Below are 576,716 nucleotides of genomic sequence, written 5' to 3'. Positions count from 1 at the left end.
AGTAATAGAATTACTATTACTATTCATATTAATTTCTTATGAATAAAGTTCTAAAAGAAAAATGTATGTATATTGCTATTTAAAGCGAGGACTATTACTTTTATGACAGATCTAAATTTGCACTGAGCTCTGCAGCTGGCTGCATTCTTTTACAGAAATTAGCTTTCCGCGAGGCTCTTTCAGCAACTCAATGGAAGAGTTACTCTTAGCAGCACTTCTTAATAGATCATTTTTCTGGAAGCCCATGACAATGAGCTGGCTGAGGATGAAGAGTTCAACGGTCCACCCAGAACCCAAACCCAAGACTTCTCCTTCAAAACCTCATTCCCTTTCACACAGTATTTTTAAATTAATTTATAAGAATTTCTCTTGTGCAAGATAATATGAAACTAAATTATATGTCATTGTAACTACTGTTTTGTAACTTCCCGGCTCATGAAAAGTCTATTAGAACTAACTAGAAAGCATGACAGCTAGTCCACTTACATCCTCACGTTAAAAGGACAATCATTTAGGGACTTCCTGTTGTGTCTCAGCGGGTTGCAAACCCGACTAGGATCCATGAGGACGTGAGTTTGATCCCTGGCCTCGCTCAGTGGGTTAAGGATCTGGCATTGTCCTGAGCTGTGGTGTAGGTCACAGACGCGGCATGGATGTGGGGTTGCCGTGGCCGGGGTGTAGACCAGAAGCGGCAGCTCCTTTTCGACCCCTAGCTGGGGAACTTTCCATATGTCTCAGCTGCAGCCTTAAAAAGACCAAAAAAAAAGAAGGTACAATCATGTAATGATTTTGCATTTGATTATATCTGCAGTTTACTTTACAAGTTACCCATTTCCCTGTCCTTGCTATCTACTGGATCTGAAATCTAGGCTATCGCCATATTTGCCTCACTAAAGATACACACGGGAGGCAGGTGGTGGTCAGGATGGCACTGTGTCACCTGAGTATAAAACACGTGGCCGACGGGGCTCGGCCATGTGGGGACAGCGGAATCTACCACACGTCCCACATGCCCCAGGGGGACCGGAGGGCAGATCCTGCTTCCCCAGGATGTGAGGGAGAAAAAGCCGACTGAAAGTCCTACTTGGAAGTTCTGTCCAACAGAATAGCCAACGCCTAAAGGCTTCTTTTAAATTCCGTTCGAGCATGCTGCTGGATGTCAGAGATTGGGAATGGTCATTAAGTGTCACAGAACTCAAATCCAGTGACCTCGATGTCCCTGCACACCAGTGCTGGAAACGACTGCAGCCCCTCCCCAAAGCATGCCGGGGACAAGCCACCCAGCACTCTGAGAGCTGCTTCTGCAGCCTCCCGTGGAATGTATCTTTAATGCTACATGTAAGCACACGGGTCTGTCCCTCTCAACGTTTTCTGACTTGCTCCTGCAACAGCTTTCCACTAGCTATCCTTCTTGCATCGGAGTGTACTGGCAATGCCAGCTTGTGCTGCGGAGCTGGAAGAGCCACATCAGACTTTTAGACACTGCACTAAGAGTCCTGAACCCAGGGAGTTGCCATCGTGGCTCAGCGGAAACGAATCCAACCAGGAACCATGAGGCTGTGGGTTTGACCCCTGGCCTCCCTCCATGGGTTAAGGATCTGGCGTTGCTGTAAGCGGTGGGGTAGGTCACAGATGCGGCTCAGATCCCACTTGCTGTGGCTGTGGTCTAGGCTGGCTGCCACAGCTCCACTTCGATCCCTAGTCTGGGAACTTCCATATGCTGTGGGTGCGGCCCTAAAAAGAAAAAAAAAAAAAAAAAAGAATCGTGAACCTCAGAAAGATGGCAAAGGCCCACAAAAAGTCATGAAAATAGAGGCTGCATTCACTCCAGATCAAACATCAGATCATTATTTTGACATATGCCCTGATTTTCTTTGGGCATAAAAATTATGAGGAAGCGAAGCAGTGGAACCTGTGAGAACAACAGGACGTCAGGCTGCAGGTTACCCTGCGTGGGGCCAGATGCAGCTAGTTCCTCAGCCTGGCCCAGCGTGTTCCCATCCCTCCACCTCTGCCCTGACGTGCGCACACTGAGACCCGAGACTGCTCCTCAGCCAAATCCTCGTGCAGAGTGTCACCGACTGACACACAGACCTTCACATCTCCCAGCAGCCGCCTTCTCGAGCCACCAACCCACGTCGCACACCACCTCATATCCATTCCACATCCCAAGATGCTCACATCTCTCTGTTTCCAGCTGCCTCATCCCACCTGGGGCACTCAGGCGTGCCCGGCCCAGAGGTGTGTGCTACCACGCCAGCCACCTGGGCATCCTTGACAGGCCAACACCATCGACCTGGTCAAGCCCAGCCCTCCCGTGGTACCCGTCTCCCCCGGGGCTACCGAGCACCATCCACACGTTCTACCCTCATGTCTGTTAGTCCCGGCCTCTCCCTTCACCCACATCCACAGACCCCAGGGCTCTCCCTGTCTCCCCAGCTTGGTGGCAGGACGCATCCACCGTCGGCTCAGAGAGAAATGCTACCTCACCCCCAAATAACAGAAAATTCAACTTCAAAGTGAACCCGACCAATTACTTGTGTGTTACTTTTCTTTTTTGTCACCTTCATTGTGAAAAGTGCTTTTTGTCAGTGAATACGTTTTGATACACATACACACACACCACACACACACACACAGAGAATAAGAAGTTCAGAAACTGCTCAGCAATGGGAGTTCCTGCTGTGTCAGCGGGGTAAGGACCCAACTAGTAGTATTATCCATGAGAATGCAGGTTGCTGCAAGCTGTGGTGTAGGTGGCAGATGCAGCTCAGATCTGACGTTGCTGTGGCTGTGGTGGAGGCTGGCAGCTGCAGCTCCAATGTGACCCCTAGCCTGGGAACGTCTAGGTACAGCCCTAAAAAGACAAAAAACAACCAACCAAACAAAAAACCCACAAAAACCTGCTCAGCATGAGTCTAACTACAGCTAGGCAATCCTGTTGACACAACTGTGCTTTAATTTCGGCTTTCCAAGTCACTCCCCTATTGGGACTGTGCCAAGGTCCAGGCTGGCTGCTGTGGACAAGGGCCTGTGGGGACGCTTCCCGCCAGCCTCTGTCAGTCTCCCGGGTAGACTCAACTTCTACTTGCACTTGCCTGAACTGTGACGGATTTCCCTAACCTTCAAGGGCAACTTCTACCACGGAAGCTACCCAAAAGCCCTTGCTACCCACGGTCCCACCGCTTAGGTTTATACCCTCTCCTGTCCTAGGATTAACTAGAAAGGGGTGTGATGATGGGGACTCCTCTGGCCTTCTTCCCTTCAGCAATTCCTCCCCCCTACACAGATCCTACTGTCGGCTGTGTTAGATACGCTGCAGGCTACTGCGTCACCACCGAAAGTGCATATGCACACACGCGCATACACATACACACGTGTGAGGGATATGCGTGCATGCAGGGGTTGATATGCACATACATATACGGTATGTATAATACATTTGTGTGTGTGTATTACATGCATGTATGTGTATATACATGTGTGTGTGTGTATATCTGTATGTTACCTCCTTGCTGGGGAGCAAATAATTTTGTAAAGTTGTCTACTTATTGAGAGCCCTTAGAGATGCAGGTCTTGTGTGAAATCAGAGGGAAAAAAAAATAAAGCTGTCATCAGTGAACTGGTCAACTCTAGAACCGCTGCTCTTTGCAGCGAGCCATCAATATTTCAAATCCTCAGATATCTGCTATATCTCTGTTAAATCTAGGGCTTTATTTTCCAACCAAACACCCGTAAAAGTCTGTTGGCTATATTTTCAAAAGAAAGAGAATGAAAGACCTAAACACAAGAAACTGACTCACGAGGGCGCGTGTCCTTTCAAACAGACAAGAAAACCTTTCAAAGAGAAAAATAAGAATAGACGATGTGGGAGTTTCCATCATGGCTCAGTGGTGACAAACCCAACTGGTATTCATGAGGATGCGGGTTCGATCCCTGGCCACGCTCAGTGGGCTAAGGATCCGGTGTTGCTGTCAACTGTGGTGTAGGTTGCAGATGTGGCTCAGATCCCATGTGGCTGAGGCTGTGGCTGTGGTGTAGGCCTGCAGCTGCAGCTCTGATTCAACCCCCAGCCTGGGAGCTTCCATATGCCATGGGTGCAGCCCTAAAAAGACCAAAAAAAAAAAAAAGATAATATTAAACACACATGTTTTATGAGTTTTGGGAACAATTAGAAAAAATATGGAAACCAACGTTACGGTGTCCACCAGCCTCACTCGTGTCAGACAGTCCACAGAATTCCCACGTGGCTGCACACACACGTGGTGCAAAGAGCAAATCTAGAAGGTTCATCTAATGACGATCACAGTTCACGAAGTGAATCAAATAACCATGAGATGCATATGAAAATGTACAGAGCACACTCACTGCCGAGAAATGAAGCTAAGAGGGGAAAAGCCATCTGCAGGAAAAACACCCATGGAGACCCTGTGGCAAAGCGCTGTCCTCACTGAAGAAGAGGCTGGGAATAAATTGTCAAGCAGTGCCAGAGAGAACAGAAATAAGGCCCCACAGAAAACAGCATTTCCTTGGAAAGAATTCATTACCTTGAAGGAAATTAAAGAGAAGTATTGTACTTTCAGACAGAGAAATATTTCACACGCAAATGTCAGTTCCAAAACAAACAGATGTGAAAAAGGAAAGAACGTGAATTAGTATGCTGGCTGTCAGCATACTTTTCTCTCTTGGAGAATCTCTTGTTATTTAGACTAAGTACTAAGCCTGTCAACAGTAACAAGATGAGGAGCCAGCATAAATTACTGGGACCCAAGAGCACAGAAGAGAGCCAAGGGCACAGCTAGGTCACGTGTTGGTTCCCACGAAAAGATCTGGGGCCAATGTCCAACCATCCGTCCATGCAGACTGAAATGTGGTTTCTGTTTTCCCGACCAGGGACCCCAGACGCCTCTGGGTGCAGCCAAGTGGGGAAATGTAATGTAGGTAGGTGGGAGGGCTCCTGCTCGGGCTGCGGGTGTGATGGGCAGAGAGCGGCCCACAGGCTGCACTCCTTTCAGCCAAGGAAAGCCGGCTGTGCCCACCTGCTGGGGCTGGGCTGAGGGTCAAGAGAATCATGGAGCAGGAAGCAGCAGGAACACCTTCTGAGATGGGCAGGCGACCTCTAAGTGTCAGCTGTCTTTCAAGGTACCTTTTAGTTTTCTTTTCCAGACAAAAAAGTATTTGACTAAAATCCCTAAAGTCCCCTACTACAGGGAGCACCTTCACGCAGTACAGAGAAAAACCCTTGGGCCCAGGAGAGCAGAGGTCACAAGAAGGCAACACTTGCAAAAGACAAGAAGAAAGAGGAGGATGAGGAGGCCAGGGAAGAAAGGGAAAGGATAAGAAGAAGAGAAAGAAGAAAGAAGAATCTGAGAATAATAACTAGCAGCTGAGGTATATATACTGGAAGACGCAGTGAGATAAATCTGACTCACTAGATGTTATTAAATCCTGACGTTTTTATTCTGCTTGAGGCTTATAAAGCATCTTGTAAGATTAGGATGTGAGATGCTCTATTTTACCAACGAGGGAATGTGCCTTTGGAGAGACATGCCCAGGCCATACACCAGATGGAAGGAAAAACTGAGGTGTCCACTGCCGGTTCGGCGAAGCTCACCTTGGGTTTGCACCGAATCACAGCCCTGGGAACTGTGGAAACCGGAACGCTGCACAGCTCTGTCAAAGACTTGCTTTGAGAAGGAGCCAGACGACCCCATTCTCATGAGACTCTACCAGCGCACACCTAGAGGAAATGACCAGCGCTCTCACCATGGTTTGGGTGAAAGTCACTAACTCACTGACACACGCTTGCAAACTCATAAAAATGGAAAGCTTTTGCTAAAAATAGGAATTCTTGAAGCAACGATGATTGATGTGGACGTCTGTGCTTACTGTTCAGGAGAGCAAGCCACTTCTCTTCCATCACCAAGTAGCCCAAGGCCAAATAAACAGCCCAGTCTTTGATACACGTCTCCAGGTGGAAAGACCTTCCAGAAACTGCCTCCTGGCCGGGACGGAGTAGGTACATAGTGCTACGTGGATAAGATTCAAAATCTGTAAATCAACAGTCATATATTAAAAACATTTACGGAAAGAAGCAGTGGTGAGCCAGTCGATAAATGTGAGCACAGAGGCTCCAGCAGGCAGAAGGGACAGAGCATCTCCGTCTCCGCCTCAGCCAGGAAGGGCACAGACTGAGATGCCAACTCAAAGGGAGAGTTAGCTGGTCCAAAGCCCCGAAGGGGAGACTCCAGCGAGAGAGACAGAGGAGGGAGGAGGACATGCTCAGCCAGGAGAAGAGTTTGTGCAAAGGCAGCGACACCACAAAACTCGTGACCCTGGAGAACTGAACACACAGTTGCTGAGGCGCTTGACACGTGGGAGGGCGGCAGGTGAAGAAAGATGGCGACAGAGAGTCTCAGAGGGCCACGAAAAGAGGGCACACCAACTGCTATGCTATTACTGGTGTTATGTATTACTACCTTGTAATTACTTTTATTTACATTTAAAAAAATTTTTGGCCACAGCCACAGCATATGGAAGTTCCCCGGGCCAGGAATCAAACCTGAGCTGCAGCTGTGACCTACACCGCAGCTGCAGCAATGCCAGATCCCTAACCCACTGTGCTGGGCTGTGGATAGAACCCACGCTGCCACAGTGACAACGCAGGATCCTTAACCAGCTGCACCAGAGCAAGAGGTCCAAATTGATTATTTATTTTAAAATGTTTATTTCCGCCTTTTTTGAAGATCAGAGATAAATTCTTAAAAAGAGAAGAGGAAGACGAATGGATGGAAAGGGGAATAAAAGGAGGAGAAAGACAGAGAATGAGCATAACAGGTCTTCTAATAACCCTCCAGATGATGAATACGCACTTACGGGGCCTTACGGAAGGACCAATGTGGGGCACAGCACCATCACCGATAAAAACTACGCCAAGGGGCGGAAGACAAACAGGTGTTTCTGATCTCAAGGCTCTCTCTCTCTGGGAATGCAGAAGACCAGACACAATCAGGTCTCATGGCCGTGCCCGGAAGATCATGTGACAGGGGAAAAACATCACGGAGAAACATTTCTGGGGAAGCACAGCAAAGAGGGTGCTGAGGCAGACGATGACGGAAAAGCAGGACACGTGGAATTGGATGGGGGGTGAGGAGGAAGGGCCAGGGTTTGCAGACAAGGAGGGTCCCATGAACAAAAGCTCTGAAGACAAACTGTCCATAAGATGCAGAGCATCCACAGCACACACGATGGGATGCTGGGTCCATCCGTTTGAAGAGAGTGGAGAAGATGTACTGAAGGGACATCCTTAGATGCCATGACCTTACAGAGATGGGACAGTAAGAACTACAGTCAAACAGGGCTGGGGATCAAAGTGGCAGGACCCTGGAATACCTGGGAATACTCTGGGCAAGTATTTATTACCGCATTACTCATCAAGGTCTCCCTGTTGGGGTGATCCTGGAGCTACAACGATGAATGAAACCCTCTCCTGTCTTCAAGGAACCCAGAGTGTAGCAGAGTCACACCTGAAAGCAACCCCAAGTCGATGCAGAGAGTGACAGAAGAGGACTCAGAATGATGAGGCTTGGCAGGTGTCAGAGGAAGCCTTGCACGGCACAGGGGATGTTTGCACAGGCCGCCTGGGGTGAGGTGAACAAAGCGGGCAGTGGAGGGAGAACTGGAGTCAGGGCAAGGGAACCACGTGTGCAAATGAGGCCTGCAGGAGAGCACACAGGCAAGGAAGACGAGGGAGCAGCTCGGCACACAGACACAGGGCTGCTGCTGCAAACGGGGCCAAGGGCCAAGACCCCATCAGACTGGGGAGAGAGCCAATGACAAAAGCAGAGTTCTCAGCCCAGAGGCATCATATTGACCAAAAGCAGGGGCTTTGGAGTTATATAACTCTCGGATTCAGGCTGGTTCCCCTCTCAGCGGCAGAACCTTGGGGGAGCTACTGAACGTCAGGAAACTTCAGGCTCCTGATCTCAAAAGGGATGAAATAACGACCCACCTCTTGCCCAGGTTGTAGGGTAGAAAAAATGATGCAGCAATGGCTACGTGTTTAGTGGAATATCTGGCTCCTTGGGGGCACTGTGTAAACTGTTCCTAACATTATTTAAATGTCACACGTTTGGGCCACAAGCAGGGAATAGGGGTTCCTGGGGATTCAGGAGCAGAAATTCACGGAAGAGGCGCCTGGCAAGGTCTAGCATCTGGGAGATGATGACTCAGGCCAGGACACAGCAAGGGGCTGATCGTGTGGCTGAAAACCAACCCAAGGGAAAGGCCAGAGGTGTGGCCTGGAAGGGACAGGCGGGAAGCAGGTTTCTGGATCTAGGACACCCAGGCAGATTCACAAAATAACCCCCACAAGAGCTTAGGGCCAGAATGTCTCCAAGGAGACGGTGCAGGAAACCAACACGAAGAATGCAGGTGTTTTTACTTTTATAACCACCAGAGCAACAAACTGCCTTTAATGCTGAGAAATTAAGGTTCCAACCTCTTGAAATCACTGGATGGTCTGCATCACAATATGACCACTCTATACCGGTTTTGTTTGTTTTTGTTCAGACAATTTTTTTTTTTTTTTTGGTCTTTTTGCCTTTTCTAAGGCTGCTCCCGCAGCATATGGAGGTTCCCAGGCTAGGGGTCGAATGGGAGCTGTAGCCACTAGCCTACACCAGAGCCATAGCAACGTGGGATCCAAGCCGCGTCTGCAACCTATACCACAGCTCACGAATACGCCAGATCCTTAACCCACTGAGCAAGGCCAGGGATCGAACCCACAACCTCATGGTTCCTAGTCGGATTCATTAGCCACTGCGCCACGACGGGAACTCCTGTTCAGACGACTTCTGAGAGCAGTTCGAGGTTCACGGTAAAATGGAGAGCCAGGTACAGAGATGTCACATGAACACCCAGCTCCTGCACGTGCAGAGGCTCCTCCACTATCAACCGGAGGGGAGACGTTTTTCAACCGACGAGCCCACACAGACAGGATGTCATCAGGCTACGTCCATACATGCTGGGGTTCGTCCTTGCTGCTGGACACGCTGTGGCTCTAGACTTTTTATCCAACATTACAGTATCACTCAGAGCCTTTCCACCGCCCTGCTTTCCCTCCGTTCTCTGCTTCTTCATCCCTCGCCCTTTGCCTCCCCAGCCTCAACCCTCGGCAACCCCCGATCTTTTTACTGTCTCCACAGAGTGGGGCCCACACAGCCTTGGAGCCTTTTCAGATGGGCGTCTTTCACTCAGAAATATGCATTCCCGGTTCCTCTGTGTTTTCTCGTGGTCCGATAACGCATGTCTTTTCACACTGGACACTGGTCTGTGGTCTGGATACACCACGGCATGTCTCTGTTCACCTACTGAAGGGCATCTTGGTAGCACCCAAGCTGTGGGAATTGTGCATACAGGTGCTATAAAGATCCATGTGCAGGTGTTGTGTGTGGATGTGAGTTTTCAGCTCCTTCGGACAGACACTGAGGAGCGCTCTTGCTGGATTGTATGATGAGAGCACTAGTTTCCTGAGACGCTTTCAAACTGTCTTCCCAAGGGACCAGACCATTCTGCATTCCTACCAGCAGTGAATGACAGCTCCTGTCACTCTTCACCAACATCTGGTGTTGTCAGTGTTAGGGATCTCGCCCTGCTGACAGTTGTGTAGTCGTACCTCGTTGTTGCGGGTTTTGTTTGTTTGTTTTGGCTTTTGAATGGCCATTCCTGCGGCATACGAAGCTCCTGGTCCAGGGACTGAATCCGAGCCACAGGTGCAACCTACGCTGAGGCTATAGCAATGCCAGATCCTTTTACCTCTGCACAGGCTAGGGATCAAACCCGTGCCCCAACAGCAACCCAAGCCGCTGCAGTCAGATTCTGTACCCACTGCACCACAGTGGGAGCTCATTAGTGTTTATTTGCAAGTCCCTGATGACACATGCATGTTTGCCATCTGTTTTCTATGCGATTTCACTGTCAGACATTGCTTGCAACATAACAGAAATACCTGGAGAGATATGAGAGAGAAGCTGTGTTTACAGGCACAAGATTTTGGTCCCCTTACCACTTGGAGCAGGTGGACCTTCTGCCCAGAGCAGGGCAGGAATAAAGTCAGACCCCAGGCCCGAGAGGGGCTGCCACAACCCTCATGGAGCGTGAGCAGCGCCCTGATCTTAAGAGGCTATGATGGTTTCTTGACAGTTGGGACAAGGACAAATAGCCCTAGGGAGTCAGCAAATACTGCAACAATTTGTATTAAGCTCTATCTGTAATCTTGAACTTCGCAGAACACACAGGTCTGTGAAACCCAAAAGAATATTCAAAATTACTGTGAGAAACCAGGTTTCTAGAGATAGGAAGCCACATCTCTCCTCGAATCTTATTAAAGGGCTGAAGATGCACATTCCCAGGTCTTGCAATTCAAACTGGACACGGCCCTGAGGGGCTCCTGGACACACCAGCCTTTCTGTGTCCCCCATTTCTTATTCTTAGGACATGGGCCTCGATCAGCCTCCTTGACTTTCTCTGAGTTCCCAGGGGCAGGTTCAGACAGGTGCTGATCAGGGAAGGGAAGGGAGGCAGAGACCAGGGAGGAGCCGTCTAGGACAGCTTAGAGTCCTTCCTTGTCCTTCTCTGTGGCTTTACTGCGCCCTAAACGCATCACCTGTGAGCTAAGGATGAGGCTCCCTGAGCCTAATGGCCTGTGGGTTGAAGATGAAGAGCACATGATGTTTTTCGGGAGCTTCCCTGGTTTGTTCTCATCTCTGATCACTAGACCCTTTTCTCCAGGACTGTTGTTCTCGGCAATAACCCAGCTGACCCCCACCAGAATCAGAGTGAGATCTCCTGACGCCCGCTTCAACGACTAAGATTCCCCTCAAAGAAAGAAGGAGGTGTATTTGCCCCAATCCTAATCCTTATCTGAAACCCCGTATTTCTCCTTCTTACCATAAAATTCCTCACAATTCTTTCTAATGGGGGGCTTAGTCCTTAGGGCATTAGCCCGCTGTGACCCTCCTTTGCCGAGCAAATCAATACAGCTATTTTTTTCTTCTTTACCCAAAACTCTGCCTCTGTGATTCAATTCAGCACCGGCAGACAGAGGCCGAATTTCAGCAACAAAATCACTGTAGTCTCCTATCAAGCCATTTAAAAAACTGACTCTAATGAGTTCTCCACTGTAGAAAGGTATTTACTATCAATACTGCAGGCAGCTCTAAAAGTAATGCTTCTTGAAATGATTTTAATATACGGATTTCCTAGTAAGACAACATTGTCAATCAAGGATACGTCAATAAAATACATTGTAAATAAGTAAATAAAATTAACACGACATGGCAAATGAACTATACTTCAATAAAATAAATTAAAAATTATACTGATTTCCTCATCATTTTGAAATCTGGAATTGATCATATCATGGCTATTAGGGTGTACATTTTGTTGAAAAAAAAAAAAGTTTTATTCCTGAGAAGTGTAACTCAATTGCTTGTGCAAAAGCCAAAAGCTAAATTTCTTCTTTTTCCTTTTAGGGCCTCACCTTAAAAATCATCTCAGGAGTTCCCGTCGTGGCGCAGTGGTTAACGAATCCGACTAGGAACCATGAGGTTGCGGGTTCGGTCCTGCCTTGCTCAGTGGTTAACGATCCGGCGTTGCCGTGAGCTGTGGTGTAGGTTGCAGACGCGGCTCGGATCCGCGTTGCTGTGGCTCTGGCGTAGGCGGTGGCTACAGCTCCGATTCAACCCTAGCTGGGAACCTCCATATGCCGGGAGCGCCAAGAAATAGCAACAACAACAACAACAACAAAAGACAAAAAAAAAAAAAATCATCTCAGAAATGTCTATTTGGATAATTAGAACTAGACAATGTCAGAGTTACCTATTCCTAAAATATATCTTTTTTTGGGGGGGATTAAGAAATACAAAGAAGAACAAAAATATAAAAATAATTGGACAAACAATATTCAGATGAAATGTATTAGACAATTAATTATTCTTCCACTGTAGCTTATGCATAATATATTATGCTGTCCAAAGTTATTACATTTTCAAGACTCTCCCATTTTTCAATATTCAGAAAAATATAGCCGCCATAATGCAAGTCATATGAAAAAAAAAGTCACTGCTACTGGTATAAACTGTAAAGTAGACTATTTGCAAGATTCCCCCCCCCCCCATCTTTTTAGGGCTGTACCAGCAGCATATGGAGGTTCCCCGGCTAGGAGTCGAATGGGAGCTGCAGCTGTCGGCCCACACCACAGCCACAGCAATGCCAGATTTGAGCCGCATCTGCAAGCTACACCACAGCTCATGGCAACACCGGATCCTTAACCCACTGAGTGAGGCCAGGGATCAAGCCCGTGTCCTCATGGATACGCGTCGACTTCGTTACTGCAAGATTTCCTTTAAAGGGAACGGTGGAGAACAGCAGAGACCATCTCCCCTCCTTCAAGCAGAAGGCACAGAGATCTCTGAAGCAAGGCCAGGTTCAGCGGTCAACACCAACACCGCCAAGGGCCAATGGCAGGGAAATTTTTCTCTAAGATCTGGTTTGGTGACAGCAACATAGTTCCAAATTCCTATTCATTTACTGAAAACACTGGTGGCTGTGTGATGGGATTTCCAGGAGTCTCAAGTTGCAAGTTGGTTCTTGCATCATATGCTGGTTTGAGATCCGAAAAGAAGAGTTGCATTCATCTTGTAAACAGGTAGAAGCACAGAGCAAAATACCTCGGCGATGCATCGATGATAACAAGATTAAAGGGACTGATTTATTCTTGGAGAAAAATCCCCAAAGTGGTCTGTAAACATTACGAATTGTAAAGGCGTGGGAGCTGGCATGGTGATAAACCTTCCCTAGTCCCACGATAACTGCGTGCATTTGTCAATCTGTGTATTAAGCCAGTACGTGGATGACAGTGCTTTTGATTAGTAAGCATAGCGGGTGTCTTGGGGCCATCTGGAGTTTTATGGATAGACACAACTCAACTCAGCCAGGTGGTTTATGCTCCTCTGAATGCACACAGAGAAATCAGTAGCTGCTTCATATTACAAAAGTCAGCTTCCTGTTCAAGAGTCCAACTCCAGATGCTGCTCTTTTTCTTCACCATGTAGGTGATGCATTGGCTCAGAAACGGAGAGTTTCATGTCAGAAATACGTGGGGAGCGGTTCCCTGGTGGGTCAGAAGGTTATGGATCCAGTGTTGTCACTGCAGTGGCTTCAGTTGCAGGTGTAGCACAGGTTCAATCCCTGGCCAAGGAACCTCTGCAAGCGGGAGGTGCAGCCGTAAAAAAAGAGCCAAAGAAAGAGCAAAAGAGGGAAGGAAGGAAAGAGGGAAGGAGGGAAGGAAGGAAGGAGGGAAGGAAGAAAGGAAGGAAGGGAGGGAGGGAAGGAAGGAAGGAAGGAAGAAAGGGAGGTGTAGAAAGTATAATGGACTTAAGAAGGCTCAGAGCACTCTCATTTTGAGGGTGACAAGTGGCCTGCCTCTTTGGAAAGCAGGTGACAGGGGACTTAGCAATTACTTTCATTTTTATGTACATGGTGATTTTCTCCCAGGTAACAAGCCAGAATTTTCCAGGACTTCTTAAAATCTTTGCATCAGGTCATCCTTGGGTGATCCCATAAACACACTATTCCCGAAAGTGTATCCATGAAGCCTGGGGCATTCCCATTTTGAAAGGCATTCCGCAGTGACCACATTAACTCCAAGTGGGCCCTGATCAGTGCCTCTGGTTGAGCATCTGCAGTAGAGGCATCAAAACATACTGATTCAGGGGTTCCCTGGTGGCCTAGAGGTTAAGGATCCAGCATTGTCACTGCTGTGGCGCAGGTTAGATGCCTGGTCCGGAAACTTCCACAGGCTGCAGGCACAGCACACACACACACACACACACCAACAAACAGAAAACCGCATATAGATTCATGTGAGCCCAACCAGCTGTTTGATAAGCTCTCCCTACCTCCCTCCTTCTACCAGGCTGCTAGAATCAGGAGTCGATTCGCTCCAAATACTGAAAAGAGTTTACACTCCTTATCCAGAGGAAATGCCTGGTTTCCATGCTGCTTCACTTCGTGTCTGCATCTCAGCCTAAGCATCAGAGCTCGCTGACGGTGTCCTCGCCAAGCACACGATTCCTGACTGGGTACTCAAGCTTCTTTCCAATTCTGTGGCCAGTCAGTAATCCGCTCAAGGGGCTTTTACAGCCAGTATATTTCCCTTTCTTTGCTAAGTGCTGGGGGTGCAAACAGAAGTATGACGTGGTTTCCGCTCTCCGGTCCGGAACCAGAGAAAGACTTGCAGACAATGAATTCCAGTGCAGTAGGCCCGGGGTCCTGATAAAGGGGTGTGCAGAGAGCACTAAGAACACAGAGATGGGACACCCCGCTTGTCTCGGAAGAATCAGGAAAGAAACCTGAATGACGCTTTTGTTTGTCAACTTTGCTCAAACAATGTCTGGGGAAATCCAGACCTTTCTTTTTCAAATCAGGTAATGACAAGAGTAAAATTTTCCTGGACTCTCAATCCTAATCATAGGAATTACACTTTCCTTTTCTTTCTTTTTTTTTTTTTCTTTTCACTGCACCGAGGCACGTAGAAGGTCCCAGGCCAGAGATGGAACCCAAACCACAGCAGTGACAATGCCACGTCACCAACCACGAGGCCACCAGGAAACTCCCTACACTTTTTTTTTTTTGAGTAACAGGAGCCCACGGTGTGCTGAGGAGCCATGTGGACCAGCCCAATACATTTCTACCATCAGCAGTGAGACTAATGCAATTCTGCAATCAAAGAAAAGCATCAGCATATTTTGCAAAGGGTTTTCCTGAACCTTGCAAAAGAAGGTCAAATCCGTCTCTTTCACCCACGATGTGTGGCAAATAAAACCGTGAGGACTGCAGTCTCCTGGACAACACTGCAACTTTGGGGTGTCATACATCCCCTGGATCCCCCGAGGCGGTGAAGCCATTAATGCGGGGGGACAGGAACGTCCACTGTCCTTTATTCCCCTCTGATGTCCTTCAATGGAAGTGTTTCATCTTCCGAGATGGGCACTTCTGATTGAGTCAGCGGAACGGTACACCCAATGATGAGGAGAAATGCAAATGACTGTCACAGAAAACACGTGTCACAGCCACAGCATCCCATGGGTACTGAATACAGACTTCCTGTGTACCCCCAAAAGGCAGACGACTACCTGAGAAGTGTCCTAATTCTTCAGGGGCATGTTTATGCTGAGTTACGCCGACCTCAATGCCAAAATCAGATTTGACACTGGCCGAGAAAGTCTCCACCGACGTTGGCAGCAGCGGCTGTCCAAGCAGTGACAGGTCAGATCTCTCGGTCGACGTCAAATGTTCTGTTGGGCAGAGGTCTCACAGACGTTGTCATCAGCGATGTCCTGTCCAGCAAGGGCCACACTGCCCTGCATGGTGTTCGGAGAATAAGTTCTGAAGGTTGATAAGCGGGTCATCTGTTTTCCGAATGTCATTTCCTCAATTGCAATGGCTGGCATTCCAGAGAAGGTGCCTGCAGCAACTGAAACAGTGCTGAAAGGTGGTTGGCATCCATGATTCAGGTGAGATGGGAGATCTCGGGATCGCAAAACTCAGGTGGGTTACGTGGCAACACAGTGGAGTTCTCTACTGAAGAGCTCTTGGAGTTCCCGTCGTGGCTCAGCCGTAATGAACCTGACTAGTATTCCTGAGGATGTGGGTTTGATCCCTGGCCTCGCTCAGTGGATTAAGGATCCGTGTTGCCATGTGATGAGGTGTAGGTCACAGATGTGGCTCGGATCCTGTGTTGCTATGGCTGCGGTGTAGGCCAGTAGCAACAGCTGCGAATCGACCCCTAACCTGGGAATTTCCATATGCTGCGGATGCGGCCCTAAAAAGACAAAAAACCCAAAGAAAAAGAAAAAGAAAAAAGGTGTTATGATCCTAGCAAAATGAAGAAATTCTCTCTTGAAGGAGGAGGCACATGTTCCACATGACTCCCAAGGGAACCCCTGAAAGCCCAAGGTGGACGCTCTATGCAGTTTCTTTCGGAAGGAAAAGAGCCTCCCAATGCCTCAGTTCCTCATCAGCAGAGGAAGGGATAATTTATCATCCAGACCACGACACACAAGAGGGGAAGGGGGTGGGCTTATCAGCTGGGACCCTGGGCAGCAGAGGTTGGCTGTCACCGTCCTGGGCAAAGCAATGAGCATCCCAGTTATCAGAAAGAAGCCGGTTGGTTTATTTGGTCATGTGTGCCTCCTGACTACACATCAGAATCACCTTGGAGCATACACACATGCATGCGTGCGCACACACACACACAAGCACATACACACACGCGCATGTGTATGTACACTTTACATGGACAAATGCACATGTGTTTTCATGTACATACACTGAGATGTCTACGCCCTCCTCCAGACCAGTGAAACAGGATCTCTGGAAATGGACTGACTCCTGGGCATCCACAATGTTGAAAAGCTCCCCCCAAAAGAAATAAACAGGTAGCTGCGTTGAGAACCACCGAACGGGATCATCTCCAGAGCCTTTCCAGCTCTCAAATTTCTGCGATCATAGTAATTCCTGAGAATGAATCTCCCAGCCCTGCTACGGTCAGACTTGCATAAAGGCATGGCACTCTCCTTTCCAGAACGCAGACTATTTCATACCAGTACGATAATAACCAACATTACCGATGAAGAGTTTACATTTCATAGAGCCCTTTCTCAACATCATCCTTTTTTTTTCTCACATTAACGCCATGACAAAGTCAGGTTGGTTCTTGTTATTCTTGACTTTCTACAGGTGAGCAAATGGAGGCCTAACAATAATTAAATACATAGGTACGAGGCACATTATGCAATAAGCACGTGGAATAATCAAACCCACATCTAGATTTGAAATGGTAGCGAACAGCAACAGGTGCTTGGGGAATCCTAGCACATGGGTCTGAAATTCCACTTCTTTCATGTATCAGTCTATTTAACCTCTGCATATATTATCTCTGAAATGAAAATAATACCAATACTTGCTCTGTAGTGTTCTTGTAAGTAGTGCATAAGATTTTACACGGCAGACCTTATCACCGTGTCCATGAAGCATTAGCTATGATTATTATTCCTATTAATACTATTGCTACGTCTCTTCCTCTCCCCCTCCTGCTGTAATTACCACCACCCCTACTACTAGAACTGAAAACAAGAACCCCTGCTTTAGGCAGAGTTAAATGGCCCTTCAAACAGACAAGCTTTATCACAGCAAAACCCCCTGAGCTCCTTGCCGACCTCCTTCTGCACACTCCCCCGAAAAATCAGAAGGAAAGGAGAATAATCTCCCCGTAAGAGATGCTACGAACTCAGATGGTCCAGCCGTGTACCAGTGCTGAACTCTGGCCATCTGTGGTATCCATGGCAAACAGCCTCTAGATGGATGCTCAGCTGGATTTAGGAACCAAGTTGGAGATGGGCTGCAGAGTTGGAGATGGGCTACTCGCAGCCACCTCTGAGGAAGAGCCTATGTATCAGGTATGAGGAGGACACCTAGCGGGCAGCCCCCTGGGATGGGCTCCCAGGTTGAAAGGGAGCCCCCCTCCCCTTGTCGGGAAGCTCCAGCCAGCAGTGGAGTATGGTCATCATAGGAGTGTCTGGCCATTTCTGCCCACCACATGGATCCGCCATGGCCATCTCTGCACTGGAGCTGGCCATGGACCAGCAAGGCGATCCGTGGCTCTCTCTACCCACCCCTCTTCTGTTCCCCCTTCACGGAATCAGATGACACTGTGGAATGAAGACTTCCTGGTGACAAACAACACAATGCACTCCCCACACGTGTCAAACAACCCTGACAAGCACAGTGGGGTTGCACCCTACTCAAATGAGAAACAGTGAAAACGATACAAAACGTTCTGTTCCAAAATTCTATTATTCCACAATTTTCCAAGAGTTTATCTGCAAAGTTCTACGGAGTTATAAAATACGTCTGATTTCTCTCTCTTTCTGATGAAGTGCCTACAACATGAGGCTTAGAAAAAAGTGATTATGGATCATGTTCTATTCCTGTCATCTTTGTTTTGCAAATTAAATTTGTTATGCCTCATTAGCTCAACGATATGAATATTTTAATAATGCTAGATCTATAAATTGCAAGAAAAATGAATTAGAATTTTAAAATGTATTTGGTTCCAAGGAATTGAATTTCTTCAGGATATATTTTTCATCTAGAGAGAAGAGCTAGCCAAATTACTGCATTTCCACTTTAACCATTTAATTTCATCCTCATTTTAGTAATTCACATCTTCAACATATTGAAAACACTAAAAACAATCAAAAGCTAAATAGCAAACTATTTTAAAATACTAAAATACTTAAAAAGTTGGATCTACTAATCTAAATGTTCTTAATATTAATTTTTTTCTTTTTTCTTTTCATAGTTACACCTGCAGCACATGGAAGTTCCTGAGCCAGGGGTCAAATGAGCGCTGCAACTATGGCCTACACCACAGCTATGGCAAAACCAGATCCAAGCCACATCTGCAACCTATACCACAGCTGTGGCAACACCAGATCCTTAACCCACTGAGTATGGCCAGGGATCAAATTCTCATCCTCACAGAGACAACGTCTAGTCCTTAACCCACTGAGCCACAACATTAACTCCTAATATTAATATTATCATGGTTGGAGTTCCCCTCGTGGCTCAGTGGTTTAACAAAACTGACTAGGATCCATAAGGATGCGGGTTCGATCCCTGGCCTCACTCAGTGGGTTAAGGATCTGGCATTGCCATGAGCTGTGGATCTGGCGTTGCTGTGGCTGTGGTATAGGCCAGCAGCTATAGCTCTGATTCCACACCCTAGCCTGGAAACCTCCGTATGCTGCTCAAAAGCAAAAAAAAAAAAAAAATATATATATATATATATATAAAATCATGGTTAAGGATGATAACAATAAAATAGTTATTATGTGATAAAAGGCATTCTATACTCAGCATGGATTAACTCATTTGGCTTCAGAAACATTTTAAATTTTAAGCATAATCACTATTCTTTTGTTCACACTGACAAGTATTTTATAGATTATTTGATCTGGTAAATTACATGTTTTAATGTTAATACTGTGACAGTTTAGGATAATAACAATGCAATAGTTAAAGAGTTCTTGTAATGTGACAAACAGAATTTTAGGCTCCTTACATGTATTAACTCAGCCTCATGCACATTATATCATTTAGGTGTAATCATTGTCCACAATGTATAAATTAAGGAACAAAGAAGTAATGAAACCTTCCCAAGGACACACAGCTATAAGTGATCGACCCTGGATTTGAACCAGCCAGTCTGCATAAACCGGAAAAAACAAATGCTGACTTACCTGAAGCCATGTCACTTTGAGTTCCAGTCCATGAGTGTGTGCATGCATGTACATATATCAATACATATGCACACAGGGCAACGTTACATCAAACTGATTTGACCGAAAGAAAGGCATCTAAATTTTAAAATGCAAATACACACAGTGCTTGGCAAAGTACTCACCCAGAATATGCGAGGGAGCTGTGCTTAGCGCATCTAGGCAGCCGGCTTCTTGGTCAGAGGAACCTCACCTTGCTGAAGACCTCCTGGAAGAGACAGAATGAATCAGCAAGCTCCACGGGAAAAGCAGGCTCAGCACGCACACCTGTCTGCTTCTAGGCCAGAACTCAAATTTTCCAGTTGTGCATCAATCCCCGTCAGACCTCTTGCCATCCATCGGCAGTGAACATTCATTGAGCACCTAGTGCACGCCATCCTTCTGTACCATCCCGCAGCCCTTCGAAGGTAGGTATGATTCGGACACACCGAGACTCACCTAGCAGCTACGCACAGAAAAAGAACCTAATTTACAAATAGTTACCAGGTGCTCCTCTATGGGACAGTCAATCAAATACCCTAAACTCTGGAAGAGGATCCCCCAAAAAGGAGCTCCCGGCTTTTTGGGGACGGTGATACAATCCTGCTTAACGTACTTTTCTTCCCAGTGTTATTAAGATACAACTGACACATAGTGCGACGTTTAAGATGAAGAACATAATGATGCGATGTATATATATCGTGAAATGATGCCCACAGTATGGTTAGCGACCATCCATCGTCTCATCTAGATGTATACAACGTTAAAGAAATAGAAAAAAGAATACATTTCCTTGTGATGAGAATGCTTCAGATGTGCTTCCTTAACAACTCCCACGTGTAACACACAGCAGCGTTCGGTAGCTTTGTCATGTGGCACACTGCGTCTCTAGCACCTATTTATCGTGTAACTGGACGGGTGAACCTTTGCACGGCCTTCATCCATGCCTCCCCCAGCCCCACCCCCACTCCCACATCACAAATCTCATCTCCTTTTCTGTGAGTTTGTTCTTGAAGTAAAACGGACCTTCAGAACGAGTTACTTCCTGGTACCCAAGCCAAGGATTCACTACTTCTCTACATTTCAAATGCTCACCATGGAGTTCCCATCGTGGCTCAGTGGTTCACGAATTTGACTAGAAACCATAAGGTTGCAGGTTTGATCCCTGGCCTTGCTTAGTGGGTTAAGGATCCCATGTTGCGGTGAGATGTGTAGGTTGCAGACGCTGAGGCTCGGATCCCGCGTTGCTGTGGCTCTGGGATAGGCTGGCGTCTACAGCTCCGATTAGACCCCTAGCCTGGAAACCTCCATATGCCTTGGGAGTGGCCCAAGAAATGGCAAAAAAAAAATCAAATGCTCACCATGATAAACCGAGATACCACTGACATCGTACAGAGCTATCGCATCCTTATAATTACTATGTGATTCGTGCAATTTTAAATGCTTTACCCATCCTCGGATAGCCCACTGTGCAGGATTCAGCTCAGCAGTCATGCTGCTCTTACCCGGGGACTGATTGGGTGGGGCAGGCTCTTGTATCACCGGTACCACCTTCATAGAAGGCTTACACAGCTATGTTTCTCTCTCATTAAACAGTGGCCTACCTTCTCATTCATTAGCATATCCAAGGGCCTGTGAAAACGCAACAGGCCGCGTAGCGTATCCCCACTTGATACTGCTGAGTAAAGACACTTACAGATTACGGAGACCGTTAATAAGCTCTTAACATGCCGGTATTGAACTGGGGGTTCCCGTGGTGGCGCAGCGGAAACAAATCCAACTAGCAGCCATGAGGACGTGGGTCCAATCCCTGACCTCACTCAATGGGTTGAGATCCGGCGTTGTCAGTGCTGTGAGCTGTGGTGTAGGTCACAGACACATCTCGAGTCTCTGTGGCTGGGGTCTAGGCCGGCGACTACAGCTCGGATTTGACCCCTGGACTGGGAACGTCCAGCTGCCACAGGGGCGGCCCTGAAGAGCAAAAAAATAAAACCATGACCGTGTTGAATAAAACAGTTCCGTTAAAGTATGAGTTCTGATGAGTATGTTAAGAAAATCTGCCGTATTCCTTTACAGACGGCCTTGCTCTTCGTGGATTTAATACGTGCAGCACGGACACCCACGGCATGTTGTAATTTATCAATTTATTAAGACACAAATTCAGACGGCATGGTTGTTAAAGCTGGCGGGAAGCTGTCATCTAGGTGGTGAAAAAGCCTAGGAAATAATTACATATCAATATCTAATATAACTTCTGTTCTAATGACCTCATTCGCAAACAGGAATTATGTGTTAAAATGATGTTCAGAAGTCTACGCTGTTGATAAGACGTATGAAAACAAGATATGCAAAAAGGAGTCTTGTTTACATTTAATGTTATGTCACTGACTGTATAATCAAGTCATCGGCAGTTAGGCCGTTATTTGGTTAGGTTATATGACATTGATGGCTTTTTTTTTTTTTTTTTTTTTTGTCTTTTGTTGTTGTTGTTGCTATTTCTTGGGCCGCTCCCGCGGCATATGGAGGTTCTCAGGCTAGGGGTTGAATCGGAGCTGTAGCCACCGGCCTACGCCAGAGCCACAGCAACGCGGGATCCGAGCCGCATCTGCAACCTACACCACAGCTCACGGCAACGCCGGATCATTAACCCACTGAGCAAGGGCAGGGACCGAACCCGCAACCTCATGGTTCCTAGTTGGATTCGTTAACCACTGCGCCACGACAGGAACTCCTGATGGCTTTTTAGATAACGCTTTATACTACGTTTGAGACGGAAATCTGTACAAAGTCAATTATACATTAAATAGGAGGGGGCTGATATCATACACATTAATTTTACATGGGTAGTCCCTATTTTGCTTCTCTAAAATGTATTCTCTAACTTTTTCTATGAAGAATGTGTTTCCTCTGAATTAAGAAAACATTTTATGTCTTAAAAAATTACTGTAGGAGTTCCCATCATGGCTCAGTGGTTAATGAATCCGACTAGGAACCATGAGGTGGCGGGTTCGATCCATGGCCTCGCTCAGTGGGTTAAGGATCTGGCATTGCCGTGAGCTGTGGTGTAGGTCACAGACGCAGCTTGAATCCCTCATTGCTGTGGCTCTGGCATAGGCCGGCGGCTACAGCTCCGATTCGACCCCTAGCCTGGGAACCTCCATATGCCACGGGAGCGGGCCAAGAAAATGGCAAAAAAAAAAAAAAAAAATTACTGTAGGACTAGAAAAACCTCATACTTCTTTTGTGAAATAATTATTCCCCCTAGACTGTGTGTGTGTGTAATACACACAGTTTAAAAGCTGCTTTTCAGACCTGGAAGGTGCATCAGCAATAGTTGTAAGTATAAGAGCTAATTAACAGACAACTATACTAGTTAATAAAGAAATTATCTTATGCTAATTTTAGTCTTTTTAGGGCTGTACCTATGGCACATGGAGGTTCCCAGGCTAGGGGCTGAATCGGAGCTACAGCTTCGGCCACAGCCACAGCCACAGCCACAGCCACACGGGATCCGAGCCATGTCTGTATCTTACACCACAGCTCAAGGCAACGTTGGATCTTTAACCCACTGAGCAAGGCCAGGAATCAAATCTACATCCTCATGGATACTAATCAGGTTCATTAACCACTGAGCCACAATGGGAACTCCTGACGCTTATTTTTCAAATGTAGTTTTCTTCTCTTAAAAAAAAAAAAAAAAAAGCTCATAAAGCAGACTCCATAAAGCAATGGCTATGTGGAACGCCAATGAACATTTTAGATAAGAATATACAGAGAAACAGTCTGAACAAGTACCGACACTCCAGCCACCTGAATTTCACTCAGGACAGGACCTGATTCATCCACCTGTGAAATCCCTAAGTCCTCTAGAGTCAAGGCGAAGAAGGCAAGGGATGAAAGGGACAAAAACGATCATATTAATCTCTGTTGTCCTCTTCGCGATCTTTAAACATTTGACTGGATGTGGAGATCCAGTCACGACTCAGGGAGGCCACAGAGACCGGCCCTTCGGAGGCAGCGTGTGTAGACTCAAGCGGGTGACAGTGGTCTGGCCTGGACAGTCCGCCTTCGGTCTGGAGGTGATGTGGAGAGTGGTAAGATGCAGGCAGTGGGCGGTCTGCTGGCTTCTAAGAGGACTAAACACACAATCAACCGAGACCTCCCCAGCTCTCCCAACTCTGGGAAATGGGGCTTCATTTACATCCTTGTGGGTCTTGCAGTGTCCTGCTCTGATCAGCTAGCAAGACAACCTCTGGGTATCCAGAAGAGTATTTCTGAGCAGGGCACACATGATGGGCCCCCGGCTCAGAAGGACCCCACACGTGGTTTCACGTTCTACTGTCACCGCCCTCAAATCTGTAACAGTTTTATCCTTGCACTTGAGTTTTACAAGTGAAGTCCAAAGGCACAGTAAGGTGCACACACAAAGGAACAAATCGGTTGCATGCAAGGTGCATTTCTGCTTTCCCTTGCTGCCACTGTCATGCATAGGGTCTGCGAGGCCCTTGAGCAGGAAGAGAATTACAGCAGATGTGCACAAGGTAAGCACACCACATCCAGGACTGAGTCAGCAGGAACACCACCAGCGTCAAGAGGACACGTGATCCCATCCCTAGAATGTCCTACCAACACAGAAAGAAGGCAAGAGGATACTGAGGACACAGTGACCGAGACACAACCCTATGATGCCCTTTCTTCCTCGCATCACCTGCCCGTATTAGCCAACCACGTGACCTGGAGCGACGCCACAGGAGAAGAGCAAAAGATGGAATAACCGCTCGTTCTCTTCCTTTCCAGGGGCCAAATTGAGACCTCCTCCAAGAATAGTGGTCCTCGGCCCTGGCGACAGCATAAGATTCACCTGGGAGCTGTCTGTTTCTTCCTGATGGTAAGTCTGATGTCCAGGCTCCAGAACTGCTGTACCTAGGGTATTGCAGCTGGATCTGGGGAAACGGGCGTGGCCTGTATTGTCTATAAGCCCCCTGCCACATATAGACACGAGCAATGGCAGAATGGAGCGTGCTGACTTTCTACTTCAGTGGCCCTCCTTCCTGCTCCATCTGCCGGTGGGAGGATGGGTTCCCCCACTTCACTGAGGCAGAGACTTGCCCTCAACTATATCCTGAGTCCCTCCATCCATATGAGCAGTCGTCCTGCCATCTTGCCACGTGACACGGAGGCCACAGGCCTAGAGGCTGCACCACAGCAGAATGACGTTCTGCCTCGTGTGAACAGGGAAGGAAGGAGACCCCAAGTCTGAGTCTCGAGAACTCCCACGTTGAATGGTTCGCTGCAGGACATGCCTCTAAAGATCCTGCGATGGTGCAGCTGGACAGCATCATGACTGGCTTAACTTACCAAGGTCTCTGCGACAATGTCCTCTGAAAACACCCCTCGCGCGGACACCTGCTTCTGAACGTCTGACCCTGGGGGAGGCAGCTCAGAAAAGCCATCAGGAAAGGAACCCTGGCTCTGCCGATGAGTAAGTGTGTGATCTGCAGAAGTTACCGCACTTCCTTCTACCTCGCTCACCATCCTGGCCTGGTGAGGGTCCCTGAGGGTACCACCTCACAGGGTCCTTAGCAACGTGACATGCATGGACAGGTGCAAGGTCACACAAGACGCAAAGAGTAAGGAGCACGTGTGTGTGTTCCATACACAAAAATGAATACGAATGTGGCATCACGTCCCCTCCAAGCACTGAGAGAAAGCAAATAAAAAGTCCACCTGGGACATTGTGCTCTGTGAGGTATCAGGTGGCACGTCATCCTAGCATAGAAAGCACAAAAAAAAAAAAAAAAAAGAGGCATGAGTCAAATGTCAAGAAAAATGTATACATAATGAAAGTAGCTGTGATTTCAACAACGATGCGTCAACATCGGAGGGAAATCTACCTCCCGTGGGTGTTAAGGGTAAGACAAGTGGGGTCACGGAGATGAAGAGCTCAGCCACAAGGAGCCCAGTTGCTCAACATGAAGCAAAAATGTGTGGTTTCTTTTCTAACAGAGGGAAGATAACTCTTACATGTGTCTGTGTTCGTGGAAGGGTGAAGTTAAGCTCACTTACTTATATTTGAAATGTTACTTACGAATGTTTCTGTACCCTAGAGAATCCAAATGTTTTCTAGGATGCGACTGGAAAAATGTGCTCATCTTTGGGGAGGAGCTAATTTTCTAAACTTCGGAGTAGATGAAAGAGTAAATAAAAATAAAATTTGGAGTATACATATGTGAAGAACTGGGCAAATTCAACATCAGCATTACAAAGACCTTTTAGAGACGCCTAACCTTAGGGTTCTTGCTTTACGGGGCTTTTAAGGGCGATGGGAACACACAGCTACTCCGTTGGCTCCGTCATGAGGTTTGCTTTCTGAGAACATGGCCCTTCAGAAGCACACGAAGCGTGCAGGCATGCTCCCTCAAGGCGAGGAGAGAAAGGATAAAATATCGGAAAGAAAGCTTGGCTCCTAAAATGACAACATAAAGAGGGCTCTCTGGCTTCCACGCAGGAATTTAGAAACACAAAACTAATATTAGGCAGGAACACCTGGAGACAGGCTTCCCCGAGCAGTGGATGCTGTTGGAATGACTTGGAACTTACGCTGCTTCCTCGAGCAGTGGATGCTGTTGGAATGACTTGGAACTTACGCTGCTTCCCCGAGCAGTGGATGCTGTTGGAATGACTTGGAACTTACGCTGCTTCCCCGAGCAGTGGATGCTGTTGGAATGACTTGGAACTTACGCTGCTTCCCCGAGCAGTGGATGCTGTTGGAATGACTTGGAACTTACGCTGCTTCCCCGAGCAGTGGATGCTGTTGGAATGACTTGGAACTTACGCTGCTTCCCCGAGCAGTGGATGCTGTTGGAATGACTTGGAACTTACGCTGCTTCCCCGAGCAGTGGATGCTGTTGGAATGACTTGGAACTTACGCTGCTTCCCCGAGCAGTGGATGCTGTTGGAATGACTTGGAACTTACGCTGCTTCCCCGAGCAGTGGATGCTGTTGGAATGACTTGGAACTTACGCTGCTTCCCCGAGCAGTGGATGCTGTTGGAATGACTTGGAACTTACGCTGCTTCCCCGAGCAGTGGATGCTGTTGGAATGACTTGGAACTTACGCTGCTTCCTCGAGCAGTGGATGCTGTTGGAATGACTTGGAACTTACGCTGCTTTTATTTACAGGATGAATTCTCTGTGTTCATCATTTTAAACACACCTGCTAATTGGGATCTAGGATAGTGCATGAGAATCCACACGATTCAACAAGGATGGCTCCATAACGCTATCCCATTCTAATAGTCACAACTCTGCCGCTGGTTTTCTGAGGAGTCAAGCCCTAAGAGGAGATTCTGAAATTACAGCTGTCTTTTACACGTCAGCCGGAATCCTTGCAAAATTTCACTTTGACCTCCATTTCGGACTTCTGACCCATTCTGTCGTTTTCCAAAAAGGGAATGCATCTGTACAGTTTAGGATCAAATCTTTTTTTTTTTTTTTTTTTTTCATTTTTTAGGGCCGCACCTATGGCACATGGATGTTCCCAGGCTCGGGGTCGAATCAGAGCCACAGCTGTCAGCCTACACCACAGCCATAGCAATACCAGATCTGAGCCACAGCTGCGACTTACAACACAGCTTGTGGCAACACCGGGTCCTTAACCCACTGAGCAAGGCCAGGGAACAAACTAGCCTCATGGTTCCTAGTCAGGTTCTTAACCTGCTGAGCCACAAGGGAACTCCAGGATCCTATCACCTTTGTCTGAGAAATTCTATGAAGATGTTGCAAAGCATTTTTTTTTTTAAGTTTATGTGAGGGGTGTATTTTTCTATGACTTTAAAATAAAGTATAAAATACATTAGTGGACAGTTACTAAACGGTGACTATACTCTTTTCCCAAATGCTATGGGAGTTCCCATCGTGGCGCAGTGATTAACGAATCTGACTAGGAGCCATGAGGTTGCGGGTTCCATCCCTGGCCTTGCTCAGCGGGTTAAGGATCTGGCATTGCCATGAGCTGTGGTGTAGGTTGCAGACTCGGCTCGGATCCCACGTTGCCGTGGCTCTGGTGTAGGCCGGCGTCTACAGCTCCAATTAGACCCCTATCCTGGAACCTCTGTATGCCGTGGGAAGCAGCCCTAGAAATGGCAAAAAGACAAAAGAAAAAAAAAAAGAAAATGCTATGAAGTAAGGGAAGCTGGGAAGACATTTCAGACCACTTCCTAGGCTACCAAACATTTTAGGTAGAAGGGGCTCTATCATTATCGTCACCGCTGTCAGAAACAAACATTCATTCAGCATCTACTTCTCGGACCCTAGGTAAGATCCTTGCTAGGACTCTGAGAGCCACAGCTTTCTACACGGAAATTCATCACAGGCAAATATTTACAAGGACTTGGTAAGCAAAAGTATTGTATCATCTTTAACATCCCAAACAGCCCATAGCATTCATAAAAAGCAAACAAAATATTGTTAATTCAGTGGTGAACATGGATGCCAAATAGCACGTACTGTTCATCTAAACATATCTAAAACCGCAACCAACTTGTCAATGCACCAAACATCGCAACTGTGTTGTTGTGTGTCTGGGGGACATACTTGCCAGATGAATATGTATCAGGTAGTTTTATATATTGAAAGGACTAGATTTCTCTGTTTTAGAAGAGATTACAGCTGCACTCTTGCTTGCCTAGTTGAACCAATATTTATCAGGTACTGCAGTGGACATGCTGATTTAGGCCAGGCCTTGGCCTACGGAGGCCTGCCTAACAGCTCCATCTGGACCTGGCAACAGCTGCCTTCACGTCTGTCCATCATCTGCACAGCACTCGCCCACCCCACTGTAGCCCACACTGTTGTTTCACAATTTGCTGTTCATGCCGATTCTTCCAGGGACATGCATGTGACAAAAACAGAACCAGTCGGAACCCTTTTCCAAGTTTAAAAAGTGGGCAGTGAAAGATGGTTTCCACTGATACACTAAGAGGCTCTGAGGCTGCCGGCAGCCTTCTGAGGAGGTCCCCACTGCAGAATGAAATGAAGACAAGACAAACAGGAAACGGCCTAACAGTGGCCTTCCAGCACTCACTGGATGCCCTGATCCAGCCTTACCTAGAGCTAGTCCTACCTCTAAACCTCCCAGTGTTTAAACTAGCAATTTTCTTTTTGCTGAAGCCAGTTAGATATCTGAAACATACCAAGTAAAGATTCTCAACTCTTATAAGCATGTGTTACATGTTAGCTCTGTTCCAGAGGTCAGCCAAAACCAAGAAGTACAAGACAGCCCTTCCTCCACACCCACTTTGAACATGGAAAGTGGAGACACCCTCGTTTCCCACTAAACTAAAAGAGAATAAATGCTATCACAATTCCTCATGCCTGGTAACAAAGAGGAGGGTGTGATTAATAGTGACAGAAGGCCGCTTAATTGAAACCAAAAAGATATACTGAGGCAGAACAGTTTGTTTAGGCTGTGAAAACTAAATAGGACTTAATAGAATAGAAAGATGTAAAAGTACATTTCAGCAAGAAAAAACAGTGAAATAAAAATGGACAATGTATCTCAGGATTTTTTTAAAAAAATTGTCCAATGCCTACTCAGTCCTTGTCATATGTTAGACAGTAAATAAAGTTTATTTAAAGATGGAGCAAAGGCATGTGCTCTTTACAAAAAGCTACTTTATAACACAGCTTCCAGGAAGAGGAGTAATCAGAAAGAGGTGTTGTCATAATTGATAAGTGCAGAAAGGGCAGCTTTAGTTAACTGCTACACTTGCTTTTGTTTTCTTTTCCAGATGCAAACAAGTTTCCTAAATGTTATAAATAAATACATACATCACATACATTAAGCACTTTTACCACTTTTTAGTAATCTTTTTTTCTTTTTTCAGCCACACCTGCGGGATCGAATATCAAAGCTGCACCTGCAGTCCTACGCCACAGCCACAGCAACAATGGATCCAAGCTGAATCTCCTACCTATGACGTTCCAGCTCACAGCAACACCAGAAACGTAACTCACTGAGCAAGGCCAGGGATTGAACTAGTATCCTACAGAGTTCACCTAGGGTCCTTAGTCCCCTGAGCCACAACGGGAACTCCTAAAACTTTTACTGTCTAACTATGAAGACCAAAGACAAATTCTGACCAAAAAAAAAGCTGAAGGAATAAGAAGGTTATCACATGCACCATGCTGGGCATATAATAAGAGCTTACTCTCTCACTAATTCATTTTTGAACCAGTGGAGGCAAGGAAGGTCTGTGCACAGGCTTTGGAATTAGGGAGACCTGAACTGATAATCTCTGCGGGGATGTGGAAAATCACTTCAGCTCTAAATCTTCATTGATTATATATTCCCACTTGTCATCACGTTGGAAGTCATAGGAGACAATGGGTACAAAGGACTGGCATGAAATGAGCAGTCAACAGGCATAATAACTATTAATTATAAGAGTCCAATAAATACGAGTAGACATTAAAATAAAATAGACCAGAATTCTCATTTTCTGCCTTTGAAATGAGGTGATTGGATAATTGGATGTTTTAGCAATTAGGGTGTTTCTTTTGATAACGGCATCAGTCATGATTAGATCCTGTACTCCAAATTAAAACAGAGTGGTATTTTGGTGAATTTGATGAAGCAGAAGGTACCAAAGCTGACACCACTTTTTTGACACTGATATTATTTCCCCAATATATCTCCTCCACTGGAAGACAATTATCTGAAGGATAACAAGAAGGGCCATTTCCAGTCATCTGCACAAACTGTGGCTCACAAGCGGCCAGGTCAAGGGCATAGCTGTTTTTAGCAACAAGGAAAACAGGGTAGAGGACACAGATTTTCCTTGACTGGGCTTTTAAAAATATTTAGGACTCTGTAATGCATCTTGTACTGCACTTTTGCCATCACCCCACGACACCACCACCTGGCTACCAAATATCTAAACCCTCTTTGTATCAAAGCTATCAGTTAAGTATGAAAATTTTGAAAGCTGAACTGCCCTATCTCACGCTTACACAGAATCTAAATTCCAAGCTCTGCAGTTAAGTAATTCTAATACAAGAACAGAAACACTCAGAAAATCTTTTCATCTTCATTTCTCAGTTCAGTGTCTATTAGACTTGGAATCTTTCACATTAAATTAAAACTAAAGTTATTTTTAAAAAGTTATAAATAAAGGTTACTTTTTAAAATGTTACTCCTTACTAGAAACAGCTTGATAGTTTCATGCCACCTTAAAAGCTACAGATTATTGCATATTCTGAGATGTATCCAATCACAAGGAAACTACCCTCCCTAAGGATGCCTATTTTGAATTGTTTGCAGATGTTATCAGAGTGCTTACATCTATACATTTACATATATATTAGCACAGATGTCCATATAAAATAGAAATACATATTACACATATGATTGATATATTTTTTGAAAAAGGGAGTTCCCACTGTGGCTCAGCAGTAATGAACCTGACTAGTATTGGTGAGGACGTGGGTTCAATCCCTGGTCTTGCTCCATGGGTTAAGGATCCTGCATTGCCATGAGCTGTGGTGTACGTCGTTGCAGATGCAGCTCAGACCTAGCATTGCTGTGGCTGTAGTGTAGGCCAGCAGCTACAGCTCCAATTCAATCCCTAGCCTGGGAACTTCCACATGCCATGGGTGAGGCCCTAAAAAGACCAAAAAAAAAAAAAAATACCCTTCCATTTAAAAAAGAATCCCCCAGTTTTCCTTCAAGGAGTCAGTTTTTCTAGGGAATTTCTAACAGACAGAAAACAGGTGCAATGAAAAACACGCTTCTATTAGTGAAAACTGCTTCGCTTGCAAGATTGAGAAACTCCGTTCTAAGCCACTTAAGAAAACGAAGAGAAAGATGGGTGTGGTGTTGGAATGAGCCAGGGGTGGTCACAGCTGCATCCCCAGGCTCAAGGAATGCTATCACACCTAGGAGGCCAGCTTCTGTCTCTTTCTCAGCTGATTCCCTCTACACTGCCAGCATCCTCAGGCTGGCTCTGTCCATGGGGTGGCATTCACTCATGATCACCTGCCCTTCCTCCACAGAGACAATGATGCATGGGAAGGGATGCAGCTTTTTTCTCTGCGGGTTCAGAAGGATGTCCTACTCCATGACAGCAGGAGCGCCTCTCTCAAGATTCCACACAGGCCGCAAAACAAGGGAATATTTCAACTTGGCACAGAGGTCCCGGCAACCTGAGGTATCCTCTTGATGCCCTCGTGGAAAGGGTGCTGCTGTGTGCTCCAACAGTGTGGCCAAGACCCCCTGAAATTAAAGCCTATGCATCTAATCTTTAAAGTTCATCCGTTCACCATGCAAGATTCTGGGAGGAGAGAGTTTCCACTGTGGTTCAGCAGGTTAGGGGATCAACTAGTATCCAAGAGGATGCAGGTTCAATCCCTGGCCTCACCCAGTGGGTTAACGGATCCGGTGCTGCTGCGAGCTTCGGTGTAGGTCGTTGATATGGCTCAGATCCTGTGTTGCTGTGCCTGTGGTATAGACGGGCAGCTGCAGTTCCAATTTGACCCCTAGCCTGGGAATTTCTATATGCCGCAGGTGTGGCCCTAAATTTTACTTATTTATTTATTCAACTTTGTTTTGTTTTTAGGGCTACACCCGTGGCATATGGAAGTTCCCAGGCTAGGGGTCTAATCAGGGCTACAGCTGCCGGCCTACACCACAGCCACAGCCATGCCAGGTCTGAGCCGCATCTGCGACCTACATCACAGCTCACGGCAATGCTGGATCCTTAACCCACTGAGCAACACCAGGGATCAAATCTGCAACCTCATGGTTCCTAGTCAGATTTGTTTCTACTGCACCATGACGGGAATGCCGCAGCCCTAAATTCAAAACAAAACAAAACAACCAAAAAGATTCTGGGAGGAGGTGACAGGGATGAGGACCTGGCAAAGGGAGGGAGGATAAGGGTGTTGTCACAGAGAACCATGGCTTGTCCCACAGGCATTCACACGTGTTAAGATGCCAAGGTTGGAAAATAAACAACTCCGTGTGGTCAGTAGGCTGGAACAGGAAATTATACTCAAGAGATCTGTGAGGTGAGGCCCTGTCCTCGGGGTACAGGGGTGGCAAGCATCCTTTACCCGGTACCTTTCTCTCTCTTCAGGAGAACACGCAGATTCCTCCTTTTGTGGGAAGAAGCTGGAGACAGGGAAAAGCCCGGGCACTTTTTTTCTGTGACAGGTGCTCTTGCAGGTGCCCCTCCCCCGCCCCACTCGGAGCTAAGGGCTTCCAGCTCCCCAGTTCAGTGTGCACACCTGGCGCCCACGGTGTGGTTTTGTACTAGCACATGATCACGCTTCGGCAATTACACATCAACTGCCTCCCCACCCTCGAGGACCTACGTGAAGAACTGAACTCTTGTCCACTTCTTGTGCCCTGACCCAGCCCACTGTTTGCTATACAATGGATGCTTCCTGAAGATGTGATCAAGGGCTAAAAATAAACCAGTTCAAAGCTAAATCGTGAAGGAAACTAGAGCTGTGAAAACAAGCAATTACTGGAAAATGTTCTTAAAGGGCAATTAAACCACTTTATACCCACATCAGCAGAGTGGTTTACTTAAATACAATGGTCCAAACATTCGTTAATCATACACTATGCGCCAAGGGCTATGGATGGTGCTAAGACTAGGAAAACAAACATGATTGAATTTGATAAATGAACCTGATATTCTTCCTCACCTTAGGAAACTGAAGTTTTTAATTACTTGCATGTAGACATGCTATAGAGCAGAAGGCAGAAAGGAGAAGAGTTTTTTTAGAGTTTTAAAGTGATAGGGGGAGTTCCCCTCGTGGCGCAGTGGAAAAAAATCCAACTAGGAGCCATGAGGTTGGGGGGTTTGATCCCTGGTCTTGCTCAGTGGGTTAAGGATCTGGCATTGCCGTGAGCTGTGGTGTAGGTCGCAGACATGGCTCGGAGCTGGTGTTGCTGTGGCTCCGACGCGACCCCTAGCCTGGGAACCTCCATACGCCGCAGGTGCGGCCCGAAAAAGACCAATCAATCAATCAAGTGATAAAAATTAAATTACAGAGCTTTGTGAACACTTTCCAGGAGACTTAAATTTGGTAGGATCTCACTTACCGGGATGTATGGTATGAACAGCCAAGCTCATCCTTCTTTTAAGCAAACGATTCCAAAGTCGTGATGCTCCTCCTGCTACCCCAGGAACAAATTTTTCACCCATCTTCTGAATCAACCTGCTGGCAGTGCCCAAATGCAGGAAATAGGTGCTCTGCCTCCACTGCCCCAAATTCTGGCTCTGCTGACTCTGTCCTTCCGTCATCTTTGATGCCATCTCATCACTTTAAACCAGACCACCCCAGGAGTTAAACCACGGCCTCGTCAACTTTAGCATGCCTAGCAATGGCTGAGGAGTCGGCTACAAGGCAGACTCTGCTTCAGATGTGAAATGAGGCCTGGGGTTCTTCCTTTCTAATAAGTTTCCTGGAAGATGCTCTCCTGGGAAGACCACACTCGACCACAGAGTTAGAAGGCAGCGGAAGGATGAAAGAAGGAAGAGCGTGTCCTTCCACATTTCCTAGATGCACACTTCCTCTCCCCTTCCCTAAGTTCCAATGGTAGGAAGAATTCATAGAATCATGAATGCAGTTGTGCTATGCTTAGGCTTTAAGATGGCTTCAGAATCAGCTGTCTCCGAATGAAAACCAAATTCTATTCCTTAGTCATCACGTCAAGAGCTCTTGCTTTCAGTGTGTTGGTGGGGCAGAAGCAAGATCCTTGGCAGCCCAAATGCCAGGAGAAAGAAAAGGTCCAAGGTAAAGGCCATTTAGGAAAGCGCCCCCTCCTCCCTCTTTCGGTTAAGGTAGTAACATTTGCATTTTTCAGATTCTCCTCTGTAGCTTCACTGAGACTTAACTCTATCCTTAAACGAGGAGACCTGTTGAACCTTTAACCAGAAAGTCTACAATTCCTCCAGGCTTGGTTATTAGGATTAGATAGAAAAGACACCGCTTAGGGATTGAAAGAATGGTCAGTCCTTTGATTCTGGGTGGAAACGCGAGCAGAGGTGGCTCCCATACAAAGCTGCTTCTCACGTCTCTCAGGAGCCCGTGGGGCCTGCCAGCAGACCAAACAGAGGCTGATCTGTTGAGGGACCGGTTCGCAGCATGAACTTTAGGATTTAGCACCAACTCGGGCGTTACCAGCCCACTTTGCAGAGAAGTCACCTGGGAAGCTCAGAGAGCTTATACAACCGGCCCAAGGTCACAAAGCCAAAGGCGGCCGAGGATGTGAACGGTGCCCAGAGCCGCAGTCCGGCCTTTGTAACAATGCTTAGGGGAAAATCATAGCTGGACTTCCAAAAGCTAATGCATATTCAGTCCCAAAGAAGCCCTAGACTCCGCCCTTAGGGAAGGCCGGCCCTCCTGAGGAGGTGGAGGGAAACCACTTCCGGGAAACAGAGGCCAAGAAGACCAAGCCCTTCCGGTGCACAGCAAGTGAGGGTCTTTCACGGTCAGCCGACTCGCAGGTGAGGGCCGACCCGCGGGTGGCGCATAGGGATTAAAACGCATCCCTACGTTTCCGAAAACAGCATGACTCGAGATGAGAAAGTTTCATCCCTTACCCGCTTTAGGGGACACCGGGGTCAAGCGGCCGAGCGCGCGCCGCCATATTGAGTCCCGCGACTTAAATAGAGCAGGCGGGCCTAGCGCTCGCTCGCGTGGACGTGATGACGTCACAGACCTGCGCGGGTACCCGGGCTCCACTTCTTCTCCGCAACCTTTCTGGGCGGGCGCAAGGCGCTCGGGGTCCGGCCCTGATAGGCGGGGCCACATTGAGTGACGGCCCGGCCCCGCCTTCCGGTTTAGGGGACGCGGGGGGTGCTGCCAACGCGGAAGTGCTTCAAGCCTGCATTGGTAGGGGAGGGGAGGGAAGGGGAGGGAGGGTGGAGGCGGGCGAGGGGCGGGTTCTGGCCTCAGTGGTGGCTCCCGGCTGAGTCCGAGAGGGCCGCTTTGGGGCTGATGGAGCGGCGACCCTTGCCGCCCTGCCCCAGGCCCTGGGGAGGGGAACACTGGGCCTGCATGCCCTGGCCGGCCCCTGGAGCCTGAGCACCCACGGTATTCTACCTCCTCCAATCTGGAGAAATTAAACCAGAGTCGGGGTTAGGCTGCGGTGACTGAGCCTCCTTTTTGCGCAGGGCCTGGCTCCGTGCATCAGATCAACTGCCTGAGATTCCTAAGTTTCAGGTCGGGCCAAGTGCCTAATGTGAAGGTCCCAGAATCAGGGTCCTGCCCCTCCCCCGCCCCCTCGCCTTCCCAGGAAGGGCTTCCAAGTGAGCAGTGTTGGAGGGAGGCACTGTTTCATACAGGTGCTGAAATCATGCCCACTGAGGTTTCGAGAAATAGAGCTTTACAGTTAAATCTATTGCAAGTATCAGGTGATAACAGCATTTCTTTGAGCCTTCGATTGCCCTTGCCCGCCAAGGAGCTCCTTTTGTCGTGATAAAATTAGCTGTGAAATATATTTCATTGTTGAATAACTGCATATTGCCTTATTGAATAATTGTGAGCATCTATTTTTTAAAAGCAAAAACGGACGTCTATTTTAAATTTACTGGTGCACTTGCAAAGTATAAATGTGTTGTTCATTTGGAATTTGCTAGAGGTCTCTAGAGATGTTATCTTTCTGCAATAGCCCACCCCCCAAAACAGTTTCAAAGGATCAAGAAAAAAGACCAAATGCCTTGTCATTTCTCCATTTGGTTTTTACCAAGTAATTAAAAAGTAGATTGCACTGTCTATGTACTGAGCAAATATGGACTGTTGTAATTATTTTAATTAATAGGATTACATTGGGTCAAGGTGAGACATGGGCAGGAAAAATACTTCCTTGAAAGACTGGGATGTCTAATGAGACTTTAATTGTGCTTAGAGCAGAGAATTATGTATTAAAAGAAAGCCTTGGATCGATGAGTAACAGAAGACTACACCAGGAGGGGAGCAAAGTATTCTAGTTTCAAGCATCTTTCTTTTTTCTGTCTTGCCATTTTCACAGCTATTATGAAGCACATCAACTTGTCCTTCGCAGCGTGTGGGTTTCTGGGGATTTACCACTTGGGGGCAGCATCTGCACTTTGCAAACACGGCAAAAAGCTCCTGAAGGATGTCCAGGCCTTTGCCGGGGCTTCTGCTGGTTCCTTGGTTGCTTCCGTCCTGCTAACTGCACCAGAAAAAATAGAGGTAATTAAGTAGTAACGAGGCTGTGTTTCTCATCAAGAAATTACACCTTAACAACGAAGATGAGTGTTAGCTGTGCTAACTGCCGAGAAAAAATCCTTTGCCTGGGAAACGGAAAAGGTTAAGACTTCTTTTAAAATATAGTCATTAGGGATATGTGCTCTGCATTTAGAAAAGATTATTGACGGTGACAACAGGATAAGGAAATAAAATGCCTTACGTTACTCTGACTGTTTAGTCTTACGAGTCCAGCTTTGTTTCCTTCAAGCAAAGGATATTTCTCCCTGAACTGACCATGCGAAGAGCACAGGCTTTTCTCAGGGCCTTGAAGGAGTGGCTGGTCACTCTTTGCTTGCTCCTATTTACAGACAGGTGTGTAGACTAGAAGGCAGCCTAGTCATTTCTTTTAAGTGGAATGCTATTGGAATTTAATTTGTTTTTCATTCTCACAGTAAGAAGAAGCCCTGAACTCCCAGCAGTTTATCTAGAAGTAATAAAAATAAGCCTCATAAAATATTTCTGTTAATGCAATCTGTGTTTTTAATCAGTTTTCTGCTTCTAGACAGCCATCCTGCATTCTGGCTTCTGCAGGTGAAGAATAGGAGTTAATTACATTTTCTAGTGGCTTGGAGCAGTAATCAAATAGTGATTAACTCTTCCATGCCCAAGAATGACGTGGTCGCATTTAAATTTTCAAAACCACAACATTTTGAATGTCAAAAGTCTTGTTTTCAAATTTATGGTGAGCAGCTTATAGAAGACAACCTGGACTGGAGCCCAGTTATTCAGAAATCCACTTTTATTCCAGTCTTTATGTACTAGAAAAGGGATGGAAAGCTTTAGAGAATGTACAGACGAGAACCCATGATCTGGGAAAGGATAAAGTGTGAAAACTCCGCCCAAACCAGCACAATCATGGGGTTTGAATTGCAATCCCATTTTCTTTCTGAAGCAGGGGGCTCCGAGGGGTGGTTTACCCCCTGTTCAGTGCGGTCTTTCCTTCAGGTGGGAGCAAACCTTGAGCTCTGGCGTTGCATCCTTCGGGTTTGGACTCCGCAGCAGGTTTAGAAACACATCAGGCATGATTGAGAATTGGCAGGATTTGTGAACGTACAGCCCCTTCTCTGTGATGTTGAAACACTGAATCCTTTCCTTGAATTTGAGACTTGACGTCAGTCCGATTACCTGCTCGTATTTATATCTTCGCTAATGTGGTGAGCCCGTCGCGAGGTCTCACTGCATTGGTAAGACCTGAGGGGTGGTATTGGGTGCTCACGTGAGCAGGTGGGGAATGAGTCTCTGAATGTACCTAAGGCATCATCTGCCTTGCTCCTTTCTCTGAGGAAGTTTTCAGCCATTTGACTTGAGGTTTTGTTCCTTTTCTTTTTAGTGCTCAAAATCTACCCTTTGCAGGAGTGCTGTGATTTTTTTTTTTTTTTTTTAAAGCAAACCACTTTTCTACCTACTCGGGTCCCCGTTAGCTCAGTTCTCCCTGATGCTCTAAGTTCCTCGAGCTTGGTGGTGGTGTGACAAAGATGCGAGTCATTAATCTGGTTCCGAGCTTGTGCACGTATAATGAAGAGGAACACCTGATGCTGCCGGGCGTATTTTCGGTGGTAGGCAGATTTAGACGTTGAGCTGTTAGAAGCTCAGCCCTGCCAGCCATTCCTCAGCCCTCATGATTGGCAAGGCAGGGCCTTAGACGCAGCGGGGAACTGATGCAAAGACGAGGACATCCTGCCTTAATACGTTTCCAGTCTGGTCAGGAGTGTGTGTGTGTGTGTGTGTGTGATTAAAATTAACACAAGAAAATAAGCTGGGTGGGCAGGCTGCCTTAGTAGCAAGAGCACACATGCGGGGCCACTCGTCTCTCACCTGGAAGTCGGCACAAGCCTTGACAGGCAGGCCTGCGCCCTCCTGTTGCTGCCTGTCTCAGCTCCCAGAGGGATTTCCCTAAATACATTGGCGGGCCACCTCCCCTCCCACACCCCAGGCTCCCTGTTGACTCAGGATGGGGTGCAGCTTTCTGAGTACGCCTCCCAGTTCCAGGGGGACCCTCGCCCTCTCCTGGCTGCCTGAGGACGCCGTTCACGTTTCAGTCCACACTTTTTTCACTGTGGTCTCTGCCTGTTGGCCTCTTCCGCCTCCATCTCCTGTCCACCCCCTGTTTTTTGTTTTGCTTATTTGTTATTTTATTTTCATTTTAGGGCTGCACCTGCGGCATATGGACATTCCCAAGTGAGGGGAACGTGATTTGAACGTGATTTGATAATCAGAGCTGCAGCTGAGGTCTGTGCCACAGCCACGCCAGATCCGAGCTGCATCTGTGACCTACACCACAGCTCACGGCAATGCCGGATCCTTAACCCAGTGACCGAGGCCAGGGGTGGAACCCGCATCCTCACGGATACTAGTTGGATTCTTAACCTGCAGAGCCACAACAGGAACGCGTGTCTGTATCTTAGGTCTCAGCCTAAGCATCATGTTGGAGCCCAGTGAAGTTGCTGATGTATTAGTCCCTGCCGAAACAGCTGACCCTACACTTAGCGGCTTAAAACAACACATGCGTATCTTCTAACAGTTCTGGGGGTCCTCCATCCGAAAATGTCTCACTGTCTAAAATCAAAGTGTCAGCAGGGTCCAGCTTCTCCGGAGCCTCTGGAGGACTGTGTGTCTGCGGCGTCTCCAGTTTCCAGGGGCTGCCTGCATTCCCTGGCTCATGGCCCCTCCCTCCATCCGCAAAGTCCTAAGCATAGCCTCTTCACATCTCTCCAGTCTGACACCCCTGCCCCCCCCCCCCGTGATTACATTGGACTCCCCCACGTGATCCAGGAGCATCTCCTCATCTCAGAACCTCTGCCTTAATCACAGCATTGGACAGTCCCCTTTGCTACCTGAGAGGGCATACTCACAGGTGCCGGGGACTCACCTGGACATCTCTGGGGGGGGGGAGGGGGTCTGGATCTCCCTCCCACGGGTGCCCCAGCACTCCGCCCCCTACTCACCCGGGGCCCTCCCTCACAGGAGGGCACAGGCTCTGGGTACCTCCTTCTCTGCCTTTCCCAGGCCTGCCCAGTGCCTGGGGCCCAGAAGCGTATAGACTGGACAAACTCATAACTGAAAGACAGACCTGCCTTCAAATCCTGGTTCTGACATGAGTTTTGCTGACAGGGTGGGAAAGCTAGTTAAACCCTTTCCGTTTTCTTCCCTGCCAAGTGCGGGCTTCTGCCCACCTTCCACTGCTACGTGCAGATGAGCCCACAGAGGCCACAGGAGTGGGTCCCTGCGCTGGCTGCCTCTTAGCCTCTCCACCCCCGCCCCACGCACTGCAGAACTTTTACTGCATATTCATGCCCGAGGCTGAGCTCCACAGACCCAGATTTGCTATTTGCAGTCCGCAGTCCTCAGGACTGCCTCCTCTGTTGTGGGTGTTGTCCTTTATGGGCACTGCTGCCCAGAATCTGGGTGGGAGAGGAGATTCATTGTGTTGGAGAAATCTGCAGAAGAATGTGCTCAATTAGAATTAGAATCCAGCCATCAAGGATTTTCCACAGGTGGGCCAAGCTCTTTGAGGTGGTTAAAAAAAAAAAAAAAAAAAAAAAAAAAAGATTGGCATTAAGAGAATACAAAGCTAGCCAGGGGACCAGGAGAAAATAATGAAGGAAGAGCAGTGGTGGGTGAGGGACCAGGAGTGGTGGGTGAGGGACCAGGAGTGATGGGTGAGGGACCAGGAGTGGTGGGGGAGGGCCCAGGAGTGGTGGGGGAGGACCAGGAGTGGTGAGGGAGGACCCAGGAGTGGTGGGGGAGGGCCAGGAGTGGTGAGGGAGGGCCCAGGAGTGGTGGGGGAGGACCAGGAGTGGTGGGGAGGACCCAGGAGTGGTGAGGGAGGACCCAGGAGTGGTGGGGGAGGGCCAGGAGTGGTGGGGGAGGACCCAGGAGTGGTGGGGGAGGGCCAGGAGTGGTGAGGGAGGGCCCAGGAGTGGTGGGGGAGGACCCAGGAGTGGTGAGGGAGGACCCAGGAGTGGTGGGGGAGGGCCAGGAGTGGTGAGGGAGGGCCCAGGAGTGGTGGGGAGGACCAGGAGTGGTGGGGAGGGCCCAGGAGTGGTGGGGGAGGACCCAGGAGTGGTGGGGGAGGGCCAGGAGTGGTGGGGGAGGAGCCAGGAGTGGTGGGGGAGGACCCAGGAGTGGTGGGGAGGGCCAGGAGTGGTGAGGGAGGACCCAGGAGTGGTGGGGGAGGGCCAGGAGTGGTGAGGGAGGGCCCAGGAGTGGTGGGGGAGGACCCAGGAGTGGTGAGGGAGGACCCAGGAGTGGTGGGGAGGACCCAGGAGTGGTGGGGGAGGGCCAGGAGTGGTGGGGGAGGACCCAGGAGTGGTGAGGGAGGACCCAGGAGTGGTGGGGGAGGGCCAGGAGTGGTGAGGGAGGGCCCAGGAGTGGTGGGGAGGACCCAGGAGTGGTGGGGAGGACCAGGAGTGGTGGGTGAGGAACCAGGAGTGGTGGGTGAGGACCAGGAGTGGTGGGTGAGGGCCCAGGAGTGGTGGGGGAGGAGCCAGGAGTGGTGGGGGAGGACCAGGAGTGGTGGGGAGGAGCCAGGAGTGGTGGGGGAGGACCAGGAGTGGTGGGGGAGGAGCCAGGAGTGGTGGGGAGGGCCAGGAGTGGTGGGGAGGAGCCAGGAGTGGTGGGGGAGGGCCCAGGAGTGGTGAGGGAGGCCCAGGAGTGGTGGGTGAGGACCCAGGAGTGGTGGGGGAGGACCAGGAGTGGTGGGGGAGGCCCAGGAGTGGTGGGGGAGGAGCCAGGAGTGGTGGGGGAGGACCAGGAGTGGTGGGGGAGGAGCCAGGAGTGGTGGGGGAGGAGCCAGGAGTGGTGGGGAGGACCAGGAGTGGTGGGGAGGGCCCAGGAGTGGTGGGGAGGAGCCAGGAGTGGTGGGGAGGACCAGGAGTGGTGGGGGAGGAGCCAGGAGTGGTGGGGGAGGACCAGGAGTGGTGGGGAGGACCAGGAGTGGTGGGGGAGGAGCCAGGAGTGGTGGGGAGGAGCCAGGAGTGGTGGGGGAGGGCCCAGGAGTGGTGGGGGAGGGCCCAGGAGTGGTAGGGACTGGAGAACCTGTGAAAGAGTGCACCCTACAGCATCCACGGTTAGGTTTATAGCGTCCAGCTGCCTTGTGTAATGGGCCCAGAGTTCTGGAACCCGAATGACATTTTCTCTTGACAAAAAGTAGGGTCAGCTATTAATTTTTTTTTTCAGGAGTGTAACGCGTTCACCTACAACTTTGCCGAGGAAATCCGAAGGCAGTGGTTTGGAGCAGTAACCCCCGGCTATGATTTCATGGGCCGATTGAGGTATATACATAGTCCACCCCGCCACACCCCCCATAAAAGCATGTGAAAACAGAGCATGTCCTGGATAGTCTGTCGCAAGCTCAGTCAGCGTTCCCTCTGCTGAAATGTTTACAGGGCGGTCAGTAATTAAAGGTGAATCGTGCCATGTGTGGTCCAGCCACTCAAGAAGGCTGTTCTCCCCACTCACCCCAGCACGCTGGCAACCCCACCCCACCCCAGATGGTGATGGTTCTAATCCTCAGGCCAGAACGACCCCACCTGCTAGTTTATTAAAGGGAAACATCTGCCCGGGTGGTGGTTGTTAACCTGAGGGGCTGTGGGTGGCTGGTTTCCCTGGTAACAGATGAGCCAACCTCTCATCAGTTGCCAATTTCCCTTATAAACGGTAGTCTCCTTCTCCCCCAGCCCAGGTTGTTGCTACGTTCAGCCTGCTTTCTCCCGCACCCTGGGGTGTTGCTCCATTTTTCTTGGACCCTTTTGCTCTAGATGTGTAAGGTTCCCCCATGCAGTAAACCATCGGTGTCCCTGTCGCTGTCTCTGGGCTCTTCCTTGGGTCTCCAGCCTGTGGGGTGCAGCCCACCTGGGGTCCCGTCTCCTCCTCCAGGAGTGGAATGGAGTCGATTCTCCCTCCCAACGCGCACGAGCTGGCCCACCACCGCCTCCACGTGTCCATCACCAGCACCAGGACCAGAGAGAACTACCTGGTCTCCAGCTTTCCCTCCAGAGAGGACCTCATTCAGGTAAGGGGCGCATTTCTCCTTGGCGGAAGTCCGCAAGCGCTGCTGGGCACCCTTCTCCCCTGCGCGGAGCAGCCCAGTGTCGTAAGATCCTGCCTTGTACATCATGCCTGGGAGGTGCTCCCTAAGTCAGCTGGCTGAGAAGCGGACCCACCTCCAGGCAGGCAGCTCCCAGAAACCTCCAAAGCAGCTCAGTGTTTTTCTTTGTGACTAGCAGCACGCATACTTAGCTCTGTAGCAGTAACAGGTCCTTACTCTGGTGCGGGTAATACTTTGCTGTTTATGGAAGACCTCGTACATGTGCTGTTTTCTTTTCTTTTTTTTTTTTTTTGGCTTTTTACAGCTGCACCTGCAGTGCATGGAAGTTCCCAGGCTAGGGGTTGAATCAGAGCTGCAGCTGCCGGCCTGCACCTCAGCCACAGCAATGCAAGATCCAAGCGGCATCTGCAACCTCCACCACAGCTCACAATAATGCCGGATCCTTAACCCACTGAGTGAGGCCAGGGATTGAACCTGCCTCCTCGTGGATACTAGTCAGATTCGTTACCGCTCAGCCATGAGGTGGAACTGCAGTGCATGTGCTATTGTATGTAGTCCCTCCATAAATCAGGCAGGACCTGTGTGATTACTGTCATTTCGTTGCTTTGGGAGCAGAAGAAATGGGCGGAAGGATTTCACAGGACACACCCCAAGCTGTACTGATGACCGGAGGGAATCCAGGTCTCAGCTCTTCCTTCTCATGTTCCTTTCATTTCTTCCGTTTTGTTTTCAAGCCCTTTTTATCCAAACACAGGTGCAAGTTGGTTGGTTGAGAATTGATCATCTCTGGGAGATGCTTCAGTTGATCTGCAGAGAAAGCCCAGTTGCTCAGTAGTACAGTAAATATTTTAAAATTGGAAGAGGTGCTTTTTTCGTAGAAAAGCCAGGGGATGTTTCTCTTTGTCCTTTTGTGGGAATCCTAGCCAGCCTTAGGTGATGCAGAGAACATGTGTTTCGATACAGCGGAAGGTGATAGATGAATCGTGAGCGCTGCACGTTCCACCCGAAGTACATGATAAATGCGTTGATTTTTTTACTATCGACTCTCACTCTGCAGGTTTTGCATTCAAACGATATGATGTGAAATGCTTAATGAGATGTTGAACTGACAAGTCAAATTACTTTGTGACTTAAGGGATTAGAATATTTTCACTTGGTGTGCCAATTACGCCAGCCTCTTGCTTAAACATTAAGTCGTTCCAGCTTAGAAAAAGAATTGTTCTATAATGTCATTTACAGTCTTAGGTAGTCTTAAAAAATGTAAAGAGTGTGTGAGTTATCATGAGCATCAACACCCATACTGATAGGTCAGGCTCTCGGTGGATTAGAATGCCTGTCTGGCTTGTAAGGGGACAAGATGCTGTCATCATATCAAAAACACGAGTTGGGGGAGTTGCCCCTGTGGCGGGATAGGTTAAGAATCCAACTACCACTGGGGAGGGGAAGGTGAGTCAAGGATACAATGTTGCCACAGCTGTGGCTCAGATTCCATCCCTGGGACCTTCCATGTGCTGAGGGTGCAAGCGGAAAGGAAAAAAAGAAGGGAGTTCTACCCACAGCCACTGCCTTTTCATTGAGTCTGTCCCTGGCTCCTCTGTATCTGTGTGTCAGCGGCAGAGCCTCTGAGGTTTTTTATCCTCCTCCCCCACCCCCACTTAGCCCTGGGCTGCATACTGTGTATCTTACAGCTCTGTTTACTTAGTTTCTGTCTGTCTTCCTTCACTAGAAAGGAAGCTCCAGGGGGGCAGGGACGGCTCTGCTCTGTCCACTGCTGTCGTCTCCGCCCCTGGCACAGTGCCAGCTCCATCAGCGTGTTCCGTGAATGAGTGCGAAGGAATAAACCAGGGAACTGAGGTGGTATCACTTGAAAGAACAGAGAAACTGGATCCTCGACGTTCAGTGATCTGAGCAGAAGGGTTGAGCTAGTTCTGGCCCAGCTGGGATCACAGTCCAGGTCACTTGAGAGCCCTGCCCTACCCCATACACATCGCCCTCCCCCGCTCGACTGCTCTCACGGGGAGCAGTCGATTGAGGAAGATGCCCCAGAGGTGTGTGTACACAGACCCTGGGACCCGTGAATGTGGCTTCTCACGGCAAAAGGGATTGTGTGGATGTGATGATAACTGAGGGTCCTGAGGTGGGGAGGGTTACCGGGCAGACCCAAACTCAGCACGCGTGTCCTTAAAAGTGGAGACCCCGCTGGTTGTGAGACCGGAGGGCACTAAGGCAGCCCCCGAGGCAGAAGGACCTCAGTCCTACAGCCGATGGAACTGTCATCCACCAATGCTTGAATGAGCAGATAGCGGACTCCCCCCAGAGCCCCGAGAAGGCATGCAGCCTGACGCACAGCTGGACGTTTGCCTGGCTGAGACACGGGCTGGATCCGGACCCCAGGACCAGACCCCAGGATCATCCATCTGTGTTGTTCTAGCCTCTGCCTTTGTGGTAACTTGTCACGGCAGCAATAGCCAACAACTGCAATAAGCAAACATGACTGTTTTTTTTTTTTTTTTTTTTTGGCTTTGTTTTGGATAATAACTATTCGGAGAATTGGTATAATTACTTGAGTTCATTGAACAGGAGAGAAATGGCTGACACAAATGTGTAATACCTTGTAAGGAGAATAATTGAATAATTAACACGTATCCTGGGGTACACGAGAAGCATTTTAAATGTTCAGCAGACTGCTCTAACCTTCTGAAGAAACTCCAAGGAAGGATGGCTAACGCCTTGACCACAGATGGTGGCTGTAAAAATGCATGCAGTAGATGCTTGGAGTGTTTGCGAAGCCTCTAGTCCAGAGAGGAGTCTGGTGAAGCCTAGAGGAAGGAGGCGGGAAGTGCATGAAGAGCAAATCAAATAGACCCGAGCTCTGGGGAATGACCATCTGTGAGCCAATGAAAGGGGCTGCAGGGGTGGTGATTCTGACTGCCCCGGTCAGGGTGGGAGAGAGAGGAAAGCCTCGTGCCCCGCCCCCCCACCTCCTTAGCTAGAGACCCAGGGGCTCTGAGATCAGGGGTCAGGACCAGAGGCAGCCCACCGTGTGTACCTGCTGCTTGCTGGGAGCTGGGCATGCCAGCTCTCATCCCACAGCCTTGGGTTGGTTGTCTGTCATCAGGGAAGTCTGTAGGCACTTGGAAAAGAGATGAAAATTTAACATCCGAGGTTCCACACGGCTCAAACCAGGCAGTAGCCAATATAGGAATGTGGGAGAGGACTGATGCCAGTGAATTTTATTGACAGCTTGTTTATTCTCTTAATGACTAGTTAGGTTTCTTTTTTTTCCTTTTTCTTTTTTGCCTTTTTAGGGCTGCACCTGTGGCATACAGAGGTTCCCAGGCTAGAGGTAGAATTGGAGCTGCAGCTGCCAGCCTATACCACAGCCACAGAAATGCCATATCCAAGCCGAGTCTGCACCCTAAACCACGCCAGAGCCGTAAGCCAGTGAGGGAGGCCAGGGATTGAACCTGCATCCTCATGGATACTGGTTGGATTTGTTATCAATGAGCCACAACCAGAACTCCACTAGCTAGGTTTCTTTTAAGGCCAGGCTCTTCATGATCCACCAGCTGACGGCTGCTGCCTCTGATTACAGACAGGGTGTCTGTGTACCGGAAAATCCCGGTAGAACCCTGCATCTTCCAACGCGCGCCTGGGTGTCTGTCTTGTGCCACGACGTCTTGCGTTATCAAGGGTTCTCTGTGCATCTCCCAGTGTTCATGTTTCAGCCTGCCGTTCCCTGGCTGCGTCTTCTGAGGGTAGTGGTGTCGGAGCCTCCGTTTTCTCAGTGTGAAGTGGAGAGAAGCAGTTCCTCTGTTACTAGAGTGAGTCAATTGAAAAAAATCCTGTAAAAGGGCGCTTGAAACAGTCAAGCTCTATAAGCACGTTGATGACAGAAAAGCTTGAGTACGTTAAAAACAACTAAGATAATAAGCCACACACACGACTGGTCGGCATCCCGATGTGGCTGTTAGGAGAGTTTAAGGTCCCGGCTTTCTTTGCGCAACCTGGGTGGGGTTCCCCCTGTTAACTATTGTATTTCTGTTTCCCTTCCCTTCTTGGTGCTGAAGCAGTGTGCTCCCCTGCATCTGTAAAACCTCAGGAAATGGATGACTGCCGAGTTTGGCTGCCTTGAGGCATCCAACGTTACAGCTCTTCACCATGAGCCCTTTTATTTTATTTTGTTCCCTTTTCGAGGGCCACTCCCATGGCATATGGAGGTTCCCAAGCTAGGGGTCTAATCAGCGCTGTAGCCACTGGCCTATGCCACAGCCACAGCAACATGGGATCCGAGCTGCGTATGCAACCTACACCACAGCTCACGGCAACGCCGGATCCTCAACCCACTGAGCAAGGCCAGGGATCCAACCGGCAACCTCATGGTTCCTAGTTGGATTTGTTAACCACTGAGCCATGACAAAAACTCCACCGTGAGCCCTTTTAAAAAATGGTACTTGGATGTGATGATACATACTTAATTTCATTTTGGGTGGCATTAAAAAAAAATCATTCTTTCATCTCATAGCTGCAAGAATAGCTCATTATTTCCTGAAAACCTCTGCTGACCAATGATGTGGTCCAAAGACTCATCGGATTTGGGATTGGATTTCTATAGTATCCGTAGTATATCTTACGTCCATGGTGACTTAATCGAGTGCTATGGTCTGAATGTTTGTGTCCCCTCCCCTCAGTTCCTGTGTTGAAATCTTAACCCCGCATAGGATGATATTTGGTGGAGGTGGGGGGGGGCTTTGGAAGCTGATGAGCTCACAGGGGTGGAGCCCTTGTGAATGGGATTAGTGCCCTTATAGAAGAAGACCCAGAGCGCCCCCTTCTGTCCAGTGAGGATGCAGAAGTGGGTTCTTGGCAGACACTCAATCTGCCTTGATCTTGGACTTGTGGGATTTCACAAGTGTGACAAAGTTGCTGTTGCTTCTAAACCACCCCATCTGTGGTATTTTGTTGGAGCAGCCTGAACAGTGTAAGGCAAGAAATTAGTCTTGAGAACTAAGGATGCTGCTGTAACAAATACCTCCACAGTGTAGAAGTGGCTTTGGAGTAACAGCCAGAGGCTCAAAGAGTCGTGAGGAGCTTGGTGGAAAAAGCATTGCTGTAGGTAATTGAGGTGAGGACTCAGAAGGAAAACAGTAAGCCCTAGAGACAGCCTCCATCATCTCAGAAAAATCCGGACAGCAAAAGCCGTGTTGATGAGGTCTCAGATGGAAACACATTTTATCAGACAATTGGAGAAAGGCCGTGTTTGTTCGAAGCTGACAAAGAATAGCAGCATGATGTTGTGCTGTGCTCATGTTTGGTGGGTGGTAGAACTTGTGAGCCATGACACTGGGTATTTGATGCAATTTCTAAGCAAAATACGGAAGAAGCGGCCTGATGTCTCTTGATCGCTTATCGTAAAGTGCGAGAAGAGAGACCTGCCTGAAAAGATGGAATTGTTCCTTAAAAGCAAAGCAGAACTTAAAGATTGGGAACCTTCTCAGCCTCTCTATATTTATCGGGAAGGATGAGGAAGGTCTGGCCAGGTGGCGAGATCATCACGGGATAAGGAGATGAGCTTGGCTATCTAGACAGAAGCCAGGACCTATGGTCCACTATGTGGAAGAAGGCCGTTCAGAGATCATCAGGGCAGCTCCTGGCATCAGAGGCCCCCAAGTGCCAGGATCCCAGCCAGCACCAGGCACTGCAGAGACCTCCCCCTAGGACAGGGGGAAGACCCCACCCCGACCTCATTCATAACCCCGGACTGTGGAACAGTGATCCCAGCCCTGGGGAGCCGCTGCCGGGAGACCCAGGCACAGAGGCAAATACTAGTCATGGATACTTAGCAAGTCCTTTGTTTGTGGGCCTTTTGCATATTGTTTCCATTGTCCATGTGTGTCTGTCTTTGTTTTGTTTCCTTTTTATGACCACACCTGCGGCATATGGAGGTCCCCTGGCTAAGGGTCAAATCAGGGCTGCAGCTGCCGGCCTACACCACAGCCACACCAACACGGGATCTGAGCTGCCTCTGAGACCTACGCTGCAGCTTGTGGCAACAGCAGATCCTGAACCCCCTGAGCGAGGCCTGCATGCTCACAGATACATCCTCACAGATACCGGTCGAGGTCTTAACCCTCTGGGCCACAGTGGGAACTCCTGCTTGTGTACATCTTGCAGATCAACGCCTTGTTTTAAGGTCCAGATTTTATTCGGGGCTGTTTTTCCTCAGAAGGAAACAGGCCATCAGGAAATCCAAACCCCTTTTAATACTAGCTTTCCACAAAGCATACTTGGGGAGCAGGACATCACCCCGACAGCTCAGCAGAAAAGATTTTGAAATGAACCAAGGCCCAGAAGGGTAGTGTCCTGTCCTTGTCTGAATTGGTACACATGACTGAATGTGTGTTTACAAGCAGCTGCAGCATCTGCTCTGAGACGGCCTCTGACATTCCTGAATGCTCCTTGATATGTACGCCCTGAAAACATTGATGACGAATGGTGACCCTCTTGGGAAGAAGAACCGAGGCTCCCTTGCTCCCCTGTCTTCCATCTCCCTGCTCACGGCCAGCATGGTCACGGCAAGGTCTTCTCCCATTCAGCCTTGGAACGGTGAAATAAGGACTGCATTTAAGACGGGTCATGATCTCGGGAAGACTGAGGAAGATAAATTCAAATCTGTCTTTGAATTTCAACGACACCAGCAGGTTCCGAGGAAACCGCCAGATCCTCATTAAATTCCACAGTCAGCTCGAGGCATCACCTGTAACTTGGGGAGACTCTATTCGCTAAGGAAGCCAGACCACATAATTTTCTAAATACCCCTTTTCTCTGAACTATAAAATGAAAAGAGTTTGTCCAAACATGTATTGAATACATGCTTGGCAGTGTTGTCTACAGTTGCTACAGGAAGCCACTAACTGTTATTTTTATCCTTGTGTGTTTGGTGAGAAGGAAACAGGATCCAAATCCATGGTTTAACCACGTGGGAGTTCCCATGGTGCCTCAGCAGGTTAAGAACCCAACTAATATCCATGAGAATGTGGGTTCCATCCCTGGCCTTGCTCGGTCTAAGGATCCAGTGTTTTCGCAAGCTGCGGGATAGGTTGCAGATGTGGCGTTGGTGTGGCTGTGGTGTAGACCAGTAGCTGCAGCTCCGATTCCACCCCTAGCCTGGGAACTTGCATATGCTGTGGGTGTGGCCCTAAAAAGTAAACGAAGCAAAGGAAAAAAAAAAAGAAAATACATGTAATACTTAACGTGCTGGGTCAAGTGATGGGGCAGGAACAGTGGGCTTCTGCCTTCTCTGCCCATGTTCTCAACCCAGATGGTCTCCAGATTCCGCCTACTGTCCAGGGTGCTTAGACACGCCTGCTCGAGAACCACTGCTCTGGGTGTGTAGGGATGTATGTATTGGTTAGAAAAATTTCATTGGCGCAAGGAGGCAAGAGAAAGAGGATATTGAGGCATAATATTTCATCAACTACCCTTACACTGTCAGTCTTTTGCCTCCCTTTGTAGAAAATCCCATTTGTTTGCAATAAGATGGCCGTAAGCCCAGCAAAGCCGCTTACCTCCTAACTATGGAAAGCTCATTTCCCCACTAACGTGAGTTTGCTATACAAATCAGCAGCCCATATCAACTGTGACAGAACAAATACCTTGATTTGGGGGGAAGTGAAGGGTATTTTCCAGTTCGCTGCCCTCTTCATATCAGCTCCAAGGATTCTTACTGTTATTATCTGGAGCAAAATAATTGGATAGCATTTTTCATCTAAACACCTCAAAGCATTAACTTGTAAACTTCACTTTATACCTTGACACATAATTCTGGTTGTAAGGGTACTGACTTTTGTTTTGTTTTTGTATTTCCAGGCCACATGTCTGTGTAGCAGAATAAACTAAGTCATTGTGTTTATGGAGTGGCTTTGGTTGCTTAAAAACCTCTGAGGGCCGTCATTGCCCAACATGTGTACTAGCCACAGAATGTGCGTTATTACGGGGCTGCAGGGCTGCATTTTGCAGAATAACTTCTTAAAATAGTTCCGTGGCGCATGCAGAACCTACATGGGGTCTGTAATTATTTTTATTTTTATTTTTTTTACGGAGGAGCCAGTGGTGATCGTGCCAGCTTAGGGTGAAGGCAGTGACCATAACTGTGAACAGTCTTGCTCTGAAAACCACTCCGCTGCCCACATCAGGGCCATCGGGTGTGGACCGCGTTGGGCCTGCATATGCCTGGATGCCATCCTGTCTGCCCTCCACATTGACGCGGTTTCCACAAACCCCCAGAAGGGGCCGTGCACTCCTGCCTCCCTCCTTGTGGGACGGCTGTGGGTGATGTGGAAGCAGCCTGTCCCGTCACGTCCCCCACAGAAAGCACCAATCTTAAGATCAACACTTTGGTTGGGGCACGTCTGTGTTGACCCTTTTCAGACGGCCGGGAGGAAATCTCGTGCAAGGTCATCCCTGTGTCTTGGCCTAGTGCTCTGCTTCCCTCCGAGTCCTTAATACCCACATGCCCCGTCACACAGGGCCCAGACAGCGTGCACCTGTTTCGCGCACCCCGCGCCAGCCTGGCACAGCAGAGTTGTGCACCCCCCCTTGGCATTGTCCCTTTGTCTTTGCTGCCACAGTGCCTGGGCTGGGCTTTCGCACCACTGACGTTGCTTCGACTGCAGCCTCACGCCCTCCGTGCTCCTGGGGCCAGGCCCGTGGCCGTGGGGGCTGTGGCATCCAAGACCCCTCCCCTGTCCTCTGTCCTGTAGCAGTCGTGTCCTGCTGGTGACTGGGTCTGTCATTTCGTTGCCCTTCGGAATAAATCAGCTTTTGAGAGCTGACCTCAGAAATCGTACTTAACAACCTTGTTTCTACCGGGGAAAGGCCGACTTATCTCTCGAGAATTCTAAATAAATGATTTCCAAATCAGCTTTGGGGCCATAATCCATTTCTGAATAATAGATGCTGGGGGGAAAAAAAATCTCATGAAATCTTTGACAGCAGACGTAGAGTCTTCATTTAACAGTTGAAGGGCTGCAGTTTAAATATTCAGTATCTCCTGCTGTATCTTTCCAAAGAGAACACTAGTGACTTGGAAGTAACGTTGCAAAGCAAAGCATGTACCTGTCAGAAAAGCTCCAGGACCCACCTTCTCCAGGGGGAAGAAAAGGTAGTATTTTAAACGGCAATCTTTTTTGACTGTTTAAATGGCACATAGAGTGTCATCAGTGCCCACACTCACCACTGTCTCATTATGGATCCAGGCCATGTCCCTGGCACATGAAATGCATTCCTCCCTCAGTGAGATCCTGGCAACGTAATTTAGAACATCCCCGAGCGGCAGGCTAACCTCCCCTGTAATAACCAGAGGCGTTTGTTCCTCTGGAAGACAGAGTGAAACTTTAAAATGATGCTTACTAGAGTTCCCATCGTGGCGCAGCAGAAACGAATCCAACTAGGAACCACGAGGTTGCAGGTTCGATCCCTGGCCTCGCTCAGTGGGTGAAGGATCCAGCGTTGCCATGAGCTGTGGTGTAGGTCGCAGATGCGGCTCGGATCTGGCATTGCTGTGGCTGTGGTGTAGGCTGGCGGCTGCAGCTCCAATTGGACCCCTAACCTGGGAACTTCCATGTGCTGCAGGTGCGGCCCTAAAAAGACAAAAGACCAAAAAAAAAAAAAAAAAGATGCTTGATGCTTACAGTGTGGAGGAGAGCATTGTAAATACCTTACTTAAAATTGCATTGTAAAGAACTCATCTGCAATAAACTGCAAACCCTCAGGAATTTAGACTTACCTGGACATTGATTTTATATCAACTCCGCTGTCTACAATTAAATGCCAGTTTTACTCAGGAGCAGTTGACGGAGTCAAATATGATAAATCATGCCTCTCTCTCTCTCTCTCTCAGGTCTTTTCTGATATTAAACATTGTTATCTTCTATTTAAGTGTGTCCTGTAGTACACTTGAAATAGGTGGAACTTGATGGCATTTTCACAGTACACTTTTGTGTGTTTAAACAACTATAATTTGATGGTAGGTGCCATGAAATAGATCATGGCTTGCCACTGGCCCCTCTCACAAGTGGTGTCTTCCCTTTGTCCATCTAGGTCCTGTTGGCTAGTAGCTTCGTGCCCATTTACGCGGGACTGAGACCAGTGGCGTACCGCGGGCAGGTAATGTGCTGAAACTGACCAATTATCCGTAGTTCCCTTCTGCATACATTGCCTGTGAAAGATCCAATTTTGTGATATTCTGGTAGCTCGAACTCTCTAGGACCTTTTAAAATATTTTTGCTTTTTAGGGCTACACCTGTGGCTTATGGACGTTTCCAGGCTACGGGTTGAATTGGAGCTGCCACTGCAGGCCTACCCCACAGCTCACAGCAACACTGGATCCTTAACCCACTGAGCGAGGCCAGGGATCAAACCCGCGTCCTCATGGATACTAGTTGGGTTTTGTAACCCACTGAGCCAGAATGGGAACTGTGTCCCCCCGCCCATAGTTTTTTGTTTCTATCAAACAACAACAAAGTTGAGCTCAGGGGGCTGTGGTACCGGATCCTCAGGTCTGAGAATGATTGACTGGGACACTGCTTTTGTTCCTCTGTTAAGAAATGGTTACCTTTTTTCTAAAAAGTACATAAAGAAGAAAAAGATCTTATAAATGTGGAGTCCTGTTGATGTCCCCTTCTAGAAACAGCTAGAAGCAGAGCTGCTCCGTCAGGGCAGGGAAGGACATCAGGGCCCCCAAAGGAGTATGTTGACTCCCCCTTACCCCACCATGTCCCCCTGCTGGGAGCCAGCAGCCCCTCTTCTTCTAGGTCTTCTACTTAGACATGTGTCTGTCAAGGAGGGGCTGAAATATCCTTCCCTGGAGGAGAGCTGTCTTCCCGGCAGCAGGTGCTCCTGGAGGCAGGAGGCCAGCTCTCTTAGAGAACCTGAGAGGAAAGCCTCCACCTGCAGCCTGCTCTCAGCACGGCCCAGGGCTGTTCCAGCCAGGCCCCTCTGTATCCTCCACAGCCATTCACGAAAGCTCCCCATCCTACCCTAGCCACCCCTCCACAGCCGGCACACACCGTATAACCAGAGATGAATGTTTTGTAATTACATACACTATTAAACACCTCCTCGAGATCAGGCACACGTTCCTGGATGAATAAATGCCATTTGCTTTATGTATACGTTCCAGGTGTGTGTGGCTAGACGTGTACACAAGACGTATTCATAGCTGTCGCTTACTCATTCCCTTTTTCTCTCACTTTGAAGGCCCAGCGCAGAGCTTGCGCTCAAGGAATGGGTGGTCTCACAACCAAGGAATTGAATGTGCGAGTCTCTGTCGAGGCTGTGATTGGGGATCTGTCTGTGCTCTGACCTTGGCTGTCATCATGATTTTCTTTCTCTGAGTTTTCCTGATCATTCTGGCCCCTTTCTGTGCTTTTCGCAGGATTCTTGGCCCAGACCAGGCAGGCTACAAATGGTTGCCTAAAAGGGGCAGACATCTGGATATAATCCTAGGCGTGGGGTTGCTGGGTCTTAGGGTCGTTCTGTATTTAGTTTTCTGAGGAACCTCCATACTCTTCTCCCTAGTGGTTGTACCAATTTCCATTCCCACCAACCATGTAGGAAGGTTCCCTTTTCTCCACACCCTCTCCAGCATTTGGTTATGTGTAGACTTGCCAACGATGGCCATGCTGACTGGTGTGAGGTGGTACCTCACTGTCATTTTCTTTTGTGTTTCTCTATTAGTCAGTGATGTTGAGCACATTTTTTCATGGGTCTCTTGGCCATCCAGATGTCTTTTCTGGAGAAAGGTCTATTTAGGTCTTCAGCCCATTTTTCAATCGGGTTGTCTTTTTTGCTGTTGAGTTGTTGAGTTGTATGAGTAGTTTTTATATTTTGGAGATTACGCCCTAGTTACTTGTATCATTTGCAACTATTTTCTCCCATTCCATAGGTTGTCTTTTTTTTTTTTTTTTTTAAGGGTCTCTTTTGCTCTGCATAAGCTTGTAAGTGTGATTAGGTCCCATTGGTTTATTTTGGTTTTTATTTCAGTTGCTTTGGGAGACTGACCCAAGAAAACATTTGTGCAGTTGTTGTCAGAGAGAGTTTTGCCTATATTCTCTTGTAGGACTTTTATCGTGTCTGGTCTTATGTTTAAGACTTTAAGCCATTTTGAGTTTATTTTTGTGCATGGTGGGAAGGTGTCTTCTAGTTTCGTTGATGTGCATGCGGCTGAACAGTTTTCCCAGCATCATTTGCTGAAGAGACTGCCTTTTTCCCCATTCTATGTTCTTACCTTCTTTGTCAAAGATAAACTGATGATAGGTGTCTGGGTTTATTTCTGGGTTCTCCATTCTGTTCCATTGCTCTATCTGTCTTGTTTTTGTACCAATACCACTATTTGCAGTAGCCAAGACATGGAAACAACCTAAGTGTCCAACGACAGATGAATGGATTAAGAAGATGTGGTGTATATACATAACGGAATACTACTCAGCCATAAAAAAGTGCCTTTTGCAGCAACACAGATGCAACTAGAGATTCTCATACTAAGTGAAGTAAGTCAGAAAAAGACAAATAGCATGTGATAGCACTCATAGGTGGGAATCCAAAATATGGCACAAATGCACCTATCTACATAAAAGAAACAAACTCATGCACATAGAGAACAGACTTGTGGTTGCCAAGAGAGGGGAAGGGAGTAGGAAGGATTGAGAGTTTGGGGTCAGTAGATGCAAACGATTGCGCTTGAAATGGGTAAGCAATGAGAGTCTGGGGAGTTCCCATGTGGCACAGTGGTAACAATCTGACTAGTATCCATGAGGCTGTAGGTTTGATTCCTGGCCTCTCTCAGTGGGTTAAGGATCCGGCGTTGCCATGGGCTGTGGTGTAGGTTGCAGACGCGGCTGAGATCCTGCATTGCTGTGGCTGTGGTGTAGGCTGTAGGTCCAGTTCAACCTCTAGCCTGAGAACTTTCCATATGCTACTGGTGTGGCCATTTAAAAAAAAAAAAAAAAAGGCGATGAGATTCTGCTGTATAGCTCATGGAACTATATCTGGTCATTGGTGATGGACCATAATGGATGATAATATGGAAAAAAAAGTGTATATATACGCGTGGGTGTATATATGTGTATATATATAACTGGGTTACTTTGCTGTACGGCAGAAATGGACAGAACATTGTAAATCAATGATAATAGAAAAAAATTTTTAATGGTAAAATTGCAGATGAGGAGGGGGAGTACAGAAAGGTGGACTTACTGGATGCGGTTGTGGAAATACAAAGGTGGAGAGCCTGAGACTGGACCGTTGGTCCACCTTGGACTGTCTTTGCTGGCCATATGCATGTTCTTATTTGTTTGTTGCTTCCAGTGATGGGCTTACATGCTGTAGGCTAAAACCCTCTTTGTGACCAGTTAGCATTGATTTGATTTGATTTATTTTTTATTTTTTAGCAACGTAAAATAATTTAAACATAAGCTTACGGAAAGCCAGGTGTCCTGTTTTGGGTACTGCCTCTCAGAGCTAGCAGATACTCAGTTACCAAGGAGCGTGATCCATGTTGTCCCTGCCAAATTTGAGAGGTATCCCATTTTACGTGATTATTTTAAAGTAAGTTAAGTAGCATTTTCCCTTATAGCAGTACAAATCAACACTTATTTTTACACATAAATTTTGAATAAAGATGCTATGAAAATCATCCTTCCATTATGGTGATGAAGTTTAATTTTATGATATGAAATGTAATGATTTTACTTCACGTTATTGCTTTATAATATATAATCATGACAGAAATGGCTAAATGGTTAAAAAAAAAGATATGCAAAGTGCTCAGGTGTTTCATGAGATTATGTATGATCATAGAAAGGGGATTCGGAATCCAAGAGTCATCAGAATTGCTGATGTGATGGATAAATGAAGTGGTGGTGCCTAAGAAGGCAGGATGGAGATAGCTTGTGAGTGAGGGAAAAGGAGGGGAGAGCCAGATTAGAACAGAGCTGCATTCCAGAAGCCTAGTACGTTGTGAGATGAAGCCAAACGTCTCCCATGTTTAAATAGTAATAAATGTATTATGAAGAAGATGCAGGGGATCATGGCCCCTACGCACCACACTTTCCTCTTCCCTAGTCACAGAACCTCAAGTTACTGTTTTTTTTAGCTGGACCTGTTGCTGTGTAGCCCAAAGACCACATTCCCCAGCTTCCCCTGTAGTTAGATGGGGCCATCCTGGTAAGTGCTGCTCAGTGAGAGGCCCAATTACTGTGGGACCTAAAAGAACAAAAGTTGTATATCTTTCTTTCCTCCCTGCTGCTTGGAACTCAGATGTGATGACTGCAGCTCTAGCAGCCATAGTGGATCATGAGGTCAGAGATCACACCTTGGATAAAAACTGATAATGAGCTGGAAAGACCTGGGCTCTGAATGACTTGAGGAGGGAGACCTTACCAGTCCACCTTCTATTGTCCTTTGACCAGCAAAAGAAGTCAAACTTCTGTTGTTAGTGCTTTCTATCAGATGCATTAGACTCCACTCCCAAGTTCTGTAGGGATTATTACCCCTGTCTTTTATAGAAAAGGAAGTTGAGAGGCAGACATGTTCATTTGCTGAGGTCCCTACTTTAGGGGGCAACCTTCCCAGGATGATCTCTAGTGTGTGCATCCGTACCATGTCTCTTGCTTTACTTTGCCTTATTCATTCCTTTAAAAAAAAAAAATCTCCCCTTGTTTGACTTGCATCTCACCCCATACCCACTGCTCAGGTAAATGACAAGGAATGACCAGGAATGGCTAAAAGGGGGAAATGTTCTCCGTTGAGTTTCCCACTTTGTGACTGAGGACTTGGACATAAACATGGAAGGAGGGCTACAATTAAACAGGGAGCGCAGTGCCCAGAGGTACGAGAAAGAGGGAGACCGTCCCCCTGAGCCCTCTGCCCTTGGGAGGTGGACGTGGCCTTGCTGGTTCCTGACGTTTGTGCATGGCAGGCATGGCAGCATTACTTGCTGACTCGGACCTAATGTCTCTGGAAAGCATTGGGTTTTCCTTGGTTGTTCGGTGAAGCCCAGGAAGAGAGGACCCCAAGCACACAACACACTTAGAGCACTCATGACCTGGCTCCATGCGCAGGGCCACAGAGAGGATTTCCCAGCACCCTTCCATGCTGACAGCTGACTCTCATCCCCTCCCCCTGTTGAGTACAGTTTCTAGGTCATGCCAGTCTCTAAAATCTCTCCAATTTCAGGGAAAAGCAAACTTTGCTTGCAGTGCAGTTTTTCCTATGGGTGTGAGATTTTCATGCTGTTAAAATTACATAAAACTCTGTGTTAGGCTTTCTCCTGTTGGAGGCTGTGATGTTTTTATGGATCCCAGGCCTTGATTTGTATGTTGGCTTTGGTTGTTGTTCTGAAGTGATGGTGAGTAAAGGAAGCTCAACATTCCTGGGTTGGAGGCAAAGCCACAGGAGGCCCGGGCGTGACGGTGTGTCTGAGGCCGAGTGGGGGCCAGGTCCATGCTCTGCTCCTGCATCTCCTGTCTAACACATCCGAGCACTTCATCCCCACATCTGGTATGACTCAGCTATTGAACATACTGCATTTTACTAATACTAGTTTGTGGACCTAATATTTTTATTTAAAAAAAAAATCTTTCATTCATCACTTACAGGTTCCATATGTCCATAAGACTTAAGATTAACTGAAACTGGGGAGTTCTCATTGTGGCTCAGGGTTTTCAAAACCCAACTAGTACCCATGAGGACGTGGGTTCCATCCCTGGCTCTGCTCAGTGGGTTAAGGATCTGGCATTGCTGTGAGTTGCAGTGTAGGTCAGAGACGTGACTTGGATCAGGTGCTGCTGTGGCTGTTGGCGTAGGCTGGCACCTGCCGCTCAGATTTGACCCCTAGCCTGGGAACGTCCATATGCTGCAGGTATGGCCCTAAGAAGAAGAAATAAATGGCAAGGGAAGATTCCAGATTAGAAATCTGATACTGATAATCTGCTCTCGACAGGTTGTTAAAAGTAGTATGATTTCTCGGAAAACTTGCGTTTAAAAAGTTTTTGTCATTTTTCTGGCTTTATCTACCCTCCTTATAGTAGATATTCATTAACAATTGAATCAATGCATAAATGGAAATAAATTGAAGTTCAGTCTTGGGTTTTTTACCTGTGAATTTTCTTTCCATACATATGGCCTCTTTCCAGTGATGAAGGAAGCGGGAGGAATGTGCCTACTTTCAGACCCTGCTTTCACACATTCTGGTTATCAATTGGAAACAAGAATAAAGATTTTCAAGAGAGTCATTCTGAACTGATCAGTGCTTTTGTTTGTTGGTTTGTTTTTTCATTTTAAGGGAGAACAATGTTGGCAAGTGACTATTACTCTGTTTTTGTTGCTGTTTTTCCTTTTAGGGCCACACCTGCAGCATAGGGAAGTTCCCAGGCTAGGGGTCGAGTTGGAGCTATAGCTGCTGGCCTATGCCACAGCCACAGCAACATGAGATCCGAGCCACATCTGCAACCTACACCACAGCTCACGGCCATGCCGGATCCTTAACCCGCTGAGTGAGGCCGAGGATCAAGCCTGCATCCTCATGGGGACTCGTCTGGCTCCTTACCACTGAGGCACAATGGGAACCTCCTGTTATTTTGATATTTTAGCCTTGGAAGTGACACGTGCATATCAGAAGAAAAGCTGTAGGGTTTGGGGCAGGGGTTCTTTGGCCTGAGTTAGAATTCAGGCAAGGTTTGGACAATCCATTGTGTGTAGACTACCTATCACTGTAGTTTTTTAGTCCATTGAGCTTTTGCATGGATTAGGGATTGTTAATCCTTTCTCTTTTAAAAAAAAAAATTATTGAAATTTAGTTGATTCAGTGTTGTGATTAACCCTTTTTTACTGACATACCTGTGGGAAAGAGAGTAATAGGATACCGTAAGTATGTATTTATACACAATTACTTCTCTAGCCCTCAGGACCTATTTCTTCATAATTTAAGACATTTCCCATAGATTGTAGCTCAATCACTGTCACAGCAAACAGTGATGGCTGCCCGGGCGACCAGTTAGACTTGGCTTAATGGAACTCTGGTGATCAGTTTACAGCTATGCTGATGGAGAAGCTTCTTTTTCATCAGCTTTTTAAACTGTTTTGCATGTCCATTTGACTTTTGAAAAAATAGGCTCGTCTTCCAGCGAATATTTTCTCTATAGCATTTATAGAATGTCAGCTGCTAATAACTCTTACAGTGTTTCCTGAAGATTGGGTATCTGGAGTCAACATTTTGGAGCAGCCTCCAGAAATCCAAAACTTAAGTCAGTGAGTGGGTGTTGTACCAAGAATCATCATTGCGTAGAAGTCAGTACTGCAGGGAATCTCAGTTTTTAATTTTGTTTATTTTAACCTGTCTTCCTTTGATTAAAAAGTCTCCTGTTGCTTCTCCTCGCCCATGGTTCTTCATCCCACATGGGATGACCTATGTCCTGGGGGCAGGTATCTCCTTCACACAAACACCCTCTCTTTTCCCCTCCTCCTTCCTTTACCCCTCACTCCCCTCTTCTGTCCCCACCCCACCAGGCTCCATCTTTTGAGGCTCACAAACCAAGAACCTTCCCTGGGCATAAATCTTGGTTCTCTGTATAATGACAGCAAACAAAGTATGTTTGCAACTACCAAATTCATTTCCAAATCACATTTACCTCCCCTGCTCCACTTCCTCCCATCCCTGCAGAAACAATTTTTTTTTTTTTGGCTTTTTGCCACTTCTTGGGCTGCTCCCACGGCACATGGAGGTACCCAGGCTAGGGGTCCAATTAGAGCTGTAGCCACCAGCCTACGCCAGAGCCATAGCAACGCGGGATCCGAGCCACATCTGCAACCTACACCACAGCTCACAGCAACGCTGGATCTTTAACCCACTGAGCAAGGGCAGGGATCGAACCCACAACCTCATGGTTCCCAGTTGGATTCATTAACCACTGCGCCACAATGGGAACTCCTGATTTTTTTTTTTAATATATAAAGCTGGATAAGATGTTTATATATTTTGGAGATTAATCACTTGCAAAGATTTTCTCCCATGTGTGGGTTGTCCTTTTGTTTGTTTAATGATTTCCTTTGCTGTGTAAAAGCTTTTAAGTTTAATGAGGTCCCATTTGTTTATTTTGTTTTTGTTTTCATTACTCTAAGAAGTGGATCCAAAAAGATGTTGCTGCTATTTATGTCAAAGAGTGTTCTGCCTATACTTGCCTCTAGGAGTTTTATTATAGTATTTGATTTTATATTTAGGTCTTTAATCCATTTTGAGTTTATTTGCGTGTATGGTGTTACAGAGCACTTTAATTTCATTCTTTTATACATAGCTGTCCAATTCACCCAGCACCACTTACTGAAGAGGCTGTCCTTGCTGCATTGTACATTCTTGCCTCCTTTGTCATAGATTAGTTGACTATAGGTGTGTAGGTTTATCTCTAGGCTTTCATTTCTCTTCCCTTTCTCTAAATTTCTGTTTTTGTGTCAGTACCATGTTTTGATGACTATAGCTTTGCAGTCTGAAGACAGGGAGCCTGATTCCTCCAGTTCCATTTTTCATTTTCAAGATTGCTTTGGCTATGTGGGTCTTTTGTGTTTCCATACAAATTTTAAAATATTTAGTTTGAGTTCTATGAAAAATGCCATTAGTAATTTGAAAGGGATTGTATTGAATCTGTAGATTGCCTTGGGTAGTGTGGTCATTTTGACAATATTGATTGTTAAGTCCAAGAGCTTTATATCTTTCCATCTGTTTGTGTTCTCCTTGATTTCTTTCGTCAGTGTCTTTTCAGAGTACAGGTCTTTGGTCTCTTTAGGTAGGTTTATTCCTAGGTGTTTTACTGTTTTTGTGATGTCAAATGGGATTGTTTCCATAATTTCTCTTTCTGAACTTTTGTTGTTAGTATGTAGAAATGCAAGAGATTGCTGTCTTTCATCCTGCAGCTTTACTGAAGTCATTGATTAGACTAGTTTTATGGTAGAATCTTTAGGATTTTATATGTATAGTATCATGTCATCTGTAAACAGTGGCAGTTTTACTTCTTCTTTTCCATTTGGATTCCTTTCTTTTTCTCTGATTGCCGTGGCTAGGACTTGCAAAATATGTTGACTGGCAGTGCCCATAGCATATAGGAGTTCCTGGGCCAGGGATTGAACCTGTGGCACACCTGTAACCAGAGCCATAGCAGTGATAATGCCAGGTCCTTAACCCACTTAGCCACGAGGGAATTCCTTGTCTTGTTCCTGATCTTAAAGGAAATTCTCTCAGCTTTTCTCTGTTGAGAATGATGTTAGCTATGGGTTTGTCATATATGGCCTTTATTATTGTTGAGGTAGATTCCCTCTATGCTCACTTCCTGGAGAGTTTTTATCAAAATTGGGTGTTGAATTTTGTCAAAAGCTTTCTGCATTTATTGAGATAATCATACGGTTTTTATTCAGTTTGTTAATGTGATATATCACATTGATTGATTTGCATATAGTGAAGAATACTTGCATCCCTGGGATAAGTCCCATTTAATTATGGTATATGATCTTTTTAATATATTGTTGGATTCAGTTTGGTAATACTTTGTTGAGGATGTTTGCATCTATGTTCATCAGTAAAATGACCTGTAATTTTCCTTCTTTTTTTTTTCCTTATCTTTGTCTGGTTTTGAAATCAGGGTGATGGTGGCCTCATAGGACAAGCTTGAGAGTGTTCTCTTTCTCTGCAATTTTTTTGAAGGGTTTCAGAAGAAAAGGTGTTAAATCTCTGTGAATTTTGATGGAATTCTCCTATAAATCCATCTGGTTGTAGACTGTATTTTGTAAGGTGGGTAGTTTGTTTGGCTTTGCCCACAGCATATAGAAGTTCCTGGGCCAGGGATTGAACCTGTGGCACACCTGTAACCAGAGCCATAGCAGTGATAATGCCAGGTCTTTAACCCACTAAGCCATGAGGGAACTCCTTTTTGAAGTTATTTTAATCAGTTTCAATTTCAGTACTTTTAACGGTCTATTCATATTTTGTATTTCTTCCTGCTTCAGTCTTGACAGGTTGTATTTTTCTAAGGATTTGTCCGTTTCTTTTAGATTGTACATTTTATTGGCATAGAGCTGCTTGTTATAATCTCTTAGGATCCTTTGTATTTCTGTGGTGTCAGTTGTAACTTCTTTTTCATTTCTAATTTTATTGATTTGAATCGTTCCCCTTTTTGTCTCGATGAGTCTGGCTAAAGGTTTATCATATTTTTTGTCCTTTTTTGTTTGTGTAGGGCTGCACCCACAGCATATGGATGTTCCCAGGCTAGGGTGTGGCCAGTCTACACCACAGCCACAGCAATGCAGAATCCTTGGCTGAGACCTACACTGCAGCTCATGGCAATGCTGGATCCTTAGCCCACTGAATGAGGTCAGGGATTGAACCCAAGTCCTCAGGGATACCAGCTGGGTTTTTACTGCTGAGCCACAGTGGGATCTCCAGGGTTTATCATTTTCATTGATCTTTTCAAAGAACCAGTCTTTAGTTTCATTGAAGTTTTCCATTTGTTTTCTTTCTTTCCATTACATTTATTTCTGCTCTGATTTTTAGGCTTTCTTTCCTTCTACTAACTTTGGGTTTTGCTTGTTATTCTTTCCCTAGTTGCTGTAAATGTAAGGTTAGATTGTTTATTGTAGATTTTTCTTGTCTCCTGAGGTAAAATTGTATTGCTACAAACTTCCCTCTTAGAACTGCTTTTGCTGCATCTCATAGGTTTTGGATCATCACGTTTTCATTCTCATTTGTCTCTAGGAATTTTAAGATTGCCTCTTAAATTTCCTCAATGATCTGTTGATGATTAGTAGCATATTGTTTAGCTTTCAAGCATTGGTGTTTTTTGCTGTTTTTTTCTTAGGTGATTTATAGTGTCATAGAACTGTGGTCAGAAAAGCTGTTTGATATAATTTTAATTTTCTTAAATTTACAATAGCTTGATTTGTGGCCTAGAATGTGATCAGTCCTAGAGGCTGTTCCATGTGCATTTGAGAAGAATGTGTATTGTGTTGCTTTTAGATGGAATCTTGTAAGACTTATCAGTTAAGTCTATCTGGTCTAATGTATCATTTAAGGCCTGTGGTTCCTTGTTGATTTTTTATTCTGGATGATCTATCCATTGGGATAAATGGGATGTTTAAAGTCCCCCACTATTATTGTGTTCCTGTAGAATTCTCCTTTTATGGCTGTTGGCCTTATTTACTCTGGTGCTCTTATGTTGGATGTGTATATATTTACAACTGTTATATCTTCTTCTTTGATTGATCCTTTGACCATTGGGTAGTATCCTTCATTGTCTCTTGGACCATCTTTATTTTAAAGTCTGTTTTGTCTGAGTATTGCCGCTCCAGCTTTCTTTGCATTTCTATGTGCATGGAATACCTTGTTCCATCCCCTCACTTTCAGTCTCTATGTGTCCTTTTATCTGAAGTGTGTCTCCTGTAGACAGTATATATGTGGATTTTGGTTTTGTATCCATTCAGCCTGGATTTTGGTTTTGTATTCATTCATCCAATCTATATCTTTTGGTTGGAGCATTTAATTCATCTACATTCAATGTAATTATTGCATTACAATAATTACAATAAATAGCAATATTGCTATTTTCTTAATTGTTTTGGACTTACTATTTTAGGTCTTTTTTTCTTCCCTTCCTCATTTGTTTGCTTCTCTTGTAATTTGATGACTATCTTTAGTGTTTTATTTGGTTTTCTTTTTTCTTTTTGTCTTTTTAGGGACGCACCCATAGCATGTGGAGGTTTCCAGGCAAGGGGTCAAACTGGAGCTGTAGCTGCCAGCCTGCACCAAAGCCACAGAAACTTGGGATCCAAGCCATGTCGGTGACCTATATCACAGCTTCATGGCAATCCCAGATCCTTAACCCACTGAGCAAGGTCAGGGGTCAAAGCCATGTCCTCATGGATGCTAGTTGGATTTGTTAACTGCTGAGCCACGACAGGAACTCCTGGTTTACTTTTGTTTATTTTTTTATGGCTGCACATGTGGCATATGGAAATTCCCAATTTATGGGTTAAATCACAGCTGTAGCTGCCAGCCTGCACCACAGCTACAGCAACAACAGCTCCAAGCTCCATCTGCAACCTATGCCACAGCTTGTGGCAACATTGGATTATTAAACCACTAAGCAAGGCCAGAGATTGAACCCACATCATCATGGATACTAGTTGGGTTCATTGCTGCTGAGCCACAACAGGAATCTTACCTTAACTGATAGTCATGAAGGCTATGTTGAATTCTTAACCTACTGAACCACACTGGAAACTCGTTTCTCTTTTTTATGTGTGTCTCTATTACAATTTTTTGGGTTGCAGTTCTCATTAAACGTTGATACAGCAGTCTATATATGTACTGAATTGTTTTAGGTTGCTGGTCTCTCTTTTTTTTTTAATGATTTTTATTTTTTTCTTCCATTATAGCTGGTTTATAGTGTTCTGTCAGTTTTCTACTGTACACCAAAGTGACCCAGTCACACATACATATTCATTCTCTTTCTCACATCATCCCCCATCATTTTCCATCACAAGTGACTAGATACAGTTTCCTGTGCTATACAGCAGGATCTCATTGCTTGTCCATTCCAAAGGCAATAGTTTGCATCTATTATCCTCAGATTCCCAGTCCATCCCACGCCCTCCCCTTCCTTCTTGGTAACCACAAGTACATTCTCCAAGTCTATGAGTTTCTTTTCTGTGGAAGGGTTTATTTGTGCTGTATGTTAGATTCCAGATATAAGTGATATCATATGTATTTGTCTTTCTCTTTCTGACGTATTTCACTTAGTATGAGGGTATCTAGTCCCATCCATGTTGTTGCAAGTGGCATGATTTTGTTCTTTTGATGGCTGAGTAGTATTCCATTGTGTATATATACTACACCTTCTTAATCCATTCATCCGTTGATGGACATTTAGGTTGTTTCTGTGTCTTGGCTATTGTGAATAATGCTGCTATGAACATATGAGTGCATGTGTCTTTTTCAAGGAAAGTTTTATATGGATATATGCCCATGAGTGGGATTGCTGGGTCATATGGTAGTTCCATATTTAGTTTTGTGAGGTACCTCCATACTGTTTTCCATAGTGGTTTTACCAGTTTAGATTGGCACCAACAGTGCAGAAGGGTTCCCTTTTCTCCACATCCTCTCCAGCATTTGTTATTTGTGGACTTATTAATGATGGCCATTCTGATTGATGTGGGGTGGTACCTCATAGTAGTTTGTATTTGCATTTCTCTAGTAATCAGAGATGTTGAGCATTTTTTTCATGTGCTTGTTGGCTATCTGATATCTTCCTTGGAGAAATGTCTATTCAGGTCTTTTGTCCATTTTTCCATTGGGTTGTTGGCTTTTTTGTGGTTGAGTTGTATGAGTTGTTTGGAGGTTGCTGGTCTCTTGATGCTGATCTTTCCCGCCGCTATCAAATATTCCCTGTGACTTGAAGAAAGAAGACCAGCTCCAGCCCTTTTCTCAGCATGTTTTCCAGCAAGGGTGGCAGATATTTTCTGAAAGTATCAGACAGCAAATACTTTATACATCCTGAGACATACAGTCTGTCACCACTACCCCTCACCTTTGCTGTTTTGTGGGAATGCCATGTGAGGTTGAGAAGAGCATGGCCACGGGCCAGGAGAACTTTATTCACAGAAGCAAGTGCTGGCCCACCCTCTGTCCTAGAGCAAGTAAAGCTGCCAGCTTCCTTTGCCTTGCCATTAAAATGAGGAAACCCAACGTACTACTAGCATGACCTTCCTACATACAGTGGGGTTCTTGTAAAGATGAAATTAAAGGATACATGAGATGCTGTTTCACAAACCATGTAAATACTGTGCCTTGATATTTATAATAATTATAGATAGCAACATCTCATTCATTCCTCCAAAAAAGTATTTTTTTTATTGACCTGTTTTTTTGGGCAACATGTACGTTAAGAAAATTCAGCCCTGCATCGAAGGTCTGTCACGATCACATCACAGCGTGGAATGCATATCCAGATGCGCCGTGGGGGTTCTGGAAGGTCTTGCTGCATGAACAAATAGGTCCTCTCAGCAGAGGGGACCACCTCGGGTTTTCAGGTCTTGCCCTTTCATCACATAACAAGAGTTGCTAGAATTCATAAACTCAAAGGAGCCATCGCGCCTCATGTGTAAGGGAACAGTTGGCAAGGACTGACAGATGAAAACCCCGCCTGGCTTGGGAGTGACAGGTGCTCTACCCCTTTAGAATAATGGCATTAACTCTGGCTTTCAATGCTGTAGCCCTGAGAGAACAGCCACAGCATGCCCCCACCCCACCACGGGGCATGAGCTTCGCTTTTCTATGGAGCAGCTGCTTATTCACCACTCGGGGAACACAGACAGTTGACCTTAGCATGGGGCATGTTTAGAATATGGTCAGACATGGGAATAAAGGGTATTAGGACAAGTGACAGCCACTGTGTGGCCAGCGGCACGTTTGACATTTGAAAAACATTTTGCCTGGGATTTTCTATCTTTTTTTTTTTTTTTTTTTTTTTTTTTTAAACACATTTGACCTCCTCTTTCCTTTGAGGATGAGGATGGGTGGTGTTTTGACGTGAAAACTAACAAACACAGGGCAAAACCATCATGAGAAGAACCATGAGGAGGATTTGGGAATCTTAGGACTTGGGGAAGTGGCTTCCAGCTTGTGGAAACGTGCCCATGAGGTGGGAATGTGGGTGTGACATGCAGGAATGTATAGCAAGCAGCCAGAGAAGTCATGGCCACAAGGACATAAAATGCAGAATTTGAAATGACTCGTAGCACATGAGATATAAGATATTTGCACCCAGGAACACTGGCTGTGGTTACCCTTGTTTCCAGAAGATCTGTTAGAATCAGGGTACATGAATGTATGTGTGGTTGTTGGGAATGAAACAGCTCATAAGAGTATAAACTAGGGGATAAGGAGTTCCGCCATGGCTCAGGGGTTAACGAATCCGACTAGGAACCGTGAGGTTGTGGGTTCGATCCCTGGCCCTGCTCAGTGGGTTAAGGATCTGGCGTTGCCGTGAGCTGTGGTGTAGGTCGCAGATGCGGCTTGGATCTGGTGTTGATGTGGCTGTGGTGTAGGCTGGTGGCTACAGCTCCGATTTGACCCCCAGCCTGGGAACCTCCATATGCCGCAGCTGTGGCAGCCCTAGAAATGGCAAAAGGACAAAATAAATAAATAAATAAATTAGGGGATAAGATGTATTCACTGCACTTGGAGCATCTGAGCTGGTGGTGGTCTGGTTATAGAGAAGCAAGTAACACTGAAAAATTTTTTTTTTTTTTCTTTTTAGGGCCACACTCATGGCATATGGAATTTTCCAGGCTAGGGGTCGAATTGGAGCTGCAGCTGCCGGCCTATGCTACAGGCACAGCAACTTGGGATCTAGATCACATCTGTGACCTACACCACAGCTCATGGCAACGAGGCTGGGAATCAAACCCTGCATTCTCATGGATACTAGTTGGATTCACTTCTGCTACGCCATGACGAGACCTCCCATCAGTGAAAATTTAATCAGGGCATTGGGTAAGCTGTCTGTTTTCCTTAGGCATTTATCCAATCACAGTAAGTAAATCAGAGCAAACAAAATTTGGAAAAAGAGGGAGGGATAAATTCGGAGTTTGGACTTATCAAATACATACTATTCCATATAAAATAGATAAAGTAACAAGGAGCTACTGTATAGTACAAGGAACTTGACTCAGTAGTCTGTAATAACCTATAGGGGAAAAGAATCTGAACAAGAAAGGATATATGTGTATGTATAACTGATTCACTTTGCTATATACCTGAAACTAACAGGACATTGTAAATCAGCTATACTCCAATAGAAAAAATCTTTTTTTTGGTCTTTTAAAGGCCGCACCCATGGCATATGGAGGTTCCCCAGCTAGGGGTTGAATCGGTGCTCTAGTGGCCAGCCTACACCAGAGCCACAGCAACGCAGGATCCAAGCTACATCTGTGACCTACCCCACAGCTCACTGCAACACCAGATCCTTAACCCACTGAGTGAGGCCAGGGATTGAACCTGCACACTCATGGATGCTAGTCAGGCTTATTAACCGCTAAGCCACGACAGGAGCTCCAATAAAAAATGCTTATACTCCAATTAAAAAAAAATTTTTTTTGGCCACATGCACAGCATATAGAAGTTCCCAGGCCAGGGATCGAATCCATGCTGCAGCTGCAGCCTATACCACAGCTGTGGCAACGCCAGATCCTTAACCTGCTGCGCCATAGCAGGAACGCCGATACACCAGTAAAATTTTTAAAAATAATAGTAAATGCAAAAAGAAAATTGGCAGAAGGATTCCCAGCCCCGTGGAACTGCCGTCCTCAGCCTCCAAATTAGAACACTTGGCAACGTCACGAGCCACATCGACTTTCTCTTCCTTCAGCTGAAGAACTCAGATGAGCTCTTCCTTGAGTTATATGACAATGGATACGTATTTTTAATTTCCCTTAATGCAACCTCTATGAATTTTCACATCCTTGGTGAGATATTTTACGGAGACTATGAAAGGTAGTTCGTAAGGTGTCTTTTTTTCTCTCTCTCTCTCAAAGTATTGGCCTATTCCAGAAATCGGTATCTACACCCAAAGCAGACAGGAAAAAAAAAAAAAAACAACTCCAGGACAGTAAGGCACAGAATCAGATATCTGGAGACCTTCTCACTGTATGCTTTTTTAGACTGTGAATAATCATGTGTGTATATGTATGTGAGTAAATTCCCACATACATATTATACGTAAACATGTGACTTTGTCCATTTAATATCCATAATTCTGCAATATGTGTTCTCTTTTCTCTATCCAGGTCAGGTTAATTTTAATCAAATCTTTGTAGGCTCTTTCTCCTCCTCCAAAAAGCAGCACCCTCAAAAGAGACACATGGTCACCTTTTCTTTGCTTATTTTTGTTCCCTCTGGCTGGAGTTGGTGGCTGGCTGAGGCCTTTGTAAACACTGCAGTACCAGCCTTAGAAATCAAGATAAAACATGCGACAACAAAGATACAGCTCTTTGGGGTTCTTCCCTGTGTTTAATAAAGAAACGACAAAGATGAATGCATGGTTTTTAACAGCATTAGAGATACTGTATGCTAAGCTGTGTCCCACTCCTTAGCGCACCTCCTTGCTTCCTCCGCAAAAGACACTTTTGTGAGGGGTTCTCCACAATTCCCAGTCTTCTTTTGCCCTTGTGCATCTCAGCTGCAGGATATTTCCAAGGCAGGTATAACTGGAGGGGTTGAGCTTTAGTTTTGTGTATTGCCCTGTTTGTTAGAGCGGATGACGCGACAACATAGGTTCTAGGACAGATTGAAACTCTTCTGCCTGGAAACGGCACAAGGTTTATTGTCTTGATGTTTCCTCAGCCCCCAAGAGCCAGGAGCAGAAGCCTTTAGAAGCTTTTCTGGCCTGCTCTGTCCCTCCCTCTGCTTTGGCCTTGGGTCTCAAAGCACGGAATCTCATCTCGATGTAGCACCTCTCGTGTTTCGTGGCTTGAAGGGAGCTGCTTTGGAAATAGAACGGTTTCTGGTTGTTTTAAGTTGGGTGCAGAAAGTGCTGAATTCCAGGTCTTGGGATAAAAACGGCAGCGCCTGTGGTAGGGCATGGTTGGTCCCGTGGCAAGAGTAAACTTGGCTTTCCACTCTGATGAGGTGATGCATCCCGAGCTAATGACACTTGGCTTCTTCTGCACGCACTGTAATCAGTAGAAATGCAGGTCCCTCTTAAGTAAAACAGTCTCCATAAAGCTCTTCACCAACTGGAAGCATTTCCTGATTCTGTCCAGTGTTCTTATGGGTCAGTGATAGGCATAGAAAGATGTGCTTTGCTTCCCAAACAAATCCCAAACTGACCCCCTAAATAGTGACTTAGGAAATCAGTCTCCATGGCATGAGTTGTTGGAAGCAGAGTCCTATCGAGAAATCCAGGCTCATTTTCTTCATGTGGGTGGTGTGTCAACAAGGGGCGTGTCTTTCCACAGAAATGGATAGACGGTGGCTTCACCGACAGCCTGCCCATCCTGCCTGGCGGCCGGACAGTGACCATCTCACCATTCAGCGGGCGACTGGACATCTCCCCACAGGACAAAGGGCAGCTGGGTCTCTATGTCGGCATCGCCAACCAGCACATACTGGTGAGTGATGACGTTCACTGACATTCGAAGGCTCCTCCTCGGCCAGAACATTCCACATGCTTCCAAAATGGGCAACTCATTGATAGTGGTATGTGCAAATGGCACAAAACATTCTTAGTACTTGTCAGCATGTCTCGTGCAGATAGCCCCTGGGACCTGGGGGCTGTAATCGTGCCATCCTTTGACTATTTATTAACTGTCTGTTTGTGAAATAGTTTGCATTCCTTCACGGATTTTTCAGGTCAATAAACTTGGCAGGATTTCAGTACAGCTTTAAATTAGATCATGTAGTTGCGTGAAGAGAAGGCGGTCATTAAGATGTAAAAATATCCGAGAAAAAGTGAGGGACCGAACAGAATAATTTACATGAAGCTGTTGCTTTCCCTAATCTAGTCTAATAGCTGTCAACAGGAGGTGATATTACACGCAGGAGACACTGGGTGATGTCTGGAGACTTTTGGGAGGTCACATCTGGGATGCCCTCCAGATAGCACCACAAAGAAGCATCTGGCCCAAAATGTCAGTAGCACCAAGGCTGAGAGACCCTCATGCAGTCTCTGTGTTGGAGTGGAACTTTTCATTTTTTTGGCTGCTGATGTTTGAAAAAAATCTCTCATATCTGTGATGAGAAGAAAGCTCAAATGACAGAAACAGCACACGTTTACCTGTACTGTGATACCTTTCAGCTCCAGTTTGTCTTTCTGTCCTAGTTGTCCATGGCAAACTTAGTGAGGCTTCACCAAGCCCTTTTCCCACCAAACAAGAGGATAATGGAATCCCTGTATCAGCGTGGTTTTGATGACGCCGTCAAGTTTTTACTTAAAGAAAGCTGGTTTGAGCAGAATGCGTAAATGTTTATTACGTGGAATACACTTGACACAATCCTTGATGGAGGTTTCTAATTAAATTCCTTTTAAAAGCCTATCTTAATTCTCTGTTTTAGTTTTTCTAAGGTTTTTAATTTTTACTATTTAAATCATGACTTGGTATGAGGAAATAAGAGGCATCTTGTGAGAATTTGTCATTAAAAAGGGCACATTTGGGTGACAAGGAATGTTTTAAAAAGGACTGTCGTGGAGTTCCCATCATGGCTCAGAGGAAATGAATCTGACTAGCATCCATGAGGATGCAGGTTCCATCTCTGGTCTCGCTCGGTGGGTTAAGGTCCTGGCCATGGGCAGTGGCGTAGGTTGCAGATGGGGTGCGGATTCGCTGTGGCTGTGGTGTAGGCCGGCGGCTACAGCTCTGATTTGACCCCTAGCCTGGGAACCTTCATATGCCATGGTGTGGCCCTAAAACAAAAAATAGAACTGTCATGTCCTTTTGAAAGCCCTTTGGGAATGTAAGAGGGTAGGCTCTTGGGGGAAAACCATGGAACGCTGAAAATAGACGGCTTTGATGGACACATTGTCTGCATAGGGAACGTGGCGTTATCCTTCAGGCTGTGAAGGCTGGGTGTTTCTAGGAGGTAGCAGTGTCCCGTAGCTCCAGAACAGAAGGAACTGTGCTCTCAGGCTGAACCCGGCGGGTCCTCAGTCCCTCTGGGATATGAGAGACAGGGTTTGGGGAAGAGCTGGCATCAGGAAAGGCTTTAACCAGGGGTGGGAGACCAAAGCCTTGCTTTCCTAGGGGTGTGCAGAGGCCCCTGGAGAGGTGGTAGGAGCGCAGAGCAGAGGTTCCCAGAAGCTCCGGTGTGGTTTCCTTACCGTTTCCTCCCTCACAGCCCCGCCCACTCGCTCAGGTAATGGTCAGGCTCTTTGGATGCGTGCCTGCTCTGAAACTGGATGGCTGTCATCCATACGAACGTGATATCTGAATCTGGCTGCCATTCATATCCAGTCCCGTCTCCCGAGCTCTGTCTCTCCACCTGGTCTCTCTCCCTCCCTCCTCCTTCAAGGCCGTCCTTCACAAAAGGCTCATCTGTTCGTCTGTGTACTAGACAGAGCCACTCTAGGAATGTAGATGGATGAAATACTACAAGCACAACCAAGTCCGCCCAGTGGCCTGGCAAATAAGCATTCAGTCCAGAATCAGCGTTCCTTCCTTACTGGAAAATCCTGCGATGCTGACCTCAGCTCTTCGATTCTCTGAGTGGTCCTGTCACTTGAGGGCTGGTGTGTGGGTTGGTACTAACTCATGTACCGTCTTCCATCTTCAGTCTGTTTTTATGGGGCTTTGCCAAGCATGGCCTCTGAATTAGCAAGGAGCAGCGAGACACATACTCGCTTAATTGCGCGTCGTTAATTGTTGTGCATTTCTCTTTCTACCCTTTGAAGCCCTTCTTTCAATCCATTTTATGGTACTTAAAACCCCCAAATTCACAACTTTCAGCACGCAAACACCGATGGCTGCCTCATTTCTTACAAGTTATGCTAGACTCACAGAGAGTACGGATGTTGCTTGAAGATACAGATCTTTTCCTACTCCAGCAAATATGTACTTAAATCCTAATACGCTGTTTTAATACGTGACTTGTAGTGGATGGATTCTTTTTAGGGCCACACATGTGGCATATGGAGGTTCCCAGGCTCGGGGTCGAATCAGAGCTATAGCCGCTGGCCTACCCCACAGCCACAGCCATGCCAGATCAGAGCCCTGTCTGTGACCTACGCCATAGCAACGCCAGATCCTTAACCCACTGAGCAAGGCCAGGGATCAAACCTGCCTCCTCATGGATGCTAATCAGATTCATTTCGACTGAGCCACGACAGGAACTCCTGGATGGATGGATTCTCAATTCATTCTTATATCTGTTTGTTCCCTAGATTTTTCCCCTTCCTGTTGGTCATTTTTGTGGATAATCTGAATATTTCAATAAGTCATTTCTTGACACCTTGACCTAGCTAGCAAAACCACATCTCAATATGGTAGATGTTTTACAAGTAGTTTGCACCTACTGTATATGTCTTTGACTATGTTAGTGGCTGGTACTTGACTTGAAAGATCCTGTAGGGTTTTTTAAACATCGGTCTGCGGCGCAGCAGCTTTCTAATGAGGGCGATGTGGCAATAGAATATGTCCTCCAGGTGTGCTGTGCCACCGGAGGCAGGTCACCGTGCGTGCTCTGTGGCGGTTCAGTGCGCGGCTCTCCTCACGGAAATGGGCGCTGCCGACAGGCTGGCCTTGTCACTGGGATCAGCATTTCGACGCACCATAGAACTGGTATCTGGAAACTCTGGAGACTTTCTGACCCAGATCCTGATATGTGTGCACGGTAATTACTGTGATTGACAGCTTGATAAGCTCCCAGTTCCCTGTTGGCGCAATTTCCTAATATCTTTGAATCTGTCATTGAAAATTTCATTAGTCTTTTCTTCTTTTCAATAACAGGCTTTACTTTGTAACTATGGTAACAACCCCCCCCCACGGCTTCCACTGACAATTAAGGAAAATAGATTTGGTTTTGAAGTTAAATAATGCATTAAAGGATCAAACAGTATAGTAAAAACTCTTCCATTCTGGTTTCAGAATATGGGGCATATTGTGTGTATACCAGAAGTTTGCAGAGAAAGAGCTGTGAGGCTCTGGGCAATGAATTATGATTCCAAAAAGACATGGGCAGTTAAAATGGACAGATCTCATTTATGCTGCTTTAAATTTTTTTCTGATGATTAAAACAGATACATGTAATTAATTACATATATTAATCATAGACTTTTTTTGTTTGTTTGTTTTTGTCTTTTGTCTTTGTTGTTGTTGTTGCTATTTCTTGGGCCACTCCCACGGCATGTGGAGGTTCCCAGGCTAGGGGTTGAATGGGAGCTGTAGCCACCGGCCTACGCCAGAGCCACAGCAACGCTGGATCCGAGCCGCGTCTGCAACCTACACCACAGCTCATGGCAATGCCGGATCGTTAACCCACCGAGCAAGGGCAGGGACCGAACCCGCAACCTCATGGTTCCTAATCGGATTCGTTAACCACTGCGCCACGACGGGAACTCCATAGGCATGTTTTTTGATCTAGGCCATTACTTTTACAGGGGAAGAATGGATAACTAGGGAAGCTCAGGGTTTTGAGGATTTTCTTGCCTAAGTTATGTCTACTCTGTGGCCAAATAAAAGTGAAATTTGAAGTAATTATCCACATAAAGCAGGAGACAAAAATGACTACTGCAGATCAGGAAAAGTGAATACATTTTCATAATAATAATAATTGCTATTACATCATACTACATTTCATTATAATTTTATACGCTAGTCCTCTTATAATAGTTACTATTTGCAGATTGACAGTTGAGTTGGGCTGCATTCACCATGTAATTGCTCCACTCTGCACTTAATTTTGCCTCTGCTGACACACCTCGAAGCGTTGCTGACTGAATGCTCATACACCTATTTACGTGTTCCTCATATCTGCCCCTCAGGGTATCCCCCCCACCCCACCCCCGCTCTCGACTGAGTTAATGAGGGGCCGCAATATGAGTCAGGGTTTCCTGGCTATAGAAAGCATTTCTTTTTTTTTTTTTTTAGAAAGCATTTCTGAAGATGCATTCCTGTACAGGTCATAATGGCAGCACGGCCAGCTAGCCCCAAAATTAGGTAGAGAGGGTCTGTTGAAAGCACGGACAAGGCAAGGGCTCCATCTCCCTGCCACTCCCGTGGCTCCTTGCACGGGCTGCGCAGTCATGGTAGTGGGTGGACGATAGCGTCATGCCTGTCAGGCCATCTCGGTCCATCCCTGCTGCTCTCTCACAATACCGCAGACTGGCTGGCTGATAAACCTGCCCTAGGGACTGGCCTCCCTGCCCTCGCAAGTCCAAGGTCAAGGCAATGGCAGAGCCAGCTCTGCTGAGGGCTTGCTTCCCTCCGCGTCTGCATGCGGAGGAAGGGGTGGGAAGACGTTCCGGAGTCCTCACAAGGACGCTGATCTCATTCACGAGGGCCCCACGCTCATGATCTCGCCACCCCCCAGAGGCCCCACTTCCTGTTAGCATCACGTTAGGCATGAGGATCTCCACATGCGGACCTGGCGGGGGGCGGTGAGGGGACCCACCTTCAGCCTGCAGCTCAAAGGGAGATGGATTTGTGGGTGTACAGGGAGGCAGGGAGGCAGACGAAAGCCAGATCCGTCCCCTGGTTGTCCTCTCTGCGGCCATCGCTAGTGGACACTGGATGGAAAGTGATGGTGAGCTTCTGGGGCAGAAGCAAGGGCTTCTCAGTCCGAAGCAGGAGCTGACTCAGGACGCAAGGTGTGGGTCGTTCCGGTGGAGAAGGGCGATGATCAGTTGAGGTGCAGCTGAGAGCAGAGAGGGTGTGGAATGGAGAAGGGGTGAGGGGACCTGGTCTTAGGAACTGTGACAGCCACGGGTGGGTGTCATGCAGCACAGGACACGACCAGGAGACTGGGGTGCCCAAGCTTATGCAAGATGGTCAACCCTTGGCCTCACTCAGAAACGCGTGCTCTGTTGCCAATGATTGTGGGAGCCACCAGACCGTGTCCTGACTACCTTCTCTGTGATCTTAGACACAGCCGGTCAGTGTCTGCTTTTTGTGGCCCAGGGAGCTGTCATCCATAGAGCTGAAATACATCAGTTCCTGTCCAGCAACTAGGGAAAACGCAGGTGAGGTCTTAAACATACTTCTCTTAATTTCTTTTTGTGTGTGTGTGTGCTTTTGAGGGTCTCACCTGCAGCATGTGGGAGTTCCCAGGGCAGAGGTTGAATCAGAGCTGCTGGCCTACACCACAGCCACAGGCATCTAGGATCCACGCCGTGCCTGCCACCTACACCACAGCTCACGGCAACGCTGGTTCCTTAACCCACTGAGGGAGGCCAGGGATCAAACCTGCATCCTCATGGATACTACTTCGGGTTGATAACCTATGGAGCCGCAACAGGAAGTCCTTCTCTTAATTTCTTTTTATTATTATTATTTTTTACTTTCTTTTTTTACTTTTATTTTCTTATTTTTTATTTACTTATTTTTTATCACATCTGTAGTTGTATAATGATCATCACAATCCATTTTCACAGGATAGATCCCTGGGAAGGGAGGCACCCCTGCACTTGGTTCAATTAGGTTCTCTCCCTTTCTAAAACCTTTTGTATAAACACAAAAGGATTTCCGAGAGGTTGTCCATTACAGACACAGAGACCCAAATTGTCCCCAAATGAGGGGTCTGGTGCTTCATTGGAAGTGATGTGCCGTTTGAGAAGCATCGTTTGAACATGCTATTTCCAACACTCTGAAGCAGAAGGAGATTGTACAGCCTGCCCTGTCATCATTCCTCGTGTTGCACGATCAGCTTTGTTGTGAGCCTCTTAGCAGTGTTGCACACCTCCGCCTCGCATACAGATCTGCATACACGAATGAGATGGCACGAGTTTTCTGGTTTTACTACCTGAAAACTTGTTTTCCAACCAAGTAAGCTTTTTGGGTGGCCCATTATAACCAGCTATATCTCGTGATGCCTGTTAAACCATTTTCGTCACAGATATCCAAATTTTCTTGAATATGACCTACATAAAGTATATATGGTGATCCAGTTCCTATATGCATGTATTTCACATATACAAATGTAGGTGTGAATTTAAAACTTCAAATTAATTTTCATAAGATATGCATATGTAATGCCTTTGATGTTTCAATTGCCTTTTATTAAAAAATAGTATCATGATACATTTAAAGGATTTCACAGTCACTAATGAGTGAAGATCTACAGTTTGAAAACACTCTTCTAAGCCAATTTTAGAACATCAGTCACTAAGGTTCTCAATTTGTGTTTAAAATGCCTTTATTTAAAAAAAAAAATCACCCTTCACATATGGCATGGTAGAATAATCAGTACTAAATTTGAAATAATTTCCTTTTTATTTCTCCTCTCAGCTTAAGTTCTTAAATATATTTTATCTAATTTTATGGCTATAGAACATTGTACAGAAATAACTTCCACTCCAAAAACCAAGTTTTCTATTAATATATTACTCTGTGCTGAAGACAGCTGTAAATAAAAATTCCTTAGTTTGTGTATATTTCATTGATAAAAATTTACTGATGGAGTTCCCGTCGTGGTGCAGTGGTGAACGAATCCGACTAGGAACCATGAGGTTGCGGGTTCGATCCCTGGCCTTGCTCAGTGGGTTAACCATCCAGCGTTGCCTTAAGCTGTGGTGTGGGTCGCAGACGCGGCTCGGATCGCGTGTTGCTGTGGCTCTGGCGTAAGCTGGCAGCTGCAGCTCCGATTAGACCCCTAGCCTGGGAACCTCCATATGCCACGGGAGCGGGCCAAGAAATGGCAAAAAGACAAAAAGACAAAAAAAAAATTTACTGAAGCAGTGAATATAATGTCTTTTATAGGTTAATTATATACCTCAAAGTAATTTTTATTTTATTTTTGCTTTTTAGGGCTGCCCCTGCAGCATGTGGAAGTTCTCAGGCCAGGGTTCGAATCAGAGCTAGAGCTGCCAGCCTACACCACAGCCACAGCAACAGCAGATCCGAGCCATGTCTGCAGCCTACACCACAGCTCATGGCAACACTAGATCCTTAACCCACTGATTGGGGGTTAAGGATCAAACGTGTGTCCTCATGGATGATAGTCAGCTTTGTTTCCGTTGAGCCAGCACAGGAACGCCTATATTCTCTCTTGAACAATTCCGTATTCCAAGTTAATACAATTTTTGTATGAAAATAATCCCTTATGGCACAGCAGGTTAAGGATCTGGCACTGCTGGAACTCTGGTATAGGTTGCATCAGCAATGTGGGTTCGATCCCTGGCCTGGACAATTCCACGTGCCAGGAGTGTGGCCAAAAAAAAAAAAAAAAAATTACAGATGAGTCCGTTCTCATTTGTTACTGTATATACAAACACTATATACTGTATTAGTTTTTACATTTGGCAATGCCTCCATATATTGCCTCCTTGTCAGTAAATTATAATCAACTTGCCATTAAAAATCAATGCATATGGAGTTAGAAACAATGCCACATGCAGTGTGGTGAAATGCTTTGTTTAAAAATCTTTCTGTAATTGAAGTCTTATACTGATCTATCCCATTTGCTCAGAGGCAATAAATCATTGGTTGACATCCTTATTATTTTAACAGTGTCATTTAAGTATTGGCTATTACCGGGAAGATTGAAATGGCACCAGTGTAGTTTTAATATACACTTCAAGATACCAGTGATTTGCAAGCTATTTACATGCATTAGAAGGACCAGGGAGAAGATGTTTTATCTCTGGCTTTCAGGTCTATTCCGTCCATACGGATGGAGAATTTAGTATGGGCCGCCATCTGTGCTAGAGGGTTAAAATGTGAGCGTGAACAAACAGAGGAGGTCCTTGTTTTACTGGGAAAGATTGCAGATGGTAGCAAGTAGATGACCAAATACCCGAGGTTTAGAAAATGCAGATAGTCTTAAATTACAAAAAACCAAACAGAATATCATGCTGTAGACAAACAGTCTCAAAGGGTCTCGAGATCAACATCACAGGTTCTCCCCCCCGCCCAGGGACCTTCCTAGGCCATGTCTTCCAGGTGTTTTATTGCCGCTTGCAGGAGAATACTGTATTTTGTCATTGTGTGGCCCAGCTTCAGTGGCTTTGATGGGCAGAACACCTGCCTACCATATGCAGTGGGCTTTCTGTAGATCTTCTCAGAGACAGTGCTATGCGGTCCTCTTGCTGTGTCTGTTGGCTGTGGTGGTGCTCCTGTGAGAGATATGCTTTGGATCCTCTTCCTCTTGGGTGAGCTTGATTAGCTTTTGGCACACAGAATGCAAAAGCATGAAGAATATTAGTAATACACACGCCTCCTTGTTATTTTGTGTGGGTGATCAGAAATGTTCTAAGTGCTTAGGTCAGAGACAGGGGCATCCTTATTTGTACATCTCTCCTGTCATGGCTTGCCCGCACCCTTTTTGTTCATCTTGTTTTATCAAAGCAGATTTCTTTTTGAAATTGGTCTTTTATGTAATTGTACAATATTTTTAAATACTGGCAAAAAGAAATACCGAAATGCTGGATCCTTAACCCACGGAGCAAGGCCAGGGATTAAACCCGCATTCTCACGGAGACTGTGTCAGGCACTTAACCTGCTGAACCACAGTGGAAACTCCTCATTATAGTTTTGTTTGCATTTATCTAATAATGAGTGGTGATAAGCATTTTTCATGCGCCTGTTGGCCTTCTGCATGTCTTCTTTGCAGACATGTCTATTTAGGTCTTCTGCCTATTTTTCCATTGGTTTGTTTGCTTTTATTGTTATTAAGTTGTATGAGCTGTTTATTTTGGAAATTGAGCCTTTGTCAGTTGCATCATTTGCTGCTATCTTCCCCCAGTCCATTGGTTGTCTTTTTGTTGTTAATGGTCCCATTTGCTTAAATACTCAAGGGTTTTTGCTTTTATTTCTATTGCCTTGGGGACCTGACCTAAGAATGCACTCTACAGTTTACGTCAGAGAATATTTTGCCTGTGTTCTCTTCTAGGAGTTTTACCATGTCATCTCTCTTAAGTCTTTAAGCCATTTTGGGTTGACTTTTGTTTATGATGTGAGGGTGTGTTGTGACTTTATTGATTTGAATGTGACCATCCAACTTTGCCAGCGCCACTTGCTGAAGAGACTGTCGTTTCCCCATTGTATATTCTTGCCTCCTTTGTCGAAGATGCATTGACCATAAGTGCATAGGTTTACTTATGGGCTCTTTATTCTGTTCCATTGATACACATATCTGTGCTGATATCAAGCTGTTTTGATGATTGTACCTTGGTAGTATTGTCTGCATCTGAAAGGTTATGCCTCCGGCTTAGTTCTTTTTCCTCAGGATTGCTTTGGCAATTCTGATCCTTTTATGGTTCCAAATTTTAGAGTTACTCTAGTTCTGTGAAAAATGTCATGGATAATTTGATATGGATCATATTAAATTTGTAGATTGCTTTGGGTAGGATGGCCATTTTAACAATATTCTTCTGATCAAGTGGTAGCTTTCCATTTCTTTAAATCAGCTTTTAATTTCCTTTACTTATTATTTTTGCGTGTGTGCTTTTTAGGGCCACACCCATGGCATATGGAAGTCTCCAGGCTAGGGGTCGAATCGGAGCTGCAGCTCTGACGATGTGTGGAAAAAAGAGCAAAACCATTATCATTTATAAGTTTGTGTGCAGCATTAGGCATATGACAAAACATGCTACAGATGCTCAAACCTTGAGGAATCAGTGGATTATTCTACGCCTAAAAATGATTCTCTGCCTAGATCATCAATTTAAAAAGTATTGTTAAGTTAAAGAATTCATTTAAAAATGCTATGATACTATATGAAAATTAATAGTACTTTTATACCATCCAAATTTTAAAAGTGGAACCGTACATTCAATAGCAAAACAGATGCATACCCTCTGGAAAAACCTGCAAGACCCATGTGAAAACTACGCATTTGCCTCTTAGGCGATGACATTTAATATTTCTGGAGTGGGAAGATTACCTCCTGTGTGGTGTCCAGCCTTTTGCCTAAAGCCACGCATTTTACCAACGTCAATCACACCCTCAGTGTTTGTGTTTTCAAACTGTGGTGAACGTATGGTGATGTTCCTCTGGCAGACTCAGTACTCCACAACAGCTGAGAAAGCTAAGTAATTCCTTACTGTCTCTTGTCCGTTTTCCTAAGGAAAAACTGGAGATGTCTCTCATTTAAGAGAAGGCAGGTAAAGAGATCCTTTTGGGAACAGTTGTCACAAGTATTTATTTTTAACTGGTACAATGATTTTTTTTTACCATCATAGCTGGTTTACAGTGTTCTGTCAATTTTCTGCTGTACAGCAAGGTGACCCAGTTACACATACATGTATGCATTCTATTTTCGCACATTATCAGGCTCCATCATAAGGGACTAGACATAGTTCCCAGTGCGACACAGCAGGATCGCATTGCTCATCCATTCCGAAGGCAATTGTCTGCATCTGTGAACCCCAAGCTCCCAATCCATCCCACTCCCTCCCCCTGGGCAACCACAAGTCTATTCAATTTTATTTATCATTATACAATCTGTCACAAGTTTTCATTGCACATGGAAGAACCCCAACTCAAATGACCTCCGGCCAAAGAGAGAGGAAGGCATTGCTGGGACCTTGGCATACAAACCAGGGTCCGTCTGAAACCCACAGCTGCCCAAACGAAGTCACCAGATAGCCAGTTTAGTATGCTTCTCCCTGGATGCAGAGTAAGGTGGCTGCTCTCTCAGCAAAACTTGTATTTTATCATAGGGAGGCTATTTCTTTAATAGACTTAATAGAAGAGTCAGAGGAAACTCTGATGGAGTGTGACTGGGTCATCCTTGGGCTTTGGCGGTGGATATTCTGACACTTCAGGCTTAGAGGCCACATTCATCTGTTTGGCCTGAGGCTCAACCATTGTGGAGAGAGAGATGTACTGAACTGGCTTGTTCTAAAGAATAAAATCGGTGTTCGCACAGTCATGCTATTAAAAGAATCTTTTCCTCCTGGGAAGGCAGAATTGTCCGTTTATTATATAAGAAGTCAACTGTGTTGAATGCAGCAGAGAAAGCCAGTTAAATCACAGATGAGCAAGTCACTGGTGACATGACACCAGAGGGACAGACTACTTGTGAGAGCTGGTTTGTAGAGGAATGAGCTTAGGGAACATAGCTCTGAGGTGAAGAGTGAAAATAGCTGTAAATAGGATGACAAGGTTCTAGTTCTTGTTTTGAAGGGACGGTTTTCCAAAAAACCTGATATGTTTTTGAGTGATGATGCCTTAGGTCCTTGCATTTCAAATTGTGGTCCCTGAACCATCACCAGGGCATCACTTTGGGAGCTTGTTAGAAACAGGGAATCTTAGACTTCCTCTCCACCTCATGAATAGAGCTTGCATTTTAACTTCATTCCCAAGGGAGTGAGCCTTGAGAAGCAATTCTCCTGGGAGGGTAAGTAAGGAGTAGACGGTACAGGCAACGTTGCCGTGTTTTAGAGATAGGTTCTTTCCAAGATGTTTGCTTTTACAGAGGTGGAGAGAGGCCAGCTGACTTGAAAGATGTGACCATAGATATAATTTCCCACTGGGGACAGGAGGGAGATGGGGGAAAAAGTGCTTAGCGTCTTGGCTAGCAAATAAGGGAGAGCCGGTGGATGGAGGAAAGGAAGAGAAAACCTCAAGTGTGCAATTACTGAGCAAGCGTCCAGTCAAAAGCACTGGTCAAGACTGAAAAGGAGAGCTCCTGTGGTGGTCAGGGGGGTAAGAACCCAACCAGTATCCAGGAGGATGTGCGATCGCTCAATCCCCTACCTTGCTCAGTGGGTTAAGGATCCAGCCTTGCCGCAAACTGCTACATGTAGGTCACAGAGGCAGCTAGATATGGTGTTGCCGTGGTGTAAGAATGCAGCTCTGATTTGACCCTTGGCCCAGGAGGTTCCGTATGCCGCAGGTGCGGCCCTAAAAAGAAAAAAACAAAACAAAAAAATGGCTGAAAGGGGCTGTTTTCGAGAAGTGAGATGTGGGTTAGCACAAATGGGTTTTTCTGGTAAAAAAGAGAACGTGAGCTGGGTGTTGGCGTTCATTGCAGAGTAAAACACAAAGCGTCTAAGTGTAGAACCATTACGTAAAAAAAAAATGTGTGCCTGCCAGGCTAGCCCCCATCCTTTATTGTGACTATTCGTGAAACCAATTGATCAAACCATTGCAGGAAACCAATACAAGAAACCAATACATTAAAGAGCCAATATCTGCAAACAGAGAGTAAGGACTCTGACGACGGGAAACTGGAAAGTGGAAGGCTGTAGAGTTAAGGGATTCTAGGATGCAAAGGGACTACTGTGGTGGGAACACGGGTACCCCAGGCTGTTTGCTTCCTGATTGGAAATTCCAGAAAAAATTTTGTGCATGGAACTGTAGCGATGGTGAGCCCGTTTCTAAACTCATGAGAGAAAATGGCTTTACTTTTGATGTTAATAGAAAATGAATATCCACATGCCATGACCATTTGAGGAAAACATCTATTAATACGCAGTAGGATGTTTCTGCAGTTAACTTATTTTAATGATTAATAATGACAATAGTTGCCTTTCTGTTGCCAGCGGTAGAAATCACATGAGCAGTTTGTTTTATAATTTCAAGTTTAGGACGTTATGAAACAATAATAACAATTAAAAAAAAAAAAAAAAAAAACCTCTTCCTTAGGAGAGTGGCTTAGCAGGTTAAGAACCCGGCTAGTATCCATGGAGGTTGTGGGTTCAATCCCTGGCCCTGCTCAGTGGGTTAAGGATCTGGTGTTGTTGTGAGCTGTGGTGTAGGATGCAGAGGCAGCTCGGATCCTGAGTGGCTGTGGCTGTGGTGTAGACCAGCTGCTGCAGCTGATTCAACCCCTAGCCTGGAAACTGTGCCACGGGTGTGGCCCCAGAACAAAAAGAAAAAGCTAACAAACACCCAAGACTTTATGAAATAGTTTATATGTTATTTTTTATTATAATCACATTTTGCAGAAACCGTAGTTTTAAATGCTGGTAGATTAGTTTTCATGTGTAAACATGTTTGCTGGTGAATTCGCTCTTCTAGCTGCTCCACTGTAGGAATAGTTTTGTTCCTTTCCCCATCTGCTTAAATCCTAGGCTTCCCCAGCCTCTCCCCGAACCCACCTATACCTCCCCTTCCACACCAGGGAGTAAAAACAATGCATCTGATGGGCATTCTGTGCCCTCGGATCGTCCGTCTTTTAGTCTTTCTGTTCTCACTCCATCTTCCTTTCCTGCACTCCTGTAAATGGACAGACTGCTTCCCCCGTCTCACAGCCCCAAGTGTGTGTGTTGTTTCAAGGCCCCAAGTGCGCACCTTTTCCCCCGTGGCCCATCCCGTCTTTCCATCGTTTACCCACTCGCTCCATCACCAGCCTCTCCCTTTCTCTTTCATACCCTCCATCACCAACAGGCTCCAGTATCTCCCATATCCAAATGAAAAGTTCCCCGGGGCCCCAGCCGCCTGGAGACACCACCACATCTCTTACTCATGTCCAGAGACAAACCTGAACCACCTCCATGACTGACTTTCGGTAAACTCTCTTCCATCCTAGTCTGGCCTGTGGTCCAGTCCCTCCATCAGGACTTCTCCTGCTAAGCAGAAAGGTGTAAAGAGACACACACAGGGCATTTTCATTGCTTCCCTACTTGGTTGTTTTTCTGGGGGCGGGGGGAGGTTAATGGCCAAGGCATGCGGAAGTTCCTGGGCAAGGGATCAACCCTGCACCACGGATAAAACCTACATACACCACAGCAGTGACAACACCGGCTCCTTAACCTGCTGAGCCACCAGAGAACTCTCATTGCTTCTCTAGCTTGGTGTCCAGGCAGTATTCCACATGCTGTCCCCAAACACGTGTGCTCCCCAGAAGTTGTCCTCCTCTGTCCCTGGCTATTCTTCTTAGTGTCCTGTCCTGTCCTGTCGGCTGCTGCTTTGAGCACAGCCTCCTCACAGTGGGGCATCTCAGGTCACCTCAGGAGCCCTCCGCCTCTCCCATATTCATTCTTCCCAGGTTAATGGATCAAGGGGCTGATGAGGCTCCAGGCATAGCTCTGGTCCATTTGTCCCATCCTCTGACCCCCAGCCCCATTCATCTATCTGCCAACGGGATACTGCAACTTGGTGGTTTTGGGGGTGCTTTTTATCGCTGTATCCCTACCCTCACTCCGAAATCCTCGTTTGTGGTGGTCTTTCTCCAGGGGCTCCCATCTTCCATCCAGATGGACGATTAAGGTGTTAACTTACCATCGCCTGGCTTTTAATGCTTGTCTTTTCCTTCAGTTGCTGAATTATGCCACCTACTTTCCTTGCAATGGAGAAAATCTCTGTTAAGAGTTCTTTAGGAGTTTCCACCGTGGCTCAAGTGGTTAACCAACCAGCCTGTATTCATGAGGACACCAGTTCAACCCTTGGCCTCGCTCAGTGGGTTAGAGATCCGGCATTGCCATGAGCTGTGGGGTGGGTTGCAGATGCAGCTCAGATCCAGCATTGCTGTGGCTGTGGCGTAGGCCGGCAGCTGCAGTTCTGATTCGGCCACTAGCCTGGGCATCTATCTCCACATCTCACAGGTGTGGCCCTAAAATGACCGAAGACAGTTAAAAAAAAAAAGACTTCTTTATTAGCCAACAAGTCCTTCCATGGAGTGATCCTATTTGCTTCCTGTTATGTAAATATTTTTAGATCACATAATTCTCAATTAGGGATGAAATCCTGCTCAACAAGATCTTATTGACCCTATTCCATAGGACCTTGTATCCTTAAGTTTCATTTCTCCATGACCAACAGGTACGTCTAGAGCTTAATTTTAATCTTACACATTTCGACGAGCGATACTCAGTGTGGAATACTGATGCGTCTGCCCTTTTTAATGTTGACAGATTCCTTAATACCAGAACATTTATGTGCGTGAAGAATAACACTGTTTTTACTCTGACACCTTATTTACTTACATAGTATGCTTCTAAATATCCGTATTTATATAACCAATAACGCAAAAGCTTATAAATGAAACCAATTAGAGTTCCACAGGCATTTAAGCATTGATGGCACACCTAATGGATCTTTCCTAATTATTTAGTTCACATCACAGTCTGATATATCTGATTTTCTTCAATGCTTTAAGCACTCTGTGAAGCAGACACAATACAGAATATGAAACGTGCTGAAAATTGGACTGAGGGAGTTCCCTGGTGGCTCAGTGGGTTAGGAATCCAGCACTGTCACTGCTGTGGCGAGGGTTCAGTCCCTGGCCTGGGAACTTCTGCATGCTGTAGGCGCTGCCAAAAAAACAAAAAACCGAAAACCAAAACTGGATGAGTTCACGTCGGCTCCTCAGACCTAAAGTGGTGATCAATTTAATGGGGTTTCTTTCCTGTCTGTGGTCTTACTCCCTCTTAGCCATTTTTAGGGTTGTCTTCCTCGATTTCCTCAATCTTGCCGACTGTACCCCTGTCCAGTGTCTGGCTCATCCCACACAGCCGAAAGATGCAGAGCCTCCTAACGGCCCTGGCTTGAAGGATTGGGTCTCGGAACCAGTGTCTTCCTGGTCTTAGGTCATGAAGGTGGTTTGCACCTTCCAACCAAAGTTGATTAGGAGGTCCTGCCTTTATAGTGGACGACTGTCCTTTCGTGAGGGTCCACATCTCTTGCTTGGCATGGTTGGTCACTTTTATATCCTGGAACCCTAGCTTTGTCCCAAACGGCCACTCAATCTGGACATCTCATCGTCTCAGTACCATTCATGAGAAGCTGAGTCGAGGACCCATTCGCCTTCATTGTACGGAGTGGCTTTCTGTGCCCATTGCTTGTTCTGACTTGGTCTAGCCCTGGTGCCATCTGCAAGTTGAGGTCAGTGCAGCTCTTGGAAATTGCTGCTGCTGTAGCTCCTTCCCCCTTCAGTCCTGTGTGTTGACCTCTGTTATCATTGGCAACAATTTTGCAACAATGATCCTTCTCGGTGTTTCTCCCTTCAATGGGTATGCGCTTACCGTTACCCCTGATTCATACGTAGGAAGCCGTCCTGCACCATTGAGGATGAAGGACTGCGAGTTCTGTTCCCATGAGCCGGTCCACATTCGTGGATGGTGGTAAAAATAAGACGACGAAATCACTCTTGATTGCCATCTGCCTTGCGCGAGAAATAGCATCCGAACACCCTCAGACAATCCCCCGCTGCGACTTTAGAACCAGATTGGTCCCTTGGAGATAAACGCACGTGTTTCACATGCCATAAATATAGTTAGACAGATGGAAGGTTTAGGATAAATAGAAGCACTCCTTCCTTCCTTAATTCAGTTCCCATTATCTTGTTCTTCTGGATAATCGACAACCATCAGTGGAAAGTTGTTGATGGCAGAACAGGCATGAACAAGGGAAAGAAACAAACTTCTGTTGACGGCTTATGAAAATGTAGAAAACGGATGCCTAGAGAAGGCTACAAAGCCGGAGTAATGCAAGGTACTGAATTACTATACAGAGTTATTAACGTGTGTGTTACCTTTCGCTTTGGACTTGCTAATGTCTTCGGCTTGCGATGGTGTTTTATAAAGGACATAACCTTCGGACTCTGATGAATCCTCTTATTTAAAGGTCTGTTCACCTGCTGCACATGTTCCATATCCTTTCACCTTTCTCGACACCAGATCATCTGCGACAATATTCACAAACGTATTTCCCCGACATGTTGCAGAGCACAACCGTCACGTGTTTCTACATTCTCCTACATGCAAAGCATTGCCAAGCTGTTATTACTTGGGCTGAAATATTTTTCCCTCGGGGTTATTTGGAAGAAAGAGGCGTTTCCGAGCCTGACAACATTCAACATGTTAGATTCAGGGAGGTTTACTTCCTCCACACAAGCCAGAGGACTTGTTTAAAAAAAAAAAAAAAAAAAAAAAAAAACAACAAAAACCAGGAAACACCCCAAGGCTGTCAAGCGAGACATTTTCAACAGGCAGCTGCCAGCTACTACATGGACTCTGCATGGTTTTAGAACTTTCACATCTGGCAGCAAAACTTACTTGCCCATTGGCACAACCGGTGAAAATGTGCTGTTTTATTTCAAAGAGGTATAGGCATACTGGGACAAAAAAGTGTCTGCATATTAAAAAACAAAAAAGCCGTTAAGTCATATCCTACATCCATGTATTAGGAATATTCATTATTATCTGGCATAGAATTATGTTGTCAGTGTAAAAATAGACATACAAAAGTATATCATTTTTTTGGTACAAAAATAGGTTCTTATTTCCTATAGAATATATTTTCTTCTGCAGCTTTATGTTCTCCCCATTCAATGGCATAGCAAAGAAATCATTATCTGATTAGTACTTTTCTTAGGCTGCATACACGGCATGTGGAAATTCCCAGGCCAGGGATCGAACCTGTGTCTCTGCAGTGACCATACTGGATCCTTAGCTCACGGTGCCACAAGAGAACTCTGCATTATTACTGTTCAGTTGCCCGTGTGTGAGGACATGGACAGTCAGGCGATGACCCCTAGATGGTGTTGGATCTCTGCACACTGCAGACATTCCCTAGCCGCTGCAGGTGGAATTCCTGGCTCAAAGGCAACACACAATGGAGCCTGAGAGGCTTGAGGCAAATGGCCCTTTAAAGACAGCTCTAAGAAAACACATTCTCAACAGTTACTGAGAAAACCTTTTTCTCCCCACCTTCACTCTTCAAATTTTGATGATCAGGAAGGGAAAAATAAGTGAGACGTGTACCTTGTTTTACGTACAGAGAAGATACCCATCTTCAGGTGGGTTGATTTTAGCCAGGTAAAGACCCATCGGGTCCATATCCATAAGCTCCCCCTTTAAGCTTTAGTTCTATTGGAACTTTAGTTTAAGCTTTAGTTCTATTGGAATCCCTTATCGTGCGTTTCTTTGCTTCTTGGTGAGGATGGAGGTGGGGAGGTGGTGTCTTCATTCTTTCCGGAGTTCCATCGTGAAGAAAACCTCTCCTCCATGCTTTAAAATGGATGGCTCTTGGGAGAAGACCCCCACTGCCTCTTTCTTCTTCCTTTTTCCACATCCATCCACCAGAGATGTTTCTCAGAAGTGATCCCCAGGTGGCGGGCATCTGGCCTGGCCGTGGCTTCGGGCTGTCACCCCTCCTCTCTCTCAGAAGCTGACTGCCTCCAGCCAGAAGCTTTCCACCCTTCCTTCCCATCCTCTTCTTTGCTTCTTCACGTGTCCAGCTTTGGAAGCTACGTTTGGAACTTGCACTGGGCGTTAGTTTTTCCAAAGATGGACTCTAAACTTTAAATGGGCAGGAGTCCTTCGGAGATGATGAGATTCTTCGAGGCCCATTCATCCTGAAATATACCAGACACCCTCCCATTCAGAGATACAGATTTTATGCATATCTTCCCACAAGTTTTGTCTGAGCCTTAGTAATTAAGAGAGGAGGAGAGAGATGCTAACACCCTAGTCCTCAGTATTTGAGCCAAGTAGTTGCCGGGCTTGTACGCGATGAATCTGATTTGTGAAATTCTACCGTATTGAATTGCTTTGTACCCACGCGGAGTCCAACTGGAAGGGAAGTGTCTGCAGTGATCACAGAGTGCGTGTGGATAACCGAAAGCCATACGCACCACGGGATATTTGAATTAATGTTTCTAATCTGAGATGCATTTCTAAAAGGGAGAGCATAAAAATACTTTTTATATCACACAGAATTTGCTTGTTTCCCAAAACTGGCATAAAGTCACAAGACAATCGTGCTAAGGTGGTGACATTTCCATGTAAACAGATGTTTCTCATGGAACTGGTTCATCTCACAGTCCGTCTGCTATGCACCTAACACTAAAACACGTCTGACATCCAGAAAGAAGGCACTCTGTGGGTGTCATATTTTCACATACAAATATACCCTGTCAACGTGCGTGAACTGCTCATCAACATCATCTAAATAATCAGCCTAATGATTTGATACGCGTTTAAGGTTCTTCTAAAATTAACAACGCACTGGGAGTTCCCGTCATGGCTCAGTGGTTAACGAATCCGACTAGGAACCATGAGGTTGCGGGTTCAATCCCTGGCCTTGCTCAGTGGGTTAAGGATCGGCGTTGCGGTGAGCTGTGGTGTAGGTTGCAGACGTGGCTCGGATCCCGCATTGCCGTGGCTCTGGTGTAGGCCAGCCGCTACAGCTCTGATCAGACCCCTAGCCTGGAAACCTCCATATGCCACGGGTGCAGCCCTAGAAATCACAAAAAGACAAAAAATAAAATTAATGACGCACAGAGGAAATCATGAACAGATACAGAATTGGAAAGCAACGCCATGTCCAAGAAGATAATCCAGTTTCTCTGCTCAGTTTAAATCTTATCGGAGGTGTGGGTCAGATGTGAAGAGGAAGAAACGCAAGTAAAGATTCATAGAACTTTCCATTTTCACACCTTCGCTATCCCTGGATGACATGCCGAGGTAGCCACACATCCCCGAGTTTGACATATAAACACAAGGAATACTTTCTGGATGCGAAATTAAGGCCGTTGGAGGCCTTAAAACAGTTGGAGGAACCAAAGTAACAAGGAAATCACCGAACGCATCTGGCATCATGAGGACACAGGTTCGATCCCTGGCCTTGCTCAGTGGGTTAAGGATTCGGCACTGCAGAGAGATGTGGTGTAGGCCAGTAGCTGCAGCTCCGATTTGACCCCATGCCTGGGAACCTCCACATGCTGCGAGTGTGGCCCCGAAAAGCAAAAAACAAGTGCGTCCTTTATGGTAAATGAGAGACATGATACTCTTTCTGTCTTTAAGGAGGTGAGATGTTCCTGGTCTTCCTGAGTTTAAAACTTGCAGTTGTTAAGCTTTGCTGCTTCCCACTACGGTCCCAGGAGAGTTCTATGGAGCCTTAAAAAGGACAACCAACCAAGTACAAATTCCTTGTGTTTGCAGGAAGGAGACTGCAGTTCCAATGTGTCTGCAGTCTCCGCTCTGCCCGTGCTCCTTGTGTGCTCACACCCACGCTCCCAGCTCCCTGCACTGGGGTCTGAGCAGTCTCCTTCCTGCAGACACAGGGAGACAGGTGGAAGACCGGTTTGCTTTCTCTCAGGATCTGACCCTCTCCCCCACAGTCTAGTCTAAAAGCCACTTTTACTTAGGCTTCCCTTTCATCCCTGAGGCCCCTCCTAAGGATTTTTTAGGCCTCTGGTTGGTTTGTCTTTTATTTAGGTTAATGATAAATGAACCCCGGTAAGGGTGACACCCGAATGCATTAACAGTCTCCTCACTGCTAAAAAGGCATGCATAGATTCATTCATGTGCTAGAAATTTTTTTTTTTAAAAAAAAGAGCTTCAAATTAAGGATGGTTCACTCTGTCTGGAACACACTGTGTAACAGGGCGAGCAGAGAGGTATGTCCGTGGTGGGGCACAGCTTCAGCGCTCAAAGAGATGATTACAGAGAACTCTGGACTCCCAGCTGGCATGTAGAAGACAACAGAAGTTTGGGGGAAAGAGAGCAGGGAGAACTTTCCTGGGGTGAGGGGTAGGGGACACAGGGAAGAAGGGAGGGAGGGGGAGGGAGGGAGGGAGGTGGGGGAGGGAGAGTGGGAAGGAGAGAATGCTTTGAGCCTGGCTGATGAAGAGGTACAGAGGAAGTAGAAGACCTCTCTGGGCAGAAGAAAGAGGACCGAAAAGATACATGGAAGCAGGGGCCGGGCTAACGGGTAACTTAGCTGATTTATCGGAAGCGGCTCTTAAATGCAGGGTGAGGCATCTCGGGGGATAAGATGAGGGTAGGCCCTGGACGTAAACTGGTGCTGGCCTGAGGCACGCAAGATGATCCCTCCCGGGCCAGTGGAAGGCCGGGGACGATTCCTCAGGGTGCGAGGAGGCAGGCTTCGCAGTGATATTTCAGGAAGATCAATCTGAAGTCATGGAGCAGGAACAGGAAAAGACAAGGAAACAGCTGGGAGATGATGATGATTCCAGAACTGGCTCAGAAGGTCTGAATTAAAGTCATGGTGGAGCACAGAGGAATCAGCGAATGTCCTTTCTAGTAATGCTCGTTACTAGTCATGCAAATCAATCCCACCCGACAGAATTAAAAAAAAAAAAAAAATCTAGACAAATTCATCTTTAAAAAAAAAAATCTAGACAAGTTCATCTTTTAAAGACTTCCTGAGAGCATCGAAGAGCGGCAGGGACCCTGTGGAAGGGCCAGACCAGTCACTTTGGGGAAAAGCCAAACCCCAGCGAAGTCAGGTGACTGCTGAAGTGTTCAAGTTGCTTTCACTCAGAAACAATACTCCTAATACTGAGACAATATTACCAATACTCATCCTACTCCTTTGGGTTTAGACCCAAGGGGCAGGGCAGGCCAAGGTCCGGAGCCTCCTAAGAGATGCTGTGATGTCTAAGGTGGAACCTAAGGTAAATGCAAAGCAGAACTAAACCTTCCGGATGCCGCCCCAACCTCGGCACTGTGGAGAAAGTGGCTTTGGGCCAGAGCAGAGGACAAGAGGAAGGATGCTGTCCCCAACAACAACACTCTTAGAGCCGGATGAAACCGCTCAGACCGCTGACCCCCTTATCTTGTTCAGCCGAGAAGCAACCTTGCCAGAACAAGGACTGCCCTGACTGCATTCTGCCGTTATTTCCTTCACCCCACTCCCTATCTTGGACCATTCTCCCCTTTCCTCCTCCCCTCCCAAGTCGCCTGATGCTGATCCTGTTGCTGGTTACTTCAGCCACAAGCCCCCAATAAAACCTACTACCCCCCAACACCGGGGAGCCTGAGCCTTCCCTCAGTGCTCCTGGCCACCTGCTGGCCAGCAACTCCAGACTCTGCCTCTGTTTCTGCTGCAAAGCCCCACGGCCCCTTTCCTGCTCTAACAAACATATCCTTAGAAACTGGTCAAGATGGGAGGGATCTGGTTGTGTGCAAATGCAGGGTGGGAGCTGCTGGGATCCTGCTGAAAACAACCCAGTTGGGAGCTTCTGGAGAAAGGGTAGATTTCAGGACTCTTTTGGGGATGTGTCGCCATGGAGGTGACAGAATTATGGGAAGGGTCAGGATTTTCAAAGGCGGGGAGGCGCCGGGCTCAGGGCAAAAGGACCAGACCCATAGATGCAGAGACGGAGGATAAGGAGGTGGGGTGTATCTCATCCTCCCAGAGCCAGATTTACGGCCACGGGATCTATCAAAGGCGTGTCCCTGGGAGGAACCTCTAAGGGACAGTCAGAACCCGAGGTGGAAAGGAGCCAGGTAACTACCAGGGGGTGGGGGAGCTGTCAGAAGCCTGCAGCGGCTGGGACATGGGCACAGAACCAGGTTCAAGCATCCAGGGAGATCTAGTGAGAGAGGGAGCAGGAAAGTCACTGAGGGTCGTGTGGTCCCACAGCCGAGGAAATGGAGATTTGTAAGTGACGCCCTCGCCAGGGAAGCCAGGGGAGAGGAAGCAGCTTATAACAAGTGAAAAGGTAGGAACTGATGAGACACAGCGAGAGGAAACTCCCTGTTGGGTTGTTTAGCCATGAAATATGGTAGCAGAAGGTTCTGTCTTGAGGGGATATTTGGGGAAGAATTGTTCTCCACGAAGTGCAGCTAAAGGCATCTGTATTCACAGAAGACAGAATACCTTACATTTGTCGAGAGCCGACATCACTTTGCGACTGGAAAGGACTCTTACTAAGTGGCGTTCTGTAGGAGCTCATCAGTGGTGTTTTGTCTGCTCCGGGAACTGCAGTATTGGCAACAGGCAGCGGAAGCATGCTTCCATTCTGGGTGACTGTCTGAAAAATACCGGGGCGGGCTCTGTACCCTGAGGACATAGTGGAATCCATGAAACTGTTACAGGAAATGACTTTGCCCACACTTTGGATTTGCACCTGGGCAATCTGTACTTTTAACCTTAGTGGCATAAAATCCATGAATGAGCTCAGATGTTTATACAAAGTATACTCTTGCCTTGTGTTACATTCTCACCTCGCTCCCTCTTTCTTTTCTTCCTCCTTGCTTGCCTTTCCCCCTCCTTCCAGAACAACAGGACAGAGTTACCCTTTGGCCCCCCTGACAGCAGCAGCAGTGCATGTGTGTCTGACCTCACAATGAGCTTTGAGGGAGAGGGCCCCGCCCGCAGGGGCTGGAGTAATAAGCACACTGCAGCTGGACATTCCTCACTTTCGGGCTCTATTACAACTTGCTGAAGTCTTAAGAGAACATAAGCATGCCCCCTACTCCCTCAAATGAGGTTCTTTAGACCACTCCACCATCAGCCCCTCACAGCCCTGATTCATGCAGGCCCCAAGGCTACCCATCTGCATGCAGGTTTAAGCCGAGGCACCAGGAAGGGTGACTTCCTGCCCCCTCCCCCTCCCCAGCCACGGCAGGTTTCTCTGCTATTGGGACCCCCAGGGACAGCTGCCGCCTGTCTGTGACTTCCATCTCTGACTTCGGCTTGCTGTTTCCTAATTCCCAACACTCATGCCAGTCTCATAAACAAACATGCTCAATTTCAGATAGCAGTTGGGACTATTGCTTCTGGCCTCGAGTTCTGCCAAGTCTATCTTCGGACTGAGTTTAGCGCTCACACCCCTACACCCCTGTGTACTGGGCTTAATAATAATAACGCCCTTATTTTTCTCCAGCGCTCCACCCCTCGGCTTCCTTGAGTGTAGCCTGTCCCGCAGCTGGCCTCATTACTGCCTTTCCTTCTAAAGTCTGAGCTTGTTCACCATTGATTGCTTCCCGCAAGTGAGAACCCATCATCACTTCAATCCCCAGACCAACCCGTGGAAGAGTAAGCAGAGCCAGACAACCAGTCTAAAGAGTGCATTGCTTTTTCCTTCTCAATTGACAAAATGCCTCGATTCTGGAGAGTTTTCTCCAGTTAATACATTACAAAGCAGTTACAATATCTGATAGGTTTCTTACTTATTTCTCCTCTCTACCAATTAGGAGAGAGGAACCCTGGCCAACGTGAAGGATTTTTATTGTTTGCAAATTTCACTAATCCATGAAATTCCATTTAATGTAACGCTTAATGACTTGGAGAGGTTTAAATATATTATAAATGAGATCACAGCATGTTTTACCTACTCAAAGCATAAGCAGATTTGTTTTGATTTCTATCCTGTATTCAAGGAGTTAGGTCTTAAAGCTGATACGACCTGCGTATGCTAAGCAAAGTGGACACGATCCCTTCTCTCAGGCAACGTATATTTTCTGGGAAGTGAGGGCAGGAAGATTCCAGACGATAAATAACATGAGAAAAGGAAAACAAATGTCTCCAACAGCAGAAATTATAAGAAACGATGTTATCCCTCCCACATAGTAGTTCTCAACTGGGGCGCTGCTGTCCCCCTACGAGGCTAGTGACAAAGGCTGCGTCATTTTTGGTGTGTCACCTAGAGAGGGTACCACTGCATCTAGCAGGCAGAAGTCAGGGCTACTGCTCAGCATCCTTGAGGCACAGGACGTTCCCCAGCCGAAGAGCGATCCAGACACAGATGTCGCTAGTGCCAAGGTTGAGAAACCTTCTCTAACACTAGAATTAGAATATACCCATTATGCTCTCCTGTTATCCTTGTGTGCTCTCACAGAGAGACACACATAAAAGACGTTGTCCCCGCTTGCCTTGCAATTCCAATCGTTTTTAAGATGAAAAATTGCAATTTTTTTTCCCCAGAAGGAGGATACCTTTAAGATTGTGTTGTTTTGTTTTTTTTTTCTTACCGTATACAAGAATCCTGTTTCCTTTCCTGAAATGCCTTGTTGCAGAAGGGGTGACTTTCAAAACCTCACGGTAACGACCAACACCAGAAGACCAACCAATGCCAAGACACTCTTTGGTCAAACAAAGTCTTCAGAGGTTCCATGCATTAGATGCCCTGATCCAGCCACCCTGGACTCCTCTGTCCCTTGCAGGCTCATCTGTGTAGCCACGTGAGCAAATAATCAGAGCAGGTGTATCAGGAGAAACACTGCTTTCTCGAGGGTGTTGCCAAACATCCATTCCAGATTCATCACTCTCTGCAAAATCAAATCAAAGATATTAATCTCCAAGAGAGAGGCTGCAGTTGAATTCTATTGTGCTAGGATGTTGCCCATAAAATGGTGAGATTTACCCAGCACTCCAGACCGTGTTTCTGTCTTCGGAGGACCTTCTTGAAGGCCCCCTCGACTACATTTCCTTCTCTCCCCTCCAGTCCCCACCCTTGATGGCTTTCACATTTACAGCATCGTTGTCTTCCTAAGCTGCCTTTCTCTCTTGACTTGCTTTATTCATTTTTTTTTTAATAGACAAGAGTCTGCAAGTCATGCAATGTCTGGAAAAAGCAACCAATTCCAGTGCTGTATATTTGTAACAGTTTTGTGTTTCCATCTCTCCTTTTTATATCTTTAATTACCTTTAAGCGTTTCAGGAACCCGTGATGGATCGTAAACATCATCTTGCCTTGTGCGTCGGCGCCCGCTTTGAAATCTCGGGTTCTCAAATGCCTGTGCTGTTTGGATCCGTTTTAACTCCATCCTCTCAGGTTTTCCTGGACAAAGAGAGAGGTTTCAGTGGTTTGTCTCTGAATCCTTGCACACCGTTCGGTGACAGGAGTTCCCCAGTTAACTGTATTTATTCTCAGACAGAAGAGACGAGAGAAGACAGATACAAGAACCCAAACTTTGTAAAGAGACAAACCCAAATTCGAATCCCCTCTCAGCTTTTCTCTCACTTAATCTCCTGGAGCAAAATGAATTCCTCTATCAAGGGAAGAGAGGACTGACTTTGAAGTTATCAGGATCACACACATGAGGTAGGATGGTGGCCCAACAAACTTCTTACCTTTCCTGTAAAAATAGCAGATGCCAGTTCATCTTTAAAACAGGAACACCAGCCAGGGCAGACACGGCTTCCTTTTCCTTTCATCTTAGAATACAGACCAGTGCCCTTCTAGATTTTTCAATTGCAAAATGTCATCTGGACATTTGGGGACCAAAATGGCAATGGACTTTTTCTCTATTGCTCAATTAATGACCTGTACAGACCTTCCAGTTGAAGTCACCTTGACACACGGGAGGATAGGAGAAGAATAGAAGTGAAAAACAGGTGTCAAACGCCGTTCGGTAGAAGAGGATTTGTAGTGGAAGAAGTTTCTGTGAGCCTGCAAAACTCTGAATCCTTTGTTTGGAAAAGACATACGTGAAGACAAATGGCAGGAAGGACTGTCACAGAGAGAAACACCCTTCTCTACACAGATGCCACGGCAGGAGTGAAAAGGAACTGCCCTTCAACTAGGTAAACTCACTCAGTATAATCAAACATAAAGAGGGTTTCAGAGTGCTCGTCATGACTCAGCAATAACAATAACAAACCCAACTAGTATCCATGAGGACACAGGTTCTATCCCTGGCCCTGCTCAGTGGGTGAAGGATCCGGCGTTGTTGTGAGCTGCGGTATAGGTTGCAGGTGTGGCTCGGATGCTGCGTGGCTGTGGCTGTGGCATAGGCCGCAGCTGCAGCTCAGATTTGATCCATAGCCTTGGAGCTTCCATATGCTGCAAGTACAGCCCTAAAAAGCCAAAAAAGAAAACAATATTTCAAGGAAAAAAGGATGGCCACCATTTCTTAGGCGGAAAGGTTCTTATAAAAGAGAAACCAAAAGCACATTTTCCCCCTAAAAAAATTCTTAAGTTTCACAAGTGGCTATTTCCACATTGGGAACTTCCTTCTGGGACACTTAGGTGTGAGCAGAGCAGTACGTACTGAAAAAAAAAAACATCCTTATAGAACCTCTTTGACTTTGCGTTCCTTCTGTAGCCCTGTGGTGCGCTACCAAAAGGCATTGTATCTGACACCAGGTGCTGAAACAGAGGCAAAGTCAGGACGTGTATTTGCTCGCGAGAACAGTGTTTCAAAACTCAGCATCGTTGCTACCAATAATGTCTTTGCCTATAATGTGACGGAAGGAATCAATGGAGTGTTGGGGGCATTTGTCAAAATTGCACATCTAAATGCTACTGCATAATATCGTCAAGACAGCCTGCTAACAGGAAATAGGCATGGAGCTTGATCATATTTTTAAATTACATAAATAGTTTTGACAGGAAGTAATGTTTTAAAACAAGAAGCCTGGAGATACACAAACACACAGAGAAGGGGGAGCTTGATCAAGCCCCACAGAGAATAATGAAATTATTGATTAAATGAGAAAAGTCAATGATGCCGAAAGGAAGTCATTATCACGGAGCCTCTCTGCTAACTTCAGATGTGTGCCTCATTTCATGACGACTACGGACGCAAAGACAATAATAAAACGGAAAGCACAACAATGAAGCTGTTATCATCGTATTTCAATCTAGCCATGGCACGGACCTGAGCCAGCAAGGACCACGACGAGCAGAACTCAGAATGTTGCCAACTGAGCTCTAGACCCGGGGATTCCGCTACCTTTCTAAAAATGGACCCTCTGCGCTCAGCATGGTGACTTTGAAAGAAGTCCCTGAAGAGCTGCTTTGGACAAAGGGTGACCCCTCCCCAGGAACCATTTCTTGATTTGACCATCACTCTGTTGCTGTGAGGACAGAAGTGTACCCACTCTGGACATCCAGAAGGTCTCCTGGCTCTTAGGCAGATATTAATTCATTAACTATTTTTTTAAATTTTTATCATACTTCATTTACAATGTTCTATCAATTTCTGCTGTACAGCAGTGACCCACTTATACATAGATGTATACATTCTTTTTCTCTCATTACTCTCCAGCATGCTCCATCACAAGTGACTAGATATAGTTCCCTGTGATATACAGCAGGATCTCATTGCTTATCCACTGTAAATGCAATAGTTTGCATCTACTAACCCCAAACTCTCTGTCCATCCCATTCCCTCCCCCTCGGCAATGGTTCTCCATGCCCCCGAGTTTGTTTGCTTAGGCAGATGTTTAAATTGTAGGCAAGTGAAACTACAAAGTAAACACTGATGAACAGGAGAAATGATAGATGCTTACAGAGGAACTCACCGTCCCAGAGTTCAGAAGTCTGTTTTGGGTTCCCTGGGTCAGAATGTCGAGATATCAGCAAAGCTGAGGTCATTTCCCAAGGCCACATGGGAGGATCTGATTCCTGCCTTTTCCAGCTTATACAGGTGGATCGCCTGTTTTGGGCTGTGGCTCCTGCCATCTTCACTGCCAGCCAGGACCTGGTGAGTCCCTGGTGTGGCCTCACTCTAACTCTGCCATCCACTTCTACATGTAGGGACCTTTATGAGTCCACTGGTCCACCTACATGACCCGAGGCTCCACTCCCCCGTTTAAGGTCTGCTCATCACCAGCCTTAAGGCATCTGCAAATTTAACTCCCCTCTACTGTCCAAGGGGACGTGTTCGCATGTTCTAGAAATCAGGACGTGGACGTCTTTGCAGGAAAGGGCGTTATGTTTGCCTAGAGTGGCAATCATCTAATTCTTTTTATTTCAGATTTGAAACTCAAGTATATAGGGTATTTGTGATTGATGTTTATGGAATCAAACTCCTAAGTTCTTCCTAAAACTACATGACCGTTTTAAAAGTATGCTCTTGGAGGTCCTTTGTGGCATCGCAGATTACATATCCGGTATTGCCCCTGTTGTGGCTCACGTTGCTGCTGTGGTGCGTGTTCGAGCCCTGGGCGGGGAACCTAACTGTGGCCAGAGAAGCTGTGCTCTTGTCATCTGCACACGTATATATAATTTTGATCTATTTCCAATATGATCATGGTGATGAAATGAAATCTGTGTGCCTTTCACACAGACATTGAAAAACCTAAACGCTCATGTGTTTTTTAAACCTCTAAGAATGTAAATACATTTACCAATTTGCCAAGTGAAATATATAAATGTGATAAAACAAGGCATGCATGGGACAACAGACTCTGAGGTTGATTTGTATCCGAGAGTAAAATGGAAGCTGTGGAGTTCCTGCTGTGGCACAACAGATCAGCAGTGTCTCTGGAGCCCTGGGATGCAGGTTCAATACCCAGCCCAGCACAGTGGGTTCAAGCTCCGGCGTTGCACAGGTGCTGCGTAAGTCACAACAGTGGCTTGGATCTGATTCCCTGGCTCAGAATCTCCATATGCTGTGGAACAGTCAAAATAAAAGGGAAACCGTGAGTTCATCAGACACGTGAAAGCACTTTGAATAAAAATTAAGTATCAATATATTAACCAAAAAAAATGGGTATATTAATGATATTAATGTTGGGTCATTTTGCTGTATAGCAAAATTTGACAGAACGTTATAAATCAACTATAATTTTAAAAATGCAAAAAAAATTATATTAACCTTTTTACTTATCTTTTTTTAAAAAATTTGAGCTGGACTTATGCCATCCACCTCCTTTGAAAATTAGTATATATTGAATGGTGATTGCATTTAGTGTTTTGGTTGGTGTTTCATTTGTTTTAATCACTCTAGGAAAGGTTATCCGTGAGTATCTTTCTCCCTTTTTCATTTTTCCTTATTTTTAATAACCTGGGATTGATTTTAAATAAATTCTGCCTAGTGTTCTCTTTTTTGAAATACATAAAAAATGAAGGTTCCAAGTCTTGACCCAATTCACCTGCACAAAAAGCAGCTCTAAAAAACAAGACGTCTCAGATGGAAGAAAGTTTGATGTGCGCAAACATATGAGACTGAACTATGTCAAGAACAAAATCTGAAAGCACGTCTCAATTAAGATAAAATGTCAATGGACGTTTTAGAGTCATGAATATTTATGTGGTGAATGACAAAGCATCCAAATGTATTTGAAATGTTCTCACAAAATGTCTTTGGAAATGCAGAGATACTGTTAGCATTTCCCAGTCTTTGACAGAGTGAGTCAACAGAAATAAATGAAAATGCAGACCCTGTGTACACTGTGATCAATGATGTTGGTTAATAGATACAAATTAAACTGTGACTCCTAGAAGCAGAGAATACTGTTTCTGTTTTTGCAAGTACATGCAATGTTGATTTTGCCAAAAGGATCATATGTTAGGGGATTAAAAAAAATCATACTAATTTTTTCAAAAGCAATATTCTGAATATATTCTTTCACCTAAACTCACATACATTCATACACACAGTTTGATAACAACAGCAGCAGCAAACCTCTTTCACCCCCCAAAAGAGGAACATGACGACTTGGAGAAGACACCCATAACCTATCAAAATGTGCCCCAACTACCTACAAAGCTATCATTTTAGCTGCAGACATTTTCTCCAAAACACTTACCTGAATTGTCTTGTTTCAAGCAGACATAAAAAAGAATGCAATAATGCCATGTGCAGCAACACGGATGGACCTACAGATGATCATACTAAGTGACAGAAGTCAAAGACAAGCATCATATCACTTATGTGTGGAATCTGAAAAAAAATGATAAAAATAAATTTAACTGCAAAAAGAAATAGACTCCTCGACATACCTAAAAGCACATAAACTGTACGGTGACCGAAGGGTAAAGGGAGGTAGAGATAAACCAGGAGTTCTGGATTAACAGATACACATTACTTCATATACAACACATAAATAACAAAGTCCTACTTGACAGCACAGGGAACCGTATTCAGTAGCTTGAGATAACCTACAATCGAAAAGAATCTGGAAAGAATACACACAGGCGGAATTACCTAGTACACCAGAAAATAACACAGTGTAAAGCAACTTGAATAAAAAAACAGACTCTGTAGTTTTTCTTTTAATGTCTCCATAGTTTTGCCTTTTCTAAAATGTCATTCAGGAGTTCCCTTCGTGGCTCAGTGGTTAACAAATCCGACTAGGAACCACGACATTGCAGGTTTGATCCCTGGCCTTGCTCAGTGGGTTAAGGATCCGGTGTTACCGTGAGCTGTGGTGTAGGTTGCAGACGCAGTTCAGATCCCACGTTGCTGTGGCTCTGGCGTAGGCCAGAGGCTACAGCTCCTATTAGAACCCTAGCCTGGGAACCTCCATATGCTGCAGGTGCGGCCCTAGAAAAGACAACGAGACCAAAAATAAATAAATAAAATACAATGTCATCTCATTGGAATGATGCAGTATGTAGCCTCTTCACTTACTAACATGCTTTTCAGCTTTTTGCACGTCTTTTCATGGCTTGATAGTTCACTTCCCTTTATTGCTGAATAATCCACCGTCAGGATGGACCACAGCGTGTGTCCCCTCACACCAACTGAAGAACATCTTCGTTATGTCCGAGTTTTGGCAATTGTAAATAAAGATGCTGCAAACATCCATGTGCCGTTTTTGTAGGGACGTCAGTTTTCAACTCCTCTGGGTAAATGCCCAGGAGCAAAATCGCCAATTCATATGGTAAGGGTATGGTGAGTTGTGTAAGAAACCACCAAAGCGTCTCCCAAACCGGCAGTACTGCTTTTTGTGTCCCCCCAGAAATGAATGTGAGTTCTTGTTGCTCCATACCTGTGGAAGCATTTGGTGTTATCTTTTTTTTTTTTTTTTTTGCATTTTTCAATATTCTGAGAGTTGTGCAGTGATATCTCTTTAATTTGCAATTCCCTAAAGACGTCTGATATGGGACATTCGTTTCATATGATGATCACCTTCTTGTACATATTCTTCGCTGAGGTGTCCAGATATTTTGCAAATTTGAAAATCAGGTTGTTTTGTTTGTCTTCCTGTTGAGTTTTAAAAGTTCTTGGTCTATTTTGGATAACAGTCCTTTATGAAATGCCTTTTGCAAATATTTCCTTCCAGCTTGTGGCTTGTCTTCTCCTTTGCCTGATAGTCGTTTGAAGAACAGAAGTCTTTGATTATAATGAAGTCCAGCTCCTCGGTTTTTTCTTTCATGGATTGGTGTTATCTTTAAAACATTTATCACCAAATTCCAAGTCATTTGGCTTTTCTCCTGTGTTGTCATCCAGGAAGTTTCGAGTTTTGCATTTAGGTTTACACTGTATTTGAGGTTATTTTTTTAAGGGTGTAAGGTCTCTGTCTAGATTATTTTGTTACACATGTGCATCCAGTTAGTTGTCCCAGCACCATTTGTTGAAAAGGTTATCTTTTCCCCACTGTATTTCCTTTACTCCTGTGTCAAAGATCAGTTTACTCTATGTGTGACGGTCCATTTCTCAGCTTTCGGTTCTGTTTCCTCCATTTGTCGATGCCTCTGCCAACACCACACTGCCCTGATCATGAAGTAGCTTTTATGATTCAGATGCTTATTTATGTATTGGCCATTTCCTCAGTCACCTCTGTTTGGTTCCAGAATGCATCAATAAACAAACATTTTTAAATTAATAAGCTGGATGTCGAATTAAAGAGGAAAAAAAACTATCAGCTGCATTCATTTGCTCATCTCCTTTAGAAGAATGATGTGATGACTAGGACACAATAGAAAAGCAAAACAGTGGGAACGGGGATGCTGTTGATCGAAAACGGCTAAATATATATTTTTTTGGTCTTTTTGTCTTTTTTAGGCCACACCCATGGCATATGGAGGTTCCTAGGCAAGGGATCTAGTTGGAGCTACAACAACCAGCCTACACCCAGCCACTCGGGATCTGAGCCTCATCTGCAACCTACACCACAGCTCATGGCAACGCTGGATCCTTAACCCACTGAGCAAGGCCAGGGATGGAACCTGTGTCCTCATGGATCCTAGTGGGGTTTGTTAACTACTGAGCCATGACGGGAACTCCAGAAATGGCTAAATATTGATCCATGTGGGATTTCATCAAAGATGTGACTTGGGGCAAGGTTAGACTTGTAAAAACTGTCCACATTAGGCAAACAGACAAAATCAAAGGTATGTTCATTATTATTTAAACTTAATTAGTTACAAAAAGGAAACGTGAACAAAATGGAAAAAGCTCTGTGACCTAAGCATAGATAAAAATGGGAACTAATGAGTTGGGAAAATACAAATCTACAAAAGAAAAAACAGTTGCAAAATAACAGAAACATGACTATTGAAGATATAGCCTGTTTTTCTGCTCTTGACAGATTAAGAGACAGAAATAAGGAAAATGTGAATAATTCAAGAATAGGATTTAATTATATTGCCTTTCAATATACTCGATTTACCAAATTTTAAGGAAAATTCATCTTAAATGTAGTGAGCAAATTTGAATCAATTTTTCCTGTTAATTTTTTCCCAACCATGGTGGTTTATCTGAATCATAAAATATTTAAAAAATAATTTTAGTGACCATTTTCTTAGAACCAGTGGTTATGGAGATACACAGAAGAAAAATCATTACCTCAGGACCTAAATCCTTCCAGGAATCTGTGTTGAAAAGGGGCTACATTTTCTCTTTTCATTCATATATTCTTATTCAGCATTACTGAAGCACAGATGTTTCACCTCACAGCATTCAAATAAACTCCTATTAAAAGGATTTCTTATATCTATCAAAGTATGGTATTATAAGGTCAGGGATTGTTTATCATATCAATTACTGAAGTTTCAGAAAGGTTATTTATTTCAAAGCCTTTGAAGCCATTTATTCACCAACTGGACTTCCAGAACGTGCAAAGATTGTCAGATAAATACTCAAAATGCCTACTGAGGAATTTAGAAACCATTTGTTTATAATAATAAAGATTGAAGCAAGCTAATGTATGAAAAGTGATGCTTGTAAAAACAACCATTGACACTAATTCCTGTTTACTGAGGAGAAACCACTTATCATCACAATGGCCCCATCATCCCTGAGGGAGAATTGTGACTATCTCTGCCTCCACAGAGCATACCAGAGAGTGTGTGTGTGTGTGTGTGTGTGTGTGTGTGTGTGTGTGTGTGTGTGCGCGCGCGCATGTGCATGTGCGCAGTGCTGATGCAGGAAAGCCTAGGAGCCTGTGGGTGGGTGCAGGCAGGTTAACTGGACTTTCCTCACTGCTTGAAAATCCAGATAGCTCCCTGCTGCAATGGGGAGCCAACAAAAGGTTTTATTACAGATTGAAGATGCCTCACAAGTGAACAATTGGTTCCCCCAAGGAAAATATGTGCTTTTCAATGGTAATAATATGCTATCAGCAGCAGTAATAATAGCAGGTGTCTGCTGTGTGCTTGGAAGCCGGTTTCTGGGAGGATTGCAGGTGTTAATTGACTTAATTCTCACAGCACGCCGTGGCTTAGCGACTGTTTCATTATTAAGACTTTGTAGACGGGGCAGTTGAAGAACAGAAAAGTAAATTTGCAGTGTTGTACATTTACTTCTCATGTATGTGGGTAAGGGTGCCCAGCAGGACGGATTTCACAGGAGACATTGTGAGGTAGATCCACTCTGTTTCCATAATTATAGAAAAGGAGAAAGGGCTCTGGAAACAGAGTCAAAACATATAAACAATGACTGCTATGAAGATGCAAAGACAAGTCTGCCCTTTATCAGACTCTCTTATCTTCTTTGTCTCTCAACCTTCTCATGGGGGGTGGGGAGGTCTAAATGAGCGTGGTATGTTGAAAGATCCTGTCAGTTGTAAGTACTGTATTAACATGAGATATTTAAAGTGTTTCATCAATAGACAAGGATGTCCACTTTCACCACTCTTATTCAACATAGTTTTGGGAGTCCTAGCCATGGCAATCAGAGAAGAAAAAGAAAAGGAATCCAAATTGGAAACGAAGTGAAACTATTATGGTTAGCAGAGGACATGATACCATACCTAGAAAATCCTAAACATACTACGAGAAAGCTGTTAGAGTTTATCGGTGAAGTTGGTAAAATTACAGGAAACAAAATTAATACATAGAAATTGACTGCATTTTGATATACAACAATGAAGGACAGAAAGAGAAATTAGGGAAAGTATCCCATTGACCATCACATCACAAACAATAAAAAACCTAGGAATCAACCTCCCTAAAGAACCAAAAGACCTCGGAGTTCCCATCGTGTCGCAGTGGTTAATGAATCTGACTAGGAACCATGAGGTTGTGGGTTCAATCCCTGACCTTGCTCAGTGGGTTAACTATCTGGCATTTCCATGCGCTGTGGTGTAGGTCACAGACGCAGCTCGGATCTGGTGTTGCTGTGGCTCTCGTGTAGGCCGGTGGCTACAGCTCTGATTAGACCCCTAGCCTGGCAACCTCCAAATGCTGCAGGAGTGGCGCTAGAAAAGGCAAAAAGACAAAAAAAAAAAAAAAAAAAAAACCAAAAAGACTCTGAAAACTATAAGATGTTGATGAAAGAAATCAAAGATGACACCAATGGATGGAGAGAATACCATGCTCTTCAATTGAAATAATCGATGTCGACAAAATGACTATACTACCCAAGACAATCTACAGATTCAATGCAATCCTTATGAAATTACCAATGACATTCTTCACACAACTAGAACAAAATACTTTAAAATTTGTAGGGAAACATAAAACACCCCCAAATAGCCAAAGCAATATTGAAAAAGAGAAATGGAACTGGAGAAATCAGGCTTCATCTTCAGACTATATCACAAAGCTACAGTCATCAAAACAGAATGGTACTGACACAAAAAGAGAAAAAAAAAATCAGTGGAACAGGATAGAAAACCCAGAAATAAACCCAAGCAACCGTGGCCAGCTAATCTATGACAAAGGAGGTAAGAACATACAGTGGAACAAAGAAAGTCTCTTCAATAAGTAGTTCTGGGAAAATTGGACAGCTATATGTAAAAGAATGAAATTAGAACATTCTTTAACACAAAAAAATGGATTAAAGACCTAAAAATATAAGTCCAGATGCTATAAAACTCCTAGAGGAAATCATAGGCAGAATGCTCTTTGATGTAAATCACAGCAACATTTCATTTTATCCACCTCCTAGAATAATGATAGTAAAAACAAAAATAAACCAATGTAACTCAAAACCCTTTGGACAGGAAAGGAAACGCAAAAACAAACAAACAAACAAAAAAACCCAAAAACACTTTTGCACAGCAAAGGAAATCATAAATGAAACAAAAAGACGACTTAAAGAATGGGAGAAAATAGTTGCAAATGATGCCCCAGACAGGGGCCTTATCACCAAAATATGCAAGAAATTCATAAAACTCAGAAAAAGGGAGGGGCAGAAGACCTAAATAGACTTTTTTTCCCAAAGAAGATATACAGATGGCCAGTATACACATGAAAAGATGCTAAATATCACTAATTATTAGAGAAATGCAAGTCAAAACTACAATGAGGTGACACCTCACGCTGGTTGGAATGGCCATCATTAAGTCAACAAGTAACAAATGCTGGAGAGGGTATGGAGAAAAGGGAACCCTCCTACACTGTTGGTGAGAATGTAAACTGGTACAACCACTATGGAAAACAGTATGGAGATTCCTCAGAAAACTGAAAAGAGAGTTGTCAAATGAGCCAGCAATCCCACTTCTGGGGGCATATATCCAGAGGAAGCTATCATTCAGAAAGACACACTCACCCCTATGTTCACTGCAGCACTATTCACAATAGCCAAGAAATGGAAACAACCTAAATGTCCATTGAGAGATGAATGGATTAAGAAGATGTGGTATATATACACAATGGAATACTACTCAGCCATAAAAAAGAACAAAATAATGCCATTTGCAGCAACATGGATGGAACTAGAGACCCTCATACTAATGAAGTCAGAAAGAGAAAGACAAATACCATTTACTATCCATTTGCAGCAACATGGATGCAACTAGAGATTCTCATACTGATAGGAATGGACTAGGCACAGGTCATTGTAGAAGTCCCAATAGGGGACCATAGATGGAGAGGGAAACCTAGGGGACCCTGGGAGATCACTGTAACTTAATAATTGCTCAAGAAAGCCATCAGCACAAGGCAGGCTCGATGGGCTAGTGGACGTGCGAGAATTGCCTCCGGTCACTGGGTGGGGGATGGGATGAGGCTTGCCTGCAGATTCAGACCAAGGGCAGGAGTTTGAGGACTGCCCTTCTGCTCATGTGAATACACACCTTACCAAATACTAAGGAGGAGCTACTCATCCCAGCAAGGAAGAGGCAGCTTTTCCCACCCCCACTCCCCTTGGAGGATAAAACTGGAGCCCACCAGATCCTCGGGGCAGAGCCTCCATGCCTGCTTGCATCTCTCACAAGCGTCCTATCTTAATACGTCTATTTCTTGCCTATCACTTTGTCTCTCAATGAATCCCTTCTTTGCAGAGGCATGAAGAACCTGAACCTCAGTAAATCCAGACACAGGGTGAGTGAGTCTAATTTAAAACCATGGGTTTAAGTCCCAGTCAGCTTTAGGCTGGGTTCGAGTCCTGGCACGTGGGTTCAAGTCCCATTCTGGGTTCTGGCTGGGTTAGTCCTGTCAGTTGCAATTCTAAGTGAAGTGAAGTCAGAGAAAGACAAATACCCTATGATATCACGTCTACGTGGAACCTAAAATAAGGCACAGGAGTTCCCATCGTGGCACAGTGGTTAACGAATCCGACTAGGAACCATGAGGTTGCGGGTTCGGTCCCTGCCCTTGCTCAGTGGGTTAACGATCCGGCGTTGCCGTGAGCTGTGGTGTAGGTTGCAGACGCGGCTCGGATCCGAGTTGCTGTGGCTCTGGCGTAGGCCGGTGGCTACAGCTCCGATTCAACCCCTAGCCTGGGAACCTCCATATGCCGCGGGAGCGGCCCAAAGAAATAGCAAAAAGACAAAAAAAATTAAAAAATAAAAATAAAATAAAATAAGGCACAGATGAACCTACCTACAGAACAGAAACAGACTCCTCGAGAACAGACTTATGGTTGCCAAGGAGAAGGGAGTGGGATGGAGTGGGATGGACTGGGAATTTGGGGTTAGTAGAAGCAAATTAGTATATATACGATGGAAAAGTTCCTCCTATATTCCTAAGGAACTATATTCAGTATCCTGTGATAAACCATAAGAGAAAAGAACACGTAAAAGACTGTATATACATATGTATATACTGAATGGCTTTGCTGTACAGAAGGAAATTAGCACAACAGTATAAATCAACTATACGTCAATAACGATTTTTAAAGCAAGACTATACTATGAGGCCAATTTAAATACCCAAAGGTAGATGGCATCTACACATTGAAAGCATAAGAAAACTTTTTTTTTTTTTCCTTTTTAGGGCTGCACCCACAGCACATGGAAGTGCCCAGGCTAGGGGTTGAATCTGAGCTGCAGGTGCCGGCCTAAGCAACAGCCACAGCAATGTGGGATCCAAGCCACGTCTGTGACCTACACCACAACTCCTGGCAACGCTGGATTCTTAATCCATTGAGCAAGGCCAGGGATTGAACCCGTATCCTCATGGATGCTAGTGGGGTTCCTAACCCACCAGGCCATAAGGGAACTCGCATAAGAAGCATTTTTGCAGAGACCTATCAGATGTCACACAGCTTGTCTCTAATACTTGTTTCTCCCTCACTGTTCCCATATGTACAGACTCAGTTGTCTCATGCAAACATGTCTAACTAGAAACATGTTACATGTATATTTTTACTTTCATAAAAAAAATAAAAAGAAAACCAAATAATTATAAATAAGCCCAGGAAATTTGTCTTTGAATCAAACAATGAAATAGATAAGACTCTATGATATTCAATGAAAAGGCAGGGAAAAGGCAGTAAAGGAAATCAACAAAATGAGACATCAGAAACTGAATACAGGAGTTCCCGTCATGGCGCAGCGGTCAACAAATCTGACTAGCATCCATGAGGACGTAGGTTCCATCCCTGGCCTTGCTCAGAGGGTTAAGGATCCGGCGTTGCCATAAGCTGTGGTGTAGGTTGCAGAAGCAGCTCAGATCCTGCACTGCTGTGACTGTGGTGTATACTGCCAGCTATAGCTCCCATTCAACCCCTAGCCTGGGAATTTCCATATGCTGCGAGTGCGGCCCTAAAAAGCAAAAGAAAGAAAGAAAGATAGACTAAATACAGGAGTTCTCACTATGGTGCTTTGGGTCCAGGATCCAGTGTTGGTACAGGATGAAGCTGCAGCTTGTATTTGATCCCTGGACTAGCAATTTCCATATGCTATGGGTACATCATCATAGCCATTAAAAGAAAGAGAGAGAAAAAAAGGAGAGGGAAGGAGGGGAGGAAAGAAAGAAGGAAGGAAAGAGAGAGAGAGGAAGGAAGGAAGAAAGGAAGGAAGGAAGATGCAGACAGAGATTGAAGATTATATAAACTGGAAATTTCTAGAAAATTTCCTAAAAACATATAAAGTAGAAATTTTTAGAAAAGAGGAGAATATACCTGAAAATAGGAATTGCCAAAATAGAGTTAAAAATATTAGAGAAAGTTGGAAGTCTGTATAAATCAATAAAAGAAAAACAAGGGAAATAAAGACCAAAAAAAAGGGGACCTGCTGGTCAAGCCTCTGGGATCACACACATATCCTGATGTTCTTTTTTTTTTTAGTTTATTCAAGCTCGAACAATAAAATAAAATGAATCCCGTGCATACATGGGCACACACAGGATGGGGGATCCATTGTATTATCACATGTTTGCAGAACTGAGATGGGAAAAATCTGATGCATATAGAGGAAAAACCATAGTTCAAAGAGTACATGCAACTCTCTAAAACTCGTGTTTGAATGTTTTTCAGAACGCTAAGAGGCAGAACAGCGCAAATGTAGCTGTTCCAGTTGGAAAGGGAGAGAGCAGGCAGGGTAGTAAGCCGAAACTCACCTCCTGTCCTGTGTTCCTTGTCAAAACCCCAATCTTTTTCAGCCACCTCACTGTCTATCCTACACCTGCACTCAGGCAGCAGTATCCTGCTGGACAAAACAGTCCTATAGGATGGTCTGTTTAAACACTGGGTCATTAACTTCCAGGGGGGGTTCCTGAGTTAATTTGCTTGCCTGCATACTCTGAGTCATCAAAATTGAGGGAGTTCCCCTTGTGGCTCAGCAGTCAAGAACCTGACTAGTATCCATAAGGATACAGGTTCGATCCCTGGCCCTGCTCAGTGGGTTAAAGATACAGTGTTGTGGTGGGCTGCAGTGTAGTTCTCAGATGTGGCTCCGATCCTGCGTTGCTGTGGCTATAATGTCGGCAGGCAGCTGCAGCTCCGATTTGACCCCTGGCCTGGGAACTTCCATGCACCATGGGTGTGACCCTAAAAAGCCAAAAAAAAAAAAAAAAAAAAAAGAGAGAGAGAGAAGGTTTCCATGCTAGAGTCACCTAGGAAGTTGTGAAGAATATTGATGCTGAGGTCACACCACCAAAACATCCCCATGGAAGTAGTCTTGAATGTGGCCTGGGCATCCAGATTTGAAACATCTTCCTTGTTGAATTCAGCACACACATCTAAGAACAAGGGACTTAGCCATCATCTAGACATAAAGTGCAGATTCTGCTTTGGTCACTGCAGGAGCGCTTGGTGATAACAGAATAATGCCCGGGGGATGCCGATGCTGGTGGCCTGCATGCCACACTCTGAAGGACAGGGATCGCAAGGCTCCTGCTTTCTCCTCCCACCGCTCGTGGCCAGGGCTTCCTCCTCCCCATCCTTGCTCTCTGTCCATCCGCCGTCCCTCTGGGGGCTCAGACGATTCATGCTCCCATCTCATGAAAACGGGCCCACTTCCTCAAGAGAACGGACTTCTCTATCACCCGCCAAATTCTCCCTTCCACGCTCCTGATCAGACAGCCATGGGGAAATGGATCCCTCCATTCCGAAGTAGATTAGACTGTCCCAGCCTTACTTGCTCAAAAAAGGGGAAAACATAAATCTCTTTCTATTCCCATTTTCTTTTTCCCTGGCCATGAAAACACCTTGGGGAAAAGATGATGTGATTTGTCACCTTCCAATGTCTCTTTTCCATTTTGCTCTTAAGCCAGGATGTTTTCACACCCGTACTGCTGCCGGAGGCAATGCCAAGGTCAGCCCTCCGTGGACCAGACCTACCAGCATCATTTGACACAACAGGCCCTTTCCCCAGTGCATACCTTGGTACCTCACCCTCTGCCTCTGTCTTCCCTGCATCACCCGGTGTTTCTTCCCAGGCTCCTTTGCTTTCCTGCCTTCACAGCCTTGAAAGGTTGTGATGGATGGTCCAGGCCTCGTCTTTGGATGTTTCAATTGTGTTGTCTACATGTACTCCTTCCAGGATCTCATGGAGCCTGATGGCTTGAAACTCCACCTCTCTGCTGACAGTATTTCCGTGGTCAGGTTGTGTCTCTACCCTGAATGCTAGATTGATGCCTTCCACTCTCCCTTCATTCTGCCTGGATGCCTGACATGCATCTCAACCTTTTTTCTAGCCTTACGGAGACATGACGGACACACAACATAATGTCGAAGTGATGATTGGATGACATATAATGTGATGATTTGAGACACATCTGAAGAGAGGAATGGGCACCAAGGTACAGTTTGTTAATACCCTGTCACCTCACATAACGGCCACTTCCTTTTTATGTATATGTATATTTTCAAGTATATGCTACAGAATATAACTATAGGTACTGTTCTGAACATGAGACCCCAGAACTTCCACATCTTATACCTGGAAATCTGTACCCTTTGACACTCAGCTCTCCGTTTCCCCAATCCCCAAAGACCTAGCAACCACTGCTCTCGTCTCTATCTCTGTGCGCTCTGCTTTGTAAGATTCCACATACGGCATATCGCTCTGATTTCATTCACTTAGCCTAACGCCCTCACGCGTCACCCATGTTGTCATAAATGGCTTATGTGGCTCTGAGGAAGAAGGAACTACTCATGCTAACCTCATCAGCCAAAATCTGATGTCCTCATCCCTTCATCATTCCATAATCTCTCTCTCTCTCTCTCTCTCTCTCTCTCTCACACACACACACACACAGGAAAAGGGACAAGAAAAGAATCTCGTTTCCCTTCCCATCTTCTCCATCTTAGGGTCAACTCTACTCAACTCAGACCAAGACTCCAACTCCACTCGGACAAAGACTCAGGAAAGGTGTGGGGGCACTTTCTTGCCTTCGTAGCCTTTCATCCATGGTTTCATGAAGGTCTCCATACAGCCTTCATTTTCCAAGGACACACGACCCCTGCGTCCTCCACAACCCTCTTGAGAACACCACCACTGCAGTCCTGGGGGGTGGTCGGCACATTCCAATGGGACTGCCCATTCCATATTCTCCCCTGTAGACTCCAACCCGGCCAGCAGGCAGAGAGACACACGGAATAGAGAACGCCAGCTCTGCCCATCCTTCTCGTATCATCACCTTCCCCTGACATCTCATCCTCGCCGTCTCACGCTCGAATCGTCTGTCCCATGAGGCCCATGTTGGCCCTGAGCTGACCCTTCAACACTGCAGTCAGCCTTCCAAGAAACTATGACAAAGCTAAGTGAACATTATGGTATGAAATATTTAAAGATGACATATTTGTGTGTATAAACTCAGTAAAAAGATAAGATGCATTGGATTATCAAAGGAGATTCACTCTGAAACCTTCCCTCGTATCACACTTTACTTAGAATTCTCTACAGGCAAAGCAGGTCTGGAATCATCAACACTTCTAGAATCCTTTCTTGTTTCATGTGACACCCTCTGACCCTGATTGAATATCTAAAGTCTCTAAGTGATAGCTGGACAGAAGGGACTTCCTTGTTTACTTGCATGAAACATCTCCTTTCATTCTCAGATATTTGCATCACTTATGTAACATCTTATGGGGGGCCACATCTCTAAACTCATCAACAATACTAAGTAGGCCAGTTACATTCAGCTAAAAGTGGACGGATATGGACTCTCCCATGAAGACCTAGCATTTCAGTGTTTGCTAAGAGGTCTAACATTGACAGGCTCACAGGGAGAGTTGCCCTGATCAACCTGCTTTCTTTTTCTCAGTGTCCCTGGTGAAAAAAAGAAAATGGATTTTTCAGACTGCCACGAACCTTTCCTTTTCCACGTGTGTAAAGAGGGTGGCATTTATTTTCGGCACTACTTTATTTATTTTTAAATTTGCAAACATCAAAAAATGGAGAACGAGCCAAGACTTGAGTATTCAGATAATTGTAAGAAGTGGGTTGAGCTCATGTCAGTATTTGAAGGCAAGCCCAAGAAGGCAATAGGAGAAGTTTCCTGTGGACGTTGGAGTAAGGAATGGGCACTTGTTCCGTTCAAACAGTGGGAAATGCTGATCAAAACTACCATGAGCTACCACCTCGCACCAGTCAGAATGGCCCTCATTCATAAGTCCACAGATAACAAGTGCTGGAGGAGCTGTGGAGAAAAGGGAACCCTCCTGCACTGCTGGTGGGAATGTCAACTGGTACAGCCACTATGGAGAACAGTTTGGAGATACCTTAGAAAGCTATACATAGAACTTCCATATGACCCCGCAATCCCACTCTTGGGCATCTATCCGGACAAAACTCTACTTAAAAGAGACACATGCACCCGCACGTGTTCATTGCAGCACTATTCACAATAGCCAGGACATGGAAACAACCCAACTGTCCATCCACAGATGACTGGATTCGGAAGATGTGGTATATATACACAATGGAATACTACTCAGCCATAAAAAAGAATGACATCATGCCATTTGCAGCAACGTGGATGGAACTAGAGAATCTCACCCTGAGTGAAATGAGCCAGAAAGACAAAGACAAATACCATATGATATCACTTATAACTGGAATCTAATATCCAGCACAAATGAACATCTCCTCAGAAAAGAAAATCATGGACTTGGAGAAGAGACTTGTGGCTGCCTGATGGGAGGGGGAGGGAGTGGGAGGGATCGGGAGCTTGGGCTTATCAGACACAACTTAGAATAGATTTACAAGGAGATCCTGCTGAATAGCACTGAGAACTTTGTCTAGATACTCATGCTGCAACAGAACAAAGGGTGGGGGGAAAAATGTAATTATAATGTATACCTGTAAGGATAACCTGACCCCCTTGCTGTACAGTGGGGAAAAAAAAAAAAAAGTGGGACATAGATCTGGACATATCCTATTTCTTTGTCCATCTCTCTTGTCAAAAGGTCTAGAAATATCCATGTCTTCATCTAAGCCTTGGTGATGAAATAAGTTCTGATTCTGGATAAGTTTTCTCCCCTACATAGTTGTTGGGATTTACGTTCAGCTGTTACCTTATACTTAGAGAATTTATTTGCCAAACAGTTACATGGATTTCAATTTATTGTGCCTACAGGGCATGCGTGTTTGGCTAAACCAGAGAAACCTACTCCAACAGGCTCAGGCATTGGGAAACAGTCATGTTGCAAACTCTTGCTGTAGTCAAACTGAACGTGGAGCCAATGAATCATCAGACTTCTGACCTCGGGAAAATTGTATAGATCAGTGGTCCTCTCTAAATAATATATGAAGCTGGATACTCACTAAGTTTCACACTGAGGTCTGGGAGGAGGGGGGCTGTGGGTCACACTGAGTAGAGATTAATGAGGCTGTGTATATTTCCTGCTCTGTGGGCAAATAATTCAATATATGCCAAGGAAGTCACTGATGGAAAACAGGAGACCCTGCATTGACGTGTTAGGTATTTTGAGACCATACTCAACGGAAATTAATTAAGTGCTACAGTATCTGTGATTAAATAATCTTTAGGGAAAACCAGAAAATTCACGAAAAAGGAAATGGAAGAGAAAGGAAGTAAATTCTAGGCAGCAGGAGCAGAAACAATGATAAAGTAAGTTGTAAACAGTAGCCAAAACAACAATAAACTAAGGTGTAGACACAGCTCATTTGAGGCGTGTCCAGAACAGCCCCGTGTCCTTTATATTTTTCACATTCTTGTGTCATTTGGTTGGTATGTGTTGGGGCGTGTTGCTGTGAGGAATGGTATTTGAGTGTTCAGGGAGGAGGGTGACTTTGTCAAAGCAAAGTCCAAGGTCTTGGACAGGGGACGGGAGTGGGATTAACCAGAGACAGTGATGGAGAAGCGGCAAAAGGCTGGGGAGTGGGGTGAAGCCATTCCTGTTGGGGATGCCAAATCTGTGGGAGGAAGAGACATTTTTTTAAGAGCCATTGCAGGGTCGTGTGATGTGAGTCTGAATTTAAGTCCATGAAAATTTACTCAGAGGCCCAGAAGTCAAGTACAGGTGCTGGTGAAGGTTTCTGGAGAACATCACATCTGAGGTGAACCAGGAATTCAAAAAGGACTAGTGAAGAGCCTCAGAGAAAGATAAAAGGGGTTCCATCCTGGGGAAAGGGATGTTTCCTGAAGATATGATGTGGGCACTGGTATAAGACATGTGACAATGCAGCGAGAAGAGGGAGGTTGAGTGAAGATGCAAGAGATGTCCAGACAAAGGGAAGGACATGTTCGATGATCGCACCCTTTAGGGGATAGCCCACCTTTAAGTGAATACGACCTTAGGGCTCTCCATGACCTCAACCTTACTGGATTCTCAGCATCATCTTTTATCACACACCCTGCTGCCCAGTCTAAGCTTCTGTCTTAAAGCCGCTCCAGACTCCACTCCAGATCAACGAGCAGGATCTCTGAAGCTGATTGGTCATGGGCTACGAGGAAGAGGCGTCAGTGCAGTTCCCATGTGACCCGGGGAGGGTGTCAATCCCTACAGCTATTCTGAAGGGCAACTTGCCTTCCTCTCTGCTAGGTGCTTTACAGATATTTTTGGAAGTGTTATCTCTGTCCCAGAGAGGATGGAATAGCTTTGTGGCAAGGACAAGGGATCAACTTAAAGTCCCAGGTGACAGCTTGCTTCTGAGCCCACATGTGCCTGGCTCCCAAGGCCCTCATCTTTTCATGGCATCACCTGCCCACCAAAGGTGAGGTACAAACACAAACTAAACAATCTTATGGTGCTTGAACGTTGCTTATATAAAAATGGGGCTTTCTTATAATGCCAGTACTAGGAACCAGAATGCATACCTCTTTAAGAATTTGCAACCCTAGGGAGTTCTGTTAGATGCAGTGGGTTAAGGATGGGGGATTGTCACTGCAGCAGCTTGGGTTGCTGTTGTGGTGCAGGTTCGAACCCTGGCCCAGGAACTTTGATATGCTGCAGGTGCAGCCAAAAAAAACCCATAGCTACATGATATTGAAATTTTATAGGATATCACTGCTTGTATTCCTCTAAGAAGTCAATATTACCAAGGCATTCTTATTTCTTCATCATAATGCTTTATGATATTAATATGTGTGTGGCACAGACTGAATGTTTCTGTCCCCCACACCCCAACTTCACATGTTGAAACCCTAACCCCCTGTGTTGGAATTAGGAGGTGGGGCCTCTGGGAGGTGATGAGGTTGTGGGGTGGAGCTCCCATGCATGGGATTAGTGTCCTAATAAAAGAGCCCAGAGAAAAGACACAGTGAGATGACTGTGAACCAGGCAGCAGGTTCTCAGCTGACACTGAATCTGCTAACAGTGTCATCTAGGACATCCTCGTCTCCAGAAACGTGAGAAATGAATGTCTGTTGTTTATAAGCCATGCAGTCTATGGTAATCTATTATAATAGCCCAAACAAACTACAACAACGGGTTTGGGTTTTTCGGGGTTTTTTTGCTTTTGTCGTTTCAGGGCTACACCTGCAGCATATGGAAGTTCCCAGGCTAGGGGGCGAATTGGAGCTGTAGCCACCAGCCTACACACAACCACAGCAATGCTGGATCCTTAACCCACTTAGTGAGGCCAGGGATCAAACCCGCATCCTCGTGGATCCTAGTTGGGTTCATTACCACGGAGCCATGACGGGAACTCTGGGCTTGGGTTTTTAATAGAGTGGGATACAAACCACTTGTAAAGAAGTTTGACCAACACTGAGCTTATGTTTCAAATGGATTTGGTTCTTATCCAATGCTAAATCCACATTGGGAAAGAAGAATAGAAATTTCAGAAAATGAAGCTGAACTGGATAGTTCTCCCAATATTAAGTCTGTGAAAATGTATTTTTACCTTAATCTATAATAAGACTTATTTCTTAATCTATAGAAATTAACATGCCCCAGTTTAAAGATGTAGGAAAAAGTGATATAAACAAAAAGGGGAAACCCATGAAAAAGCAGTCGGAACACACAGGAAGACAATGAATTTAGCTGAAAATGGGGAGTTGATGTCATTAGAATCTGGTTCCATAGTGAAAATGAAAAGCCAAACTAAAAATAATCCACAAACCTGCACATTAACTGCGGCAGTGAATTACCACTCCACACATTACACACAACTCAGACTATGTATGTCCTGCTGGTAGCAGTGGGAGGAAGTATCGAAATATAGCAAAGTCATAAAATGAATCATACTAGCTCCAAATCACAGAAGGTCACCTTGAAAGATTGTTCTTTCGGTAAATAGAGGACAAAATCAGGTAGAAAGGTACTTTACAAGATGGAATGATTATTTTACACCATCAGCTTTGAAAGTCTGTTTTCAGCCCAGGATAGTATTATGCAAAATCGTTCATAAAATATTCACTTCTCTGATTGAATACATGTATCTGTCTACTTTAAGAAACTGGAACATAATTCATTGACAGAGGGAATCACTAAGGAAGCTAACGGAGGGCGATGGTAGGTTCACGTACAATAAAAACCCAATAAAACAATCACAGAACAGCATCTTCCTGTTTCGTTATCTTTAAACCTTTCAGATGGCACAGTCGACCCGAGTATTGCAGCAATACCCTAACTGCATGCGCTAAAGCATGAAGTGTACATTAGCTATCATCTGGGTGTCCCAACCTTCTGGTACATCACCCTAAAGATGTTCACCCTCAACCTAATGATATATTTATGTGGATTCAAAATTGCTGTGAGCATTAATGGAAACTTGGATCCTTTAATGAGTGCAAAAGCAGAATGTTAGGGTGAGCTGTGAGATGATATATTTGATTTATTCCTAAAATATGTAACACGGCTTTGCGGTGACGGTTCCAACTGGAGTAATTGGTGGCAATTAAAATAATGAGATATTCTAAATAATGATACATGCAATACGAACGCAGGGTGATATGTAATTTGTAATTCCGCTATCATTTTTAAGCTGATACATGTCTTCCTAATTACAAGGCTCTTTTGCGCTAATAGGAATTTGTTTTGTCATATGGATTCTACTTTGGAGGAATTACTTCTCCACATAGCCAATGTGAAAACCCTCTGTCCGAAACCTAAGATCTACTGTAAACACGTCATTTGGAAAATGAACTTTGGAAAACAGTTGGGAGCTATCTACAACTTGAATACATGCTTATTCCGTGATCCAGCATTTCCCCTCCTAGGTAAATATCTAACATATTGTGATGTGTGTTCACCAAAAGATAGGTGCAGGAATGGTGACAGTATCACTCTGTGGTATTTTTCAGCGATAGATGTTTGAGAATAAAATGAAGGGCTTGGCTATGTGCTTGGGTTTGGAGGCAGCAGTGGTGATTTAGAAATTGGATTCGGGTACCTCGTGGCAGAATTATTGCCTCATTACCACTTATGATTTAAAACTGGTTCTGATTACTAGGTATAAAACAAATAATACACAAGGATAGAGTGTACAACATAGGGAAAATAGCCAATATTTCATAATAACTTTAAATGCAGTATGATCTATCAAAATGGTAAATCACTGTGTTACACACCTGAAATTAACACGGCAAATGAACTAAACTCCAACAAAAAAGCTAGTTCCTATCCTTGGTAATATGATACTTAATATGAGTGCATAGTAGTTATGGAATGTTGGGTGTAAAAAAAGGGGGGGGGCATTGATTGCCTGTGTCAAAAATATTCCAGTTCACTGACGTGTGTGAATGCCTTTAATTTGGAAAACAGCTTTATGAAATATCCTTTTGCCCTTTTCCGACACCAAGAAAATAAGATGCAAAATGATCCCTTGTTCGGAGTCAAATAAAAAGTGATGATGCTATATAGGAAATAAATCAAGAAGTAGTTCTGGAGACAGACTGGTAGATTTCTTTCCTGCTGGAAAGTGAGGGCTGGCTGTTTTGGCATGGACATATAAACTGCAAAGAAAAGGTTCACGGGGACTCAGCCATGTGGGCATGCTCAGAATTCCAGGGTGTTTGTTTGAGGGAGGCAGCACTAGCCCGTGGAGCTGAAACACCGTGGTGCAGCAGTAAAACTGAGGGAGGAAGTAAAGGCAGGCCACTGAAGGCCTTTTAGGCTGGGCTGCAAGTTTCCCTTCCATTGCAGTGTGATTGAAGGACAGTTTTGAACAAGAGTGAGAATTTATCACCCGAATCGTGGAATTTTTGGTCAACTGATAGTGGACTGTGTAAGAGACCTCCCTAGGAAGCTCTCCTGACAACAAAGGTGAAATTATGGCGACCTGGAGGAAGTGGCCAGTTGTAGAAATGCAGAAAACTGAACGAACCTGGAATGCAGCAGAAAAGTAGGGTTGACAAGGCTCGTTAATAGAGGCTATGAATGGACATGGGAAGAGACCTAGCAAGAAATCCAGCAGGTGAGGACAGATGCCCATGCTGTGGTCTGAGACGGAGAGATGGGAGGAAAGAGAGCTTGTTGGGGGGTTATGGCATCAGTAGCTTGATCTGGGATGTGTGCCTGTTGAGTTGCCCAGTAGGTGTCCACCTGTTACTGTCGTTGAAGTTGGATTCAAGAATTCACAGAAGACGTCAGAGACAAGAAGTCAGGGGTTGTTAGGATATAAATAAATGCTTATAACACTAGGCACAGAGACGAAAAAGCTAGAAGGTAATGGGGGTCAGAGGTGGAGCTGTGAGAGAATTTAGCCCTGGAACCCAGACCAGGAGATGGGCAAAGAACAGGGGAAACTGTGCAAGTGTGTGCTACCACTGAGATAAGAACATGACTCTACCGCAGAAATGGTGTGATGAAAAATGGATGAAAACCGAAGAATAACAGCTAAAGAACTTAAAATGCGTTGCAAAGGGGACCCTCCTACACTATTGATGGGGATGGAAATTGGTGTGGCCATGATGGGAAACAGTGAGGAAGTTCCCCAAAAAATTAAACATACACCTACCATACGAGCCAGCAATCCCACTCCTGGGTATGTATCACCAAAAGACAAAAACTCCAATTTAAAAAGATATATGCACTCCAGTGTTCATGGCAGCACTATTTACAATAGCCAAGACATGGAAGCAACCTAAATGTCCATCAACAGATGAATGGATAATGTGAGAGACACACACACACACACAATGGAATACTATTCAGCCATAAAAAAGAACGACATAGTGCCATTTACAGCAACATGGATGGAAATGAAGATGATCATACTAAGTGAAGTCAGAGAAAGCCAAATACCATATGATATCACTTTGTCACTTACCTATGGGATCTAAACTAAGTCACAAAGGAACTTACAGAACAGAAACAGACTCAGAGACACAGAAATAAATTTATGGTTAGCAAAGGGGAAAGGGGTTGGGAAGGATAAAGCAGAAGTTTTGATTGAGCAGATACAAACTGCTACATACAAAATAACAAGAGCCTAATGTATAGCGCAGCGAACTATGTGCAGTATTTTGTAATAAATTACAGTGGAAAAGGATATGAAAAAGAACACACACAATATACAAACACACACACACACACACATAACAGAATCACTTTGTTGTACACCGGGAACAAATGCAATGTTGTAAATCAAATCTACTTCAATTAAAAGTTTAAAAAAGCTTTTAAAAAATGCCCCAGATTTAACTTAAGAGCAGTCAAAATTATAATAGGAAGGAGTTCCTGATATCAGTTATTCATGGGATCTAAAATATGGAACAGATGATCCTATGTAAAAATAAATAACAACAAACAAACAGAAACAGATCATGGCCAAGAAGAGCAGACTTGGGGTTCCAGCACAGGGGGGAGGGAAGGGGGTGGGATGGATGGGCATTTGGGGGGGTTTTTTGGATGCAAACTGTTATATTTGGAATGGCCGGGCAGCGGGATCCTACCGTACAGCACAGGGGAACGTGTGTGATTGGGTTACTTTGTTGTACAGCGGAACTTGAAGAAACACTGTAAATCAACTACACTTTAATAATGAAAATAAAAAAGGAGCTCCTGCTGCGGCACAGTAGGTTAAGGATTTGACACTGCTACAGCTGTGGCGTAAGTCACAGCTGCAGCTCACTTTCAATCCCTAAGCCATGAACTTCCATACACCTCAGGCGGAGCCGAAACAGAAAAAAAAATTATACCATTAAGATATATACTATTCTCTATTTTTGTTTACCAGTGTGTATATTAAAGAAAAGATTCCATTCTTTGAAAAACGTCTGAAAAAAACTTTTATCATAGAGCACGAAGAGTTTCACTTTCCTGAGAGATGGTCTTAAGAAAAATCTCAAAAAAGAAATATGTGTCTTCATGTCCTTGAGCCGACAGAAACAGATGGAGTCAAGGGCAAGGGCTTTCTTCCATGGTCCTGACTGCCGTCCCTACACCTTTCAGGTTCATCCGTCTTTGCTTCACATCCAAAGGGGCTACGTGACAAATGATGCTCCCCCAACCTGATGCACCAACACGTTGTTAATTTAGGCTTCCCAGGTGACCTGACCACCTCACATGAATGCCAGATGGCCACCCAGCCTGTGGCAGGACACCGCAGAGGCCAGGGCGGCACCTGCCTGGTGGTTATGCGTCCGCTGAAGTAGGGTCAACATCAGTGTAGTTTCCAACTAAAGCATTACCTTGGAATCAGCTGTTTACTAGAACAGAGTCTTGTGGGCGTGTGATTTAGCCACAGGTTTAATGACTGGTGTTTCCTGTCCAGAGCACTCACGGCTCTTCTCCATGACCAGCAGGGCAAGAGGTACTTCTGGGGGGGGACATCAAAGACACCATGTCACCCGTGTGGACGATGACATTTCCAACAATACGTACTGGCTTCTGAAAATACCCTTTGTCCTGACCTATGCGGAGGTGGGCTGGTACCACACCATGGCCGTGACATTTCTGTGCCTCCGGCTAAAGGACAGGGCTTAACGGGGAGGAAGCAGACAGGGTGAGTCGGAAGATGGGTTAAAGGAAGCCTTAGTCCCTAATCTTGACTCTTAGATGTGCCTCTTGGACGCCAGCCTTCTCCTGCCCTTGGTGACCCAAAGCCAGGGCAGAACTTCGCACCTGATCCCGAATAACAAGCAGCATCACGTCCGTCAGAAAACCCTGGCTCTTCTGTCCTTGGGGCCAACGTCTTTTTCCTCATCAGGTTTTGAATCCTGTATATAATGCTTTTCACAAACTTTAGAGCTTCAGTCATGGATGTTTGATTTTACAAAACAATGCATCAGATAATATTTAACACTGTGAGAAATACTGAAAGGCAAAGAAATACAAGGGACCAAGGATCTCTTTGCTGGAGATATTTATTTGTAAACATCGGTCAAGATGAACATGTTTCCTCTCTTCCGACTCCCCCTCTTCCTCGTCTCCGCTGTTGCTTTGTTCTTCTCGGTCCCACGGTTCCGTGTGGGTGTGGACGTACCAGACAGATGTTAACAGGACTCTGGAAGACCTAAGTCGTCTCGATGTGGATGTATTTTATCTTCTGGAATTCAGTCAGTTCTATAGAGACAGTGTCGTAGCCTATATGTGTCCACGAGTCCTCTGGTTTTGCAGCCTCACCCATGAACTTACCTGCCCTGAAAATACGACAGTAGCGGCTGCATGGGTATGTCCCATGCTTTGCATTTCCCGAGATTACGACCATGTGGTGGTGACGATCCCGCGGTGGAGGGACGGTGACCCCGTCTGCTGCGTGCCAGAGCCCCTGATGTGTGGTTGGAGAAAGAAGGGCCCTGGCCTTGTGATGTAGAAGAAGATACCCAGAAAGCCGTCAAACACTATCATCGTGACTGAGATTAAGTCAAGACAGACTGGCGCCCACATCAGGTAGGTTATGTAGTTCAAGTCCAAAAATGCATTCTCAAGAGGCAGGCATGAGCATTGTTTACACTGAGAAAAACAAAAACAAAACCACCTTCACAACAAGGCCCTACTGTATCGCACAGGGAACTGTATTCAGCATCTTGGGATAAACCCCAGGGGACAAGAACTTGAGAAAGCGTGTATATATACGTACGACGGAATCACTCTGCTCTACAGCAGGAACGAACACAACACTGGAAATCAACTCTACTTCCACAGGATACATTGAAAAAAGTTAACATAACCTTGACAAAGTCTCATCACTCCAACCCAACAGAGGTGGGGGCCACCAAGATAAGAGTTATTGACAATGAAGATGAAGATGCAGCAGAGCTCCCGTTGTGGCTCAGTGGTAATGCATCCGACGCATCTCCACGAGGATGTGGGTTCGATCCCTGGCCTCGCTCAGTGGGTTAGGTGTCTGGCATTGCCGTGGGCTGTGGTGTATGTGCAGACCCGGCTCGGATCGTACGTTGCTGTGGTTGTGGTGTGGGCCGGCAGGTGTAGCTCCAATTCAACCCCTTGCCTGGGAACCTCCAGACGCCACACATAACGGTCCTTAAAGAAAAAAAAAAAAAAGGAATTCCTGGTTCCTAAGAAAATGGCAGGGCTTGTTCATAAGTCAGCGGGGGGCGGGGGGGGGATGAAAAATGCTGATTCTGTGACCTGGCACAGCTGTTTCCTGCCATCGATTTCTGGGTCATCCCAGAAGAGTGCAGACTGCCTGCCCCTTGCATACTGAGTGCTTCTTAATCAAGCGCCACCCCAAGTGGTTCTGAATATAGCTTTTGCTCATATTTGTTTTTACGTTGTCCTTCTCCTTCATAGACGAAGTATGTCATTGATCCACGGGGCTGGTGTGTTACCTCCATGTCCTCCCTTTTGCTGAATCACCTTAGGACAGAAATAGCATCCACTGTGGGAGGCCCAGGATAGGTCTGTTGAGGTCCCAGAGCTGTGTCCTCAACATAACCAAGAAGAGGACTCTGGACACCCCAAGAAACTTGAGTCTGAAAGAGAGATGAGGCAGATGCAGCTTTAATCAAACATAATCCCGTTCATGCATTGGATGCCCGAATCTGTGGACAACAGAATGAATCAGCGCTCAGATGAAGGGAAAGCACAAGATGAAACCCTAAAACATAAATCAGGATGCAGCCCATCAGGCATCCCTGAGGAATTGGGTGCTCCTAAGAAGTCAGATTCAGTCACCCAAGAAGTTGTGAATTGAGGCCAATGTTTGTTGAAAGACACACCCAAGAGAGATGCATCAGACTCACAGTTCCCTTTGCTCCTAAAAGAAAACACACACACGGATTTGCAGAAACCTATCTCTTCCTTCCCCTGCACCCTCTCCAACCCCTAGACTGAAATTCAAGGAATGTTTTATTAGGTGGGGTTTTATGAGTGACAGATGATATGTATGAGGAGTCACTGGCAAAATTACAAAAACACTACTGAAATGGGAATGTGTCTAATGCCCTTTCCAGAAGAGACAGGCAGAGAATATCTAGCCGTGTCTCAGGTAACACATTCTCAAAAGTCCATGACATGTGCATTGGTGATATCCTGATACACTTTTCGTTTGTTTTGCTTTTTACGGCTGCACCGAAAGCATTTGGAAGTTCCCAGGCTAGGAGTCCAGTCAGAGCTGCAGCTGCTGGCCTACACCATAGCCATAGCAACCTACATCGCAGCTCACGGCAACACTGGATCCTTAACCCACTGAGCAAGGCCAGGGATCAAACCTGCGTCCTCATGGATACTAATCAGGTTCATAACCTGCCTGACCGCATGGGAGACTCCCTAAACTTTGTTTTTTATTTTTCTTTTTTGGCTGCTCCCACAGCACACCGAGGTTCACAGGCTAGGGATCGAACCTGTGCCGTAGCAGCGACCTGAGCCAACGCAGCGACTATACCAGATCCTCAACCCACGGAGCAACAAAAGAACTCCCCGATAACTCTTTTGACTCCAGAAAGACAGCACACATTTCTCTTAAGCATCAACAGCCTCAAGGGAAGTTCTCTTCTCTGTTTCGGGGTTTTGTTTGTGTTTGCTTGCTCGTTTTTTCAGCCTCCAAACATTTCTATCTATCCAGGAGCAACAGTTCTCTGCAATAAGAGATTTGGATCATGCTGCTGTTTTCAGAACATTCTCTAGCTGGCGTTTGGGGAAGCAGTGTTCCAGGGAGGAATCAGAATGACAGAATGATTTCTGTGTCATTTTTCTCTGTGTGTTATTCTTACGGAGGGGCTCCCGTGCAGTGAGCGGGGTGACTCATTCTTGACAACCGCATACAAGTGCGGAAGGGTTTGCTTGCCCTCCTTGGAGGCGGCCCCTCCTTATTCAACTTGATTTTCTCCTTCGGAGCCAGACGATGAATGAATGACATTCGCCCCCACACTTCCCCTCGCTCTGAATACAGACCAAGAAGAGGACATCCTTATCTTCTGGAAAAGTTTCTGGTTTCATCAGCAACACAGCAATACTTCCTTGTCCTTTTTTGGATGCATTGAAAAAAATCCACGTGGAAATGCTTCATCCCTCCTGCTCCACGTCGGGGGCATAGCCACGAGAGCCCGCACAGCATTGACTTCTGGAATGATGACAGCCATGTCTTTAGGCAAGGCACAGCTTACTCTCCATAAGAGACCAGACTCCCTCAGCGTCAGACAACTGCCTTCTGGGAAGTATCGATTAAAAAAAAAAAAAAGACAATTGCCACAAATCTCTGCCCCCAAACTAGGCAGTAGGAAATCATCTGCCAGGAGCTGAAAGCGCAGAAGAGAACATTCTAAAATGGGGAACTGGGAATCGCAAATGGGAAATAAAATCGAGACGTGAGCCACTCCAGGAAGTGAGATGAAAGATTGCGATATAATTAATGACTCTGAGAGTCTGAGCTCATCTTTCTAAGATGGAAAGAAAGGGGAGTGGCAGGCCAGCCTCCCAGAGTGGTCCCTTCAGAGATGACAAAGCAGAGTAAAGGGACTGAGCTCAAAGAATAAAAAGAGGGGGGACAACCTACCCTATGTTGACATGTCAATAAAACAACTGGATATGAATATTCAATTTCACTGAGTTTTAAAAAATTTAAACAGGGAAGCAGTTTTAGCCAAGCATGATAGGAAATAGTCCCAAAATAAGCTTTCCCTTTGAAGAGCCCTCTTCAAGGCTGATGTTTTATTTATTTTTATGTATTTATTTTTTAGGGCCATTACCCATGGTATATAGAAGTTCCCAGGCGACGGGTCAAATCAGAGCTGTACCCACCGACCTACGCCAGAGCCACAGCAACGTGGGATCCGAGCTGTGTCTGCAACCTACACCAGAGCTCACGGCAATGCCGGATCCTTAACCCACTGAGCAAGGCCAGGGATGAAACCTGCGACCCCATGGTTCCTAGTCGGATTCGTTAACCACTGAGCCATAACGGGAACTCCTGCAAATGCAAGTTTTAAAAGTACCTGAAACACTGGTACTGCAGTTGCCAGCCTACGCCACAGCCACAGCAATGCAGGATCCAAGCTGTCTGCAACCTGCACCAGAGCTCATGGTGACACCAGATCCTTAACCCACTGAGCAAGGCCAGGGATCGAACCTGTGTCCTCACGGATACTAGTTGGGTTCATTCCCACAGAGCCACGACAGGAACTCCAAGACTGATGTTTTATTTATTACTATTAATATTACTGTAAGACAACACCTGCAGCATATAGAAAAGAAGTTCCCAAGCGAGGGACTGAATCTGAGCCTCCACTCTGACCCACACTGCACCTGTAGCAACACCAGATTCTTTTTTCTTTTTTTTTTTTTATTATTATTTTCCCACTGTACAGCAAGGGGGTCAGGTCATCCTTAGATGTATACATTGCAGTTACAGTTTTTTCCCCCACCCTTTCTTCTGTTGCGACATGAGTATCTAGACATAGTTCTCAATGCTATTCAGCAGGATCTCCTTATAAATCTATTCTAGGTTGTGTCTGATAATCCCAAGCTCCCGATCCCTCCCACTCCCTCCCCCTCCCATCAGGCAACCACAAGTCTCTTCTCCAAGTCCATGATTTTCTTTTCTGAGGAGATGTTCATTTGTGCTAGATATTAGATTCCAGTTATAAGTGATATCATATGGTATTTGTGTCTTTCTGGCTCATTTCACTCAGGTTGAGATTCTCTAGTTCCATCCATGTTGCTGCAAATGGCATTATGTCATCCTTTTTTATGGCTGAGTAGTATTCCATTGTGTATATATACCACATCTTCCGAATCCAATCATCTGTCGATGCACATTTGGATTGTTTCCATGTCCTGGCTATTGTGAATAGGGCTGCAATGAACATGCGGGTGCATGTGTCTCTTTTAAGTAGAGCTTTGTCCGGATAGATGCCCAAGAGTGGGACTGCGGGGTCATATGGAAGTTCTATGTATAGATTTCTAAGGTATCTCCAAACTGTTCTCCATAGTGGCTGTACCAGTTTACATTCCCACCAGCAGTGCAGGAGGGTTCCCTTTTCTCCACAGCCCCTCCAGCACTTGTTATTTGTGGATTTATTAATGATGGCCATTCTGACTGAACACCAGATTCTTTAACCCCTGTGCCAGGTCCAGGATCAAACGTGAGCATTTATGGCGACCTGAGCCGTAACAGTTGGGTTCTTAACACAGTGCGCCAGGGCGGGACCTCCAAGGCTGATGTTTTAGATTTATGGCCTTTCATCACTGACCTTTCATGGTTGGGAACGGGGGCTGATGAAGATGCCAAAAGGACTTGTTATCCCGGATGCTGGTGCTATTTTAGGATCGGGTTTTATAACGTTGGGTTATTTTCCTTTTATGTTACACTTCTCTGGAAGAGCTTTTCCCTAAATAATTACTGACATCCTGTACACCATCCAAGACCAAGTTTTTGGACCCGTCACCTCAATGAGCTGAGTCGATGGGTTTCTGCCACATCCTCTTAAAACGCTTTTGTCTGTGACTGGCCCCTACACGCCCACACTAGTCCACTTGTCACCCAGCAGCCAGGCTGCCCTGTCAGATTATTGATCGGGTCACCTTAGGGGACAGTCCCTGGCCCTCCCACAGGGAAGCCTCCATTCTGCTTTGAATAAAACCCCACTCCTCCACCCCAGGTGCTCAGCTCTGCACAGGCGCCTCTACCTGCCCAACTGGCTCCTCTCCACCTTCCCTCTCCTTTATGCTCTGAACACTCTGGGCCTGTCTAGAACCTCCCAATCTGGGTCATAGCACCTTGCTAGTCGCTGGTCCTCCTGCAGAAAGACACACCACTTTGTCATGGTTGGTTCCTTCTAACCATTCAGTTCTTCGTGACCCGTGTCACAACCACGCCCACACCCGCCCCCAGGGCCTGCTGGTGACTTCTCTTCCATTTTTCTACATCGGAGCAGATACAAATGTCACCCTCTTCTCCATCACTCTGCCTTTTCCTCCTTGTCCCGCCCTTCAAGCCTTCTGATCGCATCTGCTTTTGGGTCTGCGTGGAACCTGTCCCCCATCCACTCAGATGTCAGACCCGGTGACAAGGGGCCTTGCGGGGCTTCCTCCCTGTTCCCTTTCCAGTGCTTCCAGCTGCCAAGCAGCCCACAGGCATGCCTGACTATTTCAGAGCCACTGTATGACTCTGTGCCTTGGGGTCTTCCAGGCACAGCCAGTGCTGCCTTACCCTTTCTGACTTGTCTTCTCTGTGACATCATAAGTACTGTGACATGCTTGCTCAGATCAGGTCCCTCCTTCAAGCCCCTGCTGATGGGCTGGCCATCCCAACTGGCCCTCCCAAGCTCACAGCAGCCTTGACGCACTCCCGCTCTGACCTGGGAGTGCTCATTTGTTTGAAGATCCTTTACCATTTCCCTGTTACAGGCTCCCCACCCCCATGTTGATGGGCTGCCATGAGGAAGAGCAGTTCTCACAGCTTCATGCCCTCCAAGTGGATAAGCCAGAGCCTGCAGTGCTGGAGGGTGGCTCAGAAGGAGGAGTGTGGGCACAGCTGAGGGGACCTCCCTCTCGCTTTGCAGTGTGGTCAGTGGTTGCGGTCCTTGGCTGGTAGCAGGAATCCCTCCTGGTCCATGGCAGGGAGTGTGCGAGTGAACGTGTGAGTGTGGGTATAAGTGTGTGAGAGAGAGAATGTGTGTGTGCAGGCCTGGGATCCTATGGGTGGGTGCAGGCAGGTAACTGGACTTTCCTCGCTGCTTGCCAACTCAGATAGCTGCCTGCTTCAATGGGGAGCCAACAAAAGGCTTTATTACAGACTGATGATGCCTCACAAGTGAACAGTGGGTTCCCCTAAGGAAAAGGTGTCCTTTTCATTTCAATGATAAAAATACCCTATCAACAGCAGTAACAATAGCAGGTGTCTGCTGTGTGCTTGGAAGCCGGCTTCTGGGAAGATTACAGGTGTTAACTGACTTAATTCTCATAGCACCCATGGCTTAGAGGTTGTTTCATTATTAGTACTTTGTAGATGGGGCAGTTGAAGAACAGAAAAGTAAATTTCCAGTGCTGCACATTTCCTTCCCATATATGTGTGTAAGCGTGCCCAGCAGGATGGATCTTATAGGAGATGTTGTGAGGTAGATCCACTGTTTCTATAATACAAGACAAGGAGAAAGGGCTCTGGAAACAGAGTCAAAACACATACACAATGACTGATATGAAGACACAAAGACAAGTCTGCCCTTTATCAGACTCTCTTAGCCTCTGTGTCTCTCAACTTTCCCATGGTGGGGGGGGGTGTCTAAATGAATGTAGTACGTTGGAAGATACTGTCAGTTGTAAGTAACGTATTAATATGGGATATTTAAAGTGTTTCATCCAATGGACAAGGGTGTCCATTTTCACCACTTCTTTTTGGGTAGGTGTAGTGATTTTGACAGTAATCATTCTTCCAATCCAAGAGCATGGTATATCTTTTCATCTGCTGGTGTCATCTTTGATTCATTTCATCAGCGTCATATAGTTTTCAGGGTCTTTTGGCCCTACAGGAAGTTTTATTCCTAGGTATCTTATTATTTTTGATGTGATGGTCAATGGGATAGTTTCCCTAATTTCTCTTTCTGTTTTTCATTGTTGGTATATCAAAATACAATCAATTTCTATGTATTAATTTCGTTTATGTCAAAGAAAGCTCTTTGACATAAATCACAGCACTATCTTTTTTGATCCACATCTTAGAGTAATGACAAGAAACACAAAAATAAACCACTGGGATCTAATTAAACTTAAAAGCTTTTGCACAGTAAAGGAAACCATTAAAAAAAATGAAAAGACAACCCACCGAACGGGAGAAAGTAATTGCAAATGATGCAACAGACAAGGGCTTAATTTACAAAATATACAAGCAACTGATATAACTCAACGACAAAAAAACCAAAGAACCCAATCAAAAAGTGGGCAGAAGACCTACATAGTCATTTTTCCAAATAAGACATAGGGATGGCCAGTAGACACATGAAAAGATGCTCGACATCCCTAATTATTAGAGAAATGCAAGTGAAAACTACAATGAGGTAACACCTCACACCAGTCAGAATGGCCATCCTTAGTAAGTTGACATATAACCAATACTAGAGACGGTATGGAGAAAAGGGAACCCTCCTGGACTGTGGATGGGAATGTAAATTGGTAGAACCGCCATGGAAAACAGTACGGAGGTTTCTCAGAAAACTAAATATAGAACTACCCGGAGTTCCCGTCGTGGCTCAGCAGAAATGAATCTGACTAGGACCCATGAGGACACAGGTTTAATCCTTGGCCTTACTCAGTGGGTTAAGGATCTGGCGTGGCTGTGACTGTGGCATAGGCCAGTGGCTACAGCTCTGATTCGACACCTAGCCTGGGAACATCCATATGCCGCTGGTGCAGCTCTATAAATGCAAAAAAAAAAAAAAAAAAAAAAGAAAGAAAAAAAAAAAAGAAAGAAAAAAAGAATTACTATATGCTCCAGCAATCTCACTCTTGAGCATGTACCCAGACACAACTACAACTCAGAAAGATCCATGCACCCCTATGTTCACAGCAGCACTATTCACAATAGCCAAGACACAGAAACAATATGAATAGATTAAGAAAATGTTATACATATATACAATGTAATACTACTCAGCCATAAAAAGAACAAAAATATGCTATTTACAGCAACATGGATGCAACTAGAGAGTCTTGTAGCAAGGAAAGTAAATCAGAAAGAGAAAGACAAATACTATATGATATCAATTACAGGTGGAATCTAACATAGGGCGCAAATGATTCTATCTACAAAACAGACTCACAGATATAGAGGAGAGCCTTGTGGTTGCCCGAGGGAGGGGGAAAGGAGTAGGACCGACAGGCAGTTTGAGGTGAGAGATGCAAACTATGACATTTAGAATGGATAAGCAATGAGGTCCTACTGCACAGCACAGGGAACTATATCTAATCTCTTGAGATAGACATGATGGAAGATAATATGAGAAAAAGAATACACACACACACACACACACACATACACACACGAGACTGGACCAGTTTGGTATAGAGGAGAAATTGGCACAACATTGTGCCAACTGTGCCAAAATTAAAATAATTTAATAAAAAAATAGGCAATTGGGCCTCTTAAGGCTTTTCCATAACGTCCATGGGCAGGCGTTTGTGGATCAGTTTGACACCTGGCGAGCGTCTCAAGTTCAGGATGAAATAACCTTGAGCAATTTCAAGGTGATACAAACGACAGGACATTTTAAGACGGGCTGTCCTGGGATTCTTGATCGTCCTCTCTACAGATACCTTCGCACTTTATTTTCGTTGCCGTCTCTGTAGACGATGGTCATCACCTCTGTAGACTTCCTTTCTACATATCATCTCATCCTTAGAAAACACTCATGTTGATGCCTGAGGAGAACTCACTGTCCTGGAATCATTTCAAGCTCCTCCCCTCCACCCCAGCCTCCTCGACCTCTTGGCTTCTTCTTAGTCCGTCCACCCGTGATTAATTGTCACTGCAGGCAGATGCTGCCCAGAATCATCTTTGCTCCTAAAGGCTCCTCCACTTTCATTGGATGGTCCTTCCTTTTCCCTCTACAACTGGGACCCCCAAGAAGCTGGCCTGGGAAGCTCTCTTTTCCACCCAGGTATGTGCCTTCTAAGATTTCATTAATTTTTGTGACTTTGACCATGATCAGAGATGTTCTTAGGTAAAATGACAGAGGTGAAATTTTACAGCCTCCCCATCAGCCCTTTTGACCTCTCTTCTTGGCAATGCCAATCATCTGTTTCTATGAAGTGCTCGGAACATTCCAGTGCCCCAGGGATTCCCCCCCCACCCCTCCCCGTTCATCCTGCAAAACACTTAGGATTTTCTGGTGGTTTGGGGTCAAGTCCAGTGTTTTGCTAGATGCATGGCTAGGTAGCAAAACTAAAAGCAGAGAAATGTTTGCATTTTAACCAAGCCCACTCTTGCCTACATTTCAAACAGGAAGGGAGAGATTTCAAAGTTTAAGAATTTACTTTAATGTGAGATAATATTTTAAGACGTCTCGGAGGGTTGGTTAACCCTCAAGTCACATCATGGTGACACAAGTTAAATCCGCTAGAGCTGGTCTTGATGTGCTGAGCCTGGAATGGAAAGTTCTTGATAAGCTGGTTCTTCCAGGGATTGTGGCACATGAGATCCGACACCAGAGGCTTTGTGGAATCCAGTGTATCTTTCAGGGCAGTACCCTGTTTCATATGTATGTTTTAATACCTCAAAAGATGATAAGCAGCTTTTTCTCATTTGATGCCCTCCTTAAACACCACGAACCACCCATCCATCTGTGTACACAGACATGCTCCTTCCCGTGGTTCAGAAGAGAAACCCACTCGCATTCATTTATCCAACAGATATTAATCCCGTATCTCTTTGTGCTGGGTCCTGCCCCAGGTTTCCAAAGGAGACCCAGTAGCACCCTCCCAGCACGCCCCAACGAGCAGGGAGATGGCTGCGTTCAAAAGGTGCAGTCAGCCAGGACACCAGAACCCTCAGAAGTCTTCACAGCCTCGGTTCGCCTCGTCCTGTGGCCCCCTCCACACACAAAACAAAGCTCAAGGTACCAATCAATTGCACATCTCTCTAGCATTACTCAGCCTCGCTGGAAACATCCCAGGTAAAGCTGCCTTCCAGGCAGGGGAAGGAAAGGGGAATAACCCCTACTTGACCAGCACAAGGTGAGTCTGTCAGAGCAGTGGCCTCACCCAGGAGGCTTCAAGGGCAAGGTCAGCTTTAGTCTACACAAGAAACCACGGCAGACCTCCCCAACCCCGCCCCGGTTCTGGAAGGATCTCGACTCCCACCCGAGGCCACTGCAGTCAACGAGAGTCTCCCACAGGCATCCGTCACACCGAACACAATGTGCTACCTAGTGAAGGTTTTTCTGCTTCACTCCCTTGGCCCAGGCGCCCACCCCCAAGTGCACTCTCTGGAGTCTCACAATCCTCGGGAACCAGCCTCGACTTGGTCTCCATAACCGACGTTAGAATTCCCAGCCTCCTTTCAATTGAAATTCTCGAACATCCAGCGTTGCTGCTTCATTTTAAATGCAATGAATCAGTAATAAAAGCCGATTTCATTAATTCATGCAATGTATTTCTCCGGAGGAAAAGGCAGGTAATAAAAATCGCGTTAGGCCGGGTGTATTCTATATCTTTCCTGCTCCAGGGTATCAAGTTTTTGTTTGCTTTATGATCAGCCGTGGACTGTACAAATAAATAGTTAATCCAAATGAATTCTGTGGGTAAAACGTGATTTTATTAAGTTTTATTGGATTTTAAAAAACTGTACAGTTAACCACAGGAGGAGAGACATGCTCCAGTGGACATCTGGTGTGTAAGAGGGAATTAAACTTTAAAATCACGGAACACTTTTAAGTTCCGTAACTATAATGGACTGGCTGTTTATGAACTTACAAGGCCAGTTTTTAAGGGAATTATGGAGACAGAAGAAATGAATTTCACCCTTTAGGTTCCATACAAGTATTGGCTATAGATGCCTGATGAATCACCATGTTAAAACATGTTTATCATATCATACATATATATGTAATTTAAAAAGTCACATATATCCTCTGTGTAAGCATACCGATACACCCATGCTTACATATGTATATGTGCATACACACACCTACACATGGAGGCATTAGGATTAGTCAGTCATATACTGTATGCAGAATACCACATCAAATGTACTGAAATATAGTTTTATCACAAACTGGTAGATATTCCACATAGATTATTAAATATGTAGATGCTTAAAATTGGAGGACAATGAATTAGTAAAAACAGAGCCAGATTCCTTTCTGCAGGGCACAGGACAAATGTTTTAATCATAAGCAAACGAGACCCAAGTCAACAGAGGGAGACAGAACGATGCTTTGACAGGCCTGTCAGAGAGAAGATCATTCAGCAGCATGATTTATCTTTGGCTTGGGATGTCTGACGTGACTCCCTAACAGAGAAACCCTGGATCGCCACGTCCACACAGAGTATAACCACGTATTTGTGTGCGTGGCTTTTATTTTTCCACACATTACAAAGCACGTTTTCACTGAACACTACCCTTGAACTATGATGAGGCAAAAAGTTACCGGTCCGTTTGACGGTCATCAAAAGTAAAATATATAAACTCTTGAGACGAGTATCTGTAACGTGTTGAAAGCTGCTCATGTGGACAAGGCACCGTTTTAAGTTACAAAATGCATTTTTAGAATTCACCCATGATAGAAAGACGTGTTATTAAACAGTACGAGGAAAGATGGGAGACTGTTCAAGGAAAGCCGTTAAAGTCTTTCCTGGTGGGTGCCTATGAGAGGCTCGTGAAATGCTCTTAAGTTTTAAAAAAAAGCGATTTAAAAGAGTCAAAGAATGCCTTTAGAGTGAATGTGCAATGGTGACAAAAGCAAGAGCTGGGTTTGCATTTCTCTTCTGTTCAGCAAGTCTGTATAGACTGTAGAAAGCAATACTATTCTAAAACGGTTTTGGTGGGCATTTCATCAATTAATTTAATTTGAGAGGACATTTGAAGAAGTCTTGGCACACAGCAGGAATGAAATCACTTCCGGTGCTTTTTTCTTTTTTTCCCCTTTCTACAGCTGCATCTCCTTGCAAGGACAAGTTCTGAGCTAGGGCTCAAATCCAAGCTGCAGCTGCCAGCCTCCACCACAGCCACAGCAAAGCCAGATCCAAGCTACATCTGTGATTCTGCTCAGGGCAACGCAGGATCCTTAACCCAATGAGCGAGGCCAGATGATCTAACCTGCATCCTTACAGACTCTATGTCAGGTTCTTAAACCACTGAGCCCCAATGGGAACTTTTTTTTTTTGTCCCCCAGTCCTTTTTTTCACAGGGAAGTTACATCAACATTTGATGTATGCATAGGAAGCTCAAAGTCTCATTTCATGGTCTCAGTGGAGTTGGGAGAGTGGTTGTAATACTTGTCTTTTTAGGGCCACAAGTGCGGCATATGGAAGTCCCCAGGCTAGGGGTCGAATTGGAGCTATAGCTGCCAGCCTCCACCACAGTCACAGCAACACGGAATCTGAGCCACGTCTGCGACCTACACCACAGCTCATGGCAACCCCAGATCCTCAACCCAGGGATCGAACCTGCGTCCTCATGGATCCTCGTCAGATGCATTTCCACTGAGCCGCGACGGGAACGGCTGGTCATACTGTTCTGTGTTTACCATGCCTTTGATCCTCGCCTCCAAGGTGCAGACAGATTCTAGGAAGGGAACAGCCTTTTGCTGCCTCAGCAGAGCTTAAACCTGACTCAGTATATTTGTGATACTGTGGGTGAGTGAGGCTCCCAATATCCCTCAAAAACAGAGGAAGAATTTTTGCGAACTCTATAGTGAAAAGGTATACGCACTCCAGTGTGCAAAGCAGCACTATTTACAGTAGCCAAGACATGGAAACAACTGAAATGTCCATCAACAGAGGAGTGAATCAAGACGATGTGGTCCATATGTACAATGGACTCTTAGCCTTAAAACAGAACCAGATCCTGCCATTTGCATCAACACAGATGCAACTAGAGATTATTATACTCAGTGAAGTCAGTCAGAGAAAGACAAATATGCTGTCACTTCCATGCTGAAACTAAAAAGCAACACAAATGGGAGTTCCCATTGTAGCTCAGTGGTAACGAACCTCACTAGTATCCACGAGGTTGCGGGTTCAATCCCTGGCCCTGCTCAGTGGGTTAAAGATGCGGCATTGCCAAGAGCTGTGGTGTGGGTTGCAGATGCGGCTCAGATCCCCCGTGGCTGTGGCTGTGGGTGTAGGCTGGCAGCTGCAGCTCTGATTTGACCCCTCACCCGGGAACTTCCATATGATATGCTGCAGGTGCAGCCCTTAAAATAAAAAAAAATTTATGAAAGCAATAAAATGAATATATATATATACACACACAAAAATGAAACATACGTAGAAAATAAACTTATTATGAAAAGGCAAAGGGAACATGAGACTAACAGATACAAATTACTAAACATAAAATAGATACACACCGAGGACCTACTGTATAGCACAGGAACTATCTGCAATATCTTCTAATAACTGTAATGGAAAATGAGAAAAAAAATATGCACACACACACACATACATGTATATGTAATTGAATCACTTGGCTATACTCCTGAAACTAACACAATATTGTAAATCAACTATATTTCGATTATAAAGAATACTGTAAGAAATGAGTGTAATTTGCCCCTGGGTTTTCTGAGCTGCATTGTCCTGTGCTCCATGAATACACAATTCCCACATAAATATTCATCTCTGTGAGAAGTAAATTCACACACTTCTGACCAGGCTCTCAAGGTGCAGCTCACCGTCTGCCCTCTTCACAAAGACTGCCTTCTTCAGGAACCCTCCTGTGACTCTCCTCCTCCACGGAGAGACTCTTTTTTTTCCTAGCTCTACAGACAGCATCCAAACCCAGGGATGGTGCTGGACATCTTCGGCCTGACATCCAGGGCAATGTCAAACCTTGTCGCTGGATGAAGCTCAACCCCGGTGCAGCCCACAACATCTGCCTCCCACCTGGATCTCCTGACATACAGTCAGTTCTCCTCACTCTTATAATTATGTTCCATAAAGTCATCGCAAATGCTGAATCGGTGAATACTGAACCACTGCTCCTAGGGAGATACATGGTTAGGTGTCTGGAAGCCTCTGATCACATTTTCATCAACGTATCGATACATAAGTGTGTACACTGTTGATAGGCACCTTATTCAAGAGATAGTGTTAAGTCATCCACCTTGAACTTGCAGCCATCACCCACCAGGATTTGTACCTGCAAGAAGCTCATCGAACTCACCATGACAGCCTTCTTGGGCTTCCCAAGAGCAGTCAGCACTAAAGCAGTGTTCTTGCAGGTCATTTCCAACAGCAACCGCAGTAAACACACAGACGTGTGGGAAAAGTGGCACTAAATAGTCCATAAAAAGGGCACTTGTCCTGACAATTGAGCCTCAAGGCTGAAACCAGAAGGCAGAGTGTCACCAGTTGAGCGTGTCCACAAACGACCTTGAAAGTGTGTTGACTGTTGATTGAACTGTTACAGATAGATTTAAGCAGCGTGGATGAATTTGCAAATACAGAACCTCGAATAAGGAGGGAATACCTTAAGACGCGCTGGCCACACACCACCCACAGCAGTTTCCCGCTGCAAGCACAATAACACAACTCAAGCACCTTTCCAAAGGGGGCCTGCAAGGACCCCAAAGATTTTGCTACTCCACAAGCCTTTCCTTTCCTGCTTCCCCCCTGCTCTTCACATGTACTCTTTGTCCCGGTTTCTGTCTCCACCTGCTCCCTTGACCCATCCTTCCTGGGCTGGCAGAGCCCTTGCATCACAGGTCCCAGCCTCCAGGCCACTTTATCAAAGAATACCTGGTGTTCAAGGTCAGGGTCCCCTCAGCCCCTCCGCACTGCTGTGACCTGCACTGTTCTGTACTGGAGTCACTCTTATTCCTTTGCTTGCGTGTAGGTCCTTGGATTCCTGCTGTACCGATGGTGAAGAGGGCCATGCTTCTAGGGCACAGAGACTCCCAACACGCAAACGTTGAGGGAATAATTGGCCAGGTCCTCCTGGGTGCCACTTTATGGGCCAGATGAAGGGTTTGCCCCCATTTTTCCTGGAATAACATGGGCTCCCAGCCAGCGCAAACAACTGAGGTTCTGGTTTCACGCAAAAATGTTTTTACTAAACTTGCTTCCCCTCCTGCATGGTGGGCAGTCAGCAGGATATGGGTTGCAACAAAGCCACGTGTTTCTAGAGCCGTTGCACATGAGAAGCTAAAACTACACTAAGTGGCCCTGGTTTGGGTGCTGTGTTTCCACTGTGTTCCTTCCTAACACGAACAACGCCAGCATGTACTGGCTGAAACTGAGAGCCACTGTTTAGTTTTTATGGTGCACAAACCTGCGACCTGGGCCTCTCTCAGTGGGCACAGCTTGTCCTGTCCGGCAGTAACTGCTGGAAGGATGTCAGGGGGCTTGAGCATCTGAATGTGACCCCTCCTATGTCTGTGGATGACGCTGGCTCTCCTGGGACCTCACCCAGGGTGCCGGGCAGGCACGAGCCTGTTCCCATCTCTGGGTGGCTGCCTGGCTTTGCTGAAGCAGGGTGGCTGGGGTCCGTGTCACAGAGGCCACAGGCACTAGGAAAAAGCACCAAGTATTCCCTTGGGTACCAAGCCTGTGGGGTCAGCATCACTTCTGCCTTAGTGCCGTCACTCACACACCCAGATCCCAAACAGAGGAGCCTTAACCCCAACGGTTGCCTTGAAAAGATCATCAGAAAGAGTCAGCCCAAGATATCACAAGGTAGTTCATTGCCTTCCAGACACAATGGTGTTACATCGATGCTTTTACCCCTCCTTTGGCTTCTGGTTTGTGTATCTGTGTCCGGTTCCTGGAGGCAGCCAGGAAGTTGAGGACAAGAGCAACAGAAGCTGACCTCCCTTGGACCAAGGGGTGTTTGTGAGTGAAATGAAGCTAAGATGATGGAATGGTGGAATTTCATCTCCAAATGGCATGGACTAGCAACACCTGTGCCTCGAGTCAGCTTTCTAGAAAAGGACACCGGAACACAGGTGAATGTAAGCAGTTCCCACAGACTCTCTGACATTCAACTCTGCCATCACAAGCCGGATTTGTACCGATTCCAGGAACTCCTGGGGCTCTTCTGCTACTGACCCCCCAAGAGGAAGAGGATACCTCATGCTCCCCTTTTAGAAAGACCTCGATTTACTTTTAGCAGCATTTGTCTGTGCACCTCCCACTGCTGCCCCCCGGATGTTTCTCTCTTCCCGATTTGTACAGCAAAGAGCGCCAGGCATCCTTTCAACGAACAGGACCAAGGACCTCCTCCAGGATTTGAGGAGGCTGGGATTTCTGTCCCCATCTCTACCCTCAGGTGGTTCCAGGGATGCAGGGGAGAGCGACAACAAACTCCTGTTCTTAAGCTCTGTCTCAAAAGGAAGGTACCATATGGTAAAAGTCAAGGGGCGTTTAAGTACTTCAGGGATGTGAGTTCCTGTGGAACTCACAGCATGTGCTGTGAACCCCCAAAGGCCACTTCAGAGTTACAATGGCTCAGTCAACACAGAGCTTTCCAGCTGACACCCATCCTTCCGGAAGTGGTGGAATCATTGCAATTCATACGTGGATATACAGAAATGGATACTTAGAACATGCATATAAATGCGAATAAAGATTAATCGAAATTCAGCAAATAGACATCAATATACGTCCCTATATCTAAAATGAGTAATCTAAACAATGGGTGAAACTGGGCCACATCTAGTTCCAAAACATTTTCCTCTTTAGCAACAATGTATTACATCTGTAGGCAAACATTTCCACGAAAATTCAGGTGGACGGGTATTTGGCTACATGTGTGGCAGCTTTATCTGCTGTTACGCTTTGATAAACCATCACCAAACTTCTAAATGAGCAGCCATCTTACTCACTAATTGAATATTTTAACTTTTTTCCTCGGTAGAGCTGGTGTGTCATTATATTTTCCATTTTGTGCCTTGCTTTTCATGCATTTAAAGTGTTGGAGCAGCTGTTTATTTGGAAAGGTTCCATTATGGCCATAATAATCTCCAACTAATTGCACATCAAATATTTATTTCTTGCACATTAAATTAATGAAGCAGTTTCAACAAGAGAAAAATTGGATCAGGTTGGCAAACAGTGCCTATAAATTCATGAAAGATTCCCAGTTCTTTTTGGCAGGACTCCTTTGATACAGATTAACAATTTTTAAATGGAAAGAAAATTCCCATTATCTAGCTGTGACTTTTTAAATAGGCAAGCTTTCTTTATTAAAGTGCTTTTCCCAGTATTTCCTTGATATATCATACTCTGGCTTTCAGAAATGAGAAAATAAGGCATACCACTGATATTCAAATAAATTATTGGTATCTTCTTTGCCCTGAATTTAACATGATTTTTTTTATTCTACTTTTTAAAAAATTAAAGTCTAGCTTCTGTGACTTTGACTATTTTAGATACTTCACATTAGTGGAATGCAGTGTTCTACTTTTGTAACTTTGGCTTATGTCACGCAAACAGACATTGCTCCAAAGATGAGATACATATAGCCGATAGGTATATGAAAAGATGCTCATATAATAGGTATATGAAAAGATTATCAAAATATAATCAATAATTATCACAGAAATACAAATTAAAACCACAGTGAGATATGACCTCACAACTGTCAGGATGGTTACTAATTCAAAACAAAAAAACAAAACAAAACAACAATAACCAAAAAACCCCCAAAAACCATGCTGGTGAAGATGTTGAGAAGCTGGCAGTCTTGTACACTGTTGGGAATGGTGGACACTATGGAATACTTGTTAACCTCAAAAATCTACCCCAGGATCTAGTATCCCACTTCAGGATGTATCTAAAAGAACTGAAATCAGGATATCAAAAACATATTTGCACTCCTATATTCATGGCATAATCACTCACAATAGCCAAAATATCTTCCCTATCCAGTCCAAGCATCCATCAAAAAACGAATGGCTAAAGAAGTAGTATAACAAGAACCTACTATATAGCACGGGGGGGCCAACTCAATGTTCTATAATAACCTATATGCGGAAAAAAGAATGGACATATGTACAGGTATAACTGATTCATGTTGCTGTACACCTGAAACTAATATGACATTTCAAATCAACTATACTCCAATAAAACTGAAAAAAAAAAGACATCCTAACTAAAACAGAAAATGGAATATTACTCACCTATAAAAAATGAAATTATGCCATTTGCAGCAACATGGATGGACACAGAGCTGATCATACTAAGTGATGCAAATGAAAGACAAATATCCTATGATATCACTTATGTGTGGAATCTTTAAAATATGATACAGGAGTTCCCATTGTGGTGTAGCGGAAAGAAATCCAACTAGTATTCATGAGGATGCGGGTTTGGTCCCTGGCCTCGCTCAGTGGGTCAGGGATACAGCATTGCTGTGAGCTGTGGTGTAGCTCACAGGTACAGCTCAGATCCCTTGTGGCTGTGGCTGTGGTGTAGGCCTGCAGCTGTAGCTCCAATCTGACTCCTAGCGTAGGAACGTCCATATGCCGCAGGTGTGACCCTTAAAAAAAAAAAGAAAAAGCGATACAAATGAACTTGTATACAACATAGAAATAGACATGCAGACATAGAAAATAAAGTGATGGCTCCCAAAGGGACAGAAGGGGGTAAATTACGAGTCTGCAATTAACATAGGCACACGACCATAAATACAATAGATAATCAACAGGGACCTACTGTATAGCAAAGGGAACTATGCTCAGGATTTTGTAATAACCTAAATGGGAAACGAATCATCTGTAAATAAATGGATAGATGTATATGTATAAATGAATCCCTTGGCTATACACCTGAAACTAACACAACATTGTAAATCAACTGTACTTCAATTTTTTAAATGATACATGAATCAATAAAAGGAAAAAAATATATACATACAATAGAATATCATTCAGTCTTTGAAAGATGGCACAGCATCCTTAAAAGGAAGGAAATATGGATGAGCCTGGAAGACATTCTGCTCTATCAATGTGTGGGTTTAAAACTTTGCTGATTAAAAGTAGCAGCTGGCTAACAACTTATTCTGAAACCCAGCGCTTCCAACGTATATTTATTTTCCTTTTGATAGGTTCTCTGCAAGATGTCTGATACTGTTTTCTTTGAGGCCCATTGCTAGTATATAGAAAATGACTAATGGTTTTGGGAAGGCGTTTTGGAAGGAATTTCTCTGTGAACAGTTGGTCTATCAACACTAAAGATAATGCCTACAGGTATCTTTCATTGGGATAAATTATCTTGCAATTTTACAATTCGATGAGAATGCGCCATTGCCACCAAACATTACTGAGTGTTTACAACAGTCATACAGCTCCAAAAAAAGTGTCTGCCAAATGAGTTCTTATCTAGTTACTGGCTTGCTGTTAAGTTTTACAAGTCAAGAGGCATCCCTTGCTGCCTTTTACCTTTCAGCAGACTTTTGGGTGTCCTTTATCTGTGATGAAACATGGTCTCCATTTGTTTGCAGAAAGGTCCTTTTAAAGCAAATTGTGGAGTTTTTCCTCAGTTTCCTTAAGACAGCAGGAAGCCCATATATTAACATGGATTATGCTGGGCATACCTTGGAAATATGGTGAATTCACTTCTAGACCATCACTATAAAGCAGCTATCTCAATAAAAGTCATAACAATTTTTAATGTCTTAGTGCATATAAAAGTTATGTTTACACTATACCAGAGTCTGTTAAGTGTGCGATATCATTATGCCTAAAAAACAAAAACAAAAACAAACCCAATGGACATACCTTATTTTGAAAATACTTTATTGCCAAAAAAGGCTAACCATCCCCTCAGCCTTCAATGAGTCGGCTTCTTTTTGCAACAGTAACATCAATGATCACTGATCACCATATCGGATACAATCATCATGAAGATGTTTGAAATATGTGAGAACTAACAAACATGTGACACAGAGACAGGAAGTACGCAAATGCTGTTGCAAAGATGGTGCTGATAGATCTGGTCCATGTGGGGTCGTCGCAAACCTTCAATTTTTTTTTTTTTTTTAAAGCAGTATAAGCCAAGTGAAATCAATCAAAGTGCAAAAAATGAGATGTGCCTGTGTAAGGAATGGACTGCGTGATTATGGAAGCTGAGAAGTCCCAGGGTGTGCCATCTGTGACCTGCAGAACCAGACAGCTGACGGGGTGTGTGCCAGCCCAAGGGCAGAAAACCAAATGGCAGCTTATGCTCTCAGGCAGTACCTTCTCCCCTCCACTAGCTTGCTGTGCTGTTCACGCCTTCCACAGACTGGATGAGGCACACTTACATTGGAGATGCAGATTACGCCACCTGCTTGACTCAGTCTGCAAATTCAAATATTAATCTCCTCTGGAAACACCCCAAAACAACCTCTAACCGAATGTCTGGGCTCCCCATTGACCCCGACAGGTTAACACACAGAATTAAGCATCCTATGTACTTTTCACACATGTCACATGTTCCCTTAGCAGGGACTCACACCTCGCCCCTGACTGTTAATGGCATGTCTGCCTTCTACTCACTAAATGCCAAAAGTCTCTCCAGCCCCGTCCTCCCCACCCTTAAGGACCAAAAATACCTCCAGACACTGCCAGGTGTCTGCTGAGGGAACAGTTACCTATGTGACTGGCCAAGCTCAACCCTCTTCCTGGAAACAACTCCCGTTAGGCTCTCTCCTATTTCTTGCCAGTGAGTGCCTTGGGGTGAATTAAATTCTTATCAACCAACCTTTCATTTTATCAAAATGAAAAACACACCAATAATGTGGATTATTCCCTAAGCATAACGACAAGTTTCAGCATCTTTCCGTTCCTCTCACACCATTTCCAGGTCTTTGTAGAGGAAGCAGTATCCTATTGGCTAGATGGAGTGGTTCCCAAATGTGCATGCATGTTGCAGTCACGTGGTGATTTCTATACCACGTCCAAGACCACGGGGCACCCAGAAATAAAATCAGGATCTTTCCGGGTGGCACAGAGGTATCACTACGTTTTGATGTTCTCCAGATAACTCCATGGTGAAGATTATTTGGAAGCTGGTGGTCTAGGTTTTTGCTCAACTGGAGGACCCGTGGAATTCATTAGCTATCACATTTATTGTTACAGTCCGGAATCTAGTTTTTGCAAAATTTCTGTATCAACCTGGGGATGGGATGTCATGTAACTCTTATTTTTTGAATCTATGTATCTGGGCTATAAGAGGTCATGCCTGTGATCATAAGGAGATTGAAAAGAAATGATTTGTGTGAATTCCAAAAAAGAAATGATTTGTATGAATTCCAAAATAGAGCAAAAGCCATGTAGAAGGTGTATCATTAACAGTGGCTGCTCCAAAAACAATACGTTTTCCCCCACTCAAAAATGACATTGAGGAGTTCCCATCATGGCGCAATGGTAACAAATCTGACTAAGAACCATGAGGACGTGGGTTCAATCCCTGGCCTCGCTCAGTGAGTTAAGGAGCCGGCATTGCTGTGAGCTGTGGTGTAGGTCGCAGACGTGGCTCAGATCTGGTGTGGCTGTGGCTGTGCTGTGGGCTGGCAGCTACACCTCCGATTCAGCCCCTAGTGTGAGAATGTCCACATGCAGCAAGTGCGGCCCTAAAAAAAATTTTTAAAAATTAAAAAAAAAAGACCAGAAAACCAAAACAAACAAAACCCCCCGAATTCATTCTTTCAATCACAGTCACATTTCCCATAACTGTCTAGAATGTGGGACAAATAATTCAGTCAGAAGCTCCCACCAGAACAATTTCCTATTCATTATTTTCATCGATATCTAGATAGACTGGACTAGATGGTCCCATAATTTTTTTTTTTCAGAAAAGCCCCCTGTATGGTCTAGCATGGGGACCATCGTATACCTGGGCCTGTCTTTCAGGTGTCTTCAAACTTGAACCAAGTCTTGGGTGGAATTCTTGGGTCATCAACAGTCACCCCTCAACATTCTGTCGACAGCAGTCAGTGTTCGAGTGTGGGGAGCTTCGGAGAAGCTTTGAGACCCGCCCAGTCTTGCTACCTTCGACGGTCACTGGCTCTGTGTGCCAGGGGAGAGATGACTGGGGCGGCATCACTTCGATTTAAGCTCTGATGGCCCAGTGAACCGATTCAAACTGGAATCATGTTGTCTTCTCACTTTAGGAAAGTTTTGTTACAAACCTTGCCTTATGTCTGGTCTATTTGCTTTCAAATCATCAACAACACTCATTAAAAGTTGCCTTTTCTTTCTCAATTTTAATCTCTGGCCATTTAAAATCTCTTTTTCCTATGTTTTAGCATTCTGGGAAAGCATCCCATGTTTTCCCATGCCAGAAAATTGATTATCTTCTTTCATGTCAGCTCTGTTCTTTCATAATTTCTCTGCACATTTAAATTTGGTCATTGAGTTTTGTGTTTCTCTTCTTTTGTTTTAAAGCCACGTCTGTGTTCATCTCATCTTGTTCTCATACTCCAGGAATGCCTTTGTATTTGCAGTATGGGAAGCATAAAATAAATCTAAATATTCTAATTACGGAGTAATCCAAACTGCTTAGAAAGCCAAAGACCTAAGACATTTTTCAAATGACCCTTTAGGAAGAAATTCTCTTTTAAATACCTCTCCTTTTCAAAATGAAAGTACAGAGAGGTGAATCTAGAGATTTCTGCATCTTACACTACTTCTCTGAAACAGGTTTTGCTGTGAGCCACTTACACTTCTCTAGATAACCCAAAGTTATACTGAAGGACTATACTTGTCTCTGCCTTGAAATAGGTTTGCGTTTCACACCAGGTTAACCCTCTGTGAGGGAGAGAGAAGGCAAAGAGGGTTGAGTGAGAGGCAGAATCCTGCTGAGGGAAAGCCTTATGAAGACACCATATAGCTTAGAACCTGTGCCTTCCTTCTTCCTGGTAAGTAGGCAATCAGCAATTGCCACTGGATCCAAACATCCAGTGTAACCCATCAGGAATTGACCTTCTCCTTCAAAGCAGCGTATAAGACATAAGGTGGAGAGTGACTAAGAAGAGGACTTACCAAGGAAGGATGGTGCATGACGGAGGTTCTGCTAAAGGACCCTGCAAGTCTGTGTAGGAACCAGTACAACGATTACCCAAATGGAGCTTATCTTATCTCTTCTTATCTTTACGGTATCTTATCTTTACAGTGGCACCTGCAGCTATGGAAGGTGCTGGGTTAGGGGTCGAATTGGAGCTGTAGCTGGCAGCTTATATCACAACCATAGCAACGTGGGACCTGAGCCACATCTGTGACCTATACCGCAGCTCACGGCAATGCCTGGTCTTTGACCCGCTGAGCTGCAAAGGAAACTCCTAGCCAAATGGAGTTTCAGGTGCACACAAGTCCTACAGAGAAAAGGAGAAGTCCTGGGGGACAGAGACCAAAGTCAAGAATGTTTGATCTCAGCAATGAGGGTTCCCCCTGTAGCGCAGCAAGTTAAGGATCTGGCGTTGTCTCTGCAGCGGCTCAGGTTCAATCCCTGGCCCAGTGTAGTGCGTTGGGGATCTGACATTGCAGCAGCTGTGGTGTAAGCTGCAGCTGTGGCTTGGATTTGATCCCTGGCCTGGGAACTTCCATATGACACAGGTGCAGCCAAAAGGGGGGGAAAAAAAGAGAATGCTAGCTCTCAGCAATAATACTATTTCAGCAAAGGACCACTAAGACACTTTTATGTGGGGATGGGGAGGGAACAAGAGTTTGAATCCCAGATTTGGAAAGACCCTCAAACAGTATTCCTGCCTCGCTGCTTAGCCTACTGTACCTCCACACAACCTGCACCTGCATGTCCTTGTCTGCAGATGGGGGTACCCTGATAACATGGGGTTATCATCCAGGTGGAAAGAATCCATGGAGGTTAAGCATTTAACATGGTGCCCGGCAGTCAGACAGGACGATGAGTGCTTGTCAAATAAAACCACGCCTATTGCATCGGAAAGTCCAGCGTGGTGTTGTGATGGTTAAGAGGCAGGTGCACGTTTGTAAATCACGCTGGCACAGGAGAACCACACTGTGTTCCGGACCTTGACTTACAGGATGGGAACGGACTGAGAAAAGGGTGTGTTTGGCAAGAAGAGAAACATCCAATTTAGAGAAGAGCCCTTTGAAGCCTGGCTGGCATGCCTTCCTGTTTCCTCTCAGCTGTCTCTTTCCCCCTTGGCTGCAAAACTCCCAGAAAAGCTTGACTTTTGCTTTAATCACTGGGGACAAACGAAGAGAATGGATTCCTTGTTCATTAAATAGGGTCCACATGCCACAGCCCTTGCCAGACCTCACGGGGTGCTTTAAATTCGGAAACCATGAGGTTCTGTGAGAACCGTGAGCTGGACCACCTGGTCCCCAGGTGCAACAGGAAACACAGTTGCATCTTGCTTGCTTTAAGAAAACGAGCGCATTAACGCTTGTCACACTTAGGGGTATGCAGATGTGGGTATGCAGATGCTGATGGAGCCATCACGATGTCACCTGCTCACTAGATGAGTGAGAATAAAATCACCTTATGATGACAGGCTAGAAGCCAAATGGAGAAAACTGGCACTTTCTTTTTCAAGTCCCTCTGCCCCAGGGAGTTGGAAGTGCTCAAATCCACATCCTATTCCTGTTACAGTTTTCATAGGATTTTGAACCGACATAAGCGGTTTACACAAATGTAAAACACTATGAAGACACTTGGCCACGAGAACACGGCTCAGTTAAGCACGGCTGCACTGTTACTTGTAGTATTGCTACAGATTCAGGATTCATGGGTGGTTTGTTTTTGGTTTTTTTCCTCCAAAGACACAATTTGCCCACTGAAACACTTTCCTTTGAATGAAAGTTTATGGGATGGAGGGGTGGAAAACTGGCAATAGTGTATACCTGTGGACAAATCATGAACGTGAGGAGGTGATGCTCCAGGGAAGGCTCTGGAGTGAAGTCAAAATAAATCTCCTCTTGGTTTAAAACGGTGACGTTTCCAAGTTGCTCTAGGCAATCAGATATTGAGCCAAGTGCCACTGCGGTATGCTCGGCCAACACATTTCTGATAAGAGACCCCCTTGGGTCTGGGCATTTGATTCATGTTGTACTGTCAGGGAAGGCTTGATCCAGGTGGCCATGCCCTAGCACTCCTGTGTTTCGGCTGAATCTGTTGTTATTTCTCATCTTTCATTTCTGTTTTAGTTTATTTGGGTCCTCTCTTGGTGATCCTGCCAAAGTTTTGTCAATTTTAGTCACCCTTTCAAAGAACCAACTCTGGGTTTTGATTTTCTTCTATTGTTTTCTTAATCTCTATTTTACTTATTTCCTTTCTGATCTTACTATTTCCTTCCATCTGCTGACTTTAGGGGTTTTTTCCTCCCACTTTTTCTAAATTTTTACGTGGTAGGCTAGGTCGTTTATTTTTTGAGATTTTTCTGTTTTTTTTTGGGGGGGGTGCTGGGGAAGGCTTCTATTGCTACCAACTTCCCTCTAAGAACTGCTTTGGCTGCATCCCATAGATTTTGTACCATTGTGTTTTCTTTTCTTTTTGGCTTTGCCAAAAACATGCAGAAATTCTCAGGCCAGGAACTAAACATGCACCGCAGCAGTGACAATGCTGAATCTTTAACCCACTAGGCCACTGGGGAACTCCATGATTCTGTTTTCATTGTCATGTGTTTCAAGGTAATTTTTTGTTTCCTGTTTGATTTCATTAATAACCTTTTTTTTTTTTCTAGAGCATCATGTTTAGTCTCCATGTAAATTTTTTCCTCTCATTTCTTCTTTTGTGGTTGATGGATTTCAATTTTTATGTCTCTGTGATCAGAAAAGACGCTTGAAATAATTTCTGTCCTCTTCAACTTGAGGCGTTCTTTGTGCACTAGTACAGAAAAAACACTTCTGATGACCTCAGACCTTTAAAATGCCAGAAGACCACCAGGTCTGTCTAGAGTGGGAGTGTACCCTATATATCAAAACATTTCTGGCCTCAGGAGGTATGAAAGAATAGGGGCGAGAGCTGGAATGTGGGGTCTCGCTCTGGTTTCCTTTGCCGCATTGGGAACATGATGTGCTGTCCTGGTGGGTGTGACCCATGCTTCTGGACCAAAAGGGGTAGGAACACACTTCCTGCCTCATGTCAGGACCACGAGCTGGGTACCCTCTGCTTCTCCTAGAAACGGGCATCGCCAGGGATTTCTGATCAAGATGGAGACATTTTAGGCTATGTCATTTTCCTTTCTCCTGGCTGTGCACATGGCCAGCTGAAGTTCTAAGGCCATGTCATGGCAGTTCCGAACCCATGTCACAGCAGTGACAACACCAGATCTTTAACACACTAAGCCGCCAGGGAACTCTGTGGCTGTGTCATTCTTTATGCAATGATGAATAAGCAATAATATGGTGAATTTTTTGTTCTTTTATAGTGAATCCCTTTGACTGTATCGTACTTCAAAGGAAGTGACAGAGCAAGAAATAACATTTATCGGAAAGACTAAAGAATTAGGATTTGTACTTGTCATTCTACAAAGTGTACATTAAGCCAAGGTCCACTAGCCTTTCTTCAATTTCAAGTTCAGTTGAATCTGGTCTGATAGGCACCAGTAGGGGATATTTAGTGAATGGACATCCCTCTGCTGGACTGAGGGTTTTTACTGGGAACTCTCATCCTTTGCCTGTGGTTACACATGCATCCTTCCCCATGGCAACATCTCACAGCGTCTCTAGCACCAAAACATCCAAGTGTCCTCCCCTTTAAGTCATTGTGACTGAGGGATATTTTGTGCAGAGCTGATATATTTTTTGCTCGTTCCAGGCATGTGCAACACTGACAGGCAAGGCTCATGCACAATAATATTTTCGACATTCTCCCTCCTGATTAAGTATTATGAGTTAAGACATTGGTGTCTTAGTCAGCTGGGCTGACAGCTATAGGGGCTCTCGACACACAGGGCAGGCACGGATGTCCCGAACAAATGCCAGTGTATGTATATGTGTCTCTGTGTGTTTTAAGAATGTTATCTGTGTCCTTTTCCTGCGATGGCACTTATTCAGTTAAGGATGTGCTGGCACAATAATGAAAGAGCAATCTCTGGTTTTGAGCCTCAAACCTCAAACCTACTTCATCCTTTTCTTAGTCTTTCTCAAAGCCATTCTAAGGTCTAGTTATTTTCTTTATTATCTGAATGTGTGACTATTTTCTCTGAAAAGATAAGATAGTACCTTTCTAAATATTTTATCCCAATACTAGAGCACCTAGTTAAATGTTTAACTTAAGGCTATTATACTCAGGTCAAGACAGATTCTACAAGGTGAAGTAAAAGAATAAGCAAGAGTTCCCTGGTGGCTCAGCAGGGTAAGGATCTGGCTTGTCTGACCCTGTGAAAAGGGTCCCTGCTGTGGCACTGTTGAATCCCTGGCCCAGGAATATCCACATGCTGAGAGCACAGTGGAAAAAGTCATTAAAAAAGAAGAGAAAAAAGAAGCAGTAGCACCTGGATGAGAGCCTCTGCACAGAATGAGCCTTGACCTGAACTGCCACCTCGAATCACCACACAACCTTCATGCACAGACAAGCCATGGGCTGCAGCTGGGAAACAGAACTGTCCCTGTCACTGGGCATGGAGGTCACATAAAGACAGTGGTCCCAGACTTCCCAGAATGGATGACAAGGCTAAATATCAACCTCAGCAAAGACCTTTCCAATCCACTCTCAACCTGGGAGCTTTCAAGCTTGGTTCTCCACCGTCAGTGCTCATGCCTGCCTTCCCAGGGAAAGCAGCCAGCTAGACACTGCTGGAAAACGGACCCGAGAGACTTCCTTCCCAGGAAAGGAGGATTCTGTTATCGCAGGAAACCACACTTGAAATCTGCTCGGGTGGACAGTTATTTCTAAAGGGGGAGACGGTTTTGAAGACTGGATGTCATGCACCGTTTTCCTACAACCTTTTTTATTTAGTTATTGACAGCGGTCCTGGATAAAGGTAAAATACACTGGTACATTACATTATTGGCTATTAATAGAGAGGGTGAAGTCCCACAGTGTTGAAGGTAGAAATACGAAATGTGAACATTCTTGTTTCAGAACAGGATGAGCTCAGTTTCCAAGACTCACAACTGCACCCCCCCCCACAACACACACACCCCATTTCATGAGGCATCTCCTGCTTCGGGACGGAGGGCCCAGCATCCCTGGCCCTGGCTGGTTGGAGGTCCCGTTTGGTTTCCTGTTCAAAAGAAACAATTCCCTCATTTGGGAATTCAACAATCAGTCCTCAAGGTCTATTCCCCCCGCCTTTTTTAAAAATTCTCAGTCCATGTTAGAAGCAAAGAGGTCTTAAAAGTGTGAATTTAAAATTTCACCTAGAATGGGAGTTTGGGGTTAGTAACTGTAAACTCTGACATTTCGAATAGATAATCAACGAGGTCCTGCTGTACAGCACAGGGAACTCCATCCAGTGTCTTGGGATAGAATATGATAAAGATAATATGAGAAAAAGAACATATATGTATGACTGCGTCACTTTGCCGTACAGCAGAAATTGGCACAATATTGAAGTCAACTATACCGTAATAAAAAAACTAAAAATTAAAGTAAAAAGTTGGAGTTCCCGTCGTGGCGCAGTGGTTAACAAATCCGACTAGGAACCATGAGGTTGCAGGCTCAATCCCTGGCCTTGCTCAGTGGGTTGAGGATCCCATCTTGCTGTGGGCTTTGGTGTGGGTTGCAGACGCGGCTCGGATCCAGTGTTGCTGTGGCTCTGGCATAGGCTGGTGGCTACAGCTCCAATTCGACCCCTAGCCTGGGAACCTCCATATGCTGCAGGAGTGGCCCAAGAAATGGCAAAAAGACAAAAAAAAAAAAAAAAAAAAAAAAAAAAAAAAGTGCTGCATGATCTTTAAAAGAAATAAAGAAAAAGCAAGTGAAAACAATTTCCATCTAGAATGGGCCGTGCAATGGATGAAATTGTGTGCTTACCCTCCTCAGATTCACAGCCTGAGGCCCCACTGCCCCCGAGTGATGGTATTTGGAGGTGGGTCCAATGGAACCCAGTTAGGATTACATGAGTTCATGAGTTCAAGAAGGTGGGGCCCTCAGGATGAGATCAGTGTCCTCAAAAGTAGAGGAAAAGAGGTTCCCCTGTCCACCGTGGTGAGGACACAAGAACAAAGCAGTCGTCTCCAAGTCAGGAAGAGAAGCCGTCACCGAAACTCAACTGCCGTAGACGGAAGGTTTTGCTCCCCCAAAGTTCATACGCTGAGCCCTAATTTGCACAGTGCTTCTGTTTGGAGCTATGGCCTTGGGAGACTAGGTCATGAGGCTGGAGCCCTTATTACTGGGATTAAGACCCTTAGGAGAGACTCCAGCAAGCTCCCTCACCCCTCCCAGCACGTGAGAACGTGGCAAGAAGACAGCCATCTGCAAGCCAGGAAGCGGCATCTCACAAGACACGCAATCTGCTGGTACCTTGATCTTGGGGCTTCCCAGAGTCTAGAACCATGACGAACATGTTTCTGTGGCTTACAAGTCATGTGGTCTATGGCATTGTGTTGTAGCAGCTCTAATGGACTAAGACCCTGACCATGGGGGCACCCTGACCTTAAACTGCCACCCTCCAGAACCGTGAGAAAACAAGTGCTTGTTCTTTAAGGCTGCATATTTTGTTAAGACAAGAAGCAACAAAGGAGCATGATGCCTCTACCAAGAAGGGCACAGACCTGTATCTGAGTGAGCCGATTTCAGCTGGAGCTGAAGACCCAGGATCCATATGAATATTTGCACGTTTGGGCACAAAATAACGGGTTAAGTCAAATGCTTTGGGTCCAGGATATTTTGTTGAGCACATCACCAGAATAAGATTTCTAATCTGGAATCCTCTCTTTTATATTTATCTATTTTTACTTTTTACAGCTGCCCCTGCAGCATATGGAGGTTCCCCGGTTAGGGGTAGGATCGGAACTGCAGCTGCCAGTCTACGCCACAGCGACAGCAATGCCTGATCCTAGCATCATCTGTGACCTACACCATGGCTTTCGGCAATGCCAGAACCTTAACCCATCGAGCAAGGCCAAGGATCAAACCCACATCCCAATGGTTACTAATCGGGTTCTTAACCCGCTGAGCCACAATGGAAACTCCCTCCCTTGACCACTTAACCTTCACATGCTAGAGATCTAATATCTTCAAACTGAGGACCATACATGATAAGGATAACCTTACCATGTGTTGGCCTTAACCTAACACGTTGGAAGCTTCTGGAACAAGAGAGGCTGTCAAAAAATCAATGACTTCGATAGAAATATAGCCGAAAATATATCTAGCATTGGTTCACTATGAACCCGTGATTCCGTCTGAGGAGAGAAAGAAAAAGCTGCTGAACAACAAAGCTAAACCTTTCCATTAATTACACCCCCAATACAAGAATGATATGAAAACAAAAAGTCACTGGAAATCTAGAAGTACCAACAAACCCAGCTACTTTCATGTCACCGAGATGCATATTTTGTACTTGAGACAGTATCACCAATTTAAATCCAAAGCTATTTTTGCAGTTGCCTCATCTGTGCAGGTACTATATTTAAGGCAACGGTGTGACGGAGGAAATCACGCCTACACCAGCCGTACCTCCCTCTAAATTAAGAAATATTTACTCTCACTCAGCAGATGTCGAATGAGGAAAAAAGTGATAGGGCTCTTGGTTTCTAGAGAAATGTCTCTTTAGAGTATAAATTATGCCTTGCAAATTAAACTTCCACAAGGAAAACGTTCTCTTCATTTGGGGAAAAGAGACACTGTTAATATAATGCTTTTCTTCCTCAATTTTAGGGCTTCTGCATATGCTTACAGGAAGATAAAAATAGCCACATGTGACTCAGTTAACAACAAAAAAATAGAAAATAGGGTAAATGAGTCAACTGACTAATAAAATTCTATGAACGTTGCATAAAAGAATAAACATTGAATAAAAGAATAAAAAGGCTTGTTTGTTAAAAAACAAAAAAAAAAACAAAAAAAAAAAACAGGAGCATGCTAATCCTTTTGTAGTCTATTTATATCACGGAGTGGCCCCAGATAAAATTTTTAGAAAAGGCTAAGTTTAAAGGAGACATTTTTCTTTTGCCTTGAGTATTTTATTGCACCAGATGGATGAAAACGGTTTCACAAACCTCGCAGTTTCATGAAACTGCAAATGTATAATTAAAGAACTGTGCATTTCAAAAAGTCAAATCACACACACACAAAACAGCATCAATATATCTGTAATTCAAGTCGATATATCTGGGGATGCACCCGTTAACAGAATCCAATCGTTCACCACATCAGGGGAGCATGACTGGAAGGAAGGTGGGGCGGGATGAACATTACGGGTTTTACAATAGAATTCTCAGCTCAGACTAGGGAGCTGTTGTCTCTAGGAGAACTGCTGGAAAATCAGATGATGTACAGTTTTACCCCTGCCCTGAAATAGCTTAAATAAATCAAAACATGCAAACAACTCTCTATTAGCAAAAGAAAAAGCACAAGAAGATAAACCAAAAACTGTGAGAGGGCTAAATAAGACGATTCATTCATCGAGGGTGGGCATGAAAACGGGGTGCGGGGTGGTGGCTGAAAGGGGAGTGCAGCCTTGAAACCGAGCCTCAAAAGAAGAAGAGATATTCAAACGGCAAGACAACAATCTCAAATGATGCTAACCACTAAGTCAATTTGGGTGTTGTGTGCTTAGTCTGATGTGTGAAATGGGCTAGCCTCAGTGCCACTGATAATTTCAGTCATCTTAATTTGCTGACGTTTATCCTAGTGGAAGGAAGCAGCATGAGGAGAAAAGGAGAGAAAAGAGTGAGAAGTGATCCTGGGCTGGTGGGGTGGGCGGGGCATGGAATGGACCCTGGAGGCAGGAAGCTCAGGTGTGGTCTCTCAGATCCTGGACAGGTACAGCCAGGATCCCAGACCCAGAGGAGGCAGCCACAAACAGGGCTAAGTTACAGCACATGACCCAAGACACGGTAAAGGCAGCCAGCTCCTTATTCAGCTTGGAGCTGGTCCATTCCCTCCTTCCGTGTGAGCTGTCTGTCCTCGAATCTGGCCCCTGCTTTCCTTCTCCATCACTGAGTGGGGCCAGCAGGACACGGATGTTAAGGGGATACCAAGAACCCTCTGAAGTTATCAGGCGTGGCGCTAACAGTGAGACAGGCTCAGAGCATCAGACCAGGAGCTGCTGTGGATGGCAGATGGAAGCTGAGCATCAAGGACCTGGAGACCTGTGCCTTTGCAAACGTGACTGAGTAACAGCAGAACGCAGGCTCTAACATCCTTTTGAAAATCTTTTACAAAACCCTGAGTGCCAAGTGCCTTTCCCACGTAGGAGACACTGAATAATAATACACAGCAAGCAGCACCAAGAGCACGGTCCACGAGTTGATCTTTCCAACAGCCGTTCTTTAACCGGGTATTTTCAGCTCAATGACACCCAAAGAATGAAAAAAAAAAAAAAAAAAAAAAAAAAGAAGGAAAACTTTTTGTCTTGATGGCTTAAACTTCCCCGACATGCTTGAGCAAAGGATAGATGGAAAAGAATATGCTTCCAGGATGAAAATTAAAAATGAATGATGGTGAAATGTGAAGCACAAAAGCTGGAAAAAAAAAAGATTGTGTATTTTCTCCCTCTAATATATTTATAGTCCAAAGCTTTCCATCGGCAAGTACATACGGTTTTAAAATAAATCTTACCCGCTACATTTTGGACGGGACGTGTGAATTTCATCCTGTGAGGAAAGGTGATAGAAGTGAAATAATAGCAAACGAAATGGATATTCACCGTTGGGGTCACGCGGGTTAATTATCGCAGACGGGAGAAGAAAGCTCCATTTCCCGTAGAGACACGGCATTGTGGGCTAGCTACGAAGGCAAGTGAATAAAGAGGGTACAGGGAAGCTTATTGACTGCTTGCTTCAGTTTACAAATTTCAGAGCCATTGCATGCATTTTAATGAATGAGCTAGTGCACATGCAGAGAAGAAAGCATGTAAGTGGGGGCTGGCACGCCCCACTTGAGATATGCAATTAATTTCATAGGCATACACCCTCTCATTTGGAAAGGGTTCAACTATAACCCCGACGTGCATACCGCAGATTCTTGATGTCTGTGTTTTGTAGCACGTGCTCATTCAATTTAAAAATCAGGGCTCCGTGTGTCTGGGGATGAATGTTCTTGATACCAACCTGTGATAGGCACAGTATCCTTTGCCCAGAAATGGAATCCCAAACTCTCCTCACCAAGTCTTCCCCCTTGGAAGGAAATATATGCTTCCCAGCGTGTGCCAGGCGGCCGGGACTGGAGAAAGCCAAAGTGTAAAATGCAAGAGGCAAAGTCAATTCCTTTGTCTTTTGAAGAGTTTCTTTCTTGGGAGTTACCGTCATGGCTCAGTGGTTAACGAATCCAACTAGGAACTGTGAGGTTGTGGGTGCAATCCCTGGCCTCAATCAGTGAGTTAAGGATCTAGCGTTGCTGTGAGCTGTGGTGTAGGTTGCAGACGCGGCTTGGATCCCACATGGCTATGGCTGTGGCGTAGACTTGCAGCTACAGCTCCGATTGGACTCCTAGCCTGGGAACATTCATATGCCACAGGTGCAGTCCTAGAAAAGACAAAAAAAAAAGAAAAGTTTATTTCTTAACATTACTGCCCAGATCAATCTTAAAAATCTCAGGTCTTTCCATTTCTCCAAATAAGACATACAGATGGCCAACAGGCATGTGAAAAGATGCTCATCGTGGTAAATGATTAAAGAAATGCAAGTAAAAACTACAATGGGGTACCACTTCACACCAGTTAGGATGGCCATCATTAGTAAGTCTATAAATAACAAATGCTAGAGAGGGTGTGGAGAAAAGGGAACCCTCCTACACTGTCGGTGAGAATGTAAACTGGTGCAACCACGATGGAAAACACTATGGAGGCACCTCAGAAAACTAAGTATAAAATGACCACATGACCCAGCCATCCCATTCCTGGGCACATATTCAGACAAAACTATAATTCAAAAAGGTACATGCACCCCTATGTTCATTGTAGCACTATTCACAATAGCCAAGCCATGGAAACAACCTAAATGTTCATCAACAGAGGAATGGATAAAGAAGATGTGGTCCATATATACATTGGAATACTACTCAGCCATAAAAAAGGAACAGTGACATTTGCAGCAACATGAGGGAATCAGAGATTGTCATACCAAGTGAAGTCAGACAGAGAAATACACATATCATATGATATCATTTTAAAAGGTGGCACAAATGAACTTACCTATGAGACAAATGCACAGACATAGAGAACAGACTTACGGTTGCCAAGGGGGAGGGGACAGGGGAGGGATGGATTGGGAGTTTGGGGTCCGCAGACAGAAACTATTCTCTACAGGATGAAAAAAATGACAAAGTCCTATTTAACAAATCATAATGGAAAAGTTTATACAAAATAATGTGTGTGTGTGTGTGTGTGTGTGTGTATCTAAATTACTTTGCTGTAGAGCAGAAATTGACTTAACATTGTAAATCAACTATACTTCAATTTAAAAAAAGAAAAAAACGCTTCGGGTCTTCCGAAAACCCAAGCAGAGTTGTCAGGCTTCCCTCATGGCTACTTGCAGACTGTGAGCATACCCTCTTTCCGTTTCTCTACCACTGTGTACCTTTCCCCACTGTGTTCTTACTGTGCAGTCCACAGCTCTCGCCTGAGAGATGGCCAGTGGCTCCTTCCATTAGCCATCCCGTGGTGTTTACCATCAGGGCATTAAACAAATAATGCATTGATTCCCAGGTCCTTAGAGGGACAGGCTCACGAGCTTTTCTAATAGGTGTTGAGTGAGTCAAGAAAATCAGGGTTCTGCCCTCCAACAAACTTGTGAATTGATGCATATCACGTAGCCCCCTGGAGATGGAAACAAGTATGATAAGTATTCTAGGAATTCACACGTTTAAGAACATAACAAATAAAACAAATACAGAACCCTAAAACTCTTTCAAATGGGTTGACTCCAGGATGTCCCAATTTTTTGATCACTGAACAATTTAAAAAATTTTTATTTTTATTGGAGTATAGTTGCCAGGGTTGAGTCTATTTCTGCTGTATAGCATAGGGGCCCAGTCATACATATATATGACATATATATGTATATATATATGTGTGTGTATATGTATGTATGACTGGGCATATATATACACACGTGTATATATATATTCCTTTTCTTATATTATCTTCCATCATGGTCTATCCCAAGAGACTGGATATAGTCCACTCTGGTGTAAAGCAGGACAGAGCCACACCTGCGGCATAAGGAGGTTCTCAAGCTAGGGGTTGAATTGGAAGTGTCGCCGCTGGCCTGTGCCACAGCCACAGCAATGCAAGATCTGAGACCTACACCACGGCTCACAGCAGCCCTGGATCCTTAACCCACTGTGTGAGGCCAGGGATCAAAACTGCGTCCTCATGGATGCTAAGGAAGGGAACTCCGCATGTTGCCTTTTCAAACAGGCGTCTTGCTCTTCCTGAAAGGCACTGAAGGTTCCTCCACAAATATGGATTCTCCAAAATAATGGATGATCCAGAGGAGGATGTGATGAAGCTAATGTAGGCTGGTATGCATTGGTGGAGGATCTGAAAATTAAATGTCATTTATTACAGAGATTGGTTGGCAATTTTTGAGGAGAAAATGAGGTGCTCACAGCAAGAAGAGTGTTTACTGACATTAACGGTCTTGCTTTCAATCTTTCCTTGGAAAAGATGCCCCACACCCTAAGCCTTCTAAAGTGTCCATCAGCTCCTCATAATTGCCACGTATCCTACTGGAGAGCTTCCTGAGTGTCGGAAAGTGTGGTGGAGGGACAGGAAGAGCGAGGGTTAACCCGGGTTCCACACCTGAGAAAAAGGCACTTCTGCAAATACCAGATTAGGCTGCAGTCATTCATTAAGATGCTGCCCTCGTATCATCCTGTCTCATTACTGCTGACCTGATGCATTAAGACATCGTGAAGACGGCACCTAGCAAAACATTACCTTTGCAAAGCAAAGCTCTCCTTCATAGACTGTGCCCGTTCTTAAGGGCATAAATATGGAGGTACCTTATGGTGGTGAGATCTCTTAGATGACTCCACTCATGGAGGACGCAGGTGGATGGATTTTCGATGTCAACGTACCGTTGGCACATCGGACGTCTTCAAGAGAGCCTCGACAGCTTCTTCGGCCCTTCTTATCCACTCTTACTTTAACCATGAAGCCATCATTTGTGCCTGCAATGGGAATAGGCAAACATTTTCTGTATACCTAATTCTTCAGGGTAGAGATTTTTTTTTTTTCTTAAAATGGAAAAGGTCTAATTTTAAGGGCTCATGAATCTATATAAAATCAGAACCATTACCTGTGGTGTCCGTTGCTATGGCTACCTACTCATGTGATCTGTATATCTGACATAATTCAGATAGCTCTGCAAAGCAGTATCATTGCAAAGACATCAGAGAAAATTTAAGGAGCACAGGGAACCAAGGAAAATAATTTACAAAAATGACTTTAACAGAGAAGGGGCACTCTCAGAAACAATAAAATTTCTTCCTTTATTTTACAATATATGTTTTCCTTTTAATGTTACCTACTGATATATCTTTTTATATGTGTCTTTTCTCTCTTCCTGTTCTGTTTCCTCCACTTATTACTTAAAATGCACACACTAACTGGAACAGGGAAAAAGGTAAAGACTTTCTTAGTTAAGGAATATTGCAGGCATATAAGATGTTTGTAGAAATTTAAAAGTTGATTGCTTTTGCTTTCAAGTCATAAACTGCAAGAGCTGTGTTTGTGTTAAGAGATTTTCCGGCACCAGACCGCTATTAAATTGTATCGAGTGACCTTTGATGAAATAACAGCACCATATTGCTTTTGTAAACATTAATTTTCTGGGTTAACAGTCAAGTTTACCATCTGAAGGTACAAATGAAATTTATTTATTTATTGTCTTTTTAGGGCTGCACCCAAGGCACACAGAAGTTCTCAGGCTAGGGGTCCAGTCAGAGCTACAGCTGCCGGCCTACACCACAGCTCGCGCAACCCCAGATCCTTAACCCACTGAGCGAGGCCAGGGATTGAACCCGCAACCTCATGGTTCCTAGTCAGATTCTTTTCCGCTGAGCCACGACAGGAACTCCTTTTTAAATTATTATTATAGGAGTTCCCGTCGTGGCGCAGTGGTTAACGAATCCGACTAGGAACCATGAGGTTGCGGGTTCGGTCCCTGCCCTTGCTCAGTGGGTTAACGATCCGGCATTGCCGTGAGCTGTGGTGTAGGTTGCAGACGTGGCTCGGATACTGCGTTGCTGTGGCTCTGGCGTAGGCCAGTGGCTACAGCTCCGATTAGACCCCTAGCCTGGGAACCTCCATATGCCGCGGGAGCGGCCCAAAGAAATAGCAAAAAGACAAAAAAAAAAAAAAAATTATTATTATTATTGTATTTTACAAATTAGAATATTTAGAATAAAACAAATTAGAAATTTAGAATAAAACAATGATTAGGTATCACTGTTGCAAATAAGACATGTTCGTCAGTATTCACGCCTGGCTACAGGGTTGAAAGATAGATACTATGTACAAAACATATTTGGATATTAACTGCATGAGTAATTAATTTCACTGGACAGGAGTTTCCCCTGAATCCATTAACACCAAAGCATGTTTTCATCTCCTGGGATCCCAGCAGATCAGGCTCCTTAGCTGACATATTAAAGTGACTGATAAATAGTGAGTCTTTGTAGGGATATTATATTGGACAATTCTGTTGAAATAATAAATGAACACAGGCTTGCCAATGAAGTGTTAGAGAAGAAAGCAAACAGAGCAGGCGAGGAAGGAAATACGTAATCATGAAGATGAAGAAGGATGAGCAAAGAAAAGACCGATTGGAAACAAAAGATGAAATACTGTGAACGTATCTGGACAGAAGCCCTGGAGGGAAGGAATCAAATCTTAGGAAACTTGAAGGAAAGCAAATTGGTGTTGTCAATAGATGTTTTACCTGAAAGCTCTTGGTGATTTGCTGTTGTACCAGTCTCTCCACACTGAGTATATCTGTCAGGATTTTCCAAAGAAGCAAAACCATTGAGAGAGAGAGATGAACGGATGGACAGACAGACAATAGATGGAGGGATGGATGGGTGGATAGATATAGAAGATAGGTGAATGGATGGATGGATGGACAGATAGATAGATAGATACTGGTAGACAGTGAGATAACTGTATATGTTTGGAGGTCCATCTATCTTTAGAGCTATATATTGAGATTTATCATTGAGAAGGTGGCTTACATTATTGTGTTTCTGCCAAGTCTGAAATTCGTAGGGTCAGCTGGAAACTGGAGATTTTTCTATGCTACCATCTTGAGGGTGAATTTCATTGACTCAAAGCAATCTCAGCTTTTGCTCTATGGTTTTCCGGGGAGTGGATGGGATCTGCATATATGATAGAGGGTAGTTTCCGTCAAGTCAACTGATGTTCAGCAATTCATCACAGGCGCCGAACTCCTTCATCCCAACCTCCACTCTTGGGGTTGACCCCATGCCTGGGCACCACAGCCTGGGTAAAGCGACACACACAATTTCACCATCTCCCTGTCCCAACTTGTCCCTCCGCCACCTACAGACATGCCTCGTACATCAAAGAGAACACTGCTCTCCGAGTTGAGCCTTTTCAGTCTCCTGAGACTGGAGAAGGCTGTGTTATCTTCAGAGCTAGTCCTCAGATGGATCCATCCCTGGACTCTTGGGAGCTGCCTCTGATGATGAGAAGCCTAATTATTTTGACAATGGAGTTTGCTAATGAGAGGAAACTGCAGGGACAAAGGTCAACATTCAGACCCCCCTCCTCTGCACTCCTGGACTCTGTGGTCACAGAAGATGGGTGTGCAGGGCCAAATACCTCTGCACGCTTTCACCTAGTTCCCAGCGTTCTCATGTGTGCGCCTCAGCTGGGGTGGCCTGAGGGTTATCGCCTGGTGGAACCATGCAGCTCGAGGTCTGATATGAGCCTTGCGGCTTATGACTTAGGAGACCTGCAGAAAATCAGCGATTCTCTCTAGAACTCAGTGTGCTCCTCTTGTGGTACTTGCCTGATGGCTCCTAAGAACCCCCTGGATTGCCATGGTGATGAGATGGCATTGGGTAAATTAGGACAGATCAGCCAGTCAGCCGTTAGTCACCACTGACCCATATCATGGGGGGCTGAGGCATCTCTGTGGTTGCAGGAGGTGGGGAGTCTACTGAAATGGGCTGGGGTGTCTGTGACTCTGTACACTCTTTGACTCTATACCAAGGGTAAGCTGGCTCATAGCAAGAGGGAAGGCTGATAGTCCCTATGGAAAAACCATGCCCTCCTGTGATGATGTGACCAGCTCCAGCTAGTTCTCTCTGCTCACAGCCACATTCACTACCAGACTTGTGTATGATTCTCTCTCTATCTCGCCTATGACCTATCAACCTGCTGTCACCTAGCATCTAAGCCACGTATGCTCCTGAAATGAATCACAAATAGTATACACTTCTCAAGAATTTGTCCTGCCTCTCCACAAGTTCGAATCTGTTTCCAGGATCTTCTTGTGTCACAGCAGTCCTTCTGCAGCATCCCAGACAAGTGTCACTGTAGCACTGTAGCACTACTGGTAACACTGTGCCTTAGTGAGGCGCTGGCTAAATAAACACGTGGACCTTACTAATAGTTTGTATGTTCTTTAAAACGTTGCTTTTGCAAATGCTTTGGGAGACAAGAGAGATAATTTATCATCCTCCAGACAGTCACCCTGCAGGCATTTTGCCGCTCAGGACCATGGGTTGCAGTGCGGCTCCCGGGATTTTTATCTGTCTCCATCTCCAGGCTTCTTCTTTCTCCCCACGCCATCTATGCTTTTTAATCTTTGAAGCAGAGGAAAATTGTAGAGTCAGTTGGTGACTTCAAATACCACCCCCAATCCTGTCTCTATGGGTTTCTCTTCATTTAGTCCTGAGTATTTGATTTGAATAGGATAAACATGGGGAAAAGGGAATTTTGCACAAATACAGAAACAGGGTAGATTCTAGCAGGTGGCAGAGGCAAACAGCCCAGCAAAGAGGCTTCCTTTACACAGTTTGTCCTATTATACCTTTGAATTTTGCACTGTATGCATGTGTTCCTTACTGAGATACCTTAATGAAGTCAATGACCAAACAAATTTAACTGCGGAGTACCAAAACCTGTAAAGTTTTTATTAAAAAAAAAAAAAATATATATATATATATATATATATATATAGTGAAGATGTAATGCTTCCTATAGATCTTCCTTTATATAGTTCTTCTGGCAGATCTGGTTTCCCAGGAGATAGAAACGGTGTGATGAAAGGTGCCATGTGGGGGTCTACGAATCTCAGACACCAGGACGCTGCTGACCCTGACTTCCAGAGTCAGTCGGGACACAGACACTGTAAATTTCCATCACCTCACGGCTCCCAGCGCTCACCTGGGTCAGGTCACCATGCCTTCCCTAAAGACAGGCGTCTGTTTCCAAGCAGCGCAACAGGAGGAAAAAGTGTTGTGTGCTTTGACCAAAAGAATGCACCGGACAGGGATGCTTGGCAAGGTCTGGATCCTATGCCTGAAGCAACCTCGAAGTTCCCACTCTCCTATGCTGGGAAAGGAGCGTTGAGGAGGCCAGGGGCAGCCTTCTTCTTTTTTCTTTGTCTCTTTAAGGCCACACCACGGCATATGGACATTCCCAGGCTGGGGGTCAAATAGGAGCTGCAGCCACAGGCCCATGCCACAGCCACAGCAACGCTGGATCCAAGGCACACCTGGGACCTACACCACAGCTCATGACAATGCTGGGTCCTTAACGCACTGAGTGAGGCCAGGGATCCAGCCTGCGTCCTCAGGGATACGAGCCGGGTTCATCACCCCTGAGCCAGGACTGGAACTTCCAGATGCAGGCTCTTAGGGAGTGAGATGCCATGCAGAAGAAACACCAAGGCCCTCGGCCAAGAGATGTGACCAACGCCACACAGACGACTGAAGGCTGTACCTTCCCCCAGCCCAGCTCCTCCGCTGCCCACCCTCTGCCCTTTCCCAGCATAAAAGAGGATTTTTCTTCTTGACAGCTTGCCCCGGCATTACTGTTTTTGGATGACGTGAAGGACACCCACATTTTCTAAACTATATGAGGCACACCTCTGAAATGAATGAGATATATTAGCTACCGAGTATATATCACACCGCTTCTTCCCATCTTCGGAATCTGCTTCATCCCGGTGACTCCGAATTTTTTTAACTTTATCTTATTTTATTTTGCCTTTTAGGGCCACACTTGCAGCATATATACATTATATATATGTACGTTATATGCATAAGCATATATAAGTTCCCAGGTCAAATAGAGCTGCAGCTGCCAGCTGACCCCAGAGCCACAGCAAGGCGGGATCCAAGCCGCATCTGCAACCTACACCGCAACTCATGGCAACACCAGATCCCCAACCCACTGAGCAGGGCCAGGGATCGAACCCAAGTCCTCATGGTGACCCGTCGGGTTCATTACGGTTGAGCCACAAGAGGAATTCCAGAATGTTCTTTAGATTTCTATTATGTCAGCCGTCTTCCTTAATGAGTAAGGACTATAGGAGTAAGTCACGGGGGAAGACCAAGACCTACAGCTTCTCATCCCTCTCAGCACTGGCTCAGGTTTCTCCTGTTTTCTGTCCTGCATGAAGACCTACATTGTAGGCTTTTGTTAAGCCTGGGCTTGACCCAGAGGCTCTGTGTGGGGCTGATGCCAGGGGCTCCCTGGGAGATGACACAGCCCTCCAGTCCTTGGGGCAGAATGTGCTCTGCAGCAGCCAAGGGGAAAGTTGCTCAAATCCAGAAAAGAGCAGGTGCTTCCAAGTGCTCTCCCCTGGGCTTCCTTGCAAGGGGCACCTGCAGCCAGGTGTCCTTGCCCGCCCCCATTGTTGCCTGCATTGGGTGGAACATGGAACCAGGGCAGGACTCAGCAGCGTCGCTGACTCAGAGGACAACCGAGGACACCGCCATCTGTCTCTGTGACGTTGGGTTGAAAGCCTTTTCCTTTCCTGTTCTTTGCATCAGGTGTGAAGGAGACTGCATGTGGAGTGGGCAGGACATCTGCCTGTGTGTGTGAGAGAGAGATGGTGGGGTGGGAGAGAGAGAGCGTCAGTGTGTCTGGGTGTCTGGCTGTGTGTTCCCAGACTCTGTGGAAAGGACTGTTGATAATAAGAACACTTAAGATGCCTTAGGCTGTGAAACAGGCATTTAAAAGAACTATTTTTTCCCTTTTATTTTCTCCTCTCATTTTTGCCCGCCCTGAGGCAGGGATCAGATCTGAGTCGCCGTTATAACCTATCCCAAAGCTGCAGCAATGCGGACTCCTTAACCCAGTGTGCCAGGCCCCGGGATCGAACCTGTGAACTGACGCTGCAGAGACACGGCCGATCCCTTCGCGCCACAGCAGGAACTCCTCAAAGAACTTTAAAGTCAGGTCAACAACACAGGAATAAGTATGCGGCCTTACAAGTCGACTGCTTCGAGAGGAAATCGGCATTTTGGTAGAGGCATTTTGGTATCATTTTCCAAACAAATGAAAACGTCATCACCATAAATCAAACATACACAAAACCCACACGCCAAAGCCAAAGCTGCAGACAGGTATCTCACTCTATTCGCACCTTGCAATACTTACCCACCTCAGGTGCCTCTAGCATGGTTCTAATGTCGCAATCTAACATTTCCGTCTCCGGGCTTCATTTAACCCTTCTGGCCGAGAGGTGCGACACTGCACCACTCACGGCCACTCCAGAAGGCATCCCATTTTCCCCGTAGCCTAAATTATTAATAAATATATCGGGGGGGGGGGGAACGAGCATCGACCCTTTCAGCAGCCTGACTGCTTTCCCCAAGTCAATACGAATGTGTGCGATTGATCTTCCAGCCGGAAGTCTTCCCTCGGGCGGACTGTTGGGCAAGGAGCTCATTTGCTCCTGTCTGGGGGGAAGCACAGGGTGCAGGGACCACAAGCCTCTGGGAAAGAAAGGGTCTATGGTACAAACAGCATCACCAAAGCCACCATCTGATGTTTGCTATCTCGGTGTCCTTGGCCGTGGCAGCAAAGGAAAGGCTGGGGCTGGGACGCTGAGGTCCCTTCCATTTCAGGATGCTCCTGGGAGCCTGTGACAGGCAGGGGGCTGTGGCATCGGACATCTAGACAGGTTGTTTTTTACCCAGGTTTACATGGCTTCAAAGCAATCTCCTCGTCACTTTAAAACATTTATTTTAATCCTTTTTTTTGGGGGGGGGCAGTGCACATAGCATGTGGAAGTTCCCAGGCTAGGGATTGAACCCATGCTGCAGTACTGGCAACACCAGATCCTTAACCCACTGAGCCACCAGGGAACTCCCTTCCTGTCATTATTTTGATGGCCACTCTGGATGAGCTGCTAGGAGAAGAGCCGATGTTACCCTCAAGTTCCTGGTAGACCCTCTTTGGGTCCCTTTTGAAAAGGAGCTAAAGAGAAGAAGCTGAGTATTGAGAAAGTCCGTACTCAACTCAGGTGTAAGAGAACCAGTCAAGAGAACAGACAGAATTTGCTGGGCATCTCCCTTGAGGTCTGTGATGTTAACATCCCACTTACAGCGAGAACCCGTATTCCCCTGGGTACTGATGAGACAGCAGCACCAAAGCGTTCAAAAGGAACGCACCTAGCAAGGGGCCCTTGATCCCTCTTAAGTGTGACTCCTAACCGTGTCCCTCCACAGGCTTCACCAAGGAGTGGCTTGGGAAGGTTTTAGAGACCCCAAACCTCCATCAACTCCCCCAATGTCACCCCAACAAATCCGTAATCTTAGTCATGAAAAACCGGATGCCTGCTACACAAACACAGCTTCTAAACAGCTTCCACATTCTCACTGCCATGCTTTGGACTTGCTGGAGCTTCTTCATATAGAAATCCTTGAGTCTCCAGGACCCAAACCCGACAGCACAAGGTTCTCCCCATTAAAAAAAAGATGCAGGAAAAAACCCTAGTCCTGAAGTCTCACATCTGAACCACAGTGGAGGGGGGAACCCAGAATCAATAGTTTTTTCCCCCATGGCCTATGGCAGTTCTGGGCTAGGGGTCAAATCAGAGCTTAAGCTAAGGCCCACACCACAGCCACGGCAACACCGGATCATAGCCACAGTTACTACGCTGCAGCTTATGGCAACATTGGATCCTTAACCCACTGAGCAAGGACACTATGCCAGGTCCTTAACCCACTGAGCCACGACAGGAACCCCAAAATTGACATTTTTGACTAGAAAACCTGGTAATGCTTTGAAGAGTCATATTTGAGAAGTGCTGTTCCATACTAGTGTAAGTTCCACAAGACTGAGGCGATGTGTCTGGAAAGGAAGAGGGAGTCTGAGTGCGGAAATGCAAAGAGCCTGCAGTAAATATGTGCTCTGATATTTCTCCATGATATGATCCTACCACAACTGGAAAGATGGAGTGTGCTGCCGCGTCTCTTTACTTAACACGTGGTCTGAGGACCAGCAGCACCCCATCATCCAGAAGCTGGTTCAAAATTCAGAGGATCAGGCCCATCTCCGAAACCACCTAATCAGCATGTTATCAACATCTCCAGTTACTGTGTGTGCCTGCTGAGATTTGAAAACAGCTGGAGAAAGGGAGAAAAAGGGCCTAATTGAAATGACTCGCCAGGAGTCCCACCTATCCAAACTCAGGCTGAGGAGGAAACGAATATTCACAGAGCATCAGCTTGATCCCACGGGTGTGCTCGGTGCATTTTACAAACCGTGCTCCTTACTTCATTCAAGGTTCACCAAGGTATCTTAGGCTGAGCTACGGGCTCAAATTACGGTGACTCATTTGCTAAAATTAATAGAAAGTATAAGGGACAGAGAAGGATTTTAACTCCAAATGATGCTTGCTCCAATCACCCTGACGCTTACACAGTGAGACAGGCAAAAGGAGGCTGTGTTTATACGTGACACCCTGCACAGGAAAGTTAAAGAACTGGCCCGAATTGCACTTTCCCAAGAAATGCCCATTTTGGTAACTGATCTTTGGCTCTTGTAAATTAAGCTCTGGGAATGTTGAACTCAGAAGAGTGCTTTTCACACCTGGGACTTTGAATCACACATCCAAGATAGTCTGGATCGCGTAGGTCATGTGATTGACACAGGCGTTTTTGCCTTCCCTCTAGGGTCCTGAACGTTTAGAAACTATGTCTAGTCACAAGCCGTCCATGAGCCCATGTGACTGACTGTCGATAAAAACACAGGGTTTTGCAGACTCCAGTGAGCATTCCTAGTAGATGACACTGCCCGTGTAATTCTCCATCTCATGGCTGGAGGAAATAATTGTGTCCTGTGTGGCTCCAATGGGAGAACTCTCATAAAAATTGTGCCTGGTCTCCCCTTGACTCCACCCCATGTACCTTAAAAAACAAACAAACAAACAAACAAAAAACAAACCAAAAAAAACCTACTTCTGCTGATTTTGCTTTGTGTCTGTTCACAGTGATAAACTGTAACCATGAGCATACCAGCTTCTGAGTCATTGGAGTTCTTCTAGTGAATCTGAAAAGCCTGAGTAGTCTTGGAGACCAGAGACACACCCCTCCCTCCCTCTAAGAGGCTGCTCTGTAACCTTGAAGCCTAGTGGAGAAGGTCTTTGCCAGCTGATCACACTGGACAGTTTTCTTTCATTGGGTGGATTTTCAGATGTGGAATCATATCCCCCATAGGCTGTTTCTTTTCCAAGGTCAAGATTCTCTAATTCCTCATTATCACCATAGTTAGCTTATTCCCTCACACAATGGAGCCATTGTCTCTTGAATGTGTTCAAGTGCATCTAGGTCCTTGTCCCAGGGACCAACTCCAGCCCCCCAGGTATTTTTCAGCCTGCACAGAGTCCAGCCAGGTCGTCACCTGTCTCATTCTGGACACTGCACTCTAGGATGAAGTTTGAGACTCTATCTTTATAGTAATCTTCCATCTTCAACTTATTAAATAATAGGATAATTGCTCTCATTTTTTTTTCTTATCTTGTGCTAGAAATCCACAGTCTTTTTCCTTTTTTCTTTTTCCTTTTTATGGCTGCACCTGCAGCATATGGAAGTCCCCAGGCTAGGGGTTGAATTGGAGTTGCAGCTGCAACCTACACCACAGCCACAGCCACCCTGGATCCAAGCCTCAGCTGCAAACTACACTGCAGCTAGTGGCAATGCGGGATCCTTACCCCACTGAGTGAGGCCAGGGATCAAATCTAGATCCTCATAGCTGCTAGTCAAGCTGAGCCACAAGAGGAACTCCCTATTTACTTCTGAGGTTCTCCTTGGGCCACAGGAGGGAAGGCTGTGACATGCACACTACCAACAATTTTTTGGAAGAGTAGATTCAATGTTCCCGCCTGTCAATATCTTTGGTTTCCCAATGAATCAGTGGGAGATGAGCCTGGAAAAGTTCCAAAAGACCTTTTATCAGACAATGAAGGGTAAACATGAAATTCTCCACAGAGAGCAAGAAATAAAAAATGTTTGCAAAGTGTAACATAGTTCAAGTTTCTGACGCTAACACCAACTGACATGGAGCTGAAATGTACTTTGGTTGGCAAAAATGCAAGCACCTGGCTCCCAGGAGTCTTGGTGTTTCCTCTAAAGAATGTCGTAACCCTTCTTTTCTGAGATGGACCTGACTTGGCACTGTTTCTGTTCAAGATTAATCCCTTACAGATGTGCTTTCTCTCTGTGCTACAGGACAGCACCTCTGCCCTGCATTGCTGCTTAGCCTCAGATGTTCTGCCATAGAGGGCAGTCCCTGTGGTCAAAAGCACATCTCATTGGACTGCAACGTCTCCTCATAGGTTTCAGACATCTTGATTTTTTGAATATGTCGTTCATGCTTCAAGCATCGACCTTAGGACCTGCTAGTGAATCCAGCTGGTAGGAAGCTATTAAAATCGGATTCATGAAGACATTTGTGATGTCTTCAAGTCTCAGATCATGGGAAAGCTCTTGATCTTGCCCCATGCCCTTGGATTTGAGAAACTGCTAATAATACTAGGACGAAAGACCCTGAAATCCAAGACTTGCCCTCCTGCTGTGTTGGTCTGCTCATGGACACCCATTAGGCTGATTGTTTGGAGAGTGATTTGTTGGCTTAATTTAACTCTTCTCATCTTTGCTCTGAAAGTTTGCTGGGGAGACAGATTTTATGCTCTATCCTAAAGTACAGGGATCTAACAGGAGAAAAATAAGCCAAAAAAGACCCAGATAGAAAAGTGTACATCTTTTCTGCCTCGGTAGATACGTGAGCTGAGAGAGGAGGGAAGAGTGTGGCTCGGATGGGGGAAAGGAGGGATGGTATGAGGAGAAGGCTGGTGAATGAGAGGGTCCTGAATATGAGATGACACAGAGTGAGAGAAATAAAAATGTTGCTAAAACAATCAGTTGGATTATTATTTTTTTGTTTGTTTGTTTGTTTTGTTTTTTCTATTTCTTTGGGCCGCTCCCTCGGCATATGGAGGTTCCCAGGCTAGGGGTCGAATCGGAGCTGTAGCCACCGGCCTATGCCAGAGCCACAGCAACACAGGATCCGAGCCGTGTCTGCAACCTACACCACAGCTCACGGCAACGCCGGATCCTTAACCCACTGAGCAAGGGCAGGGACCAAACCCGCAACCTCATGGTTCCTAGTCGGATTCGTTAACCACTGCACCACGACGGGAACTCCAGTTGGATTATTTTTAATATTCTTGGAGATACAAAGAATGGAATTCCTCTTAGGGTATGTCTACGTTTGGATTGTACTTTTTTTTGCTAGGGGTTGAATCAGAGCTGCAGCTGCTGGCCTGCACCTCAACAATGTGGGAACTTAGCCACATCTACAAACTACACCAAAGCTCACAGCAATGCCAGATTCCAGACCCATGGAACGAGGCCAGGGATAGAACCATCATCCTCAAGGATACTAGTCGGGTTCTTAACCTGCTGAGCCACAATGGGAACTCCAGGATCCATCTTTTTTTTTTTTTTTTTTTTTGATGAATGTCATTTTGTCAAATTATTCACACTAAAGATTCATACTGTTTTGGAAACTTCCCTGGGGGAATACACAGAAAAACCGCTAATTATTGTAAATGTGAATTCAGAATGAGCTGCAGAATCCTGAAGCTCTGTTGAGACCTAGGTAAGACCCTGCCCCCTCCGGTTTGCAGAGACCACCAAGTCTCCAGGTTAGCAAATTATGGTCAACTAGTTTTCAATGAAAAATGAGCTGCGAAAGGGTATTGGGCACCCAGTGGGAAAAATGTTCACTTGTCTATCGGGAACTATTCCATTCTTTCTCCATAGCATGAGGGTATCCTTTAAAGCCATTTCCTAAGAAAATTACTTTATCCCATCTTCCTTCTTGTTTCTGATCCATCTCTAGCCTCCCAACGGTGCGATTACATGTAGTGAGAAGCATGACATAAGGGCCAGTGAGAATCAGTATGGATTTCACATTTCAGAAATGTTGTAATGAAAGCACAACATGTGAAAATCATGCTGGGAAGTGATGTCAACCTCCTGCATCCCAATTATTTGGACCATGCCACACACAAATTTTATTTGAGGCACTGCTTCACCCTAGTTATGATTGTGCTTCTGAGTCATCGCAATCCCATGTGTGAATATCCTCCATTTCTGAAAAAGATATCCATGCACAGTCTTATTGATAGTCCATTATATTCAGTGAACCACACATTTCTTAGCTTAGCTGCCCCAGGCTGGTGGAGCCCGTTTTCAAATACACAGTTGCTCTGTGGCATTATTTTCTGTGATATTCTTATACTGAAAGAGCATAACGTGTCTAAGAAGATCCGCAGAAGTAGCTGGACGAGATTCTGAGGCCCAGGTAGTGAGGAATGAGCACAGGAGGGGTGAGGCAGGCCTGCAACTTCCTATGTTCAAAGATGCCCTGGTGATAAACACAGTTTCTAAAGCACCTGGGTCTCTCATCCACTGGGATGGTCTCCAATCCAGTGAAGTATTTCCACATGAACATGGCAGCCATTCAAAGGAGATAACTTTTAAAAATTTCGTTTTTTAGTGACCCTGTTGGCAAATGTAAGTTCCCAGGCCAGGGATCGAATCTGAGCCACAGCTGTGACCTATGTCATGGCTACAGCCATGCTGGATCCTTAACCCATGGAGCCACAGCGGGAACTCCCATAGGAGAGACCTTCATCTTAATTCCTGCCCACACTGTCTCGTTACAGGTGGGATTTGTAGCTGGACTTCCTTGCCCTGTGAAATCCATGGTAAGAAGACAATTCACAAGAACGAAGGACACCTTCCCTTTGCATCCTATGAAAAAAGTTAGTTCAAGGTCAGCGAAAGTGGGTCCTGGGCAGAACTTTGGGGGAAAGGAGAGGAGCCAAAGAAATATTAAACATGATAATTGTGTTTGTTCCATTCTGCCCATTCCCATTCAAGGGATAATCCATTACCATATAAGGGATATGGTAATATCCATTCAAGGGATAATCCATTACCATATAAACTCAAGGCACTCTTAGGATTGACTCAATCACCAGGAATCATAATAAGGGTATGTTAGTTCATTTGTACGTCAAACCTATTCCATTTCCTCATCTGTGAGGACCTCGGAGACACAGTAAATTTTACTTAGGCTACCTTTTTTATTGGAATCCACATTTTACTATATTTTTATTGAGAAATACTGCATGACATGTAAGGGGAAGTAGCAACGCCACAGCTGTCAGCCCATTCTCAATCACGTGCTTCTCTGGCAGTGAGCCAGCAGCAACAATCTATGGTCTTTTTGTTCTTTGTCTGTTGTCTTTTGAGGACAGCACTCTTGGCATATGGAGGTTTCCAGGCTAGGGTCAAATAGGAGCTGTAGCCACCGGCCACACAACAGATCCAGGCTGCGTATGCGACCTACACTGCAACTCATGGCAACGCCGGATCCTTAACCCACTGAGCGAGGCCAGGGATCAAAGCTGCACCCTCATAGGTGCCAGTCATATTCGTTTCCCCTGAGCCACAAGGGGAACTCCCCATCTATCCTCTTGAAGAATGCTTTACACACTCCTGTTCTTACAGCAACCCCAAATACCAAAATGTTGTCTGATTTATCATATTGGTTGGGGATTCAGATCTTTCCTGCTGTGCTGCTACAACAAGCTGACCATCCTGGGTCGATTATTGATCAACCACCCCACCACCCACCTACTAAGGAAACACAAAGCTCATTTTTCCAGATGTAGAGAAATACATAAATTTGAACTGGAAAGAAACCTGGCTCAGAAAGCAAGAATGAAGGTCAGACACACAGCAGGGCTGAGTCAAGGGATCACATCTGAGTTCAGAATCCCCAAATGCAGAGCAGGCAGAAATGGAGGAACTCAACACATCTCATGCACACAGAGAAGGCCAATAAGCTGGAGAGGTGGATTCTGACAAGGGAAGGGAGTCCTGGGGGTTTGCAACTTGCAATTCCCATGCCAGGGATTCCCCCCCTCCGCTCTGTTCTGAAGCAGGAGGTCTACAGCAGGGCTATGGATTTTAAATTTCTAAGGACATGAGAATTTCCTCATAAAAAGAGCCCCAGGTGACTCTCACACAGGTGCTCAGATCAGACTTCAGGGAGCAGAAAGGGAGAGGTGTCCACAGAAGGATATAATTTGCTTGTATGTACCCACCGTGAAAAGGTCACCGTCAAACTAACATGAGTCACCTCGCAAAGGAACTTTTTTTGCAGCGAGAGCAATTCAGATCTATTCTCCTGGCAAATTTCAAGTGTATAACACACTGCTGGTAACTACGGCCCCTCGGGCTCTCCATCCGATCTCCAGGATGTATTCAGCCTGCAGGCATCAGCAGTTTTTGAAAGGTGGCTGAACAACTCTCGTGGGCAGTTCCGTACCTGCCCAGGCTAAGTCAGCCCACTCAGTCTGATCGGGAGATCTCGTGTACCTCCAGGCTGTGATTCAAAAGGTCTGTCTCGGCATCTCCCCCCAGGCTCGAGTAAGGGAGGCAGGTACTGCTGGACCACACTCAGAGCCACCTGTATAGGAACCTGAAACATCTGCCTGCACTGGATTCTTAGGACCCTAGTTAGCACAGCCCTCCCGCTCCTAACATGCACACAGATGAGGTTTCTGTATCATTGTGAAGATAAGGAAATAGGGTTAGACATCGGGGTGAAAATAAGCAAGAGTAGGGAAACACGGAGGAGAAGGAGAAGTGGGGAGTTTGGGATGGACACACACACTGTCCTATATATGGGATGGATGTGTAACAGGACCTCCTGTACAGCACAGGGAACTAAACTCCATCCTCTGTGGTGGCCTATATGAGAAAAGAATCTGAAAAAGAACAGAAAGATGTCTAGGCATAACAGATTCACTTTGCTGTACACCTGAAGCAAACACAATATTCTAAGTCCCTATACTCCAATAAAATAAAAAAAAGAATGAATCAATGAATACATACAGCTTTTGCAAATGAAAAAGAGAGAGACCTGAGTAGATAAATGAGTCCTTTATACTTGCCATGGTTCAGAAATTCAAATTTAATTGAAACTAAAGCCTCTCCCCTCACTGCCCGGCACTGCCATGGAATCTCCCCTCTCATTGCTCGGGGAGACCCAAACACAACACGAAACCCCTCTCTGCTTAGGGTTCTGCTTTTTGCGAAGAGGGAGGGAATTTAATTTTCTTCTAGCTGCAGGAGAGCATTGTTTTCTCTGGCAGGCTTTAATGAATGTGTGTGCTCTCAGAAGACCCCACAACCTACCAGGAAATAGGTAAAGCCCCAGGAAAATCCAATTTCAGGAACACGTGTCCACCTCTTAGACAAAAGAGTTGGAAAGAGAAGGTCAAGCCTGTGGTCTGCTAAACATTCCCGAGGCAGCTCTGGCCTCTCATAGCTCTTGAAAACCAGGATGCTGCCGGGTCCAACCATGTCGCCAGAACCCACAGAGCTGCATCCTTCTTCTCAGTGTTCCCTGTTCTCCTGGGTAAAGGAACTGTGCTGGCATACTCCCATCTGAGAGCTCTCCCAAGAGAGACCATGTCTTCCCTTTATGCACCCAAGGCAGCTCCTTAGTGAGGACGGCTGATGGCTATTTTCAAGCCAATGTTAATAGGTTCTTCTTTTATTGCACAACAAACAACAAGAGGAGTGACTGCACACATGTGGGGGGGGGGCAGGCAGAGAGTCCACAGCAATCTGTCTCTTGTGGCACCCATGCATGGTGCACCTCATCCCATACCCACTGAACACACAGAATGAGGCTTTTGGAGAGAAAAAGATGATGCACACAGAATTCTGGAGGAAGGCGGGATGCATGAGGACAGATGGGGGGGGGGCGACATTCTTTCGCTTTAAATGGACCAAAGCTGGGAGAGAGATGGAAGAGGATATTGACGTCACGTAATAAAACATTCAACGGTCTACAGATATTTTCAGATCTAAGCAGGGGCAGGTGGAGGTGGAGCCTAATGCTTAGAAAATGGGGAGGACTTAGGAAGGAAAAGTGTAATATTACAGAGCCCTGGAGGGGAACCATATGGACTCCGGACGCTGCCCCCCATGGGCTCCACCAAAGAGTAAAAAAGAAAAGGGGAGGGCAGTAAACAAGGAGGTGAGCTTGGGGCATGAGAGCCTGGCTGTTAGGATGGTAGGTTCTAGAGCCAGCAGACATGAGTTTCCAGCGTAGCATAGACTTCTGAGCTTGGTCATCCTGGGCAATGGATTCCATTTTCCAAGCACAGTCTCCCTCTATGGCTCTTGTGAGGGGGTATTTGAAACAACATGAAGGGAGTCCACATCATAACTGCTCAACAAATTACATGTTGAAAAACTGGACTTAAGACATGCTATTTGTTAGACCATGATGCCACCTCTTTACACTGAAAATCAGTATGAGGCGAAGGCTACCATATTCTGTTCTGGCATCACTTGGGTGTGGAATCTAATTAAAAAATGGTACGAAAGAGCTTATTGACAAGACAGAAACAGACTCACAGATTTTGGAAACAATCTTACGGTTACCAAAAGGAAAAACACGGGGGACAAGGGATAAATTAGGAGATTGGGACTAACACAAACACACTACTATTTATAAAAGTGATGACCAACACGGACCTGAAGTAGAGCACATGAAACACTACTCAATAGTCTGTAATAACCTATACGGGAAAAGAATCTGAAAAAGAACGGATATATGTCTGTGTGTCACCAAATCATTTTGCTGTACACTTGAAATGAAGACAGCATCGTAAATCAACTCTACTCCAATACAGTTTTTGCTTTTTGTTTTTTTTTGTTTTGTTTTGTTTTTTTTTTTTTAAAAAGAGCCTCTGTCCTGCTTCTCCAGAGATGCTGTCGTTCAGGACACTGGGTCCCCCAAGACAGAGAAGCAAAGCTCTTCTTTGCAAACACGTGCAAGCTAATGAACGCACGAGGAAAGATAGGGTTAAAACAAGTAGCTATAAAGTCGTAATAAAAAATAGGTATCAAGCGAGGATCAGGAGGTGGTGAAACCAGGAGGTAAAGTTTCATGGGCACACTGAATAAAGTCATACTGCGTTATTAATCCAAATTATGAAATAAATACCCAGCAGTCCATGGAGATAAAAAGGAAAGCGTTGACAAATGAAGAGCTGAGACTAGACCACCCCTTCATGCCGAAGAAGCCCACATAATTTATGTTTTCTCCCCCCTCGAGGTGCAGGAGAACAACTCCGTGGGAATGTCTTCCAAAGAAGACAGTACAGATAGGAGGTTTTTTAAAGTGACTTAACAGTGTAGTCACCTGGCACGCACGCACACATGCAGGTGACCAAGATCACCATTGACAGGGACCGGTCATGTATGTCCACACCCGGACACGACGGGATGGAAACGGCCCTGCTCCCTATGGTCTGCCTCCCCCACCCCCAACCCCCACCGCCAAACCCCCAACTCCCATCTCGTCATCAGAAAAAGATCAGATCCGCCAAACCCCTAACTCCCATCTCGTCATCAGAAAAAGATCAGATCCGCCAAACCCCTAACTCCCATCTCGTCATCAGACAAAGATCAGATCACGTCACATGGACACACACGCTGCAAAATGCAGAACAGGCATTCCTCCGAGCGCCCAAAGTCATCGAAACGAAGCAAAGCCTGAAAACCTGTCGCAGCCCAAAGACAGGGAAGGACGGGAGGTGACGAGAGGCCATGTGGTATTCGGATGGGCTCCTGGAACAGAAGAACGACGTCAGGAGGAAAACTAAGGACATCTGAATATGTATGGACCTGCATTACGGAAATGTACCGACAGAGGTTCATTAGTGATGACAAACGTGCACCACGGATGCAAGACGTTCCGCACGAGGGAAATGGGATGTGGTGTAGATGGGAACGGGCTGTTCCGTCTTTGCCGTTTTCCTCTAACGTTAAAAGGATGTGAAAAGTAAAAAGCTCATTTAAAAAAAGATCACAGGGAGCTCTAGGCACTTGTGATGGAACGTGATGGAGGATAATGTGAGAAAAAGAAACAAAAGGTATACATATGTATCTTTGATATGTATCATACACATATATACGTATCTTTGATAAATATCATATATACATATATATCTTTTATATATATCATAGATACGTATCTATGACTGGGTGACTGATGCACAGCAAAATCCGACAGAGCATTGTAAATCAATCACAATAACAAATTAAAAAAAAAGACCAGTGGAAACTGGATTTTCATAGGTTATCAAAATGATACCCCACAGAACTGCTGGTTCTGGGGTGGGGAGTGCTGCTAAGGGGGAGGTAACCGTTCAGACTTAGTGATCAGTCTTCTGGACGAGCAAACCCCTTGGGTCACGTGATGTAATTCTTTTCTTTTTGTCTTTTTAGGATCACACCCATGGCGTATGGAGGTTCCCAGGCTAGGGGTCAAATGGAAGCTGCAGCTGCCAGCCTATGCCACAGCCACAGCAACGTGGGGCCCGAGCAGCCTATGCAACCGACCCCAACAGCTCACAGCAATGCTGGATACGTAAGCCACTGAGTGGGGCCAGGGATCGAACCTGTGTGCTCATGGATACTAGTTGCATTCATTACCACTGAGCCACCAGGGAACTCCTGATCTAATTCTTTACACAACACTTAGGAAGGTTTCATGACTCAACTGTTTACACGAATGCCAGAAAGCCTTTAGAACGACCTGGCAGGAGATGGGAAATACCGGAGACGGGGACTGGGGGGGGTCAAATAAAGAGAGCCTGAGGAAACAATCAGACAAATTCAAAACGCAACTAATTTTTTTTCCACCACCAAGTCAGTATCTTTTTTTTTTTTTAAGGGCCACACCCACAGCATATGGAGGTTCCCAGGCTAGGGGTCAAAGTGGAGCTGTAACTGCTGGCCTACACCACAGCCACAGCAATCCAGGATCCAAGCCACATCTGCAGCCTACAGCATAGCTCACGGCAACGCTAGATCCTGAACCCACCGAGCAAGGCCAGGGATTGAACCTGCGTCCTTTTGGATGCTAGTCAGATTTGTTTCCACTAAGCCACGATGGGAACTCCCAATATTATTTTTTTAAAAAACGGTGAGGTTGGGGAGATAGAACGAAACAATTTTCAGTAGATCCTACTTTGAACAGACCATCTATAAACGCTCGATTTGGAGGCACTGGGAAAATTTACATAGAGCCTGTGTCCTATAGAATTCAGGGTATATTCCCATTAGGCGTGAAAATAGTACTGTGATTTTGGTCACGGTACCCTGAACTTTTTAAGAGAAATTTTTGGAATGAAAGGTAATGATGTCTTGTATTTACTTCAAAAAAATTAATTAAAAAAATACAAACATATTATGTCCAAAAAGCTAATATTGCCTAAATCAAAATGGTCCCCCTGTGGGTATAGGAGTCAGCTTATGCTCTGTAACAAAGATCCCTGCCACTGAGTGATGGAAGAGAATACTGTTTATCCTCTCCTATGTCTGTGGGCCCTCTGGTTGTCAGCTTGTAGAGGCTTCACTTTCCTTGGCAGGGCTCCATGTACTTCACGTAATCTTTGGAGGGGCGAGATCAGTGGAATTCTTTCTTCCGGGACCATGGCAGACAATGAACCAGGCTCGTGTCCTCACACAAACACATGACAAGCCTCTCCTGTATCCCACTGGCCAAGATGAGTTGCGTAACCAAGCCCAAGGCCCATGGAACACGGAAGGGGGGTGGTTGTGAGTGATAACGCATCAGGATTTGTTCTTCAAGAGCGGGCTTTATTAGATCACGCTCTAATTTTGTTCTGTGCATTTGGAAATTTTCATGACACCAACCCATTCTATCTCCTGAGAAGATGGCCATAACGTTGTGTGCACTGACGGTTCTGACCGTTCTCTAATTCTGCGCTACTGGCTAAATCATGCTGTCAGGCCTCAGTCCCACGGGCAGATCCTGGAAATCTTCAGATGACCTCGTTTCATAGTCTCCCTGCGTGTCCTTGCAGGAGCCCTGGGCAAATCTTTGGCAGAGACCTCCCCAGGCCATGGTACCTTTGCTTCTTTCCTTGTCAGTTTCCCAACTAGACAGAGCTCCTCGAAGCCCAGAATTGGGTCTGTCCGGTCTGTGTGCTCGCAGCGGCTCAAACAGGGCACAGGTTTGAGATGAGCCTGTAGAAGGAAAGCCTCTATCCAATGATATGACGCAGAAGTGCATTTTTCTTTGCGAGGCCGTGACACCACTATCCAGACTGGATTTGCTGTGTGTCTTTCTCAGCATTCCTATCGTAATGGAGATTATCCCTGCTATTTCCTTTCTGGTCTATGCCTCTAGGAGTCTCATCAATTTAAAAAAAACTTCTTCTGAGAGCAGACAGAAAGGAGTGTTTCCTGAAATAGAAAACGGTCTTGTCTCTCTAAAGAATGAGCGCTTACTTACTCCGTGTGTGTCAAGCCATGATCAGAGGACTAAGAAGACCCAAGAGAAGAATGTATGATAGTCAACAAACACATGAGGAATTAAGAAATGACAAGCCATCAATAAACCTCGGTGCTGGGGAGAAAAAAGAGACATTGCAGTGTGAATAGTAATAGCTTGAAGCATTCATTCAACAGAAGATTTTGCCAAATGTACTGGACATGGACAGTGCTACGCAAACGCCCAAGTGGATAAACAAAAGGGAATTAAGGTATCACTTCTGAGAGGAAGAAACTTATAATTTGGGCATCCCTTGTGTTTCTAGAATCTTTTGCAGCTGGACAGTACCTACAAGGATAGAGGGAAGTGGCTATCTCGGCGTCAATGATTCAAGGTCAGCATATTCCAGGGCAGGTCATGTGCAGGACAGAAGATTAAGAGCAAATCATTGCAAAGCAGGGTCTAAATGCCACTTCAATATGGTAGCATGGAAAGCCACGCAGCTTTGTCAATTTTCAGGAACGGACTAGAACCCGAGTATCAGCCCCATTGCCGGGACAATGGTCTGACTGTTAGCAACTTACATCTCTCAGCCCAAATCCTTCACCTAGAACATAGATGACATGTTCTAACACATGGATTTTTATTCATACTTAATGAAACCATGATGATGTATTGCTATGTTCACCTTTGAGGCGTTTAGACACAATCCAGCATAGCACATGTTTGCATAAACATCACGAAGCTATTAGGCTGGATAACCTGTTTAAACAAAATGTGAGCATGCTGACAAGTACCACAGCCACACCCGTTGTTCATGTCGTGTTTATAGACCTTTCAAGATGCAAGAGTATGCATGAGTAGTTGCATTCACAGTTTCTGTGGGGCCCACAGAGCCATCCTAAGACACTGAAAACATATAAGGCAAATAGAAATACGAGACATCGTGCAAATTACACGTTGCACTTTCCCAGGAATATGAAACAGTACTTTTGACATCCCTGCTTCCTTTGCCACTGCTAACCAGTCTGAAAAGGTATCTTCTCAATGCACAGCTTTGTTTCTGCTCCTGGCTTCTAGAACTGTCTAGATGGCATTATATAGGGATCCTGTCCTCTTAACATTTAAGACTATCTCAGGTAGAGTATGTGGCTAACATGCTATTCATATTTTTGGATGCCGTAAAGCAAAGAAAGTTACCAACAGTGATGGATCACACAAGAGCGACAATGAGAAAAATACAAAGCAAAAAAATAAACTCCAAGTTCTCTTGTGGCGCAGCCAGTTAAGGATGCAGCATTGTAAGTGCAGCATTTCGACGTCCTGCTGGGGTGCAGTGTTGATTCCTGGCCTGGAAACTTCCACATGCTGTGGGTGCTGCCAAAACACCCCAAAGAACAAAAAATGAAATATGTGACCTCTCCTGATGTCGGCAAGCTGCTTGCTGGAGGTTGTTCTCAGGAGGGCCACGTTCCTTTGCATGGGGTCACTCAATAGTGTCACAGCTTTGCAAAGCTGAGAGCTGGGTTGTTGCCATGAAAATCAAAGTGCAGCAGGGAGCGAGGTTGGGTGAATGCAACCTCATTTCAAGGATGACGAAAGGCATCCACAACCCACTTGTACGTAGTCATGGTCCCTTAAGAATGAAATAAAAAATAGACTTTCCTTCATTATGTTCATATGTATTTTCTTCATGTTGACTGAAATGTTGGCATACAGACTCTTCTTAAAGTGTTAGGACCCAAAGAGTTAGATCTTTCTGGTGGCCTGGAGGCGTCATGAAGAAATAGCCGGGTTCATAAAGGGCCCATGACGTGAGGAAGACTGCAAACCCCTGGCCCAGCCTGGACCACCACAAGACAGGCAAGTTCAGCTTGACTGCCCTGTCCTGTCCGTTTCATTGAGCATAAACCTTGCTTGGTTTCCGTTGCCCAAGAAATCTCTCCTTCACAATCCCATGGACATAAGTTTTTTTCAAAAGTTGCCTTTTGGGAAAAACAACTTTGATATTGAGAAGCTACTCCAGTAAAAGCAATAACTGTCTCTGTGCCTGAGTCAGGATGACCAAAGGGAGATCAAATCTCCATCCCTAAGAGTGCCCGTCATGATTTGCTGGGTTAAGAACCTGACTAGTATCTATGAGGATGCGGGTTTGATCACTGGCCTCGCTCAGTGATTTAAAGATTCAGCGTGACCACACGCTGAGACACAGGTCACAGATGTGTCTCGGCTCAAATCCTGGGTTGCCATGGATGCGGCATAGGCCAGCAGTTGCAGCTCCCATTCGACCCCTTGCCTGGGAACATCCCTAGGCCTCAGGTGCTGCCCTAAAACAACAACAACAAACAGATCAAAACAGACCTAACTCTATTTCTCCCGAAAAATCTGAGTCTCCGCCTTGTGTTCCGATGCTTTGCACCAGCTCCCAGACCTGCTGAGAGAAGCTGGAGACAGGGACCATCCTTCCCCTCTGAAGCTACAGCTGCTATTCGGGAGCTCAGAGCCGTGGGTCACAAAATCATCTGCATGGTTGGAAAGTACGGCTGGTCTACTCACGAGACATTTTTGGGCACCAACCTGTACTGATCTTCTTTGTTCCAAACTCACGGCGTGGGCACTGTTATCCTGTCTTGATTATCATCTTCACCTCTTCATTTCTCATTTTCTGCACTGTTATTACGAGGCTGGTCTAAAGACCCTTTGCGGACACTCTGTGACAAATACCCATAGATTAATTGTTGTTATTTGCCTCTGGCAAGACAATAAAGGCTATTTTCATGCAGAAAGCATTTTCTGGTTCAGTGCTTCTGGCCTGTTTGCTGTTCCCAAATTCTCTACTTGAGAGATGAGAATGATACTAATAATTTAGCTGACAAAAAAACAAAAAAAATTTGCACTGCTATGGATTTCTCTATTTTTATATTCTTCAGCAAACGGAGGCTTTATCTTGTGTCTAAATGGTACTAAAAATAAAAGCTTGCTCAAGGCCATATATGTTTTGAAAAATAAATCACACCATGGTACTACAGGGGGATCAGAATGTGGGCACTGAGGTATACGGGATGATTGGCCAGAGGGGACCTGGCTGGATGGCACAGAGCACTCTACCCAATATTCTGTGATCATCCACACGGAAACACATCTGAAGAAGAATGAATGTGTGTATATATACAATTGAATCACTTTGTTGTGCAGCAGAAATGATCATAACCTTGTAAATCAAGTATATTTCAATAAAACTTTAACAAAAGTGGTGGTACATCTATACAATGGAATAGTACTCAGCCAGAAAAAAAGGAATGAAATCATGCCATTTGCAGCAACATGGATGCAACTAGAGAGTCTCATTCTAAGTGAAGTAGGTCAGAAAGAAAAAAAAACAAACACTATACAATATCACTAAAATGTGGAATCTAAAATATGGCACAGGTGAACCCATCTACAGAATAGGAACAGACCCGCAGACATAGAGAACAGACTCATGGTTGCCAAGGGGGAGGGAGTGGGATGGATGGGGGAGTTTGGGGTTCGGAGGTGCAAACGATGACATTTCAAACGGATAAGTGATGAGGTCCTGCTGTACAGCACAGGGAACTGTATCAAATCAACTGGGACTGACCATGATGGATAATCATATTAAAAAAGTATGTATATACATTGTGACACAGTCACTCTTCCATAAACAGAAATCAGCACAGCACTGTCAATCAACTATTCTTTATTTTTAAAAAACAAAAAGAAATTAAAAAATAAGTTACAGATAGCAAGGAGATGGGAAATCAATGCTTCCATCTTCTGAAGGTAACACAGGGGATGGGCATATGTACACTGAGGACTGGATTTAAAATCATGGATTGAATATAAAACCATGAACAGGCTGACACTTGCTGCCCACTGCCTTTTAAGAATCCGGGCTGTGACCCCATGATGGCTCACAAGACAACGTTCTGGATGTTTGCCAAGTTCCGTCTCAGGGGTAAACAGAGTTTCCCTGAATTCCAGATGCTGTCCCATCTATGACCTTGGGATTCACGTCTTACAACTGAGCTTCTTATTCCTGAGCTGAGCAGACCCCCCTGGAGCCCTCGTTCTCCTAGGTGATTCTTTTCTGTTTCTCTGGATTTGTGAAAACTTTCCTACATCCTGTCTCTTTTGTCCTTGGAGGATCTGGGAGGAATGTCTTGGAGGATCCCAGGGACATTCCCGAGGCAAAGGTAGCGTTTCTAAATTATGACCCTATTGCTGAGATCCCTGAGCAGTTGAGAGGCTTTTCAGGCGGCCCTATGAATGATTATCACCTGCCCACAGTGCCCTGAGCACAGGCCTCCTTCCCTGGTGAGTCACCGGACATCTCGGAAGCTCTCTGCTCAGCTTCATTCATTTCATGTTGCCCTAACCCCAGGATCTCATGGAGAAACGGTGAACAGACTCTATTGCCTGGAAGAAGCTCTTTGCCCTTCTGCAGTTAAACCACCAGTCCATCTTGGATGTGGCAGGGGTCCCAGCCTCCCAGCCAGTGTCTGGACCCCATGCAGGCAGCTGGCCATTTTTCACCTCTGAAGACGGTACCATAAAATGCAGTGACATCTACGTCCCCACCTTGCCTTTTACTCCAATGGCATCTGAGGTATGGGGAGTGGCTTCCAGATCAGAGCAACGGAACACTCGGCAAAAATGACGATTTCCGATTTCCGTGTTGAAAAAAGAAATGTCCCCGTCGGCTAAGCCCACTGGAGGGAGAATATTCTGGACTGGTTCATACTGTGCACTAATCAATAATGCCTATAATTCTGTGAAGTTTAATGGAGGAACTCCCAAAGCTGACCCTTGGTCACCTACAGGAGCCCTTAATTAGCATCTTCCTTCAAAGCAATGGGGAAAGCTGGGGTCGTTATCACCCCACCCCCCAAGGAGAAGTCTAATTAAAATATTGAGCCTGTTTAAGCATTCCTGTGCATTTTGCATTAAGACAGACACAGCTTGAGGCTGCTTTCCAATAGCAGAAGTAATAGGTGTTAGTGAAAAAGATAAGCTTTCTCCATTCTCTCGTTATTTTGGATTTGTGTTCTAACAAAATGGGATTGTACACATTTGATTAAGTTAAACTGATAAGTGGGTTGTGGTAATTGCCTCAAAATGAATGGAGATAAGGAAAAAAGGGAAGAATATCCCCAACTAAATGGCATGTTAAACACAGGCTCTTCGGTCTTGAAAAAATCAGGTATTTATCTGCTGCCAACCACAAAGTTAAAAAAAAAAGCACACTGACTGCTTCTCCCCATTCCAAGGATGGAGACAAGGTTATCATACATTATATGTTTATATAAGAGGGCTTAAATTTTTATATAAGAGTTAGGGGTATAACTTAATAAAAAACATTGTCAAGAACATACGGCCATCCAGTAACTATTTGTCAAGTTAAGTGATCCTCAAAGGGGAATGGTCTTCCTGCCAGGAGACACTGACCACATCTGGAGGCTTTTTTTTTTTTTTTTTTTTGGTCACAATGGAGTGGAAAGATGCCACTGGCATCTTAGGTGAAAAGAACAGGAACACGGCTAAACATTCTTCAACACACAGAGCTGGACCCCCTTAGCCCCTACAAGAAACAAGCCCCTTTGCCGCCAATATCCCTAGTGTGATGTGTGAGCAATCCTTCTCTAAATCAACTTACGCATTTTCTAGTGTTAGGTATTCCGTATGAACCAGGCATGACACTTAGACTCTTGATTAATTTTTAAATGGCCTCGTGTAATGCTCACAGCTTTTCTCTGAGGTGGTGCCCCATTTTTATCGGAGGAGAAAACGGAGAATGAATTCAGAGACTTATTTACATTAGTTAGAAACAGAGGGAGCCGCGCTTCCTGTTCAAATTCAGAGTGCCAAGGACTCAACACACATACATAATGAGATTCTCTTAGAAGAAAAGGACTTGGAAGAAAACTTGGTCCAGAGAATGGATAGATGACAAAAACCTCACTTAAACGAAACGCATAAAGGACAGGATGTGAGACGTGAGGAGAGAGAGAATCAGATGACATGTGAGGAACACGTAAATAACTCAACTTGCAGTCTCGGTTAGGCTACAATGGGCAACTATAATTACAAGCCATGATACTCTAGAAGGGCCAGTGGATGGGTTCCACCCTTTGTCAAATGTATGAAGGGAGAAGTACTGATCTTGCGGAAGGAAACTCGAGGAAATTTATAGTTTTATTTCCGTGCCTGCTGAAGGACCGCGTGCAGTGTTTTCCCAAGCCTGTCAGTGCTGACCTTTTGTCAAGGGGGTAATCCTTGTTGAGGGGATATTTGGCCGAATCCCTGACCTCTATCCACTGGATGCTGGTAGGACCCCTCTCAATTCTGGCAGCCCCAAATGTCCCCTGAAATGGCCAAAAGTCCCCAGGAGGGAAGGTAGCCCTAAACTGAAAACACTGCTCTAATGTCTATCTTGGGAATCAAAGATAAATGCTTGACAGTCCTTCAAAAAGATTTTCATAGATTGTCCCTTTGAAGCTCTCATCACGACTCAGCCCAGGTCTAATCAGAAACTGTGTTTTTTCTTTTAATTTTATTGGAGTTTAGTTGACTGAACAATGTTGTATTCATTTCAGGGGTGCAGCAAAGTGAATCAGATATCCATAAACATATACCTGTTTTTTTTTTCATACACGTTATTTCAGATTAGTAAATAGAATTCCATGTGCTATACAGTAGGTCCTTGTTAGTAATTTGTTTTATATATATAGTACTGTGTATACGTGAGTCCCAAATTCTTAATTTATGTCTCCCTTGGTTCATTTCCCCTTTGGTAACCATAAGTTTGTTTTTGAAATCTGCGAGTATGTTTCTGTTTGATAAGTAGGTTATTTTGTATCCCTTTCACTAGATTCCACACCTAAGTGATATCATACGGAATTTGTCTCTCTGATGTACCTCACTCTGTATGCTCATCTCTCGGTCTATGCATGTTGAGGAATTTTATCTTTATGCACCACTGGTGGCCCATCCAACACCGAAATTAATTTTGCCAAAACACACGAAGTTCTGTTGGCTGGACATCCATTGGCGTCGCTCAGTCCCAGCTATGGAGCTATGAAATCATTTCATGGAAATTATTTTCTCAGGGTACCAGGCTGATATATAACTAGATGAGACTTGTCAAGTGTGGAAACTTACTGTTCAGGGCCAGTTCTGATATTAAGACACAAAGTTCTGCTATCAAGACACGCCGAAAGGGTGTAAGATTCGGGGTGATGATATTTTTGTTACTGAAGAGTGAGACCAAGCAACGCAGGAAGCCGCTGGGTCCCAAGGGAATTCCAGGAGTGGCTGGCCATGGGTCCCCAGGGGAGCATGTATGTTTTAAGTATCAAATCCTTCCTCAAGATCTCGAAATCAGGGAATTCCCATTGTGGCTCAGAGGTACTCAGCCCAACGAGCATCCATGAGGTTGTGGTTTGATTCCTGCCCTCGCTCAGTTGGTTAATGATCCTGCGTTGCTGTGAGCTGTGGTGTAGGCTGGCAGCTGTAGCTCTGATTCAGCCCCTAGCCTGGGAACCTCCACTTGCTGCAAATGCAGACCAAAAAAGTAAAAAAAAAAAAAAAAAAAAAAGATCTCCAAATCAATGGTATGTGAGACTTTGTTTCCCTTCTCTGCTGTCCATGCTTATTCCCAAGTCATCTAGTCTAGGATTTTCCTGCAATTTATCCCCAAAGAGCATGGTGTTGGCCCAAGCAAGCCAAAGCTCAGTGTGATCCAGACGTGGAGTGAGCAGGGAGGTATCCCTTAGCATCGGTCGGCTTTGCCAAAAAGAAATTTAGTTGGCACCCCCTTGTGTACAAATTGTACAACCCAGAGTCTGAGGTGCATCGTTCTCTCTGCTGTGCTGTAACCATTTCAGAAAGACTCCCATGCATTTCAGAAGAGGCATCTACCTAAGGTAGCGGCATGCGTGGGCAAAAGAGAAAACAGTTATATTTCTCATGTGTTCTTAGCACAGTGTTTTCTTCCCCCTTTTTTTTTCTTTTCTCTTCTGCATTTTAGAGCGGCTCCTGAGGCATATGGAGCGTCCCAGGCTAAGAGTCAAATCAGAGCTACAGCTGCTGGCGTACACCACAGCCACAGCAATGCAGGATCTGAGACACATCTGAGATCGGAGACACCACAGCTCATGGCACTACTGGAACCCCGACCCACTGAGCGAGGACAAGGATCAAACCCGCATCCTCATGGATACGAGTCGGATTCATTTCCGCTGCGCCACCACGAGGCCTCCAGCACAATATTTCAAAAGGCAATTCTAGATATGAGACTTGGGTTTGTAACTTATTTCCCAGCTTCTTCCTCAATCCAAAATTTATAGGATGATCTCAAGTTTTAGCACTTGAAAAATAGCTGCCGTAATCGGTTCATTTTCCGTCAGCTTTCTTCTTTTTGAACTGCATCACAAATAAGTATGTTTTATGGCCCTGAACGTCAAGCAGGTTTTAAAAGTCATTTAGGGATATACTCCAGTTACGTTTGGGATCAAATGTTGATGAACAGCCCACTCTGTCTCTCTGCCCAGGAGAACCCACTACGTTTGGAGGCTGGACGGTGGCGACAGAATGGGAACAAGAACAAAGTCAATAATCAGGAGCCAAAGTAACCATGCTCGATCATGGCTCAAAGATGCTCTGCTAGGAAATGTAGCACATTCATGAGTCTCACGACAAAGGCAAGGTCAACGACAAGGTCAAAATTACTATATTCCCATGAATAAGAAGGGCAGTAGATGGAAATGCATAAAAATGCCCTGCTCATCAAGGATGAAAAGATGGTACATAATGGAGCCAGCCAACAATGTCAGACACACACATTTTAAGTCAGCTTGACAGATGGTATGCCCTCCATGTCTGGGTCTTATTTTCTCCATGCCACTGAGAATCGACTAACTAGGTTATGGAAGAGGAAGAATGTATAAAAAGTGAACTTGGTGACCTCATGAGATCACACTCTCAAGGCTGCTGGCAAGCCCTGCTGTAAAGACAGACCGGCTCAAAGTGAAGTTTGCGATGTAAGCCTCTCTAAACATCATCTGGCCTTCGGGAGAAACTGAGGCCGAGAAGCTCAACTCCTGTGATGACATCGCAAAAAAAAGGCAACTGCAATGCTCCACCAAGACATATATGCAACCCACCTTTGGGGATTTGGACAGCTGTGTCACGGCACACTACAAATAGCACGTCAGAGAGAATGTGTCCTTAGATGATGAACACCACACAATAAAATGAATGCATGATTCTGAAAACCCACTGATGCACACCCAACCCATGGAGGTGCACCAGGCACCTGACTAAGGTGGGGGCACTACCCCAGGAGTCTTTTCCACCTGGCTCAAGATCAAGAATATCAGAGTTCCCATCATGGCTCAGTGGAAACGAATCTGATTACCAGCCATGAGGACGCAGGTTTGATCCCTGGCTTCATGCAGTGGGTTAAGGATCCGGCGTTGCCACGAGCTGTGGTATAGGTCACAGATGCAGCTTGGATCTGGCGTGGCTGTGGCCAGCAGCTACAGCTCCAATTTAACCCCTAGGCTAGGAATTTACATATGCTGTGGATGCAGCCCTAAAATGACAAAAAAAAAAAAAAAAAAAGATCGGAGTTCCCATTGTGGCTCAGTGGTTAACGAATCCGACTAGGAACCATGAGGTTGTGGGTTTGATCCCTGGCCTTGCTCAGTGGGTTAAGGATCCAGCGTTGCTGTGAGCTGTGGCATAGGTCACAGACACGGCTCGGATCTGGCGTTGCTGTGGCTGTGGCATAGGCTGGCGGCTACAGCTCTGATAAGACCCTTAGCCTGGGAACCTCCACGTGCCACATGAGTGGCCCTAGAAAAGGCAAAACGAAAAAAAAAAAAAAAGAAGAAGAATATTGTACATATTGGAATTCCCATTGTGGCTCAGCAGGTTAAAAACATGACATAGTGTCCATGAGGTTACGGGTTTGATCCCTGGCCTCAATCAGTGGGTTAAGGACCTGGCATTGCAGCAAGTAGTGGTGTAGGTTGTAGATGTGGCTTGGATCCAGCATTACAATGGCTGTGATGTAGCCCTGCAGCTGCACTTCTGATTCGATTCCTACCCTAAGAACTTCTATATGCTGCAGATGTGGCCATAAAATGAAAACAAACAAAAAGAGAATCTCATAAATATTATTTTTATGCCAATTGAGAGAATTGGCTCAGAAGATGAGAATTCCTCACAAGCAGCCAGCCAGGGCTTTGCAAATCAAAGCTATGTCTTCTAGTTAGGTTCTGGGAGAGGCTAAATGTCTCAGGAAATTTGACGGAGTGTGTTCACAAGTATTTGTCACTTGGCCCAAGAGAAATCCTCTATAAGACAAAGAGGTCTGGGGTTTCTCAGAGCAGCAAAGCAAAACCTGTATATCACATTACAAAAGGATGCCTGGGAGTTCCCATCGTGGTGCAGTGGAAAAGAATCCTACTAGGAACCACAAGGTTGTGGGTTCAATCCCTGGCCTCGCTCAGTGCATTAAGGATCTGGTGTTGCTGTAGCTCTGGCACAGGCCAGCAGCTGTAGCTCCGATCAGACCCCTAGCCTGGGAACCTCCATATGCTGTGGGTGCAGCCCTAAAAAACAACAAACAAACAAACAACAAACACAAAGGGATGCCTGTTTGTGGATTAAATTACACGTGACCATTTTGCCACGATTCTGTAAGTCTGCTAGTGCCTCCATCTCTGTCCTGTTTTTGAGGTACGCGTTCAGGTAAGAAGCTTGGCCGCTGTCCAAAAGATGCCCAGCATACAATATTTTAGGAATACCAACAGAGAGAGAGAGGAAATATTACAAACCGAAGAAAGCGCTCTTACAGAAGTCTGGGTCTCTGATAAGAGTATCAGTGTTAAGTATAACGGATGGACAGTTTTATATGGAGAGGGGGTGCTTTGCCATGCCACCGAGGAGGAATCTCAGGAAAAAAAAAAAAAAAGATTTACATGGTGCCCACAATTGCTACAAAGTCTTTCTCCTCATTGAAATTTAGTGGCCTGGAAACAAAACTAACTCCAAATATGATTTATAAGCAGATGCAAAGGATTCCACTTAGAATAGACAAGAATGAGGTCCTACTGTCCAGCACAGAGAACTGTATCCAATCTCTTGGGATAGATCATGATGAAAGATAATATAAGAAAGGGAACATATACATATGTATATATATATGACTGGGTCCCTATGCTGTACAGCAGAAATTGGCACAACATTGTAAATCAACTGTTCTTTAATAAATTAAAGAAAGGAAGGCAGGAGCTAAGATGGTTAAATGATTCCACAGCGAACATATTTTCACCTGTTCACCTGGATCCACAGATTAGGTTTTTCTTTTCCACATCAGGAGAATCTTAAGTATGATTTGAGCACTCAAATGTCATGCCAAACATTCACTCAACTTCTTTTTTTTTTCTTTTTGCATCTGCACCTGTGGCATTTCCCAGACTAGAGGTTGAATTTGGAACTGCAGCTGCAGGTCTGCACCATAGCCACAGCCACGTGGGAGCTGAGAGGCATCTGCAATCTACACAGCAACGTTCGGCAACACTGGGTTCTTAACTCACAGAGCAAGGCCAGAGACTGAACCCACGTCCTCCTGGATACTAGTCAGGTTCTTAACCCACTGAGCCACAACGGGAACTCCTTCTTCAACTTCTCAAAGTTGTATTTAATCCCTTCAACTGTAAACTCAGTTGCTGATGCAAACCTTCTGAAGCAAAACACTGCAATCTCAGGAGAGTAACAACAGTGAAAATGGAGCCACTTCCTTCAAAACTAGGCCTTCGGACTTCGAGCAACTTCATGCTTCTGAGAGATCTTGGAGGGAAGGCCAGTGCCTTGGAGAAATCACTGTCCATCGCTCCACGGTTGGATAAATAAGTCTGTCCTCAGAGATCTTGCACTCTCTGTGGAAGACGAACTGTCCAAACCCATGGGAGGCCAAGTCCTTGGAGAGCTTCAAGTGGATGAAAGACATGATGGAGAGGGCAGTCTTTGGCTGCGAAGACCTGCTCTCTATTTCCCCACTTCAAACGTTTTCTATCACAACGCTCTATCCAATTTTATGAGGAATAATAGGGGATTTTAAAAGTAGAAGAGGAAAAAAAGGCCCCAGCTAAAATTCTTTTTTTTCTTTTTCTTTTATTCTTTTTTTTTAGAGGCTTACCGTGAATCATGTGCTGTAACAGATAAGATTAACCATGACAGGAATAGACCATTGCCCAAGGTTCTGTAAGTTAGTACAGGTCTTTCAAAAACTGATTTGGAAATATGAATTCCAATGGATAAAATCCTAGAGCCTTTGATTCAGTGTTCATATTTGTAGGAACCCATCCTAAGCGTATCCAGAACATAAGAAAAGCTATTGGGAAAGGATATTCCTACGGCCAAAACTGCCAGCACACACGAATCATGGAAGATACATTTGGTGGGACATTTTTTAGACAAGGTAGCCACGTAAAACGTTGTGCCTGGAAGCTTGACGGCTGCCCCTCCCATCCCTGCCTGGGTGGTAATATCACGCCTGCAGAGCATGTCGGAAAACATGGGGAGTATGTCCTAGATTACACATCACCCTGAGGCCTCCAAGGGGAGGCTACAGTGGGTCCTAAGGCTCGTCTGTGCTTCCAGCCAAAAGCCAGTCACTAGTGAATGAGAAGAAATAAAACCCATCCCTGGAAACCAAGGCAAAGGCGTCAGACATTCTTCTCTTAGAGGATTCTTCTGCACGGTCTCCACTCTCTCCTGGAGCTCGGAGGAACCACTCTGGCCATTGTGAGCATGAACAGACCCTGGACATGATGCCCAAAGGAGCACAGAAGACAGCTCCCAGCGCCTAGGCAGGGAAGGTTTACCAGTGTGCACCTCCCTCTGAGCCAGACCTTAAGAAAGTAAAAGCCTGGACTGTACGACACAGGGAACACAGCCAACACTTTACAATAACCATAAATGGACTATAATCTATAAAAGTCTTGACTCATTATGCTCTACACCTGAAACTAATATAATATTGTAAGCCACCTACACCTCAATTAGAAAGAAGGAAGGAAAGATGGAAGGAAGCAAGACGAAAGAAAGAAAGAAAGAAAGAAAGAAAGAAAGAAAGAAAGAAAGAAAGAAAGAAAGAAAAAAAGAAAGAAAGAAAGGAAGAAAGAAAGAACGAACGAACAAAAGAAAGAGAAAAGAAAGAAAAGGAAATGGAAGTCTTCCCGTCCATCCACTGCCATGCATGTTAACAACAGGTCACCAAGAACAGGGGACAAGAGATGACCTCTTGAAAACAGATCAGAAGAAAGTGCATTTCATTTTGGGGGGGACCGAGTCAAACATAGGAATAAAGTTCAGCCTCATACCCAGAGCCAAAAGTTCCACTCAAGAGGAAAGGAGGGGAGAACATTTTCACAGGAGTTTTTTTTTTTTTTTTTTTTTTAACGTTTTCATCTTAACATTTTAACATTTTCATTAGAAAATGACACAGGCTGCCTGATCTAAAATAATGAGTTCCTAAAGAAACAAACAAGAAAACGAATGGCTGAGAGTGGAATAAGCTTGCTAAAGACATTCTTGTAACAGGAGAAAAGGAGATAAAAGCTAAAAATGGAAAGGTAGGAGATGAGGAAGACAGCACCTGCAGTTGAGTTTACCGGGCATCCTTCTAGACATGTAATTGCACAAACACATGTAGGAGGTATTACGGTACTGTGGAAATCAGTTCAACTGGGCTATGCACGTCATTCTTCATCTTGCTCTTTTACAACTGTGCTTGAAAGGTCACTAACACACCAGAGTGAAAAGCGGTAGAAAACCAATTTATGCGTGATGAAGAACTTGACCTTGAGTCTTGACTCCCTGGGTTGAAATTCTAACCCCTCCATTGAGAGACCTGGGGTAAATTCCTTCAGTGTGATATCCGTCGGTCTGCTCTTTGTAAAATGAGTACAAACTATCACTGGCCTTCAAGTGTCAGTAGAGGATTGTGTGTTTTAACATAGGTGAGAAAGTGGAACAGTGTTACCTGACAAATGTGATGCCATTGGCAACAGTTGCCAATTTATTCTCTTTCACAACAGCATGAATTGTATAGAAGTCACTCAGCAATTACCCAATAGATGAATATTTCATAATCTTTTGTGCCCTCATTGCACCATGCTTCCTTGGGCATTTTTTATAAAATCTTTCTTCATTTGTTCCAAATGCCCAACAACATTTAATGTGCACACCTGGTGTCAAGTGCATTAACTCTGAGGAAATGTGAAATATTTAAAGGAGACCTTAGACTGGTAACGAGGTTGGCTATCTGATTACATGTAAACTAATGATGACGATAAGGACACTGACAAATAATGACACGTGTCAAGCTCTCCAGAGGTATACCTAATTCATCTGAAATCCATGTACAGGTGGCACCACCATGAACAGGAAACTCTTTAGAAAGCACTTAGGATGCATTCATTTTTTGTTTAAAATTAAAAGGAAATACCTGCCTATCATATTAATTTAAAACATATTTGTATCTTGTAGAGCCCTCAATTGTACATATGTGTGCCTATTAACTCATTTTCTGGATTAAGGTTTCTATGATGATATATATTCTATTTCCTCTCTCATGTTCCTGTAGCACCCGAAGACAGTGACCTGCATCCATAAAAAGGCAAAATAATTGTAATTATACTCATCAGCATAGTGGGTTAAATAGAAAACAAGAATCATATGTGAAAATACCTTTCTCTTTCTTTCCTTCCTTCCTTCCTTTTTTTCTTTCCTTCCTTCCCTTTTCTTTTTTCCTTCCTTTCCTTTCCTTTCCTTCCTTCCTTCCTTTCCTCCCTCACTCCCTCCATCTCTTCCTTCCTTCGTTCTTTCTTTCCTGTCGTTTTCTAGGGCCAAACCCGGGGCATATGGCAGTTCCCAGGCTAGGGGTGGAATCAGAGCTTCAGCTGCCTGCCTACACCTACCCCACAGCTCATGGCAACGCTGGATCCCCGACTCACTGAGCAAGGCTAGGGATCAAACCTGAATCCTCATGGATACTAGTCGGATTAATTTCCACTGTGCCATAATGGGAACTCCCCCTGGGCCTGCTTTTTTTTTTTTTTTTTAAGAGTCACACCCAAGGCATATGTAAGTTCCCAGGCTAGGGGCTGAACTGGAGCTGCAGCTGACAGCCCACACCACACACCTGCCACAGCCATGCCAGATGTGAGCCACATCTGCGCCCTACACCATAGCTCAGGTTTCACTTCCACTGTGCCACAATGGGAGCTCCTGAATATACTTTTTAATACAAAAGTCCTCAGCCGGTGGTCCAAAGTTTCTGCCCCTCATTGGGTTCCTATCCCTGAACAGTGCTTTTAAAAACAGAATTAGGTGCCAGCATCCACAAACTGAAATAGTCAGAAGGGGGATGGCTTCTCTGAGCACATCATCTGAGAGTCTGCAAATGACATTCTGCAGACGTCCCCTGCGTGAGGGTCCATAGTGGCAGCTGACAGCCCCTGCCCTCTCAGAGGAGGCTTCCCTTTCTGGTTCAACCAAACAACCCTGAGGTTCTCCATCTCGGGTCTTATCTGCAGACATCTGAGATTCTGTCTTCTGGGCTGGGAGGTGTCTGCCATGCGACTGAGGGCTTCACATCCATTCTTTTATTTCCTCCACAAGATCCTCTGAATAGATGCCTTTGAAATAAGCATTGTTCGAATGAGATTCGAACGTAGGTCTCTTTGATGTCAGAGCTGAGACCCTCAACCTCTCTGCTGCTTTGCCTCCCCTCTGCCCAAATACTCATGAATGCTGAGTGGGTACCACCACAGTCGTGCCTCTGCGTCTCTGAAAATCCTCCCCTGCCCCCGCCACCAGATGGTCTCTGCCTATGACTGTCCTCGCTCTACAGCCATATGTCTTTCTCTTAGTCGAGGTGAGAGTAGCTAGGTCTGTCTGTCTGTCATCCTTGTATCTTCAGCTCTCCATTCTGCATCTCTCCGTCCTGTTTTCGTCTCCCCATCCTTCTTCCCCTGCTCTTTCCAACACTTCCCCCCTGCGCCCCCCACGTTCTTTGCTCTTCACTCTGTCTTCCTCGTCCATCTGTTTTGGTCCAAAATGCAGAAATAAAATTTCCTAGTAGTTTCCCGTTTTTATGGAGAGATAATTGGCATCCATCACGGTGCGTGATTTCAGGCGTCCAGGATGATGGTACAATTTAGATGTACTGGGAAATGCAAACAACAGATGCAGCAAACATCCATCATCTCTTTATGTTTTTAAACGATGTTTTGTGCATACGCCCCTTTCTGTCTACTTTACAGCACACACATCTTGCCTGAAGAAGTGGTTACACTGAAGAGTTTTCTCTCTTAAATACTGGTGGCCCTTGATGGCAAACCCTCAAGTCACCTCATCCTCTGCAAACTCTAGCTTCTGTCTCAGCTACATCTACGTGAGCAAGAACATGTGAAATGTGACCCTGGCAGGATAGTCAAGTCCCAAACATTAGTCCTTTTGAGGACAAAGATGCCACAATAAACCCTCTTTGCGGGAAAAGTTCCCAAAAGGAATCAATTAATAGGAAAAAAAAAAAAAATCTTCCGGAGATTGGCACGGTGGGTTAAGGATCTGGTATTGCTGTAGCTGCAGTGTAGGTCACAGCTGTGGCTCGGATTCAATCCCTGGCCTGGGAACTTTCATGGGCCACGAGTGCTGCTGAAAAAGGGGAAAAAAATTATTTTCTCCAATATATGAAGTAGTGATGCCCATTAATCTAACAGCACCACTTCCTCGCATGCCTCGGCTGATGGCACCATCCCACTCATGACTGTGCAACCCACCACTGCAGGATTCGCTCCAAGCCTCCTGAAGCTTCCACAGCTTCCCCTACCTGGGGACCCCTTCTTCAGCTCCAGGAGATGTATTTCTAGCTTTATTTCCTGCTCGCATTCAGAGCAACACTACCTGTTATTATTTCTGGTTGATCTGATTACGACTTCATTACGACCTACGCATACAGGTGCCATCTCACAGAGACCTTCTTTCATTGAGGTTACAATTTCCTATGCCAAAGAAAAGATTCTCTCGAAACTGACCCAAAGAAGATGCACTGTTCAGGAATATCAGATACACCAGCGTGGAAGTGACCATGTTCGGGAGCCAGGGCGATGGATCTAGGTTTCCAGGTCTCTGCAGTGCCCCTGAAGGTGAACCTGTGTTGGCTGTTCCAAAAGGAATGAGTGGATAAGGCTAAGGTACCAAAGGAGTTAGCTGTCCTACTTTTCTTCCTCGGGGAGAAAAACCTAGTTTTGCTGCTGCTAGGGAAAGATGGCGAGAAAGGACAGAGATGAGAAAGCCTGTGGCCAGTTCAGCAGCTGGGTCCAATTTACCATTTAATTAATTTATACATATATTTATATTAAATATATATAATTTATTATTTATTTATTCATAAATTGATGGATGATTGTCTTCTTAGGGGCACACCTGTGACATATGGACATTCCCGGGCTAGGGCTCAAACAGGAGCTGCAGCTGCCAGCGCACACCACAGCCACAGTAACGGCAGATCCAAGACGCGTCTGCAACCTACACCACAGCTCACAGCAATGCCGGATCCTTAACCCGCTGTGCGAGGCCAGGGAATGAACCTGCATCTTCATGGATGCTAGCTGGGTTCGTCACCCCTGAGCCACGAAGGGAACTCCCCAAGGGAGCATTCTTACTCCCTCTGCTGGCCTCTCACCCAACAGAAAACATTCAGCCAGTACTAGGCGTCTCACCAGGTATTGCTCACTGCTCTGGCTCCATGATTCAACGAACAGAGTGGCTCCCAGGCCCCCTGAGTCTTTTAAGATGTGGAGACACAAAAAAAGAAACCAGATGAAGGACATCCTAGTTCACATTAGACTGGGATGAGCACTGAAAGATGATGAAGCAGGACAAGAGACACGTATTAAAAGACAGGCCCCTGGCTTCTCTCATGTGATTCTTCTTAACCAAACCTTTTCCTGGCCTCCTTCCACACAAACGCCCCTCCACAGATTATATGTTTCTGTCCTATTTGCACTTTTCTTTGCATTACTACAGGGGTCATGCATGAGATGCATACAGCATAGTGTCTTTCTTACTACGGGTGCCAGACCCCTGTTAGTCTCACAACCCTTTCCATGCTGCATGCATCAGACTGTTTCTTTAGCTTCTTTTTCCTCCTCTCCTCCTCCTCCTTTTCTTCTTCTTCTTCTCTTTTTTTTTTTGAGTGTACCTTTGGCATGTGGAAGTTCCTGGGCCACAGATCAAACCCTAATTTTCTAGGTCTTTGCAACATCCGTGAAGGTGAAGTTGGCTTTTCCAAAGGAATGAATGGATAAGGCTCAGGTACTGAAGGAGTTTTGTGTCCTATGTCTCTTCCTTGGGGAGAAAAAGCTGGCTTTGCTGCTGCTGCTGCTGCTGAAAAGGGCAAGAAATGACAGAGCTGAAAAAGCCTGTGGCCAGTTCAGCATCTGGGTCCATGACAGGATCTCATTCTTTCATTATAAAATTCTGTGAGTAGAGCCGTCTCCTAGGGGAGCCTTCTATTTTATTTATTTGTTTGTTTGTTTGTTTATTGTCTTTTTAGGGCTGTACCTATGGCATGTGGAAGTTCCCAGGCTAGGAGTCGAATCAGAACGACAGCTGCCAGTCTACACCACAGCCACAGCAACGCCAGATCCAAGCCATGTCCGTGACCTACGCCACAGCTCACGGCAACATGGAAGATCTTAGACCCTGGATTGAACCCGAGCCACAGCAGTGACAACAGCAGATCCTTAACCCAGTGAGCCCAGAGGGAACTCCACTAGGTTGTTCCTTGTTTTGGTTTCAGAGTACTGGACTTTTCTTTTTTTTTTTTTTTTTAAGTCAACACAGGCTTTATTTTTAACATCCAGAGCTAATTATTATTCTTCTTAGTAAAGGACAAGATCCCTGTGCCGCTCCAGGAAGGGGCTCATTTATTTTTACGTGTAAAAGTTTCATTCGAAAAACACATGCAGGAATCTGGAGCCCTGGCCCATTGGAGACTGCTGCAAATTAGACTTGTACGATCCCCCATCTTCTTCTTCAAAGATGCAAGGAAAGAGGAGAGCAGAGTGCAAACATGGAATTTAAAGCGGCATCATCGCTGCCATCTCTGATGTTCATACACACAAAAAAAATGACGTGTGGGGTTCCAGCTCTGAGTCCACAATAACAAAGACACATGCAGTATTGGTATTTTGTGTGTCAATTAATCCCTCAACGAGAACGCTGGATGGAATTTTTTTTTTGAGAGGTGGCTCATTGAAACAGGTATCATTTCATGTTGTCTTCAAGAAGCAGACATCAATTTCAACTACCTGAAGTCCTGTATAGGAATTTATTAGGTTTCTCAATAAACTGGAGAGGCTTGCTTGCTCGCTTGCTTGCTTGCTTTCTCTCTTTCTTTTGCTCTTTGCTTTTTAGGGCTGCAATCATGGCATGTGGAAGTTCGGAGGCTAGATGTCAAATTGGAGATACAGCCACCGGCCTACACACAGCCACAGCAACAGGGGATCCAAACCATGTCTGTGATCTACACCACAGCTTATGGCAACACGGATCCTTTAACCCACTGAGCCGAGGCCAGGGATCGAACGCTCATCCTTAAGTATACGAGTCAGATACTTAACCCACTGAGCCACCATGAGAGCTCCTAGAGAAGCTCTCTTTAAAAATCTCAATAGACGCAGAAAAAGCATTTGACAAAGTTCAACATCCATTCATGATCAAGACCCTCGCCAAAGTGGGTATAGAAGGAACATTCCTGAATATAATCAAAGCCATTTATGATAAACCCACAGCAAATATAATACTCAATGGGGAAAAACTGAAAGCCTTCTCACTCAAATCTGGAACAAGACAGGGATGCCCACTCTCACCACTGCTCTTCAACATAGTTTTGGAAGTCCTAGCCACAGCAATTAGACAAACAAAAGAAATAAAAGGCATCCATATAGGAAGAAAAGAGATCAAACTGTCACTATATGCAGATGACATGATACCATACCTAGAAAACCCTAAGGACTCAACCCCAAAACTCCTTGAACTGATTAATAAATTCAGCAAAGTGGCAGGATATAAGATTAACATTCAGAAGTCAGTTGCATTTCTGTATACCAGCAATGAAACATTAGAAAAGGAATACAAAAATACGATACCTTTTAAAATTGTACCACACAAAATCAAATACCTCGGAATACACCTGACCAAAGAGGTAAAGGACCTATATGCCGAGAACTATAAAACCTTAATCAAAGAAATCAAAGAAGATGTAAAGAAATGGAAAGATATTCCATGTTCCTGGATTGGAAAAATCAATATTGTGAAAATGGCCATCCTACCCAAAGCAATCTACACATTCAATGCAATCCCTATCAAATTACCCATGACATTGTTCACAGAACTAGAACAAACAACCCAAACATTTATATGGAACCACAAAAGACCCAGAATCGCCAAAGCAATCCTGAGAAACAAAAACCAAGCAGGAGGCATCACTCTCCCAGACTTCAAGAAATACTACAAAGCCACAGTCATCAAAACAGTGTGGTACTGGTATCAAAACAGACAGACAGACCAATGGAACAGAATAGAGAACCCGGAAATAAACCCTGACACCTATGGTCAATTAATCTTTGACAAGGGAGGCAAGAACATCAAATGGGAAAAGGAAAGTCTATTCAGCAAGCATTGCTGGGAAACCTGGACAGCTGCATGCAAAGCAATGAAACTAGAACACACCCTCACACCATGCACAAAAATAAACTCCAAATGGCTGAAAGACTTAAATATACGACAGGACACCATCAAACTCCTAGAAGAAAACATAGGCAAAACACTCTCTGACATCAACATCATGAATATTTTCTCAGGGCAGTCTCCCAAAGCAATCGAAATTAGAGCAAAAATAAACCCATGGGACCTCATCAAACTGAAAAGCTTTTGCACAGCAAAGGAAACCCAAAAGAAAACAAAAAGACAACTTACAGAATGGGAGAAAATAGTTTTAAATGATGCAACTGACAAGGGCTTAATCTCTAGAATATACAAGCAACTTATACAACTCAACAGCAAAAAAACCAATCAATCAATGGAAAAATGGGCAAAAGACCTGAATAGACATTTCTCCAAAGAAGATATACAGATGGCCAGCAAACACATGAAAAAATGCTCAACATCGCTGATTATAAGAGAAATGCAAATCAAAACTACCATGAGATACCACCTCACACCAGTCAGAATGGCCATCATTCATAAATCCACAAATAACAAGTGCTGGAGGGGCTGTGGAGAAAAGGAAACCCTCCTGCACTGCTGGTGGGAATGTAAACTGGTACAGCCACTATGGAGAACAGTTTGGAGATACCTTAGAAATCTATACATAGAAATTCCATATGACCCCGCAATCCCACTCTTGGGCATCTATCCGGACAAAGCTCTACTTAAAAGAGACACGTGAACCCGCATGTTCATTGCAGCACTATTCACAATAGCCAGGACGTGGAAACAACCCAAATGTCCATCGACAGATGACTGGATTCGGAAGATGTGGTATATATACACAATGGAATACTACTCAGCCACAAAAAAGAATGACATAATGCCATTTGCAGCAACATGGATGGAACTAGAGAATCTCATACTGAGTGAAATGAGCCAGAAAGACAAAGACAAATACCATATGATATCACTTATAACTGGAATCTAATATCCAGCACAAATGAACATCTCCTCAGAAAAGAAAATCATGGACTTGGAGAAGAGACTTGTGGTTGCCTGATGGGAGGGGGAGGGAGTGGGAGGGATCGGGAGCTTGGGCTTATCAGACACAACTTAGAATAGATTTACAAGGAGATCCTGCTGAGTAGCATTGAGAACTATGTCTAGATACTCATGTTGCAACAGAAGAAAGGGTGGGGGAAAAAACTGTAACTGCAATGTATACATCTAAGGATAACCTGACCCCCTTGCTGTACAGTGGGGGAAAAAAAAAAAAAAAAAGTAAATATGTAAAAAACAAAATAAAACCAAAAAACCCACAAAACCCAGAGGCCCAGGAACGGAGACCAGGACATCAGAGAACTCAGCTGAAGATGCTCGAGTACCTCGTAGCGCGTAACCACGCACACAGCCACACAGCGCAACCTCCCAACCTCCCAACCTCCCAGCCTCTGCATCTCGGTCCCAAATTCCCGTCTGCTGAACCTGACGACAGGCCAAGCAGAATGTGCTGTGTCCTTGGGTTAGTCAACTGCAGCCAGTGGAGGCAGCGCTCCCGCAGGTGGGACATAACCCGAGAGGCCATGTCCAGAAGAGGGGCAGGTGGAAGGCCCGATAATGATGGGTTTACAGCCAATGCACCGTGAAGAGTGACACGGTAATTAATTTTCAAGGCAGTGAAGGGCTATTAGGAACTGAATTCTGGCCAGCTCTTCTCAGCCTTCACAGAGCAAGAATCAGCGGATTTAAACGCCCACAAGGGAAGGTTAGGTTAGAGACAAAAAAGTATGTTTTGACAGTAAAAGATACTAAGCATTAACCTAGGAGGCTTGGGCATAAAAGGTAGGACAAGAGATACAATATTTCACCTCAAAAAATCACTTGAGACACCACCTCTGTTCTATAAAATTGATGGCTGTAAGAAGGCACTGAGATACAGAAACAATTACCAGAAGGAGCAACAAATGTTTACATATTTACATAGTTGAGAGCCTGCGAATGAGGCAATCTCAGGGTCCAACAAATGATGAATAATTGATAAGATCAGTCTTAAGTCAGCTACGTTTAAAAAACAGACTTGAAAGATAATGGGGTTCACTAAAGTTGATCACTTTTTTTTTGGAAGCCTGTCATGGGACACAGAATATCACTTTAATGAGTTCTTAAAATCACTTGAAGGATTTTCAAGTCAGACCGGCTGTATTTGAATATCTGCACTTATCAGAAGACAAAAAAAATATTTAGCTGGCTTCAAACAACAAAGGCAAGAGACAGTGTGCTCGGAGTTATCACAAGTTTACCCGAAAGGCATTTTCTTTTCTTTTTAGGGTTGCACCTGCAGCATATAGAGGTCTCCAGGCTAGGAGTCTAATCAGAGCAGCAGCTGCCCACCTATGCTACAACCATGGGAACACTGAAACTGAGTGGCATCTGTGACTGACACTGGATCCTTAACCCACTGAGCGAGGCCGGGGATTGAACCTGCATCCTCAGAGAGACAACATCAGGTTCTTAACCCACTGAGCCATGACGGGATCTCTGAGAATAGGAAATTCTTGATGAACAACTGGAGGCAAGTACATACAAAATATTGTCATTACCAGTCATGTGATAGCAATGACAGAATAAGTAAATGCTTAAGCATCCAAAGCATTCAGTGTACTGTCATCAAATTTCTTTCCATGACAGCGCTGGGTACCACATTTTTATCATTATCCCTCCTAAGCCTTTATGGTCCTCAATTGTCAATTTCCCTTTATTTCAGAAGAGTTGAGTTTCATGACTTAAAGGAGAAATATACCATGACGAGTCCTTACTACATTTTTTTTTCCCCCAGAAAAAGCTGGAGTCAGCGTTGGGGATGAGAGAATAAGGGCACTGTCAAAATAAATCCATCCCTTTCTAAAATGGTATTCCTTATATAGAGATCTCTATTCTATGTGAAAAGACCTCATAACAAAGAAAGCACAAAGGCACGTGTTTACCATTTTTTAGTGATTGGTCACTGGTGCTACGGTTGGGTTGTTGTTAGGAAAATGGGGAAGTTCTTTTTGTTATACTACTAGGACCAAGTGAAAAATAATGTATGTACAACAAAGGAATCCGGGATTAGCAGAAAGTTATCAGGTTCAAACACACCCACACACATCCACGGATTCTTTCATTCGAGAACTGTCTCTCCATTGACTGACTCCAGGGTACTATGGACTCTGTAATTTACAACTAACAGGCAAAGAGGCAATTACAAGGTAATGCAAATCCTTTTTTTTTTTTTTTTTTTTTTAAGGAAAGTTCAAGATGATGTGAAAACTCAGATTTGTGGCACAGTGACCCAGGTGGTGTGTGTTATCTGTTTCCTGATGGCCCCAGCCGTGGCATGGGGTGTGTTCCTTCATTCCCTCTGGCCAGAAAATCCACTTCTGGGGTCACATTCTACTCAGAAGAGCCTCCTGTTACACTATGCAAGAAATGGAGCCTGAGAGGAAGATTTCTCCCTTTTTTTCAACATCCAAGGCACTTGCCAGTATCGTTGCTACTGACTCATTTTTTATTTTCCAATTTCACTTGGCCGAGAACTTTAGCTGAAGACCCAAGGTAAATCTCAAACACTGGCTATCTGGCCCTCACACTTCAGAGTCCAAAGAGGAGCTCATCTTTCCCCAACTCAGACACCAGGAGCTGTTGCGAATATTCCCCTCAAGCCTGGCAAGACCCAGAGATTAAGAATCACAGAGGAATTTGAGGGCTTCTGGATGAAGTCAATACTCACGGTCAGCTTTGAGGGGCTGTGGTCCCAAGCCCTGTCTCTGAAACCCAGATAGAAAAGTCTTGATCTGCCTTGCGTGGTCCACATAGTCAGAACCCAATACAATTAACAGCATAGCCAGAAGCATGCACAGTGTTCTTTCAACAAAAGATCCCTGGACTCTGAAGTTAGAAAACAGAGCTGCTGCCCCATGGAGGCAAGCTCAGCATGTGTGTGTGTGTAGTGAAAATGCAGAGGCTGGCATCACAACTTGTAAAATTCAGGGCCAGGAGTTCCCCAGTGGCTCAATGGGTTAAAGATCTGGCATCGTCATTGCAGCAGTTTTGGTTGCTGCTGTGGCACAGGTTCGACCCCTGGCTTGGGAGCATCCACATGCTGCAGGTGCAGGAAAAAAAAAAAAAAAATGGGTGCCAGAGTGGAATCACCTGCTTCTTGTGCAGAATCCATCATTTAATGGTCAACAACCCCAGGACTTGGTGAGACACATCTGGCAGCTGGGTGTCAACTGGAAAGTGGCCAGGTGGCATCATTTGCACTTGGTGGATGTGTTTCCTGGTTTGGAGAATCTAGAGGGTCCTGTTCCCCCATCTCCAACACTGTCTTATTTTGGAGTCTCCTAAAAGCAAGAAGCAAGGCTTAGTTGAGACGCATTTACCAGGGAGGAGACAGTGGAGAAGTGAGACAGGAAAGAGGGGAAATCCAAGAAAGAGAGTATTAACACGTGGGTACCCTGTGGAGAAGAGGACTCAGTCCACCCAGAGACCAGAATAGGCCTCAAAGTCACCCAAGGGAGCAGCCAAGGAATTGGGACATTTTATAGCAACTCTAACCATCACAGGCTGAGAGTCACTGGCAAAGCAACTGCTCATGACTTCTGGTCTGGTCCTTCCGAGGGTCAGGGAATCCCCTTTGGAGTGACCTTTGCAGATGCTGTGTACACGGATGGGGCCACACCAGCACCGTATATGCTCTACACCAAGGTCCCACAGTACAGCTGGAGCTCTCCACCCAGATCTGAGGAGGCCAGCCTTGCCTGCGAGCCATCACGGGACTCCACCAGGACTTCGTCCTAAGTGGCTAGGGGAGCTCATTTGCATGATCAGACACCATCCCCCCGACACCCAGAGCTCCTGATTGTGGCTACACGTTGTCAAGTGAGGTTCCTTCTCCCAGGGTTAAGCATTTCTTCTGTTCCATCTTCCAACGGACCAAATTCTTCCCTGCTCCTTTGGGTTGGCTCTTCCGCCTGTAATCCTGGGGCAGACAGCTAGGTGGGAACGGACCTCCACGCTGGCCACCAGTGGACCCTACATCCACTGGGCTGGGTTCACCCAGCTTAGATGGTAGTCGTTGGTTTATGCTCCAATCTGAACACTTTTAAGGCTCAAGGGGAAGAGGTGTGAGTCTGAAATTCTTTCTTTTCTTAAAGCTATGTATATTCTATATATATATATATATATATATATATAACTAGATGAAATGAATGGTCTGCCTATGAGCAGGATTAAAAATTCCTGAGCCCTTCTGTCAAATTATTTTTAAAAAGCATCATGACACTTCCTCTCTCCTTGAGTATTTCTTCTTAGAAAAATGGCAACACCAGGCTGTTTATCTGCAAAATGAAATCGCTACCCAAGTGACATCTTCCCATCTTGAGAGCCAACAAATGCCTTTCGGCAACGCCTGAGTGATAGATCACACCTTTGAAATAAACCTATAAATGAAACACAGGTCGCACGAAACGCTCAATTCCCTGTGCTCACACCAAGCCAACAAAACCCTCCATGGCCGCAAACATTGTGTGCTGAACCCGTCCAGTGAGAAGAAAGCTGCCTCTTGCACACAGCTTGGCCACCCATGAAAAGGGCATCCTGTTTGTTTAGATTTAGGTGCTGCACTGATCTTGGTCCAGGCTCTTCATCCTCCTGGAATTTGTGGCTAAGTTGTCGGCCACGACAGATTTAAAGGGGGAGAAGTTATGACAGACGTGACAAAGAAGTTGCTGCTGTAAAATAGGACCAGGAGTTCATGCTGATTGCTTGAGTGTGTCCTCAAAGGAAATAACAGACTTAGGCTGCGTCTGCAGGCTGTTAAAAGACAGATTTTCAGGCAGACTTGAGAGACAGACTAAGCTACGTGCATGGGAGAGAATCCTACTTACGAATCAGCTTTTTCTTAGCACCGAGATTATTGCATGTGACCTGTCTGGGGCACTTTCATCATAGAACGTTCCCAAGGTCCAGAGAAGAATTTGCAGTTTAGAAACGCACATGGAAAAGAACAGAAAAGAAATGCAAGGATAACGTAGTAAAATGCACCGTAGTGATTCAAAATTTGCAAGTTCATCAATATTTATGGGGTAGATTGCAGTCACTGACAGATGATGCAATCATCGTTGGAAGCTATCTTCTGTGAATTAATTTTAAAGTTTAAATGCATGAGGTTGTCACGATGTTGTAGCATTTAATTGTCTGTTACCTGGGTTGAAATGCCAGTGCTACACTAGCAAAAAAAAAAAAAAAAAAAATCCTGAAATAATCAGCTTTCATTTATTTCATCTCATATTCACACTTTAAGTGATAAGCTAATTGAAAGTGTGTGTAGTTAACATATTTAACAATTTGAGAATGTAAGTTAAAATACAACTTTGAAATGCGTTCTGCTAAAGCAGTATGGAACACATAATTTGGAGAGTTTCAAAAACCCTGACATTTAAATCCAAATGTTCACCATGGCATCTCAGCATAGCAGATCTGAGAGTTCCCTTGTGGTACAGCAGGTGAAGGACCCAGTGTTGTCACTGCAGAGGCTTGGCTCGCTGCTATGGCAAGGGTTCGACCCACATGTCACAATCATGGGCAAAGAAATAAAAATAGACGTGACAGATCTGCATTGCGAAAGATTTCACTCATGTTAGCACAGGGCAAAAACTGGACTTCCTAGCGGACCAAAATCTTTTATAAAAATGAAATCCAAATAAATAAGACGGTTTTCCAGGTTCATTATTTACGTGCGAGAGAATAAGAGAAATACTGTTTTTTCCGTAGGGCCAGGCACACGATCTAGCACACCATAGGTGAATCGATACATGCCTGATCAGTAGACAAGGAGGCTCTCGAGCAGTCTTTAAACAGAGCGTTGGACGAGCAGAGGCAATGACTTGAGGCAGGTACACCAGCCTTGCCAGTGAGCACCTGGAGTAACAATACCCACAGCTTCAACTCTTCTTGACCATCAAGGGCCCCCTCGGATGATTCCATCGCATACACTGGACATGAGAAGAGACGGGTGACTTTTGTCATCGGGAAGTCTTAGGTGACATTTGGGGACCATTTCATAGCAGTGCCAGAGAAGGAGGCAGATTTCCAGTCAGTGGAGTAAATGTGAGGTGGGAGTGCAATCATTTTGGGTTTGGTAGAATTTAAGCACTTATCCCAAAGTGACTGAAAAATTTCTGGAAAAACAGGCAGCAACAGCAAGGTGTTCATGAAACATCTTTGATGTTGTTGGTTTTTTTTTTTTTTAAGGCAGAATGAACTGTTCAGGAAACAAATGTAATCAGTGTCCTAGGTACTTCTATGACAAAACTCATCACCTTCATACATCACCCACCTGTCCGCTTTGGGGTCCCTGATGACCAGGTTAGCTGTTCACATTCAGTAAGTGTCTCTCTGTGGTATTTCCTTAGTGATCTATCTTCCCAAAGCTCTTCTTGAATGTCCGTATACATAACCTCCACGCTCTACCACATGGGGACAAGCGATATCCTTTCAAGGTCGGCACACGGGACACCGTGGCTGGGTCCCTCTCATCTACGAGGAGGATGGCAGGGTCGAGGTTCTGGGCGCCAGGTAAGGGGAGCGCACCTGTGCAAGTTAGGTACATACTGGGTGTGATGTGGACCCAATCATGGCTCACTGTCCACCCCTGGTTCTTCTACAGCCCACCAGCTGAGAGTGCAGTTTGCATTTCTAAATCCTTGGGGGAAGGGGGGTTAAAAAAAGGAAAAGATCTAAGCGTCTGAAAGTTATAGGCAATGCACATTTCAGGACCTGTACCTCAAAGTTTCACTGAACCAAGGCATGCCTTTGCTCATTGACACATGGCCTGTGCTCTACAGAAGCCAAGCTGAGCACTTACAACAGGGACCCTAAGACCCGCGCCCCACCAAAGGCAAAATATTCACTATTTTGTACTCCGTTACAGAAAAAGTTTTCTGATGTCTGACATTCAACTTCAAAGCTTCAAATCTAAACTACTTTAAGTTTAAAAAAAATTGTAAAGTGATCTCATTTTCCTCATTAATATTTTATAATACAAACATTTGAAGATTTGCATTTTTATAATACAACTATTTGAAGATATATTTGAAAAATACATAATACTTTATAAGACAAATATTTGATTTGGGTAAAGGAAATCCCAAAGCACTCAGAACTGACTCAGAAGGCAAAAGCCACATAGTTTAAGTAAGAGAGAACACTTACATTTAAAAAATTAAGCTAAGGCATCAACACTTACACCAAAAACTAAGGAAAGCCCTGAGCTCCTGGCACATCCATCAGAAAAAGAGGAAAAGAGGAAACTTTGTCTGTCTCTGTCTCTCAATCTCCGCCTCTAATTCTCAGTCTCAATCGTAGATCTGAGAGTAATTTCTATCTATATCTATATGTGCCTTTCCATCAACATTTGCTAACCTAGAGACTTAGAAAGAAAAAAACTGTACCTACCAGTAAACCTGATGAAACAGGTCTTTATTAGGAAACGGGTATGGATACAACCTAAATGTCCACTGACAGAGAAGTGGATAAAGAAGATGGGTACCTACATACACCACGGAATATGACTCAGCCATTAAAAGGAAAGAAATCACGGCATTTAGAGCAACATGGATGGACCTCGAAATTATCATGCTAAGTGAAGTCCATCAGACAATGAGACACCAATATCAAATGCTATCACTGACATGTGGAATCTAAAAAAAGGACACAATGAACTTCTTTGCAGAACAGATACTGACTCACAGACTTTGAAAAACTTACGGTTTCCAAGGGAGACAGGTTGGGGGGTAGGGGTTGAGCTGCGGGTTTGGGATGCAAATGCTGTAAAATTGGGCTGTGATGACCACTGTATAACCATAAATATAATAAAATTCATTGACCAAAAAAAAAAAAAAAGATGAAATAAATAAATAATGCACGGAGAGTTTCCGTCGATGATGGGCAGGAAGAGACACTGCACAACTGAGGGCCGCACTCAACATTCTCCTATCACGGTGGGGCAGACTTGGCTGCTTTTAAGGATAAAAAGCACAGAGAATCAAACAGATGCAGTAAACATTTCACTGGAATGGGTAGGCACCTGAATGAGAACCGCGCTGAGCATGTAACAACAGAGGACTGCAGAACGTCATTATTCAAAATCTGTCTGGAGATGACACCATGCGTCTTAAATGAAATCCGCAGAGGGCTGCCTGGGAAGGGGTGCTGCCCCTCTGATCAGATCTCCTGTGTGTTCTTCTCTCAAAGTCACCTCAGAGGCTTCTTGCACAGATTACATGTGACATATGTGTCTCCACAGTCCCCAAAGCATCCAGCAGGATTGTGGCAGGACTGCATGTGCTGGAGAATAAACAGGGGGAGCAGGGGCCCCAAGGGAAACGAGAGAGCATCCAGCGGCCTCCACCAGACGCTCCGTTGGGTGCCCCGCCTGGAGGGTCCAGCGTACGGATCTCACGGCCCCACAAGGAGAGAGCCACCTGCTTCAGGGCCAGGACAGCACGGCGGTCTGTGCAGCAGCCAGGATATCCCTCGCGAACATCTTGGAGCACTCGCTCCCTTTCTGAGACGGGTGCCTCTGCAAAGCCAGGTCATGTGCACAAACCCTGCACTGCCACTGTATTTTAGCTAGTTTATCTTTTGCAACCCTGCTTCTGAACCTGGGTGACCCTCACATTTATCAAAGTCATTCACGATATTAGATAAAGGCATCGTGAGGCACGGTGTGATCTCAATCCTATCACAATCAGCCCACACATTTCAGTATTACCAACGGTAATTCGGAGCGTCTTGTCTCTTAATACAGTAGCAAATTATCAATAATAGGTTCTGATAAAGGAGGAGGCGCACCATACGTGATAAAAGATTCATTGTCAATTTGCTTCGCTATCTGTTTGACAGGATCTTCTTATTAAAAGGCTATTTTTCACACTTCATGAGGGCGGGTGTGAACTCACAACAGCACACATCTGTCTTATGACGGGTAAGATGCTACAAACGTGCTATTTTCAAGGAAAGAAAGTCAAAGTTTCCGTAAAGCAAATTTACGAGATATTTAATTCAACACTTTTTAATGATAAAGGTGCTTAGTGAAATAAGAGGATAAGTAAACGTTTTACCTAATAAACTACTATAAACCTACAGTCAATAGCCAGTGCAAGACAAGAACCATTTCTCTTCTGCTTTTTCCTGAAGACCATATCCTATGTAATAAAAATGGAATGCTTACATAAATTAAAAGGATAAATATGGGATAGAAAAAGATAGCGAGCTTTATTGTTGAAGCAACTGCTCCACGGAAAGCCCAAAATATTCCCGAGAGTAATCAGAGAAGAAATAAACAAATTGAGAAATTGGTCTATCACAAGACCAATATAAAAGTTAGAATGTATTTAAAAACTTATTAGAAACAACTCAGAAAAAAAAAAAATTTTTGTCTTTTGTCTTTTTGAGGGCCGCACCTGCAACATATGGAGGTTCCCAGGCTAGGAACCTAATTGGAGCTGTAGCTGCCCGCCTACACCACAGCCACAGCAACGTCAGATCCGAGCCAAGTGTTCGACCTACACCACAGCTCACAGCAATGCTGGATCCTTAACCCGCTGAGCGAGGCCAGCGATTGCACCTCATGGTTCCTAGTCGGATTGTTTCTGCTGCACCACAACAGGAACTCCCAGAAAAATTATTATTATTACTAAATATTAGTACTATTATTTTGGCCCTGCCCATGGCATGCAGGAGATCCCAAGCTAGGGATCAAACCCTAGCCACAGCAGTAACCAGAACCACAGCAGTTGAAAACACTGGATCACTAACCCACTGAGCCACCAGGGAACTACAGAAAAAAAAAATTTTTTTTAATCACAACTTTTTAAATTTTTATTTATTTATTTATTTATGTGCATTCTAGGGCTGCATTTGCAGCATATGGAGGTTCCCAGGTCAGGGGTTGAATCAGAGCTCAAGCTGCTGCCCTACACCACAGCCACAGCCATGCGGGATCTGAGCTGCATCTGCGACCTATACCACAGTTCAGAGCAATGCCTGATCCTTAACCCACTGAGCGAGGCCTGGGATTGAACTCACAACCTCATTGTTCCTAGTTGGATTAGTTTCTGCTGCACCATGCTGGGCATTCCTTAAATTATAGGTTCTTACAAAATATCTAGTATCTAGTAAAAAAGTAAAAATAAACATGTAAGATGCATGCAGAGAAGCACATAAGGAAATATGAAATACATATTATTGGTATAAATAACAAGTATGGAAACTTGGAGTTCCCACTGTGGCACAGCAGAAACGAATTTGACTAGTATCCATGAGGATGTGGGTTCGATCCCTGCCCTTACTCAGTGGGTCAGGGATCCAGGGTAGCCGTGAGTTATGGTGTAGGCTGGCAGCTATAGCTCCGATTCAGCCCCTAGCCTGGGAACTTCCATATGCCATGGGTACAGTCCTAAAAAGCCAAAAAAGAAAAAGCTGGAAACCTGATCTAGCACAGAGGTCGCCGTCTGCATCCTCCACTCATTGATTAATACGGTGGAATAACTGGTGGTCAACAGAAAAAAGCAAGGAGCTTGGACCTTTACTGTAAGTAAAAATTCATCACTGATAGATTAAAAACATAAAACGAGACGGCTGGAGTCGCGTTGTAGCTTAGCAGTAACGAACCAAATATCCATGAGGATGCGGGTTTGATCCCCGGCCTCGCTCACTGGGTTAAGGATCCAGTGTTGCTGTGAGCTGTGGTGTAGGCTGGGAGCTACAGTTCCAAGTGAACACCCAGCCTGGGAACTTCCCTGTGCCATGGCTGCGGCACTAAAAAGAAAAAAAAAAAGTAAATCAAGCCGTCTGAAGAGTTCCTTAAATCAAAAAAAAAAGAAAAGAAAAGAAAAGAAAAAAAGCAGATATACAGTGTAGCATAAAAACAGGCAAAGCATTTAAGAGTTGGCACAGGTGAGGAAACAAGATAACCTCATTAACATATGAACAAGTGTCCACAAAAATCAAGACAAGACAGATTAGGCCTGCAAACAATTTTATTCTCCCGGCGTGGATAAAATTAGGAAGACTGCAAAGTCCTTACGGTAGAGAAGATGTGTAACGGCAACTCACGTGTGCCACTGGGTCACTTTGGGTACAAACTGGTCCAGCTACGTAGACCTGAAATTTGTCTCTAATGTGTAAACTGCAGTCATACACTGGTGTCTCAGCAATTCCACTCCTAGGAACAGGTGACTCAGCAATTCCACTCCTAGGAACAGGTGACTCAGCAATTCTACTCCTATCAATGTTTGCCCTTGAGTGCTGTTTCTAAAAGCACAAGGATGGAAAACCCCCATGGCCATTTTCAATGGAAATAATCCAGTCGATAATAGGAAGAGCAATGAGGATGTTTGGAGCCACACAGAGGACTAGAGCCAGGATACAGCCTCTCAGATTGCTCTGAGGAACAGTCCCAGAGAGGTATGCCATCTGCAAAAGTTTCTTATCTTGTCAGAACAAAAAGTAGGTCCAACGTGACAGGGGTACATTCCTTCAAGGTTTCAGAAAGGCAGCTGAGCCCGTAGACAGCAGGTCAGTATGGCCTTGGCATCTGGGAAGCAAGCCTTACTGTCAAAGCACTGGTGCCCCAGAAAGGGAGGCTTTATCGCTGCCTTCAAAAGGGTTAGCGCACATGTGGAGTGGGGATGGACGGGGAACTGGGGATTAGCAGATGCAAACTCTCGCATTTGGAGTAGATAAGCAATGAGACCCTCCTGTATAGCACTGGGAACTGTTCTAGTCACTTGTGATGGAACACAATGGAGGAGAATGTGAAAAAAAGAATGGACATATACAGATAACTGGGTCACGGTGCTGTGCAGCAGAAAGGGACAGAACATTGTAAATCAACTATAACAAAAAATTAAAAAAAAAAAGAAAGGAAAGGACGTGTAGCATCATGTTGGAGAGGTCACCATACAGGCTGTTCTAGTTCGCACAGAGTTCAAGCTCAATCCTGGATCAGGCAGAAAGACGTCTCCGTATGTGAACACGGCTTCCATCACCACCCACAGGAATCATTTGAAAGAAATGATTATATGTGCTGACAAGGGACTCTGGTCCTGCACTGAAAACACATGAGACTTCACTCCACAGACAAAACAGGTGCATTTAAGATGACCGAGGGCAAACAGAAAATCACAGGAGAGTACATCCAAGAGAGGATATTTTCACCAAGTTCAAGAGCAAGGAAGCCAAGGCTTTTACCTACACATCGCCATGAAAATATTAGGAAAATAAAGTAAATGATGAGCACCGTGCTGAGTGGGCTGGCGATTCAAGAGTGGGGTAGCAGAGGTGGAGGGAGGGTGCTGAAGGCCTGCAGGACATGGAAATGCACGAACTGAAGTACATATGCACGTATGTACATGTAAATGCATGCACATATGTGTACATGTAAATGCACGCACTGAGGTACATATACATGTGTGTACATGTAAATGCACGCACATGTGTGTACATGTAAATGCACGCACTGAGGTACATATACACGTATGTACATGTAAAGGTGTGTGCTATAAATGCCTGTGCTGAAGGCCCACTCGTGTAAAGGCAGCAACACAGGAGATGAGGGGTCACGTTCTCCTTGTCAGATTGGGCAGGGTTCATTTTATCGTTGTGTTGAACACACAAAGACAGTCACACACAAACACACCTAAGGCGTTGAATGGTATACAAATATAAAAACAAAACCCACCCAAATGCCGAAAAGATGCCAAGAAAATATCAGGGAGAAAGACAGTTGCTTCGACCCCTCTCTAGGCTCTTCTGGCTGGTCTGAAAATGAAACAGACACGAGGAGTTCTTTCCTGGTGCACTGAGCTAAGGATTTGGCATTGGCACGACAGCGGCTTCTTTGGTGGCTGCTGTGGGGCGGGTTCAATCCATGGTCCAGCAACTTCTGAATGCCACAGGAATGGCCACAAAAAGAAATTTTTTTTTCCAATGGAGATAAAGCAGATGAATGGAAGAAAATCACACAAAAGTTGAATAACATGTGCACACGGGTGAGACCCAGAAAAACTGGGTCACTCCCCCAAATGACCCATCCTCTCGCGCTAAACACCATCTTCAACTAAAGACAAAAGAGATGCTGGAGTCATCCGGGACTTCGAAAGGGGGAAGACAATTGACATAGAGATGGTAAGCCAAGCGTTGGTAAACAGATAGAAAAGCAAGCATTACCAAACAGATTCTCTGTCCCGGGCAGAGAATGGGACCCAGAGAGGAGTTTTAACAGACTCTGCCCGGTGCCTCCCGGTCCACACACCTGATTCATATTCTCGTTGCTATGGTGACGGCTCCCCTCCTGGAACAGGTCCTCTGTCTACATTCTCCAGGCAGCTGGAGTCAGGTCAGAGGTTCTGCCTCAATCTCTTGGGCCTTGATTATTTTCAGCTCATTTATATCCCCCATCTATATGCTAATTTAAATCAATAATTTGTTGTGTCAATACAGACTGACCACATAGAATTTTAATACTCAGATCTAAAATGAGCCCTTCTCTACTCCCTTCCCATCAAAAAGTACCTACCACATGCCTTTTCGACCTAGTTCTTCCCCAAATATTACACAGACAGATTGTTTAGCCTGTTGTATTTCTCGGGTTTCTGAGCTACCTTTAGCTTTCATAAGCTCATGAGTGCCTACGACTGAAACAATCTCTTTCCTCACGTAAAAAAGCATGTTCCCTTAAGAGCGCATGCCTGACTCATTCTTTGAAAAGTTCCAAGTTTCGGATTTCTAAGTTTCTAACTTAGGGAAAATGCTCTCCAGGGGCCACGGAGCAGTTTTGTAAATTGAGTTTGTGCACTTGACCCCTGAGTTCCTCCAAAGACTGAGGTCTTGATGAATGAACAATAATATGAAGGCGTTGGCCTCAGTCCTGTGCTCATCTAAAATTATTAAAACTTTAAATTGCCCACGGCCTTTCGGACGCCCCCTCTAAATGAGATGTGGTTCAAATGGGATATTGCCCCAGAGAGGATTTGAGAAATCACAGGGCTTTTGTTTGAACTAGGAAGTAGAGGAAGGCACAGCTTCCCTTAGCAATTAAACCATTAGGGAGATGGAAAAAAACTTTCAAAGCAGCATATGTTTAAGCCAGATACTTGACGAGGTCTTGAAAAATATTATTTTTGAATCCAAGGTATGTCTTTTTAAAGGTCCCTCCAGGAAAGAAATATGTGTGCCTGATATATATACATACATAAATGACTCTGTTTTCCAAGTTCTGTCACCATGATGTTTTAAACAAGTCAGGTCTCTCCTAAGACCAAGAGGAGGCAAGACATTTCATTTTGGTAAAACTCTCTAGCAAAAATATGGTTTTAATAAGGCCACCCTCAGCATTCACTCTGATCCTGGGCACTGCACTGTTTCTATCATAAAGAATCCATCGGAATCCTGCTACCTGAAGTGAGCTGTCAGACAGAGCTAACGGGCACTTGACACCTCACTTCTCAGACCAGAAAGATCATTCCTGCTGGCATCTGAAGGGTCGCCCATCTTCATCAGATCCATCGCATAGGACCAAACTTTGAATTTTCTTCCACCTCTGGCAGAAACATGACCTACATGCCAATGTTCCCTGGTGGGCTTTACTGAAAATGCAATTTGTTGGTTTCTATTGTGCAAATTGGCATTGTCTCGGAGGCTGAAATGGGGACACTGCATCCTATTTTGCTCTTCTCCTCCACTTGCAAAGGTGCCTACGCCACACTCCGATGGGCAAAGAAAATATGGCTTGTCTATTTGCTGAAAAGGAAAGAGCATCTTTCTCCCCTCGTGAAGAGTGGGAGATGATTATGAACGTTCAACCCATCAATTCAGAGCACACCAGTTTCGTCTGTTTAGTCTCTTGACTGTCTTGGTCTCCTGGGGAAATGCCCTGTCTTGCCTGTTTCCACAGCCCCGTGTTTCTCTTCAAGATGTCACCCACGTGTGACAAAGCACCAGGACCTCACGAGGAGCTGGGAAGAGGGAGCGCTAGTTCCATGTGGATGCTCTGACTCCTCACTTCTCTCCTGGGGAAGGACCTGTATGTTCTGGGTCCTGGACCCGTCTTAGCCTATGGAGAAGACGTGCCCATGGTCCCAGCCCTGGGGTCCTTGGTCTCCCGGTCTGTACGTGGCCTCCTTCCCTTCCTCTCTCCAGCCCCTTTGGACCCTTTGGCCTTCTCAGCACCTCTCTATCTCCTCCTAAAGGATATGTAAACCTTTGGGAGTGGGGAGTAAGAGGGATGGACTGAGAATTTGGGTAAAGTTGATGCTAATTATAATTAGAATGGATAAACAACAAGGTTTTATTACATTTAGAAAGGGGAAAATCAAGGTATAGCATAGAGAACTATATACCACAGCTCATGGCAACGCCAGATACTCAACCCACGGAGTGACACCAGGGATCAAACATGCACCTTCAAGGATGCTAGTTGGGTTTGTTCCCACTGAGCCATGAAGAGAACTTCACTTTTTCTTCTTTTCTTAAACTACACTTCCTTTTGTGCATTAGTTAAAAGCCTATGGCCATATAATTTATAACCATTTATAACCCATTCCTGTTCTAATCAACCATGGGAGAATTAAGATAATGCATTTTTGTAACAACTTTGGGGCTGATTTCCACCTCTGTCACTTACTACCTGAGTGACATCTTATACTTTTTTTTTTTTTTTTTTTTTGGTCTTTTTAGGGCTGCACCCATGGCATATGGAGGTTCCCAGGCTGGCAATCGAATCAAAGCTATAGCTGCCAGCCTACACCACTGCCACCGCAACATGGGATACGAGCCATGTCTGCGACCTACACCACAGCTCACGGCAATACTGGATCCTTAACCCACTGAGCTGGGCCAGGGATCAAACCTAAGTCCTCATGGATTCTGATCAGATTCATTTCCACTGAGCCACAAAGGGAACTCCATCCTTCTAAGTTATTTAAGGTCTCAGAGTCTCTGTTGACTCAACTCTATAAAGGGGGTATTTCTGAGGATTTTGTGAAAATTCCCAGGTTGTTTTCTAAAAACACCTGGAATGTATATGCATATAGCTATGTATTCAGAGAGAGATATATATGTGCCTATGTCTATGGACAGAAATATGTGTATATACACATAAACACACACATATGTATGTATGAGTATTACTCATATATGGATATATATATATAAATACTCAAATATTAATCCATATCCAATTCTCATTTGAAATTTTCAGCAAGCAGACTTTCTTACGGAGTCCCAGGCAGCAGGCATCCATGGTTTATTGTGATTCTCTGTCTGGAAATGTTTTCTGTATTTCCTCTCTGGGCCCTGGTGGATGCTCCCATCACGCCACATGGTCCAGCTGTCCAGCTACCTCCACCCTCTCAGTCGCCCTGTCCTTCCACCTGGGGTCACAGGCACGTGACCCTGAGTGTGCTGCAGCCTGATCTCGCCGCCCTGCAGCATGTCTGTCTACCTTGAGAACACCACGCCCTCTGCCACTGCTGTACCCCAAGCACCCATGGCACCAATGGGGCCTGCAAGCCTGTGTGTCCACAAACTCGGTACGGCTGACTCCCACACCGAAGGCTCTAGTTGGGCTGCCAGCCCTGTGACAGTGGGTTTCTTCCTCTATTCTCTGTGCCCCATGACCCTTCTGGCTCCCAGAAAAGAGGCTCTTTCGCCCTTCATTGCACGGTGCACACACCCGCCAGCAGGTGAAAAACGGGGAGGCTGTAGGTGCCCTGTGCCTGATTCCTCAGGCTCTAACAACAGCATCCCAGTTTTTACCTCCAGCCACGTGTGAACTTGAATCTGTGAGTATGCGTGTGTGAGGGGGCCTGTGGACATGAGTCCATACCCATGGATTGCCGAGCGCTACATAAAACTTGGATACAAATGTTCCTTTTGATTGAAAAAAAAAAAAAAAAAAAAGCCAAAGTACCTGCCGTATTAAAGCCAACCCAACTGTATCTAAAGGCATAGAGTTTGTGTAGTCTACCAAATTTATACTAATAGCAACAAGGTTCTGAAGGCTGCCACAGTTGTTCACATCTGCATGTTTGCTAATTAAAAACATTTAAAAACGAAAGCTTATGGACCTCAAACACTTCCAAGTCCATAGTTCTTGCACTGACATATATTTGAAATCAGCTGCTTGCACTTTAAATTTTTTTTAATTTTTTCCATTATAGTTAATTTACAATACACTGTTCTTCACAGTGATTAAACATAATTAGGTGGAAGATAGCCAAAATTTGGGCCCAATAATCCTTCTGTAACATTACAGTGCCTCAACGCTGTCCCACCTTCTTCCACCTCCACAGACAAGACAGAAACACACGCAGTTTTCATCTGTTGTCGAACCGTAAAAACAAAATCTAAAAATGTGCACCATCTCATTTAAATCAACTGTGTTCTTTCTGTTTCATTCGCATCTTCTCTACATGCATCCAAATATTTTACAGCTGCAGTCCTTTTTTTTTTTTTTTTTCCAGACATGTTTTAAAAAAAACATGAGGAAGTGCCCAGGCCAGGGACTGAACCTGTGTCACAGCAGCCAACGGAACGACAGAGCAGCGACAGTATCCGATCCTTCACCCACTGCACCACCAGGGAACTCCCTGAAGTAAAATTTTGGAATGGTCTTTGTCATGGAAATGGCCCAAATGTTTTTTTTTGTTTTTTGTCTTTTTGTCTTTTGGGGGCCATACCACGGCATATGGAGGTTCCCAGGCTAGGGGTCCCATCGGAGCTACAGCAGCCCAGCCTAGGCCAGAGCCACAGCAACACCAGACCCACGCCGCAACTGTGACCTACACCACAGCTGAGGGCGACGCCAGATCCTTAACCCACTGAGTGACGCCAGGAATCAAATCCGCAACCTCATGGTTCCCAGTCGGATTTGTTTCCACTGTGCCCTGACGGGAACTCCCAGATATTTTCAATGTTATACAGATTTATAGATTATCGTTTGAATGGCTCATTGATACTTCTACCATTGTTTTTTTTTTTTTACTGATTTCCTTCCTAACATGGCCTGGAGTTGGCCTGATTTTCCTCTTCCTTCTCTTGGATTATTTCTCAATGTCTATCTTTAAAACAATATTCTAAAGTAGATACTCATTTTGGCACCTCTGTATCAAATCATCTATAGTTAAACATCTATATCAAATCATGTTTGGGTTTTGTTTTGTTTGCTTTGTAGGGCTGCATCTGCGGCATAGGGACATTCCCAGGCTAGGGGCTAAATTAGAGCAGCAGCCGCTGGCCTACACCACAGCCAGAGCCACTCCAGATCTGAGCTGCATCTTGCGACCTACATCACAACTCATGGCAACGCCAGATCCTTAACCCACTGAGAGAGGCCACGGATAGAAAGCAAGTCCTCATAGCTACTGGCTGGGTTTGTTCCTGCTGAGCCACGATGGGAACTCCCTCAAAGGATGTTTTGGAAGTTTATCAGACTTTATCTTAGAAGACTGATGCATAGGCAGTGTGTTATCACACAATTTTCATCATGCATGGAACAGGTGCTCTGATCGATAACTGCATTAGGAGTAGTCAGGACATGGCATCCTGAATGGAGCTTTAGTCCCACTGCACTTATGGCAAAACGGGGGCTCCTCGGCATTTAGAGCATCCTACAAACAGGGGAGCTCTCTTTTTTTTTGTTTTTTGTCTTTTTGTCTTTTGGGGGCCGTACCACGGCATATGGAGGTTCCCAGGCTAGGGGTCCCATCGGAGCTACAGCAGCCCAGCCTAGGCCAGAGCCACAGCAACACCAGAGCTGAAAGAGAGTCTCTTTTCAGCTCTCAACATGTGTACTAACCCTGTCACCAAGCAGGGCCCTATGGGGCTCCTGGTCACAAAAGTCTTTGTGTCCCCCCATTTCTCTAGGAAATAGGCCTCTTTCAGCCTCCATGGTCTTCCCTGAGTTCCAAAGGGCAGGTTCAAGCAGTTGCTCATCTGGGAAGGGAAGGGATGCCGAGACCAGGGAGGAGCCGTCAAAAATCCATGGTGCACACATGGGGCAGGATCCTGGTTCCCCCTCAAGGGATACACATAAAAATATCTTCCAGCTTCTGCAGAACTAAAAGCCCCATCAAACAGAACATGTTAACCACAGGAGAAAGCCCTATTCATTCCAGACAGAAAGTCACAGGCTGATACCCACAGGAGCACATCAGGAAATCACTAGTTCTCCTAAGATCTCTGGAAGGAAGGAACACAGGACCTGCAGGTGCCTTGATCCTTATCAGCAATTCTGCGCCCTCCCCATCCCCACCCCCTGCAACGATAAAACTCCTGAAACCCCTCCAGGTTGGGGATACACACAGTCTTGAGGGCATGAGCCTGGCAACCAATAAAGCTATTCTGTCCTACAGCACCCAAAACTCTCGTCTCTGAGATTCAATTCAGTACCCGTGTCCAGAAGCCGAATTTCCACTACATGCACTTAATGGCCCAGTGTGTTACCAATATTTTACAACCTCCTTACCCAACTTCATGAAAGGAAAACACATTCTCTCTCTTTCTTTTTTTTTTTTTTTTTTTTTTTTTTTTTTTTTTTTTTTTTTTTGCTACATATCATAGGTTGCCAGAGAGAAACCCTCTCAGGCTAACTTAGAGTTGCTGACGGGAGTTCCCATCATGGCGCAGTGGAAACGAATCTGACTAGGAACCGTGAGGTTGTGGGTTCGGTCCTTGGCCTCGCTCACTGAATTAAGGATCCAGCGTTGCCACGAGCTGTGGTATATAGGTCACAGATGTGGCTCGGACCCCGCACTGCTGTGGCTATGGTGTAGGCTGGCGGCAACAGCCTCGATTCCACCCCTAGCCTGGGAACCTCCATATGCCGTGGGTGTGGTCCTAAAAAGACAAAAAAAAAAAAAAGAAATTCACACAGCACTGCCCAGGCAGTCACTCCTTCTTATCTTCTGACAAGAACCAATCCGCTCTCTCTGAGTCCTTCACAGGAACAGAAACACTCTATATAAAATCCAATGCGCTCTTGAACTAGTCATAGATTCTGTTCACATTGCCACCCCCAACCCCCACCCCCAGACCAGACATTGTCCCCAACCCCACCTGCTGTGAGGGTAGCTGAGCGTGAAGCTTGCCAAAGGCTCTGACTGCCTCTTCTGCAGGACTTGGGCATTTCAGAGAATTCTCAGAAGACAGAAGGCAGCTCCTCCAACAAGCTCCCAAGTGACACCAGTGCTCCTGGTTTATGGATGAGCAAATGAAGCCAAGCAGAGCCTGGCCGGGCTCCTGTGCACACACAAGCCGTTCCCTGTCCCCTATTTCTTCTTCTTAGGACATGGGGCTCCCTCAGCCTCCAAGACCTTCCCCGAGTTCCCAGGGGCAGGTTCCGACAGGTGCTGATCAGGGAAGGGAGGGGAGACAGAGACCAGGGAGGAGCTGTCAAGGCACAACAATGCAGCCTTGGGGCAGGTCCTGGTTCCCTCTCAAGGGAGACACATAATGACGCAGGCATCTTATGCACCTAAGAAAGAAGTGCTCTTCCTTATGCTTCTTGTAAAAATGAGGACTTTGAAACTGAACAGCTTGGAGCCCTTCCTTGTCCTTCTCCCTGGCTTAACAGTACCCTCAACACATCACCTGTGAGCTAAAGATCAGCTCGGTGGCCTGTGGGTTGAAGATGAAGAGCACATGATGCTTTTCGGGAGCTTCCCTGGTTTGTTCTCATCTCTGATCCATATGCCCTTTCCTCAAGGGCTGTTATTCTCGGCAATAACCCAGCAGACCCCCACCAGAATCAGAGTGAGATCTCCTGATACCGGCTTTGATGAGTAAGACTCCCCCCAAGGAAAGAAGGAGGTGATGTGCCCCAATCCTAATCCTTATCTGAAACCCTGTCTTCCTCCTTTCAGACTATAAAACTCCCTGCCATTCTTCCCCAAAGGAGGGTATAGTCTTTAAGGTATGAGCCTGCTGTGGTCTTCTCTGCCTGGCAAAGTCATAAAAGCTATCTTTTTTTTCTCCTTCACCCTTTTATTTGGCATCAGGAGACAGAGGCCCAGTTTCACCAGCACAAACTTGGTTGCAGCTGGAGTTACCTGGAAAGCTTTAAGGTTCAAGTTTAAAAATCAGCGAATTGAGAATTACAGTGAATCCCTACAAGAGAAATTCTGTTCCCCAGGGGACAACGGGAATTGTGTGCAAACATTTTTGGTTCTCAATAGGTAAGTGGGTGGGGGTATTACTGACATCTAGAAAGGCACAGCGTAGCCCCATGGAACTGCGTTATCCAGCCCTCGAGAGCCATGGCATCCAGGCTGAGAAACCCTTGGGGAGGCTGCTCATTCTGAATCATGTCTGAGATATCTGCTAACTAGTGTCGACGAAAAAAATACAACCTGGAAGTTGAGAGGTAAGTGTTATTTGGGGTGAAATGAGGACTTAAGCCCGGGAGACCGCATCTCAGCTAGTCCCAAGAAACAGCTCGGAGGAGGCGGGTTTTTGCAACCAAGGGGGGGTAGTAGGAATAAAAGATTTACAGAAAACCTGTAAATTCCTCTGGGACAATATAGAGGTCTGGGTATCCTGAGGGCCCTCAGGGCTCACTGGTCCGCCCTTGGGAGAAGCTGTTCTCACAGATGCCTAGGACATCTTTTGTTGTGCCCACTAAGTACAGCCCAGGAGGCAGTATTTAAGATAGCTCAGACATACCACCCCAAAGAGGAAAGGGGGCTATCAGGATAGCAGTCATACAGGTGAAGAGGGTGCAACCAGACACATCTTTTACGGGCGTTTGCTGCTGGCCTGAGAAGGTTGCCACGAGTCACAGGCATCAGTGCTCACGGAAAGATTTTAGTGTTTTTCTAGATATGCGGAGATGCAAGAATTGGGCTCATAAAATCTCCTCCTAAAAATACCTGACTCTCTGAAGGTCTGTTTCTTCTGTTTTCCCAGAGCTCAGAGTGCCTCACTCCTGGTCTCCAGCCGGAGCTCCAGGCAGGGGGGCGCTGTGGGTTGGTCGCTGCAGGGGCTCATGTTTTCCTCCGTCTCCAGGCGGATGGCAAGGACCAAACTTCTGTGCACACGAGTATAGTGTAAAACGAACCGTGCAATACGTCACGGCCGAGTCATTGGTGCATGCATGTTGAAATCGAAGCACTGTGCACATAGGGTTGATAAATGGCTCTGTTTGATGGAGACATGGGATAGCCAATAGCCTGTCCTTTATTCAGTTCTATTATCAGATACAATGTGACAAGACAGCAGGAATACACCCGACCTGGCAACTTCTAGAGCACCACTCCATGACTTCTGCAAGGCCCGATTCTGGAGAAGGGCTCTTTGCACTGTGTTGCTTTAAATACCAAACTCCTTAAGAAAGTCCTTCCGTGTGGTAACATGTTACTCGTTGCATAGCACAGCGAAGCTAAGCGCTTTATAAATTGTGTTTCGGGACGTACTTGAAAAGTAAACCATCCTCCATCTGCAGGAAGACTCTGAGGGTGGCTAGGATCTTTAAATCATCAGAAAAGCTTAGCTCTCTGCAGAAAGTTGCAGCTGATGCCACTTGGAAAAACACCAGGGAAGGGCTTTTTATGAATTCGATTCCAAGCAGTAGCTTATCTTATATTTTGTCTATTTCCTTCGTAGCCCGGCAAAAATTCTTCACAGAAGGGGAAACAAAATAAACTCTGTTGGCATTTTTACTGAGGCACAGAAATCCGACATATGTATCAAACAAATGAAGGGAAAAGCGTATTTGTCAGCCAGAACTAGGGAAGCTAAGAATCCAAAGATGGCAGAACTGTAATTATCAGGAAGCTGCATTAATGTCATTTTAACGAATTTTACAAGCGTGTATTTGATGCTGATTCAAACTGTTTACTCATAGCTCTACATGAGTAAAAAATCTATGAATAAACCAATGACCATCAACTTTTGATGTATGTGTGAGAGTAAATATATACACAGATACCTTACACAATGGTGCTATGAATGCAGAGTCAGGGGTAGGAGTTCTGACAACAATAAGCTTAAAGAGTAGGTCAAGAGTAGAGGGTACCATGAGCCATATGTCTCCTATTGATGATTCTTCCCAGTTCTTTAATTGACACCTAGTAACCAGCACTGATGATGAAATATTCAAAAGTATCAGGATGTTACAGAGATGTGGACTCCAACTCAGCATATTTAAGTACTTTTTAGAAATAATCTGTGTATAAAAGAGATCCAAACTTTGAAGTCTCTTCCTTTTTTTCTGCATAGGAAATAAATTATATGCCATATTTCATTTTTTCTTGTCAAAAACAAACAAAAAATGGAGCAAAGGACACCTGCTAACTCCAGCCCTGCCCCAGGACTCTTATAAGGTATTGAGCAGGTACTGAGAAAAAATTTTACATTTACTACGCATTTTTTTTTTTTTTTTTTTTTTTGCTTTTTAGGTTAGGGATGCACCTCTGGCATATGGAAGTTCCTAGGTTAGGGGTCGAATCAGAGCTACACTGCCAGCCTATACCACAGCCACAGCAATGCGGGATCTAAACCAAATATGCAACCTACACGAAAGCTCAATGCCAGATCCTTAACCCACTGAGCGAGGCCAGGGATCGAACCTGCAACCTCATGGATCCTAATCTGATTTGTTTCCAATGTGTCACAATGGGAACTCTGCTTTTTTTTTGGCTGAGCCTGTGGCATGTGGAGGTTCCGGGGGCAGGGATGGAACCCATACCCCAGCAGTAACCTGAGCCGCTGCAGTGACAATGCCAGACCCTTAACCTGCTACACCACTAGGGAAGCTCCATTCACTCTGCCTTTCATCTTCCCACAAACATACTGAGGGAAGAAGTGCTTTGTAGATGAAAAGTGACAAGTCAATTTCTGTGCAGGACACTCAGTCAGGACTGCAATACTACTCTGACTCCAGAGCCAAGGGTCTTGCCTTCTCTGTCACTGGGGATCTTCCTCCATCTTTCAGGGGAGAAGCCTTCCCAACCCCACTCTTGAGCTACAAAGGAGCTGGACACCTGGCATGGGCTTCCCATCACTTCAGCCAATGAACTGATCACAGAAATGGGTAACTCAGAGGTTACAGCCCACACGGCGGCAGGAGGTCACTGATCCAGAGGACCAGAGCACAAGTAACACCACGGTCACCTCCCCATGACCCTGGTCCTGCCGCACACCCACCCCTTGGCTCTGTGATTCCGCTCAGGGACCTGACTGCATTAGCCCGTTGGTGTGGAGTTCTGCAATCAGAATTTTTCCAAAGGTCCCCGGCGAACGGGACATCCCGCCCGGCGTGGGAATGACTCACTGCTTTTACAGTGCCTTCATGATGCGTCCATGCTGAGCTGTGTCCCCAACACGGAACAGGCCTAAAAATCTGTGTCCAGCGCTGGAGTGACTCACAACAGGACCACACACAGATGCACAGCCTCGTGAGGCTTGCGGATGGGGGCGAATGTGCTGGGGAAAACACAGCCCTCAGCCGGGGTCCTGGCCCTCACAAGGACTGGCCTCTGGAGCCTTGGCCAAACCCCGGGCAAGCCCAGCAGAGACTCCGCCCTCCAGACCGTGCTAACACGTGACGTCTCAGCAGAAACACGAGCCAGAAAGCATTCGGTAAAGGGCTGAAAAATCTCAATTGAAATGCCCACAAAGACACCATCATCTTAGAGTATGCTTTTCTGATGTTCGCAGCGTAATAAAGCGAATCACTGACACACACGTTGGATCCCTGTGCCTTTAGAGGTAATTTTCTGCTCTTAGGCACTAAATAGGTATTTAATGTAAGAACGCACATTAACGTCGCATTAATAAAAAATGGAGTCTGTTCATTTGGGGTACTCTGTATTTGGGTTATTTTTAGCCTAAAAGGATTCTTTTAAATAACATTGTTTTCATCCTATCTGTGTTCCAAAGGACTACGGAGCTCTCTATTTATCAACGATTACCTGGGTAGGAGTCAACAGCTGACCTTTATGGAAAAATCGTAAAGAGCAGACATTTAAACTCTGAATTCTCACGCTCTGTACTGCAGGGAGGATGAAGGTATATCTTAAGGATCATCAGCCTAAGGATAAGCATGAGGCAGGTGGGTAACAGGTGCATGACGAGATATCAGCACGTGGCCTCAATTCCAGGCAGACAGCCAGGGGAACACTCGTGAATGCACAGAGGCAAATAGTGGTTTTCAAACGGAGCAGCATTTCAGGAGCAAGCTCCATGGGAGCGGCAATTCTGAGAACCTAGTGACAGCTGTGCGTGCTGGGGATGGTCTCAGACAGGCCAGAGACGAAATCAGAGGATGCTCGAGTTGCTGATGGAGGCGGGAAGTTACAAGGAGGAAGGAGAAAAGGGAACAGTGACGACAGTTGGTAAACACCCCGGAGCCCAAGGTGTTTCACCCGTCTGTGTAAGTGATGGCTGGTGTCCGCCTCCCCAGCCATGCGACAGCCCCTGGAGGAGGAAGGAGGGTCAGGAAGGGAAGCTTGTGTGCAGGATCCCAGCCGTGATGCCCATCCATAACCTGAGGGTAGAGGCACGCTCTGCATGAGGACAAAATAGTCCTCAAGTGTCATTTCTGTGAAGCTGCGAGGCTGAGCCCTACATACAGCAGATTCCAGCACAAATGCGACACTCAACATACATGAGTAGAGACGTCATACGCCACTTGAGTGACGCAAACATCAACATGCCGTTGAATGTGGCAGCCTGACGTCACTGCCGGGTCTGGATGGGCTCACAGGAGATGCTCCCTAGGCTGTGCTCGTTCAGAATCAGCATCGGATAGCTTTGTATCCATCGCTTCCATCCCATGTTCCCAAGAGTGTGTACGCCCGAGGGGTGTTTGCCTCCACGTCACCCAGAGGTGTCATCTCGTCCCCCCATTTATTCCCATCAGTGCAGGAAGAAATACCCAAATGCGCTCTGAATTCAGGAGCATTTCCGCACACAGTTTTTACACGCCCCCCGCTCCCTTCCACAGGACACCACTGAATGTATTAATCACCCCGGCCACCAGGCAGGGCCTGCCAGGAGCGGGTGGAGTAAGTGCCAGAAATTAAGGAGGTGTTTGTTCAAAACATGAAATCATGAGATTTAAGTTAAATTGAAGACACAGCGAGAATGTACGTTCCCTTACTGGGACAGAAATGAACGCCTCATGCCATCATCATGCAATAAAATTCTACAGCAAAATGCTATTACCCCTAAACAGCCCTTACGAGCAAACTATTTTCTCCGACAAATGGAGAAAATAGCATTAAGACATTGTTCCTTCATATCCCACAGGTGTATCATAAAAATATCAAAAGCCGTTGAGTACCACTGCTAAAAACAATAATAAGAGTGACCACGGAAAAGAAAAGAATCTACATCCTAAAAATTCTTCTCAACGTTTATTAGCACATGGGGAAGGAAATGTTTAAAAGGAAGAATATCGATTTCTGAAATGCACTTTGTGTGTGTGTGTGTGTGCGTGCATTTTTAGGGCCACATCCGCAGCATATGGACATTCCCAGGCTAGGGGTCAAATTGGAGTTTCAGCTGCTGGCCTGCAGCACAGCTACCAGCAACACAGGATCCAAGCTGCAGCTGCACCCTACACCACAGCTCTTGGCAACACTGGATCCTTAACTCACTGAGTGGGGCCAGGGATTGAACCCACATCCTCACGGATACTGGTTCGACTGTGCCACAGTGGGAACTCCCTGAAAAGCACTTTTTAATCTGAGTTGACTATGTCTTGTTTCACCCAGGACCTCTGTACTATGAAGTACAGACTGGCAGCTATATTATCTACACCACAGAAAATATTACCTAACTGTAGCTGTGTATGAGTGAGAGGATTTTTCCATTTTATCCCTTGGATAAACCATGCTCCTTCACAAGAAGCTTTTGTTCTCAGAAGAGAGTCTAGGGTGCAAGGATCACTTCTAAGATGAAAGACATGAACATCTCCAGGGCCTGTCTTAAGCATCCTTGAAACTTCACAGAACAATGTCTTCCCAGGCTGTGGCCACAGCGCTGTAGCAACCAAGCCAATTGTGTGGTCCCGGGTCATCATGGACAAATACCCACAGTCTGACCCCGGAACACACTTCCAAGAGCAAGGGCTTCTTTGAAACACCTGATGTCTTCGCTTCGCACACCAGGATGCGGTCTGCCATCACCATCAACCTCGAATTTCAGAATTCTTCGCGGCATTTAGAGAAGTTCGCGGTGCAAGGTACCATGTGTCGGTCTCAAGGAAGCAAAGCAAAACAAAACAAACCCTAAGTTGACTTTTAGCGCTTCCCATACAGACAGGATTTCAGGAGTTTTATGGAACTCCGAACCCTACTCTTAGAAAAGGTACCAAAGATACCAAAAATAAACTCCTGGAGACTGAATCCACCAAAAAAAAAGGGGGGGAGAGAGAGACAGAATTGAACTGGATGCCTTTCAGTAAGATAATGGTTACTTCAAATTCTGTCAAAGACACAGCTGCTATGAAAGGAAAACTTTTGTACCATTCCTAAAGATGAACTGTCTGTTAAAGATAAAAACCAAAAAATCAACAGATACTCTCTTTCTAGGTAATAATAACTTTTTTTTTCCTTTATGGCTGCACCTATGTCATATGGAAGTTCCCCAGAAAGTGGTCTAATTGGAGCTGCAGCTGCTGGCCTATGCCACAGCCATGGCCCACGGGATCCCAGCCACATGTGCAACCGACACCACAGCTCGTGGGAATGCTGGATCCTTAATCCACTGAGCGAGGCCAGGAATTGAACCCACATCCTCATGGACACTATGTCGGGTTCTTAACCCACTGAGCCATAACAGAAACTCTCTATGTATATATTTTTCATGTAATCTGCCATGAATGCAGAGGGCTGGCAACTTAGGAGGGTGTGCGGTGAGCTCTGCACACCATCAAGTGACGACAGACATATCAGGCAAACAGGTACCTAATGAGAAGGATGCTTCAGACTTTCAACCATGGCTCCAAAGGGTAAGATGAATCTGGAAATGCATCTCCATCACAATGAAACAATGGCTTGGTTGAATTTAATTCTAACGTATCTCCATCACAATGAAACAATGGCTTGGTTGAATTTAATTCTTGCCATCCAATGACAAAATCCATCAATGTCCCTCAATATTTTAAGTGAAAAGTAAGTTCTACAATTGCTCTTTGAACCTTTTATTGAAATGATTGGATTCAAATATCACGGTATTTTAGGACCTGGAGCTTGTGAAAACTTTTCTTCCTTTTCTTCCTTTCTTTTCTTTCTTCCTTCCTTCCTTTCCTTTCCTGCTTGGCCTGCCTTCCTTCCTTCTTTCCTTCCCTCCTTCCTTTTTTTGCCGTTCCCGCAGCATGCACAAAGCTCCTGGGCCAGGGATGAAATCTGCGCCACAGCAGCAACCCAAGTTACAGCATTAACAATGCCGGCTCCTAAACTGTGAGCCCACCAGGATCTCTGAGCCTATCAAACCATCAATTGTTGGAGAGAGAGAGAGAGAGAGAGGGCTCAGGAGATAGGAAGAGAAAAATAAGCCCACTGAACTGAAATAGGCGCGACAGAGATTATATCAAAGGGAATTTAAAAGCTTAGGGTAGTTAGAATTTACTATGTATATACTGGTATCTATACATACATACACACACACATGTGCATATACAGTCATATCATATAAAGATATAAATATAATATATATGAATATAATACTATACATACACAGTATGTATGTGTAACCTATACAGACAGGATTATATACATAGATAATCATATACTGGTGACATTACCTATATTTATATAATATAAATCTATTATACATGTTAGTGATTCCAGAGTATGGAATATTATTTCCCTGTAATTCAGCACTTTTAAGGGAACATACACTAAGAAGAGTAGTCTCACTTTACCAATTTCATGAGTCTCTTTTTAAGTAGATCCCAAGTTTATGAAAACGAGGTTGGCAGCATTACATAACACATCACTGCAGCAGTCCTGTTTCCACCTGAGTATGGGTTTTTAGATTGTAATTTTTTTCCTACGTTTGCTAAAAGAAAGAGCACATCCATATGAATAAAAAAAGCCAATAGTGCCACACATATATTGAGATAGGCGAGTACACCAAATGGGGGAAATTGTCACATTCTGTCTCATCATTCCAAGAAAAAATTCCACTTACCTACACTATTAAATATTTGGGGAGCTCCGGCTGTGACACAATGAGACTGGTGGCGCTGGGACATGGGTTTGATCCCTGGCCAGCACAATGGGTTAAGGATCTGCTGTTGTTGTACCTGCAGCTTAGGTTGCAACTCAGGCTGAAATCTGATCCGTGGACTGGGAGCTCCATATACCATGGAGTGGACAAAAATGGAAAAGAAAATAGAAAAAACAAAAAACAAAAAACAAAACAAAACTGGGATCTATCAAATATGGTTCTATAATAAAAGTGTTCAAAGAAACAGAGAATCTTTCAATACAGAATAATAATTATTCTGTGATAGACAATTGAATTTCGTGAACTTCCCATGTGGCTCACAACATAATTTCTTAAGCGTGCAAGAATGTCTAAAGTTTCACATCACAAACTCTGGAATTAAGAATGAGAAATTTGGAATCCCTGTCATGGCTCAGTGGTAACGAAAACGACTAGTATCCATGAGGACAGGGGTTCAATCCCTGGCATCGCTCAGTGGGTTAAGGATCCAGCATTGCCATGAGCTCTGGTGTAGGTCACAGATGTGGCTCAGAGCCTGGTTTGCTGTAGCTGTGGTGTAAGCCAGCAGCTGCAGCTCCCAATGGACCCCTAGCCTAGGAACTTCCATATGCTGTGAGTGTGTCCCAAAAAAGACAGACACACACACACACACACACACACACGAGAGAGAAATTTCAGGGAAAATGAAATCCAGGAGAAATCATGTTCCCAGATTTAACCTATGTACACCTTAACTGTAGTTATATATTTTCGAGAGGCCAATTATGGCATACACATCTCAATCTCTTTTTATAGACACAATCCTATTTCAATGTAAAGATGTAGATGCTGATGAAAGAAAACTGAAGACAACACAAACAAATGGAAAAATATACCATGCTCATGGATTGGAAAAATTTCTATTGTTAACATGACCATAGTACCCAAGGCAATCTACAGACTCAATGCAATTCCTATCAAAATACCAATCACATTTTTCAGAAAAGTAGAACAAATAATTGTAAAATTTATATGGAAACACAAAAGACCCCAAATAGCCAAAACAATCTTGAGAAAGGAGAACAAAGCTGGAGGCAACACACACTCTGATTTCAAACTATACTGCAAAGCAACAGTAATCAAAACAGTATGGTATTGGCACAAAAACACATACATAGTTTAATAGAACAGGATAGAAAACCCTGAAATGAACCTAAACTTATATGGCCAATTATTCTATGGAAAAAAAGGCGAGAAAATACTATGGGGAAAAGACAGTCTCTTCACTAAGTGGTGTTAGAAAAACTAGACAGCTACATGAAAAAGAGTAAAATTGGACTGCTTTCTCATACCACATACAAAAATAAACTCAAAATGGATTCAAGTCATAAACATAAGACCTGAAACCACCAAACTTCTAGAAGAAAAGGCAGGCAATAAGATTTTTAAAGTTAGTCTTAGATGCATTTTTTTTTTTTTTTTTTGCAAAGTGTCCTTTTAGGCTAGTGAAACAAAAGCAAAAATAAACAAATGGGACCATATCAAACTAAAAAGTGTTTGCGCAAGTAAGGAAACTATCAACAAAACAAAAAGGGCACCTTTTAATTGGGAGAATGTATTTGCAAACAATATATTCAATAAGGGGTTAATTTCAGAATATACGGGAAAAAAAAAAACCCATGCAACTCAACAACACATACAAAAAAAAAAAAAATCTCATGTAAAAGTGGGCAAAGAAAAAAGTTTTTTAAAAATGGGAAGAAGATTTCAACAGACTTTTTTCCACAGAAGGTATAGAGAGTGTCAACATGCACATGACAAGACATTCAACATCACTCATCAGGGAAATGCAAATCAAAACCCCAATGATATATTACCTCACACCTGTCAGGATGGCTATTATCAAAAAGACAACAAATCAGGGGTTCCTGCGGTGGCTTAGCAGGTTAAAAAGATGACGAGTACCCATTTCAGTTTGATCACTGGCCTCTCTCAGTGGGCTAAAGATGTGGTGTTGCCATGAACTGTGGTGTAGGTCGAAACAAATCACAAGAGCTGGAAGGATGTGCAGAAAGGGAAATTTGTACACTGGTGGAATGTAAATTGGTACAGCCGCTATGGCAAACACGATGGAAATTCCTAAGAAGACTAGAAACAGAACTACCATACAATCCAGCAATTACACTTCCAGGTATATTTCTAACGAAAACAATACACTAATTTTTAAAGATATATGCACCCCTATGTTCAGCATTATTTACAATAGCTAAGATATGGAAACAACTTAAGTGAGCATCAGTAGATAAATGGATAAAGATGTGAGATATATATATGTGTGTGGGTATATGTGTGTGTGTGTGTATCTGTGGAGGTATATATACACACACACACACTTAAAGTGTATTCATATATATATAATTATATATATATATATACACACACACACTTAAAGTGTATTAATATATATATAATTTTATATATATATACACACACACACAAAGTGTATTAATAACCTGAATTATACATTTATATATAAGGGAACATTAACCAGACATAAAAAGATTAAATTTTACCATTTGTAACAACTTGGACGGACCTATAATGTGTCATACTAAATGAGGTAAGTCAGAGAGAGAAAGCCAAGTATCATATGATTTCACTTATATGTGGAAATCTAAAAATCAAAACAAGAGAACAAACATAAAACAAAAACAGACACATAGATACAGACAACAAACAAGTGATTGCCAAGATGGTGGTAAGGGGGAAGTGAAAAAGGTGAGGGAAATTAAGAGGTACAAACATCCAGTTATAAAACATAAGTCACAGAGATGGAATGTACAGCATGGGAAATATGGTCAAATATTATTATTATTATTACTATTATTATTTTGCCTTTTTAGGGCAGCACCTGCAGCATATGGAGGTTCCCAGGCTAGGGTTCGAATCAGAGCTGCAGCTCCCAGCCTACACCACCACAACCCCAGATCCCTATCTGCAACCTACACCGCAGCTCAAAGCAATGCCAGATCCTTAACCCACTGAGCCAGGCCAGGGATCGAACCTGCATCTTCATGGATACTAGTCAGATTCGTTTCCTCTAACCATGACAGAAACTCTGGAAATATAGTCAATTATAGCATATCTTTGTACTATGATAGATGGTACCAAGAATTATTGTGCTGCATTTTTTGTAAAGTATAGAAATACTGAATCACTATATATATATATATATATATATATATATATATATATATATATTTTTTTTTTTTTTTTTTTGTCTTTTTGCCTTTTCTAGGGCTGCTCCCGTGGCATAAGGAGGTTCCCAGGGTAGGGGTTGAATTGGAGCTGTAGCTGCCGGCCTACGCCAGAGCCACAGCAACGTGGGATCCAAGCCGCATCTATGATGTACACCACAGCTCACCACAATGCCAGATCCTTAACCCACTGAGCAAGAGCAGGGATCAAACCCGCAACCTCATGGTTCTTAGTCATATTTATTAACCACTGCGCCATGATGGGAACTCCTGAATCACTCTGTTGTGCACTTGGTACTAAGAGTGTTGGATCAATTATACTTCAATTATAAAAAAAATATGTAGGCATTCCCACTGTGGTGCAGCAAAAATGAATGTGATTAGTATCCATGAGAATGCGGGTTCAATCCCTGGCCTTGCTCAGTGGGTCAGGGATAGAGCATTGCCCTGAGCTGTGGCATAGGTCCCAGATGCGGCTTGGATCCTGTGTTGCTGTGGCTGTGGTGTAGGCCAGCAGCTGCAGCTCCAACTTGACCCCCTAGCCTAGGAACTTGCATATGCTCTGGGTGTGGCCTAAAAAGCAAAAAATAAAATAAAAAATAGAAAATGTATGTTGATACTAGGAGGAAATGCATCAAAATGCTCATAGTGGTTGTCTCTGGGGGAGGGAGGGAGGCCTCATGAGTAATTGTTGTCTTACGCCTTATGCTTTTACGTATTTCTCGTTGTCTGCAATGAACATGTATTGCTGGTAAAATCAGGAAGAAAACACAAACGTCATTAAAAATGAAAAAAGAGAACAATAAAATAAAGCCGGATGTATTAGAAATGTTTACCTTACTATTATTATTTTTGATAGAATAATCAAGAGAGTCTTAAGTCAAATCCTTTGTGAGGGCCTCTCTTTACTACAAAACCAAAGATCTGGTACATGATTCTTGGCAGGAGAAGATACGGGAGGATGAAAATGATCATGAGATTTATTTACCTTACGGTGATGATTATGAGAAATCTGCACAAAATAAATGCCTTTTGTGTCTTTTGATTTAAGAAAGCACGTATATTCTAAATAGCTATACATTTTGTTCATGTTCAAAAGGAAAAGAAAGAAAAAGGAAGCACATTCATCTCAGGACTACGTGCATAATGTTGGGTCAACCCTCCAATGGATTTCCGGGTTGCTGCGACAACCTCTATTCTTGCCTGGAAACAAGTTGGAGAAAAGGAGACTGGAAATCAAAGTGAACTGTGTCTTTAACTTCTGTAGACATACTGGGAAAAATACAATTGAGTTTTCTGCAACTATCACCTAAGCCTGTCCACCTGACTTGAAACAACGTTCACTCCAGCCTGGATCTAGTCACCATAACAATGGAGAAACTTCTAGAATATTCCACACGACATCCCTAACCACCCTGATCTCTTCTATGCCTAAACCTTAATGGCTTTACTTAACCATCCTTCCACATCCAAGTCCTGACCGTGTCCCCGTGTTACATGCATGAGCCATGTTCACCTTCATGAGGCTCAAATATTAATTTGATCTGTCAGGGCTCAAGGATGCCAAGAAGTGAGTCTGGACCTTCTTCTTCCTTGGGATATCTTAATCCCATAAAAGACTTTTAATTCCAACATACTCTAGGAATATGAAACCACTTCCATCTTTCCGCAGGAGATCCACAGAAGACTAATTCCTGTTTAGTAGGGAACTGTGTACACAGAACTACGTAAAACAAAGCTCTCTTTCACCGCCATTCCCAACCCGCTACCGTCTGAATTATTCCTGCCTCTTGTTACAGACGAGGCAAGCCTAATAATTCCTTACACAATTAGCTCATCTGAGAACACACAAACCAGGGTGTCTAAAATGCCATTGATGACACACATCTAAAACAGAGGTGTAAATAACCTGTTATTTCCACCAGCCTTTGCTGAGGAACCGACTTAATTACTGAGAAGCATTGCTGGAGAAAGGAAATAAATGGTCAGCCTTTCATGACTTTTCTTGAGACCCACAGGATCTAAATATGGTTTTTTCACACTTATGGGATCTAATATCCTTTCATCAGTCTGTCAGAGAAAATAATTAACTACCAAAAAGCCTCCCCATCTCAAAAAAAAGAAAAATTACATGAGCTAAGAAGCAACACTGACATGTTATAATGAAAGATAAATTCCAACCTATTATAATTTTCCATTATTGAAAAATAAAAAAACTTTTAAATGCATGACTTTAAAAGTCTGTATTCATTACTTGTCTAGTTCTAAGTATCAGTATTATAAATATATTAGGAGTTCCCTGGTAGCCTATTGGTTAGGGATCTGACATTGTCACTACTGTGGCTCAGGTCACTGCTGTGGTACAAGCTAGATCCTTGGCCTGGGAACTTCTGCCTGCTGTGAGCGTGGCCAAAAGAATATATTATGAATGCATTAATCAAAACATTCTACATTATAGGAAACATAAATTGGTGAAATACCTATGTTAAAGAGCTAGTCAATCCTCAAAATGTACTTTTGTTCTTTATTAAAACCTTTGCATGAATGGAGCCTTATTGAAAACCACGCAATTGGATTTGCCAAATTCCTTTAGGTCTTCTAAACCCTCAATGCCACCAGTATCTCGTGTTCTAAGCATTGTTCTCTACACAGTCATTCATTACTAAAAAAAATTACCCCAAGACCCCATCTGCCAAAGGATTTCTTACAATGACTAAATATTATTATTGTGATTGCTGTAATTACTTGCAACTAGAAGGGAAGTTGGAAGTTCCGTGGCTCTGATTACTTAAACACGAGCCAGCACCAGTCGTAAGATCATTTTGTTTTTTTGTGAGGAGTATGACAAAGATTGGTGAACAGATTCAAGGTCATTCACAGGGACCAACATTGCCGGTCATCCTGACACTTGCTCATGTTCATTTGCACATTTTCTCCCTGCACAGATGAACACACTTCCATGAAAGAAGTCCGTGCACTAGCTTACCCGTACACAGTGGAGAATACAGATTAGTTAACTCACACGCAGTGAGGTCCACAGACTAGCTTATCCATACCCAATAGAGAGACTCGCTTACACAAATCTAGTGGAGTCTATAGGCTAGTCTATGGACTGGTGAGGTCCACAGACCCTAGCTTAGCCATACCCATTGGAGAATACAGATTAGTTTACTCACACGCAGTGAGGTCCACAGACTAGCTTATCCATACCCAATGGAAAATAGAGACTAGTTTACATATACCCATTGAGATCCACAGACTAGCTTATCCATACCCAATAGAGAGACTCGCTTACACAAATCTAGTGGAGTCTATAGGCTAGTCTATGGACTGGTGAGGTCCACAGACCCTAGCTTAGCCATACCCATTGGAGAATACAGATTAGTTTACTCACACGCAGTGAGGTCCACAGACTAGCTTATCCATACCCAATGGAAAATAGAGACTAGTTTACATATACCCATTGAGATCCACAGACTAGCTTATCCATACCCAATAGAGAGACTCGCTTACACAAATCTAGTGGAGTCTATAGGCTAGTCTATGGACTGGTGAGGTCCACAGACCCTAGCTTAGCCATACCCATTGGAGAATACAGATTAGTTTACTCACACGCAGTGAGGTCCACAGACTAGCTTATCCATACCCAGTGGAAAATAGAGACTAGTTTACATATACCCATTGAGATCCACAGACTAGCTTATCCATACCCAATAGAGAGACTCGCTTACACAAATCTAGTGGAGTCTATAGGCTAGTCTATGGACTGGTGAGGTCCACAGACCCTAGCTTAGCCATACCCATTGGAGAATACAGATTAGTTTACTCACACGCAGTGAGGTCCACAGACTAGCTTATCCATACCCAGTGGAAAATAGAGACTAGTTTACATATACCCATTGAGATCCACAGACTAGCTTATCCATACCCAATAGAGAGACTCGCTTACACAAATCTAGTGGAGTCTATAGGCTAGTCTATGGACTGGTGAGGTCCACAGACCCTAGCTTAGCCATACCCATTGGAGAATACAGATTAGTTAACTCACACGCAGTGAGGTCCACAGACTAGCTTATCCATACCCAATGGAAAATAGAGACTAGTTTACATATACCCATTGAGATCCACAGACTAGCTTATCCATACCCAATAGAGAGACTCGCTTACACAAATCTAGTGGAGTCTATAGGCTAGTCTATGGACTGGTGAGGTCCACAGACCCTAGCTTAGCCATACCCATTGGAGAATACAGATTAGTTTACTCACACGCAGTGAGGTCCACAGACTAGCTTATCCATACCCAATGGAAAATAGAGACTAGTTTACATATACCCATTGAGATCCACAGACTAGCTTATCCATACCCAATAGAGAGACTCGCTTACACAAATCTAGTGGAGTCTATAGGCTAGTCTATGGACTGGTGAGGTCCACAGACCCTAGCTTAGCCATACCCATTGGAGAATACAGATTAGTTTACTCACACGCAGTGAGGTCCACAGACTAGCTTATCCATACCCAGTGGAAAATAGAGACTAGTTTACATATACCCATTGAGATCCACAGACTAGCTTATCCATACCCAATAGAGAGACTCGCTTACACAAATCTAGTGGAGTCTATAGGCTAGTCTATGGACTGGTGAGGTCCACAGACCCTAGCTTAGCCATACCCATTGGAGAATACAGATTAGTTTACTCACACGCAGTGAGGTCCACAGACTAGCTTATCCATACCCAATAGAGAGACTCGCTTACACAAATCTAGTGGAGTCTATAGGCTAGTCTATGGACTGGTGAGGTCCACAGACCCTAGCTTAGCCATACCCATTGGAGAATACAGATTAGTTTACTCACACGCAGTGAGGTCCACAGACTAGCTTATCCATACCCAGTGGAAAATAGAGACTAGTTTACATATACCCATTGAGATCCACAGACTAGCTTATCCATACCCAATAGAGAGACTCGCTTACACAAATCTAGTGGAGTCTATAGGCTAGTCTATGGACTGGTGAGGTCCACAGACCCTAGCTTAGCCATACCCATTGGAGAATACAGATTAGTTTACTCACACGCAGTGAGGTCCACAGACTAGCTTATCCATACCCAATAGAGAGACTCGCTTACACAAATCTAGTGGAGTCTATAGGCTAGTCTATGGACTGGTGAGGTCCACAGACCCTAGCTTAGCCATACCCATTGGAGAATACAGATTAGTTTACTCACACGCAGTGAGGTCCACAGACTAGCTTATCCATACCCAATGGAAAATAGAGACTAGTTTACATATACCCATTGAGATCCACAGACTAGCTTATCCATACCCAATAGAGAGACTCGCTTACACAAATCTAGTGGAGTCTATAGGCTAGTCTATGGACTGGTGAGGTCCACAGACCCTAGCTTAGCCATACCCATTGGAGAATACAGATTAGTTTACTCACACGCAGTGAGGTCCACAGACTAGCTTATCCATACCCAGTGGAAAATAGAGACTAGTTTACATATACCCATTGAGATCCACAGACTAGCTTATCCATACCCAATAGAGAGACTCGCTTACACAAATCTAGTGGAGTCTATAGGCTAGTCTATGGACTGGTGAGGTCCACAGACCCTAGCTTAGCCATACCCATTGGAGAATACAGATTAGTTTACTCACACGCAGTGAGGTCCACAGACTAGCTTATCCATACCCAGTGGAAAATAGAGACTAGTTTACATATACCCATTGAGATCCACAGACTAGCTTATCCATACCCAATAGAGAGACTCGCTTACACAAATCTAGTGGAGTCTATAGGCTAGTCTATGGACTGGTGAGGTCCACAGACCCTAGCTTAGCCATACCCATTGGAGAATACAGATTAGTTTACTCACACGCAGTGAGGTCCACAGACTAGCTTATCCATACCCAATGGAAAATAGAGACTAGTTTACATATACCCATTGAGATCCACAGACTAGCTTATCCATACCCAATAGAGAGACTCGCTTACACAAATCTAGTGGAGTCTATAGGCTAGTCTATGGACTGGTGAGGTCCACAGACCCTAGCTTAGCCATACCCATTGGAGAATACAGATTAGTTTACTCACACGCAGTGAGGTCCACAGACTAGCTTATCCATACCCAGTGGAAAATAGAGACTAGTTTACATATACCCATTGAGATCCACAGACTAGCTTATCCATACCCAGTGGAGGGTATGAACTAGCTTACCCATACTCAGTGGAGAATACAGACTAGCTTACGCATATTCGGTGAAGTGCAGAGACTAACTTACTCATACCTAGTGGAGTCTATGTCCTAGCTTACCCATACTCAGCAAAGTCCACAGACTAGTTTATGTACTCACACCCAGTGAAGTCCATAGATGAGCTTACCCAGGGGAGTCGATAGGCTAGCTTAGTCATGCCCAGTGAATTCCATACATGCATATCTCCATACATATATAACATATATATTCCACATATATATTCCACATTATCATATATAATAAATATTCCGTATATATCCATGTATATCATATATAATATATATTCCATATATATCCATATATACATATCCATATCTCTCTCTCTCTCTAGTGAATTGCATAGTTAATAAGCTAGCTTACCCACACCCATTGAAGACCGCAGACCAGCTTACCCACACCCAGAAGAGTCTATGAACTAGCTTACTCCTCCCCAACGGGGTGTATGAACTAGCTTACAAATACTCAGGGGAGAATATAACGAGCAAGCTCATGCTCAGTGAAGTGTATGGACTAGTTTAGCCCTAGCTAGTGGAGTCTATGTACTAGCTTATGGATACTGAGGGAAGTCCACAGACGAGCTTACCCATACCCAGAGCAACCTACAAAGTAGCTTTCTCATACCCGGTGAAGTCCATAGGTTAGCCTACCCATACCCAGTGGAGAATATAGATTAGCTTCCTCAAACCCCGTACAGACCAGTTTACTCATGCCCAGATGTTTATCAAACAGCCATTGCTCTCAGGCATTCCTAGGTACCAGAGGAAACTCCTATGGGAGAAGTAATTAGATTAACAGCAGAAAGGACTTCCTTAATTCTGTTAGATGTACTCTGAAACCCATCATTTGCCCTAGGGCTCTCTTCTGCAAAGTCATTTGGTTCGTGGAGTCCACTAGGAATCTAAAGAGAAGCACGTGAACCTGTCTTGAGGGACCTTGCTGACATCCTTGCCAAGGTCTCTATCTACCAGGACATGGGGTAAATTGGTAACACGCCTTCTCTGATTCACAGACAGGTTCATTTGGGCTAAACTCACTGCTCAATATTAGTGATGATTTCACAGTGGTTCCCTGCTCTCTCTACATGGTTTCCAAGGCCTTTTCATCTTTTTGTACCCATCAGGAGATAATGGATACATTGTTTTCATTATTTCCTTTTTATTTATTACCTAACAAATATTAATGCATTTCTTCTGTATGAGGAATATGCTTAGGACTGGTGATGATGAAGGAACAACTGATCTATGATCTGTGTCTGCCAAGACTTTATTAATCGCTGAGGAAAATGAATTATTAATCCCATAAGAGTAATAACCTCAAGAATAATGAGAACTGCACTTATGGAACATTTCTTAAGTGGCAGACACTGTGAAATGCATGAGACATACAATTATGAAAATTACGTCAATATTTCTGAAAAACGGAACAGCAATTGTAACCACCTTATCAATACCCTTTCTAAACCAGTATGATATTTACAATTTCTACATTTAGTATATCATCGCAATTCTTGGTGCCATTCGCCCATGAAATCTCTATCAGCCCTCTGGAATCCAAAAGGGCAGTTCATGCTCTCTACCCGAGGATTGTCAATATTTCAACAGCAACATAACATCTTTTTCTAAAAGCAGCAGACTCACAGAGAGGAAGAAAACTAGGGGGGAGAGGGGAAGGGGGAAGGGCAATACAGGGGCGGAAGAGTAAGAGATACAAACTATTAGGTATAAAACAAGCTACAAGGATATAATGCATAGCACAGGGAAGACAGCCCATATATGACAGTAACTATAAATGGGGTGCAACCTTTAAAACTGGTGAACACAATACTGTTTACCTGAAACTCGTATAACATTCTACATTAACTATACTTCAACATGTTATTCATTCTTTTTCTTTCTTCTCTCTCTCTCTCTTTTTTTTTTTTTGGTTTTCAGGGCTGCCCGTGCAGCATATGAAGTTCCCAGGTTAGAGGTCAAATCAGAACCATAGCCATGCCAGATCCAAACCGTATCTTCGACCTACGCCACAGCTCGCGGCAACGCCAGATCCTTAACACATGAGAGAGGCCAGGGGTCAAACCTGCATCCTCAGGGATACTAGCTGGGTTCATTTCCACTGAGACACAACAGGACCTCCTATACTTCAATATTTTAAAAAGAAAAAAAAAAGATAATGTCTTTTCTAGATTAACCAACGCCACCTATTCAAATGCTTCCCACATATTCACTATTTGATGATAATTGTGTGGCCAATAAATAATAAATAAATAAATAAATGGGAAATGAAAACTCCCAAAAGCAGTCTAACAGAAATAAATAACTTTAAGATTTCATATGCAAATACGGCAGATGTTTAACTACGCATGCCCTTTGACAGTCATGCTGCCGTGAACGTCCTTATAACTCTTATTATCTTCTTCCACAGATTTTATACAGCCCAGATCCAGATTCCCTGCACACTCAAGGTTTTCCTTTAGGGTCAACCCAACAGATAAAGAGAGGAGCCAGCTCCTGAGCCAATTTGTGGGCATGGAAGTGGCCAAATACCTTTTTCACTGAAGTTAGCCTCACGCGGCAACTAGCATCCTCCGAAACTAAAACACGAAGCTCGTTCGTGAAATACCGAAATGGGGGAGAAATGCTATGAACCCATTGCTACGCATTCAGCACGGTGATGATTCGTTATGTATGATCTGGATATGTATGCAACACATCACACACCTAGCTGAAGTCAGACAAAGTCCGTTCCAGTGTACTGAGGAGATGCTGATTAGGAAATGCCGAAACGATGCTCCTTTGCGGCACAGAAGGACTCGAGCAAATCCTTCACTAAGATGCAGTAAAAACAAGGTATTGGCAAGGAAAAACTGGGATGACGTTGAGTTCTCTGTATGTTCACTTTGTAAGCTGGTGATGTGGGACCTCCACTCTGCAATTTTTTTCTTCTTGCTTTTAGGGGCTGCGCCTGCAGCATATGGAGGTTCCCAGGCTACGGATCAAATCCGAGCTGCACCTGCCGGCCTACACCTCAGCCACAGCAATGCCAGGTCTGCAAGCTACACCACAGCGCATAGCAACACTGGATCCTTAACCCACTGAGCGAGGGCAGGGACCAAACTTGCATCCTCATGGATACTAACTGGGTTTGTTACCGCTGAGCCAAATGGGAACTCCTGTACTTTATCTATTTGTAAATCTGAGTTAAAGCAATAATTTGGGGCGGGGGGGGGGGGGGAGGGGCTGTACCCACAGAATGCAGAAGTTCAAGGGCCAGGGACTGAATATGCACCACAGCAGTGACCCAAGTCTAGACCAGATCCCTAATTGCTAGGCCAGCAGGGAACTCCCTGTCTGGCAGAGGACTACTCAAGCCTCCTCTGTGTTAAGAGTTGCAAATCTGCCGGTCACTGATTCATGACTGTTATAGTGGACTGCCTTTGGAATTAGCGCCACAGAGACTCAAAAGGGACTTGGCACATGCATCTAAAGCTTCCCTTCAGTGGTTCTACTGCCTCTGCAGAAGGCAAGGACAGGGATGATGAACAGCCGTCTCTTCTCAATATGGCTTAGATCGTCCACACAGAAGTGGGGTCCTCGCAGTTCCTCAATGGACTTGAAGGGTTCCTTGGCCCTCCGTGTTCTGGGCTACGCATTGCCAGGTCTACAAGCAGGGAAGAACACTGACATAAGCAGAGCTGGTGACCTGAGAAGCTGGGCGGTTGGTTGTCCATCAGGCTGGACACTTAGAAGGGTGTGGCATGATCCTGGTTGTATCACTCCAGGGCGCGATGCAGTTTTCCTGAGGTTGCAGAGATTCAGTCCAACTCAGGACATCCACTTCTAGCCGGGATCTGACCAGTCAACCTGAAATCCCAAAAGGGCAATTGCCCAGGTAACTTTCCAAAGCTTCCTCAGCCAGGGTGGGTCTGCACACCATCCTGCCTGCTTTGGGACTCACAGCTCAGGAGAGCTCTGGACGTTACCTCAAAGGTATCCAGTACGGACTCACGGGCTTCATGAGAGTGGCTATCAGGAAATCGACTAAATTTATCCCACGAGGGGCGTTGCCCTGTGGTTCGTGGGTTACAGATATGGTGTTGTCACTGCTGTGGCTCTGGTCACTGCTGTGGTTCAGGTTCAATACCTGGGCTGGACACTTCCACATGCCATGGGTGTGGCCAAAATGAAAAAGTTTCTACCACGATGAGTCATGGATTATGCTGATGGGGAGCATTTTGGCATCGTTTTCAAGAATCCTAAGGAAGGAAAGCGATGAGTTGAAAGGAATGCCATAAACTCAAACCCAAAGCAGATTTTAGAGTCGTGCTTTGTTTTTTGATTTCAACAGAGAGCTCAGAGTCAGTACTTTTCAGTATTATGTAGGAGACTATGTTCGTTCTATTTTATCAGCATATTTCCAACCCACTAATACAGAGCCGTTTCATATCATCTGTTTATGTCACACACCTGTGCCCATTTTCCTCTCACTTTACAGCAGCACAAAAGATTCCAATATTACAGCAATTTTAAGGGTACAAACAGTCACTCTGAGAGGCTACTGAAATGTTTTGTTTGGAATCAGAGACACACTGTTCAGCTGCCTCTGTCTGCAACAACGAAATAACACCTGTTTTCATTTCAGATTAAAAAAAAAAAATTGCATTCCTGTGAAACAATTTCCAATTCAGTGTGTGGTTCTCCTTTAAATGTCACGAAGAAGAAACATGCAGAGACAAACACCGCAACATGTATGCTCTGAAAAGAAGAGGTTTCTGGGTTCTTTGCTTCTTTTCACGTGTCTCTGTTTTCTGCATTTCCTCGAAGGGATAATTTGTTTCATCGTTGCGATGACTGAACACGTACCAAAGTGAGGGGTTCTGGAGTTCCTGAAGGCTTCGTGGGACTCCAGAAACCATTAAGGGTTTGGGATCATCAGCAAGTCGGTTTGCAGGGGCCGTACTAATTTGTATGATGAATCACCCACCTGAGCCCTGCCCTGGATGGCCTTTCCCCACAGGTGTTGACACCTGGCTCCAAAGGAAGCACCTCAGTCCTGGCCATGCTTCAACTCATCCCAGGTACCCGGGTCCCGCAGGACGACAGTTAAAACCTTTTTCCATCCTTTTTTCAAAAAGAAGCAATCCTCTACAGCACAAACATGTCGATTCATTACTTTTCCGCATAGCTCGTCAGAATTCAACACTAATTTTGTTTCTGATAAAACTGCTGTTCAGGCTTATAGGAGCAGCAAGCCGTCTTAATAATCAGAAGCATAATTTATTGAACAGTTAAATATCTGCCAGGTGCCTTACGAAGCATTCTGAATATACGATTTGATTTAATTCTTAAAGCAACCCTCTAATGAAAGTAATATGAATAGCCCCATTTTTTTTTTTTTAATGAAAAAGCTGATGCTTAGAGAATTCAAGAATCTGGGAGTTCCCACTGTGGCTCAGGGGAAAGGAATTTGAATAGTAGCTTTGAGGATGCAGGCTGGATCCCCGGCCTTGCTCAGTGGGTTGAGGACCCAGCACTGCCATGAGCTGTGGTGTGGGTCACAGATGCAACCTGGACCCTGCCTGGCTGTGACTGCGGTGTAGGCCAGCAGTTGCAGCTCTGATTTGACCCCTAGCCTGGGAACCTCCAAATGCCACAGGTGTGGCCCTAAAAAGACCAAAAATAAAGAAGAATGTTATCCACTGTCCCCAAACCAATAAACTATCACACTAGGATGTGAACACAGGGCTCCTTTGCTGCAAGCCTGGGCAGGTCATGGGATTTACAGCCACTGTCCATTTATTGCTTTATATTTGGGACAAGAAAATATATCCATAAATGCAGGTTCCCTTTCAGTTTTGATTGTGCCACCAATTTCTGGTGGTTTTTTTGTTTGTTTGTTTGTTTTTGTCTTTTTGTCAGTTCTTGGGCCACTCCTGCGGCATATGGAAGTTCCCAGGCTAGGGGTCTAATCGGAGCTGTAGCTGCCAGCCTACGCCAGAGCAACGCAGGATCCGAGCCGCGTCTGCGACCTGCACCACAGCTCACAGCAACGCCGGATCGTTAACCCACTGAGCAAGGGCAGGGACCGAACCCGCAACCTCATGGTTCCTAGTCGGATTCGTTAACCACTGCGCCACGACGGGAACTCCAATTTCTGGTGTTCTTAAGGCTATTTGACAAAACCTGAAAGATTTTCCCACGTTCCTAGTGGTTATCAGGGCACCAGGATGAAGCAGTACAAACATGCCTCAGAAGTGATAACCAGAGTTTCCTTCACGCCTCGGCGGAAATGAATCTGACGAGCATCCATGAGGTCGCAGGTTTGATCCCTGTCCTCCATCAGTGGGTTAAGGATCCAGCATTGCTTTGAGCTGTGTGCAGGTCACAGACGTGGCTCGGATTTGGAGTGGCTGTGGCTATGCTATAGGCTGGCAGCTACAGCTCCGATTCGACCCCTAGCCTGGGAACCTCCATATGCCACAGGTGCGGCCCTAAGGAGCCAAAAAAAAAAAAAAAAAACCAAAGCAAAAAACGAGGGAGAACAGATCAAATATTAGCATAATGGCAGTTTCTCCACTACCTGAGGTTTGAATTAGTGTTACTCTCTCTGATCAGCCTTTGCCTACGTATATTTTGTAAGGAACTCAGGGACCATGTTTGGTGGGAGACATCATCTCCGTTACCTGGAGATGCAGTCACACATTTGAAATGTCATGGCTCAGGAGTTCCCATCGTGGCACAGCAGAAAGAAATCTGCCTAGGAACCATGAGGTTGCAGGTTCGATCCTTGGCCATGCTCAGCATGCCAAGGATCCAGCCTTGCCGTGAGCTGTGGTGTAGGTCGCAGATGTGGCTCGCATCTGGCGTTACCATGGCAGTGGCGTAGGCCAGCAGCTGTAGCTCCAATTAGACCCCAGCCTGGGAACCTCCATATGCCACAGGTGTGGTCCTAAAAAGACAAAAAGACCAAAAAAAAAAAACAAAAAAAAAAAAAACAAAAATGTAATGGCTCAAAACAGCAATTGTTCATTTTCTTGTGATACTCTGGGGTAATCATCTGAGGCCAGGAGGGCTGGCTCAGCTCCGTGGCTCATGGGCTGTCTGGCTCATATTTCTGGGGCCTCACAGACACAGCTGGGCCTCGTCTTGACAGTCTCGCTTCCTCCAGGAGGCTAGCTTGGGCTTGCTCACATGACAACAGGGTCAAAGAGAGCAGCAGGGGAAGCCAGGTGGCTTCTCGAAGCCCAGGCTTCGGTTTTACCAGCATGACTTCTTGTGTCTATGGTTGAAAGCCAACCGCAAGGCCCATCCCAATGGAAGGGGTCGGGAAAGAGTCGTCGTCTCTTGACAACGCCCTAAAATGCAGGACCATCTTTAATCTACTGTAGCCAGAGACGAAGGAAAGACTAAATGAGTCATCCTCACAGGCCATCGGAAGCACAAACCCTCAGACTTTTGCTGTAACCGAGCGCTCAATTTCCACTGACGGAAATGAAAATCCCGACCCAATCGGCGGCAGCTCCAACATAAATAAAAGTAATTCATGTATATTTCAAGGGAATATGAGATTCATCAATTAAGAAAACATCAGAGATTTCATAGTATAAATGAATTATAGAGTCACTGAAAGAGAATCTAATTGCAATATATTGACACAACTTATGACATCCTCTGAAAATACTTAAAAGAGCGAATTGAAGGACAGCTTTCCTAGGATTTAAAACAAGTTTTGATCTTGTGTTCCCTCATATTTTATCTTTTCTGTTAATGCTAGACAGAGTTTAAAAGAAACATGGTGATGTGTGTGATTCCCCCCCCAAGACATCTATAAGATGCAACATGGACCAGTACAGGAAAACATGAAAAATCAAACCAATAACTACTTCAAAGTCATCTCCACCCCCCCCACCCCCACCAGGCAGCTAAGTGCCTGGGGAAAAATAGTCAGGTCTAGAAACAGACAAACATGTAAAACTAACAAATTTAGTCCCATGAATTTACAGAGAGGAAGAATACAACTTTTATGGGCTTATTTCTTATTAAGCATGTATGTCCTGTGTCTATGGAGTTCTGAGTAAAGGATAAAAGTTAATGTCTTCTTCCACCATCTCAGTTTTTCACAACCATCTCAAAGATAAGTGAGACGGTTATCACAAAGGCAGCATATGGAAGCAGAAATTTTTCTCTCTCTTTCTCCTCACCCCATTCTCTACATGGATGACCATAATTGGACCTGTTCCTCTGAAGTGATGCCTGTTCCTAGACTAAGAACTGCAAAGACATCAGAGCTTTCTTTTTTTTTTTTTTTTTTTTTGTCTTTTTGCTATTTCTTGGGCCGCTCCCGCGGCATATGGAGGTTCCCAGGCTAGGGGTTGAATCGGAGCCATAGCCACCGGCCTATGCCAGAGCCACAGCAACTCGGGATCCAAGCCACGTCTGCAACCTACACCACAGCTCACGGCAACGCCGGATCGTTAACCCACTGAGCAAGGGCAGGGACCGAACCCGCAACCTCATGGTTCCTAGTCGGATTCGTTAACCACTGCGCCACGACGGGAACTCCAGAGCTTTCTTGACAGCAAAGCGTTTTTGCAAAACCGAGCAAATGAAATGCAGGCTCTGAGGGTTTGGATGGAAGATGGGGTTCAGCCATGAGGGTTCAGTTCAAGTGCTTGAATGCTTCCGTCAGACCCAAAAGGCGGAAAGGATCAGTCCACCAGAATAATGATAGGGCTGCCGCTGGGGAACGATCTCTGTAATCTATGATTGCCTGCCTCCCTTTATAAGCAGGTGCACCTAAGAACAGCTATTATGGAGTCCACCTTCTCTGTCCTTTTGCAGAGGGGACATTATTTCACCATGAACTCGGGTTACCATTACTGTCATAAAAGGAGCCCAGCTCTGTGACAGCGGAGTTAGAGTTTGTTCCCTATAGAGGTTTCAGAAGGAAATACAGTGCTTTTCTGAGGACCCACACACCCCATGTTCCTCCTTCTGTGCGGCTGAGATAGAAAACCATTCCATAGATAACAGGTCATGGTGGTGGTTCGAGCCTTCCTTTGAGAAATACTCAGTGTGCGAGGCACCAGGGGGCTGGCACAGGCATCAGAGAGTGTCAAGGCACTGGCTACTCTAAGCATCTAGTCTACGGTCAGATGTCTGAGATGAATGGAGAGGAAACATGGTCTGAGCTTCCAGAGAGGTCTATTGCTGAGCATCCCACTGCAGGATAGGACCCGCCAGGAGACAGGATGCTTCAGGCTCAGAAGGCGTGGTACCCAGACATCCGCATCCGGATTTGCCTGCGGGCGAAATGTTCCAGCTTCATGCATGGAGGAAGGTCACGCAAACGGAGGCTCTCTGAACCCTGGATCTGGGTGACCCCTAGCCACACGAGGTGTCGTCCACGGCAGAGCTTCATCCACGTGGGGAAAACTCGGTGCTGTCAAAATGGACAGTGCTGTCTGTCCCAGAAAGTCATGGAGATTTCTCAGCCCTGTATCTGGGATGGACAGGCTTCTCTTCCGACGCTGCTTCAGAGGGGTGCTCTTCCGATGTGGACTGCGAACTTCATGGATTCTGAAATCAGCCGACCGGGATGGGGGGCCTCCTTCTTAAAAGTGAGGGGCCAGGGGAGCCTGCAGACTGTATTCTGGAGCTGCCCACTCTCAGAGACGTTACCCCTTTGTACTACAAACATCCTCAGCGGCCACAGGGAAAAAAGAAGCACCAGACGAAGGGGGATGGAGGGCTGAGCCCTCTGCTCTTCAAAATACCTCGAGGACACACTCAGAAAGGTCTGACTGGCTCTCTGGCCATCTCTTAGGCTGACAAAGAGTGCAGGGTCACAGGGTTTCGACGTGGAATCCTTTTATGTTTATACAAACAGGGAAGGTATATCAGACAGCGTAGGCTGCCATAACACAACAGCACAGACTCAACAAAAGTCCATCTCTGCACAGTTCTGGAGGCCAGGAGACCCAGGTCAGGGTTGGTTCCTCCAGAGGACAATCTCCTTGGCGAGCAGGCAGCTCTCTTCTCCCTCTGCCCTCACAGGGTCTTTCCTCGGTGGATTCCCTTGTGTGGCTAAACTTCCGCTCCTTCTAAGGACCTCAGTCAGACTGGACCAGGGTCCTCCCTCATAAACTCATCATACCTTAATCATCTCTGTAGGTGATTAAGGGCCCGTCTCTAAAGAGTCACACTTTAGACAACCATGACAATTTATTTGTTTAAATTTTTTTTGTCTTTTTAGGGCTGCACTGTGGCATATGGAGGTTACCAGGCTAGGGGTTAAATCGGAACTATAGCTGCCAGCCTACAGCACAGCTCATGGCAATGTCAGATCCTTAAGCCACTGAGCGAGGCCAGTGATCGAACCTGCGGCCTCATGTACACCAGTCAGATTCATTTCCACGGCACCACGACGGGAACTCCCCTCCCATGGCAATTTGTACAATGGACTTGAACATGCATGGATGTTGGTGCCCGAGCAGGTCCTAGAGCTACCTCCTGTGGATACCAGAGGATGTCTGTCCTGGGGACTAGGGCTTCCACATATGAATGTGGGGGGAAACCATTTGCCCCATCACAGAAATTTCTCCGGTGTAACAACATCTCGGCATAATTCCTTATTTTCAGGACTTGGCCTGTTGGAACAGCCATCTGTCACCACACACAGCACCCCTCAGACAATCAAGACGGATGTTCATGGCCAGCACTAGTTCGTCTGACGTCCAGACAGAAAGGCATGAGAGCAGCACTGTAGAGGCACCTTCGCTGGATGGCCTTGGGGACGTTGCAGTCTCCCAGACTTCTTCTGGACTGACAGGATGCAAGAGTCCAGTTCAACCAGGATGAAGGGGCACCAAAAACCTGGGACAGAGGGCTCTGTGCAATAGTGGAATGGGACCTTATTTTCCAGTGGATCACCAGCTGGTGGCATCATAGGACATCCTTCAGGGTTGCTTTTTTTTTTTTTCTTTCTCAATGTCATAGAATGACCATAAAGATGGAGAGCCCTAGGGCTACTCACTCTTGTCGAATCCCTGAGCTTGGGCCTCTGGCACCTGCAGAATCCATGATCTTACAGGAGGACAGACAAAAGACTCAGAGAGTTGAACCAAAATCCCCTATTCCTCTTCACAGCAAGATCAAGATCGAAAAAAAATAACACACCTGGTATCTATAAAGTTTTTCTCTTTGGAGGGCAAGTTAGGAAGATGCATGGTTTCTTCATTAAATCTCATCATCCAAATTAAAAATTTTATATACATATTATTTTTTAAAAAATCTTAATTCCTTTCTAGCATCATCTGCAGTAGTTTCTCTTCCGCAGCCAGTGGTAAAAAACAACCGTCCCTTCAGCCCCATTTTCATAAGGGTGAGAGTGGTGAGGATCCAGTAGCAATGTGACCGACACGGCACTCTATTTTTGGCATTGATGCATTGTGTTTTAGGACCTCTGCAGAATGGTCTTTTTTTTTTTTAACACTTCACATGTTCTTTTGTCTTCTCCACAAGAAGGGAAGAAGGAATTATGGGAATGACCTTGGTACGTGGATTCAGACCTAGACCTTATTCCAGATATGGGGCGCCTCCAGCATATGAAAGTTCCCAGGATAGGGTCCAACTGGAGCTGCAGCTGCAGGGCTACACCACGGCCACAGCAGTGCCAGGTCTGAGCCGCAGCTGTGACCTACACCACAGCTCACGGCAATGTGGGATCCTTAACCCACCAAGCGGGAACAGAGATCTAACCCGCATCCTCATGGATACCAGTCCAGTTCTTAACCCGCTGAGCCGCAATGGGAACTCTTTACATTTTTGTGAAAAACAGCAACAAAAAAGCGTAACCTGAACCCAACCATAGAGAGCTCAAACAATCCTAAACTGGAGACATTCCGCAATAATGAACCCACTCTCTTCCAAAATGTCAACGTCCTGCCATACCAAGATCTAGACTGAAGAGTTATTCCAGGAGTTCCCATCATGGCTCCTCGGGAATGAACCCAAGTATCCAAAAGGACTTCGGTTGGATTCCCTAGCCTTGCTCAGTGGGTTAAGGATCTGGCGTTGTTATGAGCTGTGTGGTGTAGGTCACAGATGCTGCTCAGATCCCAAGTTGCTGTGCTGCAGGCCAGCGGCTATAGCTCTGATTCGACCCCTAGCCTGGGAAATTCCATATGCTGTGGGTGGGGCCCTAAAAAGACACACACACACACACACACACAGTTATTCCAGACAAAAAGACTCCAGGAACAGGACAGCTGAAGGTTACTTTGGACATTATTCTTACATTTGGCAGCATCTGACTAGGTCTCTAGAGAAACAGCAGTACTGGATCCGTGTTAATTCCTGATTTTGATGATTGCACTGTGGTTATGCAAGACAAGGCCACATTGCAGTGGACGATTCCTAAGGCTTTTATCTGTGCAAGTGTTGAATGTGAGGCAGGAAGGCACAGTGGACTACTTTACAGATTTCAAATGTCTGTATTAATTAGGTCTGAACATGACATGCCTTCTAGCCTCATGGTCTCCCATGCTCACCCCAAGTTCTCCATTCTCACTGCACCTCAACAGGCTACGATTTTCATTCAACTAAGTATCTGGGGGAGGAGTTCCCCCCGGGGCACAGTGGTTAAGACCCCCACTGCAGCGGCTTGGAGTGCTGTGGAGATGTGGGTTTGACCCTTGGCCCGGTACAAAGAATTAAAGATCCAGCAATGCCACAGCTGCCGTGTAGGTTGCAGCTGAAGTTAGGAATCAGTCCCTGGCCATGGAACTTTCATATGCCCTGGGTGAGGCCATAAAACTAAAAAATGAAAAACAAAACAAAAAAACAACAACTGGGGGGCATGAATCACAGTTCTACCTCCCATCAGAGAAGCCAGGTTTATTTTCAAGACAACCTAGCGTCGGAGTTCTCATCATGGCTCTGCAGTAACTAATCTGACTAGGATTTATGAGAAGTTGAGGTGGATCCCTGGCCTTGCTCAGTGGGTTAAGGAGCCAGGAGCCAGTGTTGCCATGAGCTGTGGTGCAGGGTGCAGACGTATCTTGGATCTGGCATTGCTGTGGCTGTGAGAGAGGCCAGCAGCTGAAGCTCAGATCTGAGCCCTAGCCTGGGAACTTGCACAGGTGCAGGTGCATCCCCGAAAAAAAGACCAAAAAAAAAAAAAATGCAATTGCTAACTTAATGGCAATTTCAGAAGACAGTAATAGATGAATGAGGTAAACTAGGAACATCCTTTTTCCAAAGTGGGCAAGACCTTCCCCTCTGACCAGGCAGCAGGAGGAAGTTCACCAGAATCAGCCAGCAATACTCAAAGATAGGCTCCTGAGCACACGGGCAAGTTTCCAGGACCCACTCCAGACCCACTGCATCAGAGTCTCGAGGGAGGTGGCTGGGCAACGAACATTTTAAATACACGGCCCAGGTGCTCCGGATCATTTGATACTGAAAAAATATTGATTAGTATCCTCTGTCTCCCTCCCATGTGACATTCAAAGTCCCAAAGAGGAAACTGTCTAAGAAAGCAAGTAGGATGCAAAATGGTAAAGACTGTTGGAAGTTTTCTTACAAAAGTAAACATAGGCTTTACCATAAGACCCTACAATCTTACTCCTTAATATTTACCCAAAGGAGCTGAAGACGGACACCCACACAAAACCTGTCCACGGATGTTTGCAGCAGCTTTACTCCTCATTGCTAAAACATAGAAGCAGCGAGGACGCTGTGTAGCAAGTAAGTGGAGAAATAAACAGTGATCCATCCAATGGCATATTATCATCGTCTATGAAGAAGAGAGCTATCAAGTCACGGAAAGATATGGAAGAAACTTACATGCATATCACTAAGTGAAGAAGCCCATTTGTGAAAGCTACACACTGTATGATTCCAACTAAATGATACCCTGGAAAAGGCAAAACAATAGAGATGGTGAAAAGATTACAGGTGGCCAGGGCTTGGGGATAACATGGAATAAGCAGGTAGAGAAAAGAAGAATTTGAGGGCAGAGAAGTCACTCTAAATGATACTATAATGCTAGATATATGACATTTTATGTTTGTCCAAACCCATGGAATTTCAAACAACAAAAATGAACCCCAGTGCAATCTACTTTGGGTGATAATTAAAAATAAGAGACCACACCCTTGGCTCTACCTAAAAAGTTAAAAAACAAAATCCCATTTATCCTGGCAGTTATGGAGCTTGAATGACCCTAAAGATTGAGATAAACATCAAAAGGGTTGTGTAGGAAGAGATACACTCAACTGGTCAGGATTTGATGACAGGGCCAAAGAAACATCTCCCACAGGGAAGTGATGCTACAGCAGCAAAACTGATGCAAAAGCCTAAGAGTCAAGGTTTCCTATTACAATTGCTTTTTTTGTGTTTTTGTTACAACAAACTATTTTGGAATACATTTAGATTTACAGGAAAGTTGCAAAGAGAGCGCAGAAAAGCTGCTGTGTGTACGTCTCACCCATTTCTGCTCATGTCAGCACCTTACACAACAACGGTACCTTTTGTCACAACTGAAAAACCAGCGCTATATATTCATGCTAACCCAATTCCATATGTTCTTTGGATTTCGCTAACTCCGTATTTCCATTCTTAGTCTCTTCCAGTCTGTGACCATTCCTCAAACATTCCTTGATCTCCATACCTTTGATGGGCTGGAGAAGTAATGAGCAGGTAGGTATTCTGTAGAACATTTCTTATTTTGTCTGATGACACAGGGCTTAAGCATTTGGGGATGAAGACGACAGAAGAGAAAGGCTTCTCTGCTCCCTTCATTGCAAGAGGGGCAGAAAAGTATCCTGACTCATCCCTGGTAAGGACCTTGATGTTGAACTGGTTCTTGATCATCCAGCCAAAGTAACACCTGGGCTATTCTTATTGACGTAGGGTGGCCCGAAGGATGTTAGGAATGTCTATGCAGGGGACAGGGCAAGTTGAATTGCCAAGGGGACATCCGGGTGGGATCAGTGGCAATTCTTTTAGGGGGAAGATCTTAGAGAGACACCCACCCAGAGCCACCTCCCAGAGTGCGTGCAGAATACAAAAATGGCACCACCCATCTGGTCATCATTCCCCAAGCAACTCAACCTTTCTATGTCACTCCACCCTCTTCACAGCAGTGCTTCACATGCCCAAGGACCAACGGCCTCACTCATCAAAGCTCTGTCAAAATTCAGAATGACACTGTTCCTGCACATTTATTTGAAAGGATAAATGGAATACCACTGTTGGACAGAAAGTAGGTCCGATTTGGCTTTCTGATGGGACAGAGGATTGATTGGTTCTGTAAGTTTCATTGTATAATATATTCCATCAATAGATGTGAATCTGCTGTACCAATATTTGTACAGAAATACATTTGATATATAATATGTATTCCTATGTAACATGCTGATAATTAAATCCTTTACCAGTGCTCAACATAGGAACATTTCAGGTGCCAGCTTTAAAATAAGTGGGGAAGTATATTTTTTAAATATACGTATATTTTAGGTGCCAGTTTTAAAATAGGTGGGGAAGTATATTTTTCCAAAATATATATCTTTCCAAATATACGTATATTTGAAATATCTTCCCAAATATATGTAGTGGGTACGAGAGTAAAAGTTTTGAAGCAGAGTGCGTGGTTCAAGATTCGCACGGAACATTGGAATTTGGATGCACCTGACTAGAGACAATGTATAAAGAGATGAGGGTGAGGGGCTGAGGGTAAGAACGAATTGTCAAAAAAAAAAAAAAAAAAAAATGGAGGGAACCGAGAGCAATTCATGGGAAAGCATCAAGTAGTATTAACAGCTGACTTTCCTGCATGTAATGAGACAAACCTATTTTCATCATCACTTTAGAGGGAAAGGAGATGGAAACTCTGTTTCAAATCTTGGAGAATTTGCAAGTGAAGACATGTGTTGGAGCAGAGGAAAGACTGCTTTACTTTGCATAGAAACTTGGCTTGGATGTGGACACTCAGATGCTCATGCCCCCGTATATTACTGTTACATTTCTCCCGCCCAACTGCACGTATACAGGTAACTATGGAGCACTTGTGACTGAAAGCTGGTCTCTGGGGATCAGACTGAACAGGAGAAAACAGCCACGCAGCCATAAGTAGGGTTCGAAATAGGAGCACAGGAGAAAGCCCCAAATGAACGCATGGATAAACGCAACGCTAGAGAGGCAGATGAGGTGGGGCTGTGGCGAGAGGGGTGGGGATCAGAAGGATGGGAGGTATTCATGAGTTTTAAGAACAAAATGTCAATCATGGAAAAAATAAACAACCAAATCATGGTAAAGGGTGAGAGTGAGCAGTACATGAATCTAAATTGCAGGGCACTCAATGGGGTGGCTCACCGGGCAGGAGTGAACAAGAAAGAGCAGACAAATGGGTAATAAGGGTGAAGAAGAAGATGCATGGAAAGCCCACGGAAAAGAGAAGAGCCTGCACGGTATGTTATAAATCAAAACTGTCAGTGCCACAAGAGGAGAGCAGGAAGAAGAAAGTCTGACGTTGGGAGAAAAGGATCAAGGACCCGGAGATTGAAAAGAAAAGGATGGCAGGAGACTGGGGGGCTTCATCCACGACATCAAGGACAGGAATAAGGAGTTCCTGTCATGCCTCAGTGGCAATGAACCTAACTAGTATCCTTGAGGACGTGGGTTCAATCCCTGGCCTCGCTCAGTGAGTTAAAGGATCCCGCGTTGCCATGAGTTGTCGTATATAGGTTGCAGATGTGGCTCGGATCCCGCATGACTGTGGCTGAGATGTAGACTGGCAGCTGCAGCTCTGATTCGACCCCTAGCCTGGGGACTTCCATAAGCCGTGGGTGCAGACCTAAAAAGACCCACACATAAAAAACCCAGGAATAAGACCAAGACACGTAAGAGGTCAGGAGAATGAGGAATCACTGTCAGGGAGGTGCATAAATAAAAGAGCAGAGAGACGGTTCTGGGACATGAACAGACACGTCCTCTTACTCTCTCATACAAATCCCCACCCAAGGACCCCAGACGAAGAAAACACCGTGGAAGAGGTAACCCACAACGCTCTGCCAAAGAGCACAGGGAACTCTGCTCAACCTTCATAACAAGATATACAGGGAGAGAATCTGAAAAATAACGATGTGTGTATACATATCACTGAATCACTTTGTTGTACACCGGAAACTAATACACCATTGTAAATCAACCATACTCCAATCAAAGAATTTACTTTTAAAAATAGGAAACACAGTAGAAAGCAAGATCAGAGATAAGAAGGCAAAAAACACCAGTACAACAATATCTTCTCTATGTAAAGGGAGAAGACAGTCCTTGAGTTTATCCAAATATATTGAATGGCTCGTTGCCAATGAAGAGAGAAAGTTTTTACATGCACTTTTCTTTTTAGAGAAGATGAAAGATACATAGTACTTACACTACTCTTTTGATAATGTAAAGACATATCATCCAGCTTATACATTTTACAAATCTTTGGCTGCAATGTTCCAATGTTCTTTAAGATCAAAATAAACAGATTTTTAGAGATTAGGGTCATGAGTTTAAATTGTTTTAGCTTCCTATAAGCGTCCTCATTTTGGTGATGCTATTCCATGGATGAAATAAAACTTTGGAGATGTCAAATGACAAAGATATTTACTTATAGCTGAGCAGTCAGTATTTTACATACAAGTAAAATAGATTCCTCAAAAATAAATCATCATGCAGATAATTAAATTTTAAATTCCTTGTGAGGGGCTGTATGGGTTGGGGGAGGGAGACAGTTTCCTAACTTATCAATCTATGTTTTATTTACTTTTGCTTATTTTTTAATTTTTTTGTCTTTTTAGGGCCACAATGCAGCATATGGAGGTTGCCAGGTTAGGGTCGAATCAGAGCAGCAGCTGTTGGCCCACACCACAGCCACAGCAACGTCAGATGTGAGCTGCATCTGCGACCGACACCACAGGTCATGGCAGTACCAGACCCTTAATCCACGAAGCGAGGCAAGGAATTGAACCTGCATCCTCATGGTTACCAGTCAGACTTGTTTCCACGGAGCCACGATGGGAATCCCCAGTGTATGTTTCAGCATTATACATTTTCTAACGATTACTATATTATGGAGATAATCAATTGAATATTGATGAATGAAACAAAATTGCACTAATGATGATGATGACAGTTTTATAATTACAGTTTTATCTCTTGTCCATGTTTATATATCATATAGAAGAAAACATCCAGAAAGGACAAAAGGATAGAAAAATCAATCAATCAATAGAAACTAGCCCATAATAAACAAGGTCCCACGGCATAGGGAACTATATTCAATATCCTGTAATGAATCATAATGGAAAAGAATATGAAAAAAGAATATATATTTACATTTATACATCTGAATCACTTTGATATACAGCAGAAATTAAAACACTGTAAATCAACTACACTTCAATAACATAAAATTTTTAAAAACCTAACATATAACTAAGAACAGAATAAGACATAAAACAGTTACTCTGTAACTGTATTCTGTAGGTCTGACAAGCGAGGGAGTGACCTTGATGCAAATGTCACAAGTTATATACAAATGACCCACCCAAATTATATTTAAGGAAATGAAAACTACAGGTTGGAGATGGAAAGACAGCAGATGAGGAAGATTAGACATTAAAGAATAGAAGATTAGAAGATTCTTAACAGATGATTAGATATTGCAGACGAAGATAAGCTCAGCAATGTTGATAGTACGGCAATAAAAACTATACAAAATGAAACATCAAGAGAAAAAAAGAAACGAAAACAGAACCTCACTGAGCTGGACAATACTTGAAGCAGTTAACTATGTGTATAAGTGGACTCACCATTTTTAATCGACCTTCAATGAAGCCTCACTGCATTACTATCTGAAACCCAGAACATCTCTGGCTTAGAAAGCAGAGACTTCTAGAGTTGTACTAGAACACAGAAGGGAATCATGGAACCAGGTTTGGTAATCCACCCACTTCACACACAACCTTTTGACCAGTCCAACTCTAGCCTTGCTGGGTGGATAGCCTAGAGCCCCTGTCTTGTGTAAATCAGCATGCCTGCTTTAGATAAGAGTTTCACCTTGGATGTCTTTCTTAAATTAATCCTTTTATACACATGCATTTTAACAACCAAAAAAATATGTGACACTTCATCAGCCAGTCATTATTTTTGTTTCATCCTGAGGATCTTGATCTTCTTTCCATAACCTCATTACTGGCGTCAAGAAATTCGCTTGATAAATACGCACTGTGCTCTGTCATGAATATCCTGAAGTTTCAGGATTTGGGACCAAAAAAAAAAAAAAAAAAAAGGCTCTAAAGCTCTCAGAAATACTGTCCTGTTTAAGCTCATGTTTTTATGGCTGCTCTCGTAAAAGAGAATCTTAAAGGAATACTGAAATCTCATGTCCTAATCACATATTCTCATAATCCTATCCAGTGCTAGTCTGTTTTGGAATTTACTGTCAAAGGAAGATGTTTCATTAATTTTTTTCCCTTTGTCCCATTTTCCATGAATACTTTTACCCTGTCACAAAGCGGATAGGCGCGTGTCCGTTAAAGCTGGTATTGAGAAAGAAAATCACCAAGATACATACATGCCTTTCCTTGTGTCAGGCTCACTGTAAAAATCTAAACGTCCCTTTCTCGGAGGCCTCTGGGTCTGTGATCCCTTGACCATCACTTTCTTTTCTTGCTGTTAGAATCAGGTGGAAGTTTCCTTCAACCTCTGCAGCAAACCTCTCCCTCACCAAGTTCGCCTCTTCATGTTTTTAAAAAATCTGAAGTGTGGGATAATTTCTAGCTGTCACCTTCCAATTCACCTTTTTAAAGGACGCCCCCCCCACGTCCCTGCTGTAATTGTAATTTTAAATATTCAGACACCATTTCCATTTACTGTCCCCCATTCTTGATGGATGGTTGATCTTTTCACAGGATTGCTCTGGTTTCATAATCCCTCAACTCCTCATGTCCATAACCTTGATAAGATGCCTTGCTGATATTTAAATATCTGCAGGTCCCTTGGCTCCTCATTTGGGTCAGTGGTTTGTGTTTTATTTTCTTTTTGCTCTGTTCAGAATCCTGGCCATAGACACACCTTAGAGGGCTTCCAATTAAAGTCATTCCAGGAGTTCCCATCATGGCTCAGAGGGTAACAAACCCAACTAGTGTCCATGAGGACACAGGTTTGATCCCTGGCCTTGCTTCATCGGTTAAGGATATGGTGTTGCTGTGAGCTGTGGTGTAGGTCACAGACATGGCTGGGATCCCACGTTGCTGTGGCTGTGGTGTGGCCCAGCAGATGTAGCTCCAATCCGACCTCTAGTCTGGGAACCTCCATATGCAGCAGGTGCGGCAAAAAAAAAAAAAAAAAAATTAAAGTCATTCCTTTTCCATATGGGGGTGGGTGGCAGCGGGGGAGACAAGACAGATCTTCTGTAACTTGACTTTTCTCCAAGGCTAGGAGCCAAGGTCCCTGGAGAGTTAGGAGGGATAGGACATTGGGGCTGCTGAAGAGGGAGTGGCCTCTCTGTTGAAGAGGTGTGGGTTTGGTGTGGCTGTAAGCAGCAGGCTGGAGCTGAGAGCATCATTTGTAATGGACACGGTAGCTTTCCAAGGAGCCAGCATGGTGGCCCCGGCTACAAAGAGACGGTACCAGATTCCAACATCTACACACCCAGCATGTACTGCATGACAACAATGCTGCTTTAGAGGCTGTTCCCGTGCTCCCGTCTCCAAGTGGCCCCCAATGGGCATCTTCCCTCCTCTGTGTGGTCCCAGCTCAGCCTCATCTGGATTCCAGCCCTCTCCTCTTATATGAGAAAGGATTATCTAGGCAAGCTTTCCTTCACCTGGGAACTGCCCTGGGGTGGACCTGTCCTCCATCCTTATCTGCACTTTACAGGTAAGAAGCTCTAACTCCAGAAAGAGATTATTCTTTCCTTACTTGTGCTTGGGCCACTTTCATTGGATTTGAAAATGAGCAAGTTATCTTGAGCTGCAAATCTCTGTCATTCAGTCATTGTTTAATCGGGGCTAATCAACTCGAGTTCCTCTAATCTATTTGTATGTCATCTATCCCTTTAAGCTTCTTTAATGTCGTCCCTAAGCCCTCTCCATGTCCTGAATGCTCTTTTATATAAGGTCACATACACAGGACAAAGTTTTCGGATATGAAAGAGTATTCTCCAGGGGTGCAAGTGCACTTTTCACCCAGGAATCATAACGTCTTTATTGTACAAATTGTATTATGTGCAGCACAGTGCGGAGGTATAAAGCAACGCTGTGGTCAGCGTGACTTTGCTCTTGCAAAGGAAGCTGTCTTTTCTCCAAACCCCAGGGGCCTTTCCACCCAGTCACAGGCCCTCCACCCTACTCCTACCTTCAGTTGGGGAAAGGTGACACCTGCTGTGGTCTGGACCATGGAAGGTAGTCAGAAGTGATGTGCAGCACATCTAAGCCTGGCTCCTAAAACGTTATTGCTCCATCCTTTCATTCATCCCACCAACAGCTAAATTATCAGGGATGAGCAAAACGTGGAAAGCGGCTCTTTAACTTGCAGCCCCAGCCTGTTTCTCCAGGTTCTCATCACCACTGAGGTCACCAGCTTCTTGTCCTACTTTAGTCACTGCAACGGTCAAGCTCTTCCCTATGAGAATGGGACCAAGGACGGTCTCCTGGAATATCTGCCTCCTCTCGGCGAAAGGATGAGGTCAGTTCAAGACGGTGGCGTTTATTTTCCCCAACGGAAGAGAGAAGACAGATGGGAACTCAACACACGAATTCCTTCCCTTTTCTCTCGGCAGTGGAACCTTGCTACGACTTTTCTGTTCTGCCTGCAGAAGACTCAGTGAGCCTGACTGTGTATAACAGTGTCTCTAGGTTTCCGTAAAATCTACAACAAGTTATAAGATGTTATATCAACATGACTTGTTGTGCAGGAGAAGCCAGGGTGGGTCCTAATCCTCATTCTCATTTTCTTTTCCCCTCACCCTTTCTGCACCTTCAAAATTAACCATGTAAATATAATCCTTCCCTCAGGCTCTGTTTTCCAGTGAAACAGCAATAAGGGATAAGGTACATGGGTTTCCAGAGAATCTGCATTTAAAAAGTAATTAAATCCTCGAGGAAAAGGAACCAGGAATTCCTGGAGGATTCTCACTGAGAATTATTTTCATTGCAGCAGAGCGTTTACAACAGCCTTGAACCCTACTGAACTGCACCAGCACGTTATCCATACATTCACTCATTGCCCGTGTGGGCCTGAACCACCGTGGATCAATAATCACAGGGGTAGAACTATGAAAGCAACAGGATCCTTTGAAAAATTTTTCACAGTGCAGGTCCTGTACTTAAGTGTCAATAAAGCTGCTCCTTTAGCAGATAGAGGAATGATTACTGCATCAGTTTTTCAGGGCTGGCTTAACAAAGCACCACTGACTGAATGGCTGACACAACAAAAATTAATTTTACTATGGATCCGGATGCTAAATACCTCAGGATGCTGGCAGGGCTGGTTCTCCTGAGGCCCCTCTTGTTGGCTGTGTAAACACACAGCCTCTCTTCTCTTGTCCTGATGTGGTGGTCCTTTTGTGTGTGTCTGTGTCCTAAACTCCTCCTCCTCTTCTTTTTTTTTTAAATTTTTTGCTTTTTAGGGCTGCTCCAATGGCATATGGATGTTTCTGGGCTAGGGGTCAAATCATAGCCACAGCAACGCAGAATCTGAGCTGCATCTGCAACCCACTGAGCGAGGCCAGGGATCAAACCTGCATCCTCATGGATACTAGTCGGAGTCATTTCCACAGCACCACAACAGGAACTCTGTAAACGCCTCTTCTTCTGAGGACACCAGTCCTACTGGACTAGGACCCACCCTAGAGGCCATGTTTGAACCTGTCACCAAATACAGACACACTCTGAGGTCCATATTCAACCTATGAATTCAACCTACGTGGGTTAGAGGGGACACAATTCAGCCAACTGCAGGTCCTACGCATCCATAATCTTCGGTCCTGGACAACCAGAGCATTGTTGAATACCCTTGGTATTTATGAGTACCAGTTAAGAATCATTGGTTAAGAACTGTTCCCAATGAACTTGAGAGAAAAAGAAAAAGGGGTGAAAAGAAAGAGACGGAGCCCATGAAACTCAAAGAATGCACATAGCCCAGGAGATGTGACTCTCCAAAGGAACATTCCAGGGATGTTTCAGTAAGCAAGAGAAATGGAGAGTTGGTGGCAAAAAAGGAAAGAGAGGAACAGCAAACCTTGTCTCTTTAGGTTGGCTGGCATTGCTCCATCAGTGGGCTAATTGCCATGGCTCCCAGGGAAGGCACAGATCCAGTCTCCAAAGCGGGGAGGGGCTTTCCCGTCTCTGCCGTTGCTCCTCCTCCTTCTGTATTTTATCCACCACTGGCCTGGCCATCCCAGAGCATTCCATCTCAGCCAGAGGCTATGAGAGCAGGAAAGAGGCAGCTGAATCAGCAGGCAAGCCAGCCGCCGCTGTGAAAGGTGCTCAGAAGCATGTCTCCTGCCATTAATTTTCCAGTTTTCGATCACTGCTCTTTGCTTCCACAATGTTGAAAGGGTGCCATGCTTTAGTTACAGCTCTTTCAAGAAATTCTGCTGTTCGTTTGGCTGCAAGTGACTCTTTTAAAGAGCCTGTGTCATTGAGGAGCAAAACAGTCGTCCTTTTTAAAGTAACTGTGATAAAGAAATCTGCCCCCTGGGGGGATACAGTTAGTTGTCAGTTCTTTTTCTTTTTTTCTTTTTCTTCTTTCTTTCTTTCTTTTTTTTTTTTTTTTTTAAGCTGTCATTTCCTGATTTTTGCTTCTACAGGAAGGACCATCTAAGTAAAAGGATTTTTTTTTCCCTTTCATAATAAATCCATGTATCCTATGTCACATCTATGAGAACACCATGGATCAATCTCATTGTATATAAATCTCCTATCTGATCTGACTCAACATGTGACCTGGGTGTTACTAAGCCCTGGTGTCCTGGACTCGTGCAGTTCTGCATTCAATTATTCTTTTGGCAAATGCCATATGGTCCAGGTCCCTGCAAATATAAAAGAATCCAGATGGCCATGTGACAAGGAAATCACAAATATGCCCTTTCCATCCGTTATTAGCCTGAGGCACAAAACAAGAGTCACAAAGATTTTCTGTAACAGGTGACAGAGTACACCATTTTGGCTTCATGGGCCTTAGGATCTCTTTGGCAGCTGCCCAACCCTTTTGCTGCAGTGTGAAAACGTCCATAGATGATAAAGGAACGTGTGAGGCTCTATTTTCATTAAAACGTTATTTACATAAACAGGCAAGCGGCCAGTGTTGGCCCAGGGGTTGTAGCTTGGAGACCTAAAGCCCAGAATTCTGTTTTCCTCACTAATATACTGTTGTTGATTAATCCAACAACAACCTATCTATGGCCTTACCACCCCGAACACACCCTAATCCAACAACAACAATAACAAAAAGAAGTGCTCTCTTTTTAATACTATCTTTCTTAGCAAATGTATACATCGCCACAACAACCCAGCAAAACAGGAACTAAGCTTAGTTAACTAATCTGCTTACTACCACCAAACCTTCCAAATGAAGCGTTGGATTTAGCAGTTTTAGACATCTGAGTCTGTGTTTGAGTCAGGATGGGTTGGGTTGGGTTGCAGTAATAAGCAATCCCCAAATTTCAGCCATTCAAACCGACACATATCTATTTCTTCCTTAGAGAAAGTCCAGGTGATTCTCCAGGTCCATGGACCTCCCTGCCTCTGTCCACTCCAGTCTGGCTGGATCTTATGCCACCTCTGCATCAATACACTTCTCCCATTTTCCCCAAATAAGAGGAGTCTAGGAGTTCCCATCGCGGCTCAGTGGGTAATAAACCTGACTAGCATCCACCAGGATGCAGGTTTGATCCCTGGCCTCACTTAGTGGGTTAAGGATTCAGTGTGCCATGAGCTGTAGTGTAGGTCGCAGATGCAGCTCTGATTCTGAGTTGCTGTGGCTGTTGCATAGGTCGGGAGCTATATAGCTCCAGTTCAACCCCTAGCCTGAGAATATCCATATGCTGCAAGTGCAGCCCTAAAAATACAAAAAAAAAAAAAAAAAAAGAGGAGTCTAGGGAAAAACTTTGAAAATTTGAACATGCCTCTCAATCATCTGGAAGCCTGTTCGGGTGAAGCTTCTGATACTAGAATTCTGAGGGTGGGGTCTGAGAGCTGAATTTCCATCACTCCCTGGGAACAATGGGGTCTGGTGATGACATTCCAAGCAGGAAGTGGTATCCCATCAAGATTCCAGCATGATTCTACATGGAGAGACAGACATCAGCTCCCCATTACACTGGCCCCAAAACGCACAGGACTACTTATATATTAACCTGAAGAGGATACGGAAATGGACTTTATCCCTTTGATAGGATAGAGAAGAAGCATGTCCACTGGGAGATACTTGTAACACTCCCTCAATCCAGCCTTGGTTGACTTCAAAGACTTGGCTGCCTTCTTTAGTGGCTACACTGCTTATCCTGCTGACAGGAGGAAATGAGATCTGACCCCATCCCATGAGTGGGGAGCGCTGCCCTTCCAGCCCTTCCCTGGGCGCGTTCTTCCCTGAGGCTGCATCCCTGCCTCCTATCCTGTTGCTAGGCAAAATGTGTTACTTATGGGCCCAGCATCAGCACCACTCGGAGCTCGTTAGAAATACAGCATCTCAGGGTCTACTCCAGACCAAGTGAGTCAGACACCTCATGTAAACAAGACCCTTCGGCGACTTGCACGGACATTAAAAGAAGAAAAGCACAGAGTTCTCTGATGGCCTAGAGGTTAACAATCTGGCATCGTCACTGCTGTGGTGCAGGTTCGCTCCCTGGCCCAGGAACTTCCACATGCCGTGGGGGAGGCCAAAATATAAATAAATTGAAAGCAAACAAATTGATAAATAAAGGAGGAAAATCGAGCTCTAATCCTCCACACATACAACAGACGACCACCTGCGGAGAAACTGTCCCGCCATGAAGTTGCCAAAAAGGACCCTCGATTTTCCCCCACAGCCTGATTTCACCATGGCAGGTCCTTCAACAACCAGACTTGAGGTCTATGGAGTCAAGTCCATCCAAGGTGACCATAACCCTATATTCCATGTAGATGATATACATAAACATATAGATGCATACATATGTGATTCATGAACTATTGTGTGTGTGTATATATGTACATACACACACACACACATATATACACACACACACAATAGTTCATGATAATGGTGTTTTTTTTTAAACAGATGTAATTTTTTCTGTGACGAAGAAGCAGGTATTACCAAATTTAACATGTCTTCATACACTACGATATTGAAATGTAATCATTTAATTTCAGACCATTAATCTTTTGTATTTTATTTCAAAGGATGGTCAGTAAATGCCATGTAATCATTTCTAGGCATATAGTAAATACTAGGAGCCTTTAGTATCCAAAAATCCCTAATTTCATTTGTAAATAGTGGCATCTCCATGTATCAAAATAAATGTTTTGGCAAAGAGGTGTTCAGGAGGAGTTCCCTGGTGTCTCAGCACTGTAAAAATCGAGCATTGTTACAGCTGTGGCTCGGGTCTCTGCAGGGTTGCAGGTTTGATGCCTGGCCCGGGAACTCCTCTCGGCCACAAGGTGGCCAGTGTGTTCCGAGGTGTTCAAAGGGCTATGGAAGCACAGGAAAGAGTAAGAAAGGGAACCAATGACTGCACAGCAGCTACAGATCATGCCTTGTGCAAAGCAGTTTCATATATATTTTTCTCTTTCAATCTGTCGGCAACCACCTGGGGATGTACGATTATCCTTAAAACACAAAGGAGGACACTAGCCTCAAGGATGTGAGGGAAGGAAAACTCACAAGCCCTCTGTGGAAGTGCCAACCACTGGAAAGAGTGTACAAGCACTTTGGACATTACTGGGGCACCACCAGCAACTAGAAGGTGCAAACACTCATGAAGCAGCAGCATATCCTCCTGATCCCAAGAACTTCCTCATGGAAACCAGGGGAGTCAGGCATTCAAAGCCAGGCCTGGCTGACAGTCAAATCACTGCTTTTCACAACCACTGGGTTGTCCATCTTCCTTAGTCACAGACCAAAGACCCAGGACACCTCCCCCACTTTTTTCTTTCTTTTGCTTTTTAAGGCTGCACCTGCAGCGTATAGATGTTCCCAGGCTAGGGGTCAAATCAGAGCTGTAGCTGCAGGCCTACACCACAGCCACAGCTACACAGGATCCGAGCCTCGTCTGAGACCTACACCACAGCTCATAGCAACGCCAGATCCTTAAACCCACTGAGCAGGGCCAGGGATCGAAACCACAGCCTCATGAACATCAGTTGGATTTGTTTCCACTGAGCCACCAGGGAACTCCCCAGGACATCCCTTTAAAAACCATCATCTTAATCCCCCTGCCGACAGATATGGAGGCCACACTTCCTTATCGTTTCACTAGATACACTCTATTCGCACCCAGAATACTGCGTCTCTAGCTCCTATACGTGCTCGTGCTGCACAGCTAGATAGCAATTATTTCCTCTCCACTCCATCCTTTCCATAAATATTGCCATCTCTGCAAAACGGGAGCTCTCCAGGGGTTGTGGAATTAAATTTTGGGAGATATTTGTCCTGTGTCCCATGTCTGACCTGGCTGCTCCGTGAAGTCAGGCACTAGGGAAGCCACGTTGGTGATTATTCACCTTTTGAGCCTGTACTCCCATTGCCTCTGAGTGTCAAATGAGAACACTGCATTTGATCAGAATTATGCCTCAGGTGAAATGATGGATACGGCTACCCCAGCCGTCCTCATTTGGGTCACTTTCCCTGACTACGGGAAGAGCCAAAAATATCCATGCTTGGCAAGAGGTGCCTTCTCTCTCAGCAGGACGTGCATGCATAGAGCCCTTAAAAAGACCTCAAGGTTCACGGTTACAGCCCTCGAGAAGACGGTCTGCCTTCTCTTTGAACCATGACTCGTAGACACTGGTTCAGCCTACATTCAACATCCGATGATGGTATATCCCACTGATATGGTGACCCAGCTGTAGCTCAGCTTCACTATGCTGTTCGATACTGGAAAATTAATCTATCTGTGGATTGTCTCAACACAATGACTTGAGACATTTGGGATACTTCAGTCCATGGGACCTGTTACCACCTGGCATCGGTCCTTCAAGCACCAACATGAACACTAGATACACATTTCAAGGTGCATCCAAGAACACGTTTTTGGCTAACTCACATGTCTTAGGTGAAATTCGAAGCTGTGTTGACCTACCCTTGGGACTAAACACGACGCTGATATCAGGTCCAGACACAATCCTAAAAGGAGAATGGAAATGAACACTTCCACCCTGATGGACAACCTCGTATCAGAGAGTTAACCTACCCCATCACCACCTCAAAGAATAGTCTGATTGGATTTCCCTTATGGCATGGAGGGTTAAGGATCCAGGGTGGCTTGGGCTCACCCTGGCCCAGAAACTTTCATATTCCATGGGGACGACCAAAAGGGAAAATAAAATTAAAAAAGAAAAGGAAAAAAAAAAAAAAGGAATATTCTGCTTTAAGAATCCATCTCCTGGAGAATATTCAGAGATCGGCCAGACGGCACAGTACAAAAACACTAAGCCTACCTCCTCTCATGGATACACCAAGATCACAACAATTTACAGAACAGGCACTGACGAAAAAGACCAGAATGTATGAGAAAAGACCTTCTACAACTAAAAAGGTGAAGAAGGGACAAAAGCAAGGCTGATAGGATGGGCAGGGACAAAATAGAGTCAAGTCCCATACCCCCAGGTGGGCAAGTTAGAAACAAGAGAATAATGAAAACTGCAGAAGTTCTCCCAAAGGAGTGAGAGATTCAGAACCAAGGATGACCCAGCTTAAGTGGGGGCTCCTGCACTGAGAAACGGAGCCCCCAGAGCACATGGCGTAGAAGGCCAGCAGGGCTTCCTTTCAGGAGTCCCAGAGGTAGGGTTAGGAGAGTAAAGGGTACAAACTACGATGGATAAAATAAATGAGCTACAAGGATATATTGCATGACACAGGGAACAGAGTCAATATTTTATAATAATGATAAATGGAATACAACCCTCAAAATTATAAATCACTATGTTTTACACCTGACACTGATATCATATTGTACATCAACGTAGATCAATAAAAGAGTAAGAATCTTTGGGTTCAAAAGAAAAAAAAACAAAAAAACAAAACAAAAAAAAAAACCCACTTCACACGGAATATTTTACCAGCGTGGTGTTCTGGTTTGGAGGTAAAATTTAATTCTCATGGGTTGGATGCTTTTTTAAACTATATTTCACTACGGTGGATCAGCAGCATAGAAACAGACAAATGAGGGGGCAGAGATCCAACCTTAACTCCTGGGGTGAGCTTCTGTAAGCAAGGGAGGCTTGGACAAGTTGCTTATTTTCTGTGGAATTTAAACACAAAGGTACACCTCCTTAGGTTTCTGTGGGATTCAGTAAAGAGATTCTTTATCCCAGAGACCACCTGACAGGGTCTGGGTGAGGATTCCACGACGGGAACTAGTCCCTCACTCTATCTCAGAATCTGGCAGAGGGCAAGATATTCCAATGTAGGGTTGTTAGAGAGAAATGCTTCGATAACGCGTAGTGGAAACCCTGTGTAAACGGTATTATGGGTGCTAGGGTTGTCATCACTCAGGCACACAGACAGATGCTCTGCTCACTCTGCAACGTACCCCGCAGTCTGCAGTTTAACAGGAGAGTTAAGATACATCAGACACTGTCAGGTGCATTTACAGTCTCCTGTCTAGGTTTCTCTGGACAGTGGAAGCTATGTGGACAACGGCTTGCCAAATATCTATTTTAAGGGCAAGGGAAACTGAGCAAAATAAATAGATACCTTTATTATGTGACCCTGATTTTTTTTTTTTTTGATACACAAATGGATGGCACGTGACTCCCCATCTAGGATCAAGGTGGCAGTCACAGAGGTCAATGACAAAGCTCTTTTGATTGATCAGCAATATCACCCTTCTAACGGATCGAAAGGCATACTTTCAGTGTGCTAATGGTGACCCCCTCTCTAATTCCGTCTATGGCGATAAGCTATGCCAGACTACACCATCCTAGACCATCCCTTCAGTGCCTCAAAAAAAATTTAAAAATGCAACATGTTTATCACAAAAATATGTAGCAAGCAAACCCACATTTTTGAACATGTCCCTAAGAAAGATCATTCATTAGAAGGAAGCAATGTAATAGAACAATAAGTAATGGTTAAATGAAGATATTCAAGGAAGCGCTATGGTAAAAAAATGAGATCAAGACAAATGATTGACATGCAGTGATGTTTAATGAAATACACATGTCAGATTACTTTTCCTCTATTTTTAGGGCCACACCCGCAGCATTCGACCCCAGTCTAGCAGTCAAATCAGAGCTGTAGTTGCCGGCCTGCACCGCAGGCACAGCAACACAGGTTCTGAGCCTTGTCTGCGACCTACACCACAGCCCTCGGCAACAAGGGATCCTCAACTCACTGAGCAAGGCCAGGAATCAAATCCGCATCCTCATGGATACTAGTCAGGTTCATTATCACTGAGCCACAGTGGGAACTCCCTCAGATCACTTTAAGCTCCCAATAATGTCAGATCCCATGTATAAAAGAGGGAAAGGGGTAATAGAGTGTGATAGACTTGAATTAACCTGAAAGACCATTTAAATCAGCACAAAAGCTTTGATTGGAACGTTTAAGCCCTTATCATTGCTTTTATGATAAGGAATTCCCAAGCCAGTTGCCAATGCTTTTAGAACCCTCGAAACAAATCTTACTACTCAAGAAGGGGTGTAAATTTCAACTTTAGGAGAGGATTTGAATGAATAAAAACTAATACGCTATGAGGAAAATAATTATGGTAGAATGGTTTTATGTGCAGTAAAAATTCCATGTTGTTTTCAAAAAGTTATCTACACTAAAACCTAAAGCAAATGGTACTTTTCATTGCTTTACGTATTCGGGGTGCTTTTTATCATAATCTTGCACATAACCCCATATGTTAATCATATATTAGTCTTTCTGCACATAACTCTCTATATTAATCATGTTTACATATCGGCTAGACATCCATTGGTGTAGACAAACCCTAACAGACTTTTGGTCCATGCAGCACTTTTAAGCTGTGCCAGGGGACCCTCAGTTCACAACCTCTGACAAAGAAGCTGCAAGGTACAATTATTGAAACAAATTATTATTCACTAGAGATACAAGTCAGTGCATGTGCTCTCACAGACCCTCTCAGCCTTCCCCACCCCCTCTAACTTTCTGCCCACGTGGCAGACACGTTTGATACACCGCCTGAGGCTGACAAGTCCCACGCCCAAACTCAGGGACCTCCCAGCATTTCTGGACTTGGCTGAAGCATCAGGCCCCAGCAGCTGCTAAAGAGGCCAGGAGCAACATAGAGTTGCAGATGCCAAAGGCCTACAGGGCACCTTGGACCAGTGGGAGACAGGAGATGGGAGACAGGATGGGGAGATGACATCTGGCCCGCAAAGTCCTTTTCCCTCCAGTTTCCAAGTCCACAGCTGCGACGCTGTCTCCACTGAGCCATCCGGGGTGTCTTGGTGAGCATCCTGCAGCCATGCCTCTGGGATGCGGAGAGAATGACCAAGCCCAACTGCATATGCTTCTGGTTCCCAGCTGCCTCTGCTCCCTGCAGCTCCTTGTGCAGGAGCCAGGATGGCCGTTTCCATTAAAGCAGCAGCCAGCACTTGGCCTAAGGTTTCTTTTGCGAGAAGGAGGGCTATGACACTTGTCTGTTTGTTTTTGTCAGGTACACAGCATGGATAAAAAGATGGGAGGCTCTACTTTGAAATAACAGGATTATGCCTGCAGCATTTGGCCTCAAACTCAGGGACTGAGGCGCTTTTACAGAGATGCAGTCTGTACCTGCAAATACCTAATGTTTGTTTACCTGAACAATATCCACAAAGGCTAGGTTTTCTCGGTTTTTATTTCGCGCTTCTGTAAAAACCCAGTGGCGTACATTTAGCAGGCCATAAAGTCAGAACTTCTTACTCTTTAGGTTGTGTTGGTGTCTCCACTGAAGACTGATGAGGAAAAGCTACCACACACCCCCAAAAAAATGTCCTGCGTACTACTCAAGAAATGAAACCGAGCTGCCACGAACACAGGTCAGCTGAGATTGGTAGGGGACCCTCAAACGTTGTTCTAAAATAGAGGAAGTGCGTGGAGCTCCCGTCTTATTACTTACAATTTTTTACTGTGATCCCTTGCATTGAAAAACATTTGGGGAAATTGTTTTGCTTGAAGGTATCCAAAAAAACAGTAAGCTATGTGAAAGGTATATGTGAGCCTGATTTATCTATGCTGAAAAAAGAGTCTAAAGCAGAAACTCTCAAAAGGCATATTTTGGGGGTACTTCTCATAAAACTGCAACAGGTCTGCCTGACTGGTAGCATTGAAAGAGGTGAGTAATAAAGCCCTCCGATTTGACTGTTAAGATATGAAAAAAATCAAGCCAGGGCTCTAGAACAAGAAGAAAGTGTCTAGGAGTTCCTGTCGTGGCGCAGTGGTTAACGAATCTGACTAGGAACCATGAGGTTGCAGGTTCGGTCCCTGCCCTTGCTCAGTGGGTTAACCATCCGGCGTTGCCGTGAGCTGTGGTGTAGGTTGCAGACGCGGCTCGGATCCCAAGTTGCTGTGGCTCTGGCGTAGGCCGGTGGCTACAGCTCCGATTCAACCCCTAGCCTGGGAACCTCCATATGCCGAGGGAGCGGCCCAAGAAATAGCAACAACAACAAAAGACAAAAAGACAAAAAAAAAAAAAGAAGAAAGTGTCTAAAACTGCCCTCCCGTCTATAATTCAATGCCTACAAGAGCTGACTGTCTTATTTATTTATTATGTTAACCATTTAATGGTAATTAAATCATAAAGGCACTGTAATTAAAGCAATGGAGGTGTTTTAAACAACAAAGGTATCTGTGGAATCTGTGAAACAGAAAAAAAAAACCCAAAACAACCCTTAAAGGTAGTGTTTCCAATGTCTGCCCTTAGTTATAGAAGCCTTGTGTCAGAGTGCTGAGATCTGACCTTGATCTAAGGTTAAATACTGCAGAATAATGCAGCAGAGTCTCTCAGCGGCCCAATACACTCACGTCCTGACCACTCAAGGGGGGTTCCAGCCACTTTGCAACTGGGTTTCTCCAGCCACTGGATTCTGCTGTCTCTCCACCTGGCAGGTGCCACGGCCCCTGGAGTTTCACTCCAGGGAGGAGCTGTTCACTGTGGAGAGACAGGGCTTGGTGGAAACAGATCACAGCTCGCCTGAGCTCGCCTAGGACAGTTCTAACGTCAGTTCCCAGCATGTTCCTGGAAGCATAACGCTCCAGTCATCCAGAGGGAGACACTGGCTGGATAACACTGGCTTCACTGCTGGTCCAAGGAAACCAACAGGGTGGACGCCAACTACAACTCCATGAACGATGGGAAAAGCAGACGGTCTGAACCCAGACGCACGTGACGTGTACAATTCAGGCCAGATTTTTGAAGACTTCATGTAATGGGAGTAATGTAACATACCTCCTGAATAATTTCACATTACTTGCTTTTTTTATTTTTATTTTTATTTATTTATTTATTTATTTTTCTTTTTTGGCCATTTCCTTGGCATGTGGAAGCTCCTGGGTATGGGATTGAAGCCATCCCATAACAGCGACCTGAGCAGATCCTTAACCTGCTGGGCCAACAGAACTCCTGAAATGCTATCTAAGACACATTAGGGTAAAAAAAAAAAAAAGTCTATTATTAAACTTAACCTTGCTCTGCTTTTTTCCACTTAAAAAAGGGACTAGGAGTTCCCACTGTGGTGTAGCGGGTTAAGGATCTGGCAATGCCACAGCAGTGGTGTAGGTCACAGGTGCAGCTTGTATTTGATTCCTAGCCTGGCAAATTCCTAGTGCCATGGGTGAGGCCCAAAAAGAAAAGAAATATTTAGGGTTAGGGTTAGCTATTAGAAAACTTAAAATGATAGATTTTGCTGTTACTATCTTTCTAAGGACTATACTGCTTGCCTAGTTCTCTGTCCTTCCCTGTCTCATCTCCTTCCAAATGAGCCACTGACTGCTGAATCCTCACGATTATGCTGCTTTATGGAGAAATTCAACTGAAAGCAAATAATAAACAGCAGCATCCTCTCGCTACTGGGGTTAACAATTTGTCTTTTCACTTTCGAGTCATGCTTGGAAGGTACAACTCTATGGTCCTTCTCAAAATTATTTGGATATCTACATTCATGTGTCTTCTTAAAAGTCAGACAAAAAAGTTTCAATTGGCGTATTTTTTGTACTTTCAATAAAATTGCAAAAAATTGCATTGTTGAAAGACAGGTGAGAGCTACAGAGCACAGAATTATGAATTTTAAGGGAGAAATCCGCAACCTACTCCTCCAAAAATAACTGAGGACTTGAGAAGTACCCTGGAGACATCAATTAGATGCCCAGAGAAGTTGTTTCACTTTCATGGTCATAAAACAATGAATGTGATTCGCTGTTCCCAGATTTGTTGACTTCGCGGTCATAAAACAATGAACGTGATTCGCTGTTCCCAGATGTGTGTGTCATCTTCACAGCAGTGACACACAGTTGCTTCACCGGCCATCTGTAGCATTGTTTTGTACCAGGGGCACCTCCATGGCCTTTAGACCTCAGACACAGTACCTAACTAGAATATGCCTTTCTTCTTAACCCTTTATCAAATACATGATTTACAAATATTTTCTCCAATTCTATAGGTTGCCTTTTCACTCTGTGGATTGTTTCCTGTGATGTGCAGATTTGAGGTTTGATGTAGTCCCATTTGTCTCATTTTGCCTTTTTTTTTTTTTTTTTTTTTTTTGCCACAACTGCCCCATCTGGAAGTTCCTGGGCTAGGGATCGAATCAGAGCCGCCACAGCCACAGCAACTCGGTATCCAAGTTGTGGATGCGACCTATACCACAGCTCACAGCAACACTGGATCCTTAGCCCACTGATCACAGCCGGGGATTGAACCCTCATCCTCACGGACACTACATTAGTTCTTAACCAGCCAAGCCTCCACAGGAACTCTATGTTTGTGCTTTTAAACTAAATCTTTGCATTATCACACCTGTCCCTGTGGTCCCTGAAGAGACACTATTTTCTGCAGTGCACAGCCTTACAAAGACATCTGGACGATTGATTCATTATTTAAAAAAAAAAAAAATCAGAACAACAGGCTGAATGAGATTAGCACAAGCCCAAAGTGCTGGATGGCTCAGGCTTCAGAGCCCTTCACTGGATGTTAGAATAAGGATCCAGCCTTAGGAGAAGGACTCCTGCTTGACTGCCTGGATGATTCCCGCCAGCTGGCAATGATGGACTTTTACTCACATCCCCGGATCAGAAACACAAAATACATTCCAAGAGCACCACGGGGAAACAGGAAGGCAAAAACACTCCAGAATCTTTGGCAGTCTCGTCTATTCTCCAAGTCACTTGTTAAAATGAGCCAATTTTCTTCTAGTGCTAGCTACTCACAGCTTGGCTTTTTTCTCTCATAGTCGTGGGTTTTTAACCTGCGGCACGAATGGAATGAATGTCTCAACGTGTGCATAGCTCTTTGGAAAGCAGCTCCCACCCTCATGCAAATTTAAACTGGTGTCGGAACCGTGACTCTAAAATTCTGAGGCGCTAAAATATTACAAGTTTCACTAGCGGATACAATGGGCTAGGAGATTAAAACAAAGATAATATTCCCGGCGTGGGAAGAAATATTACCCTGAATAATTTAAAGAGCACTATCATCAACTCGCAGGAAATGAAATTCAGCATGGCCCATCTGGCACAGGAAAGAAGCCGCAGAGGGCTAAAGGAGGGTGGAAAGGCAGGCAAAGTCATTATCACCTGAATCCTTGACCATGGTCATCTCTCCCTTTGGGGTAGAACTTGGACATGGTAGACATTAAAAAGATTAGAAGGGGGCTAGTTAAGGTGAGCAAAGAAACCTCAAGAATTCTAGCTTGAATACTAAGTACCGTTCTTGCGCTTGTAAAAGGCAAGACCCAATCCCCACCACCTCCTCCGGTTGAATGTGAGAATGGATTCCAGCTGAAGCAGAGTAAGTGGATGTCTTAGATCAGACCATGAAAAGCTTCCAGATCTGCCTCCCAAATACCCTTCCCACTTCCACCGACTTGAAGCCACAGCACCAACAACTTGGAAATTCCATGTGGACGACCACGCTTCCTGGGTCTCGGGGACACCGGCTGTACCCGCTTGGGAAACACCAGCTGTGGTCTTTGCAAGTGTTAGAAATGAACTTCCATCACTGGTCATAGTCATTATACATGTAGATGTGTGTTAGCAGTTACAACTCCCTAATGGATACAGTATCTGAGTTACCTCTGGAAAACACCAATTGGGGTCCTTGCAAGAATTAGAAAGGAACTTTCATCACATGTCAGAGTCATAATACATGTAGATGTGTGTTAGCAGCTAGAACTCCCTAGTGGATACAGTATCTGAGTAACCTCTGGGAAACACCAGTTGTGGTCTTTGCAAGAATTAGAAAGGAACTTGCATCACATGTCAGAGTCATAATACATGCAGATGTGTGTCAGTAGCTAGAAATCCCTAGCGGATACAGTAGCTGAGTTACCTCAGAAGGGACAAGCCATGAGTCTAAGATTCTGTTGACTCATGAGAACATAATCCTACTACAATAAAGAAAGTAAAGAAAATAAAAGTAGTTCCTATGCCAGAATCAGCATCATCATAACCAGAATTTCTCATGAATGGAAAATTAGATCATTCTCACCTGCATGTGCATCTGAGCTTGAAATATTATTTCATTGATTTAGGTACAATGTATGAAATTAGCACAACTTACAATTGATGGGCAGAATCATAACGACAATATTGTTTTGGTGGCTGAATCAAGAGCATGTAGAAATTCCCAGACAAAGGATCAAACCAGTGCCACAGCAGCTGCCTCTTAGTGTGTTTTAAAATAAACCTACAACTTTCAATCTACAGTCTTGGATTTGATGAAGCTGCACGCTGTCCACTGGATGCCAACACTGTAAGTGCCAGAGTTTCTGTTCCTCCAAGATGAAGCCACCCTTCTCTGTCACTCACAAGCTACAGGACCCCAGAAAGCAAGGATGGTATATGGTCAAAGGGATGAAATCTGGCTTGATGTGGTCCCAGCTTACAGCTTCAAGGTGGAAAACAGTCAACACAACATAAGACAATAGGACCTTCTGCTTCCCCTCAGCGAAGTGTACTACCTGAGATGCAAAATTTTAATATAGGGTGTATAGAGAAGGTTTGATTTTGTCCTACTAGCACTAAGAGTGTGGACATAGGAGAAATCCCAGCCATCTGCTAAAGCTCCAGTCACATAGCTTAATTTAGACAATGACGAATTTCTATAAATCCTGCTAGGTGTGGTTTATTTTGTCCCATTGATCATAGCATTCCATTAAATCCACAACAGTTCAACAGATGGTTGATATCGGCTATAAACATAACTGCCAAGACGTAAGATAAATATGTAGAAATTCATTATCTACTTGCCCAGGAAGATAATCAGGATAATTTTATTTTATTTTAGCTTTTTGGCTATGCCCATACCATGCAGAAGTTCCAGGGCCAGGAATCAAACCCTCGCCCCAGCGATAACAAAGAAGGATCCTTCACCTGTTGAGCACCAGGGAACTCCCAGGATGATATTTTTTACACGACATGAAATCTTTTCCTCCTTCTGCTCCTTCTGAGAACCCCTTTAAGAAACTCCCATCTGGAGAAGGAGCAGAGAACAATGCCTTACCAGGCCTGTTCCACTTCTTGCGGACAATTCAACCTAACAGGCAATGCTGACTGAAAACAGACCTCACTGGACTGTGGCTCCAGGCCAAATTTGGCCCATTGCTTGTTTTTATCCACAGCATGAGCTGAGAATGGTCTTGTTTGTTGTGGGTTTATTGTAGTTTCAAATGTTTGGGGAAAATAAAAAGATGAATAGTTTGTGACATGTGAAAAGTCCGTACAATCCAAATTTAGTGTCCCTAAATAAAACTGGACTGAAATACAGCATATTTGTTTCTGTATTGTCTCTGGCTCCTTATGGACCGTCAAGGGTAAAATGTTTACTCTCTGGTGCTTTGCATAAAAAGACGTAAGCTTTGGAGTTCCTGCTGTAATGCAGCAGATGAAAGATCCAGCATTATCTCTGAGGGAGCTGGGGTTGATCCCTGCCGGCGCAGTGGGTTGTGGATCTGGCATTGCCACAGCAGTGGTGTAGGTCACAGCTGCAGCTCGGATTCAATCCCTGGCCATGGATCCATATGCCATCGGTGTGGCCAAAAAAAGAACAAAAGAAAAAAAGACCTAAGCCATGCTACTCCAAAAAACTAAAGCAACATTACTGGGGAGGTTGTGTGAAATACAGAAGCTCAGCTGGAAACCAGAACAACTGATGCAGAATCTGTGCTTTAGGAGATCCGCAGGTGACTCACATAAACATTAAAATTTGACAGTCTACTCTAAAGAAAACAGATACTCTACATGCATCAAGAAAGGGATGCCAATTTGAGGAAATGCAAATAAACTGATTCGTAACACATAGGAGTCACAGGTATTTCAGTTAAATATAAACACAAAATACAGATTTTAGTTTCCATTGTGCAAAAATCTGCGGAAGACGGAGATTTAACCTTAAACAACTACAAGAATGCAAAGAGAAGGAGTTCTCATCATGGCTCAGTGGAAACGAAACTGACTAGCATCCATGAGGATGCAGGTTCGATCCCTGGCCCCGCTCAGCGGGTGAAGGAGCCGCCACTGCCATGAGGTGTGGTGTAGTTCGAAGACAAGGCACAGATCTGGCATTGCTGTGGTTGTGGTGTGTAGGCCAACGGCTACATCTCTGATTTGACCCCTAGCCTAGGAACCTTCATGTGCCATGGGCGTGGCCCCAAAATGACAAAAAGAAAAAAAGGAAGGAGAAAATAAATATTAGTCTGGTTAGTCTTCTCAACTGGATGCTTGCTTGATCAGATTTGGTTCTTTTTTTAATTGATCCAAACTGTTCCTTGTAGTAAAGATATGAATAACTAACCAACAAATCCATACAAATACCATCATCTGTGCAAGAGATGAATTTACGAGGGAACGTACATTCTTAGGTTTTCAGCCCCAACAAAAAGCACTTCCATGGGCCATGAATTATAACGCATTAGGAGTTCCCACTGTGGCTCAGCGGTAACGAACCTGACTAGTATCCATGAGGACACGGGTTCAATCCCTGGCCTTGCTCAGTGGGTTAAGGATCTGGCATTGCTGTGAGCTGCAGTGTAGGTCTCAAGAGGCAGCCCAGATCCTGTGTTGCTATGGTTGAGGTGTAGACCAGCAGCAGTAGCTCCCATTCGACCCCTAGCCTGGGAACTTCCATACGCCATGGGTACAGCCCTAAAAAGAAAAAAAAGTAATAACTCACTAGTCCGTATCCATTTGTTGGAATAAAGCGTCTATCGTGCTTGTCTCTCTGACACTGTCAGCTGGTTATTTCAGTACCTTGGGACAAGGATTTCTTAGAGATGACCTGAGGACTCTACATTCCTGAGGACAGCAGTTTAAGCATTCTGTTTTCTTAGATTCCAACCCCTGTGCCTCCTGAGGTATTAATCACAGAGGAATTGCTGATAAGATGAGGACTGAAGCGGTTCCTGCTGTAATTATGAACACAGTCCCTACAGAAAGCTGGTATTTAGCCCAGGCTGTAAGGCATGACCTCTAAGAATGATCACTTAACTAGGCTTCGTTCTCACCCGCTGTGATGCTTTCTGTTGGTCCTGTTCTAAACGAGGGGGGCAACTCCAAAAGGTCTAACCTGAAAAATATTTGGGAGGAGAAATGTTTGTAAAAGATAACGGTACCAGTGAAAGCTCCTGAGATGAGGACGTCACAGGCACCCACCACGTGCATTCACTTCCGCGTCATTAAACGGATGTGCACAGAAATCAGGTGCCACAGGCTACTGCAAACGTAATCAAGCATCCATACCTTCTCTGTAATTCTTGACGTTGTGGTGATGTACGCTCACAAGGGGGTTTTTCCAATTCCGTTTTCACCAGGGGTGATGGCCCCATCCGTTCTCGTCTACACCACCACAGCCTCATTTACAAATAGTCACCGTGCATGTGCCCTGTCATCACTCCTGTCCCTCCTGTGACCACGAGGTCCATTATCCAGCTTCTGACTTAATGCTCAGCCCCACCTCATCCTACTGAGGCAGAACATCCAAGAACATCAAGGGAATCCATCACCGTATCTATTTCCCCAGAGAAAACGCAACGCCACAGGCTGCTCCTGTTTTGAGTCACTTGTTGGAAGAATCCGTATCACTACGTGTCCTTATTTCCATGTGAAGACTTTCCACTTACTCATGCAATTCCTAACACACAAGTCATAGCATCACAGCAAGGCACCTCAATGGCCCCTCCCTCGATGACCAAAAAAAGCACAAATGGATCTGAAATCATTCACATCCCCTTAAGGAACCATGATGTTTTAGGAACAGTGATGAGAAGCATCAATTTTCATTTAGGTATTGGTTCCAGGGACAGAAACCAACACTTGCTGATATAAAGGGATGAAGGAGAAAAAACATGTTTCTTTAATACATAAGATTAGTAAATAAATAAAAATAAGGAGAGGATTAGAGCCAACACCCGACAAGGAAGGTCACTTGAAAACAGAGGCAGCAGGTTTGTTTCTTAGCCCGTTTGCCCCACAAAAAGAAGCCAGGATGCTATCATTGAGAGAGCAGTGGGTGAATGGACGTCAGGATAGAAGACACGTCTTCATACATACATTTTCGAAACTGTCTTCCCGCCTAAGGTGTTGTCGAAATTCCACGTATGGTAAGCATGTGCTGAACCATGCCCTAAAAGGAGACACCTTTACCTTGCTACCTGGGGAACAATCTAGGATACCTTGGGGGTGGCCTAGTCCCTCTGGCTTTACTTAGATCCACAGTCACGTTCAGCAACACAGAGATTCAGTGAGACACAGACCAGTGCAGCCAACACATGCTACCACTTTAGGACAAGTAAAGAGCATCTTTAGTTGAGACATGGCGACTGTGTAAGAGGGAGCAAGACAGGAAGTAGGAACGGAACCCACAGGCCCCGAGTGCCAGCTTTCATCTGCACCTGTTACCGCGTGTTCAAGTCTGTCTTGACCGGAGGCTGTGCGTCTGCTCATGAGGGCTCTTTAATTAATGGGTTGAGGCCCCTGAAAGCTGAGCCCTGCAAGGCTGCCCAGCCAGGGGGAGTGTGAATTCATGCCTCCTGGCTAGCGAGCGCCACCTGCAGAGGCGGTAGCCCCAGGGTCCCCTGGGGTCTTCCCTGTCCCCTTGTAGAAGAATGCCATGTCTCCATCAATGACCAACTCAGCAGTTCTTTTCAACATGCCAAGCACCTAAAAGAGAGACATGGCAGACCCCACCACAGGCAAACACAGGGGCTCTGTTTCCACAAGATTGCTGGTGGGGCCTGGTGGGGATGGGCTTTATCTCTGGGCCGTTCACTGTCTGCAGGAGTCAAGCTCAGAGCCAGCTGCAGGAAAAAGATACATTTTCTCAGCACACTGTAGGTTCTCACTGCACAGAGAGAAAAGCAGTGAGAAAGAGAGACAGGCAGAGAAAGAAGAACGTACATGGGGTCGATTTTTTAAGGCAGGGGAAATACCTGGTTAGACCTATCTTGAGTATTTGCAAGATGTTCAATGCATTTTTATCCAAAAATGTCGCAATTCCTTTGTACCTGAATTTTCAGGTCTATTTCCCTGCATTTCACTGTTTATCAAATATTGGGTGTACCATAGGGTAGACATTGTTGTTGTACAAAAATTTTTTCTCCAAGACCCTTTCTCACCTGTTTTAGGAAGATTCTCCTTGCTGATGGCAGCTTTTCACGTTGACACTCTGAAGCAGACGCATTGTTCCCTATTGGGAATTTCCTAGAGTCCTCTGTGGAAGGAAGAAACAATGTATCCTTATTTTATTATTTAACCATTAACAAATTTAAGCCTAGTTAATTTACAATGTTGTGCTAGTTTCAGGTGTACAGCAAAAAGATTCAGTCTATATATATACATATATGCATGTATGTGTACATATATACATTAACATATAGAGTATGTATATATTCCTTTACAGATTCATTGCTATTATAGGTTATTACAAGCCTTGTGTATAGGTGCCTGTGCTGTACAGAAGGACCTTGTTGTATATCTCTGTTATATACAGACGTGTGCATCTGTTAATCCCAACCTCCTCATCGATCCTCCCCAACCTTCACTATGGAATTTTGTAGCCATAAGATTGCTTTCTATGTCTGTAAGTCGCTTTCGGTTTTGTATCATTTTTTTAATATTCCACATATAAGTAATGTCATATGGTATTTGTCTTTCTCTGACCTGCTTCACTTAACAGGATAATTGCTAGGTCCATCCATGTTGCTGTAAATGACATAATTTCATTCTTTTTTGTGGCTAATATTCCATTATATATATACCAATCACATCTTCTGTAGCTATTCCTCTGTTGATGGATACATGTGGCTTCCATGTCTTGGCTATTGTGAATAGTGCTGCTGTGAACATAGGGGTGCATGTATCTTTTTGAATTGTCCTTTTGTCTGGATATATGCCCAGGAGTGGAATTGCAGGATCAGATGAGTTTTGTCTGAATATATGCCAGGAGTGGGATTGTGGGATCATATGTCAACTCTATTTTTAGTTTTCTGAGGAACCTCCATACTGTTTTCCATAGTGGCTGCACCAATGTGCATTCTTCCCCCAACAGTGTAGGAGGGGTCCCTTTGCCCTAGGGCCCCTCCAGCATTTATAAATTAATGTATCTTTAGATGGTAAGCACACTTACAGGATTCAGGAAATAATTAATGGTAACAAAGGAACTGTACTACAAAAAGCAAAAATATCTGTGCTAAGTTTGCTGTGATTACCTTGGCTAAGCTCTATGACTAAGAAAGGAAAAAGGAGTTAAACTAATGAAAAAATTATGATAAAGGAAAGTATAAACCTATGGATTTATGTGATAACTGCCAACAGTGACATAAAAAGAGTTTGACAAGACAAAACCAATTATCTATTTATTACTAGAGATGTGCTGAGCAGGAGAAAGAAGAATTTTGTGCTTGGCAAGGCTCATAAACCCAGCAGAGATTCCTGATTCATGGGCGCAAGGTGGGAGTTGGGGGATGTAACCTACAAAAAACGGTCTTGGGATACTCAGCATTCTCCATGTTTGATTTATCCTAACAACATTCGTTATTTTATAGCACTGCTGGCAGTTCACTGATTTACTGGTAAACAGATTCATCCATTGGGGGACAGTCTTCTGCTTGGACATAAACAACCAAAATATCCTAAAATTAATAAAAAAAATCAATGGCAAGGGAAATTTAGGCACAAAATTGAGGGAATAAATCAAGACACGCTCTCCTTTTGACACGTGTTTTTAAGACCCAGACTGGGTTTTATGACCCAGAACTGTGACCATTTGCTGTCAACAAAACAATTCTCCGGTTGATATTTGCCCACTGCACCAGAGATGAAGATGAGCACAAACAGGTGCTAAGCCCACGTAAGAGCCTAAAGGTGACAAGCCCTCATCTGAAACATTAACTCATTGTTGGCTTCACTTTCCCTTGCAGGATACACCGTAGCAGACTGCACCTGCATCAGCAAATGCCCTAACATTCACCCCCCAGCTTTTACCCCTAATCCCCTAGCAGACCAGAACTTACTAGAGAGACAACTCAGAGCATCTGCTTCGAGATGGGGACAATTATTATTTGTGGGAGTTTCCGATTCATTCCTGGTTCCTTTTCCTGGGTAATACATATGATCCTAATTCACAGTTCTGAGTACACCTAGAGATCATTCACCTGTGTCTCTATCTCCACTAGCAAACCATGTCCTTTCTACAGAGAGATGTCCCTAGATGGCCGTAATTCAGGATTTCTCAGTTTGCTCTGGTTAATATTTGGGGCAGGATTGTGTTCTGATGTAGGGAAACACCCTATGCAAAGTAGGATGTCTAGCAGCTTCCCTGGCCTCTACCTGACAGGTGCCAGGCACATCCCTCCCACCCAGGCGTGGCAGCCAACGAGGGCTGCAGATATTACCCTGCGTCCCCTGGGAGAAAAGCCCTCTGTTGACAACTCCTGCCATAACTGAAGTAAAATCACACGTGGAGAAACGCCCCTGCTAGAACTTGGCAAAGAGTCAGCGAGGGAGGGAGACAGACAGACACAGAGAGACTTTCCTTCCCTGTAGTTCATGTCCAATATCTAACATACTTACTGCTACAGTGGATTTTTTTTTTTTTTTGTCTTTTTGCTATTTCTAGGTCCACTCCCACAGCATATGGAGGTTCCCAGGCCAGGGGTCGAATCGGAGCTGTAGCCACCAGCCTATGCCAGAGCCACGGCAACGTGGGATCTGCAACCTACACCACAGCTCACGGCAACGCCGGATCCTTAACCCACAGAGCAAGGCCAGGGATCGAACCCGCAACCTCATGGTTCCTAGTCAGATTCGTTAACCACTGCGCCACCACAGGAACTCCTACAGTGGATTGTTATTCTGGCGCTGTCACTACACACTCATCATTTCACATGCCTTTTTGTAGCCTTCTTATCACTACAGGTAGATCATGCCTCCCCTTTTTATTTTTCAAATGAAAGAGACTGAAGTTGACAGCATCGAGGCCAGTGTTTGTTCCAACACAAGGTGCACACATATCACGTAGTTACTGTTCAGATTCTGTTTCAGGGGCTCTGGGGTGGCACCTGAGTCTGCATTTCTTCTTTTATTTGGTTGTTTAAACTACTGCACCTGCAGCACATGGAAGTTCCCAGGCCAGGGTTGAACTGGAGCTGCAACTGCTTGGCCTACACCTCAGCCGGGGCAATGCCGGATCCTAGTCTCTTTGGTAACCTACGCCGCAGCTTGCAGCAATGCCGCGTCCTTAAACCACCGAGCAATGTCAGGGATCGAACCCGCCTCCTCATGAAGACCTCATCGGGGGCCACAGTGGGAACTCTGAGAGGCTGCTTTTCTCAAAAGCTCCCTCCCAGGTGATGAAGATGCTGCTGGTCCAAGCAAACTACCCTTTGTAGAGTTAGCCAACTCGCACAGCTAGAAAGTGGCAGAGTGAGAACTGGTACCCAAGCCTGCATCTCACACAGGCGGCATCCTTTCTCTCTCATCATGCCACCTCTCCGCACAGGTGTCTGCCAGGCAGCCCCCGATGCTCTTCTTTGAATGGCCTCGGGCTCTAGTATTTCCCAGCCATCTTCCTCCTACTCCCAGTACAGCAGGTTGGGACAAAGACAAAGTGAGTGCAGTCAGTCTACAAGAATCAACACTAATTGGAAAGTGAGTCCACCACTCCTTCCCTGTCCATACACTCATCTCCCACGGTCTTAGGACATCACCTTCTAAGTGACAGCGGCTTAGAGCTTCCTTCAAAGTGAAGGAAATACAATCCTATCCTCTTGAAGTTCATGTTTAATGGGGGATATCAATGCATGAACAGATAATCAAGAGATAGCAGCTTTGATGTGCCCCTGAGGCTGACAAGAGAAATTACTGGGCCACAGACAAAAACTAACAGGGTACCACCTCATCGGTGATACACCCCAAACCCACACCCAGCCCTTCTCATTCTCTGACCATTAGATTCTGGGGCCACCTTTTTGAGATGTGTGGGCTTTTCTTCAAAGGCAACTATCTGGTTCTGCTTGGCAAGCTGGAGATGATAATTCTGTTTATTCTTGAATAAGATATATCATAAAAAGGAAAGCAGGTAGAAAGTTTCATTTAGGAAAGATCATCATGAAACGATTGGCTGAAACCTTTTACACTCATCACATAATGATCTACCTACAAGCTGTCACTGCATCCTTAGCTTTTATAAACTATGGACTGAAAATATAGAAAAACAGTAGACAGTGGACTGAAAATATAAACTATGGACTGACAATATAGAATAACAGTAGACAGTGATTATAAACTATGGACTGAAAATATAGAATAACAGTAGACAGTGATTTCAACAAACTGAAGATGTTGAAAATTAACCATGGGAACTAAAGTTGATAATCTGTGAATTACTGAATCGCATCCTTTAGTAAAATAGTGGAGTAGACCTTGATGCTTTGTAATTAGAACTCAGAGCTAAGGAATTATTCCTGGTGTAAGTGCTACCTCATCCTAACTTATGTGGGAGCTCCCTTCACTCCTGTACCTTTTTTTTTTTTAAAGTTTGTCTGGAGCAGAGTTGATTCCCAAGGTTGTGATCATTGCTGCTGGACCACAAAATGATTCCATGACACATGCACACACACCTCCTATACCTTTAAGATCATTCTGGCTATTGACACACACCTATTTCTGTACCAGGAATTAGCCTGCAAGCCATGGATCACTGGAGGAATAATGTCCGCGAAATGTGGAAGCTGCACTGGTTCATATAAATTTTATTCCACAGATGAATGTTTCATATCAGAGAATCACAGCCATGGAATACAAAGTACACTGACACAGGTGCAAGCATCAGCCACACGGGAAAAGAGGCCAGTGTTCAAAATCTCCCACATTCTCATTCTGGTCCACGTAAGCAAGCCACTCCTTCATCCAGGACTCCCTGACTTTTGTGCCTTTTTCTTGGTCTTCCAAAATCTTCCCCAACAAGCCATCACTCTTTATTTGTAGAGAATATCCTAGATGCATCCTGGCATCCTTTTAAAATGAACACCATGGATGTCCTTTTCATCTGCTAGTGGTTTTGATATAATTGTATTTATTTCTTACATCACTCAGGTGATAAGTAAGCTTTTGGAAAAAAAAAAATGCCCCCAACCCCTGTTTCCTTTAGATGGCAATGTTGCTGATTACTAAATTTATTTTTCAGGCGTGTCTCTATCATGTAATAACAAAAAACAAAAAATACAAAAAACAAATCAAAACTATAAAACAAAACAATCCCTCCAAAACAAAACCCTATATTCACCCTTGGAGTATCCATATGCTCGAGTATCTCTTACCTTCCTCTAATAAAACAAAATCTTCCTTTTACCCTATTTCTCATGGGAACGAGAGATCTCTGGCTATGCTTCACATCACAGCCAAATCTCCTGAAATATTAATCTCTAATCACCTTCTCCTCTTCACAAGTCCCAGAGCTGGCTTTCATCGCCTCTGCTGCACTAAAACACCTGCTGCAATGGTTACCAATAACATTTTTTGTAACTAAATTTACCAGATGGAAAACTGGACCCAGGCTGCATGGCGCTGGGCCAGGGACGGGTACACAGATTTGTGGTGCCTGGCACTACGGCAGTAATGAAACAGAAGGAATGACGGATGCACGCAACGGCATGGACCAATCTCATATGCATGATGCTCAGGGGGAGAGTTGTCACTGAGCAGGACTAGAGAGAGCCCTCTCCCCCATATCCTCTGCTTTACCTCCTCCCTGAAGCACCTAGATCAAGAATCTGATGCACAGTTCCTGAGTTCTTTCACAGACGCTAAAACCTCCACCAAACGGAAGATGTTAACTGTTTGATGACTAAGACCTACAGGAGCCTGAGGGATGATGATGTTGACCCCTGTGACCCCACCCTGTGACCTCACCATCAGCCAATCAGAATTGTGCACGAGCTGATCCCACACCCTGCAAATCCCCTCCCTCACACGGCCCCTAAAAATGCTTTCCTGGAAGCCACTGGGGAGTTCTGGTCTTTGAGCACTCGCTGCCCTGTCTTCTTGCTTGGTGCTTACAATAAACGCTGTACTTCCTTCACTGCAATCTCATGTCAGGAGACTAGCGTTACTGCCCATGGGTGAGTGGACCCAAATTTTACTTGGCAACATGAAAATAGTATAACTGCATTTACATGACATTCTTGGAAAGACAAAACTGTATGGGCAGTGAGCAGATCCATGGCGGCCAAGGGTTAGGTTGAAGGATGCTTAAAGGAGTACTTTCTGAGAGCTGGGGGGAGCTGGAGTGGTAATGAAATTGTTCTCTATCTTGAAGCAGCAGTGTTGCACAATGGTATTTATTTATCCATCTCACAAAACCAAACACTTCAACAGGCTTTTACTGCATGCCAATGATACCATAATGAAATAAATGAAACAAACAAACAAACAAAAAACAGATGGAAACTTGGTCCTTGGTATATTTGAGACAATTGCTGCCTAGGACACTGGTTTTCCCTTCTCTCTGGTTGGTGCTGCCTCGTTTTTCTCCACAGTGGCTCCATTTTGGTCTCTCACAGACATCTCTTCCATACTCCCTCTACCATCAAGCTGTCCAACCTGTCCAAAAAGACCCAGTCCCACAGCATTCTGTGCTGGCCCTCTTCACATCCTGCTCTGCTGCTGATCACTTTCTTGAATCCACAGGTTGAGGTCTCGATCAATTTCCCCAGCCTGTCCCAGAGACTCATCTCTTTAGTGATCATCTCTAAAGTTATCTTTGGAAGTCTCCTTGATACCTTCAAATTTCACTGCCCACCCCCTGCACCCTCCCTGCACCCCCTCCCCGCACCCCGCTGTGTCCTCAGGATTGACCGAAAGCATCCCAATTTCACCCTGGACAGAGAGAAACTCAGACTCCATCCTGCAACACCTCTCTCCCTCTTGTTTTGCCCCACCTGCCACACTTTCTGACAAATGAACAGCCAGGGCTGATTCGGTTTCCTACACTTTGGAAAGCCCTTGAACGTGCTCCCCCCTTTCCATGTGCATGCTCCTGCCTTGGTCCAGCCCCCATCATTCTCAGGGACCCTGTGCTCATTTCTGGCTCTTCTCCCTGCGTGAGATTCCTGGTCTCTCCAATCAGCCTCTTATTCATTTGAATAACATGCCCAGGGTCTCTTCAGTGTCCCAGTCCTCAACACTTGATTTCAAGGACCTCCCAACCCACTCAGCAGAGGCTGAACTCCTAGCAGGTGCTTCAGCCAGAAGAAGTGCGTGAGAACAGCTCTTAAAATATGTTGAGTTTTAAAAAGAACCATTTATTGTCTTATTAAGTGCTGGAGACTGAGTCTATAAAGACGGATCATCTTCCTTGTTGTCCTCAAGGAAACAGGTAAGTAAATAAATTTAATAAAAGGGCTCCTCAGCCCCTGCCCTCACAGGCTCCCTCTGCAAACACTGGCACTTTTTAAATGAATGGGTCAGTCAAGAGAGTGTGTATCATCTGGAAGTGGTTTGCTCATCTTTAGCTTTGAATTTCCCCAAAGTAAGGCTGTAATTTTGCTCCCTTTTTCAAGTTGAAAAATCAGTGCTGAATTTAAGTCGCTCCTCTGTGTTGACTCAAGAAAACCCCACAAACCACTGTTTCTTGCGAGGAATAAATGCAGGTCCGATGTTCAAATAGCAGATATGGTCAACATGACCCAAGATGCATTTATTTATTACTGCCAGACGTTTAATGGAAAAATAAACCCATAAGCTATTTATTGAAAAGAACAAGGAGACAATTTGACACACATATGCCTTATGAAAGGATTCTTCCAGGTCCATCACCAAACATTCTTGCCTTTTTCTTTTTCTGGGGGAATCACACTTCAGTTCTACAGTACAGTCGTTATCAACTACAGTCATCATGTTACACACGGACCCTCCAGACTGTATCCATCTTAGAGCTGAAAGCGCGTACTCTTTGATCCACCCCTCTCTACTTCCCAAAACCCCTGGCCCCAGGGCCATCATCATGCTAATCTCTGTTTCTATGAGTTTAATTTTTTCATTTTTAGAGGCCACACAGAAGTGCGATCCTGCAGTATTTACCTTTCTCTGTATGGTCTATTTCACTCCGCAAAACACTGTCACCTAAAAAGTGGCACTTGCCATCTGGCTCCACAAGGATTAAATCATGAGCTGCTGCAGGTGCTGGCTGGGCTTCAAGGCCTCTTCAAGGAGAAAGAGCTCAAAGCCTCTGGCCAGAACCGGAACGACCAGACCCTTATCATCACCCCACCCATCCAGTTGTAATGTCCCCTCCTCCACCTTAAGCAACCTGGCCTGCTCCTTTCTGCCCCTTCCTAGGAAAGATATGTGGCCCACTCCTCACCCCAACCTATAGGGCCATTATACACCCCCAACCTACCAGCAAGTGTATCTTAAGAGCCCTCTTTCCCCAACCAATCAGCAGGTCAGCAGGTGTATCCTGAGACCTCTCCTCTCACTGATTAATGGAATGAGGCTCTCCCTAATTTATCAGGTAGTTGTCCTGCTATAGTTCCAATGTCTCTTATCTCAATAAACTGTTCTTTCTCTTCACCTCTCTATGCCAGAAATTCTTCTTCTAACCCATGTGCATAGACCACACACTGCCAACCCTCATCACCCCCTGAAAGGAGCTCAGGGCGGAGATCAGAAGTGAGGCACTCTGTGCTTGGGGAAAACTGGCAGAACAGGCCTTTAGATAGTTAGGTCTTTTCAGGCAAAGATTTTTATGTGCCCAATTCTTGCATCTAGAAAAGCACTGAAATCATGAATGATGACATCCATTCTTTGTGACTAGCTTCACAAGGCGAGCAGTGACCTTCTGCAAGATGTGTTGTTGGTTGCATGTACCTCCCCTTCACTAAAAACGCACATACACTGACCTTCTCCCTACCTCTATGAGAAGTTTCTCAGAGCTATTGAAAATGCTGCCTCCTAGGCTCTAGCCTTCTTTTGTGCAAAATAAAACGTAACTCACAACTTTCATGTTGTGTGTTTTTTTCAGTCAATAATACCCTCCCAAGATCATCCATTTGTTGCAAATGACAAGATTTCCTTTGATATAAAGGCTGGATAATATCCCATGGTACGTATGTATGTATATATACACACACCACATTTTCTGATCCACCCATCTGTTCATGAACATGTAGGTTGTTTCCATACTTTGGCTCTTATGAATAATACTGCAATAAACATGGGGAGTACAGATACTTCTTTCAGAGAATGGTTTGTTTCCTTTGTTCATAGACCCAGAAGTGGGACTGCTGCATCACATGGTAGTTCTATTCCAAATTGTTAATAGGTTAAGAAAACGGAAGGAAGAGGGATTAAGATAAAAGATTGCGCATGACACATGTTATGATAGTAAGGCAGACTTATTCAGGATTTCTGCAGTGGGGTTTTGCAGTCAGGGAGCAAAACTGAACTCATCTCCCAACACAACCAGGAAAGCTTAGAAACAGAGTGGGAGGGGGCAAGGGGCTGGGAAGGGGTGGACAGAAATGACCAAGAAGGTAGAGGCATCTGTTGCTAAGAAACCTAGCCAGTTTCTTGCTAAAGGCTGGCCACGGTGAGCAGCTAGCACTGGGGATTTGAGGGGCTTGAAGATGATCACATACCAAGGGTGGGAGATTCGGGCTAAACCAGTGTTTTTGCTAAAACCGGACTCCTGGAGGACCTGACCAAGGATGAAGCTAGTCAGACTCAGATGGGTCAGAGAACAGTTTGGCCAAGAAGAGAGGCATTGACAATTTTTCCTACAATTGAAAAGCAAATGCCAGGAAGATGCCTATGGAATAACAATAACAGCAGTACTCACCACACACTCCATGCAATGTTTGCTGTCCTTCCCATACAGTCCCCAAATTCTCACTGTAACCATGGAATAGGTCCTTGTCGTATCCACATTTTAGAGCAAAAAAAAAAAAAAACCCTAAATAATCTAGAACGTTTAGCCACCTGCCTAAGAGAATCCATTTAGTAAGGGCAGATGGAAGGCTCGGAACTAGGCACTATGACGCCACAAGCTCATTCTAATAGCTTAAGAAACTGGTCAAACTGAGAAAAAAATGAAACCTCAATATTGAATGGCCAGGAATCTTATACATGCAAAAAAAGAGGTGGGCGGGGAGCATAACGTATCTTAAAATCACTTCCAAGAGGAAAGGGGTATTAAGAAGAGAAACAATTCTATAAAAGGGATCTTTAAAATGGACATGAGCAGTGATTAAAAAAAAAAAATTCTCGAGGGAGCTGACTGAACACAGACAAGGCAGGATGGACACAGGAATTGGCCTGATCTATCGCCCGTCCATCTCTCCCCTGGAAGGCTTTTTGGCTAAGAATTGAGGGCTTTCACACATAATGACTTCAAAACTTGGAAATCATATTTCAAGGAAACTCACTCCATTTTTAAACTAAGCACACATAAAATATCACCATTTCTCTCTGCAAAAGTATTTCACGTTGACAGACCTGGCAAAGTATGCACTGTATCAGGCTATTTGTCAAAAACTCACAAACTGTATCCTCATCTTTTTTCCCCCCTCTTTTACCAGACAAAATAAGTGATGCCAGAGATCTAAGAATGTTAAATCAGTCGCGTCTGTTTTTCGTGTTTGTTTGTTTTTTTTCCTCTTTCCCATGGAGGTGGGGGGAAGGAAAGCTGTGTCTTATGCCACGTATTTTTTTTCATTATATTTCATCAGTCAACACACATCAGACCACAGCAGTCAAAAGATCATTCTAATCATTCAGCTTCTGGTGCATCTCACACCACATGTGGAATGATCTCAGGCACTTGAATCCAGTTTCTGGAGATGAAAATATGTAGAGGAAAAAATCACTGCAGCACCCCCAGCGTGGACATTCTGTAACCGAGCAGGATCCTATGAGGGACTTGCCAGTCAATGCAGACCATCCACTACCTGACTCTGGTCTATAGAAAAGCTTTACCCTCACAGGCCTTGCCCAAGTTCCAAAGCATTAATTTAATAGAGAAGTGAGAAAATGCAGAAGCACAGTGAAAGCCAAGCCAGACAAAAATCATAATAGTTTAGCCCTTAAACAAAGTCAAGGGTTCCTTCTCAGGACTGTGGATAATATTCTGATCTATATCCTTCGGGCTGTTTTGCAGATACTGCAACCCCCACGAGGTGGGAGAAGTTAACTGCATGCTGACCACCAGCACAAAGACCCTAGGACCTGCTGGAACCAGGAGGTAGATGATGTTGATTCTCAATTAGCTCACCATCAACCAATTGGAAGAATGTCCATGAGCTGGTCCCACACCCCATAACCTTACTCCCTCGACCCAACCCTTAAAACCTTTGTCTGAAACCTATCGAGGAGTTCAGGTTTTTTGAGCACAAGCTGCCCATTCTCCTTGCTTGGTGCCCCACAGTAAATGTGGAATTTTCCTTCAGCACCACGTGGTGTCAGGAGATTGTCTATACTGCGTGTAGAAGAATGGACCCAAGTCTGATTCAGTAACAATTTCCTCATGACATTAAGAATCTCTCTCTTGGAGTTCCCTTCATGGCTCAGCGGTTAACAAACCCGTCTAGGATCCATGAGGATTCAAGTTTGATCCCTAGCCTTACTCTGCGGGTTAAGGATCCAGCAATGCCATGAGCTGTGGTGTAGGTTGCAGGTATGGCTCAGACTCCAAGTTGCTGCAATTCAACCTGTAGACTGGGAACTTCCATATGCCGCAGGTGCAGTTCTAAAAAAGCAAAAAAATAAAAATAAAATATTTTTTAAAACTGTCCATTTTTTAAATATATCAACTCAGAAATGATAGTAAAGGAATACAAATGTAAACAATTTTCACAGTAATTAATATTTCAAAAAAGAAAAAGCAGAGGAGGCAAAACTTTGGTGTATATTTTATGTCTGTTGCAATATTTATATCACAACAGCACCATGATCGAGAGTCACCCTTGGCGAGTAACAGATTTTTCATAGAAAAACAACACTATGGGTGGCTAAGATTCTGCTGGAAGTGTGGATTGGGATTAGGCTACCTGGTGTTTTCCCCACTACATTTAAATGTTTGTCTAGATCTTGAACATCGAGAGAGGTAAGCGAATAAACAGGTTGTGAGTAGGCTCCCTCTGACAGACGCAAAAGCATAGTTGCACCTGATCAAGATGCCTTTTCCCGAATGCAACAAAAAGAAAACAAAGTTTGCACTGAATAGAGAGTAGGGGTCCCCCAGAGTGTGACTGTGACAGGAATAGACAGGAACAGAGGGGGGGGCCCTAGAAAAGCCCTCACCAGTGACTTCAAATAAACATCACCGGGTGTGCCTGTCCCTCAAACTCCTACCGCCACAAGTGACCTTGTGCCCCCATGCACGTGTGGTTGGAATCCTCTGCTGGCAGAAGAACTACTATGAGACAAGAAGGGCCAACTTGGAGGGACCGGCAGGGTATACTCTCTTTTCATGTGTGAAATGTGTCCCTAGGACAGAAAGAGGAGAGCCTGGTCTTCCATGCCCTGATGACTCAGTGGGTTTCATTTGCCGAGGTGTGATGTTATCGCTGGGCCAGAGTTGGGCTATGAACAACCCTACAGAGGCAAGAACTAGGCAATGAAGCAGACAGCTGAATGTGGGGGCCCCTAGATGCATCATCCAGATACAACGTAAAACCTGAGCTCAGCAAATCGAAACATCTTGGCTGAACTGTTGATGTTTCCTCCTCTGGCTATGGGGAAGAATGGAAACACAAGGAACTCGTTGGTACTTGGAAGCTGTGAAGGATGGAAGCAAAGAAAGAAGCTTTCAGTTCATCAAAGACATTTCCCCCCATGCTTCTTAGAGCCTCAGGAAGACTTTTTAGAGGTGCAGCATAGGAGCTACGAGTATGAAAAATGAGCTGGAAGAGTGTTTATGGAGAAGACCAGGTTCCTGTGGTGTTGGGAACCTGGCCCTGGACCGCCAAGCAGGCAGGTTCCTCCTGCATCTGAATTCAGCACTTGCCAGTTGGAGGGACTTGATGCTCGTTAGAGAAAGTCTCCTGGGATCCAAACGCTCCTTCGTGGAAAGGGAATCTGGCTCCCTTTCCAGAGGTGCAGGGCCCAGCTGTGCAGCAGGGACAGGAACGCCTACGTCCCCCTTTGCTCAGTGGATGATCTGAGTTTCATGCACTTCTGCAACGGGACAGCCTGCAAAAGTCCCGGTCTGCCTGAAAATGCCTTTTCTCCCTCTGCTGTTTGAAGGTTACCAGAATACAACACCCTAAAATATGCCTAGTGATCATCAGGAACTCTAGTCAATTGATAAGCAGCTAACACAGAAAAGCTCTTGATCTGCCTCTAAGTGACTCAAAACAGAGTCTGTAATTCCCCCCTTTCTCCTTTGGATAGGAAATTTCCATGGATAGACATTCCCACGTGTCAAGGTTGTCTCTGACCAGAAAGGGCGCTACTCCAGAGATATTTCTTTGCCCCTGAGCAACTCCCACTTGCAGAACGAGACCAGCTCTGATGATGACAGAATTCCTTCCTTCCAGATCCCGCCACCTCCCACCAGAAGGCTCAACCCACTTTTTCTTGGGTTACCCTACATCATCCCCCTCAGCTACATTTCTCTTTCTGAACACGGTGCTTTTAAACTGTTTTTTTTCTTTTTTTTTCCTCTTGTTAATCTGTCTTTATCAATTTGATTCACAGCTCTGGCCATGAAACCAAGGGCAGGAGGAAAAAGATTTCTCCTCCCCTATGTGTTCAAAAAAAGCATCCTTTAAGAAGAGAGGAAAAAAAGGAGTGGATGTGCCTGTGTGTTTGCATGTATGCATCTGTGCACACCTGTACATTCTCTGCATGTGTATTCTGTGTGTAGTGTGTGTATGTGTACATGTGTACTGTGTTTATTGTGTGCATGTCTGTGCACACATACATGTGTACGAGTGCACTGTGTGCATGTGTGTGCATGTCTGTATGAGTCTGTGTAGCTGTGTGCTTGTGCGCAAGTGTATTCTATGGACATGTGCATGTATGTGTGATGCATGTGTGTGCAAGTGTGTGCACAAGTATTGTGTGGACATGTGTGTTGTGTGCATGCATGTGTGTGTGTATGCATACTGTAATGTTTTACCCTCTGCATTACTGAGACCCCCTTCTTCTCCAGGCTCAGATCCTTGTCTCTGATGACAAATGTCTTTATTGGGAAGGAATCACCTGTGCTGTGCACCTCTTTTCATCCTGCTGGCTGACCCAGCACTTTTGCATTAACTGCGTAGGGTCCACCTTCCCTCTCAACTCGTGAGCAAGAGAGACGCCTGGACAAAATCCATCACAGACACGGCTGAGCATAAAATGTGCTGTTACACAAAGAGAACAGACTCCAGGGCTGGGATAGGGAACTGCTCGTATAACGAAACACATTCCACCCGACTGAGCACGCTTTTGCCCCTTCCCGAATGTGGCAACAGGCAGATATGGATCCATTACACAATGAGGGAAAGGAAATCACATCCAAAAGAGCCCTAACTCCTTCCAAATGGGAAACAAATAATGATGGTTCCACTGGAACAGAAGGGGAGGCGATGTACAAGTAATTGGTACAAGATACACAACAGTTCTTTAGAGAGTCATCGGAAGAGAAATGGTAGCAAGATACTAGCTGCCTTAGTGAGCAGCTGCCAAGACTTGTTTAGGGCTTAAAATACTGACTCTTCAAAGAATTGGTTCAGGATCCCTCGCCACCCCCACCCTACCCCTGACCGGTTTTCTTTTAAATTCCATGCACGGAGGTGCACGTGGAAGCAGGGCTAAGCTAGGTTGTTTCAAGCTCCTAAGACACCCGGTCCACCCCTACACCATGCAAATGCAGCCACAACGTTGTAACCAACTCTACTTTGAATTAAAAAATTAAATTAAAAAAAAAAAAACCAGAAACAAACCCACAGAGAAAGAGATAATACTTGTGGTTGCTGAGGGGGAGTAGAGACGGAGTGGGAGGAGTGGGATGGACGGGGAATTTGGGGATAGTAGGTGCAAACTATGACATTTCGAGTGGATACGCCATGAGGTCCTGCTCTACAGTACAGGGAACTATGCCCAACCTCTTGGAGTAGAACATGATGAAATATGAGAAAAGGAATGTGTACACACACACACACAGACACACAGACACACACACACACACACAGAGTATGGCCGGAGACAACATTTCTGCAAAGCAAACACGACGCCCAACTGTGGTTAGGAAAAACTGTCCAAACTTTTAGGAGTGTATCCGAGCCAGACCCTAGGGGGCCTTCCCCCATATCCTCTGCTTTAGCTCCTCTCTGAAGGATAACATGTATCTTGTTGGAGGTTTACAGGAACATCGCCACAGGACCTCTGTGGACAGCTGCAAGAAAAAAGGATGCCTGTACCCGAGAGGTTTGCAACAACCAACCACGCCCCTCCCTCACCTGGCCTTTAAAAAACGCTTTGCAATTTTGGTTTGGAGGGTCTGGGATAGTTTGGGGCATGAGTCCCTTCCCTTGCCACCACCCCCCTCCTTGCATGGCCCTGCAATAAAGCTTTCTCTGCTCCCAACTCCCACCGATTGGCACTAACAGAAGTTTCCATTGCTGATGGTTTCTTTTCATAGGTCAGGGCTCCAATAAGATACCTAAGGGGTGGCAGGAAGTGTAAACCCATGGTTCTCATTTGGGGATGATTTCGGTTGCCTGGATCATTTGACCATTTCTGGAGAATCTGAATAGTCATAAATTGAGTGGAAGGGTTCCTACTGGCCTCTAGGCATAGACACCATGGTTGCTGCAAAACACCCCAGAATGCACAGGACAGCCCTGCCCCGCAACCAAAAATGATCCAGCCCTACCTGTCAGCAGTGCCATGGGTGAAAAAAGCCCTCCCCTACACCTCCATGTGGAAAACCCACGGATACCTACTGGGCACAGGTAGCAGGACACTGGTGCTAGAGAAAGAGGCCATCACTGTATCTCTGAGTCCCCAGTTACCCCATTTTTCTATCATAATCCAGTTATTTCACGGTACAATGAATTCCACTCTCCTATTTCCTATCTCCAATCACTTTGAAACTCTACTGATAAACCCTCGACCCCTGAGACAGTGATCCAAAGAAAACCGCTACAGAAATGCCACAGGGCAACATCCGAGGGCAGCTGATGGAAACAAAGGTGTGATTTCCCAGGGATTAAACTGGCCTGACACACCAGAAGCCTTAAGAAACATTCCCATCTCCATGCAATACTTTCCTTATAATACTTAACTGCATTTAGTTTTCTCTAAACTAACAGGCCTGAGTCAAAGTGTTTCTAAAACGGGAGTTCTCTCATCCTGGCTTGGCAGGTAACAAACCCGACTAGCATCCATGAGGACCTGAGTTTGATCCCTGGCCTCGCTCAGTGGGTTAAGGATCTGGTGTGGCCATGAGCTGTGCTTCAGGATGCAGAGGCAGCTCGGATCTGGCCGGCAGCTACAGCTCTGATTAGACCCCCAGCCTGGGAAACTCCATAGGCTGTGGCTGTGGCCATTAATAGATAAAAAAATTAAAAAAAAAAAAAAAGATGTCCAAAACTTCTTCCAGGGTGAGTACTCTATAATTAATACCCGTTTATGTGGCTCTAGAGGACACAAAAGGTCTTGAAGGGGTAAATGCAAATTTTTTTTTTTTAATGGCCACACCCACATCAAATGGAAGTTCCCAGGCAAGGGACTGAATCCAAGATGGAACTGCAACCTGTGCCTCAGCTGCAGCAACACTGGATCATTTAACCCACTGCACCAGGCTGGGGATTGAACCCATGCCTCCACAGCAACCTGAGCCACTGCAGTTGGATTCTTAAACTGCTGCGCCACAGCAGGAACTCCTGCAAAGATTCTTAATGGTTTTCTCCCTACTCAAGACAGAATGCCATTTTGGAGTGTGTATGATGTATGTGGGTTTGTTTGGTCGAATGATGAGTAGGCTATACCTACCAAGATCCAGAGCCTGTTCAACATAAGGGAGGAACAGACATTTATCTTTCTACTGCCCATTGACAGGACTGTTCTCTTCCCAATCTCGAATGATCTCTCCATCTCTATCTCTGATCAGCTCTATTTAGCTGACTAATCTCACTACTTTCTTAGCTACTATCTCAACACCCAATTTCTTTGCTCAGTGGTAAAAACAAACATTTACGAAGAAGTGGGTTTAGGGGAACAGGAAGGATTAAGGAGAGAGTTTGGGGAAACTTTGCCCCACTCAGGACAAACACTCAGCCTCTGCACCCAGACTCAGCTTTGCAGTGGCTGGTGTTTTTTCTTTACTTAAAAGATACATTCTGGAGTTCCCGTCGTGGCGCAGTGGTTAACGAATCTGACTAGGAACCATGAGGTGGAGGGTTCGATCCCTGCCCTTGCTCAGTGGGTTAACGATCCAGCGTTGCCGGGAGCTGTGGTGTAGGTTGCAGACGGGGCTCGGATCCTGCTTTGCTGTGGCCCTGGCGGAGGCTGGCAGCTACAGCTCCGATTAGACCCCTAGCCTGGGAACCTCCATATGCCACGGGAGCGGCCCAAGAAATGACAAAAAGACAAAAAAAAAGATACATTCTTTGTTTTTGTTTTTGTTTTTGTTTTTGTTTTTTGCTTTTTAGGGCCAAACATATGGAATATGAAAGTTCCCAGGTTCAAGTTTTAAACGGAGCTACAGCTGCCAGCCTACACCACATCCACAGCAATGCTGGATCTAAGCTGTGTCTATGGCCTATACTACAGCTCACGGCAACGTCGGATCCCTGACCCACTAAGTGAAGCCAGGGATCGAACCCGCATCCTCGTGGACACTAGTCAGATTTGTTTCCACTGTGCCATGACGGCAACTCCCAAAAGATACATTCTTTATGTGATGGTATTTGCCAAAGAGTTGAGTGACTTTTTTCTTGTTGTGTCATGTTGTTTTGTTCTGTTTGAAGGTTGTTTTCAACTACAGGGGGAAGAAAAAGACAGTAGCTTCATTGCTTGGTCCTACAGAAAAGTAAGCACAGAGGTTTTTCCCAAATACTGGCCACAGAAGGCCTGCTTTCTTCTGTAGAGTACAACGTCCCTTGTCTGGGAAGATCTGAGAAAAAACATTTCAAGTGATACAGAAAATGTTAACGTTGAAGGGACAGGTCTGCAGGCAAGAACTGCTGTGTGTGAAGGGTACAGAAGGCACTCGTGGATAAAGCAATCCAACGAGGCTATTTTTCTCACGTGATACATACCAGGGCTCAGGAAGTCTTAGTCTTGTATTTGAGCAGCCTCTCTTCGCTGGGGTCAAGGACAGTGAAATGACCTAACCACGAGTCCCACTTCACATTGCTCTGTGGGCAATAAAAGCAACTTGAGCTGTTGGGCTGACGGAAATCTGGGGGAGGATTTCCCACACAGACCACATCCAGGGAGAGGATGAAGGAGATTCCAGCCCATCCTCAACGGCCCCTTTTCTGCAAAGATAGATGCCCATGGTCAACTGTGTAACGGGAGTGCAGAGTCTGCTCCATTCCACTCCACACCCCTGCTGCCACTTGCGCCACTTCATCACCAGCGATTTACAAGACCACCCATCCACCACGGGAGAACCACAAAGACAGAATAAGCAGGGCTTTCCCAACGTGGATGTCCTTCACATCCAGCCCACATTAGTTCTCATCCAACCTCCGTAAATCCACCAGTGAATGAGAGCAGGCAGTCACTAGCGACTGTTCTAAGCCTGACAACCAGGAAGGAGGATAGGTAATTCAACAGGGACCACTTGATTAGGAAGCCCTGGAGCCAGCACAGATGGATGAGTTTCGGGGCGGCTTTGACACAGACCAAAAGCCCACTCAGGACACACACTTGGCCCTTGCACTCTAGACATCTTAGAGGCTTTTGCTAAAGGCATGGAGCTAATAGTTCACATCTAACAATTGTGGAAGGAAACAACCTAAGTGTCCACTGATAGGTGAATGGGTAAAGAAAATGTGGTGTACACACACACAGAGAGACATGCACACAGAGGAATATTATTCATCTGGGAGAAAAAAGAAATACTTCCATTTGTGACAACAAAGACAGATTGAAGGACACGATGCTAAGTGAAATAAGTTACACAGAGAAAGACACTTACTGTATGAGCCCCCTTCCAGGTGAATGTAAAAAATAAAACAAAACAATGAACTCACAGATACAGAGCACAAATTGGTGATTACACCAAAAAAAAAAAAAAATCAAAAAATGGACAGAAGATCTAAACAGACAGTTCTCCAAAGAAGACATACAATTGGCCGAGAAATGCATGAAAAGATGTTCAACATCACTCAGTATTAGAGAAATGCAAATCAAAACCACTATGAGGTCCCACCTTACACCAGCCAGAATGGCCATCATCAAAAAGCTTATAAACAATAAGTGCTGGAGAGGATGTGGAGAAAAAGGAACCATATTACACTGTTGGTGGGAATGTACATTGTTGCAACCACTGTGGAAAACAGTATGGAGATGCCTCAGAAAACTAAACATAGAACTTCCATTTGATCCAGCAATCCCACTCCTGGGCATCTATCCAGAGAAAACCTCGACTCGCAAGACACATGTACTCCAATGTTCACTGCAGCACTCTTCGCAACAGCCAAGACATGGAAACAACCTAAATGTCTATCGACAGAGGAGTGGATCAAGAAGATGTGGTCCATAGACACAATGGAATATGACTCAGCCATTAAAAGGAACGAAATACCAGCGTTTTTAACAACATGGATGGACCTAGAAATTATCATGCTAAGGGAAGTCAGCCATACAATGAGACACCAACAGCAAATGCTTTCACTGACATGTGGAATCTGAAAAAAGGACAGACTGAACTTCTTTGCAGAACAGATGCTGACTCACAGACATGGAAAAACTTATGGTCTCCAGAGGAGACAGTTTGGGGGGTGGGGGGATGTGCTTGGGTGGTGGGATGGAAATTCTGTGAAATTGGATTGTTATGATCATTATATAACTACAGATGTGATAAATTCGTTTGAGTAATAAAAAAAATTGATGATTACAGGGGAGGGAGTGGCAAAAGGGATGAAGCCATAATGTACCAACTTCCGGTGATAACATTAAAAAGTCCTAGGGATATAAGATAGTGAAAAACACTGTATTGTGTCTTTGAAAGTTGATAAGAGAATATATCTTAAAAATTTTCACAACAAGAAAAAAAACTGACTATATGTGGTGACAGATGTTTCCTGAAGTTATTGTAGTGATCCTTTCACAATATACACAAATACGGAATCATTTTGTTCTACACCTGAAACTAGTACCTTGTACATCAACTGTATAGCAATCAGAAAAAAAAGAGAGCGGAAGCTTTTTTTTAAAATTTGGGACTCATGTTTTCTTTCCGATGTGTCCAAGTAATAAAGTATTTCACACATTAAAAAAAAAAAATACAACAATGGGACGCTGGTAAGAACAAAGCTGTATGTAAATCAAAATAACACACAGCATTAAACAGACCCTGCGAGGTGTCCGCAAACAAGGATATGGGCCATCTTACAATGCAATCACCAAATAAAACACGACATAGACTATTATAGCAAGGATTCCAAGGCAGGCAATTCTCAGACTAGGCAGCTATGAAAAGAGGACATAAAGCATGACAGACAGGCATCAATCCTCAAATTATAATGACTAGATTCTCTAAGAACCAGCAGTTTAAAATTCATAGGGTGAGGAGAATAAGCCTTCACCTGAGAATAGGATAACAAGGCACAGAAAAGGAACCCAGCTCCATTACCACTTCCGAAGAGGCCCAGTCTGGGAAAAAGCCTGGTAGGATATAAGCCTGATGCAAAAGCCAGTAAGGCAGTGTCCGAATGTAAGCATCCTCAACAGAGTAAAGAAAGACCTACATTAGCTAGTTCTTAATTGTGCCACTTATGCAATGATTTATTCACGTATATATTCATGTATTCACTTTCTCCAAACCATGATCGATCACCAGTTACAACAGGGGGCCTCATACTTTGAGGAGCATACAAATCACCCCCAAGCATCCCATGAGAAAGCAGGTCTGAGCCAGGAGGTCTGGGGCAGGGCATGAGTCTCTGCACATCTAACAGCCTCCAGGGTGATGTGGACACTGCGGCTCATAGACAACCCTGTCCCAGGGACTGCAGATACGACAAAGGAGACAAGGTCATAGTCCTCTGTTTCAAGGACTGCCTCTACTAGACCAGGAACAAAACAAAACAAAACAAAAGAGGATTTCCTCAAAAGTTTATTGAGTCTCCATCCAACTAAGATACTCAACCTAAAAGTTATATCGTTTTCATTCTATCTCCTATATCATTACATTATGCTGTATTATATGATATCATACCTAACTGTATATATATACCTACCCACATGTTTGCAGAAGAAAATTATACTTTGATCCAATCTGGTTTAGAATGTGTTAGCAATGGAATACTACTCAGCCATAAAAAAGAATGACATAATGCCATTTGCAGCAACATGGATGAAACTAGAGAATCTCATCCTGAGTGAAATGAGCCAGAAAGACAAAGACAAATACCATATGATATCACTTATAACTGGAATCTAATATCCGGCACAAATGAACATCTCATCAGAAAAGAAAATCATGGACTTGGAGAAGAGACTTGTGGCTGCCTGATGGGAGGGGGAGGGAGTGGGAGGGATCAGGAGCTTGGGCTTATCAGACATAAGTTAGAATAGATTTACAAGTAGATCCTGCTAAGTAGCATTGAGAATTTTGTCTAGATACTCATGTTGCAACAGAACAAAGAGTGGGGGAAAGAAAATGTAATTGTAATGTATACATGTAAGGATATCTTGATCCCCTTGCTGTACAGTGGGGGGAAAATAAAATAAAAAAGAATGTGTTAGGACGATCTCCTTGCTTTCTCTCAATGGTCAGTTTTTATTCTTTCTTTCTTTCTTTTTTAGGGTCAAGCCTGTGGCCTATGGACATTCCCAGGCTAGGATTCAAATTGGAGCTGCAGCTGCTGGTCTACACCACAGCCACACTGGATCTCAGCTACAGTTGTGACCTCTACCGCAGGGGACAGCAACGCCGGATCCATAACCCACTGAGCGAGGCCAGGGATCAAGCCGGCATCCTCACGGATACTAGTCAGGTTCTTAAACCACTGAGCCAAATGGGGAACTCCCCAATGGTCAATTCTTTGAACAGAACCACTGTACAAGTTTCTGAGAAGATGCGTGTGCGTTGCACGCATGCACACGTCTGTTCAAGAGAGAGGATCTTCCCAAGTGAAGATGGCAAGGAAGAGTCAAGTTGCCTGGATACAGCCTCCTCTGGCTCCCACATTCTCCAGTGCATCCTGAAGATCTGCCTGGTCCCTGCTGGCAATCTCCATGGCAACTGGGGAGCTCGTCACTCCAGTCCCAGTCAGGACCTGGTAGCCCTCTCTGGCAGGCTTGGCCTGAATGTGCCCTTGCTGGTACCATGGACTCCCCCTTGTCTAGCCCAGTCTTTGCAAGTGTGCTGGGGGTGACGGTGACTGTATGCCTCACCACATGGACACCAGTCACAGCCCCAAGATAATTAGTGCAGCTCTCTTCCTCCTGATGGAGGAGAAAAACATTTCCTCGACCCTTTTAGGTGGAGTCCCTGGGACAGGCAACAAAACCCCGATTAACAGAAGAAAATGTGTACAGATTTTGCGGATGCTAATTATTTTACATGTGTGCGGGGCATCAAAGGAAATAAATGAAAACCCCAAAGCGGCAATTAGACCCAGGAGCATACATATCATTTTAACAAAGGGCAATCAATGGTGGGGAAGTCACTAGACAATGGAAGAAGGGAGAGTTTGGGTTTCCAGGGCTAGCAATACCTGGGAAGGTAACTAACTCAGGCCAACTATGGTAGCCAAGGGTTGTTGACTAAGGTTGGCTATGCAGACTCAAGCTGGTGCCCTCTGCAGTAGTGTACCGTCTCCCAGAAGTAAGAGGTATGGGAGAAGACAGTTTTAGAAATGAAAATGTATTCCCTCCATAAAGGTGGTGTGTATGGCCTGCCTTGAGGCAGGAAGGGAACGGGTAGAGTTCCTCCTGTGTCCCCTGTTCTTAGTTGCCTTCAGCGCCAAATAATTCTCATGCCACAGTGGCAAGGTTCTAGGATGGCACAGTCCCATTCCCTTCATCTGCAGTGTCAGAAGCTGACCATTAGTAACTCTTTTTTTGTTTTGTTTTGTTTTCCCCTTAACCATTCTCTGGTAAGAAATACCCATTTCCTTCAGCCCAAAAGATCTACCTTTCGTCTTTGGTGGGTGTGACGAACGGCTGGCCTTCTTGCTTTCTTCAATGGTTCTGGCCCTGAAGGCCGGCTTAGGGTCCCCCCACTATGTACACGGTCATCACCCAGAAGATTCCTAATAGTTTCAATGTCAAGTAGCTGTATGCACACCCATTTGGTTCAAGGCTGTCTTTTCCTCCTGTCTGTAGACAGAGGACAGAACTTCGGCACCAGCACGCTCTGAATCACGGGATATACAGCGAGGGGTGACGTCATGTACGGACAGATGACATCTGTCCAAGGCTTATGCGATCCACGCTACCTTCGAAGCACTTATCCGTGTTCACCTATGTAACCCTCCCAGCAATTGACAAAGTACAATGAGGTCTGTCGCCACCTGCGTTTTCCAGCTGAGTAAACTGCATTCACCTCGACAGGGAGGATTCTTCGGCTGTTGCCCCAGGAGGGGGTGAAATGATGGGTGGGGTGGAGGAGAAAGATGCAGTACAACAAGGAACCATCCAGATTGCATCCAAGTCTTCTGTTTCGTATATAAATGGCTCACATATTTTGCATTCTACTCCCCTTTCTCACTAGTTTTAAATCTTTTTCTGCAGGAAAATAGAAACCTTGGGTGATACCCACTTTTTATTTCCAGTTTGATCTCCTGACTGCTGCTTAAAGGGGTATGGGAGCCTAAGGGATTATAGAATAGGAACCAAGGAGAAGTTTGGGTTTTGAGATTAAAATTTGATTTCCTTGGTAACCCACACTTGGCGAGAAAGGCACGACTTCCCCTGAATTTCTCCATGTGTTTTGACCATGATTTTCAGACCATGGATACGCATGTATCACAAGCAGGAACAATTGCCAAGACGGTGCTCTGGAGCAAAACTTGTGGCTCCAACATGATGTCTCTTCGGCATGCAGATCCTTTGCGGCTGCAATCAATGAGATAGAAACTCTGTCCACCTCCTTGGCTGACTTAAAAGAATTTAGGTGGAGGGTGTGTTCTGGGGAGGGAGCTATGACCAGAGATGTGTGCAAAGGACATGGGCCACGTGCGGCAGGGACTGCAGATGAGAGTCCACTGTGTTCCTTGGTCTAGGCATGGCCCTGCAAAGATCAATTTACAAGCATTTGCTTTTCCATCTCCCTGTCTGTGGCCTTCCTCCCCTTGGAAGGCCCAAACCACTGCTCCCAACATCCTCTTTGGTCTAGAGCTCAAGAGGAGATTTAAGGGGAGGGTTTGTTCATGTTGGTTTCCCTGAGCTTCACCCATGAATGCCTGCTATTCACCTTTTGCTTCATTTTTTCCTGTGAACCTGTCTCCCATCAATCTAATTCTTAGACCAACCAGAGTAACCTGGAAGGGGGAGCAACCTTTCTACCTTCCCCCAAACTGTAAGGCCGTGTGTCTGATAAGGAACTTGCAATAACGCTGTTGTAAACAGTTGAGGTGAGCTCAGCTGCAGGACCTCAGCTCACACCAGGAAGGGTGCTTATTCTTCATTTTATAGGTAGGCATATACAGAGACTACATTGCAACACACAAATGTACACACGTGAGTGCATAACAGAAAGAAATATACTAACTTGCATGTGAACTTGCTCTATACTCAAAGACTCAGGGAATCTCCTGATGTGGCATGTTTTTTGTTTTTTTGTTTTTGTTTTTACAGCTGCACATGCGGCATACGGAGGCCCAGGCTACGGGTCAAATCCGAGCTGCAGCTGCTGGCCTACATCACCGCCAGAGAAACACCTGACCCGAGGTGCATCTGCAACCTACACCGCAGCTCATGGCAATGCCAGATCCCCGACCCCACGGAGCAAAGCCAGGGATCCAACCCGCATCCTCATGCACACTAGCGGGATTCGTTTCTGCTGTGCCACAAGGGGAACTCCTGTTTTCGTTTTATTTTAGCACTCATATTAGCATGTAGGCCAAGCAACGCGTTTAAGCCACTCAGAATTGAAAATAATCTTTGTCTTCATTGATCAGGGATCTGTTAAATCTTTTGAATACATACTGCTCTCCAACCACAGAATGGGCTAATCCACTCCTGGAACACACACCTCTTTTCCTCTCCTATTTACTTTGTTCCCATTTCAAGCTGAGATGCCCTCTGCAATTGACAAAGGAATGTCATTGTGTTCTGAACAAACACACTTCAATTTCAATTGCAGTGCACAAACAGAGGATGAGCCCAAGGATGGCAAAACAGAGCTGAAGAGGTAAAAGCAAATAAACACTTGTATAACCTTTGAAAACATACTATAAAAGCAGAACACTCTTGGTTAGACACGTGGAGACATTTCCCTTAAATTGCTCTAACATTTCTAAATTCTACCAGCTGTTTTCTCTCCTTCAACATAATGTAAACAGTGTGATAATCTCCACATTTTTTGGAACCTGATGATTTGTTTGTTTGTTTTTTGTTTTTCCCCCAGGCTAGGGGTTGAATCAGAGCTACAGCTGCAGGCCCCCACCACAGCCACAACAACCTGGGATCTGCGACCTACACCACAGCTCATGGTAACACTGCATCCTTACCCACCGAGCAAGGCCAGGGATCAAACCTGCATCCTCATGGATGCTAGTCAGATTCATTTCCGCTGAGCCAGGACAGGAACTCCCAAGCCTGATGTTAAATAAACCATTATGGCTTTGATTTTGAGAACAAAAACATGGATTATGTTGAAAAGCACATCAATTTTCAAACTGACCAAATAATTTATGGTCAACAAGTTGTGCACAAAACTTTGAAAATTAAAAATCATGATTTCAGTCACACGGAACATTCACGATATATTTGCAATGAAGTATCCAGAGGGAAAGCAGTGTCCTAGGTATTTATGCACTATGTATATGTCCTTTTATGACAGTAGACAATGGGTAGATAAGCTAATCAAAAGACCTATGGATAAATACATGCTCAGATATGTAAATATAATAGCAAATGGAAAAAGGGAAAGATTCCAAAATCATAAATATTTAGGGGAGTATAGAGGAATTTTCCTAAAGAATAATCTTATGAAAGCATTCACAGAACAGGGAAGCATCAATACATTTTCATCATTTGAGTTACAGATCATGACTCCAGGTCAGCAGGTGTATCTTGAAACCTCTCCTCTCTCCCTAGGCTATAAAAACAGACATAGCCCTGCACACAGAGTCTGCTCTCCCACATCACAGGAAGCCAGCCCACTGTGCTAGCAGCATCTCTTATCTCAATAAACCCTCTTTCTCTTCATCCCACTATGCTGGAAAATTTTTTTCCAACCCATGCATATGGACGAGGACAATAACCACTACTGAGAATTGCAATGATTCAATCCCAGCACAGGAGCCCAGTGAGTTCAACTTTCCAGGTCCTTCCAAAGCCAGCCATTGCTGATGTTGAGAGGTGGCCCCTGGAGGGGCATTTCATTTCTACCCTGAGGAAAGAACAAGGGTTGGGTCTGCAAACTGCAGCCCGGGGGCTACTTCAGCCAGCACTGTCCCATGCTCCCCTGCATGCAAACACCCCCAATTCACTTCTGCATTGTCTGTGCAGGCTCTCACGACACAGCAAAAGCCTTCTTGGCTGGCGAACCCTAAAAAATTTACAGTCTGGTCCTTCAGAGAAGTTTGCTGAACCTTGGATTTGAATCCTGATGAGGCCAGAAAGCAATGTGTTTATTCTACGTTCAAGATTGTATTCATCTATATTGATATAGGACAAGGGTTTATGTGCGAGAGCAAACCCAGCGTCTCTCTCCACTCCAAGGGCTATGCGATGAGTAACCTGCTTAACTGTGAATGATGATTTATGAGCCACGGGCTGAAACCACCACAAAGATATGTTGTTACACAACACATAAGGGGGGAAACAGCACTAATGGAATCCTGGCTTCACAATACATTCCCCAGCTGTCAATAATGCCTTTTTTTTTAAAGGAAAAAAAGACCCAATAGGAAATGTGTTCATTTTCTCTAGAATCATGTCCTGTTTCATGGACTACATAAAGAGATGACTCCATGATTTCAACTCACTCCACTGTGGACCCTTGATTTTATAACCATGCTGGTAGAATTCTCACGAATAGGGATTTCTGCTAGGACCACGTCTCTGTCATAAAAATGCTTCTTGCAGCATGGCCCCCAGTCCTGGCTTTAGGAATAACTCCAATGCAGGGAGTTACATGTATGGACTGGGATTGACCAAGAGTGGTTTAGGATGCAAGCAAGCCCAAGGGGAAAGGAACGCAGAGAGCCTGACCCTGGAAGACAATTTGTAAATTATTTTAACAGGTGCTATGATTTTTCTTCCCCTAAGAGAGACCAGGGTGGAAACTTTTCTCATTGTGTGGCTGACCACCCACAGGCCTGGTTTTACAGGCGAAGGTTCCCCAGGTTGCCTCAAAGCTGCAAGTTTGCATCATTGTCATTCGGTCTGCAGCTCTCTTTATAAGCGGATTTAACTGTCTTGCTAATGATCTCAGGCTTGGCAAGTCTTCAAGACTTAACACAGCCACTCAAAAGAGCCTGAGTAGAGACGCAGTACAATTGATGAATTGCTCATTGAAATGGACTTGCAGGCTCTGAATGGTAGGAAATAAAACTGAATTCTAAAAGCAGGCTGGTATGTGAAGTTGCCATTAAAAACTTCTTAGGGGAGTGGGAAGGACTGGGAGTTTGGGGTTCGTAGATGCAAACTACTGCATTGGGAGTGGCTAAGCAATGAGATCCTGCTGTACAGCACAGGGAAATATATCCAATCACTTGTGATGGAACATGATGGAGGCTAATGTGAGAAAAAGAAATGTCTACCTGGGTCCCTCTGCTGTATAGCAGAAATTAACAGAACATTGTGTATCAACTATAATAACAAAATTTAAAATAATAATAATTAATAGCTTCTTAGGAGAATCGATCCTAGTAAGTCACAAAATAACCCTTTTGTTTCTGCTGGGCACCTTGAATGGCTCCTGGAGGAAGAAAGCTGAGTTTGCAAGGAAAGGATAAAGAACCTGAATTGCTGCCTGAAGTGAGAATTTCAAGTCTCCCACAGCCACCTAGCAATCCACCAGGGAGTGACTCATAGAGGAGATGAGAGGGGACATCGGAACCCACAAAACTGGAAGAGGCATGTGCTTTTGGGTTGCTGGTGTTGTTTTAATTTTTTAAAAAATACTACAGTACAGCTGATTTACAGTGTTGTACCAAGAGGCATGTGCTTTTAAGCACCACTTGTGTGATGAAGTTCTAACTTTAATGCATTATGGGTAGATGACACAGTCTGTAGGAAACTGATTCTGTGCAGTATATTACAGCTTCTTTTCTGGCCAGTTTAAATGTTCTTCCACTGCTCAAAAAGCATGTGAATTCTCTGCTGGGTGTGGCGTTTTTTACATCTATAAGATCAAATCTATTAATGGCATTGTTTACATCCTGAACATCTCTGTTCCGGGTCTCAGTGTCTAGCTTTCTAAGAGAAGTGACTTAGGAGTGACACCGGCTTAAGGGTATTTATTTAAGTAAAAAGATAAAGCTTAATTTCTAAAATATTACATTTGTTAGTTGGGTTTGGGGAGAAACAAAGAAAACACAGACGGGAAGCAAATACGGTAAACCAAGTATTAAAAAGCCATCTGATACCTTTTAAAATTGCACCTCACAAAATCAAATACCTTGGAATACACCTGACCAAGGAGGTAAAGGACCTATATGCCGAGAACTATAAAACTTTAATCAAAGAAATCAAAGAAGATGTAAAGAAATGGAAAGATATTCCATGTTCCTGGATTGGGAAAATCAATATTGTGAAAATGGCCATCCTACCCAAAGCAAACTACACATTCAATGCAATCCCTATCAAATTACCCATGACATGTTTCACAGAACTAGAACAAACAATCCAAACATTTATATGGAACAACAAAAGACCCAGAATCGCCAAAGCAATCCTGACAAACAAAAACCAAGCAAGAGGCATAACTCTCCCATTCTTCAAGAAATACTACAAAGCCACAGTCATCAAAACAGTGTGGTAATGGTATCAAAACAGACAGACAGACCAATGGAACAGAATAGAGAACCCGGAAATAAACCCTGACACCTATGGTCAATTAATCTTTGACAAGGGAGGCAAGAACATCAAATGGGAAAAGGAAAGTCTATTCAGCAAGCATTGCTGGGAAACCTGGACAGCTGCATGCAAAGCAATGAAACTAGAACACACCCTCACACCATGCACAAAAAGAAACTCAAAAATGGCTGAAAGACTTAAATATACGACAGGACACCATCAAACTCCTAGGAGAAAACATAGGCAAAACACTCTCCGACATCAACATCATGAATGTTTTCTCAGGTCAGTCTCCCAAAGCAATAGAAATTAGAGCAAAAATAAACCCATGGGACCTCATCAAACTGAAAAGCTTTTGCACAGCAAAGGAAACCCAAAAGAAAACAAAAAGACAACTTACAGAATGGGAGAAAATAGTTTCAAATGATGCAACTGACAAGGGCTTAATCTCTAGAATATATAAGCAACTTATACAACTCAACAGCAAAAAAACCAATCAATCAATGGAAAAATGGGCAAAAGACCTGAATAGACATTTCTCCAAAGAAGATATACAGATGGCCAACAAACACATGAAAAAATGCTCAACATCGCTGGTTATAAGAGAAATGCAAATCAAAACTACCATGAGATACCACCTCACACCAGTCAGAATGGCCATCATTAATAAATCCACAAATAACAAGTGCTGGAGGGGCTGTGGAGAAAAGGGAACCCTCCCGCACTGTTGGTGGGAATGTAAACTGGTACAGCCGCTACGAAGAACAGTTTGGAGATACCTTAGAAATCTATACATAGAACTTCCATATGACCCCGCAATCCCACTCTTGGGCATCTATCCGGACAAAGCTCTACTTAAAAGAGACACGTGAACCCGCATGTTCATTGCAGCACTATTCACAATAGCCAGGACATGGAAACAACCCAAATGTCCATGAACAGATGACTGGATTCAGAAGATGTGGTATATATATACAATGGAATACTACTCAGCCACAAAAAAGAATGACATAATGCCATTTGCAGCAACATGGATGGAACTAGAGACTCTCATCCTGAGTGAAATGAGCCAGAAAGACAAAGACAAATACCATATGATATCATTTATAACTGGAATCTAATAGCCAGCACAAATGAACACCTCCTCAGAAAAGAAAATCATGGACTTGGAGAAAAGACTTGTGGCTGCCTGATGGGAGGGGGAGGGAGTGAGAGGGATCCGGAGCTTGGGCCTATCAGACACAGCTTAGAATAGATTTACAAGGAGATCCTGCTGGGTAGCATTGAGAACTTTGTCTAGATACTCATGTTGCAACAGAAGAAAGGGTGGGGGAAAAAATGTAATTGTAATGTATACATGTAAGGATAACCTGACCCCCTTGCTGTACAGTGGGAAAATAAAAAATTATTGAAAAAAAAAAAGCCATCTGAAATAAGGATCTATGGTATAGCACATATAGCAGTCACCTATAGGGGCAATAAGCTGGGAAAGAATGAATTTGTGTCTCTGTATATGGATGTGTGTCTACGGGATAGGGATGGAGTAGGCACAGGTAGTCATAGAAGTCCCAATAAAGGAGCATAGGCAGAGGGAAACCCAAGGAATGTTGGGAGATCACTGCCACTTAATAAATAGCTCAAAAAAGCAGTTGTGTGGGGGATGGGATAAGACCCACACTCAGATTCAGACCAAGGGCCAGGAGTTTGAGCACTGCCTTTCTGCTGATTTGAATTCACACCTGACCAGATATCAAGGTGAAGCTAGTACTCCCAGGAAGGAGAAGGTGGTCTTTTCTAACCCCCACGCCCCCTGGATAATAAAACTGTAGCTCACCGGATCCTCGGGCAGAGATTCCTGGCCTGCCCGCTTGCATCGCTCGCAAGCATCGTATCCTGATTAAACTATTTCTTGCCTATCACTTTGTCTCTCACTGAATTCCTTCTGCACAGAGGCATAAAGAACCTGAACCTCAATGAGTCCAGACATCAGGTGAGTGCGACTTTAAAACATGGGTTCAAGTCCCCAATGAAGGTTTGGGATGGGTTCGTGTCCTGGCACGTGGGTTCAAGTCCCAGTCGGTGTTCTGGCTGGGTTCAGGCTGTTAGCGCTGTCAGTGTCACATGTATAACCGCCTCCCTGGGCTGTATCTCTGAAACCATCACAATATTGCAAGTCGACTATACGCCCATAAAAAATTTTTAAATAATAATAAAAGCAGGCTGGCAACAGTCAGAACATAATGACATTCCCAGTCTTGGAGTTCAAAGCTGGTGGCCTGCTTCCCCCTGTTTAATGCTGCTGCTTGTCAGCTTCCACTCCTCCAGGCCAAGTGGTTTATTTGCTCTTTTGTTTGGCTTCCTGTGACTGATGTGTCTGGAAAGCACTTCTTTGCAAAACCTAATAACTCCTGCCATGAAAACAGACTGGTTTTAATGACAATAACTTGATATTACAGGTGGCACCATCAATTACGAAGAAATGGCTATCGGGTGATAAAAGGTCTGTAAACCGAAAACCCAATACAATGGTGGCTAGGGGGAAGAAAAGACACTCTTGGGGAAGCATAAAATAAAAACATCCAAGCTAGCAGTAAATTGGGACAAGAAAAAGACCCCCTGGGGGACACAGTTCCTGCCTGCGGGGGATAAAACCCACTCCAGGCTGCCAACCATCAGCTATCACCTGATAGCCCTGCCAATTGACTCTTATATCCTGTTGGAAAATAAGATTAGAGTCTTTCTTTTCTATTTTTTTTTTCCTACAGGACAATAAAAGATTCTAGCATCATTAAAATCAAACCTAGGAGGCTATAGGGGAACTCTCTAAACTTGCTGCTCGATTTTTCTAAAAAAATAAGGTCTGTATAAAAGCAAAACCAAACCTCAAAATCAAAAGCCATTAGAAAGTCGTGGAGGTGTTGAAGGAAGCACCATAGCTGTTTTGTGGGTGAAATTTGCTAGTTCTTCGCTTAAGCTCAGGGCTGCTTTTCCATTGTGTTTGCTGAAAATCCGGACCCATTCCAGGGGGGGGAGAAAATCCATGTAACGTGCATTTGTCTTTCTTTCGTGTATTTTAATGACAGAGAAATGTCACTTCCTTTGAGAGAGCAGCTCGGAAATAGAGCAGGACCCTATGGGACCCTCCTGGGTATAAAGACTTTCAGTGTGTCCCCATTTCTCGTTTGTTTGAAATGGGCTTCATTCAGCCTCCATGAACTTGCCTAAGTTCCAAAGGGCAGATCCAAACAGGAGCTCATCAGAGAAGGGAAGGGATGCACAGACAAGACAGGGGCAGTCAAGGGACGAGAGTGCAGCCTGGGGGCAGGGTCCTGGTCCCCCCACCCCGACCCCCTCAAGGAATACATATACATATACCTTTGAGCTCTTCTTCAGAACTGAAACTCCCACTCAGGTGGATGGCAACTTCAGGCAGAGCATCAGAAAGATACCTGGTACCCCGCCCTGCGGCCTCACAACCAACCAATCAGAAGAAAGTGACACATCCAACAGCCTCACCCCCACACGTTGGCCATAAAAACATTCCCTGCAAGCCATCAAGGGAGGTCAGAGTTTTTCAGAGCAAGCCACCAGTTCTCCTTTCCTTGGCCCACCCTGCCACAAACCTCTCTCTGTTCCGAATTCTGGGTTCTGTTTGTTTGGCCTCACTGTGGGACAAGCACAAGAACAAACAGGGTAACAGGTCCTGCTAAGGGCAAAGGAAGGTGAGCAGGGTTCCCAGCCAAAGACCAGATTGGGAGTGTCTGAGACAGGAAAGCCTATCAGATCATCAAGACACACTACTGAATCCAATTATACCTCATTCAAACAAAGGACGCTGTGGCCATCAGGCCCTCAGCCCCTATATCCCGAGGGGACTTTAGGCTGGAGAAAAACAGGATACTGGCCCTACATAGTTCAAGGAATAACTTCAATGAGCCCAGACTCTTGCACCATCCCATAGATAAAAAAGCACAAAATTCATCCACTTGAGGTATCTGGGTTTTTGAAGTTTCTTTGCAGTAATCTTTTGGTGTTCAACTACATTTTTTTTTGTTTTTGTTTTCTAGCAAAAATTCCTGGATACCGAGACCTCCCTTATTTCCTTGGAAGGAACCCACCAAGCTGAGATGCTCTCCCCCAGGCTATAGTCCTCAGGACAATCCCCAAATAAAATGTAACTCTCGCTGCCCGTTTGTGCAATTTTCTTTTTCCATTGCCACAAATGATTAATCTCTCCTTGCTCGAAGTGCTGTTTCTTCCCTAAAGACAAATGGAAGCAACTGACTAGGATATTCCTTAGAAACTGCTAGTGTTGGAGAAATAGGTGAGCAAGGATTTGAGGAACTGAATTCCGGGGGGGGGGCAGATTTTTCAGGTCCCGAGGTGGGTTCTGTGTACTAAGACTCTCACACCATGCAGAGAATAGCATCTGAGGATATTACGTGCATTCTCAATCTGAGCAAAGAACGTGTATTGGCAGCAGGCATTCAGGTAACATTCAGGTGGACTCTCTGGGCGCTGGTGGTGGTGTAAGCAGACAGGTGGGAGGTCTCTGCGATAAAGACAGATAAGGATAGTCACACAGGTGGCTGCAGAACTCCCAGCGGGGGACCACTAGAGAGGGGAAACCTAGGGACTTGGGGAGATCACTGTAAGTTAGTAATTACTCAAGACGGCCGTCTGCTTGAAGAATGAAGGCACAAGAAGGTGAGTCTTCTCCCACTCCCCACTTTCCTTGGATGATAAAAGGCAGCCCACCTAAACCCTGGGGCAGAGCTTCCTTGCCTGACCACACGAGGGTCACACACAAGTGTCCGATCTTAATCTATTTCGTACCTATCGCTGTTTCTCATGGAATTCCTTCTGTGCTGAAATACAAAGACCCTGAGCCTCCATGGGTGCAGACACCCGCTGAGTGACTCTAATTAAAAAACTGTGGGTTTGAATCCCAACCTGAGTTCAGGCTGGGTTCAAATCCGAGGTGATTTGGTTTCACCCGGGGAAAGAGCAACAGGCCTGGCTTTTGTAACACGACAGAAGGCATTTTGTTGCCCAAGCCATTTTGTGATCCAAGACTGGCCACAACGCTTGTCCTTGACCAGGTCTCAGTCATTCATATTCTGGAGGAAAGCGAGAGATTGAAGGAACAAAGGAAAAGCCGTGCAACAGTTCTTCAGCCATAGAGCAAGAGTCCTGGTTCCTCCACAAGGGACACACCTCACCATCCGACACCTCTCTCTGAGTTCAGCAGGAACTAAGGACCCCCACTCAGGTGGAAGAGGGTAACTGAGACCCCAGACTGGTCAGAACATAAGGAATAAAGATGTTGACCTTTTCGGACTCTCGACACTTCAATGAAAGCTCAGACTCTGTCAACCTTCACTCCAATTAGATGCTGAATTCTCCAGTGCTCTAGCTCTTTCATGAATGTGCATTCCCCACCCAAGCCCCTTCCCACATATGCACGTACCTCTAGCTTAAAACTTCCTCAGTTTTGCTGTTGGGGAGGGTGGGGGGTGGACACTGCTTTGGGCCAGATCCCCAGGCAGTCTTCTTACTTGTTGCAAGTAAAAAATCTTCCTTCTCCTGCTCTCTGGCTTGAGTGTGTCTTTTGGCTTGATACCCACAAAAAGATGAGCCCAATTTTCAGGTAACAGTGGAGATAAAGGGTGTCTTTTGGCTTGTTTGGATTCCAGGATGCTTGGGTTTCCTTGCTTGGGTTAAAGAAGTGGGTTACTGGATGTTCTATCTGGACCAAGATAGATTTCCATAATTTGGGGGTTTCTAATAAGGTCGCTGATTACAAAATCTCTCTACAAATCTTTGTGTTTACCATCCCCTCCCCCGAAACCAACTGCCCCCAAACAGGGCATGGGGTGGGGGTGCTGGAGAGCTCAATTCTTGTTTCCAAGTTCAAGGTGGTTGGAAAATGCAGGGTCTCTTTCTCAAGCCCCTTATTTCCCTGCCTTGAATGCCCCTCACTAAATCACTGGAAGATAACCCTCCTTCTTGAATTAAATGTTTGTGGCAGTGATAAGATCTATTTTAATATTGAAAAATAAAAGATCAACTCCCTGCCCCCAGCTTGCCTGTACATCTGTGTGAATTGCACCTTTCTGTTGGAAAATGCATCAAATGTAAGGACAACGGCCTCAAGCAAACTATGAGTCATGCGTTGGCCAGCTGTTTAAAATCTGGGCGGCCTGAGATGAGGAGCTGAAGGCTTTTGTTTCCACTGTAGTGAGACATTTCTCTATGCACTGCACTTATCATCCCACTAATAAGTGATCATTTTCGGTCAAAATCCAATGCAGCATCTCCTTTCATAAAATTCTCTGGTGGTTAGAGCTTTGCTATTTACCATTTCACTGACGCTGTGTTCTAGACACTGTTTATGGAATGACAAATGCATTTATCTAGTACCTAGCAAGAGACGATGAATATAACATCAGTTTAGCTGTTAGGACCATGGAGCGAGGAAGCAGAGGCTCTCAGGTTCGATTGTGGGCTTGCCACTTGATACCTCTGAGAGCTTGAAAAATGTGCTGTGTCCCTCTGGGTCACAAGTTTTCTGTATCTCATGGGATGATGGTGAGGGTTTGCCTACAACAGGGCTAGTCACACAGTAAGTGCTGTATCATGTCTGCTGTGAAGGTGCAAAGGCAATGGTGGCAGCCATTGCACTCTATAAGTCAGCAAGAAGCAGAAACAAAGCTGGAGGTAACGCTCCCTGGTCCTACCAAGAATGGCTTGCTTTCTATTTGTGACAACACCTGTGCTGCCAGCAGTTATGTGACAAAAAAATGTTAACAGAGTTGGTGTCCTTGGCACAAAGGGAAACACATCCATAAGGGATATGGGTTAGAGAGTGGGCCGTGACTCCGCTTGGGGAGCTCAAAAGAGTGGAATCTACAACAAGGAAGACATTGTGTGTTAAGCAAAACTAATTTGAATTCCAAGCTACCAGCATCAATGAAACTCCCATATGACCCAGCAATTCCACACCTGAATATATATTCAGAAAAGGCAAGAATACTAATTTGAAAAAAAATATGCACTCCAGTGTTCATAGCCACACTATTAACAATAACCAAGATATGGAAGCAACCTGAGAATCCATCAACAGATGAATGGATAAAGACGATGTGTGTGTGTGTGTGTGTGTGTGTGCGTAATACTACTTAGCCATAAAATGTAATATTGCAAACAATGGAATATTAGCCATAAAAAAGAATGAAACTCTGAAAACTGTAACAACGTGGAGGGACTGAGAAAGTATTATGCTTAGTGAAATAAGTCTGAGACAGACTGTATGATATCATTTCTATATGGCATATAAAAAATAAAAATAAAAAAACACACAAAACTGATGTGGAGTTCCCATGGTGGCGCAGTGGTTAACGAATCCGACTAGGAACCATGAGGTTGCGGGTTCGATCCCTGCCCTTGCTCAGTGGGTTAAGGATCCAGCATTGCTGTGAGCTATGGTGTAGGTCGCAGACGCGGCTCGGATCCAGCATGGCTGTGGCTGTGGGTAGGCTGGCAGCTGTAGCTCGGATTCAACCTCTCACCTGGGAACTTCCACATGGCGTGGGTGCAGCCCTAAATAGAAAGAAAGAAAGAAAAAGGAGTCAGTTAAAGAAAATAAGGGGTGTTCTACCCTGCAGTAAGGAGGGGGGAAGCATAATATTTTACAAAGATATATTTTTGAGGCTTAATCAATCGTCTTCCTTCAAATTTTACACTGAATTATAATATATAATTATATTTAATAATAGTAGTTTATTAAATAAATACTGTTGGAGAAAAGGAAAGAAGGAAAGGAACAAAAAAGCAAGGGAGAGATGACGGAATTTCCCATTACCTTGTGATAAGAGAAATGATACCACCCTTCTCTAGCAACAGACAAGTAATTCACAAAGCAATATATTAATGAACAAATGTACTTAAAGGATAATCACGGGAAAGGAATGGTCATGGGTTGGCACGAATATTTTGCTCAACCATGTTTTAAAATTCGCTATTTGGTTAACTCATCATCCTGAAATGCATTCGAAAATAGATTCTTTTATCGACGACCTAAAAATTAAATTTGACCTGTGTTTTTAAGAAACTGAGACCCAAGGAAGGTAGCATATGCTATGAGTTTCAGGTGCAGAGCATGCTGACGAGCGCTTTGTACACACTAGGAAACGATGGCCAAGTACGTCTACTTCAAAGCTTCCCACACACGTCACTCGATTTCTCAAAGTTAAACCTCTCCTTCCTTGCCAAGATTTTCAAAAGAATAACCCTGTCATATTCTCCACAGTTCACATGACCAGGGCTTCTACCCACAACGTTAAAACGTGTTAACGTCTATACAACTGAACCCACAGTGGGTTCGCCTTTTAATTAAACTGGGGGCTTCAGAAGCCCCTGACCTCTTTAGGAGCATCCTTTTCATCACATGGCCTGTTGCTTGTCCTAAGGGGAGCTGATGAAGACAGCGGCTCAAATTTTGCCAGCATGACTTCTCAGATCTCCCAACCAACTCCAGGAGCTGGAAGGAGCTTCCTTGGACTATCTATCAAATGCTGCAAGTTTAACGGACGTCTGGCTTTTTTCAAGGGTTTCTCTGCTGTGGTTGATTAGGCAAATCTTTGCTGTATGCGAGACCCAAAGGCTAATTTCTCCCCCCTCCCCCCAGGTTGTTGAAGAATAGCTGCTTCAGCTGACTTTAGAATAACAGGTGAAGCAGTCAATCCTGGCAATTCCCCCCCCGCCAAAGACTGTAGAGAAATCTGGAAGATCATACATGAGAGAAAGCTATGTAGATAATATGGATACTATTAATTACATTATCTACTGATATATACTAGTATCTATATAACACATGCAGTTAATCTATGAAGATATAATTTGTTACGACGTATATTATATACTATTCATTATGATATATATGATATGTATACTACATATATAGCATGCATAACAAACATATATACATTGACATTTTAACTACAAACCCACCTGTAAGTGAAACATGTGCTAAAACTTGCATTTGAGAATGAAATATTTCCTAAGGATTGGGTAAGTCATGTAGGATCTGAAAGCTGTTTTTAAAACACAAACTTCACGGGCAGAAAATACCAACAAGACACCACAGGACATGGTCAAAGTGCACTGTCCCATTGGAATATGTCCATGCAGTTACTTTTATCCATTAAAAAAATCTCTACTTTGGAAGGGTTTTAAAGTCAGATCCCTATAAACATTCATTTTTGTGCGTACCTATATGTTTCCAAATGCACATGCCCATAAATCATGTCTTTATAGAATTATTCTGTGGATGGAGGTGTAGGGGAGGGTGGGTGTATTTACACACACAGACAAGCGTGTCATGTAAAATATCTTTAATTTAGGTGTAAAAAATTATTTATCTATTATATATATATCATATATAGACATACATATGTCATGCCTGTGAAATGCTTAAGTTCCCAGGCCAGGGATCCAAAAAACACCACAGCCGCGACCCCAAGCCACAGCAGTGACAAAGCTGGATCCCCAACCCGCTGAGCCCCCAGGGAACTCCAAGAATGATATTCTGCCTAGCAGTGGAGACCACCACAGGTAGAATTTTAGAAAGGAGAATTAATTCATCAGCATTCTCTTTCTAATATTTCAAATTCACATCATTTTACCAGAAACTCCCTGGGAAGAGGCTCTTGCCTATGACTGATCATATTAATAAGTGCTTTACATTGGCTTTTTGATTCTAATTAGACCCCAAATAAAATCAAAACAATATTTTACTTTGGTCCTTGGCCAGAACAAGAAGTGGAGTCTTAGGAATCTCGGGGAATTAAGAAGAACAACAAGGTCAGTGTTGGGCAGCTTATCTTCACAATGCTTTACAAAGAGAGTTTCCTCTTTGGGGAACAGGTTGCCAAATAAACCCAGTGTGAGACTCCAGACTAGCAAAGGTGAAGTGCATACAGGACCCAACTAAGCAAACGACTGTAAAAATGTTCTCAGACTAAAACAGAAAATATTCTTTGTGGGAGAAATCAAACAACTTTGGTTCTTAACCGCCTTTTTCTTTTAAAGACATCAAAGATGTTTCCGTTAGGTTCTGTAATCCAAGCAACATAATTCGTATGAATAGAGCGCAGAGAACAGATAGGCGGAAAAGCAGCGGCCTTTAGAACCTAAGCGTTCACGTCGACGGGGCTTTGGAGACCACTGTTTTGGCAGAACTAGAGGAAATAACCAGTTACACTGGGTCTGGATATTGGGAGACAGTTAAAGGAAATTTTAGGTAGGTTCTAAAGAAATAACAGTGCCGTTGAATTCGCAAATGAAATGTTTGAAAGGCAGCAGAGGTCAAAATGAAGATTAAATAAAATCCCAGAAGGAAGTCTTTTGGTTTTGGGGTTCACTTCTGCAGCCCTCACACCAAGGACTGTGTCTGACACACGCAGCAAGGGAGGGCAAATTTAAAAGGACATATACATATTTCCAGAGCTGGGCCATAGTACCGTGACACCACAGAAAGCAGAATGATCAAATCAAATCATCCAAGCAGAGGCAGAGGAAAACGCCACCTCTTAAATCCCAAGACTTAAATGTACTCTCCCTATCTGCATGATTGCTAACTTAAAAAGAATTGGTTTGGAGTTCCCATTGTGGCGCAGTGGTTAACGAATCCGACTAGGAACCATGAGGTTATGGGTTCCATCCCTGGCCTTGCTCAGTGGGTTAAGGATCTGGCATTGCCGTGAGCTGTGCTATAGGACGCAGATGCAGCTCGGATCACAAGTTGCTGTGGCGTAGGCTGGTGGCTACAGCTCCAATTCGACCCCTAGCCTAGGAACCTCCATATGCTAAAGGAGCGGCCCTAGAAAAGGCAAAAAGACAAAAAAAAAAAAAAAAAGAATTGGTTTGACGGGAGTCAGACATAGGCCAGCTTCCAAGGATTCAACACCTTTTACCTTAAGCCGAAGGAAAAAGGAAAACTGGCCTCAACCAGAAGGGAACCATCTCCTGGACAGTTTATGAAGCTGATTGCCAGTGTCCTAAATTGCCTGGTGCAGAGACACTGCACCCTGGCCCCGCGGAGGCTGTGGCCCAGGGGCCCGGAACACAGCCTCACCCACACAATGGAGGGGACAACCTCCCCGTAGCTGACGTCTGCCTTGGTTTATCTGATTGAATCCAACTCTAGCTGCTTAACATCTCTGGGACCGAGCTGGACAGAAACGAAACCAGGGGAATGTCCAGGAGGCTACACTCACTCTGGGCGTCTCAAAGCAGCTGCTGTAAGGCAATGATTATGATAAGCCTCTAGTGTATTTCCCACATCACAAAGACCAAATGCTATTAAAAGAAAATAAAGTAAGAGACCTACCACCACGGTGGTAAGTGGGGAAGCTCTCGCCAGATGCAAAAAAAAAACACCGTCTCCATCCATTTCTCCTGCTGTGAACTTCTCTGATCTCAGGCTTCCTCCTCAGCCATGGCCCGTCCACCTGAGCAACCAGCTGGGTTTGCTAGTCGTGCTGTGACCAGGTCTCTAAGACATCAACCTTGACTCCATTTCCTTGAGCTCAATCCTCTCAACAAAGCATCCGTCCACAAGCTCTGCTTCCGGCTCAGCTTTCTGGGCACGGATGGGAAGTGCTTTCTTGGATGAGGAAGCAAACATCCCCAGAAGAAGAGGATTCAGGATGGAGAGGATAGAGACTGCCCACCCGTCTGAAGGGGCAGAGACAGCATGGCTGGTGGTAGGTGGGGTAAGGACCACACTGCCCTAGCAGTGGGCTTCAACGATGACAAGCACTCTCACCTGTGAGAAGCCGCAATCACTTCCGGGGTCAGAGGAAGGATAAGGCCATGGGAGGTCACATGGCTGCTGTCTTTAATTGAAATGGAAACCAACAATCCTAAGAATGGTTGCGTGGGATGGCTGCTTTCAATGTTAGGAGCTTTGCAAAAAAGGCTCAGGTTGCTAATTGTCGATTTTCAGCACGCCCTGTAAGCCAGGTCTCCACGCCACCTGGAAGGAGACCCATCTTCTACAGCTGTGGGGCTGACTGTGCTGAGAATCAGGACCAGGGCTGGTAAGAAGGAGGCGGAGATGCTAAGACCACTGGGTGATGGCGGCCCTGCCCTATGAGAGTGGGGTCCTGCGAAGGAAAGAGCAGTACCTATGTCTGGGGACCAGCCTGGGGATGTCAACACCCCCATATCCCCTGGAACAATGCAGGTGACACATGGGGCCCCAATTCTTCTGCAGTGACCTCACCTGGAGGAGGTGAAGGTCCTGAAAACGAAGCATACATCCCTCAAGACGGAGCCCCTTCTTTCTCTGCATCCCTTAGACCTGTGGTTTTCAAACGTGAGCACACCTGGCACCGCTTGGAAGACGAGTTAAAGCCCAGAGGGCTGAGCCCTATGCTCACAGCTTCTGATTCAGCCAGGCTAGGCTGAGTCCCTAGTGTGTGGGCTTCTCAGAGGTTCCCAGGAGGTGTCGTTCCTGCTGGTGGAGGGGGCACACCTGGAGGAACCACGGCTTTGGGTCTCTATCCAGTCCCACCAGACAGGAGCCTCGTGGTATGAGCCCTTCTCTATGGACCCTGTGTCCCAGAGACCTGCTCACCAGGCCAGCTGTGAGGATATGAGGGGAGACCCATCTTAGAGAAGACTGGATCTGAGAAGAGTATGCCGTACTCCAGATACAGATAAGAGGATTCCTTGGCATGGTAGTGTTCATTGCAACCTGCCTCAGGATGCAAGTTTCTGAAGGACATCTAGCACCACTCCTAAGAGTACGATGCGATGGCACGTGGAATACTGGACACATAAATGGCCTTCAGTAAATAAGGGGGAGTTGGCAGATCTCAGGGTAGAAATGAGAGCGAGCAAGAAGGATAAGGGCGGTTGGGGTGCTGGAATGAACTGCTCCTGTCAAACCAGGTATCTCCCACTTGACTGTTCCCTGGGAGGGCTCAGAGGGGCCGCTTTCACGAAAGCACTAAGGGACACACAGGTGAGGGGGGAGTCGGCATGTTTTAGAAGCAACTCAGCAGCAGTAACCAGCAGGACAGGGTTGAACAAGGATGATGGAGCCACCCAACCAAATTCCCTTAATGAGATGCTCTTGATTGGATTCTGGAAAGGCAGAGTAAAGGTGCAAGCACGTTGCCTTCAGAAGCCAGGTGAACCGAATTACCATAACTGGCATCAACCCAGAATAGCAGGGCGCAAAGCCTGATGCCCAAGCCAATTGTGGCTCAGAGATCATGGCGAGGCTACAGCTGTTTCTCAGTTTCCTTAATAAAAAGAAACTAGAATGGTCAAGCAGGAAGCTGCCATCAGCTGCCTCAGTAGACTAACCATAGTCCTGTAGGTTCCAGAGCTATGGCAGCTCACAGACCTAAAGCCCACTAATTGAAGGAAAAACTCCGCGATGCAAAAATAGAGGTCAGTACTTCTGTCACTATTCTCAATAGCATCCACAGACAGTTGCCAGAATATTGGAGAGAATGGAATATCCAGAAATTTTCAGGCCTCCTAGATAAGGACTTCTGACGCAATCCTTTTCATAGTGTAACCGAAGTCTCCACAGACCTTCCTGAGTTATTCCCCCCAGTTCCTGAGTGTATAATTGGGATGTATCAACTTACAGCTGGTACAAGCCTCATATGGGTTCTCTGATCTGCAGGGTAAAGGGCATCCTAATAAGAAGACAAGCAGAATCCCGTAAACTGGCCAAGATCCGTAAGAATACACTCGGCAGAAACTGTGAAAGTTGGTCCATGATTTAATAACTTGAACGATGCTGGAGCAGTGCATACTATTACATCCTTGTTCCAATCATTCTCTGGTCCCCACAAAAAAAAACAACGTGCCTTAGAAAGCAATGAGAAAAGCATAAACTTGACCAGACAGACAGTGGCCCAATGGGAGCCACTCATCCAGAGATGGCCTATTTTGTGGACCAGGTCAAAGTGGTGTTGACTGTATCACTTTTTGAGAATGATCCATCATCAGGGATGATGAAAAGGCTTTCACCTTTCCATACTGATTCTCTAGCTTGCTTTCATCTTGATCATACGGGCACTCTACACAGCATCGTCCTGGGCCACTGTGTTTAGGACACCACATCCACTGCATCTGTGACATCACATTATGAGCAGGAGGTGACATGTCCCCTTTATGCCCTGGTAAGAGACACACATGCCAGCAAGTGGGAGAGTAACCTGGGAGAGTAATTCAACAAAGACTTCCCAGCCTGTCCCACTGGTGAAGTTTTAGCCCACAGCATCTTCTAAGGTAAAGGACAATTCGTTGTATTGTGAAGGTCCTACACCGAGCTTGGTGGCTTAACAGAGAAAGAGCATGCAAAGGAGACCCAAAGTTTTGGGCTACTGAGCTGGAGAATGATTCCATGGACAGAGACAAGAGACACTGCAGGGTGGAGGGAAATCACCATACTTGAGATAAAGGAAATTTAAGATTCGTGTTGAAGAAGGCTCTGGATGTTTAGGTCTGTATTCAAGAGAGTTGTCTGGACTTGGTGAGTGTGTAGAAACACGGAATGGAGAAGGTCCCCTAGAAAAGCAGTCCAAGGACCGAGCATCCCAAAATGCAGGGGTACGGAAACCACGTGGCCAGAAACTGCTCTATGAGGTGAGCAGTCTCACTCACGGCCCACGTGCACATACAAGGCTGTGCCTTTAGTTGGTTTTAGATTTATGAAACCACAACCTTCACTGTTCCTTCCTGACCAAACTCTCCAGATATGGGAGAATCAAACAGGAGAGAGTGAGGTTGTTCTGAACGGACCTTTGCACAGAACCATCTAGCCAAGCCAGTGTTAATTCACTGAAGGAATGAGGCCTTTTTTTTTTTTTTTGCATTTATTATTATTACTATCATTTTAAGGCTGGATCCGCACAACATGGAAATTCCCAGACTATGGTTTGAATTGGAGCTACAGCTGCCGGCCCACGTCACAACCACAGCAACACCAGATCCAAGCTGTGTCTTCAAACTACACCACAGCTCTCGACAACGCCAGATCCTTTACCCACTGAGTGAGGCCAGGGATCGAATCCATGTTCATGGATCCTAGTCGGGTTTGTTAACCGCTGAGCCCCGACAGGAACCCCCGGGAATGAGGATTTTCTTAAAACCTCCAACACGTGCATACTTAGAGACTTGAACAGCCCATCACCCACTCAAACATTAACACCTCATGTTCACAAGCCCTGCCATCCTCTTGAGACAGGCTGGGACCTGGGACCCTTTGCTACAGTGCTTGCACACATGCAAACATCCCTTTAAGCAAAAAAAATGGGACTACAAATAACCGTGCGAATATCCAGATGGAGCAAATTTTGGGCAAGAAGTTACCAAAAAACCCCTAACAACCCAACTGGGAGTTCTGAAGAGCCAAGTGCACAAGCAGGGCATCAAGAGCAGAAGCATGGCTCCTGCACATAACATCAAAAGAAGGGCAGGCCACCCCCCTGGCCAGACCACTACTCTGGCCCCATGGAAGGAACCAGCTTACCCCCTTGGGGAGGAAGGAAGCGAAGCTTCTGCTTGTGTTCTCTCCTCTCTGCTGCATGAGAAAAGCCCCACCTGCATTTCTTGCCTGGCCTTGTATCAATTTCCATTGATTATAGAAGGCCAAGAACCCAGGTTGGTTAACACTCTGAGGAGATTCTGTGACTTATTTAGGATTCAAAGACTATAAAGGAAATTTGGGAGTGCTTGGCACTCTCGGTGGTGGGATATATGCATGAAATTACAGGCGTTAAATTTTTCATATGTGTCAAGCATTTCTTCACTATAGGCGATACAGAAAATATGCAAATCTATGATGGAAAGAGCAAAACTCTTTCCTACACCAACTTTGAAGATTTAAACCCTGATAAGTCAGAACATGTTCAATTCTTTTAGTTATTTATTTTTTTATAATTTTTGTTTGTTTGTTTGTTGTTTAGGGCTGCACCTGTGGCATATGGAAGGAAGTTCCCAGGCTAGGGGTCCAATCAGAGCTACAGCTGCCGGTCGAGCACAGCAACGTGGGATCCAAGCCACGTCTGTGACCCACACCACAGCTCACAGCAACACCAGATCCTTAATCCACTAAGTGAGGCCAGGGATCGAACCTGCATCCCAGGGATTTCAGTTGGGTTTGTTAACTGCTGAGCCACACGGGAACTCCAGAGCATGGTTCAATTCTAACCAAAACTTTAGGTTGCCGATGTGCTGAAGAAAAAGGCCTCCTCTTATAACAGACTCCTGCTTTGGAGAAAAAGCATTAATCAGAGAGGCAGTTTCAAGGAAAGCAGCCACGCATAGCAACCGCATAGTTTTAACCTTTAAGCAAAGAGTCTGAAATATAAAATCTACAGCTACTTCACAGGAATGGAATTTAAATGTATAAAGAAATGCATTTCCAAGAAGTCCTACAGTCATCAACATGATTTAAGGACAGCTCAGTTCACTGAACACTGACTCGACAGATCTTCCTTGAGGCTATTCACCGGGGAGCAAGGGTGCAAGGAGGAATAACACGTGATTCTTATACTCAAGGAGTTTAAAGTAGATGAGGAGAGCCAAGAGGTCAGCCTTGCCTGCATGCATAAATCTGAAAGGTACAAGCGAAATACAGAGGGAGGGGAGAATGAGCTGCAGCCGGAATCTGGGAGCAAAGATATAGGTAAGATGTTGAAGGAAAGTCACCATCTGGCATTGCTGCAAAGGGGAGGGCTGGCAGTGGTAAATTACAAGAGGAGAAGCCATTTACAGCAAAGAGCCAACCACAAAGGAGAGTTTCAGGGTTGCCTTTTGCCCATTGTATACTTTCCATTGTCCTCTGAACCATCCATTTCAAGAGTTCAGGATCCTATGAGATTGAATCATTGGGTGAATAAACACATGGAGACTGGGCTTTCTTTCTATCTTCCTTGCCCACAATGAAACCCACCTCCCTTTCCAAAGAAAACCCGGCATGCAGTGTTTCCAAGGGTGCGAACTCTTGGTTTATGGTCATTGAACTCCAAGCCGAGCACAACTGGGGTTTCCTTTTTTATTAAAAAAATAAACAAAGCCAGCGATGAGACATCACCTCTGCCAACTTTTTAATTATATTTTGATGGCTTTTCAGGAATAACACCTTTCTGCAATCATACATCACAAGCAAACAAAATTAAACCCGCACCTGAGGGCCCAGCAAATCACAGACATCTTTACAGGAACGACACAAAATTAATTTGAGAGATGTTGATTTTTGAAAACAGTTTTCCTCCCCCTCACTATTAAGTGTGTCTTCTATACATCCAAAACCAAGCCTTTTTATTGCTGTTCCTTTCGGAGATTGCTAGCCAGGGCCCAGCATTTGTCAGGCTTGCCGGCAGGCATCTGAAAAAGCCTTCTTCTGCCCTTTAAGGTTAGGCATCCCAGTCTTTCGCTGGAACATGTCTCTCATCCCCCTGTGTGACAGGCTTGTGTCACTGACACCTCTCCTTATGCACAAGGATTTCCAAGAGGGGTGAGTGCCAAGACCTCCAAAGGGATTCGTCAAACCCTGGGGGCGGAGCAGGGGGGTTAGGTGTTTGCAGTCTGAAAAGCCTTCTCAATTCTGTTCAAAAAGAACACAGGGAGTGATACGGAAGTCTCCCCAATGCCTCTCTGTACTGAGACAGGCTGGGACCTGGGACCTGGGACCCCATGTTTGCACCTAGACAAGTATCTCCTTGAGCATCAGATACAAAGAAACCAGAAGGGACTAAAAATAACTGCATACAGGTGTAGTGGGGCAAATTTGGAACAGTAAGCTAAAGAAAAAGGCAACAAAATGACAGCCACTTCTGAGCTGCCAGGAGGAAAAGCAGGGTCTTACCCATGCACCCTGCACACAGCACCACCAGGCAGGTGGGCAGGCCACCGGAGCCACCTTTCCAGCCCATGCACCATTCTATCCCCACTCTCACCCCGCTTAAGGGCCCAGCCCTACCTGGGGAGCTAGCTTCCACTGTAACTTCTCCCTGCTCCCCACTGCACCCATAAAGCCTTGCCCATCAATTTCCATTAATACCAGAGCCCAAGCTTCAGGTCAGTAACAGTACCAGGATTTATCATCTGTCCTTGCCAAGGGAAAGACACCTGATGCCACCTGTAAATTTCTTCTACTTCTCATTGCTTAACAACTACTTTCAACAACTCCTGAATTTTGCTTCAAACCCCACCCCCTCCACCCCACCCCCAGTTAGACAAAAGGCTGGTGGAAGCATAGATTGCCGGGTCATAGCATCAAACGTAGCAGCATCATGTGCCATTTGCTTCTTCAACCCCAGGTTATAGGTGGGTAGTATTTTAAACTCTGGATGAATTCCTTCAACAAATACTTATTAGATCCCACCATGCACCAGACCTCATGCTACGTGCTGGGGTCTACGGTCCACTCTGTCCTTCCTTTTTTCAACAAGTGATTATTGAACGGCTCCCAGCTTTAGGATCCAATTTCAGACTCGCGCAGTGAATACCATACATTTTATAATAACTACCCCAACAGATTCCAAAAAAGTTACTATAAACAACACCAGGACGAGATGGTCCCCCCTTGCTGCATGCATTCCATGGACAAGGACTGTGATGGTCCTAGTACTTGAAAAGACAAATGAAAATGAAGTAAGAAAGAAAGACAAATACCATATGATATCACTTCCATCTGGAATCTACTATTTGGGACAAATGAACCTTTCCACCGAGAAGAAAATCATGGACAGGGAGAAGAGACTTGTGGTTGCCAAGGGGGAGGGGGAGGGAGTGGGAGGGACTGGGAATCTGAAGTTCATAGATGCACACGATTGCCTTTGGAGTGGATAAGAAATTGCCTTGGAATGGATAAGCAATGAGATCCTGTTGTACAGCACTGGGAACTGTATCTAGTCACTTATGATGGAGCATGATAATGTGAGAAAAAAAACAATGTATACACGTATATGTGACTGGGTCACCTTGCTGTACAGTAGAAAATTGACAGAACACTGTAAACCAGCTATAATGGAAAAAATGAAAATCATTTAAAAAATAATTGCTTATAACTAAAAATCATGACAACAAAACTAATATATACTAACCTCTTCATCTGAGCTGGATGTCGTACTATGACTTTTAACTGTGGTTTTTGTTTTTTCAATGGCTGCACTCTTGGCATATGGAAGTTCCTGGGCCAGGGACTCGATGCAAGCCACAGCTGCAACCTATCCCACAGCTGCAGCAATTCTGGATCCTTTAACCCACTGCATCGGGACAGGGATCAAACCTGCATCTCTGTAGTGACCCAAGCCGCTGCAGTAGGATGCTTAACCCACTGCACCACAACGGGAATGCCATGTGTTATTTTTTTCATCATCAGAACGACTTTTTTTTTTTGTCCTATCAATACCTCTTCCATACACATGACAAATAAAGTTTTATATAAACTCACGCAATATCAGAACATCAATTAAAAAAAAAAAACAGCAAAATGCTACAAAGTGGATTAACCTCCAAAATAGGCTAATTTTAAAAACCCAGATAAAAACCACTATATAGTGTATGATTCCAGTGCATTAAAAGTCTAGAAGAGGCCAGTTTATAGTCTATAGACACAGAAACTAGAGGAGTGCTTGCAGGGTGATGGGGGAGGTACAGGGATTGACCACACTCAGGCACAGGTGATCTTTTTTGGGAGGGTGGAAACATTCTCCAGCGGGATTGTGGTGATGGATGCACCACTCTATAAATGATGAAAAAATCATTCGACACATGAGTTCTATGGTATATAAATTAGACCTCACTAAAAGTCTCTGAAAAAAAAAGAAATCGCCCAAGCCCAGGAGCAATGTCACACCTCTTCTTGAATGTCCATGAATCCACTTGTCCACATAATTTCATGTTTCGCCTCCTCCCTGTTTAGAAAAGGTACGTTTTTATATTTCTCTGTTACTCCCCCGTGACTCCCACCCACACAGCACTTCTGACACCAGATATAGGGGGGGTTGCCCACACCAAGGAATTCTGGGACGCCATCTGAGTATCCTATAATTTAGCTCAGTTCTGACATCTATCGTGAGACGGCATCAGATCACACAGGTGAAGGGCTCTGTCCTGCCAGACAGCCCCCACTTCAGACATGGGAAGGGGGTAGAGCATCTGGGCTCTTTCTAAGGGTACAAGCTCACTGGTCTGCAAGATCTCCAACGCCAAGCTCCCTGGCCTAGAAGATCTCCACCCCATACTCAGGATTTTTAGGACGGCTTCATCACGTTGACGAGATCCATCATTAACTGCATTTCCAGCCCCTCGACCCCGTCCTGGACAATGGCGGGGGGACTGAATGTTCTGAGCTTCTAATCATGGCTTGGTCTTTCTGATGATCAGCCCTCAGCCAGGAGCCCACGAAGGATGACCTCACTTGAGTAAAAGACTCTACGATCACCGAGGGAACGCAAAGGATTTAGGAGCTCCGCGTCAGGAACCAGGGATCTCCCTGTGTATGTATAATTACATATATAATTATATGTTATAATTCACTCACCGAGACCAACATATCTCTATATTGATCTCCTCTATGTCTACATCTATAAAACCACACACCCGAACCCGGAAACGACAGACCCTTCACACGGCTTCAAGACTCAACGGTTCCAGCTGAAATCCAGCTTTCCGTCAGAATACAGGAACCAGTCACCTGGGACCTCTTCCACACCCACCTGAGCTCTAGATGCATGGTTTCAGCCAAGAATGGGGCGCAAGCCCTGTCCTCTCCAGTCTCTGTCCCAGCACAAGTCAGAGAGCCCGCACACAGGTGTCGAGAAAGTGAAGTAGCATCGATCAAGCCCCTGAGGGGTACCAGACACACCAATTTGCTCCAGTCTTTTATTATTTCTCATAAAGCCCTCATCCTCTTTCGTTTACCATGCAGAAACTGATGCCTAGGTGCAATAATCTGGTCCAAGGTCAAGCAGTGAACGGGCAGGACCCCAGCGTCTGCAGTTCCAGGAACTCTCACGGTAATTAACTCAGACTACTTGGATGCTTCTGAACCGCGTTTGCGCCACTGAATCTAATTACTACTTCCTTAGTGAATAAGTAACTCTTCCCTTTCATCATTGAGCTTAATGATACTAGCTTGTATTTTGAAACTACAGACCCCTCTGTAGTTGGATGGAGTGAAATCTTTGCAAAGCCTACACCGCTAGCTCTCCAATCATTTTGTAACTCAGCCATGCCACATCCCTGTAACACTAAATGGTCTTTAAACACAGCTTACCTTCAATTTCATTTTTATCACACCAGTGAATTTGTGCCAAACACACTTCAGTTATCGTACATTGTTTTTTCAAAATTCCACTCAAATCTTTTTCTAAAAATAATCTTTTCATTGCTCAAGGGCAAAGGAGACGAGGTGGCAGAATCAACAACATAACGCTGAACAGAGGAAGCAAAGACAAAACTTGTCTTTATCCCAGTTCCCCTTGCCCAGTGCAGGCAAGCCCCCTGCAACAAAGAGCTATTCACCCCCGATGTCAATTGTGCCCAGACAGAAAACTGGGTTTGTACCCAGATCACATCAAACTTGAAACACCACCAAACAGTTACCTTAGGAGTTTTGCTAAATCAGTAAATGATCTGGAGTATGTATTTTTGTCGTATCACTAGATACTAAGAATTCCTCGAATTCTAGACTTCCTAATCAGCAAACAGGAGCATCATTTCAACTCCTCTTTGAAGATATGACTAAGTTGTGTATGATCACCAGGCTACTGAAGTACAACACCATGACACAGTGGGTAGAGTCACCCTTGGGCTGCTGGTACTGTCACCGCGTCGAGTGTAAGACGATATACTAGACAAGGAGCCTTTCAAATTAGGCTCCAGAAAAACGTCCACAGGATGAAATAAATTTCGGGTTTTTAAAACTGGCTGCTACAGGAGTTCCCGCTGTGGCTCATAAGGTTAAAAACCCAAGATAGTGTCCAGGAGGGCTCGGGTTCGTTCCCTGGCCTCCCTCATTGGGATCTGGCATTGCTCTGTGCTGTGGTGTAGGTCGGAGATGCAGCTCAGATCCGGCATTGCTGTAGCTGTGGTGTGAGCTGGCAGCTGTAGCTCTGATTCAACCCCTAGCCTGGGAACTTCCATATGCCGCAGGTGCAGCTGTAAAAAGGAAACATAAAATAAAATAAAATTGCTGATACGATGGTGGAACTGAACAAGGAGCTTCATTTCCAAGGTTCCTTCTATGACTTCGTAATTAAGCTCTCTTTAGGGACTCTTATTTAGAAACTGCTCAGCTATGGATGTTTTGGTGTTCAGGCTAAATTTCCTGGGCTTGATCATTGATAGAATAAAGTGGATCGATTGGGCTGCAAACAGAAGGCCTTAGAAATAAAGCTGCTTCCAGCTGCCCCCATCCATTAATTTCCCACCGTCACAGCAGCATCAATTAGATATTGATTTATTGGGGAAATTTCAGGTTCCTGTGGCTCCATTCCAGACTCACTCGTGAGAGCCATTTATGGTTTACCAGACAAAAAGCCCTTCTCCAGTTAATAAACTTCTTATGTATCTCTTAATCCCCACACAAAGAGATGTTCATAAAACCATCAGTCACTCTTCTGCAGCCTCATTTAGGAGTTTTGAATGAAAGGCAACCCCTGTGGGGAATGGCATTTCGCCCACAACCCAGGTTCTTCCTGATTCTCTGCCTTCCTGGGTTCTGCCTTTGGCCAAAGAGGTAATTTGGTCTACCTTAGTCCTCCAAGGCGATGCTTTAGCTGCAACCGGACATAAGAAACACAGGAAGGCACATCCCACCTGAAGACCACAGCTGTTCATTTCCTGGCTCAGAGTGCTCGCCCCAACCCACGCCCTGTCAGCAGAAGGACCCCGCGGGCTGCCTAAGATGCTTCCTCGTGAACGCAACAAGGGAGTTTTCGGTTCTGGCACTGACTTGACAGGTCATGGTGGTGCATTCCAGCCTCAGCATCGACACCTCTCATGCAAAGGAATTGACCTGGGGGTGGATCCAACAGGAATGGATCAGGTGGTGGAGGGCGCTTATGGGGAAGAAAAGAAGGCATCTGCCTCTTTCTCCTCCCTGTTTGTTCTTCTCCCTCCAGTCTCTCCTGCCCCCCTCCACTCCCTTTGTCTCCTCCTGCTGCTTCTTTCTGTACTTTCTTTTTCTTTTTTTTGGGGGGGGCACCCCCCGGCATGCACAAGTTCCCAAGCTAGGGATTGAACCCGCACCACAGCAATAACAGTGCTGAATCCTTAACCTGCCGAGCCACAGGGGAACTCCTCTCCTGCCTTCTCTTGCCTCCGCCTAATCTTGCCTCTTCTTCCCCCATGCTGGGTTGAAGTTCAGAAACAAGGGGAAACCCCTTCTTTACCAGCTACCTTCTTGGAGGAGCGAATCCACATACGAACACGCCTATGGTTTGCAACCACCAGAGGAGGTTGACAGTGTCTGCTTTCCCACTTCCTGTGGATGTTTGTATAATATTTAAGCATTAATTATGTTATGTTTGTCAAGTGTTTGAAGCTCCTAGGGAAAAGGCACTATATTAACAGCATTATTATTAGTGTTTTTCTCGGCGAAATTTCCATCACAAAACGCATCAGGAAATGAGGAGCGGCCATCTGTCACCCAGCTTTTAAATGCTTCCATTCTACAGGATTTGGTTTATTGCTGAACAGAGTAAGCCATACGAAAAAAAATCATTTTAAAAAATGCATTGAACAGCTGTTGTGTCCTACCTTCATGTTCACACCTTGCTAGCAGCTATGACTTTCAACAACCTGAAAATCAAATCACAGTTTCCATTGCTCGATTTCCAGAATGATCACGTAAGCGTGCGTTGTGTTAGATCGTCAGCAGTTTCACTGATAATGAGCTTGAAGGGAGACTGGTACTTGACTTGTGAATGCACGAGGAGGTTTTAAGGGAAGCCAGGTCTTGCCTAAGCCACTGCCTAAGCCTGGGGCACCGCCAGAAGGGATGCTCTTGTCAGTGGGCTCGAAAAGCAGAGACATCCCTGCCCAACCCGATCGTTCGCTGCCCTTCATCAACACTGACTCTTTCCAACGTTTGTTCTCATATGTTCATGTTTTCTAATGGTTAGATGTCCCCATGATATATAATTTACGTTTGGGCAAATGGTGAAGAAGGAATCCAGCTGGACTATGTTTCCACATGGCTTTTCAGGTTACTCCACCATCATGTGCAGAAAAAATTATCCATATTGCTGGAAAAAAAAATCACATTATCATAGACTAAAGCCCTACGTCTGGAGATTTTTCTGACAGTCTACTAAATACATGGATCTCTCAATTAGGTCAATACCAAACCATTTAAATATGGCCTTTAATCATGTATTTTTGGCTTGAATAAGCCTTCTCAAGTTGTACTTCCCTTCTGAACGAGCTAGAATGGAGGCTGTGCCAGGAACTGAAAATATTCAAATAAGTCTTTACATATAAGATAAATTAAGGGCCAAGGCACCCCCGTAAAAGACCATGAACACTTTTATAGACTGAAGCTATTTATGTCTCTGCACACAGGTTCAGCATGGTAATGACACAACTCTAAAAGGTGAACCACCTAGAGTGTATCAGCTGTGTTACAAAATATCTTTGAATTCTTAAAAAGGGCAATTAATACATTTCCCAGGCTCTTTGAACTGTGTCTTTAAACGGGCAGAGCTGAATTCCACCATAACCACGCCACTAGACCTAACTCGGATCAGAAGCAGCATTTATCCTGACGCCAAACACAGATGGATGGCAAACGGTGTGTCAGTTAGGATTCCTCTGGCTGCGAGGGACAGAAAACTCAGGTACCTCACCTAGTTAAGGGTGGATTTGCTCTGGAAACACTGCAGAGAAGGTAGGAACAATTCAAGAAACCCAGGACCCACGTGGTTCTTTCTGTGGCTGGTCCACATGTGATTCCACGTGGTCTTTCTGTGCCTGGTTCACAAAAGGGCAAGTGAGCTGTCCTGCCCAATTTCTAGGCAGAGAAGGAAGGAAGGAAGGAAAGAAGGAAAAGAAAGAAAGAAAGAAAGAAAGAAGAAAGAAAGAAAGAAAGAAAGAAAGAAAGAAAGAAAGAAAGAAAGAAAGAAAGAAAGGAAGGAAGGAAGGAAGGAAGGAAAGAAGGAAGGAAAGAAGGAAGGAATGAAGGAAGGAAAAAGAAAGAAAGAAAAGAAAGAAGGGAGGAAGGAAGGAAAAAGAAAGAAAGAAAAAGAAAGAAAGGAAGGAAGGAAGGAAAGAAGGAAGGACTGAAGGAAGGAAAAAGAAAGAAAGAAAAGAAAGAAGAAGGAGGAAGGAAGGAAAAAGAAAGAAAAAAAGAAAGAAAGGAAGGAAGGAAGGAAGGAAAAAGAAAGAAAGAAAGGAAAGAAGGAAAAAGAAAGAAAGGAAGAAAGAAAGAAAGGAAGGAAAGAAGGAGAAAGAAAGAAAGAAAGAAAGAAAGAAAGGAAGGAAGGAAAAAGAAAGAAAGAAAGAAAGAAAAGAAAGAAAGAAAGAAAGAAAGAAAGAAAGAAAGAAAGAGAGGGAGGGAGGAAGGAAGGAAGGAAGGAAGGAAGGAAGGGGGAAGGAGGGAGGAAGGAAGGGAGGACAAAAGTGCCAGCTAATAGGTGATACTTAGGTTTCCCTGGCCGCTCTCCTGGTACAGGGACAATGCTGCCTGCAGAAGATTTAACAATCTAATTGCTTTCATAGCCTTCGGTGTAGATTCCAATAACGTGGAAAGAAGCTGGATATATCAGTTATGTCAGCTAAACTACAGTGTCATATTATAAAAAAGTTCTTCATCCTCGTGTCAGAGGGTAGTCTGAAGGAATTAATTAAAAGAAACCTTGCCTAAATATAGCCTACAAGAAGCCTTCATTCAAAACCACGAAACGGAGTGCTTATCTGGCACCGCAGGTTAAGGATTCAGCATTGTCACTACAGCAGCTTGGGTTAACAGCTGTGGCTCAGGTTCCATCCCTGGCCCAGGAACTTCCATACGCTGTGAGCGGGGCCAAAACAAAATCCCACCAAAAAAGTGTGAAAGGAGTTCCCGTCGTGGCGCAGTGGTTAATGAATCCAACTAGGAACCATGACGTTGTGGGTTCGGTCCCTGCCCTTGCTCAGTGGGTTAAGGATCCGGCGTGGCCATGAACTGTGGTGTAGGTTGCAGACGCGGCTCGGATCCCGCGTCACTGTGGCTCTGGTGTAGGCTGGTGGCTACAGCTCCCATTCGACCCCTAGCCTGGGAACCTCCATATGCCGCGGGAGCGGCCCAAGAAAAGGCAAAAAGACCAAATAAAAAAAAGTGTGAAAAAATGTTCAAGGCTTCAGTTCTCACCTCTTCAAGAAATTGGATTCTCCCAAAGAAAAATATCAGGTTAACTCCAGAATTGTCTTCCAAAGGACAGGTTTTTCAGAGGAACATGGAGATTTGGGCTTTCAGTCACCGATTCTACAACTAGCTAAGGAAACATACTCAGGCAAGCACTTCCGAGGTCTATCAAACGCACTTTCTTCCTCAAAAAAACTCAAGAATGCTAATAAGCTGATTAATGAATCCAATTAACGTACCCATGAAGAGGAGTTCTATGTATAAATCAAAATAGCAATGAGCAATGAAACACCGAAACTCTTGGTGTAAAAATAGTTATGTGGTGCTTACACTAATCCAAGAGTCAAAACTACATATTAAAAGAGATGAAAAATAATGTAATATATATACAATGTATGATAACATACTATGTTGCAACTAATACAGTTGCAGTACTCTAAACAATGGATTCACTTTAACCAAAGAGGGAAAATTAAATGGTACTAAAAATTGGGCTAAATCATTATAAGGGGCAGAGGGCAGGTGATGTTATTTTAGAACTGAATGTCCAATTATTTTCTCTCTGATAGCAATTTCAAATACCCAGGGATAAAAAAGAGAAGGAAAATTTGAGCAGTACATAGAGGATAGCTGTGGCACGCAGGCTCCTTTAACAAACACAGTGCACCGGCCAGGGATTACATGCACGCCTCCGCGGTGACCCAAGCCACTGCAGTCAGGTTCTTAACCCCCTGCACCATAGAGGGAACTCCTCCAACAACTTTTTTTTTTTTTTTTTTTTTTTGGTCTTTTCTAGGGTCACACCTATGGCATATGGAGGTTCCCAGGCTAGGGGTCGAATCGGAGCTGTAGCTGACGGCCTACACTACAGCCACAGCAACGCGGGATCCAAGCCACATCTGCGACCTACACCACAGCTCTCGGCAAGTTGGATCCTTATCCCACTGAGCAAGGCCAGGGATGGAACCCACAACCTCATGGTTCCTAGTCGGATTCATTAACCACTGCGCCACGACGGGAACTCCCCAACAACTATTTTTATGGCCTGATAAAATGGGGCTTGGGATTGGGATTCCAGCTGCATTCCTGACTACCTATGTGACCTAGACAAAGTTTTTTAACTTCTAACCCTTATTTCCATTGCTGTAAAATATGAATATTTCCCAGTGCATGGGATTTTCTTTTTTTTTTTAATGTTTTGCATTCATCCAGATCAGGCATTTAAAATCACACTGGACATATATGCATGGTTCTTTGAACATTACCATTTGCACTTATTTCAAAGGAAAATATTGAGGACTCAGTGGGATCTCAAGGTCAAACTATTTAGCCAGAGCTGGAAATGAGGAACTCAAAAATGAGTAAAGATACCAGATCCATCTGCAGAGAGATGCAGCATAACACCACGAGAAGGAGGAGCAAGAATAGGCATAAAGAGTGATCTGATTTTACAACAAGGACCTGTGTGTCTAGGATAACATTCTGGGGAAATTTTAGCTTCACACAACTTAAATAAAAATCTGGAACTGGGGTGGGGATTGCTATGCATTCTCTCACCTCTTAACTGGCTTTATCAGTTTTGCCTCTTCAACCCTTATGCCCTCCCTACAATCAGCAGAATGAACAGTTCCGCTCAGTCCGCTGTGCGTCGCCCACATCGCTCACGGAGCTTTGTGTTTCAACTTGTGACACATTGGAATTTCTGGCCTTCTTCTCTCTGCTTGACGAAGTCTCCTGATGTTGGGCATCAATAAGATGCAGTGTTTCCGCCCACACCCTTCTGTATTTCTTCAGGCGCCAACCTTTGGCTTGTTCCAGTATCACCCCCAAGGTTTCCTTAGATTCTAGCAAATGGGAGCTTTCTTCTCCCTTCTGTGCTGAAACGCCAACCAAGTGGACAGGGCGGTGTTGGGGAGGCTGCGAGCAATTCACCAAATCCCTTTCTTCTTCTTCACCTGGCCTCTTGTTTGGCAAGGCACCCAACAGCCCTTCCTCAAAGCCTTTTTTTCATCTAGAAGCTGGCGCCTGACAAGCTCCCACCCAGAGATTTATGAGCAGAAGTGAAGTGTGCGGCTGCCAAGCCTGGTTCAAAAACATCGCCCCTGAGTGGCCTCTGTATTTTCCTCTTTCTCCTCCTGGGATGGAGATGACCTGGGGAAACTCAGGACACTGGAATGCGGACGGATCCCTAAAAGACTGCTTGGAGCAGACAATCCCCTTCCGCTCAAGCCTGCTCACGCAGCATCCTCTGCTTGGACTGCTAGCAAGAAGACAACATCTCCCATACAGAGAGCGTTTCATCATCTTCAGTTTTGTTTTTTGTTTCGTTTTGCTTTTTGAGGCCCACACCTGATGCATACGGAAGGTCCCAGGCCAGGGGTCAAACTGGAGCTGCAGCTGTCACCTACACCGAAGCCTCTGGTAACGATGATGCCTAACCCACTGAGCAAGGCCAGGGATCACACCTGCCTTCTCATGGATACTAGTGAGGTTCTTAACCCGCTGAGCCACAGTGGGAGCTCCCCATCATCCCTGTTGTATTGGCTTTCGAGTGGATTGGCATATACTTAACAGGCTCAGTGATTCTAGCCACCAGAACGGTCCTGGCCCAGTGGGACGGATCCGGAATTACCTGCTGCACGTCCTTGTTAACAAACTTTCCTCTCTTCTGCTGATCGTACTTCCTATAAAGCCCGCTGACTCCAAGAACCCACAAGAGGAACTCCAGATCCATGGTTTACAAGGGCCGAGTCTACACGTGAATGAAGCCTCACTTTCTTCCTGGCCCTCCCGTCCTTGTCCCACATAAATTCAGGTCAGGCCAGGCAGGGTCCTCCCCATCTCCCCGCCTTTTAAGCATTCCACACATTGGAATTTAGTCAAACACGGGTGAAGGATTACGTGTTGGAGGGACGTTCCCCACAAGTTGACAGGAAACACACCCAAGCGTGTACGCAGTGGTGGTGGACGCTGTCGTAGCCAAGCATTTATAAGTAGAAAGCCAGCTCATAAACCTCTTCCATGAATTTCCTTCATGATTCTCTCTCCTGGGATAAGAGAGAACCATGCCTGGGATGGAGGTGTTTCTGCTCCTCTCCCAGGGAAACCTTGATTATCAGGAATTTTTTTTTAAAAAATGTAAAAAAAAAAAAAAAAAAACCACTGTAGTAAGAATATTATACCCACTTAGGTCTCTGCTTTTCCATAAAGTCATAAAGGAGCAGGCAAGATCCAGAGAGAAGACGACAGAATGATTCAAGCCCAGAGCGGACGCTCTATGCGGAGCCTGTGAGCACTAGTGTGAGTCCATCTGCAAAGACCAGAGCTGCGGGGGGCGGGGGGAGACACGATTGCAGTCTATGAACCCATAAAAGGGAGACCTAGGATCAACAGAGTCTTGAGCACCAAATCCCAGGGGACCTCGTCAACGCGCTTTCCCCCACATCGAGAAAGAAGAAACAGAATAAGTAGAAAAAGGGTAAGCTAACAAAACACAGCAAGGACCCCATCTGCAGACATTACCCAGAAGACCCAAGGCCGAATGCAAATATTAAAAACTTCAAATGAGTACTAGCGAAGGGCACACATGACAGTTCTATTAAGGGAGCTAAAATGAGGCCTAAAAAATTAAAGAGGCTTAAGATTGTCCAGAAATGAAGGGCTTTCAGCTATAAATATCTCCGGATGTTTGAGACTTTGTTACGGTGGTGTTGCACATACACCCTCACCAGCTGCGTGGCTTTGCAAACTGTCTCTGCGTTGTGTCTACTGGTTAGGGGTAAACTCTTTTTTTTTTTTTTTTGGCCCCACCCATGCCATACAGATGTTCCCAGGCCAGGGATCGAAGCCACGCCACAGCTGCAGCAACATCTGAATGTTAACCCACTGTGCCTGGCCAGGGATTGAACCCACACCTCCAGAGACACCCCAGCTGCTACAGAGAGAACACTGGATCCTTAACCCATGGTGCTGCAGCAGGAACTCCAGGTGCAAACTCTTTTTGCTGTTAGATTTATTTTGTATCCATCAAAGTGTTGTTTTTATGGACTTGCCCTCGGAGAGAAGCCCATTACAGATTCTGAGCCACCTGGAGAAGCTCCAGGAAACTACTAAATTTAGGTAAGATGGAGCCTTACACTGAAGTTCTTAAATGACCTCACTTTTCAAATCTCCTCCAGGCATGAAACAGACCCACGAGCCTAAGATGTAGTGTGGGCAGTTTTGAGGGATAAGGAGAACTTCGGCTATCAGAACAGGAATATAAATCACAAGAGCCACTGATTCAGTCCCTGGATGCTTACAGATTAAATGTAGTCACTTTTCAAAATCGAGCTGCACCAAACGGTTGCTTTCTACATGACTGCAGTCTAAAGCAAGTAACAGGGCTTCTGGTTATTAAACGACCAACAAACACTCTCAGCTTTTTTAAAAATCGAAGTATAGTTGATTTACAATGTTGTGATAGTTTCTGGTGTACACAAAGAAACTCAGCGATTCAGTTTTATCTGTATCTAACTGTGTATGGATATACTATACTATAAATATACTATATATAGCACATGTATTTTATATATATTCTTTTATATTCTATATTACATATTTATATATACTATATATATATTTATATTTGTATGTATTTTGCCTTATAAGTTATTACAAGGTATTGAATATACTTTCCGATGCTACACAGTAGATCCTCATTGGTTATCTGTTTTATAGGTCACATGCTCTAATTTTCAAGGAACTCTTTCAATGGGAAAAGGGCTCTTGTTCTACGGAAACGATTCTGTTTCCAAATAGCAATCACTGTACGCAACGGATTAGAAATTCACATGGATCAGGTTTAAACATCATGCAACACAAGAGGGTTGACCTTCTAGACATCAGGTCTTAAGTCTGCCCTACCACATTCCTGCAGGAGCAGGAAAAATGGTCACTGGCACCCATTAGGAATTTGAGTCGAGATGATAACTGAATCTTGGTTTAAGCACAAACGAGAGGTCTACGAAATATTTCCTGCCAAGGTTTGGGTTCTCAAGGAAGAACACTCATTGCCGAAGTTTTTAAAAAGGAGGCCAAAACTGCCTCGTTGGGAAGTCGATGCCTCCGAAGTTAGTTTCTGAGGCAGATCTGCATGGTATTCCAAATTCATGACATGACAGCAGGAGTGAGTGTGGGTACGTTTTTAGGCAAGGATGCAATTAAGTACGTCTCGTGATTTACTGGTAAAATGTTGGCAAATCCTTGCTGGCTTCCCTTGCACCTTTTCATAAGGACGATCAAGGGACGTGAGCTCTCATGGCCAAACATGTTAGCTCTTGTTTTTGCTTTTTACCTTGGGCGCTATAAATCTAATAAAAGGTTTTGTCATCGACCAAAGGGCAATCTTTCGAAACCATCGTCATTTAGTCATCCCCAGACCTAACCCTAACTTCCCTCCAGGATCCCATCTCTCCTCTGTCACTTCCTGTCCTCTCCCCTCCTGTCAATGTGTGGTACCACCTAAGTCTTCCTGTCCCCTTTCCCTCCTTCTGTCACTTCCTGCCCCTCTCCCTCCTTCTGTCACTCCCTGTCCCCTCTCTCCATTTGCCACTCCCTGTCCTCTCCCGTCCTGTCAATTTATGGTATCCTCCCTTTTTCTACAACACTTCCTGCCCCTTCCCCTCCATCTGTCACTTCCTGTCCCCTCCCCTCCTTTGTCAACTTTGGCACCACCCCCTTCTACAACTCTTGCTGTCCCCTCTTCCTATTTTCTGTCATTCCCTGTCCCCTCTCTTTCCTTCTATGTCACTTCCTCTCCCTCCTTCTATGTCACTTCACTTCAAGTCCATTTATGGCACTGCCCCCTTTTGCACCACCTCTTGTCCCCTTTCCCTATTTCTCTGACACTTCCTGCCTCCTCTCCCTCCCTCTATGACACCTCCTGTCCCCTTCCCCGCTTTGGTCACTTCCTGCCCCTTCTCCACCATCTGTCACATCCTGTCCCATGCCCTCCTGTCAATGGATGGCACTGCCTCCTCCTTCTACACCACTTCCTGTCCCCTCGCCTTCCTTTTTGTCACTTTCTGTCCCCTCCCCTCGACTACCTGTCCCACCAAAGTTCATGCTCAAGTCTCCCGGTTAAGGAGCCCTCTTGGGATGAAGGATTAAGGACCAGGAAGGGGAAGACTGGATGCAGAAGGTCTTCATCAGAGCCTCAGCTGACCTGATGGAGCTCTCTGAGCCTGGCATGGCCCTCAGGGTGACCCAACTTGACGTGAGGGGGAGGGCCAGCTTGTACAGCCCTGCTTGGACCAGGTGTTGAATGAAGGCCACCTGTGGAGTGCGGGCACCCCCTTGGGTGAGGCTGCTCTGGGCAGTCAGATTCTGGTAGAGAGAGTGAAGTGAGATCTGTCAGTACAACACTTAGAAGATGGGCACAGAGATGCCTTGGTCCTAATGGGATCTGTGCCCAGGATGCCACAGCTTCCACCACCCCAACCTTCTCGAGGGAACTGGGTCTGTCATCCTGAAAAGGATACAAAGGACACAAAGACGTCGTCTGTACCATCAGGAATCATAAAATTTCTTAGAGAAATGAAACATGCATGCAACTCTCCCATCAGAGATAGGTCCTGAAACAGGGATTCTAATTCTTTTCAGATGGATCACTTCTGGATTGAAACAGAGCAATGCAATGCTAATTTTGGAGGAAGAATCCATCTGCTATGATCCAGGGACCAAATCCTACCACCTCCTGCTCTAGTAAATAATCCCTTAATGAAGCACATTCACGCTCATTCATTTACCTACTAGACGGACAGTCTAACTCAGCTTGCAAAGAACAGAACAAACACTGATTCCTAAGAACTGACAGAAAAAAGAGAAGTCGTTGAGCAAGCAACACACGAAGAGACCCCTATACCAAGTTCATGGTCCCGCTCTAGGAAAGAATGGGGCAACTGACCTCTTCTTCCATGACAAAATTTAAAAAGAGCTGGAAAATTAATTAGGAATCGGTAGTCTAGAAATAATTTAGTAGCTAAAAACAAGATTTTTGATAAAGTTAGGTAGACTCCAGATTGAAAAAAGGAATTCAAAATACAGTGCCCCCTTGGGAATTCCCTGATGGCCTAGAGGTTAAGGATGTGACATTGTCACTGCTGTGGCACACGTCTGATCCCTCACCTGGGAATTTCCACATGCTGTGGGTGTGATCAAAAAGAAAGAGGGAGAGAGAGGAAGGAAGGAGAGAGAGGAAGGAAGGAGAGAGAGGAAGGAAGGAAGGAAGGAAAATATAGTACCCCATGCAGAGGCCACTCGCATTTGGTGTTGTGTCATCTTAACTATGCATGCTCCCGGACTGCAAGGGGAAAAATAATGCATGCAACCAAGAAAGCATTAGACTCAGGACGTGCAATCTGGGCCTCAGAAGCTGAGGCAGCCCTGCCAAGGACCTAGGCTCTTGCCATGACGACATGTAAATCAGAGGCCTCCCGGGGGAGAGGTGATGGGGCAGCTGTAAAAATTTAGGTGGCATTTATGATCTTATCGTCCTGACAGCTCATTATTCCTGGTACCCAGAGAGGAGAATAAACACATCAGCCAGCATCCCTTTATAAGCAAGCCCAAAGGATCCAACGGGAGCTTCGGTACCAAGAGATTTTTCCAGAGGTGACACCAGACCCATTAGAGACAAAACCTGAGCAGAAGGCTGAATGGCACAAACAGCCATTGGTATTCTAACTGCACATCCAAAGCCACTTGTCTAAATGATGCTCGCGGGTTTCATGTAAATCTTTTGAATTATAATTTCTGGCGGGCTGCATGTTTCATCTGGGCCACTTCCAAATGGATCTTCTGGCATGGATATATATACTATGATCGAGTGATTTTCACTTTAAAAGTCATTACTTTAATCATCTCTGCTATTTTGATGTAGTGTGAGGGGTGGCTGGTTTCGTTTCCTTGCATATTGTAAGAATGTTACTCAAGGTAAAATGAGTTTTAATTTTAAACTGAAACTGTGGATCACAAAACAAAGGTTTGGAGCACACAGGCTTAGGGTTTTGTTTTCTATATACAGGTGTGACACCCAATCTGACAACGTAACTACGCCTGAGCTGAACCAGCCAGAAAAATGCATGGTCTGCTTGAGAGGCTAGAGAACTGAACGGACTGGGTATCTTCTGAACCTGTATGAAAACACTGGCCCATCAGCACTTATAATGCCCATCCATTAAGAGTAAGACTATGGGAGTTCCCGTCGTGGCGCAGTGGTTAACGAATCCAACTAGCAATCATGGGGTTGCGGGTTCGATCCCTGGCCTTGCTCAGTGGGTCGACAATACGGCGTTGCCGTGAGCTGTGGTGTAGGTCGCAGACCCGGCTCGGATCCCGAGTTGCTGTGGCTCTGGCGTAGGCTGGCGGCTACAGCTCTGATTAGCCCCCTAGCCTAGGAACCTCCATATGCTGCGGGAGCAGCCCGAGAAATGGCAGAAAGACAAATAAATAAATAAATAAATAAATAAATAAATAAATAAAATTTATTAAAAAAAAAAAAAAAAAGAGTAAGACTATGACATGCCATGTGCTCTCATCACACAGCCACAGGATCCGAGCCACATCAACAACCTACGCCACAGCTCATGGCAACACCAGATCCTTAACCCACTGAGCGAGGCCGGGGATTGAACCCACATCCTCATGGATACCAGTCAGGTTCATTACGACTGAGCCACAACAGGAACTCCAAGAATATTTCTTAACATCAAGAGCTTTCCACTTTTTAGTTTGCTTTCAATGAAAACCTTCTAAATCACATGAATATCTAATTTTCTACCTAAAAAAACATCAACTGGACTCTTTTCAACAAAATAACTGGACCGTTCAAGCAGCCACCTCATTTTAATGAAATGTGTGTAAGCCGGACAGAAATGTCGGGAGTTGACGTGACATGTCTAAAGCCCCCTTTATGGGTCCTGCTTTTGAACATGAATGTGCTGATTGCCAACTGTGGTGATTAACCAATAAGCATCCCATTAAAACCCTCATCAAATTTGTAGGTGCCCTGAGCTATTTTAACGGGTGATAGAAATGGACGGGGGGAGGTGTTGAATGATGGGGCATCTCTTTATCTGAGGCCTGAATGCATATTCCAGTTTCTGAAAGCTAACATTTACAAAGCGACGTCCTAAAATAACCAATTATCTTGTGTTCTCGGCAAATACTGATCCAGCACTTCTAGATATGCTGGGTAGTTAAAAATAAAGATACCCTGCTCACTATCCCCCAAGCAGACACAAAATGAGCCGCCCCCCCCCGCCGGAAATAAAGTAATGAAATATTCTAGGTGGTTATGTCATAATGTGTACATGGCACAGCACAAAATAGAAACACAATCCTATCTAACTCAGTTTACCTTTTTCAGGATGTGGGCTCAGCAAGAGGTTACAGGAGTGCCCCTGGGCGTCCACCTCACGGGGTACAGCAAGGAGACTGAGGCTGCCAAACTGGACTGAAAAAAGTCACTTGATGTGTAGATACAAAGCATGGAAACTAGAACCCGCCAAGGTCAAGAACCATTGCGGCAGGGATGGAGACAAAAACAATAAGCCAGCAGGAAAGAGCAAACGGCTCTCCCATCCTTCTGCCTTCCAGCACCTTCGGGTGTCCCTAACAGCTAACACTAAATACGGAGCCAGCTGATGAAGAAGAAACGTATTTGCTAAGCAGGTGCACCATCACCCCAAGGGAGAACAAAGATGGTGGATTTGGAACTGGGACATAGATGCTTCAACAGCAGCCCAGAAGCCTTCTTGAATTTCTTTAAATTCCTTCCTCAAGGGGTATTAAAGGCTCGACACCCAGCGAGGGACTTAATTGCGAGCTGATGGAACACAGACGTGCCTCGCTTTGATGTATCACTGAAATCGGAAAGATAAACATCCACGTTAAGAGACAGCAGAGCAGGGTGCTGCTCCATGGTGAGACGATAGGTGCCCCTCCTGACACATGTGACACTGCATTGAAGTCAATGACAACAAAAAGCAGGCTTTTCAGAGCTGCCTGCAGGGAGAGCAAGGTGGAGCAGAAAGACAAGGAATTGATGGACTATGGACGGCACGTCTCTTTCTAGGTCTTCTTGTATCTCTTTGAGGGCTGGGTATCCACTGAGGGATTCGACAAAGGCTTAGTACCTCTTCGGTACCTGGTACTGTTTTGATGCTGGGCCTCTACTGAGAAGCAGATCTGACTGGTAATTCCCCCTTTTTACATCATTGCTTAAAACATCAGGAACACGGCACCATTCCTATGGGATGCTCCAGTACGTCTCTAGAGGCATTGGATCACCTGCATTTGACAAGGGTTGCCCGCTCTGGCGGCTCAAGATGACTTGTGTTCAAAGTCGGGCAGGAAAGGCAGCTGCAAGAGCAGGCATTCTGACTGATCAGCCACGGAACAGAGGGCTGTGTCGTGCGCTGTTCAAGGAGAAATGGTTTGGCTTCTGTTCAGGAAATGCCTTTTTGGAAGTGCTTGTTTTTTAAGAGGTCATGAATTCTTGTGATGGTTACATTTTGTGCAACTTGGCTAGACTATGAAGCCTCGTTGGTCTCATGTGAGTCTAGAAGTTGCTAGGAAGGTACTTTGCAGATGCCTGAACGACTACCATCATTAGCAGCTGAGATTATGCTCTTTAACATGGGGGGACCTTATCCAAATTAAGATGACACTGATCACTTGAGGGCAATACCACCTCAAACACTGAGGCTTCCTGGAGAAGAAGGAATTCTGCCTCAAGACTGTAACACAGAAATCTTGCCTGCGTTTTCAGCCTGCCAGGCTGCCCTAGAGATTTCAGACCTAAGACCACAACATCAAGTCCTTCTCTGGGTTTCCAACCTGAGGGCCTATCCTCAAGACACAATTCAGACTCAAGAAGACTCAAAATTACATCAACTCTTCCCTGAGTTTCCAGACTGCCATCCTATCCTATAGAATTTGGACTTGCCAGGACCTACAATTGCATGAACCCATTCCTTAAAAGAAATGTCTCTCATATATATATGTGTGTCTATAAAATGTATATATGTACATTGCATGTTTACATTATATAAATCTCATACATGTATGTGTCTATATGTATATTTGTACATATGTATATTTCAAAGTAATTTAGTATATACATGCATGTGTGTGACAGAGAAAGAAGTAGAGAAATGGAGACAGACCCTACGGTTCTTCCACTGACATGTCCCCCACCTGATTTTATCTGTAGAAAACCCTTAGCCAAAGCATACGTTTAATCCGAGACGAGAGAAACTGCAGAAGCAAAGAAAAGCAGTCAAATAAGACAAAACGAAAACAGTTTAGTCATTCAGCACATCAAGGACTTTTAGTTCCTCCTCCAGGACTAGAGGTCATATTCTGAGCTGTGTCCTGTGAGCTGCCTTGTAGAGGCTGCAACCCCCCAGCAAGTGGAAAAAGTTAACTGTGTGATGACCAGAGGGGAGCCATGACATCAGCTGCCACAATTTCAAGAACCGGCCTCAGGGAAATGGGAACAAAGCAGCCCTGGAACTGAAGATGAAGTGGGCCTCAAATAATCAAGATGACACTGGTCAGGGCACTGCATGACCAATGTCAAGAGGGCCGTTGGAGCCAACGGCGCGGTTCTGCATGTTGCCGCCTCCCTTTGTCTATACATCCCTAAAACTACCCTTTGCGGGCTCTTGCCCCCTGATCAGTAATGGGGAGCTGGCTTTTGGACATGAGTCCACCTTCTCCTCTGGGTGCTGACCTCTAAGATAAAGCAAACCTTCCTGTCCAACCTTGTGTCTCAAGTACAGGCTGACGCGTGGTTTCAGGAACATGTACGCATGTACATATATTATCTCCCACTGTTTTGAAAACCACGAATGGATATAGTTCTTCACCTGAGCAAGGCTTGGGACACATGAGCCGTGGCGTCAGAGAGGATACCAGCACTGCCCGGTGCTACCGCCCTCTCATCAGGGGAGCGGAAATGCTGCTTTTCAACCCGACAGTCCCTCCTACTTTGTGAGGGCTGAACCACGACTTGCTGAGAAGATCGTTGTTCAGTTGTCCAGTGGATTCAACGAACTGGAAACTGCCCCGTGTCCTGATTCCCACCACAGCCACGGGCTCTAACAGATGGAGAGAGCATTCCGCCTGCTTATCCATGACACGCCCTGCTGTGAATCCCTTCTGGAGGGTTACTATACTCTGGCCACTTCTGATGAGGCTCAAGCTGGACGAAGAATCAACATATACCTGAGGACATCCAGCCAGACTTGACAAATCTTTTCCCAAGCAAGATTCATAGATAAACATAAGCAGGCGCCAAACGGTGGTCAGACAGCAGGGCAGCACTCGTGAACAATGGCTTTATTAGAGAACAGAGCAGACCACCTCTGGGAAGCCTAAACAAACCAGGAGGTGATGGTGGTGGTGGGCGGGGAACAAATGAATTTCCGTCCTCCACCCTTTCTTCCACGTTAGGCGAAGCAGCTTTTCTTAAAACCATACTATTTCTCTTCTTATTTAGGAAAACTGACTTTGGTCCCCTGAGTGAATAATTTAAAACACTGCCTACAAAAGAGATGCCACTGTGCTCAGAGAAAAGCAGACTCTTTAACGCAGGGCATAATAAGCCTTGGGGTTTCATCAAAAGTAGCTAGTTTAGGAGTTCCTGTTGTGGCGTGGCGGAAACGAATCCAACTAGGAACCATGAGGTTGCGGGTTCGATCCCTGGCCTCACTCAGCAGGTCGGGGATCTGGCATTGCTGTGAGCTGTGGTGTGGGCCGGCAGCTGTAGCTCCAATTAGGACCCCTAGCCTGGGAACCTCCATATGTCACAGGTATGGCCCTAAAAAGCAAGTTTCAAAAGCTGTTTCAAAGGTGTTCATGAACACGATTTTTTTACATTGTACCTTGCCTCTATGTTCTCACATTTCTGAGGAATGGCCATTGACTAGACCCTCCGAATTCCTCACTGGGTTTGGACAGCCCTGCCGTGTTGCTCTACTTCTTGGTACCTAGATTATCAGCCTGGACCCCAAGAATCAAGGGGAGGCAGACAGCTCTCGACACGCCCCGTGGATGAGCCCACGTGCGATCGTCACATGTTCTTCCTTGCTCGAGGAAGACGAAACCGTTTTCCCGAACACCCTGCCCCTGAAAAGAATCATGGCACGTTTTGGGAGGGAGTATTTCCTGTCTCGCCTCCAAGCTTCTTCCCTGGGGAGATGTGCCCTGCTGTATGTATCACTGAGCTCCGGGAGCCGAGGAAATGCCATAGGATTTCGTGCTGTCAATACACAGGTCATGTTAGCGTTCATGGAAATAAATATTCAACGAGGCTTGAACATAGTCATTTCCATGGCTGTCTCTGTGTTTAGAGAAAACTATCCTCTAAAGGTAGGTTCAAATCACAGGGTTTCTGTTAAACACCCCTATGGGCATGTTCTCTAGGAAATAACGGTTAATACACGTATGATTTTATTCTGCACAGTCCTTTCTTTTTTTTTCACGGGGGAAGAGAGAGCAGACCAAGTACAGCGCAGTCTAATGGAAGAGCATCTTAATGCTTCACTGAGATGTTCCTCCTTATTTTCTGAGTGCCTCCCTCCTCTCCATCCTTTATTTCTCACTGCTAACGATACAGCTGGAACCCCCGTGGGTCTCTTTTCCTTCTAGGCACGACCTCTAGTTCCTTCCCTGAGAAAACCAATTTTGTAAGGTTGGGGGGAAGCTTCCCCTCCACAGGTTTTACAGTGGCAGTAATACGACGAGGCAGTATTGTTTGAATTTCAGTTTTCACAAGCACTCTCCAGGCTGATTCCTTTCCACAAATCTGCAACGTCTCATCACTGTGTGGCTGGGTGGTGTGTCGTTTATATTAACATGTAGCAACGCTGTATTGATTAGAAATAAAAAAAGGAGTTCCCGTCGTGGCGTAGTGGTTAATGAATCGGACTAGGAACCATGAGGTTGCGGGTTTGATCGTTGGCCTTGCTCAATGGGTTAAGGATCCGGCGTTGCCGTGAGCTGTGGTGTAGGTCACAGACGAGGCTTGGATCTGGTGTTGCTGTGGCTGTGGTGTAGGCCGGCGGCTACAGCTCCAATTAGACCCCTAGCCTGGGAACCTCCATAGGCCACAGACGCAGCCCTAGAAAAGGTAAAAAGAAAAAAAAAAAAAAAAAAAAGAAAAATACAAATCTTGAGTCACTGCTGTCTGTTGCAACTACACATTCCCAGCATGTTTGTTAACTGACACATTTATGATGTACTTAATGGATATGGTGTCCTTATAATTATTATTATTTTTTTGTTTGTTTGCTTTTTTAGGGCTGCACCTGTGGCACACAGAGGCTCCCAGGCTAGGGATCCAATCAGAGCTGTAGCTGCCAGCCTACGCCACAGCCACAGCAATGCAGAATCTGAGCCAAATCTGTGGCCTACACCATAGCCCATGGCAACACTGGATCCTTAACCCACTGAGCAAGGCCGGGGATTGAACCTGCATCCTCATGGAGGCTCTTCAGATTCCTTAACCAGTGAGCCACGATGGGAACTCCATGGTATCCTTGTAATTTGGACGCAATCTCATTTGCTTTCTTGAGGGATGGACTCTCTGCGTATATGCAGCAGAGAGGGAGAAGGGGAGGGTTCAATCATTTCACATGCGTATTTCATCAGCTCTCCTGTCCTCACCCGACTTACAACCATCACGTGCCTTGTTTCACTGACTTCCAAGCCTCGCAAGAGGTGACCCATTAACTCTTCACCCTGATAACCCTCAACAAGCCTCTAAGACAAAGGGCTCTCCCTCGGGCCACCCCGGCTGCCACGCCTCCTCCCTGCTTGCTCTCTTCACAATTCCTGACTTGTATTTACATACCCCACTATTTGGTAATCTTCCTCCTCTTACTGCCACTGAGTGGAGGGACAAGCCATGAAGGAGTGTGATCCACTCACCCCCTTGGAAGGCAAAGACGGCACACTCTCTGCCAGCATGGACGCCCTCTTTCCAGGAAAGTCCTCTTGCTTTTGCACAGACGAGGGATGGGTGCCGTGCTCATTGTGAACACTTGGTGACACGGAAAGTAAACATGTTGTGTTTTCTCTTTCTGCAAGCATAGTAACAGGTGGCCACATGTTTTAATATTAACTATATTTATGACTGCACAACACTGCACTTAATATATATCATTATTTACATAACCCCCCCCCCCGATTGTTGGACCATTTTAACATTAGCCAAGTCTTTCTTGCCCTAATCCTAGGGAAGCTATAAATGACATCATAATTAATAACTATATCATAATTTCTCATAAAGGATATCATCATTACCTGAAGTTATGCTATAAAATCAGATTCCCAAACAATCTCTAAGGCTTGCTGATTAAGAGTCTCTGAAACTGGAGTTCCCACCATGGTGCAGTGGGTGAAGAATTCAACGGCAGCAGCTCTGGTTGCCACAGAGGCACAGTTTCCATCCCCAGCCTGGAGCAGTGGGGTAAGGGATCTGGCATTGTCACAGCTACCACATAGGTTGCAGCTGCAGCTCAGATGCAGTCCCTGGCCTGGAAACTTTCATATATCGTGGGTGCGGCCATGAAAAAAAAAAAAAAGAATCTCTGATTTTGAGGCTTAGGAATGAACATTTCGCTACCTCTTTAGGTGATGTACATATGCCTTAAATGTTTACAATCAAGGTTTAATTGTGCATTTGATATTTTCCTTTTGTTTATCCAACACTGCAGTAGGGGAATTTATAGGAAAACTTGATGATCAGATGCTGAAAACCGAAGCAGAGGGTCCATCAAAGGGTGTGAGTTTAAGTATCCTTTTCCCTGACTACTCCACAGAGCTCCAGTTCCAAATCCCTCACTTCATGTTCCATTATCACTGAAAGCTCAAAGCGTTTGCACCAGAGAAGGAATCTCCAACAATGGCAGGGGTGGGAACCATAATTGAAGCACCAGACGTGGTGAGGGCTGGGGCCGGACCGATGAAATTGCCTTCTCAGAGCGGGGTGACAGGTGATGTGGGAACCAGCTGCACAAGAACTGCATGAACAACATTCAGGAAGAGGCAATACGCGTTCCAGAAGGGGAGATGACGTGAGAAAGAGAACGGAGGGGTTGGGTGCGTTATAAGCCAAGAACCCTAAGAGGACAGGTCACCGAAAACAGGAGAAGCCATATATTTAAACCACCACGGGGCTTTGGTTTTACCCTGATAGATCTACATGCTGAAAAGCAACAAGGAGCCACTGCAGATTTCTGAAGAGGCAAATAATATCTCCTCTTTGATCCAGATTCTTCTGGCTGCATGGAGCCCTGTGTTGACAATGGCAAAAGGATGAAGCCTTGGGCTGTGGCTTCATGTGGAAAGACGGAGAAACGGGGGAGAGACTCAGGGACATTTGAAACTAGTGGGAGGTTGGCAACCCTACCAGAAAACTGCTACACCCTGTGTGCTGAGTGAGTAATGACCTCAGTGAAGCTGCCTTGCTCAAGGGACACAAGGATAAAATCATGAACCAGAGCTTCCAAATTCCTTGGGCTTCTCAGTCAAGCCGGACACCTGTTCCTTAGGTCACAGCGAGCCCCACCTCGTGCCTTAACCACATCGAAAACCCCATGTCCCTCCCAGTTTGGGTCCCCTGTTAGACTCTAATCTAAACCATCATCCTTATCTCTGCTTCCTTTATGGCAAGTTCACTAATCGTGGATAATGCCACTGGCCAGAGAGAAATGGAAATTAAAGCAGCCAGTGCTGAATCTAGGGAGACTGGTCACTTGATAACGAGGTTCGTGTAAGTATTGAGATGAAAGGGTGTAAGACTACTGGGTCAAATCAAGTTTATGAGTCTCTGGAGGCGTCCTTTACCCTGACTCCTGTAGTTCGTGATTAGCAAAAATAACAGCGTGCGTGGTACGTGCCCGAAAAACAAGCTCGGGAGTTCCCGTCGTGGTGCAGTGGTTAACGAATCCGACTAGGAACCATGAGGTTGCGGGTTCGGTCCCTGCCCTTGCTCAGTGGGTTAACGATCCGGCGTTGGCGTGAGCTGTGGTGTAGGTTGCAGACGCGGCTCCGATCCTGCGTTGCTGAGGCTCTGGCGTAGGCTGGCAGCTACAGCTCCGACTGGACCCCTAGCCTGGGAATCTCCATATGCCAAGGGAGTGGCCCAAGAAATAGCAAAAAGCCAAAATAAAAGAAAAAGAAAAAAAAAAAAAAAAAAAGCTCGATAGAGCATCACATTCACTTCGCCTTGAAATGGTAGTATTTCCCTGATTAATGTGAAACAATGAGACATTTATGTTATGGGATTAGCATCTCGGTAATTGTTCCCATTTTCCTTGAACTCTTGTGTCTGTGTGTGTGTGTGTGTGTGTGTGTGTGTGTGTTTCTAAATGGCTGCAACCATGGCATAGAGACGGTCCCAGGGCAGGGACCAAATCCGAGCCACAGCTGGGGCAAATCCGGATCCTTTAACCCACTGTGCTGGGCTGGGAATCAAGCCCATGCCTCTGCAGCCACCCAAGCTGCCGCAGTCAGATTCCTCACCCACTGCATCACAGCGGGAACTCCATGCTGGAGTGTTCTGGCTTGCCTGTCGGTCAGGAGAGAGAGAAAACTGACTCATCACCCAAGGAATTAGAAGAAAAAAATGAGTCTCTTCAAGCTCATCATATTCTGCGTGGAGACTATGTGTAGACACTTAAGCAAGATGAAGCAGCAAAACCCCGTGAGAACCAGATTGCTCCTGTATCCGGAACCGACTCACCTGGCCTGTGTGGATGAAGTCACTAGTTTCCCCGACTTACGAATGGAAGATCTCTCGCGGCTCGTTTTCCCCTAGCTCTCTTAACAACAGAAAACACATTTTGAATTATTACTTGTTATTACTGGTCACTTATTAAATAATAAATGATTTCATCTATCAAAGCATACAGAAGGAGGGCAGCCAAAAATGCTTCGGCAAACAGCCCGCAATTCATTTTGGCCTTATGAGATTAAGTGAGTTCTGTGCGTTGTCCCTGTCTAAGAGCATGACAGATAAAAGAACCAATCTCTGCTCTGAGAAACAGTCTTTCTTAGTTGGATCGAACAACATGGGACACATCAGACTTACAACAATGCCCTCACACCCACCTCTCTAAAGCCAGGTCTCCAGAAATGGCCTCAAAGAACAAGAGCCACAGAAAACGGACAGATTTTTTTTAAAAAAAAAAAAAAGTAGCCAGGAAAGAGAACTTCTCAATCAGATAAAGAACACCTATGAACATTTATGGCTAAAATAATACCTAACTATTAAATATTATAATTCATCTCAAAGATTGGGACCCAGAGAAGGGAAGTCTACTCTAACCACTTGTACTTGAGGTTTTAAGGCAAGAAAAAGAAATAGGAGTTCCCGTCATGGCGCAGTGGTTAACGAATCCGATTAGGAACCATGAGGTTGCGGGTTCGGTCCCTGCCCTTGTTCAGTGGGTTAACGATCTGGCGTTGCCGTGAGCTGTGGTGTAGGTTGCAGACGTGGCTCAGATCCCGCGTTGCCGTGGCTCTGGCGTAGGCCTGTGGCTTCAGCCCCTAGCCTGGGAACCTCCATATGCCACGGGAGCAGCCCAAGAAATAGCCAAAAAAATAAATAAATAAATAAATAAAAGACAGAAGAGGAAAAAGGAAGACGTTAACCTATCTTTCTTTAAAGAGGACATATTTTTTCCATGAAATATACCAAATTATCTGTCGCACACTACAACCTGTCACCAAGATCTTAGGATATAGACTCAATCCACGAAATGCATCTGTATTTCTCTACGCTCGTCGAAGCCAACAACAGGAAAGGACATTCGAAACCATCATCATTACACTGTCATTATCCGCAAACAATAAGTGGTCTAGGACCTGTACCCTGAAAACTTCGGAGAGGAGTGAACAAAGAGAAATTCATGGAGACATTTACCACTTTCATGGACTGTAAGACTCCTTTCTTTTTTGGTTTCCAAATTCATTGGCAAAAAAAGGTCTCTTTATACTCTTCATTATAAGTTTTCCTTTTTTTTTTTTTTTTTGACTTACAAAGTTGTGTTAGGTTCAGGTGCACAGCAAAGCACATCAGTAATACATATGCATATGTCCACTCCCTTTGTGATTCTTTTCCCATATAGGTTATTATGCAGGCTTGAGTACAGCTCCCTGTGCCGTATGCTAGGTCCTTGTTACTTACCTATTTTATATAAAGTGGTGTTTATAGGTCCATCCCAACCCCCTAATTCATCCTTCCCCTCACCTTTCCCCTTGGATAGCCACGACGTTGGCTTCCAAATCTTTGAATAGGACTCCTTTTGTTGGAGGTGTCAATTTCCCTGAAAATGACCCACAGGTTCCATGTTATCCAACTATAAACCATAAGGAGCCTCTTTGCAGGCATGACTAAGCAGCCTTTAAAATTTACATGCAAATGCAAAGGTCTCAGATCCTCCAAACCATCTTGAAAATAAGGGCAAGGAAGCACTAGAAAATAACAGGCAATGTGCTTCCAATAGCCGGACAATGACCTTTCCTCCAAAGAAGGCTGCAAGCGGGAATGTTAGGGCAGAAGGACATGCAGGTAGGGCAGAAGGACGCAGCACCAAAGGTTTGAGCAGCAGGCAGGAAAGAGCTGCCTGTTCTTCAGTTGGTGAAGCCGGCAGGCCGGCTTCACGAGGAGGATGGAGAGTTTAATAGAGAGACAACTGTGTGACCTTCCAGTGGCGACGGTGAGGTGAAAGCGGGGCTTGGGAGTCTGGATTCAGGGCAGGGTATATCATGCAGAGTCAATACCAAAGAGTTAACATTTCAACCTGAGACTAAGTTAGGTCATCAAGAGAATGGGTGTCGATGAAAAAAACTCCAACGATGACAATGAGAATGGAGAAGCCATGAGGTCCTGCTGTACAGCAGGGAACTCTATCCAGTCTCTTGGGACAGACCATTATAGAAGATAATATAAAGAAAAGAGTGTGTGTGTGTGTGTTGTGTGTGACTGCGTCACTTTGCTGTACAACAGAAATTGCCAGGACACTGTAACTCAACTATACTGGAATGAACATTTATAAAAGGCTGAAAGAAAAAAGAAAAGAAACTGTCAAGGCAGGAACCTGGAGACACACTGTAACTTTTGGAATGGAGACAGAAGAGGGAACAAACAAGAGATGGATAACAACTGACCACAGCAGCAAAAAGAAAATCAGCACAGTAGGTGCTCTTGAATAAAGAAGGATTTTACTGAGGAGGAGGGAGGGCTCAATTTGTGTCAGAGTGTGACTGGATCACGGAAAATGAGGATTATGGATCACCCATTAGATTTAATAGGAGGCTCATTGGCGCCAAAGTTCCAATAGAATGGATTAGCAGAGGAAACAGGCATTTAAAAATAAATCATATAAATACAGAGCTCCCATCGTGGCTCAGCAGTTAGTGAACCCGACTAGTATCCATGAGGACGCAGGTTCAATCCCTGGCCTCGCTCAGTGGGTTAAGGATCCGGAGTTGCTGTGGGCTGTAGTGTAGGTCACAGACATGGCTTGGATCCTGCGTTGCTGTGGCTGTGGTGTAGGCCGGCGGTACAGCTCTGATTGGACTCCTAGCTTGGGCACCTCCATATGCCATGGGTATGGCCCTAAAAGACAAAAAGACCAATAAATAAATATCATATAAATGCAAATACTTTATATTTTAATTAGAGATGACCCATGAGCAACAAGGATTTAAATCATCTCTACACAGATTTATTTTTTTCAATAAATTTGTTGGAAAAAAACTGTTAGAGATTTGCAGCCATTCAAAAAAGCTTGCAGAGGAACTGCATAGCTTAGAGCTATTGAAAAAATTAAGAAAAAGTTAGGTATGTCACAAATGCCTAAAACATATATAAATAGACATACAGCATGCAAAATAAGTGTTATATCAAGTTCTTAGCCCACCAAGCCACAATGGGAACTCCTGGAACGTATTTTTAATCTTAGGGGAAAAAAAAAAAAAAAAAAGCTGTTAAGCCAAAGGTATTTTTCCACAAGACATATTCCCTTCAAAACCTTCAGGTACCAAAGAAGACAAACTCAAAGCAAAATATTTATCTGCCAGCCTTGCTAACCACATTCTTTCACACCAGGATTCCAGGGGACGCAAGGACTGATAGAACTTCCTATTAGGGTGTTTCACGCAGAGGGGGCAGCAGAAGACTTAGTTATAGAAGGTCTGATGTACCAGGATTCCAGGGGACGCAAGGACTGATAGAACTTCCTATTAGGGTGTTTCACGCAGAGGGGGCAGCAGAAGACTTAGTTATAGAAGGTCTGATGTACCAGGATTCCAGGGGACGCAAGGACTGATAGAACTTCCTATTAGGGTGTTTCACGCAGAGGGGGCAGCAGAAGACTTAGTTATAGAAGGTCTGATGTACCAGGATTCCAGGGGACGCAAGGACTGATAGAACTTCCTATTAGGGTATTTCACGCAGAGGGGGCAGCAGAAGACGTAGTTATAGAAGGTCTGATGTACCAGGATTCCAGGGGACGCAAGGACTGATAGAACTTCCTATTAGGGTATTTCACGCAGAGGGGGCAGCAGAAGACGTAGTTATAGAAGGTCTGATGTACCAGGATTCCAGGGGATGCCAGGACTGATAGAACTTCCTATTAGGGTATTTCACGCAGAGGGGGCAGCAGAAGACGTAGTTATAGAAGGTCTGATGTACCAGGATTCCAGGGGATGCCAGGACTGATAGAACTTTCTATTAGGGTATTTCACGCAGAGGGGGCAGCAGAAGACGTAGTTATAGAAGGTCTGATGTACCCAGAGGTGCACGAGATGGCAAGAGATTCAGCAGGAGACCACATGCCTGAGGCCAGAGAGCTCCAGCAGTAAATCAATCAGGATGTGGAGATGGCATGCAGGGGACATCTGAGAGGTGAATTCAAGGGTTCTCAGAAGCCAGGCAGAGAAAGGACAAGATGTTAAGCTCTCAAGAGACCGTTCAGAATGAATCTTGAAAACACTGCGTTTCAGTCTCTACGTTCTTCCTGGTCAGGACTGTCCGCCGACTGCCCTACTGGAGGTTATTTTAAACCTCAAGGGTTTAAGGGGTTTAAGCATCCGCTTCCCAGGAGAAAAGCACATCGAGAAAAAGGAAAATATGAAACGAATGCATCCGCTGTCATGAGACAGGTGATCATGTTTCAATTGACTTAGACCATGAGTGTGTATGTACCACTTTGTTTCAGAGAGTGGTTCAGGATATAAATAGCTATTGTGTAAAAATGCCTCGGTACTTTCTCTGCTGTTCCTGGTCCTGAACCTCTGTTATGACAAAGGTAGTCCGTCAGGGCTGAATCGGCACCTGTCAGCTCTGATTTATAAGGCACAAGGTAGATCTGAATTGTCCTTGTCAGTCATCAACCGAGCATCTGAGGATGTGGGGCAGACCAGGCCCAGCTCTGGAAATGGAATCATATCTGGATTCATTTGTCCCTTTCAAAGGATGCTCTTTGCTTAAAGAGTTAAAGCACCTTTTGCATGTAAATGAATTTATGAATTTAAGCTTTCAGGACGAACTTTTGAGGGGTTGCTAAGGGCTCTTTTCTGTTGAGGCTCAAATCATTTCAAGGACCTGAAGGTTTGTGTCAGTTTGTAAAAAACGACAATATCTAATTGGTTTTCTTTAAAAAAAAAAAAAAGAAATCAATAATTGTAAACCATGGTGTCAAGAATCAGAAAAAGATTAATTGCAGGTGGTCCTTGCTTAGGGTGAATTAACAGCCCCAGCGAGCAAGGCTCTAGCAATTAATAAAATGACCAGGCATGAGACTTACATTAGTGTTCAAAGGTCAATCCATTACAATGAAGAAGTGTATTCATTAAGAAAGGGAAACTCCAAGGAAACCCTATAACTGTCCCTGATTCTGTATGATTATATGAGCCTTTCCACTGGCAAAAAAAAAAAAAAAACAAACCCTGTCCAAGGAAGGACATAATATTCCAGCAGTAATGGATATGAAGTGCCCTTTACAAACATACATTGAGAAGTAATTGCATTATTGGTCAGCTCTTGAGCTGACTTGCAGAAGACGTAGCTCAGCCTCGGGGAAAAAAAACACACAGCCCCAGGTCCAATCATAGAGAAATAATGACTTCTCGTCAAGGCAAACTGAAAGGGGTGCTGAGATACGGCGTGAGATTTTTTTTTTTTTCTTCTTTCTTATAAAACCTAGGTTTACTTCCAGTCTTCATCAGGAGACATTATGGAAATGCGTGAAGGTAGGATGGTGAGATTTCCAGTGTGGAAATGAAGAAGGAAAGACTCCATGTGTAGGACCACACTCAACTTGAAGTAAATTAGGGATTCTAAAAGGCAAATAACCTAGTGTGGATTCCTTATCCCATTGCTTTTATTACAAGGCCAATGAGTATAGCTCGATGGGGGTTTTTTCTACACAAATATGTCCCTGCAACTAAATCCGAGATTAATGCCTGAAACGTTTCCCGCACCCCCTAAGAGCCCCCTTATTCTCCTTTCCTGTCAACCTTTCCTGGAAATTAACCACTCTTCAGGCGTCTATCATCCATTCTGTGTGTTTTGGAACTGCCTAGCCATGGAAACATACAGGTCTCTTTCTGTGCCTTGCTACTTCTGCTCAATTTTATATGTGTGATACGCATCCCTATTCTTGCATGAAGCAGCTATTCCCTTTTTTTCATATAGCTTAGGCCATTTGAAGAATATAAACCAATTCCATGGCCTTAATGATGACCATGGGGGGGGGGGTCTATCCAGTTTGGGGCTAAAATGAACAAAGTTCCTGGCAAGAGCTACTACCCAATGATTTTTTTTTTTATAACAAATGACATTCCCCACCAATGCTGTATGAAAGTTGTTTCTGTCCTCACCAATACTTGGCATTTTCTTTCTTTTTAACTTTCTCCAGGCTGCTAGGTTCCAACCTCATAGTTTGATGCATCTTTGGTTACATTAAGATGTATTATCACATGGAGTTGTTTCCCTCGTTTTCAAATCGAAGAAATCTTGTCAGCTCTGGATTTCATCCTCTGTGCGTGACACCAAAGAGGAGAGAGGTCCTGTCTTCTATTACTTAACATTTTAAAATGACCAAAAAAATAGAATGTTTGAGGTTTATCCTGCGTGACTGGGTGCCATTTCTGCCCAGTTCTCCACATTTTAACTCTACTCAGCCTGCTTCAGGGTTTGTTTTTTTTTTTTTTTTTATAATGACTCTTTTATTTCTTAGACTTCCACACTAAATCCCCATCCCAATAGTGTTTTACCTGTTTCCCCCCAAATGATAGATGTGCAAAGAATGTACAAGTATACTATGCACCTTGCTGTCTCTTAGGAAATATTTTTCAAAGTAAGTGGGTAGATTTGGTTGCTTCCTTGATAGAATAGCTTTAAAACACTGTGTTTTCCTATATCTTCTTTATTTTTTTGGCCATACCTGCCTCAGTTTTTAATCTCAATTTTATTTCCAGACCTTGGGACCACAACAAATATTTACTTATTTGCACATTCAGGGTTTTAAAGGAGAGATGCACTTCCTTCCTGGGGTTGATTTCTCTGAACGACCTCACCCATTCTCTTAGCGTAAAAGCAAACCAACCAACAAAAAACTCCCAAACAAACCTCAGGTCTCAAAAGGTAAGACCGAAGAACCCCAGTGTTTTAAATGCCTTTGGCAGAGTTACAGACCCTGAACCAAAGAGGAAAACACTGATCTGATACAAATTTGACTCATATGCAAATGTTAGTGTGTCTAAAAGGATCTTGGACTTTTTTCATGTAATCCCTCTGAGCAGCACTTTAGAAATAAAAGAATATGAACTCGAGGAGTTTCTATTTACATCCCCAAAATAAATATTTACTATTCTACAAAGATAAGAGATAGTTTAATGTTAATATTCACGGAGCATATTCGTTCATTTTTTAATTCATTCCACAAATATTTATGGAGTACCTAGTACTATATGCTGAGGTAACAGAATCTCAGTCTTCAATTAAAGTTTCTCTAGTGGAGGAGGCTGAAATTAAATCAAGTCACCAAATAAATATTTAACAACATCAGTTAATTATACCTTCGGGCCACTTGGCGATACACTAGAAATCCGAGATCATTAAAATGGAACTCAAACCATTCGTTGATTTTAAGATTTTTAAATTAAACATTTCAATGGATCATTAGAAACATTCAACCCAAATTTCGGCTGTCAGCATTTTGTCTCCTATCAACCCAGATGCGACACACTGGGATGAAAAACTGACACGAACCATCAACTTCATGTACAGACTGGTCTGCCGCAACCCTTCCAAAGCTCTGCTTCCTCGAGGAGGCAACTGGAGAAAAGATTTCCCAGCGTCATCTGCCGAAAACACCTGAGGACATTCTCACTGCGCTGATGAAGAAAGAAAAGGCATCCGTGAGAGTTTCGGCACTGTGCCGTGCCAAGCTGGGAGAAGACTACCACCAACAGTCACTGGGGCTCATTTACGTAAACGGGTTTCTTCTTTGTTGCTTGCATTTTTGTTCATTCAGCAGCTTCCAGGAGCAACTTTGTTGAGCCTGTGTTTCCCTCACACAGTGCAGTTTCCTTGGAATTCACGACCCCTGGAAGTCATTCAGACACCACTGCCTCCAGCAAACCGTTTCCACAGCACCCAGGCTTGTGCTCACAGAGGCTCCCAGCCTTCTTATACAGACTCTTGGATGGACAATGACTTGATCCCTCAGGGAAGGTGGACTGGGTCAGGAATGGCCCTTAGCACTTTCAAGGCACTCCAGCACCTTTCAAATACATTTCTTAAGATCCCAATGATGAGTCATTTTGCTTCATGGAGCCTGAAATTACATACCCCTAAGCTGTTTTCCCTAGAATAGTACATGTGAAAAATAACAAAATAAGAAGTGAGAGTTCACGGGAGGACTATGCCAGTTTCTTGGGAAGTTCACTGAAATTTAACACGTTGCTCACCTGGGGGATGAAAGCAGACGGGAAATGCTGTAAAGGAACTTGGATGCAGACAGTATTTAACATGCTTTCTGTCTCCATATCCAACAAAGAAGAAAGGAGATAGTTGCAAGGAACACTTTTCCATAACTTTCCTCCCAGGGATGCACTGCTCTTTTATGAAAATGCACGCTTTTTTTTTTTTTTTTTTTTTTCCTTTTCAGCTCATGATTCCTCTTAAGGAAGTTGTGAGACGAGGAAGGACTCACTGTCACGGTCGGCTCCGCTGACATAAGGACGGTAACCGAGCAGGACCCCGTGCCACCTTCCCAGAGCAGACCCCAATCCATGTTCTGCACCTGCCTTTTTATCTGTAGAAAAACTACAGTCAAAGGATCCGTTGAACCAGAGACGTGAGGCAACAGAGAAAAAGGAAAACAGTCAAGCAAGACAGAGTAAGAATAGTTTAACCACTCAGCAAAGTCAAGGACCTTCAGTTCTTCCTCAAGGACTAGAGATAATATTCTGACCATGTCCTTGGAGCTGTTTTGCAGGTGCTGAAGCCTCCACCAGGTGGAAGAAAGTCAACTGTATGCTGCCTACAGCACAAAGACGCCGGACAGGTCGGAACCAGAAAGTTAATGATGCTGACTTCTAGTTACCTCAACACCTACCCAACGGGAGAATGTAAGCTGACCACGCCCTGCTCCTTGAAGCACCACTGGAAAACTCCTAACTACCCCCTCTGGGGCGGCGGGTTGGGGTGGGCACAGTCCTTGAGTGCTAGCCTACTGTGTTCGCTCTTTGCCAGGCCATGAAAGCTACTTCTTCTGTCCCCTCCAACTCTGTCTCCGTGTTTCTATTTGGCATCGGTAGGCAGAGGCAGCTCAGATTTCGGCAACATGACCACATGTAACTAGTGCTCCTTATGCAACAGTTTCTCAGTGTATAAAATGCAGACAAAATGGACTTGCTGGAAAGTTACAGGAAGAAAGCAGCACCAAGCCGCCTCTCGTGGTCCCCGGAGGTGAGGACTTTCCTCTGGTTTCCGGGTCTCTGAAGGCATCTTAAGAACAACTAGACTAGAGGTCACGAAACTCGGACTCCAATCTGAGTTCCCACCAGTGTGTGTAAATAAGGGTTTGTTTGGGAACCCAGGCTCTGCCTTCCGTGGACATAGTGTCCACAGTGTGACAGCTTCTTTTGAGTGCTCTCACGGCAGACTGGGGCAGTCCCAACAGAAACGGTATGTGACCCCTGGAAGAGCTACGGTCTGCTCTTGTAGAAGACGGCTGCCTACACCTGAACCGGACCAATCTCCTCTTCTAGTGTCGAAACGCCTGACTCCCACATAGGTTCAGAGATCCACTCGAGAACAGGTGGAAAGCCCACTCCACCCCCCCCAAAAAAAAATTCCAAGATCATCTTTACAACATTTCTTATAATGAGATCTGGAGAAAACTACAGTGTGGAATACCTGGCTTCGATTGATGCCTTTCAGAGAGGAATCAGCATGAAGTACTGACAGCCATATATAAATACATATAAAAATATATCCATAAAGGGTCTTTCCACCATTTTTTTGTTATTGTTATACCAGATCAATTTAAAAGAATGTAGAAGTCGATAAAAATCAGTAGGGATGGTCCTTAAATTAAGCCCTTTCTATCATATTTGGTCTGGGAAGGGAAAGGGGACTTTTTCCTTTCCTCAGTGAATAACTAGCACGTCAAAGGCACCAGTGAGTCTGTAGAACAAGGCTTGCAAACAGCATGCCACAAGCCAGACCCAGCTGGCCTCCAGATTTTTTGCACACTAAGGATGACTCTCACATTTTTAAATAGCTTCCCCCCCCAGATCAAAAGATGATTTTGGAGTTCCTGTTGTGGCTCAGCAGTAACAAACCCAACTAGTATCTATGAGGATGCAGGTTTGATCCCTGGCCCTGCTCAGTGCGTTAAGGATCCAGCGTCACCGTGAGATGCAGTGTAGGTCACTGATGCAGCTCGGATCCCGTGTTGCCATGGCTGTGGCGTACATAGGTCAGCAGCTGCTGATTCGACCCCTAGCCTGGGAACTTCTATATGTCATAAGTGTGGCACTAGAAAGCCAGGACTTCCTGTCTTGGCTCACGGGAAATGAATCTGACTAGGAACCATGAGGTTTCGGGTTGGATCCCTGGCCTCGCTCAGTGGGTTAAGGATCTGGTGTTGCCATGATCTGTGGTGTAGGTCACAGATGAGGCTCATGTCTGGCGTGGCTGTGGCTCTTGCGCAGGCTGGCAGCAACAGGTCTGATTCGACCTCTAGCTTGGGAACTGCCATATGCCATGGTAAGGCCCTAAAAAGACAAAAGACAAATATATATATATATGTGTGTGTGTGTGTATATATATATATATATATATATATATGTATGTATGTATATGACCAAAAAAAAATGAAGATTTATAACACATGAAAAGTATATGAAATGCAAATTTTAGGGTCCATAAAAAAAGATTTATCAAAGCACAGCCACATTCAATGTGTATGAAACATCCACAGCAACTTCTGCATTGAAGCGGCGGAGCTGAATTCTTTGTGGGAGACACTGGCCGGCAAAGCCTGATACGTTTACTCTCTGGCCCTCGGCAGAAAACGTCCTGTGACTCCTAATACAGAAGCTCTTGGGTCCTTCCTGGGGCCTGTCAAGCTGTGCCTTTCATGGCGCTGATGGGGCTCTGACGGCAGAGAGAAAAGTGAACAGAAAGGCTCTGGTTCTTCTCCTCCGTTCTCAGCAGCCTCTCCGAAGATATATCCTAACATATCCAAAGAGATGTTTCTGCCCTTGACCTCTGTATATTTCTAGGTCAGACCCTCTCCCCAAGACAACGCAATGCAATGATGCAAGAGCTGTGTCGGATACTAACCCGTCTCTCATGGATGTTGAGTGTGCATTCAGGCTTACTGATTGAAATGAAAGAAAGTGAGCCGAAGATGATCAGGGAAACGGTCCTTGTTCAGAAGCCGAAAGTCCGAATTCTGCCATTTTATTCCCAGGGAGGTCTGGAAGAATCATTTACACCTAACGGAATGCTGTTGTGCTGACCCATGACCTGGGGTTGTTTGGTAAAGGCTCTAACCCATTTTATGACGTCTGTGTAAGTTGAGAAGGTCACTCCAGAGAAACTAGTCAGGGTTTCCTAGAGCAACAGAACACATCACATGAAATATAAATACAGGAGTTCCCGTCGTGGCTCAGAGGTTAACGAATCCGACTAGGAACCATAAGGTTGCGGGTTCGATCCCTGGACTTGCTCAGTGGGTTAAGGATCCGGCGTTGCCATGAGCTGTGGTGTAGGTCGCAGACGCGGCTTGGATCCTGCGTTGCTGTGACTGTGGCGAAGGCTGGTGGCTGCAGCTCTGATTCGACCCCTAGCCTGGGAACCTCCATATGCCACAGGAGCGGCCCAAGAAATGCCAAAAAGACAAAAAATAAATAAATAAATAAAATATAAATACATATATACACATACATCATACATATATACATATATGTAAAATTACAGGGAACTGGCTGACATGATCATGGAGAGCAGCAAATGCAATACCTGCAAAGCTTGTTTCTCAGTTCAAATGCAAAAGCCAGGTGCTGCTGTGGAAACAGGAACAGCCCATGTCCCAGTGCGAACCCTAATGGGCAGGAAAATTCTCTTATTCCAGGGAAGGATCCATCCTTGTTTGTACTATGAGGCTTTCAACTGATTAGACGAGGCCCACCACAAATACAGAGGGCTATCTGTTGTACTCAGTCTACTGATTTAAATGTTCATCTCATCCAGGACACACTCATGGAAACACCCAGAATAATGTTGGAGCAACTCTCTAGGCACCTCGTGGTCCACTCAAGCTGATAATATGAACCATCATAGGAACTCTGACTGACCAATGATTCATACTTTGAGTGTCCAAGAGCACAGAAGTTATGCACCAGATTATTTCTAAACTTAGACATTTAGTAATTCCAATCAGCAACTCCAATAGGTTTGACCAGAGGCCGTGGCGGTGCCCTAGCTTAATACCCATGAAGTCACTTGCTATCTGAAGCCTGCTAGAGTGTGTCAGAAATAAACACCAAGGCCCAGAAATCATTATTTCTGTTATTGGTTAAATCCACGAAACAAATAAGCTTATCCCACTTTTTGAACGTGTTTCATCCTCTGCCTAAGGGTAAGAAAATTTTCAATTTGCATTTTATTTAGGCAGTGAATCTGCTAATAACGGTATGCAAGTGAAATTCTATAAGACTCTGATTGCAGGATGCCCAGAGAGCTTAAGCAAAAAGTCTGTGGAATGACTACTTCTAATACGCATTTTTCCATTTTTAGAAGGCTTTTCTTTGTTAACATTCCTATGTTTACACTTTGGTATGAATTCTTCATTATTATTTTTTCCGACTATCCTACCTCTTCTCACGATGGCTGCTTCCTCAGACATTCTGCCTGCACCAGACTCAGAAACTCAAAATTAAAACTCTTGGAAGTTGCGTATCTTTGAAGTATCTGGCTTTAACTTACTTTTCTGAGACTTCTGAACACCAAGCAATACATGGTAGGTCCAAAGGAGCATGGATTTAGGAATGATGCAGTCAAGATTTGAATGCTGCAAGACCGTCCACAAAGCAAACTAAGGAAATTGTTCTCAGAGCAGCAAGAGAAAAGGAGCTTACGTAGAGGTTAGCAGGTATTTGGTCCTGCCCAAAACATCCATAAGGCATTTGGTCCATGCAAAAAGACCCTGGATAGCTGTCCTTTCCAAAATGTCCATGACTATATGTGGTTTCTTCCAAAACGTTCTGCACGAGATCAAATAAGCAAGGACTTTTGCCGTGAAGCAAATGTCTTACGGATGTTTTGGAGAAGACCAGATATGACCAAATATCAAAGACCTTTTGGCAGAGACTATCAATGTTCTAACAGTCTGGTGGACCAAATATATTACGGATGTTCTGGAGAGGACCAGTTATGAAGGACCTTTGGGCATGGACCAAATGTTTGCATGGATGTTTTTCACAGGACTAAATGTCCTGCAAGGTATTTTAAAAAATAAAGGAAAGGAAATAAATGGGAGGGAAAGGAGGTGATGACACAAGACAGAAGTTCATACATATGTACTCTAGGGAGGTGCCCCGGGCATTCTCTTGAACAATCCTTGCACCAATCCCTCAAAGTGATTATCGGGGTCACAGATCTTCCGACCCTCGGTCTCATCATCATTTCAACACCTGACGTGCTTATTATAAACTATTCGTCATTTCAATTATAATTATATTTCAGACTCAGATTTGATATTTCAGATCAAACAAGTTCAGAATACTATGCCTCTTCTCCAATCGAGTACAGTTTGCACAGCAGAGGAAAACATTCGAGAACGGCTCCAAACGTCACATAAATTATGTGCTAAGTTATCAGCTTGTTGAAGGCTGCCGAGAGGATCCCACACTCAAAAACCATCAGTGCAAGGCAGAAGGTAGCAGAGCAGGAAGTGGGAAGCTGTCTTAAAACCAGAATTGATGTTCCTCGCTAAGTGGCTGATAACTCATGAGACGTGGGTCTTCAAATTACAGCACAAGGCTAATTGGAAAAAAAAAAAAGGGAGAAGGCTATGAGCAGGTCAGTATTTTCTCAGCAATTTGCATCAAGCTTATCTTTGCAGAAGGACTGGGAACGCTCATTAACACTACCAGGAGTTGGAGGTGCCACTGGGAAGCCTCTGCTGTTGCAATTCATCCGTGATTATTAGCTAAGGGGAGACGTGCATGCGGTAATTCAAATTTGAAGGATGACAGCACAGGATGCAAAGAGGGTATCACATTTCGCTGCCTCCTCTTTCTCCGCAGAGAGGGTGGTCCTTGAGCACAGCACTTTCACCAACTGGTTGGTTTAAAAGCCATCCCCAATACTTCTAGTAAAAGACAGGCGGCTCTCAAGACAAATGTCTCCACGTCTGTCATTACGAGAGACTTTAGGACGGAAAAGAGTGAAAAGGGCAAGACATTATTTAAAAATCTCACTCTGGTAAGGACCTCAAGTAGCCCATGATGCATTCCGTCCCACCTCCAGCCCTGTCTTCCTTCTCTGCCCCTTCCCCCAAATAACCAAAGTCCAGACATCCTTGACGCCTGGCTAGATGAGCAACCACCAAGCACGGGATAACTTTTGTTCTTTGCGCTCAGTTTAATAGGACTGGATGACGGTACTGATGCAAGCTTGGATTATTTGCAAGAAACAAAGGTGAAAAGAAAATGGTTCTATAGCCTTAACGAGAACATTCCAATAATGGGGCCACTTCATGCCCTGATTTAAGTGCCTCATTTTTTTCTTGTGGAGGCCCCTGCAGGATGCAGACGTTCCCAGGCCAGGGATCAAACCCATGCTAAAGCAACAACCCAAGCCGTAACAGTGACAAGGCCAGATCCTAAACCCACTGTGGCACCAGGGAACTCCTTGAATGTGTAAATAATGAAGAAGGGGGTTGTATTTTATGATGTGCTAGAGGGAGCCTCAGAGATAGGGATGGATACATAAACACGTCATTTGCATGCACCAGCCTTAGCATCTCTTTCCACAGAGGGGCCCTGTAGTGGGTGGCAGCATTATCACCAGCCTTGTTCAAAGGCCTGTAAATGGACAGAGGGAGAATTCTCCAGCTTCACCCTCACTGATGTACGCACGCACCTTCTCCAGGAGAGCAAGAGGAAAATCGTCAGGCGTCAAGCTGACGACCAGAGTTATACCCACAAATCTTCCTAAAACTAGCAGGGCAGGGATGGGCTCTTAGGAAACAAACCCACAGAGCTTCTAGAAATCTATATTTCATTATTCATTGGGGGCTCTCAGGATGTCTATTAGAGATCTCTTCTGGTACATTAAAGGCTATTGTCCAACTGACCAGTCTGTAATTTCCAGAATGCTATTCACACCTTAAGAGATAGAGGAGGAAATAAACAAACAAACAAAAAACTAGGTCAACATTATCCAGCTCTTACTCTTCCCTACTCTCTTATAAGCCATGTTTGCTCAAGGACAAAATGAGGTCTTTGTTTCTGTTTGCATTTGCCTTCATTTTCTTAATGCTGTGTCCTCGTGTCCTTTCCTCGCTTATCAAAGGCTGAAATCCCTCCCACCGCTCTTTGCTTTAACCTTTAAAACCATGAATACCATGTTCTCGTGCAGAAAAGGCAAAGGAAATTCAGCATTTGAAGTCGTCCGGGTCCTTCTTTGCATCTGTTCACATACCATCTGCTCTCACACATGGGCTTGAGGCGACCTGTTCTTCTTACCCAAAAGCTACTACCCCCCAAATGCGATTTAGACATCCTTAGCATTTTCCACGGGGCATGAATGCAATGCCTGTGACGTTCTTATATTACAATCTTAATCGCTACCCATTTTAACATGCTCTTTTAATTTTCAACATCTTGGTGCCGCCAAATGCTCGCCTCAACCCCCAAGACCCTTTTACTCCTGTCAGCATAAAACACACTATAAAACTCCTACCTTAATAAGAAGAAAAAAAAAATTCAGCTCTTGCTCCAAACTAGTTTCCCTTCAAAGGAAAACTGGTATTTCCTTTCCTTTTCAAAATTATTTTTGGAGGTCCCGTTGTGGCTCAGTGGTTAAGAACCAACATTGTCTCTGTGAGGATGCGAGTTCAATCCCTGGCCTCACTCAATGGGTTAAGGATCTAGCGTTGCCAAAAGCTGTGGCATGGGTCACACATGTGGCTCAGATCCAGCATTGCCATGGCTGTGGTGTAGGCCTGCAGCTGCAGTTCCAATTCAACCCCCAGCCTGGGAATTTCCATATGCCACAGGTGCAGCCATAAGAAGAAAAAAAAGTTATTTTTAACTTTAACTGTGGAAAATACTGAATATAGAGAGAGAATGATATAATGCAACAAAGATCAGTATGTTGCCATTCCGTCATCTATATACACCTCATTTTTTTTTGTCTTTTTGCCATTTCTTGGGCCGCTCCCACAGCATATGGAGGTTCCCAGGCTAGGGGTCGAATCAGAGCCGTAGCCACCAGCCTACGGCAGAGCCACAGCAACGCGGGATCGGAGCTGCGTCTGCAACCTACACCACAGCTCATGGCAACGCCGGATCCTTAACCCACTGAGCAAGGCCAGGGATCGAACCCGCAACCTCATAGTTCCTAGTTGGATTCGTTAACCACTGCGCCATGATGGGAACTCCAGTGCGCTTATCACTTCTGCAGTCATTTTCTGAGAGAAAACATGCATACCCTGAAATACTCAAAGATCAACTGCCTAGTTTTGACAAAGGGCTACAGCTCCATAATCGCAAACTCCAGCACCACTTAGAACATCTTCATCTCTTTGGAAGAGGGTGCTTCTTTTCAGAGGATTGACGGGAAGAAGACAAGACAGCTTTCAGAAGAGATGGACACATTTGGTATGTAACCAGCATGCTGGATCATGCAGCTACAGAGCTTTGCCAAAATTGTGCATTCCAGTATTTCTTTCCCCTCAGATAAGCTGTGCCTGCCCTAGCAACTGGTCAAAGTGGGGTATGAGTTCTTTACTCTCAGATTTCTTTTATTCATCAGTATGGCAGGCTCCATCCATGTCACTGGCTATATCAGCAGTTTGGTCCTTTGGACAGAGCGGCACTGCATTGCATAAATATACAGTAAACAATTCACATCCTATGAATATGACACACAGTTCTTCCCACCTCCTGTTGCAAATTTGCTTTGTTTCCACTCTGGGGCAACTGTAACTAAAGCTGTGATTACCGTTCTTGCATCATCACTTTTCATGGATAAATACATAAAAGGGGAATCTCTGGGTCAAAAAATAGATGCATATTTAATTGTATAAGAAAGTATCTGACCTTATTCTGATGTTGTTTGACCTGAGAGAGCCAGTTTCTCTCAAAATTTTTGTTGTCATTTAAAAAATATTGGCCATTCTATTTGCTATACAGTGTCTCACTGTGCTTTTAATTTGCATTTCTCACATAACCAATGACGCCACACATATTTTCATGTGCTTACCAGCTGTTTGTGTATCATCTTAAAAAAAAAAAGAAAAAAATTTATATTTTGAACTAATGCTAGACTTAATGAAAAGTTGCACAAATAATACAGTTTCCTTATTGCATGCACTCACACGTTCTAATGTTGCCATTGTACATACAACCATAACATAATTATCAACTATAGGAAATTACCATCAATTATGTATCAACTAAACTCGATCTTATTTGTTGAAATCTATTCTATTCTATTCTATTCTATTCTATTCTATTCTAATTTGCTTTTTTAGGGTCACACCCATGGCATATGGAAGTTCCCAGGCTAGGGGTCAAGTAGGAGCTACAGCTGCGGGCCTACACCACAGCCACAACAACACGGGATCTGAGCTGCATCTGCGACCTAACCACAGCTGATGACAACGCTGGATCCCTGACTAACTGAGCAAGGCCAGGGATCAAACCCACATCCTCATGGATTCTAGTTGGATTCGTTTCCACTGCACCACAACGAGAACTCCTGAAATGTATTTTAATAGTTAAAAATTTGAGGAGTTCCCATCATGGCTCAGTGTTTAATAAATCCGACTAGGGGAGTTCCCGTCATGGCCTAGTGGTTAACAAATCTGACTGGAAACCATGAGGTTGCGGGTTCTATCCCTGGCCTTGCTCAGTGGGTTGGAGATCCCGCACTGCCGTGAGCTGCGGTGTGGGTCGCAGACGCAGCTCAGATCCCACGTTGCTGTGGCTCTGGCGTAGGCCGGTGGCTACAGCTCCGATTGGACCTCTAGTCTGGGAACCTCTATATGCCGTGGGAGCAGCCCAAGAAAAGGCAAAAAGACAAAAATAAATAAATAAATAAATCCAACTAAGGACCATGAGGTTGCAGATTCGATCCCTGGCCTCGCTCAGTGGGTTAAGGATCCAGCATTGCCGTGAGCTGTGGTGTAGGTCTCAGACTCAGCTTGGATCTGGCATTGCTGTGGCTCTGGCGTAGGCCGGCAGCTGTAGCTCCAGTTAGACCCCTCGCCTGGGAACCTCCATATGCCATAGGTACAGCACTAAAATAGCAAAAAGGAGGAAAAAAAAAGAAAAAAAAAATTGGGGAGTTCCCTGGTGGTGCAGTGGGTTCAGGATCTGGTGTTGTTGCTGCTGGGGTTCAAGTCACTGCTATGGTATGGGTTCAATTCCTGGCCTGGGAACTTCCTCATGCCATGAATGCAACAACAACAAAAATAAAGGTAGAAATGCATATGGTTCAAGACAGCAACTATATGATATTAAAAGGCACATGTCATAGTCTTCTGTTTACTCAGCCCTCCCCTCCATTTCTGGCTACCCCTTCTGTAACCTTCCAATGTTTCTGCATTTAAATAAGAAAATATATTATTACTCGCGTTTCTTAACAAAAAGTAGCATACTACATAAACTCTCCAGTTCCTCACTCTTCTTTACCTACCAGCTTTCTGGAGATTTTACATATCAGTGCATAAAGCACTTTGTCACTCTTTCTGCAATCGCCCTGTTTTTCATTGTCAGGATGTACTCGGGTTTATGAAACTACATGTATTTTTAACAGCTCTTCCACCCTCATCTTTGTCAGGGTGATCTTTTTGGATGGTGTTGTCAGAATTGCAGCACCATCAAGTTCCCTTTAGGATTTCCGAGCCTGGGATCATAACCAAGTAAGTCCTGAAGTGGAAAGTACATCTGACTGACCTTGTTGAGAGTGGGCAATCGTGAACTCGGAAAGAGGAACCGTCCTGGCAAAAACACCACCTCCTTCTCAGCAGACTGCCCAAACCTGGAGAAGGTGAGCTCCACAGACAACCTGAGGGTGGCTCTTCTGAATGATACAGGAAACAGAATGCCCCACGGGGGACCCCAGTCCATCAGAGAGATGCTCCCGCACAGGACCAGCTTCACTATGAGAAGGGCTGAGTAAACAGAAGACTATGACGGGGAACCCCAGTCCATCAGAGAGATGCACCCGCACAGATCAGCTCCAGTATCAGAAGGTCCTGCACATCACAGGACAAACCCTCCTGGTTCCAAGACCTGTTACTCACATTCCTTCAAGGATGAAACACCCCTACCCTGGGGAAGAAGTCGCCAAGTAACACAGAGGAGTGGAATACCTTGGCTCTAATCTAGAATCAATGAGCAATGAGCCTGGAGACCTCCAGGACGCTGAATCCCAAACAGTTCTTCTCACCTGCTTTCTCTCCAAGCCTGCCCTTCCCCAGAACCCTGCAACAGCTATGGAGCCTGCCGCCTGTCCTCGTCCTGCTAAAGCGTGGCTTCTTGGGACTTCCTCAGCCGCTCTTCAATCTCCATCATCTCATCTTCATATCAAGCCAAACTATCTCACAGAGTTCTTAGGAAACTCAGCCTAATTAAGCCCCTTTTCCTATTCTAATAGCTACAAGGAGTCCCCACTGCCTTAAGGAGAAAATTCCAAGACTGAGTCGCAAAAAGATGCATGGCATAACCATGGCTCTATACATTTTAAATATGTAAAATACAAGTCATTTCAGAAGGAACAACTCTGTTACAAAAAGTACACAGACATGAATAAGGGTGACAGTTCAGGGCAATGTACATATCTGGGGAGGAAAAGAGGAAAACGGGACCAGGGAGGCATACACAGGAAGCATTATTCAAATAAACGAGAGCGCCCACCCCTTGGGTTGGTCTCCAGGCTTAAACTCCTCCACTGCCGGCCCTCCCCTCGGTTCACAGCTCTCCTGCCTGGCTAAATAAATCTGCCAGGTTTAAAAACCAGCATTCACACAATCCTAAAACATGAGAAAGGACATGCTCTGGACTCGCAATGCTGCGAAATCAAACGACTGCAGCGACACAAAAGTTTTTGTTGGTGAAAGTAAGCAGAAGTCAAGTTGCAAGTTCACATTCCATCAAGAGCTGGAGAATTGGAACTATTTTTAATTTAAGCTTGAAGTTGTGAGTATAGGCATGGGAGGGATACGCAATTCACAAGTCGGTGGGAAATAAGACTTAAGATACACTGTTGCACCGAGCAGTAAGGGGAGAAGTTGCCTTCCTACTGTTTTTCGATTTATTTAAGCACAGGATTGCAGGTTTCCTTATTCCCCCCACCAAGTATCTGAGTTGAAACAAAGGAAAACATTTTTCAGTGGAGATGGATTAAACCCGTATGTTATTTTTTTTTCTTCAATGTGCAAATGACTGGAACAATTTGATTACCATGTACTTGGGGAGGTTGAAATGAAAATGGTTTACTAAGCGGATACTGTGTGGGATAAATCCTCTGCACCAGGACTGCCACTTGCATATTGAAGGCACTGGAAAAACTATACATTGTTACCTTCTGTCTACTCCAGTCTTAAAAACACAGAGGGAGGGAGGGAGGGAAGGAAGAGGGGGAGGGAGGGGGAGGGGAGGGCAGGGGAGGCAGGAGAGGGCGGACTAACAAAAAGAAGGAGAAATGTGTAGGGGAGTGGGACGCAATGGGCAACTTGTCAGGATTTTCTACTCTGTGCAGGGTGTTTGTTTTTTTGTAAGATTTTTATCTTTTCTATTATAGTTGATTTATAATGTTCTGTCAGTGTCTGCTGTATAGCACAGTAACCCAGTCATACCTAGGTATAGGAACATACATATATATACACACACATTCTTTTTCCCATATTATCCTCCATCATGTTCCGTTGCAAGGGATGAGATGGGAGTTGCCCGTGCTATGCAGCAGGAGTGTGGTAAAAACAAAGTCAAAAATGCATCCAGCCAAAGACAGCATGCTCAGATATAGGTCATTAAGACTGCATGAAGAACTACTCACAACCATGTGGGAAGCTGGCGTATGGAAGATAAGGGGATGCCCAGGGCAGGGCTGTCGAAGCACTGTGAGTTTAGGTACCGAGGGAGCCATTCCCATCATGGGTCTGAGGGAACAGGTACCAGAACAGGTAGCAGACATGGGAGCCCCCAACACCAGCTGCTGGGGTCTCCTGGGGCAAGAGCGAGGAGGATCTCAGCCTGACCTCATTGCTTCATCTCCTTGGGATGCCCGGCCAATAATCCAACATTTCCCCAATGCGCCAGCTGATGGGAATCCGTTCCTGCAGCCCGCTGTGGGTCAGCCTCTCAAGAGTGGGGTGCGGGGGACGGCTGGGAGGAAACCTGAGCTAGACAATGTGCAGCCCCACATTCAAGCATCGCTGGAGGTTGGTGAGACTTGGTCACTTCCTCTCGATGATGTGATGTTCCAACTCCACTCTGCCATGTCCTTTTTTTCTCATTATAGTTTATTACAAGATATTGAATACAGTTTTCCTGTGATGTGCGGTAGGACCTCGTTGCTTATCCAGGAGATGTGTTTTGTTTTGGTCTTTGTAGGGCCACACCCATGGCATATGGAGGTTCCCAGGCTAGGGATCCAACTCCCTACGCCACAGCCACAGCAACGCCAGGTCCGAGCCACATCTGTGACCTACACCACAGCTCACAGCAATGCCGGATCCTTAACCCACTGAACAAGGCCAGGGATCCGACCTGCGTCCTCATGGATACTAGTCGGATTCGTTTCTGCTGAGCCACGACGAGAACTCCACTCTGCCGTTTCTAACCAAGACTATTCCCAAGGAGACCAAGCCTTGAAAGGACAGGGAGCCTGCTACAACGTTCAATTCATTTGCCTGCTCACTGTTGACTCTTGCCTGTTAGGCTCTCAGCACACCGTGCCTGCACCTCGAGTACTTAAGAGCCTGGTGCTTGCACATCAAGGAAGTTCAAAAAACCAGGTACTTAGGAATCTGGAATGAATTCAGAAATACCCATGCGGGACCCTTAGACACAGAGACAGACACAGTTTAACAGTTGGCATTCTGTTGTAATTGCATCCCCTGGCACACAGATTTCCTACTATAGAGGAAGGTAAAGAATGTGCGGCCACCATGGAAAATGATGCCCTTCCTTTGTTCACAGGAACAAGTAAGTTTGAGGGCCCCCAAGAGACGACTGGATAAAGAAGATGTGTACATATGTACACAACGGAATATTGTTCAGCCATCAAAAGAATGAAATCATGCCCTTTGCAGAAACATGGATGCAACTAGAGATTCTCACATTAAGGGAAGTTAAGCCAAAGACAAAAAAATACAGGATATCACTTATATGTGGAATCTAAAACTAAGTGATACCAATGAACACATCTACAAAACAGAAACAGATTCACAGATGTAGAAAATTAATGGATGGGTATCAAAGGGGAAAGGTGGGGGGAGGGAGAAATTAGGAGGCTGGAATTAACGGATACAAACTACTACATATAAAACAGACAAATAACGGAGTTCCGACATGGCGTGGCAGAAATGGCGTGGCAGAAATGAATCCGACTAGGAACCGTGAGGTTGCAAGTTCGATCCCTGGCCTCGCTCAGTGGGTTAAGGATCCGGCGTTGCCATGAGCTGTAGTGTAAGTGGCAGACGTGGCTTGGATCTGGCGTTGCTGTAGCTCTGGCGTAGGCTGGCGGCTACAGCTCCGATTCGACCCCTAGCCTGGGAACCTCCATAAGCCTCTGGAGAGGCCCTAAAAGGACAAAAGACAGAAAAAATAAATAGATAAAAATAAATACATAAATAAGGATTTAGTATATGGCTCAGGAAACGATATTCAGTATCTTAAAATAACCTATAATGGAAAATAATCTGAAATACATAAATATATATGCATGTATAACTGAATATATACATAAAAAAACTGAAAAATATATATGTGTGTGTGTGTGTGTATATATATAAAACTGAATTATTTTGCTATTTACCTGAAACACAATATTATAAGTCAACTATATATCAATAAAAAATTGTCCATTCTAAAAGTTTCTCCCCAAACCTTTCCTCATGTCACAGGAACCGGCTACTGCAAGTTTGCTCATAAAAGACAAATCATTCTAACAGACGCAAATAAATAGCCTCAGGGAAAATTCAGAACCAGCCTATTATAGATAAGTGTGCCTGGGGCTGAGGTCTGACAGTGCATAGAGAACACGGGTTTATTTTCTGATGGCTGAATTTCTCATATACTTTTATGGGATTAAAACATCAGCTTCTCAGAATGTCCTGCAAAGAACACTGAATTTCAGCCTCTTAATCAGCTGAACAAGTCACTCTCAGGACCCACGCTGGGTGTCCCCAACGATAGGACTTTTTTAGTCTCCCTTTCATCCTCACGGAAAGCTCTCACCAGGCATATCAATCGATAACAAGATACTTACGAGTGCCTTCTTTAGGAGAAACGCCCCCTCTTATGAATCTTACTCAGGCTAGACTTGGGCCAGCTGTACGTCTTGCTTCTGGGGATTTACATGATGAAAAAATTAGTGTCTTCCAGCCTAAGTACCTATCACTTTCTTAAATATGCTTCTTGTTTAAAAAATTTTATTATTAAAGTGTAGTTGATTACTTTGCTGTGCCAATGTCTGCTGTACAGCAGAGGGACCCAGGCACACACATATATATATATATACACTCCCTTTCTAAAGTTATCTCCCGTCATGGTCTATCCCAAGAGACTGCCTATAGCAGGACCCCATTGCTTATCCATTGTCAATGTCAGCATTTACATCTGCTAACCCCAAACTCCCCATCCATCCCACTCCCTCCCCACTCCCCCTTGGCACCCCAAGTCTGTGAGCTGTTTCTGTTCTGTAGATAGGTTCATGCCCAGTGGTGGGATTGCTGGATCATATATGATAGTTCTGTATGTAGTTTTCTGAGGAAGCTCCATACTGTTTTCCATAGTGGTTGTATGAATATGCTGCTTTTTTTTCTGCCTTTTTTTTTGCGATTTCTTGGGCCGCTCCCACCCCACATAGATTCCCAGGCTAGGGGTCAAATCACAGCTGTAGCCACCGGCCTACACCAGAGCCACAGCAACGTGGGATCCGAGCCGCGTCTGCAACCTACACCACAGCTCATGGCAATGCCGGATCCTTAACCCACTGAGCAAAGCCAGGGATCGAACCCACAACCTCATGGTTCCTAGTCGGATTCGTTAACTACTGAGCCACGACGGGAACTCCCTGAATACGCTTCTTAAAACTACATATATCCAGGCATTCCCTGGCTGCTCAGTGGATTAAGGATTGGGTGTTGGTCACTGCTACAGCTCAGGTTGCTACTGTGGTGCAGGTTCAATATCTGAGAATCACATGCCACACGCTTGGCCCCACCCAAAAAAAGCAAAAAAGCAAATAAAATCTTGTATTAAAAAAAAAAAACACAACATATATCCAGACACCCCATCCCTCATCCTCCATATCTGGCAATCTATGGTTTTCCCCGTGTCTCCACCCCGCCATGAACACACACACACACACGCACGCACGCACGCACGCACGCACGCACCCCTTCTCTCTTCATACTGACTAGCTGTTGTCCAAGACCTGAGAGCAGATCCTGAGTTCCACCCTCTGAAAGGAGACCTGCCACGCCGGTCAAAGTGGGTAAGCCCAACAGCACCAACAAGCACCAAGGGGATTTGATTCCTTCACTCAACAAATATGCACTGAGTCCCGCTCTCTACCAGAGGCTATTGACGATGCAGCAGTGAACCAAAAAAAAAGACAAAATGCTTATCCTCGTGGAGTGGGTTTCTGGTCAGAGAAGACTGTTCGTGAACATAACAAGAAGCAGACGGCACAGTGTATTAGAGCATGATAAATACTACGGAGGAAAATATATCAGGGAGATGAGGCAGGTTCCACACGTAAGATGGATGTGGTTGAGATTTAGCAAACTTCCCTAATTTATTTAGATTTGCCATTTTTTTTTAAATTACCCATCCGTTGTGGAAGTCTCAAAGAGGAAAATGTTTAAAATATACACAGCACTTTATGAAGAAATAAAGCGTCTGAGGCAAATTCATTCTGCATTCTGCTGGGGGCCAGGGGCTGGGGGTAGAGGTGAGTCAAAGAGATGGAATGAGATTTTGCAGCTTTAAAGGAATTTTCTGCATTTTGAACTATTTCACAGGTTTCAAAAATATTAAATATAAAAATTTTAAAGGACAGCAGAGAGGCAAATTGAATTTCTGGATCCTTGGCTCGGAAGCTACTTGGAATGGAGAGGTACCCCTAGGATTTTAACTGCTGAAACACCGTTATCAATTCTGTCCAATAGAACACTCTGCAGTGATAGAAATATTCTAGGACCTAACTAGAACCTAACTAGAACTTAACTAGAACCTAACTAGAACTAGAATAGCTACTGACGGCATGTCGGTAACAGAGCAGGTGAAAGATAGCTAGTGCAGTCTTGGAACTTATTTTTAAATTTATTTTTTTGTTCATTTAAATAGCCCCACGGAGTTAGTGGCTACTGGGGTCAACAGCCCAGGTACACAGATCACTCCCAGCCCCCACCATCTGCAGCATGGGAGAATTTCTTTCTTTTTCTTTTTACAGTTGCACCTGCGGCATATGGAAGTTCCCAGGCCAGGGGTCGAGTCTGAGCTGCAGCTGCTCACCTACACCACAGCCAGAGCAACGCTAGATCTGAGCCACCTCTGCGACCTAGGTCGCAACTTGTGGCAACACTTGATCCTGAACCCACAGAGCGAGGCCAGGGGTCAAACCTGCATCTTCACAGACACCATATCGGGCTCTTAACCCGCTGAGCCACAATGGGCACTTCGACACAGGAGAATTTGCCTCTCATGCCCAATACCCTTCTTATGTCTTCTGGATACTTCATAAGGCAGATAAGCAAGTCCTTTCAATCCAAGGCCCTTCACTCCCGTACCCTTTGATGAAGAACTCTGTATCCTCAACTAGCAAATGCCAAGCACAGGCTCAGTGCCAGGGACGCGGAGTGTCGCCTCGGTGTGTTTCAAGGAGTCCTTAGACCATATCCCGTGCCCTCCCTAAGCTGAAACACCCCCACTGCATCCCACCTCATTAACCAACAGGTCTTATCTCGTCCATTCTCCACATATGTCAGTTATGATCAATCTTCACCAGGAAGAAGGACTTTTTTTTAACTCTTACAAGTTTTTTCCTAAGTTTTATTGCAGTGTAGTTGGTTTATAATGTTGGGATACATACAGCCATTCTTCAGATTCTTTTCTCATATAGGTTATTCTACAGAATATTGGGTAGAGTTCCCTGTGCTAGAGAGCAGACCCCCATTCATCGTCAATTCTATACAACATAGTGTGCATATGCCAGTCCCAAACTCTCAATCCATCCCTCCCTTCCACCTTTGGTAAGCATAAATTTGTTTTCAAAGTGTGTAAGTCTATTTCTGTTCTGCACGTAAGTTCATTTCTATCCTTTTTTTTTTTTCTGTAAGATTCCACATGGAAGTGGATCACTTAGTATGATCTTCTCTAGGTCTATCCATGCTGCTGCAAATGTCATGATTTCACACTTTTGCATGGCTGAGTAATATTCCATTGTATATACGGACCACTACTTCTTTATCCATTCAGTAAGAAGTACTTCAAGTCTGGTTCATTATTAGCAGGTCTACACCAAAATGAGACTTAAGATACATAAGCGTGATCCTTATTCAACTGAACGACTATGTCATGTCAGGAGGAGAATGAACAAAAGACATAGCTCTTTTGGGGGGGAGCGCAGGTGAGCGAGAGAACTGTTTATTACCTGCAGCAAGACAGGCAAACACTAGGGGGCTTCCCCAAAGCAGTATCTTCAAAATACCTAATTCTAAGAAGTATTTTGTCCCTAAAATTTTCCTATGTATGCAAAACTTATTTTTTTTAATGTCAACATGTTTCGTCCCTCCTCTGAGATAACTGGCAGTCAATTTCCAGTGAAAACCCTCCACTTCTTCTAGCTAATTGATAAAATGTCAATAGGATGCCTGTAGATGGGGTTCCCCAGAAGTCCTTGAGATGAAGAAGTGGCCTCTTTGCTCACAATCAGTCACCCAGAGGAATCCTGAACACCAGTGACATAAGCATGGTCATGGGAGCTGAGATATTTCTATTGGCACCGGGCCAGTCCTTGGATAAAAGCTGCCCCCAGAGGCACAGAGATCCCCAGGGAATTCCTTGCTCCATGTGGGCAAAGGAGCAGCCTGAGATGCAGTAAGTCAAGGGGAATGAATCTGAGAACACGTGTTAAGTTCACTGGTAGCACATGGAGAGCAACTGATTTCTAGTAAAGTTCCCCAGAAGCCCTTTGGGGGAGAAAACATGAAATGCCAAGCAAAGGACTATCTATGAAAAGGCAGGCACGGCACTGCTCTGCTCCTTAATCAGAAAGCCAAGCGCTTCCCCTAAAAGGCCGCATGGGTCATGTGACCACTGGGTGGTTTTCATTTCCAGAATCTGAAAAGCAACGTTTCAACCTCCAAGACAGTGGTCATTTGATGGAGCTCCTGACTCATGTCTTCCTCTACGTGCTGTAACCTCTGGAACCAGACTCAAGACGCCAGATGAAAAGCCAAATGTAAACACCTCCTCGTGCTGGAGGGCTTACCATGGCAGCCCCACAATGCTGACCAAGAGATAAGAGGAGTCCTAGAGACAGAAACTCACACAGATGCTCCAGCCAGAGAGGGTGACCTGGAGTACTGAGGGAAAGCAAGGCAGAGGGGTAAGTTTCTAGGGTCATGCATCATTGAACTCAATTGAGCGTGACCACATTTTAATTTCATGAAAATGCCTGAACTTGGGATAGCCACTGACATGCAGGCAATTCAAACTCATGCCAGTCCCTTCGGCAAACGTATCAGCTACTATGTCATCGCCATAGGTTGACACTTCAAAGTTACAGAAAATATATTCTCTTCCCCAGACTGCTTCCACTGCACAAGCTACATCCAGCCACATCAAGAAAGATTACCTTGTGCAAGCTCCTAAGACCACAAACTGCTCATAGTTACTAGTGTATGGGTGTTTCTGAAGAATGTAAGGGATACGGCAGGGAGCTGATTACAGAGATACTCTCAGAAAATCATCCAACAAAAGAGAAAACATTTAAGGCTCTTGCCTCCTGTGGGCAGAGCCCAGAAATAGGTGTGAGGCACTACGAGGACTTGGTTTTAGAGGGGGAAATAGGTATACAAGAATTTTTTTTTAAAGACATGATGCCACTGTGAGTTTGTACCATGTAATTCTTTGAAGAGCATCAAAAGTGGAAAATCTTTATGCTATCCTTCCTTTCTTCTCTCCCATCATAAGTTTCAGTATTTATATTTGCATCCCAGCTGTTCATTAGGAGATCCAAGGAAACAATGTTGCCATCTGAATTTTCTTTGTATAAAATCTTTGGTTTTACTGGGAAGGCCTGGGAGTGGGGAAAACAAAATGAGGAGCCACCTTGTGGGAACAAAGCCATTTAAAACCATATTGGATCTCATCTATCATCCCATTCAACCCGAAACATAAACAGCAATGCACCCTTCATTGATAACTCCTGCCATGTTTCACTGGCTTTAAAGTGTCTGAAAAGCGAAAACAACCCAAATGTCCATCGACAGAGGAATGAATAAAGATGTGGGGTATGTATACATATATAATGGAATACTACTCAGACATAAAAAAGAATAAAATAATGCCATTTGCCCCAACATGGATGGACCTAGAGGTTATCACAGAAAATGAAGCCAAATGGAGAAAGACAAATACCATATAATATTACTTATATGTGGCATCTAATACATACATATATATATATACACACACATATATAATATATACAGTTCTTTACAAAAAGGAAATAGACCCACAGCCACAGAAAACAAACTAATGGCTACCAAAGAAGTGGGGTAGGAAGGGATAAATTAGGACTTTGGGACTAAGAGATACACCTACTATATATAAAACAGATAGCCAACAAGGACCTACTGTATAGCAGAGGAAAAAGTCTCAAATCTTATGATAACTATAAGGGGAAATAATCTGAAAAAGAATACCTATATAACTGTATCCCTGTGTTGTACACCTGAAACTAACATGATATTGTAAATCAACTACATAGACTTCAATTACAAAAAAAAAAAAAAAAAAAAAATCTGGGAGTTCCTGTTGTGGCTCACTGGTTAATGAATCCGACTAGGAACCGTGAGCTTGTGAGTTCAATCCCTGCCCTTGCTCAGTGGGTTAACGATCCAGTGTTGCCTTGAGCTGTGGTGTGGGTTGCAGACGTGGCTCGGATCCCGCGTTGCTGTGGCTCTGGCGTAGGCTGGTAGCTGCAGCTCTGATTAGGCCCCTAGCCTGGGAATCTCCATGTGCCTCGGGAGCAGCCCAAGAAATAGCAAAAAGACAAAAATAAATAAATTAATTAATTAATTTAAAAAATCTGTGCGATCCTGCAGTAGAGCCCCAGGAACTCTATCTAGTCACTTATGATGGAGCATGATAGAGGATAATGTGAAAAAAAGAATGTCTATATGTATGTGTGACTGGGTCACGTTGCTGTCCTGTAGAAAATTGACAGAACACTGTAAACCAGCGATAATGGAAAAAATAAAAGTCACTAAAAAATAAAATAAAGTCCGAAAAGTCTGATTCCTCTCTCCCTCCCTGAGTCCAATAAACCAGAATGATGTCAGCTTCTGCCTCTGTATATGGCTGAGAAAATTCAAGCTGTCAGGAAACACCCGAAAAGCATTCTCTCAGGTGGACGATTTCATTTTCCCTCTTTTCAATCAGACAAAATTTGAAAAACCTTGGTGAAAAGTCCATGAAATTTGACACGAGATTCCAAAAAGCGACGCAGACCGTTTACTGCAAAGTTATTAAAAAGGGAAAGGAGGGGATAAAGCCTAGGAGCCCTCTCAATAGTAGGGAATCACGCCCTCAAGGGTCTCGATAGTTCGTTCCTGCTGTCAGATGGTCAACTCACTAGCTTAAGCACTCTTCAACAACCTATTACTAAACCCATGCAGGATTATATAAAGATACTAAGTGAAAAACAAAGGCGTGACTCTCACTGACAGAATAAGCAGCCCCCGATGACAACTTAAACAAATGCTCTATTTTCACCCAGGCATGAATTTCTTTTTTTTTTTTTTTTTTTTTTTTTTGTCTTTTTGCTATTTCTTTGGGCCACTCCTGTGGCACATGGAGGTTCCCAGGCTAGGGGTCAAATCGGAGCTGTAGCCCCCGGCCTACGCCAGAGCCACAGCAACGCGGGATCCGAGCCGCGTCTGCAACCCACACCACAGCTCACGGCAACGCCGGATCGTCAACCCACTGAGCAAGGGCAGGGACCGAACCCCCAACCTCACAGTTCCTAGTCGGATTCGCCAACCACTGCACCACAACAGGAACTCCCAGGCGTGAATTTCTAATGTGCAAATCATTTCTGAATGTTACGGCTTTTCCATCCCTCTCTGTGGGTTCCAGGACAAAAGACTTCATTCTGACTGACCTGAATTCATGTTCTCCTTGAATTCCAAAAACAGGATGTAATGTTTGATAACACATCCTTACTTGAGGCATTTCCAAGAACACATGGAAACTTCTTGAAAGAGTAATCCGTCCACAGAGGAATGGATTAAGAAGGGGTGGTACATGGAGTTCCTGTCATGGCTCAGTGGAAATAAATCTAAATTATATCCATGAGGACGCAGGTTTGATCCCTGGTCTTGCTCAGGGGGTTGAGGATCTGGTATGGCTGTGGCTGTGGCATAAGCCAGGGGCTACAACTCCAATTCAACCGCTAGCCCTGGAACCTCCATATGCCACAGGTGCAGCCCTAAAAAGACACACACACACACACACACACACACACACAAAGAGGATGTGGTACATATGTACAATGGAATACCACTCAGCCATAAAAAGAACAAAATAATGCCATTTGCAGCAACGTGGATGCAACTAGAGATTCTCATACTAAGTGAAGTAAGTCAGAAGGAGAAAGACAAATACCATAGGACATCACTTCTATATGAAATCTAAAATACGGCACAAATGAACCTATCTGCAGAACAGAAACAGATTCACAGACATGAAGAACAGACTTGTATTGCCGAGGGGGAATGGGAGGGAGTGGGATGGACGGGGAGTTTGAGGTTGGTAGCTGCAAACTCCGACATTTAGAATGGATAAGCAGTGGGGTTCTACTGTACAGCACAGGGAACTCTATCCAGTCTCATGGAATAGAACATGAAGGAAGATAGTATGAGAAAAAGAATGTGTAAATGTGTATGACTGGGTCATCATGTTGTGCAGCAGAAACTGATACAATACTGTCAATCAACTGCACTCTAATAAGAACTTTAAAGAAAGTAATTTTCTATCTGGGCTTCAGGGGTGGGTAGAGGAGGAAGAATTAGGGGAGCCAGAAAGTGGAAGGGAGGAATGAGCAATGGGTTTACAGCCCCTCACCTCCTTGCCTACCAGAGAAGCACATTTTAATTTCTTCGATATATCAGCTTTATTCTGAGGTTTCAGGGCAGAGTAAACACTAGAAGAACAGTTCGGAAGTAGATTTGTCCTCTTAATTATTCCCCGAGCAAGGGTCTAATTATAGGATTCTAAAATAGATTGTGAAAATGAACTTGCTCTCCGTGCTTACTTTGTTCTCGAAATCACCACTCAGGAAGAGTGGATCATCGTATGCATGCGACAATGTGGGATTGTAGAGTCACTGATTAGGACAAACACAGCTGGTTTTCAACTGTCTCCATTTGCGTGCTTGTAACGTGGGGGTAGCAATATCTCCTCCACATTGCTTCATAAGAGGTTATGAAGAACAAATGAAATACTAATTTTAAAAAGGCTTTATAAACCACAAAGGCTTATACAAACTGTCAAGTACTGGGTAACAGGTGATTGTGATTTAAATAAAATCCCAAAGAGTAGGTATCAATGATTCTTCTCTCTCAGAAGCTAGTTGTATCATGTCTCCCATATCTTCCATATTTTCAGGTTTGCATAAAGAATAAAAATTATGTATCCAAAGTATGCAGTGTTAAAATACAGTAATTCTCTCAGACTCACTTATAACATGAGATGACAACATTCTCAGGAGGACCCTGTGTGTATCTCTGTGAAATCTCAAGTCAGTGGCACTTTGGACCTCTAACATCTTGCCTTTAACCATATTTCCATTTACTTCAGGTCTACAAAAAAAGGTAAGCCCCTCAGATTTTCCTAGAAAAGAAGACCTAAACCAATTGGAATGAGGGGAAAAAAAAAGGCTATGTACTAATTTCCTTTCTCCAGTAATGTCTCACTTTCCCAAAAGTCAGGCAACTGCAGACATCTGCTGTGTGCTGCAGGTAGGAAACTTTGGGAAAGAAATGTTGGTTTTGGAAGAACTTCTTTACAAGGAGGTAGAACTCTGACCCAAGCCATTGCCTACCAATTAGAGGGATGTTATAAAGTCACTGATTCGATGATGCTGATGATGTCATTTCTGCCTTAGGATTTTTCTAGCTCACACAGGTTTGGCTAAGCATCCCTGGAAAGAAAACACAAGTTCATTTACATTTAAAGCTAATGATATAAGAAAGTGCACTTATAACTGAGAACAGTCTGGAATTTCTATGGTTCCTTGAAGGAATCAAGCTGAGTGGTAACAAGACTCCTATACCTCAGGATATAATCCAGAACATTATATTTTGAAGAACTTTAAATCTGCAGTGAGTTGGCTGGAAAGATAACCCTGCAAAGCCAACATGCATTATCTAGAAATTTTGCTTTTGATGAAAGCCTCCCTTTTTGGGGACAATGGAAGTAAATCTTTCATTCAGTCATTTATTCAGTCAGTCCTTGTTCAAAGCACTGTGTACCTAAGTGGCAATAATTCCATGAGCTAGAAGTGCAGCAACAGACAAGATTAGACAAAAACAGACAAAACCCTCCACCTTTATGCAAATTACAACCATATGGATAATGACATATTAATTTTCCTGAGGAAAGTTTTATGGAAAGAAACTGTTACTGGTCCCATTGTCATAGGGACACACCTTCAGTTAAAATTATGATTTCTCTGACGATTCTTTGTCTCCTGTTATACATTCTTTTCAGACAGCATATTCGCATTCGAGGTTTACAATTACCATGTTAATTCCCTAACACTTATCATCTAATTCCTGACATCGTCTATATTCTACCCCATCAGAATGTCAAGTACACTATGTCCAAAACAAAACTCATTTGCTTTCCCCTAATCCATAGCCAACTGAATTACTTCTTTCTCACTCAAAAATCTCCCCATGTACATATATGGGGAAAAGACAAAAATCTCTAATTTGAAAAGACACATGCATCCCAGTGTTCACAGCAGCACTATTTATAACAGCCAAGACATGGAAGCAATGTTAAGTGCCCATCAGCAGATGCATGGATAATACATAACGGAATACTACTCAGCCCTAAAAAAGGATGGAATCATGCCATTTGCCACAACATGGATGGACCCAGAGATTATCATTTCAGTGAAGTCAGTCACAGAAAGACAAATATATGAATCTATGCAATCTACTATATGATAAAAATGAACTGACTTACAAACCAGAAATAGAAATGACAGACATAGAAAACAAACTTATGGTTACCAAAGGGGAAGAAGGGGATAAATTAGGAGCAAGGGATGAACAGGTACACGCGACTATATATAAAACATAAAAACAACAGGATTTACTGCATAACAAGAAGGAACCACATTCAGTATCTTGTAATATCCTTTAATGGAAAAGAATCTGGAAAAGAACACACATGTATATATCTGAATCAGGTGTACACGTGAAACGAACAGACCATTGTAAATCAACTATACTTTAATTTTTTTTTTTTTTTGTCTTTTGTTGTTGTTGTTGTTGTTGCTGTTTCTTGGGCCGCTCCTGCGGCATATGGAGGTTCCCAGGCTAGGGGTCCAATCGGAGCTGTAGCCCCCAGCCTACGCCAGAGCCACAGCAACGCAGGATCCGAGCCGCGTCTACAACCTACACCACAGCTCACGGCAACGCCGGATCGTTAACCCACTGAGCAAGGGCAGGGACCGAACCCGCAACCTCATGGTTCCTAGTCGGATTCGTTAACCACTGCGCCACGACGGGAACGCCTATACTTTAATTTTTAAAAAATGAAGTTCCAAAGGTGGGTGGGGGAGATGGCCCCATTCTCACTTGCGGAAGACATCCGAGTCAACAGCTCCTCTGGTGAGGGTCATCCATGCCATCTCCATTCTATCGGGCATATGCTGTTCACATGTCCCTGTTACCTTGTCAAAACACAAACACCAGCAAGCAGGGCTCTTCACCCTGCATTTCCTGCTTGGTCAGATTCCTCATGATGAGTAAATCTCTCCCTCGGGCAATGATTCTGAAAATGGGAAGGTTTCCTAAATGATGCTTGCATCTGCATTCTAGAAATACCAACAGTGAAAGTGCTTCGCTCTGGAGGTTTACTCCACAAGAATGTGTGGCAAGCTAGGAAAATGTTTAATATACACCATAATATCTGCTCAGGAAAAGAGGACAGAGAGGAAACGTGGGCTTGTTCTGGGAGCAGAGGACACAAACAGAAACTGTTGATGCTCTAAGGAATTTACCAAATGGAAATACCAATCATGGAAGCCAATTTCACTTCCTAAGGAAGACAAAACCAAAACCAAAACTCTTTCTTTTCTTTTTTTTTTTTTTTTGCTTTTATACGCTTCCTAGGTGAGGAGTCAAATCGGAGCTAGAGCTGCCAGCCTACACCACAACCACAGCCGCGCTGGATCTGAGTCAGATCTGTGACCTACACCACAGCCCACAGCAATGCCAGATCCCCAGCCCACTGGGTGAGGCCAGGGATTGAATCCTTGTCCTCACAGATACTAGCTGGATTCGTTTCCACTGCATCACAACGGAAACTCCTTTGCAAATTAGGAGATGCTGTCACTGCTAAGAAACAGTCCAAAGCCGAGTAGGCGTCAAACTTATGGGAGATTGATGCAAATATAACTTGTCAGTCTTCAGTACCTTATTCAGTGTTGGCCTCTTGGCTTATTCTAGGTGATCTTTACTTCCTTGTAGGAAATATTTCCTCCGCATCATAGGAAACCAAACGTGGATACCTGCTTGGTGGTTCCATATAAGATCGACAAGTGGAAAGATAATGCTGACTAAATGCTGACATTGTCAGTGAGCGAGGCAAATAATACAAGGGGGAGATAATAAAACATAGAAAATTCAATGTAAGCATCCATTCCAACATGAAGCTTTTAGAAAAGATCTTAGAGGCGTTCCCGCTGTGGCTCAGCAGTGATGAACCAACCGGAATCCATGAGGATGTGGGTTCCATCTCTGGGCTCCCTCAGTGGGTTAAGGATCCGGCGTTGCCGTGAGCTGTGGTGTAGGTCACAGGTGTGGCTCGGATCCAATAGTGCTGTGGCTGTGGTGTAGGCTGACAGCTGTCACTCAGATTCAACCCCTAGCCTTCCATATGCTGTGTGTGTGGCCCTAAAAAGACAAAAACAAAAAAAAAATCTTAGAAATCTGGATATTAATTTGTGAATGTTTAAAAAGAAATCAGGGAGTTTCCTGGTGGCTCAGGAGGTTAAGGATCCAGTGTTGTCACCATTGTGGTGTATGTTTGATCCCTGGCCCAGGAACTTACGCAGGCCCCAGAGGAGTCCAAAATTAACCAGTAAGTCATTAAAATTAAATAATTAAAAAGAAGACATAAAATGCTGTCTCTCCTACACAACCACACACAACACACAAGTATCTTGGGACGATGCATCCTGCCTATAGATAATACCCACCTAGAATGACAGAGGAGAAAGTGCCACTGGCATCTGTGAGACTGAATAACATGTCTGTCCTCTCTGCAATTTGGTTCCACAACGGAGAATAAAGAGGTCTCGTACCCGAATTCTTAAAAGCAACACATTCCGAAGGCCGCCGACAGTGTTCAGCCAGGTGACATCCATGAGCATGCCAAGGGCTAGGTCCAAGGCCCTGGGAGCGGAGGGAGCTCGTGCTGCCCCGGAAAATTCATGCTACCAGGATCAAACCTGCAAGGCATCTCCTATCAAGACATTTTCGGATTCATATAAATGGACTCCTTATACACCCAGATAGCATGTTTAACAGAGAAGAGGCAGACGTGGGTGTTCTTTCTTCACAACGCGTTCAGCATATCTCGGTTTTGCTCTCATCGCTACTGTTCATGGTAGCTGTGGCTGTTCAACACAACTGGTTGCAGACAACACTATCCCTTTCAGAGAATTTAAGCAGAGAAGGGTCTATGTAGGCTACAGGTGGCTCACAGTCTTTGGAGAGGAGGTGAAAGTAGACCCAAGGATATATTTCCAAGAGGATATCCTAGAACCCTTGGGGAGAACTGGCTTGATAAAGGAGCAGCTACTTTTTTCCATCAGTAAGCCACTGACTGCCAAAAGCCAAAATTATAAACACACTGCCTCCGAAGTCAGCATAAGTCCCATGTGACTTAACCATGGGAGAGGCTGGAAATGGGGTTTCTTCATATTCCTTGCTTCTTAGAGTCTGGGGTTCAAAGTCCAAATTTACCACGAGAGGAGGCATAAAATGAAGAGATGCTCTGAAGATTTTCAGGCCCATTGGTATTACCATGACTAACAGTTCCCCATTACCTTTATGGGTGTCGATTCAAGCATGGACAACGGGTGTATTTTTCCTTTGGGAACTTTCGAAGGGAAATGACTGTCTCGGGTGATCCTGACGAATAATTCTTATTCACATCTTTCTTGGATAAATTATGTATCCCAGCAGAAGTTTTTGGACTTGCCGTTTGGTATACGCCCTTGAGAGAAAACCGCTAGATTGAGAGCTCAAATCTTAATTGCTGCTCAGGCAATTAAGCTATCCTCTGAAATGTATAGAACTTTCCGAGACAGAGAGAATTTACGATGTTTACATCCTGAGCATAAATACACTTTAATGGGGGTGCCAAAGCTTTCTCATTACAGAGACAAGAACTAAGAAGAAAAAGTAGGAGGAGGAGGAGGCAGCTTCTTTCTTTAGGAAAAACAGACAGGTGACTGTGCAAAAGAAAACAGTTTGTTTTGATTCTCTCAGGTACTTTTTTCTGCAAAACTGTGGAAGCACATTCGTGCCATTCACAAACATTCCCATACAGACAGAGCGTGCATTTAGTAGAAGGCAAGGAGCTGTGGGCAAATCCTCAGAAACCTTGACACTTCTGCCTCGGCTCCAAAGAGCTGTGGCTTCGCATTGGATGGAACTTTTGTTCTGATGAGGCTCTTGGCTTTAGCAGGACTGACCTAGGTCTTATGGGTGTCCAGGACGCCCTAGTCCTCTGCACTCAGGTACATAACATGCTGTCCCCTTGGTCTCCAGGATGCCCCAGCCCTCTGCACTCAGGTACATCACATGCTGTCCCCTTGGTCTCCAGGATGCCCCAGCCCTCTGCACTCAGGTACATCACATGCCTGAAACATGGAGGCACCTGAATTTGTGATCCTTGAACGTTCTGGTGCCAAATGCCTTTCTCTTTTTTTCTAAGCAGGGTATCTTTGTGCTGGGTATTTCTCTGCTGTGCTTGAAGGGTAGGGGACCTCCCGTGCTGGGTGCCATATGTACCAGCAATTTTTCATCTCCATGCATGAGATGGCACTAGCACCCAGCGCCTCCCGCCTCCCCTGCAGGTTGTAACCGAAAACATCTCCACACATTGCCACACATGCCCCCTGGGGGGCAACACTGCCCTCCTGCATTTGGAATCGGGTCTTTAGATGTCGCGTCAAAGAAAACAATGCGTCACCTGCATATGACTGTTATATCTGATAACAAAAGAATGAACAGGGGTGTGTGTGTGTGTGTGTGTGTGTGTGTGTGTGTGTGTGTGTGTGTGTGTTAAAATCATCACAAAAGATAAAGTTTGCCCTTTCCTTCAAACTGATGAGAGAAAGAGGCAGATTAATCAGCTGGCTTCTCTGGCTGGAGAAGGGTGAGGACACCCCTGTTTTCATGGCAGGGTTCACCTCGCCACAATGTCCTTCCCAGCCTTAGAGCAAGTGGACAGCCCTAGAAACTTACCATCTGCTCGCATGTAATTCAGCAACAACTGAATGAGAAGGAAGCAGCAACTTCCTGCCGTGAAAATTTTCTCCCCCATTCAACAAATGCCGAATTTCATTAAAACAATTCTTTAGAAAGATTGATGTCTTTACAACAAAATCAGAACTCATAGCCACCACAAAAATTAGATATATATATATATATAAAATCTGTCCTTTGAAATCATTTGCGTATATACATATATTTTTTTTCTTTTTTTTTTTCCAAATGGCTGTTCCAGATTTCTCATCAGGGAACTAAATTACATAGCTCTTGAATGAGGACCTTCTTTATAAGACCGTCCTGCCCTACTGTGTGTCTGGACACCTCCATCATGAATGCATCACATTTGAAATAAAATAAACGGCCCTGCCAACATGAGATGGCCTTGATCTTGCACAGGTGTATTACGTTGGGTCCTGGCTGGAACTGAGGATTATTTGCCAAAAGAATAAATAAATGAAGGCACCAGACTTAGGCAGATAGGAGCAAAACAGCTGCTGAAAATAATACAAGGCTGTGTGTCCGGGTGGCTTTCGGAGGGTAAGGGGGGATGACCTCCAAAACGGAAACGTCTCTCTCCTTTTTGAAGACGTCCTCATAGTTCTACCCAAAGGACTGTCCATCCAATATCGGCCACCCTGGGGGTCCCAGGGACAGGTAATTAATTTCTTGCCCGTGTTCAGAGACCACCTGCAAGCTGTTTGGAAGCCAACTCTGTGCTTTGAAATCATTTGCTAAAGACTGCCTTACAGCTGTCACACGCCTCAATGTACACCAAGGGGGAATGTCTATTTTATCTAAGATTTTATGTAAGGATTGGCAGTGGATGGCGGTGGCTGATCAATTCCGTGCATTGCTAATAAGAAACAAGCATGGCCCACTGGCAAGGGGGTGACAGCTTCCTTGATTCAGTCCTAAGCCTTGCTGGGGTCTGTTCAAAGCCCCCGCCCCCTAGGAGCCTGACCCTAACCCTAACCCTGGAGATTGTTGGCTTGGAGGCCCTGATGTGTCTGATCCGCTGTTGCATGTGCTTCTCCTGCTGGTCCAAATTCACTGGGACTTTGCCCCATTCACCAGTTTGCCTTTGTTCAGGGAATGTGCCAGGCTCTCGGTGGAAAAAAAGCAAGCGTGACACCCAGATGGAACTGCAATATGAAGTTCTTACCATGCTCCAGAGCTTCTGTACGCAAAAGGATCCCCTTCTACTTCCTTTGTGGAGTGATCGGGCAGCTACCAAAACAGCAAATAGGACTGGGAAGGACAAAGTCTATAAATTATAAACCTCTAAGAGCCACTCATGGCAGGAATTGAGGAGTCCTTGACAAAGGGAGCGTGACTACATTAAACCCAATTTCCCAAGTTTGGGCTGGAAGACCTTCCCAAATCTGGTCATCCACTCTGGAGGTACTTTCTCTTCCATCGCATGGAAATATAGCTATTTGCGTCAGAATCTGGGGCTTAGGTGACACATGGAGGACTGTACAGTTCACCCCAAGTGCCTTCACCTGGTTCCAAATTAACAGGACTCATGGGTGACTGGCATTTATCCATTCTAACACTAAGACTTAAGGAAACATAGAGACCTGGTGTCTCCCAAGCATGAAGGCGCGTTTTCCTCGGACCCACCACCGTTGGGAGGTACTGGTAGCGTCACCATCTTCCCAGAGTTACGGAGATGGGGCAGCAGCTGATGGGGGGACTCCTGGCTCCGTCTCCATCTCTGGTAGGTCCTCATTGACCTCAGTCTGGCAGGATGCCCCCCTCACCCCCATGCTTTCCGACCTTCTAGACCGATGGGTGCATGGAGACACCGCCTGCTCACTTCCTGTGTTGCCTGGTCAACCCTAGACACAGGGTAATTCTTGTTCTCTTCATCACTCAGGAGTGGCACTTCACAGGGGCAACTCAGGCAACGCTGACGACATCCCTAAGAGGGGACTTGAGTTCTTGCAAAGAAAGAAAGAAACTGAGACCCAGAGGTACAAGCACATGCTGGATTCGATCATATGCGTAAGTGGTGGAACCCGCATTAGAAACAATTTGTATCCATAGACACCATCCTATACTCCATCCACACCCCACTCATCGTGGTTCACGTAACTCGATGTCTGGGGCTGGATTTGTTTGTTTATTCAAACGTCAACTGAAATATCCATCGAGAGAGGAGTGGACAAAGAGGATGTGGTCCATATACACAATGGAATATTACTCAGCCATTAAAAAGAAGGAAATAATGTCATTTGCAGCAACACGGAAGGACAGAATTTATCCTACTAAGTGAAGTTAGACAGTGAGAGACAAACATCATATGATATCAATGATATGTGGAATATGAAAAAAAAAAGGTACAAAAGAACTTATTGTCAGAACAGAAACAGACTCACAAACTTTGAAAAACTTAGGGTGACCCAAGGGGACACGTGAGGGGGAGGGTGGGGTGGACTGGGGGTTTGGGATGGAAATGTTCTCAAATGAGGTCGTGGTGATGGTTGTACAACTAGAAATAGAATAAAATTCATTGAATTATTAAAATAAAAAAGTATCTACAGAGTTCAGATCAGATGTCAGATTCCATGCAAGATGGGGGCAATTTAGGCGGATACGGACCTGTCTCTGCAGAGCTAGAAGGGGACTGTGTCGATGCTACTTTTCTTAGTCTTCTATATTTTACTGGGAAGCTGAAAGACGGTCTATCTGAAGCCACAGGTGAAACTGCATTGGAAGCGGCCAGCCTGGCCTCTGAAGCCCTGCATGACGGCCTCTTCTACCCATGAAGCCACCCTTTCTGCCCTCGCCTTTCTCCTTTCCCAGACACTCGTGCACCTGTATCAAAGAGAGGCAGGAGGGGCCCAGGGAATGTCCCCCCAGCTGCCAAAAAGTGATGAGATGGCTACAGAAAGTGCTGGCAGAGAATATCCAAACAAGAATTGGATAATGACCGATAAATACCTACCAGGAGCCAAGGGAACAGGGTGTGCTAGTCGAATGGGGTCTTTCCCTCCATGGACTCTCTCACCCTTCAAGGACACCCTAGAAAGTCAGAGCTTTCTTTTCTTCTCTCTCTCTCTCTCTTTTTTTTTTTTTTTTTTTTTTTTTTTTTTTTTTGCTTTTTACAGCCACACCCACAGCACATGGAAGTTCCCAGGCTAGGAGTTGAATCAGACCTACTGATTCCACTGGCCACAGCCATGCCAGATCCGAGCCGCGTCTGCAACCTACACCAAGGCAATGCCGGATCCTTAACCCACTGAGAAAAGCCATGGATGGAACCCCCATCCTCATGGATCCTAGTTGGGCTCGTTAACCGCTGAGCCACGAAGGGAACTCCAGAGCTTTCTTTTCTAATGCAAATCATTCCTTTATGTTTATGCACCACCCACCCTGAGGAAGGCAGCGTGATGCTCACCAAGAATCCAAGAGCTGAGGCAGTCAAAGTCTGTTTAGTACAGGATGTAAACCACAGACCCAATTTCTGTTGTCATGCTTCACTCTCATAAAGCAGTTCTGTCAGTTTCCTTCTGTCTGTATCTTGATAGGTGGCTTGGGTTGATAGACTGGTGTGTGGTCGTGGTTTACTCGACCTGTTGTTAAGACAACCAGCTACAACCGCTGTTAAGACAATGCCTCGGCTTTGGATGAAAATCACCCCTGGAAATGGAAAGGCCCAAGAGAAGCCAGGGCCATTGTAGATGCTCTGCCTAAACTATGGGGTTGATATGGCAGCAGAGGGGGTAGCAGAACAGAAGGGAAGGGCAGAGGGGAGGGAGGTCACACTTACTGGTTCTCCCACCAAGCCAGGCACTGCTGTAGGCATTTGGAACACCGCAGTAATTAGAGTTCGTGCCTTCAAAGGCATGGTGAGGAGACAGTGGGATGTACAGGGAGTTTGGGATTAACAGATGCAAACTGTGCCACTGAGAATGGAGAAGCCGTGAGGTCCTGCTGTCCAGCACAGGGAACTCTATTCAGTCTCTTGGGATGGACCAGGATGGAAGAGAATATGAGAAAAAGAATGTATGTATAAGCATAACTGGGTCCCTTTGTTGTATCGCAGAAATGGACACAACATGCAAATCAACGATACTTTAATAAAAATGAAATTAACTAATTATATTTTAAAAGCATGGGCAATTCTCCTCTTGAATCTAGAACTCATGATTGATGCACTTTGCCGCAAAACAGAGATGCAAGGGTATCTATTTGTCCCATTATTTAAGAAGGCAGTGACCCATATCTTAAGGACAGATCGCTCAGAGTGTCTCCAATTAATTGGAGATTGTAACTGGGGATAAATACAGGAATGCTTTTTTAAAGGCATTATATTGGGAGATGATGCTCCTATTACAAGAAAATTACTGTGTATTCATGCCACGCCTGTAATTGCATAGAAGTCAGAGATCCTGCCTAACACTGAGAGACATCGATGAGGGGCTGGATCGTTTACATGTGTCAGTTATTTCACTCTTTGAATAATTCTCTAGTGTAGGTGTCATTATCCCCACCAGTTTACAGACAACAAAGCTGAACTCGCGGACATGGGGCATAAATCACTCAGCTTTTGAGGGATAGCGCTGGGCCTGCCATCGGCCTGTGTGTCTACCTTCACTCCCTCCATAAATTATTAAATCAGGACACACGCAGGAATATATGGGTCTGCTAGTGAGGCCCTGGCCTGCTGTTTCAGGTCCTGGCGTTAACCAGGTGTTCTGCCACAAACGAGCAACCACAATGAAAATTTAAACATGTCACTCCATGCACAACCATTGAACAGTTAAACATGTCACTCCAGGCACAACCCACATCGTTTATGTCTGCCAACAGAATTCAACAAAAAGAGGAAAGACAAGAGTTACCCCGTGGCCTATCGCTTAAGGACTCAGCATTGCCACTGCCATGGCTGGAGTCACTGCTGTGGTGTGGATTCAGTCCCTAGCCTGGAAACTTCCACATGCCACAGGCATGGCCAAAAAAAATAAATTACCAAAAAATTCAAAACGCTATTTCGAAAATGCTTTATACTCCAAGAAAACACTCAGGCCCAAACTGAAGCAAAAGCCCAGAGTTCTGCATGAAACGCACAAGGCACATTCCCTGAAACACTTGTGAAAAAAATCAAATGCCACTTGCAAATCAGAGTCCTGAATTCGACCAACCCCCCCTTATCCAGGCACCCTGCGACGGCCAAGAACCAGCCCTGCAGAGACTGAAGGTAATCAATTCCCCAATGATGATAATCCTTAAAAAAATATCCGTTTCTGCTTTCGGACAACTATTCTTTGTGTTTAAGGGTGTAGATCTCAGAGTCCTGAATGGATACCCCCAAGTACGGATTTTAATGCTGTGCATTGGTTCTGCTGTTGTCAACAACATACGATGCAGCCCAGAATCGTTGCTCCAGTTTGATGGGGCAAGGGGGGGGGGTGTACTAGATTAATAAGGGGGTTGCAGCATAGAAAGAACTGGTTATCTTTAAAAAGGGGCATAAGAGCAGTAGCAACACACTTGAACAGTGGTCCAGAAACATACTCGTAAGACCCTCATTCAATGCACAACAGATTCCATGGCAGCTATTGCTTTTTGGTGGCTCAACCTGAACCCATCTTCTGGTCCAAGAAGGACCTCCCTTGGTGCATTAGAAGATGCTGGCTGGCATCCCGGAGGTGCTAAGCTGACATCCGTGGGCTACGCCTCCTAGCGTTAGGGACCAAATCCTTTGCTCTTTAACCCATCTTCCGAAATCCACCCACCTTCCCCACTTCCACGTAACCCTGTCTGTGCCTCATTTAAGAATCTTTAGGAATCTTTCATTTGCTCCGGGATAAAGGCAAACTCCCTAACACTGCTGCTTCCCCCACCCTACCCCCAGCTGCCACACCAGGGCCTTTGCACAAGAAGCTCCCTGTGCCTGGAACTGTCCAACCGCCCTCTCCCAACCAAACTACAAGCTTCCAAAGGGCAGAAAGGAAAGCTGTTCTTTCTTCACTTTGCCATCTTGGGGCATGATCCGCGGGACATGGCCCAAGGTAAGTGCATGGATGCGGGTGTGTGCAAACGTGTACCTGCTCGAGCACGCACACGCTCGCTGTCGGCAACTAAGAGGACGCGTGTTCTTCCTGTCACGTGTATCACCCAGCACGGTGTCTGACACACAGGGTTTGCCAGATGTGTATGGAGTAAAAAAAAAAAAAAACAGTAGCTGCGACTGATACAGTGATTTTTATCCTCAGAGTAAAGGCTTGGAAAGCTTTATGGCGGGAGTGTGATTGGGGTCCTCTCACAACCCCGAGTGGCCTCTCTCATCTCTCATTCCACAGTCAAGGGCAGCCTGTTATCCTTCTGCCCCCTTTGGTCCTATGAACTGTACGAAATCTTAGGAGGGCAAATTGAATGCTTCTGAAGTGCAATTCCAAACCCACCAGCAAATGTGCAAACGTGGACGACGTCCTTGCCCAAACAGGGCACCTGCTGTGGCACCAACAATGCTTATCACCTCACGTCCCACTCAGTACAGCAGGAGCATCCAAAACACAAGAGGAGAGGAGATGCCAGCCCTCCCCCGAACGAGGGCCGAAACAGGGCGAGGAAAGTGAGGCCCGCACGCCTTTTAAAATGGAAGGAGCACAGGAGTTCCCTGGTGGCCTAGTGGGTAAGGATTCGGCATTGGTGCTGCTATGGCGCGGGTTTGATCCTGGACCTGGGAACTTTTGTATGCTGAGGGCTCAGCCAAAAAAAAAAAAAAAAAAAAAAAAAAAATTAACAAGCACAAAAAACTCATTGAGAAAAATATTTTAAGGCGATTTTAAAAAATAAGAATTGGGAGTTTCCACTGTGGCTTAGCAGAAACAAATCCGACTAGTAACCATGAGGTCACAGGTTCAATCCCTGGCCTTGCTCAGTGGGTTAAGGATCGGGCACTGCCATGAGCTGTAGTGTAAGTCACAGATGTGGCTCGGATCCCAACTTGCTGTGGCTGTGGTGTAGGGCGGTGGCTACAGCTCCAATTCAACCCCTAGCCTGGGAACCTGCATATGCCTTGGGTGCAGCCCTAAAAAGACACACACACACACACACACACACACACACACACACACACAGAAAGAACTGATGCAAAACATCCATGATAAATAGAATAATGAAATGTGAAATACATCAGTATTATTGATTTTCCTTTATGCCTTAAGCTCCAATTCTGGTTCGTACTGCATGTTACCCATCTTGTCTTTATTTAGCTTTGATGCTTAATTCTTTATGGATGTCTTAACATCAATTTTCATTTTAAAAATGCATTAATACATTTGTCTCGATTATGAAGTTAAGCTGTGCATGAGATAAATGCTGCATAAACAAGCACTTACCTCATCCTAAGCCACCCCCGTCCCCAAACCCCATAATAAATATCCTGTCACAAGACCAAGCAATCCTCCAAAGTTTGCCAGCACATGTACAAAGAACTTCGACACTGCAAGAAAACATTCTTTTTAAAAAAAGAAAGAAAATACTCTAAACGTGGAACATACTCATAGCAGAGCTCAATGCTGATTTTCTCCCCCAAAGAATATTAGAGTGTAAATCAAAATTAACTAAATTAAAATCAGACGAAGTATGTTTCCGAGATCTGCCTTGACTAATCAATTCAACTCGAGACTCAGGGAAAGCAGGCTTTCTGCCCGAGGTCTGCTGAGGAAGTGTTTTACACGCCCAGAAGGGATTCAGTTTCATCTGTGAATAATGCAATGGAAGAAGCAGAATTCAGTCTTCTCGTTACTTATTTGAATGGTTAATCATCTTCAAAATGAGGACGACTGCAGTTTAACGGAAACCTCAGGCTCTGCTGATTCTGGTCAACACTGAAGCTGTGGAAATGCTGCAAACGGTCTAACATAACACCAACCGAGATGCATACTCCCGAACAGTTTCTAATACATCTCAGATTTCACGTTTTCTTTGCTTCTGCACAGATATAAACGAATCTCTCCAACGATTAGCGCCGTTCCTAAAACCCAGCTCCTTGTAATCACATGAGCATGCCCACAGCTTCTATTAACTCCTTCCCCAAATGGTACAATCGTTAGGGCATAATTACTGTTTCATACTGTGGCCCTGACGTTCCAATTTTCCAGCACTTTGTGAATTAAAAGGTTTAACTGCTTATATAGCCACCTTACCCCTGGTTTTAAAATAAAGCGTTCACGTGTTGCCTAGGATAGAAATCTATACTCTTTCAGCCTGGCTACTTATTGTTCATTTGAGGACCTCCAAAGGCAAAGTTAAAAACCATGAATTGCAATATTTCTGTTCTCGCGCAGCCTGGTAACAGGCACCAATCTTTCTCTTAGGAAGCGGACTGAATGGGATTTTTAAAAATCCACCCTCTGTAAGAATGTTACAGATTTGTAACAGGAGGCAAAAGAGGATTTTTTTTTTCTTTTTTTTCCTTCTTGGCAGTTGAAAGAAATAGACAACGACAGATTGACTTTCTGGCCATGAACCTCAGGATGGGAAAAACAGACTCCCATGTTGGAGATGAGAAAGAAAAAAAAAAAAAAAAAAACACCCCAAATCTCATGCCTCATGTGTCATATTCAAATGCTAAACGACTGAGACTTCATGACTGGCAAACAGAGAGTAAGCACAAGTTGTACATTCCACGTTCCCCAACTTCTCCCAGCTCAGGAAATGGTTTCTGTGGCAGATCCCACAACGTCTACACCTTTTGACAGTGTGTCTCTCCTGCTGTTGTATTTGGTTAAACAGGATGCGTTATACGCAGCTGTCTTGGAAGACACATCTAGGCTAGAATTTATGGGCTGTAGAGCCCCTTCTGCAGCCTCCCACAATGCCTTGCAAGGAGATATCTGTGCATATAGGGAAACATACATCCATGCCTATGTTTCTGGTTCCAGAGAAGTTATTTGCTTCCCTTCTCTGCGGGGGCTCGGCGGTCAGGCTTTCTGCTTACAAAGCTCCTCTGCCGTCTTCCTCTAGTGTATAACCTTCCCACCATCCCTCCTGTCTCTCCCATCATCAGCTCATTTTGCATCACCACCAACCCTGCACGCATGGATTTCCTTATCCCCGTTATCCATGACAGACTAACTGCGGTCTGGCCACCCTCGCCTCCTCTTTGGCACCCCTTTGAAAGTTTCTCTGAGCCAGAATATGGTGATTGGGGATAATCAATTTTTTAATTTAATTTAATTTTATTGGCCGCACCTCTGGCACATGGAAGTTCCCAGGTCAGGGATCAAACCCATGCCGCAGTAGTGACAATGCTAGATCCTTAACCACTGAGCCACCAGGAAACTCCAGAGGTAATCAGTTTTGCTGAATCCCGGCCCTGCTGGTTACTAAAAGCCACTCCCTCTTACTCACAGGATCATGTGCACTTCGCACATTAAATCCTCTAAATCCCATCATGTTTAGGGTCTTCAGGGCTTCACCTATCTGCGCTAGGCCGGCTCAGAGGACCACACGTCACCGGGGTTACCAAGGCAACAGCATCCCACTGCGCCATCACGCCAAGGCACACCTCTCACGTGGGCTCACCGAGTTTCAACAAGTCATTGAGAACGGCCCCTGGGTGGCGAAGGCTCCAGCCACTGGCCCCTGAGGATGCTCCGCCAGGACACATGGGGAACGGGAGGGTCTGGCTGCCCTCCACCCCCTTCACGAACACGCCCACACACCAACAACCACGCTGCTGGATACCCAAGCCACTTTGGCAGGCCAAGCAGCGTGACAGTAGGTTTCACAAACCTGTCTCTCCGCGGCTCCCCGGGTGTCCTCTGCTACTCAAAGCCCAACGCTGAACCTCCCAGCAAGAGCCCTCTCTTTGAACTGAGCTTCTAGGAACCCAGCCTATCAGGTGGGGCGTACGGAGAATTTGAGGTCCAACAGACACTTCTTACCTTTTTCCGTTTTCCAGTTTCTCTGGACTCAGCCGGTGCGGGATGGAGAATTCCCCGAATGCAGATTAAAGACACTAACTTTGTCCTTTGCGTCGAGGCCCACGGTCTTACGTCCCCGTAAATCCCTACAAGGACCAATCACAGAAAACACATTCCTATAAAGACGACGTAAACGATTCCAATTCCCCTGTCCCGTTCCTTTGGGTATTTTCTCAGTTTCCATCAATATCGCCTCCTGGTTTCTACTTTCTTGTATGGAGTGATACTGTTAGCTGCATACATGTTCAGAATATTTGCTCGTTTCCTGGTGAATTCACATATCTTTTTGGTGTAGGTTATGCATTGTCCTCCTTTGCCTCTATTCATAATATCTGGCTTAAAGTGGCTTTTCTCTGAGAGTGAGAATGAGCATGTAAAATATCATTTTCCATCACGACACCTTTATATCCTCATCTTTCAGATATATACACCATGCATCTGCACACAGAGCACACATGTACATTTCAGATGCCTTTCTCACAATCTATGCTTCTGCATTACACAGTGTATCTTACTGACCAATACAGTTATTCAGGATAGTTTATAAAACCCCATTTTTAAGCAATCGCATTTTTTAAATTAAATGAATGGGGTGTGGGATGAGCATGTGTCTCAGAGCTTAAATAGTGTTCCAGGCTGCAGCAAAGGGACCATGAACTATGCCACTTCTGAGTGGTTTTCCCTCATGGGTGGCAGAAGTTCCTCCACTGTAGATTAAGGAACAATGGACGGGGTTCTGGGCCCTGCGACTGGCTAGCGAAGTCAGCAGCATGGATTCCAGAGGTGATAGAACTGATTGATGTCCAACCAGTAAGTTCACTGAGGGGTGATTTCGGCCAGGAGACTCTGGGAACCTATGCAATATTTCCTGTTATCTCAGGGTCCCCCATAAAAATGCACGTCATAAAAATGTGGCATATACTTACATTTTGATCAAAACATAAACATATGACAACATTTTTGCAAGGCAAGACGGTTTTTGCAATGCAGTGAGAACTCAATCGGAAGTGTTAACATATAAGTCACTTGTTTTAGGAATTAGGAAAAGTTAGTTTTCGGCTTAGTTACCTATGTGAAGATATGAAAAGAGACTGATCTAATCACTACTTTTCAAAATATCTATTATGTTGGTAAAAATTCCTTGGCCAGGATGAAATATCAATATTAATTTAAGGAGGAAAGAAAAATAATGCAAAATGTCCAGCTGCTCAAGCAAAGTTTGGTCACCTACTTTCTTCTGATAGCTTGAATATATTTTTATTTATGTGGAATGCATCATTTTTTTATTTGAGTAGAGTTGATTTACAGTGTTGTGTCAAATTCTGCTATAGAGCACAGTGACCCAATCACACACACACACACACACACACACACACACACACACACACACACACACACACACACACATATATACACATTCTTTCTCTAATAATATCTCCCATCATGTTCGATCCCAAGAGACTGGCTAGAGTTCCCTGTCCTGTAAATGGAAAATACAGCTGGCTCTTGAACAACATGAGGGTTCGGGGGTGCCCTCCCCCTCAAACAGCTGAAAATCCATGTAGAACTTATGTATAGATGATATATGTAACAGTAGGCTTTGCTTCTCTAAAGTTTTGCATCTCAAGATTCAGGCAACCCTCGGTCCTGCAGTGTGTATTTATTGAAAATAATCCATAAATATATATTTATAAGAACAATGTGAGAGTTTTATTTTAATATGTCTGATTTATACACAACTGAAAACTACATTATTTTCAAATGTGTACATTCATAATGAAAGACTTTAAAATCTAAAAGTATCATGGTGAACAATGAAAGAATATTTCAAACTAATATCAGCTATGAATTTTGATGCTTAAATACTAGATGAAATGTTATCCAACAGAATCTAACACAACATTGAAAAGACGCCACAACCAAGTGGGATTCACTCTGAAAATGCCAGCAAGGACCCCAAATACCTGCTTTGCTATCCAGCTTTACGCTATAGATATTTGCTAATGCAAGGAGACAAAATAAACCAATGAGGGGCTTAAAGGTTAGAAAAATTAATAAATTCCAATTGTTCTGCAGATGATATCAAGAAAAATCTTAGAAAAATTATGATATAACTAACCCTAAAATTTTAAATACATAGATATATATGTATTTTTTTAATCAATCATGTTTTTTGTTTTCTGGATCTCATGATGCCCTGACATCCTGGGGGCCTTGCTAGGGGAGAGACTGCACTTCCTAGACCAGCTAATTCCTAGAGACAAGAAACAATCCACTTGCTAACATCCCTTTCATGTGGAAACCAACCAATCCAGAGCCCACACCCAAAACATCTCCTTTAACCAGCACAACCAACCTGAGTCATCCCAGGGCCAGGCACTGGACAACTTGAGACCCCTGAAATTATTCAAACTATCCAACCCTAAACTTGCTCAAATCCTGCCTCCCTCCGCCTGATAAATGCAGCAGTGTGGTGAAGATGGCCAACAAGAGGACATGTACTGAACAGCAGAGAAAACGCTATGCATAAATACATTGAAGACGTTCTCATACTTACAAATCAACTTAAATGTGCCCAAAGAAATCTATTAACAGAAAACTTTAAAAACCACCTAGAAGAAACGTGGATTCGAGTAATGGGGAAAAAATCCTTAGATAGGATGACTCAAAATCACAAAGATGTCAAGTCTATCTAATTTATAAAATTGTTATCTCACTAAAAAAATAAAAAACCATAAACTATCTCAGGGAGTTAGATTAGTGGACAAGTAAGTTTACATGGAATAACCAGCAAAAATCCTTGGTGAGATGAAGCCCTTCCAGATTTGAAACGTGATAAATAAAGGATTCATGGTGAAACGCATTACAGGTGCAGGAACAGACACTGGGACTAGAGGAACAGAACAAAGCATCTAGAAAAGGACACACATACAGGAGGAAGTTTAGGGCGCAATAAAAGGGCATCTCCAACCGTTTATTGGAAGATGAGCTTTCAATAAACGGTGATGGGACCGCTGGGGAGCCATTCGGAAAAGGGCACATTTAAATACATTTCATTCCCACACAAGGACAAAACCTCCACAAATCGGCTATCGAAGCACACGGGCATCCACAGGCCTCAGTGCCTCCACGCCTCCATCCATCCATTCACACAAGTTCCGGAGGGAAAGTGAACTAAATTCTTCCATAAACTGGAAGGGGTTACGCTTTCGAAACATCACTCAAAGTCCAAACACAACCAAGGGTCGATAAATTGGACCACATCATTTTAGAAACACAGTTGCAGGACATGTTTTAAAAGGCCCTAAAAATCACAAGAACTCAAGTGAGCCGTAAATAAGTATTTGCAACATAATAAAGGGCCAGCAGCCTTAATACTTGGAGAACTGTGAAAAGGAAAGTTAAAAAACAATCATGGAGAAGACGTCCATATAACCGGATTGTAAAAAGGAGCAAAACACGGAAAACACTTAGATACCCATCCTCACCTGTCACACCGGGAAAAAATTAAGATTGGGGACAACGCACAGGCTTTGGAGAGACCTCTGTATGTTCTTGGTTGGGATGCAAACTGGGATAACTCCTCTGAGTGGAAACTCAGGTACCGCTCTGTGTTTTCATCCACGTGAATATAGAACCACCTTGTTTTAAGTTCCCGGAAGCCCGCTTTTAAGAACCAGAACCAGTAGGGTGAAGCGTCATCAGCCTCCGCCCAGGAAGAGCAGTGGATAACAGAGTCAGTCCAGGGCTCACAGTGGATGACCGAGTCCGTTCAGGGACAGGATCAGATGAGGGAAAGACGGAAATCCCCTCCGCTGCGTGAAAACGGGCTGCAAACAAATCACTCCACGGTAAACAGTGGATGATGAGATGGCCTGTAAGGAGTGACCCCGCTGAGTCTGTGGAAACAGATGATGACCCACTTAGTCACTCCAAGGAAAACAATGTCCAGTTAGCCCAGGGGAGACAGTTGAGAACTGAGCCAGGGAAAAACAGGCGATCCCAGGAGAAACAATAGATTAATTACAGAGTCAGTGCAGGGAAAATGAGTTGATTTCCGAACCAGTCCATACCCACGAGTAAACCAGAGTAAATAGCTGATGACGGACTTAGTCCAGAGGTAAATAGCTGATGACCTAATCATTCCAGGGATAAATAGTCGATGACCGAGTCAGTCCAGGAAAACTGAATTACCGAACCAGTCCAGTTAGTCCAGTTGATAGCCAAGTCAGTCCAGAGGAAATGAATTAATTGTCAAGCCAGCCCAGTGAACTGAGTTGATGACTAAGCTAATAGATATGCAAGTTAGATGAGTTGATGACAGAAGCAAGTTAGTCCAGGGTAAATGGTAGATGACTGAGTCGGTCCAGGGGTAAATAGTTGATGGCTGAATTAGTCCAGGGAAAATAAGCTGATTACCAGGGAAATTAATTGATGACCGAGTTGACCAGGGTAAGTAGCTGATGACCGAGCCCATCCAGACAAAAATAATCGATGACCTAGTTGATCCAGGTAAAAGAGCTATCCCAAGGAAGTTATCTCACGAAGAAAGAGTTGATCACCAGGTCAGTCTATGTAAAATAAAAGATAACCAAATTAATTCAGCGACGATATTGATGATGAAATAAAAATTTCCTCCATATAGTGTAACAATAAATGGTACTGTCATTGCAACAACCAAAATAACACAAGACAAAAAACAGCTGATGAAATGACAATGCTTCTCTCAGTCCCAGGAAGACGAGTGACAAGGGAATCACCACAGGGAAGACAGTCCAAGACCATGTCTGTCTAGGGATAAATAATCAATGACAGAGTACGTCCAGGGGAAAGAGTCAATGACCGAGTCCATCAAGAGGAAAACAGTGAATGACCCACTCGGTCCAGGGGAAAATTGTCAATGACAGACGCAGTCCAGGGAACAGATTATGATGAGAGGACCAATACCCTCAGCCCAGGGAACGTAGCGAATGACGATCACTCCAAGGGAGACAGGGAGTGATTCCCTCAGCCCAGGGAAGCCAGTCTATCACAGAGTCACTCCAGGAAGCACAATCCACTCCTGAAGGGTCCCAGGAAAATAAGTGGATAACAGAGCGAGTGGAGGAAACAGGGAGCTGGGGAGGGGGGGGCGGGGGGGGGAGACACAATCACCAGGGAACACAGTAGATGACCGAGTCTTGGGGGAAAGTAGTCGACCACCGAGTCCCTGCCGTGAAAAGGGTGGCAGTGATCCTGCAGGTCCAGGGAAAGCAGCTGCGACTGAAAAATGTCAATAGTAAGGATGCCATGGAGGCGAGGAAAAGACACACCTGTGTGCAGAACCCGCCAGAATCTAGAGCACGACCCCCGCCCCCAGACCGCCCCCTCCCGCTATGCTCTACGCCCATCACGACACGGACCACAGGGAGCTCCAGCAACCCGGGCGGGACCCCGAAGCGCTGACCCAAGGACCCCTGTCCTGGACAGTCACTCCCGCAGGCTCCTTTCACCCCTGCTCACACTTTGCATCGATTCTCCATGAGGTAGAAGCTGTGCCTCTTCGTGGCCAAGGGGTCCAGGGGAGCAGTTCCTCTGCCGCGTCTCTCCTGCTGGTCCACCTCCTTCCTTGTCCTTCTTTCCTAAAATAAAGTCTCGTTGAACACAAGTTCCCCCCTATCTTGGACAAACAGGATGTGGGATGGCCGGGTCATCGAGTCCGCGAGGTGGATGGAACTTCCAGTAGTTCTCCCCACATCACGGGGCCATTTCAGACTCTCGCCAAACACACACCAGCGTTGCACCTGCTCCCCTTCACTGCGAACATCCGATGATGTCAGTCTGTTTAATTTTCATCTTTGGCATCAGAACCCTAATGATACCAGCGGACTTAAACTGGTTTTCTTGTGTGTGTGTTTATTTTTCGTGTTTGGGTGCTGAAACCTGGGATTGAACTCTTGTGTTTTATTTAGTGGGGTTTTTTTGGGGGGGTTACTTTTTTTGCTTGTTTTTTTTTTTTTTGTGTGTGTGTGTGTGTGTGGTTTTTGACAATAGCATGTTCAAATCTTCTGCCTTTTAAAATGTTGGGGCACTGTGTGTTTTTAGGATTGAGCTGTAAGTCCTCTTCATAGACTTTGGGGTCTCCATCCTTTGTAAGATACCTGTTTTCCCCCAGCCGGTCTTGCCCACTGGCTTTTCTGATGATGCTGTGGCTGAGCCCTGTCTAGAATGAGGTGTCTTCATCTCCCACCCTGGGGTGAGTGCTGCTGGGTGTAGACCCAGAGACGGGCTGCAGCTGTCAGGAGCTCCCTCTGTGTGCTGGTCCTCCCTTTCCCTGCCACCCCCCACCCCGCCCCTGCCCTGCATCTGGTACATCTTGGCCACATCAGCCTCCTCACACTTGAAACCCAGGTTCCGTGGCCTCATTCCAGCACAAATACACCTGTGCAGCTTCCTCAACCTCGAGCTGAGCTCTAGAAACTGGCTTCCTGTCTGAACTTGATATCTGGCTTGTTGTTTGAACAGGAAGCTGGGGGGCAATGGCCTGCTTATCTCTTTCCTCCTTTATCTCAAGGATCAAAGGCATGTTGCCCCTCTGGCCAAAGTCTGAAAACCACTGTTCATACTTTCCAAGCTTCCTAATTGTTTACAGTGAGGAAGAAATTTCCTTAGCAGTTAATCCTTCACGAGCAGAAATGTTCATAAGTCCTTCATTTCATTTCTCTTTCTTTTTGTGTGTGTTTTGTCTTTTCAGGGCCACACCCATGGCATATGGAAGCACAGAGGCTAGGGGTCGAATCGGAGCCGCAGCTCCCAGCCTACACCACAGCCACAGCAATGCCAGATCTGAGCCGCGTCTCCGACCTACACCACAGCTCACGGCAACACAGGATCCTTAACCCACTGTGCGAGGCCAGGGATCGAACTGGCAACCTCATGGTTCCTAGTCAGATTCGTTTCCACTGCACCACAACGAGATCTCTACATTTCACATTCTGATACAAATGTGAATCATCCGTGAGAAAACCTACCAAATATAACCATTTGGATATAAAAACCCACCTTCCCCAATACCCAGTAAACACACATCTGTATAACAAATCCTCATTAAATATGCATCTGTGTAACTGGTGACATTTGGGTTTTCTTCTTTGTCACCGCACAGCTCAACCCATAGCCGGGCACTCTGGATATTCCAGAAATACTGTTGAACTCCTGAGAGCTTCTTCAAGGCCATTCATTTACTTGTCAGTAATCCAGCTAGGTTTAAAACAACAACAACAACAACAACAAAATCCTTTTATCCATGTTCCCTTCCCTTGCCAACAAACCTACCACCTGCTGCATTTTGCCTGGGTATTCAGACTCTTTTCTGCATTATGTAAAGGTGTAACTTCTGCTTCCTGCTGCTTTTTTCCCCCTCTTTGCAAAGACTCGCCAATATTTTTTTAGCACCTATCACTTTTCTACTTCGCATTATTTCATGCTAACAGCACAAATCACATGGCTGAGAATGTTTCAGAGAGCGAGAAAAATTGAATGGTCTTTTTCACTGAGGTTTTTGTCCATCAACTGACTCGACTGTCTCTTGTTCTTGACCTTCAGTGCATATGTACTCAGTTGAATGTAACTTGTATCCATAACTTAAAATATACCTTCCAGCTCGTAGACTACAAAAGTGAAGCTCAGAAGACAACATCTTTTTATCCAATATAGCAATAGATTCTTTCAATTAACTCTGGAAGACCCAACACAAAATGACTTAAAAATAGGAACCATGTATTAGCTTCATAACAAAAAGCCAGTAATAAGGTGACGTCAGGATCAATAAGTTAGTCTGCTCCATTTTCTTCGAATAGGATATATTTTTCGTTGTTAAAATTTGGACTTTGCTTGGATATGTTTGGATGTAGGAATGTAGCTTCTTTCATTTTTATTCCAGAGTCAGTGGTGACAGCATCACTTCTCAAAGAAATCAGTCAGTTTGTTCCTACTAAGTTAAACTTGATTACGTATGCACTTAATGTTATTTGTCATGTATTGAATATCTAGCTATGTGTATACATATATACATATATATACACATATCAGTGATCTCATTATCCAATTATGCATTTCTTCACTAATATGAGCTACTCAACAGGCACTTGATTGTAAATTTTAATTTCTGGTAAATTACACCACCTCACACTCACAAAAACACAGCATCATTACACAAACACTACTCTTTTTCACAATAACCTTGGCTATTATAGGAACGTGAAGAATATTTAATCCTTTTCCTCCCCTTTTTCTCAGGCAATGTAATTTTACTGGTATGCATCCAATTTACGAATCTGTGTTTTTATAAACGTAAGTATTCAAATCCAGGACAATGGACTAGCTCTACAAATAATCAGATTTTCATATTTAGTCCTTAACAAGATTTTACAGATTTCTTTATGTAACCTCTAAGTCCTTATTAAATTTATGTCCAGGAATAAATCCTTTTCAGCATTATTATGAGTTGGTAATTTTTTTATTGTTTTCCTAAGAGATTGTTATCAACTACAGAGAAAAAAAAATCTATTGATTTGTATATGTAACTTGTCTTGATATTCATGTACCCTAAGATAGGCTTAATTCTAGTTTGTTTTTACTAGCCTCCAAAGAGTCTGCAAATGGAAACAATTTTGTCTTGATCTCATACTAAATTTTATAATCTTCTCTCATGTTTTATGATCAAAACTGAAAGAAAATGTAATATTTATCATATTTAAGCAGTTGTGTTTCTACATGTTTCACTTAGTTTTTGTTTTGTTTTGTTTTTTTCTTGGTAAGGACTATTTTATTCCATGAATATCTGTGAGACATCCATTGATAGAGTTACATGGATTTTTCTCCTTCAGTTTTTATTATCACCACTTGTATTGACATAATTCCTGAAGTTGAAACTTTCTTTCATTCATGAAAAAGTTTTACTTGATTATAACATATTATTCTTTGGGGCTAGGTCTATGTGATATCTGCCAACATTTTCTTTAGAATTTTTCATCTGTGTTCATAAAGGACATTATTTTATTTGTTGTGTTAAATTATACCATCCAAAAAATAAGTTATACCATCCAATTTTTTATTTTTTTTAATTATTTTATTTTTTCTTTTTATGGCCATATCTGCAGCATATGGAAGTTCCCAGGCCACCTGCAGCTGAGGCCTATGCCACAGCCACAGAAATACCAGGTCTGAGCTGCATCTCTGCCACCTACTGCTGTGGCAACAGTGTATCCTTATTAACCCACTGAGCAAGACCAGGGACCAAACCTGCATCCTCATGAAAACAATGTTGAGTCCTTAACCCACTGAGCCACAATGGAAACTCCCAATTTTTATTTATTTATTTGTTTTTACTTTTTCGTTTTAGGGCCACACCCATGGCATATGGTAGTTCCTGGGCCAGGGTTCAAATTGGAGCTGCAGCTGCAGGCCTACACAATATCCATGGCAACACCAGATCTGAACAGCATCTGTGACTTACACCACAGCTTGCGGCAACACCGGATACTCAACCCATTGAATGAGGCCAGGGCTCAAACCTGCATCCTCATGGACACTGTGTCAGGTCCTTAACCCATTGAGCCACAACGGGAACTCCCCCATTTTTAAATTAATGCTCGACTCATGTATAAAATGAATTTGGACAACTTGCATGTTTTCTATTGAAGGGGAACAGATGATGCCAACCCAAAACATGCCACTTTGGCATAAGGATTAATTATAGCTGAAGGCAATTGAGCAGAGGCAGATACAAGAAAAACTCTGTGTCTTTCACTATTTGCATAAAAACAGTTCATACATTCCCAGCTCTCTCAGGCAAGACAAAGTGAATCCCAGAGACAACTTTAGACCCCATCCAACTGGAGAAAACATAACAAATTCTCCTAACCAGCTTGACCCCCATCCTTGGAAGCTGAATTTGTGGTGAAATGATCCTACCCTTTTACCACAAATTCGCAGTTCTTTGCTAAAGATCCCCTACAAGCCAGAGTTCTAAGCCACCTGGAGGAGCTACTCATTTTCTTCTGGGCGTCTCCCGTGTATCCCAGGGGTATTATGTGTTAATAAACTTTTGTTGTATTTCTTTTGTTAATCTTTTATTGCAAGGGTCCCAGCCAAGAACTCAGAAGGGAAAATTACTTTTCCTCCTTTACACCGTCGTCTAGAATATGTTAAACCAGAGCTCTCCAACTGTAGCAACCACAAGGATCTCCTGAAAAGCTTTTCAGACATATTTCTCCCTTCCTCACCACTGCCCCGAGTTTCCTCTCAGGGATACTGATGTGGTCCAGGAGGATTTGCATCCCCAAAAAGCTTCCAAGTGATGCTGGCATAGCACCACTTTTAAAATACTGGGATACCTTACACCAGAATCATTCATTAAATCAGGGCAGATGGCAATCAGCCATAAAACCGACTTTTGCAATTTTTCATAACAGATTTAAGTTTATAAAGTTTTCTACATCATGCAGGGGAATTTTGGAAGGTTATGCTTTCCTGGAAATTCACCCATTTCTCCTGTATTATCAAGTAAATGTACCTTAATATTTTTTTTATATTTCTTCCATGAAACTTTAAAAGTTTTCTTGAATGAAGGCAATTTCTACATGGGCATGAATTTCTAAATATTTGGGGAGGTCGGTGATACTTGACACAGTTCAGAAGTTTGTTTTGTTTGAAGTTTTTCAATGACAAAGGTTATATTTCCCAAGCAATTAAAACATTTATTATTATAGAATTATTATCATTTGGATATATCCCAAGTCCAAGAGTTGGGAAGATGGTTCTCACAGTTCATTAGTGAAAGGTGATCCATGATTTTCACAAATCATGTTTTCGGTCCCAAGAACAAGACACATAAAAATAGATTTGTAAAACCCGGCATACCCTGACATGAAAAACAATGCCATAAATTATGTGCATGGTGAAGCCATAAATTATGTGGTGTCATATAAAACACAATAGGCACTATGAAATTCTGAATGCCCTGAGCCAGCAAAATCACTCCTGTTGGCAGAACCCAGGACCTAAAAGCTTGAAGGGAGTTTAACTACAGTGGTCCCCTACCATCACAGCAGCGCTCAGAAAACTGTTGCTCTGATTCTGAAATGGACCAGTTCATCTGGACTCATCATGATTAGCAGTATCCCCTTTGCTTCTTCTAGGTTAACAGTGGATGTGAATTGTTTCTGTGATGGTATCAACATTTCGTACTCTGCGGCATGTTCAGTGAAGGACTCCTCTGTAAGACATTGCAATGACCAAGGGGAGGTGTTGCAAGGGGTCCCCACAAAAACGCATTTTAAAAGCATTTTAAAAGAGGTGCATTGTAAAAGAAGAGTTTGAGAGCCATCCACTACTCTCCACCTCTGCCATGTTATCACGGAACATTGCATTTCCAGTTGAGTTTGTGAAAAGCAACAGACAAGAGTCAATCACTTTGTGCGCTTGTAATTGGAAATGAGTCTGAATTGTAAGACATACAAAGGCGTGTTCTGGAAATGTTTAAGAATTCCTGCCTTGCAGCCTTACAGAAATCCACTCCACGACTCAGGCATCTCAGCTTTCGTTTCTGTCTCTACAAAGATGTCTTTTTGGTTCAGGGCGAATCTTGGTCTCTCGTAAAAACCCAATGCCAGCTCCACCCATTTTTTGCTCCTCCTTTCAGACCTAAAATCCTCTAAATCTGCTGACTTGTCTTTACTCTTCCCTCTTAGTTTGCTTTATTTATCACATGTGCCCTGTGGTGTTTATGCCTGTGAATACTTACCTCTTAATGTGTTGCTGTTCTTAACCGTTCCCTCCCTGTCTAGCATTCTTTATCCTTATTTCCATGGTATTTTATAGTCATGTTTTGGAAATTTGTCTTCTAGGATATTTCAAATAGTGTGTGACTCTTTCCAGTTTTCCAATCCTCACTCTAGACTCGAAATTCTAAAAAAAATTAAGCAACCTCATTGTTTGCATCTCTCTGTGAAAGTCACAGTTTAGAATACATTGTAACATTTGTTGAATCCTATTGAATCCTGGTGGACTTTTTTTTTTTCCAGAATGTGTTTCTTTTTCATCAGAATCATCCTAAATCTTTTCCTCTGGCAAGTCTCCCAAATCACAACATCAACCCTTTTCTCTACCACTTTTTCTAGATGATGATAGAAATTGGACATTTCTCAGTTTCCATAGTTTCATGTTAAAGAGAAAAACACAGTTATTACAACAAACTTACGTCTTTAAATGGCACTCTTTGTTTTCTTTAATTGAAATGATAGCTTTTTTGTTGTTTTTTTTTTTTTAAACAAGCTGTTCTTGTTTACTCATAACGAGTTTGGTAAATAAGAACATTTGTGTTTTATGCCTAACGGAATAAATTGAGTGGAGCCAAAAAAAAAAAAAAAAAAAAGTCATTTTATATTCTGAGCATTAGATCCAAGCAACTCGCTTCAAAACCCACAGAACACATGTGCTGTAACAAAAGACACCGACTTCTTCACTTGGAAAAATAACTTTGCAACCACGACCCATGAAGAAACAGGGAAAACTCACCCACAGCTTCCCAAACAACTGATAGGGATGGAGCAGACACAGGTAGGTAGTTGTAGAAGTTCCAATAAAGGACCGTATTTAAAGAGGGAAATGTAGGGGACATAGGGCCATCTCTGTAAGTAAATAAATTGATTGTTCAAGAAAGCCATCAGAACAGGGTGGATTTGCTTCATTAGTGGAGGCTTGAGAACTGCCTTGAATCATTGGGTGGGGGATGCAATGGGTCCCGAGTTCAGTCCTAGGGCTAGAGTTTGAGGACCACCCTTCTGCGGATTTGAATACACACCTTACCGGTTACTAAGGAGGAGCTACTACTCCCAGAAAGGAGGAGGCAGGCTTTTTCAACCCCCACACCCCTTGGATGACAAAACTGTAGCCGCCAGATCCTAGGGCAGAGATTCCTTGCCTGCCCGCTTGCATCTCTCACAAGCATCCTAGCCTAATACATCTATTTCTTGCCTATCCCTCTATCTCTCACGGAATTCCTTCTGCGCAGAGACAAGCACAACCAGAACCTCAGTGAGTCCAGACACAGGGTGAGTGACTCTCATTTAAAACCTTGGGTTCAGGAGTTCCCGTCGTGGCGCAGTGGTTAACGAATCCGACTAGGAACCATGAGGTTTCGGGTTCGGTCCCTGCCCTTGCTCAGTGGGTTAACGATCCGGCGCTGCCGTGAGCTGTGGTGTAGGTTGCAGACGCGGCTCGGATCCCGCGTTGCTGTGGCTCTGGCGTAGGCCGGTGGCTACAGCTCCGATTCGACCCCTAGCCTGGGAATCTCCATATGCCGCGGAAGCGGCCCAAGAAATAGCAAAAAGACAAAAAATAAAATAAAATAAAACCTTGGGTTCAAGTCCCAGGCTGGGTTTTGGCTGGGTTCAAGTCCCAGTCTGTGGGTTCAAGTCCCAGCGTTCTGGCTAGGTTCCACACCTACTTACATGCATACATTTAAACATCAGGGGTGTAGAAACTGGCATTTACTTGGATATTGGTCAAAAATGCTCTGTACAGTCTGTAATTTCAGTTTTCTTTGAAAAGTCACACCTCTCAACTCCCCCCAGTGACTCCAGTGACTGAAAGCCGACACGGCCCTGTGGGGTTCCTGGGAGCCAGAACCTTTCTGTGTCCCCCATTTCTTGTTTTTAGGAAATCAGGCTCATTCAGCCTCTAAGACCTTCCCGGAGTTCCCAGGGGCAGGTTCTGACAGGGGCTGATCAGGGAAGGGAGGGGAGGCAGAGACCAGGGAGGAGCCCTCAAGACACAACAGTGCCGCCTTGGGGCAGGATCCTGGTTCCCTCTCAAGGGATATACATAATAATATGGGCATCTTATACACCTAAGAGAAAGGTTATACTCCTTACACTTTAAAATTGAACAGCTTGGAGTTCCCTTCGTGGCGCAGTGGTTAACGAATCCGACTACGAACCATGAGGTTGCGGGTTTGGTCCCTGCCCTTGCTCAGTGGGTTAACAATCCGGCGTTGCCGTGAGCTGTGGTGTAGGTTGCAGACTCGGCTCGGCTCCAGCGTTGCTGTGGCTCTGGCGTAGGCCAGTGGCTACAGCTCCGATTCAACCCCTAGAGCCTGGGAACCTCCATATGCCGCGGGTGCGGCCCAAAGAAATAGCAAAAAGACAAAGAAATAAATAAATAAAATAAAATAAAATAGAATAGAATAGCTTACAGTCAGCCCTTGTCCTCCCTGGCTTAACTGTACCCTAAACACATCACCTGTGAGCTAAAGATGAGGCATCCTGAGCATAATGGACTGTGGGTTGAAGATGATGAGCTCATGATGTTTTTTAGGAACTTTCCTAGTTTGTTCTCATCTCGGATCAATATGCCCTTTTCTCAAGGGCTGTTATCTGAGGCAATATCCCAGAAGACCACCGTCATGGTCATATCGAGATCTCCTGACTCCAGCTTTGATGACTAAGAATCCTCCAAAGAAAGAAGAATGCATGTGTATCCCAATCCTGATTCCTCTCTGAAAACCTGTCTTTCTCCTTCTTTCTATAAAACTTCCCACAACCCTTCCCAAAGGGGACACACAGTCTCTAAGGCATTAGCCTACTTTGACCCTCCTTTGCCTGACAAAGCAAGAAAGCTATCCTTTTCTCCTTTACCGAAAACTCTGTCTCTGCCTTTCAATTCGGCACGGGCAGGCAGAGGCCAAATTCCAGCAACATGGCTATAGAGCATTTGGCCCAAACCACACCCTAGATTTAGAATTTTCAGGAGATGCAGCTAAAGATTCTGCACGTGTGAAAAAGGAAAACGCTCCAGCTATGGAGTTCCTGTTGTGGCTCAGTGGCTTATGAACCTGACCGTGAGGATGCAGGTTTGATCGCTGGCCTCGCTCAGTGGGTTAAAGATCCAGTGTTGCCATGAATTGCAGCCGAAGTCACAGATTCAGCTCAGATCTGGCGTGGGGATGCAAGAAGAGTTACTGTTTTGTGCTCTTGGCAATCTCTTTCATACCTGGCTTCCTAGCAGACACCTGGATTTTTATTATCTGTCCCTGCACTTAATCTGTCAACATATATTGTTCTGGTTGGAGGCTATGAGAAAAACCCAGTCTTGTACAGATAAGTGGTTGGAAAAGCTTTTTTTCAAGATCCTCGGAAAAAAAACAAACTCTCAAAATGAGTCACTTCTGAAAGATTATCTAAAACCTCGAATCTACAGTCAGTATTAATGATTTTTTCATACCGTGTTTAATTTAAATTCATGGGTCAGTCTGGCACTTTAAGTGGATCTTCTAGCCATGCATGATTTTGTCGTGGGAGGCGTGATTCATTCACAAAGTACTGCTTTAGAAGGCTGTGCAGACCTTCTAAATAGTCACACATTGCATCGTGAAGCAATAACATCTCCTTCGTGAAAATCCCCCCGAGTTGCCTCAGAAAAATCTGCAGTAGTGAGAAACTGCCAAGCATGAGCATTCGGAGCAATTACTGTCCATTGTTATCTTTGGTCCCTTCCAAAGACATGTCTTCCAAATCCTCTGGTCTGAAATTTACCTAGCAGTCTAGGGAAAATGGTACTCCTTTAAAAAAAAAAAACAAATGTCGAGGAATTCCCGTCATGGCTCTGTGGTTCATGAACCTGACTAGTCCCCATGATGATAACGGATTTGGTCTCTGGCCTCACTCCGTGGGTGAGGGATTCGGCGTTGCCATGAGCTGTGGTGTAGGTCACAGACGTGGCTTGGATCCAGCGCTGCTGTGACTGTGGCTGTGACTGGTGACTAGAGCTCCGATTTGACCCCTGGCCTGGGAACTTCCATAGGCTGCAGGTGCAGCCCTAAAAAGACAAAAAAAAAAAAAAAAAGTTGAGTAGCTCACAACTCAATGGTACAAGCACTTCCCCTCATAAAACCCATGATGTTCTAATATTAGGACTTGATGCAAAAAAAAAAAAAAAAGAGGAAGAATGGCTTGATGCAACCTCTTCCCGTTTGTAAACCCTGAGAAGACACAGAATCCCACGGCTGAGTGTTAAGATTGTTTCTCACTCCACGGAGGACATTCCTGAGGAAACAGACTTGTCACAAGCTACTGACATAAGAAGGAAAGAATAAAATGACAACGAGCATGATTTTAGTATCACTGAATTGACCTGTGCTCAGATACCTGCAGGTTTGCACTGCTTTTGCACTACCAAGACAACATCAACTCAGTGCAAAAAAGCAACTGTTACTTTAGTATCATTAGCAACACAGTTTCAACCTAACTCCTGAAAAGATGTGAAGACTCCCAGAAGACCAACAAGAATATAATCCGAATTCCGCTTATAATGATAATGAATAATAACCCCCAACTTAATATCCTGGGAGCACCTGGTTCCCACTACTATTTTTGACTATATACTGTGTGCTCCCCCCCCCACCCCTTTTTACAGCCACACCTTGGGCATATGGAAGTTCCCAAGCGAGGGGTTGAATGGGAACGGCAGCTGCAGACCTGACACCACAACCATAGCAACACCAGATCTTAGCTACCTCTGCAACCTACACCGCAGCTTGTGCAATGCTGGATCCTTAACCCACAGAGCAAGGCCAGGAATCCAACCAACATCCTCACAGAGACAAGACTGGGTCCTTAATCACTGGGCCACAACAGGAACTCCTTTCTTTTTAGTTATTTTATTTTTTGTAGGTGTGCCTTTTTTTTTTTTTCTTTTTCCCCTTAAAACTTACTACCTCTTCATTGCCCTAGCATTTAACAGGTTTTTTTTTCTCATTTTTTGGCCACCCCACATCATATGGAATTCCTGGGCCAGGGATCAGATCCCGGCCACAGTCACAACTTAAGCTGTAGCAGTGCCAGATCCTTAACCCACTGTGCCAGGCCAGGAATCGAACCTGTGACCCAGTGCTCCCAAGATGCTGCCAATCCCGTTGCGCCACATTTGACAGATTTTTAAAGGCTCGTTGTTAGATGTTTGCAAAGTTGTCTTGCTGTATGCCTGGTCTCCTACCACATGTGATGACGCATTTGCACACGCAAATTTTTTCTATGGCCCCTTCAGGCCAAGAAGCATCTTGAGAAAGTAGCCCAGTGAGTGCAACATTATTGCAATGAAGGATCATCTTCCCGTCTCCAGAATGAACAGAGTTAAGAGCTTAGGGCTCCTGATTTTCTCACACCAGGACTGATCTTCAGTAGGTGCGAGAGAGAGAAGAATTGCCTGCCTGGCTAAATGGAATTAATTTGGACTCAGAAAAGAGCAGAAAGAACAGGCAGTATTCACACCAATCCATCACCAGATGTCTTCAGGGAGGCCAGCGGTCTAGGAGGACTCTTAGAAGTGAGTTCTAACAATGAATTCGAAGGGAGAGTGAAGAGACGCAGAGAGAAAAGGCAAACTTCTCGTAGCTTCTATGATCTACCTGTCGTGTGCTGACAGGTTAGATGACTCAGAGATTTTTGCTAGTGGCAGTGAATGCTAAAAAGACCCATCCCAGCACGAGGGTGTCATCAGCCTGCACCCTTTGCATTTCCCCCATCTTGACTTCAGAGCATACAGACCCCAAGGAATCACACCAACTTTGAGCATCGTCATGAATGTTAAAGGTTCCAAGAATCACGGAGAAGATAAGCTGGATTCGAAACAACCTGGGACATCAAACCTACTCCAGGGGACCCTTCATCCTGACCAAACCATGGCATGCTCTTTACCTGTAGAATCAGCCTGGAGAAGACACGGGTCTCTTTAGAACCACCCGGGTGCTTTTGTCAGCAAACACTTTACACAAATGCCTTTGAGAACTGGATGAAATATATGACTCTTTAAAGGCACACATGCACAGACAGAGTTTTATCTGTTACCAGGGAATTTTTAGCCCCTCTAAAGCTTATCCATGATGCTGAGATAAGAACTCCCAGATGAAGGGTATCAAGTGAATATTTATTCCAAAGTTGGGCACCCCCAGAATCATTCTCTTTGCATCTTTAAGTGAACATGTTAGGATATTCCAGTCCTCCCTCAGTGTATTTGGATGGTATTATTCACTCCCGACAACACGATACTTATGAGTTACTCCCTGAAACTTTCACCTCTGGGACACTTTAGTAAAAACTGGATGATACTGTCCTGCTGTACGGCACAGGAAACTCTATCCAATCACTTGTGATAGAACATGAGAGAAGATAATATGAGAAAAAGAATGTGTGTATGTAAAACTGGGTCACTCTGCTGTACAGCAGAAATTGACAGACCATTGTAAATCAAATGTAATAAAAATTTTTTAAATAAAGTGGACAATGCCTTAAGCCCAAAAGGCAGCAGCCAAAGCGATCCTGCACTAGCGAAGCAAGATCTTCTCATCTTCCCTGTCAGTCTTCAGCTTCTAATTATGCAAATGAAACCTTGCCACTCATTTGCTAGACCTCATAATTCACACTCAACAGGCTATCCGTTGACAACTGTTTATTGAGACACTGCCACGGAGGCAGGGCTGTGCCAAGCCCTCCTAATCCCATGGCACAGCACACTTGACCAAGAAATACACAAGAGGAATAAAGAGTGAAGGCACCAGGTAGGAGGGATTAGTGAAAGGGAAAAGACTAGATGTAACCCAGTGCTGAACTGCAGAGTATCTGCCTTAGGGGACAAGGGATGCTTGAATGAGGTCAGCACTTCCTTGTAGAAACTGACTGAATGGTACAAGGCAAAGAGAGGTTAGTGGCTAGTTTCTACACCTAGTTCTTTTAGGGGAATCTGGCTTGCATTCCTTGAAGCCTCCATGGACACACCAGCTGGGGTCTACAGAGCTTGATGGATCAAGCATGTTTGGTTGTTTTCTTTTTTTCCTCCCAAAGCAAGGAGCACATTCTGATGAGAGTTACAGGAAATTGAAGAGGAAAAACACAAGATATGTCCTATAAACAAAACAGCAATGAATCTACCTACCAGCTCAAGAATTTTCTCACAGATGGAATTTCTTCTCTGATATCTTTTCCCCAGCCTGTCCACACTGACCAAAAGGGAGAGCATATTTATGCACCAACTGGGCATAGTATTTTCTACCACTTCTGCCACACTATAAACAGCCTGTGGAAGGGTCATATTCTGTATTGGGTGCCATAATTTAATTCACTGGACAAGTGCCTACTGCGTGTCTTCTGCAGAAATACAGCAGGCATGTATGTGGATTTGTGTGTGGTGGTTTAGGGAAAGATGGATGGCAGGAGAAAAATGCAGGAATAAATACCATGCGGTAATCTCCCCACCCCTACCCCCACAGAGTTCCCAGGCTAACAAACCAGTAAGGAGCTGCAGACACAAATAACCACAAAACCAGGTCATTATGCTACATACAAGAGGACTCTTGAAGCTACATTATGCTGCAAGAGAGGACTCTGCTGAAGGAGCAGAGATAAGCTGTGTTGAAGTGCTAAGCACCTAATTGACACTCTGTAAATGAGAACTGAATGAGAAAGGCGTTCCGATGAAGAGCCAAGATGCATTTCTGCACTGCAGAAAGTCGCACGTCAAGTGGAAATCGATACAAAAGACCACACTGACAGCTGACGGGGAGAGAGCACTTCACGGACCCTCAGGGAAGTCCAATGGCTAATTAGCATGTGGCATGCTCCAGGAAAACAAAGGTGGGCTTTCTTACTGGATGCTCCATGCAACTGGGGGAGCAGGATATGTCAGTAGACAAGAAAAATAGGCGCCATTGTGGAACTTCAAGGCCCCTTCAAGGACATAGAACTCATAGCCTCTGGCTAAGACAAGAATGGCCAGACCCTTCTCATCACCCCACCCATCTCATTGCAATGCCCCCTCCCCCACCTTGAACCACCTGGCCTACTCCTTCCTACCCTCTACTAGGAAAGGTATGTAGCCCACGACTCACCCTGATCCTGTAGGGGCCTTATATGCCCACAATCAACCAACAATTGTATCCTAAGACCCCTCTTGTCCCAACCAATCAGCACGTCAGCAAGTGTATCCTGAGACCTCTCCTCTCCCTGTGCTTTAAAAATAGACACGACCATGTGCCCAGGGTCAGCTCTTCCTGATTATCAGGAAGTCAACCCACGGCACTAGCAGTGCCTCTTATCTCCATAAACTTTTTCTTTTCACCCCCCCCACTATGAATCTAGAAAATTCTTCTACCCACCCACACGTACAGACCAATGACAGCCAAATTAACACAAATACAAAATATGTAAAGCTTTCAACAGGGAGCCACAAAGATAGAACCTGCCGTTTTCACAAAATAAGTAACAGTGATGTCATTTAAAAGGAAAATTAAGTTGTAGGAAACCGACAGCCATATCGTTCAACTCATGACACTAATATAGAGGGTGCCAGCATCATGTTCCATGGAAGTGGCCAGCATCTCAAAAGTTGACTTCCTTCTGAGCCAGTCAAACAATATGGGTCTCACTCTGTTGCTCCTATTTTGGACAGAGATGTCTTCAGAATGACACTGCCTTGGTCAGTGTCTCCTCGGGCAGACAATGACAAAGCATTTTGTATCTAGCCGATAGCTGACTTGGAGGTCTCATCCTACACACTTGTTAATGGCAATTTTCATGGCACAATCACTCCAATCAACAGAACATCAGAACATCCATGGTACCAAAAGAGGTGGACAAAGATGTCAGCTCTCCATACTGTCATTCTGCCCAAGACCAAAGGGCTGACTTAGTAGAAAATGCCTTTGACCAAGGAAGTGAACAGGGTTCATACATTTTTCATGCATGAGTAACTCAAAATCCAGCACTTTCTTCTCACAAAGTCACTTAACGAAATCATCTTCCTCTGTCAAAATGAATTTGCATCACCCTTGAGATTTAAAACCGGTTAATGTCCAGTTTCTCGTTAAAGCTGATCTCTCCCTAATCGGATTCTGCCCTCACACAAACCTCCATCACCTAGAATCCCCCTTTCTCCAGCACTGTCTGTCTCTACTCTTTCCCCTGCGTGGAATGACACCAGAGTAGCAAAGATGAAGTTAATTCTCAATTTTAATTATTAGTATACAATGCTCATTCTCTTGCAACAGAATTCCCTTATTTTAAGCCTCCCTTGACTGCAAAGTCCAGACTTTATGACTTTGGCCATGCCCACAGCATCTGGAAGCTCCCGGGCTAGGGATCGAACCCCCGCCACAGCAGCGACCGGAGCCCCAGCAGGGACAGTGTCAGACCCTTAACCCTAGTGCACCACAGGGGAATGCTTAAGGCTTTATGACCCTGAAATCCAAACCACCACAAGCTCTCTTTACCAGCCTTGGGTCCTGGTTTCATCCTTCATACAGCTCAATGGACAAACCAGATGACAGATTCTCTTATAGACATCTTATGCCTTAAACTCCTCCTTTATGAGGCCCTCAAGCACAGAATATGTTGATCTCATGAGCAGAATGGACCAGAATGAGCCCTGTCACCCATGGAGACCCAACACTGCATTCCCGCCCACCGCTTTGATTTCAGCACTGAGGAAGGGGACAGCTCCACACCCCACTAGGAAAAGCTCTAACCAGCTTCGTGTCTCCCCACCCCCATGTAAGGCCACGGGGGGTTCAAGCCCACAAGTCAACACCCTGTGACTACCATCAAAGTAATAAGATAGGGTTATGAATGGATTAGTGTCCCCAGGTTCATATCCTTCTTACCAAACAATTTTACCCAGAACATCTCCATGGCCTTTTGTAAAAGGTTGAGCCATGTTCTGTCTCTCTGATCCATTTTTCTTTCTTTCTTTTTTTTTTCTTTTGGTCTTTTTAGGGCTACACCCGTGGCATATGGAGGTTCCCAGGATAGGGGTCGAATCAGAGCTGAAGCAGCTGGCTTACACCACAGCCACAGCAGCACTGTTTCCGAGCTGCATGTACAACCTACACCACAGCTCAAGGCAATGCTGGATCCTTAACCCCCTGGGCAAGGCCAGGGACTGAACCAGCATCCTCATGGATACTAGTCAGATTCATTTCCTCTGAGCCATGACAGGAAGTCCACTGAGCCATGTTTCATATTAAAATGGCAGTATGACTGGCTAGAGAGATACAGACTTAACGTCCTACTGCCCTTTCTTTTCATAAAGAAACACAAGAAGTATTTTTTTTTATAGGTACCTGTTCTGTAAGTAAGGTGTTTCACAAGTCAATAGCTGAAGATTTGGGGTGACTTTGTACCCAGGGACCAGTTCAATAGGAAAGCCAGCTCCACTGTAATTTGATCTGAAGAAGTGGTTGAAACAGAAACGGAAATTGCCATCAAACACAGAAGATTGCTTTCGAGCAATTTCCCTGTTTTATGTTCAAAAGCGTTTATTTTCAGAAACATGGTCTGACTTTTCCTTTCCGAGGGATCAAATTCTCAACATGTGCTTGGGTCTCTCTTTGCTTAAACGGCCTTAGAATTCAACTGCGCTATGCCCTGCTTCTTCAAAGCGCCCACCTCCCACCCCCGTGGAATTCCTGGAGCGACCAAGGGATGTCTGTCAGAACAGACAAAACCAAAGGCCCTTCACAGTTGCTCAGGGAAGCCTGGATGGCACGGCAACATCACACAGAGCTCATCAGACTGCTTCATCTTCTATTCCTTTTTGCACAGATGCACACAGGTAAGAAACCCATATTACAAGGGAGAGAGCCCTCAGGTGTGTGTCTACGATCACATCAGCAGCAGGATTAAAACCGAGACAAAATAACCCCACACAAAGAAACCCTGGAGTGAACACCGCTGATGTTGAGTTGGCACCACTTAGATGTAGCAAATTGCAGAGAAAAGCTCCGGTTCAGCTGGAAGACTTTCCCTGGATCTTAACCCTTCTCCAAAACCTTCTGATAAACTGCCTTCCCATAGCTAAACATCTCCTCTGGGACCGTATTAGCGATCAACCTTAGAGCTTCTTTCCAGACAAAGTCAACTCTGAAATTGGCCTCGGACCCCTGCTTTCCCCTCAACTCCCCGAATTCTGTACCCACATCTCTCTTTGTTCTGCTGACTGATGTTGCTGCTCAGCTTTTTGATAGACCAGAGGTAGGGTGGGGGGGAGAATGAAGACTTAACAAGAGGCTTACTGGGAAAGTGATTCTGAATTATTAATAAAAAAAAAAAAACAAACAAAAACCCACATCACAGTTTCATTCTTTGAGAAGACATGAACACTGATTATTCCACATTTCCCCCAAAGAGAAACAACTGCAGTGCAAAATGGAAATTAACTCGTGTCCACGACAATCCTGGGGATGTGTTCAGCCTGCCGGTACGGCATCCATCTGTATCAGGAGCCATCTCAAGGGTGCGGAAATGCCCAAAGACAACCCTATCCCCATGAAAGCAAACAGAGGCTGCTTTTCAGAGTTCGCTATAGAAGGGGAGACAGCCACCAGCACATTCCTGTGAGAGACTCAAAAGCAGGCAGAGAGTGGAAAGCAATATAGTGAGAAAAGGGTTGCATTCGGATTGCGGTGGGGAGGCTGCTGGCTGGAGGATCCAGAGGCAGAGTGACCAGAGGTGGGGTACCCCACGTCAGTTTGGGGGAGCATGCTTCACTTTCTCTGGCGGGTCCTGTGCTGGAAGAGAGGCAGAAAACAGAGAACCATTCTGGGATGGTTGTGGAAGAGGCTTCACAGAGCTGGTTGCTAAGGAGGGGACAAGCCTGCATTCTAGTGGCATATACTGTCTGTCCACTGTCCATTTCTGATTTTGTTTTGTTTGTTTGTTTGTTTGCTTTTTCTTTTTAAGGCCACATCTGTGGCATATGGAAGTTCCCAGGTGAGGGATCAAATCAGAGCTGCAGCTGATGGCCCACACCACGCCATAGCAATGCCAGATCTGAGCCATGTCTGCAACCTGTACCACCGCTCACGGCAAGGCTGGATCCTTAACCCAGTAAGCAAGGCCAGGGATCAAACTCACATCCTTGTGGATTTAGTCAGATTCGTTACCACCGAGCCACAACAGGTGCTCCCTGAAAATCCTCATTGCTAAAATAAAGAACAGTATCACAAACGGACTCACCCAGAGCCAGACAACCGATGAAAGTCACGGTCTGGGTGAGGTGCTCCAAGCTCAGCATGGACAAAGCATGATGCTCTAAAATATTTTCACAGAGGGTAATTCTTGGCGGGGGGGGGGGTCCTTCTTCAGTTAAGTTTTACTTAAAAATTTTTTTTGGTCATGACCACAGCATGCAGAAGCTCTAGAGCCAGGGATCAAACTTGGACTAGAGCAGTGACTGCAGCCACAGCAGAGACAATGCCAAATAAATCCTTAAACACTAGCCACCAGGGAATTCCACTTTAAATCTGAAATTCACACGCGAAGTTAGGTAAAGCTAGAGCCCTACTTCTGCATAAAACTTTTACTCGCCGTTGTATTTACTTCATAGAAACTGTTTGACTCTTGGTGTAAAACAGGCATGTTCAGTTCTGCATAAGAATGGCTGTTAGAATGAGCCATTCCACAAACAGACAGACACTCTGATGGACTACGATGGATAATAACGCACCTTGACAGGCATATTGAACATGTTTGCCAGGTCCAAAACTTCAATATCTCTCGAAGAAGGCAAAAAGCAACTAGTCACTGTGACAGCTATCACCTAGAAACATAAGGTGAAGGAGGGAGTGGGGTGGACGGGAAGTTTGAGGTTCGTAGATGCAAACTCTTGCATCTGGAGTGGATAAGCCATGAGGTCCTCTGGCTGTATAGCACAGGGAACTCTAGCTAGCCACTTGCGATGACACATGATGGAAGATAAGGTGAGAAAAAGAATGTATATACGTATGTATGACGGGGTCACTTTGCTGTTCAATAGAAATTGACAGAACATTGTAAATCAACCATAACAGAAAACAATAAAATAAAATCTTAAACACACACCAAAAAAAAAAAAGAAAAGAAAGAAGGAAAAGGACCATACAGTGAGCTTGCTCTGTAATTAAAGAGCATCAGGAGATGATGGTCTGTCTACGTGAGGGAGAGTCTGTGGGCTTTGCTTTCAGACTTGTGCACTGAGGCTCCTCTTTCCCCTGCCTTTGATTTCCCATGCATCTTGAAAGAAGTGCAGTCTACTTTTAGCGAATCTTGCAAATGATGATCGAAGTGTAAATGCATGCAAATTCAGTGCTTCTCCTTAATTACCTCGCTAGCAAGCTACTTCCATGGTTTCCCTGATTAGCAGAGGAGCTCAAATAATTATTATCTCATCAACAATTACAGTGTTTCGGAGCCCTGGCTCCCAGCCCAGCAAGAGTCCCGCCTTCTGCCCCTGGTCTTCCACCATTGGAATGACGACGCATCTTACAGCCCAAATTGGCAGTGACCCACCTCAGTTTAAATAAATCTCCAAGAAAGCTTTCCTTCGTAAAATGTTGAGCCAGGATCTCTCAAGGGCCACAAAGCATCAAGGGGCATAAAACAGGAAGATGGGGTCTGTGATGTGGTGAGAACCACCTCTGGGGCCCTCGTTTCCCTCCCCCCAGATCCACTTTTTCCAATCCACTGTCGCACATGGTTGCTTTCAAACATGCACACCTGCCGAAGCACACACATACTCAGAGAGGAACAAACTGAACTCATATAACAGCCGACACAATGGGGGGTGTGATTTAAGAACTCAGACACCAGTTGTAACTACATGTGGTGAAAGTGACACACACCACTGTAGCAGGGTGGTTGGCCATTAAAAAAAAAAAAAACAAAACTTCTGTTTTAAAACAAATCCTTGTTTCAGCTGCAATGCACAAAAGAGGGGTAGGACCTAACTCTTGGTAAGCACCTCATGACATTGTTGAATGGGTAAAAGATGCACCCCTGTAGGGACGGCTGCCACGAAAACTGAAGAAAGATGAATAAAGGCAGTTCAATGAGTGAGTACCTTTCCAGAATCCTTTGGGATTAAAAAGGTGTATCTGCATTTGGTCACATTCGTTGGTTTAGCAAGATTTAAAAATCCGTCTGTGAAAGCCTTCTAAATGCCAATCAACAGATGGATTAAGAAGATGTATATACATGCAATGGAATACTACTCAGCCAAAAAAAAGAACAAACTCATGCCATTTGCAGCAACACGGATGCAACTAGAGATTCTCATACTGAGTCAAGTAAGCCAGGCAGAGAAAGACAAATACCACAGGATATCATGTCTATGTGGAACTAAATTATGGCACAAATGAACCTATCTACACAACAGAAACAGACTCACATCCTTAGAGAACAGACTTGTGATTGCCAAGGAGGCGGGAGGGAGTGGGATGGATGGGGAATTTGGGGTTGGTAGATGTAAACTATGACATTGAGAATGGATAAGCAATGAGGTCCTGCTGTACAGCACTGGGAACTCCATCCAGTCTCCTGGAATAAAACATGATGGAAGAGTATGAGAAAAAGAATATATATATATATATGCGCATGACTGGATCACTTTGCTCCACAGCAGAAATTGGCACAACATTGTAAGTCGACTATACTCCAATAAAAATAAAATTTTTAAATGTTTAAGATAAAAAATTAAAGTTTATTAAGTGAACATTTATAACAGCAGCAGATAAAAATGAAAAGTATAAAGCCAACAAGGTGAACCAACAAGATATCACTTTGTGCATCTTTTCACTTACATTAAAAAAGGTTTTTTTAAACTATGCTGGTATTTGGAAAAAAAGCAATCCTTCCATGAACTTTCAGGGACCTGGGTCATACACACTCACAACTAATATTGCCTCCCTCATAGCTTCTTCACAAAGGATGCTTAGTACAAATCACACAGATGGCACCAACGGGCAGGTCTTGGATGAGAAGCTGCCACTTACCCGGCCTCCAGCAAATACCTTTCACACCGTGAACATCTACTTGTAAAATGTACACAATAAGAGGCACCTGTAGGGTGGCCGTAAGAATTAATGACAGTTTCAATCAAGTCCCTTCCCGTGCAGGAGGTCTGCTGACTAAACGTGGCTCTCCCCGTTAAACCCATCTGAATGAACTCAACTGGCCCAGCTGACTTTATGAATTTGACATTGCCTCTAAGAACGCATTACATCTTCTATGCCTGAATAAGTCAGCCGTTTATTTATAGCACACTTTTCTTTGTAGTCTTTGTGTTTTTCCCCTTATCCAAATGTAAAGTGAAAACATTATGAATCACTCCTGAGAAGGAGCATAAACCCCTTCCTAATATAGGAAACATATAGTTTCTTCACTGCAAACAGTATACCATTTGTTACATTGTTATATTGACAGGTTGCAAGTTTATTAACAGAAAAATATATGGGCTGTTTCATTTTTTCCATGCAGCTGTAGTTTCTGAAAACTTTTTTTTTTTTTGGTCTTTTTTTTGCCTTTTCTAGGGCCGCTCCCTCGGCATATGGAGGTTCCCAGGCTAGGGGTCGAATCGGAGCTGCAGCCACCAGCCTACGCCACAGCCACAGCAACACGGGATCCGAGCCACAGCTGCAACCTACACCACAGCTCATGGCAATGCCAGATCCTTTACCCGCTGACAAGGCCAGGGATCGAACCCACAACCTTATGGTTCCTAGTTGGATTCATTAACCACTGAGCCATGATGGGAACTCCTGTAGTTTCTGAAAACTTTAATGCTCTTTAGTATTCTCAACATTTGTATCCATAGAAAGATATATTAAGACATGAAATATCAGTTGAACAATGAGTAAGAAATTCCAGGTCACCCAGCACTTTGATTTATGACAGGAGACTTTCAGAAATCACCTTTAAACATTTAGGTTTAAAAAATACTATTTCATCGGACTTCCCATGTGGCTCACAACAAAAAATACTATTTCATGTAAAATTCCAAAGATTCAATAAAACCATTGATCAAGAACTGGCCTGTATACTGGAATAATATAAAAGTACTGATTCTAAAAATGATAAAGCATGATTTTAACTGATTATTTATGGAACGGCTTAAAACAGGGAAAGCGATTCCATATACCAGCCGTGAGATTCATTTTCAAGCAGGTCCGAAATGTGAACGGCTGAATTTACTGGGAGGAGTATCTCGTCATGGAAATGCTGGAGCACCCATTTTGGCTCAGCAGTAACCCCTGACGATGCAGGTTTGATTCCTGGCCTTGCTCAGTGGGTTAAGGATCTGGTGTTGCTGTGAACTGTGGTGTAGCCCACACATGCAGCTCGGATCTGGCATTGCTATAGCTCCTATTTGACCCCTAGTCTGGGAACCTCCCTGTGCCACACCTGCAGCCCTAAAAAGACACACACAAAAAAGTGTTTATATTAAGTCTCATTTTACTGAATTCAGAGTTTAAGGGGGGAAATTAAAAAAAATCACATGGAATTTTGAATGCCAAGATAAGGAAGTGGGCTCAGGAAATTGTCTTGCCTGAGGCTCTAATGAGGAATGACGGGCTTTAAATGAGAATCCAAGTTATACAAGAATCCCGAGGATCCCAACTGAGCTATGAGGAGGGTAGAGCGGTACCCTTGTTAATCTCCCATGACATGAGAAGCAACTTTGGAACCTTCCTGTACCTTAAATCGTGATGGGTTTCTTTGCTCTTCGCCCTCAAGAATAAAATATTTTTTCATCACTGTTCAGTGGGTTGAGCTGAACAGCTCTGCTCTTCTCAGAACTGGATTAAGAACCAGACAGCTCTTTGCAGCAACATGAATGGACCTATAGATGAGCATACCAAGTGAAGTAAGTCAGACAGAGAAAGAATATCATATGAGATCCCTAATATGTGGACGCTAATAAAAATGATACAAAAAACCCATTCACAAAAAAGAAACAGAGTCAAAGATTTTGAAACCAAACTTATGGTTTTTCCAAAGGGGAAAAGCAGGGGGAGGAACAAATTATGAGTTTGGGATTAACAGATACACACAACTACATATGAAATAGATAATTAACAAGGACCTACTATCTAGCACAGGGGAATCTACTCGATAATGAGCAATAATCTATATGGGAAAAGAATCTGAAAAGGAATGGATATATGTATATGTAGGCCTGATTCCCTTTGCTGTACACCTGAAATTAACACAACACTGTAAATCAACTCCAATAACTTTCTTCTTTCCTTTTTTTGCTTTTTAGGGCCATACCTGCAGCATATGGAAGTTCCCAGGTTAGGGGTCAAATGGGAGCTGTAGCCACCAGCCTACACCACAGCCACAGGAATGCAGGATCTGAGCCAAGTCTGCAGCCTACACCACAGCTCATGGCAATGCCAGATCCTTAACCCACTGAGCGAGGCCAGGGATCAAACCTGCACCCTCATGATACTAGTCAGATTCATTTCTGCTGCACCACAATGGGAACGCCCCCAATAAATATTTTTAAAAGGAATCAGGCAGAAACTTATTAGCTTTGGTTCCACGTAGATGGGGTCTCCTCCTTGCTAGATAAGGCACTTTGAGGTAATTCAAAGAAGTCATACTTTGAGTGAACTGCCTTTTCTGCCAGCACCACTAATTGGCAAAAGCTGCTTTTACATGTTGAAAAACCAATGCCGAATAAATCTTCAAGTGTTGAGATCCTAGGTCAAATGGGTTTGGGATATTCATCAATGATGGAATAGTTTAGAGGGTTTCTCTTCATCAAATAGTTCCACTTTTAAGAAATTATCATTGTTTCAGTGTTGTCTAGAGTTTGCTATTTTTGGTAAAATGCTCATACTCAGTGGCCATGCTCTATCAAAGGAGATGTGATTTTCAAGCATTTTTTGTAAAGACTCATTTGCTTCAGGCATTACACTACCTCATAAATGCAAGAGGAGGCGTTCTCTTGTGGCTCAGTGGGTTAAGGATCTGGTGTTGTCACTGCAGCAGCTCAGGGTGTTGTTGTGGTACGGGTTCATTCCCTGGCCTGGGAACATGCACCTGCCGTGCGTGCAGCCAAAAAAGAAAGAAAAAGTAAAAAAAAAAAAAAAAAAAATGCAACAGAACAATGACCTTATCCTGCGAATGGTTGCCCTTTTGTCTATTTCAAAGTTTCCCAGCAAAACGAGGGAATGCAATAGTGAGAAAGAGCTCAATATTGACAGAGTCACGTCATTTGTTAAGTGTGAGGAAGGATAAGAACTTGCAAATGAAGTGATGTTTACGGCACCCTTGGTAGTGGAAACAGACTCTGGCTGAACATAACACATAGGCTTCCTGATAAAGACGAGGTCAGTCTTCTGCTGCTAAACAATAATTTCTCACACTGTGTGCACAGTTGCACTAGCAAAACAGAAAAAAAAAAAAAACAAGAGAAAGATTAGGGAAATACTTTGACATATGATTTTAGGGTCAATAGGTCTAACCATCGATTCTCCAATATAACTCAAAATAAAACAGGATGAAGGGCAAACTACTAAAGACACAGAAGCAGCCTTGAGAAGAAGGCCATTGTCCCATGTGGTCGATTTTGTTTGGAAACCAACCAATACAAATATTTTTGACTAAACCAAAAAAGTAGACAATCCTGAAACAGTCACCGTAAGTCTGGGCTCTAAAATGAGTTCTGATCACCTCGTTAAGGATAAATAGCTTGTAAGGTAAATTTGAGGAAGCTCTATACCATCTATTTGGCCAGTCTGGAATTCAGAGGGTAACTAATGGATGGAATTTTCTAGTTCAATCCAGTGAGTGCCATCTTCCCTCCTGGTATATGCTGCTGAAATTACAGTCATATTATAAAAGATAAATACCAACCTCATGGCAGGATCCGAATGATGAAAGGGTACCCCAAACTTCCCAGAACATTTTTTTTTTGTCTTTTTGCTATTTCTTTGGGCCGCTTCTCTGGCATATGGAGGTTCCCAGGCCAGGGGTCGAATCGGAGCTGTAGCCACTGGCCTACGCCAGAGCCACAGCAACGCGGGATCCGAGCCGCGTCTGCAACCTACACCACAGCTCACAGCAGCGCCGGATCGTTAACCCACTGAGCAAGGGCAGGGACCGAACCCGCAACCTCATGGTTCCTAGTCGGACTCGTTAACCACTGCGCCACCACGGGAACTCCCCCAGAACATTTTTAAATGGCAATGAGACTCTATGGGTAGAAAAATGGTAACTGAACCTAGGAAAGTGATGTGTGGGGGACCCAGAGATTCTATACCGCTAGAATTGGGGGAAGGGGACAGGCAATGCATGGAGGTCGACCAGATAGCCACTCACCCCAGTGGGGTTATGGAGCAGCTGCAGCAGACCTGCTCTGTAATTAGGGGGAGATGTCCATAGAAGAGCCCTTACTTAATTCAGATGTGGATGCAAAAACCAAGATGACAGGAGATCACCCTATGACACTAAATTAAATTGAAGGCATGTTAACCACGGAGTGAAATACACAGGGTCTTCACCTCCCAGAATGAAGTCACCTTTCTTTTGCTCTTAGTAGGAGTGCCTCGGGACCTCCACGTGCCCCCCTCAGAAACATCAGCCTGCCCGATGGGACCTGTGATTCCCCACATTCACGAAGGACGTCCTTTTGAAACAGAGCCAAAAGGGAACACAGCCACTGCAACCACCCCAGGAACCCACCTTTCACTCAGTAATAGAAGCCATTAAACGAAGACGACCAGCTAGGGAGTTCCCCTGTGGCTCACTGGGTTAAGGACCTGGCGTTGTCACTGCATCGGCTCAGGTCACTGCTGTGGGGCAGGTTCGATCCCTGGTTCGGGAACTTCTACATGCCATAGGTGCACCCCCCCCCCCAAAAAAAAGACAAGCTAGTAAGAAAACAAATAAATGGAATAAAAATACACCCAAGTCATTCTCAAGATGGCAAAGAACATTTAAAGTCATACAAAACAGGTGGTCCCCGTCATGGCTCAGTGGGTAACGAATCCGACTAGGAACCACGAGGTGGTAGGTTCGATCCCTGGCCTTGCTCGGTGGGTTAAGGATCTGGCATTGCCGTGAGCTGTGGTGTAGGTCACAGACGTGGCTCCAATCCCTCGTTGCTGTGGCTGTGACATAGGCCAATGGCTATAGCTCCGATTCGACCCCTAGCCTGGGAACTTCCATATGCCCTAGAAAAGACAAAAAAAAAAATCACAACATTAAAAAAAAATACAAAACAGGTGTAACAGAAGAAATAAAATCCTCTAAAAATTTCATTCAGGGAGAACCCTAAGGATGTTCCATAGAAAAACGACAAAGTGATTTAAACAACGGAACGGTGGCCAAGAGCTACCAGATAGTTCATATAAAGTCTCATAACAGAACAGCAGCCAAAGATTTATGATCCATAGGGTAAAAATGAGTAAATATCTCAGAACACGGAAAAGAACATGTGTGTGTATATATGTTTATTTGTGTGTGTATATGTTTATACGTTTATATAGATATAAACATACACACACACATATATGAACATACATACACACGGCTACTGTGGTCTCTCTTAACTGGACCACTCTGCTATGGTCTCTGGGTTAAGAGAGACCACAGCTGTAGAGCGAGGAGCTTAGGGTCTGTTCAGTTATAGAAACTCGTCGATCCATGCACTGTTGACAACAGGACATTCTTGAGGTGCACACCAGCTCTTACGAGGTGTCTGCTCCCCCAGATACTCACTCCAAGTTCTGAAGGGTTTCCAAGGACGCATGAGAAGATGGAGGTGAGGGAAGTTACCCGTTCTAACAACGGTGAGGATGGAGGAAGAATCTTAAGGAAGAAACAGAGCTCCCTGCCTCTCCCAGTGAGGCCCAATGGGTTCACACCAGCCCCTCTCTTTTTTAAGAGTCTCGGTTCATGTCTCCTCCCATGCTGATGAGTGATTCTGAAAACAGGATTTGCTACCCTCAGTGCCAAAGGCTCATCTCACAGAAGCACAGTGAGACAGAGCATGCTTGCATGGACATCGTTCTTTCTTTTTTTGCCTTTTTTCCATATGCATCCTCGACATATGGAGGTTCCTTGGTTAGGGGTCGACAGCTGCAGACCGCTGAAGACAGCTGCAGACAGCTGTAGCTACCTGCCAACACCACAGCCACAGCAATACCAGATCCAAGCTGCATCTGCAACTTATACCACAGCTTGCGGCAATGCTGGATCCTCAACCCACTGAGCAAAGTCAAGGACTGAATCCACATCCTCACAGACATGATGGTTTGTGTCCCCCTGAGCTACAATGAGCACTCCTTTTGTTGTTGTTGTTGTTGTATGAACATCTTGATATGGACAAACTGTGGCTCATGGGGTGTGGTTACCTAGAAGTGGGCATTTTGCCTCTAAATCCTCGGCAACGACTGTACTGATGCCTGACTCTGATGATGGGAGATGAAACATGGCATGCTGGATAAGTCCCCACGTCTTGCTGAGGAATGGCCCTGTGCTAATCTCAAGGGCTCTGGGACCAGCAGGTATGGGTACTCACCTGTTTCCCATAATCCTTATCATTGAGCCCTCCGACTCTCGGCTACACGTGTCTGTCCACCTATCTCTCATCTGTAAGGATGCATCTGGAAGCTAGACCTGATAATCACAGAGGCTCCTTCCTCTGATACCCCCACCTGTCCCAGAGGGCAGGTGGTATTGTGTCCTCCAGAGAAGTTTTGTGTACAAAAGCTGAGAGCGATGAAGGGTAGCAGAAGAGACCACGTCAAATATGCTTCTTTGGCATAAGGAAGGTTTTGAAGCTGATTATTCTGAGAAACCACCTACAGGGGAGAAGCTCTGAAGACACAGTAGAAATTACACTTTTTCTTTTATGGCTGCACCTGTGGCATATGGAAGTTTTCAGGCCAGGGGTCAAATAGGAGCTGCCACTGACAGACTACATCACAGCCACAGCATCACCAGACCTGAGCAGCCTCTGTGACCTAAGCCACAGCTTACGGCATCGCCAGAATCCTTAACCCACTGGGCAGGGCCAGGGTTTGAACCCTGGTCCTCATGGATACAAGTCAGATTCTTAACCCTCTGAAACTCCTTAGAAGTTACTCTTTTGAAAGAGAAGTTTCCATTTGCAAAGGACATCTGTAAGGGTACCTCCCACTGCATGCCAGGACATCACAACAGAATCTTACCAGGGAAAAAGGCACAAGTCAAATCTGCATAACAATCCTAGTCTTTCTTGCCTGTAATTTCTATGGTAACCCCACCAGGATTGCCCCCGGCACCCACGTCTTTCTTTAGCAGAGGATGGTAAGTTGGTGGCTTAGTCTCTATCAGGGAGTTACTCCTTTTTGCTGTGTATCTCCCACACAGACATGAGGTAGATATGTTCATAAATTCTGTTGTTCTCTTGCTGATCTGTCTTTTATTACAACAGGGCACATCCAAGAACTTGGCAGAGTCACGGGAAAACTCTCTTTCCTTTTCTGTTGAAGCTGGCATGTGCCAGGGCTCTGTCCCCTGGCACCCCAAACGTCTCCTCTAATATAAATAGAATAAATTATACTGTGTGCACCTTGAGAGGTACTTCTTTTTTTTTTTTTTTTGTCTTTTTTGTTGTTGTTGTTGTTGTTGTTGTTATTGTTCTTGTTGTTGTTGTTGCTATTTCTTGGGCAGCTCCTGCAGCATATGGAGATTCCCAGGCTAGGGGTCGAATCGGAGCTGTAGCCACCAGCCTACGCCAGAGCCACAGCAACGCGGGATCCGAGCCGAGTCTGCAACCTACACCACAGCTCACGGCAACGCCGGAGCGTTAACCCACTGAGCAAGGGCAGGGACCGAACCCGCAACCTCATGGTTCCTAGTCGGATTCGTTAACCACTGCACCACCGACGGGAACTCCCGAGAGGTACTTCTGAGGGAGTTTTGAGTAGATACTCTCTAATCTCATTTTTCAAACAATGAAGGTGCTTTCCTTTTTCACACACAATATATTTTAAGGTATTTACAAATCCCCGAGAGAGAGAGAGAGAGAGAGAGAGAGAGAGAGAGAGAGAGAGAGAGAGAGAGAGAGAAATTTGGAACTAAGAAAACAGTACAGGAAAGAGAAAGCTGGGTAGATAATCAAGATTCAAGATAGATTCTCAAGCAGAAGCATGCTTCCCAGAAAATAAATGAAAACATGAAAGCAAAGTTGTTGTCCAAAGCTCCTTACACACCTGAGGCCAGGGCGTAGCTGCAAGTAGCTATACCAAAACACCAGTCATTTGGGATGAAAATCTATACCTATGTGACTTAGATCACCCCTCCCCCACACAAACACAGTGACATTATCTCTGGGAGGGCAGGACTTCTTGCCTCTCTGTGCAATGCTGTAGGATCCCTCCCATCTAGAGAGGTATCCACACAGCAGGCGCTCGATAAACACGCACTGATGGAATGAAGCAAATCTGATTCTCAGTAGATCCTGCATTTCCCATCAGGCCATTCCTAGGTTCTCCCGAAAGCTGCAATCTTTTGAGGAGAAGGGTTCCAGGAGACACATCATCCCAAAGTATGCTTCTTTGCCATACGATTCCTTAGAGCTAAAGGTCATTGAGAATGGCAGACTCAGGGGGAGCAGTTTACCTGTCCCTAACTCAAGTTACATAAATTCCCCCTTTTGGAAAGGAAATTTTGATTTATAAAGGCATTTCCCATTTGCAAAGATGTCTCCGTGCCAGGAAGACAGCTACTCCCAGAGGAAGTCTTACCACCCCCAGAGACTCTTACCTGCAAGAGAGAACCCTTATTTATCATATATTTCATCCCCGCCCTCCATGAAGTCACCTTGATGAAGCCTTTTAAGACCAACAGGACATGCTGGGATCCAGGAAACAAGGACATACTGTCACCAAATACATCATATTTGCCATGTGTTTTCAGGAAGGGTGGATTAATGGATTGACTCATATTTTTTCTTATGGCCACACCTGTGGCATATGGAAGTTCCCAGGCTAGGGGCCAAATCAGAGCTGCAGCTGCCAGCCTACAGCACAGCCACAGCAACGTCAGATCCAAGCCGTATCTGCAGCCTACACCGCAGCTTGTGGCAATGCTGGATCCCTAACACACTGAGTGAGGCCAGGGCTTGAACCCACATCCTTGTGCATACGAGTTGGGTTCTTAACCCACCGTGCCAAAACAGGAACTCCGGGGGGGGGGGTAGATTTAGACGGGGGGACAAAACGGTGCAAAGCAAACCCGAGCAGGAAAAGAAGTAGGAATGGAGGAAGGAGAAAGAGGGAGAGGGAGGGAGAGGGAGGAGAGAAACCAGACTTCTGGTGTTGCAAGTTTTGATATCCTTGGTTCAGAGGATCCATAAAAGGAAACAGGAGGTGACAGTGTTTTCGCATCGGCTCAGACTGATGTAAGGGAAGAAAAAGAACAAATATTAGGGGTTATTTTTATTAGCGGAAACAAGGCGTCATATCCAGGGAAGCCTGAAGGCACTACGTAGAGGAGAGGAATTAGGACTTTCATCAGCACAGCCCACACTCAAGCCCCCACTGGAACGTGGACTTAACATCTACCAACAGATGCATAAAGGAGTCTATGTTTTGCATCAAGACTGTTCTTTGAAGGAGCACTTATAATACGGCGGCCCGACACCTCCTCCAGGGCCCCTAGGCTGTTTGACTGGGAGCTGAGCCTGAAGAAGAATCCTCAGAAAACGATTGCTAAAACACAGCTTGGAGAGAGAGAAGCAAGTTGCCCATCTTGTCTAGGGATGCGCACATTCTGTGTGGACACTGTAAGAAAGACACTGAAAGTAGACATACAAGGGCTAATACACAGTTTTTCTTCAGGGAAGAATCCAGTAATTCTTCTCATTGCTGTCAACTCGGAACAGAAAGAACCCAAAACCAAAGAAAACCTCATGGCCATTGCTTGGAAAGTGACTTACACATTGACACCCATGGCAATATAAACGGTTTTGAAGATGAACCATTTAGAGCCGAGATTATGTCAAGCAGTTGACAAAAAGTGGAAAAGATACAGCCATTCATCATTCTCTAAATACCTAACTCATATAAACATGTAGGCACAGGTAGGCACATAAAGCATGACATATCATATATAATAACATCACCTCACATTCAAAAACATTATGTTATATATGCATTTGTTGTTATACAATAATGATATATTATTTAGAGCTTTGCCATAATTTATAATATTTTACATCTCTATATATCTATATTATCTCTATCTATATTAAATAAAACATATTAAGATGTTTCATGTCTCTATATTAAAAAACATATTAATATATAACACTGATATTACAGCATGATGTATTATACATTATACTATTTCAATTTATTATATTTTAATATGCATGTATATATTTCACCGTGAAGCTCAACTTGCCTCAATATTTTCCCCAAGAAATTATTGTTTCACAATTTTCATATGTAGCCAAGTTATCTTTCACTTTTTTTCCTCTCTGTACATAGAACCAATATTTTTTTTCTCAGAATCTGAGCTAAGGGGAGTCACAGAAATGAAGAGAAAAAAAAAAGTCAAATAAAAATGTCTTTTTATTTTTAGTAGTTCCGTAGTGTAGAAAACTTTAAATTCTCTGAAGCTTAAGAAAGTTTTTGTGGTGGCCTTCACCGACCTCATTTCCGCACAATGTCTTCCTTTTAGGTTCTGAACAAGCAGAGATGATACTTTACACCAAAAAAAAAAAAAAAAGCAATTTATTCGCCCTCCTTGTTCTGAGGACATTCCATGAATCTCCAGATAAGTTTAAAAAATTCATATATCCTTGTGGGTGACCTTCCTATGGCAAAAGGAAGCAGATATTTTTTTAAGTGGGGAGAGAAGCAAACGCAAGCTACCAAGATCGTGAAATTATGTAAATGATGAGTATCTGTTAAAATTCAGGCACAGCACATTTCTAAGGTCTCTTTAGCAAGTGGAGAAGGAAAAACCTCTTTCCTTCTGCCTTCCTAGGTTCAGAGCTGGCCTTTGATACCCTTTGCTGGTGGGAGGTAAAGACAGTCCTTTGGAAAATGAGAAATACTTGGAGACAGAGTTTCCGTGGAAAGCCAGAGTCAAGACATGGCTGTCAGATGGTGTTTTCCCACAGCTGCAATTTAGTCCAGGTAAAGCCTGCATCCCAAGTGTGGTCCCTCAGTAAGAAAAGATGAGGAATACCTGTATCCCCATCGCTCCCCTCCCGCCTTCCATCAGACCTGGTTGAGCTCTTTTGAAAATAAGAGCGGCAAACATTTTAAGGAGGGGATTCTCCCTGGATCATCCCTGCCTTAATTTTTTCATTAACACTCAAAAAACTTTACTCAAACTCACTCTATGTGCCTGTTTGCTTGCCTAGCAACTCAGCTTATCTCCCCTGAAGGAGGAATTTGTTCCCATTACCTAGTCCAATGTGTGACTTCAATGGCTGATTCCCATTCTTTTCTGATCAATAACCCAACTCTAGATTCTGATCTGGGCTGCATTCATCCTTTCTCTTTAAGATTACAAACACTTCAGGAGCACTGACCACACATCAAGCGTCTCTCTGACTGCTATACGGCTGTGAACTAGTTTCATCCTTCAAACACGCCCAGGGTGGAAGACCCCAGGATGGACGTGCCACCGTTTCCTCATTTCACGTCTGAAGACAAGAGCAGGGATGCAGGCATGCCCCACCCAGACGACGCATCTGGACAAAGGAAGCACGAGGGTTGAAATCTGAGGTCTGGAAAGTTTAGACTCCCAAGCAGTTCCCACGCCTTCATCCCTGAGCCTGTGAAAAAGGCAGGAGGCTTTGCAGATGTAATTAAGATTGCTAATGGACTGACCTCAAGTAAAACAGGCAGATTATCGAGGTGGTATCCAGGAAGGGGCAATGCAGTCATGTAAGCCCTTAAAAGCAGAGGCAGACGAGGACTCGAGAGAAATGCAAATACCAGAAGGATCTGGTACAGCGTTGTTATCTTTGCTGATGAAGAGGGCATGCATGAGTGGAACTAGCCTCTAGGAGCTTATCCAGCTGGCCCCTGTCAGAAAGCCAGCAAGGAACCAGGGACCTCAGTTCTGCTCTCACGTGGAAATGGATTCTGCCAAAAGCCTCCATGAGATGTGCAGCAGAAATTACCCCACAGCTTGGAGGTCAGAGCCCAGCTCAGCAAACACTTTGACCTCAGGTATGAGCAGGGAATCCAGCCAAGCCCGCTGGGCCGTCTGACCTTCAGGACCATGTGATAATAAACTGATACTTCTTGAAGCTGATACACTTGCAGTAACCTGTTACATTATGGCAGTCAGAAGCCGGTCAGAAACAGAATGGCTGCAGTGGATACTCGTGCTTCTCCAACCCACATCTTGATGCTGAGACAAACCTTCCACTGGCCGGGCTCTAGGTACTCAGCTCTCATCTCGAATCTTCCCTGAGAAATCCCAGCCCCCCTGTATTTATCTCCTCATCCCCAAGTACCTTCCTTCTGCCACATTCCCCCTGTCCCAAGCCCAACCCCTTGTGTTAAAGGTTTGCAGAGGGAAAGCAACATGGAAATGTGTGACTTCACTTGCTATCATCAAGGTTAAGTTTAAAGCCTCACACTCCATCATCTTGTCTCCTTAGTCTCCTTGTCCTTGATGGGACCAGAACGGATAGATTCTGCTATGAATTTGTATGCGGGTCTTTCAAGTGAATCATAACCTAGTAAGTTCTTGTCTGAACATCTCTCTCTTTATTCATTCTGTCTGCTTGTTTCTTTTACACTTTTGAGAACACAACGGAAATATCTCAGATAAGTCTATCTGAGCAGTAGAGATAAGGATAAACGCATGTGTCTTTTCTTTTTCTACAGCAGAGTTTCACTCAACTTAGAATAAAATTCAGGTTTCTTAGAGCAACCCTCACAGAGTGTCATAAACTGGTGCCCGCTACGGCATGGACAATGAACATCATTCGTGACAAACCATGGCATCATTCTTGACGCTGTCCCTTCATCCACCACATCCCAAGAGGGTTGTTTTTCCAGTTTTCCACACAACTATGGCAGCATCCACTAACTGTTTGTAAAATCCATTTGCTTACCTAGGAGAGGCTACACTGGGAATTACCCCTCCCAGGGGATCGATCTATTCTTTTATGTTCCCAACTTGATCAAGGAGGAGATGGCTGCTCTTTGGGCCACCCATTCTATGAGCTCTTGTCACCTGGCACATCAGATGTGGGCAGTAGAAGTGTTAGTAAGACTATTGCTTTATTTCGATTTACTTAGAGAATCTTAAACTATTACACATAAAAGAGACAAACAACAATGTCCTCCTTTATAGCACAGGGAACTATACTCAAAATCCTATTATAAATACACCATGTGAAAGAATCGGAAAAAGAATCAGAATCACTTTGATGTATACCAGAAACACAACTCTGCAAGTCAACTATACGGCAATCAAAAAATAATAAAACAAAATCAATGGATTTAATTTTTAAAAAAAGAATCTTAAGGGAATTTTTGGAAAAAAAATAAAAAAGAAAAAGGATAGCTGGGGGAGAGATCCGCCTATGAAAGACAGAATATAGACAAAGTTTAACATTGAAACTTTAATTATAACAAATGTCCAGGCAGACCTCAAAAAAAAAAAAAATGACCAGTCCCGTCTAGCCAGGGTTTGGTCTTCCCACAAGTATTCCTGGGATGTGGCTTCTTCCCTGCTCTTGATCCAGAGACCCTCATCACATGAATTTTCTGTCTTGGGCTAAGGTGGGGTGGTACCTAGATGAGGATATAAATGACTGTGGAAAAAGCAGGTGTTCCAGTGCCCTGCATTGCAATTTAATATCTTCTAGAAGTGCAACAACAATTGTTTCAACCTCTAAAGTATGTTCCTTTTGTTGCATTTTCATAACATTTACTCTTTGGGCTCTACTTATCCTAGTACCTATAAGCCTTAAGGCAACCCAATCAAATAAAATAAAGCCTTTGAGGTTCACCTGTAATCTTTAACCCATTAGAACAAGGGAAGAAGTGGGCAAACTAGAAGCTCCCTCACTAACTAGCCTCTGCTTATCTGGTTCCCCAGGGGCTAACTTTTGTCTGTTAAACAGGCAAACTTTGGGTGCCCTAACAAAATCTACTTTCCTGGTGGAAGAGCCACGGGAGAGGGGAATTTCATCTACATATTACCAATCTCAAGCCCCCCTCCCAGAACCCCAAGTATGGGGACTTTTTTTCGTTACCTCAAGTTGGCCCCATCCAGAGATGTCCCACAGCACCTGTGCCACAAGCTCAGTGAAGAATCAACTGAAGGTCTCAATTAAGTGCTGGTTACCAAAAGATACTGTGGGGTAGTCTCAAAATAAATGGCCAAGGAATCTGCAGACTGAAGAAAACCTACAAGCAATGTGTAATACTGGATTAACCCTATGCCTGGGAAATATAAATAATATTGGGAAAACTGACAGATCTGAAAGCAGAATGTGGATTAACAGGTTAGATATTGTATTAACAGTCAAAAATTTTTTTTCTTTTAGGGCCACACCTGCGGCATATGAAAGTTCCCAGTTTAGGGGTCAAATCAGAACTGCAGCTAAAAAAAAAAAAAAAAAAGGGAGGGAGTTCCCATCTCGGCTCAGTGGTTAACGAATCCAACTAGGAACCATGAGGTTGCAGGTTCGATCCCTGGCCTTGCTCAGTGGGTTAAAGATCCGGCGTTGCCATGAGCTGTGGTGTAGGTCACAGATGCGGCTTGGATCCTGTGTTGCTGTGGCTGTGGTGTAGGCCAGCAGCTACAGCTCCGATTAGACCCCTAGCCTGGGAACCTCCATATGCCTCACAAGTGTGGCCCTAGAAAAGGCAAAAAAAAAAAAAAAAAGAACTGCAGCTGCAGATGCCGGCTTATCACCACAGCCACAGCAATGCAGGATCCAAGCCTTATCTGTGACCTGTGCCACAGCTTGCAGTAACACCTGATCCTAAACCTACTTAGCAAGTACAGGGATTGCCCTGCATCCTCACGGATTCCATGCCAGGTTTTTAACCCAGAGAGCCACAAGCGGAAGTCCTGATGGTCAAATTTCTGGAGATTCACCATGGTCCTCTACTTATGTAGGAGAGTGCAAGTATCTTTGTTCTTCTAAGTAACATACACTGACATACTTAGGAGTGAAAGAGCATGTAACTTACTCTCTTTCAGGAGAAAAGAGAGAGAATATGAATGAGACGGAGCCAAATTCAAACAAGCGGTGAATCTATAGAAAATGTAGAGAGGAGTTCCACATCCTATTTTTACAACTTTTCTGCAAGTTTAAAATAAAGTTAGAATTAAACAAAAAGACAACCCACAGAATAGGAGAAAATATTTACCAATGGAATCGACTGACAAGGGATTCATCTCCAAAATTTATAAACACCTACCACTCAATACCAAAAAAATAAACAACCTCATCCAAAAATGGGCAGAAGATCTAAACAGACAATTCTCCAAAGAAGACATACAGATGGCCAAAAAACACATGAAAAAATGTTCAACATCACTCATCATTAGAGAAACGCAACTCAAAAACACTATGAGGTACCACCTTACACCAGCCAGAATGTCCATCATCAAAAAGTCTACAAATAACAAATGCTGGAGAGGGTGTGGAGAAAGTGAACCCTATTACACTGTTGATGGGAATGTAAATTGGTGCAACCACTGTGGAAAACAGTATGGAGATTCCTCAGAGAACTACCATTTGATCTAGCAATCCCACTCCTGGGCATCTATCCAGAGAAAACCATAACTTGAAAAGATACATGTACTCCAATGTGCATTGTAGCACTATATACAATAGCCAAGACATGGAAACAACCTAAATGTCCATTGACAGAGGAGTGGATAAAGAAGCTGTGGTACATATACACAGTGGAATATGACTCAGCCATTAAAAGGAAAGAAACAAAGGCCTTTGCAGCAACATGGATGGACCTAGAAATTATCATGCTAAGTCAAGTTAGACAGTGAGACACCAACTTCATATGCTATCACTTACACGTGGAATCTAAAAAAAAAGGACACAGTGAACTTCTTTGCAGAACAGATACTGACTCACAGCCCTTGAAAAGCTTATGGTTTCCAGAGGAGACTGGTTGAGGGGTGGTGGATGGGCCGGGGTTTGGGATGGAAATGCTATAAAATTTGGGTTGTGATGATCGTTGTACACCTATAAATATAATAAAATTCATTGAGTAAAAATAAAATTTAAAAAATAATAAAAAAATAAAGTTAGAATAAAAATTGTCCAAAATACTAAATGTTCACATACGCAAGCCCTTTGCAACTTGGAAAAAAGTGTCAAGTGATAGGACATAGGAATTCCTGTTATGGCTCAGCACATTAAGAATTGGACATGAGGATGGGGGTTTGATCCCTGGCCTCACTCAGTGGGTTAAGGATCTAGTGTTGCCATAAGCTGCAGTACAGTTTGCAAATGTGGCTTGCATATGGTATTGCTGTGGCTATGGCATAGGCAGGCAGCTGCAGCTCCAATTCAGCCCCTAGTCTGGGAAGCTCCATATTCTGTGAATGCATCCGAAAAAAGAAAAAAGAAAAAAAAAAAAAAACCTGGAAGTGAATGTATACACTGAACATGTGAAGAGTTGAGTTGCCATCTTGGAAGAAAGATACTAGCCATGAATCAACTGATGAATACCTAAATATTAAATAGATTATGCAAACCAATCAATACGAGCCTAGAAGATTTGCAATGAACATGAATTTGTTTCCATTGCATAGTTTTAATTACCAGCTGCCAGTTGTATGAGATTCAGTACCTAAAGTCTTTGCAATGAATTCAACAAAGAAAGTGCATTTGTAGTGTATTTACAGTTGTCTAAGCCCCTGGCAATCTCCTTGAGTGTCTCACCCTCTAAAACAAAAGGATAAGGTGAAGTTCCCTGGGGGTTCAGTGGATTGAGGGTCCTAGGCTGTCACTGCTGTGGTGAAGTCACTGCTGTGGCGTAGGTTCCATCCCGGGCCCTGGAACTTCAACATGTCATTGGGTGCAGTCAAAAAAAAAAAAAAAAAAAAAAAAAAAAAAACATGAAGAAAACCCAACTTTCTTCCTTGGTTTGCGTCATCGTTTCCTTTTAGATGGACATTGACCTCGTAAAGATTTTCTTTCCCTTTATAAAATATGTATTTGAAGTGGCCATGTGCCTACATAAAAAGGGAACAAAATGATGGCATGTAGCACTGACCTTGTGAAATCCAAAAATCTGAATAGTTTCTCAATTTTCACAAACTCTATGCATTTCCCTACTCATGTCATCCTATGAAAAGAGATCTAGAGACCACATTATGTTTTACAACCACCGATATCCACTCAAAATGAGAACATTCCGGAAGTTAGAAAAGGATGCTGTCAGGGAGTTCCCACTGAGGCTCAGTGGGTTATGAACCTGACGAGTGTCCATGAGGATGCAGGTTCGATCCCTGGCCTCGCTCAGTGGGTTAAGCATCCGGCGTTGCCGTGAGCTATGGTGTAGGTCACAGATGTGACTCAGATCTGGTGTTGCTGTGGCTGTGGGTCTCTGGATTTGACCCCTAGCCTGGGAACTTCCATTTGTCACAGGTATGGCCATAAAAAGAAAAAAAAGAAAGAAAAGGATGCTTTTGAAGTCTTCCTTTTCACTCTCTGCCCGACGAGTCGCCAGGCACGAAGCATGTTTTGGAGATGATCTTGGATTCCCGTCTCTTCTCATTCTTCCTCCTTCACCATTTTATTTATTCATCACTTACCCTGATGCCTTGTGGCTGTGGATTAGAGAAATTATTTAAATTCACATCCAGTGTCTTTTTCGCTTTCGCTGGTTTATCCTGGGAAAGTTGAGTGACGGTGCTGCATGTACCAGAGCGTCCCGTTTGTTCTGCACTGACTTTCCCGTGAATAACTCAACTGTTGCTAGAAGATTTTCCTCTGCCAGGGCGCCTTTCAATCTTCCATGCCCTCAGGATCCAGATTTAAAGTGAAGATGCTTCTGTAGGAATAGGGCAATCAAGCTGTCTCTCGGGTTGGATAGAAAAGGCTCTTACACGGCCGCCTCGATTCAAGTTTTGCAATGGAATAAATAAACAATAAATGGTTTTGTAGTGCCAAGGGGATAAAACAGCCGGTAGAAATGGGAAATGATTCTTCTCACAGCAAACGTGAAGCCAAAGAACTCCTGCAGTGTAAAGAATGTGGCTCTGGAGACTTGGCAAATTCTAAATAGGTTTCACCGAAAATTTACCTCGGTCTACGTTATCATAACTTAGCAGCAAGATTCACAGGTTTGAAGACTCCTTGGGAAAAAAAATGTTACGTCATAAGTTAAAAGGATCCCAAGCTTTTTGTAAGTTGAGTCTTATCTTGCACATTATAATCCTAGCATATTACGGTTCCATGTATATCAATGCAATAAATCAGACATTAAACATCAGAGCTTCCAGACACACAGTGGTGATAAGAGCTTACTCGGTTGAAGGGACCCCAACTGGACCCCAACTGGAAGACCACAGTACCTAGCAGTGAAGAGAAAACACAGACAGATGAGATAGCCTTTGTCTTAAAAATTGCTCCCTCACAGAAAAACGTGGACGGTTGCCCTGCCAACGCACGAGATCGGGGAGAACACTGTGACCCAAACGAAACCCATCAGATTCCTCCTCCTGGGCACAGGAACTTGGTTCTAAAAGAATCTGGTGGCTTATGAAACTGTTTCTTGAAATAGGACACATGACCCTGGCAAATGATTGGAGAAAAGACCCACTACAAGATAAAGATGTAGCCAACGGCCGTTTGTTAAGAGAAAGGTTTCAGGTAAAATCGTGACTCGCATGCTGACATAAAATGAATATGTATTAAAGATTCCATTTTGCTCATAGGATAGGATGGAAGCAGGCAGTCAGCGTCTGTGGAGAGGAAAAATGAAGAATGCATAGTGAGGACAGGACCTGCGTTTCAAAGGAAGCAGCTATTTCTCCCCTCAGGGAAAGGAAAGGCAAGCTAACAGGGAGTCAGTGAGCTACAATTTAAAAAAGAGATATAAAAGAGTTCCCATCATGACGCAGCAGAAATGAATCCGACTAGGAACCATGAGGTTTCGGGTTCGATCCCTGGCCTTGCTCGGTGGGTTAAGGATCTGGCGTTGCCGTGAGCTGTGGTGTAGGCTGGCAGAAACAGCTCCAATTGGAACCCTAGCCGTGGGTGCTCCAATTGGAACCCATGTGCCGTGGGTGCGGCCCTAAAAAAAAAAAAAAAAAGAAGAAAAAAAGGAGAGAGAGATACAAAATATCTAAAAGACAATGAACAGGGCTGGGAATGGGACTGCCCCAAAGGGTGTGCTACAGGAAATGCAGAGATTTTTCTGGAACGACATCTAGTATCTTTCTACTGTCAACACACCACTGCCCCCACCTCTGCAGCAGAGCAAAATTTGTGCCTCCCCCTGCCAAAAAAAAAAAAAAAAAATGTCTCCTAGGCACGAGCTTTAATTTAGGCTGATTGTTTTTTTAAAAAAAATTAAAAAACAAGACTCAGGAAGGCTTTCCTTGACCTCCCCTGAGCTGCCTAAAGAATGTACTTAGAGAGCTAGTCCCCAGCATACAGCATCCCCAGAGCTGTCTGCGGAGAACGGGAACCAGTGTCAGCAGGACCTGAAGATCCGAGTCCACTCTGGCCTCACGGTCTGCCTGGTCCCGCAAACCCTTGCTTGCAAAACATGTGCTTTTCTATCTCCATGTGAACTACCTCCCCCCCCCGCCCTGCCCCCCAGAAGTCCTAAACCACTGCCCCCCAACATCCTCTTTTGCCTTAAATGAAGATGCTATTCAAGGGGAGGGGCTCCATCATTTTGGCAGTTTTCCTGGGTCTCTCCCATATGTACCTGTGATTAAATTTTTGGGTGATTTCTCTCCTGTTCATCGGTCTCCTGTCGATTTCATTGTCACGCCAGTCAGAAGAGCGTGGCGAGGTCGAGGGAAATTGCTTCCTTCCCCCTAATCTCACAAGTTCCAACCTGTTCTCTCATTCAGGGTCCACACTGAATGCTCGTTATCCTTCAAGCCTTATTGAATCCCCTCCAGGTCATGCTGACCTCTGCCACGCTCCCACAGACCGACATGCATAATTCTCTGCCTCACTCATCTCACTCCTCTCACTCTAATTGGAATTGCAGCGGGGCTGTTATTCATCGCTTTGTTCCACGCCAGAGTCTCTAGCAATGGGTTTGCATAATCAACACAATCTGATGAAAGTCTGTGAGAGGAATATAAGCACACTGCTCATTCTTGCTCCAAGTCCTACCTCCGTCCCATAGATACCCCAAGTCCCATAAGGCAGGCACCAGTTGTGTTTGTTTCTTTGTTTCTTTGTTTGTTTAATAGCCTGTACATGTGCTGCAGTCAACGCTTGTTGCTATAGTCATCATCTCCGCTCTGGGCGAGATCTAATCCCAGCCACCAAAAGCACACACATGGACACACACCCACTCTTTTCCTCTCTTTCTCTCTCCTTCCCTCCCTCCCTCTCTCTTGGTTCTCTCCCAATATCCCAACATACTAAGATAATTAAACATGCTGGCACGGGGAGGAGTCACCCTCAGAACATACTGTAACCAAGCAAGGTCCAGTGGGGCTCCTGGGCACACAATCTTTCTGTGTCCCCCACTTCTTGTTTTTAGGACATGGGCTTCCTTCAGCCTCCATGGCTTTCCCTGAGCTCCAAGGGGCAGGTTCCAACAGGTGCTTATCAGGGAAGGGAGGGGAGGCAGAGACCAGAGAGGAGCCATCCAGACACAATAGTGGAGGCTTGGGGCAGGTCCTGGTTCCCTCTCAAGGGAGACACATTATGACGTAGGCATCTCACACACCTAAGAGAGAAGTGCTCTTCCTTATGCTTCTTTTAGAAATGAATACTTTAAAACTGAACAGCTTGGAGCCCTTCTGTGTGCTTCTCCCTGGCTTAATTGCACCCTAAACACCGTCACCGGTGAGCTAAAGATGCGGCACCCTGAGCACAATGCCCTGAGGGTTTAAGATGATGATGAGCATGCGATGTTTTTCAGGACCATCCCCAGCTTGTTCTGATCTCGGATCCATGTGCCCTTTTCTCCAGGACTGTTATTCTCAGCAATAACCCAGCAGACCCCCTCCAGGATCAGAGTGAGATCTCCTGACACCTGCTTCAATGACTAAGATTCCCCCAAAAGAAAGAAGGAGGTGTATTTGCCCCAATCCTAATCCTTACCTGAAACCCTGTCTTTCTCCTTTCAGACTATAAAACTCCCTGCCATTCTTCCCCAAAGGAGCGTCCAGTCTTTAAGGTATGAGCCTGCTGTGGCCTCTTTTGTCTGGCAAAACAACAAATGCTATTTTTTTTTTCCTTCACTCAAAACTCTGTCTCCAAGTTTCTACGTGGTACCCCTGGACAGAGTCCAAGTTTCAGCCCCAATACCTCACTGTACTAAACGAGAAATAATGTCAGGGGACCATACAGACAAATTCCTCTCCGTCAGGGGGTTGGAACAAGGATTAAGAGGCACTTCCTTTGACCTGAGGACCTAGCACGACCGAGGTCTAGCCAAGTCAGCACAGTAGGGCTAAAACAGCCTCATTCAGTGAGCCTGCTGAACCAGTCAAAGCAGGGGAGGATTTTCATAAACACATAAAAGCATGTCTCTCACAGAGGAATAAGATACACGCATGCTGAAGATTTTATTTTACTCCTTAATCACTGGGAGACCCAGCTGGATGTTATAACTGGTTCCAAGGGAGAAAAGGGCACAGGTTCATAGGCAGCAAAGGGATTGAATTATAAATGGAGGCAACTACTTTTGGGGGAGGAAAGTGGTCAGTGAAAACTCTATTGAACAAGAGGTTACAAATCCAACCGTTACCTCCAGTTTACAAAGAGGTGCAAAATAGTCCAGCCCAAAGGCAATGAAAAGGGTGAGAGTCCGCAGCCTGGAAGAGTGCAGGAGAGCTAATACATTGTTTTTCTTTGATGTGCAATTGTGAGTGTGTGTGTGTGTGTGTGTGTGTGCTTTTTAGGGCTGCACCTGTGACATGTGGAAGGTCCCAGGCTAGGAGTTCAATCAGAGCTGCAGCTGCCAGCCTATGCCACAGCCACAGCCACGCCAGATTCGAGCTGTCTCCAACCTACACCACAGCTCACGGCAACGCCAGATCCTTAACCCACTGAGCAAGGCCAGGGATCGAACCCATATCCTCATGGATACGAGTTGGGTTCTTAACCTGTTAAGCCACAAAGGGAACTCCTGAAGTGCAATTTTTTTTCTCTACAACACCTCATGGGAAGAGAGGTGGGGAGAGCTAATTCTATTGTCTAATATCTCTGCCATGCATCTTTTCATTCCTCAAGGGGCCCTGCTTAACCTGGTAATAAATTCTGTTCATTTTCTTGAGCAGGTGTCAGAGGATTTCTATTATTTGCAGACAAAAGTGCCTTTGATAATAGTCTTGTCATCTGGAAAAAACTTTAACCTTGCTGATGTGGTGTTCCCGTTGTGGCTCAGTGGGTTAAGAATCCAACTAGTATCCTTCAGGATGCGGGTTTGATCCCTGGCCTCACTCAGAGGGTTAAAGATCTGGTCTGGCCACACGCTGCAGCGCAGGTCGCAGACGCAGCTCAGATCTGGCTGTGGCTGTGGCTGTGGTATGAGCCAGCAGCGATCACTCTGATTTGACCCCAAGCCCAGGAACTTTCCATGTGCCGCCAGAGTGGCCCTAAAATTAAATAAATAAATAAATAAATAAACTTGCTGATGAGACTCTGAACCCCTGATTTCCTTTCTTTTCCAAAGCTGTTTTGATTTAAGACTTAAGACACCTTGGGTATAGTCACAGAAGTCTGCAAACTTCCCAAGTAGCTTGATGCTGGTGTGTGGTCCAGAAAAACATACAATAATGGAAAGATGGCAGGGGTCTCATATGACTGTACTCAGAACAAGGGGTCGGGGTCCTAATCTCATTTTGGTTCCAGAGGAATCTTTTTTTTGAAAAGCAGAAGATCTGCTAACGCACGACCAGCATTTCTACGCAACACCAGAGATTGAAGCTGAGAGCGCACCTGCCCTGCCACACCTGAGTTTTCATCTTGTCCATTCCATCCTTTGGGGTTCTCTAGCTGGTCCCCAAGGGCATCAGTGTCCAACCCTGCCTCTATGCTCCAGCCCCAGGGTCTGGTCTGCAGGAAGACCCTCCCTCGCTCCTTTCTTGTTTAATCTCCTAGGAACCTGGGATGCCCCAGGACATCTGCTACACTCCATCAGGCTACAACTGATATTCCGCTGTCTTTACTTCACCTGGAATGACTCTACAAGCCTGGGAACTTGGTCCCAATTGCCAGGATCCCTCCAATTAGCTTGTTTTATGCATGTATGGGACCCAACAGACTCACCTGAGATTACAGATCAGAAACTGTCATTCAGACGCCATCTTCCCATCAAACTTAGCAACATTACATTAAAAAAAAATTGTTTAAATACCTTTTGAACACACCATGGTGAACTATTTCTAAAAAGAGCCAGGTAATAATATGCCATTTCTCACCCCCATGCCTAGAAAATACTTCCTTTCTAACAGATATTTCAAATTTTCAACATCTGTTCATTTCATTTTGCTTTATAATGCTCTCACTTCCATCTTTCTTACTAATAATTCATATGCTTTCAAAGAATGATTTAGCTACCTTTATTCTTAACCACATGCTAGATGAAAACTAATCACTAAATTAGATGAAGTGGTTTTTTGTTAAGAAAATTACAAATGCTTAAGTCACCTTAATTTTTGTATATTTCTGTAATAATAAGCTCAATAGAGAATGTTGAACACAAAAGTCTCCACTTTTGAACTATATTAAAAATGGTTCAGTTTCCTAGACTCAGAGTTGGAAGTTTCCCAATGAATAAACAGCTGTGTGTTCCTGGGGACTTTTACCTTATGCTACTCATGAGCTCTTCTTTTCAATTAAAATTGAACAAAATCCTAGTTTTAGTATGATGAAGGCAGACTACAAGCTTATAGGAGTCATTAGAATACTATGGAAAGGGGGGGGGGAATCCATTGATGGCAAAGTGAAAAAAAAAACTTTTTATTTTTCTTACAAGGAAAGAGTTGAGTCTTACAAAGTAGTCTCTGCACATCTCTGGATCTAAAAATGTCTTTGTTTTCACAACTAGACTGACAAAGATGAAAAAAAAAAAATGGCACTACCTAATATCAGTAGGCCATGTCGACAGGGGTATAAAAGAAGAGTTGGAAATGTATCAATAATCTTCAGTGTGCACACCCCTCTCCTCAACAACTCTACCTTAGAAATTTATCCCAGGGAGATAATCAGACAAAGGTTCAAACTGATGCGCAAAACTCCTCATCACATTTTTGTTTCAAAGAGGAAAAAAAAAGTTTAGGAACAGTCTATTCACCAAGAGGTTTGTCTAAATACAGTGCAATTTATACAATGAAATACTCGTGATCTACTTAAAATGATAACAGACAGGATGGATGGATGGATGGATGGATGGATGGATGGATAGATGGACGGATAGAGAAGTAGATGGGTAGGTAGATAGATAGACAGATATATACATACATACATACATAGACAGATAGACAGATATATACATACATACATACATAGACAGACAGGCAGACAGATTAGATAGATAGATAGATAGATAGATAGATAGATAGAAAGAAAGAAAGAAAGAAAGAAAGAAAGAAAGAAAGAAAGAAAGAAAGAAAGAAAAAGAAAAATTGTCCTTGATCTATTCTTGCAGGGAAGGAAAAGCAAATTCACATATATCAGGGCAGCCCGTGGTCATGGCAAAAATCACACATTGTGTCTTTAATGCCGGGATCAGCTGACTTCTAATGTATTAACACTCATCAGAGTTTGGAGCTTCAAAGTATCTACCATTCTCAAGAAACTCAGAGAAGCAAGGTTCCCACTGGTCCTTGGGTTAGATTATCAGCATCTAGTTCATCCTCTGATGATGACAGGTTCTCTATGTAATTCACAGGTAGATCTGAGCTTGATGCATGAGGTGGTACCATCATCCCCTCCTCCCTCTCGTGGCTGACTTGGACCCCGCTCAGCGAATTTGCATTCAGTCCAATCCAAGCAACAAGCCCAAGGAGAAGAGCGTCAAGGAAACCACTCTCGTCTCTCGTGACAACTATTTGTGAATGTGGGTCTGTGGTTGTGTCTTATCAGGACTGGGGCTCACAGGATGCTACAGAGAAAGAGAAGTTACAAACAGGAGTCATTTGCCTGCCCTGGGGGTTGGAAATCTCTTACTCAATATTCTCTTCAGATAAATTTTTTTTTTTGTCTCTTTTCTTTCAGTGAACAGATGGATAGAAACATGAATGTTCTCCTAGAATGTCAAATCATGTTTGTTCAACATTTGTGAAACTTGCTGCCTTGAAACTTGATCAGACGGATTTGGAGTAAAACCAGAGAGATGACAACAGAACCCAATTGGAGCTCTCTCATTCTGCGATTCATACCTACAACTGACTTACTATGAATTAAATAATAACGGCACGGATGAAATTTAAAAATATGTGTAAAAAGAGAGACTATTTCAGCCCTAAAATCCTCAGCTCCTTCCAGGACTCCTTATTGAGAGGAAATACAAGCATGATAGTGACCCAAATCAGAAATCATTAGCTCTATTGTCACAGTAAAATTTCTCGAAAATGGCAATTCAATCACCTTGTCACACCAATCAGCCAGAGCCCATTCCTTCTGGAAAACTTGTTTGATAATTTGCTAACATGCTAAATTCTTGTGGTAGCAAACAGGCTAGACTTTAGGCTATGTAAATATATATTTACACATAGACACACATATGTACACACACACATGCATATATTTATGTATTCATATTTATACTTATATATTTTTACCTATATGATTAGTTTAGAATTAATTACAATAGAATTAGCTTGATGAACATAAGCGCCATTTACCAGATGATAGGCATAATTTCACCACTGGGGATTATTTTTGCCAATCTATCCAGAACAACATTCCTGGCCCATTGCCTTAAGGGTATGGAAAAGTGACAGAAAATCTTTTTTTCTCCCTTGGCCACACTGACCTAACCTTAGACCAATGGGTAAATCCCATTCCCCTTCCCCTTAGCACAGGGGGAAGATAAGCTGAATCACTCTCCAACAGATACAACACAACAAAGTATGGATTTTCTGGAAATGGGTTTACATTAAACTTCTCCTTTTCCTTTTTAGTATGAAATCAATATATTGTATCTCTCTGTATCTCTCTATAAAGTGAAATATACTAAAGTCTGGATACATTGTTTTATACATGGTTCCTAATTTTAACTATTGATTAAACTGAATGATTATAAGTCTTGATCTCTTTGAATAAGAAATGAGCAAACTCAAACTTCCAAAAATGCCCTAAGAGATATTTCAGCTTTGCTCACATACTCCTGCAGGACGAGTAATTTAACAAAAATTCCAGGTTTCTAAGGAAGGTCAAATTCAATACCAGTGGGGCTCCTACTAGATCCTCCTGACTTGAAGGAGGCCAGGCCCTCCCACCAAACCACAGGGAACAAGAATATCCAGCCTGATCCATCTGGAGAAAACCATCATTTGAAAAACATACATGCACCCCAAAGTTCATAGCAGCACTGTTCATGACAGCCAAGACATGGAAGCAACCTAAGTGCCCATCAGCAGAGGAATGGATAAAGAAGATGTGGTACGTATACACAATGGAATACTATTAAGTCATAAAAAAGAATGAAATCATGCTTTTTGCAGCAACATGGATAGAGCTAGAGATTATCACACTAAGTCAAGTAAGTCAAACAGTGAAAGACATACACCATATGATATCACTTCTATGTGGAAGCTTAAAAAAGGATAGAGGTAAACTTATTTGCAGAACAGAAACAGACTCACAAACTTTAAAAACAAACTTACGGTTACTAAGGGGGGGCAGGTGGTGGAAGGGACGCACTGGGAGTTTGGTTTTGGCAAATGCACACTGAGGTATATGGCAAGATTGGCCAACAGTGACGTGCTGTCTAGCACCGAGAACTGTATGTGTGATAACCCATATGGGCAAGAATGGAGAAGGGAATGGATGTGTGGGCATGTATCATTGAATCACTTCACAGTACAGCAGAAACGATCGCAACATTGTAAATCAACTCTACTTCAATAAAACCAACAAACAAAAAAGAATATCTGGCCCGTGTGCACACCACAAAGAGAAGACATGATCAACCAACCTGACACTGGCCCTTCAACCTTGAAACACAGCAACCCTGTCCCAGAGGCAAGCATCTCTGCCACAGGAGGGTGTCATTACATAGGGCAGGTGGAGGGGAGGTGCCATGAAAGGATGGCACAGAAGTGTCCATCCCTCAATGGACAGACAGACAGGCATTCCCGTTCCTACAGCCTTACTCCGTGGTTCAAACGGAGAGGGCATTTGGTAAAGTGGAAAATACTGCTAACGCTGCAGCATGGATGGACCTGGAGGTGATCATACTACGTGGAAGATGTCAAAGGCAAATATCCTATGACAGCACCTCTACGTGGACTCTAAAAAAAGGATACAAATGAATTTATTCACAAAACAGAAGCAGTCTTACAGACAGAGATCAAATTTGTGGTTACCAAAGGGGAAAGGGGCAGGGGAGGGATAAATTAGGAGTTTGGGATTAACAGATATATGCTACTATATATAAAATAGGTAAGCAACAAGGTTCTACTGACTAGCACAAGAACCTCTACTCAGTATCTTGTAATAACCTATATGGGCAAAGAACCAAAGAAGAAGATACATATATATTTATATATATATAATATATATGCGTAACTGAATCACTTTGCTGGACACCTGAAACTAATGCAACATTGTGACTCAATTTATTTCAATAAAAAAGCCACTCCTAAGTAAAATAAGATTATTTGTATGTAATGAACTATAAATGCCATTGAATTTTGGAAAGATATGTGTCGTGTTTAGCTATGAACCAAGGAGTTTTATACAACTTTCCCCCAGGGAGTTCCCACTGTGGCTCAGAGGGTTAAGAATCAGACTGGTATCCATGAGGATGCGGGTTGGATCCCTGGCCTCGCTCGGTGGGTTAAAGGATCTGGTGTTGCTGCAAGCTGTGGGTGTAGGTCGAAGATGCGGCTCGGATCCCGCACTGCTATAGCTGTGGTGTAGGCCAGCAGCCGCAGTTCTGATTCAACCCCTAGCCTGGGAATTTCCATATACCATGGGTGTGGCCCTAAAAAGAAAACAAACAAACAAACAAATAAATAAAACATGATCCAATTTAGTACAACTTTTTTTTTTTTTTTTTTTTTTTTGGCTTTTTGCTATTTCTTGGACCACTCCCATGGCATATGGAGGTTCCCAGGCTAGGGGTCGAATCAGAGCTGTAGCCACCAGCCTACACCAGAGCCACAGCAACGCGGGATCCGAGCCGCGTCTGCAACCTACACCACAGTTCACGGCAACGCCGGATCGTTAACCCACTGAGCACGGCCAGGGATCGAACCCTCAACCTCATGGTTCCTAGGCGGATTTGTTAACCACTGAGCCATGACGGGAACTCCCCAATTTTTTTTTTTAAATAAACAACTTTCCCTCAACATATATATATTTTTTAATTTAAAGAATGTGAACTCAGGAAAGAAAATTCAATATGTTGGATACGAGATGTCTCACATGCTCTGGAAGGACTGATAAATCCACTAAGAAGTGTCTCTGGTGGTCCTATTATTTGAGTCGACCTGATAGTGTTATCGTCCACCCAGCTATTCCAATCATTCGTTCGATGAGCATGGATTATAACCATCATTCCAGGATGGATGATTTTCCTCAGTTTATCCAGATTGAGGGACTTGGCCCAGCGCCTGGAGAGGACAGAGAAGTGACAGAAACTCGCTCTTTTTTTTTTTCCCTTGTGCACACTGACCCAGTGTGCGACATATCCCTCAATCCCGATCCCCTTCCACACTGGGTGGAGAAATTCCATCAGTCTGCTATCAGTGCAACACAATAGATTGATTCTGCATTGCTGTGGCTCTGGTGTAGGTCGGCAGCTACAGCTCTGATTGATTAGATCCCTAGCCTGGGAACCTCCATGTGCCGTGAGGGCAGCCCTAGAAGAGACCAAAAAAAAAAAAAAAAAAAAGAATTTTTGGAAAACATCACATTTAAATGAAACACAGTTTCTCCTTTTTCAGTTTCAATAATTAGCAAATGCCGGGGCTATGTGTGGCAGGATGAGATAACCCACGTCAGGAATTCCAGACAGAAGCCTCAAGTCCCGAGATTTAGTTAAAGCTCTTCCCCTGCAGATGGCATGGACAGCTGGACTCTGAAAAGCCACCTCAGCTTGGCTATGTCTTCAGCCCTGCCCTGGGGGTGATGATAACGCGAATACACCTGGCACCCAGGTGGAACTAACTAACCAAAGCGATGGTGGCATCTGCGAGCTCTGTGGCTGCCCAGGAGTCAGGAAACCTGTCCCCTTCTTCGTGGGGTCCCCTGGATGAGGATGCGTTTACACTCCCAGGAAGGGACCGTCGATCCCTTCCTGGATGGCCACTGCCAGCAATTTCGGTCCTTCTGAAAGTCTGCCTGGCTCCCCACTGGAAATCGCAATGGCCAGGCTGGGCTTTTTAGGTGTTGGGGTGTGTGCAGCTGTGTTTCAATGGGGAGTCGGTCCATTTCCTCATGCTTGGAATGTACACAAGAACTTGGCAAGGAAAGAAGAGATGGGTTTTTTTTTTTTTTCACCTGACTTGAAACACACACACGCACAAGGTCCATGTTGACCACAATGAAATTAAAATATGATATAAAAAAACCAAGGGTCACTCATGCATCTTAAAGATCCACCCTCCCCTGCATGCTTCAGAAGCCTTTGACGACACAGCCCCATCTTCCCCTTTTAGCACCACCCACCACCTCCCTCTATCCCCAACCACACTGGCCCCCCTAAACATCTGGCAGGTAGCTGAAAAGTGCATGTTTGCATTTATGACATATGTATCTCTGCAACCAGCTTTCTTTATGCCCTTTGAATGGAACACTCACAGTCACCTAAAACCCAGTGGGGCCACAAATCACTCCCTCTGTATAATCAGACATCATCAGAGCTCCCACTGTGGCACAAGGGGATCTGTGGCGTCTCTGCAGTGCCAGGACATAATTTTGATCCTAGCCCAGCACGGTGGGTTATAGGATCTCATGTTGCCATAGCTGTGGTTTCGGTTGCAGCTGTGGCTTGGCCCTGATCCCTGGACCCGGAATTCCTATGCTGTGGGGAGGCCAAAAAAGGGGGGAAAAATCATCACGTCATTGTCCATGAAAGCGGGGTCCACCCTGACAAAATGGCCATGATTATTTACCCATCACTGCTCCTCTGTCCTTTGATGTATTGTCACCTTCCGAAGGTAGAGACTAGGCTTCATGTTGATGCTCCCGAATTGGAGCACCGCGCTTAGACACAGCTGGTGTCAATCAACATACATGGATGGAAAAAGAGAGGAAAATTGGACTGATGGGTGTGGCATCAGATGAACCGCATGCCTCGTCCTCCTGTATGCTATACGAATCCCATTTATTTTGTTTGAGTAGATCCTGCTGGACAAGAAGGTATTCCCTCCATGAGGCTAAGTGCAATGAGAGAAAGACAACTACTCTGGGATATCACTTGGATGTGCAATCTAAAAAAATACAGCAGCAAACCAGCGACTCAAACAAAAACGAGGCAGACTCACAGACACAGAGAACAAACTAGTGGGGACCAGTGGGGAGAGGGAAAGGGGAGGGGCAGGATGGGGGAGGGAAGTAAGAGGTTCAAACTGTTAGGTATAAAATGAGCTACAAGGATAGAGGACTGGAAATTGCTGGCAGCAGCCATCCAGGACGGCATCAACGTGCCCTTCCTGGGAGGGCAAAGGCATCCTCTTCCAGGGGATCCCATGAAGAAGGTGATAGGTTTCCTGACTCCTGGGCAGCATAGGGAACACATCCAAATTTTTTTGTCCTCGCCCAGGGCATGCAGAAGTTCCTGGACCAGGGATCAAAGCCTCGCCACAGCAGCCACCTGAGCCACAGCAGTGACAAAACCAGATCGTTCAACTGCCGAGCCACCAGGGAACTCCGATATATATTTTTTAATAAATATAAGTGGGGTAAAACCTTTAAAAATCAGGAATCAGTATATTGTATACCTGTAGCACATACTATTGCAGAGCAACTGTACTTTAATAAAAAAAAGGACAACTAAATTTTTTTAAAAGTTATTCCCCCTCAGTAATTCAGACATTTTCTAAAGCTCTATGACTTTTCCAGCTTTTCTTTCTCTCCAGTTTATTCTTCTGTTTGCCCCATATTGGATTTAGTCAAAATCTAAACTAAATTCCCTTGGTTTTATGTTCCCAAGAATCAAATTAAGATTCCACGCACACAGCAATGAACTAGGTTTTATGGGTCTGCTCTCTACATCTGAGTTATTTAGCCTGTTTTCCCGCCCCCCCGTGGCATGTGGAAGTTCCCCAGGCCACAGATCAAATCTGAGCCGCATCTGCTCCATACACCACAGCTGTGGCAAAGCCAGATCTCAACCCACTGTGCCAGGCAGGGGATGGAACCAACAATGCCACAGAGACAAGCCTGATCATTAACCCACTGCATTACATGGGAAACTCCTACTCAGCCTGTTCTGCTCAGAGCTGCAGAGGATCAACTCATGGGAACTGAAATGCAAATCACTCCTGGTGGCACGGAGCTGCAGGTCTGCCCTATGCATGCCTGGCTGCAGCAAGGGGGCACTTCTGCTTCCTGGCTGCCCATAATGTGTGCTCCCGAGTGCCAGGAACCACTGTGTGGTCCAGAATGCACCTGAAACCTGCCTGGTGCCGTGGGACTGCAGCCCCAAGGAGCAGGAAGGTGGGAGAAGGCACCTGCTATCTTGGAATAAAATATGGCCACAGGCTCACAACACGCTTTGTGTTCATGCATCTCCTAGTTTACTAAAGTGCTCCTTTTACATGTCATAGTCAGCGAGGATGAACACTCTTTTACTGAATCTTTGCAACTGTTACTACCTCCCCTTGGGACAGACAGTATCATCTGGATACTGCCTCCTTCTAAGTCTGATGCTCCAGACCTGGAATTGGACTGGAAACAATTTCTGGATATTGTGGTCTGGAGATGGGCAGCTGCCACCTGCCTCTATAAGGAAAGTATTATGAGCCACTGCAGCTGCTGACCTTCAACGCCCCCTGCAAGGAGTTCAGGGTGGAGACCAGGAGTGAGGCGCGCTGTGCTCTGGGAAAAACTGGCAGAACAGGTTTTCAAACAGTCAGATATTTTCAGGAGAAGATTTTAGAAGCTTTTGCATCTCCTCATATCTAGAAAAGCACTACAATCCTTCATGGTGACATCTGCTCCTCGTGATGAGCAGTGCCCTTCACGAGTCACTGAAGGGGCCTTGTGTAAAATGCATGCTTGGGTGCATGCACCTCCCCCTTCACCAAAATCACAAATAGACTGACCTGTCCCCCTGCCTCTTTGCAGCAGTTTCTCCAAGCTCTCGGAAATGCTGCCTCCCAGGCGCTCAACCTCCTTTTGCCCCAAATAAAACTTAACTCTCAACTTTCAGGCTGTGCACATTTTTTAAGTCCACAATATGAAATCACCTGGACAAGGTGCTTCTGTCCTACAATCACTGTTCATCGGGTGAATGCTTCTTCCAGGGACCTGCTCTACTTGGGGTATGTTGGTTAGCCCAGAGCCTTTTGGCCCAATCCAATGGATTACTGTTGGACTCAATCTGCCCCGGTTGACCAGATGTCCCCAGAAACACTGGCCTCCAGGCAGTGGTCAGATGTGATTCCACAAGGACAGCTTCACCTCTCATGCACATTGTTTCACTAAATCACAGATACATCCCACCAGTGCCAACACCTGTTAATCTCCTAGACTCAGTCCCATCCCGTTGGTTTAACCCCTCAGGCAGCACTTTTTTAGAGCCTGGAATTTGGTGCAATGTCTCCAGATCCTGCAGTAAACAAGGAAGGTAAAAAAGCCAGAGCTGCTTCAAATCCTTTCCTACCCAATCCAGAGTTCTCCAGCGTTGGCACTTGCCAGCCCTTTGATATTGAGGGCTGGAAAGTTCTTTGGGGCAGCAGGTTGTCCTGGGCACTAGGGGATGTTTAGCAATATCTGTGCCCTCTACCCACTGGATGACGACACCCCCACCTCCCTCCAGCTGTAACAACGAAACATTGTCTTCAGACCTTGCCAAAGAACACCCCTAGAAAAGCTGAGCAATCACCAAGAACGATAATCTGGTAACGTTCCCCAAAGTCCCGTGGTGCAAAAATAAGTCAGATCAACAGCATTTTCCAACATATTCAGCCATTTGCTAAAAGTCACAAACGTCACAAAGCTAGCCTGGAACAGAAGACACCTAGGGAACTACTGTTCCAGGAAATCTTATTAACCCTATTTTAAGTACAGGTGGCAAGCACCTGACCCGATGTAGACACTTGTGAAAATACACCCTGTAATCAAATGGCTATTAAAAAGCCTTCAATTATTTACCTATGAATATGAATGGCCACCTAATTGGACACATTTGCAATGGAGATGATCACTCTAAAATGACTTCAATTACCCCGTGATGTATTATTTGCCAGTATATTTATCTGGAAATACATATATTTTCTGGTCACATAACAGCGCCCCATCAGGAAGGCGTTGTTGTGTTCTTCTTGTGTTGGCAATGTTTTCTTTGTTCAATTATTTCTCTGTACACACTGCTTAACGTTTCACATGCAATTAGTCCTTGACCATTTTTAGAGGTGAACTACTGAAAAGTTTTATTTCCAACCCATACGCCTTCCGTCATAAACACGGCTGTGTTGGAAAAAGTATGCAAGCCTTCCAAAGTAAGAAGGGTAATATTTAACCCAGAAAATTATTATCCAAGTCTGGTCACCCATCCTACATGTGCGTGGAGTTTCCCCACACTACTAAGCAATGCTTGGACATCAGCTGCGTGTCATACAATTCAAGTCAATTCTGACCTTTCTACCTGGAGCCACAGGTTAAGTGCTCGAGGCTACCAGACTGCTCCCCCCCTCCCCAAAACTTTAGACGCCAGTGGCGAGTCTAGGGTGCCACCTGTGATTCCGACCCAACATGTATGGAACAGAGGTCCCAATAACCCTCCTCCTGGGTTTGATTCACCTGCTAGAGCAGCTCGGAATTCAGAGAAACATTTACTTACGAGACCACCGGCTCATAACAAAAGAGAAAACTCAGGAACAGTCAGGCGAAGAGAGGCAGAGGGCAAGGTAGGGGCTCTGAGCTTCCACATTCTCTCCAGGCTGCCCTCCTCCCCCAAATCTCCATGTGCTCACCATCCCAGAAATTCACCAGTCCCCCTCTTTGGTTGGGTTTTTAAGAGAGGCTTCATTACGTGAGCACGACTGATGAAATCATTGGCCACTGGGGACTAAGACAACCTCCAGCGACCCTCTCCCCTCCCCGGAGGTCAGGGGGTGGGACTGAAAGTTTGGACCCCCTCGGACTCGAGGTCGGTTCCCTTGGCAACCAGCCCCATCCTCTGGTGCATTACAAAAGACACCTCATTAACATGAAAACACCTTGATTGCTCTCTTCCCCTAGGAAATTCCAAAGTTTTTAAGAGCCTGTGCCAGAAATCTGGATGAAGAGCGGATATGTATTTCTTTTTTTAATGATTTATATTTTTTCCATTATAGTTGGTTGACAGCATTTTGTCAATTTTCTACTGTAGAGCAAAGTGACCCAGTCACACACGCGTACATACATTCTTTTTCGCACATTATCCTCCATCATGCTCCATCACAAGTGACTAGATACAGTTCTGAGTGCTATACAGCAGGATCTCCTTGCTTATCCATTCCCAAGGCAATCGTTTGCATCTAGGAACCCCAGATTCCCAGTCCATCCCTTCCCCTCCCCCTCCCCCTTGGCAACCACAAGTCTGTTCGCCAAGTCCATCAGATATATATATATTTCTTACTATAAATCCCAACATCAAAGCATGCTTGTGGGCTAATAAGGAAATTTTTCCTTTACAATAAAGATGTGCATTAAGTATTGATGTACATCCAAGACCCAATGTCATCACCTACTGATTAGGGAAAGAGAATCCTTCTGTAAGATTTTTACTATTTTGTACATTTTAAATTTTAAAAATACATACATAGTATATACATATATAGTATATTTATACATGCACTATATTTGGAAGTTTATTGTTAAAATGCAGAAAATGTATACATATACCAAAAATAAAATAAAATTCATCTCTCACTTAACTACCCAGAGAAAATCACTATTTCGAATTAGATGGGGGTTCCCTTCCTAGCTCAGGGGCGATGAACCCAACTAGTATCCATGAGAATGTGGATTTGATTGATCCCTGGCATCGCCCAGTGGGTTAAGGATCCGGTGTTGCTGTGAGCTGTGGTGTAGGTCACAGATGAGGCTCGGATCCCTTGTGGCTGTGGCTGTGGTGTAGGCCAGTGGCTACAGCTCTGATTTGACCCCTAGCCTTGGAACTTCCATATGCTGCGCTTTTGCCCTAAAAAGACAAAGAAAAAGAAAAAAGAAAGCAAGAAAGTAGAGTTGATTATTTTTAGTCTTTTTTCACAATGCAATTTGGAGACTTTTAAGATAAATCGCTAGAGTCGAATGTGTTTCTTTTCAGTCTTTTTTCATTATGAAACTTGGAGACTTCCAAAGAAAAGAATAGACAATAGAACATGTTGTTTTGTTTGAACCTTTTATACTTTGCCAGGAAAAAAGCAATTAAGGAAGAAAAACGGGGCTGTAGATCTTGGAATCTGCCCCACCCCTATAGACTAAAGCAGGGGTCAGCAAATATTTTCCATAAAGGGCAGACAATAATTTATTCTTAGTGGGTCAGATGTCTCTGTCACAACCCACACATCTCTGATCCGGTGCACAAAAGCAAACACACAAGTACATATAAAGGAAATGGGTACTGCTGTGTTCCAATAAAACTTTATCGACAAAAGCAGGTGGTAGACAGGACTTGTCCCATGAGCTGTCATTTTCCTCTTCCTGCCTTGCAGGGCCTAACACTGCTAAGGAATGAACAGGTAATAAACCTGCAGAAATCAAATGCCACTTGTATCTATTTGCTGTTCTGTTCCATAATAATAACAATAACAGAGCCTCAAGGTAACATTCATCCACATAGGTGATGGAATAATCAACGGTTAAAACTTTGTATCCATTTTTTTAATCCGGGAACAATACTGTCCTTCTGAATTCTTTTCAAAAGGAAACGCTGCCATTGCTTTTGGACCCTGCTTCCTAGACTATTGCTTTCTTCTGGGGCAACCTGTTCACTGGCATACTGCATACATTATAATCCCTCTGATTCAGCATTTTCGGGCTGCTTTCCAAGTTAGAACCATTTTCTGCCATGACATAAATCTCTTCAAGAATGTCCCCCAAATTAAGTTGCCTCTGTCTTCTCGGATCAATTCATTTCCCTCCTAAAAACTCCAGATTCAATCAGCCACATATGGCTGACAGAGTCTGTTTTTAAAAAGATCTTCTGTGATGAAACCATTTTCCTCAGCGATGATGGCTGAGAAAATCATCAACAATAATATTATTTTCCTTGCAAGGGTTATGGGGGATGGAGATGGATTTCTGAGGCTTGCCTGCCTTCCTTCCTTCCTTCCTTCCTTCCTTCCTTCCTTCCTTCCTTCCTTCCTTTGTTTCTTTCTTCCTTTCTTTCTCTCTCCCCTTTCTTCCCTTTTTCTTCCTTCCTTCTCTCTTTCTTTCTTCCTTCCTTCTTTCTTTCCCTTTCTTTCTCTCCCCTTTCTTCCTCCTTCCTTTTCTTCTTTCCTTCCTTCTCTCACTCTTCCTTTCTCTCTTTCTTCCTTCTTTCTTTCCTTCCTTCCTTCCCTCTCTCCCTTTCTTTCTTTCTCTCCTTCCCTCCCTCCCTCCCTCCTTTCTTCCTTTCTTTCCTGCTTGAAGTCTTCCATCTGCCACAGATTGCATCCTTGTCTGCAGGCACATGCATTTTCAGGGCAACAAACATCGGTGACCACTCTGGCCAATGTTATTGCTGCTCTGCCATTTTCCACGATGATGCATTTGGCCAGCTCTGCGTGCCCACCTCTCCCCTTTTGGTCCCTCCCTCCAGCACCTTCATCTGGTGACTTCCTATCTCTGGGCTAGTGGAACCCAGAGATGTGTTAGGAGTTCAAATGCCCTTCCCAATGGGCTGTTCGCCCCATCATTTCCCAAAGTGAAGCTGATGTCCAGCTTCCTTCTGCAGAGACCAGGCTGAGGCTGGGACTCAGCAGACATCACCCTCTTGCTTCTCTCCTGCTTCATGTTGTGCCTCTCGGCGGGCCTCCCTTCCCTGGGATCCCAAGAATCCTCCCCCAGGGTCTGCCTGTGAGAATCAGACCAGAATCCTGGGGCTGGAGCAGGCACGGTGCCCCTTCTCAGGAGTTTTCTTCACCTCCAAACACAGCAGGGTCGTGCTGACCTCGCTGGATCTGAGAAATAAAATACTGCCTGCCCACAAAAGATGTCACGCCATCAGCGATGGCAGCTACCTCCCTGCTGCTGAGCCCTGAGGGAACTCAGGAAGGAAATAGAACACCTGCCAGCCAGCGGCCACCAGACTGCAGCCACTCCCCATGGTGAGCCCTCAGGATGTGAAGACACAGGGCACAGGCTCCAGAGAGCTGATGTGCATAGCTAAGGGAGGATGGCAGTGAGCCCGGAAGGCTGCATCTTCCCATACACAGCAAAGAGCTAAAGTCATTAACTTGACATGGTTTCTGGTTTTCTTTTCTTTTCTCATTTAGAGCCACACCTCTGGCATATGGAAGTTCCTAGGCTAGGGGTTGAATTGGAGCTGCAGCTGCCAGCCTACACCACAGCCACAGCAATGCGGGATCCAAGCCCCATCTGCAACCTACACCATAGCTTGAGGCCACCCCAGATCCTTAACCCACTGAGCAAGGCCAAGCATGGAACCCAGGCTTTGACAGGTTCTTAACCTGCTGAGCAACAGAAGGAACTCTTGGTTTTCTTTTATAAACAGTAATCTTAGAGTTCCTGTCACAGCTCAGTGGTTCCTGCTGGGGCTCAGTACAACCCGATCCCTGTTCTTGCTCAATGGGTTAAGGATCCAGTGTTGCCGTGAGCTGTGGTGTAGGTCGCAGACAGGGCTTGAATCCTTTGTTGCTGTGGCCGTGGCATAGACTGGCAGCTATAGCTCCGATTCGACTCCTAGCCTGGGAACCTCCATATGTTGCAGGTGCAGCCCTAAAAAGACAAACCAAACCAAACCAAACCAAAACAGTAATCTTTTGTTCTGACTACCTGCCCTTTGTTGCAAAAACTCCTACATACGCTGGCTCTCCCCTCATCTCCTTGGGGCATTTTTCTCAGGGTTACCTGAGATGCTGCCTCCCGGGCTTAAGTCCTCAGTTCCGGCCACCAAGTGAAACATAACTTTCAGCTTTTCGGTTGTGCATATGTTTTTAGTCCACAGATCCCATAACCTGACACAACCATCTGGAGAAAAGGCACCTCACATCTGCATAAGGAGAACCAAAGGCTACTTATGAAGCAACAATGCCTGTAATCCCTTACATTTTCTCAGATTTTGCAGACTGGTCACCGGCCATCTCGTGGGTAGGGTAATGTTTGGCCTCTTATGAGGCATTATAAGAATTATCTGGGGCTGCTCCTTCTTAACCACACAATGCTTCCATTTGGTTCCGACCAGTGATTGAGATGCCAAAGAGGATAGGGCCTCCATTGATTAACTCCATGCCCTCTGCTCTTGGATCAATACTGTCTGAACTGGCTCAAAAATACAATTTTTATCTATTTACCCAGCATCGACCAGTCTCTGGGACATGGATTCAGAATGACGATACGGAATACTTTATGAAACAAAATGTCAGTGTATAGAATTGCCAAGAGAAAGGAACCGAGCTGGTTGGTTCAGCTCAACCCACCTCTGCTGCTGGTGATGGGAATTGAGATGTATCATCCTGTGGTATCATCTTTTTGGATAAGAGGCAAATGACGTAAGAAGGATCCAGCTAGGCTTCAGCAGAAACCTGCGACACCCTTGCACAGGAGGGACTTGCATCTGGGATAAGCTGGAAATGTCCACCTGACCACCCACCCCCAGGCTCACTGCCATGAAGAACTGACGGCTTGTGTGATGGCAGGTGTCTGACATTAAAATATTCCCCTTATAGCTGACTGGTCTGACATCTATGTTCACTCCTGTTCAGGGTGTTCACTATACTTTGGAATTACAGTGATCATCTTAACTCTTATTAGCGATGAAACCTGAGTATGTTGTGTGTATTTTATTTCACATGCTTCACATCTGAAAGCACTCCCTGCATCTTCTTCTTCTTCTTCTTTTTTAATGGCCACACCCACGACGTATGGCCAGGGATCAAATCCAAGCTGCACCGGCAGCAATGCTGGATCCTTTAACCTACTGCACTGGGCTGGAGATCGAACCCACACCTCTGCAGTGGTCTGAGCCACTGCAGTTAGATTCTTCTTCTTCTTCTTCTTCTTCTTTTTTTTTTTTTTTTGTCTTTTTTGTTTTTTAGGGCTGCACCCATGGCATATGGAGGGTCCCAGTGTAGGGGTCGAATTGGAGCTGCCGGCTTACACCACGCCACAGTCATGTGGGATCGGAGCCCCATGCAACCTACACCACAGCTCACGGCAACACTGGATCCTTAACACACTGAGCGAGGCCTGGGATGGAACCTGAATCCTCATGGATGCTAGTTAAATTCATTTCCACTGAGTCATGATGGGAACTCCAACAGCTGGATTCTTAACCCACTGCACCACAGCAGGAACCCCTGCTTCTTATCTGAGTGGAGGAATATGAAGAAGTTCAGAAACCAGAAAGTTTTGAAGGATTGTTATTTTGAAAGAAAATGAAGTCCACTGTACCCAAATATGAAAAACCACACTTTAAAACTTCCAGAAGAAAATATATTAAAATGTCTCCATAGCTTTAACATAGAGAAAAATTTTCTTCACCAGGACAAAGACTGCAGATCAGGAAGAAAATGATTGAGGAGTTCCCGTCGTGGCGCAGTGGTTAACGAATCTGACTAGGAACCATGAGGTTGCGGGTTCAGTCCCTGCGCTTGCTCAGTGGGTTAACGATCTGGCATTGCCGTGAGCTGTGGTGTAGGTTGCAGACGCGGCTCAGATCCTGCATTGCTGTGGCTCTGGCGTAGGCCGGTGGCTACAGCTCCAATTAGACCCCTAGCCTGGGAACCTCCATATGCCGCGGAAGCGGCCCAAAGAAATAGCAAAAAGACAAAAAAAAAAAAAAAAAAGAAAAGAAAATGATTGATACATTGATAACCTCAAAACTACAAAATAAATTCTTCATAATAATAAAGATAATAAATAATAAATTATTGTTATTATTAACAATAAATAATAATAATTAATAAATAATAAACTCAACACACAAGTACATCGAGTTCTCTCATGGATCAGTAGATTAAAGATCTGTTGCTGTCATTGCAGAGGCTTGGGTTGCTGCTGTGGTGCAGTTTCAATCCCTAACTTCCACATACTGCAGGTGTGCCCAAAATTTCAAAAAAAATTTTAAACCCACACAAATATAAACCACAGCTGACCCCGAATTATGGGCATAAAGCTGAAGAAAATTTTGTAATAAAAAATAAGAGTTCTCCTTGTCATTCAGGAGAAATGAATCCAACTAGTATCCATGAGGATGAGGGTTCGATTCCTGACCTTGCTCAGTGGGTTAAGGATCTGACGTTGCTGTGAGCTGTGGTGTAGGTCGCAGACCTGGCTTGGAACTGGTGTTGCTGTGGCTGTGGTGCAGGCTGGCAGCTGTAGCTCCACCTGATTTGACCCCCCCCAGCCCAGGGAATTTCAATGTGCTGCAGGCGCAGCCCTAAAAAAAAAAAAAAGCAAAAATATGTAACGAGGACACCTTTTACACAAATATATATTATTGGATACATATTGTAAAAATATATATTACATACAATATTTTGTATCAATAATATGTATATATCTGCATAAATCACACATATATCTGTGGATAGATTTCGATAAAAACAAAAACCAGAGAAGAAAAATGGAAAAACAATAGAAGCAGTAAATTCTCAGAAAAGGATAAATGGTTAATAAACTTATAAAAAAATATTTGACTGTAGCAGTAATCAGAGGACTGCAAATTAAAACAAAAAAGGTGTTGTTTCATTACAATAACATTGGTAAGTATAAAAAGCATGCCAGGAGTTCCCGCTGTGGGTTAAGAATCCAGCTGCAGTGGCTTGGGTCCCTGAGGAGGCACAGGTTTGATCCTCAGCCAGGCCCAGTGGGGTAAAGAATCCAGCATGGCCGAAGCTGTGGTGTAGGTCGCAGCCGTGGCTCAGATTTCAGATTCAATCCCTGGCCCAGGAACTTCTATATGCCACAGGTGCAGCAAAAACGAATAACCAAACCAAACCAAACCAAACCACTCATAACTGTTCAAACAAAAAAATGACATATAGATGAAGGTTCCTTGAGGCATTTCCCATAACAGCAGAAAACAGGAAACAACTCAGTTTTCTATCAGTAGAGAAACAAAATCAAGGGTTGGCTATTCATACAATGAAAGACCTGTGTAGCAGTCAAAGGACCCAACTACAAACATATTAACATTAATGTACAAAAATCTCTAACAAAATTGGGAGGGGGCAGCAGATGCTATCAGGACCACAGGTACACTATCCGATCATTTATGTAAAGTTTCAAATCATGCAAAATGCGTTGACGCATTGTTTCTGAATATCTAATCCATGGCAACATTTTCTAAAGACAGACAAATAGACAAACAATAAATATGAAACTTAAGATCCAGATTTTTCCGGGGTGGGGGCGGGGAGGCAGGATGGGAATAAGTGGAGAAACGGTGCAAGGGCCACAATAACCGTGTCTAGAAATTTCTATTATTTGTGGAAGTCTGTGTATGTGGAAGTACCCAGGCCAGGGATCAAACCTACGCCACAGCAGGGACCCCAGCTGCTTCAGTGACACCACCAGATCCTTAACCTGCTGAGCCACAAAGGAACCCCATCTATTATTAAAGGTGATAGATTCTCATGGTTGGATGAATTGATGGATGGATGGATGACACATTGTAAGAAGGTAGATAAATAATTGATACAAGTTTACTTACAATTCCTTGAGAAGAACTATTCACTATTTGTCAGAGAGTCTCTGTGTATAACCGAATGGCAGACAATATTTAGTGACCATAACTGGGCTGCTTCATTTTCTCAAGGTGAATGAGGTGTGTGGACCTCTACTCAGACCCTGCATTAGTGCCAATAAACTCCTCCCAAGACCCTGGATCTTGTCCCATTCTGCCCAATTAAGTGTGATCTTGCTCGTAAAAAATTAATTTTATGTCACTTTAAGCTGGATATGAAAGGGAAATTGACTTGAATACCAATGTTAAAAATAAAATCCCAGTGAGGAGTTCCTGTCGTGGCTCAGTGGTTAAGGAATCTGACCAGGAACCATGAGGTTTCGGGGTTCGATCCCTGGCTTCGCTCAGTGCTTAACCTAGCGTTGCAGTGAGCTGTGGTGCAGGTCAAAGATGTGGCTTGGATCCGGAGTTGCTGTGGCTCTGGCGTAGGCTGGTGGCTACAGCTCTGATTAGACCCCTAGCCTGGGAAGCTCCATATGCCGAGGGTGTAGCCCTAGAAAAGACAAAAAGACAAAAAAAAAAAAAAAAGGTACAAATCTCAGTGAAAAAGCAAGACCACGGTGCTCTTCCGAATCCTTGTTAGTATTTCATTTCTTTGTTAGGAAAGATTTGAGAGTGTCGAGGGCTTCCCTTAAAATTCAGCTTCCAGGAATTTATGAATTTTCATCATAGGATGTGGGGCGTACAGATTCTCCTTGGAAGCTATGTCAGAATCACGTTTTCAGTTTCGTCACAAGGTCATTTCAGACAAATGAAGTCCTGTAGTCTTTCTTTCTTCCTTCCTTCCTTCCTCTCACCCTCCCTCTCCTTCCTTCCTCCCTCCCTTTCCTTCCTTCCTTCCTTCTTTCTTTTTCTTTCCCTTCCTTCCTTCCTTCCTTTTCTTTCTTTCTTTCTTTCTTTCTTCCTTCCTTCCTTCCTTCCTTTTTCTTTCTTTCTTCCTTCCTTCCTTCCTTCCTTCCTTCCTTTTTCTTTCTTTCTTCCTTCCTTCCTTCCTTTCTTCCCTCCTTTCTCCCTTCCTTCCTTCCTTCCTTCCTTCCTTCCTTCCTTTCTTTCTTTCTTTCTTTCTTTCTTTCTTTCTTTCTTTCTTTCTTTCTTTCTTTCTTCCTTCCTTCCTTCCTTCCTTCCTTCCTTCCTTCCTTCCTTCCTTTCTTTGCTTTTTAGGGCCACACCTGCAGCATATGGATATTCTCAGGCAAGCTAGGGGTTGGACAGGAGATGCAGCTGCCAGCCTACACCACAGCCATAGCAACACCAGATCTGAGCCGCATCTGTGACCCACACCACAGCTCACGGTAATGCCAGATCCTTAACCCACTGAGCGAGGCCAAGGATGGAACCCGCATCCTCATGGTTACTACCTGGACTCGTTACCACCGAGCCACAGTGGGGCCTCCCCTCTAGTGTTTCTATCGAAGGAAATACAAACTTGAAGAATATTCGTAAAGAGGAACGTGTACACGAGAGAGGTTGAAAAGAGAGGATGCAAGTATCTTTTTGTTCTGTAAGAAAGTATTTGCAAATTATTTTCAGGAACCTTAATAAGACAGTCGTTAACTTTCTGGTATGAAGAGAAGCCAAATCTTCTACTACTTAACTTCTACGCATCTCATCAACAGTCCCAGAATTATTCATCTGGTAGTATTTGTCCGAGAGTTATAACACTTCGATAGTTTTGAACCTACCCTTGCTTACTTTTAAACATTTCCAAAAAGTTACATCCAGCAAACCAGCAAGGAGCTGCAGCTTATCAAGTTTATTCATAATCACAGTCGATTCTATTACACAAATTGTGTTTCCATCCTGAGGGACTAGCCTCTGGCCCTCTACGTAAACATAATTTGAGTTCATGTTTTATTTAGATAAGTGACATTTTGACCGGCATCCACAATGCTTTTTGTCACTCATGAAAGTTTATATAATTTTCGCTTAACTCTCAGGCTTATTGAATCTTAAAGATGTGACTCATGCAAAATAAATGTAACAAAATGAAAAGGAGGAAAGTCCCTGCCAGGTTATGGTTTGGTTGACTCTATTACGTGGGAGAAAAAAGAAACAAACGACTGCCATTCTACACAACACACAGAGGAGAATTTCACGTCTAGTACTAGAATCAGTAATTGTTTCCCTGGATGTGCTTTATAATATGAACACTAGAATGTTAGGGATGAAACGGTCAGGTACCCAGTCCTCTGAGTGTGCACGCACACAAACATAAGTCTTTGCAATGATGGCCAAAAAGCACATGCAATGAGGCTCAACCTCAAGAATTACTAAAGAAATACACATCGAGGGAGTTCCCGTCGTGGCGCAGTGGTTAACGAATCCAACTAGGAACCATGAGGTTGCGGGTTCGGTCCCTGGCCTTGCTCAGTGGGTTAACGATCTGGTGTTGCCGTGAGCTGTGGTGTAGGTTGCAGACACGGCTCGGATCCCGCATTGCTGCGGCTCTGGCGTAGGCCGGTGGCTACAGCTCCGATTAGACCCCTAGCCTGAGAACCTCCATATGCCGTGGGAGCGGCCCAATAAATAGCAAAAAGACAAAAAAAAAAAAAAGAAATACACATCGAAACTACAGTAAGGTACCGCCTCACACCAGTCGGAAACGGCCACCAAAAAGTCTACAAGCAGTAAATGCTGAAGAAGGTATGGAGAAAAGGGAACCCTCCTACAGTGTGGGTGGGAATGTCAGTTGGTGCAGTTGCTGTGGAAAAGAGCATATGCAGGTCCCTTAAAAAAGTAAAGATAGAACAACCATGTGATCCAGCAATCCCACTCCTGGGCATCTATCCAGGCCTAACCGTAATTTGCAAAGATACATGCGCCCTCATGTTCATTGCAACGCTCTTCACAGTAGCCAAGACATGGAAACAATCTAAACATTCATCAACAGAGGAATGGACAAAGAAGATGTGGTACATATACACAATGGAATATTACTCAGCCAGAAAAAAGGAATGAAATGATGCTATTTGCAGCAACATGGATGGACCTAGAAATGATCATACTAAGTGACATAAGTCAGACAGTGAGAGGCAAATATCATATGAGATCACTTATATATGGGATTCAATAAAAATGATAAAAAAAAGAACTTATTTACAAACGAGAAACAGACTCACCCATTTCAAAATCAAACTTTTGGTTACCCATGGGGAAATGTGGTGGGGACATAACTTGGGAGGTTGGAATTAACATATACATACCATTATAAATAAAATACATAAACAACAAGGACCTACAGGGAAATCTACTCAATATTCTGTAATAATCTACATGGGAAAAGAATCTGAAAAGGAATGGGTATAGTCTATGTAGAACTGATTCACTTTGCAGTACACCTGAAACTAACACAACATCGTACGTCAACTACACACCAATCAAATTTTGAAAATAAAAATGAAAAATAAAACTTTGTGGTGTGATACACACACATGTACTGCCTTGCGGATGAAAAGCACACGCTGTTAGGCTTTCAAAGTACCCCCAGATGATTCTTTAGAAAACTCACAAGAAACCAGTTCCCTTTTTAACTGTCAGAGGGAACCCCACTTCCTCATCCAAGTTCTGACGTCGTTAAGAAAAAAATGAGGGTGTTCCCGTCGTGGCGCAGAGGAAGGAAATGAATCCGACTAGGAACCATGAGGTTGCAAGTTCGATCCCTGGCCTTGCTCAGTGGGTTAAGGATCCAGCGTTGCCGTGAGCTGTGGTGTAGGTCACAGACGTGGCTGGGATCCCACGTTGCTGTGGCTCTGGCGTACGCCAGCGGCTACAGCTCCGATTCGACCCCTAGCCTGGGAGCTTCCATACGCCATGGGTGTGGCCCTGAAAAGAACAACAACAAAAAAAAAATGACGTGTAAGGAGACCAAAATGTCACCTTTATTGACATTGATACAGCAGATCACATGGGTTTTGTCTGGGGGTAATTTAGTCCTGACCCCTTAGTAGAGACCCAGCACCTCACTGTTGGCCTGAGCTAGGTTTTCCTTCTGGGGCTGGCCCTTGAAACCTAGGATGTGTGAAAAAAGAGAGGAGAATGACTGTTTCATCTTGGCTGCTCAGAAACCGATGGATCTGGCCAAAGCATGGCCCTTAAGACCCAGGTAAGTCACTCCGTGTCTCAAGGGGGTGGGAGGGAGGCGGAGTATAACGGGACCATGAGAGAAGTTGCAGGTGCAAAAAAAAAAAAAGTTCCCGTTGTAACAGTCAGGTTAGGAACCCAACTAGTATCCTTAAAGATGCTGGTTTCATTGGATTGTGATGATCATTGTACAACTATAAATGTCATAAATTCATTGAGGACTAAACATTTTTAAAAATAAATAAATTAAAATAAAAGATGTTGGTTTGATCCCTGGCCTCTCTCAGTGGGTGAAGGATCTGGCACTGCTGCAAGCTGAGGCACGGGTCACAGAGGTGGCTCGGATCTGGTGTTTCTGTGGCTGTGGTTCAGGCCAGCAGCTGCAGCTCCAATTTGACCCCTAGCCTGGGAATTTCCATACGCCATAGGTGTGGCCCTAAAAAGACAAAAAAAAAAAAAAAAAAAAAAAAAAAAGAAAGTTGCAGGTGCCACACCAACCCTTGGCAGGATACACCAGGCTTGAAGACGTGTCCCCTCTTCTCTTCAATTAGCAAGAAAGGGAGTTATTGATGTGAGGATGTGAAATCCTGGACTGTTCAGCATCACTTCTTTCCCTTATGCAAATACCTGTCGGGTACCTACTATGTGTCAGGTGCATCACAGCAGAGAGTGCGTATGCCTGCGTGCTTGGTCAGACTGTCACATGATGTAGGAAGGATTTATTTGTGCCCGTTGGGTACTCATATCCAGCAAAAGCACTTGACAGCCAATGAAACGGAGATGGCAGTGGCTCACCCAATATGTAGGTGGAGGCACTAACCCTGGAACAGAGGGGGATGGACTAGCGGGGGGCCTTCAGCTACTAATAGGGTACCCAAACCATGATGCACCGAGAGGACCCAGTGTACAGTGATGATGGAAGGAAGGAAAAAGAAGAACGTACACGTCGTATGTCCACCCTGCCTGTGGACCCACATCTGAGGCGCAAAGCCGACCCGTGCACCATTTTTCAGGTTTTACAGACCGTGGTGAACATTTAACAGAGAAGCCGAACGGAATCCAGGGAAAGATCAGTATTCTAAGCCAGCGCTATTTGAGGAGTTAGTGAGTGGAAAATCCAAATTTGAAAATATGATTTATAACGCTGATATTACTGCTTGAGAAGGTAATGTGCTGAGCTACTGGATTAATCACCGCGATTATTGGAACCCAGAGAGGGAATCGGTGGGCTATAAAGATACCTTCGTCTATAAAGAAGAACGCCGCTAAATTTTTATAAAACATTGAATTAACAATAACACGTGTTTCCCTCTGTGTATTTGCAATGTGATTTTAAAGTCAGAAGGCTCTACACTTTTTAATTTGTCAGAGAAGGATAGCTCTTTCCACAAAGATAATTTTGTGAACTGTTTTTGGGTGACCCTTATTCAGGTAAGTAAAAAGTTGTCTGTTTTGTTCTTTTTGGGGGGGAGGGGTGGATATACTTATATCCAAGGAAATGTCTTTAGAGAAGAAAATTCTGGCAATAATTTTTCTTGGGTTTCATTAATACCCTTTTTTTAGTTTGGGCTACGGTCTGTTCTTTTCATTTATTTAATTTTTTTAGGGCCACACCCGAGGCCCATGGACGTTCCTAGGCTAGGGGTCTAATGGGAGCTGTGGCTGCCAGCCTACACCACAGCCACAGCCACGCCAGATCCTTAACTCATGGAGCGAGGCCAGGGATCGAACCCGCAACCTCATAGTTCTTAGTCAGATTCATTTCTGCCACGCCGCAATCCACGACGGGAACTCCTCTTCATTTAAACCGCCACTATTAAAAAAAGAAGATCAATTATTATACATTCGGATGAATAAACAAGGACCTACTGTGTAGCAGAGGGAACTACATTCAATCTCCTGGGATACACCATCCTGGAAAAGAATGTGAAAAAGCATGCCTATAAGTAATAATAAATAAGGTATATATAATAATAAATAAGTTCCGTGGTATTTATTATACAAAACTGATCGCTTTGCGGTAGAGCAGAAATTGACATGGTAAATCAACTAGATGTCCATAAAATAAATTTTTAAAAAGGAAAGAGAAAGAAATTACAGGGGGAAATGCAGTAACTACACGTTGGCTCAAGAATAGACCGACCAAGAAAACCGATGGAAGAGTCCAGAACGTAACTCAGACCTGACTTTGGGCAGAGGTATCACTGCCCTGCAGGTGGGGGAAAGATGGCTTTCTCCGTGAACTGAGCTGAGCAGCTGGAGATTCCCATGGGGGGCGGGGGGCGGGGGACGGAATACTTTGACCACATGAAGACTTTCGTAGCTCAATCTGTAGGCTGAAAGAATAAAAACAGAGCATGCACATATCAACGGCATCCAGAGCCACTAAAGAGATGAAAGGGCTCTGAATACAGCGGGCACCCCGAAACATGCCATGTTGGCCTGAGGGTCATTTTGAGCTATAGGCCATTGGGATCGGGAGATGCAGAAAGAGATGTGGAAGCAGGCACACATTTCTTGCTGAGGAAGTGCAACAGCTCGTCCTCCCTGGGAAATAGAGGTGTCTGTTCTCAGCCAAGAAAGGAGTGGACGCCACGATGGCGTTGCATAAACGGACCTTGTAAAACAGCCCGAACTTGCGTTAGTCCCCACAATGTCTCAGCCCTTGAAACCATCTTTTCTTTGACAAAAGGACAGGTAAGTCCCCACATGCAACCATTTCTTGATATTTCACTATTTTTCTGTACACACAAATATTACAAATATATTTAACCCAACAGCAGCAACAATAATAACTATAGCTCTAGGTATGAAACTAGGACTATCACCAAATATGAATAAATGTTGGGTGCCCTTTCTCCTTTTTCTCTTTCTCCTGCTTTTTTTTTTTTTTAAAGTTAATTAATTAATTAATTTACTTGTCTTTTTAGGACCGCACCCATGGCATATAGAAGTTCCCAGGCTAGGGGTCCAATTGGAGCTGCCGCTGCTGGCCGAAACCACAGTCACAGCAACGTGCAATCTGAGCCGTGTCTGCGACCTAGGCCTCAGCTTGCAGTAGGGCTGGATCCTTAACCCACTGAGCGAGGCCAGGGATGGAACCTGTGTCCTCTTGCAGACCAGTCGGATGCATTACGGCTAAGCCACAACGGGAACGCCCTCTCCTGTTTGTTTAATTCACAAACACCCAGGTAGCAAAACCTAAGAGCGGAAAGGAAAAGATTGTCTTCCCCCAAAATGAACTCAGGAAAGAAAATTAACTTTAGGGCCTTGCAGGAGATGAAGTTCAGGTTTGCATTTTCTTTCCCGGGCATCAGTAAATGCAGAATTCATGGTTAAAAAGACACTCTAAGACATCCAAGCGAATGAAGTAAAGCTAATGATTAGGACTGCAAAAATAACCATCGCAATTGCTCACAGGATATGATGGCCTGCGTTTTTAAAGACAAGTTAATATAAGAGCGTTCCATCTGTGAACAGAGCTTGCAGGGCTGTTAACTGTTTTGTTTTTTCCAGGAATAGCCTCAAACTGAGTTTACACTTAACCAAATTTATTCGACATATGCACCGGGGATATTAGAGGGTAAGGTCTTAAAAGCCCCGAGTCAGTATCTAAAAGGTTGCAAGCATTTGAATACAATGTGACCTAACAAGATACTGCTGTGCCCACTCCTGGCTTTTCCAACCTGGGATGGATGCCATCCCGCTTTTATGAAAAGACCTACCCTAGTACCTGTTTTCACTCACAGAGAGACCTTTCAATGAAATTTCAACAAATTTTTCGACTTCATCCTAAAAGGCAAAAAGGTGCGTGTGTGTTTGGCAGCAGCCGTTCAAGGCCGAGCACCCCCCAGCCGAGAGAACAACCCCAACAGGTTCCCTTCCCCAGGGAACCACACAGAGCATCTCAGCATCCAGCCGCCACAGCTCTGGACCGTGTCTGTGTGCATCTGTGCTCTGGCTGGACTTATCTGGTGCCTCCCTTAGCAAGACATGTCCTAAGGCACCTTCTGGTGCCTCCCTTAGCAAGACCTGTCCTAAGGCACCTTCTGGTGCCTCCCTTAGCAAGACATGTCCTAAGGCACCTTCTGGTGCCTCCCTTAGCAAGACATGTCCTAAGGCACCTGCTTCTTCCCTCTGCACCCTTCAGCTTACAACAGCTTTGTGTATGGATGATGTCACAGGTACATTCCTCTTTCTGGGAGCAGGGAGCCTGTGATAACTATGGCCTCTTCCCCACTGCAGGTGTGTCAAAGCTTCCTTTGAGTGACCAGAGTGACAGTGACCAGAGATGCAGCTGCAGAGGCTGGATGGAAGAAACAGTCCAGGGCCTGTTACATTGGAAGGAGGGGACACCGTCCAATGGGGACCCCCAAATGGGTGCATTGTTTGAGGGAAGACTGCATTCAAAAAAATGATAGGGGTTCCCACTGTGGCTGAGTGGATTGAGAACCCAAACAAGACGTAGTGTCCTTGAGGCTGTGGGTTTGATCCCTAGCCTTGCTTAGTGGGTTAAGGATCTGGCACTGCCACAAGCTGTGGCATAGGTTGCAGATGTGGCTCGGATCTGGCATTGCTGTGGCGGTAGCCTAGGGTGCAGCAGCAGCTCCAACTGGACCCCTTGCCTGGGAACTTCCACATGCCACAGGTGTGGCTGTAAAAAGAAGAAGAAAAAGACAATGTCAAGATGGGCAGGGCTCTGAACGTTAGAAGGAAAGGGAGGTAGTTGATGGTTTCTTTACCCAGTGCCAGACACAGGTGAGCTTCCCAGGTATTACTACTAAGGCTGTAGCTCCACAACCGAACCCATGCCCCTCCCAAGGAGTAAACCTGCAGAAAATCGAAACTAACCATAGCCTCTAGCTGTGTTTTTCCTGTGTTCACAGGAAAAAGAGCATCCAAGCACAAGAAAACCCCTGCAAACTGGTTCAGCTTCAAAAGTGTGACAAAGCTTGCCCTGCAGCTCATTATCATCTCATTATAGTAGTAAGATCTCTGCCCACATGTACCCTGTAGCTCATCACCGTCTCATTATAATAGTAAGATCTCGGCCCACCGGTGCCCTGCAGCTCATTATCATCTCATTATAACTGTAAGATCTCCACCCATCTGCACCCGCTCCCCACCCAAGGGCTAAAGGACCCCACCAGGGCAGAAAAGAGGGGGCACCCCCAGTCTAGGAAGAACTCTGCCTTTTCCTAGAAAACCAATACCTGAGCCAGGTAAGACGTTAAATTTTTCTTTAACGTCTGGCCTTGGTCACCCCCTCGGAAGAGGTGCTTTGTGAGCCAAGCTTCTGCGTTTCCAGTCTCTGGGCACTGAATAAGGTGTGTGCTGTTTCAGCCTCAGCCTACGACTCGGTACTGGCTGAGCAAATCCAAATTGGGCAAAGAACCTTCTCTGCCAAGGCCAAGGCTGGGGGGCTTCAGCTAACTGGGGGACAGTATCCTCTGGCTTTTGCAGCTGGAAGAGCGAGCTCCTCGGAGCACCTAGACCCACACAGGCAGGAAGATCTGTGCTTCTTACAGCCCCAACGGGAACCCTTAGATGGCATCTGCTGTCGTCAGCAGGAAAGCTGAGGCATAAACAGCCCAGGGCTGACGGAAATGTGATGGTTATTTCAGGTGAAGTGCTGAGGGGCAAAGTAAGGCTTCTTCATCCTCAAATTCTGCTCGACAGATAGAGTCAGCCACCCCCACGTAGTTTTGGCAGAGACCTACCTTCAAAGAGAGGAGAACGAACTTACCCTTAAAGTAAAACATCTAAGAAAAGGGAATGAGAACCCCTCCTCCCTTATTTTCTATTTATCTATTTTTTCTTTTTACGGCTGCACCTGTGGCATACAGATGTTCCCAGGCTAGGAGTCAAATCAGGGCTACAGCTGCCGGCCTACACCACAGCCACAGCAACATGAGATCTGAGCCGAATCTATGACCTATGCCACAGCTCACGGCAATGCCGGATCCTTAATCTGCTGAGCGGGGCCAGGAATCCAACCCCCATCCTCATGGATACCAGTCTGATTCCTCCCTTGGCATGCTTCCATGGTTGTTCCAAAGGCCTGCATGTTTTCCAGAATGCACTCAGTTGTGCTAAGTGCTGAGACTTAAAAACCTACCTGGAAAAAGGAAAAAGAATATTTTAACGCCACCCATCTAATCTGAGGTCGTTTTAAAAGAAACCAGCCCACTCCCGGCTCTGTGATTTGATCGCTCCTGGTGAGATGGGAGGGATCTCAGGGCTTAAAATGGTCCATAAGTTGTTTGTGTCCATCCCTTCTCCAAGCTTTTGAGAGGATTCAAAAGAAATATTATAGTGGTGTGATGCTACAATGACAGCAATTTAGGAAGTGATTTCGGGATTCTCTGACAAAGGAGCAAATAGGAAGAATCAAAATTTACAGCGAATCAACTGTATTTCAATAAAGTTAAAAAAAAAAAAAACTTACAGTATCCCTTATGATTTAATGAGGACAGCCTCTGTGCCCTACTCCACCCAAAACATTTTTGTCCAGACTCAGATCCTGAAAGCTGTAGCCGGTGATTCAAAATCCAAGAAGCCCATGCTTCTTGCACTCAGCCTCCACCTCCACTGTCCAAGAAAAGACTGTTCTTTTTGTCACAAATATTCATTGATTCAACCTGCACCCTGTAATCATAACAGCAGAACAGGCTCCTGTGTGGCCACTACTGTATTTTGGAGTCTCAAAACCCAGAAGCCAATTTTTTTTTATTGCACCCGAGGCAAGCAGAAGTTCAGGGACCAGGGATCGAACCTGTGCCCGAGCTGTGACCCTGAGCCAGCAGGGAACTCCAGTCCAGAAGCCACTTTTGCTTGTTGATACGAGTGTCTGTCATGGCTTCTGTCTCTTCCCTGTGTTTGCTGGTCTTCCCCACAGGTAGGTCAGCTTGAGGGCTGGCTCCATGGGTGTGTGACCCCAAACTTGGTTTAATGCTCCGTCACCATGGGAATTCTTCATCTTATCCGTGCACTTGTGTCTTGTAAGTAAAATAGGGTGGGGCAGGGGAGACCATATAGGAGAAGAGGAAATACACACGCTATGGTTGCTCACTATTCCTTGTTGCCCTGTTCGCAGAAAGCATACACAATGCCCGTGAGCGCAGAATTCTGGATGCCCGTGAGCACAGAATTCTGGTGAACCTGCTACATGAGGTCAGTGAGCATCAGCTGAGGACAAGGTAAGCATGTGCATAGTTTCAATACAAACCATGCTTTCTTTTTTATTCTATTGAAATATAATCGAAGTACAACAGCGTGTTAATTTCTGCTGTACAGCAAAGTGACTCAGTGATCCATACAGATGCTTTCTTTTTGCATATTCTTTTCCATTATAATTTATCACAGGATACTGAATATAGTTCCCTGTGCTCTACAGGAGGACCTTGTTTTTATCCATCCTATAGATACTAGTTTCCTCTGCTAATCCCAAACTCCCAGTCTATCCGTCTCCCTCCCCACTTCCCCTGGCAACCACAAATCTGTTCCCTCTGTGCATGATCTGTTTCTATTTGGTGGATAAGATCATTTGTGCCATATTTTAGATTCCACATAGAAATGATGTCCTATGGTATTTGTCTTTCTCTGTCTGGTTTGCTTTTCTTAGTATGATAATCTCTAGATCCAACCATGTTGCTGCAAATGGCATTATGTGCTTCTTTTCTATGGCTGAGTAATATTCCATTGTATAGATGTACCACATCTTCTTTGTCCATTCATCTGTCAATGGACATCTAGCTTGTTTTTATGTCTGGGCTACTGTGAATAGTGCTGCTTGAATATGGGGTTGCATGGATCTTTTCAAATAAGAGTTTTGTTCAGATACATGCCCAGGAGTGAGATTGCTGGATCATGTGGTGGTTCCATTTTTAGTTTTTTAAGGAACCTCCCTGCTGTTCTCCATAGTAGCTGCTCCGGTTTACATCCCCACCAACAGTGTAGGAGGGTTCTCTTTTCTCCACACCCTCTCCAGCGTTTGTTATTTGTTGGCCTTTTGTTTTGTTTTGTTTTTTGTTTGTCTTTTTTAGGGCCACACCCGCAGCACATGGAGATTGCCAGGCTAGGGGTCAAATTGGAGCAATAGCCTCCGGCCACAGACACAGCCACAGTCGTCTGCTCAAGGTTGCCATCCAGGTGTTAGCGGTGGCTGGGCTCTCATCCGAGGGGTCATGTGGGAAAGGACCTGCTTCGAAGCTCTTTGGCTGCTGGCAGAACTCATCTCCTTGTGAACCAGAGGACTCAGGGCTTATTTCTCACTGGCTGTTGGCTAAAGAGGGTCCCTCAGTTCTTTGCTATGTGGACCCTTGAAAGACAGCAGCTTACTTTTTCAGAGGCAGCGCAGGAGAGGGGCTCTGAGCAGTTAGAGAGCTTACACTCTTATTGAATGTAACCACAGAAAGGGCATCACATGTCTTCAGCTAGATCCTGTTGGTTGGGAAGCAAGTTGCAAGCCCTGCCTACACAGTAGAGAAGGGTGTGGGTGCCAGGAGGTGGGGTCTTCAGGGTGCCAGCTTAGAGTCTAATAAACAGTACACTCTGCAGCCACAAAAAGTAGGTATGAAGTCTAGAGTCTGAATGCCAGGGTTCCTGTGCATTGGTACCCCATGTTACCAACATAAAAAGATTGACCTCTCCTTAGTTCACCTTTCCTCAGTGGACAAATCTACACAATGGTATTAAAAATGGCACATACTTTTTTTTTTTTTCTTTTTGGCCACAGCATACAATGGCTGATGTGGGCATCTCAGTTCCCAGATTAGGGATTGAACCCGGGCCATGGCAGTGAAAGAACTGAATCCTAAACAGTAGACCCCCAGGGAACTCCCCCAAATGGTATATACTTTATAAGATTGCTGGGATGGTCCCTGGAATTACTGCATGCAATGAGCAAGGCCAACTGGCTAGGGCAGGTTAACAGTTCCATAAATAAGAGATCAGTATGGCTGTTATTGGCATGGCACACTTGGTTATGCCATAATCAAGGCCCATTCTCTTTTGTCCCATGTTAGCGAACAAGAAAACAAGTGTTCTCATCCATGGGGCCTATGAGACAGTGGCAGAGCAAGGGAACTTTTTAAATGTGTTCTCAAAAAAGGTTGGTGTGGGCACAACCACTATGGAGAACAGTATGGAGGTACCTCAGAAAACAATATAGAATTACCAATATAGAGCCAGCAAACCCACTCCTGGGCATACATCCAGACAAAAGTACAATTCAAAAAGATACATGTGCCCCTATGTTCATTGTAGCACTATTCACAAGAGCCAAGACATGGAAACAACCTGTCCCTCTACAGAAGAATGGATAAAGAAGATTGGTACATATACACAATGGAATACTACTCAGCCATAAAAAAGAAGGAAATAATGCCGTTTACAACAACATGGATGCAATTAGAGATTCTCATACTAAGTGAAGTAAATCAGACAAAGACAAATACCACAAGACATCCCATCTATGTGGAATCTAAAATATAGCACTGGAGTTCCCATCGTGGTGCAGTGGTTAACGAATCCGACTAGGAACCATGAGGTTGCGGGTTCGGTCCCTGCCCTTGCTCAGTGGGTTAACGATCTGGCGTTGCCGTGAGCTGTGGTTGCAGACTCGGCTCGGATCCCGTGTTGCTGTGGTTCTGGCGTAGGCTGGGGGCTACAGCTCTGATTTGACTCCTAGCCTGGGAACCTCCATATGCCATGGGAGCAGCCCAAAGAAATAGCAAAAAGACAAAAAAATAAATAAATAAAATAAAATATAGCACAAATGAACCTACCTACTAAACAGAAATTCTCACAGCCACAGAGAACAGACTTCTGGTTGCCATGGGGGAGGGAGGAAGGAGTGGGGTGGACGGGGAGTTTGGAGTTGGTAGATGCAAACCATGACGTGGACAATGGATAAGCCATGAGGTCCTGCTGTCCAGCACAGGGAACTCTATCCAGCCTCTTGGGGTAGAACATGATGGAAGATAATATGAGAAAGGGAATGGATATTTATATGCATATGACTGGGTCACTGCACCGTACAGCAGAAATTGGCACATCATTGTTAACCAACTACACTTTCATAAAAAAAACAAATTCAACTCAAGTTAAAAAAAAAAAAAAGTTTGGCGTGAAATGAATAGCCTTTTGCCCCGTCATTGCGTCGCTATGGGGGTCTCAAGACAGAACCTGTGAGCATGGATCACGTGAGGCACTGTTACACAAGGTGCAGATAAGCGCCATGCCCAAAGCACTGTGACGTATTAATGATGTATTATGTTAACAGTCATCAGTTGTTTAAGACAGTGACAAATAAGATGCTATGGCCGTTTATAGGGCAGAGAATCACTTTGGGCTGAGAACTCCATGGCGAGGGCAGAAGATAAAACAGACCACTATTGGGAAGCCTGTAAAAGGCAAGTTATCCCAGTATCAATGGGTGAGCTCATTACTTGGCTCAAAGGAGTCGAGTTCTGCTTGTTCTGCAAATGATGTTGGGCTCATCCACCACGTTCCTCGGGGCTGGGAGTGAGCATCCGGCAGCCTCATTCCACCCTTGGGACCTCCTTCCACCCACACCTTGGTTTAGAGGTCAGGACGGATGACACCACGTGTATGAAGGATGCATGATCAAGTCTGATACTCACATAATGACACTTTCTGCGGGGGACAGTGCAGATCCCCAGATGGTACAAAAGGGCTTCAGGGAGCAAGGGAAAGGGCGTGACAGCTGCTATGAGGTGGGGACGCAAGCCTGGGGGGAAGGTTCCTGAACACAGGCTGGGGTTGACGTAGGATAAGCCTCTCGGCATGGGCAAGAAGGGTACACCTGGGCATCCCCATCAGCTTGACCAGGTGAAGACAGAGGGGAGAGGGGAGAGGGGAGAGGGGAGAGGAGGGCTTGAAAGTGCTGAGCAGCCAAATATGAACAATGGACTCACACTCTAGTAGAGTACCTCCTTTATACAAGTTAGGTAAGTGGCTAGCAAGGATGTACCTCCTTGCCCAGGATCATACGTCAAACCAAGAACGCCAGAAAGAAGCCAGTGAACCCACAGGTAGGGTTCACTACCTGTGGCCCAGACTAAGCCTGCTTTCCATCCAGAGCAGATAATGAGAACATCAGAGGGTCTTCCCCTGCATGAAAGGTCTTGAAGTGCATATTTGAGGGGTGGGAGGTCCACCTGAGCGAAATCCTACAACACCTACCGACCACATGAGAGAAGACAAAGGATGAAGACAGTGGAAATAGGAGAATAAGGGCTCAAGGTCAAGATATGTGCCATCATTCCTGGGCTTTGTGATTTACTGCAGACTAAATACAAGGATTCTATGCGATGATTTCATTTTTTTAAAAAAGGCATTTTCGTGCCACGAATTAAGCAGAAATATTCTCTGTGAGGATTCTTTTATAAATGGCTTTATACCAGGGCTGAGAATTCCACGCCTCCAGAGGTGACGGCTCAAGACTCTTCATTATTGCACTATTATTACTTCATAAACAATGATTATTGATCACCTCCTCCTTTTAAAGAATGCTGGCCTCATTTCCAGACTATGAAGAACACCAGACACTTGCAGAGATGAGGTCCCTCTGGTGAAGCGAATGTCTCCAAGACAAAGTCAATAGAGGTCAAAGATAACATCCAAGGACCTCAGTCTTAAAGCTGCTTCTTCCCTCCAGCAAATGATGTCTCTTAAGAGGGGGATGAGGGACCTTTAATTCTCATTCTCCAAAGCCCATTCATCTTTCTCAGGAGCCAAATCCAATTAGCCAATGTAAGCGTTAGAGAGTTAACCTGGCAGATAGGCTGTCTTGTAATTACATCTCCTTTTACATTTTTTTTTGGTCTTAGGGCTGCACGCATGGCATATGGAAGTTCCCAGGCTAGGGGTCAAATCAGAGCTGCAGTTGCCAGCTTATGCCACAGCCACAGCAACGAGGGATCCGAGCCACATTTGCAACCTACACTGTAGCTCACAACAATGCCAGATATGTAACCCATGGAGCAGGGTCAGGGATGGAACCCACATCCTCATGGATCAAAGTCGAGTTCACTACTGTGGAGCCACAATAGGAGCTCATCCTTTTAACGGTTTTAAAGGACCCTCTGAGTAACGCTCAAAGGGAAAAGGAGCAGGTAAAGCTTCCACTGTCTGAGAGGTTGTTCCACGTTTCTCCCAGTGGACATGCACTCAGGCAGTTCCTTGGGCGTCTACTCTGTGCTGGACACTGGACTGGGGATGGGAAATACACCTGTGATTAACCAGAGAGGCAAAGAGGCAAGCTCAGGGTCATAGGAGGCATATTACACTAAAGGAGCACGCAAGGTTCTTCTATGAGCAGAAGCCAACTCAGACCAGTCCAAGGATGCAGTTCCACTGATCTCTACCTAACCCAAAAGATGCTTCCTTTGTCAAGACCTCCTGAATATTTTCTCATTCCATGTCTTACAGATGAGCATTGCATTGTTTTTTATTTAAAGGGATTATAAGTAGTGTTGCTAAAAAAGAAAATTCTTTTCCATGTTGATGGTGAAAAAACATGTGGATTTCTAAGCATGGAATTGCTGAGTCTTGAGGGTATACGTTCTACCTTCCTGGGTATTGCCAAGCAGTGTCCCCATCTGACTAATTTATACCCCCTCAAAGCATTCCCGTTGCTTAACATCTTCAGCAGTTGATGATATCTGGCTTTTCCATTGCAGTAGATTCTGGAGGTTGCATAGCCGTATCTTACTATGGGTGTAATCTGCCTTCTTCTGATGACTAATCATCTTGGGAAGCTTTTGATAGGTTTATTGGTAATTCAGACAGTTTCTTTTTTAAATGCCTCTTCAAGCCCATCTTTCAAGTGGGCTTTCTGCATTTTTGATATCTTGACCTATATACATATTACATATTCAGCATATAAATATATATGTTAGAAAGGTGCAGCAACTACCGCCTCCAACTCTCTCACTGGCCTTCTAGGTTCTTTAATGTGGTGTTTTGATGAACAGAAGTTGTAAGGTTTTTTTTTTTTTTGGTTGCATCAGAATATATATATGACTGGGTCACTTTGCTGTACAGCAGAAATTGACAGAACATTATAAATCAACTATAATAGAAAAAATAAAAATGCTTAAAAACAGAAATCAGGAGTTCCCATGGTGGCTCAGTGGATACAAATCTGATTAGTATCTTTGAGGATGTGGGTTCAATCCCTGGCCTTGCTCAGGGGCTTAAGGATCTGGCGTTGCTGTGAACTGTGGTGTAGGTTGCAGACGTGACTTGGTGTTGCTGTGGCTGTGGGGTAGGCTGGCAGCTGTAGCTCCAATTTGACCCCTAGCCTGGGACTTCCATATGCCACAGGTGTGGTCCTAAAAAGCCAAAAAAAAAAAAAAAAAAAAAAAAGGAAAGAAAAAGAAAGAAATCAGCAGGCAGTTTACAATATCTGGAATCAGAGGGTAATTTCCTATCAAATGAATATCTTCTCGATGCACTTGTTCCATAGAATCATCCCAAATTTACCTCGATTACTCATCAGATTTACTCGTTGAGCTGTACTCAATGTGCTTTTTATCCACACATCTATCTGGATTGGCCCCTGGGAAGCGATACTTAGGAATATGCTTCCTCTTGAAATGCTAGATCCAGGCAGCCTTCAGCTGACCCTTTCACAATCAGGATGCTTCCAAGTGAGTGCATGGGTCACCTGCCTGGTCTGGCTGGTGCGGCCGTGAACAGAGAAAGCAAAAATGAAGCGTGGGGACGTCTGAGGTGACATCAAATTGTGCAGCGTGAACATAGGAACTGAGAACACTATGGCTGCCAGTACCGTCTCAGTCCTGGGTGGGAAGGCGTGACGGAGAGGCTTATAAAGATGAGGTGACACAGAGGAGAGAAAAGAACGGTGATTAGCATGCCCACCGATTCCCCAGAGCTGCTGTCAAAGAGAGGCACTCACTCAAGGTTTAAGGAGCTGGCAAACAGAGAACAGAAGAGCTGGCTAGATCCAGAGGATAATAAACTCTAGCAGCTGACGGGAGGTAGAACGAGAGAGAGACTTCAGGACCAGGAGAGGTTTATAAGATGAAATGGAGGATATTCCGGCAGTTTTATAAATGTCTAATACACTCCAGCTTCGGATCTTGGCACAACTCCTGGAGATCAGCTGTGCCCGGCTGAGCATTTCCTGGGCAATGAGTTTGAGAGTGAAAATGCTCAAGACACTTTGGGTCCCAGGACTGTCCCCATCACTATGGCAGGAACAGATTTGCCATCAGTGAAACAGACCATGAGAATTATGCATATTTAAACCAGGCTTCAGGAGAGTTCCTGCTGTGGTGCAGCCTGCTAAGGATCTAACTGCAGTGGCTCCATGCATTGTGCAGGCAAGAGTTTGATCCCTGGCCGGGAAGAGTGGGTTAAGGATCTAGCTGTGGTGGAGGTCACAGCTGCAGCTTGGATTCAGTCCCTGGCCTGGGAACTTGCATAAGGCACAGGTGCGGCCAAAATAAATAAATGACTGAAGGAATGAATGAATAAATGCATAAATAAATAGGGCTTGAAATAGGTGAAGAGAAGATTGAGAAATATTACCTGACCTATTCTTTCCTCTGTGGTGTAGCTAAGAGATTTATTTTATCCAAATAACGTTGGAAATCTCTCACAATGTTTTTCAGTAGATAAGAATATACTGTAAGGGTGTTTGCCTTGTGGCTCAGTGGTAATGAACCCAACTAGGATCCATGAGGTTGTGGGTTCAATCCCTGTCCTCGCTCAGTGGGTTAAGGATCTGGCATTGTCATGAGCTGAGATGTAGGTCACAGACGCAGCTCGGATCCAGCATGGCTGTGGCTCGGGTATAGGTCGGCAGCTGCAGCTCTGATTACACCCCTAGCGTGGGAACTTCCATATGCCCTGGGTATGGTTGTTAAAAAAAAAAAAATAGCAAACAGAGCCCATTCAGATCATCCAAGATAATCCCCACGACTTTAATCATATCTGCAGGGCTCCTTCTACCATGGAATGTACCACCTTCTCAAGTTCTGGGAAGGAGACCATGGACTCTCTGGGTGGCTGTTCTTCTCCCTTCGACGTCACCCCCACTATCATCCTGGGACGCCCTTGAGGTCTCGAGCCTCCCTTCATCAGGGAACAGGTGTCTGCCAGTTCTGTGTGTTTCCCTTTGAACGACACCCAAGCACATGCACGTGCATGCACACGTGCACACACACACACACACACACACACTTTCACAGGGTATTAGTTTGCTCTGGCTGCTATGACAAAATGTCATATACACAAGGGCTTAAATGGCAGGCATTTGCTTTTCTCACAGACATTTTTTTTTTTTTTTTTTTTTTTTTGCTATTTCTTGGGCTGCTCCGGTGGCATATGGAGGTTCCCAGGCTAGGGGTCCAATCGGAGCTGTAGCCACTGGCCTAAGCCAGAGTCACAGCAACGCGGGATCCGAGCCGCATCTGCAATCTACACCACAGCTCACGGCAACGCCGGATCGGTAACCCACTGAGCAAGGGCAGGGACCGAACCCGCAACCTCATGGTTCCTAGTCGGATTTGTCAACCACTGCGCCATGACGGGAACTCCTCACAGACGTTTTTAAAGTCACTTCCCTGCCTGTCTGTGTCTATAAGTCCTCTTCTTAAAAGGATACCCACTGGACTGCATCGGGGCCCATTCTCATGACTTCATTTTAACTTAATGCATCTCTAAAGACCTTGCCTTCAAACACACATTAATAATAAACACATATTATGCTGAGGCCCTGAGGCTTAGGGCTTCTACACGTGAAGTTCGGGGAGGTATAACTCAGCCCACAACATAGAGGAAAGACCTAGTCACTGGCCAGCTTCCCATCGCTCTATTTTTTTTTTTTTTTTTTTTTTAGTGCCACACCTGCAGCATATAGAAGTTCTCAGGCTAAGGGTCAATTCAGAGCTGCACATGCCGGCCTACACCACAGCCACAGCAACGCAGAATCCGAGCTGTATCTGCAACCTACACCACAACTCACGGCAATGCCAGATCCTTAACCCACTCAGTGAGGCTAGGGATCAAACCCATGTCCTCATGGATACGAGTCAGGTTCCTTACCTCTGAGCCACAATGGGAACTCCCCATCACTCATTTCTGACCACGTCTGATTCATAAGACTGTCTCTAACCCTGAGCTCCCATCTGCATCAAAAAGAGAAGCCTTTTTCCATCCTTGCTTGCAAGGCAGGTATTTCTTCTCTTTGTTCCAGCAAAAGGGCCCTCCTCTTACTGGGGACTTGGGGAGGCTCTTAAAGAGAAGTGCCAGTCCCAGCAATAAATAAAAATAGACCAGACCCGAGGGCTTCAGAACAGCTTCACAAACGACTTGAAAGGCTTTCAATTATAGAGTTGCGCATGTTGCTGAGAAGGGCAGCAATCTGTGCTCGAGTTATTCTCTGATGCCAGATTTTAGTACGAGCAGAGTGATTTGCTTGGGAGAAAGCACGGGAACAAAACAGACGTGAAAAGAAAGGAAGGCAGTCTCCAGGATTCACACATAAAGTCCCGCTGCAACAGTCGTCGGCATTTGTGTCCCCAGTAGCAGGCTTTGGGTAATTAGAGACACCCAACCTAGGTGCCTGCGTTGGCCGGCTGGTTTCCTTCTGCCCTTGCTCAGGATGGAGGTGCTGACTCGCCTGGACAAGGCGAAGAGGGGAGGGCTGTCAGCCACTTCTCCCAGAGCGGAATCAAACTGGCCTTATTCCAGGCAGACACGTGGGGCACTTTAGTAAGGTCGGCTATGTGTTTATTTACGTATTTATTTTGCTTTTCAGGGCCGCACCCATGGCATATGGATGTTCCCAGGCTATGGGTTGAGTCGGAGCTGCAGTGGCCGGCCTGCACCACAGCCACAGCCATGCCAGATCCAAGCCGCATCTGCAACCTACACCACAGCTCATGGCAACACTGGATCCTTAACCCGCTGAGTGAGGCCAGGGATCAAACCCGCATCCTTGTGGATACTAGTTGGATTCGTTTCCCCTGCACCACAATGGGAACTCCCTGCTGTGTGTTTAAAGACAGGTTTTAGGAGTTCCCATTGTGGCTCAGTCAGTTAAGAACCCAACTAGTATCCACAAGGATGCAGCTTTGATCCCTGGCCTTGCTCAGTGGGTTAAGGATCCGGTGTTACCAATCAGAGATTCACGTGTTTGACTCTCAACCTTGCTGCCTTTTTTTTTTTTTTTTTGGCCACACCCAAAACATGCAGAAGTTCCCAGGCCAGGGATCAAATCCGGCTCACAGCAGCCATCCAAGCCACAGCAGTGACAACGCCTTAACCTGCGGTGCCACCAGGGAACTCCCTGGGTATAGCCACTTTAAAAGGGAACACTAACTAGCTGTCCAAACCAGCTGCCACTCAAGTCCCTTGGTAACCACCACAGTCACAATTCAGAATACATTCAAAATCCACTTGACTTTCAAGCCTATCATATCCTATTGATTTTATTCCTTAATCATTATTCAGATTGAATTAATACAGTTTCATACAATTCATGTAAATCTGGAGAAGAAAAAATATCCAGCCAGGTCTTAAGGTTTTTTGCCCCTGTGGTGTGGGTGGAGAATGATGTAAGACCCTTATCAGATGCTCAGTGAAATCGATTCCATGAAACAGCAGAATTTTCCTTCCTGGAAGCCCAAGAGGAGGGAGAACAGGATGCCTTGGGGCGGCTGACTGTTAGGGCTTTGCAAAGAGTGCATCTCATTAAACAGATAAAGGGAACAGTTCTGGAGAACTGCTGTATTTTGAGTAAACTAAGCAAGATGGAGGAGGTAGGTGACTGGAACTCGTTGTTGAAATGCGTTAAGACATTCCTGTTGTGGCTCAGCAGATAAAGAACCCAACATAGCATGTGGCCTCACTCAGTGGCTTAAGGATCTGGCATTGCAGCAAGATGTGGGTAGGTCACAGATGCAGCTTGGATCCAGTGCTACTGTGGCTGTGGTGTAGGCTGGCAGCTCCCATCAGACTCCTAGCCTAGAAACGTCTATATGCCATAGATGCGGCCATAAAAAGAAAAAAGAAAGAAAGAAATTAGTTAGACTTAAATTATATGTCAACGCTGGTTGCATGAAGCCCTTTATAATAGCTTTGAAGCCCAGGCAAGATTTCATGGAGGAGACACAGGACGGCTTGGGGACACCAAAGATACATGTTTCTGGGTGTTCTGCACACCCGTTGGCAAGGTGTCCAGCTCTTCCTCCTTGCCCTGCAGCACCCACTCACACGCGCTGGCAATGTCAAGGCATCGCTCTAATGAATACACCCTTCATTCCCAGTCATGGCCCTTGTCTATACATTCTATCTCTTGTTCTCTATTTCCTCATCAACATGTTTGATATATGAGCACTGCCTAATCCACCAGGGAAATTCCTTTAAGTAAAATCAGCAAAGAGACCTTTTATGATCATTGAGCTATTCCTGCTGCCTCCCCCACAAGACCTACTTCCCAGCAAGTGGGAACCAGGGCATCCATCTCCAGAGGTCAAGGTGGGACCAAGTTCTTTGTCACAAGCCAGGGCTGCTGTTAAAACCTCAGAGCTCCAAAGACAGGCAACTTTCATCAAGCAGAAGCCTCACTGTCCAGGAATCAGCAGGACATTCATCAGAGTAGTGATTTCTCATCTCGCCCTGTCATCATCCTCCTTGAAGAAGGACCCTAAGGAATACAGGGAAGGACAGAGACCAGAGAAAAAGTAAGATGCCAGGAGAGGAAAAAAGGGCTTTGGAGGAGCTCTGAGCCATGTAGGGGCAATACTCAAGGGATAGACACTGCAGTCATGAAATGAAGGAGAATGACAGAAAAGACAACTTCTGCCTACGTCATAATCTCAACATTCTTTAAGGGATTATCACATCATCTGTCTCTCCAAGGTGATGCAATCATTTAATCTTCATGAAAAAAGGAGTTCCCATCGTGGCGCAGTGGTTAACAAATCCGACTAGGAACCATGAGGTTGCGGGTTCAATCCCTGCCCTTGCTCAGTGGGTTAACGATCCGGCGTTGCCGAGAGCTGTGGTGTAGGTTGCAGACGCGGCTCGGATCCCGCGTTGCTGTGGCTCTGGCGTAGGCTGGAGGCTGCAGCTCTGATTCAACCCCTAGCCTGGGAACCTCCATATGCCGAGGGAGCAGCCCAAGAAATAGCAACAACAACAACAACAACAACAAGACAAAAAAAAAAGACAAAAAAAAAAAAGTTTTGAATATGCTAAACTTTTTTTTTCTAAATTTGACAAAAATAACTCAAGCACTTTCAACCAGTATTTTTGTTCGAAGAAACAAATGGTTCTCTCTCTCTTTTTCTTTTTTTGGTCACACCTGCACCATATGGAAGTTCCTGAGCCGGGGATTGAACCTGTGCCTCTGCAGTGACCGGAGCTGCTGCAGTTGGATTCTTAACCTACTGCATCACAGCAGGAACTCCTAACAAATGGTTCTCTTGATGCAAAATCAAATTTCCTCAAAAAGAAAACCAGGTTCATTGTCTAGATTAAACAATTCTAACTTGTTTTATGATTTTTTCCCCTTTATCCTTTAAAAATCACTATTATTTTAATTTAAAAGGAGATCAGAACAACTTCATGTTGCTAAAAAAAAGAATGCCATCAATAGATGTTATTATCACCAAACAGGAACTTAAGGAAAAGGTGATTCTGAGATCTATGGCTTGCTTAAAAATAGTAGCAAAAAAATTTGTAGCAAATTTTATATTGTGTGTTTCTGGATGTTTTGTGGAAAAATGTTTCATATGCTCCAAACTATGCATCTTGGGCTTATTTCCATTGTGTTCATTGTCAGATTTTTGTCTACTGGATTTCTTAAAATTGAAAGAATGATTAGACCGCATTTATAATTGCACCTAGAGTGGCTGAAAGTTTTTATCTCCCTTTGGGGATAAAAGGCCTCTCTTGGAAGATATTCTCTGCCTAAATTCAGAATTTCTCCTATTTTCTATTGAGATCAACTCTTCCCTCTTTCCATCAAGCCAGACTTAATTTTCCCCTTTTGGTCACGATTCTAATTTTACCTGAGTCCCCGACCACGTGTCCTGAAATGACAGCTGTGTTTAATATTGGAATGTAACATGTCAAAACAGCTTCACTCCAAAAAAGATGGCATTTCTGTGTATTGACTTTGGAGAGTCAGTTCTGAGTGCCATTTATTATTAATTGCTGGTGCTATAGGGTGTGTTTCTAAATACTCAATATGTTCTTATGAAACCTTATGAAACCCATTATAGACAAATATTAAGCAAGAAAGGGTTCAACAAGTTCAGAACTCAGATTATCAGAAGTTTGGACATTTTCCCAGAGTTATTTCCAATTAGGATTTCTAGTGGGTGGTAATCTCTGGGACCAGCCTGAGATCTTAAAATGAGTGTCCACAGATACCCTTCAAATGATGCATTGAGCAATCCCCACACTAAATTTATCATCCACAGAAAGCATTACTGAGCATGGCCCTTTCTCTATGATTCTTCTCCAGAGCCTATTAGTCCCAATTAGGTTATATGACTCTAAAATCTCACCGGTGTGAAACAAAGTCTTTCTTCCTTTTCTTTCTTTCTTTCTTTCTTTCTCTTTCTTTCTTTCTTTCTTTCTTTCTTTCTTTCTTTCTTTCTTTCTTTCTTTCTTTCTTTCTTTCCTTCTTTCCTTCTTTCTTTCTTTCTTTCTTTCTTTCCTTCTTTCTTTCTTTCTTTCTTTCTTTCTTTCTTTCTTTCTTTCTCTCTTTCTCTCTCTCTCTCTCTCTTTCTTTCTCTCTCTTTCCATCCATCCTTCCTTCCTTCCTTCCTTCTTTCCTTCTTTCCTTCCTTTTTCTCTCTCTCCCTTTCTTGGTCTCTCTCTCTCTCTCTCTCTCTTTCTTTCTCTCTCTTTCCATCCATCCTTCCTTCCTTCCTTCCTTCTTTCCTTCTTTCCTTCCTTTTTCTCTCTCTCCCTTTCTTGGTCTCTCTTTCTTTCTTTTGGGCCGTACTTGCCCCATGTGGAAGTTCCCAGGCCAGGAATCAAATCTAAGCTGCAGCTGCAATCTACACCACAGCTGCAGCAATGCCAGATCCTTAACCCACTGTGCCACAGCAGGAATTCCACAAAGGTTTATTTCTTGCTCACACGTTATCCCCAGTGTAGCTGGCAGAGAGACTGCTCATCCTTGATACTCACAGATCTGACAGATGGAGGCTTTGCCACCTTAGGATGCTACCATCTCAACATGAGACTTTGTAGTAGCCTGAGGATGAACAAGACAAGAAACTGGAGGACTTCAGCCCAGAACTGATGTCTATCACTTGTGCTCATGTTTCATCATGAAAAGTCTAAAGGCGTCACCTGCGTGAGTCTGCTTCCTAAGGCATGGACATTTCCTCTCCATGTTTCAGACCTAGAGGAGAAGCAGATATAGGAATACTGTACCCTACAACCCGCAGGTAAGGAGCACTGCGCATGCCTGGACCACGATGAGAAGCAAAACACAACTGTCCAAGTCCTCAAGTTCATTTTTTTAAACATCCATTCATGTAGTTCTCAGAATCAATTTAACGCACAGAGAGAGATACAAAATCACCATGGTTGAATCTTGGCAATGTCAGATACCTCAACAGAATAATATTTAGGGGATGGTGGACGTGACTTCAAAGTAGACGTTGTTAGTTAAGTGACTCTGATCACGTACTGCATTTCGGGGAAGGCTCCGTGTGAGAACTGCCCCTGGACCAGGGAGAGAACTGGAAGAAGGTTGAGAATAATCATCCCCATTTTCCATCTCCTTCTGGAGAAACAGTGCCTTTCTTTGTATTTGTTTTAAGAAAAAAAAATCACACGGTGTGAGAAGACAGAGGAAGTGAGAGGAGAGAGGAACGCAATCTAGAAGCATGTTGCTATCTAATTCTCTTAAAATTTCCCATTTTTATTTTTGGTTTCATTTCCTTCCTCTCTACTTCACTTTACCTCTCAGAGTGCACACACAGTCAGCTTTGTTTCACGCGGAAAAGCTCCAACCTGATCAGGACGTGCTTCCTGCCCAGTTGTGTGGAGACGGGCAATTATGCTTGCCAGATATAAGACAAGATCCCTCCAGGAGAAAAACAGAGCTCAAGTGGACACAGATTACAGGATCCAAAGGATACACTGAGTGTTGACCTTCTCGTTCACTGTCAAGAACCCTTTTTCAAAAGTACAGCATGAAACACTTTCAAAGTTTCTCAAATCGCAAGAGCAATTATGTTGCTTTTTATACCATCCATCTCAACATTGTTACTGAAACCAATAAAGAAAAAAAGAAAAGAAATCAGAAGACAAAAAGTCATAAAAGATGGCAGGCAAAGTTTGGCTTTACGATGCTGTAAATGTTAGTATTCTGAGATGAAAACGTCCACCTTCAAACACAGTCATTTTGCATGGATCCTGACATGGTGATCAGACAATGCAAATGAGGTTGTCCAGTTAATCCTGCAGGTGTTTATAATCCTTTGGTCCAAAAGGCCATCATCTTCTGGTGTGGTTCCTGATGCTGAGGGTCCAAGGTGGTGTTCGGGGTTGCTGTATTACAAGTTTACAATCTGTAGCACAGGTCCCCAAAGAAGCATCAATGCACAGGCTCATTATGCAGGTTTTTCACGTATGGGAGGGCATATAGCTAGGATTACCAAGTACATGCTTTGGAGATATTAAAGAGAAACAAGCAAAAAAAAAAAGGGGGGGGGGAAGGTAAAAAAAACTCTGGTATTCATTTTAGTTGTCTTTATGCAGCAATGGCAGATGGAAATATGGACAGCAGTCAGCTTCATCTGCCTTCCTGCACTGGTAAACTTCATACTTGGCACATGGGTGGATTTAAATGTTAATTTTTTATAAAGTTAGTAATGTAGAGCATCCTTTTACTTAAGAAGTAATCGGAGGAGCCCAACTTCTTTGGATGTCATTCTTAGCTGCAAACCTAAAAGGTCACAGAGACCTGAGACTGTTAAAGGCATGCACTCATAAGCTTGGCATTTTCCAGTGCCCCTCAGGTAATAATGACCAAGTCTAGGTCACATTTGTATGATCAGGCCAATGTGCCCTAGTGACTCAGTCCAGTGGACATTTCTAAAGTCACATGCATTCCTGTCCTATGGATCCTGGCATTTCTTGTTTTATATGAGCAGAAGCCATGCGTATGCTTAGGTAAGGAAAGGAAGACTTATAAGAATACTTTCCACTGTAGCTTTCCTGAAATATTAGCATTTTGAAGAATGGGCAATGTTTGAAGGATTTCTCCAACTCCCAGTCTCTTTTCAGTCATGTATTTATGTCTTTTGGTCATTATTATTTTTTCCTAATTGCATACACTTCTGAGTATCTATGTCCATTGACTGACCTTCCTGCAAAATATTCTCTTTTAGAAGTATTTCTGAGTATATACATAAGGGCAGCAATGGACCTGACTGTAAAATATCCTTTTATGAGATTAAAAATGATCTTCCTGATAGACGATGCCAATCTAAAGTGACTCGATTAGATTTTCTTCATTCTCATCAATTTTACAGCCCACTTTAAGAAGCTTTCAGGGATTATGGCCAAAGGCTAGGTGCCTGCCTCTGTTTGCAGTGCAGTAACTTTCAAGAGGTAAACCCATTTCTTGAAATGACTCAGTATACTCAGGGGTGTGGATAAAAATCAGTTTTTCCTAACTTGCCCCCTCTTTCATGATGGAAAACACATGCAGAAAATATCTATTATCCCCATATAATACTCCCAGTATTAATGAAATATATTAACTGTATGACAATCCATAACTATTAGCTCTCCAGTGATACAGGTTAGTTTGGTTAAAAAAAATAAAGATGAAAATGGGTTAGTAAGAATGGACTTGTGGTTGCCAAGCAGGTAGGGGAGGGAGTGGGAGGGACTGGGAGCTTGGGGTAAATAGATGCAGAATGTTGCCTTCGGGATGGATTAGCAATGGGATCCTGCTGTGTAGCACTGGGAACTTTAGTCAATTATGATGGAACACGTAATGTGAGAAAAAAGAATGTACACATGTATGTATAGCTGGGTCACCATGCTGCGCGGGAGAAAAAACATATATATAAAGAAATAAAACAAAGAGAGAACGGAACCTCTTACAAGATTGGCGCATGATCTTTCATGATTTCCACCAATGGGTAAACTCAATCTTACCATTAGGCAAAAGGTGTAGAAAGTATTAGAAGGTAGGAGAGTAGAGGCGTCTTGGGATGGAGCCCTGGCGCAGAGAGCGTGGAAAATTTTCTGTTATTTTCTTCCCAAATTCACCCAACTCCCAGGACACCATTCTGGCTAAACAAACACAAATCTGCCATTGCACCATAAATATTTCTGTGTGTCTATCATGGGCTAGGCACAGTTCTAGCCACTGGGAATATCCAAGTCCAGCCCTCAATGCATGCATAGCATTAACCTTCTGGTCAGGAAAGAGACAATAGACAGAGGTAGGGATACAGGTACAGATGGATGAAACGGGGTGTGATGAGTGCTGAGCTGGGCTTTGGGATGGCCACTTTGCCCGAATGGCTATTGTATACACTGGAGGAGAGCCTCAGATTCAAGAGTTTGAAAGGAGCACTGAAGAACAGAAACAATGACACACCTCTCTACTCACACGGGGGAAACCGTGCATGCCACTGGCCTGTTGGAAGACTGCGTGGGTGAAAAGGAGGTAGAACAGGTCATTCAGGAAGAACACACACAGAAATCAAGAAGCCGGCAGTCAAGAAGAGAAGCTTCCAAAGAAGGACCGTGTGGCTTGTTCTGGAAGCTCAGAAAGCAAAGGAAACAAGGGGCTTCATTGCACAGGGACAGTGACGCCAGACGGAAAAGATGGACTTGACATCAGCCCTGAAAAGTGGGTGGATGGAAGTGAAGTGGAATAAATGAGACCAGACTGAATGATAGCAAAGTGCCTTGATTCCAATCTGTGCTTCCTCCCCAGCCTCTTCCCACCAGCTTCTGCAATCTATAGAATCCAAGCTTCTCTAGTTCTCCAAATAAATAAATAAAAAATAAAACAAAACAAACAAACCCTCAAAAAACCTGTTTGCTCTGCTCCCTGAGATGGGCTAGTCCCCCTTCATCTGGCTTCTGACACCATTTGGACAGGACAAAGCTCATACATGCTCAATGCCTAAGTCTTCATCACCCATGCCCTGGGGAACACCTGGTCCTTGACTCTCCTCTCTCGCCAAGCTCTGTTGACACATGTCTCACAGCACACCCATGATCTGCTAACTCACAAATCCAGCCGGCCCTCCCCAGAACTCTCCTGTTCTGTTGTCCACCTCTGCCTTCTGCATCCCTTTTCCTCCCATGGAATCAGATGCAGCACTTTTGGAGTCCTGGCTTTTTTCTTCTGTCTGGTCAGTCCTTTTTCTTCTTTTCATCTTCAACTTGCTCCAAAGCAATCATATGTTCCCCTTTCCTAATTAAATATCTTTGTTTTTTAAGGGCCACACCTGCAACATATTGCAGTTCCCAGGCTAGGGGCTGAATTGGAGCTGCAGCTGCCAGGCTACACCACAACCACAGTAACGGGGGATGCAAGTCCAGTCTGTGATCTTCATCACAACTCACAGCAATGCCAGATCCTTAACCCACTGAGCGAGGCCAGGGATCGAACCCCCATCCTCATGCATACTAGTCAGGTTCATAACCACTGAGCCCCAAGGGGAACTCCCTAAATAAATATTACATACAGCTGTGTAGATCATGCTTACTTTGTCATGAGCCCTGAACCTTCTGGTGCCCAATGTATTAGTTTTCCGTTTCTGCTGTAACAAACAGATTAGAAGTTACCAGCTGAAGTCAATGCACATTTATGAGCTCATAGCTGTGTTGTTCAGAAGTCAGTGTGGGCTCAGCTCCTGCCTCCACTTATGGTCAATGACACTATGAAGGTGCTGGGCTTTTTTCTGGAGGCTCTGAGAAAAAATGGCTTCTAGGTTCCCTCAGGTGGTTGGCAGAATCCAGTTCTTTGGGGTTCTAGGACCGAGGCCCCAGTTTCCTCACAGGCTGTCCTCCGGGGTTGCTCTGAGTTTCCAGTGGCTGCCTGTGCCTTTGACATTGTCTGCTCCAACCTCACAGTGGGAACACGCAATGTGCTGGCCACATGCTTCAGCTCCCCGTGGCTTCCCATTCTGCCACATCTATTCCTCTTCCAAATTCTGTGCATCTCAGGGCTCATGGGATTCCACAAGACCCACCTTGATACACCAGCATAATCGCCCTATTTCAGGTCAGCTGAGGAGTAACCGACACTACATCCGCAGAGTCCTTTGAGCCACATAACATATTAGAACCGTGGGAGTGATACCAAGGCTTGAAGGTCATGCCTGGCACACATATGGACCACCTCCATCTGTACATCTAGCTTGTTCTCAAGTTCAACATGTCCCCAAATACCTTCTCTTTCAAAATTATCTGTCCTTTCCTTTTTTTTTATATATTTGGGAGGGCACCCCTATTCATCATGTTTCTTCTCCCTCCGTTTGTACATTTCTCAGAATCAGATCCATGCCCACGTGAGCAAACGGGCATACTCACTGTTTTCTTGTCCAGCACCTACAGTAAATGATTACGTCATGGTGCCACAGTGGCGTCCATAATCATGGCTCCTCTTGGCCAGAAGGCGTCCAGAGCTCCAGTCCCCCTCAACCATCCGGAGGAGAGAGGATCAATGTCTCAGCATCACTTCTCTCCATGTGACAATGCTCTGATGGTCCATGGACCACCAGCATCAGCACTGCCTTGGAACTTAATAGAGATGCAGAGTCTCAGGCCCATCCCTGATCTTCTGCATCCAAGTCCAACACAATCCCCAAACACCATCTAGACTTGATCCTTCCTGAGGGCTCCAAAGAGCCTTGATATCACTGATAGTGTGTTTGATCTTGCTGGATCATCACAGACGGCTGCTGAATTTCTCCCACTGGCTCTTTCCCTAGATATGCTTTGGAAGATTTGCTTTGGAAGGTCTGAAGAGCTGTCTACCGTCTATGAGCAGCAAGTGCACATAAATCATGCCGAATGATGTATTTCTATGTGGTCTTGTTTTCCTTTGTTTCTGTAATTCCTACTGTTCTTTATCAGTGCTCATACTCCTTTTCCCAGATGGATTACTGACTGGCTAAAATAACTATTTGTTATTGCTATTTGTTATTAAATGTCCAAGGTGCAATTGAGTTAGATTCTGTCTTCATTTGGGGGCGGCCAGGGGAAGACTGAATTTTAGTCTTGGTAATATATCTTCCACTGAGTTATGTCTGTATAGGAACATGAATCTTAGACTTAAGCAGTTTATGGTGATAAATAGTATATCACAGTCCCCAGCCGTTCCCATTCTCTGTGTTCCATTTCCCTTGCATATGTAAAAAATGGGATTTAATTGCAAATGCCCAGAATTATGATACAGATTGTTTCCATCTCTGCCCTCTGGTGATTAATATTTAATTTTAATATTAACATTTTTCTGTTCTCAGCAATTAGCCTTATTAGCATTATTTCAAATCTTAAACTCCAAGAATGATACACATTCTTCTGTTAATTAAATGTCATTTTTCAATGTAACAAACACGTACTGTAATCCTGTTGTTAAAATGTATAATCACGTTATCGTTTCCAAATATAGAAAGCAACTCTACAAGGACCCCAAATGAATACATATATTAATTTATTTACTAATAAGTGTGATTCATTTATTCAGATTTCATTTTTATTCTAAGTCTCCCAGACAGTGATGTTCCACCCATTGGGTACAATTATAATTCAGGTCACATTATGCATTTTATTGGCTACTAGGAGGAGAGAACAATGAATAATTAAGACAGGGAGCCCACCTTACGATCTTACAGTACACATGCAGAAGAGACATACGAAAAGTCACAAAGCAGAATAAGTTCCAAAGAGCAAGAGCTCTGTTAGCACCCACGAGAGAAAACGTAGGAGACAAGAACAGCCAGAAAATGAACGGCTTTTAGCCTTAAAGTACAGCAGAAATTTGAGCAAGTGAAAAAAACGCAGAGGGGATTGGTGAAGAAATCTCAGGTACAGGAACATGTATGACTTGGCACAGGAACCCCCATACCCTCAGTTCTAATGCTGTGCATAGAGATGTGATTTTTTGGGGGGCGGGGGGCACATGTGCAGCATATGGAAGCTCCCAGGCTAGGGGTCAAATCAGAGCTGCACCTGCCAGCCATAGCCACAGCCAGATGAAATACATGTCTGCGACCTACCTCACAGCTCACGGCAACACCAGACCCTTAACGCACTGAGCAAGGCCAGGGATGGAGCCCTGGTCCTCATGAATTCTAGCTGGGTTCGTTACCATTGTGCCACTACGGGAACTTGGTAAAGATCTGATTTTAATTCCAGAGAACCAAAACCTTGGGAAGGGAGGAAGACCTGCTTTGAATCCCTTTTCTTAATAACAGCCATTTAATTTTGCCATTGAACTATAAGATGCTTATTAATCAATGGCAAATAAACTGTGCACATATGGAACCCACTGACATAAACCTGGAACATTTAATTATAAAGTTTGATGAAAAGATATTCATGAATTCCTCCTTAATGCGTCCTCCTTGGCCCTCTTATTTAGTGTCTTGGAATTCGGAAAAAAAAAAAACCATGGAAAATTCATATTCTGAATTTTCACTAATAGCAGAAGTTGGGTATAGAGCAAAGGACATGAATTCAGCTTTTAAGCATTTTTTAAAATAATCTTTTTAGGGCCACACCCAGGGCATATAGAAGTTCCCAGGCTAGGGGTTGAATCCAAGCTGCACCTGCCAGCCTGTGCCATAGCCACAGCAACACGGGATCCAAGCCGAGTTAGTTACCTACACCACAGCTCATGGCAACGCCAAATCCTTAACCCACTGAGCAAGGCCAGGGATCGAACTCCCATCTTCATGGATATTTGCCGGATTCGTTTGCAGTGCACCAACCACCATGGGGACTCCTGTTTTAAGTGCTGATGCAGCAAGAAGGCAATATCCTCTCAGATCCCTGAGCCATTCCCCCACAGCTCTCACCAGAACATAAATGCATCACCTTGCCTACTTCTTGCATCTTACACTCCTGCACACACAGATACCATGGGTCCATTTTTGAATCACATGGCAGCTAGGATGCTGGGATTTAGAGAGGAGCGTGAGGGATTTGGTTGTGGTCACTTCAAGTGTGGGACAGTTGTACTTTCTTCCCATTCGGCTTAGAGGTGATTTATTACGTGGCCTCTTGAGAGATTTTCATACTCAGAGTTTCTAATGCTTCTTGCTTTTGTCCTCTTTACATGCTCTCTCTTTTTCCTTGTCTTTTTTATTTCTTTTTATGGCCACATCTGTGGCATATGGAAATTCCCGGGCTAGGGGTCACATGGTAGCTGCAGCTGCAGGTCTAGGCCACAGCCACAGCCACAGCAATGCCAAAACCTGAGCCACAACTGGGACTTATGCCCCAGTTTGCAGCAATGCCGAATCCTTAACCTATGGAGCAAGGCCCTGGATCAAACCCACATCCTCACAGACACTATGTAGGATCCTTAACTCACTGAACTATAATAGGAACTCCCTACATGGCCTATCTTGATGTTTGCCTAATGATGGCTGGGTTGTCCATCTTTGTATGTTTCAGTCATTTTTTTCAGTAGTGAGACTATCCCAGTTCTGCATCACTGGCTGCCTCATCACAGCTTCTTGCACAGGTGTGTATTCCTTGGAAACGAGATTAGAAGGGTTGTGACAGAAAATGACAACTCTGACCTGAGAAGAGGCAACGTCAAAAGTGTCTAGGTAGAAAGAAACATGACCCAGCAATTCCACTCCTGGGCATATATTCAGAGAAAACCATAATTTGAGAAGTTCCATGCACCCCAGGGTTCACTGCAGCACTGTTTACAAGAGCCAAGAGATGGACACAACCTCAGTGTCCACTGACAGAGGAATGGATAAAGAAGATGTGGTACACATACACAGTGGAATACTACTCAGCCATAAAAATGCAATAATGCCATTTACAGCCACATGGATGGACATAGAGAGGATCATAATAAGTGAAGTAAGTCAAAGACAAACATCACATGATAGCACTTATATGTGGAGCCTGAAAAATGATACAAATGACTTTATCTGCAAAACAGAAACAGACTCACAGACAGAGAAAACAAACATTGTTACGAAAAAGGAAAGGCAGGAGAGGGATAAATTAGAAGCCTGGGATTAACATACACACAGCACCTACATATAAAACAGATAATTAACTAGGACCTGTTGTCTAGCACAGAGAACTCTATGCAATATTCTGTAACAACCTATATGGGGAAAGAATCTGAAGAAGAATGGATACATAGAAATGCATAACTGAATCATTTTGTTGTACACCTGAAAGTAACACAACCGTATAAATCGATTATACTCCAATAAAATTTGAAAAATAAGTGAAAAGACAGCAAGATATCAATAAAAGTAATATTAACTTAAAAAAAGGAGACAGATGAAAAGCAATGGAAAGAAGACATCTTTTGGAGCAAATAAATATTTCCAACCTTATTCTCTCTATATAATATCATGTCTGTATTCTCATCATGGCCAGTAACGGAAAGTTTCGTGAAAAAACACTGAACACGGAGGAAAAGTGCATTCTGTCCACAGCATCCAAAGAACTCTCATTTCCAAGGCCATTTCTTTTTTTTTTTCTTTTTGTCTTTTTGCCACTTCTTGGGCCGCTCTCATGGCATATGGAGGTTCCCAGGCTAGGGGTCTAATCGGAGCTGTAGCCACTGGCCTACGCCAGCGCCACAGCAACGCGGGATCCAAGCCATGTCTGCAACCTACACCACAGCTCACGGCAATGCCGTATCGTTAACCCACTGAGCAAGGGCAGGGACAGAACCCTCAACCTCATGGTTCCTAGTCGGATTAGTTAACCACTGCGCCACAACGGGAACTCTCTCCAAGGCCATTTCTGAGACCACACTTGGGGGAACATTTTCAAGTACCAGCAGTTTTATTTGCCATATTTGATACCAAGGAGTCCTTCCTGATGCTTTAGGAAAAAAAAATGGGACGGTAAGCCTTTTTTTTTTTTTTTTTTTTTTTTTTTTGCCAAGGCTTGCAGAGGCTTGATGTTGGATGTCAGTTCCCAGATCAGGGATTGAACCCAGGTCACAGCAGTGAAAGTGCCAAATCTTAACCACTAGACCACCAGGGGACTCTGAGAGACATGAAGCTTTTGACAAGAGACTGAACTAGAAGTATTTTTGCTCACAGCCTGGGACAGAAAGTAGGAGCACACAACACACATACATGCACCTCTTAAGTATTAGAAGTGGGTTAAATAATGTAATTATTGGGTGTTGAAAGAACCTTCAAACTCACGAAAATGTTACATTGTTTCCATTTCCCTAGGAATAGTTACATTCACTTGTGTTGTAACTGTCTCCTTGAGCCTGTAGCTCAAGGGTTTGAAACCTGGGTAACTGTAAACCTTTTCCTGCATCATTGATATTGAATGGACCTTTGCAGGGAATAAGTCTTAATACTTTTAGTCAGAAACCTGGTACATTCAGACGTTTCATGGGAAGGTTCTGCAAGTGTGCATGTAACTTACTTCCAAGCTGGTGCTGAAGAAAACATTTACACTTGGGTAGAAACATGGGATTTAAGAGAAAGAGGCTCCAAAAACAATAACTTTATCATGCTGCACCTGGCTCGTTTTCTCTCCTCCTAGTCTAACACTTTATGTCTTGGCTTATATCATATTATTTAGCCACAACACACACACACTTGAGTTTTCCCAAGTTTCTCCTGATAAAGTTTCCATGGGGAAATGAGAATAGTTGGAAAAGAAGCTAAGCTGTATTCTTCAGAATGGCAGCAACATTTTGCTTTTACCTAGTTCTGCATTGCTGCTGTGACATATCTTTTTGGTTCTCCATCTGTTCTTAATCCTTACTTTCATTGGAATACAACTGGATCTCCCCATATCTCTAAGGCCCCTTGGACTAGCTCTTTTGGAAGCAAATTTCTACTCCCTAGTATATAACAAAGATTCAACAAATGATCATTCAAAATGGTAATTTCTATTATTATTAAGAAATCATGGGCTTCCTTTGTGGTGCAGCTGTCACTGCTGCAGCTTGGGTTGCTGCTGTGGTGTGGGTTTGATCCCTTTCTCAGGAATTTTCACATGCTGCGGGTGCAGCCATTAAAAAAAGAAAGAAAGAAAAGAAAAGAAAGAAAAGAAATTGTACGCATTTGTTTTGTGAAGAGAAATTACATGATCTCCAAGAGAATGAGCACTCGAACCAGTTTTATACTTTATAACTAAATAGAATCATCTATTAAGTCAGCTACTTTTAAAATTCACATTTCACTCAACCTCCACTTTTAGAGTTGGAGGGTAATCACCCTTTCCCCAAAACATTTTCCTCTGCATGCACAATGTTTACAACATTTTATTCTTGACTAGGTTCTCTGTGGATATTTTTCCCGAAGCTGTGGTGTCAAAGTCACTCTATCTCTGACTCCTGTAAACAGACCTGACAAATTGCTTCTACTATTTCTTTGTCAGCCAGAGCCCAATCAGCTCCCCTAAAAATGTGTAACGATCGCTTTCTAAATTCTCCGTGACTTCCTGTGATCGCCAGTCTTGGAGAAGGAGGCAGGATGGCGGGGAAGGGAGAAAACACCAAGGTCTTGCTCTACTGCCTAGGTTTGTCGGGCTGAAAAGTCCTGCACGCTGCCAGGTCCTCCGATACTTTTTCCTAGGACACCATGGCATAATTATCTCTTGCGGCTTCCAATATTTTCTTCCTTTGTCTGGGAACCGGTCTCCCTCCCACGTATTCTTTGAAGCTGAGAATAATTAAAAAGCCATTAGCGTTCTCTCTTTGCGATGACACTTCATAAATTAAATCTTGGTGGTGTTGCCATGCGACAACATGACCTAGCCCTTGCAAAGTGTCACTTTATCGACAATTCAAATTTCATTTGTGGGAACAGGTCTCCTTCAAGTGTTGTTAATTTCAAACTCAAGGATTTGGATGTAAAGAATGAAAAACATTACTTATTAAGAAGGGGACAGCTTCGAGATTACCTTCAGCCCGGGGAACGACATGGATGGGGAGAGAATAGTATTTTCTATAGGACCGTCTAGAGGGAGGGAGTCTTTGTGGGTATTTTAGATGTTGAGTAGATGATGTTCTTGTATTATTTGGTGGGAGGAAGGTTTTTAACTGTTATACTTTCTGTCGATGTGTATCTAGACAAAGAGGATTTTTTAGTAGGTGTTCCAGTAGAGAGAGTGGGGTCTGAATGAAATGAATTCAGGGTGATTGGTGTAGGAGGCCATGAAGAGTCAAGAGAGAGCATTCTCATAGGTACGTATTTCACCCTCCCATCCCTCTCAGTTACTGCTTAGCAGCCAAGAGTCACCAAGAGATCATTTCTGCTTGACTCCACCACGTGGACGTGTAGATACAACAACCCGATAAACAGAGCTGCCTTATAAATTAGGCAGAGGACATGGTGAGTCCAGGAAGGCCTGGGCACATGGGAGAAGGCAGGAAATCAACCCAGGATACAGGATGGGTGAAATGCTCCCCAATTGCTGGGGCGAGGCTTTTTGTGGACAGGGACCAGCTGGCACAGGAAAAAAAAGCAGGGAAAGAAAACGTCACTTCTAGGAAGGGCAGGAAGGGAGAACAGAGGTGGGTAATAATATAGAAATGGCACAGCAATCCATCAACAAACAGAAGGCTCGCCCAGAGCTGGAGTGCCACCTTAAGGAGTTTGGAGCTTTATCTCAAGGGAAATTAGGGATATCTACTACTGGATTTCAAACAGAGGTGTGGCAAAGTTGGATGTTTTACAAAGATCCTTCTGGCTCTGGTGGCGCAGAGAGACGGCCAGGGAGAAAGTGAAGAGAGAAAACTTGGAGTTCCCGTTGTGGCTCAGCAGTTAACGAACCCGATTAGCATCCTTGAGGACGTGGGTTTGATCTCTGGCCTTGCTCTGTGGGTTAAGGATCTGGCGCTGCCATGAGCTGTGGTGTAGGTCGCAGACACAGCTCAGATCCGGCGTGGCTGTGGCTATGGCCCACAGCCACAGTGCCGATTGGACCCGTAGCCTGGGAAACCTCCACATGCCACAGATACGTCCCTAAAATGACAAAAAGACCAAAAAAAAAAAAAAAAAAAAAAGAGAGAGAGAGAGAGACAGAGAAAATTCTTGTGGTAATGAACATACTTCATAATTCATAAGACTGTAGCAATGATAGTGGAGATAAAGAGAGCAATTCAAGAGATGCTGATCATGATATAGCACAGGGAACTACATCTCATCACCTGCGATGGGACACGGAGGATAATTTGAAAAAAAAAAAAAGAATATATGGAAATGCATAACTGGGTCACGAGGCTTCACAGCAGAAATGGACAGAACATTGTAAATCACTATAATAAAAATTTTTTTGCTTTTTTTTTTCAGGGCTGCACCTGCGGCATAGGGAAGTTCCCAGGTTAGGGGTCGAATCGGAACTACAGTGACCAGCCTACACCACAACCACAACAAGGCAGGATCTGAGCTAAGTCGGTGACCTACACCACAGCTCACGGCAACGCCAGATCCTTAACCCGCTGAGGAGGCCAGGGATCGAACCTGCGTCCTCATGGATACTAGTCAGAATCCTTTCCACTGAGCCATGACAGGAACTCCCTAGAATAAAAATGTTTAAAAAAAAAGAGATGCTGATGATGGATTCTATCAATGGTGGTGGCTGACTGGGCTAAGAAATACAGAGGAGTCGACACACTGTGGGGTCCTGACAGGCATCTCAGAGTGGGGTCAAGAAAAGGATTTTCTTCTTCAAAGCAGGAAACGAGAAATGAAAGAGAGAGGGAGAGAGTTAATTTTACATCCCAAAGTACCTAAGTATAAAATAAGTAATAAGTCCATGGAATAAGTTTGAAGAAAATAGTAGATTAGTTTATTAAAGCTATATTACTATACCAAATTAAATCTTCAGGACATTACACAAATGTATGTAACAAACATCATTCACTATTGAGAAGGACTTCCCACCCTAATCCATTATAAAAATGCTCATTCTTATTTATATTGTGAATTAGCTGTAGCTTCCTTAGCCATCTATAAATTGCACGGTTCCGATGGTGAACAATAATGGGGGAAGACTCTATTGAATGGTAGTGTAAGTGGGAAATTTAGAGCAATATTTGGAGATATGCATTAAAAGAGAAGGAAGGTGTAAAAGCCACATGAAGATATGCATCTAGGAGGTTTAGGTAGTTCGGACTGCTGGTGAAATGTGGGCCATTAGTGGATTGAAAGAGGAGCCCCATGAAAAATGAAAATGTGAGGGTACCCTGTTGAGGGTGGTGTGGAAAGTGAAAGAAGTCTGGTGAAAACATCTGTCGGAGTTCCCTGGTGGCTCAGTGGGTTAAGGATCCAGAGTTGTCAATAGTGTGGTGTGGGTTCAATCCCTGGCCCAGGAACTTTTACATGCTGAGGGTGTGATCAGAAATATGTGAGGAATGTCTAAGTTAGAAAGTAGGAGGGAAAATGATCATATGATTTTAAGATGAGCACAGTACCGAAAGGTAAGTGGGATGCAGAAATTCACTTGATATGAAAGAACGTTAATAGGAAGAGGTTCTTATACAATATGAAGAAGCAAGACTCAGGAATCAAAGGTAAAACAAAAGAATCAAGAAGAGCATAGAGTTAGTGGACCTTGAGTGGGAAATACACCTCCCACTTTAGGTTCTGACCACCCCAGAGGATGTGCATGCAGATGCCAGGAGACAGGGAAGATGTACTTAAAATCTAGTACAAAATTTGTCTGGCCACATACCGCCTCCCATGTCCTTGTATTTTCAATGATGGTTTTCGAGAAAAAGAGGAATATAGGATCTTCATTCAAAACTTAAAGAAAAAATGGGGGGGGGAACAAAAATTTTTCCCCAAATAGAATATAGCTAAAATATTGGAAACTGATGGAATAACATAAAGCAGTCACGGTCTGGTAAAGCGAGCCAAATAACCAACAATTACGATGTCAGGGAAGTCAGGGTTTTAGTGAGAGACTCTGCAAACCCAAAACACACTGCAATTCAAAGGAAACAGATACAGACTAAGCCAGGAGGAAGCCGCTTGAGATTGAATTGCATTCCTTTTTCTTCTTTTCTTTTCTTTTTAGGGTCCCACCTGCAGTATATGGAAGTTCCCAGGCAAGGGGTCAAATCACAGCTGCAGCTGCCAGGCTACACCACAGTCACAGCCAGAGCAACAAGGGGTCCAAGCTGCATCTGGGACCTATGCTGCAGCATGCAGCAACAGCGGATCCTTAACTCACTGAGCAAAGCCAGAGGTTGAACCCCCATCCTTGTGGATACCAGTGAGATTCTTAACCCTCTGAGCCACAATGGGAACTCCCTGAAATGCATTCTTGAAACACATCAAGCGTCTTCTGGCAGCCATGCAAGAGGAGGGGTTTTAGAAAGAGACACCTAATACGTATGACACTGGACTAGGCAAAGTATAATTATATACATTGAGGTTAGTTCACAATAGTAAAAGCTCCACGGAAAATTCCTTCAGGTTTCACAAACAGAGCTTCTGTTGTGTCTTACTCCTGCTTAATGGTTTCTGTCCTGATCTCCTACCCCATGAGGTTTAAATTCCTCCACCTAGCAGTCAAGGCATTATAATATTAGCATCCCCATCAAAGCATTCTCTGCCATGATGGTGTTCCTGTTTCTGTCCACCTTGCAAGGGAGGCACATTCCTTGGTCCCACGTGCATCCACTCACTCCCATCACTTCCTCCTTGAGAACATCAAAATCTCCCCACCTTCTAAGGACCATGACACATGACAGCCATGGTCTCTGGAGCAGAGTGAGGATGAAAGCGATGTGTGCCTGGTTCACCACACAAGTGAGCAAAGACAAAAACAAACACACAGGCACCAAAACACCTGCGTCCTCAAGAAGCTTCCTGGAGGGTTGAGGGATCCAAGACTGAAAAATACAGATAGAATTACAAACTGAGAGCAGGACAAAGAGTAGCCAAAGTGCTCTGTGAGAACGATGACAGGGAGCTCATGGAGACGTGGGCACGAAAAGAGGACTCTGGAAAATGTTAAGTTATCAACAGTGGGAGGCTATTAAGGGTTTTAAAGAGAACTGTTTCGTGACCTATTTTATTTCTTTCAAATCCTAATCCTTCATGTCTTTAATTTTCTGAAACAGATATTCCTTTTTTACCTTTAAAAGTTTTATTGAAGTATAGTTAATTTACAAGGTCGTGATAATTTCTGCTGGACAACAAAATGATTCCATTATACAAGTACATATAACCCTTCTCTTTCAGATTCTTTTCCCACACAGACCATCACGGAATATCGGGTAGAGGTCCCTGTGCCAGACAGGAGGTCCCCATTGGCCAATCATTCCATGAACCTCAGTGGCTATATGCCAATCCCACACCCCCAGTCCACCCTTCCCCCCACCTGTTCCCTTTGGTAACCATAAGTTTTTCAAAGTCTGTGAGTCTGTAAAACAGATATTCTTTACCCAATGAAATGTTTTGCTGAATTACCTGCTGCCCATACTGGCTTCTCCTTCCTCTACGTTGGAACATATTGTCTGGGTGTATAATTCAGCTCTTAGGACTTAGTCCTCTTCTTTCTATTTCATCCTTTAACCCATCTCCTCAGAGCAGCAGCTAGGAGCCATTGATACAGGCTTTTTGAAGTGGCAAGTATTGGCTGACTTCCCAACCAGTCTAATGGGCCAGTAGGAAGAGGAAGTTTTAAAGATGGGTTTCTCAGACTATTGACATATGAGCGTGACATGATTCTTTGCTGTGGGGCTGTCCTGGGGTGACAGGATGTTGAGAAACACCGCTTCTCTACTCACTGCATGCCAGTAGTAACTTCCTCCCAGTCATGACAACCAAACATGCCTTCAGGAACTGCCAGATGTGCCTCTGGTGAGGACAGAGCTGACTGGGAACCATCACGATAAATAAATATCTCTGTATGTATATAGCTCACGAAAGGGAAAACACATTTAGGAATCATGAAATAATTTTGGGACAGCATATCTGAATTGCATAGGCTATAAAACTTGTAAAATATAAAAATTCAGACAGTACCATTTTCAGAAACCATTAAACATCGTAAGAGACAGTAGTATTTAGGAGGAAAGTAGAGAAAAGAGTAAGTGCTGGAAATATTGGTAATGGACTCTCATAAAATGCTATGAGAAAGAAGATGCTGATTAAACACACAGCACTCTTGCTTCTGCTCCAGCGCAAAAATAAAAACGTTTCACATTCCCTCCAGTTCTCAATGATCAAGCCATCATTTAGCCTTCCAAGTTAATGGCGCTTACTCCCCTCAAATTAAAGGCATGAGAAATCTGATCCTCTTCTACCATGAAATCAGTTTCACAAACACCTAAGTAAGCCCTGAACCTAGATACTAAATTCCTCTCCCTCCCGTCACGTTCTTAAAGATAAGCATATTTTCTGCCTACGGTTTTGCTGTGTGTAACAAAAAAAGTCACCTTTCTCCTGGAATCTGACATAGATTCTTAGGCACTGAATACAAAAATAGAATTTTGGGATCACAGGCTTTTTCCATCCAGGTATTTTTTTTTCTGTGCACTACAACTTTTGAATTTGCCTGAGCTCATTATCATCTTCTCAAGCCTCCTTAATTAATGAACATTTACAAATATCTGTATTCTTCCAGTGGAAGATATATGATATTATGCATTTTTCCAAAACCCACAGAAATGTGCAACATGAAAAGTGGGCTTTAATGCAAACTATGAACCCTACTTAATGGATCCTTTCTGGTTCACCAGTGATGGCCAATGTGCCCCACGCACGCAAGACGCTAACAAGAGCAGAAACCAGCCAATGCTAACCAGCAGAAAGGAGGGAAGGCTCAGTTTTTCTGCAAAATTCATATGGTTCTCAAACATAAAATCGATTCATTAAAAATATGTGTCTAATAACATCCAAACGTATTTAAACCCCCTCAGACACTGGCCGTTAAAATGGAAGATGCACATTTTTTTTAAGGGCACCAGGGTACAGACCAATAGTAAGTGGCTATTAGGGAACCAGACATTTTCTCTCATGTCAATCACACCTAATGCCAAGGAAGAGGATGAATCTGCCTTTGTTATTGGAAGGAGCTACACTGGATGGGATGTTGCAGCATCCTCAGAAGCTGACTACTGCTGGATCCTTTCCTGGACCACTATCTGTGGATGCTTAGCCTCTTCTTCTAAGTGATGTTTTTAGGAGTCAGTTGAGCCTCAAAGCATCAAGAGAGTAAGATGTATCACACAGACCAGGTTGATTGGGATTCAGCCTGATTGCTCGGCTCTTTCCCAATTCTCAGCTCGTGACCACAAGGGCAAGCTAATCTCCTATGGGTACTCTGCCCCAGTGCTCATCCATCAGGGATAGCACACACGTGTCTTTAAAGAGCTGGGTTCTTTATTTTCCTTATGGTAACACGAATCGGAGACGTTGGAAATCAAAATATTTTCCTCCTATGACAAGAATACACAGATCAATAGGAAATAATCCCTCTGGAGAACATTTTGGCTATTTCTTTTTTTTTTTTTTTTCCTTTTTAGGGCTGCATCAAAGGCATATGGAAGTTCCTGGGTTAGGGTCAAAGTGGAGCTGCAGTGAGGGCTATGTCACAGGTACAGCAACACAGCATCTGAGCCACACCTGTGACCTACACCACAGCTCACGGCAACACCAGATCCTTAACCCACTGAGCGAGGCCAGGGATTGAACCTGTGTCTCAGCGAGGCCATGTTGGATTCTTACCCCCACTGAGCCACAATGGGAACTCCTGGCCATTTCTTATAAACCCAAAGGTACAACTAGCCATCTTCCTCCTGAATATTTACCCAAGAGAAATAAAAGTATAGTTCACACTTGAACATGAATTCCCATAGCAACTTGATTCACAAGAGCCCCAAACAGGGAACAGCCCCAAAGTCCATCAACAGGTGAACAAGCAGATATTTTACGATATTTCTATATCTAAAATAAAAAATAAAGAGATTGAAGTAAATCAATGGGAGAAAACAAGTCTTTTTTGGTTAACCCCCAATGAACAAAACCTAGTGTAGTTGTATTTTCAGGCGAAAACTACAATTTAAGAATGGCTCACTGCTGGATCAAGAAAATGTATGGTGAGAAAAACATAGCAAAGCCTTAAAATACATAAAGTAAAAAATATTGCAAGCACTAGAAGGCATTATAGACAAATCTGTAATCCCCATGAAGGAATTTAATACATCTCCTCCAGTAATTGATGAGTCAGCAGACAAAAATTTTAGTAAGAACAGAGGATATCAGAATGATTCAACCAGCATATTTGACTTAACAGACATATATAGATTGTCCCATCAAAAATGAAACGTGAACAGTCTCTGCAAGAACGCAGACAACTTTCACCTAAATTGATGCAGCAAAAACCAAGTCTTAATATATTTCCAAAGACTGAAAACATAGATATGAAAGACTGAAAATGCAGATCTTGAACCACTATGCAATTAACTTTGAAATCTCCAGGTATGTGGAAATGTTTTAAAAGTCTGCATGCTCCTCAAAAAAAAAAAAAAAAAAAAAAAGGAGAAAGCACAGTGGAAATCAGAAAAAAAAAATTTCATTTGTTCATTTCTTTTTTAAAAATGTATGTTATTTTTATTAGAGTAGAGTTGATTTACATTATTCTATCAATTTCTGCTGTACAGCATAGGGACCCAGTTTTATATCTATACACACACACACATGTGTGTATTATTTTTTTTCTCGTAGTATCTTCCCTCATGGTCTATTCCAAGAGACTGGATAGAGTTCCCTGTGCTGCATAGCAGGACCTCATGGCTTATCCATTCTCAATGACATAGTTTGCATCGACGAACCTCAAACTCCCCGTCCATCCCACTTCCTCCTCCCCTCCCCCTTGGCAACCACAAGACTTTTCTCTATGTCTGTGAGTCTGTTTCTGTTTTGTAGGTAGGTTCATTTGTGCCATATTTTGGAAATATTTTTAAATCAATGCTCTGAAGCATACATATTGAATATTTGGGAAGCAACCAGAGCAGTGTTGAGGGAAATAAGTCTGTCTTGGTAAAGAAGAAAGACAGAAAATGCATCTCATCACCATCCTAAAAAGTTAAAACCTAGCAAGGGATCAGGAAGGGAGTGGAAGGAAGGAAATACAGAGAGAAGACCATGGTTTACTTAAGTGGAAAACAAATATATAACGGGTCCAACTGACAAAGCCAAAAGTTAGTTCTTTACAAGGTTCAATAAATAAACAGGGCATCAAGCGATCAATAGGCAGGAAGAGAGGGAAGGTAGAAATAACCAATATTAGAAATGAAAAAGGAAACACCATAAGATCTTGCAGCATTACAGAAATGACAAGGAAAACCTTAAGGCAATCAGCCCCTAGGAAGATAGAACTTACAAACTGAGAGGAAAAATAGAACATTCCAGGTCATATAAGCATGAAGAAAGTTGAATTCCCAAACAGATCCTTCCCAAAAGAAAATGCTAGGCCCACACGGGTTCACCAATGAGTGTTATAAGGCATTCAAGGAACAAATAATTCAAATTTTATTCAAACTCTTATGGATACTAGAGAAGGGAACATTCAATAAATCATTTTACGATGCTTGCATAATCTTCACTCCAATACCTGACAAGCTAGCATGAGAAAGATTACCTATGGGCAATCTCCCTTAACAGATGCAAAAAACAAACAAACAACAACAACAACAAAACCGTAGCAAAAATTTTAGCAAATACCTCCAGCAGTTTATTAAGAAAAAAAATGAAAATGATCATTCATGATAACCATGTGGCTTTATCCCGGGACTGCAAAGCCCCAGTTTAACGTATGTGTCATTCTGAAAACTTTTCCTTATGGACTACATTCTTATCATATTTGCATTTCACCATGAAATGCATAACTTTATTGGGCTCCTTGAGTCAAAAAGACATGGCATAAAAGATACAGTTTGTGAGGAAGGGTGTGATTGTTTGGAAAATAAGGTTGAAAGTCGGTCGCAGGCGCATGAATTCTGGTTACTTGCCACATGAGACTCATGGGACCCTGACAAAGCATTTGAAAAGAAAAACAGGACGATGCGTAGTTTCCATGCTACCTTTCCCAGTAAACAGTAAACTGTGAAGGCATGTACTCCCTATTCTATAATAACCTATATGGGAACAAAAAAATACGTATTATTATCTTATATATGGATAGATGTATACATACAGCTGGTTCACTTTGCTATACACCTGAAACTAACACGACATCGTAAGTCCACTCCACTCCAATGCAATTTTTTTTAAATATCGACACCGATAAGGTAAGTGTCTTTGTCTGAAGACATTCCTAATGGGGTCTCCTGTGTGTATTAGAAGGAACCGACCAATGGTGTTATCACAGATGTGGGGGAAATGAGACGGCAGTTCAGCCTCCGTCTGCAGAGCACCAAGACAATGGGGCAGTTTTCTAGGGGCTGAGGGTGAGGGAGGTGTAAGTCCTTTATTTCCAACTCACGCTCACCTTGTGTCACCTGAGCAAGAAGGAGCCAGGTCTTTTATCACACCCTGGGGACCACAGGCTTTCTGCTCTGCTCCCGGGCTCCTTGACACCAACCTCAGCCAAGCTCGGGTCTCCATGGTTGTGGGACATCTTTATAGGAAATGTCTTCAGGGTCCTGCCTGCCCCTCTGTGTCCCCAATCCCTTAGACTTGACTGCATCACTTCTTCCTACCTTGTCACCTCTGCAGTGTCACTGAGGAGACTCCTTGGTGACTATTTGAGCTGGGTCTGGTGAGATCGCTGTGCCAAGTACACCAGCTGGCCACGGGGTCTCTTTTTCCTTCCTGCACTTCCATCCAGTCTCCTTTGAGGGGGCCTCCACACTTCCCCATTCACCCACATCTTCTTCACAGATGCTCTGCCAGGTGTCCCTTAAATATCGCTGTGCTAGGACGCTCATCCTGAGGTCCTCTGTCCTTCAAGGGCAACTTTCCAGGGCAGCACTGCCTCTTTCACAGGAAGAATCAAATCCAATCTCCTTAGCTCAGTGCTCAGGACGTGGCATAATGTGGCTCCCTCTTACTCTTTAATGAATCATGCCTTGTTTTGGCTCATTAGAGAGAAATGACATGAATTGTTTAAACATACCATGACAGTTCACAACACTGCTTTGCCGGGAAGAAACGTCCACCCTTCATTGTCTAGCTAAGGGCAACTTATCCCCCAGAGCAACAAGCTCATACGTCCAGTTAGATTTTATGTGCCACTTTCCTTATCTGACTCCCTGGAGGCGCTAAGCTCTTTAAGGTAAAAGGCAGCTCTAATTTTCTCTGAAATGGAGAGCCAAAGTGCCCCCAGACTTGGGCTCAGTCAAAGCTTATTTTTTTAAAAAATTTGTTTTGCTTTTTAGGGCCGTTCCTGTGGCATATGGAAGTTCCCAGGCTAGGGTTCACATTGGAGCTGCAGCTGCCAGCTTATACCACCACCACAGCAATGCAGAATCCAAGCCTTATCTGTGACCTATACCACAGTTCATGGCAATGCCAGATCCTTAACCCACTGAGCAAGGTCAGGGATTGAATCTGCATCCTCATGGGCACTAGTTGGGTTTGTAATCCACTGAGCCATGACCAGAACTCCCAGACAAGGGTCAGAGTTTGCATCCCTCATAGACACAATAATACAAACACTCACCAGAACGTCCTATAGGAAGCAGGGACAAGTAACGACTCAGGTCAGGAAGAAAAACAGCCAACACTGTTAACTGATTTCAGAAATCCCTTACAGCTATCATTTTGCACAGCTCCCTTCAAGAGAAATGAAAGCAAAACTGTAAAATTCCCAACTGAACCAACGCTGTCCTGCCTGGCACTTTCCACCTCTGTGCTTGGAGGGTAAAGTGCCAATAACCAGGTGACACAAAGCTTAACTGGCTGGTTTTCCACCACATGGAGTTAAATCCTCCTGGCTGAGGAATTCTTACCTAATAGACAGTTTCAATTGACACAAGGGCAGGACAGTGGACAAGGCCACCTCAAAGATTTGTTTCTGGGCCTCTGGGGACTTGTCCTTCTCCCATAAAAAAATCATCTTTAAAGCAGGGGGATTACGTTACTCTAAAAGAAAACAAGCAAGTCACATCCTCAGAACCCAGGGCTGTGTAACTATTTGACTTGAAAGCAATCACAGGAGAGTTTTCAGCTGGGGGGGAGGGGGGCTAAAAACTCTGTACTTTCAGACTATCCAGAAAGCATGCTGCTGAATACGTTTGCAGATCTGTAGCTCAGATTTCAAGGTTATCGCTCCAGGCTGTGACAGTCTGTTTGTAAAATTGTCCCAGAAGCACATTTGAAAAGAAATTGTCATCTCTTGGCTGTCATGGTGCTTTGAATGTCATGAACACAGGTAGGACCTATTCACCCACAGCACACAACACAGCATCCAGGGACGGGAGGGGAGGCCACCTGGTTGATGTCTTCTATGTGTTGTGACTATGACATTGGAAAAAGGAGGCCAGCTCAAGGGTGAAATCTGTGCTAGGCAGTGGGGCCATGCCATGTTGGTTGGACTCACATAGACCAGGAGACTGTGGGTGCATTTTGGGCAAATTACTAAGCAGAAGGGTTCCAGCCTATGAAGTCTTGCTAATCTGCAGTGAAACTGGCCAATTCCCTTATCTTGTTGTCTGCATTGTCTTTACTTTGGGATTTTGTGAGTGAGAGCAAACATCTATGGAAGGCAGACTCTGAGATGGTCCCCAGTGGTCCCCGCTTCCTGCTCTGCAAGCCCCTGTGGGATACCCTCCCATCAGGTGTGGGCTGGGACCTAGTGACTAACTTCCATCAAAAAGAATATTGCAAAATCAACGAGTGTGGCTTCCACAGTTGGGTTGCAGAAGACTGCAGCTTCCCTCTTGCCAGCAGACTCTTTCTGGCTTTGACAGCACAAGACGCCACAATAGAGAGACTCACCTCCAAGCTGGCAGTTCCACCACAAGGAACTCAAGTTGCCTCCAGCTGACAGAGGGCAAAGAATTAAACCCTCTGCCCCAGAGCTCTCAAGAAACTGAATATCGCCAACCACCACCACAGAGCTTGAAGGTAGATCCTTCCCCAGTCAAACCTTGGCTGTAGCCCTGCAAGAGATGCTGAGCTTCTGGCCACACTGGGACTTCATGACCCACAGACATTGTGAGATTATAAATCTGTGCTATTTTAAGCCACTGTGATTTTCAACCCTAAAAATCTTGGCTGCCAAACCCAGTATATTGATAACAACTTAACTAGGGCTTCTTCTCCCCCAATCCCAACAGACCTTTAAACTCCTGGAGGTGAAAGTAGCAACAATGTCATGGTGTCAGAAAAGGATTCCTATACCCAAGTCAAGGTCATATTCCCTTCTGCACTAGTATCCTGGATAACATACCACATTTTCCTAGATGTATTATGGGTCATACACAGTTTGGAAATGCGACAAAATTTTGATGAAGTCCTTCTACTTCCAAACTTACAGAGATTGCCTTCCATATGGGGGAAAAAATTAGTTTTCTTTTTCCTTGATAGGAAATAATGAAATCGTCTTCAAGTTGCAAGATGTGGAAACGTAGAAGCCATTTATATATCACCCGACAGTGATAATTCACAAGGCTAATTTTCAAACACGCCAAGTCATTACTAAATATTCAGTGAACACCAAACAAAGTAATTTGCAGTCATTTTTCCTTCCAGATGGGAAAACACATTATAAAATTGAAATGTGCTTGATTGTTACTTTATAATTGTTTACTGCGTATTTTCGTTCATTGGTGTTGTTTTTACTGCTCAAACACAGTTTTGTTTTTGTTTGTTTGTTTATTCATCTGATACTCTACTAACACGTCATAGTAGTTGGTGGGTATTTATCACTAACGTATAAACAATGAGGATAGTTATGAGAATTTCTGGAAGCCACATGACTAGTGGGAAGTGGTCATAAGAAGATGGTTCCATTTCAAACATTCCTATCTCAAATTCTCAACATGGCATGTTATCATGACAGTTCCCTATGCTTTGTAGGATTTTGCCTTTTTTTTTTTCAACTAAAATCTGTCTTTTCCAAGGTTAGTGTCAACAGCCAAGCTGTATTTTCTGATCATTCAAGCAGACCTCACCACTAAGTCTACCTGATTTCCCTTCCAAAATACACAGGCCCTGGGGAATTATGACTGTTTGCCCTTTGGTTTGGCCAAAACAACTTTTTGTTTTGTTTTGTTTGCTGTTTAGGGCTGCACCCGCAGCATATGGAGGTTCCCAGGCTAGGAATCGCATCAGAGCTACAGCCACCGGTCTACACCACAGCCACAGCAACGCAGGATCCAAGCTGAGTCTGCGACCTACACCACAGCTCTTGGCAACGCCAGATCCTTAACCCACTGAGCGAGGCCAGGAATCGAACCTGCAATCTCATGGATACTAGTAGGATTCATTTCCACTGCACCACAATGGGAACCCCTGTTAAACCAAAGTTTGATCAATTACAAGACAGGAAAGATAGAGCAATTCCTGTAGAGCAATTCCTGTTTTCTAAGTCTTACGTTGGTGTACTAAGTCTGAAATAACCAGAAAAAAGTAACATTCAATTAAGGTAGTACTATGAACTATTAAGTGGAAACTTTTAAACATTTTGAAAAAATGTCAGATTGTTAAATACCAATTCCAACACCATTGTACTACTTTTCTGTGCAAATGGCTCTTGTGTGAGACTAATGAGCAGAAAATAACTGGCAGACACTTTCTCACCTTTCAAAATGTTGTACCTTTTCAATTTAGATGTGTAGTACTTAAAATTTTTTTAATTTCCCAGTAGGTACAAGGTGATTGTGAGACCAGACATATAATACGGTTGGGGATTCCATGAATGCAGATGCCCTGACAGGCAAATCAGAACCCCCAAAATATAACACAAAATCATCCAGAAATTGCACGCACCATTAATCCACAGTAAGTTAGTTAGATCTGTTTTCTGAAATTACATACTAGACAGGGGTTGCCTCCAAATGGATAAACAGGGACCTTGCTATAGATGGAATGGTACCCCTCCAAAATTCATACAGTGAAGCCATAACCCCCACATAACCAGCTGTGCTGGTATTTGAAGATGGGGGACTTTGTGGGGTGGCTAGGGTTAGATGAGATCATGAGATGGGATCAGTGTCTTTATCAGCCCATAGGCTTGCTCTCTTTTTCCTTCTCTCTCTCCCTGACGTGTTAGGATTCAGCAAGAAGGCAGCCATCCACAATCAGGAAGAGGGTCCTTACCATTTTTTAGTTATGGCAAAGCTGTCAGATATCAATTATGAGGACTCACTTCCTCTGTGCTTTGTCTCCTCTAAAGCATTTGCAGACAGTACAGGAGCTCAGCTAATAGCTCTGGCATCATTTCATCAGAACTCTTTTTGTTGGAATTCTCACCATGGCTCAGTGGAAATGAATCTGACTAGCATCCATGGGGATGCAGGTTCCATCCCTGGCCTCACTCAGTGGGTTAAGGATCCAGTATTGCAGTGAGCTGTGGTGTAGTTTGCAGACACGACTTGGAGCTGGTGTTGCTGTAGCTGGGGCGTAGGCTAGCAGCTACAGCTCCAATTCGACCCCTAGCCTGGAACCTCCAGATGCCATGGGTACAGCCCTAAAAAGACAAAAAAAAAAAAAAAAGTTTTTGTCAAACCTCTGACTATGCTGTTATCTTTTTCTTTACCCATTGATTTAATGTGCCATGACCAAACTCTACAGTTGTACAAATATTGTTTTCTCCCCCCAGAAATTGGTGTGGTTGATAAATATAAAGGGGAATGGACTCAAAGCCAATAGAAATGGGTTTAGCTCCAGTTTTCTGCATAATACATGATCTTAAATCATTAATGGCTCTGAAAAAAAAAATGCATGACCTGGCTGTGAAAAGCTGCGTGCATGTGTGTGTGTGTGTGTGTGTGTGTGTGTCCATGTGAAAAATCCCTTGGCAATGCTAAAACAGTACACAAACATAAAGTTTTGTTGTTACAGGGAGTTCCCGTCGTGGTGCAGTGGTTAACGAATCCGTCTAGGAACCATGAGGTTGAGGGTTTGATCCCTGGCCTTGCTCAGTGGGTTAAGGATCTGGCGTTGCCGTGAGCTGTGGTGTGGGTTGCAGATGCAGCTTGGATCCCGTGTTGCTGTGGCGTTGCTGTGGCTCTGGTGTATGCCGGCGGCTACAGCTCTGATTAGACCCCTAGCCTGGGAACCACCTTATGCCGCGGGAGCGGCTCAAGGAAAGGCAAAAAAAAAAAATTTTGTTGTTACAGATATTAATACTCTTGCTATTATTATCATACATCCTCAACTAGAATCAATCCTCAAGATTTGCCTCATGTCAGTTAATAATAGCTTGCCCCTCCCAAGACAGTCCTTTTATTATGCATATGGACTATAATTGCATTTTTGATGTTTGGATGATTTTGAAAATCATTAAAAGACCATTGTAGTCTTGAGCACTTTTTCTGCAGTGCACTTCCTCAAATGCTTGATATGATGCATATGCATTGATCATTTATGTCCTTTTGCAGGGTGGGGGGAAGCCTCATCAAGCTGATGGTGCCAGTTCACTGAATGCATTACCAATGACTAGTTATTAATCTTATAACCTTTTCTAATTAACAAAATAAACTGTAAAATGAAGACAAATCAAATGTATCCAAGGGTGAAATCCATTCAGGCACTAAATGCATACTTACGCCAAAAAAACTAAATCTATGAATACTTCACTATGGAGGGAAGCTGGTCTGTGCTTATTTATAGACAAAATGCAAAGATGCAAACAAGCTCCTTTGTCCCTTGCTTCTCTGCGTCTGCTTTCAGGATGCTCTTGAAATTGCCGAGGATAAGTAGTACAAACATTGTCATTGTTGTTATTTATTTCACAGACTGCTCCTTACAAGAATCGCAGAGTTGCAGGATAAATAGCAAAACACAGAGAAATCACAAACAACAACACACAAATTTGTAGCAGCAAAACATTTACCCACAGGAAAAAAAAAAATCATACACAAGGAGTTGAAAAGAAATCGGAGGCGAGAATCATGAAAATGAAGTGGATTAAATGCTATGGACAGCAGCAGTACATATGTATGTCTTTGGAACAAGTGCAGAATAGCTAAGGGGCAGGTTTTTTTTCAAGAGGCAGTGCTTGAGAAACAGAGTTTATTAAATCAAAATGTAGTGCAGGGTTTCTCTGAAATCTGAGCCCAGGTAATTTTGTGTTGGGGGCAGGAAGAGGTGCTGTTCTGTGCACTGTAGGATGTTTCACAAAGTCTCTGGTCTCTGCGCATTCGAGGCCGGGAGCAGCCCTGGCACCTCCTGACTCCAGCTTTGATGACTAAGATTCCTCCAGAGAAAGAAGAATGCATGTCTGCCCCAACCTTGATTCTTATCTGAAACCCTGTTTTTCCCCTTTTAGATGATAAAACTCCCTGCCATTCTTCCCCAAAGGAGGGCACAGCCTTTAGGGCATTAGCCTGCTGTGGCCTCCTTTGCCTGGCAAAGCAAAAAAAAAAAAAAAAGCTAGTTTTTCCTCCTCCATGCAACACACACTCTGTACTTCTATTTGGCACTGGTGGACGGAGGCTGAGTTTCAGCAGCACTAACTCCTTTCCTCCACCTCTTCCCCCCGACAGGAGAGCTGTGGGGAGAGAGAACAACTCCCTAGTGTGTGTCTGGAGAGGGGTCCTAGCACAGTATTCATGGAAAAACAAATATAAACCATGGACCTGCTGCTCAGGAGGCAAACCCATAACAGGCATTTGCATGAAATGCTGCAGGCCCCTGCAGATGCTCCTGGATTTACTGAAGGCTTTCTGTGCCCTGCGTGGAAAGACCATAAACCTCTGGCTAAGCCGTCCTTGGTCAGGGAGGCCTGTGCTCAGCTCAAGGTGGAGTGGAATGGCCTCTTGCTGATCTGCCTGTGCTGGACAGACCCAAGGAGGTCCTCTGACCTTCCCACGCCCTTGGGTAATTCTCTCCTCAGCAATATGAGCAGAACCTCTGACCGTCTTCCAACCACGGCAAAGGGGGTGTGATATCACTCCTGGGTTAGGTTTCATGGCAGAAGTGAAGAGACTGTGTGGCTATAATTGAACTCTCTCTCATCAGTGGACCTCCAATTAACCCAAACAGTGACTCTCTTGGGTGAGCCTGACCTAGTCTGGTGAGACTCTCTCTCTTTTTATTTTTATTTTTATTTTTATTTTTTAGAGCTGCACCCCATGGCACATGGAGTCTACCAGGCTAGGGGTCAAATTGGAGCTACAGATGCCAGCCTATGCCACAGACACAGCAGTGTGGGATCTGAGCCACGTCTGCAACCCACATGACAGCTCATGACAACACCAGATTCTTAACCCACTGAGCCAGGCCAGGGATTGAGCCTGCATCTTCATGGACACAAGTTTGGTTTGTTACCATTGAGCCATGATGGGAACTCCCAGGTGAGATTCTTAAAGGAGGGCCTTGGACTACCCAGAGCGCCCAAGTGGCAGAACCACCCACCCCCTTTCTCAGTCACTGACTTCAAAAGACAAGTTGGCAGGCATGCCACTGTCACAAGAAAATAATTTCTGCCAAAAAACAAAGGGGACTTGGGTGCAAATTCTCCCTGAGACAAGCCTCCAGAGGAAAGGGCAGCTCAAGTGATACCTGAGAAACAGCTCAAGGGATGACAGCCTTGAGACATTGAGCAGATGACCCAGCTAAGTGGTTCCTGGGTTCCTGACCCACAGAAAGTGTGAATGAGATAACAGGCAGGTGGTGATGTAAACCACCAAGTTTGCAGTTATTTTTTATGCAGCAATGGATAACGAATCCACGACCCATGCCCACTCTCCTTCACAAACACCCTTCCCTAGGAATCAGACTTCCCAAAGTTGTATTAAAAGACATTAAACTTCTCAAAGAAGATGTACCGATGACCAGCAGGCACGGGAAAAGATGTTCAACATTGATAATCACTACAGAAATGCAAATCAAAACTACAATGAGGGACCATCTCACAAGAGTCAGACTGGCTGTCATTAAAAAGTCTACAAATAAAAAATGCTGGAGAGGGTGTAGAGAAAAGGGAGCCCTCTTACACTATTGGTGGGAATGTAAACTGTACAGCCACTATGGTAAACAGTATGGAGGTGCCTCAGAAAACTAAATATAGAACAACCATATGACCTGGCAATCTCACTCCTGGGCATATAGCTGGACAAAACTTTCATTCAAAAAGATACATGCATCCCTATGTTCAGTGCAGCACTATTCAAAATAGCCAAGACATGGAAACAACCTAAATGTCCATCAACAGATGAATGGATTAAGAAGATATAGTACATATATGCAATGGAATACTACTCAGCCATCAAAAAGAATGAAATAATGTCATTTGTAGCAACATGGATCCAACTAGAAATTATCATTCTAAGTGAAGCAAGGCAGACAGAGAAAGACGAATACCATATGATATCACTTCTATGTGGAATCTGAAATATGGCACACATGAACCTATCTATGAAACAGAAATAGACTCACAACCTAGAGAACAGACTTGTGGTTGCCAAGGGAGAGGGGGAGGGAGTGGGATGAATGGGGAGTTTGGGGGTGGTAAACACAAATTATGACATTTAGAATGGGTAGGCAGTGAGGTCCCACTGTATAGCACAGGGAACTATAGCAAATCCCTTTGGATAGAACACGATGGAGAAGAATATAAAAAAGAATCACTTTGCTGTACAGTAGAAATTGGTATAACATTGTGAATCGACTATACTTTCTGTTTTGGTCACACCTGCAGCCTGTGGAAGTTCCAGGGCCAGGGATCAAACTGGAACTATGGCAGTGACCCAAGCCACATCAAGCTACAGACCCACTAGGGAACTCCAACTATACTTTAATAGAAAAAAATATTTTGGCCATGCCCTGGGGCATGTGGAAGTTACTGGGCCAGGAATTAAACCCATGTCACAGTAGCAACCCAAGCCGCTGCTGTGACAATGCCAAATCCTTAACCTGTTGAGCCACAAGAGAAATCCCTGGGGGGAAAATTTTTAAATCTAATAAAAAAGAAAAAAAAAGGCATTAACATGGGACTTTGCTTGTGGCATAGTGGTTAAGGATCCTGTCAAGTCTTTGCTCATTTTATCTCTCTCTCTATCTTCTTCTTTTTCTTCTTCTTTTTTTTTTTGGCATTTTAGGGCTGCGCCCATGGCATATGGAGGTTCCCAGGCTAGGGGTCAAATGGGAGCTATAGCTGCTGGCCCACAGCACAGCCAGAGCAACACTAGACCCGAGCAGCCTCTGTGACCTACACCACATCTCATGGCAATGCCAGATCCACAACCCACTAAGCGAGGCCAGGGATCGAACCTAAAACCTCATGGTTTGGAGTCAGATTCATTTCTGCTGTGCCATGAAAGAAACACCTGCTCATTTTATCTCTTGGTGAAACAGGAGGAGACCCACGGAGAGCATGAATTTAGTTGGAATTTATTCACATGCAACATGAAGAGCTAACCAAGCTTCTGATTACCCACCCAGAATCCATGTCTCCAATATCTTCTGCTTTTACCATTCTCTGATCAATTCTCTTTAAAAGTTAAGGTGAATTTTTAATATGGACTCTATCCTGCATCTTAACATTCCATGTTATGTTTAAATAAAGTAGAAGCATATCAGAATGGCTTTGTTGAAAGCATTTCTCACTCCCTACGGAAACTTGATAAATACTGAACAACTCGAAAAATTATGTATACTGCTCTCAGACACATCAAGCTTGGGGGGTGGGGGTAAGGGCAGTTTTATTGATTCCTGTTTGCATCTGCCAATTCATTTTATGCAGTCAAATACATTTTTCCCCAGTGCTCACACTGGATTTTGAATATGCCTCATGTTAAGGAAATACATTTATTGCCAGAAATCAGTGAAGGGTTGAAAAGGGGCAAATTCAGAATAAACCATTGTCCTCAACATGTGTCCTGGAAACACACTGCCTCAGACACAGTCCTGTGTCAAAGACAGCTAAATGTTTGAGGTCCCTTAAAAGCTCAGTTTTATCAGGTCCTCTCTGGGCCAAGAGAGAAATCCTGAGGTATTTCAGAGAAGTCTCCTAGATGGAGTTTCAATTCAGATACAGAAAACAGCACCTCAAACAACCCTTCACGACCCTATAATACCTCACTTTTCTCCAATCTTTCCAGCACACGGCCTGAAATCTCACATCATGGGCTATTAGGACAATGATAAGTAGATAATTTTTAACTTTACCATAAGGGCTAGAAGCAATGGATAAACGCATAGGATGGACAGAAATGCAGTGGTTGAAAGGGGCTTTGAAAACCAGTGAAATAATGTCCTAGGATTCCCCACTGCTGCTGGGAGAAATCAAAGAATCTCTTTCTCTATGTCATTCAGGATGTGAGCCACATCAACACTGGACTGGAGCCAAATTTGCAACCTACATCACAACTTGTGGCAAGGCTGGATCCTTAACCCACTGAGCAAGGCCGGAGATTGAACCAGCATCCTCATGGATATTATGTCAGGGTCTTAATCCACTGAGCAACAACAGGAACTTCTTGTGTCCAATTTTTGAAGTACAATTTCCATAAGCTTCGAACCTAACTAACAAAAGTAAACAACAGAAGTAGTGTATTTTCTCTATCTATGTGGCTGTACTTACAAATTACCATCCCACTTTGCAATGAAAGGTAAATTTGAGTGTGAGCAACCCAGGAAAATAAAAAGATCTACATTCAAATACTTATGTATGCCCCAGGTGGCATTATGCCTGTGACCTGAGTCTACTTTGTGTTCATTTCATGCTCGTGATTGCCAACAATACTTGAGTCTAAAAGCCATCCTCACAGACCATGCTTAAATGTATCTCCTTGCAACCCAGCTCAGGGCAATGACCTTATGGCCAGATCTTAATGTTTACTAGTGCTTTTATATGCCAAAGCCTTTCAGAGTGGCACGTATGATCCTGCAAGGTAGGCACCAACAAACCCATGTCCCGAGAGTGACACATCATCTCCAAAGTGTCTCTGACAAGATAGCATGAGAGACTAAGCACATTTGTGATAAGAATCCAAGAGTCTGTTCATATTGGTATTATCTGTGGGAGGACTGTTCCTCTTGTTGTTGTTGTTTTTTTATTTTGTTTTATTTTGTTTTTTGTTTTTTCTTTTTAGGGCTGCACCCACAGCATATGGAGGGTCCCAGGCTAGGGGTCAAATCAGAGCTGCACCTGCCAGCCTACACCACAGCTACAGCAACATCAGATCTGAGCTGCATCTGCAACCTACACCACAGCCCATGGCCACGCCAGATCCTTAACTCACAGAGCGAGGCCAGGGATCGAACCTGCATCCTCATGGATGCTAGTCAGGTTTGTTTCCACTTAACCACAATGGGAACTCCTGTTGTTGGGTTTTTTTTAGGGCTGTACTTGCAACATGTGGAAGTTCTCAGGCTAGGAGTCAAATGGAGCTGCAGCTGCCGGCCTGCACCACAGCCACAGTAACGTGGGATCTGAGCTACATCTGCAACCTACACATAGCTTGTGGGAATGCCAGATCCACCACCTACTGAGTAAGACCAGGGATCAAACCCGCATCCTCCCGGACACTATGTCAGGTTGTTAATCTGCTAAGCCACAACATGTCCTGTTGCTTTAATCAGTGGTCTAATCAGAAATATGTGTAGGGAAGCCCTATACTGAGCAGCAGCTTGAAACTAACAACTATCCCTGCCTTTCAGCAAGGGCAGAGTTCCCAAAATCTTTGAAGACAGTGACATGTTTGTGGCAGCCACCGTGAGAAGACAGCCAACTTCTCTGGAAGTTCATTCCAGCCTCAGAGATCCTCACAGAGAAAGCCAGGGCTCGAGGCACCCGGTTCTCATTTTCCTCCCTCCCTCTGAGTTGTCACAGGGGCTCACCAGTGATTGGTCAGACCATCCTAGAGGTGGAAGTGCAGAATGCATGGGTACTGTGCCCACGGTCCAGCCTCCTGTAGCACAGAGCAAGCAGGAGGAGAAGAGGATGGGGGTGAACTCAGTGGATGACCCATCACAGTGAGGAGTCCCTTGCCCCCCACCCAGCCTCCACCTTCCCTGGACAGCTCTATCTGAACTACAAGATCATTCCCCAGCATCCACAGAGCATCAGCATCCAAACCCACAGCTGGACCAGAAGTATAACACCCAGCACCAATTGCGAACTTACTGCAGATGCCAGGCACTGTGCACCATCTGCAAACCCACCCTTTTTCTTTTTAGGGCTGCACCTGCAGTGTACAGAAGTTCCCAGGCTAGGGGTCAAATGGGAGCTATTGTTGTTGGCCTACACCACAGCCACAGCCACAACAGATCTGAGCTGCATCTATGACCTATGCTGCAGCCTGTGGCAACGCCCCAGATGCTGAACCCACTGAGCAGGGCCAGGGTTCAAACCTACATCCTCACAGAGACACCATTGGGTCCTTAACCCCTGAGCCAACCCTTTTTTAATCCTCCCAACAATGTCATTAGAGAGGTATTTGGTCGGGGATGAAAGCTGTGAGCTGTAGGGAAGAATCCAGAAACCTTTCCAGACTGCAAGGGGGGTAACGAGAAGGAGTGGGATGGAAGTGTGCATGGTCTGAGCCCAGAGCCTGTTCGCGCCTCCCAGATGTCAGTGGGCATTAGCAGCACTGGGAACCTGGGGTCCTGTGGGATGCATGGTGCCAGGTCACTGGGGGAACCACACATAGACTACCAGGTGATGAAAATCTATGCTCCTTTTCTGGTTCATGATCACAGCCACTGCTGGACTCGAAGGGCAGACTAGCAAGGGTGTGAGCCACAGTGACGGCTCCCAGCTGGGTCTCCCCGTCCTCTGATGAGAGACATTGGAAAAGCACACAGGTTACAGTTTTCTCTCCGGCAGCAGACGCACAACTGCCGCCAACACATGGGCCCTTCCACCACATCCCAGAGACCCTGTTCAATGGAACACACTGCTTCCTTCAGGGCTGTGTACATTTATTCTCCACCTCCACTCTGGCCTTCCCATCCAGGAGCCAGGTTCTCCGATGTCAAACTAGAACCTTCTGGGACATAAATCCCATGTTTCTTGTCCCCTGTGGAGACACTCCCTTCTTAAATTCCCAAAGTACAACACTGACAGAAAGACCAGACATGGAAAATGAAAATCAGGATGAATCACATCATCCATTCACAAATGGATACAAATATAAGTACACAAGTGGATACAAATACAAATGATAAAAATACAATACAAATGGATACAAATATACAACTGGACACACACAAATGGATACAAACACAAATGGATACAAATACTTATACAAATGGATACAAATATAGATACATAAATATATACAAAACCACAAATGGATGCAAGTGCAAATGGATATAAATATTAGTACAAATGGATACAAGTATAAATACCCAAATGGATACAAATACACAAATGGATACAGATGCAAACACAAACAGATACAAGATTAAAAAACCATATTCTGTTTGCCTCACTCACCACCAAATAACATTGTGATTAGAAGATATATAGTGAATCCTTTGGTCCATTTTTCTTGAAATAGCTTTTGGCTCTCCTTGTGTTTTTCTTACCGACAGATGAGTTCATCCTTCATCCTGTAATTGTGGACTATGCATCCCAAGACTGATTTTTTTTCCTTGGGTTTTCCTATAAATGAATATTCCATCTTGTTGACTTTACAGGCTTTTCTTGCCACAGTGTTCCTGGCACCCACACTAAGATCTTACCCAATGCAAACACTCTCACTCCCATCCTGACTTGACCGCAGCAATCTGCATGACATCTATCAACCATCTAGGGTGCTGGGAGGTATCTTACACACCTTGAAGGTGCATACCTTCCCAACACCTTTCCTTTCAAGCTGGATGTCTCAGGTGGGCTTGCCATTCTCTTTTGTTCTACATTGCCCTTCTCTTGTCATTTTTTGCTGCAGACTAAATGGCCTGTGCCCCTCCAAGACCCATATGTGGAAGCCTTAACCTCCATGGAAGGGAAGTAGGAGGTGGTGACTTTGGGAGATGATGAGGTCATGAGGGTCGGATTTCATGAAAAGGACCCCAGATTTCCCTGACTCCTTCCACCATATGAGGACATACAGACAAGGGAACCATCTATGAAATATGAAGAGAGGCATCACCAGGAACTAAATCAGTGGGACCTTGAACATGGATGCCTAGCCTCCAAAACTCTGAGAAATAAATGTGTGTTGTTTAAGCCACCCAGTCTGTGGTATCCTATGACAGCAGCCTGAACAGACTGAGACATTGCAGCAGCAAATAATGCAGGACAGTTCAAGGACCAGTCCTTTAGAATGTTTCTATAGTAGTTCAGGTTTGAGGAGGGGGTGTCTTTAAATCTGCTACTCAAAATCTTATTGAGAACATTAGAACAAAGGAGACCCAGACAAACCAGCTTCATCATGTGGGTATCTTCTGATGTCGTCTAAATAGGCACCTGTTTCCCACCTCAACTGCTTTGTGGACAATGACAAAAAGCAGAATCATAGAAACATTAGCCTTTAGTCACACAAGCATGTGTGCAAAATTTCTCTGTGGTCCTGGAAAATGGGAATTCTGTGAGATCAAAGCTCACCCATCTCTGCCAAGCTTTAAAGCAAGTTAAAGATAAGACTGTCTGGATTTCAGGGTTTGATTTAGGCCTCAGGATCAAGAAGGTTGCACTGCAGTCACCAGGTGTCTACGATTTCTGTTCTATCAGAAGTTTTAGTTTCAAACCAAGAACCAACCCCAATACATCCTGGTGACTCTGCAGGTTCTCTCACATGGTTGATATTAAGGTGCAAAAGAAAAAGAAAAAAAAATCTTGAAACTTTGCATTGCATTTGAAACACAGCTGGACTTCTCTAGTTTCATAGAAATCTAAAGAATCTGTGATGTTTTCCACTGTCAACCACAGAACTTGTGTCTATGTCATTAAAAAAAAAAAAAACCAAAAAACAAAGAACCCCAAACTGCAGCACATAATCCACATTTTTCTGGTGAATCTTTGAAGGTTATGTGTTTGATGGTGGGTTTTTGCCCAACTCAGAAAATGCCATAATTATTGATGGTGATCTAAAAGAGTCATTTTTCATCCCGGACATGGAAGAAAGATAAGAAAATAGATGCTGTCCAATTCACTAATGCCTTTTATATTTCTATAGAAGCAATGTGTGGGTTTCTCAGGGAAAGTACAGAAAGAAAGGTTAGCAAGCCAAAGGTTCACAGAATCAATGCAAAGAGCTGTGCATTTTCTTCCATATTTTGAAGGCTCACTGAAGTGATTTTCTGATATACACACTTCTGCCAAAAAAAAAAAAAAAAAAAAGAATGTGCACATCTGTATTCCCAGAATGACGATGACAAGGGACTCATCTTTCTTGGAATATGTGAGTGGATGGCTTTGCCCTCAGGAAGAAAAAAAGAAGCATTTGAACCATGTTCTATCTGGGTGCCATAGCAACGGGAGGCCAACGATCAAGACAGGATTCGGTTTAGTTGGTCCGGCTGCTGCCATATCTTAAAACAGCTCATGCTTCAACACAGCCCTTCGTGTATGTCCCTATGAATCAGGGCACTGAGTTTAACACTCTGGAGCTACCATGCTGGCGGTATCGAGCTCAGAGGGAGGCTGGGAGGAGCAAAAGGACCCGAGAAGACAGAAAGCACGGCTGTCTGAGAGGTCAGTTCACATTCCAGGGCTGCTGCAACAAACGCCCGCATGTTTCATGACTCAAATCAACACACAGGCAGTTTCTTACTGTTCTGGTGGCCGTAAGTCTGAAAGAGGCGTTAAAGGGATGGAACTGAGGGGCTGACAGGATGAGATTCCATCCAGAGGCTCCAAGGAGGAATCCACCTCCCTGTCTTTTCCTGCGTTGAGAGGCTCTACCCGTACGCACGGTCACATTCTTTTGCTCTCTGCTTCTGTTCACATCTCCTTCTCTGGCTCTGATTGACCCTTGCTCTTCTCTGGCTCTGATTGACCTTTGTGGGGATTATCCAGGGATCACCTGTACAACTCGGGGTCCTAAAACTACACCTGCCAAGTCCTGTCTGTTGTGCAAGGTAACATACTCACAGTTCCGAGGATTAGGACATGGACATGGCTTTGGGGGATGATGCTGTTAACTGCCTATCATACTCATTCTAATGGGGTTCCCTCAGTTCCCTCCAGTGGTTTCTGAGGGACTCTTCCTTACTTGGCTGACAGAGGGAATCCTGATCATGGCCTGGTCTTGTGCCTCCAGGTCTTTCCTTGGTGAATCTTCAGCCTTTATTTATTTATTTACTTATTCATTCACTTATTTTTTTTTTGTCTTTATTCAGGGCTGCACCTAAATAAAGAAGTTCCCGGGCTAGGGGTTGGATCAGAGCTGCAGCTGCAGGTCTATGCCACAGCCACAGCAACACAGGCTCTGAATAGCATTCATGACCAACACCACAGCTCACAGCAAAGCTGGATCCTTAACCCACTGAGCGAGGCCAGGGATGGAACCTGTGTCCTCACGGATGCTAGTTTGGTTCTTAACCTACTCACCACAATGGGAAGTCCTCTAGCCATTTTTTTTTAAGTCCTTATTAAGGAGTTCCCTTCATGGCTCATTGGTTAATGAACCCGACTAGGTTCCATGAGGATGCAGGTTTGATCCCTGGCCTCGCTCAGTGGGTTAAGGATCTGGCATTGCTGTGAGCTGTGGTGTAGGTCGCAGACATGGATTGGACCCTGCATTGCTATGGCAGTGACATAGGCTGGAAGCTGGGCTCTGATTCGACCCCTAGTCTGGGTAGCATCTATATGCCATGGGTATGGCCCTAAAAAAGTTAAAAAAAAAAAAAATCCCCATTACAAGGCACTCTCTTTCCATTTTATGAATCCTGGCTTCTTGACCCGCCGTGCTTGTCATATTAACATATGCTCTCTTCCCTTTCGTCCTTCACGGTCACCCACTGGGAATCTCTCCTTTCCTCAGAGAACTCTCCTTTCAGATCCTTCCTATCTTCCACGACTGCCGTTTAGGTGCAAGGCAGAATCCCAGTATCACACTGGAGGACAACATCCTTACTTATTTATTTATTTATTTAGGCTCTTTTTGTCTTCTTAGGGCCACACCCACAGCATATGGAGGTTCCCAGGCTGGGGGGTCTCATCAGAGCTACAGCTGCCAGCCTACATACACCACAGCCACAGCCACGCCAGATTCGAGCCGTGTCTGCAACCTACACACAGCTCATGGCAATGTGGGACCCTTAACCCACAGAGCGAGGCCAGGGATCGAATCTGCAACCTCACGGTTCCTAGACAGATTTGTGTCCACTGCACCACGATGGGAGCTCCGATATCCTTATTTGCATCAGCGTTTTATCCCCGAGCTCCAAACACCACTTCTTGCATGTGACTCACTCACTCATGCGTTCAGTCACTCAACAAGTATTTACGGAGCACATACTATATGCCAGGCACTATTCTAGGTACTCACATAAGTTGGCGACTCAACAAAGTGAGTGAGTGCGCTAGTTGCTTTATATGCTGAAAAAAAAAAATGATTGCCAGCATATTTGGGCTTAGGTTTGAACTCTCTAGAAGCATGTATGATTTGAAAGAAATCACATCCACAGACATCAAAACTTGAAAAATAATATTTTCTACCATCAGGAAAAGTTTATGTAGTTTGTGTAAACTGTTAGGGACATGGCTCCTAACCAATGCTCAAAGAACTGCAGATATGATTCATTATTATTATTATTTTTACGGCTGCACCTGAGGCACATGGAAGTTCCCCGGCTAGGGGTCAAACTGGAGCTTCAGCTGCCAGCATACACCACAGCCACGGCAAGGCTGGAACTGAGATACATCTGTGACCTACACTGCAGCTCATGGCAATGCTGGATCCTTAATCCACTGAATAACACCAGGGATTGAACCCCCATCCTCACAGACACTGCACTCAGTAGGGTTCTTAACTTACTGAGCCACAACAGGAACTCCTATAACTATTTTTATAAGAATTGTATCAGGAGAGGAATTTGCAGAAGCAATGCCTGCTTGTCTTACCAGCCATGTGTCAGCTACATGGTAGCATGTGACGTGGGGTTTTGCTTCCCACCGTACTTTGGAAAAATGGCAAAGCAATGTCAATATATTGCCTTAATAAAAATTGTGGATGAAATTTGTGTCTATATCTATATCCTATGTATATATATCTTCTCCATTATAAATCTCATGGTTTCTTTTATTGGCACTTGGCTTTATGTCCTTTGTCAGGCTTTTAGGCAACTGGAGTTCCATTGGGAACTGTACTGACTCGGGCATTGCCTGGCCAAAGATGGACAGATATGTGCAAATATATGCCCAGTTGGCTTTCATCATATTTAATATGTGTGTAAAGGGTCTTGATTTGCTCCAGAGTCTTAGGAGAGGGCCTGGAGGGGAAAAAAACTTCTCTATTTCAAACTGAGAAAACCCATTTTTACATTGATTAGCCTACAGACCTCTCATAAGGATATCTACCAAGTTTCATCACCTCTGCACACCCAAGATAATAGAAGGATCAAATGCAAAGAAATCATACAGGAGAAATACAGAAAATATAGAATACTGAATTACTTGATCTATTCTTCCAACCACTGCTTCATTCCTTTCTCTTCCCCTTCTCTCTTTTCTTGTTACCTCCTGATTCCCTGTGACCAAAAGCCAGAAGCCCTATGCATCACAAGGAAGTTCTCTCTTCCTTGACCTAGTCCACAGTCTTGCCTTGGTGTTGAGGGAATAATTCTCAGTAAAATGCCTTCTTATTCCATTTGAGAAAGGCTTCTGGATTCCCAACATGAAGAGGCAAATGCTAAGAATTGATGAACACAATCAAAACACACTTTTCTGTTCTACTCCTCTTGGAACCAGTTCAGCCTCTCAGAAAAGCTAGAAAAATGTAGATTCTGATTTGCATGACTTAAATACTTCACAACGTGATGGAATAGGACCTTTAAAAACAGTGAATCACTACATTGTATACAGGAAACAGATATCACATTATAAATCAACTCTATTTCAATCATTTAAAAAACCCACAACCAAACAAAAGAACACTTCCATCACTGTGAACCAGAGGCAGGCACCCAGTGAGGAGAGGGGAGTGAGATGAGAAACTGAATGAGAACAAGGTCCTAGTTCCACTCTGGCTCAGTGGAAAGGAATCCGACTAGTATCCAAGAGGACACAGGTTCGATCTCTGGCCTCGCTCAGTGGATGGGGGATCTGGCATTGCCATGAGCTGTGGTGTAGCTTGCAGACACGGCTCGGATCCCGCATTGCTGTGGCTGTGGTGTGGGCTGGCAGCTGCAGCTCTGATTTGAGCCTTAGCCTGGAAACTTCCAAATGCTGCAGGTGCAGCTCTAAAAAGCATGTGCATGCACACACACACACACACACACACAAAACTAAGGTCCTCCCTGACCCCCAAAAGAGAAAATACCTCTAGTGAAAGGGACAATGATATGGACAAATGATACTAGTATTACATGCCTGGGTTGGTAACAGATTTTACAAGGACAGGTGTGATTAATTTTTCTTGAGCAGGGGCCAGCAAAGACAGTGAAATGATGACCAAAGTTGACCATGTTTTTGAACAGAAGGAAACCAGGCACAAGAAACAGGGGACAGCAGGAAAAAGACACTGAAACACGAAATTGAGACCATGAAAGCCATGCTGTTTAATGAAGTACGTTGGAGACATGATTCGTGATACATACCCTCCTTAGATTTTTTTTTTCTTTTTATAGCTGCACCTGCAGCATATGGAAGTTGCCAGGCTAGGGGTTGCATCAGCACCGCAGCTGCGACCTACGCCACAGTTGTAGCAACAAAGTCTCTGAGTCACATCTGGGACCTACACTGCAGCTTGTGGCAATGCCAAATCCTTAATCCACTAGGTGAGGCCAGGGATTAAACCTGCATCCTCATGGACACTACGTCAGGTTCCTAACCTGCTTAGCCACAATGGGAACTCCCTCCTGTCTGGTTTTTCATACATGTTTTCAAAAATGAAAATGTCCAAGAAGCCCCACAGTGAAGAAACCCATTTAAAGGAACCAGCATTTCACAGATGAGCTGGGCAGCAGACACTTTGCTTGAAGGGCCTGGTAGCACCTGAATATTAATACTTGGGAAATTGTGCGCCAGGGTGCCATGTTCTTTCAGAAGAGACTGAGTCTTGGGAGAGGGGGCTATAAGGATCAGAGGGACTTCTGCAGAGAGGCCAGGCCACCTTCTTGTGGGTGCTCTGGCTGGAACCATGCACATCTGAAATGAGAACTATAGCTTGCATACAGACCAGTATGACTGGACATCCGGTTAACCTCTTCTCTCTGCCCAAGCATCCTCACAAGAAACCTGAATTTAAGAATCAATGACAATGCTGGATCCTTAACCGCGAGGCTCCTAGGGAACTCCTGAATTGTATCTTTTGAATTCTCGCTCCTGGGTTTGACTATAACACATACAATAGCTTTTTCTTTCTAACTCAAAAAAAAAAAAAATCAGTCGGACTAGCAGAAACTGTATTTTGTTCACGGGTGTGAGCAGATCTGCCACGGCATTGAAAGGCAGGCAGTGGACGGATTTTTCCATGCATGTAAAACTTGCCAATCAAGTGACACTAACCATCTCTGCTTTGGCACATGCACACCAATTCCCCCATTCACTCTTTGGCCACTGAGCAGATACCAGCAATGATATGAAAAACCCCTCTCTCTCATCCACCAGGCTCAGAGGAATCAACAGGATTTTTCACGGACCTTAAAAACCAAGTTCAGGAAGGACAGTCCTACAGAAATGCTGACAAAGGTTTTGGGAGTTCCCACTGTGGCTCAGCAGTCATGAACCTGGTTAGAATCCATGAGGACACAGGTTCAATCACTGCTCTCACTCAGTGGGTTAAGGATCTGGACTTGCTGTGACTGTGATGAAGGCCAGCAGCTAAAGCTGTTTCGACCCTAGCCTGGAAACTTTCATATGCTGCAGGTACAGTCCTAAAAAGACAACAAGCAAACAAACAAAGGTTTTGCCTGTCAGCCTTGGATCTAAGGACATATACTGTACCAAGATGCTGAGATGTCCAACATGGTGTTGAGATGACGGCCGAATGTGGAGAGGAAGGAGCAGACGGCTCAGAAGGGGCGAGGTGAGTAAGATTCCAGAAGCAAAAGATAATCAGCAGTGACTGAGGATGTTCCATGCCCAGGCACTGTGTCCTGTAGTCTTTCTTCCTCCTCCCAACCCTCTGATACTGGCAGGTGGAAAGTCCTCAGATTTTGCAGGTGAGGACAATAGAGCTGAGCAGATGAGGAAATGTGCCCAGGGTCACACGGCTAATGTAGAACTGTGAATTGGATCCAAAAGGCTGCAGAGGAAGCTCAGCCTCTTTGAGGCCACATCTGGGGTGCGAGCGTGAGCGGTCAGTGCACGTGTGGCTCAGGGCGCATGGTGGTGCAGGGGGTGGGAGTGGGGAGTGAGAAATATCAGACCCCATGGTGTGACACTGTTCATGTTACCCCCACCCCCCAAAAAAACTCCAGATCATCTGCTGCCTAGTTCCTATCCTCTTAGAAAGCAGAGGAGCAAAAGGGTGATGTTCTAGCCAAGCGGAAAGGCAGAGATGAGGACGAAAAGCGAGAATCTGGGCAACTTCAGGGTCAGAGCAGAAGGGAATGCTGGGGTCCCCAGAGGCTGGTAGCCCAGGCTGCCCCACCCATGATGCTGCCTGAGACCCTAAGAAATAAGGAGGTTCTTTATTCTTCTGTAAGGCTGACAAATCAGGGGGCTGAATAACCTGACACCAAGAGCAAAGAGCTGGACAGCAGGTGCATCCCCCCAAAAAAACCCCAACCTCCCCAAGAGTTTGTTATCTTGAAATGCAGGGTCAACTCCGAGGTTTTTTCCCATCATCGTTGGACATGGGGGGTTTTTGACAGTAAGACAAGGACCCATAGCAAATCATGAAAGGTACCTTCCCTCTACACACACACACTCCTGAAATGTGGTGTGACATATTTTGATGTGTGTTTTGTTGCTGGTCCAGGAGCCTGTGGCTCTTGCAAGAAGCTTTCCTTTAACTTAGAGTGGTTGTTTTGTGAGTTTGGCTGAATCCCAAGCCAAAGAAAGAACTGCAGCACCACAGTGCTTACCCAGACCACTGACAAGCCGGCCCCCATTCTCGCTTCCACTTGGATGGTTTCTGTGAATTTTCCTCAAGCTGCTCTTGATGCAAAGGCATCTGCCGACCTTAAACAAACATTTGGCACTCATTTCCTTAAGTCTGCTCATTTAGATGTTTGATGATTCACAGGCTGCCAAAAGATGTGTATGCCACTGACAACGGGGAGCAAAGCGCCTTGAAGAATCCGGTTACATTCCAACTTCCTCAGGGTATCAGGCTGTGTTTACAGAGCTGGCAACTGGGACATCCGATGCATGTGTATCAAAGTCACCAGGAGGGTTTGCAAAAGCTATGGCCTTCCTGTGCATCTATGACACACCCATCCACAAGCTACAAGAACTTGTAAATAAGTGCATGGATATCCACATGACAGATTCAGTACTACTACTACTAATAGTATTCAGGTATGATTATCCACACACAGTTGATATTTCTGGAATCAGTCAACATGAATGCATAATGTGGCGAGCCTTCGTTAACTTCAGAAAGGTTTCCTTGGTGCATAATTTTCCCTCTACCTCCTTGGCCGCAAACAGCTAGACCCTCGGGCACAATGGAGTCATTTGGTTTATAGGAGAACAGGACAGTACTGAAGAGGAATCTGACCCTATACACAAAATGCATCCCAACGTCTGGATACCACAGAGGACATTCATGGGGCACAGTGCCAACCATCCTGTACATAGGAATCACGTGTATGCATTCCAATGTCATCGCCAATTTTGGGTTTTGTACCGACATGCATTTTGTAGTAATGCATGCTTCTGTGTAAGTCTCTTATGTGCTTTAAGTTCTCAGACCATCCAGAGTCTGTGGGTCCATCACTGATGGCTGTATGTATGGGATGCAGAAGACCAAGGTCACAAATTCTCATCTCATCCCAATGTTCACTGCAGCACTATTCACAATAGCCAAGCCATGGAAGCAACCTAAGTGTCCATCAACAGAGCAATGAATAAAGAAGATGTGGTACATCTTCACAGTGGAATACTACTCAGCCATGAAAAGAAGGAAATGATGCCATTTGCCGCAACATGGATGGACCTAGAGATGATCATACTGAGTGAAGTCAGACAAAGATAAATAGCATATGAAGTAACTTACATGTGGAATCTTAAAGTATGATGCAAATGCCTTTATAAAAACAGACTCAAAGATTTTGAAAACAAACCTATGGTTACCTGAGGGGAACTAAGGATGTGCGCAGGGATGGGTTGGGGGTTTGTGATTGGCATATGGACACTGTGGTATCAGGAATGGATGGTCAAAAGGGACCTGCTGTACAGCACAGGGAATTCTGCTCAACATTCTGTGATAATGAACATGGAAATGGATGTGTGTATAAGTCAAACAGTTCATTTGCTGTAGAGCAGAAACGAACATTGTAACATTATACATTGATAACATTGTAACATTACAATGATCACATTGTAAATCAAGTGCACCTACATAGCATGTAAAAAAGGTCTCGTCTCCCACATTGATTCATTGCAGACATACCCATTCAGCACCTATGGACTAATGATGCCAAAAACATCTGCCTGTTAGTTTGAAGGATTTGATTCCTCTCTGCCTTGGCTACTTTTGTGACATGATCCAATGGACGCAACGCTTTTCCCATTTGCTGAATCTGACCTTACCCCACTTCTCAGAGATCTGAGGACCCAGGGACACAAAAAACACGTTGTCATGAAAAGGCATGGTCAGAGGACCAACATGTAGGAAGGAAAAGACAGCCCGGCTCATGGGTACCACATGGAGCACCATCACTCCTTGAAAATTAGGTCACTGAGGATGGACTCAGATATTCTCATACTAAGTGAAGTAAGTCAGAAGAGAAAGACAGATACAAGATACCAGATACGAGATCACTTCTATGTGGAATCTAAAATAGGGCACAAATGAACCTATCTACAGAACAGAAACAGACTCACAGACACAGAGAACAGACTTGTGGTTGCCAAGGGGGAGGGAGTGGGATGGACAGGGAGTTTTGGGGTTAATAGATGCCAACTCTGACCTTTGCAATGGATAAGCAATGAGGTCCTGCTGTACAGCACAAGGAACTATACCCAGTCTCCTGGGTTAGATCATGATAGAAGATAATATGAGAAAAAGAATGTATATATATATATATGTATATATATATATATATATATATATATATATATATATATATATATATATATGACTGGCTCACTCTGCAGCACAGCAGAAATTGACAGAACATTGTAAATCAACTATAATAAATTTTTTTTTAAAAATTAGGTTACTGAGTCTAACTACTTGACACATATTTATTCCAATTAATTTCAATTAGGAGAAACAAGTGTATGTGGGGGTGGAGGCACACAATTACCAAGCAGCTTGTCTGAGACCATTAGACACGATGCTCATGTGTAACTATTAGAGTCGCAAGTAGACAGTAAATGTGTCTTTACAAGAATCAGCGCTCTTGGGGGGGAAGCGATGGTGTGACAAGCCTTAAGTTAAATTTCCATTAAGGATTCTAATCAATCCTGACATGCACATGTGTTTCCAGTGTGCCCCCCCCCCCACTCTTTTGGTTAAGAAAATTAATATTGCCTACAAATTACAGAAACCAACTAAAGCAGCCTCCTTTTCATCTCTTTGATCTTCTCCTGGAATGCTGCACAAAGGAAAGCCAAGGAGGGGGCTGGTGTCCTGAAGGAGACCCGCCCATGAATATTCAGGGAGGATTTGCAGCAGAATCGCCCAGAGGCGACACATTTCTTTTGGACCCTGAAATCTGCCAAGCACGCTGCAAACGAAGGCATGACAACCCTTTTTCCGAGGTTTCTAGACCCGCAGGCCATGAGTAATCCAAAAGGAAACTGGGCCTGTGGGCTCTTGTCCCAGGAAGTGTTTATGACAAAGAAAGGACCATGGCAACCTTTCAAGAGCCCAGGCTTTTTTGGAATGGAAGCACAGGCCAGGAGGAGCAGATGAAGTCAGGGTAACGTGATGGAGGCGACGGGGTGGGAAGTCATTTAGTGTCGCTAGTGATCAGTGAAATTCCTTTGAGAATGTTTTCTTTCAGGAAGGAGGTGAGTAACGGGGATGATTGAATTAAAAAACAAAACAAAACATTTTGCAGTTCCCTTTGTGGCTCAGGTTACGCACCCAACATAGTGTCTGTAAGGATGTGGGTTCCATCCCTGGCCTCCCTCAGTGGGTTAAGGATCTGGTGGTACCACAGGCTGTGGGGTGGATCACAGAGGTGGCTCTGATCCTGTGTGGCTGTGGCTGTGGTGTAGGGCGGCAGCTACAGCTCCGATTCGACCCCTCGCCTGGGAACTTCCATATGCCGTGGGTGAGGCTGTAAAAAGTAAAAACAAACCAAAACAAACTACTTCTCAGAGAGCAATGAAAGGGGAAAAGGGTCATGTGAGCATACAGCGTGAGCTTTATAAAAAAAAAAAAAAAAAACAGGTGCACTTCCTGGGTACCTAGGATGTTTAAAGTGTGGTACCTACATTTTTTCCCAATGTTTACAACTTTCTTGAGCAGTAAATGTTTTTGTTCTCCTTTTGCAGAAAGGGGACCTGAGCTGTCAGGCGTGCTCTCCTTTATCTGCACCACAGACTGGTTCCTAGAACTTCAGAGCTGTGCCTTCTCCACCCAGATGTGGAGAAGCAGGTGCTCCATCACAGAAAAGCTCACCAGGGACCAGGCAGGAAAAGAGGTCTTGGGCAGGCGGAAAGGGATGACATCTGGGGTAGAAAACAGTCCCTCACCAGGAATGCCTACGTATCTCCCACCCTCATGCTGCAAAACGAGCTTGAAAAGGGGGATGCAGATGGGCCACGAACCTTGAGAAACACCACCTTTGAAGAGCACTCCCTGACGCCAACTGCACTGATGAAAGGAGCAATTTTAAAACACTTGCTTTCCAAGGTATGGTGTCATGCAATCAATTTTTATTTCAACACCAATTTATCTCTCTCTAGCACTCTTTGCATCACTAATTGCTAGTGTGGCTTGTGGTATATATTTCCAGGAGCTTTTCAAGGTTTTAGGGGAAGAGAATGAAAAGATTGTGTTGATTTTCCTTTTTCAAAATTTTTTGGGGGCCACCCCACAGCATATGGAGCTTCCGGGCTGGGGCTAAGCTGCACCTGCAGAAACCACTTTTAACCCACTGTGCCGGGCTGGGGATCAAACCTGTGTCCTGGCACTGCAGAGACACCGCCAATCCCATTGCACCACAATGGGAACGCCTCAATTCGTTTTTCTTTCCAGTTCACTCTGGTTATGACAAACGCAAGGACAGCTGCATCCTTTGTGGAGTTTACGTGAGACTGTATCTTTCTTTTCTTTGTAGTTACATTTGATGCTACATCTTTCCTGATGTCTATTTAACAAAAATCTTTGCAGTGTTTATTATTATTATTATTATTTCTTTTTAGGGCTGCACCTGCATCATAAGGAAATTCCCAGGCTAGGGGTCAAATTGGAACTGCAGCTGCCAGCCTATGCCACAGCCACAGAAACAGGGATCTAAGCTGCCTCTGTGGCCTGCACAACAACTCACGGCAACACCAGATCCTTGACCCACTGAGCAAGGCCAGGGATCAAACCTACGTCCTGATGGATACCAGTTGAGTTCGTTACTGCGGAGCCATCACAGGAACTCTTTGCAGTGTTGAATATTTCAGTCTGGTTGTAATACACAGACTCCTCAAAGAGCTACTGAATCTAGGTGCTGAACAGATAGACAGCTGCAAAACCACAAGCAAATGCATACGCTGCTGACATAAATGCATAAATAGGCAAACACTGCAAGAAAATGAATTCACTACAAGTAAATTAAGGATAAAGAATGACAATGACAACAATCACAAAAACCCAGGAGGCTCCAAAGACCTGGGTTTGCCTAATATGGAAGCAGCCAGGGAAAGGTTTCTTTCGCGGTTGAGGAGTTTTGCTTTGTTTCAGTGTCCAGAGAAGTGACTGGAGAAAAAAGCAATGGTGAGTTGAGTGTGTGCTGCAGCGCTGATGGCAGAGAGTTCAGGAGTCCTGATGGCGTGACTGCTGACTTGTGCAATCTCTCCAAGCATGACTCAAGGATGTTGCGTGTTTATTCCAGTACAGCGCTTCTCAAAGTGTGGCCTTGGACCCCTGGAAGCCTCGGAGGTGTTTACAGGGAAGCTGAGAACTCATCTACTCTCATAATATGGGTGTTAGGAAGTTCACGTGTGGTGCAGTGGGGAAAGGATCCAGCTGCAGCAAAGGTTGCCACCGGGAGCAAGGGTTCAATCCTTGGCCTGGGAATTTCCACATGCCGTAAGTGCAGCCAAAAAAAAAAAATATATATATATATATATATATATATATATATATATATATATATATATATTCGTGTATGTGTGTGTGTGTATAAATTTACCTTGTTCACAATTGTACTGATGGGACTTCCATTGTGGCTTAGCAGCTTAAGGACCCAACACAGTGTCTGTGAGGATGTGGGTTTGCTCCCTGGCCTCGCTCAGTGGGTGAAGCATCTGGCATTGCCGCAAGCTGTGGTGCAGGTTGCAGATGCAGCTTGGATCTGGCATTGCAGTGGCTGTGGTGTAGGCTGGCCCCTGCCCCTCTGATTTGACCTCTAACCTGGGCACTTCCATGTGCCGAGGGTTCGTCCATAAAGAACAAAAAAGAAAACAAACAAAAACCGAAGCAGAACAAAGCAGCATTGGCGCCTTAGCCCCGATCAGTGCAAAGATCCCAAACTGTGGGAACAGCCATCCGTACCACACTGTGCAATAAAAAAAAAAGGCCAGTTTCACTTCAGCATGTTGTTGACGAAACTGTAAACACTGCCAATTTTCTTAACTATCTCCTGAGTACGTGTCTTTTTAATATTCTGCGTGATGAAATGGGATGTCTCAGATAGCATTTCTCCTGCGCCATAAAGTTGACTGTCTCCTGGAGAAGAATAGCATGTGCCACTGTTTGAGAAGTGAATTGAAGAGTCGCTCTCATTTTTATTTGATAGAACGACTGACAATCTGTGGCCGTTGAGGCTCGGGTATGTGGCAGATATTTTCTCAAAAAGGAACAAAGTGGACCTGTCATCGCATGGAAAACCAAAACAAACAAACAAACAAACAAACAAACCCGCTATTTGTTGCCCATGATGAATTCAAGATTTCACAAGAAAAATCAGAATTTTGGAGATCTTATCTCTTTCACCATGAACTTGATAGGCTCCCCAAACTTAAATTCGTTCCTCATTCAAGCAATGGTGATGTTAACTAACATGAGTTTTTGATCTTGTGTCATGAGATGTGTGAGTATTTGAAAGGCGTACGTCACTTCGTGAACTGATGTTTTGTCAATGACTCATGCATGACATGACAAAATCACACAGGAAAAAAAAGATGCATTCTAAATGCAAGATTACAAAATGGATTGATAGGCATTCCTTGGCGGTTCAGGAGGTTAAGGAGGGGGTGTTGTCACTGCAGCAACTGGGGTTGCCACAGTGGTGTGAGTTCCATCCCTGGCCTGGGGACTTCCACCTGCCACAGGCTCAGCCCAAAAAAACCCCACCAAAACCCCAACTCTCCTCCCCACTAAAAAACAAATAAACAAACAAAAACCCACCTGACTTCAATGCGACAAAAGAAAAAATTTTCTGGATACAGGTTCAGATTAGCCTTTTAAGGTTCTATCCGTGTTCACTTTTGGAGTAGTAGTGAAGAAAATATACACAATTATTGAATTATCCTCTTTTCCAACAACATATCTGTGGGAGACCTGGCTTTCTTCAGACCCACCAACCAAAAGAAAACACTGCAACAGAATGAGTGTATCAGCCACTTTGAGAATCCAGCTATTATTCAAAGCACATAATGAAAGGACTTGCAAAAATGTTTAAAAAAAAAAGTAATGCCACATTTATCAACTGTCTTTCATTTTGGAAAATACAGCTGTTTTTCCTTTTCTTTTTTTTTTTTTTTTAATTTGTCTTTTCCATTCACACATTGGGAAGAGGAAGAGGGCCATGCTGGAGTTGCCAGCTTGGAAAGGAACAGCCCAACAGTGGGGAGGAAATTGATTTTCTAACAACCACAGTGGATGACTCCTTCTCCAGTTGAACCTCCAGATCACATCCCAGTCCAGACTGACACATCTACGGCAGTCTTATGAAAGAACATGAAGCAAAGGACCCAAAGCCTGGTCCCTGGTCCATAGCAATGGTGAGATAATAAATGGGTGTCAGGAGTTCCTGTGGCTCAGTGGGTTAATAATCCAACTAGCATCCATGAGGATGCAGGTTCGATTCCTGGCCTCACTCAGTTGGTTAAGGATCCAGTGTTGCCATGAGGTGTGGTGTTGGCTGCAGACTTGGCTCAGATCTGGCTTGGCTGTGGCTGTGGCCAGCAGCTGCAGCTCCGATTCGACCCCTAGCCTGGGAACTTCCCTATACTGTGGGTTTGGAATTAAAAAAGCAAAATAAATAACGAAATAAAAAATAAATGGGTGTCATTTCCAGCCCTTAAGTCTGTGGTATGCTGTAGTGCAGCAATACACAACAATGTGTGTGGGGGAGGAGGGTATTTCTGCTTCTATGTCCGTCAGAGTGGGAATGGATGTAACACTCAGAAAGAATTACTGATAGAATTTTTCAGTAATTCAGGTAGAATGACTATCATGATCTGGATGAACTGATGCCTTCAATTGCTCATGATCGAGAGTGTGAACTGCCCCAGATATAGCACATGTTTAAGAATATTTTGCTGAATTACTGAAGAACATACTCAATTTATTTCACAAATGCACAGAAGGCTCTGTGCTAGAGTCAGTGTATGAAAATCAAGGCAACGAGGGTGCATTTTCTGAGCTCATGCCATTTATCATGGGTGGCAGGAGGCAGCCTTGTAAATAATAAGCTCCTGTAATGAAATAGTGCACACACAAAGACACTGCCTGAAGAGGACCTGAAGAAACACAATGTCAGGATGATACCTGGAAGGAAGCAATGAAGCAAACATCACTTTACAGAGACAGAGCGTGCCATCTGAAAAAAATCATTGGGTGTTGGTGGAAGTAACCTGCCCCTTCCCCCAAAGATGTCCACATTCTACTCCTCTGAACTCAGGAACATTGCACAGCAATGACATCTGCAGATTGAATTAGGGTTACGGATCTGACAATATGCAGGGAATCCTGAATCACGCAGTTTGGTCCAATCCCATGACATGTACCCTAACAAGCAGAGGACTGCTTCTAGCTGGAGTGGGAGCGAGGGGGCAGCAGCCAGAGAAATTAGAAGCATAGTGAGTGGTCAGTGTGCTGCTGACGGTCTGAAGCTGGAAGGGATAATATGCACGGAAGGGGCCATATGACATGCAGCATGGCATGGCCACAGGCTGTAAATGGGGCATGCAGTCGTACAGCCAAAGGAGCAGAATCCTGCCAACCACCTGAGAGGGTCTGATGCCAGATGCTCCCTTAGATTCTCCAGAGAAGCTCTCTGGCCATCCATCACCTGGAGTTTAGCCAACCCAGAGCAGAGAAACAGAGTCACCTCACCTTCTAAACTTCTGAAACCTACATACTTAGGAGGTGATACATGTGCAAAGTTTGAAGTTTCGAAGGTTGTGTGTTTTTGCATGTTTGTTTGCTTTTGCTTTTGAGGGCTGCACCTGTGGCATATGGAAGTTCTGGGCTAGGGGTTGAATTGGAGCTGCAGCTGCATGCCAGAGCAACAGCCACAGCAACACTGGATCTGAGTGGAGTCTGCAACCTAAACCTCAGCTTGCGGCAGGAATGGATCCTTAACCCACTGAGAAGGCCAGGGATCAAATCTGTGGGAACTCCCTGTAATAAACTTTTTTAAAATTTTTTATTTTTGTCTTTTTGTCTTTTTGTCTTTCCTAGGGCCACTTCCCGCGGCATATGGAGGTTCCCAGGCTAGGGGTCTAATCGGAGCTGTAGCCACCGGCCTACGCCAGAGCCACAGCAACGCGGGATCCAAGCTGTGTCTGCAGCCTACACCACAGCTCATGGCAATGCCAGATCCTTAACCCACTGAGCAAGGCCAGGGACAGAACCCGCAACCTCATGGTTGCTAGTCGGATTCGTTAACCACTGAGCCACGACGGGAACTCCGACCTCCAGATTTTGAAGCTGGAGGAAGCAGAGGACAGTAATGCCATCAGCCGCAAGAACATGGAGACCTGTGCGCGCTGTGTCTCTTCCCCTTCGGGGAAGGGGAAGTTAATTAATTCTGTTCAGGACATGTTGGGTTTAAAGTATACAGCAAGGGAATTCCCATCATGGCTTAGCGGTCATGAACCCGACCAGTATCCATGAGGACACGGGTTCAATCCCTGGCCTCGTTCCATGGGTTAAGGATCTGGTGTTGCTGTGAGTTGTGGGGTAGGTAGCAGACACGGCTCCTCGGATCTGGCGTGGCTGTGGCTGTGGTGGAGGCTGGCAGCTGCAGCGCCGATTTGACCCCTAGGCTGGGAACTTCCATATGCTGCAGGTGTAGCCGTAAAAAGCAATAAAGACATTAAATAAATAAATAAAGTATATAGCGAGCCATTTATGACCCTGCAAGGGTAACGGTAACAACAAGTGGCAGGCATTGGGGGTCATTTCTAAGACAGAGGCGTTACTGCCAGGAATGCATATAAATTGAGACATGAGAAATTTCCAGGGAAAAATTCAAGGCTGTAGCAAGTGGGATAAAGGGTGAAATGGTAGGAAACAGAGCTCCTTGAACAAAAATGAGTAAAGGCCTGAGCTTAGAGGAGAACTCAGAACGAATGCTTTCCCAGACCCATGAGGTGGGTTTTAAGAAGGAGGAGTTGATTGGCAGGATTATATGGCGTGGAGAACTCTACTAGAATGAACGAAGTGTTCCCATTGTGGCTCAGAGGAAACTCATCTGACTAGCATCCATGAGGACAGAGGTTCTATTCTTGGCCTTGCTCCGTGGGCTAAGGATCCCGCCTTGCCATGAGCTGTGGTGTAGGTTGTAGACGTGGCTCAGATCTGATGTTTCTGTGGCTGTGGTGTAGGCTGGCAGCTGCAGCTCTGTTTTGACTCCTAGCCTGGGAACCTCCATATGCCACAGGTGCAGCCCTAAAAAGACAAAAAAAAAAAAAGTTTAGAATGAACATGAAAGGAGGCCATGCCAGTTGGCAACACAGAGGGTCCTATGAAAGCAGAGCTCCAAGTGGATGGTCCAGGAGGAGCTGTGCTCCAGGGCTGGACAGTGAGCCAGGGCGGCAGCCGTTTAGCCAGCCAGGTGCCCTTCTGTGTTGGATGCAGCAAGGTTTTATGATGCAGCCAAGAATGGGATGAAATGTGTGTGGACCAGGGGAGGAGGCTGATGAGAAGCTTGAGGAGAGGGAAATCTGGTGGAAGAGAAGAGGCTAGAGCTGCAAAAGAAACCTTTGAGTGGGCCAAGATCTGAGAGAAAAGATGGAGCGGAAGAGACCAGCAGAACAGGTGAGGTGTTCCGAGGAGCCTGCCATGACAGACATAAGACGCGAGGGCCTAGAGAAGCTTTGAGATGGAGGGAGAGCAAGCTCAGGGAGTGTTTGCGAGGATGTCTGTGTTCCCAGGTTCTGTAAGAGTCAGAGATGGAGAAGGGGCCGAGGGCTGGAGATGTGAAAAATGGTCAAGGTAAGCACTGCTGCCATGGGAACCAGCTAGATCCTGCAGGAAGGATGCAATATCCAGCAGAGGATGGGCCAAGGATGCAGGGTATCTGTGGATGTGAAAGCGTGTTGAAAAACATGTGTTGGGCTCATGGTCCAGATACTGCAATCACTTTGATACAGTGTGTGTGTGTGTGTGTGTCTGTCTGTCTGTGTCTGTGTGTGTGTGTCTGTGTGTCTTAATTGATCACACCATAACCCTCCAAGGGGGTGGGTGTCTGCACATCCAGGTACCAGGAGAGGAGCTGAGGACAGGGTCACACAACTAGCAGCAGCAGAATCTGAAAAGCAGGTGTGGTTCCTGGTAAGACCAGGCTCTCTGCATCAGCGCCATTCAACGAGGGGTGGAGGGGGAGAGACAGAGGGAGAGATACAGAGGCAGAGAGAGATGGAGAGAGCACTCCCCCAGGGAAGGATGAGGTCTGCAGAAGCACAGGGTAAGAACAAGAGCAAGGAGGATCTTGTCCAGAGCTGGGTGGTGTCTTTACCCAACTCGGTGAAAACCACCCATCAGTCAAGGTACACGGCAGAGGGCAACTTTCCTGGCTGCCTGGCATTCCTGCTCCTTACATCACTGGACTTAGCCCCTCACAGCTATAGCTTCCTTCTTCCCGCACAGCTGCCCTCTCTCCAGCCACATCCAACAGCGGCCAGCAACTCAATCCATGGAAAGCTCTGGCTTAGTACCAGTGTATGTCTCAACGTAAGGCCCCCCCACTGGCCATTCCGGGAGTGATGAGCATCTTACATCAGAAAGGGACCAATTTTCTTTTTCAATTGAGATTTCCAAATACAAGACACTGTGTATAAAACTCACATTTCCTTCAGCTTAACACACCACCTAACACGGAGTCTGGGGTCTCTCTGATTACCAGCTAACGCAGAGGCTCAGGGTGTGACATCTTGTCACACTGTCAAGTGCAGACTGCAGCTCTAACCCTTATGCAGGTGCAGGCTCTGGGCAAGGAACCAGGGTTTCCAAAATCTCAGTTTCCACATCTGGGAAATGGGGAAGAAACAACTCATCATGCTTTTGGAGATATGACGGATTCAATATACATGAGTGTTTTTAGAATACTGCCTGGTACCCAGTAAATAGGCAACAAACATTAGTTAATTAAAAAAAAAAATTATGGCTGCACCTGTGGCATATGGAAGCTCCCAGGCTAGGGATTGAATCTGAGCTGCAGCTACTGGTCTACACCACAGCCACAGCAACTCCAGATCTGAGCTGTGTCTGCGACCTCCACCACAGCTCACAGCAGCAACAGATCCCTAAGCCACTGCGTGTGGCCAAGGATGGAACCCACATCCTCATGGATACCAGTTGGGTTTGTGACGTCTTAATCACAAGGGGGAACTCCAACATTAGCTAATTTTGATTGCAAGCGGGGCTTGTGTTTTTCAGCAAAATCATATACCCTTCTGAGATAACTTCTGTTCAAGAGGCAGTGAATGTTACGGGGGGAGTTCACAGAAATTTCTGGCAATGCAGAGAAAGGAATCCAAGGCACACCAACCACCAGGCGGTCAAAAATGGACCTGTATTTGTGCAGAAAAGGCATCCTGTCTTCTCTCTTGTTCTCTCAGTCTCCCGTTCACCTTTTCTGCTTCTCTATTCCTCTCGTGGGCCCCCCTCCATCCTTTCTCCCCACTGCCTCCCTCTGTCTACCTGTGTTCTCTCTCCCTCATAACGTCAGCCATCGGGTGGCTCCCCTCATCACCCCGGGATCAGACTCCTCCTCATGTCCTCGCTGGAATATTTCCAGCCATGTGCCTCAGCCTCCCACGTCCCCAAGTTCAAATTCTAATGAGAAACTAGACTGGCCCAGCCGGTGCCTTCATATCCAGCCTGACAGATGGCCCATTTCTCATCAGCCTGTAGCTACATCCTTTGGCTATTCCTATGTCGAGCTGTGTGTGTGTGTGTGTGTGTGTGTGTGGGTGTGTGTGTGTGGGGGTGTGTGTGATTACGGGCCCTGAGAAGGGGGTTGCCAATGCAGATATGGCACAGATATGGAATAGCCGTCTTTCCTCTAAGATATACGGGTTGGCACAGATGTCACATCCGCATAGGGGCTCTGGGCAAGCAGGGGGGCTCTAGAAAATGGTGCTAGGTAGGGTGGTTCCCTTAAATCCATGCAGCACACGCCGTCATGCATGGGGTGTACAGCACGTCTGTCCACTTTCCGCCCTGCCGTCATTTATGTGATCATGGAGCATTTTATTTTAAATTTAAAAATTTTTTAAATTTTTAATGATTTTCATTTTTTCCATTACAGTTGTTTACAGTGTTCTGTCAATTTCCACTGTAAAGCAGAGTGACCCAGGCACACATCAATACATCCTTTTTCTCACATTATCCTCCACCATGTTCCATCATAAGTGACTAGAGTTCCCAGTGCTGTACAGCAGGATCTCATTGCCTATCTACTCCAAAAGCAATAGTTTGCATCTATGAATGCCAGACTCCCAGTCCATCCCACTCCCTCCCCCTTCCCCTTGGCAACCACAACACATTACTTTAAAATTTTAAATATAACAAATGAGATTTCAAAGTAATCTTAACTAGGGGCAGGAAGCTTCGAGATAATTCCAGAAGAGAGATCGAATCAAAATTTGAAGTATGGTTTCCACTGAATGTGTATCGCTTTCATACCATCTTAAAGTCTAAAAATTTCAAGGGGAACCAAATTGAAAAGTGAAGCATGGTTATGTCTGGAACTATCTGTATATAAATCTCAAGGAGTAGAGAGAAATTTGTTCAGTTCCCTTCCCCTGCATCTATTCACCTGGACAGAATTTGCTGCTCTCCCATAGTGGCTTAAACTTTCATTCTGTAGAGAAGAAGGACCCCAGGTGGGATTTTTCTACTGTTCCATAGCCAGATGGCTCCCCTCCCCCAGATCTGCACCCCAGATTAGACTTTCTCTGGATCCCAGCTCAGCACATATGATAAGGTGGGTAAAGAAGATGTAAATGGAATGCAAACTCCCTTTGTGTTTCTGGCTCTAAGATACTCTATACTCTCATGCTTTTGAACATGGAGCATTTTCTATGGTGTCTCAGAGTCAGGAAGGAGAAGGAAGGAATAGCCGTCTTTCCTCTAAGATATACGGGTTGGCACAGATGTCACGTCTCAAGACAGAAACCCGTTTGTTGTATCTGCCACTGCTTGAATTCATTTACAATCCTAACATGACTGAAATGTGCCTGGTGACAGGATACCTAAGTTTCTCGCAAAGATGCTGAGCACAGAGGGGAGTGGGAGGGGGCGGGGAAGAAACAGGAGCCTGCCACCTTTGCAGAAGGATGATGTTCCTCCTGCATCCCGGGAAAAAGCCGAACCTTGTAAAAAAGGATGTTTTCCATCTCGGAAGGGAGATTCTGAGGGCATTCTTTCCTTTCCCTCTTAAAACTGCAAAAGCCTAACTCGCTGGAAGAGGGAGAAGCATTTATGCTTTTACAGAATATTGGGAGACAGAGACAGAATATATCCCTTCCCAAGAAAATAAGCTTGAGCCTGATTTGTCTACAGAGTCCCATACTGATTGACTTGCTTCGAGGACAAAACCTTGTACTTTTCTGCCATCCTTTCATTCAGCGGAACCGTGGAGGCTCTGCAAGCCTTAAGGGGGTTCAAGAAAGATGTGGCAGCTGTAGTCTAACTTCTGAGAAGCCTTTTAGCCCCTTCCTTCAAACCTGTCCATGTTCAACCACACAGCACTAATGTTCAGTCCTTCATAATAACATACACAACAGCATCCGCAAATATACACAGACACACGAATTCAGACACACACGTACACATGAGTAAACACACACACACCCGCATGAAGGCATGAGAGAGACAGGAAACAGCTTGCCACTGCTAGAAATAATATTTCACTCTCCTTTCCTTGGCTCTGCTCCGACATTCTGCCTACAATTCCTTCGTGCTTTATCCACCCACCAATAACTGCTTCCCTTAAGTGAGGTACTCGTCCCCCTCATTTCTAAATGGAGACAATAATTACTCCCTCATGGATGGAGTAGGAGACAAAAAAGACAGCAGAAGCAGGGCTGATGGCAGGCTGGAGTGTGAGCCATTAGGGAGGGTAGTACAGGCTGCCTGTGGCATGCCAAGATCTGTTCTGCACTTCTTCCATCATTATAGAACTGTGATCGGAGCACGGAGCGAAGCTGCCAGAGACTCCATTTCCCAGAATCCTTTGTAGCCTGTGTTGGTCATGTGACTGCTTTCTAGGTGATGACACATGAAAGCGGAAAAAAAACAAATTTCACCAAAAGCTCGTGAATCGTCTTGGAAAACAGCATCTTCAGGATGACCAAAAAAACAGGATGGAAGGAGTTTGAACCCCTGAGACATCTTAACCCCCAAACCAGCCACATTCAACATTAGAAGGTCACATTTGACTGGGTTTCTGGTACTCATGCAAAAACCTTTATCCCAACAGATATCTGCACCAGCCAGGGTTCAAGCAAATGGTCAAGCAGCCAGGTTGTTCTGAGTCTCTGCTTCCTTCCTCTTTGTTCCCCATTTTCCCCATCTCTAAACCCCATGTGCTCCAGTGTCTCAGGCTGCCTTCCACCTGTCCTGGAGTCAACAGCTTCCAATTGGCCAGCCCTGGGTGCCCTAGAGCAGGTGAGGACAGCCATGGAGAGCCTGATCCTTCAGAAGATCAGCCAACCTATGAGAGATGCTATCCTTTGCCTAGGGGTCTTCCTTTCTTTTTTCCATCATTCATTCATTCATTCATTCATTTTTTTAAAAATTTAATTTCATTTATTTTTTCCACTGTACAGCATGGGGACCAAGTTACACTTACATGTATACATTTTTTCCCTCCCTCTGTTCTGTTGCGATATAAGCATCTAGACATAGTTCTCAATGCTACACTGCAGGATCTCATTGTAAATCTATTCCAAGAGCAATAGTTTGCATCCGATAACCCCAAGCTCCTGATTCCTCCTACTCTCTCCCTCTCCTCCCGGGGCAGCCACAAGTCTATTCTCCAAGTCCATGATTTTCTTTTCATTCATTCTTTTTTAATTGAATTTTATTTTTTGGTCAGTTTTTAAAAAATTAATGTATACTTGATTTACAATGTTGTACCAATTTCTGCTGCACAGAAAAGTGACCCAGTTATTCATATATATATATATATATATATATATATGTATATATATATATATTCTTACATTAATTTTTTTCCTGTTCTGTCCCACAAGGCTGGATATAACCCCCTGGGCTGTAGAGCAGCACCTCATTGCTTATCCGTTCTAATGTCAGAGTTTGCCTCTACCAACCCCAAACTTCCAGTTCCCTGGGGGTGTTTCTTGATGTCTTTCTCATCTCCCCCTCCATCCACGAAGTCCTCAATGGCCCCCTTCCCTGGAGTTCCACCTGCAGCCCTGCAATCCCGCTTACAATTGGGAACCACCTCCTCTGTGCTAACTTCTGAGCGAACAAACGGGTCCCATCTGGGACGGTTCTGATCCCTGGGTGGGAAGGGGCCAAAGCGTTTGCATCCGTCTCGATGACCTCAGTTCCACTATGATGAGGTCCCGCCCTCATCTCTCACAGCTGCTGTCCTTTAGACCCTGGAGAGGGTTGTGGGGGTTCCACCTGCCTTCTCTGTACACTCCTCTTCCAGGTCTCATGCTCCTGTCTTATGAATTCGTGGACTGATTTCATACTAACCAGTAACTTGTTTATTCTATCACCTCATGGACTTCCTGCTAGGTACCAGTCCCTGAGTCTGGCAGCGGGGGTACCCCACTGGCCAAAACACATGATGTCTTGGTGTGCAGGAAGCTTACATTCCAGCTGGAAGCAGGAGGAGGTTGCAAACCACCACCACCACCAACTGGGTGGTGGTCAGTGCCATGAAGAATGACTGCCCAGTCAGGGAGGGCACTCCCCTCAGGCAGTGGAGTCCAGGGAGGGCTCCCTAATCAGGTGACACTAAAAGAGTGAGTTAGGACCTGGTTCCACCAACCACACATGCTGGGAGGGGGCTCTGGGAGCACTTAGGCAGTCCTAATTTTCTCGGAGTGTCTGGATATGCTGGGAAGAGCAGATGGGCTGGATTCTGGGGCTCGGTCCCCAGTCTGTAGATAGCAAGCAGTGGGTATCAATCCTTTCTCTAGAAGAATTAGGTGCATCTACTACATGGGTTGTTTCTGATTGCCCTGCCCTTTGCTGTGTAGCCTCTATGCCATCTTCTGTGGCTTTCTAAGATGTTCAGGGAAATAATATCTTTCCTTCTTTAACCCAGGGACCGAACCTGCATCCTCATGGATGCTAGTTAGGTTCTTGACCTGCTGAACCACAACAGGAACTCCAAAAATGGTATTTTCTTTTTTTGCTTTTTAGGGCTGCACCTGTGGCCATTCCCACGCTAGGGGTCAAATCGGAGCTGCAGCTGCTGGCCTACGCCATGGCCACAGCAACACAAGATTCAAGCCGCATCTATGACCTACACCACACCTCATGGCAATGCTGGATCCTTAACCCACTGAGTGAGGCCAGGGATCAAACCTGCATCCTTATGGATACTAGTCGGGTTCTTTACTCCTGAGCCACGATCGGAACTCCTGGAAATGATATCTTTTAATAGAAACTTTGCATATATTATTGCAACCTAAGAATTCTCCTGGCTACTGACCTCAATTTCTGAATATAGGTTTTCTTAATTTGCTATACTTGTGGACCCAGGGGTGACTCCTTTCCTCAAAACTTTACTGCTGAACTCTGGAATAGCAAACCTTGGTTCAAATAGCTTCCTTCAAACATGGTCCCCAGAGACAATAATGCAAATTGTTCATGCAGATTCAAATGGAGTCTCTGAAATAAGATGACAGTACCCAGGCCTGGGGTTATTAGCCAGATCATCCAAAAGATTCAAGTAGTTGAAAAATATTTTCTGTGTACTACCCAGTATAAATCAAATATAAACAAATAAAGTCAAATAAAATAAAATAAAATATAAACAATTCAAAACAAATCAAATATAAACAATTCTACAGCCAACTCAGAGACACCCTGCAATTGCAGTTGAGAAGCAGGACCCCAGGGTATATGCAAAATCTTGACAACGGTCCTGATCCCACAGGGGGCAACATCCTTCCGTTTCCATCATTTTCCCCATCTGGTCCATCCCCAGACCCTATCGACTCCATCTCCCAAAGAACTCACGGCTCTGTCTAATTTGCACATTCTCCAAAGCTATGCACAAGGCCAGGCCACCATCAGCTCTCATCTAGACGATGGGAAGAGCCATCAAAATGGGGAACCTCAGCCCCACCCCTGTACACACACGCCCTCCTCTACTCTCCTCTGCAAGGCGTCGAGAATGGGCTTTGATGTAGGATCAGCCCTCTCCCCTGATGAAAGTCCTCAATGGTTTCTCGGTGACTTTAGATGACGGGCCAATCCCTCAGTGGGACTTTCTGACACTGTGGTCCCTGCCTCTCCTCCACCTGTAGCCCCATTTTCCCTACCTGTCTGAGCTACGTTCATGAACCTGATGTGCTCTGTGATGGTTAATTTTACCTATCAACTTGCCTGGGCTATGTGGTGCCTAGATACTTAGTGAAACATTATTTTCTGGGGGAGTCTGTGAGGTATCTCTGAATGAGATATACTTTTTTTTTTTTTTTCATGGGCACACCTGCAGCATATGGAAGTTCCAGGCTAGGGGTTGAATTGCAGCTGCAGCTACAGTTCTGCACCACAGCCACAGCAAGACCAGATCTGAGCCATATCTGTGACCTATGCCACAGCTTGAGTCAATGCTGGATCCTTAACACACTGAGCAAGGCCAGGGATTGAAGCCACATCCTCACAGAGACAACATCAGGCTCTTACCCTGTTGAGCCATAATGGGAATTTCTGGGCGAGATTCATATCTGAATTCACTCTGAGTAAAGCAGATTGCCCACCCACTGTGGGTGGGTCTGATCCAATCAGTTGAGGAGCCAAACAGAACACAATCAGCGAAGGACTTGACCTGCCATTGCTGATTGAAAGCTGGAGGAACCCATGAAGAAAGTATGAGAAGGAAATTAATTCTGCACATAGCCACCGAGCTTGGAAGAGGATCTCAACCCTCAGGTGAGATGTGTCGTTAGCCCAGCGGATACACGGATTCCCAGGTATCAGCAGACAACCCAGCTGAGCTGGGCTGGCCTCTGGCTTACAGAGCTGTGAATCCATGCATGAGCATTGGTTTTGACTAAGTGTGTGTTTGTTCATTGCACAGCCCATGGAAAATTATCTGTGGGAGAAGTAGAGTTTTCTGCCATCTACTTTCTGTCAAAGAAATGTGGACAGAAATGACAATTACAAGCACAGATCTGAAGAACAGTATGAGTTTCTTCTTGCCCCTCTGAGTGCTTCTGTCCTCTGTCCCTTGAGCCTGGGTCCTGGATATAACATGTGGAGCAGAGCTACACCAGATGATAGAAAAATGAGCAAGGGAACAAATGTGAATTTTTATGCCGTTGAGTTGTGTTGGCTTGTTACACAGCTTTATTGTGAAAATAGCTAATACATGGCCATTGCCAAACCAAACCAAAACCTATGGGACTTGAGCCAGAGTTTTTTTTTTTTTCCTTCCTTTTATAACAGCAGTCTCAGCATTAGGAAGTTTCTGGGCCAGGGATTGAATCCAAGCTGCAACTGCAATCTAAGCCACAGCCCTGGAAATGCTGGATCCTTCAACCCACTGCGTTGGGCCAAGGTTGAACCCACGTCACCTCAGAGACAACGCTGATCCTTAACCCACTGTATCACAGTGGAAACTCCTGGGCCAGAGTTGCTCTGTTTCTCTGAAGGTCTCTGTGGTCCTGTGGTTCTCTGACAGGTGGACTTAAACAGAAGGAAGCACTAGCATCAAAGAGCTCAAGACCAACACTGCCAACAAATGGCCTCAAAATCAAGAAACTGACCAAGTGTGCAAATAAACCCGCCTGAGGAAGGTCTGTATTTTACCAGACCCATTGAATGCCACGTACTCAAACAAATTAACCACATCACATATGCCAAAGTTACGTTTTTATTAACGTTGAAAATTATGTTGTATTCAGTGGACTTGCTGACGTCTTAAACCCAGGGAGCAAGCTCTCGCGTGGGTCTAAGTGACGGCTTTGAAAAACTAAGGGAAAATCCAGGATGTACAGGAGCTTTGGCAACAAAAACCAGGTTGTCAGAACATCAAAAAGATTCCTGTTAATTAAAGACGACCAGGCATTTCCAGTGAATGCAGGTCTCCCTTTTCTATGTATGGAAAGATGTCAGCATCTGTGCTGACTGAAATCATTCCTTTGAGATGCAGTTAACCATCTAGGATCAGCATCCTGCTTTCTCCATCCTAAATCCCCAAAGGGTGCCCAGTTGGGGGTGAAAAGTTACTTTTTTTTTTTTGGTCTTTTTGCCATTTCTAGGGCTGCTTCTGTGGCTATGGAGGTTCCCAGGCTAGGGGTCTAAGCAGAGCTGTAGCCACCATCCTACACCAGAGCCTCAGATCCAAGCTGCATCTGCAACCTACACCACAGCTCGCGGCAACACCGGATCCTTAACCCACTGAGCGAGGCCAGGGATCAAACCCGCAACCTCATGGTTCCTAGTTGGATTCGATAACCACTGAGCCATGATGGGAACTCTGAAAAGTTACTTTTTTTTTTTTTTTTTGTCTTTTTGTCTTTTGTTGTTGTTGCTATTTCTTGGGCCGCTCCCACGGCATATGGAGGTTCCCAGGCTAGGGGTTGAATCGGGGCTGTAGCCACCGGCCTACGCCAGAGCCACAGCAACGCGGGATCCGAGCCACGTCTGCAACCTACACCACACCTCACGGCAACGCCGGATCGTTAACCCACTGAGCAAGGGCAGGGACCGAACCCGAAACCTCATGGTTCCTAGTCGGATTCGTTAACCACTGCGCCACGACAGGAACTCCTTTTTTTTTTTTTTTTTTTTTTGAAAAGTTACTTTTTTTGAGTCCCCAGAATGATGAAGTTCATTCATTAACAATCTATATAAAGTTGAGTCCGTCTGTGACATTTTTAGCTGTTCAAAAAGAGAGTCAAAGCCAGGCATTCTGTTCTGGATGCCAGAGTCAGCACAGGAGCTCAGACTCATTCAGCTTTGTACTTTAAAAACCTCTACCTTCTTCAACCCAATGAGCCTTAGGAAAACCTCTTCATGTCTCTTATCCCCCAAATGCAAAAACGGCTCAGACAATAAAAGAATAATTAAACAATCAGTTTGACTGAAGGGGTAGAACAAATACATACAAATTGTTTTGCTTGTGTTTAAGGCTTTAATTCTACAGCCTAAGTTTAATTATCATTCACAACCCCCCAAGCCTGTGATCTTTTAGATAACTGAAAGTCGAATGTATATTAGATATCGTTTAGAATGATCTTAATTAGGCCAAGGCCTTATTCCTATTATTCTCTTCACTCATGAGTGTAAGCTATTTTAAGCCTATGCTATCTGCAAAAAAACAAACAAAAAAAATTCACTTTTTGTTTTGTGACTCTATTCCCAGCGCTAACTAAGCTAGCATTTTGATTTTTTTTTAATTGCTAAAAATCTAACTTTCCAAAGACATCAGTAAATCCCTTGGGACCTAGAATTCAGGAAAAGTGTAGAGTCTGCTACTGTAGGATATTCTATGAGATATATATTTTTAATTTTTAACAATTAAAAAAATTTCTTTTTATGGCCACATCTGCAGCATATGGAAATTCCCAAGCTAGGGGTCAAATTGGAGCTGCAGCTGCTGGCAGACACCACAGCCACAGCAACGCAGGATCTGAGCTGCCTCTGTCACCTACGCCACAGCTCATGGCAACGACAGATCCTTAAACCACTGAGCAAGGCCAGGGATCGAACCTTCATCCTCATGGATACTGGTTAGGTTCTAACTGCAGATCCTGAGCTTCCCCTGGGTTCTAGACTCAAGTCAGGTACAGAAAACACACTGTGGACAGAAGACTTCACTCTGTCCCTCAGAATCCAGGGGATGCATAAAGGGTCAACTTGTGGCCCAATTATCACCCCTTTGTGTGTGTGTGTGTTGAAGACTTTATTTTTACAGAAGTTTTAGATTCAAATCAAAATGGAGAGGAAGGAACACAGATTTCCCATCTCCCCCCAGCCCCCCCCCCCACAGGCACACCCTCCCCCCCTTATCCACATCCCCCACCTAGTGGTACATTTGTTACAGCGGATGAACTTATGTGGACACATCATGACATCTGGGTCACTCCTGGGGCTGTATATTCTATGAGTTTGGACAAACATATACTGGCATGTGTGCATCATTACAGTATCTATTCTACATGGTAAGTTTCTATTCTGGTATGAGTGTAGTATCTATTACAGTTTCTATTCTGCATCCCTACAGTTGCTATTACAGTATCTATTCTATTTGATTAGTTTCTATTACAGGATCTCTTCTGTATGGTTAGTTTCTATTATAGCATCTATTCTGTACAAGTATAGTTTCACCTCTCTAAAAAGATCCTCTGTGCCCCACTTATTCATCCTCCTTTTCACCCCCTGGAAACCACTGATCTTTTTATTGTCTCCAGGGTTTTGTGTGTTCCAGAATGTCACAGAGTTGGAATCACACGGTATGTGGCCCTTTCAGACTGGCTTCTCTCACTTAGCCATGTGCATTTAAGGTTACTCCCTGTCTTTTCATGGCTTGAGGGGTCATTTCTTTTTAGAGCCACAGTGTGGATGGACCACAGTTTATCCATCAGCCACCGAAAGACATCTTGATGGCTTTCAGGTTTTGGCCATGGTGAATACAGCTGCTGTAAGCATCCACCTGCAGGTCTTGGGGTGGATGCAAGGTTCCAGTTCCTTTGGGACTACTCTCTTTTTGTTTCATCTTTTATCTTCTTTTTTAGGGCTACACCTGTAGCATGTGGAAGTTGCCAGGCTAGGGGTTGAAGTTCTCCGGCTATGCCACAGCAACACCAGATCTGAGCTGCATCTGCGACCTACACTGCAGCATGCAGCAACACTGGATCCTCGACCCACTGAGTGAGGCCAGGGATCGAACCCACATCCTCATGGATACTAGTCTGGTTCTTAATCCCCTGAGCCATAACGGGAACTCTGGGACCACTCTGTTTTTAAGCTGCCTCTAGTGAGCAGAGGAGAAAGAAGGGACAGTGTGGTCTCGCTCCAGGTTGAATGTCCCCCAAGTCCCTGCAGGCCACCTTCCCAGGGTTGAGAGGAGATGAAAGATTTCTGTAAAGGTGTTGGGCATTGTTCTATTCACATTGGATAAAAAGATGATATAAAAACTGGCCCCTGCCTCCAGGGGCTGGCAGTTGAAAACATATGTGGTTGAAACCATACAGAAGATAAAACCACAGTTTACAGGTTCCAATGGGGAAACAGTATGTTTCTCAGAGATGAGATGACGGAACTAAGAATTCTAAGATCAATAGCAACTCATCAACTTGAGGACAGTGGAGAAGGGGGCCTTCAGGTCATGAGCAGAAGCTGGCACATAGCTGGACTTTGTTGACCAAGGTCAACTGCAAACACAAAGTGCCATCAGCAGCCTGTGATGCCACCTAATGAGGATAGTGATGGTTCACAGCTGTGTCACAAAACCCATCCAGACAGTTAATTCTGAAGCCCTGAATGTGAAGCCTTCTTATTTTTAATTTATTGAAATAATGGACTCCATTTTTTTTGGGGGGGGTGAAGGAGAAAAAGATAGCTTTATTATTTTGCCAGGCAGAAGGGGACCACAGCAGGCTAATGCTTTAAAGACTGTGCCCCCACACACTGGAAGGGATTAGGAGATGGTTTTGTAATTTGGAGAGTGGAAAAGAGGGCTGCAGATAAGGATCAGGGTAGAGGCAAGCTGGCATTGCCTTTCAAACTTGGTGTTTAGGGGCCCCAGGACTGGTTCTGGGGGTCCTCCTTCTTCTGGGAATGAAGAATGCTCCGACAAGTAGTTCTTCCCTTGGTTGGGGGTTTTAGTTCTGCAGTATAAGGCTCAAAGATATTGTTAGGAATATTCCTTAAGGAGGAACCAGGACCCTGTCCCAAGGCTGCACTATTGTCTCGTGACTGCTCCTTCCTGGTCTCTGCATCCCCTCCCTTCCCTGATAAGCATCTGCCCTTTGGAGCTCAGGGAAGGTCATGGAGGCTGAAGCTTATTCCCTAAAAACAAGACACAGAGGACACAGAAAGCCCCAAAGGGCGCTCGCTCCGTCACATTCCCCCCTTTTCTTTGATACTCCTCAGTCTTGAGGAGAACAGGTGTTGGGCAAGACAGGGAATAATTTTGGATAGGGATGTGACTCATAAACTTGGTACTTCTATTGCAATACAATTCAGATCTCATAAAAGTCAGCATTCTACTGTGGACAATTTGGTGGCTTTTAGTATAGTCACAAAAGTTGTTGTGTGACCATCACCACCGTCTGATTTCAAACACTTTCATCAGAGCAAAAAGGAAAACCTGCTCCCACCAGAAGTCAGTTCCCAACCTCAGCAATATTTTTTTTTTTTTTTTTTTTTTGCTTTTAGGGCTGCACCTGTGGCCTATGGACGTTCCTGGGCTGGGGTCTAATTGGAGCTACAGCTGCCAGCCTATGCCACAGCCACAGCCATGCCAGATCCAAGCTGAGTCTGTGACCTACACCACAGCTCATGGCAATGCCAGATCCTTAACTCACTGAGCGAGGCCAGGGATCGAACCCACCTCCTCATGGATACTAGACAGATTCATTTCCACTGAGCCACAGAGGGACCTCCTCTGGGATCCCTTGTACCAGGACATTAACCCCATTCATAAGGATGCCACTCTCATGACCTAATCACCTCCCAAAGGCCCCCCCACCTCCTAATGCCATCATCCTGTGGGTGAGAATTTCAAAAGAGGAATTTTGGGGAGACAGAGAGTGGGTTTAAACCGCACCAACTCTAGTCTACTATCTGTCACTATGGATTTGCTTATTCTGTCTTTATTTTTATAATGATTTTTATTTTTTTCCATTATGATTTAGTGTTCTGTCAACTTCTACTGTACAGCAAAGTGACCCAGGCACACATATACATATTATCCTCCATCATGCTCCATCGTGAGTGAATAGATATAGAGTTCCCTGTGCTGTACAGCAGGATCTCATTGCTTATTCACCCCAAATACAATAGTTTGCATCTATTATCCCCAGATTCCCTGTCCATCCCACTCCATCCCCTCCCTCTTGGCAACCACAGGTCTATTTTCCAAGTTCATGAGTTTCTTTTCTGTGGAAAGGTTCATTTAAGCTGTATATTTGATTCCAGATATGTGATATCATACGGTATTTGTCTTTCTCTCTCTGACTTACTTCACTTAGTATGAGAATCTCTAGTTCCATCCATGTTGCTGCAAATGGCATGACTTGGTTCTTTTTTGTGGTTGAGTAGTATTCCATTGTGTATATATACCACATCCTCTTAATCCAATCATCTGTCAATGGACATTTATCTTGGTTCCATGATTTGCATCCTTTGAATGTTTCTTAGCAGAGTCATAGACTATGTGGATTCCTATTTGTGACTTTTGTCTCTTATCACAATGTTTTCAGTGTTGATCCAGGACATTGCATGCATTGACACTTTATTCCTTCCAGGAGAAGCCTTTTGGCACTAGGCGAGCTCCAAGTTAGGTCAAAAGCAGACAGCTAATACACCGCCCTGTAGGAATAAGGATTTGCTGGATCCCCAGCATGTTCTTTCCCTCCGCAGCCTGCTGGGGAAGCCAAGGGCTATTATTTTGCAAGGCTATGATGGAGCTGGAGAATGGCAGACTGAACCAGGCAAGTTAAAATACCACCAAACTCACTGTTCTTATTGAAATTCAACTGCTTTCCCCCAATAAATGCTGCCTGGATTGCTTCAAGCCTTTGGTTCATTTTTAGGGAGTGTGGCCCAAGTATCCCCACCCCCGCCTCCCCGCCTGCAAAAGAAAACTCACAAAACTTATGAATAGCAATTGCCACAGACTCTCTCAATCCTATCTTCCCATTTGGAAAAATACCCATGAGACTGAATTTTAAAATTTAAACTTTCACCTGTGCCCCTCTCAGGAAACATTATTTTCGTCTAAGCTTCCATTGCAAATTGCTGAGGTCTCCATGGGCAGATGGCAAGCATTGTCTTCTCAGCCTAAGCATAATGCAATCCCATGCAAATGGTAAAGAAGTGATCTTGAGTCTTATCACATGGAATGGAAATATCAAAAGGCACAGCCCCCTGCATGTCTGTGTCATATTCTGTGTAGGAAGAAAATGTCGCGCTTTGGTAACCCCTCAGATATTTGCAATGAACCTGGATCCAGAGTCATCAGGGAGCTGAGCTCCATGCTGGAAAGAACGCTCCACTTCTCTGCCAAGATCAAAGAAAAGCTAGGGCTGTGTGATTAACTCCTGACACTGGCAAATCCACATCTTATGGTTCAGGGTCATATTCATCGACCCGCTCTGGTTGAGAGTGCTATTCCCATTTCCATTTGTCATGAGAAACTACAATTAAAACAGCAGGAAACGTATATCAGAATGGGTCTTAATATGATACTGCCAAAAACATTTTCTAATTGGGCAGTCCTCTCTTATTAGGAGAATTAACATGTGTTCCATGAAACAACTGTGTTTAATCATAATGGTGCCTTAATGAAAAACATGTTCCACATCACAAATGATGAGAGACACGCACATCAAAACTGTCATGAGATCCCACCTCACACCAGTCAGAAGGGCCACCATTAGTCAGTCTACAAATAACAAATGCTAGAGAGGGTGTAGAGACAAGAGAACTCGTCTACACTGGTGGTGGGAAGGCAAACTGATAACAACCACTATGGAAAACAGTATGGAGGTTCCTCAGAAAACTAAATATAGAACTATCATAGGACCCAGACTCCCATTTCTTGTCTTTTTTTTTTTTTTTTGGGCATATGGAGGTTCCCAGGCTAGGGGTCGAATCAGAGCTGTAGCCACTGGCGTAGGCCAAGCAATTCCATTTCTGGGCATATATCCGGACAAAACTAAATTCAAAAAGAAACGTGCACCCCCCTATGTTCACTGCAGCACTATTCACAAGAGCCAAGACATGGAAACAACCAAAATGTTCAACCACAGATGAATGGATAAAGAAGATGTGGTGCACATACACAATGGAATACTACGCAGCCATAAAAAAGAATGAAATCATGCCATTTGCAGCAACATGGATGCATCAACTGGAGATTCTCATACTAAGTGAAGTCAGTCAGAAAGAGAAAGACAAATATCACAGGATATCACTTCTTTTTTTTTTTTTTAAAGTAAGGATTTATTTTTATTCTTTTCTTTTTGGCTGCACTTGTGGCATATGGAAGTTCCTGGGCCAGGGATTGAACCTGTACTACAGCAGCAGCAAGAGCCACTGCAGTGACAATGATGGATTCTTAACCCACTGAGCCAGAGAGGAACTCCAGATATCACTTCTATATGGAATCTAAAATATGGCACAAATGAACCTATTGATGGAACAGACACAGACTCACAGACATGGAGAACAGATGTGTGGTTGCCAAGGGGGAGGGAGGAGGGAGTGGGAAGGATGGGGAGTTTGGGGTTAGTAGGTGCAAACTAGGACATTTAGAATGGATAAGCAGTGGGGTTCTACTGTACAGCCCAGGGAACTATATCCGATCCCTTGAACATGATAGAATATGAGAAAAACAATGTGTGTGTGTGTGTGTGTGTGTGTGTGTGTGTGTGTGTGTATGGACATACGTCTGGGTGCCTTTGCTGTAAGCAGAAATTGATAGAACATTGTAAATCAACTGTATTTTAATGTAAAAAAAAGACCAAAAATTGGTCCCTTAAAATTCAGCTGCCATGATTATCACCATCCTTCCACAGCCAGTTGCTGCAGATTATGTTCTGAAAAGGAGAAAGGAGAAGCTCAGCCGAGGAGGGTTGATCTCCACAGACACCTGAAGAAGAGAAGAGCCCAGGGCTGGCTCTGTGCCACCGTGGCATGTCTCAGATCCGATGGGCGATACCAAACATCCAAAGCATTTACGGCGTACGCATTCCCCTAGCCGCCCGGGCCGCTGCAAAACACACTTTTGTCACGGCCATTCATTTCTAGAAAGGGCTATGTGCCATCTAGCCATTCGGGCCCTGCTCACGGCCAGATCTCATCGACAGATAACGCAAGAGCCCTGTCATTTGCTGGAATAAATCTCCACATCTTCAGGACGGATTCCTTGTATTTCTAGAAAACTCATGGGGCGCCGAGAAGCACCGAGGCCATCTTTTGCATTGAAATATGTATTTTTAAAGCTGGGGAAAGGATGGGGTGACACCGAAGTCCTGCTCATTTCAGATGCACTGACAGTGAGGGGGAAGGTCTGAAATTCTGGCTCTTCCGTCGGCCCCGGAGCTAAATCGTTGATTGGACAGCTGCGTTCATCAAGCACTTTCTTCTGCATTATCTGAGATGGACGATCCTGGTGTAATTGCCACACTGCAACCCCTGGCACCTTCCGTCCTCCAACCTCCAGTTTATCATCTTTTCAGAGAACTGCGCCGCAAACACAAGTGGGGGTGATGAAGGCTTGCATCCGTATCAAACACGAATCTCCCTCTTGCTCTCCATCTCAGCTCCCGTTGTAACACATAACTCACTGTCTCATTTCCGCCTGGCCATTGTCTTATAATTGGCATCGTTGCTGCGTTTAAACAACCGTACAGGGGCAGAACCATTTATAGTCCTGGAAAATCTTTAACACTGCCTCGCTGCGATGGAAATTACACAATATGGTTTTAAATATTTCCCTATCACCAGTTGCCCTTTAAAATATTGTCATGGGGAAACAATAGTGCTATATAATTTTTTAGCACCAACACGCACTAAACATTATCAGGGTGAAAATAAAAAGGGCAAACAATTCAAATTGGGAAAAGGTCAGAAGACGGTTTACTGGCATTCAACGTGCTAATAGCAGGATGCAAATAAACATAAGCTTCCCTCCTATATATTCTTTTTACTTTAAATAGTGTCAAAAAATTTTTAACATACAATTAAGTAAGAGTAAACATTTTGAACACATTTAAAATGGCACTAAGTGTAGGGTTTGCTGTTATTGTTAAAGCAGAGACATTGAACTTGCATCATTGTTGCTAAATTTCCATGTGAGGTAAGAAGGCACCCAGAGAAGTGATACTTAAGTCCCTCACATCCACTTAGGAAAGGTTAGGAGATGATACGGTCACCCCAAATGTTAACTTTTGTGGACTCTGGTTTGTTTTTTTCATCCTGGCCCAAGGCCATCCTCATTTTTCCTCCCCTCCAACTTTCTAAAATATCATGCTAAGCCTGATTAAGCCTCAAATAGTGCACTGTCCCAAACATCCCAGGATGCGTCTGCAGAAACTCTCTAAGGAAGCAAAACCAGTGATGGAGTATTTTGCAAAATGCAATCCTTCTTCCCCTGCAGGTGCAGGGCTGCGGCAGGAGTTAGTCAAGAAAAATGTGCTCACGGGGCAGGGACAAGAGGCACATCTCCGTCGCTCAGGGAACAAAGCACCATTGCTCACCCTCTAACCTCATCCCTGTTCAGGCAGCGCTCTGTCTAGTGTCATCCTCACCTTGGGACCAGCCTGGGGGAGCAACCTCTAGCTGGGATTTGGAGAGAATGCTAGGGAACGTTTATACCGGCAACCCACGCTATGGCTGTGAAGTAACAGGGGACACGTCCCCTAAATACAATCTTAAAATGTACAGTCTTTGCTGTACAGTCATATTTATATACACATTCCTTTTGTATAGTATCGTCCACCACGGTCTATCCCAAGAGACTGGATATAGTGCCTGGGCCCGGCGGGGCCATATGTCCGGAGAAAGCCCTGGCTTGGTATCGGCGGATGCCTGTGGTCTATGGTTTGGGCGCCTGAACCCTGCTCGGCTCATTATTTCTCTGGAGTCAGAAAAAGTGCAAGCCGCCAGGTAGGGAAGCAGAACAAAAGAATATGTCAACCAGCTGTACTCTCTGAGGTCCCCAAAGGGTTTTAGGTGCAAATGACTGTCATCTCTAATGAAGATCTTTTTCCCATTACTTCCAGCATTGTCAACTATTTGAAATCCTGGACTGGTGTGGCCCTGGACCAAAATTATGATTGACTACTGAATTCTGAAAACAAGACTTCGGTTGAGGGAGTTCCTGTCGTGGCACAGCGGAAATGAACCTGACTAGGATCCATGAGGACGCACGTTTGATCTCTGGCCTCGCTCAGTGGCTTAAGGATCTGGTGTTGCCATGGCTGTGGTGTAGGCTGGAGGCTACAGTTCTGATTTGACCCCTAGCCTTGGAACCTCCATATGCTGTGGGTGGGGGCCTAAAAAGACAGGAGAAAAAAAAAAAAAAGACTTCAGTTCAGCATATAAATTTGATGGATACCTTGATGTTCACTTCTTGTGGACGAAAAGTGTATATATTTCATTTAATTTTGCTGTAAAATATAATTAGTAAATATTTCCTTGAGGAAAGGTTAAAAACAAAACAAAACATGTGCCTGGGCTGTGGAACAAGCCAGAAACCTCTAGTACACACCACAGTGATGGCTATGCAACAGCAAACCAACACAAAACCATGTGCCTGTTGCTTTGCTTTTCTTTTTTTATTTTCTATTTAAAATTTTTTTCAAGAATTTATTATATTTGTAGATGTACAATGATCATCACAATCCAATTTTTGGAAGGCAAGAGACCAACGCCATTAATCTGAACACTGTAAAATTTGTTTTTTTTACTTTTTAAAAATTTTTTGGTCTTTTTGTCTTTTTAGGGCCACACCTGCAGCATATGGAGGTTCCCAGGCTATGAGTCCAAATGGAGCTGTAGCCACTGGCCTACACCACAGCTCACAGCAACGTGGGATCCGAGCCTCGTCTACGACCAACACCACAGCTCACAGCAACACCCAGTGAGCAAGGCCAGGGATCGAACTCATGTCCTCATGGATGCTAGTTGAGTTCGTTAACCACTGAGCCATGATGGGAACTCCACTGCTTCGTATTTTTTAACCATTTTATACATATATGCATATCCATTCTTTTCAGATTCTTTTCTCATGTAGGTTATCACAGAATCTCAAGCAAAATTCCATTTTTTTAAAAATTAGAGCATAGGTGATGTGCAGTGTTGTGCCAATTTCTGCTGTACAGCAAAGTGACCCAGTCATATTTATATACACATTCCTTGTGTATATTGTCATCCATCATGGTCTATCCAAGAGCCTGGATGTAGTTCCCTGTGCTGTACAGCAGGGCCTCATTACAAGACCTAAAGAGACATTTCTCCAAAGGAGACATACAGAGGGCTAGGCACATGAAAACATGCTCATCACCCCTCATCTGAACACTATTGCAATGCTCAGTATACTCTGATTGCTTCTTTCATTCTGGAAATGTCTCCAGCCTATATAGAATGGGGATTCAATGCCTGAGTTTAATTCACACAGCATCCTCTTGTGTTCCCTGCCAGGTCAGTCAAAATACTAAGTTCTATCACTGACATATCCAGCTATTTGTTCAATGTCACAATCTAACCAAGGCTAATACATGTGGTGGCCCAGGTTGCGCACTGCACAAATCCAGGAAGTGCTTTCCCCACTGTCGTGGGTTTGTGTCACAATTTGGAGTTGCCCGTTAGACAGCAGGTACAGTCGTGTGTGGAAACCATGACTACCTTTCCATGCCCTTTGCTTTTGGCTGCACCTGCAGCATGCAGACATTCCTGGGCCAGAGACCGAACCTGTGCCACAGCAGTGACAATACTGGATCCTTAACCCATTAGGCCACCAGGGAACTCCTATCCATTTACTTTTTTTTTCTTTTTAGGGCCATACTTGTGGCATATGGAAGTCCCCTGGCTAGGGGTCAAATTGAAGCTGCAGCTCCAAGCCTACGAGCTGCGTCGGCGACCTACACCACAGCTCACGGCAACACCGGATCCTTAACCCACTGAATAAGGTCAGTGATTCAACCTGAATCCTCATGGATACGAGTCGGGTCTGTTACTGCTGAGCCACAATGGGAACTCCCCCATTTACTTTTAAAAACCAAAACACCACACACAAATATGCGCATCGAGCAACCTATTCTCATATTGTTTTCTGTACCTATGTCTTCATCTGTAACAGGACAACCATAATGTCTTGTCTGATAGATGTGCAATGATAACTAATTCAACAAACCCACAGAGGCACTTGGAATCAGGCCTGGGATAAACGAGTCTAACCAAATGTGATCCCCCATGCCAGCCAATCACAGCTATGTGTGGCCCCATTTCCACGTCACCTTCAGGGCAATGACATGTGTTGCAGAATCTCACTCTGTCTCTGCTCCTGATATGACAGCTGGGGACAAGCCTTCATGACACAAACTCTAACGAATGGGCTGTCTCATACCCGTCCTGTGGCAGTTACCGACCCGATGCATTTGCCTTGCCTGATCAAATGCCATAAGTGACCTTTTCTGAATTATCTGAAACTCTTAACGTCTCCTAACCTTTTCATGCAGTACTTGTCACCTTCGCTGAGAGGCCCTTGACGATGCAGCTTTTCAACTGTGCGGCAGAACGTCCCTCAGATTTTAACACGAAGCTGATC

The 576,716-nt window shown here is 44.6% G+C and overlaps 1 protein-coding gene and 3 long non-coding RNA genes across 16 annotated transcripts in view; 1 reads left to right on the top strand and 3 right to left on the bottom strand.

The window, feature by feature from the left end:
* The window catches only part of LOC102166211, a 597,641-nt gene extending 562,567 nt beyond the window's left edge, over positions 1–35,074 (bottom strand). Inside the window, exons 1-2 of the long non-coding RNA XR_002340800.1 lie at positions 35,002–35,074; positions 19,532–19,614 (exon numbers count right to left, since the gene is read on the bottom strand). This is a non-coding gene — a long non-coding RNA (uncharacterized LOC102166211). The remainder of the gene's footprint in view (positions 1–19,531; positions 19,615–35,001) is intronic.
* PNPLA4 (patatin like phospholipase domain containing 4) lies at positions 34,817–117,802 on the top strand. 13 transcript variants are annotated; one of them, XM_021079425.1, is made up of 8 exons: positions 34,817–34,905; positions 36,432–36,616; positions 41,852–41,946; positions 42,551–42,686; positions 52,824–52,889; positions 70,779–70,931; positions 76,396–76,492; positions 87,403–88,152. In XM_021079425.1, the coding sequence occupies exons 2-8, from the start codon at positions 36,437–36,439 to the stop codon at positions 87,480–87,482; spliced, it is 807 nt and encodes a 268-aa protein (XP_020935084.1). In that variant the 5' UTR covers positions 34,817–34,905; positions 36,432–36,436; the 3' UTR covers positions 87,483–88,152.
* Positions 88,266–97,802, bottom strand: LOC110257805. The gene is made up of 2 exons (XR_002340802.1): positions 96,083–97,802; positions 88,266–89,712 (listed from the first exon to the last, which is right to left on the bottom strand). It is a non-coding gene; the product is annotated as an uncharacterized LOC110257805 (long non-coding RNA).
* LOC102166006 lies at positions 159,718–410,065 on the bottom strand. The gene is made up of 4 exons (XR_002340685.1): positions 408,989–410,065; positions 405,462–405,586; positions 283,845–283,939; positions 159,718–160,501 (listed from the first exon to the last, which is right to left on the bottom strand). It is a non-coding gene; the product is annotated as an uncharacterized LOC102166006 (long non-coding RNA).

Source organism: Sus scrofa, chromosome X, assembly GCF_000003025.6.
Source record: "Sus scrofa isolate TJ Tabasco breed Duroc chromosome X, Sscrofa11.1, whole genome shotgun sequence".
NCBI lineage: Eukaryota > Metazoa > Chordata > Mammalia > Artiodactyla > Suidae > Sus > Sus scrofa.
Note: the sequence above shows the minus strand (reverse complement) of the source record. Positions and strands in the feature narration are given on the sequence as shown.

Excerpts from the sequence above, each read along its gene's own strand:
- PNPLA4 (XM_021079425.1), top strand. The coding sequence starts at position 36,437 with ATGAAGCACATCAACTTGTCCTTCGCAGCGTGTGGGTTTCTGGGGATT. Across the intron at positions 42,687-52,823 it reads CCAGAGAGGACCTCATTCAG|GTCCTGTTGGCTAGTAGCTT; the intron begins GTAAGGGGCGCA and ends TTGTCCATCTAG. Across the intron at positions 52,890-70,778 it reads CAGTGGCGTACCGCGGGCAG|AAATGGATAGACGGTGGCTT; the intron begins GTAATGTGCTGA and ends GTCTTTCCACAG.